General features: G+C 44.6%; 6 protein-coding genes across 9 annotated transcripts; 3 read left to right on the forward strand and 3 right to left on the reverse strand.

Moving 5' to 3' along the window:
- The first annotated feature begins 45,291 nt into the window (after positions 1–45,291).
- Positions 45,292–93,672, forward strand: LOC132765056 (cytochrome P450 2W1-like). The gene is made up of 9 exons (XM_067462464.1): positions 45,292–45,523; positions 56,120–56,282; positions 56,951–57,100; positions 68,712–68,869; positions 70,150–70,326; positions 78,450–78,591; positions 83,702–83,886; positions 88,691–88,832; positions 92,890–93,672. Exons 1-9 carry the CDS (start codon positions 45,329–45,331, stop codon positions 93,078–93,080), a joined length of 1,503 nt encoding a protein of 500 aa, XP_067318565.1. The 5' UTR covers positions 45,292–45,328; the 3' UTR covers positions 93,081–93,672.
- Positions 93,673–130,789: 37,117 nt separating this feature from the next.
- On the forward strand, positions 130,790–141,191 carry TNFRSF13B (TNF receptor superfamily member 13B). The gene is made up of 4 exons (XM_067462087.1): positions 130,790–130,930; positions 135,479–135,637; positions 136,659–136,883; positions 140,638–141,191. The coding sequence occupies exons 1-4, from the start codon at positions 130,807–130,809 to the stop codon at positions 140,886–140,888; spliced, it is 759 nt and encodes a 252-aa protein (XP_067318188.1). The 5' UTR covers positions 130,790–130,806; the 3' UTR covers positions 140,889–141,191.
- An 11,875-nt stretch (positions 141,192–153,066) lies between these two features.
- LOC132780020 (ubiquitin carboxyl-terminal hydrolase 22-A) lies at positions 153,067–357,185 on the reverse strand. 3 transcript variants are annotated; one of them, XM_067461688.1, is made up of 14 exons: positions 356,438–357,185; positions 294,233–294,365; positions 269,823–269,936; positions 269,365–269,409; positions 252,262–252,363; positions 204,322–204,491; positions 199,967–200,114; positions 190,790–190,895; positions 186,906–187,064; positions 180,032–180,158; positions 173,541–173,632; positions 163,173–163,235; positions 159,207–159,356; positions 153,067–153,783 (listed from the first exon to the last, which is right to left on the reverse strand). In XM_067461688.1, exons 1-14 carry the CDS (start codon positions 356,561–356,563, stop codon positions 153,741–153,743), a joined length of 1,578 nt encoding a protein of 525 aa, XP_067317789.1. In that variant the 5' UTR covers positions 356,564–357,185; the 3' UTR covers positions 153,067–153,740. The 3 variants fall into 3 exon arrangements, with proteins under 3 accessions (XP_067317789.1, XP_067317790.1, XP_067317791.1); XM_067461689.1 differs by lacking the exon at positions 269,365–269,409; XM_067461690.1 differs by lacking the exons at positions 294,233–294,365; positions 356,438–357,185 and adding an exon at positions 291,684–291,704.
- A 16,568-nt stretch (positions 357,186–373,753) lies between these two features.
- On the forward strand, positions 373,754–413,178 carry LOC132780019 (dehydrogenase/reductase SDR family member 7B). Of its 2 annotated transcripts, XM_067462096.1 has the most exons (8): positions 373,787–373,816; positions 379,814–379,901; positions 385,600–385,775; positions 400,362–400,477; positions 401,881–402,091; positions 404,927–405,019; positions 407,269–407,421; positions 412,592–413,178. In XM_067462096.1, the coding sequence occupies exons 3-8, from the start codon at positions 385,625–385,627 to the stop codon at positions 412,795–412,797; spliced, it is 930 nt and encodes a 309-aa protein (XP_067318197.1). In that variant the 5' UTR covers positions 373,787–373,816; positions 379,814–379,901; positions 385,600–385,624; the 3' UTR covers positions 412,798–413,178. The 2 variants fall into 2 exon arrangements, with proteins under 2 accessions (XP_067318196.1, XP_067318197.1); XM_067462095.1 differs by lacking the exon at positions 379,814–379,901 and having other exon boundaries at positions 373,754–373,816.
- A 9,795-nt stretch (positions 413,179–422,973) lies between these two features.
- LOC137095503 (transmembrane protein 11, mitochondrial-like) lies at positions 422,974–440,886 on the reverse strand. Its single transcript, XM_067462250.1, has 2 exons — positions 440,767–440,886; positions 422,974–423,961 (listed from the first exon to the last, which is right to left on the reverse strand). Exons 1-2 carry the CDS (start codon positions 440,853–440,855, stop codon positions 423,445–423,447), a joined length of 606 nt encoding a protein of 201 aa, XP_067318351.1. The 5' UTR covers positions 440,856–440,886; the 3' UTR covers positions 422,974–423,444.
- A 15,272-nt stretch (positions 440,887–456,158) lies between these two features.
- LOC137095464 (protein NATD1-like) lies at positions 456,159–472,494 on the reverse strand. The gene is made up of 3 exons (XM_067462161.1): positions 472,267–472,494; positions 458,717–458,835; positions 456,159–456,674 (listed from the first exon to the last, which is right to left on the reverse strand). Exons 1-3 carry the CDS (start codon positions 472,388–472,390, stop codon positions 456,558–456,560), a joined length of 360 nt encoding a protein of 119 aa, XP_067318262.1. The 5' UTR covers positions 472,391–472,494; the 3' UTR covers positions 456,159–456,557.
- Between the last annotated feature and the right edge of the window lie 19,738 nt (positions 472,495–492,232).

Raw genomic sequence — 492,232 nt, forward strand, 5'->3', positions numbered from 1 at the left:
GTCACCCTCTAAATATTCCACCTCACCCGGGAGGGGTGGCGCGGCTCCATTTATTGATTACATGCTGCCAGCCAAAGGTGAGGGAAACCATCTCCTCGTGATGACTTGCAAAATGAAAACATGAAGCAATGAATAGAGATCGAGACTTAGCCACAGAGGCCACAGGGTGACACAGCAGCCAAAAAAGCCAATGCGGTTCTAGGCTGCATCAATAGGCATCCAGTGCCTAGAGCAGAGCTCTCCAAACTTTTTGTGTTGGCGACACACTTTTTAGACCTGGCTCTGTTCACAACACGGTCATTCAGGATTACAAACAAACTGGAGGTTAAACCAATCTCTTATAAGAGTTTCATACTATACACACACACAGAGAGAGAGAGAGATATCACATAATTGTTATTCTTTACTGTTTGGAAATTTCTCCTTGACATTTCTTACGCATGGTTCCTTCTAGAGTCACTCCATGGGGTTCCTCAACAACGTCATAGTCAACAGGTGATATGATTGAGAGAGAGATAGAAAGTGTAGAGATAGATGGATGGATGGATGGATGGATGGATGGGTAGATGGATGGGTAGATGGATGGGTAGATGGATGGGTAGATGGATGGGTAGGTGGGTAGAAGGAAGGGAGGAAAGATGGATGGGTGGATGGAAGGAAGGAATGAAGGAAAGGTGGAAGGATGGATGGGTGGGTGAGTGGAAGGAAGGAAGGGTGGAAGGAAGGGTGGGTGGAAGGAAGGAAAGATTGGTGGATGGAAGGAATGAAAGAAGGGCGGAAGGATGGATAGATGGGTGGGTGAGTGGACAGAAGGAAAGGTGGGTGGGTGGGTGAGTGGAAGGAAGGAAGGGTGGAAGCATGGCTGGATGGATAGATGGGTGGGTGAGTGGATGAATGGAAGAAGGGAAGGGTGGAAGGAAGGGTGGGTGCGTGCGTGGGTGGGTGGGTGGAAGGAAGGAAGGAAAGATGGATGAGTGGATGGAAGGAATGAAGAAAGGGTGGATGGGTGGGTGAGTGGCAAGAAGGCAGGAAGGAAGGGTGGAAGGATGGATGGGTGGGTGGCTGAATTGGTAGGTGGCTGGGTGGGTGGCTGGGTGGGTGGAAGGAAGGAAGGAAAGATGGGTGGATAGAAGGAAGGAAGGAAGGAAGGAAGGAAGGAAGGAAGGAAGGGTGGAAGGGTGGAAGGGTGGAAGGATGGATGGGTGAGTGGATGGAAGGAAGGAAGGAAGGAAGGGTGGGTGGGTGGAAGGAAGGAAAGATGGATGGGTGGATGGAAGGAATGAAGAAAGGGTGGATGGGTGGGTGAGTGGAAGGAAGGAGGGAAGGAAGGATGGATGGATAGATGGGTGGATGGGTGGGTGAGTGGATGGAAGGAAGGAAGGGTGGAAGGAAGGGTGGGTGGGTGCATGAGTGGGTAGGTGGAAGGAAGGAATGATGGATGGGTGGATGGAAGGAATGAAGGAAGGGTGGATGGGTAGGTGAGTGGCAGGAAGGAAGGAAGGAAGGAAGGAAGGAAGTTAGGAAGGGCGGAAGGATGAATGGGTGGGTGGGTGGCTGGATGGCTGGCTGGCTGGATGGATGGATGGGTGGGTGGGTGCCAGGAAGGAAGGAAGGAAGGAAGGAAGGAAGGAAGGAAGGGGTTGTGAGGGAGTGATCCAACTCTAGGATTCTATGATATATCAATCATATGATATATCATAGAATCCTAGAATTGGAGGGAGCCCCATTGGCCATCCAGTCCATTCCCCTTCAGCTAAAAAGGAATACACAATCAAAGCCTTCCCGACAGATGGCCAACCTTTGCTTCAAACTCTCAAGAGGAGGAGACTCAATCACACATCATCCAATGAAAAGATGGTGGGATGGCCATCCATTGAGAGAGCTTTGACTGTCTTCCTGCCTGGCTGAGGGGGTTGGACTGGATGCCCTTTGGGGATCTATTCCATGCAACACACCTAGCAACTACAGGCCACACAACATTGGAAACAGATTTCATTGGTTTCTCTTTTCAACATGTGGCCCCATTTCTGAAGGTTGGCTCTGCATCTCGTGGTGCCAGAGCGCAGTCTGTTCAGCGCCTTCCAAGTCACCCCGTCTTCTGTGTGCCCAGGGCGGAGTCTCTCATTTGGTATCAGCCATGGATTGAGGTTCTGGGTTTTAGCCTGCCACTTTTGGACTCTCGCTTGCTGAGGCATTCCTGCAAGTATCTCTGTAGATCTTAAAAAACTATTTCTTGATTTAAATCATTGGCGTGCTGATTAATATCCAAACAGAGGATGGGCCGGAGATGTCCCTGCCTTAGTCTGTTCATTGCTGGCTGCTACTTCCAGGCAGATGTCAGGTGGTGCAATACCAGCTAAACAGTATAATTTCCCCAGCAGTGTGGGGTGTGGGCATCCTATGATAATGCAGAACAGAAGCTTTAGGTGCTCTTACTGCCTATTACAGAGAAAACCAGCTGATTCCTAATCCATCTAAAACACAGCTGTGTGCTTCTCACCTCGAACCCTGAGGATTATTACCTGGGAAGGAATCCCACTTGAGCATTGCAGCACAACCAAATACCCGGGAGTCACCCTGGACCGTGCTCTGACTTACAAGAAGCATTGTTCGACTATCATGCAAATAGTGGATGCTAGAAATAATATCGTATGAAAGCTGACTGGCACAACCTGGGGATCACAACCAGACACAGTGAAGACATCTGCCCTTGCGCTTATACCACATGCACACCCAGTGTGGTATAATAATAATAATAATAATAATAATAGTTCACTTTCATGGTGTGGACTAGAGAAGCAGCCCTGAGGCCTGGGAATCCTATCTGCCAGAGATGATGGGGCACTAGAACTCCCAGCGAATTCCAAACACCGCTACACTGCATGGACCACCCTGGCCAGGTGGATCTGGCCAGGGTGGTCCATGCCTTAGTCACCTCCAGATTGGACTACTGTAATGCACTCTACATGGGGCTACCCTTGAAAACGGCCCAGAAATTTCAACTGGTTCAACGAGCAGCAGCCAGGTTGTTAACTGGTGCTCCTTACAGGGAGCGGTCAACCCTCCTGTTTAAGGAGCTCCATTGGCTGCCGTTCATTTACCAGTCCCAATTCAAGGTGCAGGTTCTTACCTACAAAGCCCTAAACGGTTTGGGATCCACCTACCTGCGTGACCGCATCTCTGTGTACGAACCCACACGATCTCTTTGTTCATCTGGAGAGGCCCTCCCACCACCAATGCTCCCACCACCATCGCAAGCGCGATTGGTGGGGACAAGGGAGAGAGCCTTCTTGGTGGTGGCCCCTCAACTGTGGAACTCACTCCCCAAGGACATTAGGCATGCCCCAACTCTGGCAGTCTTTAGGAGGAGCCTGAAAACGTGGTTGTTCCAGTGTGCCTTCCCAGAATAAGGAAACTCCCAGCAATATGTCCCTAAACACTCTTTATTAGTGATTTAAGATTGTCTGCACACTCATCCCTCTCCAACTTCTATCTCAGTTCCATGTCACCTTGTCATAAAAAAATTAATTATTACACTTGGTCCAGCCATAGGTTTTTAAATGCGTTGTGTTACTGTTAATGTTTATTGCTTATTTTTGCTTATGAGTTATTTATTGTATTATTGTTGTTATTGTTTATTGCTGTGTTGTGGGCTCGGCCTCATGTAAGCCGCACCGAGTCCCTTGGGGAGATGGTAGCGGGGTACAAATAAAGTATTATTATTATTATTATTATTATTATTATTATTATTATTATTAATCCCAGCTGCCTAGGCTTTATGGAAAACCCCCAATGAGATGGCAGCTGGAAAGGAGCCAGCGGTGAAGGAGTGCCGGCATTTGGGAGAGCCGAACCCGGCAGAAACCCGCCTGATCAGCATCCGCCACAGAGGATCAAACGCCCACGCTGGAGACACGCCGGGCTTGTTTGTTCCAGCGCTCCTCGGCCCATCGTCCTTATCTGGTTCCTGACTCATAGTCTCCTTTGGCTCCTTGAGCTGGGTTTCCCCCGCAGAACTGGGCCAGGAGGGACACCCTCCAAGTCCAACAAGGAGGCATGTCAACAGAGACCATGACATGGAATGGACAGGGATTGGATGGGTAACACCTGTCTTGGCAAGCGTGCAAGGGAAAGGCACCTCGCCACTTCGGCCCATGCATTACATACTACTGAGCCACCCACTTAAGAAACGGCAACCTACTGCGTTCATCACACGGTGTAGGCTTCAAGGGTCCTTCTTTGGAAGCTTTGAAACAGAGGCTGGATGGCCATCTGTCAGGGGTGATTTAAATGCAATATTCCTGCTTCTTGGCAGAATGGGGTTGGACTGGATGATGGCCCAGGAGGTCTCTTCCAACTCTTTCATTCTATGATTCTATGATTCTAGGGTCAGGTAGAAAAGTGTTGCAAAGAGTTATCATTTCAGATGTTTTCTAAGCTGGTTAGCAGGTGACTTTTTGCAAATTATTCGGATAGAGATGGGTAAAATGACCAATCCTGTCATGATTTATTTATTTATTTATTTATTTATTTACAGCATTTATATTCCGCCCTTCTCCTCACCCCGCAGGGGACTCAGGGCGGATTACAGTGTACACATATATGGCAAACATTCAATGCCAATTTTTGACATACAAACATATACAGACATACACAGAGGCTATTTAACTTTTTTTTCTGGCCGCCAGGGGAGCTGTCGCTTTCATCGTCCATCTGCGACGCTGATGAAGCACTTCCGCATTCCCCGCATGCTTCCCCGCTGGAATGCTTTGCTGGAGTCTTCTTTATGGCCTCATAAATCAGTTCATTTAGCCTCCCCACACTTTAAGGTGGTACCTAATTTTCCTACTTGACAGATGCAACTGTCTTTCGGGTTGCAAAGGTTGACAACAGGCTACACAATTGGTTGGAAACCCACTCCAATCCGGGCTGGCTTCGAACTCATGACCTTTTTGGTCAGAGTGATTTTAATGCAGCTGACACTCAGACAGCTGCACCACAATCCTGGTCACAATCTCATGTGATGGTATTCGTCATTCTCAGCTTTAAAATGATACAGGTATGCAATTTTGTTGGAAGTCAAGTCTGCAGTCCTCAATGAGGAGCAGTTTGTGAGGATTTGAAAAAGGACGCCATGATATGGTGGGTTAACTGGAGAGGTATGTGTCAGCAGTTGATTTGCTTAGCGTCCCGGAACCAGAGTTCTGATTGGCTAGCTGCTGAGACCAACGGTTCTAACTGCCATTTTCTCACTTTGGACAGTGAATTTATTTATTTATTATTTACTACATTTGTATACCGCTCTTCTCAGCCCTCAGGCGACTCAGAGCAGTTCACGATAGCAAAATTCAATGCTTAAGACATCATAAAACAGTTAAAAACAATTAAAACAACAACATTATAAGAATCCATTAAATCATTAGATCGTGGCCACCATCACAAAGAGTAGAATGGGAGAGAGAAAAATGACAGTGTGCACCCTGTTGCAAATGCTCCTATGAAGGAGGGAGGGAAGAAAAAATTGAAGGAAAAGGAGGAAGAGATTGCCGGCTGCCAACTATCTTGAAACTTGAACCTTTTAAGGCTTGAGGCATATTTTAAAGACTGTTTCAAAAGCACTGACGTGTATACATCGTTGCCCTGTTTGAATTTTTGAACTAAAGTAAAGATACTGTTATTTTGTTTCACAAGCCTGAGTGACATTTTATTATACTGCAGAGCATATCTTGGTTTAATCATTGTGGTAAAGCTTCTGCTTATGTTTATTTACATTTACCAATCCTCACACAGTTTTAGAATAGGCTGAGGGAATCCCTTCCTCCATGGCTCCTGAATGTCAGTTGGAATGGATCTATTTGTTCCCTGTCTCTCTCTGGGTATGCAATTTTGTTGGAAGTCAAGTTTGCAGTCCTCAATGAGGAGCAGTTTGTGACGATTTGAAAAAGGGATGCCATGATATGGTGGGTTAACTGGAGAGGTATGTGTCAGCAGCTGATTGGCTTAGCGTTCCCAGAGCCAGAATTCTGGCAAGCTGCTGAGACCAACGGTTCTAACTGCCATTTTCTCACTTTGGACAGTGAAGAGATTTCCAACTATCTTGAATCTTGATCATTTAAAGGCTTGAGGCATATTTTAAAGACTGTTTCAAAAGGACTGATGTGTTTACATCGTTGCCCTGTTTGAATTTTTGAACTAATGTGAAGATACTGTTATTTTGTTTCACAACCCTGAGTGACATTTTATTATACTGCAGAGTATATCTTGGTTTAATCACTGTGGTAAGGCTTCTGCTTACATTTATCAATCCTCACACAGTTTTAGAATAGGCGGAGGGAATCCCTTCCTCCATGTCTCCTGAATGTCAGTTGGAATGGATCTATTTGTTCCCTGTCTCTCTCTGGGTATGCAATTTTGTTGGAAGTCAAGTTTGCAGTCCTCAATGAGGAGCAGTTTGTGAGGATTTGAAAAAGGACACCATGATATGGTGGGTTAACTGGAGAGGTATGTGTCAGCAGCTGATTGGCTTAGCGTGCCAGGAGCCAGGAGCCAGAGTTCTGGCAAGCTGCTGAGACCAACGGTTCTAACTGCCATTTTCTCACAACAACCCATTACATTTTTATTTATATAGATATATGGACATATACAGGCAGTCCCCAAATTATGATCAAGATAGGTTCTATAAGGTTGATCTTAAACTGACTTTGTGTGTAAGTTGGAACAGGTACATATTTAAGTGTAGCTCCAACCAATATATATATAGCTAAGAGGAGCAGCGTAACAGTGGAATTGCTGCTGCATCGGAGTGTGGTGGAATCTTCTTCTCTGGATGGCCATCTGTCGGGGGTGCTTTGCTTGTGGCCTTTCCTGCATGGCAAAATAGGATTGGACTGGATGTCCCTTGGGGTCCCTTCTCCCTTGGCGATCCTATGCACTCTTGAAGTGTTCCTAAAACTGGAAGGGCTGCTCTTTGCCTTTGAAATTGGACTCCCTCCAGGAAGCCTCCTCCGCAGACTCCTTGCCACTTCTGGCACCTTGTGACACCCTTTGCTTGACCTCAGGTTGGCTTTGACTCATCCCCAGCTGCTCCTTGCATTGTGATTTGGCTGCGATTGGGCTTTTGCCAGCCCCAAGCAGGATGGGTGAGCATCCGAGGCCAACTCTGTGCTCCTCAAGCCCTCCGGGGCCACTTGGTTTGCCAAAACCTCAAAAACGAAGCCATGAGAGCCCCTGCAAGCCCACGTCAGTCTGGAGGGTCAACTAGTTCAACCTGTTTTCTGTACCTGTATTTATATATGTATATAGTGTCCTCCTATGCAAGAATGTATGCACATTATCTTATATCTCCAACCCATGTTCTCCTCATACAAGTAGGCCTTCGCTGTGGGTTTCTCTATGGCAGGAGGAAAGACTAGATGGCCTCTGGAGCCCCCTCCAACTCATGTCTGTGAGAGGAAGATAGTCTAGATGTCCTCTGGAGCCCATTCCAACTCATGTTTGACACATTAGTAGGTGTTCGCTGTGGGTATCTCTATGGCAGGAGGATGGACCAGATGGCCTCTGGAGCCCCTTCCAACTCATGTCTATGAGAGGAGGATAGTCTAGATGTCCTCTGGAGCCCATTCCAACTCATGTTTGACACATTAGTAGACGTTCGCTGTGGGTTTCTCTATGGCAGGAGGATGGACTAGATGGTCTCTGGAGCCCCCTCCAACTCATGTCTATGGGAGAAGGATAGTCTAGATGTCCTCTGGAGCCCACTCCAACATTCCAACATGTGTTTGACACATTAGTAGATGTTCACTGTGGGTTTCTCTATGGCAGGAGGATGGACTAGATGACCTCTGGAGCTCCCTCCAACTCATGTTTGACATGCTAGTAGACCTTCATGGTGTGTTTCTCTATGGCAGGAGGATGGATTAGATGACCTCTGGAGCTCCCTCCAACTCATGTTTGACACACTAGTAGGCCTTCACTGTGGCAGGAGGATAGTCTAGATGGCCTCTGGTGCCCCTTCCAACTCATGTTCTCCCCACGCTAGTAGGTCTTATCTGTGAGATTGATTGAGTTGGTGTACCTGGCTCACAATTTTCCTCTGTTTCCAAGCCGTATCAGCCGTCTGTCTAGATATGCAGAAAGCAGCCCCAAACCTATGCACCTGCGTCGTAGTCAAGGGTGTGCAAACTTCGAAACCCCTCCCTTGTGCGGGGAGAGAGATGTGCCTTTCTTTCCCTATGCGCCTGGGGCAAATGCTAACCTTTTCCCTTTCAGTGACAGGCAAAGCCTGCAAGACAAATTGGATCGCGGAGAATAATGCCCCGCCGACGCGGCAAAGAAAAATGCCAAGAAGGCCAAAGGCACCCATCCACCTGCCGAAGCCACACCTGCGGCTTTGCTAAAGGCGAGCGTATCCCGCCTTGTCCAGCTGTCACCTGACGGGGAAACAATGTGGGAACGTGTTCTGTTTAAACGGCAGGGATGGCTCAAGAAAGCCGCTTTCTGCGCGCACAGAATCCGCACCCGAATTTTTATCTGGCTGCAAAACCTCAAGCCCAGGTCCCGGAATGAATGCTTTGATTGTCAAAGGTTTGGCCGTCCACAGCTCTCCTGTTTTGCTCACCTTTAAAAGCATTACGATAATGCGCAGGTTAATCTGCCCTCGAGCGGGATCAGGCTAATCCCACGGATGACAAAAGGCAACCTCGTCATGAGTGGAGGAACCAGTGTCAGAAATCACCCAAGACAACGTGTTCTCAAGTTTTCGATGGAGCATGGCGCCTGCATGTGTGTGTGTGTGTGTGTCCTAAGTGTGCGCGCAAATATATGCATGCCAGAGGGGTACGAGGGGCATTCATTAAAGATGTCCCCTGACCCACTTCTATTTATCACAGGACACTCAAACTGCACATGTGTCGTGACACAAGTCTCTATAGGTCAGTCTTTCTCAACCTGGGGGTCGGGACCCCTGCAGGGGGTCAGTGTTTCTCAACCTGGGGGTCGGGACCCCTGCAGGACACTGAAACTGCACATGTGTCATGATACAAGTCTCTATAGGTCAGTGTTTCTCAACCTGGGGGTCGGGACCCCTGCAGGACACTGAAACTGCACATGTGTCATGATACAAGTCTCTATAGGTCAGTGTTTCTCAACCTGGGGGTCGGGACCCCTGCAGGGGGTCAGTGTTTCTCAACCTGGGGGTCGGGACCCCTGCAGGGGGTCAGTGTTTCTCAACCTGGGGGTCGGGACCCCTGCAGGACACTGAAACTGCACATGTGTCATGATACAAGTCTCTATAGGTCAGTGTTTCTCAACCTGGGGGTCGGGACCCCTGCAGGGGGTCAGTGTTTCTCAACCTGGGGGTCGGGACCCCTGCAGGACACTGAAACTGCACATGTGTCATGATACAAGTCTCTATAGGTCAGTCTTTCTCAACCTGGGGGTCGGGACCCCTGCAGGACACTGAAACTGCACATGTGTCATGATACAAGTCTCTATAGGTCACTGTTTCTCAACCTGGGGGTCGGGACCCCTGCAGGGGGTCAGTGTTTCTCAACCTGGGGGTCGGGACCCCTGCAGGGGGTCAGTGTTTCTCAACCTGGGGGTCGGGACCCCTGCAGGACACTGAAACTGCACATGTGTCATGATACAAGTCTCTATAGGTCAGTGTTTCTCAACCTGGGGGTCGGGACCCCTGCAGGGGGTCAGTGTTTCTCAACCTGGGGGTCGGGACCCCTGCAGGACACTGAAACTGCACATGTGTCATGATACAAGTCTCTATAGGTCAGTCTTTCTCAACCTGGGGGTCGGGACCCCTGCAGGACACTGAAACTGCACATGTGTCATGATACAAGTCTCTATAGGTCAGTCTTTTTCAACCTGGGGGTCGGGACCCCTGCAGGACACTGAAACTGCACATGTGTCATGATACAAGTCTCTATAGGTCAGTCTTTCTCAACCTGGGGGTCGGGACCCCTGCAGGACACTGAAACTGCACATGTGTCATGATACAAGTCTCTATAGGTCAGTCTTTCTCAACCTGGGGGTCGGGACCCCTGCAGGACACTGAAACTGCACATGTGTCATGATACAAGTCTCTATAGGTCACTGTTTCTCAACCTGGGGGTCGGGACCCCTGCAGGGGGTCAGTGTTTCTCAACCTGGGGGTCGGGACCCCTGCAGGGGGTCAGTGTTTCTCAACCTGGGGGTCGGGACCCCTGCAGGACACTGAAACTGCACATGTGTCATGATACAAGTCTCTATAGGTCAGTGTTTCTCAACCTGGGGGTCGGGACCCCTGCAGGGGGTCAGTGTTTCTCAACCTGGGGGTCGGGACCCCTGCAGGACACTGAAACTGCACATGTGTCATGATACAAGTCTCTATAGGTCAGTCTTTCTCAACCTGGGGGTCGGGACCCCTGCAGGACACTGAAACTGCACATGTGTCATGATACAAGTCTCTATAGGTCACTGTTTCTCAACCTGGGGGTCGGGACCCCTGCAGGGGGTCAGTGTTTCTCAACCTGGGGGTCGGGACCCCTGCAGGACACTGAAACTGCACATGTGTCATGATACAAGTCTCTATAGGTCAGTCTTTCTCAACCTGGGGGTCGGGACCCCTGCAGGACACTGAAACTGCACATGTGTCATGATACAAGTCTCTATAGGTCAGTCTTTTTCAACCTGGGGGTCGGGACCCCTGCAGGACACTGAAACTGCACATGTGTCATGATACAAGTCTCTATAGGTCAGTCTTTCTCAACCTGGGGGTCGGGACCCCTGCAGGACACTGAAACTGCACATGTGTCATGATACAAGTCTCTATAGGTCAGTGTTTCTCAACCTGGGGGTCGGGACCCCTGCAGGACACTGAAACTGCACATGTGTCATGATACAAGTCTCTATAGGTCAGTCTTTTTCAACCTGGGGGTCGGGACCCCTGCAGGACACTGAAACTGCACATGTGTCATGATACAAGTCTCTATAGGTCAGTCTTTCTCAACCTGGGGGTCGGGACCCCTGCAGGGGGTCAGTGTTTCTCAACCTGGGGGTCGGGACCCCTGCAGGACACTGAAACTGCACATGTGTCATGATACAAGTCTCTATAGGTCAGTCTTTCTCAACCTGGGGGTCGGGACCCCTGCAGGGGGTCAGTGTTTCTCAACCTGGGGGTCGGGACCCCTGCAGGACACTGAAACTGCACATGTGTCATGATACAAGTCTCTATAGGTCAGTCTTTCTCAACCTGGGGGTCGGGACCCCTGCAGGACACTGAAACTGCACATGTGTCATGATACAAGTCTCTATAGGTCAGTCTTTTTCAACCTGGGGGTCGGGACCCCTGCAGGACACTGAAACTGCACATGTGTCATGATACAAGTCTCTATAGGTCAGTCTTTCTCAACCTGGGGGTCGGGACCCCTGCAGGACACTGAAACTGCACATGTGTCATGATACAAGTCTCTATAGGTCAGTCTTTCTCAACCTGGGGGTCGGGACCCCTGCAGGACACTGAAACTGCACATGTGTCATGATACAAGTCTCTATAGGTCAGTCTTTTTCAACCTGGGGGTCGGGACCCCTGCAGGACACTGAAACTGCACATGTGTCATGATACAAGTCTCTATAGGTCAGTCTTTCTCAACCTGGGGGTCGGGACCCCTGCAGGACACTGAAACTGCACATGTGTCATGATACAAGTCTCTATAGGTCAGTCTTTCTCAACCTGGGGGTAGGGGCCCCTGCAGGACACTGAAATTGCACATGTGTCATGATACAAGTCTCTATAGGTCAGTCTTTCTCAACCTGGGGGTCGGGACCCCTGCAGGACACTGAAACTGCACATGTGTCATGATACAAGTCTCTATAGGTCAGTCTTTCTCAACCTGGGGGTCGGGACCCCTGCAGGACACTGAAACTGCACATGTGTCATGATACAAGTCTCTATAGGTCACTGTTTCTCAACCTGGGGGTCGGGACCCCTGCAGGGGGTCAGTGTTTCTCAACCTGGGGGTCGGGACCCCTGCAGGGGGTCAGTGTTTCTCAACCTGGGGGTCGGGACCCCTGCAGGACACTGAAACTGCACATGTGTCATGATACAAGTCTCTATAGGTCAGTGTTTCTCAACCTGGGGGTCGGGACCCCTGCAGGGGGTCAGTGTTTCTCAACCTGGGGGTCGGGACCCCTGCAGGACACTGAAACTGCACATGTGTCATGATACAAGTCTCTATAGGTCAGTCTTTCTCAACCTGGGGGTCGGGACCCCTGCAGGACACTGAAACTGCACATGTGTCATGATACAAGTCTCTATAGGTCACTGTTTCTCAACCTGGGGGTCGGGACCCCTGCAGGGGGTCAGTGTTTCTCAACCTGGGGGTCGGGACCCCTGCAGGACACTGAAACTGCACATGTGTCATGATACAAGTCTCTATAGGTCAGTCTTTCTCAACCTGGGGGTCGGGACCCCTGCAGGACACTGAAACTGCACATGTGTCATGATACAAGTCTCTATAGGTCAGTCTTTTTCAACCTGGGGGTCGGGACCCCTGCAGGACACTGAAACTGCACATGTGTCATGATACAAGTCTCTATAGGTCAGTCTTTTTCAACCTGGGGGTCGGGACCCCTGCAGGACACTGAAACTGCACATGTGTCATGATACAAGTCTCTATAGGTCAGTCTTTCTCAACCTGGGGGTCGGGACCCCTGCAGGACACTGAAACTGCACATGTGTCATGATACAAGTCTCTATAGGTCAGTCTTTCTCAACCTGGGGGTCGGGACCCCTGCAGGACACTGAAACTGCACATGTGTCATGATACAAGTCTCTATAGGTCAGTCTTTTTCAACCTGGGGGTCGGGACCCCTGCAGGACACTGAAACTGCACATGTGTCATGATACAAGTCTCTATAGGTCAGTCTTTCTCAACCTGGGGGTCGGGACCCCTGCAGGACACTGAAACTGCACATGTGTCATGATACAAGTCTCTATAGGTCAGTCTTTCTCAACCTGGGGGTCGGGACCCCTGCAGGACACTGAAACTGCACATGTGTCATGATACAAGTCTCTATAGGTCAGTCTTTCTCAACCTGGGGGTCGGGACCCCTGCAGGACACTGAAACTGCACATGTGTCATGATACAAGTCTCTATAGGTCAGTCTTTCTCAACCTGGGGGTCGGGACCCCTGCAGGACACTGAAACTGCACATGTGTCATGATACAAGTCTCTATAGGTCAGTCTTTTTCAACCTGGGGGTCGGGACCCCTGCAGGACACTGAAACTGCACATGTGTCATGATACAAGTCTCTATAGGTCAGTCTTTTTCAACCTGGGGGTCGGGACCCCTGCAGGACACTGAAACTGCACATGTGTCATGATACAAGTCTCTATAGGTCAGTCTTTCTCAACCTGGGGGTCGGGACCCCTGCAGGACACTGAAACTGCACATGTGTCATGATACAAGTCTCTATAGGTCACTGTTTCTCAACCTGGGGGTCGGGACCCCTGCAGGACACTGAAACTGCACATGTGTCATGATACAAGTCTCTATAGGTCAGTCTTTCTCAACCTGGGGGTCGGGACCCCTGCAGGACACTGAAACTGCACATGTGTCATGATACAAGTCTCTATAGGTCAGTCTTTCTCAACCTGGGGGTCGGGACCCCTGCAGGACACTGAAACTGCACATGTGTCATGATACAAGTCTCTATAGGTCAGTCTTTTTCAACCTGGGGGTCGGGACCCCTGCAGGACACTGAAACTGCACATGTGTCATGATACAAGTCTCTATAGGTCAGTCTTTCTCAACCTGGGGGTCGGGACCCCTGCAGGACACTGAAACTGCACATGTGTCATGATACAAGTCTCTATAGGTCAGTCTTTCTCAACCTGGGGGTCGGGACCCCTGCAGGACACTGAAACTGCACATGTGTCATGATACAAGTCTCTATAGGTCAGTCTTTTTCAACCTGGGGGTCGGGACCCCTGCAGGACACTGAAACTGCACATGTGTCATGATACAAGTCTCTATAGGTCAGTCTTTTTCAACCTGGGGGTCGGGACCCCTGCAGGACACTGAAACTGCACATGTGTCATGATACAAGTCTCTATAGGTCAGTCTTTCTCAACCTGGGGGTCGGGACCCCTGCAGGACACTGAAACTGCACATGTGTCATGATACAAGTCTCTATAGGTCACTGTTTCTCAACCTGGGGGTCGGGACCCCTGCAGGACACTGAAACTGCACATGTGTCATGATACAAGTCTCTATAGGTCAGTCTTTCTCAACCTGGGGGTCGGGACCCCTGCAGGACACTGAAACTGCACATGTGTCATGATACAAGTCTCTATAGGTCAGTCTTTCTCAACCTGGGGGTCGGGACCCCTGCAGGACACTGAAACTGCACATGTGTCATGATACAAGTCTCTATAGGTCAGTGTTTCTCAACCTGGGGGTCGGGACCCCTGCAGGGGGTCAGTGTTTCTCAACCTGGGGGTCGGGACCCCTGCAGGACACTGAAACTGCACATGTGTCATGATACAAGTCTCTATAGGTCACTGTTTCTCAACCTGGGGGTCGGGACCCCTGCAGGGGGTCAGTGTTTCTCAACCTGGGGGTCGGGACCCCTGCAGGGGGTCAGTGTTTCTCAACCTGGGGGTCGGGACCCCTGCAGGACACTGAAACTGCACATGTGTCATGATACAAGTCTCTATAGGTCAGTGTTTCTCAACCTGGGGGTCGGGACCCCTGCAGGGGGTCAGTGTTTCTCAACCTGGGGGTCGGGACCCCTGCAGGACACTGAAACTGCACATGTGTCATGATACAAGTCTCTATAGGTCAGTCTTTCTCAACCTGGGGGTCGGGACCCCTGCAGGACACTGAAACTGCACATGTGTCATGATACAAGTCTCTATAGGTCACTGTTTCTCAACCTGGGGGTCGGGACCCCTGCAGGGGGTCAGTGTTTCTCAACCTGGGGGTCGGGACCCCTGCAGGACACTGAAACTGCACATGTGTCATGATACAAGTCTCTATAGGTCAGTCTTTCTCAACCTGGGGGTCGGGACCCCTGCAGGACACTGAAACTGCACATGTGTCATGATACAAGTCTCTATAGGTCAGTCTTTCTCAACCTGGGGGTCGGGACCCCTGCAGGACACTGAAACTGCACATGTGTCATGATACAAGTCTCTATAGGTCAGTCTTTCTCAACCTGGGGGTCGGGACCCCTGCAGGACACTGAAACTGCACATGTGTCATGATACAAGTCTCTATAGGTCAGTCTTTCTCAACCTGGGGGTCGGGACCCCTGCAGGACACTGAAACTGCACATGTGTCATGATACAAGTCTCTATAGGTCAGTCTTTCTCAACCTGGGGGTCGGGACCCCTGCAGGACACTGAAACTGCACATGTGTCATGATACAAGTCTCTATAGGTCACTGTTTCTCAACCTGGGGGTCGGGACCCCTGCAGGGGGTCAGTGTTTCTCAACCTGGGGGTCGGGACCCCTGCAGGACACTGAAACTGCACATGTGTCATGATACAAGTCTCTATAGGTCAGTCTTTCTCAACCTGGGGGTCGGGACCCCTGCAGGACACTGAAACTGCACATGTGTCATGATACAAGTCTCTATAGGTCAGTCTTTCTCAACCTGGGGGTCGGGACCCCTGCAGGACACTGAAACTGCACATGTGTCATGATACAAGTCTCTATAGGTCAGTGTTTCTCAACCTGGGGGTCGGGACCCCTGCAGGACACTGAAACTGCACATGTGTCATGATACAAGTCTCTATAGGTCAGTCTTTCTCAACCTGGGGGTCGGGACCCCTGCAGGACACTGAAACTGCACATGTGTCATGATACAAGTCTCTATAGGTCAGTGTTTCTCAACCTGGGGGTCGGGACCCCTGCAGGACACTGAAACTGCACATGTGTCATGATACAAGTCTCTATAGGTCAGTCTTTTTCAACCTGGGGGTCGGGACCCCTGCAGGACACTGAAACTGCACATGTGTCATGATACAAGTCTCTATAGGTCAGTCTTTCTCAACCTGGGGGTCGGGACCCCTGCAGGACACTGAAACTGCACATGTGTCATGATACAAGTCTCTATAGGTCAGTCTTTCTCAACCTGGGGGTCGGGACCCCTGCAGGACACTGAAACTGCACATGTGTCATGATACAAGTCTCTATAGGTCAGTGTTTCTCAACCTGGGGGTCGGGACCCCTGCAGGACACTGAAACTGCACATGTGTCATGATACAAGTCTCTATAGGTCAGTCTTTCTCAACCTGGGGGTCGGGACCCCTGCAGGACACTGAAACTGCACATGTGTCATGATACAAGTCTCTATAGGTCAGTGTTTCTCAACCTGGGGGTCGGGACCCCTGCAGGACACTGAAACTGCACATGTGTCATGATACAAGTCTCTATAGGTCAGTGTTTCTCAACCTGGGGGTCGGGACCCCTGCAGGGGGTCAGTGTTTCTCAACCTGGGGGTCGGGACCCCTGCAGGACACTGAAACTGCACATGTGTCATGATACAAGTCTCTATAGGTCAGTGTTTCTCAACCTGGGGGTCGGGACCCCTGCAGGGGGTCAGTGTTTCTCAACCTGGGGGTCGGGACCCCTGCAGGACACTGAAACTGCACATGTGTCATGATACAAGTCTCTATAGGTCAGTCTTTTTCAACCTGGGGGTCGGGACCCCTGCAGGACACTGAAACTGCACATGTGTCATGATACAAGTCTCTATAGGTCAGTCTTTCTCAACCTGGGGGTCGGGACCCCTGCAGGACACTGAAACTGCACATGTGTCATGATACAAGTCTCTATAGGTCAGTCTTTCTCAACCTGGGGGTCGGGACCCCTGCAGGACACTGAAACTGCACATGTGTCATGATACAAGTCTCTATAGGTCAGTGTTTCTCAACCTGGGGGTCGGGACCCCTGCAGGACACTGAAACTGCACATGTGTCATGATACAAGTCTCTATAGGTCAGTCTTTCTCAACCTGGGGGTCGGGACCCCTGCAGGACACTGAAACTGCACATGTGTCATGATACAAGTCTCTATAGGTCAGTGTTTCTCAACCTGGGGGTCGGGACCCCTGCAGGACACTGAAACTGCACATGTGTCATGATACAAGTCTCTATAGGTCAGTGTTTCTCAACCTGGGGGTCGGGACCCCTGCAGGGGGTCAGTGTTTCTCAACCTGGGGGTCGGGACCCCTGCAGGACACTGAAACTGCACATGTGTCATGATACAAGTCTCTATAGGTCAGTGTTTCTCAACCTGGGGGTCGGGACCCCTGCAGGGGGTCAGTGTTTCTCAACCTGGGGGTCGGGACCCCTGCAGGACACTGAAACTGCACATGTGTCATGATACAAGTCTCTATAGGTCAGTCTTTCTCAACCTGGGGGTCGGGACCCCTGCAGGGGGTCAGTGTTTCTCAACCTGGGGGTCGGGACCCCTGCAGGGGGTCAGTGTTTCTCAACCTGGGGGTCGGGACCCCTGCAGGACACTGAAACTGCACATGTGTCATGATACAAGTCTCTATAGGTCAGTGTTTCTCAACCTGGGGGTCGGGACCCCTGCAGGACACTGAAACTGCACATGTGTCATGATACAAGTCTCTATAGGTCAGTGTTTCTCAACCTGCGGGTCGGGACCCCCGCCAGGGAGTGTCAGAGGGGTCGCCAAAGACCAACAGTATTTTCTGTTGGTCATGGGGGTTCTGTGTGGGAATTTTGGTCCAATTTAATTGTTGGAGGGGTTCAGAATGCTCTTTGAGTGTAGGTGAACTATAAATCCCAGCAACTACAACTCAAAAATGTCAAGGTCTATTTCTCCCCAAACTCCACCAGTGTTCACGTTTGGCCATATTGAGTATTCATGTCAAGTTTGGTCCAGATCCATCATTGTTTGAGTCCACAGTGCTCTCTGGAAGTAGGTGAACTACAACTCCAAACTCAAGGTCAATGCCCACCAAACCCTTCCCGTGCTTTTTGTTGGCCATGGTAGTTCTGTGTGCCAAGTTTGGTTCAATTCCATCGCTAATGGAGTTCAGAATGCTCTTTGAGTGTAGGTGAACTCTAAATCCCAGCAACTACAACTCCCAAATGATAAAATCAATCACAATAGTGCGGGGGCGGGGGGGGGTAAACCCACCACACTATTCAAATTTGGGCATATTGGGTATTTGTTCCGAATTTGGTCCAGTGAATGGAAATACATCTTGCTTATCAGATAATTGCATTACAATTAATAACAGGAGCAAAATTTTCTCACGGATACGGGGGCCCCTGGGGGTTTCCGTATCCGTGGTTTGTGGGGATGCAGTTTCGGCCTTCCCAGAACACCAGGAAGGCATTTCGGGCAGGCCTGCAGTCTTGTAGCCTGGAAAAGGTTAGTTTCATGCATTGGGATAGTTACAGGCAAGAAGAAACACAAAGTATCAAGCTAGAGAGTTAAAAGTTACAATTTCATTAATCTTTATGAAGTAGCAAAATAATGTGATGGTTGGGGGTCACCACAACATGAGGAACTATATTAAGGGGTCACGGCATTAGGAAGGTTGAGAAACACTGGTATAGGTCATGTGCTGTCACGTTGCCAGGGCTCTGCCTTATTTAGGCAGAGATGAACCAAACTCCCAGTTTTATCAAACAGTTTAATTAAAACAGCACTTACTTGCGGGCTGTTTTAATAGACCAAAACATAAAGATAGCAAAAACAACTCCTTAGTCATAGAATCATAGAATCATAGAATCAAAGAGTTGGAGGAGACCTCCTGGGCCATCCAGTCCAACCCCATTCTGCCAAGAAGCAGGAATATTGCAGTCAAATCACCCCTGACAGATGGCCATCCAGCCTCTGTTTAAAAGCTTCCAAAGAAGGAGCCTCCACCACACTCCGGGGCAGAGAGTTCCACTGCTGAACGGCTCTCACAGTCAGGAAGTTCTTCCTAATGTTCATATGGAATCTCCTCTCTTGTAGTTTGAAGCCATTGTTCCGAGTCCTAGTCTCCAAGGAAGCAGAAAACAAGCTTGCTCCCTCCTCCTCCCTGTGGCTTCCTCTCACATATTTATACATGGCTATCATATCTCCTCTAAGCCTTCTCTTCTTCAGGCTAAACATGCCAAGTTCCCTAAGCCGCTCCTCATAGGGCTTGTTCTCCAGACCCTTGATCATTTTAGTCGCCCTCCTCTGGACACATTCCAGCTTGTCAATATCTCTCTTGAATTGTGGTGCCCAGAATTGGACACAATATTCCAGATGTCAAAAGGGTCCAGTCCAGTGGTCAAATGCCAAGAGTTCAATAAACAAAGTCCAGGGATCAAGAGTCTATACCGTAGTCAAAAGCCAGTCCAGAGGTTCAAGGTTCCAGGGTTCCAAGATTACAGGAGACAGGTCAGGATACAGAAAAATCCAACAGACCTGGGGGGGAAACCAGCAGCATCCACCACCAACAGTGTGAGGATGCCTGGCCAGGAGGGAGGGGGTAGATCTAATGGAACTGGGGAAGGGAGTTCCATAGCTGCCATGTTGCCAGGGCTCTGCCTTATTTAGGTAGAGATGAACCAAACTCCCAGTTTTATCAAACAGTTTAATTAAAACAGCACTTACTTGCTGGCTGTTTTAATAGACCAAAACATAAAGATAGCAAAAACAACTCCTTAGTCAAAAGGGTCCAGTCCAGTGGTCAAATGCCAAGAGTTCAATAAACAAAGTCCAGGGATCAAGAGTCTATACTGTAGTCAAAAGCCAGTCCAAAGGTTCCAGGGTTCCAAGATTACAGGAGACAGGTCAGGATACAGAAAAATCCAACAGACCTGGGGGGGAAACCAGCAGCATCCACCACCAACAGTGTGAGGATGCCTGGCCAGGAGGGAGGGGGTAGATCTAATGGAACTGGGGAAGGGAGTTCCATAGCTGCCATGTTGCCAGGGCTCTGCCTTATTTAGGTAGAGATGAACCAAACTCCCAGTTTTATCAAACAGTTTAATTAAAACAGCACTTACTTGCTGGCTGTTTTAATAGACCAAAACATAAAGATAGCAAAAACAACTCCTTAGTCAAAAGGGTCCAGTCCAGTGGTCAAATGCCAAGAGTTCAATAAACAAAGTCCAGGGATCAAGAGTCTATACTGTAGTCAAAAGCCAGTCCAAAGGTTCCAGGGTTCCAAGATTACAGGAGACAGGTCAGGATACAGAAAAATCCAACAGACCTGGGGGGGAAACCAGCAGCATCCACCACCAACAGTGTGAGGATACCTGGCCAGGAGGGCGGGGGTAGATCTAATGGAGCTGGGGAAGGGAGTTCCATAGCTGTCACGTTGCCAGGGCTCTGCCTTATTTAGGTAGAGATGAACCAAACTCCCAGTTTTATCAAACAGTTTAAGTAAAACAGCACTTACTTGCTGGCTGTTTTAATAGACCAAAATATAAAACATAAAGATAGCACTTAGCCACAGAATAAACAAAAACTGATAGCAAAAGCTACACCGTAGTCAAAGGGTCCAGTCCAGTGGTCAAACGCCAAAAGTTCAATAAACAAAGTCCAGGAATCAAGAGTCTACTTACTTACTTACTTACTTAGGCGATCCCTCGTTTTCCGAGGATGATTGTCTTCCAGTGTTCTTGTGGGTCCGTATGTGGCTGTGGAGCCCTATTCTTGCTCTGCATCTTCTTCCGCAGAGAGGGCATTGATTTCCAGGTGGAAGGCGGTCTCGGCCGGGGATGGCTTGATGCGCCTTCCTCTTGGCACGCTTCTCCCTTTCACCCTCCACTCGTGCCTCCTCAAATTCTGCAGCACTGCTGGTCACAGCTGACCTCCAGCTGGAGCGCTCAAGGGCCAGGGCTTCCCAGTTCTCAGTGTCTATGCCAGAGTTTTTAAGGTTGGCTTTGAGCCCGTCTTTCAATCTCTTTTCCTGCCCACCAACGTTCCGTTTTCCATTCTTGAGTTCGGAGTAGAGCAACTGCTTTGGGAGACGGTGGTCAGGTATCCGGACAACGTGGCCGGTCCAGCGGAGTTGGTGGCGGAGGACCATCGCTTCAATGCTTCAATTCTTCCAGCACACTGACGTTTGTCCACCTGTCTTCCCAAGAGATTTGCAGGATTTTCCGGAGGCAGCGCTGATGGAATCGTTCCAGGAGTTGCATGTGACGTCTGTAGACAGTCCACGTCTCACAGGCGTATAGCAGGGTTGGGAGGACAATAGCTTTATAGACAAGCACCTTGGTCTCCTTACGGATGTCCCAGTCCTCAAACACTCTCTGCTCCATTCGGGAAAATGCTGCACTTGCAGAGCTCAGGCGGTGTTGTATTTCGGTGTCGATGTTGACTTAGGTGGAGAGGTGGCTGCCAAGGTAGCGGAAATGATCAACATTTTCTAATGTTAAACCATTAAGCTGTATCACTGGCATTGGAGAGGGGTTGGCTGGTGTCTGATGCAACAGAACCTTGGTTTTTTCAATGTTCAATGACAGGCCGAGCTTCTCGTATGCTTCTGCAAAGGTGTTTAGAGCGGCTTGTATAGACCCCTGGTCTATATCGTAGTCAAAAGCCAGTCCAAAGGTTCAAGGTTCCTGGTTTCCAAGATTACAGGAGACAGGTCAGGATACTGAAAATCCAACAGACCTGGGGGGAAAACCAGCAGCATCCACCACCAAAATACAACAGATACTTTTCTCCCAAAGATCAGTCCCAAGGTTAGCTCCTTAAATCCAGTTACACCCAGCTGTAACCTGTCCCATGCATACCTCCACCCTTAATTGCTTTTACCTGTAAACGGTTACTTACAAACTACTCAGCCCTTTAGAACCAAGACTTACATTAACCCTTCCATCACCAACTGCCAGGTCTACCACCACCAACCACCATCAACTATGGAACATATGACATGTGCCAATGGACAACTCAGAACTGTCTTGATGTTACCGATGCTGAAATGATGTGAGGTTTTGATGAAGACATGATGGAAATACATCATATACATATTGGAAAATATATTGAATGTAACTGAAGTCGAACATGACACCCGCCCCCCCCCCCCAATAAAAGATAGTAACTTATAGTTTTGCTAAGGACAAGGAGACCAGACTGGATCATAAGGGTTAAGCCTTGGTCAATTTGCCAAGACACTATCAACAACAAGGACCCTTCCCATGTTAGATAGTGTGTACATTTTATTTGAGAGCACAGAAATGCTGGACCACTCTCACTGCAACCACCATGTCAGACTACACAAAGAAGCCATTGAAATCCACAAGAAGCATGTGGAGAATTTCAACAGAAAGGAGGAAACCATGAAGGTGAACGGGATCTGGCTACCAGTATTAAAAAAAACTCTAAAATTACAACAGCAGAAAAATAGAGAGGAAACAAACAAGGGCAGCTAATCACCTCTCAACAAAAGTTTGCTCCAGGCACTGTCAGACCATTATATGCTAATCAAGGTGATCAGTTGAAACATTCACACCTACTCCAGCAGACAAGAGTCCTTTGTCCCACCCTGGTCATTCCACAGGTATATAAACCCATTTTCCTAGTTCCAATAGACCTCACTACCTCTGAGGATGCTTGCCATAGATGCAGGTGAAACGTCAGGAGAGAATGCCTCTGGACCATGGCCATATAGCCCGAAAAAACCTACAACAACCCAGTACTCAAAAACTATTTTCTCTATTTCTCAAGGGCCCTAGTCCAGCACTTCTCTTTATCTCTATATCAATCTATAACTCAATCAGCTTCTCTGTCTAAATAACCCAATAACTCAATTGCTATTCTATCTATCTATCTATCTATCTAATCTCAATTGTACTCACAATGGCTTTTCAGAGCTCCCTGCCTGACCAACAGCACATCTGAGGTTCTTTTCTCTATTAAAGGAGGCAGGGGAGATTCCAAAATGGAGATCTCAACCCCAGGAAAAAGGGCGGACTCTTAACCCAAAGAGATACTGTTGAGATTAACTTCACAATTCAGCAGCAGGTCAGTTGCACAACTTTTCCAGTAGCTTTTTCCTGCACAGTATTTTCAGTCAACTGCTCCCACAGCCTGCAGTCTCTCTGGAACCTTTTACAGACACTTGAGCACATGCCCGGCCATTGTCAGTTCTACCATTGTCAGTTTTACCATTGTCACAGCCTATGATACTGTCAATCACCACCTCCTCCTGAGAAAAATGTATAATATCACAAAGGACGACCACCTCACCCGCCTCATAGGAAACCTGCTACAAAACAGGAGCTTTTTTGTGGAGTTCCAGGGCCAGAGAAGAAGATGGCGGAAACAGAAGAACGGCCTGCCTCCGGGGAGCGTGCTTGCTCCATCCATGTTCAACATCTACACAAATGACCAGCCACTGCCAGAAGGGACAGAGAGCTTCATTTATGCTGATGATCGTGCCATCACCACTCAAGCAGGGAGCTTTGAGATGGTTGAACAGAAGCTCTCCGAAGCTCTAGGTGCTCTAACTGCCTGTTACAGGGGAAACCAACTGATCCCTAATCCATCTAAAACACAGACATGCGGCTTTCACCTTAAGAACAGACAAGCATCCCGAGCTCTGAGGATTACCTGGGAAGGAATCCCACTGGAGCATTGCAACACACCCAAATACCTGGGAGTCACTTTGGACCGTGCTCTGACCTACAAGAAGCACTGCCTGAACATCAAGCAAAAAGTGGGCGCTAGAAACAACATCATACGAAAGCTGACTGGCACAACCTGGTGATCACAACCAGACACAGTGAAGACATCTGCCCTTGCACTATGCTACTCTGCTGCTGAGTATGCATGCCCAGTGTGGAACACATCTCACCACGCTAAAACAGTGGATGTGGCTCTTAATGAAACATGCTGTATTATCATAGGCTTTCTATGCCTTATTGCACTGGAGAAATTACACTGTTTAGCTGGTATTGCACCACCTGACATCCGCCAGGAAGTACCAACCAATAGTGAAAGGACCAAGGCAGTGACATCTCCAGCTCATCCCCTGTTTGGGTATCAGCCAGCACGTCAATGACTTAAATCAATGAATTAGCTTTCTAAGATCTACAGAGACACTCGCTGGAACACCCCAGCAAGCGAGAGTCCAAAAGTGGAAGGCTCAAACCCAGCACCTCAATTCATGGGTGATACCAGATGAGAGACTCCCCCCTGGGCACACAGAAGACTGGGTGACTTGGAAGGCACTGAACAGACTGCGCTCGGGCACCACGAGATGCAGAGCCAATCTTAAGAAATGGGGCCACAAAGTGGAGTCCACGGCATGCGAGTGTGGAGAAGAGCAAACCACTGACCACCTGCTGCAATGCACCCTGAGCCCTGCCACATGCACAATGGAGGACCTTCTTGCGGCAACACCAGAAGCACTCCAAGTGGCCAGATACTGGTCAAAGGACATTTAACCAGCTACCAAGTTTGCAAAATCTGTGTGTTTTTTTTCTTTTTTTTCTTTTCTTTTTAATCTCTGTGTTTGTTTTGTTCTGTTAGAATTGAAATACAATGGTATGGTTGCTGATGACATGATAAATAAATAATAAATAAATAACCAGTCTAGATGATATTACAAACTTACCACAGCATACAGTTATATCTTGTCTTAGCAGACAGGTTCTTTTAATTACATATCGCCTTTGACAAACAACATCACAGCACAAGGAGAGAGAATACACTGTACATGACTTCCTTATATACAATTCTATACAATTACACATAGCAATCTCTGATTGGTTCCCAACTCATTAACTTAACTCAGACCCAAGCTTACATGATTCACAATCACCTGGACTAGGCCAGAACACATTCCCCAAATGATTCCCTATGTACAGTTAATGCATGACTCAGCATTCCCAATAGAAGCCCATTAGCAGTGCATGACTCAGCTATATTACATTACAATACATTGTAAAACCTGACAGATACTTTCTAAACCAATAACTGCAGAGGGCCTGCAGGCTGGCTTTCCAGACTCTGATATTGTTTAACTTCCAGGGTGCTGCTGGGTCTGTAGCAACCCTGGGGACAGGAGCAGGATTCAAAACGATCTTGACAGATTAGAGAGATGGGCCAAAACTAACACAATGAAGTTCAACAGTGACAAATGCAAGATACTCCACTTTGGCAGGAAAAACGAAATGCAAAGATACAGAGTGGGGGACAATAAGGCCTGGCTCGAGAGCAGTACGTGTGAAAAAGATCTTGGAGTCCTCGTAGACAACAAGTTAAACATGAGCCAACAATGTGATGTGGCGGCAAAAAAGCCAATGGGATTTTGGCCTGCATCAAGAGGAGCATAGTGTCTAGATCTAGGGAAGTAATGCTACCCCTCTATTCTGTTTTGGTTAGACCACATCTGGAATATTGTGTCCAGTTCTGGGCACCACAATTCAAGAGAGATATTGACAAGCTGGAATGTGTCCAGAGGAGAGCGACTAAAACGATAAAAGGTCTGGAGAACAAGCCCTATGAGGAGCGGCTTAAGGAGCTGGGCATGTTTAGCCTGAAGAAGAGAAGGCTGAGAGGAGACATGATAGCCATGTATAAATATGTGAGAGGAAGCCAGAGGGAGGAGGGAGCAAGCTTGTTTTCTGCCTTGGAGACTAGGACGCGGAACAATGGCTTCAAACTACAAGAGAGGAGATTCCATCTGAACATAAGGAAGAACTTCCTGACTGTGAGAGCCATTCAGCAGTGGAACTCTCTGCCCTGGAGTGTGGTGGAGGCTCCTTCTTTGGAGGCTTTTAAGCAGAGGCTGAATGGCCATCTGTTGGGGGTGCTTTGAATGCAATATTCCTGCTTCTTGGCAGAATGGGGTTGGACTGGATGGCCCATGAGGTCTCTTCCAATTCTTTGATTCTATGATTCTATGATTCTATGGGGAAATGCAAAGGAATGCTATCCCATGCAGCTAAAAGGCAATGCAAACCATGCTCCTGGAAGACCGAACAGTACCGATTACGCAGGAATAGGGAGACCGACTGAGGCCGCAGGCAACAAAGGCAGACTCTTTTCCTTTTCTGACCTGCTGCTCACCATAGGAATCATTTTGGTTCAATCCAATTAGTGCCTGGGATGCGTTCCAAAATTACTCTTTGAACACCTGGCTGCTTCTTATTTGGAAAATAAATAAATAAATAAATAAATAAAGGGCAGCTAAAGAACTCGGTGTAATTGCCAAAGTCTGCTCTTCATTGAAACGATGTGCCTCTTCTGCAAACATAACGAAGAGAGTGCTCTAATTATAGCCTGGGAAATGATCTTCTCCTGAGGTACACTTTCTCTCTCGATCCATTCCTCCGTAGGTCAGAATCAAAAGCAAGCCTTAGGGTGCACCTGCATCACTTGAACTGCCATGGCTCTGTGCCATAGACCAGGGGTCCTCAAACTATGGCCCGCGGGCCACTTCCGGCCCGCTAAGGGCAATTATCCGGCCCGCAGAGGAGGAGCACCCCCCTCCACACAGTGCCCCTCCCTTGGTTGGCTCACGCTATCCGTCAGGCCTGATGGACAGCATGAGCCAACCAAGGGCAGCTACTCCGTGTGGCCTACTCGCATGTAAAGCACTTCGTGAGATGCTTTATGCGTGAGTAGTCCGCGCGGTGCTGCTCCTCCCTTGGCACGCTGCCCATTGGGCCCGATGGGCAGCGGGAGACAGCCAAAGGAGGCTGCCCCGGCGCTCCATGCAGTCATGCCAGCCACATGATCTTGGAGGTGTCTACGGACAACGCCGGCTCTTCGACTTAAAAATGCAGATGAGCCCCACACCCCAGAGTCAGACACGACTGGACTTCATGTCAGAGGAAAACCTTTAACTAGGAAAATTGTGGAAGTTCCAGGGTGGGAGAAAGAACTCTTGTCTGTTGGAGGTAGGTATGAATGTTTCAATCGGCCACCTTGATGACCATTTCATAGCCTGACAGTTTTTAGGGAGAATCCTTTGTTGAGAGGTGATTAGTTGGCCCTGATTGTTTCTTGTCTGGAGCTCCCCTGTGTTTGAGTGTTGTTCTTTATTTACAGTTATAATTTTAGAGGTTTTTTTTAATACTGGTAGCCAGAGTTTGTTCTGACTAGGAATAGGAAGATTTCCCATTCTCTGCTCCTGGAATTACTGCCTAAAGAGGGCTAGAGAGAACCTCCTCCCTCTAAGGCAGTGTTTCTCAACCTGGGGGTCAGGACCCCTGGAGGGGTCGCGAAGGGGTGTCAGAGGGGTCGCTGAAGACCATCAGAAAATGCAATATTTTCTGTTGGTCATGGGGTTTCTGTTTGGGAAGTTTAGTCCAATTCTATTGTTGGTGGGGTTCAGAATGCTCTTTGATTATAGGTAAACTATAAATCCCAGCAACTACAACTCCCAAATGTCAAGATCTATTTTCCCCCAAGAGTGCCTCAAGAGCGCCCCTGGGCAAAATCAACACTACTATGTGTTGAGGATACTCTATATGTGAGAGGAAGCCACAGGGAGGAGGGAGCAAGCTTGTTCTCTGCTTCCTTGGAGACTAGGACGCAATGGAAGAATGGCTTCAAACTACAAGAGAGGAGATTCCATCTGAACATGAGGAAGAACTTCCTGACTGTGAGAGCTGTTCAGCAGTGGAACTCTCTGCCCCGGAGGGAGTGTGGTGGAGGCTCCTTCTTTGGAAGCTTTTAAACAGAGGCTGGATGGCCATCTGTCAGGGGTGATTTGAATGCAATATTCCTGCTTCTTGGCAGAATGGGGTTGGACTGGATGGCCCAGGAGGTCTTTTCCAACTCTTTGATTCTAGGATTCTATGATACTGCAAATGCTTACTTTGCGTAATGGGTTGAGCCGCCCCTGTCTGCAGGCTTCTTTGCCAAAGGGTGCTGGCGCCTCATCCGACTGCAACTCCCATGATTCCTATTGTGAGACCTATTAGGTTTTGGTTTTGAAAAAAAAGATAATTTCCAAGTTGGGAACATTTCAACCCCAGATGCATGGCTTTTGCAACAACTACATCTATATAAATAAAAATGTAATGCTATTGTCGAAGGCTTTCATGGCCGGAATCACTGGTTTGTTGTAGGTTTTTTTGGGCTATATGGCCATGGTCTAGAGGCATTCTCTCCTGACGTTTACCCTGCATTTATGGCAAGCATCCTCCGAGGTAGTGAGGATGCTGAGGATGCTTGCCATAGATGCAGGCGAAATGTCAGGAGAGAATGCCTCTAGACCATGGCCATATAGCCTGAAAAACCTACAACAACCTAATGTAATGCTAGTTTGTGGGATGAACAGAACTCAAAAACCACTGGACGAATTGACACCAAATTTGGACACAATACATCTATCTGGCCAACGAATGACCCTCACTCATAAAAATACTGAAAAACATAGCAGAAGGGACTTAAAAAGCAAAAAAAACCCACCCCAAAATTACAACGCATGTGCAAAACCACATATATATACATAAACACATATATACATATACACACAGAAAACACATACACAGAAAGGAGGAAGGAAGGAAGGAGGAAGGAAGGAAGGAGAGAAGGAAGGATAGAAAGAGGAGAGAAGGTGGGAGAGGAGAGAGAAAAAGAGGGAAAGAAGGAGGGAAGGAAAGAAAGAAGGAAAGAAAGATAGAGAAGGAAAGAAGGAGAGACGGAGGGAGAGAAAGAAGGATAGAGAAGGAAGGAAGGAGAGAAGGTGGGAGAGGAGGGAGAGAAAGAGGGAAAGAAGGAGGGGAGGAGAGAAAGAAGGGAAGAAAGAAAGATAGAGAAGGAAGGAAGGAGAGAAGGAGGGAGAGGGAAAGAAGGAGGGGAGGGGAGAAAGAAGGGAAGAAAGAAGGGGAGAAGGTGGGAGAGGAGGGAAAGAGGGAAAGGAGGGAAGGAGAGAAAGAAGGAAAGAAAGAAAGAGAAAGAAGGAAGGAGAGAAGGAGGGAGAGAAAGAGGGAAAGAAGGAGGGAAGGAGAGAAAGAAGGAAAGAAAGATAGAGAAGGAGAGAAGGAGGGAGAGAAAGAGGGAAAGAAGGAGGGAAGGAGAGAAAGAAGGAAAGAAAGAAAGAGAAAGAAGGAAGGAGAGAAGGAGGGAGAGAAAGAGGGAAAGAAGGAGAGAAGGAAAGAAAGAAAGGTAGAGAAGGAAGGAGAGAAAGAAACAAAAAAATGAAAGAGGGAAGGAAGGAGAGAAGGAATGAAAGAGAGAAAGAAGGAAGGAAAAGGAAGGAAGGAAGGAAGGAAGGAAGGAAGGAAGGAACCAAAGAGCAAAGGAAGTGAGAAAAGAAACAGGTAGAGAAGGAAGGAAGAAGAAGAGAAAGAAAAAGAGGGAAAGAAGAAGGGAAGGAGAGAAGGAAAGAAAGAAAGGTAAAGAAGGAAGGAGAGAAGGAAACAAAAAATGAAAGAGGGAAGGAAAGAGAGAAAGAGGGAGGGAGGGAGGGAGGGAAGGAAGGAAGGAAGGAAGGAAGGAAGGAAGGAAGGAAGGAAGGAAGGAAGAAGTGAAAGAAAAAAGGAGAAAGAGGGAGTGAAGGTTCTGGAATCATGAGCATTGCAGTGTTACAAGGCCTTTCGCTTTCTCTGCCATGGCAAACTACAAATCCCAGGATTCCACAGCATGGAGCCACGGCAATGAAAGTGGTGTCAGCGCATTAATGTACCATGCGAATGCACCCTAAGTTGGCAATGTAGGATATTGAGGTATGGGGATGATGATGGGGATGGGAAGAATGCTTCCTAGGAGGAATGGGGTCTCCACAAAGAAGAGTATCACCTATTGCAGTGGTTCTCAGCCTTCCTAATGCCGTGACCCCTTAATCCAGTCCCCCATGTTGTGGTGACCCTCAACCATAATATTGTTTTCGTTGCTACTTCATAACAGTCATAAATCATAATGTAAATATCTGATCTGAAGGATGCATTTTCATTCACTGGACCAAACTGGGCACAAATACCCAATACACCCAAATGTGAATGCAAGTGGGGTTGGGGGAGGATTGATTTTGTAATTTGGGAGTTGTAGTTGCTGGGATTTATAGTTCACTTATAATCAAAGAGCATTCTGAACTCCACCAGCGATGGATTTGAACCAAACTTGGCTCCCATGAGCAATGGAAAACACTGGAAGGGTTTGATGGGCATTGACCTTGAGTTTGGGAGTTGTAGTTCACCTATATCCAGAGAGCACTGTGGACTCAAACAATGGTGGATCTGGACCAAACTTGGCACGAATACTCAATATGCCCAAATGTGAACACTGGTGGAGTCTGGGGAAAATAGATCTTGACATTTGGGAGTAGCAGTTGCTGGGATTTATAGTTCACCTACAACCAAAGAACGTTCTGAACTCCACCAACGATAGAATTGGCTCAAACTTCCCACATGGAATCCCTATGACCATCAGAAAAAACTGTGTTTTCTTATGGTCTTTGGCGACCACTCTGACACCCCCTCGCGACCCCCTCAGGGGTCCCGACCCCCAGGTTGAGAAACACTGACCTATTGCATTTATACCTATTGCAACTATTGTTGTTGTTGTTAGCTTGCTTTCTCTCTGCCAAGAGAGTCTCGAAGTTGCAGAAGGAGAAGGACAAGGAGAAAGGTTTTCAAAATACGTGTTTTCGGGACCCAAGCGTTCCACGCATTGCATCGACGGGAAAGCCATGGAAAGGGGTTTGGCGGGGTGGCACACCTCCCCAGCGCTCACTCACACTTTTCAGAAAAAAAATCCACCCCACCCATACTAATGGAAACCAAAAAAGTCAGAAACAAAGAAGCCGTGGAGTTCCTCTCTCTGTGTGTGCCTGTGTGCTCTGGCAGCGAAGCACGTAGGCTGCCCGCAAAGTGCGCCAACACAAAACAGAAGCCTTTCCTGGACAGGAATGTCTTGTCATTTCGGCGGCCCTGCGTAACCCTCGTCATCGGGACATCTCCCCCGGCCTTTGTTCGAGGCCATTTCGGCTCAGGAGGGGAAACATTCTCCTGTCAGGGGCGGGCAGAGGGCCAAAGCGGTGGGAAGGAAGATGACACACATACCTGCGCAGGTGAAAGGTGTCTCTCTACCTGTTAAATCCCATGTCAAGTCAGTTTGTGATGGATAGTTTTTTAAAAACACACCCGGGCCAACCCTACCGTTAGATAGAGTCAGAGTCAGCTTCAGGTGTCTATGAGAAGGTAGAAAGACATGTTTCAGGAAGATTTGGCCCTCCTAAGATCCCCAAAGTTGGGTTTCTGCCTTCTGTAAGTCATCTATTTGAGGTTTAAAGCTCTAAGGACCATGGATACTGAGAGTCCGTGCCCGGTGTGCCGTGTTCGAGAGCAGTACGTGTGAAAAAGATCTTGGAGTCCTTGTGGACAACAAGTTAAACATGAGCCAACAATGTGATGTGGCGGCAAAAAACGCCAATGGGATTTTGGCCTGCATCAAGAGGAGCCTAGTGTCTAGATCCAGGGAAGTCATGCTCCCCATGCTCTATTCCGCTTTGGTTAGACCACACCTGGAATACTGTGTCCAATTTTGGGCACCACAATTCAAGAGAGGTATTGATTCTAAGCTGGAATGTGTCCAGAGGAGGGCAATTAAAACAATCAAGGGTCTGGAGAACAAGCCCTATGAGGAGCGGCTTAAGGAGCTGGGCATGTTTAGCCTGAAGAAGAGAAGGCTGAGAGGAGATATGATGAGAGCCATGTATAAATATGTGAGAGGAAGCCACAGGGAGGAGGAGGGAGCAAGCTTGTTTTCTGCTTCCCTGGAGACTAGGACGCAAGGGAACAATGGCTTCAAACTACAAGAGAGGAGATTCCACCTGAACATGAGGAAGAACTTCCTGACTGTGAGAGCCGTTCAGCAGTGGAACTCTCTGCCCCGGAGAGAGTGTGGTGGAGGCTCCTTCTTTGGAAGCTTTTAAACAGAGGCTAGATGGCCATCTGTCAGGGGTGATTTGAATGCAATATTCCTGCTTCTTGGCAGAATGGGGTTGGACTGGATGATGGCCCAGGAGGTCTCTTCCAACTCTTTGATTCTATGATTCTAATAGGACTTTCTGCCCAGGGTGACCAACTCACATTGTTTAATGAGTCAGCCCTACAGCTTCAACTCTTCCCAAGAATCCAATAGTTTCCCATTCAGTTTACAAACCAGAGCTGTAGCTGGTCTTTCTCTTGGGTCTTTTTTCCCGGGGATTGCAAGAGATTGTGGAAGGTCTTCACTCCCTTTCTAGCATCAGTAGTAACCAATGTCAACAGTGCAATTGAGATGGTAAAGCTGCCCCAGGTCTGAGTCCAAACTTTGAATAGATTACGTAACTGGTTTTGGAAGGAACTCTGGAGAACCAGGCTGCTTAAATTTCCTATTTATAGACATCTGGCTGCAAGAGTAAGAAGGACCTCTCTCTGTGGAGCTTTCTGGTGAACTTTGGCGATGTCCCACATGATTTTCAATGCTGTTTCGAGACTGAATTCTAGGATTGTTCTAGACTGTTTTGGGGTGTTTTTGAGAATCCTAGAATCCTAGAGTTGGAAGAGACCTCCTGGGCCATCCAGTCCAACCCCATTCTGCCAAGAAGCATATTGCATTCAAAGCACTCCTGACAGATGGCCATCCAGCCTCTGTTTAAAAGCTTCCAAAGAAGGAGTCTCCACCACACTCCGGAGAGAGTTCCACTGCTGAACAGATCTCACAGTCAGGAAGTTCTTCCTCATGTTCAGATGGAATCTCCTCTCTTGTAGTTTGAAGCCATTGTTCCGTGTCCTAGTCTCTAGGGAAGCAGAAAGGAAGCTTGCTCCCTCCTCCTCCCTGTGGCTTCCTCTCACATATTTATACATGGCTATCATGTCTCCTCTCAGCATTCTCTTCTTCAGGCTAAACACACCCAGCTCTTTAAGCCGCTCCTCATAGGGCTTGTTCTCCAGACCCTTGATCCTTTGAGTCTCCCTCCTCTGGACACATTCCAGCTTGTCAATATCTCTCTTGAATTGTGGTGCCCAGAATTGGATACAATATTCCAGGTGTGGTCTAACCAAGGCGGAAGAGAGCATGGGGAGCATGACTTCCCTAGATCTAGACACTATGCTCCTATTGAGAAGTGTTTTTGAGGAGCCAGTCCTCCACAATCACTGATGTTCGGGGCACAGGACCACCGTGAAAGTAAAAACCTGGAGATCAGAGACCACATCGCTCTAGAGCAGTGGTTCTCAACCCTGGGGTCCCCAGATGTTTTTGGCCTACAACTCCCAGAAATCCCAGCCAGTTTACCAGCTGTTAGGATTTCTGGGAGTTGAAGACCAAAAACATCTGGGGACCCCAGGTTGAGAACCACTGCTCTAGAGGTTTCCAGGTCTGTCACCAACTTCTGTGTGAAGCTGGCCAGAGAACCACATTGGAGGACCTAGAATACCTTTGTTCTAGAGCTCTCTAGGTTCTCCATGATTTGAGAAAGTTAGCCTGGAGGACCTAGAGATTCCTAATCCACAAAGAATGATGTGCAAATGTGGAGGAACATCCCTGCTTCAATGTGTTTTTACATTATTTTTTGTCTTTTTGTTCATTGTCTTGGAAGCCTATTTGAGTTTGGAGACAATACAGAAATCCAATCAATCTTTCTAAATAAACATTTAATGTTCATTTGTGGGATTAACAGAACTCAAAAACCACTGGACGAATTGACACCAAATTTGGACACAAGACACCTAACAACCCAATGTACGTCCTTCACTCAAAAAATTGATTTTGTCATTTGGGAGTTGTAGTTGCTGGGATTTATAGTTCACCTACAATCAAAGAGCATTCTGAACCCCACCAACGATGGAATTGAACCAAACTTGGCCCACAGTTCTCCCATGACCAACGGAAAATACTGGAAGGGTTTGGTGGGCAGTGTCCTTTGGTTTTGGAGTTATAGTTCACCTACATCCATAGATCAATGATGGATCTGGACCAAACTCTACATGAATACTCCATATGCCCAAATGTGGACACTGGTGGAGTTTGGGGGAAATAGAATCTTGACATTTGGGAGTTGTAGTTGCTGGGATTTATAGTTCACCTACAATCACAGAGCATTCTGAATCCCACCAATGATAGAATTGGGCCAAACCTCCCACACAGAACCCCCATGTGGACCACAGCAATGCGTGGCAGGGGACGGCTAGTAAATAAATAAAAACAGCTTCCAGACTCTTCGTACTCAACTGACTCCTCAGGTTTTCATCAAGATAGAACAGAAAGGAAAGGAATTCCCAGCTACACAGAGTTCTTAAACCACTTCCAGAAAGATATGGGATTCCTGCAGACCTTCTTCACTTTGCGACAATCCCTGTGCCTTTCCATTTGAGGAGAGGGGAGAAATGGTAGCTTTTCGTGCCCATCATCAGCCGCTCTGGATTCCAGATTCACAAAGCCAGGAATTCGGTTTGTCTGCATTCCTTGGAGAGCGGTGGATGCGGGCGACGGGAAGCGTGTCCTCCACGTTTAAACGCCCGACGAAACCTTCCAAGGCAAGCATTGCCAAGAGATAAATCATATTGGGCTGAAGCGCTAACTGCAGCCAAAAAAACGCCGCTGGGCATGACCTACATACAAAATGAAGAAATCAGATGGAAAGTGTGAAATAGAAAGTGTCGAAACAGAAAGTGTCGATAATCACCTTTGGTTGTTCAGCATTTGGAAAGGCTCAATGTCGACATTCCAAGAAGTCCGGCCTGAGCATCCCTTAGCTGGACTTCCACAATCTGAAAGGCTCCAAAATCCAAAAGTGTCTCCATCTATCTATCTATCATCTATCTATCTATCTATCTATCTATCTATCTATCATCTATCTATCTATCTATCTATCTATCATCTATCTATCTATCTATCTATCTATCTATCTATCTATCTATCATCTATCTATCTATCTAACTATCATCTATCTATCTATCTATCTATCATCTATCTATCATCTATCTATCTATCTATCTATCTATCATCATCTATCTATCTATCTATCTATCTATCTATCATCTATCTATCTATCATCTATCTATCTATCATCATCATCTTTCTATCTATCATCTATCTATCTATCTATCTATCTATCATCTATCTATCTATCTATCATCATCATCATCATCTATCATCTATCTATCATCTATCTATCTATCTATCTATCTATCATCATCATCATCTATCATCTATCTATCTATCTATCTATCTATCTATCTATCTATCATCATCATCTATCATCTATCTATCTATCTATCTATCTATCTATCTATCTATCTATCTATCTATCTATCTATCTATCTATCGTGTCAGGAGCAAACCAAACAGTTGTATTGCATTTTTAAACAAAAAAACAAACAAAACACAAAGTTTGCAAGCTTGGTAGTTGATTAAATGTCCTTTGAGCAGTATCTGGCCCCTTGGAGTGCCTCTGGTGTTGCCGCAAGAAGGTCCTCCATCGTGCATGTGGCAGGGCTCAGGTTGCATTGCAGCAGGTGGTCAGTGATTTGCTCTTCTCCGCACTCGCATGTCGTGGATTCCACTTTGTGGCCCCATTTCTTGAGGTTGGCTCTGCATCTCGTGGTGCCAGAGCGCAGTCTGTTCAGCGCCTTCCAAGTTGCCCAGTCTTCTGTGTGCCCAGGGGGGAGTCTCTCATTTGGTTGTCAGCCATTGATTGAGGTGCTGGGTTTGAGCCTGCCACTTTTGGACTCTCGTTTGCTGAGGTGTTCCAGCGAGTGTCTCTGTAGATCTTAGAAAACTATTTCTAGATTTAAGTCGTTGACGTACTGGCTGATACCCAAACAGGGGATGAGCTGGAGATGTCTCTGCCTTGGTCCTTTCACTATTGGCTGCTACTTCCTGGCGGATGTCAGGTGGTGCAATACTGACATGCCGCATTATCACGGGGTGTCTGCACCCTACACCACTAGAGAAGACACCCCGTGATAATGCGGCATGTCTCATTAAGAGCCACATCTACTGTTTTAGCGTGGTGGGATGTGTCCCACACTGGGCATGCATACTCAGCAGCATACTGGGCATGCATACTGAGCATGCATACTCAGATGCAAAGCACAAGGGAAGATGTCTTCACTGTGTCTGGTTGTGATCCCCAGGTTGTGCCAGTCAGCTTTCATATGATATTGTTTCTAGCCCCCACTTTTTGCTTGATATTCAGGCAGTGCTTCTTGTAGGCCAGAGCACGGTCCAGAGTGACTCCCAGGTATTTGGGTGCGCTGCAATGCTCCAGTGGGATTCCTTCTGTCCCAGGTCATCCTCAGAGCTCGGGATGCTTGTCTGTTCTTGAGATGAAAGGCACATGTCTGTGTTTTCAATGGATTAGGGATCAGCTGGTTTTCCCTGTAATAGGCAGTAAGAGCAACTCAAGCTTCGGAGAGCTTCTGTTCAATCATCTCAAAGCTCCCTAACTGAGCGGTGATGGCACGATCATCAGCATAGATGAAACTCTCTGTCTCTTCTGGCAGTGACTGGTCATTTGTGTAAATATGAAACATGGATGGAGCAAGCACGCTCCCCTGAAGCAGGCCATTCTTCTGTTTCCGCCATCTGCTTCTCTGGCCCTGGAACTCAACAAAAAAGCTCCTGTTTTGTAGCAAGTTTCCATAAGTTGCAGAGAGAGCATGACCTTTGCTTTCCAATGGTTCAATGGACCTAAACTTTAGTTTGTGCACTAAAATGTTAAAAATATAAGTTATCTTTAGGGTTTTTATACAAGGTGTATATGAAATTTCAATGAATTCTGTGCTTGGACCTAGCTCCCATCTCCAAGAGATGTCATTATGGATATATATACATGTATCCAAATATTCAAAACCAAATCCAAGATTCCAAACACTGCTCATTCCAAGTATTTTGGATAAAGGAGTCTCAACCTGCATTCTGCACTTTCAGTGCTATACAATTGTGGGAGTTGTGGTTTTACTAAGTCTTCAGCCTCCCCTGCCAAAGAGTGTTGGCACCTCAACAAAATGCAAATCCCAGGATCCCAAAGCATTACGCCGTGGCAGTTAAGGTGTTGCCAAACCGCATTATGTCATCAATGTAGATGCACCCAAAGACATAACCAACCGAGTCTGCAACCCGGTGTAGGAGTACTTCTAAAACAAACCCTCCATTGCATTCTCATGCCTTTAAACCAGTGGTTCCCAACCTGTGATCTGTGGACTACCAGTGGTTCCAAAGAACTAAAATGTGATCCGCAGCCTTACCGTTACAACACCGTTGCAACGAGAGTGAGTGGTCTTGCGAAACTGTCTTTTAGTTCTGAGACTCATTAAATATGGTTTGCTGTGGGTGGACAGATGTCAACTATTGGAGGGCATGTTTTCTGTATCAGAAACGAGAGCTGTTGTGGTCTATCCAATACAGTTTTCTGAATCAGCACCCTAAATAACCAAAATAAATCTAAAGTTGACCAAAAACTGATTCATAACCCTTTTGTTGGTCCCTGGTCAAAGTGGTCCCTGGTCAACATAAGGTTGGGAACCACTGCTTTAAACCTTCTAGTTCTCTAAATATCCATCATTCTATGCTGTGTATGTAGTAGCAATGCTTTGTACTTCGCTGGAGTTTGGGAAAGTTACTATCTGGGGGGCTACAGCTCCCAGAATCGCACGCACACAGCCTTTATTGGTATACAACAACAAAGTCACAGCACAGGTACTTACAACAAGAGGAAGTAACTGATACAAAGAAAAACATACGTAAACATTACTGATCTCAAGAATAAAATTTGCAACAGCCTTACAAATAATGCATCTGAGTTGTTCAGAAGGTATGGAGTTTTATAACACCCTTGCCATTGAGAACACTGTGAAAAAATAGAATTCCTCTATTTCATCCATATATTATCGTATTTGGGGCAAACAAACAAAGAATGGTGACGTGGCATGGTTCACGTTTTTATCTCTCCCATCCAAAAGAGACAATGATGGCAACACATTATTTCTTGTAGTCGCCAAAGCTCTCCTCTGGATGGGATGGACCAAAATGTGAAGATAATCATGGAATTAATGACGTGGTAGGGGAACAAGTTGTCTTGGCTGCAGGAGTCAGAATCAGGAGTCTGATTGGTACTGTCGCAGCTCAGGATAGATTCACCTTGCTCAGAACACCACCACACACCAAGGCTGTAGGTTTTGTAGTTTATTGAACTAAAAGCAAAATCATAAACATAGAAATAAGGTTGCAAAAGTTCAATCGCCAAAACAGAGTCTTAAATGCAAAGGCAAAGTTACCAAGATCCAAAGGCAAATAATATGAAGTATAATCCATTAGCATTGGTTAAACAAGAATCCATGGTAGCATGACAAGGTCCCCAAAAACCAAGATCAAAACCAAAGTCCCAAAGAGCTAAAAGATTTCCCCAAAAGCCGAGGTAATTCCAGAGAAGTTAACAGGGTGTAATCAACATTGCACTGACAAAGGATTGTTCAATATGTTTCCCTAGCATGAAAGCATTATGTTGACCTCGAACTTCTCGTTTGTTGGCAAACCGAGCATTTTGGTGTATCCTTAATTGCAAATGGTCCTCCCTAATCAAATCTCCATCACCTTCAAGGCTGGATAACTCATTATCCTGGGACTGGTCACGCTGGGAACCGAGAGGCACTGAGCGCACAGATGGAGCGGCCAACTCCTCCACCTGCAGCTGTGAAGATTCACTTAAATCATGATCTAAAACAACATTCCTTTCTCTGGGAAACAGAAATGCCGTCTCTTCTTCAGAATCAACACTATTTGCCTCAACAACAGGGACATGTTCAAAAATCTGTAACCCATCCTCCTCCTTGTCCTGAGGAAACTCAGGCTCAAAGTGATCCAAAACAGGCACCAGTTTAACTGCCCCAGCTGGATCTGATAGAATAATGGGACTTTGGTGTGGCACCAGCACTCTTCAGCAGAGAAGGTTACCAGACTACAATTCCCATGAGCCAGGATAGTTCGAGGGGTGTAAAACTGCATTCATTCAACAGTGTAGATCAAGTGTGAGTAAACTTTGTCCCTCCCTACAGGTGTTTTGGACTTCAACTCCCACAGTTCCTAACAGATTCCTTGCCTTGAGAGAGTGCGTGTGTGGCGTGCAGGCCCAGCATGTGTGCCTGCCTACAGCCAAGTGCCTCCTCTATAGTAAGAAAGTAAGAGTGTGCCTCCTTGCCTTGGGAAGAGTGTGTGTGTGTTTGTGTGTGGCATGCAGGCCCAGCATGTACGCCTGCCTGCAGCCAAATACATCCTCTAGAGTAAGAAAGTAAGAGCTTGCCTCCTTGCCTTAAGGGAGTGTGTGTGTGGCATGCAGGCCCAGTGTGCTTGCCTGCCTGCAGCCAAGTGCCTCCTCTAGAGTAAGAAAATAAGAGCTTGGCTCCTTGCCTTGGAAAATGTGAGAGAGTGTGTGGCATGCAGGCCTAAAAAGTCTGCATGCCTGCCTGCAGATTAGCACCTCTCCTCTAGAGTAGAACTGGTAAGACGCCTCCTTAAAGCACATGACTCCCTGCAGCTGAGCACCTCTCCTCTAGAGTAGAACTAGTAAGACATCTCCTTAACACACATGACTCCCTGCAGCTGAGCACCTCTCCTCTAGAGTAGAACTAGTAAGACGCCTCCTTAAAGCACATGGCTCCCTGCAGCTGAGCACCTCTCCTCTAGAGTAGAACTGGTAAGACGCCTCCTTAAAGCACATGACTCCCTGCAGCTGAGCACCTCTCCTCTAGAGTAGAACTGGTAAGACGCCTCCTTAAAGCACATGACTCCCTGCAGCTGAGCACCTCTCCTCTAGAGTAGAACTGGTAAGACACCTCCTTAAAGGACATGGCTCCCTGCAGCTGAGCACCTCTCCTCTAGAGTAGAACTGGTAAGACGCCTCCTTAAAGCACATGACTCCCTGCAGCTGAGCACCTCTCCTCTAGAGTAGAACTGGTAAGACACCTCCTTAAAGCACATGACTCCCTGCAGCTGAGCACCTCTCTTCTAGAGTAGAACTGGTAAGATGCCTCCTTAAAGCACATGACTCCCTGCAGCTGAGCACCTCTCCTCTAGAGTAGAACTGGTAAGATGCCTCCTTAAAGCACATGACTCCCTGCAGCTGAGCACCTCTCCTCTAGAGTAGAACTGGTAAGATGCCTCCTTAAAGCACATGACTCCCTGCAGCTGAGCACCTCTCCTCTAGAGTAGAACTGGTAAGACGGCTCCTTAAAGCACATGACTCCCTGCAGCTGAGCACCTCTCCTCTAGAGTAGAACTAGTAAGACGCCTCCTTAAAGCACATGACTCCCTGCAGCTGAGCACCTCTCCTCTAGAGTAGAACTAGTAAGACGCCTCCTTAAAGCACATGACTCCCTGCAGCTGAGCACCTCTCCTCTAGAGTAGAACTGCTAAGACGGCTCCTTAAAGCACCTGACTCCTTGCAGCTGAGCACCTCTCCTCTAGAGTAGAACTAGTAAGACACCTCCTTAAAGCACATGGCTCCCTGCAGCTGAGCACCTCTCCTCTAGAGTAGAACTGGTAAGACGCCTCCTTAAAGCACATGACTCCCTGCAGCTGAGCACCTCTCCTCTAGAGTAGAACTGGTAAGACGCCTCCTTAAAGCACATGACTCCCTGCAGCTGAGCACCTCTCCTCTAGAGTAGAACTGGTAAGACACCTCCTTAAAGCACATGACTCCCTGCAGCTGAGCACCTCTCTTCTAGAGTAGAACTGGTAAGACGCCTCCTTAAAGCACATGACTTCCTGCAGCTGAGCACCTCTCCTCTAGAGTAGAACTGGTAAGATGCCTCCTTAAAGCACATGACTCCCTGCAGCTGAGCACCTCTCCTCTAGAGTAGAACTGGTAAGACGCCTCCTTAAAGCACATGACTCCCTGCAGCTGAGCACCTCTAGAGTAGAACTAGTAAGAAGCCTCCTTAAAGCACATGACTCCCTGCAGCTGAGCACCTCTCCTCTAGAGTAGAACTAGTAAGACGCCTCCTTAAAGCACATGACTCCCTGCAGCTGAGCACCTCTCCTCTAGAGTAGAACTGGTAAGACGCCTCCTTAAAGCACATGACTCCCTGCAGCTGAGCACCTCTCCTCTAGAGTAGAACTGGTAAGACGCCTCCTTAAAGCACATGACTCCCTGCAGCTGAGCACCTCTCCTCTAGAGTAGAACTGGTAAGACGCCTCCTTAAAGCACATGACTCCCTGCAGCTGAGCACCTCTCTTCTAGAGTAGAACTGGTAAGACGCCTCCTTAAAGCACATGACTCCCTGCAGCTGAGCACCTCTCCTCTAGAGTAGAACTGGTAAGATGCCTCCTTAAAGCACATGACTCCCTGCAGCTGAGCACCTCTCCTCTAGAGTAGAACTGGTAAGACGCCTCCTTAAAGCACATGACTCCCTGCAGCTGAGCACCTCTCCTCTAGAGTAGAACTGGTAAGACGGCTCCTTAAAGCACATGACTCCCTGCAGCTGAGCACCTCTCCTCTAGAGTAGAACTAGTAAGACGCCTCCTTAAAGCACATGACTCCCTGCAGCTGAGCACCTCTCCTCTAGAGTAGAACTAGTAAGACGCCTCCTTAAAGCACCTGACTCCTTGCAGCTGAGCACCTCTCCTCTAGAGTAGAACTAGTAAGATGCCTCCTTAAAGCACATGGCTCCCTGCAGCTGAGCACCTCTCCTCTAGAGTAGAACTGGTAAGACGCCTCCTTAAAGCACATGACTCCCTGCAGCTGAGCACCTCTCCTCTAGAGTAGAACTGGTAAGACGCCTCCTTAAAGCACATGACTCCCTGCAGCTGAGCACCTCTCCTCTAGAGTAGAACTGGTAAGACACCTCCTTAAAGCACATGACTCCCTGCAGCTGAGCACCTCTCTTCTAGAGTAGAACTGGTAAGACGCCTCCTTAAAGCACATGACTTCCTGCAGCTGAGCACCTCTCCTCTAGAGTAGAACTGGTAAGACGCCTCCTTAAACCACATGACTCCCTGCAGCTGAGCACCTCTCCTCTAGAGTAGAACTGGTAAGACGCCTCCTTAAAGCACATGACTCCCTGCAGCTGAGCACCTCTAGAGTAGAACTAGTAAGAAGCCTCCTTAAAGCACATGACTCCCTGCAGCTGAGCACCTCTCCTCTAGAGTAGAACTAGTAAGATGCCTCCTTAAAGCACATGACTCCCTGCAGCTGAGCACCTCTTCTCTAGAGTAGAACTCGTAAGACGCCTCCTTAAAGTACATGACTCCCTGCAGCTGAGCACCTCTCTTCTAGAGTAGAACTGGTAAGACGCCTCCTTAAAGCACATGACTCCCTGCAGCTGAGCACCTCTCCTCTAGAGTAGAACTAGTAAGACGCCTCCTTAAAGCACATGACTCCCTGCAGCTGAGCACCTCTCCTCTAGAGTAGAACTGGTAAGATACCTCCTTAAAGCACATGACTCCCTGCAGCTGAGCACCTCTCCTCTAGAGTAGAACTGGTAAGACGCCTCCTTAAAGCACCTGACTCCTTGCAGCTGAGCACCTCTCCTCTAGAGTAGAACTAGTAAGACACCTCCTTAAAGCACATGGCTCCCTGCAGCTGAGCACCTCTCCTCTAGAGTAGAACTGGTAAGACGCCTCCTTAAAGCACATGACTCCCTGCAGCTGAGCACCTCTCCTCTAGAGTAGAACTGGTAAGACGCCTCCTTAAAGCACATGACTCCCTGCAGCTGAGCACCTCTAGAGTAGAACTAGTAAGAAGCCTCCTTAAAGCACATGACTCCCTGCAGCTGAGCACCTCTCCTCTAGAGTAGAACTAGTAAGACGCCTCCTTAAAGCACATGACTCCCTGCAGCTGAGCACCTCTCCTCTAGAGTAGAACTGGTAAGACGCCTCCTTAAAGCACATGACTCCCTGCAGCTGAGCACCTCTCCTCTAGAGTAGAACTGGTAAGACGCCTCCTTAAAGCACATGACTCCCTGCAGCTGAGCACCTCTCCTCTAGAGTAGAACTGGTAAGACACCTCCTTAAAGCACATGACTCCCTGCAGCTGAGCACCTCTCTTCTAGAGTAGAACTGATAAGACGCCTCCTTAAAGCACATGACTCCCTGCAGCTGAGCACCTCTCCTCTAGAGTAGAACTGGTAAGATGCCTCCTTAAAGCACATGACTCCCTGCAGCTGAGCACCTCTCCTCTAGAGTAGAACTGGTAAGACGCCTCCTTAAAGCACATGACTCCCTGCAGCTGAGCACCTCTCCTCTAGAGTAGAACTGGTAAGACGGCTCCTTAAAGCACATGACTCCCTGCAGCTGAGCACCTCTCCTCTAGAGTAGAACTAGTAAGACGCCTCCTTAAAGCACATGACTCCCTGCAGCTGAGCACCTCTCCTCTAGAGTAGAACTAGTAAGACGCCTCCTTAAAGCACCTGACTCCTTGCAGCTGAGCACCTCTCCTCTAGAGTAGAACTAGTAAGACGCCTCCTTAAAGCACATGGCTCCCTGCAGCTGAGCACCTCTCCTCTAGAGTAGAACTAGTAAGACGCCTCCTTAAAGCACATGGCTCCCTGCAGCTGAGCACCTCTCCTCTAGAGTAGAACTGGTAAGACGCCTCCTTAAAGCACATGACTCCCTGCAGCTGAGCACCTCTCCTCTAGAGTAGAACTGGTAAGACGCCTCCTTAAAGCACATGACTCCCTGCAGCTGAGCACCTCTCCTCTAGAGTAGAACTGGTAAGACACCTCCTTAAAGCACATGACTCCCTGCAGCTGAGCACCTCTCTTCTAGAGTAGAACTGGTAAGACGCCTCCTTAAAGCACATGACTTCCTGCAGCTGAGCACCTCTCCTCTAGAGTAGAACTGGTAAGACGCCTCCTTAAAGCACATGACTCCCTGCAGCTGAGCACCTCTCCTCTAGAGTAGAACTGGTAAGACGCCTCCTTAAAGCACATGACTCCCTGCAGCTGAGCACCTCTAGAGTAGAACTAGTAAGAAGCCTCCTTAAAGCACATGACTCCCTGCAGCTGAGCACCTCTCCTCTAGAGTAGAACTAGTAAGATGCCTCCTTAAAGCACATGACTCCCTGCAGCTGAGCACCTCTTCTCTAGAGTAGAACTCGTAAGACGCCTCCTTAAAGTACATGACTCCCTGCAGCTGAGCACCTCTCTTCTAGAGTAGAACTGGTAAGACGCCTCCTTAAAGCACATGACTCCCTGCAGCTGAGCACCTCTCCTCTAGAGTAGAACTAGTAAGACGCCTCCTTAAAGCACATGACTCCCTGCAGCTGAGCACCTCTCCTCTAGAGTAGAACTGGTAAGATACCTCCTTAAAGCACATGACTCCCTGCAGCTGAGCACCTCTCCTCTAGAGTAGAACTGGTAAGACGCCTCCTTAAAGCACATGACTCCCTGCAGCTGAGCACCTCTCCTCTAGAGTAGAACTGGTAAGATGCCTCCTTAAAGCACATGACTCCCTGCAGCTGAGCACCTCTCCTCTAGAGTAGGACTGGTAAGATGCCTCCTTAAAGCACATGACTCCCTGCAGCTGAGCACCTCTCCTCTAGAGTAGAACTGGTAAGACGCCTCCTTAAAGCACATGACTCCCTGCAGCTGAGCACCTCTCCTCTAGAGTAGAACTGGTGAGACGCCTCCTTAAAGCACATGACTCCCTGCAGCTGAGCACCTCTCCTCTAGAGTAGAACTGGTAAGACGCCTCCTTAAAGCACATGACTCCCTGCAGCTGAGCACCTCTCCTCTAGAGTAGAACTGGTAAAGCACATGACTCCCTCCTTAAAGCACATGACTCCCTGCAGCTCAACACCTCTCCTCTAGAGTAAAACAGCCATTAGCCTAGGACACACTGTATGGTAGGTGTTTACAGCTTTCAGTCAAAATGTTGGCCTCCCAATTAGCTCTGGGTTTTAATCAGAACTTGAACCTGGTGGTCCCCTGATAACTTCAGCACCTTGGATAGTGCCTGAGCCTTCAAAGTGAAACCTGGGGCAAAAGTCCCCACACTCACGGATACGCAAGCCACCAAAGGCCACTTGGCAAGGCATCGGGTTTACCCCGCCCTTCCCGAAATGAATGATCAATGTTAATGACTGGTAATTAATAAATCCCCGGCGTGCGGATTTCTGCATCCACAGGCGACTAGTCCTGTAACCTGAAACCTCCCTGGCTTCCCAGTCAAGGAACTGCTTAGACCGCATTCTCCAGAAGTGTTTAAAAAGGGTGGGGTTGCCCAGCACTTGCTCCGACTCTTTGCACACTTGGGTTGTGTGTGTGTGTGTTTTTTTTATTGGTGGCAATCGCCAGCCAGAAATATAAAGCGAAGACGGACTGGTTGGTGATCATTGCCAGCCCTTTCTCCCTCTCTCTCCCCCTCTCACCACCCCGTTCTCTCTCATTATCATTGCTATTCTTACTCCTATTTGAGGATGGCATGGCTCAATATCTTCCTCTTCTACCCGGTGCCCATTTGCCTGCTTCTGTGCGCACTCATCGCCTTGGCTTCCTTCTATTTGCCAAGCAGGAGGGCGGCTTTGGGGTTGCCACCAGGACCCACGCCTCTTCCCATCATCGGCAACCTGCATTTGCTGGATTTCAAAAGGCAAGACAAAACCATCCTGAAGGTAGGAGACGAGCGTGCAAAGCTTCCCACGAGTTCGGCTCAATCTGCGAGTATCTGCGACTGTCAATCTCAGAGATTCGATTCATCAGAGATTGACCGGCTGGAAACTTGGATTCAGAAAGTTATCCTTAGATAATGTAGTTTAAGGGGGGCATCTACACTGTAGATCAGTGGTTCTCAACCTTCCTAATGCCGTGACCCCCCGAATCCAGTCCCTCATGTGGTGGTGAACCTCAACCATAACATTGTTTTTGTTGCTACTTCATAACAGTCACTTTACTACTGTTGTAAGTCATAATGTAAATATCAGATATGCAAGGTGTATTTTCATTCACTGGACCAAACTGGGCACAAATACCCAATGCACCCATATGTAAATGCTAGTGGAGTTGGGGGAGGATTGATTTTGTAATTTGGGAGTTGTAGTTTCTGGAATTTATAGTTCACCGTTCCAGTGGGAAGGTAAGGGTGCTCCATGCAGTTATGCAGGCCACATGACCTTGGAGGTGTCTGTGGACAATGCCGCCTCTTCAACTTAGAAATGGAGATGATCACCAGAGTCCCAGAGTCGGATAAGACTGGACTTAATTTCAGGGGACAACCTTTACCTTTAACCTAGATACACCCTAAGTAACTTTTTTGTGATTGCGTGGTTGTGTAATCACACCTATGGGTTTGTGTGTGTGTGTGTGTGAGAAGCAACTTCAGAAACTGCAAGTTGTTTCTGGCATGAGAGAATTGGCCATCTATAGAGACATTGCCCAGGGGATGTCCGGATGTGTTACCATCCTGTGGGAGGCTTCTCTCATGTCTCCGCATGGCATGCTATCCTGTCTCAGGGATTTGAACTGCCGATCTTAAGGTGTATTGGACTACAACTCCCACCATTCCTAGCAGCCTCAGGCACTTTCCTTTTCCTTTTCCTTTTGCACTTAAGCAGAAAAGGAAAAGACCTAAGGGTGTTAGGAACAGTGGGAGTTGGGAGTCCAAAACATCTGGAGGAAAGGCCCAAGTTTGCCCATGCCTGATCTAAGATGTGAAATTAATGCAGTTTGACACCCATTTTACTGCCATGATTTAATGCTACAGAATCTCGGGAGTTGTAGTTTAGTGAGGCAACAAGGCTCTTTGAGAGAGATAGCGAAAGGTCTTGTCAAACTATGACAGCCATGATTCCACAGCCATGGTCGTTAAAGTGACGTCAAACTGTGTTAATTCTACAGTATGGATGCAACCCAGGTCGCTGTGAATCAGATTCCATATTGCTACCCCAGGTAAACTTGATTAAGGACGTGCTGCCTGCTAATTTGGGTGGCAAGGAGTGGGGTGACCAGGTTGACATTTGTCATTTCCCTCTTTCAAATGATGGCAGAACTGATATGTATGTCAGGAGATATATATATATATCACTTCCTGACTGTGAGAAGGGCTGTTCAGCAGTGGAACTCTCTGCCTCAGAGTTCTTTGGAGGCTTTGAAGCAGAGGCTGGATGGCCATCTGTCGGGAGTGCTTTGAATGTGATTTTCCTGGTTCTTGGCAGAATGGAGTTGGACTGGATGATGGCCCACCAGGTCTCTTCCAACTCTAGGATTCTATTCCAGGTGAGGTGTTTAACAGTGGAACCCTCTGCCCAGGAATGTGATGGAGGCTCCTTCTTTGTAGCCTTTGAAACAGAGACTGGATGGCCATCTGTCAGGGATTCTTTGTGATTTTCCTGGTTCTTGGCAGAATGGGGTTGGACTGGATGATGGCCCACCAGGTCACTTCCAACTCTAGGATTCTAGGATTCTATTCCAGGTGAGGTGTTCAACAGTGGAACTCTCTGCCCAGGAATGTGGTGGAGGCTCCTTCTTTGTAGGCTTTTAAGCAGAGGCTGGATGGCCATCTATCGGGGTGCTTTGAATGCATCTGTGAAGTTCATCTGTCGGGGGTGCTTTGAATGTGATTTTCCTGCTTCTTGGCAGAATGGGGTTGGACTGGATGTTGGCCCACCAAGTCTCTTCCAACTCTAGGATTCTATTCCAGGTGAGGTGTTCAACAGTGGAACTCTCTGCCCAGGAATATGTTGGAGGCTCCTGCTCTGGAGGCTTTTAAACAGAGGCTGAAAGGGCATCTGTCGGGGGTACTTTGAATGTGATTTTCCTGCTTCTTGGCAGAATGGGGTTGGACTGGATGATGGCCCACCAGGTCTCCTCCAACTCTAGGATTCTATTCCAGGTGAGGTGTTCAACAGTGGAACCCTCTGCCCAGGAATGTGATGGAGGCTCCTTCTTTGTAGCCTTTGAAACAGAGACTGGATGGCCATCTGTCAGGGATTCTTTGTGATTTTCCTGGTTCTTGGCAGAATGGGGTTGGACTGGATGATGGCCCACCAGGTCACTTCCAACTCTAGGATTCTAGGATTCTATTCCAGGTGAGGTGTTCAACAGTGGAACTCTCTGCCCAGGAAGGCTCCTTCTTTGTAGGCTTTTAAGCAGAGGCTGGATGGCCATCTGTAGGGGGTGCTTTGAATGTGATTTTCCTGCTTCTTGGCAGAATGGGGTTGGACTGGATGATGGCCCACCAAGTCTCTTCCAACTCTAGGATTCTAGGATTCTATTCCAGGTGAGGTGTTCAACAGTGGAACTCTCTGCCCAGGAGGCTCCTTCTTTGTAGGCTTTTAAGCAGAGGCTGGATGGCCATCTGTAGGGGGTGCTTTGAATGTGATTTTCCTGCTTCTTGGCAGAATGGGGTTGGACTGGATGTTGGCCCACCAAGTCTCTTCCAACTCTAGGATTCTATTCCAGGTGAGGTGTTCAACAGTGGAACTCTCTGCCCAGGAGGCTCCTTCTTTGTAGGCTTTTAAGCAGAGGCTGGATGGCCATCTGTAGGGGGTGCTTTGAATGTGATTTTCCTGCTTCTTGGCAGAATGGGGTTGGACTGGATGATGGCCCACCAAGTCTCTTCCAACTCTAGGATTCTATGATAAGGAATGTGGCACACACTATAGAAAGAGAGCATGTATTCATACACAGTTCTTCAAATAGTTGGGCCAGTAGGACCAGTGACTGGGCTTGTTGGTGATACTGGGAGATGAAGCCTACAAAAGTAAGGTCTCAAGTCTCCAAAAAGGCAAAAGTGTTCATTCAGATGGACTGTTTGGAGAAGAGTTTTTTTTTTACAGTGTCATCAGCAACCAGACATTTGTATTACATTTTTGACAAAAGCAAACAAACAAACAGACAAAACACAGAATTTGCAAGCTTGGTAGTTGATTAAGTGTCCTTTGACCAATATCCATCCCCTTGGAGTGCCTCTGGTGTTGCCGCAAGAAGGTCCTCCATTGTGCATGTGGCTGGGCTCAGGTTGCATTGCAGCAGGTGGTCAGTGGTTTGCTCTTCTCACCACTCGCATGCCAAGGATTCCACTTTGTAGCCCCATTTCTTGAGGTTGGCTCTGCATCTCGTGGTGCCAGAGCACAGTCTGTTCAGCGCCTTCCAAGTCACCCCATCTTCTGTGTGCCCAGGAGGGAGTCTCTCATTGGGTATCACCCACGGATTGAGGTGCTGGGTTTGAGCCTGCCACTTTTGGACTCTCACTTGCTGGGGTGTTCCAGCTAGTGTCTCTGTAGATCTTAGAAAACTATTTCTAGATGTAAGTCGTTGACGTGCTGGCTGATACCCAAACAGGGGATGAGCTGGAGATGTCTCTGCCTTGGTCCTTTCACTATTGGCTGCCACTTCCCGGCGGATGTCAGGTGGTGCAATACCGGCTAAGCAATGTAATTTCTCCAGTGGTGTAGGGCGCAGACACCCCGTAGTAATGCGGCATGTCTCATTAAGAGCCTCATCCACTGTTTTAGCATGGTGAGATGTGTTCCACACTGGGCATGCGTTCTCAGCAGCAGAGTAGCACAGCGCAAGGGCAGATGTCTTCACTGTGTCTGGTTGTGATCCCCAGGTTGTGCCAGTCAGCTTTCGTATGATATTGTTTCTAGCACCCACTTTTTGCTTGATGTTCAGGCAGTGCTTCTTGTAGGTCAGAGCATGGTCCAAAGTGACTCCCAGGTATTTGGGTGTGCTGCAATGCTCCTCTGGGATTCCTTCCCAGGTGATCTTTAGAGCTCCACCATCTCCCCAAAAGATCCCCATTTCTTGAGGTTGGCTCTGCATCTCGTGGTGCCAGAACGCAGTCTGTTCAGCACCTTCCACGTCGCCCAGTCTTCTGTGTGCCCAGGGGGGAGTCTCTCATTTGGTATCAGTGACTGATTGAGGTGCTGGGTTTGAGCCTGCCACTTTTGGACTCTCGCTTGCTGGGGTGTTCCAGCGAGTGTCTCTGTAGATCTTAGAAAACTATTTCTAGATTTAAGTCGTTGACGTGCTGGCTGATACCCAAACAGGGGATGAGCTGTAGATGTCTCTGCCTTGATCCTTTCACTATTGGCTGCTACTTCCCGGCGGATGTCAGGTGGTGCAATACCGGCTAGACAGTGTAATTTCTCCAGTGGTGTGGGGCGCAGGCACCCTGTGATAATGCGGCATGTCTCATTAAGAGCCACATCCACTGTTTTAGCGTGGTGAGATGTGTTGCACACTGGGCATGCGTACTCAGCAGCAGAGTAGCATAGCGCAAGGGCAGATGTCTTCACTGTGTCTGGTTGTGATCCCCAGGTTGTGCCAGTCAGCTTTTGTATGATATTGTTTCTAGCACCCACTTTTTGCTTGATATTCAGGCAGTGCTTCTTGTAGGTCAGAGCACGCTCCAGAGTGACTCCCAGGAATGCGTTAGGGCAAGGGATGCATCGAGTGGACTTCCATTCCATTCCTCCTTCCAGAAAATCTCCCAAATCTGCTCTCGGTACTGTCCATAGTACAGATACGAGGTTTGGAACTTTAATAGTGGCAACTATTATTTGTATTATTTACCTATAATACAAAAGTGATACATGCCAACAAGTTTTACAGTCCTTCAATAGAGTCGCCTGCATTGTGTACAACCCGTTTCCAACGACGTGGAAGTCGTAGGACACCTGTTGCAGCATGGTTCGAATGGAGCAGTCTCCTGCCAGAAGAATCTCTGGAACAGTTCTGAAGCGAATGCCATCTTAGGAATTAAGTCAACGTCACAAGGGCTTCCGTCTGGGGAGTCTGCTGGATGGTACAGCACTTCCCAGCCCCATCGAGCGAGCAAATCAGCCACAGGGTTGTTGTAGGTTTTTTAGGGCTATATGGCCATGGTCTAGAGGCATTCTCTCCTGACGTTTCGCCTGCATCTATGGCAAGCATTCTCAGAGGTAGCGAGGTCTGTTGGAACTAGGAAAATGGGTTTATATATCTGTGGAACGACCAGGGTGGGACAAAGGACTCTTGTCTGCTGGAGCTAGGTGTGGATGTTTCAAGTGACCACCTTGATTAGCGTTTGATGGCCTGGCAGTGCCTGGGGCAATGTAGCAACAATGGTTTTAATGGTAAAGAACAATTCAAAACAAAAATAATTCCACATTAATATTAGTATTGTTTCACAAACCAATTGTGACTATAACTCTAAGCAAGGTCTACATCAATGTTCAAAGGAAAATAGTACACATGTCCACTAATTGCAAACACAACCTAAGCAAACTCTACGTAAATGTTCAAAGGAAAATAGTACACATGTCCACTAATTGCAAACACAACAACAAGAATCCCGAGTACACTCTTCTTGTTTCGGGAATCCTTCTTCAGGTTGTGAGTGGTCTTTTGGCATATACTGTATTTTCTTCCTATATTCCGTGGACGCAGTGTCTCAGTCCTGCTCAAGTTCTAAGTGGTAGCGTATATTATCCTGTGGCTCAAATCAAGCTCTATTGGGTCTTTTTCTTGCAAGTACAGTCTCCTTAAGTGTCTTATTGCACTTGTTCAGTCCTGTTACAATTCCAGGCTTGAACATTGATGTAGACCTTGCTTAGAGTTAGAGTATAGTCACAATTAGAACCCAGTTTGGTTTGTGAAACAATACTAATATTATTGTGGAATTATTTTTTGTTTTGAATTGTTCTTTACCCTTGAAACCATTGTTGCTACATTGTTACATAGATATCAGTGCCGTGGGCAATCTTTTGTTGAGAGTGATTAGATGTCCTTGTTTGTTTCCCCTCTGTTGTTTTGCTGTTGTAGTTTTTGAGTTTTTTAACACTGGTAGCCAGATTTTGTTGATTTTCATGGTTTCCTCCTTTCTGTTGAAATTGTCCACATGCTTTTTGTGAATTTCAATGGCTTCTCTGTGTAGCCTGACATGGTGGTTGTGAGAGTGGTCCAGCATTTCTGTGTTCTCAAATGATATGCTGTGTCCAGGTTGGTTCATCAGGTGCTCTGCTATGGCTGACTTCTCTGGTTGGAGTAGTCTGCAGTGCCTTTCATGTTCTTTGATGTGTGTTTGGGCAATGCTATGTTTGGTGGTCCCTATGTAGACTTCTTGTCCACAGCTGCATGGGATACGGTAGACTTCTGCAGAGGTGAGAAGATCCCTCTTGTCCTTTGCTGAACGGAGCATTGGTTGGATTTTCTTGGTGGGTCTGTAGATAGTTTGTAGGTTGTGTTTCCTCCTCAGCTTCCCTCTGCGGTCAGTGGTTCCCTTGATGTCTGGCAAGAACACTTTCCCTCTGGGTGGATCTTGGTCTTGACTCTCGTGGCTTCTTCTCGGTGGTCTTGCAGCTCTTCTGATGTCTGTGTTGGAGTCTCCCTTGGCCTGGAGAGCCCAGTTGAGGTGCTTCAGTTCATCTTGGAGGAGGTGGGCTTCCCAGATTCTTTTTGCACGGTCTGCCAAGGCTTTAGTGGTGCTGCACATTGGAACAGCCAAGTTTTCAGGTTCCTCCTGAAGATTGCCAGAGTGGGGGCTTGCCTAATATCTCTGGGGAGCGAATTCCAGAGTTGAGGGGCCACCACAGAGAAGGCCTCTCTAGTCAAGATATCAAGCTGGGGCAGGAGCAGGAATTTCAAAGGAGTAAACTGTATAAAAAAGGCCTGTTTTTCACTTTAAAGGCATCTCAGCTTACTTTGGCGGATAACCATGAGCCGTTATCACTTTCAGCTGATTGAATAAAACACGCTGGTGGTTTCTTCTTCAACTTGGTGAGCTTTAATTGGGAACATTTGGGCTTCTTCACTCGCCAGGCGCATGAACCCACAAGGTGACCTGCGGCAAGATACTGGTAGCCGCTTATCGGGACTCGGTATCCGCGGTTCAGGTTTCGCTATCCAAAACTCGGATTTCACTATCCATGGCTGTTGTAAATTGTTCTATTTCAAAGAGAGAGGAAGGGCACAGCAGGTACCAGTAGCCGCTTATCGGGACTCGGTATCCGCAGTTCAGGTTTCACTATCCACAGTCTCGGATCTCACTATCCATGGCTGTTGTAAATTGTTCTATTCCAAAGAGAGAGGAAGGGCATGGCAGGTACCGGTAGCCGCTTATCGGGACTCATTATCCACGGTTCAGGTTTCGCTATCCACAACTCAGATCTCACTATCCATGGCTATTGTAAATTGTTCTATTTCAAAGAGAGAGGAAGGGCACGGCAGGTACCGGTAGCCACTTATCGGGACTCAGTATCTGCGGTTCAGGTTTCGGTATCCACAGCTCGGATCTCACTATCCATGGCTGTTGTAAACTGTTCTATTTCAAAGAGAGAGGAAGGGCACGGCACGTACCGGTAGCCGCTTATTGGGACTCGGTATCCGCGGTTCAGGTTTCGCTATCCACAGTCTCGGATCTCACTATCCATGGCTGTTGTAAATTGTTCTATTTCAAAGAGAGAGGAAGAGCACGGCAGGTACCGGTAGCTGCTTATCGGGACTCGGTATCCGCGGTTTCAGGTTTCGCTATCCACAACTTGGATCTCACTATCCGCGGCTGTTGTAAATTGCTCTATTTCAAAGAGAGAGGAAGGACATCTTGATGGGAAGGAAGGAAAATCCACTAGCGGTATGGGAAATGGGGGATTTCTGAACTGGGCAAAGCTGGATATTGCGGGATAAATCCTTCCCGTAGCTATATAACTCTTATCAGCTCAGCTGCACCCCTTCCTTGTGTTCCTTGCTCACACAACAGAGCTTTGGGGACTTGTATATATATATATATATATATATGAAAGCTGCTCCTTTAGTTATCCATTTACTCCTTTTCTCATACCACGCCTCATGCCTTGACTTCTGAACACGAATAATAATCATAATAAAAAATCTGCCCAAATCACAACACCTCGTTGGGCATAAAAGCCTTTCCAAACAATATTAAAACAGCGAGTCCAAATCTTGTAATCCTTTATCTAAATAGAGAAGGTAGGACATATATTTACTGGTCAAGAAGCACAAAAGCCTTGCTCGCAGGTCACTAAAGATTGTTCACCGTTGTTTGTAGATCTCATAGAGATAAGGAAATGGGTTTTTTTCTTACCTCTGCTTTGAATTTAGTGCAAAGTCCAATAGAACGTGCTCCAAGCAACATTTCTCTTTGCCCATAAGACTGGGGTTTTACTTCTTTGCCTGCAAACCTTTAGAGCGAAAGCCGTAAACGCCTTCCATACAGTGTAGGTTTGTGCGCTCGGGGTAAACCTTGACCTGTTTCATGTTTTCACTCTGGGGATCTGAAAGATCCATCTTCTATTGGCCCATTATGGGTTTCCAAGGCTCCTTTCCCATCATTTTAGGCATTTAAGCTGATTTACTCTAGAGGAGAGACACTCAGCTGCTGGTAGGCATGCACTTTAAAGAGGCTTCTTACCTGTTCTACTCTAGAGGAGGGGCGCTTGGCTGCAGGAAGGTGTGCACTTTAAAGAGGCTTCTTACCTGTTCTACTCTAGAGGAGGGGCGCTTGGCTGCAGGAAGGTGTGCACTTTAAAGAGGCTTCTTACCTGTTCTACTCTAGAGGAGGGGCGCTTGTCTGCAGGGAGGTGCACAGTTTAAGGAGTCTTCTCACCTGTTCTACTCTAGAGGAAGGATGCTTGGCTGCAGGAAGGTGGGCACTTTAAAGAGGCTTCTTACCTGTTCTACTCTAGAGGAGAGGCACTCAGCTGCAGGGAGGCACACACTTTAAGGAGGCTTCTCACCTGTTCTACTCTAGAGGAGAGGAGCTTGGCTGCAGGGAGGCGCACACTTTAAGGAGGCTTCTCACCTGTTCTACTCTAGAGGAGAGGAGCTTGGCTGCAGGAAGGCACACACTTTAAGGAGGCTTCTTACCTGTTCTGCTCTAGAGGAGGGGCGCTTGGCTGCAGGAAGGTGTGCACTTTAAAGAGGCTTCTTACCTGTTCTACTCTAGAGGAGGGGCGCTTGGCTGCAGGAAGGTGTGCACTTTAAAGAGGCTTCTTACCTGTTCTACTCTAGAGGAGGGGCGCTTGTCTGCAGGGAGGTGCACAGTTTAAGGAGTCTTCTCACCTGTTCTACTCTAGAGGAAGGATGCTTGGCTGCAGGAAGGTGGGCACTTTAAAGAGGCTTCTTACCTGTTCTACTCTAGAGGAGAGGCACTCAGCTGCAGGGAGGCACACACTTTAAGGAGGCTTCTTACTTGTTCCGCTCTAGAGGAGAAGTGCTTGTCTGCAGGGAGGCGCACACTTTAAGGAGGCTTCTCACCTGTTCTACTCTAGAGGAGAGGAGCTTGGCTGCAGGAAGGCACACACTTTAAGGAGGCTTCTTACCTGTTCTGCTCTAGAGGAGAGGTGCTTGGCTGCAGGGAGGCGCACACTTTAAGGAGGCTTCTCACCTGTTCTGCTCTAGAGGAGAGGAGCTTGGCTGCAGGGAGGCACACACTTTAAGGAGGCTTCTTACCTGTTCTACTCTAGAGGAGAGGCGCTTGGCTACAGGGAGGCACACACTTTAAGAAAGCTTCTTACCTGTTCTACTCTAGAGGAGAGGCGCTTGGCTGCAGGAAGGTGTGCACTTTAAAGAGGCTTCTTACCTGTTCTACTCTAGAGGAGAGGCACTCAGCTGCAGGGAGGTGCACACTTGGCTGCAGGGAGGCAAGCACTTTAAGAAAGCTTCTTACCTGTTCTACTCTAGAGGAGAGGCGCTTGGCTGCAGGAAGGTGTGCACTTTAAAGAGGCTTCTTACCTGTTCTATTCTAGAAGAGGGGCACTTGGCTGCAGACAAGTGCACGTGATTTCTGGGCCTGCACACCACACTCACTCTCTCTTTTTCCAAGGCAAGTAGGCAAGTTATGAATTTTTTTTCACTCTAGAGGAGACACCTGGCTGCAGGCAGGTGCACATGCTGGGCCTGCATGTCACACATGCACTCTCTCAAGATTTGGAGGCAAGTTTTGACTTTCTTACACTAGAGGAGGTGCTCAGATGGAGGCAGGTGCATGCGCTGGGCCTGCACGCCACACACGCACTCTCTCTTTTCAAGACAAGGAGGAATGGAGTGCCACATGCTCATGAAAACGGAGGGGTGGGGGCAACAATTGGCTCCCACTTGCTTTCGTGTTGAGAGGGGCGACCCGTTACTTGCTCCTGAAGGTAACAAACGTAACGAAAGGACAGATGTAATGAAGGGAATCAGACCTACACACAACTCTAGTACAGTGTGTCTTATGTTAACGGTTGTCGTAAATTGCTGAGCAAAGTAAATATCTGCCTCCTTTGCAGCTTGCCAAGAAGTACGGGCCAGTGTTCACCCTCCATTTCGGATTCCAGAAAGTGGTGGTCCTGACCGGCTACGAAGCGGTGAAGGATGCTCTTGTCAACTTCGCGGAGGAATTCGTAGACAGGCCGGTGATACCGATATTTCAACAGATCCAGGGCGGAAAGGGTAAATGAGGGAACGGGTTCGGTCCCGAGTCCGAAAACGTTGACAAAGCCCCCTCCAAAGACTCAATTGCCTTCAAATTGTCCCAACTAATTCTGCTTTCTGTGGGGCTCAAATCATTTGAAGGACTTAGAGATCCCTGGGCTGCATCCACACTGTCAAATTAATGCAGATTGGCACCAGATTTACTGCCCCAGCTGGATGCGTTGGAATAATGTGGGGCGGCACCAGCAGAGAAGGCTACTAGACTACAACTCCCATGAGCCAGGATAGTTCGAGGGATGTCGAACTGCATTAATTTTACAGTGTAGATCAGTCATGGGCAAACTTCAGCCCTCTCTCCAGGTGTTTTGGACTTCAACTCCCACAATTCCTAACAGTCTCAGACCCATTCCTTTCCCCACTCAGCCAATTAAGCAAAAAGGAAAAGATAGTGGTCTGCGATTGTTAGGAATTGTGGGAGTTGAAGTCCAAAACACTTGGAGAGAGGGCCCAAGTTTGCCCATGCCTGGTATAGATGCATTCAACCCATTCAAAGCCTTCTTTGCTTATATCTCCTGATTTGCACGAGAACGAAAGTCCGTCTGTTTACATTTGGAAGTAGAGGGAGAAGCCAGTCTTCCTTAACCATAAACCAGTGAAATTGGGTTCCGTCTGTTCCTCAACAACAGGGATCTTCTTCTCAACCGGAGAGCTATGGAGGGCAACCCGACGGTTCAGTGCCTCCAGCATGCGCAACCTTGGAATGGGGAAGACGCGCATGGAGGAGCACATTCGGGAGGAACTCAACTTCCTTGTGGAGGACATCAAGTCTTTCAATGGTAAGCTGGGAAACCAGGGACGTCAAGGCAATCCGTATACTGCTGCAAGGTATGCCAGCCACCTGACCATTTGTTTCAACGTGGTCAACACGCACGTTAGCCTTGTTTCTGAGTTAAACTACTTCCAGCCATCATGCATAGCCATCATGGTTGGAAAGAGGCAGAAGTGTCTTGAAAGGAGAAAACTCCAGCTATCGACGGCATCACATTGAGAAATGTCTCCCTTGTAGGTCATTTCAGCCTCTTTTCAAGCATGGAGAGACATGGAGCTCATCACATGAGTTAAACTACTTCTGGCCATCATGCATAGCGCTCCGTAGTTGGAAAGAGGCCAAAGTGTCCTGAAAGGAGGGAACTCCGCAATAGACCTCATCACACTAGGAAATGTCTCAGTTGTAACACACTTCAGCCTCTTTTCGAGAATGGAGAGGCATGGAGCTCATCACATGAGCTAAACTACTTCCAGCCATCACGCATAGCCCTCCGTGGTTGGAAAGAGGCAGAAGTGTCCTAAAAGGAGGGAACTCTGCAATAGACCTCATCACATTGAGAAATGTCTGAGTTGTAACACACTTCAGCCTCTTTTCCAGCATGGAGAGTCATAGAGCTCATCACATGAGTTAAACTAATCCTGGCCATTATGCATAATTCTCCGTGGTTGGAAAGAGGCAGAAGTGTCCTGAAAGGAGGGAACTCTGCAATAGACCTCATCACATTGAGAAATGTCTCAGTTGTAACACACTTCAGCCTCTTTTCAAGAATTGAGAGGCACAGTGCTCATCACATGAGCTAAACTACTACTCCCTATGCATAGCCCTCTGTGATTGGAAAGAGGCAGAAGTGTCCTGAAAGCAGGGAATTACAGCAATCCACTGATTCACATTGAGAAATTTCTCAGTTGCAACACACTTCAGCCTCTTTTCAAGCATGGAGAAGCATGGACCTAATCACATGAGTCAAATTACTTCCGGCCGTTATGCATAGCACTCCGTGGTTGGAAAGAGGCAGAAATGTTCTGAAAGCAGGGAACTCTGCAATCAACCTCACCACATTGAGAAATGTCTCAGTTGTAACACACTTCAGCCTCTTTTCAAGAATGGAGAGGCAAGGAGCTCATCACATGAGTTAAACTACTTCTGGCCATCATGCATAGCCCTCCATGGTTGGAAAGAGGCAGAAGTGTCCTGAAAGGAGGGAACTCTGCAATAGACCTCAGCACATTGAGAAATTTCTCAGTTGTAGGCCACTTCAGCCTCTTTTCAAGAATGGAGAGGCAAGGAGATCTTCACATGAGCTAAACTACTTCCAGCCATCACACATAGCTCTCTGTGATTGGAAAGAGGCAGAAGTGTCCTGAAAGGGGGGAACTCCGCAATAGACCTCACCACATTGAGAAATATCTCAGTTGTAACACACTTCAACGTCTTTTCAAGAATGAAGGGAAACGGAGCTCATCACATGAGTTAAACTACTTCTGGCCGTTATTCATAGCCCTCCGAGGTTGGAAAGAGGCAGAAGTGTCCTGGGAGTAGGGAACTCTGCAATAGATCTCATCACATTGAGAAATGTCTCAGTTTTAACACACTTCAGCCTCTTTTCAAGCATGGAGAGGCATGGAGCTTATCACATGAGTTAAACTACTTCTGGCCATCATGCATAGCACTCCGTGATTGGAAAGAGGCAGAAGTGTCCTGAACAGAGGGAACTCCGCAATAGACCTCATCACATTGAGAAATGTCTCAGTTGTAACACACTTCTGCCTCTTTTCAAGCATGGAGAGGCATGGAGCTCATCACATGAGTTAAACTACTTCTGGCCATCATGCATAGCGCTCCGTAGTTGGAAAGAGGCCAAAGTGTCCTGAAAGGAGGGAACTCTGCAATCAACCTCATCACACTAGGAAATGTCTCAGTTGTAGCACACTTCAGCCTCTTTTCAAGCATGGAGAGGCATGGAGCTCATCACATGAGTCAAACTACTTCCGGCCGCTATGCATAGCACTCCGTGGTTGGAAAGAGGCAGAAGTGTCCTGTAAGGAGGGAATTCCGCAATAGACCTCATCACATTGAGAAATGTCTGAGTTGTAACACACTTCAGCCTCTTTTCAAGAATTGAGAGGCACAGAGCTCATCACATGAGCTAAACTACTACTCCCTATGCATAGCCCTCTGTGATTGGAAAGAGGCAGAAGTGTCCTGAAAGCAGGGAATTACAGCAATCCACTGATTCACATTGAGAAATGTCTCAGTTGCAACACACTTCAGCCTCTTTTCAAGCATGGAGAAGCATGGAGCTAATCACATGAGTCAAATTACTTCCGGCCGTTATGCATAGCACTCCGTGGTTGGAAAGAGGCAGAAGTGTCCTGTAAGGAGGGAATTCCGCAATAGACCTCGTCACATTGAGAAATGTCTCAGTTGTAACACACTTCAACCTCTTTTCAAGAATGGAGAGGCAAGGAGCTCATCACATGAGTCAAACTACTTCCGGCCGCTATGCATAGCGCTCCATGGTTGGAAAGAGGCAGAAGTGTCCTGTAAGGAGGGAATTCCGCAATAGACCTCATCACATTGAGAAATGTCTCAGTTGTAACACACTTCAGCCTCTTTTCAAGCATGGAGAGGCACGGAGCTCATCACATGAGTCAAACTACTTCCGGCCGCTATGCATAGCACTCCGTGGTTGGAAAGAGGCAGAAGTGTCCTGTAAGGAGGGAATTCCGCAATAGACCTCGTCACATTGAGAAATGTCTCAGTTGTAACACACTTCAGCCTCTTTTCAAGCATGGAGAGGCACGGAGCTCATCACATGAGTCAAACTACTTCCGGCCGCTATGCATAGCACTCCGTGGTTGGAAAGAGGCAGAAGTGTCCTGTAAGGAGGGAATTCCGCAATAGACCTCGTCACATTGAGAAATGTCTCAGTTGTAACACACTTCAGCCTCTTTTCAAGCATGGAGAGGCAAGGAGCTCATCACATGAGTCAAACTACTTCCGGCCGCTATGCATAGCACTCCGTGGTTGGAAAGAGGCAGAAGTGTCCTGTAAGGAGGGAATTCCGCAATAGACCTCGTCACATTGAGAAATGTCTCAGTTGTAACACACTTCAGCCTCTTTTCAAGCATGGAGAGGCAAGGAGCTCATCACATGAGTCAAACTACTTCCGGCCGCTATGCATAGCACTCCGTGGTTGGAAAGAGGCAGAAGTGTCCTGTAAGGAGGGAATTCCGCAATAGACCTCGTCACATTGAGAAATGTCTCAGTTGTAACACACTTCAGCCTCTTTTCAAGCATGGAGAAGCATGGAGCTAATCACATGAGTCAAATTACTTCCGGCCGTTATGCATAGCACTCCGTGGTTGGAAAGAGGCAGAAGTGTCCTGTAAGGAGGGAATTCCGCAATAGACCTCGTCACATTGAGAAATGTCTCAGTTGTAACACACTTCAACCTCTTTTCAAGAATGGAGAGGCAAGGAGCTCATCACATGAGTCAAACTACTTCCGGCCGCTATGCATAGCGCTCCATGGTTGGAAAGAGGCAGAAGTGTCCTGTAAGGAGGGAATTCCGCAATAGACCTCATCACATTGAGAAATGTCTCAGTTGTAACACACTTCAGCCTCTTTTCAAGCATGGAGAGGCACGGAGCTCATCACATGAGTCAAACTACTTCCGGCCGCTATGCATAGCACTCCGTGGTTGGAAAGAGGCAGAAGTGTCCTGTAAGGAGGGAATTCCGCAATAGACCTCGTCACATTGAGAAATGTCTCAGTTGTAACACACTTCAGCCTCTTTTCAAGCATGGAGAGGCACGGAGCTCATCACATGAGTCAAACTACTTCCGGCCGCTATGCATAGCACTCCGTGGTTGGAAAGAGGCAGAAGTGTCCTGTAAGGAGGGAATTCCGCAATAGACCTCGTCACATTGAGAAATGTCTCAGTTGTAACACACTTCAGCCTCTTTTCAAGCATGGAGAGGCAAGGAGCTCATCACATGAGTCAAACTACTTCCGGCCGCTATGCATAGCACTCCGTGGTTGGAAAGAGGCAGAAGTGTCCTGTAAGGAGGGAATTCCGCAATAGACCTCGTCACATTGAGAAATGTCTCAGTTGTAACACACTTCAGCCTCTTTTCAAGCATGGAGAGGCAAGGAGCTCATCACATGAGTCAAACTACTTCCGGCCGCTATGCATAGCACTCCGTGGTTGGAAAGAGGCAGAAGTGTCCTGTAAGGAGGGAATTCCGCAATAGACCTCGTCACATTGAGAAATGTCTCAGTTGTAACACACTTCAGCCTCTTTTCAAGCATGGAGAGGCAAGGAGCTCATCACATGAGTCAAACTACTTCCGGCCGCTATGCATAGCACTCCGTGGTTGGAAAGAGGCAGAAGTGTCCTGTAAGGAGGGAATTCCGCAATAGACCTCGTCACATTGAGAAATGTCTCAGTTGTAACACACTTCTGCCTCTTTTCAAGCATGGAGAGGCATGGAGCTCATCACATGAGTTAAACTACTTCTGGCCATCATGCATAGCGCTCCGTAGTTGGAAAGAGGCCAAAGTGTCCTGAAAGGAGGGAACTCTGCAATCAACCTCATCACACTAGGAAATGTCTCAGTTGTAGCACACTTCAGCCTCTTTTCAAGCATGGAGAGGCATGGAGCTCATCACATGAGTCAAACTACTTCCGGCCGCTATGCATAGCACTCCGTGGTTGGAAAGAGGCAGAAGTGTCCTGTAAGGAGGGAATTCCGCAATAGACCTCATCACATTGAGAAATGTCTGAGTTGTAACACACTTCAGCCTCTTTTCAAGAATTGAGAGGCACAGAGCTCATCACATGAGCTAAACTACTACTCCCTATGCATAGCCCTCTGTGATTGGAAAGAGGCAGAAGTGTCCTGAAAGCAGGGAATTACAGCAATCCACTGATTCACATTGAGAAATGTCTCAGTTGCAACACACTTCAGCCTCTTTTCAAGCATGGAGAAGCATGGAGCTAATCACATGAGTCAAATTACTTCCGGCCGTTATGCATAGCACTCCGTGGTTGGAAAGAGGCAGAAGTGTCCTGTAAGGAGGGAATTCCGCAATAGACCTCGTCACATTGAGAAATGTCTCAGTTGTAACACACTTCAACCTCTTTTCAAGAATGGAGAGGCAAGGAGCTCATCACATGAGTCAAACTACTTCCGGCCGCTATGCATAGCGCTCCATGGTTGGAAAGAGGCAGAAGTGTCCTGTAAGGAGGGAATTCCGCAATAGACCTCATCACATTGAGAAATGTCTCAGTTGTAACACACTTCAGCCTCTTTTCAAGCATGGAGAGGCACGGAGCTCATCACATGAGTCAAACTACTTCCGGCCGCTATGCATAGCACTCCGTGGTTGGAAAGAGGCAGAAGTGTCCTGTAAGGAGGGAATTCCGCAATAGACCTCGTCACATTGAGAAATGTCTCAGTTGTAACACACTTCAGCCTCTTTTCAAGCATGGAGAGGCAAGGAGCTCATCACATGAGTCAAACTACTTCCGGCCGCTATGCATAGCACTCCGTGGTTGGAAAGAGGCAGAAGTGTCCTGTAAGGAGGGAATTCCGCAATAGACCTCGTCACATTGAGAAATGTCTCAGTTGTAACACACTTCAGCCTCTTTTCAAGCATGGAGAGGCAAGGAGCTCATCACATGAGTCAAACTACTTCCGGCCGCTATGCATAGCACTCCGTGGTTGGAAAGAGGCAGAAGTGTCCTGTAAGGAGGGAATTCCGCAATAGACCTCGTCACATTGAGAAATGTCTCAGTTGTAACACACTTCAGCCTCTTTTCAAGCATGGAGAAGCATGGAGCTAATCACATGAGTCAAATTACTTCCGGCCGTTATGCATAGCACTCCGTGGTTGGAAAGAGGCAGAAGTGTCCTGTAAGGAGGGAATTCCGCAATAGACCTCGTCACATTGAGAAATGTCTCAGTTGTAACACACTTCAACCTCTTTTCAAGAATGGAGAGGCAAGGAGCTCATCACATGAGTCAAACTACTTCCGGCCGCTATGCATAGCGCTCCATGGTTGGAAAGAGGCAGAAGTGTCCTGTAAGGAGGGAATTCCGCAATAGACCTCATCACATTGAGAAATGTCTCAGTTGTAACACACTTCAGCCTCTTTTCAAGCATGGAGAGGCACGGAGCTCATCACATGAGTCAAACTACTTCCGGCCGCTATGCATAGCACTCCGTGGTTGGAAAGAGGCAGAAGTGTCCTGTAAGGAGGGAATTCCGCAATAGACCTCGTCACATTGAGAAATGTCTCAGTTGTAACACACTTCAGCCTCTTTTCAAGCATGGAGAAGCATGGAGCTCATCACATGAGTCAAACTACTTCCGGCCGCTATGCATAGCACTCCGTGGTTGGAAAGAGGCAGAAGTGTCCTGTAAGGAGGGAATTCCGCAATAGACCTCGTCACATTGAGAAATGTCTCAGTTGTAACACACTTCAACCTCTTTTCAAGAATGGAGAGGCAAGGAGCTCATCACATGAGTCAAACTACTTCCGGCCGCTATGCATAGCGCTCCATGGTTGGAAAGAGGCAGAAGTGTCCTGTAAGGAGGGAATTCCGCAATAGACCTCATCACATTGAGAAATGTCTCAGTTGTAACACACTTCAGCCTCTTTTCAAGCATGGAGAGGCACGGAGCTCATCACATGAGTCAAACTACTTCCGGCCGCTATGCATAGCACTCCGTGGTTGGAAAGAGGCAGAAGTGTCCTGTAAGGAGGGAATTCCGCAATAGACCTCGTCACATTGAGAAATGTCTCAGTTGTAACACACTTCAGCCTCTTTTCAAGCATGGAGAGGCACGGAGCTCATCACATGAGTCAAACTACTTCCGGCCGCTATGCATAGCACTCCGTGGTTGGAAAGAGGCAGAAGTGTCCTGTAAGGAGGGAATTCCGCAATAGACCTCGTCACATTGAGAAATGTCTCAGTTGTAACACACTTCAGCCTCTTTTCAAGCATGGAGAGGCAAGGAGCTCATCACATGAGTCAAACTACTTCCGGCCGCTATGCATAGCACTCCGTGGTTGGAAAGAGGCAGAAGTGTCCTGTAAGGAGGGAATTCCGCAATAGACCTCGTCACATTGAGAAATGTCTCAGTTGTAACACACTTCAGCCTCTTTTCAAGCATGGAGAGGCAAGGAGCTCATCACATGAGTCAAACTACTTCCGGCCGCTATGCATAGCACTCCGTGGTTGGAAAGAGGCAGAAGTGTCCTGTAAGGAGGGAATTCCGCAATAGACCTCGTCACATTGAGAAATGTCTCAGTTGTAACACACTTCAGCCTCTTTTCAAGCATGGAGAGGCAAGGAGCTCATCACATGAGTCAAACTACTTCCGGCCGCTATGCATAGCACTCCGTGGTTGGAAAGAGGCAGAAGTGTCCTGTAAGGAGGGAATTCCGCAATAGACCTCGTCACATTGAGAAATGTCTCAGTTGTAACACACTTCAGCCTCTTTTCAAGCATGGAGAGGCAAGGAGCTCATCACATGAGTCAAACTACTTCCGGCCGCTATGCATAGCACTCCGTGGTTGGAAAGAGGCAGAAGTGTCCTGTAAGGAGGGAATTCCGCAATAGACCTCGTCACATTGAGAAATGTCTCAGTTGTAACACACTTCAGCCTCTTTTCAAGCATGGAGAGGCACGGAGCTCATCACATGAGTCAAACTACTTCCGGCCGCTATGCATAGCACTCCGTGGTTGGAAAGAGGCAGAAGTGTCCTGTAAGGAGGGAATTCCGCAATAGACCTCGTCACATTGAGAAATGTCTCAGTTGTAACACACTTCAGCCTCTTTTCAAGCATGGAGAGGCAAGGAGCTCATCACATGAGTCAAACTACTTCCGGCCGCTATGCATAGCACTCCGTGGTTGGAAAGAGGCAGAAGTGTCCTGTAAGGAGGGAATTCCGCAATAGACCTCGTCACATTGAGAAATGTCTCAGTTGTAACACACTTCAGCCTCTTTTCAAGCATGGAGAGGCAAGGAGCTCATCACATGAGTCAAACTACTTCCGGCCGCTATGCATAGCACTCCGTGGTTGGAAAGAGGCAGAAGTGTCCTGTAAGGAGGGAATTCCGCAATAGACCTCGTCACATTGAGAAATGTCTCAGTTGTAACACACTTCAGCCTCTTTTCAAGCATGGAGAGGCAAGGAGCTCATCACATGAGTCAAACTACTTCCGGCCGCTATGCATAGCACTCCGTGGTTGGAAAGAGGCAGAAGTGTCCTGTAAGGAGGGAATTCCGCAATAGACCTCGTCACATTGAGAAATGTCTCAGTTGTAACACACTTCAGCCTCTTTTCAAGCATGGAGAGGCACGGAGCTCATCACATGAGTCAAACTACTTCCAGCCGCTATGCATAGCACTCCGTGGTTGGAAAGAGGCAGAAGTGTCCTGTAAGGAGGGAATTCCGCAATAGACCTCGTCACATTGAGAAATGTCTCAGTTGTAACACACTTCAGCCTCTTTTCAAGCATGGAGAGGCAAGGAGCTCATCACATGAGTCAAACTACTTCCGGCCGCTATGCATAGCACTCCGTGGTTGGAAAGAGGCAGAAGTGTCCTGTAAGGAGGGAATTCCGCAATAGACCTCGTCACATTGAGAAATGTCTCAGTTGTAACACACTTCAGCCTCTTTTCAAGCATGGAGAGGCAAGGAGCTCATCACATGAGTCAAACTACTTCCGGCCGCTATGCATAGCACTCCGTGGTTGGAAAGAGGCAGAAGTGTCCTGTAAGGAGGGAATTCCGCAATAGACCTCATCACATTGAGAAATGTCTCAGTTGTAACACACTTCAGCCTCTTTTCAAGCATGGAGAGGCAAGGAGCTCATCACATGAGTCAAACTACTTCCGGCCGCTATGCATAGCACTCCGTGGTTGGAAAGAGGCAGAAGTGTCCTGTAAGGAGGGAATTCCGCAATAGACCTCGTCACATTGAGAAATGTCTCAGTTGTAACACACTTCAGCCTCTTTTCAAGCATGGAGAGGCAAGGAGCTCATCACATGAGTCAAACTACTTCCGGCCGCTATGCATAGCACTCCGTGGTTGGAAAGAGGCAGAAGTGTCCTGTAAGGAGGGAATTCCGCAATAGACCTCGTCACATTGAGAAATGTCTCAGTTGTAACACACTTCAGCCTCTTTTCAAGCATGGAGAGGCAAGGAGCTCATCACATGAGTCAAACTACTTCCGGCCGCTATGCATAGCACTCCGTGGTTGGAAAGAGGCAGAAGTGTCCTGTAAGGAGGGAATTCCGCAATAGACCTCGTCACATTGAGAAATGTCTCAGTTGTAACACACTTCAGCCTCTTTTCAAGCATGGAGAGGCACGGAGCTCATCACATGAGTCAAACTACTTCCAGCCGCTATGCATAGCACTCCGTGGTTGGAAAGAGGCAGAAGTGTCCTGTAAGGAGGGAATTCCGCAATAGACCTCGTCACATTGAGAAATGTCTCAGTTGTAACACACTTCAGCCTCTTTTCAAGCATGGAGAGGCAAGGAGCTCATCACATGAGTCAAACTACTTCCGGCCGCTATGCATAGCACTCCGTGGTTGGAAAGAGGCAGAAGTGTCCTGTAAGGAGGGAATTCCGCAATAGACCTCGTCACATTGAGAAATGTCTCAGTTGTAACACACTTCAGCCTCTTTTCAAGCATGGAGAGGCAAGGAGCTCATCACATGAGTCAAACTACTTCCGGCCGCTATGCATAGCACTCCGTGGTTGGAAAGAGGCAGAAGTGTCCTGTAAGGAGGGAATTCCGCAATAGACCTCATCACATTGAGAAATGTCTCAGTTGTAACACACTTCAGCCTCTTTTCAAGCATGGAGAGGCACGGAGCTCATCACATGAGTCAAACTACTTCCGGCCGCTATGCATAGCACTCCGTGGTTGGAAAGAGGCAGAAGTGTCCTGTAAGGAGGGAATTCCGCAATAGACCTCGTCACATTGAGAAATGTCTCAGTTGTAACACACTTCAGCCTCTTTTCAAGCATGGAGAGGCAAGGAGCTCATCACATGAGTCAAACTACTTCCGGCCGCTATGCATAGCACTCCGTGGTTGGAAAGAGGCAGAAGTGTCCTGTAAGGAGGGAATTCCGCAATAGACCTCATCACATTGAGAAATGTCTCAGTTGTAACACACTTCAGCCTCTTTTCAAGCATGGAGAGGCACGGAGCTCATCACATGAGTCAAACTACTTCCGGCCGCTATGCATAGCACTCCGTGGTTGGAAAGAGGCAGAAGTGTCCTGTAAGGAGGGAATTCCGCAATAGACCTCGTCACATTGAGAAATGTCTCAGTTGTAACACACTTCAGCCTCCTTTCAAGCATGGAGAGGCAAGGAGCTCATCACATGAGTCAAACTACTTCCGGCCGCTATGCATAGCACTCCGTGGTTGGAAAGAGGCAGAAGTGTCCTGTAAGGAGGGAATTCCGCAATAGACCTCGTCACATTGAGAAATGTCTCAGTTGTAACACACTTCAGCCTCTTTTCAAGCATGGAGAGGCACGGAGCTCATCACATGAGTCAAACTACTTCCGGCCGCTATGCATAGCACTCCGTGGTTGGAAAGAGGCAGAAGTGTCCTGTAAGGAGGGAATTCCGCAATAGACCTCGTCACATTGAGAAATGTCTCAGTTGTAACACACTTCAGCCTCTTTTCAAGAATGGAGAGGCAAGGAGCTCATCACATGAGTCAAACTACTTCCGGCCGCTATGCATAGCACTCCGTGGTTGGAAAGAGGCAGAAGTGTCCTGTAAGGAGGGAACTCCGCAATAGACCTCGTCACATAGAGAAATGTCTCAGTTGTAACACACTTCAGCCTCTTTTCAAGCATGGAGAGGCATGGAGCTAATCACATGAGTCAAAATACTTCTGCCCATCATGCATAGCATTCCGTGATTGGAAAGAGGCAGAAGTGTCCTGAAAGCAGGGAATTACAGCAATCCACTGCATCACATTGAGAAATGTCTCAGTTGTAACACACTTCAGCCTCTTTTCAAGAATGGAGAGGCATGGACCTAATCACATGAGTCAAATTACTTCCGGCCGTTATGCATAGTGCTCCGTGATTGGAAAAAGGCAGAAGTGTCCTGAAAGGAGCGAACTCTGCAATAGACCTCATCACATTGAGAAATTTCTCAGTTGTAGCACACTTCAGTCTCTTTTCAAGAATGGAGAGTCATGGAGCTCATCACATGAGTTAAACTAATCCTGGCCATCAGGCATAGCCCTCCATGGTTGGAAAGAGGCAGAGGGAACTCTGCAATTGACCTCATCACATTGAGAAATGTCTGAGTTGTAGGACACTTTAGCCTCTTTTCAAGAACGGAGAGGCACGGAGCTCATCACGAGTTGAACTACTTCCCACCGTCATGCATGCTCTCTTGGTTTTTGAATATGTTGTTTCTCCTTATTTTAAAAAAAGAAGTAATACTGGCTGTGTGATGAATGCAAGATGAACATATTGCCAACTCTTAAGTTTCCGCTACTGTGAAGACTTGCTTGAGAACTGTTTTGCTGACCTCCTTTCTGATATTTCCTCTCCAAAGGTGAACCTTTCAGTCTCAGACACTTCAACCTCGCGCCGACCAACATCACGTTTGTTCTTCTCTTTGGGGAGAGGTTCGACTACAAGGACCCAATGTTCCTCACTCTGCTACAACTCATCGACGACGTGATGTGTCTCCTGGGATCTCCATTCTTGCATGTAAGCACCTTTCCCCCCATGGTGCAGAGGGTGGAGCGTGAGCCCCACTTTACAGTTAGAAAGGCTCTCCCATCCAAAGCAGGATTCTTCATGTATTGTCGAAGGCTTTCATGGCCGGAATCACTGGGTTGTTGTAGGTTTTTTCGGGCTATATGGCCATGTTCTAGAGGCATTCTCTCCTGACGTTTTGCCTGCATCTATGGCAAGCATCCTCAGAGGTAGTGAGGTCTGTTGGAACTAGGAAGAAGGGTTTATATATCTGTGGAAAGACCAGGGTGAGACAAAGAACTCTAGTCTGCTGGAGCTAGGTGTGAATGTTTCAACTGACCACCTTGATTAGCATTTGATGGCCTGGCAGTGCCTGGAGCAATCTTTTGTTGAGAGGTGATTAGATGTCCTTGTTTGTTTCGACGAAGATCCACCCAGAGGAAAAGTGTTCCTACCAGACATCAAGGGAACCACTGACCGCAGAGGGAAGCTGATGAGGAAACACAACATACAAACTATCTCCAGACCCACCAAGAAAATCCAACCAATGCTCCATTCAGCAAAGGACAAGAGGGATCCTCTCACCTCTGCAGGAGTCTACCGTGTACCATGCAGCTGTGGACAAGTCTACAGAGGGACCACCAAACGCAGTATTGGCCAAACACGAATCAAGGAACGTGAAAGGCACTGCAGACTAAGTCAACCAGAGAAGTCAGCCATAGCAGAGCACCTGATGAACCAACCTGGACACAGCATACTATTTGAGAACACAGAAATGCTGGACCACTCTCACAACCACCATGTCAGGCTACACAGAGAAGCCATTGAAATACACAAGAAGCAGGTGGACAATTTCAACAGAAAGGAGGAAACCATGAAAATGAACAAAATCTGGCTACCAGTATTAAAAAACTCTAAAATTAGAACAGCACAACAACAGAGAAGAAACAAACAAGGACATCTAATCACCTCTCAACAAAAGATTGCTGCAGGCACTGCCAGGCCATCAAATGCTCATCAAGGTGGTCACTTGAAACATTCACACCTAGCTCCAGCAGACAAGAGTCCTTTGTCCCACCCTGGTCGTTCCACAGATATATAAACCCACTTTCCTAGTTCCAACAGACCTCACTACCTCTGAGGATGCTTGCCATAGATGCAGGCGAAACATCAGGAGAGAATGCCTCTAGAACATGGCCATATAGCCCGAAAAAACCTACAACAACCCAGGATTCTTCATAGCAACTCATATATTCCTCTCTTCCTCTCTTTTATTATTTGTTCCTAACTAGCTGTTCAACTTCTACCCATTCCTTGGGATTTTTCTCAAGACGCACAAGAAGTTGCTCAAAAAAGTGGAAGACATCCGCGTCATCATACGGGATTACATTAAGAAAAGCAGGGAAGAAGAAGACAATGGCAAGAGCCTCAGGAGCTACACCGATGCCTTGGTCTCCAAGCAGAAAGAGGTCAGTGTTTATATGATATTTATATTTATTTATCGTGCCAGGAGCAACCAGACCATTGTATTACATTTCTAACAGAACAAAACAAAAAAAAAAACCAAACAAAACCAAAGTTTGCAAGCTTGGTGGTTGATTAAATGTCCTTTGACCAGTATCTGGCCACTTGGAGTGCCTCTGGTGTTGCCGCAAGGAGGTCCTCCATTGTGCATCATGTGGCAGGGCTCAGGTTGCATTGCAGCAGGTGGTCAGTGGTTTGCTCCTCTCCGCACTCGCATGTCGTGGATTCCACTTTGTAGCCCCATTTCTGAAGGTTGGCTCTGCATCTCGTGGTGACAGAGCACAGCCTGTTCAGCTCCCGCCACGTCGCCCAGTCTTCTGTGTGCCCAGGGGGTATCAACCATGGATTGATGTTCTGGGTTTGAGCCTGCCACTTTTGGACTCTCGCTTGCTGAGGTGTTCCAGCGAGTGTCTCTGGAGATCTTAGAAAACTATTTCTTGATTTAAGTCGTTGATGTGCTGGCTGATACCCAGAGGCGACCCTAGGTAATTTTCAATGGTAAGCAAACAGTATTTTGGCGCACCCCCCCCCCACCACCAATCATTGATATGGAGCAGGAACGAGAAGCACTAGGCGAGGCTGAAGGGCCCGCCCCCTTCGGAAAGAGGATTGCCCAGCAGTGAGGCAAGGAAGCCGAGGCCCCCCCGGACTGCTAGGGCTATTGTGAGCTGAGGGGGGCGCTCCTCAAGTGGTGGTCGAGGGGCATTTACAGAGGCACCTCTGCACCCCTGGCAAAAAAAAAAGTATACCGCAACCGCTTACTTTGCGTAATGGACGAGCCGCCCCAAACAGGGGGTGAGCTGGAGATGTCTCTGCCTTGGTCCTTTCACCATTGGCTGCTACTTCCTGGCGGATGGCAGGTGGTGCAATACTGACTAAGCAGTGTAGTTTCTCCAGTGGTGTAGGGCGTAGACACCCTGCGATAATGCGGCATGTCTCATTAAGAGCCACATCCACTGTTTTAGTGTGGTGAGATATGTTCCACACCGGGCATGCATACTCAGCAGCAGAGTAGCATAGCACAAGGGCAGATGTCTTCACTGTGTCTGGTTGTGATTCCTAGGTTGTGCCAGTCAGCTTTCGTATGATATTGTTTCTAGCACCCACTTTTTGCTTGATGTTCAGGCAGTGCTTCTTGTAGGTCAGAGCACGGTCCACAGTGACACCCAGGTATGTGGGTATGCTGCAATGCTCCAGTGGGATTCCTTCCCAGGTAATCCTTAGAGCTCGGGATGCTTGTCTGCTCTTGAGATGAAAAGCACATGTCTGTGTTTTCGATGGATTAGGGATCAGCTGGTTTCCCCTGTAACAGGCAGTTAGAGCACCTAGAGCTTCGGAGAGCTTCTGTTCAACCATCTCAAAGCTCCCTGCTTGAGCAGTGATGGCACGATCATCAGCATAGACGAAACTCTCTGTCCCTTCTGGCAGTGGCTGGTCATTTGTGTAGATGTTGAACATGGATGGAGCAAGCACGCTCCCCTGAGGCAGGCTGTCCTTCTGTTTCCGCCCTCTGTTTCTCTGGCCCTGGAATTCAACAAAAAAGCTCCTGTTTTGTAGCAGGTTTCCTGTGAGGCGGGTGAGGTGGTCGTCCTTTGTGAGATTATACATTTTTCTCAGGAGGATGCCGTGGTTCACAGTATCGTAAGCTGCTGACAGGTCTATGAAGACAACTCCTGTGATCTGCTGCCTTTCAAAGCCATCTTCTATGTGCTGCGTCAGGTTCAACACTTGCACATCGCAAGTGTTTATATGATGACACAAGACCATACGGTGAAGAGAAAACATTGCAGGAGGAGAGCAAGTGTCCATCTAGCCCAGCATTCTCATTCTCACAACAGTCAGGCAGACAGTTGCTGATGATTATATTTTTGTATCTGTTTCTAAGTGATGTACTGTATAAGGTTGTGTGTGGACGACTACTCACATCATGCCAGGTTAACCTCCTCATCCTCAAACTCTATCAGTACTTAAAGTTGGTCATTTTTGGCATGTGTGCCAAGTTTGCTGCAGGGGCGTCATTTGTGGGGTCCAGGGTGCTCTCTGGATGTAGGGTGAACTACAACTCCCAACCTGATGGGTCATCCCCACCCCCAAATCCCTCCAGTAGGTTCAATTGGTCATGGTGGCTCTGTGTGCCAAGTTTGGTCCCAGTCGACCAACACAATCAACATAAACCATAAACATCCTCTGATTAATCTCCTTTGGGGTGACACCTTCAAAGACTGCATATTGCTTAAATTGCACTGACTGACCGGGTTCCACCCTTTGCACTTTAACAACACAACCAATCAATCCTAAGGCTTCCCGCCAAAATGGAACTGTAGAGGAGAGTCTACTGAACAAGCCAGGACCTGCTGCATTTGTTGCTTAAGTCCCATTGATCGACCATCTGCGCAGAGTTCCATACTTTGCACTTTAACAACACAAGTGTTCAATGCTAAGGCTTCCCGCCAAAATGGAACTGTAGAGGAGAGTCTCCTGAACAAGCCAGTACCTGCCACATTCGTTGTTTAAGTCACATTGACCGACCGTCTGCACAGGGTTCCATATTTTGCACTTTAACAACACAACCGTTCAATGCTAAGGCTTCCAGCCAAAATGGAAGTGTAGAGGAGAGTCTACTGAACAAGCCAGTGCCTGCCACATACCAGGACTGCCGTCTGTTGAGGAGTTACGAAAGTGGAGGCAGTACTTTTTCTGCTAAGTCTTCCTGCCAAAATGGAACTGTAGAGGAGAGTCTACTGAACAAGCCAGTACCTGCCGCATTTGTTGCTTAAGTCGCATTGACCGACTGTCTGCACAGGTTTCCATACTTTGCACTTTAACAACACAACCATTCAATGCTAAGGCTTCCCGCCAAAATGGAACTGTAGAGGAGAGTCTACTGAACAAGCCAGTACCTGCCACATTCGTTGTTTAAGTCACATTGACCGACCGTCTGCGCAGGGTTCCATACTTTGCACTTTAACAACACAACCATTCAATGCTAAGGCTTCCTGCCAAAGTGGAACTATAGAGGAGAGTCTACTGAACAAGCCAGTACCTGCCGCATTCGTTGCTTAAGTCACATTGAGCCATCAAGAGAGATGGAGACGAGCCTCTTGGCTGGCGTGCCCTTTTGGGTGTCAAAGCCTGGAAGATCCCAACCCAAGGCACGGCCAAGGCAAACACGAGGCAAGGTTTTCCCATTCTTTCGCCACCTCGTTTACACAGACAACGCAGTGGAGATGGGTTGCAGATAACGCTCCAGACAGAGAGGGAAAAGGAGGTGTTCGTACTATTAAGCAAGGGAACGCTCTTATCTCCAATCAGTGGCTGATCCAAGATAAGAGCTCTTCCTTGCCCGGGCCCATTGTTCATAAGCCATATCCAGTCTGGAAATTCGTAGTTCTTCATGCCAGCTTTCCAAAAGTTATCTAACATTAGGGACATCTCCGTGGTTGCACAACAATGGGAACTCCAAAGTTGATCCAGATATCAATAGGAGCCTCCTCCTTCCATTGGTTCTGTCCCTTAAGGAGCAGACGAGGAACTTTGGACCTTAAAACAAGGTCTTCTGGACTCTTGAAATTAGAATAATAGAACCCTAGAACCCTAGAGTTGGAAGAGACCTCATGGGCCATCATCCAGTCCAATAGTATTCTGCCAAGAAGCAGGAAAATTGCATTCAAAGCACCCCTGACAGATGGCCATCCAGGCTCTCCTTCAAAGCCTCCAAAGAAGGAGCCTCCACCACACTCTGGGGCAGGGAGTTCCATTGCTGAACGGCTCTGACAGTCAGGAAGTTCTTCCCATTGTTCAGATGGAATCTCACATAGAATCCTAGAGTTCAGAGAGACCTGGTGGGCCATCCAGTCCAACCCCATTCTGCCAAGAAGCAGGAAAATAGCATTCAAAGCACCCCTGACAGATGGCCATCCAGGCTCTGCTTCAAAGCCTCCAAAGAAGGAGCCTCCACCACAGTCCGGGGTAGAGAGTTCCACTGCTGAACAGTTCTAACATAGAACTCTAGAGTATGAAGAGACCTGGTGGACCATCCAGTCCAACCCCATTCTGCCAAGAAGCAGGAAAATTGCATTCAAAGCACCCCTGTCAGATGACCATCCAGCCTCTGCTTCAAAGCCTCCAAAGAGGGAGCCTCCACCACACTCCGAGACAGAGAGTTCCACTGCTGAACAGTTCTAACATAGAATCCTAGAGTATGAAAAGGCCTGGTGGGCCATCCAGTCCAACCTCATTCTGCCAAGAAGCAGGAAAATTGCATTCAAAGCACCCCTGTCAGATGACCATCCAGCCTCTGCTTCAAAGCCTCCAAAGAGGGAGCCTCCACCACACTCCGAGACAGAGAGTTCCACTGCTGAACAGTTCTAACATAGAATCCTAGAGTATGAAAAGGCCTGGTGGGCCATCCAGTCCAACCTCATTCTGCCAAGAAGCAGGAAAATTGCATTCAAAGCACCCCCGGCAGATGGTCATCCAACCTCTGCTTCAAAGCCTCCAAAGAAGGAGCCTTCACCACAATCCGGGACAGAGAGTTCCACTGCTGAACAGTTCTCACATAGAATCCTAGAGTTGGAAAAGACCTCATGGGCCATCCAGTCCAACCCCATTCCGCCAAGAAGCAGGAAAATTGTATTCAAAGCACCCCCGACAGATGGCCACCCAGCCTCTGCTTCAAAGCCTCCAAAGAAGGAACCTCCACCACACTCTGGGGCAGAGAGTTCCACTGCTGAACAGTTCTAACATAGAATCCTAGAGTATGAAGAGACCTGGTGGGCCATCCAGTCCAACCTCATTCTGCCAAGAAGCAGGAAAATTGCATTCAAAGCACCCCTGACAGATAGCCATCCAGGCTCTGCTTCAAAGCCTCCAAAGAAGGAGTCTCCACCACAATCCGGGACAGAGAGTTCCACTGCTGAACAGTTCTAACATAGAATCCTAGAGTATGAAGAGACCTGGTGGGCCATTCAGTCCAACCTCATTCTGCCAAGAAGCAGGAAAATTGCATTCAAAGCACCCCTGACAGATAGCCATCCAGGCTCTGCTTCAAAGCCTCCAAAGATGGAGCCTCCACCACACTCTGGGGCAGAGAGTTCCACTGCTGAACAGCTCTCACATAGAATCCTAGAGTTTGAAAAGACCTCCTGGGCCATCCAGTCCAACCCCATTCTGCCAAGAAGCAGGAATATTGCATTCAAAGCACCCTTGACAAATGGCCATCCAGCCTCTGTTTAAAAGCTTCCAAAGAAGGAGCCTCCACCACACTCCGGGGCAGAGAGTTCCACTGCTGAACGGCTCTCACACTCAGGAAGTTCTTCCTCATGTTCAGATGGAATCTCCTTTCTTGTAGTTTGAAGCCATTGTTCCTTGTCCTAGTCTCCATGGAAGGAGTAAACAAGCTTGCTCCCTCCTCCTCCCTGTGGCTTCCTCTCACATATTTATACATGGCTATCATGTCTCCTCTCATCCTTCTCCTCAGCTGTTGCAAGAAAATTGCACAGACGGACTGCAAACAGAGGCACAACTCTGTGGCCCAAATAATTCACTGGAACTTATGTCACAAGGACCACCTGCCAAGAGTCAAGAAGTGGTAAAGGGATCATAAACCTGGAGAGGAAAATGAGCACACCAAAATAGTGGGACTTTTGAATCTAGACGGACCAAGTTTTGGAACACAACGCACCAGACATCATGATGGTGGAAAAGAAAAAAGTTTGGATGATTGATGTCGGCATACCGGGTGACATTTGCATTGAGGAAAAACTAGAGGAAAAACTCAGTCGTGATCAGGACCTCAAAATCGAATTGCAAAGGCTTTGGCATAAACCAGTACAGATGGTCCCAGTGGGAATTGGTGCACTGGGTGCCGAGCCAAAAGATCTCAGCCATCATTTGGAAACAATACACATCGGCAAAATCGCAATCTGTCAATGGCAAAAGGCCACCTGACTTGGATCTGGGCACATCATTCAAAAATACATCACACAATCCTAGATGCTTGGGAAGTGTTCGACTTGTGATTTTGTGATATGAAATCCAGCATATAGATCTCGTTTGCTGTGACATACAGTGATTTTGTGTCAGTGAAATAAATAACTTTGTTATTATTGTTGTTATTTAGTTGTTGTAGGTTTTTTCGTACTATACGGCCATGGTCTAGAGGCATTCTCTCCTGACGTTTCGCCTGCATCTATGGCAAGCATCCTCAGTGGTAGTGAGGATCCTTGCCATAGATGCAGGCGAAACATCAGGAGGGAATGCCTCTAGACCATGACCATCTCCTGATGTTTCGCCTGCATCTATGGCAAGCATCCTCAGAGGTAATGGGGTCTGTTGGAACTAGGAAAAAGGGTTTATATATCTGTGGAATGACCAGGGTGGGACAAAGGACTCTTGTCTGCTGGAGCTAGGTGTGAATGTTTCAACTGATCACCTTGATTAGCATTTGATTGCCTGGCAGTGCCTGGAGCAAACTTTTGTTGAGAGGTGATTAGATGTCCTTGCTTGTTTCCTCTCTGTTGTTGTGCTGTTGTAATTTTAGAGTTTTTTAATACTGGTAGCCAGATTTTGTTCATTTTCATCATTTTCTCCTTTCTGTTGAAATTGGATCTAATCTCCTCTCAACAAAAGTTTTCTCTAGGCACTGTCAAGCCATTATATGCTAATCAAGGTGGTCAGTTGAAACATTCCCACCTAGCTCCAGCAGACAAGAGTCCTTTGCCCCACCCTGGTCATTCCACAGATATATAAACCCATTTTCCTATTTCCAACAGACCTCACTACCTCTGAGGTTGCTCGCCATAGATGCAGGCGAAATGTCAGGAGAGAATGCCTCTAGAACATGGCCATATAGCCCAAAAAACCCTACAACAACCCAGTGATTCTGGCCATGAAAGCCTTCGACAATTATTGTTATTGTTATTATTATATTATTAAGTTGTTGTTATCATCATCATCACAACATGACCACAGAAACCATATCCTTGATTTCACCTCCCCAAATTTGTGTACCTCTACGGTATGTTAGGACCAGCAGTCAGTTAATTTAATGGCCTCCAGTTGTATCTGTGGGATCAGGTAACTGGGAACATGTTCCCTATAGATATGAGGTGTGCTTTGCTGTCATTGTGATAATTATACCTGTATTGAAGTTTTCGTTTAGCTTTTAATTGGTATCATTTAAAGTATGGGTTGTTGTAGGTTTTTTGGGCCAGATGGCCATATTCTAGGGCAGTGTTTCTCAACTTGGGGGTCAGGACCCCTGTGGGGGTTGCGAGGGGGTGTCAGAGGGGTCGCCAAAGACCATCAGAAAACATAGTATTTTCTGTTGGTTATGGGGGTTCTTTGTGGAAAGTTTGGTCCAATTCCATTGTTGGTGGGGTTCAGAATGCTATTTCATTGTGGGTGAACTATACATCCCAACAACTGCAACTCCCAAATGGCAAGGTATATTTTCTCCAAACTCTACCAGTGTTCACATTTGGGCATATTGAGTATTTGTGCCAAGTCTGATCCATATCCATCATTGCTTGAGTCCACAGTGTTCTCTGGATGTAGGTGAACTACAACTCCAAAAACTCAAGGTCAATGTCCACCAGACCTTCCCAGTATTTTCTCTTGGTCACGGGAATTCTGTGTGCCATGTTTGATTCAATTCCATCATTGATGGAGTTCAGAAGGCTCTTTGATTTAAGGTGAACTATAAATCCCAGCAACTTCAGCATTACCAAATGACAAAATCGATCACCCCCAATTCCACCAGTATTCAAATTTTGGGCGTATCAGGTATTTGTGCTAAATTTGGTCCAGTGAATGAAAATACATCCTGCATGTTTACATTATGACTCTTAACAGTAGCAAAATTACAGTTATGAAGTAGCAACGAAAATAACGTTATGGTTGGGGGTCAACACAACATGAGGACGTGTACTAAGGGGTCGCGGCATTAGGAAGGTTGACAACCACTGCTCTAGGGCTATATGGCCATGTTCATTTTAAGGATGTTGTTGGAAGATTGGTGAGACGTGAATTATGATGATAATGATTTCTGCCATGCTTCCTACTTCAGGAAATGGGCAAGAAGGACAACCTCTTTCATGAGGACAACGTGGTAGCATCCATCCTCGATCTTGTCATGGCTGGAACAGAGACGGCAGCGACTACAATGCAATGGGTGGTTCTCCTGATGATGAAGTACCCAAAGATTCAAAGTGAGCTTTCTCATTTTACCTTGATGACTCATTTTACCTTTGAAGAGAACTAGGTAGAAGTTGGATCAAGTTCTAGACCAGTGTTTCTCAACCTGGGGGTCGGGACCCCTTGGGGGGGTTGCGAGGGGTTGCCAGAGGGGTCACCAAAGACCATTAGAAAACACAGTATTTTCTGCTGGTCATGGGGGTTCTGTGTGGGAAGTTTGGTCCAATTCTATCATTGGTGGAGTACAGAATGCTCTTTGATTGTAGGTGAACTATAAATCCCAGCAACTACAGCTCTGAAATGTCAAGGTCTATTTTCCCTAAATTCCACCAGTGTGAACATTTGGGCATATTGAGTATTTGTTTGTTCTGTAGTATTTGTTCTGGACTAGGTTTGGTCCAGAGCTATCATTGTTGAAGTCCATAGTGATCTCTAGACTTAGGTGAACTATAACTCCAAAACTCAATGTCAATGCCCATCAAACCCTTCTAGTGTTTTCTGTTGGTCATGGGAGTTCTGTGTGCCAAGTTTGGTTCAATTCCATTGTTGGTGGAGTTCAGAATGCTCTTTGATTGTAGGTGAACTATAAATCCCAGCAACTACAGCTCTGAAATGTCAAGGTCTATTTTCCCTAAATTCCACCAGTGTGAACATTTGGGCATATTGAGTATTTGTGCTAGGTTTGGTCCAGAGCTATCATTGTTGAAGTCCATGGTGATCTCTAGAATTAGGTGAACTATAACTCCAAAACTCAATGTCAATGCCCATCAAACCTTTCCAGTATTTTCTGATGGTCATGGGAGTTCTGTGTGCCAAGTTTGGTTCAAATCCATTGTTGGTGGAGTTAAGAATGCTCTTTGATTGTAGACGAACTATAAATCCTTGCAACTACAACTCTCAAATTACAAAATCAATCCACACCCAACCCCACCAGTATTCAAATTTGGGTGTATTGGGTATTTGTGCCAAATTTCATCCAGTGAATGAAAGTACATCCTGCATATCAGATATTTACATTATGATTCATAAGAGTAGTAACATTACAGTTATGCAGTAGCAACGAAAATAATTTTATGGTTGGGGGTCACCACAACATGAGGAACTGTATTAAGGGGTCACGGCATTAGGAAGGTTGAGAAACACTGGTCTAGTGATACTTTGCTTTGGTTAGACCACATCTGGAATATTGTGTCCAATTCTGGGCACCACAATTCAAGAGAGATATTGACAAGCTGGAATGTGTCCAGGGGAGGGCGACTAAAATGATCAAGGGTCTGGAGAACAAGCCCTATGAGGAGCGGCTTAGGGAACTGGGCATGTTTAGCCTGAAGAAGAGAAGGCTGAGAGGAGATATGATAGCCATGTATAAATATGTGAGAGGAAGCCACAGGGAGGAGGAGGGAGCAAGCTTGTTTTCTGCTTCCTTGGAGACTAGGACGTAATGGAACAATGGCTTCAAACGACAAGAGAGGAGATTCCATCTGAACATTAGGAAGAACTTCCTGACGGTGAGAGCCGTTCAGCAGTGGAACTCTCTGCCCCGGAGTGTGGTGGAGGCTCCTTCTTTGGAAGCTTTTAAACAGAGGCTGGATGGCCATTTGTCAGGGGTGATTTGAATGCAATATTCCTGCTTCTTGGCAGGGGGTTGGACTGGATGGCCCATGAGGTCTCTTCCAACTCTTTGATTCTATGATTCTATGATTCTATGATTCTATGATACTTCTCTGAGTGAATTAATGCAGCCTCTGAGTGATTTGTTGCAGAGCAGCAGGCATTTCTCCTTCTCAGTTGTTTACAACCTTTCTGTGAATTGGACCATGAATTCAAACTTTCAAAGAGCTGTCCAGAGTGCTGAAACTAGTTTTAGGACAGAGTTCAGTACCATGGAAAGCTCCCTTAAAAGGAAACGAGAGTTATATACTGATGTGAATTTTCATGTTAGGAAATTGTTTTGAAGTTAAAGTTTTAAATTTGTGGGTTGCCTTATGGGGTCCTTTATGATCTAATAAGCAACTCAGAAAGGATTTCATCAATCAATCAAAACAGGCAAAGTGGTCTTGAAGTAGAATGGCTCCACTGGAGAATCTTTTCTTCCTTATTTATTTATTATTACTAGCTGTCCCCTGCTATGCGTTGCTGTGGCCTAATCTGTATATATGTGTGTTTTGTGTGTATGTATATATGTGTTTATATGTGTGTGTATATTTGTGTATCTGTGTATATATGTGTGATTGCGTCTATCTATCTATCTGTCTATCTATTTTGTTGTTGTTCATTCGTTCAGTCATCTCCGACTCTTCGTGACCTCCTGGACCAGCCCACGCCAGAGCTCCCTGTCGGCCGTCCCCACCCCCAGCTCCTTCAAGGTCAGTCCAGTCACTTCAAGGATGCCATCCCTCCACCTTGCCCTTGGTCGGCCCCTCTTCTTTTTGCCTTCCACTTTCCCCAGCATCGTTCCCTTCTCTAGGCTTGGCTGTCTCCTCATGATGTGGCCAAAGGACTTCCGCTTTCCCTCTAGTCTCCTTCCCTCCAGTGAGCTTTAGTCGGGCTTTATTTCCTGGAGGATGGACTGGTTGGATCTTCTCGCAGTCCAAGGCACTCTCAGCACTTTCCTCCAACACCACAGCTCAAAAGCATCTCTCTTCCTTGGCTCAGCCTTCCCTAAGGTCCATCTCTCACATCCGTAGGTGACTACAGGGAAGACCATGGCTTGGACTAGGCAATGGATCTTGGTTGCCAGTCTGATGTCTCTGCTCTTTACTATTTTATCGAGATTGGACATCTATCTATCTATATCTGTCTATCTATATGGGTGTGTATATGCGTGTGCATATGTGTGTGTGTAGATGTGTATACATGTGTATATATTTGTGTGTTTATATGTGTATATGTATATTGCATATATATGTGTGCTTGTTTATATGCATATTTGTGTTTATATATGTGTATATGTATGTGTGCATGTGTATATTTGTGTGTGCATGTGTGTGTGTGTGTAGATGTATGTGTGTGTGTATATTTGTGTGTACTTCAATATATATATATATATATATATATATACGCATGTGTATGTATGTGTGCATGTGTATATGTATATGTGTGTGTGCATGTGTATATGTATGTGTGTGTGTGTGTAGATGTGTGTGCGTGTGTGCATATTTGTGTGTACTTCGGATTTATATATATATATATATATATATAAATATATATATATATACACATACATGCACACATGTATGTGTGCATGTGTATATGTATATGAGTGTGTGTGTGTGTATGGTGTATTTTTGGGGGTTTTGAGTCCATTTTTGTATTTTTAGGGGTGATGAACACTCATTGGACTGTTAGGTGTATTGTGTCAAAATTTCATGTCAATTCGTCCAGTGGTTTCTGAGTTATGTTAATCCCACAAACGAACATTACATTTTTATTTATATAGATTATTATTATTATTATTATTATTATTATTATTATTTACTGTATTTGTATACCACCCTTCACAGCCTTTCAGGTGACTCAGGGCGGTTTAGAGAGGCAACAATTCAATGTCCGAGAACATCATAAAACATTAAACATGATATAAAACCAGAACAAGAGTAATAAAAACATAATCATTTACATCTCTACCCAAAGTCAGCTTTCTTCCAAGATTGTCTCTGTAGCAATCGGCACACACCACAAGAATAATCCAGAGTCAGTCCAGGACTTCATCACCAGTCACTCAGCAAAACAAGGGATAAGCAGTAGAGCAAACTCTGAGTACATTCCAAAGTTCCAAAGACAATATATCCTAACAAACACCGTACAAGGTATAATCTGAAATTCAATGCTAAAATCCTAGATACAGTGTACCACACAAGGTCCAAGGAATCGCACAAGGTCTTGACGTCACAGTTCCAAAATAAAGACGTTGCTGCCAGCAACTGATTGCACCAAACACCAGCTATTTATGCTGGTTTTGCGGCTGTTCTCAATTGTTGGCCCTCTTTTCTGCCAAATGGATGGACCTGAGACCTTGTATTCCTTCTCTCTGGAGCTGCAACTGAGCTGGAACACTTAATCATAGAATCCTAGAATCAAAGAGTTGGAAGAGACCTCCTGGGCCATCCAGTCCAACCCCATCCTGCCAAGAAGCAGGAATATTGCATTCAAATCGCCCCTGACAGATGGCCATCCAGCCTCTGTTTCAAAGCTTCCAAAGAAGGAGCCTCCACCACACTCCGGGGCAGAGAGTTCCACTGCTGAACGGCTCTCACAGTCAGGAAGTTCTTCCTCATGTTCAGGTGGAATCTCCTCTCTTGTAGTTTGAAGACATTGTTCCATTGCGTCCTAGTCTCCAAGCAAGCAGAAAACAAGCTTGCTCCCTCCTCCCTGTGGCTTCCTCTCACATATTTATACATGGCTATCATATATCCTCTCAGCCTTCTCTTCTTCAGGCTAAACATGCCCAGCTCTTTAAGCCGCTCCTCATAGGGCTTGTTCTCCAGACCCTTGATCATTTGAGTCGCCCTCCTCTGGACATATTCCAGCTTGTCAACATCTCCTTTCAATTGTGGTGCCCAGAATTGGACACAATATTCCAAGTGTGGCCTAACCAAGGCGGAATAGAGCATGGGGAGCATGACTTCCCTAGATCTAGACACTAGGCTCCTATTGATGCAGGCCAAAATCTCATTGGCTTTTTTGCCGCCACATCACATTCTAGGCTCATGTTTAACTTGTTGTCCACACGTACTGCTCTCGAGCCAGGCCTCATCGTCCCCCATTCTGTCTCTTTGCATTTCGTTTTTCCTGCCTAAGTGGAGTATCTTGCATTTGTCACTGTTGAACTTCATTTTGTTAGTTTTGGCCCATCATCTCTCTAATCTGTCAAGATCGTTTTGAATCCTGCTCCCGTCCTCTGGAGTCTTGGCTCTCCCTCCCAATTTGGTCCCGTCTGCAAACTTGATGATCCTGCCTTCTATCCCTTCATCTAAGTCCTGAATGAAGATCCTGATCAGGACCGGGCCCAGGAACTTAACCCTCTTCCTCATCCTCGCTGTCAGAACTGACCACAACAGACTCTGGTAGCTGTAGTCCAAAAGCAACCCCCTCCTAACTCTTCCTTGCTGTGTTTTGTTTCAGAGAAGGTTCAAGAGGAGATCAGACAAACTGTGAAACCAGGCGGCTGGGTCACATACGAGGATCAGAAGCGCCTGCCATACACCAACGCCGTGATCCACGAAGTGCAGAGGTTTATCACTCTCCTGCCCCACATCCCACGCGCGACGTCAGTCGACACACATTTCAGGGGCTACTTTCTTCCAAAGGTACTTCCTTCCAAAAGGAATTTTACTCAAGATTCCTCTTGCCAAAAGTTACAACTATTTTGAAACTACTGCTTAGGGCAACTCTTTGAATCCCACAGCCTTCATAGTTGAGAGAGAAGGAACTTTTCCAGGCTCAGGTTATAGGGCATGCCAGCCTTCCCCAAATAGATGCCATTCCATGCTCTGAACTATAGTTCCCACATTGGATGGCCATGCAAGTTGAGGGTGGTGATGTAGAGTTAAAATTTAGGGGTCTTTGCCAGGAGGCAGAGACCAATTAGACTCCTCAAAGAGTTCTTTTTTTCCCTGGTGAGACAGAGAAGCATCCCATATTTTTCCCTGATTTCCCAATGAAAAGTCTCACCAGTTGAAGAAAAGCAATCGAGGTTTAATGCGATTCAGCTGAAATGGATGCAGAGCTGCAATCATTCGGCAAAGCTAAGCATGAGGGGAGTACACCAATACAGTCATATTTATAGTAAATTCAAAGTTGCAGAGTTCAAACTCCCCGCCCCGGCTTCCCTGTTGTTCCCCGCCATGATTGGGCAATAGGCGAACAGCTGGGGGGCAGCCCTCCAGCCCCCGGTGCCTCTGGACCAATCAGGAAGCTCCAGTGGTCCATAGGATCCAATGGGGAGACCTCTGCCACCTGGTGGCAACAGCAAATCAGGAGAGAGGGAGGCGGGATGAGGGAGCACAAAGGAATCTGGGAAAGGAGTCTTTAAACAAAGGAAATGCCATGTGGCCTGAGACAAAAAGCTCTAACAGGGCCGATCTCTTGTGTTCATGAGTGTTGTGAATCAACATGTGTAAAATATCCAGATCCTTCCTGGCTGTGAGACAGGAGAACAATGAGGTTTAATGCTATCAATGAGAAGTGAACAAAACCAGAGGGGAAGATTTCCCCTTATCTGACAGAAACTTTTGTCAAACAATTCTTTACTCTAGAAATTATACAAAGGGAAATCATATGCAGGTATCTTCCCATTCAGAGAGAAATTAATAATACCAAAAATAAAAAAAGCAGACGATATCAGGGCACAGCATGAATTCATAAGTTGTCTTGAAGAAAGTTCATGGGTAGGGAGCGAGTCCTTGAAGAGAGTGAAGTCCAGGAATGTAGCAGAATTCAAAAAGCCACCAAAGGGAGTCTGTGGAGTTCCACTGGGCCGAGACACAAAGTCCTGCAGTGCTGGGATGGAAGTCGGTCCCATGGTCCTTGGAAAACTACAGCTCTCTCGGGAGAGAGAGGCAGAGACCCCAAGGTCTAGCCATTCCCAAAGTTTCATGGGGTCCTCATTGTTGTTAAGGCCTTGGCAAATTGACCAAGACTTAACCCTTATTGTGCAGTCTGGTACCTTTGTCCTTTGCAGAACTATAAGTTACCATCCCTTGTTAGGGGAGGGCATGCTCGACTTCAGTGGTGCTTGGTCTGAATTGAAAGGATTTCTGGCAACTCAAGATGACCACATTCATTTTCATTGAATCCCAGGTTTGGGGGAAGATGAGTTGTAAACCAAGTTAACTGCAAATACAAGCAGTCCCTGAGTTACACATTTGATTTACAAATTACTCCTAGTTAAGAACAGAGGTGAGTTAAGAACAGAGGTGAGACAACAGGAAGTGAGAGAAATCTTCCCCTTGGAAGAGTTATCATAGGGGAAAAGTGTCTCCCCTCAAACTTTCTTACCTAACCTTGTTTCTATAACAAGCCAAATTTTGCAAATTATCAGAGAAAAGGGGGTGTAAATACAGTGCCATTGCTTGGCACTCGCTTTGACATACAAACAGTATTTTTAGTTAAGAGCTAGGGCTAGAGAAAAATCTAGCATTAGGGCTTCAAGGGAACCACTTCCATCCCTTGTGTTCTTGTCCGCTTTGGGAGACAGATTGCTGTCCGCTTTGCTCTGAAGAACTTTGGGTTAGTGGATTTTATGTGCTTTTTATTCCCGGTATGTTTAGCTTTTTGAAGGGAGGGAGAGAGAGAGAGAGAGACAACAAGAGAGGGAGGGAGGCTGGAAGGAGGACAGGAGGAAGAAGAAAATGAAGCTTCTGCCTCTTCACTTGATGCTGCTTTGTGCTTCCTTGCCATCACTTTGTACTTCTACCGTTTTAAAGTTGATCCTTCATGTGACGGCGCAAGTGGCGCCACCTATGTATAGAACTGTTAGTTGCAAGATTTAAACTGTTGTATCATGCTTAATCCTGTCTTTTTACCCTGCGTATGTACAGTTGGATTGATTGGTTATTTATATCTGTCAATCAGTGTTGTTTGCACCAGTTGAATTGCTTTCTCAAGCTCAATTGTTTGGCTCCACCTCTTCCTGGAGGAGAGGAGTGCTTCCCCCTTTTTTCATTCTGCCATCAGAGTTTCTATCGGATGGACGTGAGTAAGAGCCAACAATGTGATGTGGTGGCAAAAAAAGCCAATGGGATTTTGGCCTGCATCAATAGGAGCATAGTGTCTAGATCTAGGGAAGTCATACTCCCCATGCTCTATTCCGCTTTGGTTAGACCACACCTGGAATATTGTGTTCAATTCTGGGCACCACAATTCAAGAGAGATATTGACAAGCTGGAATGTGTCCAGAGGAGAGCGACTAAAATGATCAAGGGTCTGGAGAACAAGCCCTATGAGGAGCTGGGCATGTTTAGCCTGAAGAAGAGGAGACTGCGTGGAGATATGATAGCCATGTATAAATATGTGAGAGGAAGCCACAGGGAGGAGGGAGCAAGCTTCTTTTCTGCTCCCCTGGAGACTAGGACGCAATGGAGGAATGGCTTCAAACTACAAGAGAGGAGATTCCATCTAACCATGAGGAAAACCTTCCTGACTGTGAGAGCCGTTCAGCAGCGGAACTCTCTGCCCCGGAGTGTGGTGGAGGCTCCTTCTTTGGAAGCTTTGAAACAGAGGCTGGATGGCCATCTGTCAGGGGTGATTTGAATGCAATATTCCTGCTTCTTGGCAGGATGGGGTTGGACTGGATGGCCCTTGGAGACTAGGACACGGAACAATGGCTTCAAAATACAAGAGAAGAGATTCCATCTGAACACGAGGAAGAACTTCCTGACTGTGAGAGCCATTCATCAGTGGAACTCTCTACCCCGGAGTGTGGTGGAGGCTCCTTCTTTGGAAGCTTTGAAGCAGAGGCTGGATGGCCATCTGTCAGGGGTGATTTGAATGCAACATTCCTGCTTCTTGGCAGAATGGGGTTGGACTGGATGGCCCAGGAGGTCTCTTCCAACTCTTTGATTCTATGATTCTAAGAGACTTGGCTCTAAAAGCCCCTGCTTAAATTACCTCTCAGCACCAATTCTAAGGTTTTTTACCCTTGGGACTCATGCTTTATGTCCAGATCGTCCTGGACAACATTGAGGAGACCCAAGCACCTTCAAACCGGTTCTTTTGGCACCAGAGGAAGGTCTTGTCCCTTCAACATAGGCCATTAGACTGGGGTTGTGTTTATTCCGATATTCACAGCCATTGAGGAAAGAGGAAACAGGAAAAGCTTCTCAGCTGCAAACTCCTTGGACTTCAGAGATTGTAAAGTATATTTCCTTTATCCCTGTTGAAACATCAAGCTTATGCCTGAGAAAGGTAACTCATTGTGAACAATAAATACCATTTCGAGTTATCTGTTGTGTTTTGGTCTTTGGGAGTTCCAGTTTCCTATAGGAGGGCAAGAAGCAATCCCCTGGGGAAAGATGCCACGTCCATGCTTCTCTCATTAAGAGTTATAGCCCCCAGGTGCGGCGGCACACTTTGTTTGTTATTGTACCATCTGTATTTGCCTTTATACGTTTTTTAGAGTCATAGAATAGAATCCTAGAATCAAAGAGTTGGAAGAGACCTCCTGGGCCATCATCCAGTCCAACCCCATTCTGCCAAGAAGCAGGAATATTGCATTCAAATCACCCCTGACAGATGGCCATCCAGCCTCTGCTTAAAAGCTTCCAAAGAAGGAGCCTCCACCACACTCCCTCCGGGGCAGAGAGTTCCACTGCTGAACGGCTCTCCCAGTCAGGAAGTTCTTCCTCATCTTCAGATGGAATCTCCTCTCTTGTAGTTTGAAGCCTTTGTTCCATTGCGTCGTAGTCTCCAAGAAAGCAGAAAACAAGCTTGCTCCCTCCTTCTCCCTGTGGCTTCCTCTCACATATTTATACATGGCTATCATATCTCCTCTCAGCCTTCTCTTCTTCAGGCTAAACATGTCCAGCTCCTTAAGCCGCTCCTCATAGGGCTTGTTCTCCAGACCCTTGATCTGCTCCCTCCTCCCTGTGGCTTCCTCTCACATATTTATACATGGCTATCATATCTCCTCTCAGCCTTCTCTTCTTCAGGCTAAACATGCCCAGCTCCTTAAGCCGCTCCTCATAGGGTTTGTTCTCCAGACCCTTGATCTGCTCCCTCCTCCCTGTGGCTTCCTCTCACATATTTATACTTGGCCCTCATCATATCTCCTCTCAGCTTTCTCTTCTTCAGGCTAAACATGTCCAGCTCCTTAAGCCGCTCCTCATAGGGCTTGTTCTCCAGACCCTTGATCATTTTAGTCGCCCTCCTCTGGACACATTTTAAAGTGCATTTTCTTATTTAAATACATGTAACAAAAATGGGGGGGGGGGGGCTAGAATGGATTAATAGCATTTCAATGGGGAAATTCGCTTTGAGATAAGAGCATTTTGAGTTAAGAGCTCAGTCACAGAATGAATTGGACTCTTAAGTCAAGGTATCACTGTATTTTAAGAAAATAAGTCATAAGGAAAGTCAAATTCTCATTTGCTCCTCTTGTATCATGTCTTCCAGGGGACAATGATCATCCCTTCGCTCACTTCGGTGCTCCTTGACAAAAGCCACTGGGAGACGCCAGACAAATTCAACCCGAACCACTTCCTTGATGCCGATGGGAAGTTTGTCAAGCGGGACGCCTTTGTCACCTTCTCTTTAGGTATCAAAACGAGAATTTGCGTGTTCAAATCAGACCTCTTTGGGTAGGACTCAAGGTCTAGACCTTGAAAGCAGTTTGAGACTTATTTTGTGCAAAATTGGTGGCTTTTTGCTGGAAGCCGAATTTTCTGCGCAGAAAACAATATTCGTGTTTGGAACTATTCTAAGCAGAAAATGCTGTGTGCACCTGCACTGTAGAATTAATGCAGTTTGACACCACTTGTAAAATTACAAGTCCAGGATTCCATAGCATCAAGTAACCTGTTGTAGATGCATCTTTAGTAGGCCTGTGCGATAAATGAATAAATTAGGTTGGAAGGGGCAGCAAATTGTTTATAACTATCATCATCAATATAATTAATTATTTTTTTCATTCAAATATATACACATATATACACACACAAAACACATATACACAGACTGGGCCACGGCAATGCATGGCACGGGATGGCTAGTGTGTGTGTGTGTGTGTGTTAGGTAAAGGTAGTCCCCTGACATTAAGTCCAGTCATGTCTGACTCTGGGGTGTGGTGCTCATCTCCATTGCTAAGCCGAAGAGCCAGCGTTGTCCATAGACACCTCCAAGGTCATGTGGCCAGCATGACTGCATTCAGCGTCGTTACCTTCCCACCAGAGCGGTACCTATTGATCTACTCACATTTGCATGTTTTCAAACTGCTAGGTTGGCAGAAGCTAGGGCTGACAGCGGAAGCTCACGCCGCTCACCGGAATCGAACCTGCGACCTTTCGATCAACAAGCTCAGCAGCTCAGTGCTTTAACCCACTAAGCCACCGAGGGCTCCGCTTTGATTATAGGTGAACTATAAATCCCAGAAACTACAACTCCCAAATTACAAAATCAATCCTCCCCCAACTCCACTAGCATTTACATATGGGTGCATTGGGTATTTGTGCCCAGTTTGGTCCAGTGAATGAAAATACACCTTGCATATCTGATATTTACATTATGACTTACAACAGTAGTAAAGTGACTGTAGCAACAAAAACAATGTTATGGTTGGGGTTCACCACCACATGAGGGGCTGGATTCAGGGGTCACGGCATTAGGAAGGTTGAGAACCACTGATCTACAGTGTAGATGCCCCATTTCTAAGCCGAAGAGCCAGCGTTGTCCGTAGACACCTCCAAGGTCACGTGGCCGGCATGACTGCATGGAGCGCCGTTACCTTCCCGCCGGAGCGGTACCTATTGATCTACTCACATTTGCATGTTTTCGAACTGCTAGGTTGGCAGAAGCTAGGGCTGACAGTGGAAGTTCTGGTGGTGAAAACTAGGGGGGTGCTGGACCTTTGCTTCTACAGTGTTGCGAAAGTTCTGGTGGTGAAAATTTCAGAACTCTAACACAACTTTCAAAATGTCAATATAAATGGCAGTTCCTAATAGGTTCTGTCATAAAAAAATCACCAATAATGAAATAATAATGAAATTTTGAAAGTTTTGTTAGAGTTCTGAAATTTTCACCACCAGAACTTTAGAAACACTGTAGAAACAAAGCATCAGCGCCCCCTAGTGTTCACCACCAGAACTTTAGTTTTTTAAGTACTTTAGAACCATGGATTGCACATGCCATATATATCTATATAAATAAAATGTTCTGTTCGTTTGTGGGATTAACATAACTCAAAAACCGCTGGACGAATTGACACCAAATTTGGACACAAGCCATCTAACAATCCAATGTATGTCCTTCAATTTAAAAAAATGATGTTGTCCTTTGGGAGTTGTCGTTGCTGGGATTTATAGTTCATCTACAATCAAAGAGCATTCTGAACTCCTCCAATGATGGAACTGAACCAAACGTGGCACACAGAACTCCCATGACCAACAGAAAACACAGGGTTTGGTGGGTATTGATCTTGAGTTTGGGAGTTGTAGTTCACCTACATCCAGAGAGCACTGTGGACTCAAACAATGATGGATCTGGACCAAACTCTACATGAATACTCAATGTGCCCAAATGTGAACACTGGTGGAGTTTGGGGGAAACAGACCTTGACATTTGGGAGTTGAAGTTGCTGGGATTTATAGTTCACCTACAATCAAAGAGCATTCTGAATCCCACCAATGATAGAATTGGACCAAACTTCCCACACAGAACCCCCATGTGGGCCACAGCAACGCGTGGCAGGGGACGGCTAGTGTGTGTGTGTGTGTGTGTGTGTGTGTGTATGTGTATATATATGGGAGAAAGTACTCTTGTTTGTCTGGTAACATTCACACCTGCCTCAAGCAGGCAAGAGTTCTTTTTCCCACCCTGAAAATTATTCCACATATATTCCATATATATAACATACTAGCCATCGCCTGCCATGCGTTGCTGTGGCCCAGTCTGTGTATATGTGTTTTGTGTGTGTATGTATGTGGATATGTGTGGATATATTTGTGTATATATGTGGTTTTGTGCATGCGTTGTAATGTAATTTTTAATTTTTGGCTTTTAAAGTCTTTTCTGCTGTGTTTTTATGAGTGATGGTCACTCCTTGGCCTGATAGGGGTGTAGTGTCCAAATTTGGTGTCAATTCGTCCAGTGGTTTTGGAATTATGTTAACCCCACAAACGAACATTACAATTTAATTTATATAGATATTAGCTGTACCCACCATGTGTTGCTGTGGCCAACCTTCCCTCTTTCTTTCTTTCTCTTCTTCCTTCCCTCCCTCTTTCCTTCCTTCCCTCTTTTTCCTTCCCTTTTTCTTTCTTCCTTCTCTACCTGTTTCTTTTCTCGCTTCCTTTGCTCCTTGGTTCCATCCTTCCTTGTCTCTTTCCTTCCTTCCCTCCCTCCCTCTTTCTCTCTTTCATTTCTTCTCTCCTTCCTTCCTTCCTTCTTTCATTTTTTTATTTCCTTCACTCTTTCTTTCTTTCTTTCTTTCTTTCTTTCCTTCTCTCATTCTTCCCCTCTTTCTCTTCCCTCTTTTCTCTTCCCTCCCTTCCCTCCCTCCCTTTCTGTGTATGTGTTTTGTGTGTGCATATATGTGTGTATATATTTCTGTATATATTTGTGTATATGTGTATATATGTGTGTTTGTGTATATATGGGGTTTTGTGCATGTGTTGTAATGTGTTTTTGGCTTTTTAAATCCCTTCCACTGTGTTTTACAGTGTTTTAATGAGTGATGGTCACTCGTTGGCCTGAGAGGTGTCTTCTGTCCAAATTTGGTGTCAATTTGTCTAATGGTTTTGGAATTATGTTAATCCCACAAACGAACATTATTTTTTATTATTTATTTTATTATTAGTATTATTATTTTATATATATATATATATATATATATAAATAATTTAAAAAAAATCTTTTAAATTTTTTAAAAAACTTTTTAAACAACTTTTAAAATAATTTAAAAATAATTTTTAAAATAATTTTTAAAACAATTTTTAAAACAATTTTAAACTAACTTTTAAAACATTTTTAAACTAATTTTTAAAACAATTTTTAAACTAATTTTTTGAAGCAATTTTTAAAACTAATTTTTTAAACTTTTTTAAACTATTTTTAAAACTTTTTAAAAAACCTTTTAAAACTTTTTAAAAATTTTTAAATTTTTAAATTTTTAATTAACTTTTTAAATGTTTAATTAACTTTTTAAATTTTTAATTAATTTAATTTTTTAACTTTTAAAATATTTTAATTTTAAAGTATTTTTATTTTAAAATATTTTTATTTTAAAATATTTTTTATTTTTTTATATTTATATTTATATTTATATGTTTTATTTTTTATATATTTATATTTATATATTTTTATTTATATATTTATATATTTTTATTTTTATTTTTTATTTTGAGGCAGGTGTGAATGTTGCAATGGGCCAGACAGACAAGAGTTCTTTCTCCCACCCTGGACATTATTCCACAGATATATAAACCCCACTTACTTAGTTTCCAACACACCTCACAACCTCTGAGGATGCCTGCCATAGATGTGGGTGAAACATCAGGAGAGAATGCTTCTGGAACTCACAGCAACCCGGTGGTTCCAGCCAAGAAAGCCTTGGACAACACATTGAGTTTAACACTATTCCTCCTTCTTTCCTTCCTCAGGCCGCCGCAATTGCATGGGGGAAAACCTGGCCAAAATGGAGCTCTTTTTGTTTGTGACCGGCCTGTTGCAGACCTTCACTTTCCGGCCTCCGCCGGGACTGACGGAGATGGACTTGGACCTCAACGTCCCCGAGACCACCTTCACTCTGAGGCCAATGCCGCAGATGACCTGCGCCGTTCCCCAGGACTGAGGATCGCGCCCCATGAAGCCATTTGCAAAAAAACACTGGCCTTTTTGGGGAATCCCTCCTATAGAGTAGACCTTGGACCACGCTCATGCCTTTGGGTGTCCAATTCGGACACACAGTGAGAGAGACACGCACTCAACCAAACAGGACAAATGTGCTTCTACTATGCCTATTGCATTCAATATCAATGCTTTTAGGAGTCAAGGTAAATAAGGGGATGATCCAGTGGACATTATATGTATACTTTACTTACTTACTTACTTACTTAGACGATCCCTCGTTGTCTGAATAGGATTGTCTTCCAAGATCAGTGTCCTGGCGGTGGGTCCGTAGGTGACTATTCTTGACCTGCATCTTCTCCCGCAGTGAGGGCATCGGTTTCCAGGTGGAAGGCAGTCCCGGTCAGGGTTGGCTTGATGCACCTTCCTCTTGGCACGTTTCTCCCTTTCACCCTCCATTCATGCCTCTTCAAATTCTACAGCACTGCTGGTCACAGCTGACCTCCATCTGGAGTGCTCAAGGGCCAGGGCTTCCCAGTTCTCAGTGTCTATGCCAGAGTTTTAAAGGTTGGCTTTGAGCCCATCTTTCAATCTCTTTTCCTGCCCACCAACATTTTGTTTTCCGTTCTTGAGTTCAGAGTAGAGCAACTGCTTTGGGAGACGGTGGTCGGGCATCCGGACAATGTGGTTGGTCCAGCGGAGTTGATGGCGGAGGAGCATCGCTTCAATGCTGGTGTTCTTTGCTTCTTCCAGCATGCTGACGTTTGTCCGCCTGTCTTCCCAAGAGATTTGCAGGATTTTCCAGAGGCAACACTGATGGAATCGTTCTAGGAGTTGTGTATGACGTCTGTAGACAGTCCACGTTTCGCAGGCGTATAGCAGGGTTGGAGCACAATAGCTTGATAAACAAGGGAGCATCAAATACTCTGCTTCATTCAGAAAAATGGTGCACTTACAGAGCTTAAGCTGTGTTGTATTTTGGTGTCAATGTTGACATCTGTAGACAGTCCACGTTTCGCAGAAGTAGAGCAGGGTTGGGAGGGCAATAGCTTTCTAAACAAGCACCTTGGTATCCTTACGGATGTCCTGGCCCTCAAATACTCTCTGCTTCATTCAGAAAAATGCTGCACTCGCAGAGCTCAGGCAGTGTTGTATTTTGGTGTCAATGTTGACTTTGGTGGAGAGGTGGCTGCCAAGGGAGCGGAAATGGTCAACATTTCCTAATATTACACCATTAAGATGTATTTCTGGCATTGGAGAGGGATTGGCTGGTGACTGCTGGACGAGCAATTTGGTTTTCTCAATGTTCAATGAGAAGCCGACCTTCTCGTATGCTTCTGCGAAGATGTTGAGAGTGGCTTGTGGGTCTTCTTCTGAAAGCGCACAGACGACATTGTCATCAGCATATTGGAGTTGTATAACATACGTTGTTGTGACCTTGGTTTTGGCTTTCACGTCTCGCAGGCATATAGCAGGGTTGGGAGGACAATAGCTTTCTTAACAAGCATCTTGGGCTCCCTACGGATGTCCCGGTCCTCAAACACTTTGTGCTTCATTCGGAAAAATGCTGCACTTGCAGAGCTCAGGCGGTGATGCATTTCAGTGTCAATGTTGACTTTTGTGGAGATGTGGCTGTCACAGCAGGGTTGGGAGGACAATGACTTTATCAACAAGCCTCTTTGTCTCCCTACGGATGTCCTGGTCCTCAAACACTCTGTGCTTCATTCAGAAAAATGCTGCACTTGCAGAGCTCAGGCGGTGATGCATTTCAGTGTCAATGTTGACTTTTGTGGAGATGTGGCTGTCACAGCATGGTTGGGAGGACAATGACTTTATCAACAAGCCTCTTTGTCTCCCTACGGATGTCCTGGTCCTCAAACACTCTGTGCTTCATTCAGAAAAATGCTGCACTTGCAGAGCTCAGGCGGTGATGCATTTCAGTGTCAATGTTGACCTTTGTGGAGATGTGGCTGTCACAGCAGGGTTGGGAGGGGAATGACTTTATCAACAAGCCTCTTTGTCTCCCTACGGATGTCCCGGTCCTCAAACACTCTGTGCTTCATTTGGAAAAATGCTGCACTTGCAGAGCTCAGGCGGTGATGCATTTCAGTGTCAATGTTGACTTTTGTGGAGATGTGGCTGTCACAGCAGGGTTGGGAGGGGAATGACTTTATCAACAAGCCCCTTGGTCTCCCTACGGATGTCCCGGTCCTCAAACACTCTGTGCTTCATTCGGAAAAATGCTGCACTCGCAGAGCTCAGGCGGTGTTGCATTTCAGTGTCGATATTGACTTTTGTGGAGAGGTGGCTGCCAAGGGAGCGGAAATGTATACTCTGCTATTGAATGCATGGGATAAGGTGAGCAAAGTGAGACCCGTTCAAGTGTCCAAATTCCTAAAAGAAGCCCATTGCAAGTGGGGTTTATTTTTGTTTTGTTTTTTTGCCCCAAATGTTTTGTGTTCCATCCCCAAAATCATTTTTAACACCAGCAAAGCATCAACCGATAATGAAACTAAAGCCAACGTGAGACAATGTCCTGTATGGCAATGTGAAGTCCCAAAAAGGAATAAGAGGAGAGGACCTTCTTATGGAATAGCAACAAAGCCAAGAGTGAGTGTAAATGGACAATTCTCATAGTGAAGTCTGTTGACTTTTTTCGATAGAGTTACAAGCTGGGTAGATGCGGGGAATGATGCCGTGGATGGAGCGTGTCTGGATTTCAGGAAGGCCTTCTTCGACAAGGTCCCCCATGACCTTCTGGCAAGGGAACTAGTCCAATGTGGGCTACGCAAAACTACGGTGAGGTGGATCTGGAATTGGTTAAGTGGACGAACACAGAGGGTGATTCTCCCCAAGGCTTCCTCTTCATCCTGGAAAGAAGTGACGAGTGGAGTGCCACAAGCAGGGTTCCATCCTGGGCCCGGTCCTGCTCAGGATCTTCATTCATGACTTAGATGAAGGGTTAGAAGGTAGGATCATCAAGTTTGCAGACAACACCAAATTGGGAGGGAGAGCCAAGACTCCAGAGGACAGGAGCAGGACTCAAAACGATCTTGACAGATTAGAGAGATGATGGGCCAAAACTAACAAAATGAAGTTCAACAGGGACAAATTCAGGATACTCCACTTAGGCAGAAAAAACGAAGTGCAAAGAGACAGAATGGGGGACGATGAGGCCTGGCTCGAGAGCAGGACGTGTGAAAAAGATCTTGGAGTCCTCGTGGACAGGAAGATAAACATGAGCCAGGAATGTGATGTGGTGGCAAAAAAAGCCAATGGGATTTTGGCCTGCATCAAGAGGAGCCTAGTGTCTAGATCTAGGGAAGTCATGCTCCTCATGCTCTATTCCGCCTTGGTTAGACCACACCTGGAATATTGTGTCCAATTCTGGGCACCACAATTGAAGAGAAGCTGGAATGTGTCCAGAGGAGGGCGACTCAAATGATCAAGGGTCTGGAGAACAAGCCCTACGAGGAGCGGCTTAAGGAGCTGGGCATGTTTAGCCTGAAGAAGAGAAGGCTGAGAGGAGATATGATGAGGGCCATGTATAAATATGTGAGAGGAAGCCACAGGGAGGAGGAGGGAGCAAGCTTGTTTTCTGCTTCCCTGGAGACTAGGACGCAATGGAGCAATGGCTTCAAACTCCAAGAAAGGAGATTCCATTTGAACATGAGGAAGAACTTCCTGATTGTGAGAGCCGTTCATCAGTGGAACTCTCTGCCCCGGAGTGTGGTGGAGGCTCCTTCTTTGGAAGCTTTGAAACAGAGGCTGGGTGGCCATCTGTCAGGGGTGATTTGAATGCAACATTCCTGCTTCTTGGCAGAATGGGGTTGGACTGGATGATGGCCCAGGAGGTCTCTTCCAACTCTTCGATTCTATGATTCTAGGTGGTTTTCCCAGTTCCTGCCTCTGAAATATAGTCTCCTGGCGGTCTCCCATCCAATACTAAACCAGGGCTCGCCTTGCTTAGCTTCCAAAGATCAGACAGCATCTGGTGCCTTTGGAGAGGATCTCTGCTGAGATATGTGTTTTCCTGTTTAGTCCAGTGAAGTTGTTGGGCTAAATGGAGCAAGGATGGAGAAGAGACCATGAGGAGTCAATGGAGATCCTCATAATTGTCCAGGGAGGAAGACTTCTCATCTCACAGATCCATGGCTGAGGTTTGAGTTGGCGATGATTGGCCAGGTTTCAAGGGAGATTAAAAACCTGGACCCCATCGTTGGGGGAAAAGTCATTTCCATCTCGAGTCCTTTTAATTAATAAAGCTGCTAATGTTCTACTCCTTTTAGATGAATCTATGTTGCGTCAACACTTGGACTACCATGGAGAGTATTGTCCAAGGCTTTCATGGCCAGAATCACTGGGTTGTTGTAGGTTTTTCGGGCTATATGGACATATTCTAGAGGCATTCTCTCCTGATGTTTCGCCTGCATCTATGGCAAGCATCCTCAGAGGAAGTGATAGCCTGGCAGTTGTTTGGTGTGGCTTGTTAGTGCCTGGGGCAATCTTTTGTTGAGAGGTGATTAGACAAAGAACACTTGTCTGTTGGAGCTAGGTGTGAATGTTTCCACTGACCACCTTGATTAGCATTTGATGGCCTGGCAGTTGTTTGGTGTGGCTTGTTAGTGCCTGGGGCAATCTTTTGTTGAGAGGTGATTAGACAAAGAACTCTTGCCTGTTGGAGCTAGGTGTGAATGTTTCCACTGACCACCTTGATTAGCATTTGATGGTCTGGCAGTTGAATGTTTCCACTGACCACCTTGATTAGCGTTTGATGGCCTGGCAGTTGTTTGGTGTGGCTTGTTAGTGCCTGGGGCAATCTTTTGTTGAGAGGTGATTAGACAAAGAACTCTTGTCCGTTGGAGCTAGGTGTGAATGTTTCCACTGACCACCTTGATTAGCATTTGATGGCCTGGCAGTTTTTTGGTGTGGCTTGTTAGTGCCTGGGGCAATCTTTTGTTGAGAGGTGATTAGACAAAGAACTCTTGTCTGTTGGAGCTAGGTGTGAATGTTTCCACTGACCACCTTGATTAGCATTTGATGGCCTTGCAGTTGTTTGGTGTGGCTTGTTAGTGCCTGGGGCAATCTTTTGTTGAGAGGTGATTAGACAAAGAACTCTTGCCTGTTGGAGCTAGGTGTGAATGTTTCCACTGACCACCTTGATTAGCATTTGCTGGCCTGGCAGTTGTTTGGTGCGGCTTGTTAGTGCCTGGGGCAATCTTTTGTTGAGAGGTGATTAGACAAAGAACTCTTGCCTGTTGGAGCTAGGTGTGAATGTTTCCACTGACCACCTTGATTAGCATTTGCTGGCCTGGCAGTTGTTTGGTGCGGCTTGTTAGTGCCTGGGGCAATCTTTTGTTGAGAGGTGATTAGACAAAGAACTCTTGCCTGTTGGAGCTAGGTGTGAATGTTTCCACTGACCACCTTGATTAGCATTTGATGGCCTGGCAGTTGTTTGGTGCGGCTTGTTAGTGCCTGGGGCAATCTTTTGTTGAGAGGTGATTAGACAAAGAACTCTTGCCTGTTGGAGCTAGGTGTGAATGTTTCCACTGACCACCTTGATTAGCATTTGATGGCCTGGCAGTTGTTTGGTGCGGCTTGTTAGTGCCTGGGGCAATCTTTTGTTGAGAGGTGATTAGACAAAGAACTCTTGCCTGTTGGAGCTAGGTGTGAATGTTTCCACTGACCACCTTGATTAGCATTTGATGGCCTGGCAGTTGTTTGGTGCGGCTTGTTAGTGCCTGGGGCAATCTTTTGTTGAGAGGTGATTAGACAAAGAACTCTTGCCTGTTGGAGCTAGGTGTGAATGTTTCCACTGACCACCTTGATTAGCATTTGATGGCCTGGCAGTTGTTTGGTGCGGCTTGTTAGTGCCTGGGGCAATCTTTTGTTGAGAGGTGATTAGACAAAGAACTCTTGCCTGTTGGAGCTAGGTGTGAATGTTTCCACTGACCACCTTGATTAGCATTTGATGGCCTGGCAGTTGTTTGGTGCGGCTTGTTAGTGCCTGGGGCAATCTTTTGTTGAGAGGTGATTAGACAAAGAACTCTTGCCTGTTGGAGCTAGGTGTGAATGTTTCCACTGACCACCTTGATTAGCATTTGATGGCCTGGCAGTTGTTTGGTGCGGCTTGTTAGTGCCTGGGGCAATCTTTTGTTGAGAGGTGTTTAGACAAAGAACTCTTGCCTGTTGGAGCTAGGTGTGAATGTTTCCACTGACCACCTTGATTAGCATTTGATGGCCTGGCAGTTGTTTGGTGCGGCTTGTTAGTGCCTGGGGCAATCTTTTGTTGAGAGGTGATTAGACAAAGAACTCTTGCCTGTTGGAGCTAGGTGTGAATGTTTCCACTGACCACCTTGATTAGCATTTGATGGCCTGGCAGTTGTTTGGTGCGGCTTGTTAGTGCCTGGGGCAATCTTTTGTTGAGAGGTGATTAGACAAAGAACTCTTGCCTGTTGGAGCTAGGTGTGAATGTTTCCACTGACCACCTTGATTAGCATTTGATGGCCTGGCAGTTGTTTGGTGCGGCTTGTTAGTGCCTGGGGCAATCTTTTGTTGAGAGGTGATTAGACAAAGAACTCTTGCCTGTTGGAGCTAGGTGTGAATGTTTCCACTGACCACCTTGATTAGCATTTGATGGCCTGGCAGTTGTTTGGTGCGGCTTGTTAGTGCCTGGGGCAATCTTTTGTTGAGAGGTGATTAGACAAAGAACTCTTGCCTGTTGGAGCTAGGTGTGAATGTTTCCACTGACCACCTTGATTAGCATTTGCTGGCCTGGCAGTTGTTTGGTGCGGCTTGTTAGTGCCTGGGGCAATCTTTTGTTGAGAGGTGATTAGACAAAGAACTCTTGCCTGTTGGAGCTAGGTGTGAATGTTTCCACTGACCACCTTGATTAGCATTTGATGGCCTGGCAGTTGTTTGGTGCGGCTTGTTAGTGCCTGGGGCAATCTTTTGTTGAGAGGTGATTAGACAAAGAACTCTTGCCTGTTGGAGCTAGGTGTGAATGTTTCCACTGACCACCTTGATTAGCATTTGATGGCCTGGCAGTTGTTTGGTGCGGCTTGTTAGTGCCTGGGGCAATCTTTTGTTGAGAGGTGATTAGACAAAGAACTCTTGCCTGTTGGAGCTAGGTGTGAATGTTTCCACTGACCACCTTGATTAGCATTTGCTGGCCTGGCAGTTGTTTGGTGCGGCTTGTTAGTGCCTGGGGCAATCTTTTGTTGAGAGGTGATTAGACAAAGAACTCTTGCCTGTTGGAGCTAGGTGTGAATGTTTCCACTGACCACCTTGATTAGCATTTGATGGCCTGGCAGTTGTTTGGTGCGGCTTGTTAGTGCCTGGGGCAATCTTTTGTTGAGAGGTGATTAGACAAAGAACTCTTGCCTGTTGGAGCTAGGTGTGAATGTTTCCACTGACCACCTTGATTAGCATTTGATGGCCTGGCAGTTGTTTGGTGCGGCTTGTTAGTGCCTGGGGCAATCTTTTGTTGAGAGGTGATTAGACAAAGAACTCTTGCCTGTTGGAGCTAGGTGTGAATGTTTCCACTGACCACCTTGATTAGCATTTGATGGCCTGGCAGTTGTTTGGTGCGGCTTGTTAGTGCCTGGGGCAATCTTTTGTTGAGAGGTGATTAGACGTCCCTGATTGTTTCCTCTCTGCTGTTTTGCTGTTGTAATTTTTGAGTTTTTTAATACTGGTAGCCAGATTTTGTTTATTTTCATGGTTTCCTCCTTTCTGTTGAAATTGTCCACATGCTTCTTGTGGATCTCAATGGCTTCTCTGTGTAGCCTGACATGGCAACAGCAAAACAGCAAAACAGCAGAAAGGAAAAACAATCAGGGACATCTAATCACCTCTCAACAAAAGATTGCACCGGGATTATGGCGCATCTGGCTGAGTGTCAGCTGCATTAAGATCACTCTGACCAAAAGGTCATGAGTTCGAAGCCAGCCCAGGTTGGAGTGGGTTTCCAACCAATTGTGTAGCCTGTTGCAACCCGAAAGACAGTTGCATCTGTTAAGTAGGAAAATAAGGTACCGCCTTAAAGTGTGGGGAGGCTAAATTAACTGATTTATGAGGCCATAAAGAAGACTCCAGCAAAGCATTCCAGCGGGGAAGCATGCGGGGAATGCGGAAGTGCTTCATCAGTGTCGCAGATGGACGATGAAAGCGACAGCTCCCCTGGCGGCCAGAAAAAGTTAAATAGCCTCTGTGTATGTCTGTATATGTTGGATGTCAAAAATTGGCATTGAATGTTTGCCATGTATGTGTACACTGTGATCCGCTCTGAGTCCCCTGCTATGGGGTGAGAAGGGCGGAATATATATATATATAAAAAGCTGTAAAACTGCCCCAGGCACTAACAAGCCACACCAAACAACTGCCAGGCAATCAAACACTTATCAAGGTGGTCAGTGGAAACATTCACACCTTCCTCCAACAGACAAGAGTTCTTTGTCCCACCCTGGTCTTTCCACAGATATATAAACCCATTTTCCTAGTTCCAACAGACCTCACTATCTCTGAGGATGCTTGTCATAGATGCAGGCGAAATGTCAGTAGAGAATGCCTCTAGAACATGGCCATATAACCCGAAAAAAACCTATAACTACCACGGAGAGTTCTCTTCGTTCCATTTCCAACTGTAGAATTGGAAGGTAGTAAAGGTAAAGGTTTCCCCTTCACGTTAAGTCTAGTCGTGTTCGACTCTGGGACTCTGGTGCTCATCTCAATTTCAAAGGCGAAGAGCCAGCGTTGTCCGAAGACACCTCCAAGGTCATGTGGCCGGCATGACTGCATGGAGTGCTGTTACCTTTCCACCGGAGTGGTGCCTATTGATCTACTCACATTTGCATGTTTTTGAACTGCTAGGTTGGGAGAAGCTAGGGCTAACAGCAGGAGCTCACACTTCTCCCCAGATTCGAACTGTCAACCTTTCGGTCAGCAAGTTCAGCAGCTCAGCGGTTTAACCCACTGCACTGCTGGGGCCTCCCAGAACTGGAAGAGGCCACCTGAAAGGTGAAGGCAGTGGGATGGAAATGTCACAATCTTGTTGATGGACTGCAACTCCCAGCAGCCATAGTCAATATTTATTTATTTACAGTATTTCTATTCCGCCCTTCTCACCCCGCAGGGGACTCAATGTACATATACATGGCAAACATTCAATGCCATAGACACACAACATATATGGACAGACACACAGAGGCTATTTAACATTCCAGCTTCATGAGGGTATGCTTTGTCAATTCTGGCCACCGGGGGAGCTGTCGCTTCATCGTCCACTTGTGACACCGACGGAGTACTTCCTCATTCTTTTGCACGCTGCTGGAGAGTTTTATGGAATTGTAAATTAGTTAAATTAGCCTCCCTACATAATTGGTACCTAAATTTCTGACTTGACAGAGGCAAGTGTCTTTTGGGCTGCAAAGGTCGATAGCAAACTAGACAAATGGTCGGGAGCTTACTCTGACCCGGGCTGGCTTTGAACTCAGTGGTGATTGGCCATTAGGGATGTGCAATTCTTTTGTTAGTCATCATAAGTCGTACCAAATTCATTAAATTCAAATTTACAGATCTTACACGTGCGAAAAACTTAAGTATCAAAACTTGCCCAATACTTTTTCTGGTTGCATTATGTCAACCTCGGAAACCTCCCAGAGTCATGTTCAGTGCAATGAAGCAAAACAAAGCCAAAAAGGCTGCCTTTCCTCTTTAAAGGAATGTCCTCTCGCCACGAGGAGAGGGAAGCATCAAGGAAAAGTAGAGTTAGCTGGGAAAGAGATGGAGAAAGCACAGGATTCTGGGAAATGTAGTTTAAGAAGGTGAGGAGCCCTATGCTGGAGAATTCAAAAGGCCCCTCCCTGAACTACATTTCCCAGAATTCTGCTCAGCATCAAGAAGCCCTATCAGAAAAGGGGAGAGATGTGTCCCTCCGTTGCAGTAGCCAGCCAGAGTTCCAATAAATGGTTGAATCTGCAAAGAGGAGGAAGTCAATCTCTGTGTTGGGCTGGGAAGAAATCCCTCGATTGGAATTCTATTGGTTAGTAGGAGAGGGAGACATTCAATTTTTTATCAAAACTTTACAAACTTCCCTAACATCATTAGATGTATGAATATTGCTGAAATTTCTTGTCATTGTGTAGAAAATTGAAGGAGATCGCTCTTAATGTTGTGTATAAAAACTTTGAAATTTCTTCTAAAATCCATGGATAAATGAAACGTTCTGAAACTTGATGGGCGAACAGTGGTCAATGTGTTCTATAATCATAGCAAACTTCACCCCAAAAGCTGTAAAATGAGGGTGAAAGGAGCCCCACAAGTTTCTTCACTTGCTCAATTAATATAGCTGTCTCTGCCGGTACGCAGGCAGAGATGAACCCAAACACGTAACGGTCTCTGACGGTACGCAGGCAGAGATGAACCCAAACAAACACGCACCGGTCTCTGACGGTACGCAGGCAGAGATGAACCCAAACAAACTCGTACCGGTCTCTGCCGGTACGCAGGCAGAGATGAACCCAAACAAACACGTACCGGTCTCTGCCGGTACACAGGCAGAGATGAACCCAAACAAACCTCTACCTGCGTCTGCCGGTACACACACAGAGATGAACCCAAACAAACATCTAGCTCATGTCAAACTGTTTAATTAAAGCAGCACTTACTGTCTGGCTGTTTTCATAGCCCAAAATATAAAACACAAAGATAGCACTCAGCCACAGAATATAAAACAAAGGCTGATAGCAAACACTTGCTAAATTAATATAGCTGTCTCTGCCAGTATGCAGGCAGAGATGAACCCAAACACGTACCGGTCTCTGCCGCTATGCAGGCAGAGATGAACCCAAACAAACCTGTACCGGTCTCTGCCGGTACGCAGGCAGAGATGAACCCAAACAAACCTGTACCGGTCCCTGCCAGTACGCAGGCAGAGATTAACCCAAACAAACCCGTACCAGTCTCTGCTAGTACATAGGCAGAGATGAACCCAAACAAACTTGTACCGGTCTCTGTTGGTACGCAGGCAGAGATTAACCAAAACAAACCTGTACCGGCCTCTGCCGGTATGCAGGCAGAGATGAGCCCAAACAAACCCATACCTGTCTCTGCCAGTACGCAGGCAGAGATGAACCCAAACAAACCTGTACCGGTCTCTGTCGGTACACAGGCAGAGATGAACCCAAACAAACCAGTACTGGCCTCTGCCGGTATGCAGGCAGAGATGAGCCCAAACAAACATGTACTGGTCTCTGCCGGTACGCAGTCAGAGATGAACCCAAACAAACACCTAGCTTGTGTCTAACTGTTTAATTAAAGCAGCACTTACTGTCTGTCTGTTTTCATAGCCCAAAATATAAAACACAAAGATAGCACTCAGTCACAGAATATAAAACAAAGGTTGATAGCAAACGCTGATGCAGGTTCGAGAGAACATCGTGTCAAAAACGTCCAGTCCAGTAGTCAAACGCCAAGAGTTCATTGAGTAAAGTCCAAGAATCCAGAGTCTATGCCGTAGTCAATACCGAGTCCAGAGATTCAATGTTCCAGGGTCCCAAGAGTTCAGGTCACGATAACAAAAATCCACAAACCTCCTCCCGAGGGGAACCATTAGTATCCACAACCAAAACAAAACAAATACTTTTCTCCCAAAGATCAGTCTCCAGGCTACCTCCTTATAACCAGTAAAACCCAGCTGAAACCTATCTCTTGCATTGCTCCACCCTTAATTGCTTTCACCTTTTACAGATTACTCAGCCCTTTAGAAGTAAGACTTATATTAACCCCTTCCATCACCAATTAGGCCTGCCACCACCAACCACCATCAACTGCAAAACATGATACATGACAATAACGAAACGACACTTTAAAAACACTTTAGAAACAGAATGCCGGTGCCTCCTAATTTTGTAAACATTTTTTTCAACCATCGCACAGCCCTAATGGCCATAGTAAGGAATACTAGAATTTTTAGTCCAGTGACATTGAGAATGTCAGTTGTTGGCCACACTCAATTGAGAAAAAGGCAGCGAAGATCGGACTTCGATGAAAATATACTATTCGGATCTATTACCACTGCCCCCTAGTGGCGAGATTAATTACAGGAACACTTAGAACTCACAGCCTCTATTGCCACCTTGTGACCAGTCTATGCCATAGCTAGACTTTATAGGTAACGACCAGAGCTTTGTATTAAGCCCCGAAGTGGACCGGCAACCAGTGGAGTGGCTGCAACATGGGAGTCATCCTCTCACAATCAGCAATCTAACTGCTGATCTCCTCGCCAATTTCAGCTTCCGAACTATCCTCAAAGGCAGCCCCATGTAGAGAGCATTGTGACAGTGTGAGTGGTGCCACCTATATGTAGAACTGTAAGTTGCAGGATTTGAACTGTTGTATCATGCCTGATTTTGCCTTTTTACCCTGTAAATGTATAGTTGGATTGATTGGTTATTTATAGCTGTCAATCAATGTTGTTTGCACCAGTTGAATTGCTCCTCCTGCTCAATTGTTTGACCCCACCTCTTCCTAGAGAGGAGGACAGTGTTTCCTTTTCCATTCCACCATCAAACTTTCTATCAGATGGACGTGAGAGAGAGACTTGGCTCTGAAGCGCTTGATTAAGTTGCCTCTCAGCACCAATTCTGAGGTTCTTACCCTTGAGACTTATGCTTCAAGTTCAGATCAACCTGGACGATGTTGAGAAGTCTCAAGCGCCTTCAAACCAGTTCTTTGGTACCAGAGGAAGGCTTTGTTCCTTCATAATATAGGCCACTGGAATTGGGGTTGTGATTATTCCGATATTCCAAGCCATTGAGAAAGAGGGACCTGGAAAAGCTTCTCAGCTGCAAAACTCCTTGGACCCAAGACAACCAGAGACTGTAATGTATATTTCCTTTACCCCTTTGAAGGTTCCAGCGTATTGCCTTAAAGGGATAACTCTTTGTGAACAATAAAACCTATTTTGAGTTATCGACAGTGTTTTGATCCTTGGGAGTTCCAGTTTTCCTAAAGGAGGGCAAGAAGCAATCCCCTGGGGAAAGATGTCACGTCCATGCTTCTTTCACTAAGAGTTATAGCCCCCAGGCGCAACGGCACAGCATTGCAGTAGTCCAAACAGGATCTGACTAGGTCATGGACTACTATGGCCAAGTCTGGTGTGTCGAGTAACAGGCGCACAAGTTTCAACTGTGCCAAGATGCGCCAACACCTGGGTCTCCAGAGACAGCCATGAGTCCAGCATCAAACCCAGACCGCAGACCCATGTCTTCAGGGGAGTGCAAATCTATCCAGCACAGGTTGATGGATTGGCAACTAACCAGCACTCTATGGCTCAAAAGTCACATCTAGTTTGGTCCTTGGTCCATTTCCAATGCCAGAAATACAGCTTAATGGTGTAACATTAGAAAATGTGGACCATTTCCGCTCCCTTGGCAGCCACCTCTCCACCAAAGTCAACCTTGACACTGAAATACAACACTGCCTGAGCTCTGCGAGTGCAGCATTCTTCCAAATGAAGCAGAGAGTGTTTGAGGACCGGGACATCCGTAGAGATACCAAGGTGCTTGTTTATAAAGCTATTGTCCTCCCAATACTGATATATGTTGACATGGACTGTCAACAGACGTCACATGCAACTCCTGGAACGATTCCATCAGCGCTGCCTCCGGAAAATCCTGCAAATCTCTTGGGAAGATAGGCGGGGAAATGTCCGCGTGCTGGAAGAAGAAGCAAAGACCGCCAGCTTTGAAGCAATGTTCCTCCGCCATCAACTTCACTGGACTGAAGGTCATGTTGTCCGAATGCCTGACCACCAGCTCCCAAATATTTATTTATTTATTTATCATGTCAGTATCAACCAGACAATTGCATTACATTTTAAACAATTTTTAAACAAACAAACAAAACAGGGTTTGCAAGTTTGGTAGCTGATGAAATGTCCTTTGACCAGTATCTGGCCTCTTGGCGTGCTTCTGGTGTTGCCGCAAGAAGGTCCTCCCTTGTGCATGTGGCAGGGCTCAGGTTGCATCGCAGCAGGTGGTCAGTGGTTTGCTCCTTTCCACACTCGCATGTCGTGGATTCCACTTTGTGGCCCCATTTCTTGAGGTTGGCTCTGCATCTCGTGGTGTCAGAGCGGAGTCTGTTCAACGACTTCCAAGTCGCCCCGTCCTCTGTGTGCCCGGGGGGAATCTCTCATTTGGTATCAGCCATGGATTGAGGTTCTGGGTTTGACCCTGCCACTTTTGGACTCTCACTTGCTGAGGTGTTCCAGCGAGTGTCTCTGTAAATCTTAGAAAACTATTTCTAGATTTAAGTCGCTGGTGTGCTGGCCAATACCCAAACAAGGGATGAGCTGGAGATGTCTCAGCCTTGGTCCTTTCACTATTGGCCGCTACTTCCTGGCGGATGTCAGGTGGTGCAATATCAGCAAAACAGAGTAATTTCTCCAGTGGTGTAGGGTGAAGACACCCCGTGATAATGCGGCATGTCTCATTAAGAGCCACATCCACTGTTTTAGCGTGGTGAGATGTGTTCCACACTGGGCATGCATACTCAGCAGCAGAGTAACATAGCACAAGGGCAGATGCCTTCACTGTGTCTGGTTGTGATCCCCAGGTTGTGCCAGTCAGCTTTCGTATGATATTGTTTCTAGCGCCCACTTTTTGCTTGATGTTCAGGCAGTGCTTCTTGTAGGTCAGAGCACGGTCCAGCGTTACTCCCGTATTTGGGTGCGCTGCAATGCTCCAGTGGGATTCCTTCCCAGATCATCCTCAGAGCTCGGGATGCTTGTCTGTTCTTGAGGTGAAAGGCACATGTCTGTGTTTTAGATGGATTAAGGATCAGCTGGTTTTCCCTGTAATAGGCAGTAAGAGCACCTAGAGCTTCGGAGAGCTTCTGTTCAACCATCTCAAAGCTCCTTGCTTGAGCGGTGATGGCACGATCATCAGCATAGATGAAACTCTCTGTCCCTTCTGGCAGTGGCTGGTCATTTGTGTAGATGTTGAACATGGATGGAGCAAGCACGCTCCCCTGAGGCAGGCCGTTCTTCTGTTTCCGCCATCTGCTTCTCTGGTCCTGGAACTCAACAAAAAAGCTCCCAAAGCAGTTTCTCTATTCTGAACGGAAAAGTAACATCGGTGAACAGGAAAAGAGACTGAAAGATGCGCTCAAAGCCAACCTTAAAAACTCTGGCATAGACACTGAGAACTGGGAAGCCCTGGCCCTTGAGGGCATCGGTTTCCAGGTGGGAGGCGGTCCTGGTCAAGGTTGGCTTGACACACCATCCTCTACTCTAACTGGAGGTCAGCTATGACCAGCAGTGCTGTAGAATTTGAAGAGGCACGAATGGAGGGCGAAAAAGAGAAATGTGTCAAGAGGAAGGCGCGTCAAGCCAACCCTGACCGGGATGGCCTTCCACCTGGAAACTGATGCCCTCACTGCGGGAGAAGATGCAGGTCAAGAAGAGGGCTTCATGGTCACCTACGGATCCACCGCCAGGACACCAATCTTGGAGGACAATCTTACTCGGACAACGTAAGGTCTTTGTGATGGACAGAATCAGGTGGGATGGGAAAAACATCCAACCATTGGCCTTTTGGCCCTAGATTTTCCCAGCGTGTCCTCTGCTGAGAACAGGATCCGGTTCCTGTAAGTGTCAGGCTTTGGGGCGGCTGAATCATTCTGTACCTGCAGCCGGTTGAGTGGCTGCATTTCAGCCGCAGGAGTTTCCAGCCGTGTCTGCCCAGGGGAGGAGGCCTCAGTGTTTGGGGGTTTCGGTGGGCCATTTTTAGCGCAGCGCCACTTCCCCGACACGGCTGGCTGCCTTCCTCAGTTGAATCACGAAACGGCTTGGCCAGTCTCGGGCCTCCCCAGGCAACCCCACCCCTGCAGGGACCTAACCACTTCAGGCTGTGCCGTATCCTGGGTTCCCATCCCAAATCACGTCAGGCCAGGAACCTGAAGAAGAAGGGGAACCTGAGCTCAGCTGCAATAAAGGAATGGATGGGAAAATTCTTATAATGCAAAATTTCCCACTTGACAGATGCAACTGTCTTTTGGGCTGCATAGGTCAGCAGCAACCTAGACTGTTAATGGTTGGGAGCTCACTCTGACCCGGGCTGGCTTCGAACTTATGACCTAAAATGGCTGCTTTGGAATTGAATCTATATAAATAAAAATGTAATGTTTGTTTGTGGGATGAACATAAAAGATTGCCCCAGGCACTGCCAGGCCTTCAAATGCTAATCAAGGTGGTCAGTTGAAACATTCACACCTAGCTCCAACAGACAAGAGTTCTTTGTCCCATCCTGGACATCATTCCACAGATATATAAATCCTTTTTTTCCTAGTTCCAACAGACCTCACTACCTCTGAGGATGCTTGCCATAGATGCAGGCGAAATGTCAGGAGAAAATGCCTCTAGAACAGTGGTTCTCAACCTGTGGGTCCCCAGGTGTTTTTGGCCTACAACTCCCAGGAATCCCAGCCAGTTTACCAGCTGTTAGGATTTCTGGGAGTTGAAGTCCAAAAACATCTGGGGACCCACAGGTTGAGAACTACTGCTCTAGAACATGGCCATATAGCCTGTAAAAACCTACAACAACCCAGTGATTCTGGCCATGAAAGCCTTCGACAATACATTAACATGAAATGCACTATTTTATGACTTTTTCATTGAAGTTCTTCCTCATGTTCAGGTGGGATCTCCTCTCTTGTAGTTTGAAGCCATTGTTCCATTGCGTCCTAGTCTCCAAGGAAGCAGAAAACAAGCTTGCTCCCTCCTCCTCCCTGTGGCTTCCTCTCACATATTTATACATGGCTCTCATCATGTCTCCTCTCAGCCTTCTCTTTTTCTTCTTCTTCTTCTTCTTCTTCTTCTTCTTCTTCTTCTTCTTCTCCCAAGGGTCATCTAGTCCAACCCTTTGCCATGCAAGAAAAGCACAACCAAAGCACCTCACCAGATGGCCATCCAGCTTCTGCTTATTATTATTATTATTATTATTATTATTAATAATAATAATAATAATAATAATAATAGAATGGCGCTCCATGCTGGCCACATGACCTTGGAGGTGTCTATGGACAACGCTGGCTCTTAGAAATGGAGATGAGCACCAGAGTCCCAGAGTTGGACACGACTGGACTTAATGTCAGGGGAAAACCTTTACCTTAGAACTATAGAATCCTAGAGTTAGAAGCCAATGGGATTTTGTCCTGCATCAACAGGAGCCTAGTGTCTAGATCCAGGGAAGTCATGCTCCCCATCCTCTATTCCGCTTTGGTTAGACCACACCTGGAATATTGTGTCCAATTCTGGGCACCACAATTCAAGAGAGAGATTGACTCTAAGCTGGAATGTGTCCAGAGGAGGGCGACTCAAATGATAAAAGGTCTGGAGAACAAGCCTTATGAGGAGCGGCTTAAGGAGCTGGGCATGTTTAGCCCGAAGAAGAGATGGCTGAGAGGAGATATGATAGCCATGTACAAATATGTGAGAGGAAGCCACAGGGAGGAGGAGGGAGCAAGCTTGTTTTCTGCTTCCCTGGAGACTAGGACGCAATGGAACAATGGCTTCAAACTACAAGAGAGGAGATTCCATCTGAACATTAGGAAGAACTTCCTGACTGTGAGAGCCGTTCAGCAGTGGAACTCTCTGCCCCGGAGTGTGGTGGAGGCTCCTTCTTTGGAAGCTTTGAAACAGAGGCTGGATGGCCATCTGTCAGGGGTGATTTGAATGCAATATTCCTGCTTCTTGGCAGAATGGGGTTGGACTGGATGATTGCCCAGGAGGTCTCTTCCAACTCTTTGATTCTAGGATTCTATGGGGAAAGCACCATCAAAGGTACATAAACAAAGGCAGGAACATGGAACAAGAATCTTGACAATACAAGAACCATGGACTTGGGAACTTGGTAACACGAACAGGGGACTGTTTCCCCCTTTAGCAATGTTGTCTCCTCTAAAGTGCTTGGAACTAAAACATCTAATTTAAGCCTGTCCAGACTCTCATGGAGTCATGGCGAAGGCACCTGGATTTCCAGGCCTTATCTTGGAGACGCTGGGAAAATCTAGTCTGCCTCTTTTCCACACCCTGCTTTCAGAGACCTAATCTACACTCCTTAGTGCCCTCTTTGCCCTCCCCATCTTCTCAGACACCTGGATTTCCAGGTCTTATCTTGGTGGCGCTGGGAAAATCTAGTCTGCGCCCTGCTTTCAGAGATCTAATCTACACTCCTTAGTGCCCTCTTTGCCCTCCCCATCTTCTCAAGGCTTTTTCTCCAAGAAAACATCAGTTTCACTTTCCCTTGTTGCTAAAGAACACAGCCTTGACCGGGTGAGGCTGACCTGTCTTCAAATCTCCCTGAACGCTCTCAGATTCTGTCGACATCACTACGCGGGTATGACGAGTAGTGGATTGTCATCAGTTGTCTTGTTTTTCTGTCCAGACCATCCAGCTCACAATCCCAGCCATGTATCTAATGATGGGGATGGCCCAGGGGTTGAGAGCCTTGATTGTATTTCTGCCATTTACGATCAAAACTCTCAGAATCAGGCCCTCCTTTGTCTCCTTTTTCAGAGTTCCATTTGGGAGCCACATCCATGTTTTTTCTTTGTCAATTTGGCTCCCTATTTTTGCCAGAAACTGTCCATGGAGTGCCTTCTTTTGTGGTTGTTGTTGTTGTGAAGTCGATAGGAACTTTAGGAGGGTGTGCCCCAGGAGGAGAGACCCCGCGGACCCACCAAAGAGGGAACGCTACTTTGAGCAAAGAGAAGCCTGATTTTTAAGTAATATTTATTTCCCTAATTTCCCAGAAAGAGTCTCACCAAAGTTGAAGAAGCGCCACCAAGATGTTTTATTTGCGATTCAGCTGAATAGGATGCAATGCCGCAACCTTTCGCCAAGCAGAGCATGTGGTTACAGAAATAAATGCTATTTTTATAGAAATACAGAGTTGTGTGGTTCAAATCTCCCAGTCTTTGTTGTGATTGGCTGGTGCGTTAACAGCTGGGGAGGAGGCTAGTCTACCTCCCAGCACCTTGGCCAATCGCCAAGCAACTGTGGAGCACCAGAGCCAATAGGAAGGTTCCCACCGCCCCACCGCTTCAGCAAATGCTTTCTTGAGTGGATTATGGAATTCCAATGTCCTGGAGCTTCTCAAGTCTGGAATTGGCCTTCTAGAGAAACTATTCTCATTGTCTTGAGATGGGTCTGTGATAAGCAGTGATTGCTTAAGCCAAGTTTTCCTGTCGCAATCAGATAGGACACAAAGGAGAAGGCTGGGGTGGATGTCCATTGTGGAAGGGTTTGAAAGAAAAAAACAGGTTTGGGAAGAAGGGACCTTTCGAGGGCCATCTCCCCCCATTGTTGGGTGATTAAAAACTTGACCAAGCAAAAATCGTCTCTGATGGTCCAACTCCGAGGTGAAAGGGATTTCCTGTGCTATTTTCCATGCAAGTATGTCCTATGATAAGAGTTTTTTCATGATTGCTGATTGCTTTTCCAGAGGCAAGGCTCCCTTTCCTTCCCCTTCTTTTAAGGGGAAGGAAAGGGAGCAAAAAAGGGTCAGGGTGGGGTCAGAAGCATTGGGGAAATACATAGAGGAATCATAAGAAAAATCATAAGTAAAATCATATTTAGACACACACACCCTCTACCCACTAGAGCAATTGATAAAAAGTCATTTTAATCATAACACAATATGAGTTCATCCTGGGAAGTTCATGGGTTAAGGCAAGTTCATGATGAAAAATGAAGTCCAAAGAACACGGCAGAGAGTAAAAAATGAAGTCCAAAGAACACGGCAGAGAGCCAAAAGATGGAGTCCTGCAGTGCTGAGATCGAAGCCAGTCCTTGGTCCTTGTAAAACTACAGCTCCTTCCAAGGACAGAGTTTTCCCTGGGAGCGCCATGGGGTGACCGCATCAAGTCCCCAGGGCAGGAGGATCAGAAGAATGAAGAAACAAAGAAGGTAGTGGCAGCGCGGCAGCAGCGAGGTTGGATTTTGACAATCAGCTGTTTCCTTAAATTATATTCTTAAAATTCAAAAGCTTACTCCCTGAGCGAAGGGGCCCGAAATACAAAAAGCGAGATAGCAGATAGTGTTAGAATTTAGCTAGGAGAAATAGGGCATCAAAATGGAGCCGATCTGCCATCTCGCGGATACGGGGGCCCGAGGGGTTTCCGTATTCGTGGTTTGGAGGAGCGCAGATTCGGCCTCCCCAGGACGCCAGGAAGGCATCCCGGGCAGGCCTGTGGTCTCCCGCAGCCCAGAAAAAGTTATTTCATGCATGTGCACAGTTTCAGGCAAGAAAGGGACACAAAGTATCTGTCTGGAGAAGTTAAAGTTACAATTTGATTAGTCTTTATTGGGGGATTGGTTACATAGTTTGGGCCGGGAAAAAGGAGTGAAAGGAGAGAGCACACGGCTGCAAAGAGTCCCTGGTTGAGGCAGGCCCGTAGCCAGGATTTCGTTTCGGGAGGGGGGGGGCTGAGTTTCGGGGGGGGGGGGGCTGAGTCTGAGTGAAAGAGGTCTAGCCTAGCAAACCTTTTGTATCCTTACCCCAATAATACCCCCATCATGCATATGGGATATATTGAGTATGGTGATCAGATCATGATATGAATAAACATAACAGTTTAAGTAATTCACCAGTAAGGCCTTTTCGTGAACCACCATGAGAATTTGGGGGGGGGGGGGGCTGAAGCCCCCCGAGCCCCCCCCCCCCCCCCCCCCCCCGGCTACATGCCTGGGTTGAGGCTGCTGCTGGGGCACATTTCATCAGGTTTTGCCCAACTTGGCATTCAGAAACTGTGGAACTCCCTGCGGCTGGTCAGATCAGCTTGAAGGCAGGGGTCTGGGATGCCCTCGATAACAGTTGTTGTTGTTGTTGTTATGCAGAAGCTGGTTGGCCACCTGTTGGGGGTGCTTTGCTGGTGTTTTTCCTGCATGGCAGAGTGGAGTTGGACTAGATGGCCCATGTGCTCTCTTCCAACTCTAGGATTCTATAGTTCTGTTATTGTTGTTGTTGTTGTTGTTGTTGTTGTTGTTGTTGTTATTAAACAGAAGCTGGATGTCCATCTGTTGAGGTGCTTTGGTTGTGCTTTTCTTGCATGGCAAAGGGTTGGACTAGATGGCCTATGTGCTCTCTTCCAACTCTAGGATTCTATAGTTCTGTTATTGTTGTTGTTAGTATTATTATTATTATTATTATTATTATTATTATTATTACTTAAGCAGAAGCTGGATGTCCATCTGTCGATGTGCTTTGGTTGTGCTTTTCTTGTATGGCAAAGGGTTGGACTACATGACCCTTGGGGTCTCTTCCAACTCTGTGATTCTGTGAAACGACGTTTTCTTTTCCTCCAGAAAGTGCCGTGAAACGTGAGTCAGGGCGAGAGGTCTAGTTTCCCCTCGGGGGCAACTCAGCGTTTGAGTTTTGTTTGTCGGGTTCATTTGCATCGAAAGGATGCGAGGGAAAAACCCCAGGAAGGGCGCAGGAGGGGCTCTAATCAAATCGAGCGCTAAGAATAAACTAACTTCTCTCGCAAGGACCGAGGACCAAAGGGAGATGATGACCTCCAGCCAACTGTCTAAGCTGGACTAAGCGTGAGTAGAACCCCATGTCACTTTAGGTGACCCTCCTCCCATGTTGCCCACCCATCACCCATCCCTCCGACCATCTATTTCCTCTATATTGTTATTATCTTTCACCGTACGCACAGTTTCCTTAATTATGATAATTGCATATGTCATCCATTGTGTTCCTCATCATTAAACAACATCATGACAGGGTTGATGGGAGTTGTGATACAGCCACATCTGTAACGCTGCCATCTCTTCCATTTAGTCAGGAGAGTTTAGATGGAGACACAAGGCTTGTGGATATGATCTTTGACATTGTTGTTGTTGGGTTGTTGTAGGTTTTTTTTCGGTCTTGCAACAGTTGAATGAAAAGTAATGCCTCCACCTTGGTAACTCCTCAACAGATGGCAGTACTGGTATGCAACAGGTACTGGCTTGTTCAGGAGACTCTCCTCTACAGTTCCATTTTGGCAGGAAGCCTTAGCATTGAATGGTTGTGTTGTTAAAGTGCGAAGTATGGAAACCTTTGCAGACAGTCGGTCAATGCGACTTAAGCAATGTATGCGGCAGGTACTGGCTTGTTCAGTAGACTCTCCTCTACAGTTCCAATTTGGCAGGAAGCCTTAGAATTGAACGGTTGTGTTGTTAAAGTGCGAAGGATGGAAACCTGTGCAGTCAGTCGGTCAATGCGACTTAAGCAACGTATGCGACAGGTACTGGCTTCTTCAGTAGACTCTCCTCTACAGTTCCATTTGGGTGGGAAGTCTTAGCATTGAACGGTTGTGTTGTTAAAGTGCAAAGTATGGATCCCTGTGCAGACAGTTGGTCAATGCAACCTTACAAGGTGCAGCCATTGAATTCTTGACAGCAGAAGTTGTCACCACAAAGGAAATTCATCAGAGGATGCAAGCTGTTTATGGTGATTGTGTTGTTGTGAGTACTGTGCGTTGTTGGGTGAGTAAGTTTAAAGATGTTGAGGTGACACCTTCTGCTGTCAAGAATTCAATGACTGCACCTTGCTTAAGTCGCATTGACCGACCATCTGCGCAGGGTTCCACACTTTGTCCTTTAACAACACAACCGTTCAATGCTAAGGCTTCCTGCCAAAATGGAACTGTAGAGGAGAGTCTACTGAACAAGCCAGTACCTGCCACATAGATTGCTTAAGTCGCATTGACCGACTATCTGTGCAGGGTTCCATACTACGCACGTTGACAACACAACCATTCAATGCTAAGGCTTCCCGCCAAAATGGAACTGTAGAAGGAGAGTCTACTGAACAAGCCAGTACCTGCCGCATACCAGTACTGCCATCTGTTGAGGAGTTACAAAGGTGGAGGCAGTACTTTTCATTCATCCCCGCCCTCAGAGCCACAAGTTGTTTTGGGTTGCAATTCCCATTATTCCTAATTAGTGGAGATGGGAGTTGTCATTCAATAATGCCTGGGTACCCGAACTGGGTAAACAATTAAAGTGTGCCAGCCACTAATTAAGAAAACTACGTAGAATTGGCCCTCTGCATCCACAGAGCCTCCATCCATGGATGGAACGGCCCTTTGAAGTCAACCATCAGGCTAAGGTGGCCCTCGAAGGAAATGGGTTAGATCAGTGTATCTCTCCAAGCATTGTTGAGTTCTAATTCACCAACAGCAAGGAATGTTGGGTGCTGTGAGTCATATACGAGGGTTGAATGAAAAGTAATGCCTCCACCTTCGTAACTCCTCAACAGATGACAGTACTGGTATGCGGCAGGTACTGGCTTGTTCAGTAGACTCTCCTTCTACAGTTCCATGTTTGTGGGAAGCCTTAGCATTAAACGGTTGTGTTGTGAAAGTGCAAAGTATGGAACCCTGTGCAGACGGTTGGTCAATGCAACTTAAGCAACATGCAGTCATTGAAAAAAAGGATTTGGCCTCCCAGATCTAAGAACATATTAGTGCAAGTCGCTTTATTCTTGGTTTTCTCCCTTGCCATATAAATTTCGAAATCTGTAGGTTTTTCCGGGCTATATGGCCATGTTCTGGAGGCAATTTTTTCTCCTGACGTTTCGCCTGCATCTATGGCAAGCATCCTCAGAGGTAGTGAGGTCTGTTGGAACTAGGAAAAATGGGTTTATATATCTGTGGAATGACCAGGGTGGGACAAAGGACGCTTGTCTGCTGGGGCTAGCTGTGAATGTTTCAGCTGATCACCTTGATTTGCATTCAGTGGCTTGGAAGTGCCTGGGGGGGATCCTTTGCTGAGAGTGATTTTATCTGCCTGTTTGTTTCCCCTCTGTTGTTTTGCTGTTGTAATTTTTGAGTTTTTTAATACTGGTAGCCAGATTTTTGTTCATTTTCATGAACATACAAACCACTTACAGACCCACCAAGAAAATCCAACAAATGCTATGTTCAGCAAAGGACAAGAGGGATCCTCTCACCTCTGCAGGAGTCTACCGTATACCATGCAGCTGTGGACAAGAAGTCTACATAGGGACCACCAAACGCAGCGCCCAGACACGCATCAAGGAACATGGAAGGCACTGCAGACTACGTCAACCAGAGAAGTCAGCCATAGCAGAGCACCTGATGAACCAGCCTGGACACAGCATATTATTTGAGAACACAGAAATGCTGGACCACACCCACAACCACCATGTCAGACTACACAGAGAAGCCATTGAAATCCACAAGCATGTGGACAACAGAAAGGAGGAAACCTACAACAACCCAGTGATTCCGGCCATGAAAGCCTTTGACAATTTATTCCATGTGTTGAAAATACTCATATTTTTAATTATTGGCAGGGATTGGAATAAAAATAGCATTTTTGGCAATATATTCGTTTTAATTACCGAGATTCTGCCTAATAGAGATAGTCTAAGGTTTTTCAAATTGTCCAAATCTTTTTTAAATTTCTTTCCGTTTTTGTTCATAGTTGTTTTTCAACAGTTGGGAATTTTTGGCTGTCAATGTTATACCCAAATACTGTATTTTCTCCATTATTTGGAATTTAGTTAATTTTGAAAGTTTATCCCAAGTTATCATATTTGGGGCAAACAAACAAAGAATGGTGAAGTGTTTCAACAGAGACCGAGTCACAAGAACAAACCCACATTTTTATCTCTCTCATTCAAAGTCAGCGGACCTGATGGGATCCCTGCTGAAATCTTTAAAGAGGGAGGATCTGAGCTGACACAACAACTCCACCAGCTCATTGAAAAAGTGTAGGTGACCATATGAGAGCTAGTAAGATGGCAACACATTACATCTTGTAGTGGCCAAAGCTCTCCTCTGGGTGGGATGAATCAAAATGCGAAGATAAGATGCCACAATAACTCCATGCTCATATGGAATGAATGACGTGGTAGGGGAACAAGTTCTCTTTGCTGCAAGAGTCAGATTATGGGAGTCAAGATCCAAAAGTCTGTCCTTGACTGACTTGCAGGCTTCCACATTTGTCAGCATTGAGAATGCTTCCAAGGACAGGCCAATTGCTTTGATTTCTCTGAGAATCAAAGTATACTATTCTGAAAGAGGGAATATAGCTATCGGGGTCTGGTTGGAAATGTATATGTAGACCGGATGTTATAGCTCTCCTCCATGTCAAGGTTTCAAGAGTGGTTTCACTTGTCTCAGTGCATAGAACAGCATCAGGCACACATCGAGGGAGCCCCATTTGTGTCACAAGAAATATAATGTGCAGATTTGATAAATGTGGATTTAATATGTGTGGGTATGAATTGAACTATATGGAAGAATGAATGAATGAAGAAGAGGTTCTCTCACAAATCCCGCAACAACAAACCAGGGATGAGCTTGCAGCACTGCCTAGTTTGGAAGAAGTCAGCAATGCCATCAGTCAACAAAAGAATAGCAAAGCCAGCGGACCTGATGGGATCCCTGCCGAAATCTTTAAAGAGGGAGGATCTGAGCTGACACAACAACTCCACCAGCTCATTGAAAAAGTGTGGGTGACCGTATGAGAGCTAGTAATTTTCAAGACACCATTCTAAAAGCCGTCGCAAACTAGGTTCCTGCGGGAGAAAACCTTGCTAGCAAGTCCCTGACGTCATGAGCCTGCGCCTCTCTCCCCGCCCCTTTCTCCGCCCCTTTCTCTTTGCCAGCGTGGTTTTTCCTTTGCTAGGGCAGCATTGCCCGCATTTTCTCTCAGTTGAATTCTGCCAACTGAGAGAGAACGCTGGCAATGCTGCCCTAGCAAAGGAAAAACCACTCTCGCACGGAGAAAGGGGTGGAGAAAGGGGCGGGGCAAGAGGCGGAGTCTCGTGACGTCAGGGGCGTGCTAGCAAGGTTTTCTCCCTCAGGAACCTAGTTTGCGACGGCTCTAAAAAACATTAGGGCCTGCAATGACTAACTACCTGCTTGCTGGAACTGTAATTAAAAGTTGTTAATGAGAACTGAAATGGTAAACTGTGATAAGAACTGTAACTGTGATAAGAGGAATGTTTACACTGTTAAGAAGGAAGTCAACACAAGGCTTGTTTGCTAACACCAATCGAGAAGAATCAACATCTGTCCAGTATGGAAGACGTCTGTCATTCATTTACAACTTTGGGACGACATCAGCAGAATATTCCTATAAAAGACTCAATTTAATAATTCTCAAGTGTGACAGACAGTGAGCTGTTCACCAATTATGCTCTGCTGCATTGGGAAGGAGAGAGATCGTGTACAGTGGTCCCTCACTTATCACGGGTGTTACTTTCCAGGATATCCTCTCACACTGGAAACTGCAGTAAAAAGAACCAATTCTGGGCACCACAATTGAAGGAAGATGCTGACTCTAAGCTGGAATGTGTCCACAGGAGGGCAACTGAAAGGATCAAGGGTCTGGAGAACAAGCCCTATGAGGAGCGGCTTAAAGAGCTGAGCATATTTAGCCTGCAGAAGAGAAGGCTATTTTATTTATTGTGTCATCAGCAACCAGACCATTGTATTACATTTCTAACAGAACAAAACAAACAAACAGATTAAAAAAACACAAAGTTTGCAAGCTTGGTAGTGGATTAAATGTCCTTTGACCAGTATCTGGCCCCTTGGAGTGCCTCTGGTGTTGTTGCAAGAAGGTCCTCCCTTGTGCATGTGCCAGGGCTCAGGTTGCATTGCAGCAGGTGGTCAGTGGTTTGCTCTTCTCCGCACTCGCATGTCGTGGATTCCATCTGTGGCCCCATTTCTTGAGGTTGGCTCTGCATCTCGTGGTGCCAGAGTGCAGTCTGTTCAGTGCCTTCCAAGTTGCCCCGTCTTCTGTGTGCCCAGGGGGAGTCTCTCATCTGTTATCACCCACGGATTGAGGTGCTGGGTTTGAGCCTGCCACTTTTGGACTCTCGCTTGCTGAGATGATCCAGCGAGTGTCTCTGTAGATCTTAGAAAACTATTTCTTGATTTAAGTCGTTGATGTGCTAGCTGATACCCAAACAGGGGATGAGTGGAGATGTCACTGCCTTGTGTGGTGTATTAAATGATTTATCGTTTGCAGAAATCCAAATAGGGGAAGAGCCGTATAGGAACAGAGAACCAATCCTAGCCTCAAAAACCTTGAGGACGCAGAGATATATACTGGTTAGCCTTACTGTAGAAGAAATGATGTATTACTGCAATGTTGGTATGTCACAGACCCAAATGGTGTAGGCTGTAACCGGTCAGCCAACCATGTTGGATTCAAGGTGACAGGAATCATAGAATCATAGAATCATAGAATCAAAGAGTTGGAAGAGACCTCCTGGGCCATCCAGTCCAACCCCATTCTGCCAAGAAGCAGGAATGTTGCATTCAAAGCACCCCTGACAGATGGCCATCCAGCCTCTGCTTAAAAGCTTCCAAAGAAGGAGCCTCCACCACACTCCGGGGCAGAGAGTTCCACTGATGAACGGCTCTCACAGTCAGGAAGTTCTTCCTAATGTTCAGATGGAATCTCCTCTCTTGCAGTTTGAAGCCATTGTTCCGCGTCCTAGTCTCCAAGGAAGCAGAAAACAAGCTTGCTCCCTCCTCCTCCCTGTGGCTTCCTCTCACATATTTATACATGGCTATCATATCTCCTCTCAGCCTTCTCTTCTTCAGGCTAAACATGTCCAGTTCCGAGCTCCATGTAAGCAGCCAAGGAAAATCCTCTTACGACTCGTTCCTTTTCCCCATCACAAACCTCATGAATTTGGAGTGCGATTGCGTTGGACCCCGTGGCACGCAACACAGTCTTAAGGTAGAGACGTATAAAGGAACACCCATTCATCGGAGGTGGCTTGAATGTCAAATAACCTTAGGATTTCCTAGTTTCCCTGTGTAAATATATTTATTAGGTTCTTTGAAAAGACCTTCATAGTCTGTACTTTCCAATGCGTGAAGCAGTTAACCATCAGTAAGTGAAGAATAGGGCTGTGCAAAGCTTTGGAAGTGACAAATGCAAGATACTCCACTTTGGCAGGAAAAACGAAATGCAAAGATACAGAATGGGGGACGATGAGGCCTGGCTCGAGAGCAGGACGTGTGGAAAAGATCTTGGAGTCCTCGTGGACAACAAGTTAAACATGAGCCAACAATGTGATGTGGCAGCAAAAAAGCCAATGGGATTTTGGCCTGCATCAATAGGGGCATAGTGTCTAGGTCCAGGGAAGTCATGCTCCCCATGCTCTATTCCGCCTTGGTTAGACCACACCTGGAATCACATTGTGTCCAATTCTGGGCACCACAATTCAAGAGAGATATTGACAAGCTGGAATGTGTCCAGAGGAGGGCGACTCAAATGATCAAGGGTCTGGAGAACAAGCCCTATGAGGAGCGGCTTAAGGAGCTGGGCATGTTTAGCCTGAAGAAGAGAAGGCTGAGAGGGGATATGATAGCCATGTATAAATATGTGAGAGGAAGCCACAGGGAGGAGGGAGCAAGCTTGTTTTCTGCTTCCCTGGAGACTAGGACGCAATGGAACAATGGCTTCAAACGACAAGAGAGGAGATTCCATCTGAACATGAGGACGAACTTCCTGACTGTGAGAGCCGTTCAGCAGTGGAACTCTCTGCCCCGGAGTGTGGTGGAGGCTCCCTCTTTGGAGGCTTTTAAACAGAGGCTGGATGGCCATCTGTCAGGGGTGATTTAAATGCAATATTCCTGCTTCTTGGCAGAATGGGGTTGGACTGGATGATGGCCCAGGAGGTCTCTTCCAACTCTTTGATTCTATGATTCTATGACTGTGAGAGCCGTTCAGCAGTGGAACTCTCTGCCCCGGAGTGTGGTGGAGGCTCCTTCTTTGGAAGCTTTTAAACAGAGGTTGGATGGCCATCTGTCGGGGGTGATTTGAATGCAATATTCCTGCTTCTTGGCAGAATGGGGTTGGACTGGATGATGGCCCAGGAGGTCTCTTCCAACTCTAGGATTCTATGAAGTCGGTCCGTTTTATAATTCGGAGATTTGTACGATCCGTTAACACAAATCTTCAAATTACACATTGGAATGGGAACCCTCTGTATCATTACGAAATGAAACACGAGCCTCCGAAACATTTCAGAGAGAATAATCAAGATTTGTTGCTTCAATCTGTAGTATTGTTTTAAAATACTTTTTCAATCGAAAAACTTTAGAAGATTCCTAAAAGTCAGTAGATAAACGAATCTTTCTGAAACTTTGCGGGACTGATGCCCTGCTTATCTTGTTTCTTGTAGTTTTGCTACAAGCATCTGTTTCCCTTTGTAAATATATCTATTAGGTTGCTTTTTTTGTTTAGTCTGTGCCTTCCAATGAAGCAGCTAAACATCAGGAAGTGAAGAATAGGGCTGTGCGAAGCTTCGGAAGTCCATCCGTTTCATAATTCGGAGATTTGTACGATCCGTTAACACAAATCTCTGAATTACGAATCGGAATGGGACCCCTTCTGTACAAGCCTCCGAAACATTTCAGAGAGTTTAGTCAAGATTCGTTGTTTTGGAGCGTTTCAAGCTGTAATAATTTTTTTATTGAGAAATCACTTGATAAACGAAACTTTCTGAAACTTTGCAGGATTGATGCGCTTCTTATCTTGTTTCTTGTAGTTTTGCTAAAAAAAATAGTTGTGAATATTTCCTTAAAATATTTCCTAAAAATCAGTGGAGGACCACGACGTTCCGAAACTTGGCAGGCTGAAAGTTGTAAATGTTGCCTACATGTGTGCCAAGTTGTATCCTGACAACCATAAATATGACAGAGAAACTAGGCTCAAAATTTTCCCTATTGTCACTAATGGATCAAGTCCATTGGTGCAGTTTGGAATGCTCTTTGACGTTATTTTCTGTTGGTCATGGGGGTTCTGTGTGGGAAGTTTGGCCCAATTCCATCATTGGTGGAGTTCAGAATGCTCTTTGATTGTAAGTGAACTATAAATCCCAGCAACTACAACTCCCAAATGACAAAATCAATCGCCCCCCAACCCCACCAGTATTCAAATTTGGGTGTATCAGGTATTTGAGCCAAATTTCGTTCAGTGAATGAAAATACACCCTGTATATCGGATATTTACATTACTATTCATAACCGTAGCAAAATGATAGTTCTGAAGTAGCAACGAAAATAATGTTATGGTTGGGGGTCACCACAACATGAGGAACGGTATGTAAGGGGTCCCTAGTGGCACCCCGATTTTGGATTGCCTTTCCCATGAAGATGGGTACCAGCTCTGGATTCTTCCAAGTGCTCAATGTTCTCTCCCTAATTGAGTGACATATCAAGGAGAAGTTAGCCAATGGGTTTGATACTCAATGGAATGTGGTCTGGAAACCTCCGTCACTGGATACTTAATCAAGGGGTCATCTGCATACCCATGTTGTGGGAGTCCAAGTCCAAAAGACCTGGAGGGAAGGCCGAAGTTGGTTCACACGTTTGTCCTCTTGAGACTGGATACATAAGTCAACCAAGAGATCCTCTGCATACCCATGTTGTGGGAATCTGAGTCCAAAAGACCTAGAGGGAAGGCTGAAGTTGGTCCATGCCTTTGTCCTCTTGAGACTGGATACTTAAGTCAACCAAGGGGTCTTCTGTATACCCATGTTGTGGGAATCCAAGACCAAAATACCTGGAGGAAAGGTTGAAGTTGGCCCACGCCTTTGTCCTCTTGGGACTGGATACTTAAGTCAACCAATGGATCATCCAAAAGACCTGGAGGTAAGGCCGAAGTTGGCCCATGCCTTTGTCCTCTTGAGACTGGATACTTAAGTCATCCAAGGGATCTTCTGCATACCCATGTTGTGGGAATCTGAGTCCAAAACACCTGGAGGGAAGGCCGAAGTTGGTCCATGCCTTTGTCTTCTTGGGACTGGATACTTAAGTCAACCAAGGGATCATCTGCATACCCATGTTGTGGGAATCCAAGACCAAAAGACCTGGAGGAAAGGCTGAAGTTGGCCCATGCCTTTGTCTTCTTGGGACTGGATACTTAAGTCAACCAAGAGATCATCTGCATACCCATGTTGTGGGAATCTAAGTCCAAAAGACCTGGAAGAAAGACCAAAGTTGGCCCATGCCTTTGTCATCTTGAGACTGGATACTTAAGTCAACCAAGGGATCATCTACATACCCATGTTGTGGGAATCTGAGTCCAAAAGACCTGGAGGGAAGGCCGAAGTTGGCCCATGCCTTTGTCCTCTTGGGACTGGATACATAAGTCGACCAAGGGGTCATCTACAGAACCATGTTATGGGAATCTGAGTCCAAAAGACCTGGAGGGAAGGTCAAAGTTGGCCCACGCCTTTGTCCTCTTGGGACTGGATACTTAAGTCAACCAAGAGATTATCTGCATACCCATGTTGTGGGAATCTGAGTCCAAAAGACCTGGAAGAAAGACCAAAGTTGGCCCATGCCTTTGTCCTCTTGGGACTGGATACTTAAGTCAACCAAGAGATCATCTGCATACTTGAACATGACCCCCCCCCTCCCCCAATAAAAGATAGTAACTTATAGTTTTGCGAAGGACAAGGACACCAGACTGGATAATAAGGGTTAATTTGCCAAGACACTAACAACAACAACAAAGACCCTTCCCATGTTAGATACTGTGTACATTTAATCAAGGTTTTATGCCCTAGGTTTCATATATAGCAGAAGGTAACACATTAATTACTGAGAAACCACCTCCCTTTACACTTATGTACTCTCTTGAACTTCTATGGGACTCTGGGGGGTGGGATAAGTGGGTATGTTTTCTGCACCATGATTTCTATATTTCTCCCTGTAAAATGTATAAAAATATGAGAAGCCACCCTCTGTGACTCTGGAAAGGAGGAAATCCTCAGTTGAAAAGAACCTGATCAAAAGACACTTTTTGCATGGACAATAACAATGGATCGTGACCCTTGGGACTCGGAGTTGGCCCCCCCCAGTGGAGGCGGTAGCTTGGCATTGATGATCATATCTCAATAGGACAAAAGGGGCCTTCGGAAAGCCACACTTGGTCCTGATCTGTTATTCATTTAAATCTTCCTCTACCGAAACTTCAGCCATATTTCCTCATTGTTCCCATATCTCAGCACCAAAAAATCCAGATCTGGCAGCCTTGCCAGACATCAACGTTTATTGCCACCAATCAAAGACAATAGACTGGCCGGCTAGAAGGCCCCTGGACTTGCTAACCGCTTGGATATTCCATATCTCCATAAGCCCTTCAAGGATTCATTGTTTCCCTCTCGTCCCGCCTCCCTCTCTCCTGATTGGTCAGGAAGCCGAGGCGGCAGAAGCCCAGTGATTGGCCCAGGCGCTCAGGCGCTTAAGTCAACCAAGGGATCATCTGCATACCCATGTTGTGGGAATCTGAGTCCAAAAGACCTGGAGGGAAGGCCAAAGTTGGCCCATGCCTTTGTCCTCTTGAGACTGGATACTTAAGTCAACCAAGGGATCAACTGCATTCACACAATCGGTGAATGACAGCCAGTGTGATGCAATGTCTGGAACCATGACTTTGGAGACCAGGGTTTGCATCCCTGCTCAGCCACATAGTGATCCTGGGTGAGTCACACTCTCTCAGCCTTCAAGCAAGTCAATAGCAAAGCCTCTTCTGAACCAATTGTGCCAAGGAAACCCCAGGAGAAGTTCAGCTTAGGTCAGAAGATGACTTGAAGGCACAACAACAATCATGTGTTGCAAGGTGATACAGAAGAGAAACCTTCTTGGGGTTGGAGCGCTACATTTTCCACTCTCTCGTGGAACTTTCCACATGTTGTTTTTCTAGGGGGGGGGGGTTCTATTAGTAGTTGCAGGTGGCCTCAGGTTGAGGACCGGACGCAGGTGGAGGCTCGGAGCTGGGCGGACGGAGCACTGGACCCTTGCATTCCCAGTCATATCCCGTCCTCAACCCATTTTCCTCTAGACCAGTGTTTCTCAACCTTCCTCATGCTGCGACCCCTTAATACAGTTCCTCATGTTGTGGTGACCCCCAACCATCAAATTATTTTCGTTGCTACTTCATAATTGTAATTTTACTACTGTTATGAAACATAATGTAAATATCTGATCTGCAGGATGTATTTTCATTCACAGGACTAAACTTGGCACAAATACCCAATACACCCAAATTTGACTACTGGCAGGGTTGGAGGGGTTGATTTTGTCATTTGGGAATTGTAGTTGCAGAGATTTATAGTTCACCTACAATCAAATAGCATTCTGAACTCCGCCAATGATGAAATTGAACCAAACTTGGCACACAGAATTCCCATGACCAACGGAAAATACTGGAAGGATTTGATGGGCACTGACCTTGAGTTTGGGAGTTGTAGTTCACCTACCTCCAGAAACTCAAACAATGATGGATCTGGACCTAACTTGGCATGAATATTTAATATGTCCAAATGTAAACACTAGTGGAGTTTGGGGAAAATACACCTTGACATTTGGGAGTTGTAGTTACTGGGATTTATAGTTCACCTCCAATCAAAGAGCATTCTGAACCCCACAATGACAGAATTGGGGCAAACTTCCCACACAGAACCCCCATGACCAACAGAAAATACGTAAGGCCACCCAGTCCAATCCCTTCACCAGGGCAAAAAAACAGAAATGAATATCATGAAGCTTCATAGAATCATAGAATCAGAATCATAGAATCAGCACAAGGTGATTGGTTGGGCCATGCCTGAGAGGCTAGCTGAGCCTGGGAGTTTTGGCAACAGTTACATAGAATCCTAGAGTTGGAAGAGACCTCCTGGGCCATCCAGTCCAACCCCATTCTGCCAAGAAGCAGGAATATTGCATTCAAATCACCCCTGACAGATGGCCATCCAGCCTCTGCTTAAAAGCTTCCAAAGAAGGAGCCTCCACCACACTCACTCCGGGGCAGAGAGTTCCACTGCTGAACGGCTCTCACAGTCAGGAAGTTCTTCCTCATGTTCAGATGGAATCTCCTTTCTCCAAGAAGCAGGAAAATCACACTCAAAACCCCCCCGTCAGGTGGCCATCCAGCCTCTGTTAGGATTGGTTCTCTGTTCCTATATGGCTCTTCCCCTATTTGGATTTCTGTTGGGATTTATAGTTCACCTACAATCAAATAGCATTCTGAACTCCGCCAATGATGAAATTGAACCAAACTTGGCACACAGAACTCCCATGACCAACAGAAAATGCTGTTTTCTGATGGTCTTTGGCGACCCCTCTGACACCCCCTCGCGACCCCCACAGGGGTCCCGACCCCCAGGTTGAGAAACACTGCTCTAGAGAGATAGGAGGCCTCACCTTGGTATTATTATTATACTGACACAAAAACACAGTATGACGCAGCTAATGAGATCTATATATTGGATTTCGTTATTATTATTATTATTATTATTATTATTATTTCTTTCCTGCCTCAACTCACAGAAAGAACAGGTGGCTGGAAGTGGCATTTTGAACAAAAACAACAAGCAATTGCAAGATTCGCTCCCCGGCTCAATGGAAACCATTCACAGTTGCTCCATAGCAGCTATCTCAAGCCTATTATTATTATTATTATTATTATTATTATTATTATTATTGCATTTTATTGGCATTGATCTCATGTACATTTTGTTATATGCATTTTACTAGTGTTGTGTTGTATTTATTTTAACTTTATTTTACTTTAACTGCGTCTCGAGTTGCAAGGAGAGGCAAGTAACAAGTTGTTGTTGTTATTGTTGTTATATGATACACAACAAGATCAGTACACAGCAAACAAGATCACGAAGCTGGCTGTTATTTATTTATTTATTTATTTATTTATTCCCATTGACTGGAAAGGTAAGACCCAGAAGCTTTAGCTGGAGAACAGCCTGATCCTTCTTCTTTCCTTTTCTCCCCTTTCTCTTTCCCTTTCCTTCCTTCCCTTCTTTCCCTTTCTTTCTTTCTTTCTTTCTTTTTCTTCTTCCCTTCTTCTTCCCCTTTCCTCCCCTCCCCTTCTTTCCCTTCCCTTCCCTTCTTTCCCTTTCTTTCTTTCTTTCTTTCTTTCTTTCTTTCTTTCTCTTCTTCCCTTCTTCTTTCCCTTTCCTCCCCTCCCCTTCCCTCCCCTTCCCTCCCCTTCTTTCCCTTCTTTCCCTTCCTTCCTTCCTTCCTTCCTTCCTTCCTTCCTTCCTTCCTTCCTTCCTTCCTTTTTCCCTTTCTTTTCCTTCCCTTTCCTTCCTTCCCTTCTTTCCCTTTCTTTCTTTCTTTCTTTCTTTCTTTCTTTCTTTCTCTTCTTCCCTTCTTCTTTCCCTTTCCTCCCCTCCCCTTCTTTCCCTTCCTTATTTATTTATTTATTTTATTTATTTAGTACACTTGTATACCGCTAATATCTCAGCCTGTGCGGCGACTCATTGCGGTTTACAACATATTTAAAAATACAATATTCACTTTAAAAATATAAAATAAAATATAAAAATACATACATATACATACATAGTATTGGGCCACCAATACAGACCGGAACATCTCATAGTTAAAGTCGTAATCCAATTCGTTATCCTTGATTGCTAGTCCATGATCAAAACATCATCACATCGGAATTAGTTAAAAACTTGCTCGAACATCCAAGTTTTCAGTTTTTTCCGAAATGCCATTAGCGAGGTGGCTGATCTTATTTCAGTAGGGAGGGCATTCCAAAGCCGGGGGGCCACCACAGAAAAGGCCCTATCTCTCGTTCCCGCAAGCCGCACTTGTGAAGCAGGCGGGATGGAGAGAAGGGCTTCTCCTGAAGATCTTAGGGTCCTGGTGGGCTGATAGGCCGAGATACGTTCGGATAGGTATGTAGGGCCAGAACCGTTTAGGGCTTTAAAGGTCAAAGCCAGCACTTTGAATTGGGCTCGGTAGCTAATCGGTAGCCAGTGGAGCTGGTACAGCAGAGGAGTTGTATGCTCCCTGCGCCCTGCTCCTGTTAATACCATGGCTGCCGCCCGTTGGACTAATTGGAGCTTCCGGGCCGTCTTCAAAGGCAACCCCACGTAGAGAGCGTTGCAGTAATCAAGGCGGGATGTAACCAGAGCGTGGACTACCTTCCTTCCTTCCTTCCTTCCTTCCTTCCTTCCTTCCTTCCTTCCTTCCTTCCTTCCTTCCTTTTTCCCTTCTCCCTTTCTTTTCCTTCCCTTTCCTTCCTTCCCTCCTTTCCCTTTCTTTCTTTTTCTTCTTCCCTTCTTTCCCTTTCCTCCCCTCCCCTTCCCTCCCCTCCCCTTCCTTCCTTCCTTCCTTCCTTCCTTTTTCCCTTCTCCCTTTCTTTTCCTTCCCTTTCCTTCCTTCCCTTCCTTCCCTTTCTTTCTTTCTTTCTTTCTTTCTTTCTTTCTTTCTTTCTTTCTTCCTTCCTTCCTTCCTTCCTTCCTTCCTTCCTTCCTTCCTTCCTTCCTTCCTTTCTTTTTCCTTTCTTCCTTCCTTTCCCTTAATTCCCTTTCTTTCCTTCTTTCCTTTTCCCTTCTTCCTTTCCTTCCTTCCCTCCCTTTCCTTCTTTCCCTTTCTTTCTTCTTTCTTTTTCTTTCTTTCTTCCTTCCTTTCTTTTTCCTTTCTTCCTTCCTTTCACTGAATTCCCTTTCTTTCCTTCTTTCTTTTTCCCTTCTTCCTTTCCTTCCCTCCCTCCCTCCCTCCCTTCCCCTCCCTCCCTCCATCCCTCTCTTTCTTTCTTTCTTTCTTTCTTTCTTTCTTTCTTTCTTTCTTTCTTTCTCCCTTCTTTCCTTTCCTTTCATTCCCTTCCCTTCTCTCCCTTCTTTCCCTTTCTTTCTTTTTCTTTTCCCCTTCTTCTTTCCCTTCCCTTCTTTCTTTCCCTTTCTTTCTTTCTTTCTTTCTTTCTTTCTTTCACCCTTCCCTTAATTCCCTTCTTTTGCTTTCTTTCTTTTTCCCTTCTTCCTTCCCTTCCCTTTCTTTCTTTCTTTCTTTCTTTCTTTCTTTCTCTTTTTCTTTTCTCTTCTTCCTTCCCTTCCTTTCTTCCTTTCTTCCTTTCTTCCTTTCTTCCTTTCTTCCTTTCTTCCTTTCTTCCTTCCTTCCTTCCTTCCTTCCTTTTCCCTTTCTTCCTTCCCTTCCCATCCCTTCTTTCCCTTCCCTTCTTCCTTCCCTTCTTTCCCTTCCTTCCTTCCTTTCTGGTAGGCAGTTAGGAATGGTGGGAGTTGAAGTCCAAAACACCTGGAGGGCCCAAGTTGGCCTGTGCCGGCCATATATTCATTCATTCATTCATTCATTCATTCATTCATTCATTCACTATATTTCTATACTGCCATTCTCAGCCCGAGGGCGACTCATGGCGGTTTCGATGCCCACAATACTGTTGTTGTCGTCGTTGTCGTTGTCATCATCATCATCTTCTTCTTCTTCTTCTTCTCCTCCTCCTCCTCCTTCTTCTCCTCTTTCCTCCTTCTTCTCCTCCTCCTTCTCCTTCTCCTCCTCCTCCTTCTCCTCCTCCTCCTTCTTCTCCTCCTCCTCCTCCTTCTCCTCCTCCTTCTCCTCCTCCTTCTCCTCCTTCTCCTTCTCCTTCTCCTTCTCCTCCTCCTTCTTCTCCTTCTCCTTCTCCTCCTCCTCCTCCTTCTTCTCCTCCTCCTTCTTCTCCTCCTCCTCCTCCTTCTCCTCCTCCTTCTCCTCCTTCTCCTCCTTCTCCTTCTCCTCCTCCTTCTTCTCCTTCTCCTTCTCCTTCTCCTTCTCCTTCTTCCATGGCAAGGGTGGTCTCATTCCAACGGCGTATTCCTCTGCTCTTCTTTTCTCTTTCTGCAGGCCTTCCTTCCCAGGTCTCCCCGATGGGTCTCCAAGGGCGCACGCCATGTCCGAAGGGGCAGTTCTGGGACGCTCTCCTGGAGCGGTGCATGCCCTGCGGCCTCGCCTGCCACACGCGCAAGTTCCAAGGATGCGCCGACTTCTGCAGTGAGTGTCCGGGAAAGGTTTGCCAGGGTGCCAGTTGCTTCTGACCGACATCCAACTAGACCCAAAGCGGTGCCGCAGCCAAGGAAGTCGAGCGAATTGTCGCTTCGTTGAGGTTCTCCCAGGATAGAGCGTGATGTTGCAGAGGGCCACTTCACCTAGGTTCTCCCAGGAGGGACTTGGCTCTGGGTTTCCTCTGCTCTGCTCAGAGAAGAGGATGGTGCTCCTCTAGATATATACAAGTCAAGGATTGGCTGTCTGTCTGTCTGTTTGTACCACCAAGGCTGCTGCTAGGTGGAGTGGCCCTCTCTGATGCCACTGAAGTGGCTGTTGCAAGGTAGAGTGGCCCTTTGCAATGTCATAGGAGTAGTTGTTCCTAGATGGAGTGGCCCTCTCTATGATGTCACTTAAGTGACTATTGCTAGGGGAAGTGGCCCTCTGGGGTGTCATTGGAGTGGCTGTTGCTTAGGTGGAGTGGCCTTCTGTGGTGTCACTGGAGTGACTGTTTCTAGGTGAAGTAGCCCTCTGGGGTGTCACTGGAGTGGCTGTTGCTTAGGTGGAGTGGCCATCTGTGGTGTCACTTGAGTGGCTGTAGCTAGGTGGAGTGGCCCTTTGTGGTGTCACTGGAGTGGCTGTGGCTCGGTGGAGTGGCCCTTTGTGGTGTCACTGGAGTGACTGTAGCTAGGTGGAGTGGCCCTTTGTGGTGTCACTGGAGTGACTGTAGCTAGGTGAAGTAGCCCTCTGTGGTGTCACTGGAGTGACTGTTTCTAGGTGAAGTAGCCCTCTGGGGTGTCACTGGAGTGGCTGTTGCTTAGGTGGAGTGGCCATCTGTGGTGTCACTTGAGTGGCTGTAGCTAGGTGGAGTGGCCCTTTGTGGTGTCACTGGAGTGACTGTAGCTAGGTGGAGTGGCCCTTTGTGGTGTCACTGGAGTGACTGTTTCTAGGTGAAGTAGCCCTCTGTGGTGTCACTGGAGTGACTGTTTCTAGGTGAAGTAGCCCTCTGGGGTGTCACTGGAGTGGATGTTGCGTAGGTGAAGTAGCCTTTGTGATGTCACTGGAGTGGCTGTTGCTAGGTGGAGTGGCCCTTTGTGGTGTCACTGGAGTGGCTGTTGCTAGGTGAAGTAGCCTTCTGTGATGCCACTGGAGTGGCTGTTGCTATGTGGAGTGGTCCTCTGCAACATCACGGAAGTGGCTGTTGCTAGGTGAGATGGCCCCTGTGGTGTCACTGGAGTGGCTGTGGCTCGGTGGAGTGGCCCTCTGTGGTGTCACTGGAGTGACTGTTTCTAGGTGAAGTGACCCTCTGTGATGCCACTGGAGTGGCTGTTGCTATGTGGAGTGGTCCTCTGCAACATCATGGAAGTGGCTGTTGCTAGGTGAGATGGCCCTCTGTCCTGCCACTGGGGTGACTGCTATTAGGTGAATTGGCCATCAGTCATGTCATTGGAGTGGCTATTGTTAGATGAGGTGGCCATCTGTCATGCCACTGGGTGAAGTGGCCCTCTGTCATGTCACTGGAGTGGCTGTTACTGGGTGAAGTGGCCCTCTGTCATGCTGCTGGAGTAGCTGCTCTAGGTGACGTGCCCCCTGTCGTACGACTGGGTTGGTTGCTGCTGGGTGAAGTGGCCCTCTGTGATGTCACTGTGGCCCTCTGTCATGCCACTGGGGTGGCTGTTACTGGGTGAAGTGGCCCTGTGTCATGTCACTGGAGTGGCTGTTACTGGGTGAAGTGGCCCTGTGTCATGTCACTGGAGTGGCTGTTACTGGGTGAAGTGGCCCTCTGTCATGCCACTGGAGTAGCTGCTCTAGGTGACGTGACCCCGTGTCATATGACTGGGTTGGCTGCTGCTGGGTGAGGTGGCCCTCTGTGATGTCACTGTGGCCCTCTGACATGTCACTGGGGTGGCTGTTACTGGGTGAAGTGGCCCTGTGTCATGTCACTGGAGTGGCTGTTACTGGGTGAAGTGGCCCTGTGTCATGTCACTGGGGTGGCTGTTACTGGGTGAAGTGGCCCTGTGTCATGTCACTGGAGTGGCTGTTACTGGGTGAAGTGGCCCTGTGTCATGTCACTGGGGTGGCTGTTACTGGGTGAAGTGGCCCTGTGTCATGTCACTGGAGTGGCTGTTACTGGGTGAAGTGGCCCTGTGTCATGTCACTGGGGTGGCTGTTACTGGGTGAAGTGGCCCTGTGTCATGTCACTGGAGTGGCTGTTACTGGGTGAAGTGGCCCTGTGTCATGTCACTGGAGTGGCTGTTACTGGGTGAAGTGGCCCTGTGTCATGTCACTGGGGTGGCTGTTACTGGGTGAAGTGGCCCTGTGTCATGTCACTGGAGTGGCTGTTACTGGGTGAAGTGGCCCTGTGTCATGTCACTGGGGTGGCTGTTACTGGGTGAAGTGGCCCTGTGTCATGTCACTGGGGTGGCTGTTACTGGGTGAAGTGGCCCTGTGTCATGTCACTGGGGTGGCTGTTACTGGGTGAAGTGGCCCTGTGTCATGTCACTGGAGTGGCTGTTACTGGGTGAAGTGGCCCTGTGTCATGTCACTGGGGTGGCTGTTACTGGGTGAAGTGGCCCTGTGTCATGTCACTGGGGTGGCTGTTACTGGGTGAAGTGGCCCTGTGTCATGTCACTGGGGTGGCTGTTACTGGGTGAAGTGGCCCTGTGTCATGTTACTGGAGTGGCTGTTACTGGGTGAAGTGGCCCTGTGTCATGTCACTGGGGTGGCTGTTACTGGGTGAAGTGGCCCTGTGTCATGTCACTGGAGTGGCTGTTACTGGGTGAAGTGGCCCTGTGTCATGTCACTGGAGTGGCTGTTACTGGGTGAAGTGGCCCTGTGTCATGTCACTGGAGTGGCTGTTACTGGGTGAAGTGGCCCTGTGTCATGTCACTGGAGTGGCTGTTACTGGGTGAAGTGGCCCTGTGTCATGTCACTGGAGTGGCTGTTACTGGGTGAAGTGGCCCTGTGTCATGTCACTGGGGTGGCTGTTACTGGGTGAAGTGGCCCTGTGTCATGTCACTGGAGTGGCTGTTACTGGGTGAAGTGGCCCTGTGTCATGTCACTGGAGTGGCTGTTACTGGGTGAAGTGGCCCTCTGTCATGTCACTGGAGTGGCTGTTACTGGGTGAAGTGGCCCTCTGTCATGCCACTGGAGTGGCTGTTACTGGGTGAAGTGGCCCTGTGTCATGTCACTGGAGTGGCTGTTACTGGGTGAAGTGGCCCTGTGTCATGTCACTGGAGTGGCTGTTACTGGGTGAAGTGGCCCTGTGTCATGTCACTGGGGTGGCTGTTACTGGGTGAAGTGGCCCTGTGTCATGTCACTGGGGTGGCTGTTACTGGGTGAAGTGGCCCTGTGTCATGTCACTGGAGTGGCTGTTACTGGGTGAAGTGGCCCTGTGTCATGCCACTGGGGTGGCTGTTACTGGGTGAAGTGGCCCTGTGTCATGTCACTGGAGTGGCTGTTACTGGGTGAAGTGGCCCTGTGTCATGTCACTGGGGTGGCTGTTACTGGGTGAAGTGGCCCTGTGTCATGTCACTGGGGTGGCTGTTACTGGGTGAAGTGGCCCTGTGTCATGTCACTGGGGTGGCTGTTACTGGGTGAAGTGGCCCTGTGTCATGTCACTGGGGTGGCTGTTACTGGGTGAAGTGGCCCTGTGTCATGTCACTGGGGTGGCTGTTACTGGGTGAAGTGGCCCTGTGTCATGTCACTGGGGTGGCTGTTACTGGGTGAAGTGGCCCTGTGTCATGCCACTGGAGTGGCTGTTACTGGGTGAAGTGGCCTCCGTGATATCACCGGAATGGCTACTGGGCAAAGTGGCCATCTGTGATGTTGCTGGAGTCACTCTTGCTAGGTGAAGTGGCCACTTGTGATATCAATGGGAAAGAACGTTGACCTGTGTATGGGAGGAAGGGAAGAAGGAAGGAAAGAGACACGAGGAGAGCCATGGAGACATTGCGAGGTCTCGAGAGCTGGAGAAGGGAGGAAAGAGGGGAAGGAAAGAAAGAAAGAGAAAAAGGAGGAAGAGAAAGAAATGGAGAAGGAAGAGAAAGGAAAAGAAGAGAAAGAAAGAAGAGTAGGGAGGGAGAAGTAAGGAAAAGGAGGGAAGGAAGAATGAGAAAGAAGAGATGAAAGCAGGCATGGGCCAACTTTGGTCCTCCAGGTGTTTTGGACTCCAACTCCCACCATTCCTGGCCTCAGGCCCCTTCCTTTCCCCCCTCAGCCGCTTAAGCGGCTGAGGGGGGAAAGGAAGGGGCCTGAGGCCAGGAATGGTGGGAGTTGGAGTCCAAAACACCCAAAGGGCTGAAGGTAGTAGCTTGCAATGGCACAAACAAGCCAGGCCGGATGGCCATCGGATGCTCCAAGATACGATGAATGAAACTCGAGAAACTCAAGGATGCTGCTGTTCCCATGGCTACGTGGACTCTGTAACCACTGAGCTGCCGTCGAGTCCAAATGCCCTAAATTGAGCCTCTAGGGAACGAGAACGCTGACTCCTCTTTCCTTCCTCCTTCTCTTGATTTGAGTCCAACCCCACTTGTCTTTCTTTTCTAACTCCAGGCTCCATGGATTGCAGCAAGCGTCCGGGCTTCTACTACGACAAGCTCCTTCGAGGCTGCATCGATTGCTCCGGCGTTTGCGGGCAGCACCCCAAAGAGTGCGACCCATTCTGCCAAGGGGATCGGAACTCGCTCGGCATTCACCAAGTTGCAAAGCAGGGTGCGTCTCGATTCTCCAATAGGAAATACATGGGTTCCTCTGAGCATGGACAGAGAGCTTTTTGCATATCGCAAAGCAACTCTAGCATGGGAAGGGTAGTTAGGCCAGGCACAATTCTTCTAGGTCGTGCCCTTTTGCCAGGTTGCCTTTGGATCTGCCCACTCTGCTTCTGAGTCTATTCATGGACTTCCACCTTGACCATTCATGGTTTGGCCCTTGAGGAAGACCCTCATGGAGGACCATCCCATTGGGATTTCCGGGTTTAGCTGCCCAGAGGGATATTCTTACTCTTGCTGGAGGAACATTAAGAGGAGTGGTGGTTCTCATGAAGCTTTCCCTTGATTTAAGTCTACTGAGAAGGGGCTGATAGCCATGCAGTGAGTGGCTTTCACAGAGTTCATAATTGGATGATAGATGGGTGATGATTCCAGAGATCAGGCTTCGATCTCCTTCTCATCCATGGAAACCCATTGGACGGTCGTGGGTGAATCAAACACCCACCTCCACAGAATTCCGCAATAGGTTTTGCTTTAGGGTCAGGGGCGGCTCGTCCATTACGGGAAAAGGAAGTTTTTTGGTTCAGTCTTACAGTTTGGAAGCTCAGTTACAAGATGTAAGGTTTACTTGGGTACCCAAAAAGCAAATTGGAACTGGGAGTAAGGCCCCACGCCAGCCAGCCTAAAGACAGATTGCCCAGGGAAGGGTTGGAGGGTTTTCCTTGTAAAAGAAAGAAATAGTTCACAATTTCTTAACTTGAGGGCAAGTTAAGAATTTGTGTGTTTTGTTGAAGATTTAAGGAATAACAAAGAACTTTGTTAAACTTTCCAAGTTTCTAAAGACTTTGTTTAGGAAAATCCATAGGGCCTCTCAGCCGAGGCCCTCCGGCGTCCCGCTGGGCACAAAGAGCACATTCTGTTTTAAAAGACAATTGCTATTGCGTGTCAGCACAAGGCTGGTAAAGTGCAACTGCGGAGCAATAAATAAATGCCCCTCTGCTCTCTTTCTTCCGTCCCACCCTCAGATGCTCCTGCGACCTCCATGCCAGAGCCGTCCGCTCTGCAGGGTCCCCAGTGCCAGCTGTTTCCCATATGTGACCCGGGGATGTTCGTCTACATCGGCCTTGGGCTCTGCCTTTGCACGCTGCTCTTTGTGCTCTTGATGTGGGTTTACTTCCGAAAGCGAGGAGAGGAGGCGACTTGTCAAGCCGGCCCTGAGGCTCGCCACAAAAAGGGGGAACACCCAAAAGGTAAATAATATGCACTCAAGCTTTAGCACAGGTTCCAGAAATGGGGTTTAATTCCTCTCCGCTGTCTTTCGCTCAGCGCATGGCAGCGTGGTGCACATGTGCAGGCGAGGGAGAGCATGCAAGGCTGGAGGGAGGCTCTTACCATCGAGTCGCTTCAAAGCATGGGGTTTCTGTGAGGGAAGTTTGGCCCAATTCTATAATTGGTGAGGTTCAGAATACTCTTTGATTTTAGGTGGAACTACAACTTCCAACCTCAAGGTCAATGCCCACCAAACCCTTCCAATATTTTCTGTTGGTCATGGGAGTTCTGTGTGCCAAGTTTGGTTCAATTCCATCATTGGTGGAGTTCAGAATGCTCTTTGATTGTAGGTGAACTATAAATCCCAGCAACTACAACTCCCAAACGTCAGGGTCTGTTTTCCCCAAACTCCAACAGTGTTCACCTTTGGGCATATTGAATATTTGTGCCAAGTTTAGTCCAGTTCTATAATTGGCGAGGTTCAGAATACTTTTTGATTTTACATGGACTATAAATCCCAGCAACTACAACTCCCAAACGTCAGGGTCTGTTTTCCCCAAACTCCACCAGTGTTCACCTTTGGGCATATTGAATATTCGTGCCAAGTTTGGCCCAATTCTATAATTGGTGAGGTTCAGAATACTCTTTGATTGTAGGTGAACTATAAATCCCAGCAACTACAACTCCCAAATGTCAGGGTCTGTTTTCCCCAAACTCCACCAGTGTTCACATTTGGGCATATTGAGTATTCATGCCAAATTTGGTCCAGATCTATCATTGTTTGATTCCACAGTGCTCTCTGGATGCAGGCGAACTACAACTCCCAAACTAAAGGTCAATGCCCAACAAACCCTTCCAGTACTTTCTGTGGGTTATGGGAGTTCTGTATGCCAAGTTTGCTTCAATTCCATCATTGGTGGAGTTCAGAATGCTCTTTGATTGTAGGTTAACTATAAATCCCAGCAACTACAACTTCCAAATGTCTGGGTCTGTTTTCCCCAAACTCCACCAGTGTTCACATTTGGGCATATTGAATATTCGTGTCAAGTTTGGCCCAATTCTATAATTAGTGAGGTTCGGAATGCCCTTTGATTGTAGGTGAACTATAAATACCAGGAACTACAACTCCCAAATGTCAGGGTTTAACTACTATGGCTGGGCTTTTCAGTTTTCCACTCTCAAAAGGGCGCTGTGCCCTGAATCCCCACGGATACGGAGTGCTAAATGTATTTCATGCCGGGGTCACCACATTAGGAAGGTCGAGAAACACTGCTCTATCATAAGGTTTCCTGGGCAAGCGATATTCAAAGAGGTTTAACTACTATGGCTGGGCTTTGCAGTTTTCCACTCTCAGAAGGGTGTTGTGCCCCGAATCCCCGTGGATACGGAGTGCTAAATGTATATCATGCCGGGGTCAGCACATTAGGAAGCTTGAGAAACACTGCTCTATCATAAGGTTTCCTGTGCAAGAGGTATTCAAAGAGGTTTAACTACTATGGCTGGGCTTTGCAGTTTTCCACTCTCAGAAGGGTGTTGTGCCCCGAATCCCCACGGATACGGAGTGCTAAATGTATTTCATGCCAGGGTCACCACATTGGGAAGGTTGAGAAACACTGCTCTATCATAAGGTTTCCTGGGCAAGAGGTATTCAAAGAGGTCTTATCTTTCTTTGAGGTTTAGCCACTATGGCTGGGATTTGCAGTTTTCCACTCTCAAAAGGGCGCTGTGCCCGTAATCCCTGCGGATATGGAGTGCTAAATGTGTTTCATTCCAGGGTCACCACATTAGGAAGGTTGAGAAACACTGGGCTTCTCTTTGTCTGAGGTTTAACTACTATGGCTGGGCTTTGCAGTTTTCCACTCTCAAAAGGGCGCTGCGCTCCTAATCCCCGTGGATACGGAGTGCTAAATGTATTTCATGCTGGGGTCACCACATTAGGAAGGTCGAGAAACACTGCTCTATCATAAGGTTTCCTGGGCAAGAGGTATTCAAAGAGGTTTAACTACTATGCCTGGGCTTTGCAGTTTTCCACTCTCAGAAGGGTGTTGTGCCCTGAATCCCCGTGGATACGGAGTGCTAAATGTATTTCATGCCAGGGTCACCACATTGGGAAGGTTGAGAAACACTGCTCTATCATAAGGTTTCCTGGGCAAGAGGTATTCAAAGAGGTCTTATCTTTCTTTGAGGTTTAGCCACTATGGCTGGGATTTGCAGTTTTCCACTCTCAAAAGGGCGCTGTGCCCGTAATCCCTGCGGATATGGAGTGCTAAATGTGTTTCATTCCAGGGTCACCACATTAGGAAGGTTGAGAAACACTGGGCTTCTCTTTCTCTGAGGTTTAACTACTATGGCTGGGCTTTGCAGTCTTCCATTCTCAAAAGGGCGCCGTGCTCCTAACCCCCGCGGATACGGAGTGCTAAATGTGTTTCATGCCGGGGTCGCCACATTAGGAAGGTTGAGAAACACTGGGCTTCTCTTTCTCTGAGGTTTAACTACTATGGCTGGGCTTTGCAGTCTTCCATTCTCAAAAGGGCGCTGTGTCCCTAATCCCCACAGATACGGAGTGCTAAATGTATTTCATGCCGGGGTCAGCATATTAGGAAGGTTGAGAAACACTGCTCTATCATAAGGTTTCCTGGGCAAGAGGTATTCAAAGAGGTTTAACTACTATGGCTGGGCTTTGCAGTTTTCTGCTCTCAAAAGGGTGCCGTGTCCCTAATCCCCGCGGATACGGAATGCTAAATGCATTTCATGCCGGGGTCACCACGTTAGGAAGGTTAAGAAACACTGGGCTTCTCTTTCTCTTAGGTTTAACTACTATGGCTGGGCTTTGCAGTTTTCCACTCTCAAAAGGGCACTTTGCCCGTAATCCCCACGGATACGGAGTGCTAAATGCACTTCATGCCAGGGTCACCACATTAGGAAGGTTGAGAAACACTGCTCTATCATAAGGTTTCCTGGGCAAGAGGTATTCAAAGAGGTTTAACTACTATGGCTGGGCTTTGCAGTTTTCCACTCTCAAAAGGGCACTTTGCCCGTAATCCCCACGGATACGGAGTGCTAAATGCACTTCATGCCAGGGTCACCACATTAGGAAGGTTGAGAAACACTGCTCTATCATAAGGTTTCCTGGGCAAGAGGTATTCAAAGAGGTTTAACTACTAAGGCTGGGCTTTGCAGTTTTCCACTCTCAAAAGGGCACTTTGCCCGTAATCCCCGCCGATATGGAGTGCTAAATGTGTTTCATGCCGGGGTCACCACATTAGGAAGGTTGAGAAACACTGGGCTTCTCTTGCTCTGAGGTTTAACTACTATGGCTGGGCTTTGCAGTCTTCCACTCTCAAAAGGGCGCCATGCTCCTAACCCCCGCGGATACGGAGTGCTAAATGTATTTCATGCCGGGGTCACCACATTAGGAAGGATGAGAAACACTGGGCTTCTCTTCCTCTAAGGTTTAACTACTATGGCTGGGCTTTGCAGTCTTCCATTCCCAAAAGGGCACGGTGCCCGTAATCCCCGCGGATACAGAGTGCAAAATGTATTTCATGCCATGGTCACCACATTAGGAAGGTTGAGAAACACTGGGCTTCTCTTTCTCTGAGCTTTAACTACTATGGCTGGGCTTTGCAGTCTTCCACTCTCAAAAGGGCGCTGTGCTCCTAATCCCCGCGGATACGGAGTGCTAAATGTATTTCATGCCATTATCTTGAGAGATCTTGTGGGTTTCTTTCTCAGAGAGTCTAATGGAAGAAGGAAGCTTGACCGGTGGATCCAGCAGCAGCCAGACCCCGGACCCCATTGAGACCTGCGGCTTCTGCTTTCCCGAAGTGAGCCCGGCCATTCAAGAGACCAAAGCGTGCTACACGAAGGCGTACCAGCCTGCGGCGCAAGCGCATGCTGCGGTGACGGGAACCCTTCCGACCCCTGAAGATGGCCACTTCCCAATCATATGTTGTCCCTCTCAAGAAAAGATGCAAGTGGCCTGAACTTCCGAAGCTAACTGGACGCTACGTGAAAGCATCCCCACCCCACCAACCCCGAGAAAGCTGCTCCAATCTCTCCTGCTCCTTCCCACATACAACTCCTCTCCACACCCAACGGCACGTTTACACAATCCCAAAACAGGCCAAAAAGTTCCTGGCCTGGGCCGTTTCTAACTACACATAGTTGCAGGCCTATTGCAGAATCACGGCAGGCATCCTCAGAGGTTGTGAGGTCAGTTGGAAACTAGGAAAATTGGGTTTATTTATCTGTGGAATGATGTCCAGGGTGGGAGAAAGAACTCTTGTCTGTTGGAGCTAGGTGTGACTGTTGCAATTGGCCACCTTGATTAGCATTGAATGGCCTTGCAGCTTTAAAGCTTGGCCGGTTGCTGCCTGAAATGCCAAAAAAGCAGAGGAAATCCAGACAATAAACAATGAGGGCCAGCTAACCACCTCCCAAGGATTCCCCCGTGGCACAGTGGGATAAAGCGCAGAGATACTGAGCTTGTTGACCGAAAGGTCGCAGGTTCGATTCCGGGGAGCGGCGTGAGCTTCCGCTGTCAGCCCTTGCTTCTGCCAACCTAGCAGTTCGAAAACATGCAAATGTGAGTAGATGAATAGGTATCGCTTCTGCGGGAAGGTAACGGCGCTCCATGCAGTCGTGCCGGCCACATGACCTTGGAGGTGTCTACGGACAACGCCAACTCTTCGGCTTAGAAGTGGAGATGAGCACCACACCCCAGAGTTGGACATGACTGGACTTCATGTCAGGGGACAACCTTTACCTTTACCTTTTAACCACCTCCCAACAGGCAGAAAGCAGCCAGGCTTTGAAGCTGCAAGGCTATTCATTGTTAATCAGGTTGTCCAACTGCAACATTCACACTTGCCTCCAACAGACAAGAGTTCTTTCTCCCACCCTGGACATCATTCCACAGGTATATAAACCTCACTTGCCTGATTTCCAGCAGACCTCACAACCTCTGAGGATACCTGCCATAGATGCAGGCGAAACGTCAGGAGATAATGCTTCTAGAACAGGGTCGTACAGTCCGGAAAACTCACAGCAACCCAGGGATTCCGGTCACGAAAGCCTTCGACATTAGAATCATAGAATCAAAGAGTTGGAAGAGACCTCGTGAGTCATCCAGTCCAACCCCATTCTGCCAAGAAGCAGGAAAATTGCATTCAAAGCACCCCTGACAGATGGCCATCCAGCCTCTGTTTCAAAGCCTCCAAAGAAGGAGCCTCCACCACACTCTGGGGCAGAGAGTTCCACTGCTGAACAGCTCTCTCACTGTCAGGAAGTTCTTCCTAATGTTCAGGTGGAATCTCCTCTCTTGTAGTTTCTCTTGTCCTAGGGAAGCAGAAAACCAGCTTGCTCCCTCCTCCCTAGGACTTCCCCTCACATATTGATACATGGCTATCATCATGTCTCCTCTCAACCTTCTCTTCTTCAGGCTAAACATGCCCAGCTCCTTAAGCCGCTCCTCATGGGGCTTGTTCTCCAGACCCTTTATCCTTTGAGTCACCCTCCCCTGGACGTATTCCAGCATGTCAACATCTCTCTTGAATTGTGGTGCCCAGAATTCGACACAATATTCCAAGAGTGGTCTGACCAAGGCAGAATAGAACATGGGGAGCATGACTTCCCTAGATCTAGACCAGCGTTTCTCAACCTGGGGGTCAGGACCCCTGGAGGGGTCGTGAGGGGGTGTCAGAGGGGTCACCTAAGACCATCAGAAAACAGTATTTTCTGTTGGTCATAGGGGTTCTGTGTGGGAAGTTTGGCCCTATTCTAACCTTGGTGGGATTCAGAATGCTCTTTAATTGTAGGTGAACTATAAGTCCCAGCAACTACAACTCCCAAATGTCAAGGTGTATTTCCCCCAAACTCCACCAGTGTTCACATTTGGGCATATTGAATATATGTGCTGAGTTTGGTCCAGATTCATAATTCTTTGATTACACAGTACTCTCTGGATGTAGGTGAACTACAACTCCCAAACTCAAGGCCAATGCCTACCAAACCCTTCCATTTTTTTCTGTTGGTCATGGGAGCTCTATGTGCCAAATTTGGTTCAATTCTATCATTGGTGGAGTTCGGAATGCTCTTTGATTTTAGGTAAACTATCAATCCCAGCAATTACAACTCCCAAATGTCAAGGTCTATTTCCCCCAAACTCCACTAGAGTTCATATTTGGGCATATTGATTTTCATGCCAAATTCGGTCCAGATCCATCATTGTTTTGAGTCCACAGTGCTCTCTAGATGTAGGTGAACTACACCTCCAAAACTCAAGGTCAAAGCCCACCTTCATCCCTGGCTGCAGAGGATGGCCCAATCCCAAGAAGAAACCATGGTAGGTCTTGGCCAAAAGCCCAAACCCAACCAGCAGGCAACTGAGACAATGATCCGTGATGAAGGCCACACTCCTGTTCTGCAACAACAGCAAAATGAAAGCACACCGGAGCATTGAATCCACGCTTTTCCTGAGAAGAATCTGAAATAAAGACACGTTTTCTGCAAAATTCATAACTACGTATACTTGCCTATCTGTGGTTTCGGGGTGGGGTGGGGGGGACCGCTTAAGCCCTAGAAAGAGAGAGCCAACATCTGTCCGGGATGCTTTAGTTGGGCTTGAACCCTCACTCATAGTATGTCTACGCCAAGCACGGGCCAACACTGACCCTCCAGGTGTTTTGGACTCCAACTCCCACCATTCCTAACAGCCTCAGGCCCCTTCCTTTTCCTCCTCTGCCGCTTAAGTCCTAGAAAGAGAGAGCTAACATCTGTCCGGGATGCTTTCATTGGGCTTGGACCCTCACTCGTACTATGGACTCCAACTCCCACCATTCCTGACACCCTTCCTTTTCCCCCTCAGCCACTTAAGGCCTAGAAAGAGAGCTAACATCTGTCAGGGATGCTTTAGTCTGGCTTGAAGCCTCACTCATAGTATGTCTACACCAAGCATGGGCCATCTTGAGCCCTCCAGACGTTTTGGACTCCAACTCCCACCATTCCTAACAGCCTCAGGCCCCTTCCTTTTCCTCCTCTGCCGCTTAAGCCCTAGAAAGAGAGAGCTAACATCTGTCCGGGATGCTTTCATTGGGCTTGGACCCTCACTCGTACTATGGACTCCAACTCCCACCATTCCTAACAGCCTCAGGCCCCTTCCTTTTCCTCCTCTGCCACTTAAGCCCTAGAAAGAGAGAGCTAACATCCGTCAGGGATGCTTCCGTTGGGCTTGAACCCTCACTCATAGTATGTCTACACCAAGCATGGGCCAACACTGACCCTCCAGACGTTTTGGACTCCAACTCCCACCATTCCTAACAGCCTCAGGCCCCTTCCTTTTCCCCTTCAGCCTCTTAAGCCCTAAAGAGAGAGAGCCAACATCCGTCCGAGATGCTTTAATTTGGCTTGAACCCTCACTCATAGTATGTCTACACCAAGCATGGGCCAACACTGACCCTCCAGGCATTTTGGACTCCAACTCCCACCATTCCTAACAGCCTCAGGCCCCTTCCTTTTCCCCTTCAGCCTCTTAAGCCCTAAAGAGAGAGAGCTAACATCCGTCAGGGATGCTTCCGTTGGGCTTGAACCCTCACTCATAGTATGTCTACACCAAGCATGGGCCAACACTGACCCTCCAGACGTTTTGGACTCCAACTCCCACCATTCCTAACAGCCTCAGGCCCCTTCCTTTTCCTCCTCTGCCGCTTAAGCCTTAGAAAGAGAGAGCTAACATCTGTCGGGGATGCTTTAGTTGGGCTTGAACCCTCACTCATAGTATGTCTATTTTTAAGTCATTTTTAAGGTCTTCCATTGATAATTATAATAATAATAATAATAGGATAATAATATCTGCCTATCCAATGCATTTTCTATATTCACCATTGCAATAACTGGTAATGATGATGATGATGATGATAATAACACTTGCATATAATAAATGTATTATTCTAGGCATTATTTTGGCCCTCCAAGAGAAATCAATTGTAAAATGATATTATAATTATATATTTTATATTAAATGTCATATTACTAATAATATTACAGAATAAAGTTATAGTACAATGTAATAATTAATATTAAAATTGTGCTATGTAATAATATAATATATTGTAGGGTTGTTGTAGGTTTTTTCGGGCTATATGGCCATGGTCTAGAGGCATTCTCTCCTGACGTTTCGCCTGCATCTCATAGAATCATAGAATCAAAGAGCTGGAGGAGACCTCCTGGGCCATCCAGTCCAACCCCATTCTGCCAAGAAGCAGGAATATTGCATTCAAATCACCCCTGACAGATGGCCATCCAGCCTCTGCTTAAAAGCTTCCAAAGAAGGAGCCTCCACCACACCCCGGGGCAGAGAGTTCTACTGCTGAACGGCTCTCACAGTCAGGAAGTTCTTCCTCATGTTCAGATGGAATCTCCTCTTTTGTAGTTTGAAGCCATTGTTCCATTGCGTCCTAGTCTCCAAGGAAGCAGAAAACAAGCTTGCTCCCTCCTCCTCCCTGTGGCTTCCTCTCACATATTTATCCATGGCCCTCATCATATCTCCTCTCAGCCTTCTCTTCTTCAGGCTAAACATACCCAGTTCCCTAAGTCGCTCCTCATAGGGCTTGTTCTCCAGACCCTTGATCATTTTAGTCGCCCTCCTCTGGACACATTCCAGCTTGTCAATATCTCTCTTGAATTGTGGTGCCCAGAATTGGACACAATATTCCAGATGTGGTCACTACCTCTGAGGACGCTTGCCATAGGTGCAGGCGAAACGTCAGGAGAGAATGCCTCTAGACCATGGCCATATAGCCCGAAAAAACCTACAACAACCCAGTGATTCCGGCCATGAAAGCCTTCGATAATACATTAATATATTGTATTTACGTGTTACTTGTAAGCCGCTCCGAGTCCCCTTCGGGGCGAGAGAGGCGGCATATAAATGTCATAAATAAATAAAAACATGATTACAGCCATTTCGATCCCAGCAGAAGAGAAGGATCGTTTCTGTGGCCTCTGGAAGTGAGAAGGAAAGAAAGGGCTTGGAGGTGGAGAGGAAGCAAAGCTCATGCGTGATGGCGTTTCCCGATGTTCATCCGCCAGAGGGTGCCACATCATTGCTAAACGAACAGCCTGAGCTGCACAGAGTCAGCCGGGAAGCAGGAAAAGGCCAACTCCTCTTCCACTGCAAGCTTGCTGCATTATTTAAATGGGGGGAAGAAAGAAGGTAGAATTACCATAACCAGCCAGATCTATCTTTTGAAAGCATCTCTTCCTTCGTACGCAGGTATCAAGTTGCATTCACTTTGCGCCATCCCCAAATAACCACCGTTAACATACGTCCGCAATCGATCACTGAAAAGCCAGGCAAAAATCCACGCCCAGTTCTGTGCCAAAGGCATTTTAAGGATTCTGATGAATCATGAGGAAACCTGCCTTACCCTAGTTTGAGTCTTCTGCAAAGCCTTCCTCATCGTTGAGGGGGAACATCTAGGCATTGCAAGAGACAAGTCTCCATATTCCAGGGAAGATGCTGTTTATGTATATGGCAATGGTTTGGCCAGCTTGTCTCAACCTCACACCTTCTGGATGTGGCCCTCCTTCCAGGTGTTTTGGACTCCCAACTCCCACCATTCCTAACAGCCTCGGGTCCTTTCTTTTTCCCTCTCAGCCACTTAAGCTGACTTGAAGGACACACAAGCATCTCAGGTTCTGAGGATGACCTGAAGAACAGAGAAGCATCTCAGGTTCTGAGGATGACCTGAAGAACAGACAAGCATCTCAGGTTCTGAGGATGACCTGAAGAACAGAGAAGCATCTCAGGTTCTGAGGATGACCTGAAGAACAGACAAGCATCTCAGGTTCTGAGGATGACCTGAAGAACAGAGAAGCATCTCAGGTTCTGAGGGTGACCTTAAGAGCAGACAAGCATCTCAGGTTCTGAGGATGATCTGAAGAACAGACAAGCATCTCAGGTTCTGAGGATGACCTGAAGAACAGTCAAGCATCTCAGGTTCTGAGGATGACCTGAAGAACAGACAAGCATCTCAGGTTCTGAGGATGACCTGAAGAACACACAAGCATCTCAGGTTCTGAGGATGACCTGAAGAACAGAGAAGCATCTCAGGTTCTGAGGGTGACCTTAAGAGCAGACAAGCATCTCAGGTTCTGAGGATGACCTGAAGAACAGACAAGCATCTCAGGTTCTGAGGATGACCTGAAGAACAGAGAAGAATCTCAGGTTCTGAGGGTGACCTTAAGAGCAGACAAGGATCTCAGGTTCTGAGGATGACTTGAAGAACAGACAAGCATCTCATGTTCTGAGGATGACCTGAAGAACAGGCAAGCATCTCAGGTTCTGAGGGTGACCTTAAGAGCAGACAAGCATTTTAGGTTCTGAGGATGACCTGAAGAACAGAGAAGCATTTCAGGTTCTGAGGATGACCCGAAGAACAGACAAGCATCTCAGGTTCTGAGGATGACCTGAAGAACACACAAGCATCTCAGGTTCTGAGGATGACCTGAAGAACACACAAGCATCTCAGGTTCTGAGGATGACCTGAAGAACAGAGAAGCATCTCAGGTTCTGAGGGTGACCTTAAGAGCAGACAAGCATCTCAGGTTCTGAGGATGACCTGAAGAACAGACAAGCATCTCAGGTTCTGAGGATGACCTGAAGAACAGAGAAGAATCTCAGGTTCTGAGGGTGACCTTAAGAGCAGACAAGGATCTCAGGTTCTGAGGATGACTTGAAGAACAGACAAGCATCTCATGTTCTGAGGATGACCTGAAGAACAGGCAAGCATCTCAGGTTCTGAGGGTGACCTTAAGAGCAGACAAGCATCTTAGGTTCTGAGGATGACCTGAAGAACAGAGAAGCATTTCAGGTTCTGAGGATGACCCGAAGAACAGACAAGCATCTCAGGTTCTGAGGATGACCTGAAGAACACACAAGCATCTCAGGTTCTGAGGATGACCTGAAGAACACACAAGCATCTCAGGTTCTGAGGATGACTTGAAGAACAGACAAGCATCTCAGGTTCTGAGGATGACCTGAAGAACAGAGAAGAATCTCAGGTTCTGAGGGTGACCTTAAGAGCAGACAAGGATCTCAGGTTCTGAGGATGACTTGAAGAACAGACAAGCATCTCATGTTCTGAGGATGACCTGAAGAACAGGCAAGCATCTCAGGTTCTGAGGGTGACCTTAAGAGCAGACAAGCATCTTAGGTTCTGAGGATGACCTGAAGAACAGAGAAGCATTTCAGGTTTTGAGGATGACCTGAAGAACAGACAAGCATCTCAGGTTCCGAGGATGACCAGAAGAACACATAAGCATCTCAGGTTCTGAGGATGACCTGAAGAAGAACAGTTAAGCATCTCAGGTCTACGGCTTGTAATGTGGTGTGTGTGTGTGTGTAAAAATAAGAGAGAGAGAACCGACAAGCATCTCAGGTTCTGAGGATGACTTGAAGGACACAACACAACCTGAGCCCTGGAACATGCACAATGGAGGACCTTCTCACAGCGACACCAGAGATACCAGAGGCACGCCAAGTGGCCAGCTTCTGGTCAAAGGATATTTACCATAACGGCAAGTTTTTGACTTTGTTTACGGTTCTCTCATACACACACACACTACAAGCCAAATACCAGTTACTGCAACGCAACCTGAGCCCTGGAACATGCGCAATGGAGGACCTTCTCACAGCGACACCAGAGGCACTCCAAGTGGCCAGCTTCTGGTCAAAGGATATTTACCATAATGCCAACCTTTTGACTTTGTATACTGTTGTGTGTGTGTGTGTGTGTATCTGTCTGTCTATTTATTTATTTACAGCTTTTCTATTCTGCCCTTCTCCTCACCCCGCAGGAGACTCAGGGCGGATTACAGTGTACACATATATGGCAAACATTCAATGCCAATTTTTGGCATACAAACATATACAGACATACACAGACGCTATTTAATTTTTTATGGCCACCAGGGGAGCTGTCGCTTTCCTCGTCCATCTGCGACGCTGACGAAGCACTTCCGCATTCCCCACGTGCTTCTCCGCTGGAATGCTTTGCTGGAGTCTTCTTTATGGCCGCATAAATCAGTTAATTTAGCCTCCCCACACTTTCACAGAATCATAGAATCAAAGAGTTGGAAGAGACCTCATGGGCCATCCAGTCCAACCCCCTGCCAAGAAGCAGGAATATTGCATTCAAATCACCCCTGACAGATGGCCATCCAGCCCCTGTTTAAAAGCTTCCAAAGAAGGTGGTAGGTAACACTTTAAAGTGGTACCGAATTTTCCTACTTGACAGATGCAACTGTCTTTCAGGTTGCAAAGGTCGACAACAGGCTACACACAATTGGTTGGAAACCCACTCCAACCCGGGCTGGCTTCGAACTCATGACCTTTTGGTCAGAGTGATCTTAATGCAGCTGACACTCAGCCGGCTGGGCCACAATCCCAGTGCCTATCTATCTATCTATCTATCTATCTATCTATCTATCTATCTATCTATCTATCTATCTATACACATACACACACACATTACAAACAACAGACCAATTACTGCAATGCAACCTGAGCCCTGGCACATACACAATTAAGCATCATGCCAACTTTTTAACTTTGTATGTGGGTTTTTTAAAATATATCGTAAGTGTATTCTTAATTTACAGATTAGAGAGATGGGCCAAAACTAACAAAATGAAGTTCAACAGGAACAAATGCAAGATACTCCACTTTGGCAGGAAAAACAAAATGAAAAGAGACAGAATGGGGGACGATGAGGCCTGGCTCGAGAGCAGTACGTGTGAAAAAGATCTTGGAGTCCTTGTGGACAACAAGTTAAACATGAACCAAGAATGTGATGCAGCAGCAAAAAAAGCCAATGGGATTTTGGCCTGCATCAATAGGAGCATAGTGTCTAGATCTAGGGAAGTCATGCTACCCCTCTATTCTGCTTTGGTTAGACCACACCTGGAATATTGTGTACAATTTTGGGCACCACAATTCAAGAGAGATATTGACAAGCTGGAATGTGTCCAGAGGAGGGCAACTAAAATGATCAAGGGTCTGGAGAACAAGCCCTATGAGGAGCGGCTTAAGGAGCTGGGCATGTTTAGCCTGAAGAAGAGAAGGCTGAGAGGAGATATGATAGCCATGTATAAATATGTGAGAGGAAGCCACAGGGAGGAGGGAGCAAGCTTGTTTTCTGCTGCCCTGGAGACTAGGACGCAATGGAACAATGGCTTCAAACTACAAGAGAGGAGATTCCATCTGAACATGAGGAAGAACTTCCTGACTGTGAGAGCCGTTCAGCAGTGGAACTCTCTGCCCCGGAGTGTGGTGGAGGCTCCTTCTTTGGAAGCTTTTAAGCAGAGGCTGGATGGCCATCTGTCAGGGGTGATTTGAGTGCGATATTCCTGCTTCTTGGCAGAATGGGGTTGGACTGGATGGCCCAGGAGGTCTCTTCCAACTTTTGGATTCTATGATTCCTCTATAATATATTCTTATACACAATTGAGGCCTGAGATTAATTCCCTCCATAATCATCCACAACTGTACAATTGGTTTGCGCATAACTGTACACTATCTATCCACATACACACACACATTACAAACCACAGACCACGTACTGCAATGCAACCTGAGCCCTGGCACATGCACAATTAAGCATCAACTTTTAAACTTTGTATGTGCGTTTTTTAAATATATCATAACTGTATTCTTAATTTACTTCTGACATGATAAATAAATAAAATTTAGTCCAAAAAGGTGAGTTTTAGCTTCAAGTAAGTACAGTAGTTCTGGGACCGCAGAAGTTTAGTATCAGAGAACTGCCTTTAAATTAAGGTGCAAAACGAATGCCTTGAACAAATCCAAGAGGACCCTGAGGGGCCCCGGAGCCAACCAGAGGCAGGGGCCCCTTTTCTTGTTGTCACTTCCAACACAAAGAAAGGTTACACTCGATGTGAGAAACAAAACAAAAGGCGAATGCGGCACCAGTTCCTGTTGTGAGGGTGTACGGCTTCTTTTGGGAAGCCATGCATTCAGGGTGGGTTTGGCAAGGCAAATAAGCCCCCTTTTTTCCTCCCTACGCAGCAAATCACATGTGTCCCCGCCTCCTGGTTTTCACATCGACATCCCATGTGGAGGCCCAGCCACTGTCTAGACAGCAAGGAGGGGGAGAGGGGGGAGAAAGGCGCATCAACGACAACGACGAGGAGGCATCTGTGACAAAGCAGAAGTAAGCCACGCTCCCAGAAGGCAATGACAAAGCCAGAGAAGAAGAGGAGTGATCTAGGGGGGAAATTAATATCTCAGAGAGAGAAGGGACCAATAAAAGGGGAGCATCAGGGGAAAGCCTTTGTTTACCACCACGCGCCTAGTGTTCAGGCCGAGGGTCCACCCAATAGCCGGGCATTCATGGCAACAATGGCACCCAGTGGCCAGAGTGAGCAGATGGCCGAGTCTCCACTTCCAAGGATCCCTCGAGGGCAGTCTTTCTCTGCGGAGGAAAAAGCGGAAACAACACCCAACACAACGTTGCCCAAAAAGAGATGAAACTTGCTCACAGGGCTCCCCCTCCCCGCAGGCAAACCATCAAGAACATATTTTACAGTATCAAGAGAGCCATTCATTCATGCCTGGCCATGTCCCAGAAGCATTCTCTCCTGACGTTTCACCTGCATCTATGGAAGACATGCTCAGAGGTTGGGAGGTGTGTTGGAAACCAGGCAACATTCACACCTGCCCCCAACAGACAAGAGTTCTTTCTCCCACCCTGGACATCATTCCACAGATATATAAACAGGAAGTAAGCAGCCAGACCTTGGATCTGCAAGGCCATTCAATGCTAATCAAGCTGGCCGGTTGCAACATTCACATCTGCCTCCAACAGACAAGAGTTCTTTCTCCCACCCTGGATGTAATTCCACAGATATATAAACCTCACTTTCCTAGTTGCCAACAGATCTGGCTTCCTACTACCTAGGGGAATGCTTCGTTGGGAGGTGTTTAGCTGGTCCTGATGGTTTCTTGTCTGGAATTCCCCTGTTTTTGAGTGTTGTTCTTTATTTACTGTTATGATTTAAGAGCTACATCCACACCTGCCTCCAACAGACAAGAGTTCTTTCTCCCACCCTGGACATCATTCCACAGATATATAAACCCCATTCTCCTAGTTTACAACAGACCTCACTTGATACCTTGATTAGCATTGAATGGCCTATCAGATTTCAAGATCTGGCTTCTTACTACCTGGGGGAATGCTTTGTTGGGAGGTGATTAGCTGGCCCTGATGGTTTCTTGTCTGGAATTCCCCTGTTTTTGAGTGTTGTTCTTTATTTACTGTTATGATTTAAGAGCTACATTCACACCTGCCCCCAACAGACAAGAGTTCTTTCTCCCACCCTGGACATCATTCCCCAGATATAGAAACAGGAAGTAAGCAGCCAGACCTTGGAGCTGCAAGGCCATTCAATGTTAATCAAGCTGGCCAGTTGCAACATTCACACCTGCCTCCAACAGACAAGAGTTCTTTCTCCCACTGGACATCATTCCACAGATATATAAACGGGAAGTAAGCAGCCAGACCTTGGAGCTGCAAGGCCATTCAATGCTGATCAAGCTGGCCGGTTGCAACATTCACACCTGCCTCCAACAGACAAGAGTTCTTTCTCCCACCCTGGACATCATTCCATAGATATATAAACAGGAAATAAGCAGACAGACCTTGGAGCTGCAAGGCCATTCAATGCTAATCAAGCTGGCCAGTTGCAACATTCACACCTGCCTCCAACAGACAAGAATTCTTTCTCCCACCCTGGACGTCATTCCAGAGATATATAAACCCCATTTTCCTAGTTTCCAACAGACCTCACAACCTCTGAGGATGCCTGCCAGAGATGCAGGCGAAATGTCAGGAGGGAATGCTTCTGGAACATGGCCAGACAGCCTGGAAAACACAGCAACCCAGTGATTCCGGCCACGATTGCATTTGACAATAAAAAGATGGGGGATGTAATAAAAAAGAAAGAAAAGACCCCGTTCCAACCTTTATGATGCCCAGACCTGGGTTGTCCTGAGTGAGTGAGTGACCTGGCCGTGCAAAACTGGTCGCTCAAGACTCCGGCCGTGCAAAACCCAGACGTCTTTCCAAAACAACAAACACCCTGTTCATTTCATACTGTATTTATTTAATAACTAAAATTCACAAATAAAAAGGTACTTGCAAAGTCCATGTCATTGCGTCGTCCCAATTCTTCTCCATTTTTTCCACTGCTTTCCGACCCATATGTGTAAAAAAAAAATGGGCTTGGGTTTTGTTTTGTGTGGGTTTTTTTTTTCGTTTTGTTAAAATTATAACGGTTGTATGATTGGTCAAGTTGGAGCTGAAGCACCAATGCAAGAAGATGCTTATGGAGATGAGAGGACACCCCCCTCCCGGCGCCTTCCCACACACACGTTTCCAGAGGAGCCGAAAGAAGGGGGTCTGCCCCCCCCCCCTGCTCAGCCCCCTTTCCCCCACCCAGAGCCATCTTTTGCATTATTGAAGTTCTTCTCTCAAAGTCACTGACGGTAGTCACCCTGGCGGTTTCCCCCTCGCCGGTCCCTCTGCAGGACGGCAGGCGCGGGGGACGTTGTCGTCGTTCACATTGTTTGTATCTCCCGTAAGCCAAGAGGCAGCCGCGGCAAGCAGGTCCGGCCACAGGTCAGTGCGAGGTGTCGAATGGGTGTCTTTTTTAAAAAAAAATTTCAGGTAGGTTTGTGTGTCTTTTCAGAAGGCTGCCGTTCCTTTTGCTTCCTTACGTTTGGATTCCTTCTCTCTTTCCCGAGCTGCTGCGTAAGGCTACTCGTATTCCAGGAACTGTTTGTGATAGAACAGCAAATAGCTGGAAGCGGAAGGAAGACAAACAAAGTAAGAACAAAACATTACGACCAGACACAGTGAAGACATCTGCCCTTGCGCTATGCTGCTCAACGACTTAAATCTAGAAATAGTTTTCTTAGATCTACAGAGACACTCGCTGGAACACCTCAGCAAGCGAGAGTCCAAAAGTGGCAGGCTCAAACCCAGAACCTCAACCAATGGCTGATACCAAATGAGAGACTCCCCCCTGGGCACATGCTACTCTGCTGCTGAGTGCGCATGCCCAGTGTGGAACACATCTCACCACACTAAAACAGTAGATGTGGCTCTTAATGAGACATGCCGCATCATCACGGGGTGTCTGCGCCCCACACCACTGGAGACATTACACTGCTTAGCCGGCATTGCACCACCTGACATCCGCCAGGAAGGAGCAGCCAATAGTGAAAGGACCAAGGCAGAGACATCCCCAGCTCATCCCTTGTTTGGGTATCAGCCAGCACGTCAACGACTTAAATCTAGAAATAGTTTTCTTAGATCTACAGAGACACTCGCTGGAACACTTCAGCAAGCGAGAGTTCAAAAGTGGCAGGCTCAAACCCAGAACCTCAATCCATGGCTGATACCAAATGAGAGACTCCCCCCTGGGCACATGCTACTCTGCTGCTGAGTGCGCATGCCCAGTGTGGAACACATCTCACCACGCTAAAACAGTGGATGTGGCTCTTAATGAGACATGCCGCATTATCACGGGGTGTCTGCGCCCCACACCACTGGAGAAATTACACTGCCAGGAAGTAGCAGCCAATAGTGAAAGGACCAAGGCAGAGACATCTCCAATTCATCCCTTGTTTGGGTATCAGCCAGCACGTCAACGACTTAAATCAAGAAATAGATCTACAGAGACACTTGCTGGAACACCTCAGCAAGCGAGAGTCCAAAAGTGGCAGGCTCAAACCCAGAACCTCAACCAATGGCTGATACCAGATGAGAGACTCCCCCCTGGGCACACAGAAGACGGGGCGACTTGGAAGGCGCTGAACAGACTGCGCTCTGGCACCACGAGATGCAGAGCCAACCTCAAGAAATGGGGCCACAAACATGCGAGTGTGGAGAGGAGCAAACCACTGACCACCTGCTGCAATGCACCCTGAGCCCTGCCACATGCACAAGGGAGGACCTTCTTGCGGCAACACCAGAGGTACTCCAAGGGGCCAGATACTGGGCAAAGGACATTTAATTAGCTACCAAGCTTACAAACTTTGTGGGTTTTTTATCTGTTTGTTTCTTTTGTTCTGTTAGAAATGTAATACAATCTTCTGGTTGTGGATGACACGATAAATAAATATTACAAGGCAGTCCCCGAGTTACACGCCTAGTTCAGAACAGGGGTGAGACAACAGGAAGTGAAAGGAAATTTCTAGGAAGGAAAATTCACTCATGCAAGAGTTATCATCATCATCATCATCATCATCATCATCATATGAGGGTTATCTGGGAAGTAAAGTTACAAGGCACTTACTCTCATGGGGAATTTTCTTGTGGGAAGTTGGTTTCACTGCCGTGCAGTAACAAACCAACAAAAGCGAATGAGCAGTGCCAGCTGTCAGTAGCTCATTGACTGCAGTTGTGGTGAAAGTTCAAAGTTCTTAGCACTGTACAAGAGATATCCGGAAAGTAAGGTTACAAGGCACCTATCTCTTGCAGGGAATTTTATGAAGTGAACGAGCAGTGCCAGTCGTCAGTAGCTCATCAACTGACGTTGTAGTGAAGGTTAGAGAAGAGTGTCCTCATTCCATTTCTCTCTAAGTGCAAAGTTTGCGCACTTAGAGAGAAGCGGCACTCTCTAGCTGTACGAAGGATATCCGGAAAGTAACGTTACAAGGCACGTATCTCTCACGGGGAATTTTCTCGGGGGAAGTTTGTATCACTACCGTGTAGAGGCAAACCAGTGGAAGCAAACAAGCAGTGCCAGTCGTCAGTAGCTCATCAACTGGAGTTGTGGTGAAGGTTAGTGAGGAGCATCCTTATTCCGTTTCCCTCTAAGTGCAAAGTTCACACTGTATGAAGGATATCCAGAAAGTAAGGCTACAAGGCACGTATCTCTCACGGGGAATTTTCTCGGGGGAAGTTGGTATCACTGCCGTGTAGTGGGAAGCCGGTGGAAGCGAATGAGCAGGCATGGGATAAAGTACAAGGCTGTGTAACAATTGCAAAGGCCATATAGGCTTGTTTGAACAGCCAGGCCTTCAGGTCCCTATGGAAGGAGGACAGTGTGGGGGTCTGCCTAATCTCCCTGGAGAGCATGTTCCAAAGCTGAGGGGCCACCACCGAGAAGGCCCTCTCCTTCGTCCCCACCAGCCGTGCTTGAGGCGGAGGTGGGACTGAGAGGAGGGCCTCCCTGGCAGATCTTAGAGCCCATGCCGGTTCACAGAAGGAGATGCGGTCTCGAAGGTAGGTAGGACTTAGAATCATAGAATCATAGAAACTTGAACTGTTTATTTATTTAGAGCTTATGTATTCCCGTCCTTCTCAACCGCTGAAGGAGGACTCAGGACAGCTTACAATTGGCAATCATGAGATGCCAACAAGAAACAGTTAGAGCACAACCCTGCAGAGCCTTGTCTTTGACTTGGGGACCGCCTGTGCTTTAATGTTATGATTGGTCCTGACTTCCTCCCTGCAACTATTTATTTATTTACGGCATTTATATGCCGCCTTTCTCACCACGAAGGGGACCCAGAGCGGCTTGCAAGATATATTTTCATACAATGTATTATATTATTAGCATAGTACAACATCAGTATTATATATTAGTCTATTGCACTATACCATTATATTGCAATATTATTAGTAATATTACATGTAATGTAAATATAATGTAAATTATAATTATAATTTACGTATAATATTTATAATATTATAATATAATACAATATAATACTAGTAATAATAATTATTACTAGTATTACATTGTATTACATTATAATATTATAAATATTATATGTATATACAATATACTATATTATATTATTAGCAAAGACAAGATGGAAATGTCTTCTACTCCCTTCTGTCTTCACTCTGGCCAGAAAGCAGTCCATTCTGAAAGCAGAGCATTTTCTTACAAGGTAGGAAAGATCCCAGGGAGGTGGCTTTGCTAACTGGCTGCCACGCGTTCTCCCACTCTCTTCCTGCTCGTGGTCATGCTGTGACACTCTGAATAATTTAGAGCCAATGACTCATCGTGGTATGCCGCCATCTATTCTGGATCGGGACTAGACAGTTACATGTTTGAAAGCAAAGCAAAGTCTGGTCAAATTTGGTACCTAGAAAGAAAACCTAAAGGAATGACAACAATAACAATGCTAAGTCGGGCAGGGAAAGAGAGTGCATGGAAATCGGGCTCTGGAACGCTGCAAGGGGTTCAGTCTGTATACTTCTTGTGTTTGTGTACATTAGCGCTGCCTAAATATAGGACGACCTAGGCTGGACGAAATTATGAAAGAGAAAAGGTGTGAGAATTCCCACACAAATTAGTAACGGTTAAACGGTTCAGGCCCCGCCTATCTCTGCGATCGCATCTCCTTCTATGAACCGGCACGAGCTCTAAGATCTTCTGGGGAGGCCCTCCTCTCGGTCCCACTATTGTCTCAAGCGCGGTTGGTGGGGACAAGAGAGAAGGCCTTCTCAGTGGTGGCCCCCCATCTCTGGAACACCATTCCAAGGGAAAGAAGACAGGCTCCATCCCTCCCCGGCTATCTCCGCGATCGCATCTCCTTCTATGAACCGGCACGAGCTCTAAGATCTTCCGGGGAGGCCCTCCTCTCGGTCCCACTACCGTCTCAAGCATGGTTGGTGGGGACGAGAGAGAGAGCCTTCTCAGTGGTGGCCCCCCGTCTCTGGAACACCCTTCTAAGGGAAATAAGACAGGCCCCACCCCTCCCCACCTATCTCCACGATCATGTCTCCTTCTATGAACCGGCACAAGCTCTAAGATCTTCTGGGGAGGCCCTCCTCTCGGTCCCACTACCGTCTCAAGCATGGTTGGTGGGGACGAGAGAGAGAGCCTTCTCAGTGGTGGCCCCCCATCTCTGGAACGGACTTCTAAGGAAAATAAAACAGGCCCCATCCCTCCTCGCCTATCTCCGTGATCGCATCTCCTTCTATGAACCAGCACGAGCTCTAAGATCTTCCGGGGAGGCCCTCCTCTCGGTCCCATTACCGTCTCAAGCATGGTTGGTGGGGACGAGAGAGAGGGCCTTCTCAGTGGTGGCCCCAGTCTCTGGAATGCCCTTCCAAGGGAAAAAAAACAGGCCCCATCCCTCCCCGCCTATCTCTGCGATCGCATCTCCTTCTATGAACCGGCATGAGCTCTAAGATCTTCCAGGGAGGCCCTCCTCTCGGTCCCACTACCGTCTCAAGCATGGTTGGTGGGGACAAGAGAGAGGGCCTTCTCAGTGGTGGCCCCGTCTCTGGAACGCCCTTCCTAGAGAAATAAGACAGGCCCCATCCCTCCCCTCCTTTCGTAAGAGCTTGAAGACCTGGTGGTTTCAACAAACCTTTGAGAATGACCAGTTCTAACTCAGCCCGAATACGGCCTTATTCTTCCTACCAATTGCACAGATCATTTCCTCTAATCGGCCCCGGAATGAACAGCCACAGACCCGTACCTAATATTATTGTTGCCTGCCATAGCATTGCACTTCATTCCCGGGCCCCCTAGAATTTTATTTAGGACAGGAAACTATTTTTATATGTCCCTCCCCTCTCTTTCTTCATCTATATACTGTATATACTCGAGTATAAGCCTAGTTTTTCAGCCCTTTTTTTAGGCTGAAAAAGCCCCCCTCGGTTTATACTCAAATCAAGGTTATTTATTATTTTACTCTTTTTATTATTATTATTTCATTTATTATTTTATTCTATTTATTATTACATTTATCATTTTACTCTATTATTATACCTTTATTTTACTGTATACTTGTTGTTATTGCTGCATTCATTATTTTACTCTTTTTATTATTATTATTGTTATTATTACATTTGAAGGATACATAGGCACATTTACATTGAAGAAGGTAAATAATCATTTAATCAGAGTTGGACAGTCTTAAATTACCATTTTTGTAAATATTAAAAAGTATATAATTACATTGATTCCTCAATCAATGCAATTTAATTGGTATCTAGTTTTGTTTTGCAATTTATCAGTAGCTGCTGCATTTCCCACCCTTGGCTTATACTCGAGTCAATCCATTTTTTTCAGTTTTTTTGTGGTAAAATTAGGTGCCTCGGCTCATATTCGGATCGGCTTAGACTCGAGTATATACGGTACTTTGCTGCTTCTCATACTTCACCATCATTCTGAAGAGCAAGCAATCAAAACAGACATATCCTGCCTCTCTGGGAGGCTGTTCCCACCCGTGAACTTCATGCAAAACCTACCCTTCACTGTCTAGTACATCCTTAATGCTAGCCTTGGTGATGATGGCATCGTCACATTTGAACCACTGGTCCTTGTGTTGCCGGATGAAGCTGGTATAGTGCCCGCTCTCCAGGGTTCCCTGGTGATTAACTACTGCAAACAAGGAATACCTGGCGGGAGGAGAAACGGAGAAAGAGCAGTTAGACAGTGGAAGGAATGTTTTTTTCAGTCTCAATACCCTCAGCAAGGACATCTCCACATTGGCAACTCCAAAAGTTCAGGTCTTTAGGCATTACCAGTAGCATTTTGAGAAACCAAAGTTCTGAGTGCCTTTTTTAGAGAGAAAAAGCAGGGTACAAATAATAAGAATAATAAGAAAAATGAGGTTTTAAAGATCAAACTGCAAAGACTCTGGCACAAGCCAGTCAAGGTCCCAGTGGGTGCAGTCCCTCAAGACCTTGGCTTCTCTGTGTAGCCTGACATGGTGGTTGTGAGAGTGGTCCGGCATTTCTGTGTTCTCAAATGAAATGCTGTGTCCAGGTTTTATTTGAGAACACAGAAATGCTGGACCACTCTCACAACCACCATGTCAGACTACACAGAGAAGACATGGAAATACACAAGGAGCATGTGGACAATTTCAACAGAAAGGAGGAAACCATGAAAATGAACAAAATCTGGCTACCAGTATTAAAAAACTCAAAAATTAAAACAGCACAACAACAGAGAGGAAACTAACAAGGACATCTAATCACCTCTCAACAAAAGTTTGCTCTAGGCAAAAGCCATTATATGCTAATCAAGGTGGTCAGTTGAAACGTTCACACTTAGCTCCAACAGACAAGAGTTTCTTGTCCCACCCTGGTCCTTCCACATATATATAAACCCCTTTTCCTAGTTCCAACAGACCTCATTACCTCTGAGGATGCTTGCCATAGATGCAGGCGAAACGTCAGGAGAGAATGCCTCCAGAACATGGCCATATAGCGCGAAAGAAACTTTCAACAACCCAAAATTACCACCTCTCAGCTGCAAAAGGCCACCCTACTGGGATCTGCACGCATTATTTGCCGATACATCACACAGTCCTAGACACTTGGGAAGTGTCCGACGTGTGATCCAATTCAACAGCCAGGAGAGTGACCTTGTTTTCTGTGTACCAATCTTGTGGTGCATCAAATAATAATAATAATAATAATAATAATAATAATAGGAGGATTTAAAAATTGAATTGCAAAGACTCTGGCACAAGCCAGTCAAGGGGGTCCCAGTGGGGATCAGCACACTGGGTGCAGTCCCTCAAGACCTTGGCTTGCACTTAAAAACAATCGGCGCTGACCAAAATTATCACTTGTTAGCTACAAAAGGCCACCCTACTGGGATCTGCACACATTATTCACTGATACATCACACAGTCCTAGATACTTGGGAAGTGTCTGACGTATGATCCAATTCAACAGCCAGGAGAGTGACCTTGTTTGCTGTGTACCAATCTTGTTGTGCGCCAAATAATAATAATAATAATAATAATAATAATAATAATAATAATAAAAGCCAGAATTGAAAAGTTGACAACAGGTCCCAAGTGTAGACTCTGCAAGGAAGCAGATGAAACCATAGGTCCCATCCTCAGCTGCTGCAAGAAGATCATTCAGACAGATTCCAAGCAAAGGCACAACACCATTGCTCAGATGATCCATTGGAACTTGTGCCACAAACACCATCTGCCTGCCACAAAGAACTGGTGGGACCACAAGCCAGAAAAAGTGACAGAGAATGAACATGCCAAACTCCTCTGGGACTTCCAGATTCAGACAGACAGAGTTTTGGAGCACAACACTCCTGACCTCACAATTGCGTGAAAAAATGAAGTATGGATTGTCAATGTCGCAATCCCAGGTGACAGCAGGATTGCAGAGAAACAACTGGAAAAGCTGACACGATATGACGATTTAAATATCGAACTGCAAAGACTAAGGCACAAGCCAGTAAAGGTGGTCCCAGTGGTGATGGGCACACTGGGTGCAGTGCCTCAAGACCTTGGCCTGCACTTAAACACAATCAGCGCTGACAAAATTACCATCGGCCAGCCCAAGGTGCTTGTTTATAAAATTGTCCTCCCAACCCTGCTGTGGCAGCCACCTCTCCATAAAATCAACATTGACACTGAACTACATCACCGCCTGAGCATTTCTCCGAATGAAGCAGAGAGTATTTGAGGACCGGGACATCTGTAGGGATACCAAGGTGCTTGTTGATAAAACTATTGCCCTCCCAACCCTGCTATACGCCTGCGAAACATGGACTGTCTACAGATGTCACATGCAACTCCTGGAACGATTCCATCAGTGCTGCCTCCAGAAAATCCTGCAAATCTCTTGGGAAGACAAGCGGACAAACGTCAGCATGCTGGAAAAAGAAGCAAAGACCACCAGCACTGAAGTGATGGTCCTCCACCATCAACTCTGTTGGACCGGCCACGTTGTTCAGATGCCCGACCACCGTTTCCCAAAGAAGTTGCTCTACTCCGAACTCAAGAACGGAAAACAGAATGTTGGTGGGCAGGAAAAGAGATTGAAAGATGGGCTCAAAGCCAACCTTAAAACATAGACACCAAGAATTGGGAAGCCCTGGACCTTGAATGCTCCCAGTTGGAGGTCAGCTGTGACCAGCAGTGCTGTAGAATTTGAAGAGGCATGAATGAAGGGCGAAAGAGAGAAGCGTGCCAAGAGGAAGGTGTGTCAAGCCAACCATGACCGGGACTGCCTTCCGTCTGGAAACCAATGTCCTCACTGCGGGAGAACATGCAGGTCAAGAATAGGGCTCCACTGTCACCTACGGACCCACCCCCAGGACACTACACTTGGAGGACCATCATCCTCGGACTACTAAGTAAATAAGTTTGATTCCTGGAAGAGTTCTTAGGAAGGCCCACCTTGCTGGTAACTCTTTTGCAAAGAAAAACTGAAATTTTTCATACTCTTTTCTCAAAGCGCCCACCTTCTTCCTGTACGAGTGGAACGGAGCTAAAATGAGCGCCACAAATTGCTGGGTAAACACGGAATGCGCTTCGTTTGACAGAAGGCAAGTGTTCTGTCCCGGGTTTGGGCTTCTCCCGCACAAACACCTGCTCCTCCTGCTGCCATCTACCTATTTGCGGCTCTTTCTGTTTGCACTGCTTTTATTAGTCCTTTAAATCTGGGACGAGCATTTTCAAATGGCTGCTCAAATGGATCCAAGCTGGAAGGTGTTCAAGACATCGACCAACGATGAAGAACGCCCTCCTCAGCTTGGCACTCTCTCCACCATCGCCATTGACCATTGGCCGTATTGATGAAACTTGCAGTCCAAAATACGAGGACGGGTCAAAAAGTAATGCCTCCATCGCTCTAACTTTTCTTCCTTTCCTAGCTACCGGACTATCTATGCATGATAGGACAGAGCTCATTTTACTCTACTGATATCATAGTCTTGGTCATATTGACTGATTAAAACCATGAATCTGAAGCTGAAAGAAAAACTCATCATTGAATTAATGCAAAAGAAGATGGTGTATTACGGAAATCCATCATCGTATGTTTATGGGGATGCTGTAGGCGAAGAAGAATATTGGGACACCTCCCGCATCGTTAGCAAAATCTCGCTCAAGGCGATGGAATCCTGGGAGCTGAAGTTTTCCAAGATCTTTTGCCCTCTCTGGACATCTTTCTCCCACTCTGGACATTATTCCACAGGCGTATAAACCCAATTTTCCTAGTTTCCAACAGACCTCACAACTGGAGGATGCCTGTCATAGATGTGGGCGAAACGTCAGGAGAGAATGTTTCTGGAACAGCGCCATACAGCCCGGAAAACTCACAGCAACCCTATATATATGCTTTCATGCTCACATACAGAGCTCCACAGAGCTCCAGTGCACATTGCAGAATTGATTCTACCTGAGCAAAAAAAAAAAAAGAAGAATGGCGGATTGCAGCAATACTTACTTATTATCGTTGTTTAGACTATCTGCTGGCTGCTGATACTGCCCATTCATTCTGCTCTCTTTACTGCAAGAAAAAGACAAAACAGGAACACACACACACACATGTTTAGTGCCTTTTGAAAAGATTTAAGCATGATAAAGGTATGGTTTCTATATCCCAAGTACTCATTTCTGATCAGACACAAACACAATTAAGGTTGACAGTTTGTGGGCATGCTTCTTGATAGGAAAATGTCCCTTTTAGGCAAGGGTGGGCATTGTGGGGCCATCCTGGTGTTGTTGCACCCACAGCGCTTGCAAATGGACGATCAGACTCATCGGAGTCTAAGGCTCAACAGGTTTCCCATGTTCTCTTAGCTTTGAATATGTTTTCATGGATTTTAACTGTGAATTTCAATGCTTTTGTGTTTAATTCTGTTTTGATGATTGCATATTTGCATATTTTAAATGATGTGGTCATACTTTTAATTGTAAGCCGCTTTGAGTCTCCTTTGGGAGAGATAAAGTGGGGTATAAATAAACATAATAATAATAATAATAATAACAACAACAACAACAACAATAATATGTTTATTTTACTCCATTTTATATCTCCTGAAGAGATATAAAGTTTATTATTATTATTATTAAATAATAATAATAATATGTTTATTTATGCTCCACTTTATATCTCCTGAAGAGATATAAAGTTTATTATTATTATTAAATAATAGTAATAATATTTATTTATACCCACTTTATATCTCCTGATGAGATATAAAGTTTATTATTATTATTATTATTAAATAATAATAATAAAACATAATATACATAATAATAATAATAAAATAATATGTTTATTTATACCTGACTTTAAATAATATATTATATTAAATAATAATAATATGTTTATTTATACCTGACTTTATATCTCCTGAAGAGATATAAAGTTTATTATTATTATTAAATAATAATGTTTATTTATACCCCACTTTTATTTATACCCCACTTTTTACCTCCTGAAGAGATATAGTTTATTATTATTATTATTATTATTATTATTATTATTACTGAATAATAATAATATGTTTATTTATACCCCACTTTAGATCTCCTGAAGAGATATAAAGTTTATTATTATTATTATTATTATTATTATTATTTGCATATCTTAACCGATGTGATCATACTTTTAATTGTAAGCCACTTTGAGTCTCCTTTGGGAGAGATAAAGTGGGGTATAAATAAACATAATAATAATAATATGTGTATTTATACTCCACTTTATATCTCCTGAAGAGATATAAAGTTTATTATTATTATTATTATTATTATTATTATTATTATTAAATAATAATAATAATATGTTTATTTATACCCCACTTTATATCTCCTGAAGAGATATAAAGTTTATTATTATTATTATTATTATTATTAAATAATAATAATAATAATATGTTTATTTATACCCCACTTTATATCTCCTGAAGAGATATAAAGTTTATTCTTATTATTATTATTATTATTTGCATATTTTAAATGATGTGGTCATACTTTTAATGATAAGTCGCTTTGAGTCTCCTTTGGGAGAGATAAAGTGGGGTATAAATAAACATAAACATAAACATAAACATAATAATAATAATAATATGTTTATTTTACTCCATTTTATATCTCCTGATGAGATATAAAGATTATTATTATTATTATTATTATTATTAAATAATAATAATATGTTTATTTCTACCCCACTTTAGATCTCCTGAAGAGATATAAAGATTATTATTATTATTATTATTATTATTTACATATTTTAAATGATGTGGTCATACTTTTAATTGTAAGCCACTTATTATTATTATTATTATTATTAATAATAATAATAATAATAATATGTTCAATGTATTGTCGAAGGCTTTAATGGCCGGAATCGCTGGGTTGTTGTAGGTTTTTTCGGGCTATATGGCCATGGTCTAGAGGCATTCTCTCCTGACGTTTCGCCTGCATCTACCTCTGAGGATGCTTGCCATAGATGCAGGTGAAACGTCAGGAGAGAATGCCTCTAGAGCATGGCCATATAGCCCAAAAAACCTACAACAACCCAATAATAATATGTTTATTTATACCCCACTTTATATCTCCTGTAGAGATATAAATTATTATTATTATTATTATTAAATAATAATAATAATATGTTTATTTATACCCCAGTTTATATCTCCTGAAGAGATATAAAGTTGATTATTATTATTATTATTATTATTGTTGTTGTTGTTGTTGTTGTTATTATGTTTTGTCCCACCACAGACCAAAATTGGCTCCTGTTTCTCTTCCCTGGCTGGAAAGTCACATCCTGAACAGCAGTCCTGGCTAATTTACACTTCTTTGATGCCTTCCTTTGTGACCGAGAGGTAAAAACAATGCCGCAAGATGGTCAATGGCTGGCGGCGGCCATTGCAAAAGTTCCTGCTGGTTACCCAAGGACAAAGGCGCCCTAGATCGGATGCTTTGTTATGGGCCTGCTCCCCAGGAAGCCTTTTGTGCGGAGATCACCCATGACAGATTTCATAACCATCTTAGACTAAGGGCCCTTCGACATAAATCCCGAAGCTGAAAGGAAGGGAAAATTAATCCAATTTCTGCCTGAAAAGAAAGCCTTAATTGCATTAGGCTCCTTGATGCCGCTGAATCATTCCTGCTCTTTTTCATTCACGTATTTTATGTTTTCGAGGATGGCAATTAGGTTACTCTCAGCTTCACAGGTTCCTGGAAAGGACGGCAGGCTGCCTTGCAACAGCAACAACCACCAGCCAAATATTTACGTCGCTGGGACAATACTAGTCGTATTAAAATTATAAACATTACTGTGACAAAGTAGTAGTCGCCACACTCATTAATTTGGGCATTTTACACATGCATAAAAAATTCTAACAATACAAATCTCTATACATGAAGCAGTGCAATGTTTCCTAACATGTATACAATACTTCCCTCCTCCCACCCATCCTTTGTCCTAGAGCAGGCATGGGCCAACTTCGGCCCTCCAGGTGTTTTGGATTTCAACTCCCACAATTCCTTCAGTATGTGGACAACTTCCTTCAGTATGTGGATGACATACTCATAGCACAAGCATGGACCAACTTGGGCCCACCAGGTGTTTTGGACTTCAACTCTCACAATTCCTTCAGTATGTAGATGACATACTCATAGCACGGCATGGGCCAAGTTGGGTTCCCCAGATATTTTGGACGTTGACTCCCTCAGTTCCTTCAGTACATGGATCACATCCTTCAGGATGGGGATGACATACTTATAGCACAGGTATGGGCCAACTTGGGCCCGCCAGGTGTTTTGGACTTCAACTCCCACAATTCCTTCAGTATGTGGATGACATACTAATAGCACGGCATGGGTCAAGTTGGGTTCTCCAGATATTTTGGACGTTGACTCCCTCAGTTCCTTCAGTACATGGATCACATCCTTCAGGATGGGGATGACATACTTATAGCACAGGTATGGGCCAACTTCAGCCCTCCAGGTGTTTTGGACTTCAACTCCCACAATTCCTTCAGTATGTGGACGACATACTCATGGCACAGGTATGGGTCAAGTCCAGATATTTTGGACGTTGACTCCCTCAGTTCCTTCAGTACATGGATCACATCCTTCAGGATGGGGATGACATACTTATAGCACAGGTATGGGCCAACTTGGGCCCACCAGGTGTTTTGGACTTCAACTCCCACAATTCCTTCAGTAGGTGGACAACATCCTTCAGGATGGGGATGACATACTTATAGCACAGGTATGGGCCAACTTGGGCCCGCCAGGTGTTTTGGACTTCAACTCCCACAATTCCTTCAGTATGTGGATGACATACTAATAGCACGGCATGGGTCAAGTTGGGTTCTCCAGATATTTTGGACGTCAACTCCCACAGTTCCTTCAGTATGTGGACAACATCCTTCAGTATGTGGATGACATACCCATAGCACAGGCATGGGCCAAGTTGGGTTCTCCAGATATTTTGGACATTGACTCCCTCAGTTCCTTCAGAACATGGATTCACATCCTTCAGGATGGGGATGACATACTTATAGCACAGGTATGGGCCAACTTGGGCCCACCAGGTGTTTTGGACTTCAACTTTCACAATTCCTTCAGTATGTGGACAACATCCTTCAGTATGTGGATGACATACTAATAGCACGGCATGGGTCAAGTTGGGTTCTCCAGATATTTTGGACGTCAACTCCCACAGTTCCTTCAGTATGTGGACAACATCTTTCAGTATGTGGATGACATACTCATGGCACAGGTATGGGTCAACTTGGGCTCGCAAGTGTTTTGGAGTTCAACTCCCACAATTCAGTATGTGGACGACATACTCATGGCACAGGTATGGGCCAACTTGGCCCCACCAGGTGTTTTGGACTTCAACTTCCACAATTCCTTCAGTATGTGGACAACATCCTTCAGTATGTGGATGACATACTAACAGCACGGCATGGGTCAAGTTGGGTTCTCCAGATATTTTGGACTTCAACTCCCACAGTTTCTTCAGTATGTGGATGACATACTCATGGCACAGGTATGGGCCAACTTGGGCCCACCAGGTGTTTTGGACTTCAACTCCCACAATTCCTTCAGTATGTGGATGACATCCTTGAGATTGTGGAGGACATACTCATGACACAGGTATGGGCCAACTTGGGCCCACCAGGTATTTTGGACGTCAACTCCCACAATTCCTTCAGTATGTGGACAACATCCTTCAGTATGTGGATGACATACCCATAGCACAGGCATGGGCCAAGTTGGGTTCTCCAGATATTTTGGACATTGACTCCCTCAGTTCCTTCAGAACATGGATTCACATCCTTCAGGATGGGGATGACATACTTATAGCACAGGTATGGGCCAACTTGGGCCCACCAGGTGTTTTGGACTTCAACTTCCACAATTCCTTCAGTATGTGGACAACATCCTTCAGTATGTGGATGACATACTAATAGCACGGCATGGGTCAAGTTGGGTTCTCCAGATATTTTGGACGTCAACTCCTACAGTTCCTTCAGTATGTGGACAACATCTTTCAGTATGTGGATGACATACTCATGGCACAGGTATGGGCCAACTTGGGCTCGCAAGTGTTTTGGAGTTCAACTCCCACAATTCAGTATGTGGACGACATACTCATGGCACAGGTATGGGCCAACTTGGCCCCACCAGGTGTTTTGGACTTCAACTTCCACAATTCCTTCAGTATGTGGACAACATCCTTCAGTATGTGGATGACATACTAACAGCACGGCATGGGTCAAGTTGGGTTCTCCAGATATTTTGGACTTCAACTCCCACAGTTTCTTCAGTATGTGGATGACATACTCATGGCACAGGTATGGGCCAACTTGGGCCCACCAGGTGTTTTGGACTTCAACTTCCACAATTCCTTCAGTATGTGGACAACATCCTTCAGTATGTGAATGACATACTCATGGCACAGGTATGAGTCAACTTGGCCCCCCAGATATTTTGGACTTCAACTCCCACAATTCCTTCAGTATGTGGATGACATCCTTGAGATTGTGGAGGACATACTCATGACACAGGTATGGGCCAACTTGGGCCCACCAGGTATTTTGGACGTCAACTCCCACAATTCCTTCAGTATGTGGACAACATCCTTCAGTATGTGGATGACATACCCATAGCACAGGCATGGGCCAAGTTGGGTTCTCCAGATATTTTGGACATTGACTACCTCAGTTCCTTCAGAACATGGATCACATCCTTCAGGATGTGGATGACATACTTATAGCACAGGTATTGGCCAACTTGGGCCCACCAGGTGTTTTGGACTTCAACTCCCACAATTCCTTCAGTATGTGGACAACATACTCATGGCACAGGTATGGGCCAACTTGGGCCGGCCAGGTATTTTGGACTTCAACTCCCACAATTCCTTCAGTACGTGGACAACATCCTTCAGTATGTGGACGACATACTCATAGCACAGGCATGGGCCAAGTTGGGCCCACCAGGTATTTTGGACGTCAACTCCCACAATTCCTTCAGTACGTAGACAACATCCTTCAGTATGTGGATGACCTTCAGTATGTGGATGACATTTTTTCTGAGTATATGTTGATGTTAATGTAAAAAGTCACCCATTTCCTTTTCCTTTTGTGACTGCAATGTATGCCTTTCCCATTTTAGGATAAGTGGTGAGAACCCAGAGGGTGGTTCTCCTCATTGTTTCCTCCTCGTCTTCCTGGAAAGAAGTGAGGAGTGGATTGCCATCAGCAGGGTTCCCATCCTGGGCCCGGTCCTGTTCAGGATCTTCATTCATGACTTAGATGAAGGGTTAGAAGGCAGGATCATCAAGTTGGCAGGAGGGACCAAATGGGGAGGGAGAGCCAAGACTCCAAAAGACAGGAGCAGAATTCAAAACCACCTTCACAGATGAGAGAGATGATGGGCCAAAACTAAACACAATGAAGTTCAACAGGGACAAATGCAAGAGACTCCATTTAGGTGGAAAAAGGGGAAATGCAGAAAGACAAAATTGGGGACGATGCCTGGCTCGAGAGCAGGACGTGTGGAAAAGATCTTGGCATATCCTCGTGGGGAGGAAGGGGAACAGGAGCCAGGAATGTCATGCAGTGGCTAAAAAAGCCAATGGGATTTTGTCCTGCATCAAGAGGAACCTAGTGCCTAGATCCAGGGAAGTCATGCTACCCCTCTATTCCAGTGTTTCTCAACCTGGGGGTCGGGACCCCTGTGGGGGTCGCGAGGGAGTGTCGGAGGGGTCGCCAAAGACCATCAGGATACACAGTATTTTGTGCTGGTCATAGGAGTTCTGTGTGGGATGTCTGGCCCAATTCTATCATTGGTGGGGTTCAGAATGCTCTCTGATTGTAAGTGAACTATAAATCCCAGCAACTACAACTCCTAAATGTCAAGGTCTATTTCCCCCAAACTCCACCAGTGTTCACATTTGAGCATATTGAGTATTCGTGCCAAGTTTAGTCCAGATCTACCATTGTTTGAGTCCACAGTGCTTTCTGGAGACAGATGAACTACAACTCCCAAACTCAAGGCCAATGCTCACCTAACCCTTTCATTATTTTGTGTTGGTCATGGGTGTTCTGTGTGCCAAGTTTGGGTCAATTCCATCTCTAGTGGAGTTCAGAATGCACTTTGATTGTAGGTGAACTATAAATTCCAGCAACTACAACTCCCAAGGTCCAGAGAATAAAAATACAGCCTGCCTATCAGATATTTACATGATGATTCATAACAGTAGCAAAATTCCAGTTATGAAGTAGCAACGACAATAATTTTAGGGTTGGGGGTCACCACAACATGAGGAACTGTATTCAGGGGTCGCGGCGTTAGGAAGGTTGAGAACCACTGCTCTATTCTATTCTGCCTTGGCCAGACCACACCTGGAATCACCCTGTGTCCAATTCTGACCACCACAATTGAAGGGAGATGTTGACTCTAAGCTGGAATGTGTCCAAAGGAGGATGACTCAAAGGATCAAGGGTCTGGAGAACAAGCCCTATGAGGAGTGGCTTAAAGAGCTGGGCATGTTTAGGCTGAAGAAGAGAAGGCTGAGAGGAGGCATGATGAGGGCCATGTATAAATATGTGAGGGGAATCTAGTGCTTAGATCCAGGGAAGTCATGCTCCCCATGCTCTATTCTGCCTTGGCCAGGCCACACCTGGAATCACACTGTGTCCAATTCTGGGCACCACAAGCGAAGGGAGATGTTGACTCTAAGCTGGAATGTGTCCAGAGGAGGGCAACTCAAATTATCAAGCATCTGGAGAACAAGCCCTATGAGGAGCGGCTTAAGGAGCTGGGCATGTTTAGCCTGGAGAAGAGAAGGCTGAGAGAAGATATGATAGCCATGTATAAATATGTGATTGGAAACCACAGGGAGGAGGAGGGAGCAAGCTTGTTTTCTGCTTCCCTGGAGACTAGGACACGAAACAATGGCTTCAAACTACAAGAGAGGAGATTCCATCTGAACATGAGGAAGAACTTCCTGGCTGTGAGAGCCGTTCAGCAGTGGAACTCTCTGCCCCGGAGTGTGGTGGAGGCTCCTTCTTTGAAAGCTTTGAAACAGAGGCTGGATGGCCATCTGTCAGGGGTGATTTGAATGCAATATTCCTGCTTCTTGGCAGAATGGGGTTGGACTGGATGGCCCAGGAGGTCTCTTCCAACTCTTTGATTCTATGATTCTATGATTGGTCAGACCACACCTGGAATCACATTGTGTCCAATTCTGGGCACCACAATTGAAGGGAGATGTTGACTCTAAGCTGGAATGTGTCCAGAGGAGGGCGACTCAAATTATCAAGGGTCTGGAGAACAAGCCCTATGAGGAGCGGCTGAAAGAGCTGGGCATGTTTAGCCTGAAGAAGAGAAGGCTGAGAGGAGACATGATGAGGGCCATGTATAAATATGTGAGAGGAAGTCCTAGGGAGGAGAGAGCAGACTTCCTAAAAAGAATCAATTCTGGGCACCACGATTGAAGGGAGATGTTGACTCTAAGCTGGAATGTGTCCAGAGGAGGGTGACTCAAATGATCAAGGGTCTGGAGAACAAGCCCTATGAGGAGCGGCTTAAAGAACTGGGCATGGAAAGGAAGGAGATTCCACCTGAACATTTGGAAGAGCTTTCTAACTGGGAGAGGGAGCTGTTCAGCAGTGGAACTCTCTCTCTCAGGTGCCCTTGAGCAAAGAAAGGAGATGCCACCTGAACATGACCCCTTTGAGTCCCCCCAGGGGTAAGAGAAGCAGTATATAAATACTGTAAATAAATAAACATTAGGAAGATTGTGAGAGCTGTTCAGCAGTGGAACCCTCTGCCCCAAAGTGTGGTGGAGGCCCCTTCTTTGGAGGCTTTGAAGCAGAAGCTGGGTGGCCATCTATCGGGAGGGCTTTGAATATGATTTTCCTGCTTCTTGGCAGAATGGGGTTGGACTGGATGGCCCTCCTGGTCTCTTCCAACTCTAGGATTCTAGGTAACAATCTTATCTCTCTTTTTTTTAATGTGAGTCTCCTGCCAACAAAATACGTCACGTTTATCCTTACCCAAGTGATGGAAGATTCTTCTTCGTTTCTGAAGAGTGTCCAGACCTTTGATATTCCAGAAGACACAGTTCAGTTCCAAGTTTACTCTCAGGGGATTATATTACCTTTGCTTCTTCTTTTTCTCTCTCACTATACGTTTTTATCCCATTGTTTTCCTCCCCTTTGCTTCTTCTTTTTTCTCTCTCACCATAAGTCTTTGTCCCTTTGTTTTCCTCCCCTTATTTACATACATTTACATCTTATACATTTCCAACTCTGTTCACTAGACTTAACTTTTTTCGGTTTCTTATAACAACCGGTGAATTTTGGAAGACGAAAAGAAACATTTCCTTCAGATTACTCTTTTTAGCAAATGACATCAAAGCAAAGGAAACACACAGGAGGATTCGTTAAGCCAAATATTAACCAGGTGCAAATTTAAACTATTAACTACTAAACTAGACATAGTTAATTAAATCGACAAAATCGACACATCGACAAAATCACGATCGGTCAACTGCAAAAGGATCTGTGCGCATCATTCGAAAATACATCACACAGTCCTAGACGCTTGGGAAGTGTTCGACTTGTGATTTTGTGATACGAAATCCAGCAGAGAGATCTCATTTGCTGTGACATACTGTGCTTTTGTGTCAATAATAATAATAATAATAATAATAATAATAATAATAATACATCACACAGTCCTAGACACTTGGGAAATGTTCGAATTGTGATTTTGTGATACGAAATCCAGCATAGAGATCTCATTTGCTGTGACATACGGAGCTTTTGTGTCAATAATAATAATAATAAAAATAATAATAATACATCACACAGTCCTAGACACTTGGGAAATGTTCGAATTGTGATTTTGTGATACGAAATCCAGCATAGAGATCTCGTTTGCTGTGACATACGGTGCTTTTGTGTCAGTAAAATAATAATAATAATTAAACTAACTATTAAACTATATTTTAAAACTATTTTAAAACTATTTGAACAAACATTACACCTTAAAGAGAGTGTGGAACTGAACTTGTTTGTTTTCAGCCCAAGAGTGCTTTCACTTAATCAAGTTTATTTTATTTACTGTATTTGTATACAGTTTTGGAATCAGTTTAAATTTAATCATTTACCAACCAAACAAAACCCTGATACTAAATGATATCATAACTTGCTTCCGTCCAGAAAGCAAAGTGTGCTGACTTCTTTTTTTGCTGTTAACTTAATGTAACTGGCTCCCAAATGGATCCGTATCCTAAAGGGAATCGCTTCCCACAAGAACAACTCTTTCCACATACCTGGAAGCCATAAATGGTGTCATGTCCAACTCCAATGGAAAGGAGACATATGTAGTAATCTTTCGCCTCAGTTTGGCTGAGTGTTCAAACCGCTAGAAGAAGAGAGCAAAGAGGGTTTTTTTAGGCAAAATAATAATAATAATAGTAATAATAATAATGGATTGTCGATGTTGCAATCCCAGGTGACAGCAGGATTGCAGAGAAACAACTGGAAAAGCTGACACGATATGAGGATTTAAAGATCGCACTGCAAAGACTCTGGCATAAGCCAGTCAAGGGGGTCCCAGTGGTGATGGGCACACTGGGTGCAGTGCCTCAAGACCTTGGCCTGCACTTAAACACAATCGGCCCTGACAAAATGACCATCTGCCAGCTGCAGAAGGCCACTTTACTGGGATGCTAGCGGGGTACAAATAAAGTTAATAATAATAATAATAATAATAATAATAATAATCTGCACGCATTATTTGCCGATACATCACAGTCCTAGACACTTGGGAAGGGTCCGACATGTGATCCGACAGCCAGCAGAGTGTCTGCTGTAGACTCATCTTGTTGTGTTTCAAATAACAACAACAACAACAACACCAACAGTCCTAGACGCTTGGGAAGTATTCGACGTGTGATCCAATTCAACAGCCAGCAGAGTGTCTGCTGTAGACTCATCTTGTTGTGTTTCAAATAACAACAACAACAACAACAACAGTCCTAGATGCTTGGGAAGTACCCGATGTGTGATCCAATTCAACAGTCAGCAGAGTGTCAGCTGTGGACTCATCTTGTTGTGTTTCTAATACTACTACTACTACTACTACTACTACTAATAATAATAATAATAATAATAACAGTCCTAGATGCTTGGGAAGTGTCTGACATGTGATCCAATTCAACAGCCAACAGAGTGTCTGCTGTGGACTCATTTTGTTGTGATAATAATAATAATAATAATAATAATAATAATAATAATAACAACAACAACAATTCTAGACGCTTGGGAAGTGTCCGATGTGTGATCCAATTCAACAGCCAGCAGAGTGTCTGCTGTGGACTCATCTTGTTGTGTTTCAAATAATAATAATAATAATAATAATAATAATAATAATAATAATAATAATAATAATAACAACAGTCCTAGACGCTTGGGAAGTATCTGACGTGTGATCCAACAGCCAGCAGAGTGTCTGCTGTAGACTCATCTTGTTGTGTTTCAAATAATAATAACAACAACAACAACAACAGTCCTAGATGCTTGGGAAGAACCCGATGTGTGATCCAATTCAACAGCCAGCAGAGTGTCAGCTGTGGACTCATCTTGTTGTGTTTCTACTACTACTACTACTACTAATAATAATAATAATAATAGTAATAACAGTCCTAGATGCTTGGGAAGTGTCTGACGTGTGATCCAATTCAACAGCCAACAGAGTGTCTGCTGTGGACTCATCTTGTTGTGTTTCTAATAATAATAATAATAATAATAATAATAATAACAACAGCAACAACAACAACAATTCTAGACGCTTGGGAAGTGTCCGATGTGTGATCCAATTCAACAGCCAACAGAGTGTCTGCTGTGGACTCATCTTGTTGTGTTTCTAATAATAATAATAATAATAATAATAATAACAACAACAACAACAACAACAACAATTCTAGACGCTTGGGAAGTGTCTGACGTGTGATCCAATTCAACAGCCAGCAGAGTGTCTGCTGTGGACTCATTTTGTTGTGTTAATAATAAATAATAATAATAATAATAACAACAACAACAGTCCTAGACGCTTGGGAAGTGTCTGACGTGTGATCCAATTCAACAGCCAGCAGAGTGTCTGCTGTGGACTCATTTTGTTGTGATAATAATAATAATAATAATAATAATAATAACAACAACAACAACAATTCTAGACGCTTGGGAAGTGTCCGATGTGTGATCCAATTCAACAGCCAGCAGAGTGTCTGCTGTGGACTCATTTTGTTGTGTTAATACTAAATAATAATAATAATAATAATAACAACAACAACAGTCCTAGACGCTTGGGAAGTGTCTGACGTGTGATCCAATTCAACAGCCAGCAGAGTGTCTGCTGTGGACTCATTTTGTTGTGTTAATAAATAATAATAATAATAATAATAATAATAATAATAATAATAACAACAACAACAGTCCTAGACGCTTGGGAAGTGTCTGACGTGTGATCCAATTCAACAGCCAGCAGAGTGTCTGCTGTGGACTCATTTTGTTGTGATAATAATAATAATAATAATAATAACAACAACAACAACAATTCTAGACGCTTGGGAAGTGTCCGATGTGTGATCCAATTCAACAGCCAGCAGAGTGTCTGCTGTGGACTCATCTTGTTGTGTTTCAAATAATAATAATAATAATAATAATAATAATAATAATAATAATAACAATAGTCCTAGACGCTTGGGAAGTATCTGACGTGTGATCCAACAGCCAGCAGAGTGTCTGCTGTAGACTCATCTTGTTGTGTTTCAAATAATAATAACAACAACAACAACAACAACAACAGTCCTAGATGCTTGGGAAGAACCCGATGTGTGATCCAATTCAACAGCCAGCAGAGTGTCAGCTGTGGACTCATCTTGTTGTGTTTCTAATACTACTACTACTACTAATAATAATAATAATAATAGTAATAACAGTCCTAGATGCTTGGGAAGTGTCTGACGTGTGATCCAACTCAACAGCCAACAGAGTGTCTGCTGTGGACTCATCTTGTTGTGTTTCAAATAATAATAATAATAATAATAATAATAATAATAATAATATCAGTCCTAGACGCTTGAGAAGTATCCGACGTGTGATCCAATTCAACAGCCAGCAGAGTGTCTGCTGTGGACTCATCTTGTTGTGTTTCAAATAATAATAATAATAATAATAATAATAATAATAATAATAACAATAGTCCTAGACGCTTGGGAAGTATCTGACGTGTGATCCAACAGCCAGCAGAGTGTCTGCTGTAGACTCATCTTGTTGTGTTTCAAATAATAATAACAACAACAACAACAACAACAACAGTCCTAGATGCTTGGGAAGAACCCGATGTGTGATCCAATTCAACAGCCAGCAGAGTGTCAGCTGTGGACTCATCTTGTTGTGTTTCTAATACTACTACTACTACTAATAATAATAATAATAATAGTAATAACAGTCCTAGATGCTTGGGAAGTGTCTGACGTGTGATCCAACTCAACAGCCAACAGAGTGTCTGCTGTGGACTCATCTTGTTGTGTTTCAAATAATAATAATAATAATAATAATAATAATAATATCAGTCCTAGACGCTTGAGAAGTATCCGACGTGTGATCCAATTCAACAGCCAGCAGAGTGTCTGCTGTGGACTCATCTTGTTGTGTTTCAAATAATAATAATAATAATAATAATAATAATAATAATAATAACAGTCCTAGACGCTTGGGAAGTGTCCAATGTGTGATCCAATTCAACAGCCAGCAGAGTGTCTGCTGTGGACTCATCTTGTTGTGTTTCAAATAATAATAATAATAATAATAATAATAATAATAATAATATCAGTCCTAGACGCTTGAGAAGTATCCGACGTGTGATCCAATTCAACAGCCAGCAGAGTGTCTGCTGTGGACTCATCTTGTTGTGTTTCAAATAATAATAATAATAATAATAATAATAATATCAGTCCTAGACGCTTGAGAAGTATCCGACGTGTGATCCAATTCAACAGCCAGCAGAGTGTCTGCCGTGGACTCATCTTGTTGTGCTTCAAATAATAATAATAATAATAATAATAATAATAATAATAATAATAATAACAGTCCTAGACGCTTGGGAAGTGTCCAATGTGTGATCCAATTCAACAGCCAGCAGAGTGTCTGCTGTGGACTCATTTTGTTGTGTTAATAATAAATAATAACAACAACAACAACAACAACAACAGTCCTAGACACTTCGGAAGTGTCTGACGTGTGATCCAATTCAACAGCCAGCAGAGTGTCTGCTGTGGACTCATCTTGTTGTGTTGCAACTAATAATAATAATAATAATAATAATAATAATAATAATAATAATAGTAATACTTTATTTATAACCCACCACCATCTCTCCAAGGGGACTCGGGGTGGCTTACTTGAGGCCAAGCCCAACAATACAGCAATGCGAATAAATGTATGTAGGCGAACTACAACTCAAGGTCAATGCCCACCAGACCCTTCCAAATACTGTTGGTCTGGGAGAACTGTGTGCCAATTTTGGTTCAATTCCATCATTGGTGGAGTTCAGAATGCTCTTTGATTGTAGGTGAACTATAAATCCCAGCAAATACAACTCTCAAATGACAAAATCAATCTCCCCTCCCCAACCCCACCATTATTCAAACTTGGGCGCATCCAGTATTTGTGCCATATTTGGTCCAGTGAATGAAAATACATCCTGCGTATCAGACATTACGATTCATAACAGTAGCAAAATATTTTCGTCGCAATGAAAATAATGTTGTTGTTGGGGGTCACCACAACACGAGGAACCGTGTTCAGGGGTTGCAGCATTAGGAAGGTGGAGAAACACTGTTTTAAAAGGTAACACCCTTCTGCATTTCTCAGGACTCCTGTCCTATTTACATTCTCTGTTAATTACCACCACAATCCCCAAGCAACAGATCAGACTTTTTTTGTCATTCAAAAGAAGAAGAGAATCACAAAGACGAGATATTCCTTTGCATTTCTTTTTCTTCTTCTTTTTTTGCTGAATTATTCATATTGTCGGGACACATGCCTTCATAATGAATTTGATATTAGTTAAGGCATAAATAACTTACAGTTTTATCATTACAACAGCTGCTGGAATTTAGCAATATTAGTTCAGCAGCATCTGAATGCTGTTTTGAGGCATGAAATATTAAAATCTTAATTCTGAACAGACAGGATGACAAGATGATTCACGGTGAGAGGCTCCCCTTTGCCGATCGGCACAGAAAGGAGGCTTCTGCGTGGAAAACCATGTTTCTTGGACATCTGTTACATCTATTCATGTACAAAAGGTGTGTATGTCTATGTATGAATATATATATATAAATATATACACTAGCCATCCCCTGCCACGCGTTGCTGTAGCCCACATGGGGGTTCTGTGTGGGAGGTTTGGCCCAATTCTATCGTTGCTGGGGTTCAGGATGCTCTGTGATTGTAGGCAAACTATAAATCCTAGCAATTACAACTCTCAAATGTCAAGATTGTATTTTCCCCAAACTCCAGCAGTGTTCACTTTTGGGCATATTGAGTACTCGTGTAGAGTTTGGTCCAGATCCATCATTGTTTGAGTGCACAGTGCTCTCTGGATGTAGGTGAACTACAACTCCCAAACTCAAGGTCAATGCCCACCAAACTCTTCTAGTGTTTTCCGTTGGTCATGGGAGTTCGGTGTGCCAAGTTTGGTTCAATTCCATTGTTGGTGGAGTTCAGAATGCTCTGTAATTGTAGGTCAACTATAAATCCCAGCAACTACAACTCTCAAATGTCAAGATTGTATTTTCCCCAAACTCCACCAGTGTTCACATTTGGGCATATTGAGTATTCGTGTAGAGTTTGGTCCAGATCCATCCTTGTTTGAGTCCACAGTGATCTCTGGATGTAGGTGAACTACAACTCCAAAACCAAAGGACACTGCCCACCAAACCTTTCCAGTATTTTTTGTTGGTCATGGGAGAACTGCGTGCCAAGTTTGGTTCAATTCCATCGTTGGTGGGGTTCAGAATGCCCTTTGATTGTAGCTGAACTATAAATCCCGCAACTACAACTCCCAAATGACAAAATCAAATTTTTTTTAGCGAAGGACATACATTGGGTTGTTAGGTGTCTTGTGTCCAAATACAACCCAATGTATGTCCTTCACTGATTTGGGAGTTGTAGTTGCTGGGATTTGTAGTTCACCTACAATCATTCTGAACCCCACCAACAATGGAATTGAACCAAACTTGGCACACAGTTCTCCCATGACCAACGGAAAAGACTGGAAGGGTTTGGAGCGGACTGTCCTTTGGTTTTGGAGTTGTAGTTCACCAACATCCAGAGATCCCTGTGGACTCAAACAAGGATGGATCTGGACCAAACTTGGCACAAATACTCAATATGCCCAAATCTGAACACTGGTGGAGTTTGGGGAAAAAAGAATATTGACATTTGGGAGTTGTAGTTGCTGGGATTTATAGCTCACCTACAATCACAGAGCATTCTGAACCCCACCAATGATAGAATTGGGCCAAACCTCCCACATAGAACCCCCATGTGGGCCACAGCAATGCGTGGCAGGGGACGGCTAGTAAATAAATAAAAATGACATCGTATAATCTTAAGCATTGGCAGAAAGATTTCTCATTGGGGTGAGTAGAGCAGGGGGTTGGCCCTTGTGATCCCTCTTCCAACCATTCTATGATCCCCAAGCCTATGGAAGGAAGGGTCCATTTTCTCCAATCACGACTGAGAAACTTACTTTGAGATGAAAACAGGCCACGATGGGTAATTTCTTCATAGTGAGTTGTTTGGTGGATTCCTGGTAGCTATGGCAACCACTACATTTGATTTTGGCACTGCTTCCTAGGTGTTCTGGCCTCGTAAACCTGTATTTTAAAAAAAAGAATGGATTGCACAGTCATATATTTCAATTATAAGGAGTTTCTCTTTTACACTTAGCAGGAAACTACACAAGCTTCTAACTTTGACCCCTCCGCACCTTCTCTTCACATCCGCTGTTCCAAAAGTATTACCAATTTCTTGGCTTGTACCCTGTGAAGGGCGAGAAGGCATGATCATCAAGTTTGCAGACGGGACCAAATTGGGAGGGAAAGCCAAGACTCCAGAGGACAGGAGCAGGATTCAAAACGACTTTGACAGATTAGAGAGTTGAAGGGCCAAAACTAACAAAATGAAGTTCAACAGGGACAAATGCAAGAGACTCCACTTTGGCAGAAAAAATGAAATGCAAAGATACAGAATGGGGGACGATGCCTGGCTTGAGAGCAGTACGTGTGAAAAAGATCTTGGAGTCCTCGTGGACAACAAGTTAAACATGAGCCAGGAATGTGATGTGGCGGCAAAAAAAGCCAATGGGATTTTGGCCTGTATCAATAGGAGCATAGTGTCTAGATCTAAGGAAGTCATGCTCCCCATGCTCTATTCCGCTTTGGTTAGACCACACCTGGAATATTGTGTCCAATTCTGGGCACCACAATTCAAGAGAGATATTGACAAGCTGGAATGTGTCCAGAGGAGGGCGACTCAAATGATCAAGGGTCTGGAGAACAAGCCCTATGAGGAGCGGCTTAGGGAACTGGGCATGTTTAGCCTGAAGAAGAGAAGGCTGAGAGGAGATATGATGAGGGCCATGTATAAATATGTGAGAGGAAGCCACAGGGAGGAGGAGGGAGCAAGCTTGTTTTCTGCTTCCCTGGAGACTAGGATGCAAGAGAACAATCGCTTCAAACAACAAGAGAGGAGATTCCATCTGAACCTGAGGAAGAACTTCCTGACTGTGAGAGCCGTTCAGCAGTGGAACTCTCTGCCCCGGAGTGTGGTGGAGGCTCCTTCTTTGGAAGCTTTTAAACAGAGGCTGGATGGCCATCTGTCAGGGGTGGTTTGAATGCAATATTCCTGCTTCTTGGCAGAATGGGGTTGGACTGGATGGCCCAGGAGGTCTCTTCCAACTCTTTGATTCTATGATTCTATGAGTCGCATGGGTGGCACTAGATTGGATGCAGTAATGGGCTGCCAACGTTGAAAGCAGAATCAAACCCGTTTGAAATTGCTCACATACTGATCTTAGTTGCATTCAAGTCGGGACACGCCTATTCCAATGAATTTCGAGACACACAACTTCTGCTGCAATTATTCCTTCTACCTTGTAAGCCTTCCCATTGTAAGAAGACTGAAAAGGCCAACGAGTAGTAGTTGAACTGTGGGAATCTCCCTTGTTTTACCCTTTCCACTGGCTGTCTGCTTATTATATATCCTTCCCAGTACTATACCTCCCACCAGAAACACCAAACATGACGAGGGAAGAAGGGTGTGAAGGAAAAAAGGGCAGTCCATTCATATTTACAGAGACTAGGAACTAGATTTCTGGGTCGTGACACTCTTGGGTGTTCCCAACTTGGGTGTCTCTGCTGCGGTGCATATTTTACTGCCAAATGATAACAGTACGTAACATGTATTGTCAAAGGCTTTCATGGACGGAATCACTGGGTTGTTGTAGGTTTGTCCGGGCTATATGGCCATGTTCTAGAGGCATTCTCTCCTGACGTTTCGCCTGCATCTATGGCAAGCATCCTCAGAGGTAGTGAGGTCTGTTGGAAGTAGGAAAATGGGGTTATATATCTGTGGAATGACCAGGGTGGGACAAAGAACTCTTGTCTGTTGGCGCTAGGTGTGAATGTTTCAACTGACCACATGTGGACAATTTCAGCATGTGGACAATTTCAACAGAAAGGAGGAAACCATGAAAATGAACAAAATCTGGCTACCAATGTTACAACAGCAAAACAACAGAGAGGAAACAAACAAGGACATCTAATTACCTCTCAACAAAAGATTGCTCCAGGCACTGTGTAATCTGACATGGTGGTTATTGGAGTGGTCCACAATAGAAAAAACTCTAAAATTACAACAGCACAACAACAGAGAGGAAACAAACAAGGACATCTAATTACCTCTCAACAAAAGATTGCTCCAGGCAATGCCAGGCAATCAAATGCTAATCAAGGTGGTCAGTTGAAACATTCACACCTAGCTCCAACAGACAAGAGTCCTTTGTCCCACCCTGGTCATTCCACAGATATATAAACCCATTTTCTTAGTTCCAGCAGACCTCACTACCTCTGAGGATGCTTGCCATAGATGCAGGCGAAACGTCAGGAGAGAATGCCTCTAGAACATGGCCATATAGTCCGAAAAAACCCACAACAACCCAGTGATTCCGGCCATGAAAGCCTTTGACAATGACATCTAATCACCTCTCAACAAAAGATTCCCCCAGGCACTGCCAAGCCATCAAATGCTAATTAAGGTGGTCAGTTGAAACATTCACACCTAGCTCCAGCAGACAAGAGTTCTTTGTCCCACCCTGGTCATTCCACAGATATATAAACCCAATTTTCCTAGTTCCAACAGACCTCACTACCTCTGAGGATGCTTGCCACAGATGCAGGCAAAACGTCAGGAGAAAATGCCTCTAGAACATGGCCATATAGCCCGGAAAAACCTACAACAACATGACTTTCGTCCCTGGGTAATCAATGTCATTTCCTAATGGTTTCCATCACAAAAACATGGAAAAAGTTTATTAAACTGCAAAAACATTTGTTTTTGTGGGAAGGACATCCTGCAGCAACACATTTTGCTCTAGTTTTTCAATGAATATCAGATATGAGTCTCAACCAATTCAAACTACAAAGGTTATCTGGAAAGTAAGGTTACGAGGCATGTAGTTCTTGAGTACGAGGGATATCCAGAAAGTAAGGTTAGTACGTAGCTCTCGTGGAGAATTTTCTCAGGGGAAGTTGGTATCACTGCCGTGCAGTGGCAAGCCATCAGAATGAGCGAGCAGTGCCAGTCGTCAGTAGCTCATCGACTGGAGTTGCGCTGAAGGTAAGAGATGAGCGTCCTCATTCTGTTTTCCTCTAAGAGCAAAGTTTGCACTGTACGAGGGATATCCGGAAAATAAGGTTGCAAGTCACGTAGCTCTTGCGGGGAATTTTCTTGGGGGAAGTTGGTATCAATGCCATGCAGTGGCAAGCCATCAGAAGTGAACGAGCAGTGCCAGTCGTCAGTAGCTCATTGACTGGAGTTGCGCTGAAGGTAAGAGATGAGCGTCCTCATTCTGTTTTCCTCTAAGAGCAAAGTTTGCACTGTACGAGGGATATCCGGAAAATAAGGTTGCAAGCCACGTAGCTCTTGCGGGGAATTTTCTTGGGGGAAGTTGGTATCAATGCCATGCAGTGGCAAACCATCAGAAGTGAACGAGCAGTGCCAGTCGTCAGTAGCTCATCGACTGGAGTTGCGCTGAAGGTAAGAGATGAGCGTCCTCATTCTGTTTTCCTCTAAGAGCAAAGTTTGCACTGTACGAGGGATATCCAGAAAATAAGGTTACAAGGTACGTAGCTCTTGTGGGGAATTTTCTCAAGGGAAGTTGGTACCAATGTCATGCAGTGGCAAGCCATCAGAAGTGAACGAGCAGTGCCAGTCGTCAGTAGCTCATCGACTAGAGTTGCTTTGAAGATAAGAGATGAGCGTCCCCATTCTGTTTTCCTCTAAGAGCGAAGTTTGCACTGTACAAGGGATATCTGGAAAGTAAGGTTACAAGGCACGTAGCTCTCGTGGGGAATTTTCTCGGGGGAAGTTGGTATCACTGCCATGTAGTGGCAAATCATCAGAAGTGAACGAGCAATGCCAGTCGTCAGTAGCTCATTGACTGGAGTTGCACTGAAGGTAAGAGATGAGCGCCCCGTTCCGTTTTCCTCTAAGAGCAAAGTTTGCACTGTACGAGGGATATCCGGAAAGTAAGGTTACAAGGCACATATCTCTCACAGGGAATTTTCACGGGGGAAGTTGGTATCACTGTTGTGTAGTGGGAAGTAAATGAGCAGTGCCAGTCATCAGTAGCTCATTGACTGGCGTTGTGGTGAAGGTTAGAGAGGAATGTCCTCATTCCATTTCCCACCAAGTGCGAAGTTGGTGCTGTAATACACTACCTAAATGCTAAGGGCATGAAGGCCGAGGGGTTCTGCTCGTTGATTTTTTGGAAACAGGTGAAACAATCAATGTTGCAAATATTGTGAGACCACAAAGAAACTTCACAGAGCCATCCAAAACAAACATGGGATGCTGATGGTGAGAGTTTGTCTCCTTCATGACAATGCGCACCCGCACACCACTTATGCAACACAAGAGTGGTTGACTTGGTTGGGTTGATATGGTTGGGATGTTTTAAGCCACCCCTCTCACAAATCTCATCTCCCACCCAGTGACTCTCATCTGGTCACTAAATTGAAGGAACACCTGGGTGGAAAACACTTTTCCGACGACAATGAGGTGAAAATCAAAGTGACGAACTGGCCGAAAAAGGCAGAGGGAAACTTCTATGAGAGACATCAAAAACTCGTCCCATGGATGTCGTGTCATATCAGGAGCAACTTGAGAAACTGCAAGTCGCTTCTGGTGTGAGAGAATTGGCCATCTGCAAGGACGTTGCCCAGGGGACGCCCGGATGATTTGATGTTTTTATCATCCTTGTGGGAGGCTTCTCTCATGTCCCCGCATGAGAAGCTGGAGCTGATGGAGGGAGCTCATCCGCCTCTCCCCGGATTCGAACCTGCGACCTGTCGGTCTTCAGTCCTGCCGGCACAGGGGTTTAACCCACTGCGCCACTGGGGGCTCCGTCCCACAGACGACAAAACGTATTAAACTGAATGGGGATTATGGGGAAAAATAATGTCATCCCTATGTTACAATCCATGGAGTTGTATTAAAACTTTGTATCTTTTTAAAAAAATCTTGTAACCTTACTTTCTGGATATCCCTCATAGTTTGTGACCGCCACAAAAACAAAGTTTCTATAATATAACAATAGTTATATTATATTATATTATATTTATTTATTTCCGGCACTTATACCCCGCCCTTCTCACCCCCAAGGGGGTTATAGAAATATAACCAGGTATATCTCCATTTCTAAGCCAAAGAGCTGGCGTTGTCCATAGACGCCTCTAAGGTCATGTGGCCAGCATGACTGCATGGAGCGCCATTACCTTCCCACCTGAGTGGTACCTATTGATCTACTCTTAATGAGACATGCCGCATTATCACAGGGTGCCTTCGCCCTACACCAATGGAGAAATTACACTGCTTAGCCGGTATTGCACCACCTGACATCCGCCGGGAAGTAGCAGCCAATAGTGAAAGGACCAAGGCAGAGACATCTGGGATTTTGGCCTGCATCAATAGGAGCATAGTGTCTAGATCTAGGGAAGTCATGCTCCCTATGCTCTATTCTGTTTTGGTTAGACCACATCTGGAATATTGTGTCCAGTTCTGGGCACCACAATTCAAGAGAGATATTGACAAGCTGGAATGTGTCCAGAGGAGGGCGACTCAAATGATCCAGGGTCTGGAGAACAAGCCCTATGAGGAGCGGCTTAGGGAACTGGGCATGTTTAGCCTGAAGAAGAGAAGGCTGAGAGGAGATATGATAGCCATGGATAAATATGTGAGAGGAAGTCATAGGGAGGAGGAGGGAGCAAGCTTGTTTTCTGCTTCCTTGGAGACTAGGACGCGGAACAATGGCTTCAAACTACAAGAGAGGAGATTCCATCTGAACATTAGGAAGAACTTCCTGACTGTGAGAGCCGTTCAGCAGTGGAACTCTCTGCCCCGGAGTGTGGTGGAGGCTCCTTCTTTGGAAGCTTTGAAACAGAGGCTGGATGGCCATCTGTCAGGGGTGATTTGAATGCAATATTCCTGCTTCTTGGCAGTGGGTTGGACTGGATGGCCCATGAGGTCTCTTCCAACTCTTTGATTCTATGATTCATCCCCTGTTTGGGTATCAGCCAGCATGTCAATGACTTAAATCTAGACATAGTTTTCTAAGATCTACAGCAGGGGTCCTCAAACTAAGACACTCGCTGGAACACCCCAGCAAGCAAGAGTCCAAAAGTGGCAGGCTCAATCCCAGAACCTCAACCAATGGCTGACTACCCCCTTGGGCAGACTTGGAAGGCGCTTAACAGACTGCGCTCTGGCACCACGAGATGCAGAGCCAACCTTCAGAAATTGGGCCACAAAGTGGAGTCCACAACATGCGAGTGTGGAGAAGAGCAAACCACTGATCACCTGCTGCAATGCAACCTGAGCCCTGCCACATGCACAAGGGAGGACCTTCTTGCAGCAACACCAGAGGCACTCCAAGTGGCCAGATTCTGGTCAAAGGACATTTAATCAGCTACCAAACCCACAAATTTTGTATTTTGTCTGTTTGTTTGCTTTGTTCTGTTAGAAATGTAATATAATTGACTGGTTGTCCTGACACGAGAAATAAATAAATCAATGTTTAAACCGGTCATCAGGTGGAGACACTTGTCTTAGTTTCCCTCCGGGCTTTCATCGATGTCTACCACATGCTCAGTGTTTGCCTGGGCCTGCTTCCCTGCAAGTGGACTCAACTCCTCTGCAAGATGATTCAGCAGTTACAATGCAGAGGAGGTGCCGTTCTGCTCCTTGGCGAGTTGCCTGCAAACTGCTTGTCTGCAGACAAAAGGAGGGGAGTTCAAGCCATTCCCCTTCCAAAGGCCCGCTCATCCGTCCGCCACGGTTTGTACCTTCGCAAGCAGTCTGTGAGGGTGGTGGTTCCCGTCACGTGGCTCTCCCCATTGACCACGCTGCCGTCGCTGCCGGGACTCAGAGGCCAAAACGGGGTGGAGGAACCGGGCAAATCCAAACTGATGTCCCAGAACGGATCTATCGTTGTGGAAACACCGCTAGGGAGAAAAAGAGAAGGGGGGGGGGGGATACACCGCTCAATTACAAAGCAATATTGCAGGACAGAGGGTGCAGACACCCATCTAAAGTTGGGGGCGGGAGCAATCTTGACTGCTATTTTAATCTATATAAATAAAAATGTAATGTTCGTTTGTGGGATCAACAGAACTCAAAAATCACTGGACAAATTGACACCAAATTTGGGCACAAGACACCAAACAACCCAATGTATGTCCTCCACTCATAAAGACACTGAAAAACACAGCAGAAGGGACTAAAAAGCCCTAAAAAGCTAAATGACAATACAGTAAAAAGGGAAGAAAGAGGGAGGGAAGGGGAGAAAAGAAAGAAAGAAAGAAAGAAAGAAAGAAAGGAAAGGAAAGAAAGAGGGAGGGAAAGAAAGAAGGAAAGGGAGAAGGAAACATGGAAGTAAAGAGAGAAGGAAGGAAGGAAGGAAGGAAGGAGGAGAGAAAGAGGGAGGGAAAGAAAGAAGGAAAGGGAGAAGGAAACATGGAAGTAAAGAGAGAAGGAAGGAAGGAAGGAAGGAAGGAAGGAAGGAAGGAGGAGAGAAAGAGGGAGGGAAAGAAAGAAGGAAAGGGAGAAGGAAACATGGAAGTAAAGAGAGAAGGAAGGAAGGAAGGAAGGAAGGAAGGAAGGAAGGAAGGAAGGAAGAAGGAGAGAAAGAGGGAGGGAAAGAAAGAAGGAAAGGGAGAAGGAAACATGGAAGTAAAGAGAGAAGGAAGGAAGGAAGGAAGGAAGGAAGGAAGGAAGGAAGGAAGGAAGGAGGAGAGAAAGAGGGAGGGAAAGAAAGAAGGAAAGGGAGAAGGAAACATGGAAGTAAAGAGAGAAGGAAGGAAGGAAGGAAGGAAGGAAGGAAGGAAGGAAGGAAGGAAGGAAGAAGGAGAGAAAGAGGGAGGGAAAGAAAGAAGGAAAGGGAGAAGGAAACATGGAAGTAAAGAGAGAAGGAAGGAAGGAAGGAAGGAAGGAAGGAAGGAAGGAAGGAAGGAAGGAAGGAAGGAAGAAGGAGAGAAAGAGGGAGGGAAAGAAAGAAGGAAAGGGAGAAGGAAACATGGAAGTAAAGAGAGAAGGAAGGAAGGAAGGAAGGAAGGAAGGAAGGAAGGAAGGAAGGAGGAGAGAAAGAGGGAGGGAAAGAAAGAAGGAAAGGGAGAAGGAAACATGGAAGTAAAGAGAGAAGGAAGGAAGGAAGGAAGGAAGGAAGGAAGGAAGGAAGGAAGGAAGGAGGAGAGAAAGAGGGAGGGAAAGAAAGAAGGAAAGGGAGAAGGAAACATGGAAGTAAAGAGAGAAGGAAGGAAGGAAGGAAGGAAGGAAGGAAGGAAGGAAGGAGGAGAGAAAGAGGGAGGGAAAGAAAGAAGGAAAGGGAGAAGGAAACATGGAAGTAAAGAGAGAAGGAAGGAAGGAAGGAAGGAAGGAAGGAAGGAAGGAAGGAAGGAAGGAAGGAAGGAAGGAGGAGAGAAAGAGGGAGGGAAAGAAAGAAGGAAAGGGAGAAGGAAACATGGAAGTAAAGAGAGAAGGAAGGAAGGAAGGAAGGAAGGAAGGAAGGAAGGAAGAAGGAGAGAAAGAGGGAGGGAAAGAAAGAAGGAAAGGGAGAAGGAAACATGGAAGTAAAGAGAGAAGGAAGGAAGGAAGGAAGGAAGGAAGAAGGAGAGAAAGAGGGAGGGAAAGAAAGAAGGAAAGGGAGAAGGAAACATGGAAGTAAAGAGAGAAGGAAGGAAGGAAGGAAGGAAGGAAGGAGGAGAGAAAGAGGGAGGGAAAGAAAGAAGGAAAGGGAGAAGGAAACATAGAAGTAAAGAGAGAAGGAAGGAAGGAAGGAAGGAAGGAAGGAAGGAAGGAAGGAGAGAAAGAGGGAGGGAAAGAAAAAGGGGGAAGGAAAGTTAGAGAAAGAAGGAAGGAGAGAAGGAAAGAAAAAAAGGAAAGAAGGAAGGAAAGAGGGAACGAAGGTAGGGCAGAAGATGTAGAGAAAGAGGGAGGGAAGGAAAGTAGGAAAGAGAGAAGGAAGAAAAAAGAGACCCCAGAAGAGAAAGAAAAAGGGGAAAGGAAGGGAAGAGATAGAGAAGGAAGGAAGAAGAGAAGGAAAGATGGGAAGGAAGGAAGGAAGGAGGGAAAGAAGGAGAGAAAGAGGAAAGGTTGACCACAGCAACACGTGGTGGGTACAGCTAGTGCATAATATAATTTCACAAGCACAGAAAACCCTTTCGTGACTGTATTTCCTCCTGAAATAGAAAATAAAAAGGGGGGTGGGGGGTGGGAGGTGGTATTTCACCTCTAGAGGGTGCTCAGGTGATAGAAAACACTCTGGTCCAAACCAGGTTGTGAGCCATTGATTTCGTGGAGCATGCTCAAAGAGGAGAGAATTGCAGGCAATTTGCAAATTTATTGGGGTTCTTGCCACTCACGTTGCAAACACAACAAAGGTTTTTCATATTTCAAATCATGTAGGGTGGTAGTTTTGTGTAGAGGACAGTTCAGGGTACGATCTGGAGCAACTTCTGCCGCAAAATACACCCTGCTTAAGCGGTGCCTAATTTCTCTATTCACAGATCACAGCTGTTTTCGAACTGCTTAGGTGGACAGAAAGCATGGCCAAAGGTCGGGTGCTCACCCTGAACCAGGCTCGAACTGCCAACCTTTTGGTTGGGAAAGATCTATTGCAGTGGCTCTCAACCTTCCTCATGCCGTGACCCCTTAGTACAGTTCTTCATGTTGTGGTGACCCCCAACCATCACATTATTTTCGTTACTACTTCATAACTGTCGTTTTGCTCCCCTCATGAATCGTCATGTAAATACCTGAGATGTAGGATGTATTTTAATTCATTGGACCAAATTTGACACAAATTTGGTCCAAATTTGGGGAAGGGGGATTCATTTTGTCATTTGGGAGTTGTAGTTCACCTACCTCCAGAGAGCACCGTGGACTCCAACAATGATGGATCTGGACCAACTTGGCATGAATACTCAATATGCCCAAATGTGAATACTGCTTGGGAAAAATAGACCTTGACATTTGGGAGTTCTGGTTACTGGGATTTATAGTTCCCCTACAATCAAAGAGCAACCTGGACTCCACTAACGATGGACTTGATCCAAAATTGGCACACAGAACTCCCATGGCCAACAGAAAATACTGAAAGGGTGTGGTGGGCATTGACCTTGAGTTTGGGAGTTGTAGTTCACCTACCTCCAGAGAGCCCTGTGGACTCAAACAATGATGGATCTGGACCAAAATTGACACGACTCAATATGCCCAAATGTGAACGGTGGTGGAGCTTGGGGAAAATAGACCTTGACATTTGGGAGTAGTTGCTGTAATTTATAGTTCACCTACAATTAAAGAGCCTTCTGAACCCCACGAATGATAGAATTATGCCAAACTTCTCACACAGAACTACCATATCTAATGGAAACTACTGGAGGGATTTGGGATGACTTGACAGTGATTTAGGGATCCTGAGAGCACTGTGAACCCAAACAACTATGCCAAAGGGGTTCCAAAGACCATCAGAAATGTGGGTTTTCTGATGGTCCTCAGTGACCCCTCTGAAACCCCCTCGCGACCCCCCCAGGGGTCCCGACCCCCAGGTTGAGAAACACTGATCTATTGGGATGGTGTTTTGTAGCCTTGGTGCATCCCAAAGTCAAGTGTGCTTTGAAAACAGAGTTTGGCCTTCAAAAAACCTGATACTGGAAACAGAATGTTAACTTACTGGCAGACTTGGCAAGTGACGTCAGACTGTAGTCCACCTGTGAAGATTTGGTCTATGATGCAGTTACAGTGGTTGGGGTTGTTGGCTTTCTTCCCATTATCGTCACCTGGAGATGTGAGAAAACGAGAAGGCATCATCTCAAAGCCCATGTACTCCCAAGGTCTACACACACACTACACTACTCTTTGGTATCGTACCCTAATATTTATTGATTGATTGATTTAAAGCATTTATATTCCGTCCTTCTCACCCCAAAGGGGACTCAGGACGGAGCACAACATATAAATGGCAAATATTCAATGCTGAAACATATTAGATCATACACATACAAAAGCATTAAAATCATATATTTCAACGGTGAAATCCACTAGTTAAAACTGTCTCAACCACCATATCGAATTTGGTTGGCGTACTAAGGGTTCCTCTTGCTGCCTCATTGCACAATCCCAAAGGGTCGGTCCTACAGCCACATTTTTATCATCCTTCCAAAGGACAAGAGGGAGGGGGCTGACCTGATCTCATTAGGAAGGGAGTTCCATAGTCGAGGGGCAATTACTGAGAAGGCCCTGTGATGTGGAGGCAACAATGTGATGTGGCGGCAAAAAAAGCCAATGGGATTTTGGCCTGCATCAAGAGGAGCCTAGTGTCTAGATCCAGGGAAGTCATGCTCCCCATGCTCTATTCTGCTTTGGTTAGACCACACTTGGAATATTGTGTCCAATTCTGGGCACCACAATTCAAGAGAGATATTGACAAGCTGGAATGTGTCCAGAGGAGGGCGACTAAAATGATCAAGGGTCTGGATAACAAGCCCTATGAGGAGCGGCTTAAGGAGCTGTTTAGCCTGAAGAAGAGACGGCTGAGAGGAGATTTGATAGCCGTGTATAAATATGTGAGAGGAAGCCACAGGGAGGAGGGAGGGAACTTCCTTTCTGCTTCCCTGGAGACTAGGACGCAATGGAGCCATGGCTTCAAACTACAAGAGAGGAAATTCCATTTGAACATGAGGAAAAACTTCCTGACTGTGAGAGCCGTTCAGCAGTGGAACTCTCTGCCCCGGAGTGTGGTGGAGGCTCCTTCTTTGGAAGCTTTTAAACAGAGGCTGGATGGCCATCTGTCAAGGGTCATTTGAATGCAACATTCCTGCTTCTTGGCAGAATGGGGTTGGACTGGATGGCCCATGAGGTCTCTTCCCACTCTTTGATTCTATGATTCTATGATTCTCGTCCCCGCCAAATGTGCCTGTGATGGTGGTGAGACCGAGAGCAGGGCCTCCCCAGATCTAAATCTCCGCGATGGTTCATAGTGGGAGCTGCGTTTGGACAGGTAAATTGGGCCGGAACCGTTGAGGGCTTTATAGGCCAAAGCCAGCACTTTGAATTGTACCCGGTAGCAAACTGGCAGCCAGTGGAGCTGGCGCAACATGGGAGTTGTGTGCTCCCTGTGTGCCGCCCCAGTTATTAACCTGGCTGCCTCTTGCTGGACTATTTGAAGCTTCCGAGCAGTCTTCAAAGGCAACCCCACGTAGAGTGCATTGCAGTAGTCTATCCTAGATGTAACGAGAGTATGGACCACTGTGGCCAAGTCTGACTTCGCAGCTGGCGCACAAGTTTTAATAGAGCTCAAGGGCACAGCAGAGGGAAGGCTGCAAAAGGAAAAGCCCAGCCAAGTTAGTGGCATAATAGGAACCTGCGTTTTGATATCTTCCGAGAAAAGTTTTCTCTCAGTCTCTGAAATCTCCCATTTAATTTGATTTAAATCCTGCTTTTATCTCAACATGGGGCTCAAGGGATCTTAGAGCATGCATTAAAACAAAGATCGGGTAAAGACTTTGGGTGAGAACATGAGAGGAGGAGGCCTTCTTAGTCGCTGTTCACAAGCTCCTTCCATCAGAGGACAGGACGCCACTTCAAAGCTTTCTTTCTGCTGCAGACAAAGACTTTCCATTCAGAGAGGGCTTGGGCCACTAGCCGGAAGGGTCGGTTAATGGTGAATATTACACCTTCCTTTAGTTCCATGTTTCTGAAATGCTTTTAATCTGTGACAATTCATTGCTTGGCTTTATCATGATAAGCTTGTTTATTTTTACTGGGTTGCGGTGAGTTTTCCAGGCTGTGCGGCCATGTTCCAGAAGCATTCTCTCCTGACCTTTCGCCCACATCTATGGCAGGCATCCTCAGAGGTCGTGAGGTCTGTTGGAAAACTAGGCAAGAGGAGTTTGTATATCTGTGGAATAAGGTCCAGGGTGGGAGAAAGAACACTTGTCTGCTGGAGGCAGGTGTGAATGTTGCAATTGGCCACCTTGATTAGTAGCACTGAATGGCCTTGCCGCTTCAAAACCTGGCTGCTTCCTGTCTGGGGGAATCCTTTGTTGGGAGGTGTTAGCTGGTCCTGATTGTTTCATGTCTGGAATTCCTTCTGCTTTCACCCACATCACTAGCAGGTATCCTCAGAGGTTGTGAGGTCTGCTGCAAACTAGGCAAAAGTGGGGCTTATGCATCTGTGGAAAGTCTACATAGAGACCACCAAATGTAGCATTGAGTGGCCTCTGGCTGAGAAAGGTGGTACGCAAATGAGGTAAATAAATAACTAGCTAGCATTACCCAAACACAAATCAAGGAATATGAAAAGCACTGCAAACTAATTCAACCAGAGAAGTCAGCCATAGCAGAGCACCTGATGAACCAAGTATATTATTGGAGAACACAGAAATGCTGGACCACTCTCACAACCACCATGTCAGACTACACAGAGAAGCCACCGAAATCCACAAGAGACATGTGGACAATCTCAACAGAAAGGAGGAAACCATGAAAATGAACAAAATCTGGCTACCAATACTAAAAAAACCTCTAAAATCAGGACAGTAAATAAAGAACAACACTCAAAAAACAGGGGAATTCCAGACAGGGAACAATCAGGGCCAGCTAACAAAGGATTCCACCAGGAAGGAAGCAGCCAGGCTTGAAGCTGCAAGACCATTCAAAGCTAATCAAGGTGGTCAATTGCAACACCCACATTTGCCTCCAGCAGACAAGAGTTCTTTCTCCCACCCTGGACAGCATTCCCCAGAAATATAAGCCCCACTTGCCTTGCCCCACTTGCAGGAATGTTAATATGGAATATGTGCAATTTGACTATGGATTGGCCTTTTGACTATGACTCTGGATGACGTGATTCAATGAAATGTATTTTTATTATGCTTATTATGTTTTATTATGATTTGTACATCCTATCCCCTCCAAAATATTTCCATCCCAGTTATATCCTACCTTGCTGAATTTTCTGAACCGGAACCCCAAAGAACCGAACCCAATCTAAAGTTGACCAAAAACTGATTCATAACCCTTTTGGTACTAATGTTGGAGAGTGTTCCCTGGTCAAGTGGTCCCTGGTCAAAGTGGTCCCTGGTCAAAGTGGTTCCTGGTCAAAGTGGTCCCTGGTCAAAGTGGTTCCTGGTCAAAGAGGTCCCCGATCAAAGCGGTCCCCGGTCAAAGCGATCCCCGGTCAAAGCAGTCCCTGGTCAAAGCGATCCCTGGTGAAGCGGTCCCTGGTCAAAGTGGTCCCTGGTCAAAGTGGTTCCTGGTCAAGTAGTCCCTGGTCAAGTGGTCCCTGGTCAAAATGGTCCCTGGTCAAAGTGGTTCCTGGTCAAAGTGGTTCCTGGTCAAAGAGGTCCCTGATCAAAGCGGTCCCCGGTCAAAGCAGTCCCTGGTCAAAGCGGTCCCTGGTCAAAGCGGTCCCCAGTCAAAGTGGTCCCTGGTCAAAGAGGTCCCTGGTCAAAGTGGTTCCTGGTCAAAGTGGTCCCTGGTCAAAGAGGTCCCTGGTCAAAGCGGTCCCTGGTCAAAGAGGTCCCTGGTCAAATCGCTCCCTGGTCAAAGTGGTCCCTGGTCAAAGAGGTCCCTGGTCAAAGTGGTTCCTGGTCAAAGAGGTCCCTGGTCAAAGCGGTCCCTGGTCAAAGTGGTCCCTGGTCCAATACTCCCTGGTCAAAAAGGGTTGGGAACCACCACTTTATAAAGACACCCCAAAACAAAACATGGCTCAACTTCAAGTTATTGTAGGCATTCCTGGACTAAATTTGTGATGGACAGATTTTAAGCCAACTGAGAGAAGAATGTTGATTTCTTTTTGACGATAATATTTCCAAGGAAAGGTGCTTGCCGGCTACAAATAAACCAACCCCCCACCAGTTTACAAGGTCCTGCATTTCAGTCTTTTAAAGAAGGGAAACACTAAACTTGCGGAGCATTTCACACCTCAACAATGGCCTATCCAGAAGGGATTCAGGCTTTTTTTCCCAGCCAGAATAAGAGACTTCACTCAATTGTAAAGAACACACAATGGGCTCTCTGTTTCCTCTTAAAGAAGCCATGCAAAGTTGCATTGCTGCTGCGTCTATTGTGGAGAGAGAAGCAGGCCTGCACAATAAGGGAAACCCAAGTATCCCCTTCTTGCGTTGATTCCACTCATTGAATACAGCTCATATATTACTTTAAGATCAAACTATAGTGTCTGCCCATTACTGAAGATGCCCACTCAATGCTGCTTTTGCGTAAAGGAACAAGAGATAATCCTTGCGCCTGAAAAGCATTTAGATTTTGTTACCTCCACAAAGAAGGAAAGAAATCTTGGAAAGAAGTGACAGGGTTCCGTCCTGGGCCCGGTCCTGTTCAACATCTTTATTAATGACTTAGATGAAGGGCTAGAAGGCAGGATCATCAAGTTTGCAGACGACACCAGATTGGGAGGGAGAGCCAATAGTCCAGAGGACAGGAGCAGGACTCAAAGGGATCTTGACAGATTAGAGAGATGGGCCAAAACTAACAAAATGAAGTTCAACAGTGACAAATGTAAGATACTCCACTTTGGCAGAAAAAATGAAATGCAAAGATACAGAATGGGGGACAATGCCTGGTTCAAGAGCAGTACGTGTGAAAAAGATCTTGGAGTCCTCGTGGACAGGAAGTTAAACATGAGCCAACAATGTGATGTGGCGGCAAAAAAAGCCAATGGGATTTTGGCCTGCATCAAGAGGAGCCTAGTGTCTAGATCTAAGGAAGTAATGCTACCCCTCTATTCTGCTTTGGTTAGACCACATCTGGAATATTGTGTCCAATTCTGGGCACCACAATTCAAGAGAGATATTGACAAGCTGGAATGTGTCCAGAGGAGGGCGACTCAAATGATCAAGGGTCTGGAGAACAAGCCCTATGAGGAGCAGCTTAGGGAACTGGGCATGTTTAGCCTGAAGAAGAGAAGGCTGAGAGGAGATATGATAGCCATGTATAAATATGTGAGAGGAAGCCACAGGGAGGAGGAGGGAGCAAGCTTGTTTTCTGCTTCCTTGGAGACTAGGACGCGGAACAATGGCTTCAAACTACAAGAGAGGAGATTCCATCTGAACATGAGGAAGAACTTCCTGACTGTGAGAGCCGTTCAGCAGTGGAACTCTCTGCCCCGGAGGGAGTGTGGTGGAGGCTCCTTCTTTGGAAGCTTTTAAGCAGAGGCTGGATGGCCATCTGTCAGGGGTGATTTGAATGCAATATTCCTGCTTCTTGGCAGAATGGGGTTGGACTGGATGGCCCAGGAGGTCTCTTCCAACTCTTTGATTTTATGATTCTATGAAATGGCCTCTCCACATTTTCCATGGCTTCCAGGGAACATCCCTGCAGGATGCTCTTAATAGACCGCAATTTCTGCCCACAAGAGGATAGTAGGATGGCTCCCTTTTCAATTACCCAAGTCAATTAGACCCACGGAGGAGGGGGTCTCCAAAGACTGCGCTCACAACAATAATACAGCAAGGTATAATTACCCATTCACTTGGGCTTACCATGGCATTTGGCAGGGAAAAAAATGACACTGACACCTACTCGCATCTGTTAATATGTTAATAAGTGGCAGGAAAAAAAGGAAGCATTATATGGCATTAGGATCAGTCACCTGATCATTTCTAAGAGCTCTACTTGCTGAAAAGATGTGGTCAAAATAAAGCAACTGACACTGCCTTGCTTTGGAAGAACCTCTTGTGAGAGAAACGAATGGGCTACTTTCAAAGGCTTCTCTCACACAGAGGTTTACCTCACACTCCTCAGAACAACACTAGCTTTGGTCCACTGACTCTAACAGACTGTTGCAACCCAGAGCAGGAAACTGGACCCTCAGATAACAATCCACCACACTTGACTTCAGGAAAACAATCCTTTTTCATTGATGAAAGATGAATACAAAATAGAAGAAATATGCAAAGTTAAAAAGTCACAGTAAAAATCAGGAACAAGAAATGTCCACAAACAAGATCATAAAATCCACAGCATGAAATCCACAGCAAAACTGCTGAATCCTGGAACCTGGAAGCAATCCATTAACCGTACTTGGAACAACTAGAAAACCTCCGAGGAACAAGGCTACTTGAATCAGGAGACCTGGAAAAGCTGGCACATGAATCTGGAACGATGCCTGGTCTGAAGCTGCATTCAGGCCAGGCATATTTAAGGCTGAGAAATCTATTGCGAGACACGCCTGAAGATTTTGTTTGCATTTCTTTCAGTCTGGCTGACCTACGTAAACTTTGTGCTTCACCCCAGCTCTGCCAAATCTGCCCCCGCCTATCCTCATTAGGCAGACCAGGTGTCAGATTCTCTGGAGAACTAAGACTGGGAGGAAAAGGGAGTGAAACGTCTCCGCTCGGCTCGGAATGCATGTTCTCATGGGAATTCTGACTTTCACTTTCCAAGGCTGTAGGATTTTCACTACTCAAACCATCATCATCTAAATTGGCCTCAGAATTCACATTGACATCTACATTGGCATCAGGAAATACAATCAGAGAATCAGGTTCAGATTCACACATAGGCTAACCCCAACACAGGCTTCAGCCTACTAACTCTTTCCGTGCTTGACTCACACTTTTGTAATAAAAAATACCTAGTTAATATTTGATATTTCTAACAAGGGTTATTGACCTCCTCCAGGAAATCATTTGTTAGAGTCAGTGGACCAAAGCTAGTGTCGTCCTGAGGAGTGTGAGAGAAGCGTCATGTGAGAATGCTCTAGTGTGAAGGCTACTTTCAACAACGAAAGATTTCTGGGAGGAGGCCAATAACTCTTGTCAGAAATATTAAGTATTAACTAGGTGTGAGTCAAGTACTGAAAGAGTGAGTAGGCTGAAGCCTGTTAGAGTCAGTGGACCAAAGCTAGTGTCGTCCCGAGGAGTGTGAGATAAACCTCTGTGTGAGAGAAGCCTCTTGTGTGAAGGCTATTATTTATTTATTTATTTATTTACTGCGCTTATATACCACTGTTCTCAGCCCGGGGGCGACTCACAGCGGTGTACAACATAGAAAGGACAAGGTACAAATTACAAGATACAATCTAAAATCAATCTAGCAATAACCAAAAAACATCGTCATCAAAAACTACTTTCAACAACGAAAGATTTCCAGCAGGAGGCCAATAACCCTTGTCAGAAATGCTAAATATTAACTAGGTGTGAGTCAAGCACTGAAAGAGTGAGTAGGCTGAAGCCTTTTAGAGTCAGTGGACCAAAGCTAGTGTTGTCTTTGAGGATCATGTGAGATAAACCTCTGTCTGAGAGAAGCCTCTTGTGAAGGCTACTTTCAACAACGAAACATTTCTGGGAAGAGGCCAATAACTCTAGTCAGAAATGCTAAATATTAACTAGGTGTGAGTCAAGCACTGAAAGAGTGAGTAGGGTGAAGCCTGTAAGAGTCAGTGGACCAAAACTAGTGTCGTCCTGAGGAGTGTGAGATAAACCTCTGTGTGAGAGAAGCCCCATGTGAGACAGCTCCAGTGTGAAGGCTACTTTCAACAACAAAAGATTTCCAGGAGGAGGCCAATAACCCTTGTCAGAAATACTAAATATTAACTAGGCATTTTTTATTACAAAAGTGTGAGTCAAGCACTGAAAGAGTCAGTAGGCTGAAGCCTGTTCGAGTTGGCAAACCAAAGCTAGTGTCGTCCTGAGGAGTGTGAGATAAACCTCTGTGTGAGAGAAGCCTCATGTGAGAAAGCTCTAGCGTGAAGGCTACTTTCAACAACGAAAGATTTCTGGGAGGAGGCCAATAACTCTTATCAGAAATATTAAGTATTAACTAAGTGTGAGTCAAGCACTTAAAGAGTGAGTAGGCTGAAGCTTGTGGGCCAAAGCTAGAGTTGTTCTGAGGAGAGTGAGGTAAACCAAAGGGCCAAAACTAGAGTTGTTCTGAGGAGAGTGAGGTAAACCTCTGTGTGAGAGAAGCCCCATGTGAGAAAGCTCCAGTGTGAAGGCTACTTTCAACAACAAAAGATTTCCAGCAGGAGGCCAATAACCCTTGTCAGAAATACTAAATATTAACTAGGCATTTTTGATTACAAAAGTGTGAGTCAAGCACTGAAAGAGTTAGTAGGCTGAAACCTGTTAGAGTCAGTGGACCAAAGCTAGTGTTGTCCTGAGGAGTGTGAGATAAACCTCTGTGTGAGAGAAGCCTCCTGTGAGATAGCTCCAGTGTGAAGGCTACTTTCAACAACAAAAGATTTCTGGGAGGAGGCCAATAACCCTTGTCAGAAATACTAAATATTAACTAAGCATTTTTGATTACAGAAGTGTGAGCCAAGCACTGAAAGAGTCAGTAGGCCAAAGCCTGTTAGGAGTTGGTGGGTCAAAGCTAGTGTCGTCCTGAGGAGTGTGAGGTAAACCTCTGTGTGAGAGAAGCCTCGTGTGAGACAGCTTCAGCGTGAAGGCTACTTTCAACAAACAAAAGATTTCCAGGAAGAGGCCAATAACCCTTTCTGCTGCATCTGATGAAGCTGATATAACATGCAAGGGCAAACCTCGGCGCTCCCTCCAGCTGTTTTGGACTTCAACTCCCACAATTCCTAACAGCCTCAGGCCCCTTCCTTTCCCCCGTTGGCTGCTTAAGTTAAAAGGAAAGGGCCTGAGGCTGTTAGGAATTGTGGGAGTTGAAGTCCAAAACACCAGGAGGGCCAAAGTTTGCCCATACCTGTGATATAAGTTCAAAGAAGGTTGGTATACACAACGGATGAGTCACAAGTGTTTCAAGTCCTTTAAAAGGGCACAAGAGTCTACTATTTTGGGTATATCATCAGTTAACACTTCAACTATTTACCTTTGTGTGTGAAGAGGCCCAAACAGGGACACCCCCATGCCCAAAGCCTTACCTTTGCAGTGCCGATGTAGCACATCTAATGCAGCGATGAGGAACTCGTGCGCATCCTGTTGCTCGTACCCTGCTAAATGCCGCGCGTGCGTCCATACCAGGTGCAATAACCTATATGGAATGTGAGGAGATCGGTGCCCAGAGTAGAACTGCTTGGGAAACAGGGCGGGGGGAAGAAAACAGAATAATCAAATATTTTTTTCCATTCTTTACAAACATAAACACAATACTTTAATGTGGATAATGACCCAGTTCCCAAGGGAGAAATGCTTAGCTTTTTGAAATCCATTTTCCAAAACTGGAACACAATTAATACATTTGTTGTGTTGTCGAAGGCTTCCATGGCCGGAATCCCTGGGTTGCTGTGAGTTTTTGGGACAGTCTGGCCATGTTCCAGAAGCATTCTCTCCTGACATTTCACCCAAATCTATGGCAGGCATCCTCAGAGGTTGTGAGGTCTGTTGGAAACTAGGCATATATATATATATATATATATATATATATATACACACACACACACACACACACACACACACACACACACTAGCTGTGCCCTGCCACGCGTTGCTGTGGCCTATAGTAAAACTTATCAAAGTTGAGGTAGATATCTGGACTATTATGAAAGAGAGGTACCTACCTATTCCTTCCCTCTTTTCCTCCCCCTTTCTCTCCTTTCTTCCTTCTCTACCTCTTTCTTTCTTTCCTTCTTTCACTACTTGGTTTCATCCTTCTCTCTTTCCTTCATTCCCTCCCCCTTTCTTCCTTTGCCTTTCTTCCCTCCCTGTTTGCTTCCTTCTTTCACTTTTTATTTCCTTTTATTTCACCACCATCATAACAATAACAATAATGCAATGCATTGCCTCTGGGACCTGACACCACTCCCATTCCCCCAGGGTCTAATAGGAATAATAGCGTGTGTGTGCGGCGGTGGGGGGAGTGATGGAGCGTGGGGTTGTGTATGTGTGTGCGGCGGCGGCGGGAGTGATGGAGCGTGGGGTTGCGTGTGTGTGCGGCGGTGGGGGGAGTGGGGTTGTGTGTGTGTGTGCGGCGGCGAGGGGAGTGATGGAGTGTGGGGTTGCGTGTGTGTGTGCAACGGTGGGGGGGAATGATGGAGCGTGGGGTTGCGTGTGTGTGTGCGGCGGCGGGGGGAGTGATGGAGCGTGGGGTTGCGTGTGTGTGTGCGGCGGCGGGGGCAGTGATGGAGCATGGGGTTGCGTGTGTGTGTGCGGCAGCGGGGGGAGTGAGGGAGCGTGGGGTTGCGTGTGTGTGTGCGGCGGTGGGGGGAGTGATGGAGCGTGGGGGTTGCGTGTGTGTGTGGTGGTGGGGGAGTGATGGAGCGTGGGGTTGTGTGTGTGCGTGCGGCAGGGTGTGTGTGTGTGCGGGAAGCGGCGCGGCGGGGCTTGTAGTGGGCATGGCTTCCGCAGAGGGAACGTTGGCCGGAAGGCTGTGTGCGCACCCAGGGAACTTGCGGCTGGGCACCAATGCGCATGCTCAGTTGTTTTGACGTATTGTGAGTGTGTTGTTGTGTTGTTTTTCATTTTGAGTAGATATGTTTGTACCTTGTGGGTTGTGTTATGGGCATGGGAATTTTGGTTAAGTTTCGTTGGGGGGTTGTGGAGTTTTGCTGTCCGGTTGAACCAACCTAACAGATTTATATATATAGATTGGCTTGAAACTGCACTGCAGTAATGCAAGAATGCAGAAAAGCCTTTGATGGACGAAAGGATCAATAGGCAACTGTCGGATGCCAACAGGAATGACTCCAAGGGACCAGAGCCCACGTGTGGCAACTGAAATCTGCTGACACAGCTCCAATATATTTCAAGGAGCTGCAGCAACATAAATTCTCTGTCCTGACATTTCGTACAATTAGCCCCAGCACTAGGCATTCATTGAACCAGTAACATCTTCCATAATGCAGTCACTGGATTCACCCCCCTCCCTGGCATACGCACCCCCTTTTTAACGTTGTAGTCATTCAATAGACGGAAAAATAATTTCAAACACAGCAATCCTAAATGTTCCAAGCGACATGTTTATATATTATATATAATATTATATATTATAATATAATAGTAATATATTATATTATATTACTACTGCTGCTACTGCTACTGCTACTACTCCAAGCGACACGTTTAAAATTGCAGGATAACTGCAGATGTTCTGCTGAGCAACAATGCTTCTGCTTTAATTTAAGCCATGAGGAGAAGTGTGCAACAAATACCATTATATTATATTATATTATATTATATTATATTATTATATTATATTATTATTATTACTACTGCTGCTGCTGCTACTACTACTACTCCAAGCAACATGTTTAAAACTGCAGGATAACTGCAGATGTTCTGCTGAGCAACAATGCTTCTGCTTTAATTTAAGCCATGAGGAGAAGTGTGCAACAAATATCATTATATTATATTATATTATATTATATTATATTATATTATATTATATTTACTACTACTACTGCTGCTACTACTACTACTCCAAGTGATACATTTAAAATTGCAGGATAACTGCAGATGTTCTGCTGAGCAACAATGCTTCTGCTTTAATTTAAGCCATGAGGAGAAGTGTGCAACAAATACCATTATATTATATTATATTATATTATATTATATTATATTATATTATATTATATTTACTACTACTACTGCTGCTACTACTACTACTCCAAGCAACACGTTTAAAATTGCAGGATAACTGCAGATGTTCTGCTGAGCAACAATGCTTCTGCTTTAATTTAAGCCATGAGGAGAAGTGTGCAACAAATACCATTATATTATATTATATTATATTATATTATATTATATTATATTATATTTACTACTACTACTGCTGCTACTACTACTACTCCAAGCAACACGTTTAAAATTGCAGGATAACTGCAGATGTTCTGCTGAGCAACAATGCTTCTGCTTTAATTTAAGCCATGAGGAGAAGTGTGTAACAAATACCATTATATTATATTATATTATATTATATTATATTATATTATATTATTATTATTACTACTACTACTGCTACTGCTACTGCTACTGCTACCGCTACTGCTACTATTCCTATTCCAAGCAACATGTTTAAAACTGTAGGATAAATACAGATGTTCTGCTGAGCAACAATGCTTCTGCATTTAATTTAAGTCATGAGAAGTGTGTAACAAATACTATTATTATTATTATTATTATTATTACTACTACTACTACTACTACTCCAAGCAACATGTTTAAAACTGCAAGATAAATGCAGATGTTCTGCTGAGCAACAATGCTTCTGCATTTAATTTAAGCCATTTATTTATTTGTCGTGTCAGGGCAACCAGTCAATTATATTACATTTCTAACAGAAAACATGTTGCTTGGAGTAGTAGTTGTTGTAGTAGTAGTAATAATAATTTTTTTGTTGCACACTTCTCATGGCTTAAATTTCTGTTAGAAATTTACGCCATGAGAAGTGTGCAATAAATAAAATTATTATTATTATTACTACTACTACTACAACTACTACTCCAAGCAACATGTTTAAAATTGCAGGATAAATGCAGATGTTCTGCTGAGCAACAATGCTTCTGCATTTAGTTTAAGCCATGAGAAGTGTGCAACAAATATAATAATAATAATTATTATTATTATTACTACTACTACTACTACTGCTACTCCTACTCCAAGCAACATGTTTAAAATTTCAGGATAGATGCGGATGTTCTGCTGAGCAACAGTGCTTCTGCATTTAAGCCATGAGAAGTGTGCAACAAATGCAATTATATTACTACTACTACTACTACTACTCCAAGCGATATGTTTAACATTGCAGGACAAAATGCAGATGTTCTGCTGAGTAACAATGCTTCTGCATTTAATTTAAGCCATGAGGAGAAGTCCTATTAAATCTGGAATGCCTTGTTTGGAGCAGATAACGTCCTTTCCTCGCATGCACAGACACGGAAGGCAAGGAGGACCGCTAGTCCAAACTGCTGATCCACAATCAGACCTTCCATATACAGGCAGTCCTCAAGTTACGAACAAGACGGGTTCTTGTTCTTAAGTTGAGTTTGTCTGTAAATCGGAACAGATACATTATGTGATACTAGGCATAGAATTTGGCTTCTCAGCATCTCTAGTGTCAAATCATGGCTTGAGGGGGCTCAACTATGGGTGATGATAACCTGCAAATAAAGTTTCCACTTTTCCTCTGCGCTAACAGTGATTTAGCATTTCGATCTGCAAACCATCGTCCTGATCTCCCTTTTGTCTCCTGATGATCCTGGAATGAAATCCTGACCAAAAAACGGAAGCGGAGCCGCACCTCCAAAGCCCAAAGGACAGGTGATGGGAAAGGGTGACTCACCTCCTGAAAAAGCGTAGACATTTCACAGACCAGACATGAGCTGGGACTTTGCATTTCACATTTGTGTCTGTCGGAGAGGAAGAAATCTCGCAGTAGTGGAGTGTGGGTAAGTGCTTGGACAATACAGTTCATAAAACACGTGTTCCCAAGGTTGATGAGCCCTCTTAGACCTGTTTTGGGAAGAAGAAGAAGAAGAAGAAGAAAACACAGAAAGCACGACAGGTCAATCGGACAGAACTACAGCTCACGACAATTAACTTCGATGCAATCTCCATATTCAGCACAACAAGTTGCAAACTATGGAATTCTTGTAGTGTCGAAGGCTTTTATGGCCGGAATCACTAGGTTGTTGTGGATTTTTTCGAACTATATGGCCATGTTCTAGAGGCATTCTCTCCTGATGTTTCGCCTGCATCTATGGCAAGCATCCTCACAGGTAGTGAGGTCTGTTGGAACTAGGAAAAAGGGTTTATATATCTGTGAAATGACCAGGGTGAGACAAAGGACTCTTGTCTGTTGGAGCTAGGTGTGAATGTTTCAACTGACCACCTTGATTAGCATTTGATTGCCTGGCAGTGCCTGGAGCAATCTTTTGTTGAGAGGTGATTAGATGTCCTTGTTTGTTTCCTCTCTGTTGTTGTGCTGTTGTAATTTTAGAGTTTTTTAAATACTGGTAGTCAGATTTTGTTCATTTTCATGGTTTCCTCCTTTCTGTTGAAACTGTCCACATGCTTTTTGTGGATTTCTATGGCTTCTCTGTGTAGTCTGACATGGTGGTTGTTGGAGTGATCCAGCATTTCTGTGTTCTCGAATAATATGCTGTGTCCAGGTTGGTTCATCAGGCGGTCAGTTGAAACATTCACACCTAGCTCCAGCAGACAAGAGTCCTTTGTCCCACCCTGGTCATCATTCCACAGATATATAAACCCTTTTTCCTAGTTCCCACAGACCTCACAACCTCTGAGGATGCTTGCCACAGATGCAGGCGAAACGTCAGGAGAGAATGCCTCTAGAACATGGCCATGTAGCCCGAAAAAACCTACAACAACCCAGGCCATTATATGCTAATTAAGGTGGTCAGTTGAAACATTCACACTTAGCTCCAGCAGACAAGAGTCCTTTGTCCCACCCTGGTCATTCCACAGATATATGAACCCATTTTCCTACTTCCAGCAGACCTCACTACCTCTGAGGATGCTCGCCATAGATGCAGGTGAAACGTCAGGAGAGAATGCCTCTAGAACATGGCCATATAGCCTGAAAATACGTACAACAACCCAGGCCATTATATGCTAATGAAGGTGGTCAGTTGAAACATTCACACCTAGCTCCAGCAGACAAGAGTCCTGTGTCTCATCCTGGTCATTCCACAGATATATAAACCAATTTTCCTACTTCCAACAGACCTCACTACCTCTGAGTATGCTTGCCATAGATACAGGCGAAACGTCAGGAGAGAATGCCTCTAGACATATAGCCTGAAAAAACCCCACAACAACCCTATGGAATTCTTCTATTGAGGCAGATTGCATTGCCAGAGGAATGGCTTTCCTATGGGCAGTGTGCACGTTTTGTCTTCCTCTGAAGAGCTTTTTAATTAAACCTTACACATCGAGCAATAAGGACACCAATATGTCCACCAATTTGAGATTAGGGTACACTGAATGATAGGCATTTCAAAGACCACCATGGCTAAAATATCATCCCAGAGTTTCCCGAGAGGGACATGAGGGAAGCCTCCCCGCAGGACTGCAAGATATCCGGGCGTCCCCTGGACAACGTCTCCGTGGTTGGTTGATTCTCTCACTCCAGAAGCAACCAGAGTATGCATGCCCAGTGTGGAACACATCTCACCACGCTAAAACAGTGGATGTGCCTCTTAATGCAGCGGTTCTCAACCTGGGGATCGCGACCCCCAGAGGGGTTGCCTGGCCATTTCGGAGGGGTCATGAGGCCGCCCCTGACAGATGGCCATCCTGCCTCTGTTTAAAAGGCTCCAAAGAAGGAGCCTCCACCGCACTCCGGGGCAGAGAGTTCCACTGCTGAACGGCTCTCACAGTCAGGAAGTTCTTAGAATCATAGAATCATAGAATCAAAGAGTTGGAAGAGACCTCCTGGGCCATCCAGTCCAACCCCATTCTGCCAAGAAGCAGGAATATTGCATTCAAATCACCCCTGACAGATGGCCATCCAGCCTCTGCTTAAAAGCTTCCAAAGAAGGAGCCTCCACCACACTCCGGGGCAGAGAGTTCCACTGCTGAACGGCTCTCACAGTCAGGAAGTTCTTCCTCATGTTCAGATGGAATCTCCTCTCTTGTAGTTTGAAGCCATTGTTCCGCGTCCTAGTCTCCAAGGAAGCAGAAAACAAGCTTGCTCCCTCCTCCTCCCTGTGGCTTCCTCTCACATATTTATACATGGCTATCATATCTCCTCTCAGCCTTCTCTTCTTCAGGCTAAACATGCCCAGTTCCCTAAGCCGCTCCTCATAGGGCTTGTTCTCCAGACCCTTGATCATTTTAGTCACCCTCCTCTGGACACATTCCAGCTTGTCAATATCTCTCTTCCTAATGTTCAGATGGAATCTCCTTACCATTCATTCCCACACATCACATTAAATTCATATTTGCACATTGAATTTCTTGTGACAGAAGAACACCTCAGCAAGCGAGAGTCCAAAAGTGGCAGGCTAAAACCCAGAACCCAATGAGATATTTCCTTCTGGGAACACAGAAAACTGGGCGACTTTGGAAGGCACTGAACAGACTGAAGATGTCTGCCATAGACGTGGGTAAAGAGAAAGCTTCTGGAACATGGTCAGACAGCCCAGAAAACTCACAGCAACCCAGTGATTATGGCCATGAAAGCCTTCGACAAGACAAAAGAATCGAACTGTTTGGTTCCATAAGCTTTGGATGCAAAATGTCAAAGGTAAACAGTTCTGCATAGGGTTTGGGCTCTTTTCAAACACCCAAGATTGAGGCTTGATCAATACTGCAGCTGGATCAAGAGTCCAAAACTTCAAGAGGAAGGATGAGAATCAAATTCCAACAACTGCCACTATCCTCTGGCCCACACAAAGGCAGAAGGATCACCTCCTTCCATTCATACTGTGGGGAACTGAATGTTTATATTATACTCTTCCCAATAGCTCTTCCCTTGAGTATTGTGATAAAGAAAGCTTTTGGAATAAACAAGCATGTGGACAATTTCAACAGAAAGGAGGAAACCATGAAAATTAACAAAATCTGGCTACCAGTATTAAAAACACTCTAAAATTACAACAGCACAACAACAGAGAGGAAACAAACAAGGACATCTAATCACCTCTCAACAAAGGTTTGCTCCAGGCACTGCCAGGCCATCAAATGCTACTCAAAGTGATCAGTTGAAACATTCACACCGAAAAAACCCACAAGAACCTAGTGATTCCAGCCATGAAAGCCTTTGACAATACATCGACAATACATTCACACCTTCCTCCAGCAGACAAGAGTCCTTTGTCCCACCCTGGTCATGCCACAGATACATAAACCCTTTTTCCTATTTCCAACAGACCTCACTACCTCTGAGGATGCTTGCCATAGATGCAGGCGAAACGTCAGGAGAGAATGTCTGTAGACCATGACCATATAGCCCGAAAAAACCCACAACAACCCAATGATTGGCAGAATTGTATAAAAATGGGTAATATCGCACACACATACATACATAAATTTAGTTCTCAACATATGCAGTATCCAATGTATTTAGAATTACTACTGAATGCAATGTAAACAGCAATTACGACAATTCACTCACAACTGCTGCAGTGCAACAGTTCTGGCGATGGCAATTCCTCCTTCTACAATTCTGATTTATTTATTTGTCGTGTCAGGGCAACCATTCAATTATATTACATTTCTAAGAGAACAAAGCAAACAAACAGACAAATACAAAACTTGTGAGTTTGGTAGTTGGTTAAATGTCCTTTGACCAGTATCTGGCCCCTTGAAGTGCTTCCAGTGTTGCTGCAAGAAGGTCCTCCCTTGTGCATGTAGCAGGGCTCAGGGTGCATTGCAGCAGGTGGTCAGTGGGTTGCTCTTCTCCACACTCACATGCCGAGGATTCCACTTTGTGGCCCCATTTCTTGAGGTTGGCTCTGCATGTCGTGGGGCCAGAGCGCAGTCTGTTCAGCGCCTTCCAAGTTGCCCAGTCTTCTGTGTGCCCAGGGGGGAGTCTCTCATTTGGTGTCTCATTCTGGGTTTGAGCCTGCCACTTTTGGACTCTTGCTTGCTGAGGTGTTCCAGCGAGTGTTTCTGTAGATCTTAGAAAACTATTTCTTGATTTAAGTCATTGACGTGCTGGCTGATACCCAAACAGGGGATGAGCTGGAGATGTCTCTGCCTTGGTCCTTTCACTATTGACTGCTACTTCCCGGCGGAAGTCAGGTGGTGGAATACTGGCTAAGCAGTGTAATTTCTCCAGTGGTGTAGGGCGCAGATACCCCGTGATAATGCGGCATGTCTCAAGATATCCGGGCGTCCCCTGGGCAACGTCTTCGTAGACGGCTGATTCTCTCGCCACAGAAGCGACCAGCATACAATTCTGATGGAAATGATAGATGCAGAAGGCCCCCTTTGAGACTGACACATTCCTACCACTCCTTGACAATGTAATACAATGGAAATGCTGAAATTGTTCTACATACGAAGTGGTCCCCATGATGTGCGAGAGTGCGCTTGGAGAGCCCTTGCGCTTCCCTCCCTAGAAGGGTGTGTAGCCTTGTTGCTATGTTACTGAGGATGGAAAGGCAGCGCATTACTGCGCTGGAGAACATACTGAGTTTCAGTGGATAGAGATGCTCAAATCTCTCTCCCAAAATAACGGATATCGAAGCCATTCTCTCGTCCTTTGCATTGCAATCAACAAGCCACTTTGGTCTTCAAAGACAGGTCATTGTAACTGCTTACAATCAATCCTTGGCGAATGGCACTTGGGGATTTTTCAACATAGTCTACAACACAAGCAAGTATTGCCTGTTGTGAAGTACAAGGGTTGAATGAAAAGTAATGCCTCCACCTTTGCAACTATTCAATAGATGGCAGTACTGGTATGCGGCAGTACTGGTAGAGTGCAAAGTATGGAACCCTGTGCAGATGGTCGGTCAATGTGACTTAAGCAACGAATGCGGCAGGTACTGGCTTGTTCAGTAGACTCTCCTCTACAGTTCCATTTTGGCAGGAAGCCTTAGCATTGAACGGTTGTGCTGTTAAAGTGCAAAGTACGAGGGTTGAATGAAAAGTAATGCCTCCCCCTTCGTAACTCCTCAACAGATGGCAGTACTGGTAAGCGGCAGGTACTGGCTTGTTCAGTAGACTCTCCTCTACAGTTCCATTTGGGCAGGAAGCCTTAGCATTGAATGGTTGTGCTGTTAAAGTGCAAAGTACGAGGGTTGAATGAAAAGTAATGCCTCCCCCTTCATAACTCAACAGATGGCAGTATTGGTATTTGGCAGGTACTGGCTTGTTCAGTAGACTCTCCTCTACAGTTCCATTTTGGCAGCAAGCCTTAGCATTGAACGGTTGTGCTGTTAAAGTGCAAAGTACGAGGGTTGAATGAAAAGTAATGCCTCCACCTTCGTAACTAGTCAACAGATGGCAGCACTGGTATGTGGCAGGTACTGGCTTGTTCAGTAGACTCTCCTCTACAGTTCCATTTTGGCGGGAAGCCTTAGCATTGAACGGTTGTGCTGTTAAAGTGCAAAGTACGAGGGTTGAATGAAAAGTAATGCCTCCACCTTCATAACTCAACAGATGGCAGTATTGGTATTTGGCAGGTACTGGCTTGTTCAGTAGACTCTCCTCTACAGTTCCATTTTGGCAGGAAGCCTTAGCATTGAACAGTTGTACTGTTAACGTGCAAAGTACGAGGGTTGAATGAAAAGTAATGCCTCCACCTTCGTAACTAGTCAACAGATGGCAGCACTGGTATGTGGCAGGTACTGGCTTGTTCAGTAGACTCCTCTACAGTTCCATTTTGGCAGGAAGCCTTAGCATTGAATGGTTATGCTGTTAAAAGTGCAAAGTACAGGGGTTGAATGATTTTTCCAGCGGATGTTAGAAGGGAGATACCTCGATAGTTTCCGCAGTCTGTTCTTTCCCCCTTTTTGAAGAGGGTGGTGATGGTGTCATCCTTGAAATCTGCTGGGAGTTTCTTGGTCACCCACACCTTTTCTATGAGCTGGTGGAGTTGTTGTGTCAGCTCAGGTCCTCCCTCTTTAAAGATTTCAGCAGGGATCCCATCAGGTCCGCTGGCTTTGTTATTTTTTTGTTGGCTGATGGCATTGCTGACTTCTTCCAAGCTAGGCAGTGCTGCAAGCTCATCCCTGGTTTGTTGTTGCGGGATTTGTGAGAGAACCTCTTTGGCCACATTGGAGCTACAGTTCAGGAGGCTTTGGTAGTGTTCTTTCCAACACAGTGCAATTGATCTTTGGTCCTTCAGGAGTTTGGTTCCATCTGATGAGCGGAGAGGCTGTATGCCGTGGTTTCTTGGTCCATAGATGGCCTTTGTGGCTTTGAAAAATCCCTGAGCATCAAATACTGAAAGGACCAAGGCAGGGACATCTCCGGCCCACCCTGTTTGGATATCAGCAAGCAAGCCAATGCCTTAAATCAAGAAACAGCTTCCAAAGATCTACAGATACCACAGGAACACCTCTGCAAGAGAGAGTCCATTTGTGTTCTTTCTACACAAATGCACTTGTTAATCTGTCAGACAAAATGATCTCTCCCCCCCCCCCCCCCCCATTTTTGTCCTGAGCCTGGAGCTGGAAAGCATATTCAATAGCACATTGAATTTTAGAGGGACTATGATCATCTTCAAAGCCCAAGAAGATGTCAGACCGCGCTTTTAGGGTCAAGGTGACCACAAATTCTGAAAAAGTATCAAGGTCAGTTCAACACTTGCGGATCCCTGATAAAAATAAAAAGTCCAGATACAGAAATACATTTCTTAAAACCCGGGCGGCATTACCATGACAACCACCATATAAAGATTCTCCGGAGCTCATTCAGTTTAGGGCTGTGTTATGAACAATACGGCTGGCTGTAAAATGCATTTCTGTTTCCAGACTGGTTTGTGCATCCTTGCAAAATCTCAAACGACACTCTCAGTTCCCTTTGGGTTCACTCCGCTTTGGTCTTCCTCTTCTAAGGAGGACAACCCAAAATGTCACCTTGGATTGATTGAGTCAAAGACAGGCATTGCATTGAAAATTGGATCCGGGACGATTCCGACACAATACGGAGCAGAAAGTGTTTTAACAACTCATAGGCATTGATATCCACAGTCAAGCAAGGAGTGGGGTCGTCTCTCCACATTCCTCCCCATGCAAAGATCTTTAATTTCCCCCCTTCCTCAATTATAATAATATAATATAACTAGCCGTCCCCTGCCACGCGTTGCTGTGGCCCACTCTGGTGGTCATTGGGGTTCTGTTTGGGAAGTATAGTCCAATTCCATCATTGGTGGGGTTCAGAATGCTCTGTGATTGTAGGTGAACTACAAATCCCAGCAACTACAACTCCCAAATGTCAAGGTTCTATTTCCCCCAAACTCCATCAGTGTTCACATTTGGGCATATTGAGTATTCTTAGAATCATAGAATCATAGAATCATAGAATCAAAGAGTTGGAAGAGACCTCATGGGCCATCCAGTCCAACCCCATTCTGCCAAGAAGCAGGAATATTGCATTCAAATCACCCCTGACAGATGGCCATCCAGCCTCTGCTTAAAAGCTTCCAAAGAAGGAGCCTCCACCACACTCCGGGGCAGAGAGTTCCACTGCTGAACGGCTCTCACAGTCAGGAAGTTCTTCCTAATGTTCAGATGGAATCTCCTCTCTTGTACTTTGAAGCCATTGTTCCGCGTCCTAGTCTCCAAGGAAGCAGAAAACAAGCTTGCTCCCTCCTCCTCCCTGTGGCTTCCTCTCACATATTTATACATGGCTTTCATATCTCCTCTCAGCCTTCTCTTCTTCAGGCTAAACATGCCCAGTTCCCTAAGCCGCTCCTCATAGGGCTTGTTCTCCAGACCCTTGATCATTTGAGTTGCCCTCCTCTGGACACATTCCAGCTTGTCAACATCTCTCTTGAATTGTGGTGCCCAGAATTGGACACAATATTCCAGGTAAAGTGGTCTAACCAAAGCGGAATAGAGCGTGGGGAGCATGACTTCCTTAGATCTAGACACTAGGCTCCTATTGATGCAGGCCAAAATCCCACTGTAGAATTTGGTCCAGCTCTATCATGGTTTGAGTCCACAGTGCTCTATGGATGTAGGTGAACTACAACTCCAAAACCAAAGGACACTGCCCACCAAACCCTTCCAGCATTTTCTGTTGGTCATGGGAGAACTGTGTGCCAAGTTTGGTTCAATTCCATCGTTGGTGGGGTTCAGAATGCTCTTTGATTGTAGGTGAACTACAAATCTCAGCAACTACAACTCCCAAATGTCAAGATTCTATTTTCCCCAAACTCCACCATTTGGGCATACTGAGTATTCGTGTAGAATTTGGTCCAGATCTATCATGGTTTGAGTCCACAGTGCTCCCTGGATGTAGGTGAACTACAACTCCCAAAATCGACATCAATACCCACCAAACCTTTCCAGTATTTTCTGTTGTTCATGGGAGAACTGTTTGCCAAGTTTGGTTCAATTCCATTGTTGGTGGGGTTCAGAATGCTCTTCTGTTTTTATCATCCTTGTGGGAAGCTTCTCTCATGTCCCCGCATGAGAAGCTGGAGCTTGTAGAGGGAGCTCATCCACCTCTCCCTAGATTCGAACCTGCATGTCAGTCAGCAGTTGCTTAACTGGTTGAACTGTGATGGCTAACCAATCGGCGCAGATTCAATAGTTTATTTATTTATTTACGACTTTTCTATGCTGCCCTTCTCACCCCAAAGGAGATTCAGAGAGGTTTACAAGTAATATGTAAATACAATATATTATATTGGGTTGTTGTAGGTTTTTTCGGGCTATATGGCCATGTTCTAGAGGCGTTCCCTCCTGACGTTTCACCTGCATCTATGGCAAGCATCCTCAGAGGTAGTGAGGTCTGTTGGAACTGGGAAAAGGTTTTATATATCTGTGGAATGACCAGGGTGGGACAAAGGACTCTTGTCTTCTGGAGCTAGGTGTGAATGTTTCAACTGATCACCTTGATTAGCAATTGATTGCCTGGCAGTGCCTGGAGCAATCTTTTGTTGAGAGGCCATTAGATGTTCCTGTCTGTTTCCTCTCTCCTGTTGTGCTGTTCTAATTTTAGAGATTTTTAATACTGGTATCCAGATTTTGTTCATTTTCATGATTTCCTCTTTTCTGTTGAAATTGTCCACATGCTTGTGGATTTCAATGGCTTCTCTATGTAGTCTGACATGGTGGTTGTTGGAGTGGTCCACAATAGACCCAACAACCACCATGTCAGACTACACAGAGAAGCCATTGAAATCCACAAGAAGCATGTGGACAATTTAACAGAAAGGAGGAGCCCATGAAAATGAACATAATCTGGCCAACAGTATTAAAAAACTCTAAAATGACAACAGCAAAACAGCAGAGAGGAAACAATCAAGGACATCTAATCACCTCTCAAATGATTGCCCCAGGCACCAACAAGCCACACCAAACAACTGCCAGGCCATCAAATGCTACTCAATGTGGTCAGTTGAAACATTCACACCTAGCTCCAACAGACAAGAGTTCTTTGTCCCACCCTGGTCATTCCACATATATATAAACCCAATTTTCCTAGTTCCAACAGACCTCACTACCTCTGAGGATGCTTGCCATAGATGCAGGCGAAACGTCAGGAGAGAACGCCTCTAGAACATGGCCATATAGCCCGAAAAAACCTACAAGAACCCAATATAATATATTGTATTTACATATTACTTGTAAACCGCTCTGAATCCCCTTTGGGGTGAGAAGGACAGCATAGAAAAGTCGTAAATAAATAAATAAACGATTGAATCTGCGCCGATTGGTTACCCATCACAGCTCAACCAGTTAAGCAACTGCTGACCGATCTGCAACAAGGATAACTGTAAATATTTAATGGTTAAACAAGTGGAAGACAGCGATCGGATCACATGTTTGTCCCTTCCACAAAGCATGAGTTCTCATGACTGACATTTATCACGACTGACAGTTAAGCATTAATACTGACAGTTGGGCTGTGGCTAAGGCTACGTCAGGTTAAACCTATCGGCAGCGCATGATTCTGCAAGCCACTCCGAGGCTTTAACTATGGCAGAGCAAACACCAACGTCACACCTGCCATTGCCCACACCATTTTTGGCCGGGAGATTTCAGCATTCCAAAAAGAATGAAACATGTTTCAGGAATCAATGCAAAGAAGGATGAGCTTCCATAAATTTATTTATTTATCGTGTCATCAGCAACCAGACCATTGTATTACATTTCTAACAGAACAAAACAAACAAACAGATAAAGAAAACACAAAGTTTGCAAACTTGGTAGTTGATTAAATGTCCTTTGACCAGTATCTGTCCCCTTGGAGTGCCTCTGGTGTTGCCGCAAGAAGGTCCTCCGTTGTGCATGTGGCAGGGCTTAGGTTGCATCACAGCAGGTGGTCAGTGGTTTGCTCTCCTCCACACTCGCATGTCATGGATTCCACTTTGTGGCCCCATTTCTTGAGGTTGGCTCTGCATCTCGTGGTGCCAGAGCACAGTCTGTTCAGTACCTTCCAAGTCGCCCAGTTTTCTGTGTGCCCAGGGGGAGTCTTTCATCTGGTGTCACGGATTGAGGCGCTGGGTTTGAGCCTGCCACTTTTGGACTCTCGCTTGCTGAGGTGTTCCAGCTAGTGTCTCTGTAGATCTAAGAAAACTATTTCTTGATTTAAGTCATTGATGTGTTACCCAAACGGGATGAGCTGGAGATGTCTCTGCCTTGGTCCTTTCACTATTGGCTGCTACGTCCCGGCAGATGTCAGGTGGTGCAATACCGGCTAAGCAGTGTAATTTCTCCAGTGGTGTAGGGCGCAGACACCCCGTGATAATGCGGCATGTCTCATTAAGAGCCACATCCACTGTTTTAGTGTGGTGAGATGTGTTCCACACTGGGCATGCATACTCAGCAGCAGAGTAGCATAGCACAAGGGCAGATGTCTTCACTGTGTCTGGTTGTGATCCCCAGGTTGTGCCAGTCAGCTTTCGTATGATATTGTTTCTAGCACCCACTTTTTGCTCGATATTCAGGCAGTGCTTCTTGTAGGTCAGAGCACGGTCCAGAGTGACTCCCAGGTATTTGGGTGTGCTGCAATGCTCCAGTGAGATTCCTTCCCAGGTAATAATCCTCAGAGCTCGGGATGCTTGTCTGTTCTTAAGGTGAAAGGCACATGTCTGTGTTTAAAATTGATTAGGGATCAGCTGGTTTCCCCTGTAATAGGCAGTAAGAGCACCTAGAGCTTCGGAGAGCTTCTGTTCAGCCATCTCAAAGCTCCCTGCTTGAGCGGTGATGGCACGATCATCAGCATAGATGAAACTCTCTGTCCCTTCTGGCAGTGGCTGGTCATTTGTGTAGATGTTGAACATGGATGGAGCAAGCACGCTCCCCTGAGGCAGGCCGTTCTTCTGTTTCCGCCATCTGCTTCTCTGGCCTGGAACTCAACAAAAAAGCTCCTGTTTTGTAGCAGGTTTCCTATGAGGCGGGTGAGGTGGTCATCCTTTGTGATATTATACATTTTTCTCAGGAGGAGGCGGTGGTTCACAGTATCATAGGCTGCTGACAGGTCTATGAAGACAGCTCCTGTGACCTGCTGCCTTTCAAAGCCATCTTCTATGTGCTGAGTCAGGTTCAACACTTGCGATGTGCAGCTTTTGCCTTTCCTGAAGCCAGTTTCCATAAATGACAAATACTCAAATCATGGAGATGAGTCATCTGGGATGAAGGAATGGTATTTAAAATCATCACTCCCAATGACTATGCAACAATGGAGACACAGGTCTTGTCAAAGGCATTCATAGCCGGAATCACTGGGTCGCTTTGACTGTTCCAGACTGCCTGGCTATGTTCCAGAAGCATTCTCTCCTGACATTTGGCCCACATCTATGGCTAATGGCATCCTCAAATGCAGCATTACCCAAACATGAATCAAGGAACATGAAAGGCAATGCAGACTAATTCAACCAGAGGATTCAGCCATAGCAGAGTACTTCATGAGCCTACCTGGACACAGCATATTATTTGAGAACACAAAAAATGCTGGACTGCTCTCACAACCACCACGTCAGAACACACAGAGAAGCCACTGAAATACACAATCTCTACAGAAAAGAGGAAACCATGAAATTGAGCAAAATCTGGCTACCAGTATTTTAAAAAACCCTAAAACCAGGACAGTAAATAAAGTGCAACATTCACAACACTAGGGGAATTCCAGACAAGAAACAGTCAGCGCCAGCTAACACCTTGCAACGAATGCAGCAACCAGCCATGCTTTGAAGCTGCAAGATTATTCAAGATGGCCAACTGCAGCATTCACACTGGCTTCAAACAAATAAGAGTTCTTTCTCCCACCCTAGACATTCTACAGATGTATCACCCTCACTTGCCTAGTTTCCAATAGATCTCACAACTCCTGAGGATGCCTGCCATAGATGTGGGCAAAATGTCAGGAGAGAATGCTTCTGGAATATGGCCAGACAGCCTGGAAAACTCACAGCAATCCAATGGGGGACACACTTTGTATGATGTTCCATAGAAATGAGCAGGAGCATACACATAGGGAGGCAGGAGGCGTTGTTGTTGTTGTTGTTGTTGTTGTTGTTGTTATGTTTATTTATACCTCCCTTTTCTCTCCAATAAGGAGATTCAAAGCAGCTTACGTAAATACCCTTCAGTACAGTCCAAAATCTACACATAAACAAACATTAAAACAGAATTCAATATAAATCTATATAAATAAAAATGTAATGTTCGTTTATGGGATGAACATAACTCAAAAACCACTGGGCAAATTGACACCAAATTTGGACACAAGACACCTCTCAGGCCAACGAGTGACCAGCACTCCCAAAAAGACAGAAAAACGCAGTGGATGAGACTTAAAAAGCAAAAACAAAACAAAAAATGCATTACAATGCATGTGCAAAACTACATATATACACAAACACACATATATACACGTATACACAAATATATACAGAAATATATACACACATATATGCACACAGAAAACACATATACACAGAAAGGGGCAAAAAAGGAAGGAGAGAAGGAGGGAGAGAAAGGGGGAAGAAAGGAGGGAAGGAGAGAAGGAAATACAAAAATGAAAGAAGGCAGGAAAGAGGGAAGGAAGGAGAGAAGGAAGAACGAGAGAAAGAAGGAGGGGAGGAAAGAAGGAAAGAAAGAAAGGTAGAGAAGGAAGGAGAGAAGTAAATAAAATGAAAGAAGCAAGGAAAGAGATAGGGAAGGAAGGAGAGAAGGAAGAAAGAGAGAAAGAGGGAGGGAAGGAAAGAAAGAAAGAAAGAAAGGTAGAGAAGGAAGGAGAGAAGGAAATAAAAAATGAAAGAAGGAAGGAAAGAGAGAGGGAAGGAAGGGGAGAAGGGAGAAAGAGATAAAGAGGGAGGGAAGGAAAGAAAGAAAGAGAAGGAAGGAAGGAGAGAAGGAAGAAAGAGAGAAAGGGGAGGGAAGGAAAGAAGGAAAGAAAGAAAGGTAGAGAAGGAAGGAAGGAGAGAAGGAAGAAAGAGAGAAAGGGGAGGGAAGGAAAGAAGGAAAGAAAGAAAGGTAGAGAAGGAAGGAAGGAGAGATGGAAGAAAGAGAGAAACAAGGAGGGAAGGAAAGAAAGAAAGAAAGGGAGAGAAGGAAGGAAGGAGAGAAGGAAGAAAGAGAGAAAGAGGGAGGGAAGGAAAGAAGGAAAGAAAGGTAGAGAAGGAAGGAGAGAAGTAAATAAAGTGAAAGAAGGAAGGAAAGAGTGAGGGAAGGAAGGAAGGAAGGAGAAAAGGAAGAAAGAGAGAAAGAGGGAGGGAAGGAAAGAAAGAAAGAGAGAAAGAAAGAAAGAAAGGTAGAGAAGGAAGGATGGAGAGAAGTAAATAAAGTGAAAGAAGGAAGGAAAGAGAGAGTGGAGGAAGGTAGGAAGGAGAGAAGGAAGAAAGAGAGAAAGAGGGAGGGAGGGAAAGAAAGAAAGGTAGAGAAGAAAGGAAGGAGAGAAGAAAATAAAAAGTGAAAGAAGAAAGGAAAAAGAGGGAAGGAAGGAGAGAAGGAATGAAAGAGAAAAAGAGGGAAGGAAGGAAGCATAGAACCAAAGAGCAAGGGAAGAGGAAAGACACAGGTAGAGAAGGAGGGAAGAAGAAGGGAAAGAAAAAGAGAGAAGGAAGGAGAGAGAGAAAGAAAGAAAGAAAGAAAGAAAGAAAGAAAGAAAGAAAGAGGGAAAGAGGGAAAGAGGGAGGGAGGATTGGCCGCAGCAACGCGTGGCGGGTACAGCTAGGGGTATTAAGAAATTTGCAGTTAAAATCCATAAAAATATAATCAAAGTGGAAAACTACGTTTCTGTTCCAGCTTCCCACCCACACGAAACCCTCAAAGTTTGGAGACAGTTCAAGTCTGCAGCCTTCAGCAGCACTGTAAATCAATACTGGCCAAACACTGCAGTGACCTTGCATCAAAACTGCATACCTTCATTTAAAATCAACGCCAAGGCAGTTTAACAGCATCGGACTAAAGGCACAGCACGGCCAGCCTGGTAAGGCGGCCTAGGCAGACCACACGAATGTGGACAACTAAAGGGTTCAGCAACCTTCTGTGTCCAGGTTGGTTCCTCAGGTGCTCTGCTATGGCTGACTTCTCTGGATGAAGTAGTCTGCAGTGCATTTCATGTTCCTTGCTGTGTGTTTGGGCAAAGCTGTATTTGGTGGTCCCTATGTAGACTTGTCCACAGAAATGCTGGACCACTCTCACAACCACCATGTCAGACTACAGAGAAGCCATTGAAATTCACAAGCATGTAGACAATTTCAACAGAAAGGAGGAAACCATGAAAATGAACAAAATCTGGCTACCAGTATTAAAAAAACCTCTAAAGTTACAACAGCAAAACAACAGAGAGGAAACAATCAGGGACAGCTCATCACCTCTCAACAAAAGATTGCCCCAGGCACTAACAAGCCACACTAAAAAACTGCCAGGCCATCAAATGCTAGTCAAGATACAGAATGGGGGACAATGCCTGGATTGAGAGCAGTATGTGTGAAAAAGATCTTGGAGTCCTCGTGGACAACAAGTTAAACATGAGCCAGGAATGTGATGTGGCGGCAAAAAAAGCCAATGGGATTTTGGCCTGCATCAAGAGGAGCAGAGTGTGTAGATCCAGGGAAGTCATGCTCCCCATGCTCTATTCCGCTTTGGTTAGACCACACCTGGAATATTGTGTCCAATTCTGGGCACCACAATTCAAGAGAGATATTGACAAATGATCAAGGGTCTGGAGAACAAGCCCTATGAGGAGCAGCTTAAGGAGCTGGGCATGTTTAGCCTGAAGAAGAGAAGGATGAGAGGAGATATGATAGCCATGTATAAATATGTGAGAGGAAGCCACAGGGAGGAGGAGGGAGCAAGCTTGTTTTCTCCTTCCCTGGAGACTAGGATGCAATGGAAGAATGGCTTCAAACTACAAGAGAGGAGATTCCACCTGAACATGAGGAAGAACTTCCTGACTGTGAGAGCCGTTCAGCAGTGGAACTCTCTGCCCCGGAGTGTGGTGGAGGCTCCTTCTTTGGAAGCTTTGAAACAGAGGCTGGATGGCCATCTGTCAGGGGTGCTTTGAATGCAATATTCCTGTTTCTTGGCAGAATGGGGTTGGACTGGATGGCCCAGGAGGTCTATTCCAACTCTAGGATTCTTTGAAGGTGGTCAGTTGAAACATTCATACATTCCTCCAACAGACAAGAATTCTTTGTCCCATCCTGGTCATTCCACAGATATATAAACCCATTTTCCTAATTCCAACAGACCTCACTACCTCTGAGGATGCTTGCCATAGATGCAGGCGAAACGTCAGGAGAGAATGCCTCTAGAACATGGCCATATAGCCCGAAAAAATCTACAACAACCCAGTAATTCCGGCCATGAAAGCCTTCGACAATACAAACTGCCGTAGTTTTATATATGGCTTATTTATTTGTCCCCTCCTCTTGGAACTTCTTTTGCAACTTCAAACTTACAGTACTTGATTCAGTAGACTCCCCCACTCCACTCCCCACCACCACCCCATGCAAATCTATATAAATAAAAATGTAATGTTCGTTTGTGGTATTCACAGAACTCAAAAACCACTGGACGAATTGACACCAAATTTGGACACAAAACACCTAACAACCCAATGTACGTCCTTCACTCAAAAGAATGATTTTGTCATTTGGGAGTTGTAGTTGCTGGGATTCATAGTTCACCCACAATCAAAGAGCATTCTGAAACCCACCAACGATGGAATTGAACCAAACTTGGCACACACTTCTCCCATAACCAACAGAAAATACTGTAAGGGTTTGGTGGGCAGTGTCCTTTCGTTTTGGAGTTGTAGTTCACCTACATCCAGAGATCATTATGGACTCAAACAATGATGGATCCGGACCAAACTCTACACAAAGACTCAATATGCCCAAATGTGAATACTGGTGGAGTTTGGGGGAAATAGATCCTTGACATTTGGGAGCTGTAGTTGCTGGGATTTATAGTTCACCTACAATCACAGAACATTCTGAACCCCACCAATGATAGAATTGCGCCAAACTTCCCACACAGAACCCCCATGTGGGCCACAGCAATGCGTGGCAGGGTACGGCTAGTAGGACTATATAAAGCTTTCCTAGCTCTCAAGAATCTAAGAATGATACATGGACACTGAGATATGGATATGCCCTCTGAAAAGTTGAGATCACACGTGTAATGATCCTGAAAAATATTCATTATGGCTTCCCCCACCAGCAGCACCCGAGTGTTGCTTCTCATAGCTGGAGAGGGCTGCGTGAGTGTGGAAGGGCAGGCACCTTTCCACAATAGACCCAAAGGGAGAAACCAAGCGTGAGACAATGCGTGCGCAAACCTGCCTGGGTATACACGTTGCTGTGGCCTATAATAAGAATTTTCGAAGTAGAGGTAGATATCTGAACTATTATGAAAGAGAGGTACCTACCTATTCCTTCCCCCTTTTTCTTCCCCTTCCCCTTTCTCTCCTTTCTTCCTTCTCTACCTCTTTCTTTCCTCCCCTTCTCTACTTCTCTCCTTTCTTCCTTCTCTACCTCTTTCTTTCATTCCTTCTTTCGCTCTTTGGTTTCATCCTTCCTTCTCTCTTTCCTTCCTTCCCTCCCCTTCTCTACTTCTCTCCTTTCTTCCTTCTCTACCTCTTTCTTTCATTCCTTCTTTCGCTCTTTGGTTTCATCCTTCCTTCTCTCTTTCCTTCCTTCCCTCCCCTTCTCTACTTCTTTGTCTCCTTTCTTCCCTCCCTGTTTCCTTCCTTCTTTCCCTTTTTATTTCCTTTTCTCCTTCCTTCCTTCTTTATCTCTTTCCTGCCTTTCCTTTCCTTTTCCTTTCCTATTTTCTCTTTTTCCTTCTTTCAGTACCTCTTTCCTTCCTTCCTTCTCTCCTTCCTTCCCTCCTTCCTTCCTGTCTGTTCTCCCCCAATACCATGGTAGAGTCCCTTCTAACTCTAAGCGGTCTGCAAACACTTAGAAACAAATGCAGTCATCGTTAATAGACAACATGGATTTATCAAAAACAAGTCATGCCAGACTAATCTGATCTCTTTCTTCGATAGAGCTACAAGCTGGGTAGATGCGGGGAATGATGCCGTGGATGGAGCGTGTCTGGATTTCAGGAAGGCCTTCTTTGACAAGGTCCCCCATGACCTTCTGGCAAGGAAACTAGTCCAATGTGGGCGAGGCAAAACTACGGTGAGGTGGATCTGGAATTGGTTAAATGGACGAACACAGAGAGTGCTCACTAATGCTTCCTCTTCATCTTGGAAAGAAGTGACAGGTGGAGTGCCGCAGGGTTCCGTCCTGGGCCCGGTCCTGATCAGGATCTACATTAACGACTTAGATGAAGGGCTAGAAGGCATGATCATCAAGTTTGCAGACGGGACCAAATTGGGAGGGAGAGCCAATAGTCCAGAGGACAGGAGCAGGATTCAAAACGATCTTGACAGATTAGAGAGATGAAGGGCCAAAACTAACAAAATGAAGTTCAACAGTGACAAATGCAAGATACTCCACTTTGGCAGAAAAAACGAAATGCAAATATACAGAATGGGGGGCAATGCCTGGCTCAAGAGCAGTACGTGTGAAAAAGATCCTGGAGTCCTCGTGGACAACAAGTTAAACATGAGCCAGGAATGTGATGTGGCGGCAAAAAAAGCCAACGGGATTTTGGCCTGCATCAATAGGAGCATAGTGTCTAGATCTAGGGAAGTCATGCTACCCCTCTATTCTGCTTTGGTTAGACCACATCTGGAATATTGTGTCCAATTCTGGGCACCACAATTCAAGAGAGATATTGACAAGCTGGAATGTGTCCAGAGGAGGGCGACTAAAATGATCAAGGGTCTGGAGAACAAGCCCTATGAGGAGCGGCTTAGGGAACTGGGCATGTTTAGCCTGAAGAAGAGAAGGCTGAGAGGAGATATGATAGCCATGTATAAATATGTGAGAGGAAGCCACAGGGAGGAGGGAGCAAGCTTGTTTTCTGCTTCCTTGGAGACTAGGACGCGGAACAATGGCTTCAAATTACAAGAGAGGAGATTCCATCTGAACATTAGGAAGAACTTCCTGACTGTGAGAGCCGTTCAGCAGTGGAACTCTCTGCCCCGGAGTGTGGTGGAGGCTCCTTCTTTGGAAGCTTTTAAACAGGGGCTGGATGGCCATCTGTCAGGGGTGATTTGAATGCAATATTCCTGCTTCTTGGCAGAATGGGGTTGGACTGGATGGCCCAGGAGGTCTCTTCCAACTCTTTGATTCTATGATTCTATGATTCTATGATTCCCTCCTTCCTTCCTGTCTGTTCTCCCCCAATACCATGGTAGAGTCCCTTCTAACTCTAAGCGGTCTGCAAACACTTAGAAACAAATGCAGTCATCGTTAATAGACAACATGGATTTATCAAAAACAAGTCATGCCAGACTCATCGGATCTCTTTCTTCGATAGAGCTACAAGCTGGGTAGATGCGGGGAATGATGCCGTGGATGGAGCGTACCTGGATTTCAGTAAGGCCTTCTTTGACAAGGTCCCCCATGACCTTCTGGCAAGGAAACTAGTCCAATGTGGGCTAGGCAAAACTACGGTGAGGTGGATCTGGAATTGGTTAAGTGGACGAACCCAGAGGGTGATTCTCACCAAGGCTTCCTCTTCATCCTGGAAAGAAGTGACAGGTGGAGTGCCACAAGCAGGGTTCCGTCCTGGGCCCGGTCCTGTTCAACATCTTTATTAATGACTTAGATGAAGGGCTAGAAGGCAGGATCATCAAGTTTGCAGACAGGACCAAATTGGGAGGGAGAGCCAAGACTCCAGAGGACAGGAGCAGGATTCAAAACGATCTTGACAGATTAGAGAGATGAAGGGCCAAAACTAACAAAATGAAGTTCAACAGTGACAAATGCAAGATACTCCACTTTGGCAGAAAAAATGAAATGCAAAGATACAGAATGGGGGACAATGCCTGGCTCAAGAGCAGTACGTGTGAAAAAGATCTTGGAGTCCTCGTGGACAACAAGTTAAACATGAGCCAACAATGTGATGTGGCGGCAAAAAAAGCCAATGGGATTTTGGCCTGCATCAAGGGGAGCGTAGTGTCTAGATCTAAGGAAGTAATGCTACCCCTCTATTCCGCTTTGGTTAGACCACACCTGGAATATTGTGTCCAATTCTGGGCACCACAATTCAAGAGAGATATTGACAAGCTGGAATGTGTCCAGAGGATGGCGTCTAAAATGATCAAGGGTCTGGAGAACAAGCCCTATGAGGAGCGGCTTAGGGAACTGGGCATGTTTAGCCTGAAGAAGAGAAGGCTGAGAGGAGATATGATAGCCATGTATCAATATGTGAGAGGAAGCCACAGGGAGGAGGAGGGAGCAAGCTTGTTTTCTGCTTCCTTGGAGACTAGGACGCAATGGAACAATGGCTTCAAACTACAAGAGAGGAGATTCCATCTGAACATGAGGAAGAACTTCCTGACTGTGAGAGCCGTTCAGCAGTGGAACTCTCTGCCCCGGAGTGTGGTGGAGGCTCCTTCTTTGGAAGCTTTTAAGCAGAGGCTGGATGGCCATCTGTCAGGGGTGATTTGAATGCAATATTCCTGCTTCTTGGCAGAATGGGGTTGGACTGGATGATGGCCCATGAGGTCTCTTCCAACTCTTTGATTCTATGATTCTATGATTCTATATGTATTATATAGAAGAATATATATGTATTATATAGAAGTATAGGAGCCCCCGGTGGCGCAGTGGGTTAAAGCACTGAGCTGCTGAGCTTGTTGATCGAAAGGTCACAGGTTCGATTCCGGGGCGCGGCGTGAGCTTCCGCTGTCAGCTCTAGCTTGTGCCAACCTAGTAGTTCGAAAACATGCAAATGTGAGTAGATCAATAGGTACCGCTCCGGCGGGAAGGTAACAGCGCTCCATGCAGTCATGCCAGTGGCCACATGACCTTGGATGTGTCTACGGACAACGCTGGCTCTTCGGCTTAGAAATGGAGATGAGCACCACACCCCAGAGTCAGACATGACTGGACTTAATGTCAGGGGACTACCTTTACCTTTTATAGAAGTATATATAATAGTAATATATGAAGTATTGTTATAGATATGTGTGTGTGTGTCACCAACCAGTGATCCAACATCCATCCATATGTGTGTGTGTGTGCATGCGCGCATGCGCGTGTGTGCATGTGTCTACACTGCCATATAATCCAGTCCTAAGTAGATAATATGCCTGCGTGAATGGCAGAGAGGGTGTGCAATGCGCGTCTGGGGAGGGAGGCCTTTATGGCTTCCCACATCAGCAGAAGCACCACTCAGCCTGCTCCCTCCTCCCCAAAATTAGATTAGATTGTGGCAATAAATGCGTGGTACATCAAACATCACACTGACACACACCGTGAGGAGGAGGAGGGAACAAAGGGAAATTCATGGCTAGTTCCCCCGCGCACCCTGATTGTATGCAATGCGTAATAGCAAGGTGAAGAATAATGGCAGGGTCAATACAGGGATAATTAGAGTAATCCAGTCCTATTCTTTAACAACAAGCAGGAACCAGACACTTCTTTAGGGAGGGGACACTTAGAGGATGATTAAGTACTTCAAGAGGCACTGAAAACACAGATCACCATAGGATGCTTGACTAAGAAGGCCATCAAATGCCCACAGAATGCCCGGCATGAGAATGAGGTGTTGGTACTCAACGCAAATAATTGCGCTTGGATGTACAATGGAGCAATCTGCAAGCGCAGACCCAGACCGGGGGAAAGGAGTTAAACAGGGTGCAGAGAGGCAGATTAGCAGCCGAGAGGAGGAAATGAGAGACTCCGATGAACTTGGTCACTCGCAAAAGGCAGGACGGAAAATGAAACTGAGAATCAGAGAGGGGTCAATGCATTCTACAGAACTGGTGTCCAAGGATTGTGGATTTCTCTGCACCATTTCAGAGAATTATTATTTGCAACAGCTACACGGATACTGCAAACAAAAATATGAGATGTATTGTCGAAGACTTTCATGGCCGGAATCGCTGGGTTCTTGTAGGTTTTTGGAGCTACATGGCCATGTTCTAGAAGCATTTTTATGTTTATATTTTGTTAATCTTACGGTTATGTTGGTTTTTTTTACTTTGGATGTTATGTGATGTTACCCGGGAACCGCTCTGAGTCCCCTCGGGAGATGAAGCGTATATAAATAAAGTTTTATTATGTATTGTCGAAGGCTTTCATGGGCGGAATCACTGGGTTCTTGTAGGTTTTTTCGGGCTATATGGCCATGTTCTAGAGGCATTCTCTCCTGACGTTTCGCCTGCATCTATGGCAAGCATCCTCAGGGGTAGTGAGGTCTGTTGGAACTGGGAAAAGGTTTTATATATCTGTGGAATGACCAGGGTGGGACAAAGGACTCTTGTCTTCTGGAGCTAGGTGTGAATGTTTCAACTGATCACCTTGATTAGCAATTGATTGCCTGGCAGTGCCTGGAGCAATCTTTTGTTGAGAGGCCATTAGATGTTCCTGTCTGTTTCCTCTCTCCTGTTTATAATTATCTTTATTGAGATTTTCTTATTTACAACTTAAAAGCAGATAGGAAAGAAAAAAAAGAAGGGTAGGTGGAGATAGAAGTTGGGAGATAGATCTGGGAGTAGTAGGGTGGGTCAGTGGGGGGTAGGCAGGGGGATGCTGGTTTAGGGTTTGCAAGGAGGGGTAAAAGTATAGTAAGGGGGGGGCGGAAATAGGTAGTAAAAGTAAAGGTCTGAAGTTGTACAGTCTTAAAAGCACGGGTAAGAAGATTGGGGGTATCCCCTTCGTTCGGTCCGACTTCCTTGGTGTTGTCGAAGAAGCTTCCTTTTCTTTCTTCTACATAAATCTTTAACTTCTGTTGACTCTCTATTTGTTGGCAAATGTCTTTCATATTTCCTATCTATCCTTTCCATCCAAAATATTCATTTATCGGTGTCCAGTCCGTTTCTTTTTCTAATTTTAGAGATTTTTAATACTGGTAGCCAGATTTTGTTCATTTCCATGGTTTCCTCTTTTCTGTTGAAATTGTCCACATGCTTGTGGATTTCAATGGCTTCTCTATGTAGTCTGACATGGTGGTTGTTGGAGTGGTCCACAATAGACCCAACAACCACCATGTCAGACTACACAGAGAAGCCATTGAAATCCACAAGAAGCATGTGGACAATTTAACAGAAAGGAGGAAACCATGAAAATGAACAAAATCTGGCCAACAGTATTAAAAAACTCTAAAATTACAACAGCAAAATAACAGAGAGGAAACAATCAGGGGGGCTAATCACCTCTCAACAAAAGATTCCCCCAGGCACGAACAAGCCACACCAAACAACTGCCAAGCCATCAAATGCTCATCAAAGTGGTCAGTTGAAACATTCACACCTGGCTCCAACAGACAAGAGTTCTTTGTCCCACCCTGGACATTCTACAGAGATATAAACCAATTTTCATAGTTTCCAACAGACCCCACTACCTCTGAGGAAGCTTGCCAGAGATGCAGGTTAAACGTCAGGAGAGAATGCCTCTAGAACAGTGGTTCTCCACCTTCCTAATGCTGCGACCCCTTAATATAGTCCCTTATGTTGTGGTGACCCCCAACCATAACATTTTCATTGCTACTTCACAACTGTAATTTTGCTCCTGTGATGAATCATCTTGTAAATACCTGATATGCAGGATGTATTTTCATTCATTTGGCACAAATACTCGATACGCCCAAATTTGAATACTGGTGGGGTTGAGGGGAGGATTGATTTCGTCATTTGGGAGTTGTAATTGCTGGGATTTATAGTTCACCTACAGTATCAAAGGGCATTCTGAACTCCACCGATGATGGAATTGAACCAAACTTGGGACAAAGAGCTCCTATGACCAACAGAAAATACCAGAAGGATTTGGTGGGCATTGACCTTGGGTTTTGGAGTTGTAGTTCACCTACATCCAGAGAGCACTGATGCATCTGGACCAAACTTGGAACGAATACTCAATATGCCCAAATGTGGACGCTAGTGGGGTTTGGGGAAGATAGACCTTGACATTTGGGAGTTTTAGTTGCTAGAATATATAGTTCACCTATAATCAAAGAGCATTCTGAACTCCACCAATGATAGAATTGGGCCAAACTTCCCACACGAAACCCCCACGACCGACGGAAAATACTGTGTTTTCTCATTGTCTTTGGCAACTCCCCTGACACCCCCTCACGACCCCCCCCCCCCAGGGGTCCCAACCCCCAGGTTGAGAAACATTGCTCTAGAACATGGTCATATAGCCCGAAAAAAACTACAACAACCAGTGATTCCAGCCATGAAAGCCTTCGACAATACATTGAAAATGTGATGTGATGACTAATTAACATTGTCTTTGAGGCACAGATAATTGAAGACATATACAAAGCTCCATTGCTCACAGCTACATCGCAGAGTCCAATGTGCCGTGAAAATATCTTGACTACACAAAGTTGGCTTTGGAACTCTTGGCCATATGGAACTGCTGAGATTCTTTTAGTAACGACTTGGTTGGGGAAGATCTTTCAAATAGCTTCCCAGCAGTTTCCAGAATGCATGAGTGAGCATCACCACTACTTGTGAGGCCTCCAAGATTGCTGGTGAGATCTAGCAGGACACAGCCCTGTATGGAAAATTGATTCAATTATCACTCCGGTGACATCTTATGTCAAAAGGCAGCAAGTACGGCCAAGAGCTTCAAGAGCACATCCATAGCATGAGAATATTGGACTAGATGACTACCCTCTTGTAAATTAATCAGACTTCCCCACAAACAAATTTCGTGAAGTTCAAATCTCGCCCAGCCTTCAAGACGTTCAGCCGAAGCAAAATTCCCTGCAGCAGGGTATTTTTGACTCCGCTGAATGTGATGCTTGTAATCTCCAATTTCATGCTCTGCAAAATTTATGGATGTAAATTAAGTTTGTTGGTCCTTTGTTGCTTTGAAGGCCGGGATTTCTATGACTCAGATCAGAGACCCAGAAATGAAAGACGCTCCCAAAAAAAGAAGCCTTAACCAACTATTTGATTCCTTTAAAGCAGGCATGGACGAACTTCTGGCCTCCAGATGTTTTGGACTTCAACTCCCATCATTCCTATCAGCCTCAGATCCTTTCCTTTTGCCCCTCAGTTTTTCAGCGCATTTTTATGTGGAAAAAGGCCTCTTCAGTTTATACTCAAGTGAGGGTCCTGGTGGGAAGGTGTGGGGCTGAAAAAAGCCCTTTGCAGGGATTCTACCAGCTTTATGCCTCCTCCCCATTCGGCACAGCAAACCAGCTGGGTCTCTGTGCCAAGAAAGGAGAGGAGGGAACATAGCCTGTCATCTCCTCTTGGCACTGCAACCCAGCTGGCACTGCAATCCAGCTCATAAGCCATGCACCTTACTGCCATGCCAGGGCATGTATGGCCTCTCCTCTTAGCACAGCAACCCAGATGGGTTGCTGTGCCAAGAGGAGAGGAGAAGTTGCATGCCTTCCTTTAAGTCCCACTCGGCACAGTGACCCAGATGGGTCTCCCTGCTGAGAGGAGAGGAGAGGAAAGCACATGGTCGCTGTATCAAGAAGGGAGGAGAGGAAGGTGCATGGTTCATAAGTCATGCACCTTACTGCCATTCCGGGCTGTGCATGGCCTCTCCTCTCAGCACAGCAACCCAGATGGGTTGCTATACTGAGAGGAGAGAAGAAGCTGCATGCCTTCTTCTAAGTCCCACTCAGCACAGTGACCCAGATGGGTCTCTCTGCTGAGAGAGGAGGAGAGAAAGGCACATGGCCTCTCCTCTCCTCTTGGCACACTTACCCAGTTGGGTTGCTATGTCGAGAGGAGAGGAGAAGCTGCATGCCTTCCTCTTCGTCCCACTCAGCACAGTGACCCAGATGGGTCTCTGTGCTGAGAGAAGAGGAGAGGAAGACACAGGCCTCTCCTCTCCTCTCGCCACAGCGACCCAACTGGGTCGCTGTGTCAAGAGGAGAAGAAGATGCATGGCTCATAAGCCATGCACCTTACTGCCGGGCTGGGCTGTTCATGGCCTCTCCTCTCAGCACAGAAACCCAAATGGGTTGCTGTACTGAGAGAAGAAGCTGCATGCCTTCCTCTAAGTCCCACTCAGCACAGTGACCCAGATGGGTCTCTCTGCTGAGAGAGGAGGAGAGGAAGGCACATGGCCTCTCCTCTCCTCTTGGCACAGTTACCCAGTTGGGTTGCTATGCCGAGAGAAGAAGCTGCATGCCTTCCTCTTCGTCCCACTCCGAACAGAGACCCAGCTGGGTTTCTGTGCTGAGAGGAGAGGAGAGGAAGGCACAGGCCTCTCCTCTCCTCTCGGCACAGCAACCCAGTCAAGAGGGGAGGAGAGGAAGGTGCATGGCTCATAAGCCATGCACCTTATGGCAGGGCTGCGCCTGGCCTTTTCTTCCCTCTCAGCACAGTGACCCAGCTTAGTCTCTGTGCTGACAGAGGAGGAGAGTAAGGCGCGCAGCCTCTCTTCTCAGCACAGCTACCCAGCTGGGTTGCTGTGCCGAGAGGAGAAGCTACGTGCCTTCCTTTTCTTCCGTCTAAGCACAGTGACCCAGCTGAGATCCATAGATCTCTACTCTTCTATGCTTTCTATGCATTAGTGTTAAACCATCCAAAACCATGTGTTTTTTCTCTCCAGATTCTCCATTATTGGTTTCCCTGTCACTTGCGGGTTGATGAACCACCATTCTAGTTTTCCTACATCGCTGACGAGTCCACCAACATTTATTTATTTATTTATTTATTTACCACATTTATATACTACCATTCTCAGCCCAGAGGCGACTCAGCGCGGTTCACAATTGGAAATAATTTGATGCCTCAACAATTACAACAAATAAAACAATCATAAAATAGAATTAAAAACCTTTAGCATAAAATATAAGAATATTAAAAAAAAACCGTACAAAGCCTTAAAAGCATTATCATCAGCGTCTCCATGTCAAGTCAAGTCATTATTCAATTACATCGTCAAGTCGTTCCATGATTTCATATAGCTATAGCTATGCCGTATTTGGGAAGGCCTGCTCAAAAAGCCAGGTTTTCACCTTTCTTCGAAAAGTCGGGAGGGAGGGGACCGATCTTATATCCCTAGGCAAGGCGTTCCACAGTCGAGGGGCCACCACTGAGAAGACCCTGTCTCTCATCCTCACCAAACGGGAGCGAGAGCAGGGCCTCCCCAGAAGATCTTAATGCCCTAGATGGTCCATAAGGAGAGATACATTTTGTGGAAGTACAAGCCATAGTCCAAGAAGCCAGTTGTTCACTTGTAGTATTCCCTCTCTTTGTGATTCAGGACTTTTAGCAGAAAGGAATGAAAAAATAACAATTCGTGCCTGCATGTCCTTCAGCTTCCTAAACAAAGCCTCTTAATATAACGAAGCCTATATCTGCCGGTGTCATTTGTTCCCAGAGGATCAGAAGGAAGGGACGAAGAAGAGTCGTCTTGATGAAGCTTGGTAAGACTTTGTCACATCTTGGATCTTCACATCAGAGAAAAAGCACACTCCTAATCAGGTCTGAACAACTGTGCTTTCACCCCCTGATCCAAGAAAGGGCCCACGCAAAGTAATCTCACATCTCCAGCATCGCAAAGAAGTCGCAGGACTGTACCATATTTTTCCATGTTTGACATCTGCATATGATAGTTTTCCTTGTCTCCTGGCGGATTCCATGCTCTGTTGTTCTACTCAGTCCAAAAAATCTCTTCTTTCCTAATGGGTTTTATTGCAGACTAGCTGTACTCACCACGCGTTGCTGTGGCCAACCTTCCCTTCCTCTTTCTCTCCTTCCTTCCCTCCCTCTTTCCTTCCTTCCTTCCCCTTTTTTTCTTTCCTTCTCTCCTTCCTTCCTTCCTTCCTTCCTTCCTTCCCTCTTTCCTTCCTTCCCCCTTTTTTCTTCCTTCATTCCTTCCTTCATTACCCCTTTCCTTCCCTTCCCTTTTTCTTTCTCACCTTTCTTCCTTCTCTACCTATTCTTGGACTGCAACTCCCAGCAGTACTCCTGATTGAGCTATCTCTCTACTATCTAACTCTATCTAATCTATATATGTTATCGATCTGGAGAGTTGCTGGGAATTGCAGTCCAGGAATAGGAAATAGGAAATATGTACGGATTGGGATGCTCTCTGGATTTATATATATACTAGCTGTACGCGTTGCTGTGGCCAACCTTCTTTCTTTCTTTCTTTCTTTCTTTCTTTCTCTCTCTCCTTCCTTCCTTCCTTCCTTCCTTCCTTCTCTACCTCTTTCCTTCCCTCCCTCTTTGCTCCCTTCCTTCCCATTTTTTCCCTTCTCTAATTCCTTCCCTCCCTCTTTCCTTCCTTCCTTCCTTCCTTCCTTCCTTCCTTCCTTCCTCTTTTCCCCTTCCTTCTCTACTTCCTTCCTTCCTTCCCTTTTTCTCCTTCTCTCCTTCCCTCCTTCCTTCCTTCTCTATCTCTTTCCTTCCTTCCTTCCCTTTCCCCCTTCTCTCCTTCCTTCCTTCTTTCTCTACCTCTTCCCTTCCTTCCTTCCCTTTTTTCCCCTTCTCTCCTTCCCTCCCTCCCTTCTTCCTCCCTTCCTTCTTTCTCTACCTCTTTCCGTCCTTCCTTCCCCTCCCTCCCACTTTTCCCCCTTTCTTCCTTCTCTACCTATTCTTGGACTGTAACTTCCAGCACTCCTCCTGATTGAGCTATCTACCTACTATCTATCTCTATGTAATCTATCTTTATCATAATCCTTATTTATCTGGAGGATTGCTGGGAGCTGCAGTCTAGGAATAGGAAATATGTATGGATTGGGATGCTCTCAAAGAAATCCAAGGAGAAGCAAGCTTATCCTCCTCCCCGAGAGGGCTTGGTCTAGGAGATGCTGGAAGCTGTTGTTTTCGTGCATGCGCTGTATTGTCATTTAGCTTTTTTGGGTTTTAAAGTCCTTTCTGCTATTTTTTGGGAGGGATTTATGAGTGATAGTCACTCATTAGTCTGTTAGAGATGTAGTGTCCAAATTTGGTGTCAATTCATCCAGTGGTTTTAGAGTTATGTTAATCCCACAAACAAACATTACCTTTTTATTTATATAGAAGGGTGAAGGGCAGGAACTCAAGCTATTATACTTTTCCTTTCAGCAAAGAATATGGATTATATCTGATGCAGGTATATCTTTTTACATTCTCAGGCATGAAAACAAATATGGCACAGATATAACAACAAAAACAATAACAACAACAACAACAACAAATATGGCACAGAAATAATGATAACAACAACAACAACAACAAATATGGCACAGAAATAATGATAACAACAACAACAACAACAACAAATATGGCACAGAAATAATGATAACAACAACAACAACAACAAATATGGCACAGAAATAATGATAACAACAACAACAACAACAAATATGGCACAGAAATAATGATAACAACAACAACAACAACAAATATGGCACAGAAATAATGATAACAACAACAACAACAACAACAACAAATATGGCACAGAAATAATGATAACAACAACAACAACAACAACAACAAATATGGCACAGAAATAATGATAACAACAACAACAAATATGGCACAGAAATAATGATAACAACAACAACAAATATGGCACAGAAATAATGATAACAACAACAACAAATATGGCACAGAAATAATGATAACAACAACAACTATGGCACAGAAATAATGATAACAACAACAACTATGGCACAGAAATAATGATAACAACAACAACAAATATAGCACAGAAATAATGATAACAACAACAACTATGGCACAGAAATAATGATAACAACAACAACAAATATGGCACAGAAATAATGATAACAACAACAACAAATATGGCACAGAAATAATGATAACAACAACAACAACTATGGCACAGAAATAATGATAACAACAACTTGATTCCTGCAGCCCACCATCAACCTCCAAAGGGACTTGAGGCAGCTTACATATGGCACAAGGTGCCCAAAAACACATCATATAAAATATAGTTGAATAAAACATATAGGTATATAACAACAACAATTTAAGACTCAATTAAAAACAGCGCTCCTCAGCCAATGGCGGTAAGCTACTGTAAACGTGGCCAGGCTGTAAACAATAGGACAAGGAATGGGATAAGTGCAGAGTTGTAACCATGGAAGGAGGGCATGGGATAAAGTGCAAGGCGGCATAACTATTGTGTAGGACAACTAGGGACTAGGCATCCTCAAAAGCTTGCTTGAACAGCCAGGTGTTAAGGTCTCTACAGATGGAGGACAGAGTGAGGGCTTGGCTAATCTCCCAGGGGAGGGTATTTCAAAGCTGGGGGGCCACCACCAAGAAGGCCCTTCCCCTCACCCCCAACAACCTCATTTGAGACGGTGGTGAGACCGAGAGGAGGGCCTCCCTGGCAGATCTTAGAGCCCACACTGGGCACTGGATCATAGTGGGGGATGCAGTCACAAAGATAAGCAGGACTTAAACTGTAGGGCTTTGGAGGTAATAACCTTCACTTTGAATTGGGACTGGAAACTTATTGGCAGCCAACGGAGCTGCTGTTATAGGCGCACTGTATGCTTCCTATAGTTAGCCCCAGTCAGTAATCTGGCTGACAAAACCTTTGCACTAACTGCAGTTTCCGAGCCGTCTTCAAAGGCAGTCCCATGTAGAGTGCACTGTAGCAATCCAATCTAGATGTAACAAAGACATGGACCACACTGGCCAAGTCTTGCTTCTTGAGGGACTGTTGCAGCTGGTGCCCAAGCTTTGATTGTGCAAAGGCCCTTCCGGCCACTGCTGACACCTGAGAGTGAAGCACCAGCGCTGAGTCCAGGAGGAACTCCAGGCTGTGGACCTGTGTCCTCAGGAGAAGTGTGACCCCACCATCGAGCACAGTTTGCCACCCTCGGCCCCGATCGGCCTCACAACTGACCAGGAGGACCACTATCTTGTCTGGATCAAGCTTCTGTGTGTTAGTGACCATCCAAGTCCATCACAGCTGCCAGGCACTGGTCCAGAATCTGAGGGACTTCCTTGGATTTCGGTGGAAAGGAGCAGTGGAGTTGTGTGTCATCTGCATACAGATGTCACCAAACTCCAAAACTCTGGATGATTTCACCCAGCGATTTCATGTAGATACTGAAAAGAATGGAGGATAGAAAGGAACTTTGCAGGACCCCACAGGTCAATGACCAGGGATCTGAGCAGGTGTCCCCAGCTTCATCATCTGGGTGCGATCCTCCAGGAAGAAGTGGAGGCTCTGCAGTGCAATGCCTCCAAGACCCATCCCAGAAGGAGACCATGATTGATGGTATCGAAAGCCACTGAGATGTCCAGGAGAACCAACAGGGACACACTGCCTCTGTCAAGTTCTCTGCGGAGGTCATCCACCAAGACAACCAAAGCTGTCACTGTTCTGTGACCAGGTCTAAAAGCAGACTCCAATCCTTGGAGTTGAGAAGCCAGTGCTCACTCCAGAAACTGGCTCAAAAAGGTCTTCACTATCCATGCCTACCATTCTACGTAAGCAGTAACATGGCACACTGGGCCTCCCTTTTCCAACTAATGCAAAATGCCTCCTTCCTCACTCCTGAAAGTTTGAGAGCTGCTCTGCAGAGTTACTAAGGACAGGCTCCACACCCCGCCCCCCAGTCAATGATTCACTTCCTCTTGGCATCTTCTCCCCCTCAAACCATATGTTCCAGCAGAACTCGCAGACCAAAATACACAAAAGCTCACATGCAAGTCTCCAAAGAGCTCTGTGAAGGCAGCAGCCTTGCTCCAAAAGATGCAGGCTCACCTGGTTGTCTCCCCCACCAATGCAAAGAGCATTCACCTGCATGCTCACTCCAACTTGTCAGTCTGCAGAGGCAAGTGATTTAAGTCAATCCAAGATGCTGACATCAGAGTTCAAATGGGCCTTTAGAAGCTATTCCTGGGGAAGAGGGGTTGGCTTTGAAATCTTAAGTTCAATGATGGCCACAACACTAACATCATGCTTGGACCCTCCTGGTCGATCGTAAACCAGACCGGGGTATAGGGTGGCAACCTGTGATGGACGGGGTTGCACTCCCCATGAAGTCACAGGTCCAAAGTTTGGGTGTCCTCCTGGATTCTTCACTTACGTTTGAGGCTCAGGCGTCGGTGGTGGCCGGGAAGGCTTTTGCACAATTAAGACTCGTGCGCCAACTGCGACTGTAACTCAGGAAGGCGGATCTGGCCAAGGTGGTCCACGCCTTAGTCACCTCTAAACTGGATTACTGCAATGCACTCTACGTGGGGCTGCCCTTGAAAACGGCTCGGAAATTCCAGATGGTCCAAAGGGCGGTGGTCAGGTTGTTAACTGGGGCTCCTTACAGGGAGCGGTCATCCCTCCTGTTCAAGGAGCTCCACTGGTTGCCATTCATTTTCCGGAACCAATTCAAGGTGCAGGTTCTGACCTTCAAAGCCCTGAACTGTTTGGGACCCGCCTACCTGCGTGACTGCATCTCTGTATACGAACCCACACAATCTCTTCGATCATCTGGAGAGGCCCTGCTCTCAATCCCACCAGCATCGCAGGCGCGATTGGTGGGGACGAGAGAGAGGGCCTTTTCGGTGGTGGCCCCTCGACTCTGGAACTCACTCCCTAGGGACATCAGGCATGCCCCAACTCTGGCAGTCTCTAGCAGGAGCTTGAAGACGTGGTTGTTCCAGTGTGCCTTCCCAGAATAATGATCCCATAGCACTTTACACTTCAGGTCTGCTTGTATGTTTTCCACAAATGACACTTTCACCTTTTCGCCCATGCCCCGGCATTACTTCCAATTTTAACATTACATTTGGCTTTCCCACAGTTTTAATTGTGTGTTGTCTTATTGTTAATTGTTGCATATTTTATTGTCTATGTTTTTATTTTAATTGCTTGTATTGTTGTTATTATTGCTTGTATTGTTGTATTTGGGCTCGGCCTCATGTAAGCCGCACAGACTCCCTTGGGGAGATGGTAGCGGGGTACAAATAAAGTGTTATTATTATTGTATTGTCGAAGGCTTTCATGGCTGGAATCACTAGGTTCTTGTGGGTTTTTTCGGGCTATATGGCCATGTTCTAGAGGCATTCCCTTCTGACGTTTCGCCTGCATCTATGGCAAGCATCCTCAGAGGTAGTGAGGTCTGTTGGAATTAGGAATATGGGTTTATATATCTGTGGAATGACTGGGGTGGGGCAAAGAGCTCTTCTCTGCTGGAGCTAGGTGTGAATGTTTCAACTGACCACCTTCATTAGCATTTGAAGGCCTGGCTGAGCCTGGAGAAATCTTTTGCTGAGAGGTGTTAAGATGTGCCTGGTGTTAAGATGTGCATGTGGACAATTTCAACAGAAAGGAGGAGACCATGAAAATGAACAAAATCTGGCTACCAGTATTAAAAAAACCTCTAAAATTACAACAGCAAAACAGCAGAGAGGAAACATCTTAACACTTCTCAACAAAAGATTCCCCCAGGCTCAGCCCGAAAAAACCCACAAGAACCTAGTTATTATTATTATTAAGCAAATGAAAGGCCCTTCCCTCCATCTCAGAGCAGAATAAGGAGCTAAGACCAGGTTTATTAACTGGGATAAATCTGCACCGGTTGTCAACTGGCCCATATTTCCTTCCTAGCACAATTCTAAATGCCATATTGTGGGGAATATGATGAAGAAAGTGGCTAGGGAAAGAGAGGAAGTGGCCATTGAGAAAGCAAGAAACCCTTGACACAACCATGCAACGCACTCCGCGAAGAAAAGTGTTTCTCTCCTAACTTGCAATGTATCACCCAGCAGTCCCCTAAGCGGAAATCTGTAAGTCGCATGATCGTGCCAGACATATGAACGTCATTAGCAAGTGAGAACCCAAGTGAACTGCATCCAAATCACCAGATTAGACACATCCCGTTAGGCAGCAAATCTGGGAGCTTTGATTTGACTAAAATTGAACATCATGCACAGATTTCGAGAAGCAACAGCCCTCTTAGAATTCAGAAGCAGCTGCGTGATTCTTCTCTCCCAGATGGCCGGGACAATTGAGCTCCCGGACCGGCAGGCGGGTTTCAGAAAAGCTTTCTGGCCCTCCGTGCACATGCGTTTGGGGCAAGGAGGGGGAGGGACAGGCACACATCGGGCTCTTGAATGATAGCGTGATTACGGTATTAATCAAAGATGAGAAGGAAAGGCCCAAGAATGGAGGAAAGTCAAGGAAAGGCAACCACACGGAACTGGGACCCAGATTCAGCATTTTTAAGGCAAGGGGAAAGTCAGCTTCCAAAGAGAGGAGCATCGTGTCTAGATCTAGGAAAGTCATGCTCCCCATGCTCTATTCCGCTTTGGTTAGACCACACCTGGAATATCGTGTCCAATTCTGGGCACCACAATTCAAGAGAGATATTGACAAGCTGGAATGTGTCCAGAGGAGGGTGACTAAAATGATCAAGGGTCTGGAGAACAAGCCCTATGAGGAGCGGCTTAAGGAGCTGGGCATGTTTAGCCTGAAGAAGAGAAGGATGAGAGGAGATATGATAGCCATGTATCAATATGTGAGAGGAAGCCACAGGGAGGAGGAGGGAGCAAGCTTGTTTTCTGCTTCCTTGGAGACTAGGATGCAATGGAACAATGGCTTCCAACTATAAGAGAGGAGATTCCATCTGAGCATAAGGAAGAACTTCCTGACTGTGAGAGCCGTTCAGCAGTGGAACTCTCTGCCCTGGAGTGTGGTGAAGGTTCCTTCTTTAGAGGTTTTTAAACAGAGGCTGGATGGCCATCTGTCAGGGGTGATTTGAGTGCAATGTTCCTGCTTCTTGGCAGAATGGGGTTGGACTGGATGGCCCAGGAGGTCTCTTCCAACTCTTTGATTCTAGGATTCTATGATATTTCGCCTGCATCTATGGCAGTCATCATCTGAGGTTATGAGGTCTGTTGGAAACTAGGCAAGTGATGTTTTATATATCAGTGGAATAACATCTAGGGTGGGAGAAAGAACTCTTGTCTGTTTGAGGCAAGTGTGAATGTTGCAATTGGCCACCTTGATTAGCACTGAATGGCCTGGCAGTTTCAAGGTCTGGTTTCTTACTGTCCAGAGGAATCCTTTGTTGGGAGGTGATTATCTAGCCCCGATTGCTTCTTATATATGTGGAATGATGTCCAGGGTGGGAGAAAAGAGCTCTTGTCTGTGGAAGGCAAGTGTGAATGTTGCAATTAATCACCTTGATTAGCATTGTAAAGCCTTGAAGCTTCAAGGCCTGACTGCTTCCTGCCTTGGGGAATCCTTTGTTGGGTGGTGGTTTTTGTTTTTGTTTTGTCATGTCAGGAGTGACTTGAGAAATTGCAAGTCACTTCTGGTGTGAGAGAATTGGCCATCCGCAAGGACGCCCGGATGAACTGATGTTTTTATCATCCCTGTGGGAGGCTTCTCTCATGTCCCCGCATGAGGAGCTGGAGCTGATAGAGGGAGCTCATCCACCTCTCCCCGGATTTGAACCTGCGACCTGTTGGTCTTCAGTCCTGCCAGCACAGGGGTTTAACCCACTGCGCTACTGGGTGCTCCTTGTTGGGTGGTGTTAGCTGGGCCTGATTGCTTCTTGTCTGGAATTCCCCTGTTTTTGAGTGTTCCTCTTTATTTACTCTCCTGATTTTAGAGCTTTTTTAATACCGGTAACCAGATTGTGTTCATTTTCATGGTTTCTTCCTTTCTGTTGAAATTGTCCACATGCATGTGGATTTCACTGGCTTCTCTGTGTAGTCTGACATGGTGGTTGTTGGTGTGGTCCAGCATTTCTGTGTCCTCCAATAATATGCTGTGTCCAGGTTGGTTCCTCAGGTGCTCTGCTATGGCTGACTTCTTTGGCTGAAGTAGTCTGCAGTGCCTTCCATGTTCCTTAATTCCTGTTTGAGCAATGCTGCATTTGGTAGTCCTTATGTAGACTTGTCCACAGCTACACAGGGACCACCAAACTAGTTTCCAACAGACTTCACAACTTCTGAGGATGCCAGCCATAGATGCAGGCAAAATGTCAGGACAGAATGCTTCTGGAACATGGCCATACAGCTCGGAAAATTCACAGCAACCCACTTAAAATGTGGCTTTGAAACTAACATAACATAATTCAGCAGTGGAACTCTCTGCCCCGGAGTGTGGTGGAGACTCCTTCTTTGGAAGCTTTTAAGGAGAGGCTGGATGGCCATTTGTCAGGGGTGGTTTGAATGCAATATTCCTGCTTCTTGGCAGAATGGGGTTGGACTGGATGATGGCCCATGAGGTCTATTCCAACTCTTTGATTCTATGATTCTATAATCAGAATTCCCTCTGTGAGGAGATGAGTTCAGTAGCATTGTTTTCATAATAATAATAATAACGCTTTATTTATATACTGCTTTATCTCCCCAAAGGGGAGAAACATTTCATGCAAGGAGCTGGGAAGTATTTTCCAAACAGTGAATTAAACTGCAGTTGAGTTAGAGAAAAATCTGCCTCATTACCAAAGAGATAACACATTTAATAGGAATCATTTAATGAACTGAAATCAAGATAATTAGGAAGATGTTTAATTGGATGAGAATACCAATTATTCATTTTCCAGCTAAATAGATGATTACATCCAAGAACTGAAAAAAAAATTTGATGTCACTTCCAACTTATCATAATTATCAAATGATGAGAGCACAACATTTTTCTCCTGATACTTAACTTTGGTCCATGGTTCAGTAACACTTCCATCTGGTCCATTTTAAGCCACTGCTAAGGCAGAAGACATCATACAACGTGCGGGGATTGAAGAATCCAAGGCTGGAGTTAAAATTGCTGGACGAAACATTCACAACCTTAGATATGCAGACGATACCACTTTGATGGCCAAAAGCAAGGAGGAGCTGAGGAGCCTTCTAACCAAGGTCAAAGATGAAAGGGCAAACGCTGGGTTGCAGCTAAACATCAAAAGACCCAAGATGATGGCAAGCAGACTGATTGAGAATTGGCAATTAGGGAGAAAACGTGGAGGCAGGGACAGACTTTGTATTTCTAGGTGCAAAGATGAGTGCAGACGCAGAATGCAGCCAGGAAATCAGAAGACGTTTCCTTCTTGGGAGGAGAGCAAGGACCAATCTTGATCACAGAGTGGAGAGCAGAGACATCACACTGACAACAAAGGTACGCACAGTTAAAGTAATGGTGTTCCTTGTAGTAAGCTATGGATGAGAGAGCTGGACCATAAGGAAGGCTGAGCGAAAGAAGAGAGACATTTTGGAACTGTGGTGCTGGAGGAAAATGCTGAGAGTGCCTTGGACCACGAGAAGATCCAACCAGTCCATCCTCCAGGAAAGAAAGCCCGACTGCTCATTGGAGGGAAGGAGATGAGAGGCAAAGATAATGAGAAGGCAGGAGACCTTGGAGAATGAATCTGGGTAAAATGGAAGGAAAAAGGAAGAGAGGCTGACCAAGGGCAAGGCAGATGGATGGTATCTTAAAGGGACTGCCTTGACTCTGAAGGAGCTGCAGGTGGCCACAGCTGACAGGGAGCTCTGGTATGGGCTGGGCCAGGAGGGCACCAAGAATCACAGAATCACAGAATTGGAAGAGACCTTGTGGGCCATCTCATCCAACCCCATTCTGCCAAGAAGTATGAAAATTGCATTCAAAGCACCCCTGACAGATGGCTATCCAGCTTCGGTTTAAAAGCCTTCAAAGAAGGAGCCTCCACCACACTCTGAGGCAGAGAGTTCCACTGCTGAACAGCACTCACAGTCAGAAGTTCTTCCTCATGTTCAGAGGGAGTCTCCTTTCTTGTAGTTTGAAGCCCTTGTTCCACGTTCTACTCTCCAGGGCAGCAGAAAACAAGCTTGCTCCCTCCCTTCCCTAAGACTTCCTCTCACATATTTATACATGTCCCTCATAATGTTTCCTCCCAGCCTTCTTTTCTTCAAGCTAAACATGCCCAGCTCCTTAAGCCGCTCCTCATAGGGCTTGTTCTCCAGGCCCTTGATCATTTGAGCCACCCTCCTCTGGACACATTCCAGCTTGTCAACATCTCTCTTCCATTGTAGTGCCCAGAACTGGACACAATATTCCAGGAATGGACTAACCAAGGCAGAATAGAGCATGGGGGGCATGACTTCCTTGGATCTAGACACCATACTCCTATTGATACAGGCCAAAATCCCATTGGCTTTTTTGCCGCTGCATCACATTATTGGCTCATGTTTAACTTGTTGTCCACGAGGACTCTATCTCCACTCAGGTGCCCTTGAGTAAGGAAGGAAATTCCACCTGAACATTAGGAAGATCGTGAAAGCTGTTCAACAGTGGAACTCTCTGCCCTGGAGTGTGGTGAAGGCTCCTTCTTTGGAGGCTTTTAAGCAGAGGCTGGATGGCCATCTGTCAGGGGTGCTTTGAATGAGATTGTCCTGCTTCTTGGCAGAATAGGGTTGGACTGGATGGCCCAATGGGTCTCTTCCAACTCTAGGATTCTATGATTCCGTAAGTCACACACTCTCGCCCTCAGTAAGTCACACACTCTCGTCCTGATCAAGGGTCTGGAGAACAAGCCCTATGAGGAGCGGCTTAAGGAGCTGGGCATGTTTAGCCTGTAGAAGAGAAGGAGACATGATAGCCATGTATAAATATGTGAGAGGAAGCCACAGGGAGGAGGGATCAAGCTTGTTTTCTGCTTCCCTGAAGACTAGGACGCAATGGGACAATGGCTTCAAACTACAAGAGAGAAGATTCCACCTGAACATGAGGAAGAACTTCCTGACTGTGAGAGCCGTTCCGCAGTGGAACTCTCTGCCCCGGAGTGTGGTGGAGGCTCCTTCTTTGGAGGCTTTTAAGCAGAGGCTGGATGGCCATCTGTCGGGGGTGCTTTGAATGTGATTGTCCTGCTTCTTGGCAGAATAGGGTTGGATTGGATGGCCCACTGGGTCTCTTCCAACTCTAGGATTCTATGATTCCGTAAGTCACACACTCTCGCCCTCAGCAGAGGCCAATGGCAACCCTCATCTGAAGAAGTCTTTCCAGGAACAGCCTGGTACGGGTTCACCTTAGGGTTGCCATAGGTGGGAAATGACTTGAAAGCATACAAACAACAAAAAGGGCTCCCTGCTGTGGTTTGCCATCTGAGCAAGTTGCTGAAACGCCGACTAAGCGGAGCAAAACAACAAAACCCGTGCATTGGCCACTTTAAAAAGCAGGCCTTAAAGTATTCATGTTGTTTTCCAGCATCTTCCCATCCTTTCTAGTTCGGCCCCAGTGCACAGAAACTCATGCATAGTTTATGCTGCACTGAAAGATCAAGCAACGTGGTTCTGGTTGCGGCGTAGAGAGGCAGAAGTAATTTCCCGGCCGGCGTTCTGCAAAGGCTGCGCCACCTTGACGCGGAAGAAGAGCCCTTGCAATATTTATTCCATGTATTGTCGAAGGCTTTCATGGCGGGAATCACTAGGTTCTTGTGGGTTTTTTCGGGCTATAGAGCCATGTTCTAGAGGCATTTCTCCTGACGTTTCGCCTGCATCTATGGCAAGCATCCTCAGAGGTGTGAGGTCTGTTGGAATTAGGACAATGGGTTTATATATCTGTGGAATGGCTGGGGTGGGGCAAGGAGCTCTTCCCTGCTGCAGTTAGGTGTGAATGTTCAGCTGATCACCTTCATTAGCATTTGAAGGCCTGTCTGAGCCTGGGAAAATCTGTTGCTGGGAGGTGTTAATCTGTGCCTGGTTTTTTCCTCTCTGTTGTTTAGCTGTTATAATTTTAGAGTTTTTTAATACTGGTAGCCAGATTTTGTTCATTTTCATGGTCTCTTCCTTTCTCTTGAAATTGTCCACATGCTTGTGGATTTCAATGGCTTCTCTGTGTAGTCTGACATGGTGGTTGTTGGTGTGATCCAGCATTTCTGTGTTCTCAAATAATATGCTGTGTCCAGGCTGGTTCATCAGGTGCGCTGCTCTGGCTGATTTCTCTGGTTGAAGTAGTCTGCAGTGCCTTTCATGTTCCTTGATGCGTGTCTGGGCGCTGCGTTTGGTGGTCCCTCTGTAGACTTGTCCACAGCTGCATGGTATACGGTAGACTCCTGCAGAGGTGAGAGGCTCCCTCTTGTCCTTTGCTGAACGTAGCATTGGTTGGATTTTCTTGGTGGGTCTGGAGATTGTTTGTATGTTGTATTTCCTCATCAGCTTCCCTCTGCGGTCAGTGGTTCCCTTGATGTATGGCAGGAACACTTTCCCTCTGGGTGGATCTTCGTCTGGACTCTCGTGGCTTCTTCTCGGTGGTCTTGCAGCTCTTCTGATGTCTGAGGTGGAGTCTCCCTTGGCCTGGAGAGCCCAGTTGAGGTGCCTCAGTTCATCTTGGAGGAGGTGGGCTTCGCAGATTCTTTTTGCACGGTCTGCCAAGGCTTTAATGGTGCTTTAATATTTATTCCGCTCATGCTTCCCTCTCTCAGGTCACGCTGCCGAGTGTCACACAGCTGCAAAAGCCACCTGCCATGGTTCTGGTGCCATTGTCTGGGGCGCTCCACTCGTCACCAATCCTTCCTCCTGAAAAGGATTTGCGCTCTTGCCTCATCTTCAAAGGAGGGTCTCCCATTGCCTTTTGGGGTGGGGGTGGGGGTAGAGACACACACCACAACAACAACCTTGCAAATGGGAATCCCAGGTGGCTCCGGCTAATTACCCATGTGCTTTGGGAACCTCATGCTGCCTATTGTTCCTGCCGGAGAGGCTTCGGCCACAAAGTCACTTCATATGCTAATGCTTCAGTCTGTTCGGGACTGAGCTTATGAGGCAGGGAAACACCCACACGGAAGCTGCACCAAAACAACTCCAAAGATACTAATCCCACTGAAAGTGTCTGAACGACTTCGCACGTCAAATACACCCAATAGGAAGGAAGATAGAAGAGATCATTATGTATTTTTATCCTATTAATTTTAATAAACATCTAAGAGGGATCCCATCAAAACATTATCACTCTTCTTACCCTGAGTATGCTATTAAGCTGTCTTGAGATGCCACAACACAATAATTGCATCTTGAACTGGAAGCCAAGTCTTATTCAGAGTCATGTGCGCACAAAAAACGGTCTGAAGAATCTGTAAAGCAATCAGCTAATTTTTTTTGTTGCCGCATTGTGTGGTTTCGTCTTAACTCCTCGGAGCGGAGTTCAAACACAGATTGCTCTTAGAGCGTCACAGGAGTCATTTTTGCTACTTATTAGTATTTTCTGTTGATCATGGGAGTATTGTGTGCCAAGTTTGGTTCAATACCATTGTTGGTGGAGTTCAGAATGCTCTTTGATTGTAGGCAAACTATAAATCCCAACAACTAAAACACCAGAGGCACTCCAAGTGGCCAACTGGTCAAAGGGCATACATATACAAACACACATATATGTTGTTGTTATTCATTGGTTCAGTCGTCTCCGACTCTTTGTGACCTCATGAACCAGCCCACGCCAGAGCTCCCTGTCGGCCGTCACCACCCCCAGCTCCTTCAAGGTCAGTCCAGTCACTTCAAGGATGCCATCCATCCATCTTGCCCTTGGTCGGCCCCTCTTCCTTTTACCTTCCACTTTCCCCAGCATCATTCCCTTCTCTAGAGCTCCCTGTCGGCCATCACCACCCACAGCTCCTTCAAGGTCAGTCCAGTCACTTCAAGGATGCCATCCATCCATCTTGCCCTTGGTCGGCCCCTCTTCCTTTTACCTTCCACTTTCCCCAGCATCATTCCCTTCTCTAGAGCTCCCTGTCGGCCGTCACCACCCCCAGCTCCTTCAAGGTCAGTCCAGTCACTTCAAGGATGCCATCCATCCATCTTGCCCTTGGTCGGCCCCTCTTCCTTTTACCTTCCACTTTCCCCAGCATCATTCCCTTCTCTAGAGCTCCCTGTCGGCCGTCACCACCCCCAGCTCCTTCAAGGTCAGTCCAGTCCCTTCAAGGATGCCCTCCATCCATCTTGCCATTGGTCGGCCCCTCTTCCTTTTGCCTTCCACTTTCCCCAGCATCATTCCCTTCTCTAGGCTTTGCTGTCTCCTCATGATGTGGCCAAAGGACTTCAACTGTGTCTCTAGTCTCCTTCCCTCCAATGAGCAGCCGGGCTTTCTTTCCTGGAGGATGGACTGGTTGGATCTTCTCGCAGTCCAAGGCACTCTCAGCACTTTCCTCCAGCACCACAGCTCAAAAGCATTGATCTTCCTTCGCCCAGCCTTCCCTAAGGTCCAGCTCTCACATCCGTAGGTGACTACAGGGAAGACCATGGCTTTGACTAGGCAATGGATCATGGTTGCCAGTCTGATGTCTCTACTCTTGACTATTTTATCGAGACTGGACATTGCTCTCCTCCCAAGAAGGAAGCGTCTCCTGATTTCCTGGCCACAGTCTGCGTCTGCAGTCATCTTTGCACCTAGAAATACAAAGTCTGTCACGGCCTCCACATCTTCTCCCTCTATTTTCCAGCTGTCAATCATTCTTGTTGCCATAATCTTGGTTTTTTTGATGTTTAGCTGCAACCCGGCTTTTGCGCTTTCTTCTTTCACCTTGATTAGAAGGCTCCTCAGCTCCTCCTCGCTTTCGGCCATCAGAGTGGTGTCATCTGCATATCTGAGGTTGTTAATGTTCCTTCCAGCCATTTCCACCCCAGCCTTGCATTCCTCAATCCCCACACATCCTCGCATGATGTGTTCTGCATACAAGTTAAAAAGATTGGGTGAGAGGATGCAGCCTTGCCGGACGCCTTTCCCAACCTTGAACCCGTCTCCTGTTCCGTGGTCAGTTCTGACTGTGGCTCCTTGGTCCTTGTCCAGATTCCTCAGGAGAGAGGGAAGGGGGCTTGGGATGCCCATCCCACCAAGAACTTGCCACAATTTGTTATGATCCACACAGTCAAAGGCTTTAGAAGAGTCAATGAAGCAGAAGTAGATGTTTTTCTGAAACTCCCTGCCTTTCTCCATTCTCCAGCATCTGGATATTGGCAATCTGGTCTCTGGTTCCTCTGCCTTTTCTAAACCCAGCTTGAACGTCTGGCAACTCTCGCTCCATGTCTGGCTGGAGTCTTCCTTGCAGGATCTTGAGCATTCCCTTCCTGGCATGATGAGAAATAAGGGCCACTGTACGGAAGTTTGAGCAGTCTTTCGCATTTCCCTTTTTGGGTATGGGGATATAAGTTGATTTTTTCCAGTCTGATGGCCATTCTTGTGTTTTATTATTTATTATTTATTTATTTATTAGCTGCATTTGTTGACCGCTGTTCTCAGCCCTGGGGCGACTCACGGCGGTGTACAACATATAAAAGACAATTTACAAAAGGCAATAACAAAATAACAACATATCCATAATACAACAGTTATATAGTTACACTAAAAAATCCGCTCCGTCTCAACGTAGAATCGTAACCAATCTCATAATCCATATTCCGTTCCAGTCGTCTTTACCAAATTATTGTAGCACTTAGTTAAATGCCTTCTCAAATAGCCATGTCTTTAGGCTTTTACGGAAAGACATAAATATGTTTTCCATATTTGCTGGCATATGGCATACACACACACATATATACACAAACAAAACACATATACGCAGACTGGGCCACAGCAATGCATGGCAGGGAATGGCTAGTTACTCATAAAAACACCGAAAAACACAGCAGAAGAGACTGGAAAAAAATACATTGCAACACATGCGCAAAACCATATATAGACATATACACACACACACAAAACACATATACACAGACTGGGCCACAGCAACGCATGGCAGGTGATGGCTAGTTTAATACAATGTCATGTTTTTAAACTTTGTGTGTTTTGAATACATTACAACTGTACCCTTGGTTTGCTTCTGATACAATAAATAAATAAACAAACAAACAAACAAAGACATTTGAGATACGACCAGAACTAATTGTCAACCAATCATGATATTGGAAACCAATGCCCTCACTGCGGAAGAAGATGCAGAGAAAGAATAGGGCTCCACAGCCACCTACTGACCCACAAGGAAATCCATAATGGAAGACCATCTTACTCGTCCAACGAGGGATCGCCTAAGTAAGTAAGTAATAGCAGGGTTGGGAGGACAATAAACAAGCCCCTTGGTCTCCCTATGGATGTCCCAGTCCTCAAACACTCTCTGCTTCGTTCAGAAAAATGCTGCACTCCAGAGCTCAGGCAGTGTTGTATTTCAGTGTCAATGTTGACTTTTGTGGCGAGGTGACTGCCAAGGGAGCAAAAATGGTCAACATGTTCTAATGTTACACCATTAAGCTATGGACAATATTTTCTGTTGGAACTTACAAGGAAGTCTGGCGGTTGTGCCATTGAGCTTAATCAGGAACTGGGATCAAAGGGGACAATAAAAGTATTGGGAGACCCATCAGGGTCACTGAGCCCACATATCAGGGACATTTAATCCCACCATCAGTCATCATTTCATCCATTAAGACCTGCCAGCCCCTCTACAACCATTGGTCAGAGGGAAACTTACAGCCAAGGCAGGCCGTACTCTCCCATTAGCTGGTCACTGACATCATCCGGGCTTGACCAACTACAGCCAAGCCAGGTCCAGCTGGGGGCAGGGGGAATTTTGAACCCAAAAAGTGTATATAAGTGCATGCTCATTTATTTATTTACTAGCAGTCCCCTGCCACGCATTGCTGTGGCCCACATGGGGTTTCTGTGTGGGAGGTTTGGCCCAATTCTATCGTTGGTGGGGTTCAGAATGCTCTGTGATTGTAGGTGAACTATAAATCCCAGCAACTACAACTCCCAAATGTCAAGGATCTATTTTCCCCAAATTCCACCAGTGTTGACATTTGGGCATATTGAGTATTCGTGTACAGTTTGCTCCAGATCCATCATTGTTCGTGTCCACAGTGATCCCTGGATGTAGGTGAACTACAACTCCAAAACCAAAGGACACTGCCCACTAAACCCTTCCAGTATTTTCTGTTGGTCATGGGAGAACTGTGTGCCAAGTTTGGTTCAATTCCATCGTTGGTGGGGTTCAGAATGCTCTTTGATTGTAGGCGAACTATAAATCCCAGCAACTACAACTCCCAAATGACAAAATCATATTTTTTTAAGTGAAGGACATACATTGGATTGTTAGGTGTCTTGTGTCCAAATTTGGTGTCAATTTGCCCAGTGGTTTTTGAGTTCTCTTAATCCCACAAACGAACATTACATTTTTATTTATATAGACTTATTTAATCTATATAAATAATGTGCCAAATGTGCCAAGAGGAAGGCGCATCAAGCCAACCCTGACCGGGACCGCCTTCCACCTGGAAACCAATGCCCTCACTGCAGGGGAACATGCAGGTCAAGAATAGGGCTCCAGAGTCACATACGGACCCACCGGTACACTGATCTTGGAAGAATATCCTACTCAGACAACGAGGGATCGCCTAAGCAAAGTAAGTAAATTCTAGAGGGTGGTCAATCCTAGAGGGTGGTCCAACGTATCTTCTGGGCACCAGGTTGTCTGTTCTGATTAGAGTACGCATATGGAGTCACAAATCTGAACCTGCAACCCTTCAGAATTACAGAATTTAGTTTCTATTAATCACCCGTCTCATAGGAAACCTGCTACAAAACAGGAGCTTCTTTGTTGAGTTCCAGGGCCAGAGAAGCAGATGGCGGAAACAGAAGAACGGCCTGCCTCAGGGGAGCGTGCTTGCTCCATCCATGTTCAACATCTACACAAATGACCAGCCACTGCCAGAAGGGACAGAGAGCTTCATCTATGCTGATGATCGTGCCATCACCGCTCAAGCAGGGAGCTTTGAGATGGTAGAATAGAAGCTCTCCGAAGCTCTAGGTGCTCTTACTGCCTATTACAGGGAAAACCAACTGATCCCTAATCCATCTAAACACAGACATGTGCCTTTCACCTTAAGAACAGACAAGCATCCCGAGCTCTGAGGATTACTACCTGGGAAGAAATCCCACTGGAGCATTGCAGCGCACCCACTCTGGACCGTTCTCTGACCTACAAGAAGCACTGCCTGAACGTCAAAAAAAAAAAGTGGATGCTAGAAACAATATCATACGAAAGCTGACTGGCACAACCTGGGGATCACAACCAGATACAGTAAAGACATCTGCCCTTGCGCTTGGCTACTCTACTGCTGAGTACGCATGCCCAGTGTGGAACACATCTCACCACACTAAAAGAGTGGATGTGGCTCTTAATGAGACATGCCGCATTATCACGGGGTGTCTGCGCCCTACACCACTGGAGAAATTACACTGCTTAGCCGGTATTGCATCACCTGACATCCGCCGGGAAGTAGCAGCCAATAGTGAAAGGACCAAGGCAGAGACATCTCCAGCTCATCCCTTGTTTGGGTATCAGCCAGCACATCCAACGACTTAAATCTAGAAATAGTTTTATAAGATCTACAGAGACACTTGCTGGAACACCTCAGCAAGCGAGAGTCCAAAAGTGGCAGGCTCAAACCCAGCACCTCAATCCGAGGGTGATACCAGATGAGGGACACACAGAAGACTGGGCGACTTGGAAGGCGCTGAACAGACTGCGCTCTGGCCCCATGAGATGCAGAGCCAACCTCAAGAAATGGGGCCACAAATGGAATCCACGACATGCGAGTGTGGAGAAGAGCAAGCCACCGACCACCTGCTGCAATGCACCCTGAGCCCTGCCACATGATGCACCATGGAGGACCTCCTTGCGGCAACACCAGAGGCACTCCAAGGGGCCAGAGACTGGTCAAAGGACATTTAATCAGCTACCAAGTTTGCAAAATTTGTGTTTTGTTTTTTTTTAATCTGTTTGTTTGTTTTGTTCTGTTAGAAATGTAATACAATGTTCTGGTTGCGGATGACACGATAAATAAATAGTCCCCCATTCAAATGTGGTCATCGGCAACCAGCGGAAACATTCCCATTCCTTTCCCATGTGCCGTGCAAGGTGAGGCTCAAAGGCATTGATATTAAGCAATAGAAGGAGAGCCATAGGTTCATTGCTCCTGTTTTACTACTTCTACACAGGGCACGCCATCCATTATTTCAAGAGATCCAGAAGCGAACTGAGATGAGGCAAATCCCGTTTAGACTACTGCAACGCTCTCTACGTGGGGTTGCCTTTGAAGACAGCTCGGAAGCTCCAACTAGTCCAACGCTCGGCAGCCATGATTTTAACAGGAGCGGAGCGCAGGGAGCATACAACCCCCCTGTTGCGCCAACTCCACTGGCTACCGATCTGCTACCGGGCTGAATTCAAAGTGCTGGCGTTGGCCTTTAAAGCCCTAAACGGTTCCGGCCCAAGATACCTATCTGACCGCATCTCTGCCTATGAACCCACCAGGAGTTTGAGATCTTCCGGGGAGACCCTGCTCTCGATCCCGCCTGCTTCTCAAGCTCGGCTGGCGGGGACGAGAGATAGGGCCTTCTCGGTGGTGGCTCCTCGGCTGTGGAACGCCCTTCCTACGGACATTAGACTAGCACCATCTCTAATGGTATTCAGCAAAAAGGTGAAGACCTGGATGTTTGTGCAGGCGTTTGAGTAATTTAGTGCAATCTGGTAATGGAACATAGGAATGGAAGAATGGACGACGAACCTGGACTACGCTTGGATGATGAGAAGATTGGGTATGGTTGTTTTTCGTAATAATTGTGCATTGTAATTGCTTATTGGTAATTTATGGATAATGTGTTAAGTCAATTGTTATATGTTGCATGGAACCACTGCTGTTTCTACTGTTTTTACTGTTTGTGAACCGCCGTGAGTCGCCTTCGGGTTTGAGATACTGCGGTATAGAAGCAAAGTAAATAAATAAATCTTTTTTCCCCCAGCCATTCCAAGCCATACCTACCTTTCAAAACAGCTCTTCTTTCTGTACAGAATGAGCAGCATGTCAATAATGAAACACTGAGAGAAAGAACTGCTGAAGCACAAAATCTATAAAGGAAGGAGGACGTCTCAGTGGTTCCATCTGAAGTTGAGGCTGCAAATTGAAGCAAGCAACGACGCTGCGCACTTATCCTACTAACAAGCTGCAGTCCTCAAGTCTACGCTCTGACTTGGCTTTGATACTTGCCCATCACGGAGTCTACACAAGCAAAAAATACATTGAAGTGGGGCTCTTCGACATTCTCCATTGGGTCCCTATTCTTCCAGGAACAGTCTCCCTAGAATTCCTGGAAGACTTTTGCAGACTGGAATGGAAAATGCAGGTTTCCTCTTACCTATGGTGCAGTTTGTAGTTATTTTTCTCCGTTTGGGGTTGTGTCGAAGCAGCTCTAACTCTCGTTTGGTTGGCTCCCAAGTTGAATACTTCTCTCCAATACCTGATGAAAAGAAATATATACGTATTTCAAGGGCTTGCTTACTTAAAGAACTATAAGAATATTTTTAGTGTAAACTGCACTGTGCATTAAGTTGGATTCCTTTATGCGCCTCACCCCAACAACTGCCTTGCTTTGTCAAAGGCTTTCATGGCTGGAATCACTGGGTTGTTGTAGGTTTTTCGGGCTATATGGCCATGTTCTAGAAGCATTCTCTCCTGAAGTTTCGCCTGCTTCTATGGCAAGCTTCCTCGGAGGTTGTGAGGTGACCGCAGAGGTTGTGAAGTCTGAGAATGCTTGCCATAGAAGCAGGCGAAACTTCAGGAGAGAATGCTTCTAGAACATGGCCATAGATGCAGGCGAAATATCAGGACCTTAACAAGTCTGTTGGGGCATACGGTTAGACCTCTAACAGACAGGGCCAGCTAAGCACCTCCCAACAAAGGATCCCCCCCCCCCCAGGCAGTAAGAAGCCAGGCCTTGAAAACTTCTAGGCCATTCAACGCTAAACAAGGTGGCTAATTGCAACATTCATGTTTGCCTCTAACAGTCAGGGCCAGCTAAGCACCTCCCAACAAAGGATTCCCCCCCAGGCAGTAGGAAGCCAGACCTTGAAAACTTCTAGGCCATTCATCGCTAAACAAGGTGGCTAATTGCAACATTCATGTTTGCCTCTAACAGTCAGGGCCAGCTAAGTAACTCCCAACAAAGGATTCCCCCCAGGCAGTAAGAAGCCAGACCTTGAAAACTTCTAGGCCATTCAACGCTAAACAAGGTGGCTAATTGCAACATTCATGTTTGCCTCTAACAGTCAGGGCCAGCTAAGCACCTCCCAACAAAGGATTCCCCCAGGCAGTAAGAAGCCAGACCTTGAAAACTTCTAGGCCATTCAATGCTAAACAAGTTGGCTAATTGCAACATTCATGTTTGCCTCTAACAGTCAGGGCCAGCTAAGCACCTCCCAACAAAGGATTCCTCCCAGGCAGTAAACTTCTAGGCCATTCAACGCTAAACAAGTTGGCTAATTGCAACATTCATGTTTGCCTCTAACAGTCAGGGCCAGCTAAGCACCTCCCAACAAAGGATTCCCCCCAGGCAGTAAGAAGCCAGACCTTGAAAACTTCTAGGCCATTCAATGCTAAACAAGTTGGCTAATTGCAACATTCATGTTTGCCTCTAACAGTCAGGGCCAGCTAAGCACCTCCCAACAAAGGATTCCTCCCAGGCAGTAAACTTCTAGGCCATTCAACGCTAAACAAGTTGGCTAATTGCAACATTCATGTTTGCCTCTAACAGTCAGGGCCAGCTAAGTACCTCCCAACAAAGGATTCCCCCAGGCAGTAGGAAGCCAGACCTTGAAAACTTCTAGGCCATTCATCGCTAAACAAGGTGGCTAATTGCAACATTCATGTTTGCCTCTAACAGTCAGGGCCAGCTAAGCACCTCCCAACAAAGGATTCCCCCCAGGCAGTAAGAAGCCAGACCTTGAAAACTTCTAGGCCATTCAATGCTAAACAAGTTGGCTAATTGCAACATTCATGTTTGCCTCTAACAGTCAGGGCCAGCTAAGCACCTCCCAACAAAGGATTCCTCCCAGGCAGTAAACTTCTAGGCCATTCAACGCTAAACAAGGTGGCTAACTGCAACATTCATGTTTGCCTCTAACAGTCAGGGCCAGCTAAGCACCTCCCAACAAAGGATTCCCCCCAGGCAGTAAGAAGCCAGACCTTGAAAACTTCTAGGCCATTCAATGCTAAACAAGTTGGCTAATTGCAACATTCATGTTTGCCTCTAACAGTCAGGGCCAGCTAAGCACCTCCCAACAAAGGATTCCTCCCAGGCAGTAAACTTCTAGGCCATTCAACGCTAAACAAGTTGGCTAATTGCAACATTCATGTTTGCCTCTAACAGTCAGGGCCAGCTAAGCACCTCCCAACAAAGGATTCCCCCAGGCAGTAAGAAGCCAGACCTTGAAAACTTCTAGGCCATTCAACGCTAAACAAGGTGGCTAATTACAACATTCATGTTTGCCTCTAACAGTCATGGCCAGTTAAGCGTCTCCCAACAAAGGATTCCCCCGGGCAGTAAGAAGCCACACCTTGAAAACTTCTAGGCCATTCCACGCTAAACAAGGTGGCTAATTGCAACATTCATGTTTGCCTCTAACCGTCATGGACAGTTAAGCACCTCCCAACAAAGGATTCCCTCAGGCAGTAAGAAACCAGACCTTGAAACTGCTAGTCCATTCAATGCTAATCAAAGTGGTCAGTTGGTACATTCACACTTGCTTCAAACAGACAAGAGTTCTTTCTCCCACCCTAGACTTTCCACAAACTCCATATTCCTAGTTTCCAACAGACCTCACAACCTCTGAGGATGCTTGCCATAGATGCAGGTAAAACGTCAGGAGAGAATGCTTCTAGAACATGGTCATATAGCCCGAAAAAGTTACAACAACCCAACTGCCTTGCTTTTTGCTATACTTCAGGAATTTTATCTTCACAATACGTTCCTTGAAACATGTGCTGAAAAGCACACAAAAGCCACTAATGGTATCAAATTCAGTTTCTAAGGAGCAGCGCTCCCTCCACACACACAACAATGGGTGAAAAAACACCCACTAAAAAGCACAACAGCAGATTGCCTCTCACACAGGAATGTGTTTCAAGCACCCGGCATTCTCTTTAGGTTCAGAGAGGCCCAGCAACTACAACTCCCAAATGTCAAGGTCTATTTTCCTCCAACTTCATCAGTGTCCACATTTGGGCATATTGAGTATCTGTGCCAAGTTTGGTCCAGATCCATCATTGTTTGAGTCCACAGTGCTCTCTGGATGTAGGTGAACTACAACTCCCAAACTCAAGGTCAATGCCCACCAAACCTTTCCAGAATTTTCTGTTGTTCATGGGAGTTCTGTGTGCCAAGACTGGTTCAATTCTGTTGTTGGTGGAGTTGAAAATGCTTTCTTACTATAGGTGAACTACAAATCCCAGCAACTACAACTCCCAAATGACAAAATGCACCCCACCAGTATTCAAATGTGGGCGTATCAGGTATTTGTGCCAAATTTGGTCCAGTGAATGAAAATACATCCTGCATATCAGATATTTACATGACGATTCATAACAGGAGCAAAAGTACAGTTGTGACGTGGCAACGAAAATAATGTTCTGGTTGGGGGCCACCACCACATGAGGAACTGCATTAAGGAAGGTTGAGAACCACTGGTCTAATGTGTCTTCTGCTCAGGTGGCCCAAAGCCTTCCAAACACCGAAGTAAACTATCTTCTAGTAATGGAAGGCTATCCATCTCATGAGATCTACCCACGAAAGAAGGGAAGCAGGTTGAACTTCACCATAACTAATGTACATCTTATGTCACTTTCCTTTCTTCTCAATAGGAATTCCTTACACCTAAAGGGAAGACTGCCACTCAGAAAAAAAATAAGGGAAATATCAAATTTCCATTGCAATTTGGGTTGCATGGCTGCAGTGATTTGAACGCAGTATGCAGCCTGCAGTTTGCAGTAATAGATGATGCGCAATGAGAGCAAAACACGCGTGACAAAGCGATTTCTCGGAAGTTTATCCAGAATCTTCACCAAAGTTTTTCATACATGTATCACATTTACGAGGGTTGAATGAAAAGTAATGCCTCCACCTTCGTAACTCCTCAACAGATGGCAGTACTGGTATGTGGCAGGTACTGGCTTGTTCAGTAGACTCTCCTCTACAGTTCCATTTTGGCGGAAAGCCTTAGCAGAAAAAGTAATGCCTCCACCTTCGTAACTCCTCAACAGATGGCAGTACTGGTATGTGGCAGGTACTGGCTTGTTCAGTAGACTCTCCTCTACAGTTCCATTTTGGAGGGAAGCCTTAGCATTGAATGGTTGTGTTGTTAAAGTGCAAAGTATGGAACCCTGCGCAGACAGTTGGTCAATGTGACTTAAGCAACGAATGCGGCAGGTACTGGCTTGTTCAGGAGACTCTCCTATACAGTTCCATTTTGGCGGGAAGCCTTAGCATTGAACGGTAGTGTTGTTAAAGTGCAGAGTATGGAAACCCGCACATACGGTTGATCAATGTTACTTAAGCAATGAATGCAGCAGGTACTGGCTTGTTCAGCAGACTCTCCTCTACAGTTCCTTTTTGGCAGGAAGCTTTAGCATTGAACGCTTGTGTTGTTAAAGTGCAAAGTATGGAACCCTGTGCATACGGTTGATCAATGTTACTTAAGCAACAAATGCGGCAGGTACTGGCATGTTCAGCAGACTCTCCTCTACAGTTCCATTCTGGCAGGAAGCCTTAGCATTGAATGGTTGTGTTGTTAAAGTGCAAAGTATGGAACCCTGCGCATACGGTTGGTCAATGTTACTTAAGCAACGAATGCAGCAGGTACTGGCTTGTTCAGCAGACTCTCCTCTACAGTTCCATTTTGGCAGGAAGCCTTAGCATTGAATGGTTGTGTTGTTAAAGTGCAAAGTATGGAACCCTGCACAGGCAGCCGGTCAATGCGCCTTAAGCAACGTATGCGACAGGTACTGGCTTGTTCAGCAGACTCTCCTCTACAGTTCCATTTTGGTGGGAAGCCTTAGCATTGAACGCTTGTGTTGTTAAAGTGCAAAGTATGCTTCAACATCTTTAAACTTACTCGCCCTATGATGCACAGTACTCACATCCACACAATCACCATAAACAGCATGCATTCTCTGATGAATCTCCTTTGGGGTGACACCTTCTGCTGTCAAGAATTCAATGACGGCACGTTGCTTAAGTCGCACTGATTGACCATCTGCGCAGGGTTCCATACTTCGCACTTTCACAACACAATCATTCAATGCTATGGCTTCCTGCCAAAATGGAACTGTAGAAGAGAGTCTCCTGAACAAGCCAGTATCTGTCGCATACGTTGCTTAAGGCACATTGACCGACTGTCTGCTCAGGGTTCCATACTTTGCACTTTAACAACACAACAGTTCAATGCTAAGGTTTCCCGTCAAAATGGAACTGTAGAAGAGAGTCTCCAGAACAAGCCAGTACCTGTCGCATATGTTGCTTAAGGCGCATTGACTGGCTGCCTGCGCAGGGTTCCATATTTTGCACCTTCACAACACAACCGTTCAACGCTAAGGCTTCCTGCCAAAATGGAGCTGTAGAGGAGAGTCTCCTGAACAAGCCAGTACCTGTTGCATACGTAGCTTAAGGTACGTTGACCGACTGTCTGCTCAGGGTTCCATACTTTGCACTTTAACAACACAGCGGTTCAATGCTAAGGCTTCCTGCCAAAATGGAACTGTAGAGGAGAGTCTACTGAACAAGCCAGTACCTGCCTCATACGTTGCTTAAGGCACATTGACCGACTGTCTGCTCAGGGTTCCATACTTTGCACTTTAACAACACAACCGTTCAATGCTAAGGCTTCCTGCCAAAATGGAACTGTAGAGGAGAGTCTACTGAACAAGCCAGTACCTGCCTCATACGTTGCTTAAGGCACATTGACCGACTGTCTGCTCAGGGTTCCATACTTTGCACTTTAACAACACAACCGTTCAATGCTAAGGCTTCCTGCCAAAATGGAACTGTAGAGGAGAGTCTCCTGAACAAGCCAGTACCTGCCTCATACGTTGCTTAAGGCACATTGACCGACTGTCTGCTCAGGGTTCCATACTTTGCACTTTAACAACACAACCGTTCAATGCTAAGGCTTCCTGCCAAAATGGAACTGTAGAGGAGAGTCTCCTGAACAAGCCAGTACCTGCCTCATACGTTGCTTAAGGCACATTGACCGACTGTCTGCTCAGGGTTCCATACTTTGCACTTTAACAACACAACCGTTCAATGCTCAGGCTTCCTGCCAAAATGGAACTGTAGAGCAGAGTCTACTGAACAATCCAGTACCTGCCGCATACGTTGCTTAAGGCGCATTGACCGACTGCCTGCGCAGGGTTCCATACCTTGCACTTTCACAACACAACCGTTCAATGCTCAGGCTTCCTGCCAAAATGGAACTGTAGAGGAGAGTCTCCTGAACAAGCCAGTACCTGCCACATACCAGTACTGTCATCTGTTGAGGAGTTACAAAGGTGGAGGCATTTTCATGCAACCCTTGTAGTAAAGGAGCTAATAATTTGCTGATAGAAACTACTACTGCTTTCACTCGTCAAAAAACACAAATTTTAACATGAGAAACAACACTGCAATAGCATAAAGGAGTCTGGCAGTAGGTTGTTTCCGACAGAAACCTATAGCTAACCAGGGGATATTTGAGGATCAGTTCGATTTCCTTGCAGAATTCCCAGGTCCACGGGAACAGACAGGCAAGCAAGAGAGCAAGCAATATTGGGTTAGGACAGACTAGGGTGTGTCAATAGTATTTTCTCATTTGTTATTGCAACCATCGTTATGTTAGGTGTATATTGCAATTAGAATAATTGTAGCTGGACTAAAATTACCATTAGTTTCACGGGAGAGTTGAGATTCGATCTAGGGTTTCTGCCATGCAAGCTTCACCACTCTGCTATGTTGCAACCCTAGGCATGGGCAAACTTTGGCCCTCCAAGTGTTTTGGACTTCAACTCCCACAATGGGTTGTTGGGAGTTTTCCAGGCTGTATGGCCACGTTCCAGAAGCATTCTCTCCTGACGTTTCACCCGCATCAATGGCAGGCATCCTCAGAGGTTGTGAGGTCTGTTAGAAACTAGCTTCCAGGTATGAGTTTGTTGTGAGTTTTCCAGGCTGTATGAATCACAGAATCATAGAATCATAGAGTCAAAGAGTTGGAAGAGACCTCCTGGGCCATCCAGTCCAACTCCATTCTGCCAAGAAGCAGGAATATTGTATTCAAATCACCCTTGACAGATGGTCATCCAGCCTCTGTTTAAAAGCTTCCAAAGAAGGTGCCTCCACCACACTCCGGGGCAGAGAGTTCCACTGCTGAACGGCTCTTCCTCATGGAAGTTCTTCCTCATGTTCAGATGGAATCTCCTCTCTTGTAGAAAACAAGCTTGCTCCCTCCTCCCTGTGGCTTCCTCTCACATATTTATACATGGCCACATTCCAAAAGCATTCTCTCCTAACGTTTCACCCACATCTATGGCAGGCCTCCTCATAGGTTGTGAGGTCTGTTGGAAACAAGCCTCCAGGTGTTTTGGACATCGACTCCCACACTGGGTTGTTGTGAGTTTTCCAGGCTGTATGGCCACGTTCCAGAAGCATTCTCTCCTGACTTTTCGCCCACATCTATGGCAGGCCTCCTCATAGGTTATGAGGTCTGTTGGAAACTAGCCTCCCGGTATTTTGGATGTCAACCCCCACACTGGGTTGTTGCGAATTTTCCAACGTTCCAGAAGCATTCCCTCCTGACGTTTCGCCCACATCTACAGCAGGCCTCCTCATAGGTTGTGAGGTCTGTTGGAAACTAACCTCCGGGTGTTTTGGACTTCAACCCCCACACTGGGTTGTTGTGAGTTTTCCAGGCTGTATGGCCATGTTCCAGAAACATTCTCTCCTGACATTTTGTCCACATCTATGGCAAGCTTCCTCATGGGTTGTGAGGTCTGTTGGAAACAAGCCTCCGGATGTTTTGGACGTCAACTCCCACACTGGTGAGTTTTCCAGGCTGTATGGCCACATTCCAGAAGCATTCTCTCCTGATGTTTTGCCCACATCTATGGCAGGGATCCTCATAGGTTGTGAGGTCTGTTGGAAACTAGGAAAATTGGGTTTAGATATCTGTGGAATGATGTCCAGGGTGGGAGAAAGGCCTCTTGTCTGGTTGACGTAGGTGTGAATGTTGCGATTGGCCACCTTGATTAGCACTGAACAGCCTTGCACCTTCAAAGCCTGGTTGGCTGCTGCCTGAAATGCTAAAAAACTAGGGAATTTCAGACAATAAACAATTAGGATCAGCGAACACCTCCCAACAAAGGATTCCCCCAGGCAGGAACCACCCAAGCTTTGAAGCTTTGTGTTTATTGTAATTTTATACTGTTATGTATTCATATGTGTTATGTAATTATGATGTTGTTGTTTATTGTTTGCGTTTTCAGTTTTATTCTGCTGTAATTTGTTGTCTGGGCTTGGCCCCATGTAAGCCGCCCCGAGTCCCCAGCGGGGAGATGGTGGCGGGGTATAAATAAAGTATCATTATTATTATTATTATTATTATTATTATTATTATTGAAGTTGCAAGGCTATTCAATGCTAATCAGGGTGCCCAATGGCAACATTCACACTTGCCTCCAACAGACAAGAATTCTTTCTCCCACCCTGGACATTATTCCACAGGTATATAAACATCACTTGCCTTGTTTCCAGCAGACCTCACAACCTCTGAGGATACCTGCCATAGATGCAGGTGAAACGTCAGGAGAGAATGCTTCTGGAACAGGGTTGTACAGTCCGGAAAACTCACAACGATCCTGGGATTCCAGCAACGAAAGACTTCGACATTGGAATCATAGGTCTCTTCCAACTCTTATGATTCTATGAACACCTCCCAACAAAGGATTCCCCCAGGCAGGAACCAGCCAAGCTTTGAAGCTGCAAGGCTATTCAATGCTAATCAGGGTGGCCAATGGCAACATTCACACTTGCCTCCAATAGACAAGAGTTCTTTCTCCCACCCTGGACATTATTACACAGGTATATAAACCTCACTTGCCTTGTTTCCAGCAGATCTCACAACCTCTGATGCAGGTGAAATGTCAGGAGAGAATGCTTCTAGAACAGGGTCGTACAGTCCGGAAAACTCACAACAACCCAGGGATTCTGGCCACGAAAGTATTCGACATTAGAGTCATAGAATCCTAGAGTTGGAAGAGACCTCCTGGGCCATCCAGTCCAACCCCATTCTGCCAAGAAGCAGGAAAATTGCATTGAAAGCACTCCTGACAGATAGCCATCCAGCCTCTGTTTAAAAGCTTCCAAAGAAGGAACCTCCACCACACTCCGGGGCAGAGAGTTACATTAATTCCTAACAGCAATCATGGGAATTGAAGTCCAAAAGGCCTGGAGGAAGGGCCAAAGTGTGCCCATACCTGTTGTAACCAGTACCTGATAAAGAAATAAACAAGGTGAGTGTCCAATGCCAATCAAGACTTCCATCACCATGAGAACATGCCCAAAAAAATCTCTTCATCTGTATTGTAGTGCAAAAAGAGGACACTGGAAAACCCCAACCCTAACATCCTGTTGTGCCCCACTGCTTAGGGAAATGAGCAAAAGTGGCATCCATAGAGAGATGGGCCAAAACTAACAAAATGAAGTTCAACAGGGACAAATGCAAGATACTCCACTTTGGCAGGAAAAACGAAATGCAAAGATATAGAATGGGGGATGCCTGGCTTGAGAGCAGTACGTGTGAAAAAGATCTTGGAGTCCTTGTGGACAACAAGTTAAACATGAGCCAGGAATGTGATGTGGCAGCGAAAAAAAGCCAATGGGATTTTGGCCTGCATCAAGAGGAGCCTAGTGTCTAGATCTAAGGAAGTCCTGCTCTCCATGCTCTATTCCGCTTTGGTTAGACCACACCTGGAATATTGTGTCCAATTCTGGGCACCACAATTCAAGAGAGATATTGACAAGCTGGAATGTGTCCAGAGGAAGGCGACTAAAATGATCCAGGGTCTGGAGAACAAGCCCTATGAGGAGCGGCTTAAGGAGCTGGGCATGTTTAGCCTGAAGAAGAGAAGGCTGAGAGGAGACATGATGAGCGCCATGTATAAATATGTGAGAGGAAGCCACAGGGAGGAGGGAGCAAGCTTGTTTTCTGCTTCCTTGGAGACTAGGACGTGGAACAATGGCTTCAAACTACAAGAGAAGAGATTCCACTTGAACATGAGGAAGAACTTCCTGACTGTGAGAGCTGTTCAGGAGTGGAACTCTCTGCCCCAGAGTGTGGTGGAGGCTCCTTCTTTGGAAGCCTTTAAACAGAGGCTGGATGGCCATCTGTCAGGGGTGATTTGAATGCAATATTCCTGCTTCTTGTCAGAATGGGGTTGGACTGGATGATGGCCCAGGAGGTCTCTTCCAACTCTTTGATTCCAGGATTCTATGATTCCAACGGTCCTTGGAAGTACATTGAGCGCTAAGCCTGCAATTCCAAGTGACGAGTCTACACTCCGTCGCTTCTGCCCAGTGCAGCTGTTTTGCTCTTTCAAGTTAATTCCCTCTCGAGCCAAAGACAAGCGCATTTGAACATGTTTGAGAGGTTATTCAAGTGCTAAACAAAACACAGGGTTTAAAAATACTGTCCCCGACACGTGCCGTCAGCTTCTCTTCTGAAATGGCAATTGCGCAGACCATTCTGACATACATCATCATTTCTTCATTCCAAAAAATTCACCACTAGCCTTCCCCTTCTCCTGACTGGACCACTTCAAAGAAAAAGCATCTAAACCAGAGTTTCTCAACCTGGGGGGTCGGGACCCCGAGGGGGGGGTCGCGAGGGAGGTGTCAGAGCATCAGAAAACACAGTATTTTTTGTTGGTCATGGGGGTTCTGTGTGAGAAGTTTGGCCCAATTCTATCATTGGTGGGGTTCAGAATGATTGTAGGTGAACTATAAATCCCAGAAACTACAACTCCCAAATGTCAAGGTCTATTTCCCCCAAACTCCACCAGTGTTACATTTGGGCATATTAAGTATCTGTTCCAAGTTTGGTCCAGATTCATCATTGTTTGTGCTCTCTGGATATAGGTTGAACTACAACTCCCAAACTCAAGGTCAATGCCTACCAAACCCTTCCAGGATTTTCTGTTGGTCCTGGGGGTTCTGTGTAGGAAGTTTGGCCCAATTCTATAGTTGGTGCGGTTCAGAATGATGGCAGGTGAACTATAAATCCCAGCAACTACAACTCCCAAATGTCAAGGTCTATTTCCCCCAAACTCCACCAGTGTTACATTTGGGCATATTAAGTATCTGTTCCAAGTTTGGTCCAGATTCATCATTGTTTGTGCTCTCTGGATATAGGTTGAACTACAACTCCCAAACTCAAGGTCAATGCCTACCAAACCCTTCCAGGATTTTCTGTTGGTCCTGGGGGTTCTGTGTAGGAAGTTTGCCCAATTCTATAGTTGGTGCGGTTCAGAATGATGGCAGGTGAACCAGCAACTACAACTCCCAAATGTCAAGGTCTATTTTCCCTAAATTCCAGCAGTGTACACATTTGGGCATACTGTGTATCTGTGTCAAGTTTGGTCCAGATCCATCATTGTTTGTGCTCTCTGGATGTAGGTGAACTACAACTCCAAAACTCAAGGTCAACACCCACCAAACCCTTCCAGTATTTTCTGATGGTCATGGGAATTCTGTATGCCAAGATTGGTTAAATTCAATTGTTGGTGTTGGTGGAGTTCAGAATGCTCTTTGATTGTAGGTGAACTATGTAGGTGAACTCACAAATGTCAACGCCTGTTTCCCTAAACTCTGTCAGGGTCGTAAGGGGATGTCAGAGGGGTCGCCAAAGACCATCAGAAAACACAGTATTTTATGTTGGTCCTGGGGATTCTATGTGGGAAGTTTGGCCCAATTCTGCTGGTGGGGTTCAGAATGCTCTTTGATTATAGGTAAACTAGAAATCCCAGCAACTACAACTCCCAAACGTCAAGGTCTTTTTACCCCAAAGTCTACCATTGTTCACATTTGGGCATATTGAATATTCGTGTCAAGTTTGGTCCAGCCTTTGATCCAGCCTTTGATTCATCATTGAGTCCACAGTGCTCTCTGGAGATAGATGAACTACAACTCCAAAACTCAAAGTCAATGTTCACCAAACCCTTCCACTATTTTCTGTTGGTCATGGGAGTTCTGTGTGCCAAGTTTGGTTCAATTCCATCGTTGGTGGAGTTCAGAATGCTCTTTGATTGTGGGTGAACTAAAAATCCCAGTAACTACAACTCCCAAATGTCAAAGTCTATTTTCCCCAAATTCCACCAGTGTTCACATTTAGGCATATTGAGTATTCATGCCAAGTTTGGTCCAGATCCATTATTGTTTGTGTCCACAGTGCTCTCTGGATGTAGGTGAACTACAAATCCAAAACTCAAGGTCAATGCCCACCAAACCTTTCCAGTATTTTCTGTTGGTCATGGGAGTTCTGTGTGCCAAGTTTGGTTCAATTGCATCATTGGTGGAGTTCAGCATGCTCTTTGATTGTAGGTCTGTGTAGGAACTTTGGTCCAATTCCATACTTGGTGGAGTTCAGCATGCTCTTTGATTGTAGGTGAACTATAAATCCCAGTAACTACAACTCTCAAATGTCAAGGTCTGTTTCTCCAAACTCCACCAGTGTCCACATTTGGGCATATTGAGTATTCTGTTGGCCATAGGGGTTCAAGGTGGGAAGTTTGGCCCAATTCTATCATTGGTGGGGTTCAGAATGCTCTCTGACATTTGGACATATTAAGTATCCTTGCCAAGTTTGGTCCTGATCCATCATTGTTTGAGTCCACAGTGCTCTCTGGATGTAGGTGAACCACAACTCCAAAACTCAAGGTCGATGCCCACCAAACCCTTCCAGGATTTTCTGTTGATCGCAGGAATTTTGTGTGCCAAGTTTGGTTCAATTCCATCATTGGTAGAGATCGGAATGCTCTTTGCTTGTAGGTGAACTATAAATCTCAGCAACTACAACTCCCAAATGACAAAATCAATCCCTCCCCCAACCCCACCAGTATTCAAATTTGGGTGTATTGTTTGTGCCAAATTTGGTCCAGTGAATGAAAATACATCCTGCATATCAGATATTTACATGACGATTCATAAGAGTTGCAAAATTACAGGTATGAAGGAGCAACGAAAATGACGTTATGGTTGGGGGTCACCACAGCATGAGGAACTGGATTACGGGATTTGCGGAATTAGGAAGGTTGAGAAACACTGGTCTAAACAGTTTTGCTGAGGATATATCACCCCTCAATAATGTTTAGCATAGACAAGAAGGTGCGATGGGATGATATATTTATTTTAGAAGCCAATTCCAAAGCAGTTCAATCTAGATTTAGGCACTGATTGTTTCAGAAAATAATAATAACTCGAAGGCTTTCATGGCCGGAATCACTGGGTTGTTGTAGGTTTTTTTGGGCTATATGGCCATGTTCCAGAAGCATTATCTCCTGACGTTTCGCCTGCATCTATGGCAAGCATCCTCAGAGGTAGTGAGGTCTGTTGGAACTAGGAAAATGGGTTTATATATCTGTGGAATGACCAGGGTGAGACAAAGGACTCTTGTCTGCTGGAGCTAGGTGTGAATGTTTCAATTGATCACCTTGATTAGCATGCAAAGGCCTGACTGCGCCTAGGGCAAACTTTTGTTGAGAGGTGATTAGATGTCCTTGTTTGTTTCTTCTCTGTTGTTGTGCTGTTGCAACCAGGATGGGGCAAAGGACTCTAGTCTGCTGGAGCTAGATGTGAATGTTTCAATTGATCACCTTGATTAGCATACAATGGCCTGACTGAGCCTAGGGCAAACTTTTGTTGAGAGGTGATTAGATGTCCTTGTTTGTTTCCTCTCTGTTGTTGTGCTGTTGCAACCAGGATGGGGCAAAGGACTCTTGTCTGCTGGAGCTAGATGTGAATGTTTCAATTGATCACCTTGATTAGCATACAATGGCCTGACTGAGCCTAGGGCAAACTTTTGTTGAGAGGTGATTAGATGTCCTTGTTTGTTTCCTCTCTGTTGTTGTGCTGTTGCAACCAGGATGGGGCAAAGGACTCTTGTCTGCTGGAGCTAGATGTGAATGTTTCAATTGATCACCTTGATTAGCATACAATGGCCTGACTGAGCCTAGGGCAAACTTTTGTTGAGAGGTGATTAGATATCCTTGTTTGTTTCCTCTCTGTTGTTGTGCTGTTGCAACCAGGATGGGGCAAAGGACTCTTCTCTGCTGGAGCTAGATGTGAATGTTTCAATTGATCACCTTGATTAGCATACAATGGCCTGACTGAGCCTAGGGCAAACTTTTGTTGAGAGGTGATTAGATGTCCTTGTTTGTTTCCTCTCTGTTGTTGTGCTGTTGCAACCAGGATGGGGCAAAGGACTCTTGTCTGCTGGAGCTAGATGTGAATGTTTCAACTGATCACCTTGATTAGCATACAATGGCCTGACTGAGCCTAGGGCAAACTTTTGTTGAGAGGTGATTAGATGTCCTTGTTTGTTTCCTCTCTGTTGTTGTGCTGTTGCAACCAGGATGGGGCAAAGGACTCTTCTCTGCTGGAGCTAGATGTGAATGTTTCAATTGATCACCTTGATTAGCATACAATGGCCTGACTGAGCCTAGGGCAAACTTTTGTTGAGAGGTGATTAGATGTCCTTGTTTGTTTCCTCTCTGTTGTTGTGCTGTTGCAACCAGGATGGGGCAAAGGACTCTTGTCTGCTGGAGCTAGATGTGAATGTTTCAATTGATCACCTTGATTAGCATACAATGGCCTGACTGAGCCTAGGGCAAACTTTTGTTGAGAGGTGATTAGATGTCCTTGTTTGTTTCCTCTCTGTTGTTGTGCTGTTGCAACCAGGATGGGGCAAAGGACTCTTCTCTGCTGGAGCTAGATGTGAATGTTTCAATTGATCACCTTGATTAGCATACAATGGCCTGACTGAGCCTAGGGCAAACTTTTGTTGAGAGGTGATTAGATGTCCTTGTTTGTTTCCTCTCTGTTGTTGTGCTGTTGCAACCAGGATGGGGCAAAGGACTCTTCTCTGCTGGAGCTAGATGTGAATGTTTCAATTGATCACCTTGATTAGCATACAATGGCCTGACTGAGCCTAGGGCAAACTTTTGTTGAGAGGTGATTAGATGTCCTTGTTTGTTTCCTCTCTGTTGTTGTGCTGTTGCAATTTTAGAGTTTTTTAATACTGGTAGCCAGATTTTGTTCATTTTCATGGTTTCCTCCTTTCTGTTGAAATTGTCCACATGCTTGTGTATTTCAATGGCTTCTCTGTGTAGTCTGACATGGTTGTTGTTATTATTATTATTATTATTATTATTATTATTATTAACTTTATTTGTACCCCGCTAACATCTCCCGAAGGACTCGATGCGGCTTACAAGGCCAATAAAACAGCAATACAACAATATACATAAACCATAAAGCAAATCAAAACATTAAAGCAGTAACAGTAAACAGTAAAACAGTACACCATAGCACAATAAAACTAAGGCCGGGCCAAGTGTAAATGGGTACAGGTTAAAAGTGCCGAGTATGACAGTTGAAATATAAGGATTTTTGGGTAAGTACAATGTGCGGACAATCTTACGTCTCTAGTAAAGTGCTTCTGGGACATGTTGCTGGGGTTTCCTATTCTCGAAAGGCACACCGGAATAGCCAAGTCTTCAAGCTCTTCCTAAAGACTGCCAATGTAGGGGCCTGATGTCTGATGTCCTTGAGGAGGGCGTTCCAGAGTCGGGGGGCTACCACAGAGAAGGCAGATGTCCCTGCCCTTGTGAGAGCAGGCAGGGACATTACCTCCCAACAAAAGTTTGCCCTAGGTGCAGTCAGGCCACTGTATGCTAATCAAGGTGGTCAGTTGAAACATTCACACCCAGCTCCAGCAGAGAAGAGTCTCACTCTGGTCATTCCACAGATATATAAACCCTTTTGCCTAGTTCCAACAGACCTCACAACCTCTGAGGATGCTTGCCAAAGTGCAGGCGAAACGTCAGGAGAAAATGCCTCTAGACCAGTGTTTCTCAACCTGGGGGTCGCGAAAGGGTGTCAGAGGGGTCACCAAAGACCATCGGAAAACACAGTATTTTCTGGTGGTCATGGGGATTCCATGTGGGAAGTTTGAGCCAATTCTATCATTGGTGGGGTTCAGAATGTTCTTTGATTGCAGGTGAACTATAAATCCCAACAACTACAACTCCCAAAAGTCAAGGTCTATTTTCCCCAGGTTCCACCAGTGTTCACATTTGCGCATATTGAGTATTTGTGCCAAGTTTGGTCCAGGTCCATGTTTACAGCACTCTCTGGATGTAGGTGAACTACAACTCCAAAACTCAAGGTCAATGCCCACCAAACCCTTCCAGTATTTATTGTCGGTCATGGGAGTTCTGTGTGCCAAGTTTGGTTCAATTCCATTGTTGGTGGAGTTCAGAGTGCTCTTTGATTGTAGGTGAACTATAAATCTCAGCAACCACAACTCCCCAAATATCAAGGTCTATTTTCCCCAAACTCTGTCAGTGTTGACATTTGGGCAGATTGAGTATCTGTGCCAAGTTTGGTGCAGATCCATCATTGAGTCCACAGTGCTCTCTGGATGTAGGTGAACTACAACTCCAAAACTCAAGGTCAATGCCCACCAAACCCTTCCAGTATTTATTGTCAGTCATGGGAGTACTGTGTCCCAAGTTTGGTTCAATTCCATCTAATCCTTCCAGTGTTTTCTGTTGGTCATGGGAGTTCTCCGTGCCCACTTTGGTTCAATTCCATTGTTGGTGGAGTTTGGAATGCTCTTTGTTTACATGTTAACTATAAATCCCAGCAATTACAACTCCTAAATGATAGAATCAATTTCCCCGCCAACCCCACCAGTATTCAAATTTGGGCATACCGGGTATTTGTGCCAAATTTGCTGCAGTGACTGAAAATACATCCTGCAGATCATTATTTACATGGCGATTCATAATGTTAGGGTTCTGGTTGGGGGTCACCACAACATATTAAGGGGTCGCGGCATTAGGAAGGTTGAGAAGCACTGCTCTAGAACATGGCCATACAGCCCCAAAAAAACCTACAACAACCCATAATAATAACTGTTACGTTCCTGTCCCATTAAAAAAAAGATAAGGGGGAGCATAATTTGAAGTAGTTGGGTCATGGAAAGGCAATAATGGAAATATCTCTGGTCACATTCATATATTCCGACACAGACGTTTTGGCCAAAGGGAAAGCAATATGCAAGGGTGGCATTAGACATGGAGGAGGACTCTGGGCTACAATGGCAGAGAATCAGCAAAGGGAGGCTGGGTTAGTGCAATGCGCCACCCGCTCAACACATCTTACCTGTCATTGTACACTGGTAGTGAGAAACCATTGTTGGGGTGAAGGCTAAAAAAGAAAAAATTAGGGAAAGCAAACTGAATAATAAAACAAACGTGGCGGGCACATATACTTGTGTGTTAAAATCAACAGATAGATATATATATATACACATACTGTACGTGAAAACAATAGCATGTGCTTAGGTGGGATATTCTACAAGACAGTCACACGGGGCAAAGGTGGCCTTTCCTAAGGGGCAGAAATGGGTCAATTAATCCTGTTTTATTGTTAGCTCTGCATAATAACAATATTTTATGGCGGCTATTGTGATTCAGTGAGGTGTGGGTAGTAAACAAACTAGTCTTGGGAGAGAATAATTCTCTACAACCGGAAGAAAGGCCGGGACGAGAAGGCCAGGAATGGCTACGGATTCAGGTGAGCATTCATTCGTTCAGGGAGAGACTGAAAGAAAACCAAACCTTGTAGCTTCCAAGCTTTCCGTTGTTCTTCTTTGGCAATTTGTTCCATATCTTTGTCGTATATGTAATCTTGACACATAAAGCAGTATATACCCCCATACAAAAGGTCTATGGCTGCAGAAACAGAAGACGGTGGGGAAAGAGAGAAAGCAACACCCATGAAAACAAAGCACGGCAAGGCGGGATTCTGGGCTCCGTAACACAGCCTCTTCACCTGGGCAAATAAACAGGCATGGAAATCGCAAGGCTTCACATAATACATTTCAAGTCCACTGCTTTTCTACTGTCCGGCATCTCAGCATTTAAATTGGGTTTTCAAAGGCTTTCATGGCTGGAATCACTGTGTTGCTGAGAGTTTTCCGGGCTGCATGGCCATGTTCCAGAAGTCATAGATGTGGGTGAAACATCAGGAGAGAACGCTTCTGGAACATGGCCACACAGCCTGGAAAACACAGCAAGCTAGCATTTAAATCAGATATGGGCAAACCCAGACCCAGGGGCCAGATGCAGGCCTTGGGCTCTTAGGCCCTCCTCTCTCTCACCATCTTATCCTTCCCTCTCTCTTTCCTTCCTCCTTCCCTCCCTCCCTCACCTCCCTCCTTTCCTTCCATCCATCCATTCTTCCCTTCCACTCTTTCCTCCTTCCTTCCCTGCCTCCCTTTCTCCTTCCTTCCCTTTTTTCTTCCCTCCCTCCATTCTTTTCCACCTTTCCTTCCTTCCCTCTCTCTCTCCCTTTCTCCTTCCTTCCCTTTTGTCTTCCCTCCTTCCTTCCTCCATTCTTTTCCTTCCTTCCCTCTTTCCTCCTTCCTTCCCTTTTGTCTTCCCTCCTTCCTCCATTCTTTTCCTTCCTTCCTTCCTTCCTTCCTTCCTTCTCTCCCTTTCTCAGTCCTTCCCTTTTGTCTTCCCTCCTTCTTCCATTCTTTTCCACCTTTCCTTCCTTCCTTCCTCCTTCCTTCCCTCCTTCTTTTCCTTCCTTCCTTCCTTCCCTCCCTCCCTCCCTTTCTCCTTCCTTCCCTTTTGTCTTCCCTCCTTCCTCCATTCTTTTCCTTCCTTCCCTCTTTCCTCCTTCCTTCCCTTTTGTCTTCCCTCCTTCCTCCATTCTTTTCCACCTTTCCTGCCTTCCTTCCTTCCTTCCCTCCCTCCCTCTTTCCTCCTTCCTTCCCTTTTGTCTTCCCTCCTTCTTGCACTCTTTTCCACCCTTCCTTCCTTCCCATCTTCCTCCTTCCTTCCCTCCTTCTTTTCCTTCCTTCCTTTCTTCCTTCCCTCCCTTTCTCCTTCCTTCCCTCCCTCCCTTTCCCCTTCCTTCCTTTTTGTCTTCCCTCCTTCCTCCATTATTTTCCACCCTTCCTTCCACCCTTCCTTCCCTCTCTCCCTTTCTCCTTCCTTCCCTTTTGTCTCCTTCTCCGGAGGCTTCTCTGCAGAGGTTGTCTATCAGTAGTGCTTTGATTGTGCCTTCCGCATGACATTGGGTTGGACTGAGTGGCCCTTGGGGGTCTCTTCCAGCTCTAGGGTTCTTGGTTTCTATTATCAGGGGCAGGAAAAACGGGGTGTAATAAATACACTTTTTCTCCCCCGCCCACCAAAGCCAACCCTTTTGGGATCCAAATGTTTCCTGTCTTTCCTTCCGATCTACTCTCCTTGCTCAGGCCCATCATGCAGCCCCCAAGTTAGAAAGTTTGCCTATGTCTGGTTTAAATTCTATGCCAGCTTTTCTTGATAGTCAAAATAAAGTGATTTTCCCTCCACGCCAAAATATAGGCAGGATACAGAAAACAATATCTGGCATAATGTAAACAAGAATGTAATAATAATAATAATAATAATAATAATAATAATAATAATACACTTTATTTATATTCCACTTTATCTCCCCGGAAGAACTCAAGAGTTGATTACATACACATATGAGGAAAACATTCAATGCCTTTTTACACACATACAGTGGAAAACAACATACAACAGAGACAAAGGTAAAGGGCTTCCCGTTTTTTCCATCTCCGGCATCTGGAGACGATGCTCAACTCCGGTCATGGGGAGGTGCTCTTGTTCCATTTTCCATGCCAAGTAGCCTGTTGTCCATTGACATCTCCAATCGTATTTTGCCAGCATGTCTGCATTGGGCACCTTTTTACCTTCCCACCGAGCCAGTACCTATTGATCTACTTGCATGGCATGCTTTCGAACTGCTAGGTTGGCAGGAGCTGGGGCTGACAGTTGAGACCTTGCGGCTTTGAATTGCCAACCTTCTGGTCAGCAGCTTTCCTGCAGCTAGCAGTTTAACCCGCTGTGCTACCACAACCTTATTTTAGATTTAGAGAAATCTGAAATAGGACAGTTTGATCAAAGCCAAAATAGTGGGCAATACAAAGACAATCAAAGTCAATTTCTTTCCATCTGCACAAACCTGAATGGGGGAAACATGAGTACAACAACAACAGGGGGAAGTCTCTCTTTTCTTGCCTATGAGGCATAACTGTCACATCACTTACCCACCATCCTCACCCAGGTCTTATGTGCAATAAGCTACAAATCAATTTTAAAAGGCCTGGGGATCAATATTTATTTGCACTCATAGCCTTCACAGACAAGTTTGCGTTGAGAAATGCAGACACTGGACTTCTTATGTGCTGAAGAGGAGAGCTAAAATGTATTTCTCGACACAAAATGGTTCCATATGGCGGGCTTTAAACATAAAAGTCAGAAAATATATAAGATGGCGCTTCACAGGAAAACTAAACAATTCTCTCCTCCCTACAGAATGGAAGGATCCATAGAAGAAAGAGATCACATAGAATTATGAATCTTTAGTCTTTGGTTATCTCCAGAGTTTTATTTCGTATATGAATATCTTCAAACCTTAGTATACATACACTTAAGAAATACAACACAGCCTGAGCTCTGCAAGTGCAGCATTTTTCTGAATGAAGCAGAGAGTGTTTGAGGACCGGGACATCCGTAGGGAGACCAAGGGGCTTGTTTATAAAGCTATTGTCCTCCCAACCCTGCGATATGCCTGCGAAACGTGGACTGTCTACAGACATCAACACTGACACCGAAATACAACACCGCCTGAGCTCTGCGAGCGCAGCATTTTTCTGAATGAAGCAGAGAGTGTTTGAGGACCGGGACATCCGTAGGGAGACCAAGGGGCTTGTTTATAAAGCTATTGTCCTCCCAACCCTGCGATATGCCTGCGAAACATGGACTGTCTACAGACATCAACACTGACACCGAAATACAACACCGCCTGAGCTCTGCGAGCGCAGCATTTATCTGAATGAAGCAGAGAATGTTTGAGGACCGGGACATCGGTAGGGAGACCAAGGGGCTTGTTCATAAAGCTATTGTCCTCCCAACCCTGCTATATACGCCTACGAAACATGGACTGTCTACAGACATCAACATTAACACCGAAATACAACACCACCCAAGCTCTGTGAGTGGAGCATTTTTCCCAATGAAGCAGAGAGTGTTTGAGGACCGGGACATCCGTAGGGAGACCAAGGGGCTTGTTTATAAAGCTATTGTCCTCCCAACCCTGCGATATGCCTGCGAAACATGGACTGCCTACAGACATCAACATTGACACTGAAATACAACACCACCCGAGCTCTGTGAGTGGAGCATTTTTCCGAATGAAGCAGAGAGTGTTTGAGGACCGGGACATCCGTAGGGAGTCCAAGGGGCTTGTTTATAAACCTATTGTCCTCCCAACCCTGTTACACGCCTGTGAAATGTGGACTGCCTACAGACGTCACATGCAACTCCTGGAATGATTCCATCAGCATTGCCTCCAAAAATCCTGCAAATCTCTTGGGAAGACATGTGGACAAATGTCAGTGTGCTAGAAGAAGAAGCAAAGACCACCAGTGGGTTGTTGTAGGTTTTTTCGGGCTATATGGCCATGGTCTAGAGGCATTCTCTCCTGACGTTTCGCCTGCATCTATGGCAAGCATCCACTACCTCTGAGGATGCTTGCCATAGATGCAGGCGAAACATCAGGAGAGAATGCCTCTAGTCCATAGCCATATAGCCCGAAAAAACCTACAACCCAGTGATTCCGGCCATGAAAGCCTTCGACAATACAAAGACCACCAGCATTGAAGCGATGCTCCTACGCCATAAATTCTGCTGGACTGAAGCCCCCTCCCACCCTTTTTTTTAAAACACAAGCGTTAACAAAATCCATGGATAATAACACAGCCCAACCAAAACAATTTTTTTCTTGATGTCTTTGCTATTAGGCCTGTAATTTGGAGTGCTGATTCAGAAAATTTATTCATCTCTAGATTATTAAATATGTTTTTCTGTGGGCAAGCCATACATATATATTTATATATTTGTGATGGATGTCTGTACAGATTATTCGATGCTTAGACCATAGGCCGTTCGCATACAAGGCAAATAGATAAATACATGAACACCAGATTATTACATACAATATTGTTGTTGTTGTTCATTCGTTCAGTCGTTTCCAACTGTTCGTGACTTCATGGACCAGTCCACGCCAGAACTCCCTGTCGGTCGCCACCACCCCCAGCTCCTTCAAGGTCAATACAGTCACTTCAAGGATACCATCCATCTACCTTGTCCTTGGTTGGCCCCTCTTCCTTTTGCCTTCCCTTTTCCCCAGCATCATTCCCTTCTCTAGGCTTTGCTGTCTCCTCATGATGTGGCCAAAGGACTTCCACTTTGTCTCTAGTCTCCTTCCCTCCAGTGAGCAGCCGGGCTTTATTTCCTGGAGGATGGACTGGTTGGATCTTCTCACAGTCCAAGGCACTCTCAGCACTTTCCTCCAACACCACAGCTCAAAAGCCTCTCTCTTCCTTGGCTCAGCCTTCCCGAAGGTCCAGCTCTCACATCCGTAGGTGACTACAGGGAAGACCATGGCTTGGACTAGGCAATGGATCTTGGTTGCCAGTCTGATGTCTCTACTCTTTACTATTTTATCGAGACTGGACATTGCTCTCCTCCCAAGAAGGAAGCGTCTCCTGATTTCCTAGCTTCAGTCTGCGTCTGCACTTATCTTTGCGCCTAGAAATACAAACCCTGTCACGGCCTCCACGTTTTCTCCCTCTATTTCCCAGTTGTCAATCATTCTTGTTGCCATGATCTTGGTTTTTTTTATGTTTAGCTGCAACCCAGCTTTTGCGCTTTCTTCTTTCACCTTGATGAGAAGGCTCCTCAGCTCCTCCTCGCTTTCAGCAATCAAAGTGGTGTCATCTGCATATCTGAGGTTGTTAATGTTTCTTCCAGCCATTTTCACCCCAGCTTTGCATTCCTCAAGCCCCGCACATCCTCGCATGATGTGTTCTGCATACAAGTCAAAAAGGTTGGGTGAGAGGATGCAGCCTTGCCGGACGCCTTTCCCAATCTGGAACCCGTCTCCTGTTCCGTGGTCAGTTCTGACTGTTGCTACTTGGTCCTTGTACAGATTCCTCAGGAGACAGATGAGGTGATTTGGTATCCCCATACCACCAAAAACTTGCCACCATTTATTATGATCCACACAGTCAAAGGCTTTACAAGAGTCAATGAAGCAGAAATAGGTGTTTTTCTGACACTCCCTGCCTTTCTCCATTCTCCAGCATCCAGATATTGGCAATCTGGTCTCTGGTTCCTCTGCCTTTTCTAAACCCAGCTTGTCCATCTGGCCACTCTCGCTCCATGTCTTGCTGGAGTCTTCCTTGCAGGATCTTGAGCATTCCCCTCCTGGCATGAGAAATAAGGGCCACTGTACAGATGTTTGAGCAGTCTTTAGCAACCAAAAAGCCAAAAAATGGTTCAGATATGTGGATGACACCTTCACCATTTGGAGCCATGGAGAAGAAGAAGAACTCAACAGGTTCCTGAACCATCTCAACAACATCCACCCAAAAATCCAATTCACAATGGAAAAAGAAAATGAAGGAAGACTTCCTTTTCTAGGCGTCCTCGTCATCCGCAAACCAGATCAACAATTGGGTCACACCGTCTACAGAAAACCCACACACACAGAGATAGATATCGACATAAAAACTCCAACCATCACCCAAGTCAAAAAAGAAGCACCATCAAAGCCTTGGCAGACCGTGCAAAAAGAATCTACGAACCCCACCTCCTCCAAGATGAACTGAACCACCTCAACTGGGCTCTCCAGGCAAGGGAGACCCCACCTCAGACATCGGAAGAGCTGCAAGACCAAGAACAAGCCACGAGAGTCAAGATGAAGATCCACCCAGAGGAAAAGTGTTCCTGCCATACATCAATGGAACCACTGACCGCAGAGGGAAGCTGATGAGGAAACACAACATACAATCTACAGACCCATCAAGAAAATCCAACCAATGCTCCGTTCAGCAAAGGACAAGAGGGATCCTCTCACTTCTGCAGAAGTCTACCGTGTCCCATGCAGCTGTGGACAAGTCTACAGAGGGACCACCAAACGCAGCAGCATTGCCCAAACACGAATCAAGGAACATGAAAGGTACTGCAGACTAAGTCAACCAGAGAAGTTAGCCATAGCAGAGCACCCGAGGAACCAGCCAGGACACAGCATATTATTTGAGAACACAGAAATGCTGGACCACTCTCACAACCACCATGTCAGCCTACACAGAGAAGCCACTGAAATCCACAAGCATGTGGACAATTTCAACAGAAAGGAGGAGACCGTGAAAATGAACAAAATCTGGCTACCAGTATTAAAAAACTCAAAAATTACAACAGCAAAACAGCAGAGAGGAAACAACCAGGCACATCTTAACACTTCTCAACAAAAGATTGCCCCAGGCTCAGCCAGGCCTTCTGATGCTATTGAAGGTGGTCAGTTGAAACATTCACACCTAGCTCCAGCAGACAAAAGTCCTTTGTCCCACCCTGGTCATTCCACAGATATATAAACCGATTTTCCTAATTCCAACAGACCTCACTACCTCTGAGGATGCTTGCCATAGATGCAGGCGAAACGTCAGGAGAAAATGCCTCTAGAACATGGCTATATAGCCCAAAATCACCCACAAGAACCTAGTCTTTAGCATTTTCCCTTTTTTTGGTATGGGGATAGAAGTGGATTTGACCAAAAACGGATTCATTAACCTTTTGGTTCTAATGTTGGAGAGTGATTCCTAATCAAGTGGTCCCTGGTCAAAAAAAGGTTGGGAACCACTATTCGACAGCAATGTGTGCCAGAAATCAGCAGTTACCAAAGATTTTTCATGCGCTTTACCTCTTAAATAGAATATATATATTTGGGAATCATAGAATCATAGAATCCTAGAATCAAAGAGTTGGAAGACACCTCCTGGGCCATCCAGTCCAACCCCATTCTGCCAAGAAGCAGGAATATTGCATTCAAATCACCCCTGACAAATGGCCATCCAGCCTCTGCTTAAAAACTTCCAAAGAAGGAGCCTCCACCACACTCCGGGGCAGAGAGTTCCACTGCTGAACGGCTCTCACAGTCAGGAAGTTCTTCCTCATGTTCAGATGGAATCTCCTCTCTTGTAGTTTGAAGCCATTGTTCCATTGCGTCCTAGTCTCCAAGGAAGCAGAAAACAAGCTTGCTCTCTCCTCCTCCCTGTGGCTTCCTCTCACATATTTATACATGGCTATCATATCTCCTCTCAGCCTTCTCTTCTTCAGGCTAAACATGCCCAGTTCCCTAAGCCACTCCTCATAGGGCTTGTTCTCCAGACCCTTGATAATTTTAGTCGCTCTCCTCTGGACACATTCCAGCTTAGAGTCAATATCTCTCCTGAATTGTGGTGCCCAGAATTGGACACAATATTCCAGGTGTGGTCTAACCAAAGTGGAATAGAGCATGGGGAGCATGACTTCCCTAGATCTAGACACTATGCTCCTACTGATGCAGGCCAAAATCCCATTGGCTTTTTTTGCCGCCACATCACATTGTTGGCTCATGTTTAACTTGTTGTCCTCGAGGACTCCAAGATCACCTCTCTTTTTGTTTCAGGGATGGACCCATAGGTTTTATGAAGAAATATCCACATAAGCGAATTATACGAGCAGAAAAGATGGGCAGGCCTTACCCAAACAGTGGCTTTTCTGCACCTTTCACTTTTGCCAGAACTAACATTTAGGACAGAGATAAATTTTAACGAAAAGCACCCATGTTATCTATTTTGCACAGAACATCGTTCTTGCTTATATAACAGTTACATATAAAGTAACCGTTGCTATAGCAATAGGTGGGCGGATGGATGGCAAGAGACTCACCAAGAAATATCTCAATGTTGTGTTTTAAAATAAAGCCTCAAGATTTTTTTTTAAATGCAGCGTTTATTGCAACCCTTGCTATATATTCTGTTCCGCCACTCGGCTCGAAATCAGCGCAAACTTAGTAATTACGGTCTAAATTAAAAACAAACAAATAAGGTGTTCCCATACTGGATTGCTATACCTGACGATGGAAAGAAATTCTGTTTTCATTCTACTCTATGATACAAAAATACCCCACGCACAACTTTTCCTGTTGCTTCACAGCGTTCTATTATGATCCATTTAGTTCTCAGTTAATTAATTAATTAATTTACAGTATTTATGCCCCGCCCGTCTCACGCCGAAGGAGATTCAGAGCGGTTTACAGAACACACATTCGACATACATTCAATGCCGATGTCCTTAAGGACGCTTTTATTATCTCCCCGCTAAAAGCAGTACCTATTTATCGACTCGCATTTCTGCTTTCGACCTGCTAGGTGGGCAGGTGAGCTGGAGATGACAGCAGGTGCTCACCCCGACCTGGGATTGAACTGCTAACCTATCAATCAGCAGGATTTTTCTGCAGCACAGCCGTTTAACCTGCTGTGCTAACCCCAGGCCAGCAATAATCCATATAAATAAAAATTGTTATGTTTGTTTGTGGGATTAACATAACTCAAAAACCACTGGACGAATTAACACCAAATTTGGACACAAGACACCTCTCAGGCCAACGAGTGACCATCACTCATTAAAACACTGAAAAACACAGCAGAAGGGACTTTAAAAGCCCCAAAAAGCTAAATGAGGAAAAGCTAAATGACAATATAGAAAAAGGGAAGAAAGAGGGAGGGAAGGGGAGAAAAAAGAAAGAAAGAAAGAAAGAAAGAAAGAAAGAAAGAAAAGGAAAGAAAGAGGGGGAGGGAAAGAAAGAAAGAAAGGGAGAAGGAAGAGGTAGAGAAGGAAGAAAGGAGAGAAAGAGGAAGGGAAAAAAAGGGGGAAGGAAGGAAAGTTAGAGAAGGAAGGAAGGAGAGAAGGAAAGAAAAAGGGAAAGGAAGGAAGGAAAGAGGGAGCGAAAGAAGGGGGGAAGATGTAGTGAAAGAGGGAGGGGAGGAAAGAAGGAAAGAGAAGGAAGAAAAGAGAGACAGCAGAAGAGAAAGAAAAAGGGGGAAGGAGGGGAAAGAGAGAAAGCTGACCACAGCAAAGCGTGGTGGGAACAGCAATAATCCATATAAATAAATATATTATGTTCGTTTGTGGGATTAACAGAACTCAAAAACCACTAAATGAATTGACACCAAATTTGGACACAATACAGGGTTGTACATCTATCCGGCGAATGAGTGACCATCACTCATTAAAGCACTGAAAAACACAGCGGAAGGGACGTTAAAAGCCAAAAAAAGAAGCTACAGCACATGCACAAAAATGACTCCCTCTGGCAAACAAAACAAACAGTAGCATATTCACACTCTCTTCCGGACTACAGCTCCCAGCATCCCCTAGACCAGGCCCTTTAGGAGAGGAGGAGGATCCAAATGCACTGCTTCCAATCTGCAAGCTTTCTTCTCCTCAGATTTCTTTGAGAGCTTCCCAATCCCGGCATATTTCCAATTTCCTATTCCTGGACTGCAACTCCCAACAACCCTCCAGATAGAAAGATTAGGTAGATAGGTAGGTAGGTAGATAGATATGGAGGACTGCTGGGAGTTCTCTACCAAGAATAGGTAGAGAAGGAAGAAAGAGAAAGAAGAAGGGAAAGAAAAGGGGGGAAGGGAAGAGGAAGAGAAGGAAGGAAGGAGAGAAGGAAAGAAAAAAAAAGGGAAGGAAAGAGGGAAGGAAAGAAGGAGAGAAAGAGGGAGGGAAGGTTGTCCACAGCAATACATGGCAGGTACAGCTAGTAGTAGTAGTAGTGATGATGATGATGATGATGATGATGATGATGATAACAACAACAACAACAACTTTATTTTTATACCCCGCCACCATCTCCTCAAGGGACTTGGGGCGGCTTCCAAGGGGACAAACCAACAAATTACAGATAAAAACAACTACATTAAAATCCATCAAATAAAAGCATAATACAATCAGAACAACATCATCATCATAAAAACAGTATCATGGCTGAAAACAACATTGGAGCAGGGTCTGGGTTCAAGTAAGTGCAGTGAATTCCTTAGCGGAGGCGGGGAGCGGGGTGAGCTCCTGTCTGTCAGCTCCAGCTTCTCATGCGGGAACATGAGAGAAGCCTCCCACATCCAGGCGTCCCCTCGGCAACGTCCTTGCAGACAGCCAATTCTCTCACACCAAAAGCGACTTGCAGTTTCTCGAGTCGCTCCGGATATGAAAAAAAAACGAGCAATAATTCCTCTGAGCAAATCTGTCCAATCACACTAATGTATCCACGACCTTTCTCTCCAGTAATGTGCATGGAAAAGGCATCTTTCTGGAAACAACTACTGACATGGTCTCTCAAAACATCTTTGCTGTAAAAGTCTGATGCTCCAAAATGCCCCTTGGCCAGTCCAGGAGTCTAATGATGATGATGATGATGATGACGATGATGCATTTATTTATTTATTTATTTACATTTATATGCCACCCTTCTCAACCCGAAGGGGACTCAGAGTGGCTTTCAAGACATATATACATACAATATATTATATTACTTTTGGAGGCTTTGAAACAGAGGCTGGGTGGCCATCTGTCAGGGGTGCTTTGAATGCGATTTTCCAGCTTTTTGGCAGAATGGGGTTGGACTGGATGATGGCCCACCAGGTCTCTTCCAACTCTATGAGTCTATGAACATCTTATGAGTAGCAGATTCCATCCATTTGTGTGTTCCCACAATAGATCTGGAGCCAATTTATACAGAAACTAGCCATCCCCTGCCACATGTTGCTGTGGCCCAGTCTGTATATATGTTTTGTGTGTGTGTGTGTGTGTGTATGTGTGTATATGTGTATATATCTATATCTATCTATATATGCAAACACACATACATACACAAATATTTACACAAATATATAGATAGATAGATGGGTGTGTGTGTGTGCATATGTCTATATATATGTGTATATATTTGTGTATTTCTATGTTTATATGTGTACATGTATATTGTGTATATGTGTGTGCTTGTGTATATATGTGTATGTATGTCTATATGTATGTGTATATTTGTGTGCTTGTGTACATATATGTGTGTGTCTGTATGTATGTGTATATATATATACGTGTGTATATATTTGTGTATTTCCGTGTTTATATGTGTACATGTATATTGTGTATATGTGTGTGCTTGTGTATATATGTGTATGTATGTCTATATGTATGTGTATGTATGCATGTGTATATGTAAATATATGTGTATGTGTGCATGTATGTGTGCATGTCTATATGTATGTGTATATTTGTGTGCTTGTGTACATATATGTGTGTGTCTGTATGTATGTGTATATGTATACGTGTGTATATATTTGTGTATATCTGTGTTTATATGTGTATATGTATATTGTGTATATGTGTGTGCTTGTGTATATATGTGTATGTATGTCTACATGTATGTGTATGTATGCATGTGTATATGTAAATATATGTGTATGTGTGCATGTATGTGTGCATGTCTATATGTATGTGTATATTTGTGTGCTTGTGTACATATACGTGTGTGTATGTATATATGTGCATATGTATACGTGTGTATATATTTGTGTATTTCTGTGTTTATATGTGTATACGTATATTGTGTATATGTGTGTGCTTGTGTATATATGTGTATGTATGTCTATATGTATGTGTATGTATGCATGTGTATATGTAAATATATGTGTATGTGTGCATGTATGTGTGCATGTCTATATGTATGTGTATATTTGTGTGCTTGTGTACATATACGTGTGTGTCTGTATGTATGTGTATATGTATACGTGTGTATATATTTGTGTATTTCTGTGTTTATATGTGTATATGTATATTGTGTATATGTGTGTGCTTGTGTATATATGTGTATGTATGTCTATATGTATGTGTATGTATGAATGCGTATATGTAAATATATGTGTATGTATGCATGTCTATATGTATGTGTATATTTGTGTGTGCTTGTGTACATATATGTGTGTGTGTATGTATATGAGTGTATGTGTATATGTATACAGTTTATTTTGGGAGGTTGTAAGTCCATTCTGCTGGCCTTTTTGCGTGTTTTTAGGGGTGATGGACACTCATTGGCCTGATATTGTGTATTGTGTCCAAGTTTGGTGTCAATTCGTCCAATGGTTTTTGAGTTATGTTAATCCCACAAAGAGACATTACATTTTTATTTATATAGATGAGCCTGGAGATGTTCCTAGGAAGGATATATGTTCCATGCAGCGGATTTAGATTCCCAGGCCAAATGTAGTGATACCTGGCTTAACCGTTTATACCTGAAACCTGCCTCCAGAGTCATTATGAACAACTCTGAATGTCTTTCAAATGAGCATTCCTCATAAGAGAGTCTGGCAAAGATGCAACGGAATGAAATGCCATCTTGAACATCATTGGATCAAAGGGAGATACCTGTCAGGTAGAGTGTTATTTTCAAGGAGGAAAGTGTGCATTCTATTTGTTGTATCTTTATCAGAAGGCTCACTCGATAGTCATCTTCAGCTCTTTGACTCTGAATCACTCTTTGCCCTGAGCTCGTATCCAGACAATGCAGAAATGAACTTAAATTCAAGACAAGCTGCAACTCCAAATGTTTTTTACTCGCCTCTAGGAATTATGAGCTCAAGAAAAAGATCACCACCTCGTCGTGGTGCTGGAGCTTGAGCACCTCAATGATGTCATGAGCGAAACCGTGAAGGGCCACCCCATGAAGGGGCTTGAGGATTGCAAGGCTGGGGTGAAAATGGCTGGAAGAAACATTAACAACGTTAGATATGCAGATGACACCACTTTGATGGCCGAAAGAAAGGAGGATCCGAGGAGCCTTCTAATCAAGGTGAAAGAAGAAAGCTCAAAAGCTGGGTTGCAGCCAAACATCAATAAAACCAAGATTATGGCAACAAGAATGATTGACAACTGGAAAACAGAGGGAGAAAATGTGGAGGCCGTGACAGGGTTTGTATTTCTAGGTGCAAAGATGAGTGCAGATGCAGACTGGAGCCAGGAAATCAGGAGACGCTTCCTTCTTGGGAGGAGAGCAATGTCCAGTCTCAATCAAAGAGCGAAGAGTAGAGATATCACACTGGCAACAAAGATCCGCATAGTCAAAGCCATGGTATTCCCAATAGTCACCTACGGATGTGAGAGCTGGACCAGAAGGAAGACTGAGCGAAGGAAGAGAGATGCTTTTGAACTGTGGTGCTGGAGGAACGTGCTGAAAACGCCTTGTACCACCAGAAGATCCAACCAGTCCATCCTCCAGGAAAGAAAGCCCAACTGGTCATTAGAGGGAAGGATAGTAGAGGCCAAGATGAAGTCCTTTGGCCACATCATGAGAAGAAAGGAAAGCTTAGAGAAGACAATGATGCTGGGGAAAATGGAAGGAAAAAGGAAGAGGGGCCGACCAAGGGCAAAATGGATGGATAGAAGTGACTGGATTGACCTTGAAGGAGCTGGGGGTGGTGACGGCCAACAGGGAGCTCTGGCGTGGGCTGGTCCATGAAGTCACGAAGAGTCGGAAATGACTGAACGAATGAACAACAAAAAAGCAATTATGAGTAGAAATTGAGGGAATGCCTTTAGGGGATGGATTTCACCCTTGGACCTCTGGCCGCTGGTAGATGCAAACACTTCTCTCCACATCACACGTGAAGCTGATGCTGCTAAAGCTACCGAATTTGGTGTCTGGAGTTTCGTTTTCTCCTTGTCTCCATGGAGACCGACCGATGTGAGCTCGGTGAAAGTCACTGCTTCAAAAATAATTCCTATGCATTCCAAGATGTGCATGCAGTTAGTTAGCCGGGCTTTTCGAGGAGATCAAATGCCAGTCTCTTCTATGGACACGGAATAAAAATGTGGAAACTTGGCTCTTCCGATGTGCCTTTGAAGAGGGACCATTTATCCCAGGGGTCCTCAAACTAAGGCCCAGGGGCCAGATACGGCCCTCCAAGGTCATTTACCCGCCCTCGGCTCAGGGTCAACCTAAGTCTGAAATGTCTTGAAAGCACACAACAACAACAACAACAACAACAACAACAACAATCCTATCTCATCAGTCAAAAGCATTGCAGCACACCCAAATACCTGGGAGTCACTCTGGACCGTGCTCTGACCTACAAGTAGCACTGCCTGAACATCAAGCAAAAAGTGGGTGCTAGAAACAATATCATACGAAAGCTGACTGGCACAACCTGGGGATCACAACCAGATACAGTGAAGACATCTGCCTTTGCGCTATGCTACTCTGCTGCTGAGTACGCATGCCCAGTGTGGAACACATCTCACCACACTAAAACAGTGGATGTGGCTCTTAATGAGACATGCCGCATTATCACACGGGGTGTCTGCGCCCTACACCACTGGGGAAATTACACTGCTTAGCCGGTATTGCACCACCTGACATCTGCCGGGAAGTGGCAGCCAACAGTGAAAGGACCAAGGCAGTGACATCTCCAACCCATCCCTTGTTTGGGTATCAGCCAACACGTCAACGACTTAAATCTAGAAATAGTTTTCTAAGATCTACAGAGACACTCGCTGGAATACCTCAAGCGAGAGTCCAAAAGTGGCAGGCTCAAACCCAGCACCTCAACCAATGGCTGATACCAAATGAGGGACTTCCCCCTGGGCACACAGAAGATTGGCTGACTTGGAAGGCGCTGAACAGACTGTGCTCTGGCACCACAAGATGCAGAGCCAACCTCAAGAAATGGGGCCACAAAGTAGAATCCTCGATATGTGAGTGTGGAGAGGAGCAAACCACTGACCACCTGCTGCAATGCAACCTGAGCCCTGCCACATGATGCACAAGGGAGGACCTTCTTGCGGCAACACCAGAGGCACTCCAAGGGGACAGATAATGGTCAAAGGACATTTAATCAACTACCAAACTCACAAATTTTGTATTTTGTCTGTTTGTTTGCTTTGTTCTGTTAGAAATGTAATATAATCGACTGGTTGCCCTGGCACGACAAATAAATAAACAGCCAAAAGCAGGCCCACACTTCCCATTGAAATACAAATAAGTTTATATTTGTTAAAAGCAATACAATAATTAAAATGAAGAACAATTTTAAGTGTTTTTGCACTACAAATAAGATATGTGCACTGTGCATAGGAATTCATTCATGTTTTTTTCAAATTATAATGCGTTCTCCAGCAGTTTAAGGAACTGTGACCTGGCCCTCTGTCTAAAATGTTTGAGGATCCCTGATTTATCCCATTTCTGCTTGTTCTATCTATAGTGTTGCTCCTATGATGCACTTTCCCCCGTCCTAAATTGAATGCCTACCCCACTGTTTATTCTTTTCGGGCTAGAGACTTCCTGGGCCATCATCCAGTCCAACCCCATTCTGCCAAGAAGCAGGAATATAGCATTCAAATCACCCCTGACAGATGGCCACCCAGCCTCTGTTGAAAAGCTTCCAAAGAAGGAGCCTCCACTACACTCCGGGGCAGAGAGTTCCACTGCTGAACGGCTGTCACAGTCAGGAAGTTCTTCCTCGTGTTCAGATGGAATCTCCTCTCTTGTAGTTTGAAGCCATTGTTCCATTGCGTCCTAGTCTCCAGGGAAGCAGAAAGGAAGCTTGCTCCCTCCTCCTCCCTGTGGCTTCCTCTCACATATTTATACATGGCTATCATATCTCCTCTCATCCTTCTCTTCTTCAGGCTAAACATGCCCAGCTCCTTAAGCCGCTCCTCATAGGGCTTGTTCTCCAGACCTTTGATCATTTTAGTCACCCTCCTCTGGACACATTCCAGCTTGTCAATATCTCTCTTGAATTAACTATAAATACCAGCAACTACAACTCCCAAATTTTTTTGAGTGATGGTCACTCCTTGGGTTAGTAGGTGTCTTGTGGCCAAATACGGTGTCAATTCGCCCAGTTGTTTTTGAGTTATGTTAATCCCACAAACTAACATTACATTTTTATTTATATAGATATTGTACTATGTTCATAATATAATCTATTGTATGTACATATACCTTGTAAGCAGCTCTGAGTCCCCTTCGGGGTGAGAAAGGCGGAATATCAATGTTGTAAACAAATAAATGTCCTGCTCCACAACGCTCTGCTAAGTACTAGAAATGACAGGCTCAAAAGAGGATGGGCTCCATCCTGGGCCCGGTCCTGTTCAGGATCTTTATTAGTGACTTAGATGAAAGATTAGAAGGCAGGATCATCAAGTTTGCAGATGACACCAAATTGGGAGGGAGAGCCAAGACTCCAGAGGACAGGAGCAGGATTCAAAGGGATCTTGACAGATGAGAGAGATGGGCCAAAATTAACAAAATGAAGTTCAACAGGGACAAATGCAAGAGACTCCACTTTGGCAGGAAAAACGAAATGCAAAGAGACAGAATGGGGGACAATGCCTGGCTCGAGAGCAGGACGTGTGAAAAAGATCTTGGACTCCTCGTGGACAACAAGTTAAACATGAGCCAGGAATGTGATGTGGCGGCAAAAAAAGTCAATGGGATTTTGGCCTGCATCAATAGGAGCCTAGTGTCTAGATCTAGGGAAGTCATGCTCCCCATGCTCTATTCCGCTTTGGTTAGACCACACCTGGAATATTGTGTCCACTTCTGGGCACCACAACTGAAGAGAGATATTGACAAGCCGGAATGTGTCCAGAGGAGGGCGACTAAAATGATCAAGGGTCTGGAGAACAAGCCCTATGAGGAGCGGCTTAAGGAGGTGGGCATGTTTAGCCTGAAGAAGAGAAGGCTGAGGAGATATGATAGCCATGTATAAATATGTGAGAGGAAGCCACAGGGAGGAGGAGGGAGCAAGCTTGTTTTCTCCTGCCCTGCAGACTAGGACACGGATCAATGGCTTCAAACTACAACTACAAGAGAGGAGATTCCATCTGAACATGAGGAAGAACTTCCTGACTGTGAGAGCCGTTCAGCAGTGGAACTCCCTGCCCCGGAGTGTGTTGGAGGCTCCTTCTTTGGGAGCTTTTAAAGAGAGGCTGGATGGTCATCTGTCAGGGGTGATTTGAATGCAATACTCCTGCTTCTTGGCAGAATGGGATTGGACTGGATGGCCCACCAGGTTTCTTCCAACTCTAGGATGAACTTCCTGACTGTGAGAGCCGTTCAGCAGTGGAACTCTCTGCCCTGGAGTGTGGTGGAGGCTCCTTCTTTGGAAGCTTTTAAACAGAGGCTGGATGGCCATCTGTCAGGGGTGCTTTGAATGCAATATTCCTGCTTCTTGGCAGAATGGGGTTGGACTGGATGGCCCAGGAAGTCTCTTCCAACTCTTTGATTCTATGATTCTGTCTCCGTCCAGGTTCTCCAACTTACGTTCTCAATGTAACAGCGATAAGCAAAAAATGTACAAGAGGCAGAAGCTACTTGAAATAAATGTGCCATATTCAATTAGGAAGATGATGCATTATGTAATGATGACAAATCTTTTGACCTCCTATGAAATGAACTCCAATACATTTCCTCTGAAGTTCAAAAGCGTTCTTCCTCGGATAAGGTCAGGAATGACAGGCAAGTGTCCTTCAAAGACATTCCTCCAACGCGATCCCACTGTAGGCTCTGCACTCCCCCCTTTGGGACCTTACCATACAGTCTGTGACAAATGAAGATGCAACCTACAGCAAAGAACCTCCTTCAATGCGTGAAGGAGACTGACTGGATCACTGGCAAGTTGATCTTTGGGCTTTTTTGAAGAGATGCCTGAACATCAGTGTTCTGAAAATCAAAGAATCATAGAATCATAGAATCAAAGAGTTGGAAGAGACCTCATGGGCCATCCAGTCCAACCCCCTGCCAAGAAGCAGGAATATTGCATTCAAATCACCCCTGACAGATGGCCATCCAGCCTCTGCTTAAAAGCTTCCAAAGAGGGAGCCTCCACCACACTCCGGGGCAGAGAGTTCCACTGCTGAACGGCTCTCACAGTCAGGAAGTTCTTCCTAATGTTCAGATGGAATCTCCTCTCTTGTAGTTTGAAGCCATGGCTCCATTGCGTCCTAGTCTCCAGGGAAGCAGAAAAGAAGCTTGCTCCCTCCTCCTCCCTGTGGCTTCCTCTCACATATTTATACATGACTATCATGTCTCCTCTCAGCCTTCTCTTCTTCAGGCTAAACATGCCCAGTTCCCCAAGCCGCTCCTCATAGGGCTTGTTCTCCAGACCCTTGGTCATTTTAGTCGCCCTCCTCTGGACACATTCCAGCTGGACACAAAGAGCGTTGTAACAAATAAGGGATTTTATGATTTACTAGCTGTCCCCTGCCACTCGTTGCTGTGGCCCAGTCTGTATATATGTGTATTGTCGAAGGCTTTCATGGCCAGAATCATTGGGTTGTTGTAGGTTTTTTCAGGCTATATGGCCATGGTCTAGAGGCATTCTCTCCTGACGTTTCGCCTGCATCTATGGCAAGCATCCTCAGAGGTAGTGAGGTCTGTTGGAACTAGGAAAAGGGGTTTATATATCTGTGGAATGACCAGGGTGGGACAAGGAACTCTTGTCTGCTGGAGCTAGGTGTGAATGTTTCAACTGACCACCTTGATTAGCATCAAGGCTATCAAATGCCAAGCTATCAAATGCTAATCAAGGTGGTCAGTTGAAACATTCACACCTACCTCCAGCAGACTTTAAAATTATTTATTTATTTATTTATTTATTTACTGTTCTTGTATACCGCTGTATCTCAAGCCCGAGGGCGACTCACAGCGGTTTCCAAACAGCAAAGACAATAAAAACAGCAATAATCAATATACAAAACAGTTAAATTACACAGTTCCATTTATAGCTAAATAAACAATCAACAATACACAATTATCACAAATCCCATCCCCCGATCGCCTCATCATCCAAACATGATCCAAATTCGTCGTCATTGTTCCGTTCCTATGTTCACATTACCACACTTGCACTGAATTACTCAAACGCCTGCACAAACATCCAGGCCTTGAGCTTTCTACGGAATGTCAAGAGCGATGGTGCCAGCCTAACGTCTACAGGAAGGGCGTTCCACAGCCGAGGAGCCACCACCGAGAAGGCCCTATCCCTCTGCAGCAAAACAGCAGAGGGGAAACAATCAAGCACATCTAATCACCTCTCAAGAAAAGATTTTCCCAGGCACTGCCCGGCCATCAAATGCTAATCAAGGTGGTCAGTTGAAACATTCACACTTAGCTTCAGCAGACAAGAGTCCTTTGTCCCACCCTGGTCATTCCACAGATATATAAACCCATTTTCCTACTTCCAACAGACTTCACTACCTCTGAGGATGCTTGCCACAGATGCAGGCGAAACGTCAGGAGAGAATGCCTCTAGACCATGGCCATATAGCCCGAAAAAACCTACAACAACCCACTGTATATATGTGTTTTGTGTGTGTATATATGTATTTATATGTGTTTATATATTTATGTATATGTGTATATATGTTTGTTTGCGTATATATATGTGTGTGTATGTATATATGTGTGCATATGTGTATGTATATATATATGTGTGTGTATATATATATTTGTATTTATATGTGTATATTTTATTTTATTTTATTATTACTATTATTATTATTTTATTATTATTGTAATGTTATTTTGATAATCCTAGAATCAAAGAGTTGGAAGAGACCTCCTGGGCCATCCAGTCCAACCCTTTCTGCCAAGAAGCAGGAATATTGCATTCAAATCACCCCTGACAGATGGCAATCCAGCCTCTGTTTAAAAGCCTCCAAAGAAGGAGCCTCCACCACACTCCGGGGCAGAGAGTTCCATGTTGTTGTTGTTGTCTGATGTATATGCTTTGAATTTATTGCTGTATTATGTTGTCCAGCCTTGGCCCCATGTAAGCCGCTCTGCGGCTTACATGGGACCAAGAAATAAAGTATTATTATTATTATTATTATTATTATTATTATTTGTATATTGTGTATATGTGTGTGCTTGTCTGTATGCATATGTATGTATATATATGAGTGTATGTATGTGAGCATGTGTATATTTGTGTGTGTTAATGTGTATATGTGTGTATATTTGTGTGTGCTTGTGTATATATACATGTGTATGTATGTGTGCATGTGTATATGTATATGAGCTCACCAATGCTTCCTGTTCGTCCTGGAAAGAAGTGACGAGCGGAGGGCCGCAGGGTTCCGTCCTGGGCCCGGTCCTGTTCAGGATCTTCATTCATGACTTATATGAAGGTTTAGAAGGCAGGATCATCAAGTTTGCAGATGACACCAAATTGGGAGGGAGAGCCAAGACTCCAGAGGACAGGAGCAGGATTCAAAGGGATCTTGACAGCTTAGAGAGATGAGTAGCCAAAACTAACAAAATGAAGTTCAACAGGGACAAATGCAAGATACTCCACTTTGGCAGGAAAAACGAAATGCAAAGAGACAGAATGGGGGACGATGAGGCCTAGCTTGAGAGCAGTACGTGTGGAAAATATCTTGGAGTCCTCATGGACAACAAGTTAAACATGAGCCAGGAATGTGATGTGGTGGCAAAAAAAAAGCCAATGGGATGTTGGCCTGCATCAAGAGGAGCCTAGTGTCTAGATCTAAGGAAGTAATGCTACCCCTCTGTTCTGCCTTGGTTAGACCACACCTGGAATATTGTGTCCAATTCTGGGCACCACAATTCAAGAGAGATATTGACAAGCTGGAATGTGTCCAGAGGAGGGCGACTAAAATGATCCAGGGTCTGGAGAACAAGCCCTATGAGGAACAGCTTAAGGAGCTGGGCATGTTTAGCCTGAAGAAGAGAAGGCTGAGAGGAGATATGATAGCCATGTATAAATATGTGAGAGGAAGTCATAGGGAGGAGGAGGGAGCAAGCTTGTTTTCTGCTTCCCTGGAGACTAGGACGCGGAACAATGGCTTCAAACTACAAGAGAGGAGATTCCATCTGAACATGAGGAAGAACGTCCTGACTGTGAGAGCCGTTCAGCAGTGGAACTCTCTGCCCCGGAGTGTGGTGGAGGCTCCTTCTTTGGAGGCTTTTAAACAGAGGCTGGATGGCCATCTGTCAGGTGTGATTTGAATGCAATTTTTCTGCTTCTTGGCAGAATGGGGTTGGACTGGATGGCCCAGGAGGTCTCTTCCAACTCTTTGATTCTATGGTTCTATGAGTGTAAGTATAGATGTATATATGGTTTATTTTTGGGGGTTTTCTGCTGGGTTTTTGTTTGTGTGTGTGTGTTTTTAGGGTGATGAACACTCATTGAACTGTTAGGTGTCTTGTGTCCAAATTTGGTGTCAATTCATCCAGTGGTTTTTGAGTTCTGTTAATCCCACAAACGAACATTATATTTTTATTTATATAGATGGCTGGGTAATTCATGCGTCTTGGCCCCAGTTAAGCCTTTTCAATGTGTACATTCTCACACCAGAAGCGACTTGCAGTTTCTCAAGTCGCTCCTGACACGACAAAAAAAATGTGTACATCAGGTGGAACAGGGGTTATATAATAATAATAATAATAATGTTTAAAAACGAGGACATTTGCATAGACAGCGATAAGAGAAGATGACATACTGTTTGCTGAATCCTACCAGGCTGAGCATCAGACAAGTCTGGGAAGTTGAGGCAGTAGGTGGAAAGTTTTTTAACTAACGAAGTAAATACACGACAGTCAAAATCCATTTTGGAAATACTCAAAACATCTGCAAGGAAGTTTTATGTCCTGTTCTCTAGCTCAAATAAAATATAGCACTACAAAAGATATATCAATTTAAAAACAATATATTGTCGAAGGCTTTCATGGCCGGAATCACTGGGTTGTTGTGTGTTTTCTGGGCTGTCTGGCCATGTTCCGGAAGCATTCTCTCCTGACGTTTCACCCACATCTATGGCAGGCATCCTCAGATATTGTGAGGTGTGTTGGAAACTAGGCAAGTGGTGTTTATATATCTGTGGAATAAGGTCCAAGGTGGGAGAAAGAACCATAGTCTGTATGAGGTAGGTGTGATTGTTGCAATTGGCCACCTTTAGGTAAAGGTAAAGGTTTTCCCCTGACATTAAGTTTAGGTGGGTTGGTGCTCATCTCCATTTCTAAGCTGAAGAACCGGCATTATCCATAGACACCTCCAAGGTCATGCGGCCAGCATGACTGCACGGAGCGCTGTTACCTTAACTTGATATTATTAATAACTTGATATTATTGTTGAAAAGCAGAGATTACTCTTGCTAGAAATCAAAATATATGTTGTTTTAATGTCATGAATTGCTCCATATGTATTTTAGAACTTATTTATTGTATGTTGTTTTATGATACTATTTATTGTTTACCTCTCCGAATGTATTCTCCCCTATGAACCATCAAGATTATTAAGATCGTCTGCTCTTAGTCCCACCGGCCTCGCAAGCGCGTCTGGTGGGGAAGAGGGCCAGGGCCTTCTCAGTGGTGGCCCCTCGACTCTGGAACTCTCTCCCACTGGAGATCAGAACCGCCCCTTCTATCCTGACATTCAGGAAGCAGGTGAAGACATGGTTATGGAGACAGGCATTCGACGAGTGAGCCAATACCCTGAGATATGGATGGAGGATGATGAACATCGATTTTAGTGTGACGACTGACCATTGTATTTATTGAATGTAATTGCTGTTTTTAATGTTTTAATGTTTTATTGCAATATGAAGTATGATGTTTTATTGACTGTATATGATATTATGGTTGGAAACCGGTCCGAGTCCCTCAAGAGAGGTGAGAAGGTCGGCATACAAAACTTTTAAATAAATAAATAAATAATTGTATAGCATTGAATTTTGCTGTTAGCTATTCTGAGTCCCTCTATGGAGGTAGAGGAGAACGGGATACAAAAGTTCTAAATAAATAAATAAATCTTCCACCGGAGCGGTACCTATTGATCTACTCACATTTGCATGTTTTTGAACTTGTAGGTTGGCAGAAGCTGGGGCTGACAGCAGGAGCTCGTGCTACTCCCCAGATTCGAACCTGCGACCTTTTGGTCAGCAAGTTCAGCAGCTCAGCGATTTAACCTGCTACACAACTGGGGACTCCTTGATTAGCATTCAATGGCTTCGTAGTCTTCAAGGTCTGGCTTCTTATCGCCTGGGGGAAACTTTGTTGGAGGTGATTAATTGGCCCTGATTGTTTCTTGTCTGGAATTGCCCTGTTCTTGAGTATTCCTCTTAATTTACTTTCCTGATTTTAGAGTTTTTTTTAATACTGGTAGCCAGATTGTGTTCATTTTCATGGTTTCCTCCTTTCTGTTGATATTGTGAGAGTGGTTCTCAAATAATATGTTGTGTCCAGGTTGGTTCCTCAAGTGCTCTGCTATAACTGACAAGAAGCATGTGGACATTTCAATAGAAAGGAGGAAACCATGAAAATGAACAAAATCTGGCTCCCAGTATTAAAAAAACTCCAAAATCAGGACAGTATATAGGAAACAATAAGAGACAGCTAAGTACCTCCCAACAAAAGACTCCCCCAGGCACTGCCAGGCCATCAAATGCTAATCAAGGTGGTCAATTGAAACATTCACACCTAGCTCCAACCGTGATCCTTCCACAGATATATAAACCCCATTTTCCTAGTTCCAACAGACCTCACTACCTCTGAAGATGCTTGCCATAGATGCAGGCAAAACCTCAGGAGAGAATGCCTCTAGAACATGGCCATATAGCCCGAAAAAACCTACAACAGCCCAAGTGTATTACTGAATATATACTGTCATAATTGAGAATCCAGAAGAATTAAACATTCCCTTTTTTGTCAAAATAAAGGCAAGCTTTCTAATCCTTAGATGCGTCCATGGTTTCATAATTTCTAATGGCTTATCCAACATGTTAAAATGGGGAACATATGTCTAAACCCTGCTAGAAACTGTGCTACTTGGTTCCTCTCATGTTATGTTTACAGACTGAGCCCCACAGCCTCAATTAATCATTGTCACGACTATAATGTAACTTCAGACTAAAATATTATAAGAACAAATGGGATAATATGACAAGAACAGACATGCTGTCTGGGTGCATCTGATCTGAATATTTCCACGTAGTAAAAAGCATGCAGTAGTAAACAAGTGGCGTTGCTGTAAGAGCCGAGGGAGACGACTTACCTAAGTTGTGTCGCTTTGCCTTTGCGTGCTCGTGGATGTGCTTCTTTGTGAAACAGCCAAAGAAAACACAATAGAGGCAAGAATGGAGTCTGTTCAGATGTGCGCCACACATATGACAGATACACGACTTTGCCTGAAAGGGTGAAAAGAGGGTCATTAGAAACATCCACTGCTGTCTCATAGGCATTCATTCACACAAGTTACATTTACGAAATCTAGCCATGAGATATAGTACTTGCATCATACAAGGTCTCTAAGGGAGGGCTTTGAAATATGCCTTTTTGTTATCACTCAGGGGTTCGGTCTGCTTCACACTAGCATTGAGGAGACAAATAATAATAATAATAGTAATAATAGTAATAATAATAATAATAATAATAATAATATAAATAATAATAATCTTTATTTATACTCCGCCACCATCTCCCCAATGGGGACTCAGAGCGGCTTACATGGGGCCAAGCCCAGACAACATAATACAGCAAAATAAACCCAAAACATAAGCAACACGCAACAACACCATAAGTACATAAAAACATATGAATACATTAAGAATATAACATTACAATTAACACAATCACAGTGACAGTGGGCTGCTGGGTGTAAATATTTGTGTATATATGTATATATGTGGTTTTGCGTATGCGTTGCAATGTATTTTTATTTTATTTTTGGGCTTTTTAAGTCCCTTCCACTGTGTTTTTCAGTGTTTTTATGAGTGATGGTCACTCATTGGCCTGATAGGTGTCCTCTGTCCAAATTTGGTGTCAATTTGCCCAGTGGTTTTTGAGTTATGTTCATCCCACAAACGAACATCACATTTTTATTTATATAGATACTAGCTGTACCCACCATGCGTTGCTGTGGCTAATCTTCCCTCCCTCTTTCTCTCCTTCTTTCTTTCTCTCCTTCCTTCCCTCCCTCTTTCCTTCCTTCCATCTTTTTCTTTCCCTTCTTCTTTCTTCCTTCTCTACCTGTTTCTTTTCTCGCTTCCATTGCTCTGTGGTTCCTTCCTTCCTTCCTTCCTTCCCTCCCTCCCTCCCTCTTTCTCTCCTTCTTTCTTTCTCTCCTTCCTTCCCTCCCTCTTTCCTTCCTTCCCTCTTTTTCTTTCCCTTCTTCTTTCTTCCTTCTCTACCTGTTTCTTTTCTCGCTTCCTTTGCTCTGTGGTTCCATCCTTCCTTCCTTCCTTCCTTCCTTCCTTCCTTCCTTCCTTCCTTCCTTCCTTTGTCCCACCCTGGTCATTCCACAGATATATAAACCCATTTTTCCTACTTCCAACAGACCTCACTACCTCTGAGGATGCTTGCCATAGATGCAGGCGAAACGTCAGGAAAAAAATTGCCTCCAGAACATGGCCATATAGCCCGGAAAAACCTACAACAACCCAGTGATTCCGGCCATGAAAGCCTTTGACAATACGATATCCGATACATTAAGGCTCCTTCAAATGTTCATTACCAAATGTCTGAAGAGGAATAAATACTCAACCCTGTCCTGGTGAAAGAAAAATATGTGATCAAAAATAAGTTAATATTATTGAAGAAAAGCAGGGGTCACCTCTTGCTATAAATCGAAATATACTTAAGACAAGAGACCTAGAAAAACTGGTTAAGGGTAAAGAGAAATCTCAACAGAAAGGAGGGAAACATGGAAATCAACAAAACCTGGCTACCAGTATTTAAAACTCCAAAATCAGGACAGTATATAGAGAGGAACACTCTGAAAACAGGGGAATTCCAGACAAGAAACAATCAGGGCCAGCTCACACCTCCCAACAACAGAATCCCTCAGGCAGGAAGCAGCCACGCTTTGAAACTGCAAGGCCATTCAATGCTAATCTGCTGCTCTCTTTTCTTCTTGCGTTAAAATGCATACATTGTCCAGGAGATATTGGAATGGATATTTTTGCATTCCCCATTGCAAACTGTGGATTAGTTGGGAGAACAAAATGCTAGTATCCATGTACATTTTCAATTTGCAAGTATTTACTTTTGAATTGGGTTAAAAGAAAAAACATTGTTCCTATCCTTTTAAGGGGTATTCTGTGGACACCAGTGGATCAGGTATACTGGGGCAGTATTGGATCTCTGAAAGATCACAGGCATTTACAGGTGGTTCTCTCATCATCATGCTTCTTGTTGGAGATGAAAGCATTTCTTGGACAGGGCTGTGGTGCAGCTAGTTAGTAGCCAGCTGCATTAAATCACTACTGACTAAGTGGTCATGAGTTCAAAGGCAAGAGTGAGCTCCCGACCATTAATAGTCTGGCTTGTTGTCGACCTATGCAGCCTGAAAGACAGTTGCATCTGTCAAGTAGGAAATGTAGATACCTCTTCATGCGGGGAGGCTAATTTAACTAATTTACAACACCATAAAACCTTCCAGCAGTGTGTGTAAGAATGAGGAAGTACTCCATCAAGGACTCATTGTCACAAGTAGACGGTGAAGTGGCAGCTCCCCCTGTGGCCGGAATCGAGCATAGCTTCATGAAGCCGGAAATCTGGAAATGTTAAATTGCCTCTGTGCCTGTCTATATATGTTGTATGTCTAAATGGCATTGAATGTTTGCCATGTATATGTACATTGTAATCCTCCCTGAGTCCCCTGCGGGGTGAGAAGGGCGGAATATAAATACTATAAGTAAATAAATAAATAATCAAACTGGCCAATTCTAGCATTCACACTTGCCTCAAGCATACAATAATTCTTTCTCCCACCCTGGATATCCCACAGATATATAAACCTCCCAACTTCTAAGGATGCCTGCCATAGATGTGGGCAAAATGTCAGGAGAGAATGCTTCTGGAGCATGGCCAGGCAGCCCAGAAGACTCACAGCAACCCAGATAAATATGATTGTTGAGACACATACGGAGCCAACGTTTACCTTCTTAGTGATATTGCCAATGCCTTAACGGCAATGCTTCTGGTGACTTTAATCAAAAGGTCAAGGAAAACAGGAAGACGGAAATGACAATGAGAAGGTCGGTTGCTGTTTTGAGATTTCCTATTTCAATTTACAACACTAACATTTTAAAAGAGATGCCGCAAGCTTGTCACACCGTGTCAAATAAAGAGCATTTCCAAGTGTGGATAAATACTAATATTATTTAGTGGTTTCAAAATAAGTGAAGGATGGCAAATAAACAAAGCCATCTTGGAACTTTTAACACATGGAACCAGATTGTGGGTTTTCCACTCATGTGGCAGGACAGCCCTTAGTTCCATGTTGCATCCGGAGACCACAACCACACAGAGACCAGGAAGGGAAGCACATTCCTACAGAGAGTAGTCATGGGCTCAAAATTTGTCCCATTCGTTTGATTCGTGTTTCCGTTTTGTTCCGTACATTTGGATGGCACAAAACGGAAAGGCCCCTCCTGGAACGAAAAGGCAATCGAAACGAAAGGCAGGCGGGAGCAGGTACCAGCTCCAAGCCTGCTTTTCAGATCGATTGCCTGGGGCCTGGTAGGGACTGCAGCTGAGCGTTAAGTAATGAGTGCTCCTTACTCGGTGCTTGGCTGCATGCCCTGCCGGGCCCAGGCGCTTTGGGTCTATGGGGTGAAGTCTCCCCCCGCATAGGCCCAGGCACTTTAGGTCTACGGGGTGAAGTCCCCCCCATAGGCTCGGGCGCTTTGGGTCTACGGGGTGAAGTTCCCCCCATAGGCCCAGGCGCTTTGGATCTACGGGGTGGAGTCCCCCTTTCCCCAATAGGTGCTTTGAGCCTACAGGGTGAAGTCCCCCCCCCCCCATATGACTGGGCGCTTTGGGTCTACGGGGTGAAGTCGTTCCCCCCCCCTCCAATAGGCCCAGGCGCTTTGGGTCTACGGGGTGAAGTCGTCCCCACCATGTGCCTGGGCGCTTTGGATCTATGGGGTGAAGTTGTCCCCCCCTCCAATAGGCCCAGGCACTTTGGGTCTACGGGGTGAAGTCCCCCCCATAGGCTCGGGCGCTTTGGGTCTACGGGGTGAAGTTCCCCCCATAGGCCCAGGCGCTTTGGATCTACGGGGTGGAGTCCCCCTTTCCCCAATAGGTGCTTTGAGCCTACAGGGTGAAGTCCCCCCCCCCCATATGACTGGGCGCTTTGGGTCTACGGGGTGAAGTCGTTCCCCCCCCCCCTCCAATAGGCCCAGGCGCTTTGGGTCTACGGGGTGAAGTCGTCCCCACCATGTGCCTGGGCGCTTTGGATCTATGGGGTGAAGTTGTCCCCCCCTCCAATAGGCCCAGGCACTTTGGGTCTACGGGGTGAAGTCCCCCCCATAGGCTCGGGCGCTTTGGGTCTACGGGGTGAAGTTCCCCCCATAGGCCCAGGCGCTTTGGATCTACGGGGTGGAGTCCCCCTTTCCCCAATAGGTGCTTTGAGCCTACAGGGTGAAGTCGTCCCCCCCATATGACTGGGCGCTTTGGGTCTACGGGGTGAAGTCGTTCCCCCCCTCCAATAGGCCCAGGCGCTTTAGGTCTACGGGGTGAAGTCGTCCCCCCCCATGTGCCTGGGCGCTTTGGGTCTATGGGGTGAAGTCGTCCCCCCCCTCCAATAGTCCGAGGCGCTTTGGGCCTACGGGGTGAAGCTCCCCCCATAGGCCCGGGCGCTTTGGGTCTACGGGGTGAAGCCCCCCCCCCTCCAATAGGCCCAGGCACTTTGGGTCTACGGGGTGAAGTTCCCCCCCCCCCTTCCCCAATAGGTGCTTTGGGCCTACAGGGTGAAGTCCCCCCCCCCAATAGGCCTGGGTGCTTTGGGCCTAAAGGGTGAAGTCCCCCCCTTCCCCAAGAGGTGCTTTGGGCCTACAGGGTGAAGTCCCCCCCCCCCATATGCCTGGGCACTTTGGGTCTACGGGGTGAAGCGTCCCCCCCCATAGGCCTGGGCGCTTTGGGTCTACGGAGTGAAGCGTCCCCCCCCCCCCATAGGCCTGGGCTCTTTGGACCTATGGGGTGAAGTCCCCCCTTCCCCAATAATGGGCTGGAAAAAAACAGATCTTTTGGCCCCGAAAACAAAAAAAAACAATTATCTGACCTCCTGATTTTGGGAGGCTTAGCCGAAATGATTCACACACACACAGATATAATATCCTAGATTTGAAAGGGACCCCTATAGAAGGACAATGATACGTTGCATGCTCCAGAGTAGCATGCAGAGTAGCATGGGACCCCTCCGAAAGCTGGGACATGGAACGGATCAAGGTAAGTCCCGAATGCACATGACTATCAGAGAGTCATCAATTACCTTTAGCAGAAACTCCAATTTCACCACCAGTTCTCGATACTAGAACGGAGTATCCAGTGCATTACGAAGCACGCACACAGTTTTAAAGGCTTCCTAAATTAACATAATTAGGAATGACTAAGGTGGGGAAAAAATAAACACCTCAGCATAGCGTGAAGATACACTCAAATAATGTAAACGCAACTGCATTGTTGTGAATTGCAAAGGTAGCATCCCTTTCTTTCTTCCTAAGCCGTGAAGGGAAAATGGTTCCAGATTGCAACTCACCCTCCTTTCCATAAAAACCATTCTATAGCGACATATATGCACTTGCTGTGGTTATTCGATTTCGGTGTGCGGAGTGGATGCTTTTCCTGCAATGCACCACTGCAGCAGCCAATTTCACATGTGAACCAGACCTTGCCTGCCAAGGCTGCAGCAGAATGTTTCAAGATCCTGCACAAAAATCTCTTCCCTTTCCCTCCTCATTCCCCTGTGTCAGCAAATCGTGGAAATGCTTTTAAACATCTTATTAGGTGATGCATTGATCTAATCTATAGGGACACGTGGCAGGAGAAGTAATGCAGCAGGCGAGTTAAGCAGCCTTGCCGCCCTGACAGTGTGTGCAAAGCATTTTGCACACAATACTCAGGAGCAATTTCCAAGGCAAGATCACACACGGAATAAAATTCGTATTTTTCTTAGGGAAAAGGGAGGAAGGAAGGAAGGCTCTTGGGATGCAGAGTCTGCTATACTTTGATGGAACTACTCCAAGCAATATATATATTTTTTTCTGCGAAAGAATCTTAAGAGGAATATAGATCAAAGCTTAACAACTCACAGGATCTGATTTGGGCAGGCCGTGGCTTCAGCCGGTTCTATTTAAGCACTATAAGCCGTCCATAGGAAATATGAACTTAATTAGTCCACATCAAAGTCGATGCAGTTCTGCGAGAGCTCCTGTTCAAATGATTTATTTATAGGACATTAAAAAGTTGTGTTTTTTTTTTTAAAGGACAGAAGTGAAAATCAACTTTTACCTATACGCTTCTCGCTGAAAAAGGAAATCATTCGTTGCGATGTGCATTTGACCAAAGGGATTCACAGAATTTATTTATTTTTATTTATTTACTATATTTGTATACCACTCTTCTGAGCCCTCATCGAGGCCGAGAATGCCTCGATATTCCCATTTTCTGATCCTGATAAAATGCAAAATCTACACAGAGTTGTTGCAGGTTTTTCCAGGCTATATGGCCATGTTCCAGAGGCATTTTCTCCTGATGTTTTGCCTGCATCTATGGCAAGCATCCGCAGAGGTAGTGAGGTCTGTTGGAACTAGGAAAAAGGGTTTATGTATCTGTGGAATGACCAGGGTTGGACAAAGAACTCTTGTCTGTTGGAGCTAGATGTGAATGTTTCAACTGAGCACATTGACTAGCATTTGATGGCCTGGCAGTTTTTTGGTGTGGCTTGTTAGTGACTGGGGCAATCTTTTGTTGAGAGGTGATTAGCTGTTCCTGATTGTTTCTCCTCTGTATTGTCGAAGGCTTTCATGGCTGGAATCACTAGGTTCTGGTGGGTTTTTTCGGGCTATATGGCCATGTTCTAGAGGCATTTCTCCTGACATTTCGCCTGCATCTATGGCAAGCATCTATGGCAGAGGTGTTTCTCTGCATCTATGGCAGAGGTGTTTCTCTGCATCTATGGCAGAGGTGTTTCTCTGCATCTATGGCAGAGGTGTTTCTTCTCTGTTGTTTTGCTGTTGTAATTTTAGAGGTTTTTTTAATACTTTGCAAAATCTACACAGGGTTGTTGTAGGTTTTTTTCGAGCTATAAGGTCATGTTCTAGAGGCATTTTCTCCTGACGTTTCGCCTGCATCTATAGCAAGCATCCTCAGAGTTTGTGAGGTCTGTTGGAACTAGGGAAAAGGGCTTATGTATCTGTGGAATGACCTGGGTGGGACAAAGAACTCTTGTCTGTTGGAGGAAGGTATGAATGCTTCAACTGACCAGCTTGATTAGCATTGGATGGCCTGGCAATTTTTTTGGTGCGGCTTGTTAGTACCTGGGGCAATCTTTTGTTGAGAGGTGACTAGCGGTCCCTGATGGTTTCCTCTCTGTTGTGTTGCTCTTGTACTTTCACACGCCTTTGGATATTCGATTTTAAAAAGAAATAATTAGGTGTCACTCATTATATCTCACAAGATAGGTGTGATTTGAGTCCTCCCAGGGGTGAGAAAGGCGGTATAAACATACTGTAAATATAAATAAATAAATAAATTTGAGGGCACCGAGGAACTAGGATTCGAATCTCCATTTGGCCACAGAAACCCACCGGATGACCTTCTGCCCAAGTCACACTCAGCTTCAGGAGAAAGGCAAAATCCCTTGCCAAGAAACTGCTATAATAGGTTTCCCTTTACAGTTGCCATAATTTGGGAATTTAATTTTTTTGGTCGTGTCAGGAGCGACTTGAGAAACTGCAAGTCGCTTCTGATGTGAGAGAATTGGCCATCTGCAAGGACATTGCCCAGGGGACACCTGGATGATTTGATGTTTTTATCATCCTTGTGGGAAGCTTCTCTCATGTCCCTGCATGAGGAGCTGGAGCTGATAGAGGAAGCTCATCCGCCTCTCCCCGGATTCGAATCCACGATGCCGGTACAGGGGTTTAACTTGGGAATGACTTGATGTATAAACCTCACTTACTTAGTTTCCAACAGACCCTCTCGAACCTCTGAGGATGCCTGCCATAGATGTGGGTGAAACGTCAGGAGAGAATGCTTCTGGAACATGGGCAGACAGCTATGACAATGCAATGCAACCCACTAACTGGTGTATTATTTAAAACACTTAGATAATAGTGGTACTTTCCAATGTTTAAAAAATGTCCTACACTAAAACCATAGGATATCATACATGCGCAATAACACGGCAGACTTCATAATGGGGGGGAAAAACACCAAAACAAGAAGCAGGAGACAAGACTAGCCAATGGATTTGGAATTCCTTCTGAAAAAGGAATGTCTATGGAACCTAGTTGCTGACCAGTGCACTATGTAAGACATCAGGCTACCTCATTATTTAATCACTTCACATTATTTTTAGCACAAGTCTAACTAAAAACGTGATTAGCTTCCAGAGACAGGACAATTCATTATACTCACATTGCATTTTTATCCAGCAGTAATAGAAAGCTTCACTAACTGCTTCTGAACATAAAAAATTTGCACTTCAAATAGGATTGATAAAGAACATTTGAATATCCACACTGAAGTTGTGGATGTTCGCACAATAATCTTTAGTGCTCATAGGAGTCTCACCACGGTCACCATTGCACGATCTTCTGATAAGTGCCTTTTGAAATTGCCAAGTTTTGAATTTTCATCAACAGAAAATTGCTGAAACATTCCCAGTGTAATATTCACTTAGATGTGAACAATGGGACAAATACAAAATGGAAATTTCTAGATTCAGTGATCACACCAGTCTGCTCACTAGTCCTATACCCATCTTAATAAAAGACACATAACTTTATCTATATAAATAAAAAGGTAATGTTTGTTTGTGGGATTAACATAACTCAAAAACCACTGGGCAAATTGACACCAAATTTGGACAGAAGGCACCTATCAGGCCCATGAGTGACCATTGTGCTGGTACGGCTGCGCCAGGAGCTCCAACTTCTTTTCCTTTCTATTGAGTGTTTGCATGTATTCCAAAGTTCCATGCATTTTGCAATAAGGTAGCTTCCCTTGGTTTGCAATCATAGGGCCAATGACCCATCAATCATCATTATGTTCTTTTCTTCCGTCCCTTTTTCTGGGTTAAGGAAGGAAAAGGGGGCCCTCTAGTTCAGTTCACACGGAGAAGCCTTTCGTACAGGACGTGACTCAGTTCCACCTGTAGAAAGCCTCATCTTTTACAGCATAGCCTTTGTTGGGGAATTTAGTTCCACAACTCTACAGCCAGCCTTCGCTGGGAATTGAAAGCCTTCTTTCCTCTTGGAAATCTACTAAAGGACTCTGTTTGGTAAGGACCACTTGCAGCAGCCATAACGCAATTGGGACCGGGTGTAGGGGCCCACGCCAGCAGAGCTTAAGCCCGATTGCCCAGGGAAGGGTCAAGGATTTCCCTTGTAGAAGGAAGAAACAGTTTATGAAGAAAGTTGCCTGTCCCTTGTGGACAAGATTTAAGCAAGCCACCAGTTGATTCAAAGCCTTGAAGTATTTGTTTGATTTATTGAAGATTTAAGCAACAATAAAAACTTTGTTGAACTTTCTAAGTCTTTAAAAGAACTTTGTGTGGGGAAATCCGAAAGGCCTCTCAGCCGAGGCACCCCCGGCGTCCCGTTGGGCATTCAGAAAACACGTCCTGTCTACAGACTCTTTCACAGGCCCAGCGCATGACAGCACAACCATCACTCATAAAAACACTGGAAAACACAGCAGAAGAGACTTAAAAAGCAAAAAAATAAAATAAATACATTACAACGCATGTGCAAAACCACATATATACACATATACACAAATATATACACCCACCCACTGTCATTGTGATTGTGTATATTGTAATGTTATATTCTTAATGTATTCATATATTTTTATGTACTTATGATGTTGTTGCTTGTTGCTTATGTTTTGGTTTTATTTTGCTGTAATATGTTGTCTGGGCTTGGCCTCATGTAAGCCGCCCCGAGTCCCCGTTGGGGAGATGGTGGCGGGGTATAAATAAAGATTATTATTATTTATATTACTATTATTATGCACACACATAAGTTTCTTCCTGGGACAACCCTCCAGTGTTTCTCAGCCTAGGGGTCGGGACACATGGGAGAGGTCGCAAAGGGTGTCAGAGCGGTCGCCAAAGACCATTACAAAACACAGTATTTTCTAATCACCTCTCAACAAAAGATTGCCCAGGCACTAACAAGCCACACCAAACAAGAGCCAGGCCATCAAATGCTAATCAAGGTGGTCAGTTGAAACATTCACACCTAGCTCCAGCAGACAAGAGTCCTTGGTCCCACCCTGATCATTTCACAGATATATAAACCCTTTTTCCTACTTCCAACAGACCTCACTACCTCTGAGGATGCTTGCCATAGATGCAGGCGAAACGTCAGGAGAGAATGCCTCTAGAACATGGCCATATAGCCCGAAAAAACCTACAACAACCCAGTGATTCCGGCCATGAAAGCCTTCGACAATACAGTATTTTCTGTTGAATCGTGGGAGTTCTGTGTGCCAAGTTTGGTTCAAATCCATCTTTGGTGGAGTTCAGAATACTCTTTGATTGTAGGTGAACTATAAATCCCAGCAACTACAACTCCCAAATGTCAAGGTCTATTTTCCCCAAACTCCACCAATGTTCACATTTGGGCATATTGAGTATCCGCGTCAAGTTTGGTCCAAGTTCATCATTGTTTGAGTCCACAGTGCTGTCTGGATGTAGGTGAACTACATCTCCAAAACTCAAGGTCAATGCCCACCAAACCCTTCCAGTATTTTCTATTGGCCATGGGGGTTCTGTGTAGGAAGTTTGGCCGAATTCTATCGTTGGTGGGGTTCAGAATGCTCTTTGATTGTAAGTGAACTATAAATCCCAGCAACTACAACTCCCAAATGTCAAGGCCTATTTTCCCCAAACTCTACCACTGTTCACCCTACAACTCCAAAACTCAAGGTCAATGCCCACCAAACCCTTCCAGTATTTTCTCTTGGTCATGGGAGTTCTGTGTGCCAAGTTTGGTTCAATTCCATTGTTGGTGGGGTTCAGGATGCTCCTTGATTGTAAATGAACTCTAAATCCCAGCAACTACAACTCTCAAATTACAAAACCCATCCCCGCCCCAACTCCACCAGTATCCCAATTTGGGTGTGTCGGGTATTAGTGCCAAATTTGGTCCAGTGAATGAAAATACATCCTTGCATATGAGATATTTACATGACGATTCATAACAGGAGCAAAATGACAGTTAAGAAGTAGCAACGATAATAATAATAATAATAAACATAATAGCCTTCAGGCTGAGAAAGGCAGTATACAAATATGGTAAATAAATAAATGTTGTGGTTGGGGTCAACACAACCTGAGGGACTGTATTAAGGGGTCTCTGCATTAGGAAGGTTGTGAAACACTGCTCTAGATGGACACAGAGATGACCAATGCTGTTGGTGAGTGAGTCTGCAAACCCTGAGTGACAGGTAGCCAGGAAAGTTCCTAAAAGACTGCAATAGTCTAAACTGCTCACCTTGCTTCTCTCATGTCCCTGCATGGGAAGCTGGAACTGAAAGGCGGGAGCTCACCCCATTCTCCACATGGAAAGGCTTCTCTCATGTCCCGACATGGGAAGCTGGAACTGACAGGCGGGAGCTCACCCCACTCTCCACATAGGAAGGCTTCTCTCATGTCCCTGCATGGGAAGCTGGAACTGAAAGGCGGGAGCTCACCCCACTCTCCACATGGAAAGGCTTCTCTCATGTCCCCACATGGGAAGCTGGAACTGACAGGCGGGAGCTCACCCCACTCTCCACATAGGAAGGCTTCTCTCATGTCCCCGCATGGGAAACTGGAGCTGGCAGATGGGAGCTCACCCCACTCTCTTTCAGTCAGCAGCCCTGCCGGCACAAGGGTTTAACCCACTGCGCCACAGGTGCTCCATAATGCCAATGAGGATAACTATGAGGTTTCTGAACATAACAAAAACGTACTACATTTTCCAACTATTTATATGCAGGTCTTATAGATTTCAAAGGCTTGGAAACAGTAGCTTTCGAAAAAGTTATCCTTCTACATTCTAGATCTCTAGATGGCCATAGAGAAGACCAATGCTGTTGGTGAGTGAGTCTGCAAACCCTGAGTGACAGGTAGCCAGGAAAGTTCCTAAAAGACCGCAATAATCTAAACTGCTCACCTTGCATTTACCTGGAACGAAACAGAGATCTCTTTCTTTGATCAGGAATGACCCAGCAAAAACCAAATGCTGCAGTGACGACGTCAAAAGATGACTAAGGGCGATGCAAGAGCGCTCCTTCCAAGAAGCTTTAATAATTGTGTAGAAGAGGGAATTTCACAGCTGATGCTTGTCAATCAAGATCCACCGACTGAAGCTCCCCCTCCACATAACAATGGAAGGTACAGAAATCCCGTCCCTTTTTTCACCTGGCTACTCTAAGAAGCACGGAAACTTAAAATCAGATTTTTATTTTTATCATGTCAGGAGCGACTTGAGAAACTGCAAGTCACTTCTGGTATGAGAGAATTGGCCGTCTGCAAGGATGTTGCCCAGGGGACGCCCAGATCATCTACAACAATAATAGTTAGAATGCAGCATTGGAATTAACATTTAGTTGTAAACAAATACTCATTTGGGTTGCTGTGATTTTTCTGGGCTGTATGGCCATGTTCCAGAAGCATTCCTTTATGGTCAGAAGCATGGCCATACAGTCCAGAAAACTCACAGCAACCCAGTGATTCTGGCCATGAAAGCCTCCGACAACAAATACTCATTTAATAACAACACACATACACACACACATATTTTGACCAGCATGTGTAAAGATTCCATACTAAAACATGAGCCACTTTGGAAACCTAACACTAAAAATACATTGACACGCAATACCATTTTTTGTGTGACTTGAGAAAGTGCAAGTCGCTTCTGGAGTGAGAGAATTGGCCGTATGCAAGTACGTTGCCCAGGGGATGCTTTGGCAACGTACTTGCAGGATGTGTTACCATCCTATGGAAGGCTTCTTTCATATCCCTGCATGGGAAGCTGGAAATGACACGTGGGAGCTCATCCCACTCTCCACATGGGAAGGCTTCTCTCATGTCCTCGCACGGGAAGCTGGAGCAGACAGATGGGAGCTCACCCCACTCTCCACATGGGAAGGCTTCTCTCATGTCCCCGCATGGGAAACTGGAGCTGACAGGTGGGAGTTCATCCCACTCTCCACATAGGAAGGCTTCTCTCACATCCCCGCATGGGAAGCTGGAACTGAAAGGCGGGAGCTCATCCCACTCTACACATAGGAAGGCTTCTTTAATGTCCCCACATGTAAACCTGGAACTGACATGCGGGAACTCACCCCACTCTCCACATGGCATGGGAAGGCTTCTCTCATGTCCCCACATGGGAAGCTGGAACTGACAGGCGGGAGCTCACCCCACTCTCCACATGGGAAGGCTTCTCTTATGTCCCCGCATGGGAAGCTGGAACTGAAAGGCGGGAGCTCACCCCACTCTCCACATGGGAAGGCTTCTCTCATGTCCCCGCATGGGAAACTGGAGCTGACAGGTGGAGTTCATCCCACTCTCCACATAGGAAGGCTTCTCTCATGTCCCTGCATGGGAAGCTGGAACTGAAAGGCGGGAGCTCACCCCACTCTCCACATGGGAAGGTTTCTCTCATGTCCCCACATGTGAAGCTGGAACTGACAGGCGGGAGCTCACCCCACTCTCCACATAGGAAGGCTTCTCTCATGTCCCCGCATGGGAAACTGGAGCTGACAGGCAGGAGCTCACCCCACTCTCCACATGGGAAGCCTTCTCTCATGTCCCTGCATGGGACGCTGGAGCTGACAGGCGGGAGCTCACCCCACTCCCTTTCAGTCAGCAGCCCTGCCGGCACAAGGGTTTAACCCACTGTGCCACAGGTGCTCCATAATACCAATGAGGATAACTATGAGGTTCCTGAACATTGCAAAAACGTACTTCATTTTCCAACTATTTATATGCAGGTCTTATAGATTTCAAAGGCTTTCGAAAAACTTCCACTTCTGTTGACTTCTCGGTGTCAGACATCAGCCCTGACAACCTCTGCTTTCAGGAATCACTAACCTACAATGTTCGATTTGGCTGAGTTGCCAAATCGGGCTGATTTGCATGGCTGTGAAAGCAGAAAGCAACAAGAAAAGCTGCAAGGAGACTTAGAGAGCCATGTGGCAGAGACCCAACCCATGCTGGCTTGCCCAAATTTCACTGCCCTGAACAAGGCAGAGGGTTACAGCCCTGGTGACTGCCAAAGCATGGCTGCGCACCAGCTATGCTTCACTGCCTGCCTACATGCTGCGGCTGCCAGCTTGCAAAGTGTCCAGCAACCCTTTGTACGAGGATGGTGTGGCGAGAGAAGAGGAAGCGTCCACACTGGCTGCTTCACAGCTGGAATTTAACACATCCTAAGACAGTTACAATCAAAGGATGCAGTTCCATATAATAATAATAATGATAATAATAATAATAATAATAATAATAATAATAATAATTTATTTGTACCCCACTACCATCTTCCCAAGGGACTCGGTGCGGCTTACATGAGGCCAAGCCCAAAGCACATCGATAAACCAATGCGGTAACAACTAATCAATACAAAACAGTTAAAATTAAATAAAATGAAAACTCAAAAAAAATACACAATAAGCAATATCAATATTTAGCACTCCTTATTATTTAGTTATTTTATGTACCGCATGTATATCCTGCCCTTCTCACCCCGAAGGGGACTCAGGGCGGCTCACAACAAAGGCACAATTCGATGCCTTGAAGACATATAAGGTTTTGGAAATGCAGCATCTACATAAATAAAAACGTAATGTTTCTTTTTGGGATTAACAGAACTCAAAAACGACTGGGCATATTGACACGAAATTTGGACACAAGACACCTCTCAGGCCAACGAGTGACCATCACTCATAAATATACTGAAAAACACAACAGAAGAGACTTTAAAAAGTAAAAACAACCCCCAAAAATACATTACAATGCCTGCTCAAAGCCACATACATATACACAAACACAATACACACACACACACACACACACACACACATATACACACATATACACATATACACACACAAAACCCATATACACAGACTGGGCCACAGCAACATGTGGCAGGGGACAGCTAGTCTATATAAATAAAAATGTAATGTTCGTTTGTGGGTCGAACATAACTCAAAAACCACTGGACGAATTCACACCAAATTTGGACACAAGACACCTCTCAGGCCACCAAGTGACCATCATGCATAAATATACTGAAAAACACAGCAGAAGAGACTTAATAAGCCATAAAATGAAAAATACATTACAACGCATGTGCAAAACCACATATGTAAACACAAACACACACATATATACACATATACACACACACAAAACACATATACACAGACTAGGCCACACCAACACTTGGCAGGGGATGGCTAGTAACAAATAAATAATAATAATAAATCAACATATACTTTAAAATCACATAATTAAAGCCTATAACTTAAAACAATTACTTAAAATCACTGTTAGGATGTTAGGAATTGTGGGAGTTGAAGTCCAAAACACCAGGAGGGCCAAAGTTTGCCCATGCCTGCTCTATTCGCAAACTCTCACAGGTGCACTTGGTGGAAACACAAGAAGAGACCGTCAAAGCTGCGTCTGCTGTATTCTTTTTAATTTTTCCAAAAAGTTTTCCAAAGATTTTGATTTTTTAATACTTTAATTACCATATATACTTGAGTATAAGTCGACCCGAATATAAGCCACGGCACCTAATTTTACCTAATTTTAGTGAAAGGACCAAGGCAGAGACATCTCCAGCTCATCCCCTGTTTGGATATCAACCAGCACGTCAACGACTAAAATCAAGACATAGTTTTCTTAGATCTACAGAGACACTCGCTGGAACACCCCAGCAAGCGAGAGTCCAAAAGTGGCAGGCCCAAACCCAGAACCTCAACCAGTGGCTGATACCAGATGAGAGACTCCCCCCTGGGCACACAGAAGACTGGGCAACTTGGAAGGCGCTGAACAGACTGCACTCTGGCACCACGAGATGCAGAGCCAACGTTCAGAAATGGGGCCACAAAGTGGAATCCTCGACATGCGAGTGCGGAGAAGAGCAAACCACTGACCACCTGCTGCAATGCAGCCTGAGCCCTGCCACATGATGCACAAGGGAGGACCTTCTTGCGGCAACACCAGAGGCACTCCGAGGGGCCAGATACTGGTCAAAGGACATTTAACCAACTACCAAGTTTGCAAAATCTGTGTGTTTTTTTCCCCTTTTCCCCCCCTTTTTAATCTGTATGTTTGTTTTGTTCTGTTAGAATTGTAATACAATGGTATAGTTGCTGATGACACGATAAATAAAAACCTAATTTTACCACAAAAATCTGGAAAAATGGTTTGACTCGAATATGAGCCGAGGGTGGGAAATGCAGCCGCTACTGGTATATATACTCGAGTATATACGGTAATGTAATAATAATAGAATAAAATAATGAAAATGTAAAAATAACAGTAATAATAGAGTAAAATAATAAATGTAATAATAACAACAATGAAGTAAAATAATAAATGTAATAATAAAAGCGTAAAATGATTAAAGTAATAATAATAGAGTAAAATAATAAATAAACAAATGATAACAGAATAAAATAATAAATAACTTTGACTCAAGTATAAGCCGAGAAGGACTTTTTCAGCCTAAAAAAGGGATGAAAAACTAGGCTTATCATAGAATCATAGAATCAAAGAGTTGGAAGAGACCTCATGGGCCATCCAGTCCAACCCGCTGCCAAGAAGCAGGAATATTGCATTCAAATCACCCCTGACAAATGGCCATCCAGCCTCTGTTTAAAAGCTTCCAAAGAAGGAGCCTCCACCACACTCCGGGGCAGAGAGTTCCACTGCTGAACGGCTCTCACAGTCAGGAAGTTCTTCCTAATGTTCAGATGGAATCTCCTCTCTTGTAGTTTGAAGCCATTGTTCCGCGTCCTAGTCTCCAAGGAAGCAGAAAACAAGCTTGCTCCCTCCTCCTCCCTGTGGCTTCCTCTCACATATTTATACATGGCTATCATATCTCCTCTCAGCCTTCTCTTCTTCAGGCTAAACATGCCCAGTTCCCTAAGCCGCTCCTCATAGGGCTTGTTCTCCAGACCCTTGATCATTTGAGTCGCCCTCCTCTGGACACATTCCAGCTTGTCAATATCTCTCTTGAATTGTGGTGCCCAGAATTGGACACAATATTCCAGATGTGGTCTAACCAAAGCAGAATAGAGCATGGGTAGCATGACTTCCTTAGATCTAGACACTAGGCTCCTCTTGATGCAGGCCAAAATCCCATTGGCTTTTTTTGCCGCCACGTCACATTCCTGGCTCATGCTTAACTTGTTGTCCACGAGGACTCCAAGATCTTTTTCACACGTACTGCTCTCGAGCCAGGCGTCACCCATTCTGTATCTTTGCATTTCGTTTTTTCTGCCAAAGTGGAGTATCTTGCATTTGTCTATACTCAAAATATACTGTCTATACTCAAGTATAGACAGTATCTTTTGTGTGGTGTGAGTGTTTCTGTTTACTACACAGCTATAAGGTACTCAGATGGCTGAACCCAAGAAAGAAAGCAAGTATTTAAAATATTGTACCTTCCGACTTGGTATACAATAGTTATGTCTGTTCACATGTTAATGTATTGAATGGGTTCTTGTCCTTGTGTTTTAGAAACTGCCTGATGCCCTCGCTAAGCCTAAACGATGGTGCAGAAATGATGATATTAATCATTCATAAACATACACGCATGATTGACCCAATTTGAGGGCCATTCTTTCTAGTTTAGGAGACCACTTGTAACTGTCACTTCAGATAAGCAAGTCCATCTCAACGATGTTCCGCACAACGATGGTCCAACAAATTCCTCGCTTGCCTTGCAGACAATTTCATGGTCCAGAAGGTAGAAGAAGCAACAAGGGGATTGACTACTCTTGATCTCATCTTAACAAATGCGGAGGACCTGATCGATGCGGTCGAAGTGGTAGGATCCTTAGGGGCAAGTGACCATGTGCTCCTGCAATTTGAGGTACAAAGGAAGGCCGAAACTAAGACAAGTCAAACCCGCATTTTGGACTTTAGGAGAGCTGATTTCCAAAAAATGAAGGAAACGCTGAGCAGCATTCCGTGGACACAGATACTAAAAGACAAGGGAGTTACGGATGGATGGGAATTTCTCAAGAGTGAAATACTCAAGGCGCAATTGCAAACTGTGCCAACAAAGAGAAAAAATAGGACAAGTGCAAAGAAGCCAGAATGGATGTCCAAAGAACTTCTAACTGTGCTAAGACACAAAAGAGACATGCACAAGAAGTGGAAAAAGGGAGAAATCACCAAAGAAGAATTCAAACAAATAGCCAACACCTGTAGGGAAAAGGTCCGCAAGGCTAAAGCAAAAAACGAGCTCAGACTTGCCAGGGACATTAAAAACAATAAAAAGGGCTTCTATTCTTATGTCAGTAGAAAAAGGAAAAACAAGGAGGCGATAGGACCTCTTCGAGGAGAAGATGGGGCAATGCTGACAGGGGATAGGGAAAAGGCAGAACTACTTAATGCCTTCTTTGCCTCGGTCTTCTCACAAAAAGAGAGTCTTCAACCTCAGCAAGATGGAGTGGATGAGGGTTTGGAGGACATCCAACCCCAAATTGGGAAAGAAGTCGTTCAGGAATACCTGGCCGCTCTTAATGAGTTCAAGTCCCCAGGGCCAGATCAACTACACCCCAGAGTATTGAAGGAACTAGCGGAAGTCATTTCGGAACCATTGGCAACCATCTTTGAGAGTTCTTGGAGAACGGGAGAAGTTCCAGCAGATTGGAGGAGGGCCAATGTGGTCCCAATCTTCAAGAAGGGAAAAAAGGATGACCCAAACAACTACCGTCCGGTCAGCCTCACGTCGATACCGGGCAAGATTCTGGAAAAGATTGTTAAGGAAGTGGTCTGCAAACACTTAGAAACAAATGCGGTCATCGCTAATAGTCAACATGGATTTATCAAAAACAAGTCATGTCAGACTAATCTGATCTCTTTCTTCGATAGAGCTACAAGCTGGGTAGACGCAGGGAATGCCGTGGATGTAGCGTACCTGGATTTCAGTAAGGCCTTTGACAAGGTCCCCCATGACCTTCTGGCAAGGAAACTAGTCCAATGTGGGCTAGGCAAAACTACGGTGAGGTGGATCTGGAATTGGTTAAGTGGACGAACACAGAGAGTGCTCACTAATGCTTCCTCTTCATCTTGGAAAGAAGTGACAAGTGGAGTGCCGCAGGGTTCCGTCCTGGGCCCGGTCCTGTTCAACATCTTTATTAATGACTTAGATGAAGGGCTAGAAGGCATGATCATCAAGTTTGCAGACGACACCAAATTGGGAGGGATAGCCAATAGTCCAGAGGACAGGAGCAGAATTCAAAACGATCTTGACAGATTAGAGAGATGGGCCAAAACTAACAAAATGAAGTTCAACAGTGACAAATGCAAGATACTCCACTTTGGCAGAAAAAACGAAATGCAAAGATACAGAATGGGTGACGCCTGGCTCGAGAGCAGTACGTGTGAAAAAGATCTTGGAGTCCTCGTGGACAACAAGTTAAACATGAGCCAACAATGTGACGTGGCGGCAAAAAAAGCCAATGGGATTTTGGCCTGCATCAAGAGGAGCATAGTGTCTAGATCTAAGGAAGTAATGCTACCCCTCTATTCTGCTTTGGTTAGACCACACCTGGAATATTGTGTCCAATTCTGGGCACCACAATTCAAGAGAGATATTGACAAGCTGGAATGTGTCCAGAGGAGGGCGACTAAAATGATCAAGGGTCTGGAGAACAAGCCCTATGAGGAGCGGCTTAGGGAACTGGGCATGTTTAGCCTGAAGAAGAGAAGGCTGAGAGGAGATATGATAGCCATGTATAAATATGTGAGAGGAAGCCACAGGGAGGAGGGAGCAAGCTTGTTTTCTGCTTCCTTGGAGACTAGGACGCGGAACAATGGCTTCAAACTACAAGAGAGGAGATTCCATCTGAACATGAGGAAGAACTTCCTGACTGTGAGAGCCGTTCAGCAGTGGAACTCTCTGCCCCGGAGTGTGGTGGAGGCTCCTTCTTTGGAAGCTTTTAAACAGAGGCTGGATGGCCATCTGTCAGGGGTGATTTGAATGCAATATTCCTGCTTCTTGGCAGGGGGTTGGACTGGATGGCCCATGAGGTCTCTTCCAACTCTTTGATTCTATGATTCTATGATTCTAAGGACTGAGGAATGTGTGCCAATCAAGGCACAGTTTGCAAGTTGTGTTGCATGATCCCCTAATGTGCATATTTCTCCAAAAAGGCAAACACAAGAACATTAAAAATTTTCCTCCACTGCACATACATGATGCATATACAGAAAGCAGATTATATGTATGCTCTGTTTGTTTTGAGTGACATCATAATTTAGTATCTTCTGGACGACTTGCCGCCACATTTGGCCACAAGATACCTACTAATCCAAGAAGTGATCATCACTAAAAAAAATGATTTTGTCATTTGGGAGTTGTAATTGCTGGGATTTATAGTTCACCTACAAGCAAAGAGTATTCTGAACTCCACCAATGATGGACCACACGTGGCACACAGGACTCCCATGACCAACAGAAAATATTGGAAGGATTTGGTGGGCATGGACCTTGAGTTTGGGAGTTATAGTTCACCTACATCCAGAGAGCATTGGGGACTCAAACAATGATGGATCTGGACGAAATGTGCCTCGAATACTCAATCTACCCAAATTTGAACACAGATGGAGTTTGGGGAAAATAGACCTTGACATTTGGGATTTATAGTTCTCCTACAATCAAAGAGCATTCTAAACTCCACCGATGATGGAATTGAACCAACTTGGCACACAGGACTCCCATGACCAACAGAAAATACTGGAAGGATTTGGTGGGCATGGACCTTGAGTTTGGGAGTTATAGTTCCCCTACATCCAGAGAGCACTGCGGACTCAAACAATGATGGATCTGGACCAAACTTGGCATGAATACTCCATATGCCCAAATGTAAACACAGATGGAGTTTGGGGGAAACAGACCTTGACATTTGGGAGTTGTAGTTACTGGGATTTATAGTTGTCCTACAATCAAAGAGCATTCTGAACTCCACCAATGATGGAATTGGGCCAAATTTGGCACACAGGACTCCCATGACCAACAAAAAATACTGGAAGGGTTTGGTGGGCTAAACCCTTCCAGGGGAACTATAACTCCCAAACCTTTAGTTTGGGAGTTATAGTTCCCCTACACCCAGAGAGCACTGTGGACTCAAACAATGATGGATCTGGACCAAACTTGGCATGAATACTCCATATGCCCAAATACAGGGTTAGTCAAAATGAATAGGCCAATAAGAATGCAGTAAACATTCTTATTTTTGACTAACCCTGTATAAACACAGATGGAGTTTGGGGGAAACAGACCTTGACATTTGGGAGTTGTAGTTACTGGGATTAATAGTTCCCCTACAATCAATGATCATTTGGGACCTCACCAATGATAAAATTGGGGCAAACTTCCCACACAGAAGAACAGGATATAAAAGTTCTAAATAAATAAATAAAAACAGTTTGCCTTAAAAACTGTGGCATTGACAGAGAGAGAGAACTGGGAAGCCCTGGCCCTTGAGCGCTGTAACTGGAGGTCAGCTGTGACCAGCAGTGCTGTGGAATTTGAAGAGTCACAAATGGAGGGCGAAAGAAAGAAATGTGCCATGAGGAAGGCACATCAAACCAACTCTGACTGGGATTGCCTAAGTAAGTATCCAGCTATAATGTGGTTTTCCCCTCTTGTTCCATTGCCTTCCACCTTAACAAGTGTTAACGTATTTTTTTTCTAATGAGACATTCAAACAAAATACTACAACACAAACGAGACCTTGGAAATAATCAAAATTAACAATGGTCCTCTGTTGTGCATCTTTTTACGAGCGTAACATGAATTCAAACTGTGAGCTGCAAAAAGACTGAAGACTGGAGGGTTTTCTAAAATGTTAAAACACACAAAGAAAACAAGAAAACAAGAAAAAGACAAAGGCAACACAAAATACAATCTTCCACTACTTTCAATGTTTGCCCCTACTCTCAGTAGCACCAGAGTGTGCAGAAAAGTAGATTTCAAATAAATTATTGCAACTGCTTACTGGATAATGTTGAATGTTGCCTAGCCATCTTCCCCACTGAAGATATTTTAAGTAGCAGCTAAGTAAACACTGGGAATGTTGCAATACTAACTAATGAAAACGGAAGGCCGTAAAGTTCCTCAATGACAAAAAAGCAGTGTTTCTCCTTTGTTATCCTACTAGTGCCAATATAGTTTACATTCAAGGACTAAGCATCCAGAATTATGTTTAAATTAGAAGCCATATTGCCTTATAAAATTTTGAAAAATAGGCTTAGAAGAATGATACAAAATCCCTACAAAACACAAATAACATGAGGTTATTTTTATGCAATTCTTCACTAGGACACATGCAATAACATCTGTTTTGATTCCTACGGTCAACCAATTAGCTCCAAACTGTATTGTCAAAGGCTTTCATAGCTTTCAAATTGCACTTTTTGATACATGGGTTGTTGTGAGTTTTTTGGGCTGTCTGGCCATGTTCCGGAAGCATTCTATCCTGACGTTTCGCCCGCATCTATGGCAGGCATCCTCAGAGGTTGTGAGGTCTGCTGGAAACTAGGAAAATGGGGTTTATATATCTGTGGAATACTGTCCAGGGTGGGAGAAAGAACTCTTGTCTGTTGGAGGTAGGTGTGAATGTTTAAACTGGCCACCTTGATTAGCATTTAATGGCCTAGCAGTTGCAAGGTGTGGCTTCTTACTACCTGGGGAATTTTTTTTTTGTTAAGTGATTAGTTGTCCCTGATTGTTTCTTGTCTGGAGTTCCCCTGTTTTTGAGTGTCTTTATTTACTGTTATGATTTTAGTGTTTTTTAAGATTAGCATTTAATGGCCTAGCAGTTGCAAGGTGTGGCTTCTTACTACCTGGGGAATTTTTTTTTTGTTAAGTGATTAGTTGTCCCTGATTGTTTCTTGTCTGGAGTTCCCCTGTTTTTGAATATCTTTATTTACTGTTATGATTTTAGTGTTTTTTAAGATTAGCATTTAATGGCCTAGCAGTTGCAAGGTGTGGCTTCTTACTACCTGGGGAAATTTGTTTTGTTAAGTGATTAGTTGTTCCTGATTGTTTCTTGTCTGGAGTTCCCCTGTTTTTGAGTGTCTTTATTTACTGTTATGATTTTAGTGTTTTTTAAGATTAGCATTTAATGGCCTAGCAGTTGCAAGGTGTGGCTTCTTACTACCTGGGGAATTTTTTTTTGTTAAGTGATTAGTTGTCCCTGATTGTTTCTTGTCTGGAGTTCCCCTGTTTTTGAGTATCTTTATTTACTGTTATGATTTTAGTGTTTTTTAAGATTAGCATTTAATGGCCTAGCAGTTGCAAGGTGTGGCTTCTTACTACCTGGGGAAATTTGTTTTGTTAAGTGATTAGTTGTCCCTGATTGTTTCTTGTCTGGAGTTCCCCTGTTTTTGAGTGTCTTTACTTACTGTTATGATTTTAGTGTTTTTTAAGATTAGCATTTAATGGCCTAGCAGTTGCAAGGTGTGGCTTCTTACTACCTGGGGAAATTTGTTTTGTTAAGTGATTAGTTGTCCCTGATTGTTTCTTGTCTGGAGTTCCCCTGTTTTTGAGTGTCTTTATTTACTGTTATGATTTTAGTGTTTTTTAAGATTAGCATTTAATGGCCTAGCAGTTGCAAGGTGTGGCTTCTTATTACCTGGGGAAATTTGTTTTGTTAAGTGATTAGTTGTCCCTGATTGTTTCTTGTCTGGAGTTCCCCTGTTTTTGAGTGTCTTTATTTACTGTTATGATTTTAGTGTTTTTTAAGATTAGCATTTAATGGCCTAGCAGTTGCAAGGTGTGGCTTCTTACTACCTGGGGAAATTTGTTTTGTTAAGTGATTAGTTGTCCCTGATTGTTTCTTGTCTGGAGTTCCCCTGTTTTTGAGTGTCTTTATTTACTGTTATGATTTTAGTGTTTTTTAAGATTAGCATTTAATGGCCTAGCAGTTGCAAGGTGTGGCTTCTTATTACCTGGGGAATTTTTTTTTGTTAAGTGATTAGTTGTCCCTGATTGTTTCTTGTCTGGAGTTCCCCTGTTTTTGAGTGTCTTTACTTACTGTTATGATTTTAGTGTTTTTTAAGATTAGCATTTAATGGCCTAGCAGTTTCAAGATGTGGCTTCTTACTACCTAGAGAATTATTTTTTTTGTTAAGTGATTAGTTGTCCCTGATTGTTTCTTATCTGGAGTTCCCCTGTTTTTGAGTGTCTTTATTTACTGTTATGATTTTAGTGTTTTTTAAGATTAGCATTTAATGGCCTAGCAGTTGCAAGGTGTGGCTTCTTACTACCTGGGGAAATTTGTTTTGTTAAGTGATTAGTTGTCCCTGATTGTTTCTTGTCTGGAGTTCCCCTGTTTTTTGAGTATATTTATTTACTGTTATGATTTTAGTGTTTTTGAATACTGGTAGCCAGATTTTGTTCATTTTCATGGTTTCTTCCTTTCTGTTGAAATTGTCCACGTGCTCATTTATTTATTTATTTGCCACATTTGTATACCACCTTTCTCAACCAGTGGCGACTCAAGGCGGTTCACAGTCGGCAGCAATTCAATACCATAACAATTGTCAAAATACAGTTAAAACAATTATGAAAACAATTCAACATTTAAAATGAAATATTAACAAAACAATAATGTCTATAAAAACAAAAATCCACATGCTTGTGGATTTCAATGGTTCCAAACAAATTAGCATACAACTGTATACAACAGGGGTCCTCAAACTAAGGCCCGGGGGCCGGATACGGCCCTCCAAGGTCATTTACCCGGCCCTCGCTCAGGGTCAACCTCAGTCTGGAACGACTTGAAAGGACACAACCACAACAACAACAACAACAACAACAACAACAACAACAATCCTCTCTCATCAGCCAAAAGCAGGCCCACACTTCCCACTGAAATACTAATAAGCCCTGGCCCTGGAACTCAACAAAAAAGCTCCTGTTTTGTAGCAGGTTTCCTATGAGGCAGTAATAAATTTATATTTGGTAGTACACGCTCTGGTCACATCCTGCCTTGACTACTGCGATGCTCTCTACGTGGGGCTGCCCTTGAAGACGGCCCGGAAGCTTCAGCTAGTCCAGCGCGCGGCAGCCATGTTACTAACAGGAGCGGGACGCAGGGAGCACACAACGCCCTTGTTGTTCCAGCTCCACTGGCTGCTGATCTGCTACCGGGCCCAATTTAAGGTGCTGGTCTTGGCCTACAAAGCCCTAAACGGTTCCGGCCCAAAATACCTTTCTGACCGCATCTCGGCCTATGAGCCCACGAGGACCTTGAGATCGTCTGGGGAGGCCCTTCTCTTGATCCCGCCTGCCTCTCAGGCACGTCTGGCGGGGACGAGGGATAGGGCCTTCTCGGTGGTGGCCCCCCGGCTGTGGAACACCCTCCCTGTAGACATCAGACAGGTGCCCTCCCTTATGACATTCCGCAAGAGACTAAAGACGTGGTTGTTTGAGAAGGCGTTCGACTAAGTGCTACAACAATTGGCAATGATGACTGGAACGGAATATGGATAACGAGATTGGTTTATGATTCTACGATGAGACGGCGCAGATGATTTAGTGTAATTGTACTATTGATTGTTATGTTGATATTATTGTTGTGATATTCCCTTATTGTAAACTGTTTTTATATGTTGTACACCGCCGTGAGTCGCCCTAGGGCTGAGAACGGCGGTCAACAAATGCAGTAAATAAATAAATAAATAAAATTGTTCTTGAACAATTGAACTACAAATGAGATCTGTGGAGTGTGCATAGGAATTCATTCATGGGGGTTTTTTTCCACATTATAATCCGGCCCTCCAACCGTTTGAGGGACTGTGACCCGGCCCTCTGTTTACAAACTTTGAGGACCCCTGGCATACAACATGAAGAAGCAGGTTTCTATACCCAGTGAAAGATGTGCACAATTATTTCAGAGCCTCCAACTATTCAGCCTATTTCCAGGAAACATGTCCCAAAACTGAAATAACATCACAGATAATACACAGGAGCCCAAACAACATATAAGCACAAAAGCAAGAAAATTCAAACAGAATACCAACTATGTTCTCGTTCAACCGCAAAGCAGTCTACACAAGCTCAAGAAGCAAAACTTGATTACCAGGGGGAAAACACAGGCTTCAGTGGCAAAGAATACTTAGAATCAGGACAGAATATGGCTTCAGGTAAATAAATTTGGGCATCCAATGCCCAAATCTGCTGAACACAAACCAATTTGTCAGCACTTTCAGTTTTTATAATAGAAGATGTTTTAAAAACCCACAATGAAGTATGGACAACCCACCAACGTTACGGGAAACGTAATGTGGGTGGACAGGAAAAGAGATTTAAAGATGGGCTTTTTTGTCATGTCAGGAGCAACTAGAGAAACTGCAAGTCGCTTCTGGTGTGAGAGAATTGGCCGTCTGCAAGGATGTTGCCCAGGGGACGCCCAGACGTTTTGATGTTTTATCATCCTTGTGGGAGGCTTCTCTCATGTCCCCGCATGAGGAGCTGGAGCTGATAGAGGGAGCTCATCCGCGCTCTCACTGGATTCGAACCTGCAACCTGTTGGTCTTCAGTCCTGCTGGCACAGGGGTTTAACCCTCTGCGCCACCGAGGGCTCCAAAGATGGGCTTAAAGGCAACCTTAGAAACTGTGGTTTGGTTGCTGAGAACTGGGAAGCCCTGGCCCTTGAGTGCTTTAACTGGAGGTCAGCTGTGACCAGCAGTGCTGCAGAATTCAAAGAGGCACGAATGGAGGGCGAAAGGGAGAAACGTGCTAAGAAGAAGGTGCATCAAGCCAACCCTGACCGGAACTGCGTTCCAGAGGAGACCGATGGCCTCACTGTGGGAGAACATGTGGGTCAAGAATAGGGCTCCACAGCCACCTACGGACCCACCAGCAAGACATTGCACTTGAAGGAGCATCATGCTCAGGTTACGAGGGATCGCCTAAGCAAGTCAGTAAAACAATTCCATGTACTGTCGAAGGCTTTCATGGCTGGAATCACTGGGTTGTTGTAGGTTTTTTTCAGGCTATATGGCCATGTTCTAGAGGCATTTTCTTCTGACGTTTCGCCTGCATCTATGGCAAGTTTCCTCACTAGCTCTGAGGATGCTTGCCATAGATGCAGGCGAAATGTCAGGAGAAAATGCCTCTAGAACATGGCCATATAGCCTCAAAAAACCTACAACCCAATACAATTCCAAATTAACCAATCATACAGTCTAGCTTTAGACCTCAGTGCCATTGGATCCGTGTACAAAAGTTATGGTATATGTATGTTTTCATGTCTTCATCCCCATTTACCATTACAGCAGATTGCTTGAGATGTATTGGCTGTATTACACACTTGATATGAATGTAGCCAGCCTCAGCTGAGTAATGTCACAAAACCAACAGTAGCAAAATACAGAGCGTTAACCCTGAATCTTACTAATGCCAAGGTTATCCTATGAATCAACCATTCATTTTCAGAAACCTCATGCCTAGAAATGCAGCCCCACCTAAATTTGTGATCTGTGCTCACACACTGAACTATGCTCTCAGGCAGAAAACATAAAAAGAAGTGCAGTTCCATAAATATATTTTGCTTATTATTTTCGGTATGACAGCAACATCTTTCTGAAATCTAAAGTAAACAGAACCTGCTCGACCATTCTAAACAAGGCTTGGTAACTATTCCTTTTTCCACTTATCACAGTGGTTCCCAACTTCCCAATGCCACGACCCCTTAGTACAGCTCCCCATGTTGTGGTGACCCCTAACCGTAACATTATTTTCGTTGCTACATCATAACTGTCATTTTTCTGCTGTTATGAATCATCATGTAAATATCTGGAATATTTTTAGTTCGCCTACAATCAAAGAGCATTCTGAACTAAAAAAAAAATGATTTTGTCATTTGGGAGTTGTAGTTGCTGGGATTTATAGTACGCCTACAATCAAAGAGCATTCTGAACTAAAAAAAAATGATTTTGTCATTTGGGAGTTGTAGTTGCTGGGATTTATAGTACGCCTACAATCAAAGAGCATTCTGAACTAAAAAAAATGATTTTTGTCATTTGGGAGTTGTAGTTGCTGGGATTTATAGTACGCCTACAATCAAAGAGCATTCTGAACTCCACCAACAATGGAATTGGATCAAACTTGGCACACACGGAACTCCCACAATCAACAGAAAATACTGGAAGGGTTTGGTGGGCATTGACCTTGAGTTGTAGTTGCTGGGATTTATAGTTCACCTACAATCATTCTGAACCCCACCAATTATAGAATTGAACCAAACTTGGCACACAGAATTCTTATGCTCAAGAGAAAATACTGGAAGGGTTTGGTGGGAATTGACCTTGAGTTTGGGAATTGTAGTTCACCTACATCCAGAGAGCACTGTAGACTCAAACAATGATGGATCCAGACCAAACTTGCAACTGACACTCAATAGGCCCAAATATGAACACTGATGGAGTTTGGGGAAAACAGACCATGACATTTGGGAGTTATAGTTGCTGAGATTTATAGTTCACCTACAAAGAGCATTCTGAACTCCACCAAATATGGAATTGAACCAAACTTGGCACACAGATTTCCCATGACCAATAGAAAATACTGAAAGGTTTTGCTGGGCATTGACCTTGAGTTTGGGAGTTGCAGTTCACCTACATCCAGAGAGCACTGAGGACTCAAACAATGATGGATCTGGACCAAACTTGGCACAAATATTCCATAAGTCCAAATGTGAACACTGGTGGAGTTGGGGAAAATAGACCTGGACATTTGGGAGTTGTAGTTGCTGGGATTTATAGTTTTCAGCACCTACCATCAAAGAGCATTCTGAACCCCACCAACAATGAAATTTAACCAAACTTGGCACACAGAACTCCCATGACCGACGATAAATACTGGAAGGGTTTGGTGGGCATTGACCTTGAGTCTGGGAGTTGTAGTTCACCTACATCAAGAGGGCACTCTAGGCTCAAACAATGATAGATGTGGACCAAACAGACTGGGCCACAGCAACGCATGGCAGGGGACAGCTAGTGTGTGTGTGTGTGTGTGTGTGTGTGTGTGTGTGTGTGTATGAATGCTCTGTTCGTTTTCAGTGAAATCATAACTCAAAATCCATTGGACGAATTACCGCCAAATTTGGCCACAAGACACCTACTAACCAAAGGAGTGACCATCACTATAAAAAAAATGATTTTGTCACTTGTGAGTTGTAGTTGCTGGGATTTATAGTTTACTTACAATCAAAGAGCATTCTGAACTCCACCAACAATGGAATTGAACCCAACGGGAAAAAAAACAAACCTCACTTTGAGTCCCTGTGAAAACTGGATTTGGAAAAAAAAATGGCTTGTTGTGGAAACAAAGATTGAAGATAAGGTTTCAGTGGAGACCCCTTTCCCAGGAGTGAATTTTCCTTCCTTCCGAGGGGTAGATTTCTTTCACTTCCTGTTGTCTCACCCCTATTTGTAACTATGAGTCATTTGTAAGTCAGATCATAGAATCATAGAAGCAAAGAGTTGGAAGAGACCTCCTGGGCCATCCAGTCCAACCCCATTCTGCCAAGAAGCAGGAATAATGCATTCAAATCACCCCTGACAGATGGCCATCCAGCCTCTGTTTCAAAGCTTCCAAAGAAGGAGCCTCCATCACACTCCGGGGCAGAAGTTCCACTGCTGAACGGCTCTCGTGTTCAGATGGAATCTCCTTTCTTGTAGTTTGAAGCCATTGTTTTCCCTTGCGTCCTAGTCTCCAGGGAAGCAGAAAACAAGCTTGCTCCCTCCTCCTCCCTATGGCTTCCTCTCACATATTTATTTATACATGGCTATCATATCTCCTCTCAGCCTTCTCTTCTTCAGGCTAAACATGCCCAGCTCCTTAAGCCGCTCCTCATAGGGCTTGTTCTCCAGACCCTGGATCATTTCAGTCGCCCTCCTCTAGACACATTCCAGCTTGTCAATATCTCACTTGAATTGTGGTGCCCAGAATTGGACATGATATTCCAGGTGTGGTCTAACCAAAGCGGAATAGAGCATGACTTCCCTAGATCTAGACACTATGCTCCTAATGATGCAGGCCAAAATCCCATTGGCTTTTTTGCCGCCACATCACATTCCTGGCTCATGTTTAACTTGTTGTCCACGAGGACTACAAAGTCTTTTCCACACGTACTGCTCTCGAGCCAGGCCTCATCGTCCCCCATTCTGTCTCTTTGCATTTCGTTTTTCCTGCCAAAGTGGAGTATCTTGCATTTGTCCCTGTTGAACTTCATTTTGTTAGTTTTGGCCCATCATCTCTCTAATCTGTCAAGAGCGTTTTGAATCCTGCTCCTGTCCTCTGGAGTCTTGGCTAGATGTTTGTAACTCGGGGACTGCCTGTACTAGTTAATAGTTCACAGATAAGAAAGAGGCTGTGTAACAAGGGCAAAGATCCCAGACCACGGTCCTTCAAGTAAACTGCAAAGTGAAAGACAAACGAGATTACAGAAGGGAAAGGAATGTAAAGAATGAGGAAGGAAGAATCACAGAGAGCACAAATAAAACACCATGACCATGTATGTCAAATAGGCCCAACGTATATTAGAGTGAGCAACTCTGGCCTTAAGATCTGTATCCGAAATACCCTTGCTTCCTAAAAGCAGCATTTCTGTGGAAATTTCCATCCAGTTTTACCTTCCTATACACTCCTTGCCTTATTTTCCTTCCCAACTAAATGCATTCAATCCTCACTGTCCCTAATTTTGTTATTAGCACCAACAGCTGTAAAAAGAAGAAGAAATAAAAGAGCATAATGCAGCATTTAACACCACTAGACGAGCCTCCTTGGGTCAGCAGGACTGATGACTGAAAAGTCGGTGGTTCGAATCCAGACAGCAGGGTGAGCTCCCGTCTGTCATCTCCAGCTTCCCGTAGGGGGACATGAGAGAAGCCTCACACAGGATGGTAAAACATCCGGGCCTCCCCTGGGCAATGTCCTTGCAGACAGTCAATTCTCTCACACCAGAAACGACTTGAAGTTTCTCAAGTTGCTCCTGACATGAAAAAAAAATGTATATACAATCTACATAAATAAAAATGTAATGTTCGTTTGTGGGATTAACATAACTCAAAAACCACCAGGCAAACTGACACTAAATTATTGTCGAAGGCTTTCATGGCCGAAATCACTGGGTTGTTGTAGGTTTTTTCGGGCTGTATGACCATGGTCTAGAGGCATTCTCTCCTGACGTTTCGCCTGCATATATATGTGTATGTATATGTGTGTATATGTGATCATGTGCATGCGTTGTAAGGTAATTTTTAATTTTTTTTTTGGCTGTTTTAGTCTCTTCCGTTGTGTTTTCCAATGTTTTTTATGAGTGATGGTCACTCCTTGGCCTGATCAGTGTATTGTGTCCAAATTTGGTGTCACTGGGTTGGTGTCCTCAGAGGTAGTGAGGTCTGTTGGAAGTAGGAAAAAGGGTTTATATATCTGTGGAATGACCAGGGTGGGACAAAGGACTCTTGTCTGCTGGAGCTAGGTGTGAATGTTTCAACTGACCACCTTGATTAGCATGTAATGGCCTGGCATTGAAATACACAAGCATGTGGACAATTTCAACAGAAAGGAGGAAACTATGAAAATGAACAAAGTCTGGCTACCAGTATTAAAAAACTCTAAAATTACAACAGAGAAGAAACAAAGGACATCTAATCACCTCTCAACAAAAGTTTGCTCCAGGCACTGCCAGGCCATTATATGCTAATCAAGGTGGTCAGTTGAAACATTCACACCTAGCTCCAGCAGACAAGAGTCCTTTGTCCCACCCTGGTCATTCCACAGATATATAAACCCTTTTTCCTAGTTCCAACAGACCTCACTACCTCTGAGGACACCAACCCAGTGACACCAAATTTGGACACAATACACTGATCAGGCCAAGGAGTGACCATCACTCATAAAAAACACTGGAAAACACAACGGAAGAGACTAAAACAGCCAAAAAATTAAAAAAATTACATTATAACGCATGCACATAATCACATATATACACATATACATATACACATATGTATAGAACTGACCACGGAACAACAGACTGGTTCAAGATTGGGAAAGGCATCCGGCAAGGCTGCATCCTCTCACCCAACCTTTTTAACTTGTATGCAGAACACATCATGCGAGGATGTGCGGGGCTTGAGGAATGCAAAGCTGGGGTGCATATTGCTGGAAGAAACATTAACAACCTCAGATATGCAGATGACACCACTCTGATGGCCGAAAGCGAGGAGGAGCTGAGGAGCCTTCTCACCAAGGTGAAAGAGGAACGCACAAAAGCCGGGTTGCAGCTAAACATCAAAAAAACCAAGATTATGGCAACAAGAATGATTGACAACTGGGAAATAGAGGGAGAAAATGTGGAGGCCGTGACAGACTTTGTATTTCTAGGTGCAAAGATTGCTGCAGATGCAGACTGTGGCCAGGAAATCAGAAGACGCTTCCTTCTTGGGAGGAGAGCAATGTCCAGTCTCGATAAAATAGTCAAGAGTAGAGACATCAGACTGGCAACCAAGATCCACATAGTCAAAGCAATGATATTCCCCATCATCACCTACAGATGTGAGAGCTGGACCTTAGGGAAGGCTGAGCGAAGGAAGATCGATGCTTTTGAGCTGTGGTGTTGGAGGAAAGGGCTGAGAGTGCCTTGGACTGCGAGAAGATCCAACCAGTCCATCCTCCAGGAAATAAAGCCCGGCTGCTCACTGGAGGGAAGGAGACGAGAGGGAAAGTGGAAGTCCTTTGGCCACATCATGAGGAGACAGCAAAGCCCAGAGAAGGGAATGATGCTGGGGAAAGTGGAAGGCAAAAGGAAGAGGGGCCGACCAAGGGCAAGATGGATGGATGGCATCCTTGAAGTGACTGGACTGACCTTGAGGGAGCTGGGGGTGGTGACGGCCGACAGGGAGCTCTGGCGTGGGCTGGTCCATGAGGTCACGAAGAGTCGGAGACGACTGAACGAATGAACAACAACAACATACACATATACACAGACTAGGCCACAGCAATGTGTGGCAGGGGACGGCTAGTATACAATATATTATATTACAACATTATTTAATATTACATATAATACACCAGCACTATTTGACACAGAAAAAAAAACCACTAGCATGACTAGGCAACACATGTACATTAAAATATTTCCTCATTGTTCTAAGCAGAAATCCAGGAATAAGAGTAGGCTGTACATAATGTAGTTACTTGATATGAGAATATCTTGTTATGAGCAAACAAATGATCTCTTTTAGCTGTCCTGTTTGAGACGATGACAACGATAATGATTCAGAAACAAAAACAAAGTCTGCGGCAATGACCATATCAGAAAATTCCACACGTCTGTTTCTTTTCAACAGCCCAATACTATTCAAAATCTGTGGCAACAAGGCAGACAGCACAGCAGACAAATAAAGTTAACGAAAGTACAAATTATTCAGCCGCTTGCAAGAGTATGCTTTACGTAGTTCCTAGAAAAGTTGTTCAAAAAGTCCCAAAAACTTGTTGTTAAAATGAAATTTGTCAATATAGCAAATTTCTGAAGGAGTCAAATGGGTCGTATAGTAACTCTGAATTGAAAGAGAGACTTGTGCTACCTAGGAAAACCAAATCAATTAACAGTGATGACATAATGAAATTAAAGTATCTTCTTCCGTTGTATTTTGGAGCTCAGTGGCAGCCTTAAATGTTAAAAATCCGTAAAATGGAAAAAAATAAAAATAAAATAAAAGATGGCTTTTGTTGCATAAATTAAGCACCCTGGCCTTTCCAATCAAGTAAGTGATGGCGAATATCTATATAAATAAAAATGTAATGTTCGTTTGTGGGATTAACGGAACTCAAAACCAGTGGACAAATGGACACAAAATTTGGACACTACACCCCTAACAGACCAACAAGTAACCATCACTCATAAACCATTCCCAACCATAAACCCTAAACCATTCCCAAAAAAGCTAAATGATAAATGCAGCGCATGTGTGAAAACTACAGCTCCCAGCATCCCCTAGATCAGGCCCTTTAAGGGAAGAGGATGCTCCAAATGCACTGCTTCCAAGCTGCAAGGTTGTTTCTCCTTGGATTTCTTTGAGAGCTTCCCAATCCGTACATATTTCCTATTCCTGGATTGCAACTCCCAGCAACCCTCCAGATAGATAAGATATATAGATTAGATAGAGATAGATAGTAGGTAAATAGATCGATCAATCAGGAGGACTGCTGGGAGATGCAGTCCAAGAACAGGTAGAGAAGGAAGAAAAGGGAGAAAGAAAAAGGGAGGAGAAGGAAGGAAAGAGGTAGAGAAGGAAGGAAGGAAGGAAGGAGAGAAGGAAGGAAGGGAGAGAAGGGGGAAAAGGGAAGGAAAAAAGGAAGGGAGGGAAGGAGGGAGGGAAGGAAGGAGAGAAGGAGGGAGGGAAGGAAGGAAGAAGGAAGAAAGGAGGGAGAGAGGGAGGGAGGGAGGGAGGAAGAGAAGGAAGGAAGGAGAGAAGGAAATAAAAAAGGGAAGGAAGGAGGGAGGGAGAGAAGGAAGGAGGGAGGGAGGGGGGGAAGGAAGGAAAGAAAGAAGGAAAGAGAGGGGGAGAAGGAAGGAACGAAGAAAGGAAGGAAGGAGAGAAGGGGAAAAAGGGAAGGAAAAAAGGGAGAGAAGGAGGGAGGGAAGGAAGGAAGGAAGGAAGGAAGAAGGAAGGAGGGAGGGAGGGAGGAAGAGAAGGAAGGAAGGAGAGAAGGAAATAAAAAAGGGAAGGAAGGAAGGGAAGGAAGGAAGGTAGGAAGGAGGGAGGGAGAGAAGGAAGGAGGGAGGAAGAGAAGGAAGGAAGGAGAGAAGGAAATAAAAAAGGGAAGGAAGGAAGGGAAGGAAGGTAGGAAGGAGGGAGGGAGAGAAGGAAGGAGGGAGGGAGGGAGGGAGGGAGGGAAGGAAGGAAGGAAAGAAAGAAGAAAGGAGGGGGGGAGAGAAGGAAGGAAGGAGAGAAGGAAAGAAGGAAAGAAAAAGGGGAAGGAAGGAAGGCAAGAAGGAGGGAGGGAGGGAGAGAAGGAAAGAAGGAAGGAAGGAAGGAAGGAAGGAAGGAAGGAAGGAAGGAAGGAAGGAAGGAGGGAGAAAAGGATGGAAAGAAGGAAGGAGGGAGGGGGAGGGAAAGAAAGGAGAGAAAGAGGGAGGGAAGGTTGGCCACAGCAACACGTGGCGGGTACAGCTAGTAATAAACATGGAACCAGGAAAGAGTGAACATGGAACGGCTTAGACAAGGCTTCTGGGTAATTAGTTAACAGGAAGTCACTGGAGATTATTATGTCTTTTAATGATTTTATATGGTCTTTAATAATGTGTGCTAATGTTTTAAACTATGTTTTATGACTATGAATAGATAGGGAAGGAAGAAAGGAGAGAAAGAAAAAGGGAAGGGAAGGAAGGAAAGACGGAGGGAGGGAGGGAGGGAGGGAGGGAGGGAAGGAAGGAAGGAAGGAGAGAAGGAAGGGAGGGAGGGAGGGAGGGGAAAAGGAAAGAAAAAAGGGAAGGAAGGAAGGAAAGAGGGAGGGAGGGTGGAGAGGAAGAAAGAGGGACAGAAAGAGGGAGGGAAGGTTGGCCACAGCAACGCATGGTGGGTACAGCTAGTTTTTTAATATAAAAGGCAAGTTCCCATCTCTAAAATGTTGCCTAAAACTGGTTGGTCCAATAATAGGTGGTCAATCAACTGGCATGTGAGTCCTATCTTTCCCATCAGCTGCAGCACTCAGAGAAGGCAGGTCAACTTGCTCTTCAGTGCTGAATGTACAAAGCACAAGATAACCATCCACAGGATTCATTTCATCATACTCTAAAGTACAGAGACATATCAGCCATGAGCAAAGGATCAAAATCCACCACAGCTCCAGAGGGAAGGATACAAATCCCAGAAGCTACAGACAGATTGGACAAATTAAGTCAGCTTACTCACTCTTCCTTTCTTTCCCGTCAGTTCTATTTACATCACTCCTCTAAGAGTCAAATGCTTCGGAAACATGCATTTCGAATCCTTACAGGAAAATGCATCCGCGTCAATCATAAAGAGATTCCACCATCAAAATGAGTATTTGCATAAATGAAATTGTGAGTGGTAGCAATTTTGAGTAGTCACAAACATTATCCATTTCTTAAAATGCAACGTGTTTGCCAATGCATATCTTGCCCTCTTTTGCATTAAGTCAAGGATCAAGAATCCATACTGTCACTTGACTAAATATTCAGTTTCCCTTATCCAAGAAAATGAAACTATGTCTATGTATTGTCGAAGGCTTTCATGGCTGGAATCACTGGGTTGTTGTAGGTTTTTTTCGGGCTGTATGGCCATGGTCTAGAGGCATTCTCTCCTGACGTTTCGCCTGCACTTTGGCAAGCATCCTCACTACCTCTGAGGATGCTTGCCAAAGTGCAGGCGAAACGTCAGGAGAGAATGCCTCTAGACCATGGCCATACAGCCTGAAAAAACCTACAACAAACCAACTATGTCTATGTTTATTGGGGGGGATCAACTTCTTGGTTTCCCATTCTTGACTCCAGCTCATCAAATTATGGCCCTGTGATAGAACTGCCAACCTAGCAGTTCAAAAACATGCAAATGTGAGTAGTAGTAATAATAATAATAATAATAATGATAATCTTTATTTATACCCCACCACCATCTCCCCAACGGGGACTCAGGGCGGCTTACATGAGGCCAAGCCCGGACAATATATTACAGCAAAATAAAACCAAAACATAAACAACAAGCAACAGCATCCAAATTACATTAAAAAAAACAGGGTTGTGAAACTAAACTTCCCATTAGGGGTGTATATACTCCAGTGACAGAAGCGTTGAGGGGAGCAGTAGTGTCATGTTGTACACCTACTCGCCAAAAGCGTAGCAGAAGAGCCAGGTTTTAAGGTTCTTTTTAAAGGTTTCTAGTGTAGGGCCTTTCCTGATCTCTCCAGGTAATGAGTTCCAAAGTCGAGGAGCCACAGAGGAGAAGGCAGAGGAGAAGAGGAGAAGACGGGTTTGTGAGACTGGCAGGGTCGAAAAGAGGGTCTCCCCTGAAGAGTAGATCAATGGATACCACCCTGGCCACATCTCACCACGCTAAAACAGTGGATGTGGTTCTTGATGAGACATGCCGCATTATCACGGGGTGCCTGCGCCCTACACCACTGGAGAAACTACACTGCTTAGCCAGTATTGCACCACCTGACATCCGCAGGGAAGTAGCAGCCAATAGTGAAAGGACCAAGACAGAGACATCTCCAGCTCATCCCCTGTTTGGGTATCAGCCAGCACGTCAATGACTTAAATCTAGAAATAGTTTCCTAAGATCTACAGAGACACTCGCTGGAACACCTCAGCAAGCGAGAGTCCAAAAGTGGCAGGCTCAAACCCAGCACCTCAATCAATGGCTAATACCACATGAGAGACTCCCCCCTGGGCACACAGAAGACTGGGCGACTTGGAAGGCGCTGAACAGACTGCGCTCTGGCACCACGAGAGGCAGAGCCAACCTTCAGAAACGGGGCCACAAAGTGGAATCCACGACATGCGAGTGCGGAGAGGAGCAAACCACTGACCACCTGCTGCAATGCACCCTGAGCCCTGCCACATGCACCAGGGAGGACCTTCTTGCGGCAACACCAGAGGCACTCCAAGTGGCCAGATACTGATCAAAGGACATTTAATCCACTACCAAACTCACAAATTTTGTATTTTGTCTGTTTGTTTGCTTTGTTCTCTTAGAAATGTAATATAATTTGACTGGTTGTCCTGACACGACAAATAAATAAATAAAATCACATAGCAACTTACACTAGTAGCACTCCTATGATCATACACTGATGTTGCTTTCATATTATGTAATATAAGGATGCAATAGATTAAGAATTCAAGCCAAGGGAAGTGTATTAACTAGGGAGGGTACATAGGGAAGAATGCAATGTTTAAACCTAAGAGTACCCAAACAGCTTTTTGAAATGTCAGGCAAAAAACAAGGTTGGCAGCCAAACAAGGAAGCAAAAATTGACACTTTCTGCCCCCTGCAGTTTAAACTGATATCTGGATTTTAAAGAAAGAAAAAAAGAAAGATGGATACCTGAAAATCAAATGACACAATGCCTATATTATTCACCAAATAGTGCATAGAAATACATAATTTATGAGGGTTTCATTTCCTTTGGACCATAACCATTCCAGTTACTGGTTTTATTTCATAAGTTCTTCATAATGTTACTAGTATGAACGGTATGCATTCGGATTGTTGTAGGTTTTTCAGGCTGTATGGCCATGTTAGGGCTGTATGGCAATGCTTCTAGAACAGTGCATTAGTGCTCTCTGGATGTAGGTGAACTACAACTCCCAAACCCAAGGTCAATGCCCACCAAACACTTCTGGTATTTTCTGTTGGTCATGGGAGCTCTTTGTCCCAAGTTTGGTTCAATTTCATCATTGGTGGAGTTCAGAATGCCCTTTGATGCTGTAGGTGAACTATAAATCCCAGCAACTACAACTCCCAAATGACAAAATCAATCCTCCCCTCAACCCCACCAGTATTCAGATTTGGGTGTATTGGGTATTTGTGCCAAATGAATAAAATACATCCTGCATATCGGGTATTTACAAGATGATATTGAGTATTCGTACCAAGTTTGGTCCAGATGCATTAGTGCTCTCTGGATGTAGGTGAACTACAACTCCAAAACCCAAGGTCAATGCCCACCAAACCCTTATAGTATTTTCTGTTGGTCATGGGAGTTCTGTGTCCCAAGTTTGGCCCAATTCTATCATTGGTGGAGTTCAGAATGCTCTTTGATTATAGGTGAACTATAAATCCCAGCAACTAGAACTCCCAAATGGCAAGGTCGATCTTCCCCAAACCCCACTAGTGTCCACATTTGGGCATATTGAGTACTCATACCAAGTTTGGTCCAGATGCATCAGTGCTCTCTGGATGTAGGTGAACTACAACTCCAAAACCCAAGGTCAATGCCCACCAATCCCCTGTTTGGGTATCAGGCAGAACGTCAACGACTTAAATCTAGAAATAGTTTTCTAAGATCTACAGAGACACTCGCCGGAACACCTCAGCAAGCGAGAGTCCAAAAGTGGCAGGCTCAAACCCAGAACCTCAACCAATGGCTGATACGAGAGACTCCCCGCTGGGCACACAGAGGCAGTGACATCTCCAGCTCATCCCTTGTTTGGGTCTCAGCCAGCACGTCAACGACTTAAATCTAGAAATAGTTTTCTAAGATCTACAGAGACACTTGCCAGAACACTTCAGCAAGCAAGAGTCCAAAAGTGGCAGGCTCAAACCCAGAACCTCAACCAATGGCTGATACGAGAGACTCCCTGTTGGGCACACAGAGGACTGGGCGACTTGGAAGGCGCTGAACAGACTGTGCTCTGGCACCACAAGATGCAGAGCCAAGCTCAAGAAATGGGGCCACAAAGTGAAATCCTCGGCATGCGAGTGAGGAGAAGAGCAAACCACTGACCACCTACTACAATGCAACCTGAGCCCTGCCACATGCACAATGGAGGACCTTCTTGCGGCAACACCAGAAGCACTCCAAGTGGCCAGAGACTGGTCAAAGGACATTTAATCAACTACCAAACTCACAATTTTCATATTTTGTTTTTTTGCTTTGTTCTCTTAGAAATGTAATATAATCGACAGGTTGCACTGACATGATAAATAAATAAATAACTACAAATCCCAGCAACTAGAACTCCCAAATGTCAAGGTCTATCTTCCCCAAACCCCACTTGTGTCCACATTTGGGTATATTGAGTATTCGTGCCAAGTTTGGTCCAGATGCATTAGTGCTCTCTGGATGTAGGTGAATTACAACTCCAAAACCCAAGGTCAATGCCCACCAAACCCTTCTGGTATTTTCTGTTGGTCATAGGAGTTCTGTGTCCCAAGTTTGGTTCAATTCCATCATTGGTGGAGTTCAGAATGCCCTTTGATGCTGCAGGTGAACTATAAATCCCAGCAACTACAACTCCCAAATGACAAAATCAATCCTCCCCTCAACCCCACCAGTACTCAAATTTGGGCGTATCGGGTATTTGTATTTTAATTGCTTTGTATTGTATTGTTATTGTGTTTTGCTTGTATTGTTGTATTGTGGGCTCGGCCTCGTGTAAGCCGCACCGAGTCCCATGGGGAGATGGTAGTGGGGTACAAATAAAGTATTATTATTATTATTTGTGCCAAATGAATGAAAATACATCCTGCATATTGGGTATTTACAAGATGATTCATCACAGGAGCAAAATTACAGTTGTGAAGTAGCAATGAAAATAATGTTATGGTTGGGGGGGGGGGGTCACCACAACATAAGGAACTATATTAAGGGGTCGCAGCATTAGGAAGGTTGAGAATCACTGTTCTAGAACATGGCCATACAGCCCAAAAAGCCTGCGAGGTTGCTTAACCTCTGAGGATGCTTGCCATAGATGCAGGTGAAATATCAGGAGAGAATGCTTCTAGGACATGGCCATATAGCCTGAAAAACCTACAAGAACCCAGTGATTCCAGCCATGAAAGCCTTTGACAATACATGTATGCATTCCTTCAGTTTCTGAGAGCAGGCCTATGACTTCAGGCCTATGCCATTCATTGTTTCTTTCCAATTTTGCCTTCCAGTTATGTTGAAGCAAAAGACAGATAACAAAGAACCATCTCCTAAATCATATCTACAGAGTCCAGTACAAACTTGCATAAGGAAACAATGAATTATCAAGATGCTGCTGCCAAAAATGCTTGTTCTTCAAAGAAATGTGGTTTTTCCCCCCCTACTCTTCATCACCCATGATGAAACCGATGTCAACAATGCATACCATCTTAGCTGGCAAGCTGAGAGCAAAATTACTGTATATACTCGAGTATAAGCCTAGTTTTTCAGCTGTTTTTATAGGCTGAAAAAGTTCCTCTCGGCTTATACTCAGGTCAACGTTATTTAATATTTTACTCTGTTATTATTATTTTTATTACATGTATTATTTTACTCTATTATTATTATTGTATTTAATATTTTACTCGAATATTATTGTATTATTATTTTACTTTATTATTGTTATTATTACATGTATTATTTGACTATTGTTGTTGTTGTTGTTCATTTGTTCAGTCGTCTCCGACTCTTCGTGACCTCATGGACCAGCCCACGCCAGAGCTCCCTGTTGGCCGTCACCACCCCCAGCTCCTTCAAGGTCAGTCCAGTCACTCCAAGGATGCCATCCATCCATCTTGCCCTTGGTCGGCCCCTCTTCCTTTTGCCTTCCACCTTCCCCAGCATAATTGTCTTCTCTAGGCAATATTGTTATTATTATTGTTATTATTACATTTATTATTTTACTCTATTATTACTGTTATTATAATAGGGGGATGAGGGACAGGGCCTTCTCGGTGGTGGCTCCTCAACTCTGGAACTCTCTCCCACCGGAGATCAGAACCGCCCCTTCTATCCTGACATTCAGGAAGCAGGTGAAGACGTGGTTATGGAGACAGGCATTCGACTAGTGAGCCAACACCCCGAGATATGGATGGAGAATGATGAACATCAAATTTAGTGGGACGACTGACCATTGTAGTGTATTTATTGAATGTAATTGCTGTTTTTAATGTTTTAATGTTTTATTGCAATATGAAGTATGATGTTTTATTGACTGTGTATGATATTATGGTTGGAAATCGGTCTGAGTCCCTCAAGAGAGGTGAGGAGGTCGGTATATAAAACTTTTAAATAAATAAATTATTACATTTCCATTATATTACTCTATTATCATCATCATCATCATTATTATTATTATTATTATTATTATTATTATTACATTATGTTACTCTCTTTATTCTTATTGTACATTTATGTTGAAGAAGGTTAGAATCAGAGTTGGACAGTCCTATCTTAAATTATGTTGTTGTTGTTCATTCGTTCAGTCGTCTCCGACTCTTTGTGACCTCATGGACCAGCCTACGCCAGAGCTCCCTGTCGGCCGTTACCACCCCCAGCTCCTTCAAGGTCAGTCCAGTCACTTCCAGGATGCCATCCATCCATCTTGCCCTTGGTCGGCCCCTCTTCCTTTTGCCTTCCACTTTCCCCAGCATCCTTCCCTTCTCGAGGCTTTGCTGTCTCCTCATGATGTGGCCAAAGGACTTCAACTTTGTCTCTAGTATCTTTCCCTCCAGTGAGCAGCCGGCCTTTCTTTCCTGAAGTATGGACTGGTTGGATCTTCTCGCAGTCCAAGGCACTCTCAGAACTTTCCTCCAACACCACAGCTCAAAAGCATCTCTCTTCCTTGGCTCAGCCTTCCCTAAGGTCCAGCTCTCACATCCGTAGGTGACTACAGGGAAGACCATGGCTTGGACTAGGCAATGGATCTTGGTTGCCAGTCTGATGTCTCTACTCTTCACTATTTTATCGAGACTGGACATTGCTCTCCTCCCAAGAAGGAAGCGTCTTCTGATTTCCTGGCCACAGTCTGCATCTGCAGTCATCTTTGCACCTAGAAATACAAAGTCTGTCACGGCCTCCACATCTATTTCTGCTTCATTGACTATTCTAAAGCCTTTGACTGTGTGGATCATAACAAATTGTGGCAAGTTCTGGGTGGGATGGGCATCCCAAGCCCCCTTCCCTCTCTCCTGAGGAATCTGTACAAGGACCAAGGAGCCACAATCAGAACTGACCACGGAACAGGAGACGGGTTCAAGATTGGGAAAGGCGTAGTATGGCAAGGCTGCAAACTCTCACCCAACCTTTGTAACTTGTATGCAGAACACATCATGCGAGGATGTGCGGGGCTTGAGGAGTGCAAAGCTGGGGTGAAAATGGCTGGAAGAAAGATTCACAACCTCAGATATGCAGATGACACCACTCTGATGGCAAAAGCGAGGAGGAGCTGAGGAGCCTTCTAATCAAGGTGAAAGAAGAAAACGCAAAAGCCGGGTTGCAGCTAAACATCAAAAAAACCAAGATCTTAAATTATAGTGTTATGTAAATATTCAAAAATATTTAACCTTCTGATGCCTCAATTAATGTAATTTTATTGGTATCTGTATTTATTTTGAAACTAACCAGTAGCTGATATATTTCCTATCCGAGGCTTATATCGAGTCAATACATTTTCCCAGTTATTGTGGTAAAATTAGGTGCCTCAGTTTATATTCGGGTCGGCTTATACTCGAGCATATCTATATATATATATAAATGCTCTGTGCGTAATGAGTACCTTAAAAACAAAAGAACCAATGAACGAAATCACACCAAATTTGGCAACAAAACCTCTCACAACACAAGGAGTGACCATCACTCAAAAAATTATGCTTTTGTCATTTGGGAGTTGTAGTTGTTGGGATTTACAGTTCACCTACAATCAAAGAGCATTCTGAACTCCATCAACGATGGAATTGAACCAAACTTGGCACACAGGACTCCCATGACCAACAGAAAATACTGGAAGGGTTTGGTGGGCATTGACCTTGAGTTTGGGAGTTGTAGTTCACCTACATCCAGAGAGCACTGTGGATTCAAACAATGATGGATCTGGACCAAACTTGGCACAAGCACTCAATATGCCCAAATATGAACACAGATGGAGTTTGGGGGAAATAGACCTTGACATTTGGGAGTTGTGGTCACTGGGATTCACAGTTCACCTACAATCAAAGAGCATTCTGAACCCCACAAACGACAGAATTGGGGCAAACTTCCCACACAGAACCCCCATGACCAACAGGAAATACTTAAGGCCATCCAGTCCAACGCCCTTCATCGGGGCAAGAAAACATAATCAAAGTCCTCCTGACAGAGAGCCATCCAGCCATAGATATAGGTAGGTAGGTAGGTAGATATGATTCACACAAAGAGAGATATAGCATCATAGATTTGAAAGGGGCCCTTAAAGAAGGACAAGGATATGTTGCATGTTCCAGGGTGGGCAAACCAGACACTCTCCACATCAACACTGACAAAGAAACAGCAAGGAATACCGTTTACCCACAAGCATAACGAAATTACATATATTAGAAACCAACACTTTCTCATTCCTTTATTTTCCAGATCAACAGACTGAGCCACAGCAACGCGTGGCAGGGGATGGCTAGTCCAGTATATTTTCTTTGAATGGTTCAGACTCTCAAGTCAGTATTGTTTTCATTTTCAAAGCAAAGTAAAATTGAAAATAAATATTGCCAAACACTGAAAAGACTGCTGGAAACACAGAACCTTCAGAGCCCCATCTTTTTAAGTCTTCCAAAATACTTCCACAATGACTATTGTCAACAAACATGGCAAGACTTTTAAAGTCTCTTTTGAACTACCATAAAGGGTACATGGGCTCTTAGCTCTCAGTCCTGAATGGAATTATCTGAATCTACTCATGCAGCAGAAGGAGGCGGAAAGGAGATTGCGAGCCTTGAGACGGCAGGCAGGCAGGCCATCGCATTCATGAATTCCCTCTACATCAGAAGAACGAGACACAGCAGAGAAAGTCTGAGCGAAGACCCCTCCCCCTATTATGCACATTTCCCATCAACAGGAAAGGCTTTTTGTGATGAGGAATCATTCAAAAATGCTGCCCCATGCCTGCAGTTTAAAGGGGCACAGACCACTCTCTTATCCCGCTACATCAACGGTTCTCAACCTGGGGGTCGCGACCCCCAAGGGGGTCATTGGGCCATTTTCAGGGGGGGGGGTTGCGAAACTACCTTGGTTGACCCCGAGCTCAGAAGGGTGCGGGGGCCAGGCGAAGGGCTGCCTGCACGACCTTGCCATCAGGGTAGCCTTTCTGCCTGGCCCCTGCACACCTTTCTGAGCTCTTTGATGGCAGGGGAGCTATACATCCCAGTAGCTCCCAAATGCCAAGGTCTATTTTCCCCAAACCTCTCCAGTATTCTCTGTTGGTAATGGGAGTTCTGTATGCCAAGTTTGGTTCAATTCCATTGTTATTGGAGTTCAGAATGCTCTTTGATGGTAGGAGAACTATATATCCCAGCAACTGCAATTCCCAAATGTCAAGATCTGTTTTCCCCAACCTCCACCAGTGTTCATATTTGTGCCAAGTTGGGTCCAAATGTACAGTCGTTTGGGTTCACAGCGCTCTCCATATGTAGGTGAACTACATCTCCCTAAATCATTGTCAATTCCTCCCAGCCCCCTCCAGTATTTTCTGTTGGTCATTGGGGTTCTTTGTGCTAAGTTTGTTCCAGGTCTATAATTTGTGGGGGTCTCAGTGGTCAGTGGAACTCAGAGGTGAATCGGTTGAAGGTTCTGCAAATCCCATCATCCACTGTTCATACTCACCAAGCATATTGTTTTGTGATCAGTCACTATGCTTTAACTATGTTCAATTTATAAGAATGAACTTCCGCCGGGAAGTAGCAGCCAATAGTGAAAGCCCATCCCTTGTTTGGGCATCAGCCAGCACGCCAACGACTTAAATCAAGAAATAGTTCTCTTAGGTCTACAGAGACACTCACTGGAACACCTCAGCAAGCGAGAGTTCAAAAGTGGCAGGCTCAAACCCAGCACCTCAATCCGTGGGTGATACCGAATGAGAGACTCCCCCCTGGGCACACAGAAGACTGGGCGACTTGGAAGGCACTGAACAGACTGCGCTCTGGCACCACGAGATGCGGAGCCAATCTTAAGAAATGGGGCCACAAAGTGGAATCCACAACATGCGAGTGCGGAGAAGAGCAAACCACAGACCACCTGCTGCAATGCACCCTGAGCCCTGCCACATGATGCACCATGGAGGACCTTCTTGCGGCAACACCAGAGGCACTCCAAGTGGCCAGATACTGGTCAAAGGACATTTAATCAGCTACCAAGTTTGCAAAATGTGTGTTTTTTATTTGTTAGTTTGCTTTGTTCTGTTAGAAATGTGGTACAGTGTTCTGGTTGCGGATGACACGATAAATAAATAACAATGAAAATACATCCTGCATATCAGATATTTCCATTAAGCTTCATAAGAGTAGCAAAATTTCCGTTATGAAGTAGCAACGAAAATATGGTTGGGGGTCACCACAACATGAGGAGGTCACGGCAGGGGTCACGGCATTAGAAAGGTTGAGAACCACTGCTCTACATTCTACTGCAGGTAAAGATCAAGACTTAGTGCTCTGCAGATCTTTTAGGACTCCAATAGGTGGGTAGGAATGGCTCATTGCCAAAATTTGAAACTCACAAACAACTCAATGCTAGGCAGAAAAACACACAGTCATGGCAGCTTGGATAAGCAGGCAAATAACGTACAGCTTTACCAATATCAAAAGAACATCACCTGATGTATAACAGCGACTACATAATCTTCTCAAGAACCTTTTCATAGATGTATGGACTCTTACGTGTTGGGAAGGTTGCAAGGCCCACCTAATCTGATCCTGTGCCAGGCACAAATACGGACTCACAGTACAACACTCTTGAAAGATGCCCATCCAATCTCAGTTTGAAGACCTCCAAAGACTAAGCCTACCCACTCTGCTCCAGTATATGCCAGTGTCCATCTACTGGCAATGTTTCTTTAAAAAATCACAACACTTTGCTGACCTAGAAATGTTACCCCAACACATCAGAACCGCAAATTATTCACTCCTAGTACCAACATCACGAAACGGACCCCTACAATGAAACAAAACTTTGAATCTGTGCATCTACATTATAGAACACTGTTTAGTGGGTATCGCACCACCTGACATCCGCCGGGAAGTAGCAGCCAATAGTGAAAGGACCAAGGCAGAGACGTCTCCAGCTCATCCCTTGTTTGGGTATCAGCCAGCACGTCAACGACTTAAATCAAGAAAAAGTTTTCTAAGATCTACAGAGACACTCACTGGAACACCTCAGCAAGCGAGAGTTCAAAAGTGGCAGGCTCAAACCCAGAACCTCAATCCATGGCTGATACCAAATGAGAGACTCCCCCCTAGGCACACAGAAGACGGGGCGACTTGGAAGGCGCTGAACAGACTGCACTCTGGCACCACAAGATGCAGAGCCAACCTTCAGAAATGGGGCCACAAAGTGGAGTCCACGACATGCGAGTGTGGAGAAGAGGAAACCACTGACCACCTACTGCAATGCAACTTGAGCCCTGCCACATGCACAAGGGAGGACCTTCTTGGGGCAACACCAGAGGCACTCCAAGTGGCCAGATACTGGTCAAACGATATTTAATCAACTACCAAGCTTGCAAACTTTGTGTTTTGTTTGTTTGTGTGTTAAAAATGCAATACAACTGTTTGGTTTGCTCCTGACATGATAAATAAATAGAACACTAGCCGTCCCCTGTGTATGTATATATTTGTGTATATGTTTATATATGTGTGTTTGCATATATTTATGTAGTTTTGTGCATGCGTTGTATTTTTTTTATTTTTTGGCTTTTTAAGTCTCTTCTGCTGTGTTTTTCAGCATTTTTATGAGTTATGGTCACTCACTGACCTGATAGGTGTATCGTATCCAAATTTGGTGTCAATTCATCCAGTGGCTTTTGAGTTCTGTTAATCCCACAAACGAACATTACATTTTTATTTATATAGACTAGCTGTTCCCTGCCATGCGTTGCAGTGGCCCAGTCTGTGTATATGTGCTTTGTGTGTGTATATGTGCATATATATTTGTGTATATGTGTATATACATGTGTTTGTGTGTGTATATATATATGTGTGTGGTTTTGCGCATGCATTGTATTTTGTATTTTTTAGGTTTTTTAGTCTCATTTGCTGTGTTTTTCAGTATATTTATGCATGATGGTCACTCGTTGGCCTGACAGGTGTCTTGTGTCCAAATTTGGCGTCAATTCATCCAGTGGTTTCTGAGTTATGTTATTTCCACAAACAAACATTACATTTTTATTTATATAGATTTATCCAGGTGTAGTCTCTGGCACTTTTTAAAAATTTAATATATTGGGTTGTTGTTTGTTTTCCAGGCTATCTAGCCATATTCCAGAAGCATTCTCTTCTGATGTTTTGCCTGCATCTGTGGCAGGCACCCTCAGAGGTTGTGAGGTCTGAGGATGCCTGAAACAGATGCAGGCGAAATGTCGGGTGATTCCGAGTGATTCTGGTCATGAAAGGCTTCGACAACACATGTAATATATTGTTTCCAAATTTATGGACCTGGCTTTCATGCATGTCCATGTATGACATTGTATATAAGGCCCGCTCCAAAGAAGAAATAGTATAATGGGAAAGGAAATGGAAGAAACATGGAAGAATGCTCTGAGGATGCTTGCCATAGATGCAGGTGAAACGTCAGGAGAGAATGCCTCTAGAGCATGGCCATATAGCCCGAAAAAACCTACAACAACCCAGTGATTCTGGCCATGAAAGCCTTCGACAATACATGGAAGAAATGGTTAGAAAACATGTAAGGTGGAGGGAAATGTATAAGGCATATAATGGTCAATCAAACAAAGGTACTTTATTCCGCGCCTTTAATGTGATTTTCCTTATTGTCTACGCAAGGTAGTAAACATAACTGAAGCACCTCCTAGCCATCTTCCATAATGAATTGCTTAATATATATATATATATTGCTGCTGAGGTCTCTGCTCTCCTACACGACGCATATGATGCAAAACGAGGAGTGGGGAAACTGTTCTACAGAAATGGGATTGTCCACAGACCCATTTCCAGCTATTGTGATGCTGGAAGCATGATTTATTTCCTTTGCCTGCCGGTCCAGCCTTCTCCCCCATCCTTTCCCTGAACCACCGCTGGACGACCATCTGACCCCACCCCCTTTCCAAACCATCCCAATAACTCAACCCAAGAGAGAACCACCCACTGGAGGGGGAAGACAGGCTCTCGCTCCCCACCCCCCTTCCTTCTATAAACATACCAATATTGATCTTTCTATGCCCTGATCAGGCCTGGAATAAAATCCCTCTCTTCCAACAACAAAGCCATTCCTCTCCCCTGCACAAAAAGCAGGCCGGAGGTGCCATTTGCCCAGGGAAAGTCCTCCCAAATCTCCCTCCCTCCTGCTTATCCCTTCTTCTCCTCCTTCTTTTCTCCTCCCTTCTGCCTGCTCTGCAGTTGTCTGATTCCGGGAAAGCCTCCCTTCTTCCCTCCCTCCCTCTCAATACCTACAGCAGCACCAGGAAGAGGAGGAAAAGGAAGAGGAGAGGACGCCTCCCCTTCCTCATCCATCTCTTTTGCAAAAAAAATACACTTCCCGGAAAAGGGGGGACTGGAAACCCCTTCCCACTTCCATCCTCTTTCCAATAGAAGCACAAAAGGGGAGGGAAAGGAGGAGGCATCTCTTCCATCTCTGAACACAACCTTGTCACCCTAAAACAGTGGTTCTCAACCTTCCTAATGGGTTGTTGTAGGTTTTTCCGGGCTATATGGCCATGTTCTGGAGGCAATTTTTCGCCTGCATCAAGAGGAGCCTAGTGTCTAGATCTAGGGAAGTCATGCTCCCCATGCTCTATTCCGCTTTGGTTAGACCACTTTACCTGGAATATTGTGTCCAATTCTGGGCACCACAATTCAAGAGAGATATTGACTCTAAGCTGGAATGTGTCCAGAGGAGGGCGACTAAAATGATCCAGAGTCTGGAGAACAAGCCCTATGAGGAGCGGCTTAAGGAGCTGGGCATGTTTAGCCTGAAGAAGAGAAGGCTGAGAGGGGATATGATAGCTATGTGCAAATATGTGAGAGGAAACCACAGGGAGGAGGGAGCAAGCTTGTTTTCTGCTCCCCTGAAGACTAGGACACAATGGAGCCATGGCTTCAAACTACAAGAGAGGAGATTCTCCTGACTGTGAGAGCCGTTCAGCAGTGGAACTCTCTGCCCCGGAGTGTGGTGGAGGCTCCTTCTTTGGAAGCTTTTAAACAGAGGCTGGATGGCCATCTGTCGGGGTGATTTGAATGCAATATTCTGCAGCCAGGTTATTGACAGGTGCTGGACCCAGGGAACATACCACCCCCATTATAGCACCTACACTGGCTGCCAATATGTTTCTGGGCCCGATTCAAGGTGCTGGTTTTGGCCTTTACATATCTGACCACATTGCCTCTTACCAACCTGCCTGACCATTAAGATCTTCTGGGGAGACCCTTCTCTCACTGCCACCCCCGCTGCCACAAATACAATTGGAGGCAATGAGAGAGAGAGCCTTCTCGGTAGCTGCCCCAGCCTTTTGGAACTCCCTCCCCATTGAGATTAAAACTGCTCCTTCCCTGTTATATTTCAAGAACCAGTTGAAGACCTACCTATTCAAGCAAGCTTTTGATGAATGAATTCAATTGCTAATGATCTTAGCAAAATATACTATTTAATTGATGAATCACCACAATAACTTTGGGAGGGAGCTTTTGAGCTTTGGTAGGGAGCTTTGAGATGGTTGAACAGAAGCTCTCCAAAGCTCTAGGTGCTCTGACTGCCTACTACAGGGAAAACCAACTGATCCCTAACCCATCTAAAACACAGACATGTGCTTTTCATCTTAAGAACAGACAAGCATCCCGAGCTCTGAGGATTATTACCTGGGAAGGAATCCCACTGGAGCATTGCAGCGCACCCTAATACCTGGGAGTCACTCTGGACCGTTCTCTGACCTACAAGAAGCACTGCCTGAACATCAAGCAAAAAGTGGGTGCTAGAAACAATATCATACGAAAGCTGACTGGCACAACCTGGGGATCACAACCAAATACAGTGAAGACATCTGCCCTTGCACTGTGCTACTCTGCTGCCGAGTATGCATGCCCAGTGTGAAACACATCTCACCATACTAAAACAGTGGATGTGGCTCTTAATGAGACATGCCGCATTATCACAGGGTGTCTGCGCCCCACACCACTGGAGAAATTACACTGCTTAGCCGGTATTGCACCACCTGACATCCGCCGGGAAGTAGCAGCCAATAGTGAAAGGACCAAGGCAAAGAGATCTCCAGCTCATCCCTTGTTTGGGTATCAGCCAGCACGTCAATGACTTAAATCTAGAAATAGTTTTCTTAGATCTAGAGACACTCGCTGGAACACCTCAGCAAGCGAGAGTCCAAAAGTGGCAGGCTCAAACCCAGAACCTCAATCCGTGGGTGATACCAGATGAGAGACTCCCCCCTGGGCACACAGAAGACTGGGCGACTTGGAAGGCGCTGAACAGACTGCGCTCTGGCACCACGAGATGCAGAGCCAACCTTAAGAAATGGGGCTACAAAGTGGAATCCACGACATGCGAGTGTGGAGAAGAGCAAACCACTGACCACCTGCTGCAATGCACCCTGAGGCCTGCCACATGCACAATGCCTTCTTGAGGCAACACCAGAGGCACTCCAAGGGGCCAGATACTGGTCAAAGGACATTTAATCAAATACCAAACTCAGAAATTTTGTATTTTGTCTGTTTGTTTGTTTTGTTCTGTTAGAAATGTAATACAATGTTCTGGTTGCGGATGACACGATAAATAAACCACAATAACTGTAATTGGTTTTAAATGTTTTGAAGGCTTAATAATTATTTATATCTTATTTCTGGATGTTGTTGTGCTTTGTGTGATTTTTGTATTGTATTTTATGTTAAATGTGCTTTGATTGGTAGTGTATTGTGAGCTGATTTGGGTCCAGTTAGGAAAAAAGTGAGCTATAAATAAAGATTTATTACTAAAATTGAGGCTATAGCACACATATGATTGTTTAAGAAGGCGAGGGACTATATCAAAAGAGGTCCATATATCAAAAGAGGAATTTAATGGGAATCTCACATTGGAAAAACATTTTGTGTGTGGTTAAGACACAATAAGCTTTGTATTTAAGCAAAGCAATGCATGTGAGATGTATTGTGGGTCTGATAGGGTCAGTTGTATGTGTGGGGGGGGGGGGGTAGGCAGATGTGTGTGTATATATAATATATATGTGTATGTATAATATATATTTATATATATATAGTTTTATTACACTTTTAAAGTATTATTATAAGTGCCTTATTTAAGTTAATACATAGTTTTATTAAGTTGTATCAAGCTTTGTTATTCAATTCAATATGATGATACGGCCTAAAGCAGTGGTTCTCCATCTATGGGTCCCCAGATGTTTTGGCCTTAACTCCCAGCTGGAAAACTGGCTGGGATTTCTGGGAATTGTAGGCCAAACACCTGGGGACCCACAGGGTGAGAACCACTGGCCTAAGGGCTAATCAATTAAATTTATTATTACTGTATATACAACGAGATGAGTACACAGCGAACAAGATCACTATGCTTGCTTTTGTATTGGATCCCAAGTGCCTAAGTTTATGTCATGTATTTTTATTATGTATGTGATGTATTATTATTATTATTATTATTATTAATGTATACTCCCCTTGATTGAGACACTATGTTATTATTATTATTATTATTATTATTATACACAACAAGATGAGTACACAGCAAACAAGATCACTATGCTTGCTTTTGTATTGGATCCCAAGTGCCTAAGATTACGTCATGTATTTTATTATGTATGTGATGTATTATTATTATTAATGTATACTCCCCTTGATTGAGACACTATGTTATTATTATTATTATTATACACAACAAGATGCGTACACAGCAAACAAGATCACTATGCTAGCTTTTGTATTGGATCCCAAGTGTCTAGGATTATGTCATGTATTTTTATTGTGTATTATTATTATTATTAATGTATACTCCCCTTGATTGAGACACTATGTTATTATTATTATTATTATTATTATTATTATTATTATTATACACAGCAAGATGAGTACACAGCAAACCAAGATCACTATGCTTGCTTTTGTATTGGATCTCAAGTGCCTAGGATTATGTCATGTATTTTTATTATGTATTATTATTATTAATGTATACTCCCCTTGATTGAGACACTATGTTATTATTATTATTATTATTATACACAACAAGATGAGTACACAGCAAACAAGATCACTATGCTTGCTTTTGTATTGGATCCCAAGTGCCTAGCATTATGTCATGTATTTTATTATGTATTATTATTATTATTATTATTATTGTATACTCCCATTGATTGAGACACTATGTTATTATTATTATTATTATACACAACAAGATGAGTACACAGCAAACAAGATCACTATGCTTGCTTTTGTATTGGATCTCAAGTGCCTAGGATTATGTCATGTATTTTTATTATGTATTATGTATTATTATTATTATTATACACAAGATGAGTACACAGCAAACAAGATCACTATCCTGGCTTTTGTATTGGGTCACATGTTGTGCCTAGGACTATGTGATGTATTATTATTATGTGTTATTTATTTATTTACGACATTTATATGCCGCCCTTCTCACCCCGAAGGGGACTCAGAGCGGCTTACAAAGTATATATACATACAACATATTATTAATATAGTACAATATCTGTTTTAAATATTGCTATATTGCACTATATCAATTATACTGTAATATTATTAGTAATATTACATGTAATATAAATATATAATTATAATATCATATTATTATTATTAGTAGTAGTAGTAGTATATTGCATTACATTACAATATTGTAAATATTATATGTATATACAATATATTATATTATAACATATAATTATAACATATAATGTTAATTATATAATTATATAATTATAACATATAATTATAACATATAATGTTATGTATGTGATATATTATTGATTGTGCTGGCTTTAGCCTATAAAGCCCTAAACAGTTCCAACCAAGCTTAGCTGTCTGAACAGATCTCTCCCTATGAACCATCTCGGAGCTTAAGATCTTCTGGGCAGGCCCTGCTCTCAATCCCGCTTCCTTTGCAGGCATGACTGGCAGAGAGATAGGGCCTTCTCAGTGGTGGCCCCTTGTCTGTGGAATTCCCTCCCCAACGAAATCAGATCAGACCCCTCCCTCCTGACCTTCCATAAGAAAATGAAAATGTGGCTTTTTGATCAAGCCTTTGGAGATCTTGTGCAATGACTATTGGAATGGCCCAGACTATGACTTTGGATAATGTGGTTAACAGTGAAGGTATTGTTTTATATGTTTTAAATGTTTTATGTACATTAAAATTCTATTTTAAATATTTATTTTAATTATACATTGGTTTTGAAGACATCAAATAGCTGCCTAACTGTAAGCCGCCTTTCCCCGGGGTGGAGAAAAGTGGGGTAAAAAGTCATAAATAAATAAATATTTTTTTATTTATATTCCCCTTAATTGAGACACCATGTTGTTATTATTATCATTAATGACCAGGAACCGCTACTATTTCAGGCCACTGGTTGTTGCATGATGGTTGTTTTTATATTGTGTTATGTATCTGTTTGTTTTATATTGTTTACCAGCCGTCCCCTGCCATGCGTTGTTGTGGCCCAGTCTGTGTATATGCTTTGTGTATGCATATATTTGTGCATATGTGTATATATGTGTGTTTGTGTGTTTATATGTGGCTTTGCACATGAGTTGTAATGTATTTTTTAATTTTTTGGGGGTTTTTAAGTCTCTTCTGCTGTGTTTTTCAGTGTTTTTATGAGTGATGGTCACTCGTTGGCCTGAGAGGTGTCTTGTGTCCAAATTTGGTGTCGATTCGTCCAGTGGTTTTTGAGTTATGTTCATCCCACAAACGAACATTATATTTTTATTTATATAGATGTTGTGTTTTATGAATTTTGTTTCTTATGTTTGTGTGCATTACTATTTATTTGCTTATAAATTTATTATTATTATTATTATGAAGATGCTCATCTTTCTGTGGGTGTGTTTGTATGCATTACTATTTATTATTTATTTATAAAAATGTATTATTATTGTTATAAGGAAGATGCCTGTCTCAGTGTATATGAGTATATATATTGCTATTATTTATTTATTTATAAATTTATTATTATTATTATTATTAGGAAGATGCCTGTCTCTGTGTGTGTTTGTATTACTATCTATTATTCATTTATGAATGTATTATTATTTTGATGATGATGTAAAGGAAGATGCATGTCTGTGTGTGTTTGTATGCATTATACCTGTATTATTATTATTATTATTATTATTATTATTATGAAGATGACTTTCTCTCTCTGTGTGTGCATTACTATTTATTATTTATTTATAAATGTATTATTATTATTATTATTTTTAGGAAGATGCCTGTCTCTGTGTGCATTTCTATTTACTATTTATTTATACATGTATTATTATTATTATTATTATCATCATCATTATTATTATTAGGAAGATGCCTTTCTCTCTCTGTGTGTGCATTACTATTTATTATTTATTTATAAATGTATTATTATTATTATTATTATTATTATTATTAGGAAGATGCCTGTCTCTGTGTGCATTTCTATTTACTATTTATTTATACATGTATTATTATTATTATTATTATTGTTAGGAAGATGCCTGTCTCTGTGTGCATTTCTATTTACTATTTATTTATACATGTATTATTATTATTATTATCATCATCATCATCATCATCATTATTAGGAAGATGCCTTTCTCTCTCTGTGTGTGCATTACTATTTATTATTTATTTATAAATGTATTATTATTATTATTATTGTTAGGAAGATGCCTGTCTCTGTGTGTGTGTTTGTGTGCGTTACTATTTATTATTTATTTATAGATGTGTTATTATTATTGTAAGGAAGATGCCTTTCTCTGTGCGTTTGTATGCATTACTATTTATTATTCATTTATAACTGTATCATTATTATTATTATTATGAAGATGCCCGTCTCTGTGTCTGTTTGTATTCCTATCTATTATTTATTTATGAATTTATTATTATTATTATTATTATTATTAGGAAGATTCCTTTCTGTGTTTGTTTATATTACTATTATTTATTTATGAGTGTATTATTTTGATTATGATAAGGAAGATGCCTTTCTCTGTGTGTGTGTGTATTACTATCTATTATTTATTTATAACATCATCATCATTATTATTATTATTATTATTATTATTATTATTATTATTATGAAGATGCCTGTCTCTGGTCTGGTGTATTATTTTGATTATGATAAGGAAGATGCCTTTCTCTCTGTGTCTGTTTGTATTACTATTATTTATTTATGAATGTATTATTATTATTAGGAAGACGCCTGTCTCTGTGTCGGTTTGTATTCCTATGTATTATTTATTTATGATTATTTTTATTTTTATTATTATTATTAGGAAGATTCCTTTCTCTGTGTGTGTTTATTTTACTAATATTTATTTATGAGTCTATTATTTTGATTAAAATAAGGATGCCTTTCTGTGTGTGTGTGTTTGTGCGCATTACTATTTATTATTATTATTATAAAGGAAGATGCCCGTCTCTGTGTATGTTTATTTTACTAGTATTTATTTATGACTCTATTATTTTGATTATGATAAGGAAGATGCCTTTCTCTGTGTGTGTGTGTCTGTGTGCATTACTATTTATCATTTATATTATTATTATTATTATTATTATTATTATTAGGAAGATGCCTTTCTGTGTGTGTGTTTGTGTGCATTACTATTTATTATTTATTTATAACATTATTATTATTATTATTATTATTATTATTAGGAAGATGCCTGTCTCTGTGTCTGTTTGTATTCCTATTAATTTATGATGATGATGATGATGATTAGAAAGATGCCTGTCTCTCTGTGTGTCTGTATTCCTACCCATTATTTATTTATACATATATTATTATTATTATTATTATTAGAAAGACGCCTGTCTGTGTGTGTGTGTCTGTATTCCTATCCATTATTTATTTATGAATATTATTATTATTATTATTATTAGGAAGACTCTGTGCCTGTTTGCATTCCTATCTATTATTTATTTATAACATTATTATTATTAGAAGACGCCTGTCCCTGTGTCTGTTTGCATTCCTCTCTATTATTTATTTATGAATGAATTATTATTATTATTATTATTATTATTAGGAAGACTCCTTTCTCTGTGTGTGTCTGTATTCCTACCTATTATTTATTTATAAATATATTATCATTATTATTATTATTATTATTATTATTATTATTAGGAAGATGCCTCTCTCTGTGTGTGTCTGTATTCCTACCTATCATTTATTTATACATATATTATTATTATTATTATTATTATTAGGAAGATGCCTCTCTCTGTGTGTGTCTGTATTCCTACCCATTATTTATTTATACATATATTATTATTGTTATTGTTATTATTAGGAAGACGCCTGTCTCTGTGTGTGTCTGTATTCCTACCTATTATTTATTTATACATATATTATTATTATTGTTATTGTTATTATTAGGAAGACACCTGTCTGTGTGTGTGTCTGTATTACTATCTATTATTTACTTATAACACTATTTTATTATTATAATTATTATTATTATTATTATTATTAGGAAGACGCCTGTCTCTGTGTCTGTTTGTATTCCTACCTATTTTTTATTTATGAATATATTATTATTATTATTATTATTATTATTATTATTATTATTTTTCAGGAAGCCGCCTGTCTCTCTGTGTGTGTCTGTATTCCTACCAATCATTTATTTCTGAATATATTATTATTATTATTATTAGGAAGTCTCTGTGTCTGTGTGTACTCCTATTACTTACTTATGAATACATTATTATTATTATTATTATTATTATTATTATTATTAGGAAGATGCCTGTCTCTGCGTGTGTGTGCATTACTATTTATTATTTATTTATAACACTACTATTATTATTATTAGGAAAATACCTGTCTCTCTCTGTGTGTCTGTATTCCTATGTATTACTTATTTATGAATATATTATTATTACTCTTATTATATTAGGAAGACACCTGTCTCTGTGTCTGTTTGCATTCTTACCTATAATTTATTTATATATTATTATTGTTTATATTATTATTATTATTATTATTATTATTAGGAAGATGCCTGTCTCTGTGTCTGTTTGCATTCCTACCTATAATTTATTTATATATTATTATTATTATAGGTAGGAATGCAAACAGACACAGAGACAGGCATCTTCCTAATAATAATAATAATATAAACAATTATTATTATTATTATTATTATTATTATTAGGAAGATGCCTGTCTCTGTGTCTGTTTGCATTCCTACCTATCATCTATTTATACATGTATTATTATTATTATTATTATTATTATTATTATTACTATTATTAGGAAGGCGCCTGTCTCTGTGTGTGTCTGTATTCCTATCTACTATTGATTGATGAATCATTACTTATATATTGATGAATGTATTGATGAGTGTATGGATTAGTGTATGGATGCTGATGGTGGTGCTGAGGGGGAGTGTGGTGCCTGGCTCACCTTCCTCTTCCTGGCCTTGGCGGATCCGCTCCAGATGAAGCACTATCTATTATATATTTATGAATATATTATTATTATTATTATTATTATTATTATTATTATTAGGAAAGTGTCTGTCTCTGTGTGTGTCTGTATTCCTACCCATTATTTATTTATATTATTATTATTATTATTATGAGGACGCCTGTCTCTGTGTGTGTGCCTGCCTCACCTTCCTCTTCCTACCCATGATTGATTGATAGATTGATTGACTGATGAATGTATTTATTGATGAGTGTATGATGCTGATGAGGAGTGTGCTATCTGTGTCTGTTTATATTCCTATCTATTACTTATTTATGAATATATTATTATTATTATTAGGAAGGCGCCTGTCTCTGTATGTGTGTCTGTATTCCTATCTACTATTTATTGATGAATGTATGGATGAGTGTATGGATGCTGAGGGTGGGGAGTGTGGTGCCTGCCCCACCTTCCTCTTCCTACCCATTATTGATTGATTGATTGATTGATTGACTGATGAATGTATTTATTGATGAATGTATGGATGAGTGTGTGGATGCTGAGGGTGGTGGGGAGTGTGCTATCTGTGTCTGTTTATATTCCTATCATCTATGTATACATGTATTATTATTATTATTATTATTATTAGGAAGACGCCTGTCTCTCTGTGTGTGTCTGTATTCCTACCCATTATTGATTGATTGATTGATGAATGTATTGATGAATGTATGATGCTGATAGTGATGAGTGTGCTATCTGTGTTTATATTCCTACCTATTATTTATGAATATATTATTATTATTATTATTATTATTAGGAAGCCGCCTGTCTCTCTGTGTGTGTCTGTATTCCTACCTACTATTGATTGATGAATGTATTGATTGATGAATGTATTTATTGATGAATGTATTTATTGAGGAGTGTATTGATTGAGGAGTGTATTGATTGATGAGTGTATTGATTGATGAGTGTATTTATTGATGAGTGTATTTATTGATGAATGTATTTATTGATGAGTGTATGGATGCTGAGGGTGGGGAGTGTGGTGCCTGCCTGCCTCACCTTCCTCTTCCTACCCATGATTGATTGATTGATGAATGTATTTATTGATGAGTGTATGGATGAGTGTATGGATGAATGTATGGATGCTAATGGTGATGAGGAGTGTGCTATCTGTGTCTGTTTATATTCCTGTCTATTACTTATTTATGAATATATTATTATTATTATTATTATTATTATTATTAGGAAGCTGCCTGCCTCTGTGTGTGTGTCTGTATTCCTACCTACTATTGATTGATTGATGAGTGTATTGAGGAATGTATTGATGAATGTATGAATGAGTGTATGGGTGAGTGTATGGATGCTGAGGGTGGGGAGTGTGGTGCCTGCCTGCCTCACTTTCCTCTTCCTACCCATTATTGATTGATTGATTGGATTGATGAATGTATTGATGAATGTATTGATGACTGTATGGATGAGTGTATGGATGCTGAGGGTGGGGAGTGTGGTGCCTGCCTGCCTCACCTTCCTCTTCCTACCCATTATTGATTGATTGATTGATGAATGTATTTATTGATGAATGTATTTATTGATGAGTGTATTTATTGATGAATGTATTTATTGATGAGTGTATGGGTGAATGTATGGATGCTGGTGGTGCCTGCCTCATCTTCCTCTTCCTACCCAATATTGATTGATTGATTGATTGATGAATGTATTGATGAGTGTATGGATGCTGGGGAGTGTGGTGCCTGCCTGCATCACCTTCCTCTTCCTACCCATTATTGATTGATTGATTGATTGACTGATGAATGTATTTATTGATGAGTGTATGGGTGAGTGTATGGATGAGTGTATGGATGCTGGGGAGTGTGGTGCCTGACTGCCTGCCTCACCTTCCTCTTCCTACCCATTATTGATTGATTGATTAATTGGATTGATTGATGAGTGTATGGATGCTGGTGGTGCCTGGCTCACCTTCCTCTTCCTACCCATTATTGATTGATTGATTGATTGATTGATGAATGTATTGATGAATGTATGTATGCTGATGGTGATGAGGAGTGTGCTATCTGTGTCTGTTTATATTCCTATTATCTATGTATACATATATTATTATTATTATTATTAGGAAGCCGCCTGTCTCTCTGTGTGTGTCTGTATTCCTACCCATTATTGATTGATTAATTGATGAATGTATTTATTGATGAGTGTATTGATGAATGTATGGATGAGTGGATGGATTCTGAGGATGGGGAGTGTGGTGCTGCCTGCCTGCCTGCCTGCCTGTATATCCTCACCTTCCTCTTCCTACCCATTATTGATTGATTGATAGATTGATTAATTGATGAATGTATTTATTGATGAGTGTATTGATGAATGTATGGATGAGTGTATGGATGCTGGGGAGTGTGGTGCCTGCCTGCCTCACCTTCCTCTTCCTACCCATTATTGATTGATGAATGTATTGATGAGTGTATGGATGCTGGTGGTGGGGAGTGTGGTGCCTGTCTTACCTTCCTCTTCCTACCCATTATTGATTGATAGATTGATTAATTGGTGAATGTATTTATTGATGAGTGTATGGATGAGTGTATGGATGCTGAGGGTGGGGAGTGTGGTGCCTGTCTGCCTCACCTTCCTCTTCCTACCCATTATTGATTGATTGATTGATTGATTGATGAATGTATTTATGAATGTATTGATGAGTGTATGGATGCTGGGGAGTGTGGTGCCTGGCTCACCTTCCTCTTCCTACCCATTATTGATTGATTGATGAATGTATTGATGAATGTATGGATGAGCGTATGGATGCTGGTGGTGCCTGGCTCACCTTCCTCTTCCTACCCATTATTGATTGATTGATTGATGAATGTATTTATGAATGTATTGATGAGTGTATGGATGCTGGTGGTGCCTGCCTGCCTGTCTTCTCACCTTCCTCTTCCTGGCCTCGGTGGTCCCGCTCCAGACCTGTCTCTGTGTCTGCATCCCTACCTATTACTTATTTACGAATATATTATTATTATTATTATTATTATTAGGAAGCCTCCTGTCTGTGTGTGTGTGTCTGTATTCCTACCTACTATTGATTGATTGATGAATGTATTTATTGATGAATGTATTTATTGATGAGTGTATGGAGTGTGGTGCCTGCCTCACTTTCCTCTTCCTACCCATTATTGATTGATTGATGAATGTATTTATTGATGAGTGTATGGGTGAGTGTATGGGTGAGTGTATGGATGAGTGTATGGACGCTGGTGGTGCCTGGCTCACCTTCCTCTTCCTACCCAATATTGATTGATTGATGAATGTATTGATGAATGTATTTATTGATGAGTGTATGGGTGAGTGTATGGGTGAGTGTATGGATGAGTGTATGGATGCTGGGGAGTGTGGTGCCTGCCTGCCTGCCTCACCTTCCTCTTCCTACCCATTATTGATTGATTGATTAATTAATGTATTGATGAATGTATTTATTGATGAATGTATTTATTGATGAGTGTATGGATGCTGAGGGTGGGGAGTGTGGTGCCTGCTTGCCTCACCTTCCTCTTCCTACCCAATATTGATTGATTGATGAATGTATTTATTGATGAGTGTATGGGTGCTCTTCCTACCTATTATTGATTGATTGATTGATTGGATTGATTGATGAGTGTATGGATGGGTGCTGGTGCCTGCCTTCCTGCCTGCCCGCCTGTCTATGTCTCACCTTCCTCTTCCTGGCCTCGGCGGTCCCGCTCCAGACGAAGCACTGGTAGATGACGCGCAGGTTCTGCTTCCAGTTCTCCACCTTGAAGCCGGTCACATGGCAGCACCCGGCGGCCGGCGGACTCATGTCCGGGGGGGGCGCCCAGGCATCAACCCCCCTCCCCCGAAAGACGAGGAGGAGGAGGCGGCGGAGGACAGAGGAGGAGGAGGAGGAGGAGGGCCCAGGCGGGACCCTCAGGCCGCGCTGGGGCCTGCTCCGCCTCCGCCGCAGAGGAGCAGCCTCCTTCTCCTCAGCCTCTCCTCCTCAATCCGGAACAAAGCGGCGGCGGTGGCGTCGACGGAGGCGCCGTTCCCTCATGGAGGCCGCCGACGCCGAGGGGTGTGTTCGCCCTCTTCCTCCCTTCCTTCCTTCCTTCCTCTCTGCCTCTCAGTTTCTCTCGCTCTGTCGCTGTCTCTTTAAATCTCCACACCGCCTCTCCCCCCCTCCGCCAAGAATGGCACCGTCCAATTCCGCACTGCCTCCAATACCCGGCGCGGACCAATTCCTCTCACGAACAGGGGAGTCTCTATCTAGGAAAGGAAAACCCCCCTCCGCGGTGAATGGTACCGTCCTCCCCGTCCGCCTCAGCTCTGGATCACATACGCGGGACGAACCAATTCACCTCAAAAATAGGGGAGTCCAAGGGAAAAGGACCTGAGACGGAGGAAACCCGGCGGCGGCGCTTCCATTGGTGCGCCGCCCACACTCCGTCCCGCCCTCGCCCATTACCATTCGTGGAATCTGCCGTCAATCAAAATGAGGGCACTAAAAAAAATAAAACGAAAGCTATTGGTGCGCCTCCCACACTGTGTCCCGCCCTCGCCCATTACCATTCGTTGAATCTGCCGTCAATCAAAATGAGGCACTCCAAAAAATGAAACCTATTGGTGCGCCGCCCACACTGTGGCCCGCCCTCTCCCATCACCATTCGTTGAATCTGCCGTCAATCAAAATGAGGCACTCAAAAAAAATTAAAACGAAACCTATTGGGCGCCGCCCACACTGTGTCCCGCCCTCGCCCATTACCATTCGTTGAATCCGCCGTCAATCAAAATGAAGCACTCCAAAAAAACCTATTAGTGCGCCGCCCACACTATGTCCCGCCCTCACCCGCTCGCTATTAGTGGAAACCGCCGCCCATCAAAAGGAGGTGCTCAAAAAAACCCAGAAACCTTGCTATTGGTGAGCCGCCCACACTGCGTCCCGCCCTCTCCCATTATCATTGGTTGAATCTGCCGTCACTCAAAGGAGGACCTACGGGGGGGGAAAAAAACGAAACCCGGCGGCAGTGCTTCCATTGGTGAGTCCCGCCCTCTCCCGCTTGCCATTGGAGGAAGGTGCCGTCCATCAAAAGGAGGTACTTAAAAAAAACGAAACCCTGCTATTGGTGCGCCGCCCACATTGCGTCCCGCCCTCTCCCGCTGGCCATTGGTTGAATCCGCCGTCACTCAAAAGGAGGCCCTCAAAAAAAACCTGCTATTGGTGCGTCCCGCCCTCTCCCGCTTTCCATTGGTTGATTCCGCCGTCCCTCAAAAGGAGGCCCTCCCAAAAGAAACCCGGCGACGGTGTTTCTATTGGTGCGCGGGCCACACTGAGTCCCGCCCTCTCCCGCTTTCTATTGGTGGAAGCCGCCACCCGTCAAAAGGCAGCCCAAAAAAACCCCACAGCCGTTCCCTCGCCCCCGTTGATTGACAAAAAGAGTTAAGGGAAAGGGCGGGGGAAGGGAGGCGCGTTCTGATTGGACGAGCAGGCCGCCGCTCTCGCGTTATGAGGGTAAGGAGGCCAGCGCTGATTGGCCAGCTTGAAAGATGTCATGCGGAAGACGGCCTCCCTTGGAAGTGGGCGGGGCGAAGCGGTGCTGATGTCATATCCGCTTGCCTCTGCAGCTGCTTGGTTGCCCTAGTGATAGAGATTATCATATAGACTGTCACATTAAGGGAATTATATATATATATATATATATATATATATATATATAAATTTATACATATTTATCTAAATTATTAATTATATATAATTTTATTAATTTAGACATTTTTATATAAAAGTATTAATTATATATAATTGTATTAAATTACATATTTTTATATAAAAGTATTAATTATATATAATTTTATTAATTTATACATAATTAATTATATATTATTTTATTAAATTATACATATTTATAGAAAAGTATTAATTATATACAATTTTATTAAATTATACATTTTTATACGAAAGTATTAATTATATATTATTTTATTAAATTATACATATTTATATAAAATATTAATTATATATAATTTTATTAAATTATACAAATTTATATAAAAGTATTAATTATATATCATTTTATTAATTTATCCATATCTATATAAAATATTAATTATATATAATTTTATTAATTTATACATTTTTATACAAAAGTATTAATTATATATAATTTTATTAATTTATACATATTTATATAAAAGTATTAATTATATATACTTTTATTAATTTATACATATTTATACAAAAGAATTATATACAATTTTATTAAATTATACATATTTATACAAAAGTATTATATATAATTTTATTAAATTATACATATTTGTACAAAAGTATTAATAATATATAATTTTATTAAATTATACGTATTTATATAAAAGAGTTAATTATATATAAATTTATTAATTTATACATATTTATACAAAAGTATTATATATAATTTTAGTAAACTATACATATAATTTATTACATTAAAATGTAGTAATACTAATATATATATAATATTATATTTAATATTCATAATATTGCAATAAAATATATATGATATATACTCCAACTTGTGATATAGGACAATATATTACATAATACTAATTGTATATACTGGTAGTGTGTTATATAACATATATTCATATATATATATATAAGAAAATATATATATATATATATATATACATACACACACGATTTTATTAAATTAGGTATATTTATATAATTTTATTAAATTATATATAATTGTACTAAATTATATATAATTTTATAAAATTATACATATATAATTTATTATATTATAATGTAGTAATACTAATGCATTATATATAATAATATTAATAACATTGTAATATAATATATTTTATTATATATACTACAATCTATGATATAGTAATAATATTACAATATAATTGGTATAGTACAATATAGCAATATTTAAAACTGATATTGTACTATGCTAATAACATAATATATTGTATGTATATACAATATAATATATTGTATATACATACATAATATAATACATAATATAATACATAATATAATACATAATATAATAATAATATAATACATAATATAATAATAATATAATTCATAATATAATAATATAATACATAATATAATACATAATACATAATATATTGTATGTAAGCCGCTCTGAGTCCCCTTCGGGGTGAGAAGGGCGACATATAAATGTCGTAAATAAGTAAATAAATAAATAGTACAATATATTAGGTAATATTAATTGTATAATATACTGGTAGTGTGTTATATAGTATGTGTATGTATGTATGTGTGTATGTATGTGTGTGTATATATATATGTATGTATGTATATGTGTAGTGTGTTATATAGTATGTGTATGTATGTATGTGTGTATGTATGTGTGTATATATATATATGTATGTATATGTGTGTGTGTATATATATATATATATATATATATATTAAGGGAGATATACATTACTTAATTAAATATATATATTTATATAATTTTATTCAATCATATATATAATTTCTTACATTGTTGTTGTTGTGTGCTTTCGTTTCAGACTTATGTTGACCCTGAGTACCCGGAATAGTATGGATCTATGGGCAAGTATTCATTGGAGAGAGTGGCAGGGAAGAGAGCAGCCAGAGCATGTGGTTAAACTGTGCGCCGAGGACCCTGTCTCTGGTGCGCAATGCTTGGGCTCTCATGTTGCACACCTGGGCCAATGGCATTCCCTGCAGGGAACCAAACACACCCACCCACCCACCAGTGGGTAATCCGATGCGCCTTAATTCCCAGCATTTAAATCATTAGCTTTCAGGGCTTTCCCGATGTCTGAAGGGAGCCGGGGTTTTCGCAGCACGAACCCATTAAGGCTTTGCTAATGCACGGTTTGATTTCATTGCCTGCAATTGAGCACATGGCTCCCCGGCCTTTGGGGACCACAACCAATCAGGCAGGCAAAGCTCTCCAGGCATCTAGACGGCTGGAAAGTGGCCTCCAAAAAGCCCTGGCATCAAAGGCAGGTTTCCTGTGACCAGTTCTTGAAAAGATCTCCCAATTATGTATTTTGGACAGATTTGGAGCCTTGTTTAAAAAAAAGGAAAGGTTCTTAAAATGGTTCGTGTGTTATTCATCATGGACCCTCCCTTACTTACTTACTTACTTACTTACTTACTTACTTAAGTGATCCCTCGTTGTCCAGGTAGGATAATCCTCCAGGGTGGGTCCATAGGTGACTGTGGAGCCCTATTCTTGACCTGCATCTTCTCCCTTCCGCAGTGAGGACATTGGTTTCCAGGTGGAAGGCGGTCTCGGACGGGGTTGGCTTCACACGCCTTCCGCTTGGCACGTTTCTCTCTTTCACCCTCCATTCGTGCCTCTTCAAATTCCGCAGCACTGCTGGTCACAGCTGACCTCCAGCTGGAGCGCTCAAGGGCCAGAGCTTCCCAGTTCTCAGGGTCTATGCCAGAGTTTTGAAGGTTGGTTGTGAGCCCATCTTTCAATCTCTTTTCCTGTCCTCCAACATTCCGTTTTCCATTCTTGAGTTCGGAGTGGAGCAACTGCTTTGGGAGACGGTGGTCAGGCATTTGGACAATGTGGCCGGTCCAGCGGAGTTGATGGCAGAGGACCATCGCTTCAATGCTGGTGGTCTTTGCTTCTTCCAGCATGCTGGCATTTGTCCGCTTGTCTTCCCAAGAGATTTGCAGGATTTTTCGGAGGCAGCGCTGATGGAATCGTTCCAGGAGTTGCATGTGATGTCTGTAGACATCTGCAGACATATAGCAGGGTTGGGAGGACAATAGCTACGGATGTCCCGGTCCTCAAACACTCTCTGCTTCATTTGGAAAAATGCTGCACTCACAGAGCTCAGGCAGTGTTGTATTTCAGTGTCAACGTTGACTTTGGTGGAGAGGTGGCTGCCAAGGGAGCGGAAATGGTCCACATTTTCTAACGTTCCACCATTGACCTGTACCTCTGGCATTGGAGAGGGATTGGCTGGAGACTGCTGGAAGAGGACTTTGGTTTCTCAATGTTCAGTGACAGGCCGGGCTTCTCGTATGCTTCTGCGAAGGTGTTTAGAGTGGCTTGAAGGTCTTCTTCTGAGGGCGCTCCCCTCTAACCTTCACCACAACACCAGTCGATGAGCTACTGACAACTGGCACTGCTCGTTCGCTTCCGCTGGCTTCCCGCTACATGGCAGTGATACCAATTTCCCTCGAGAAATCTCCCCGGGGAGGGGGGGGGAGGGGGGAGGGGGGGCTAAAATGTAGTTAAAATCAATTCAAAGCTAATAATATGGCAGTATAGATCCAGCCTATGTCTCTGAGAGTGATTTATGTTGAGCTTCCCTTCCTGGGTGATATATATCTTTACGGGAAAGGTTTTCCCCTGACGTTAAGTCCAGTCGTGTCCGACTCTGGGTTTGGTGCTCATTTCTAAGCCGAAGAGCCGGCGTTGTCCATAGACACCACGAAGGTCATGTGGCCAGCATGACTGCATGGAGTGATGTTACCTTCTCGCCAGAGTGGTACCTATTGCTCCACTCACATTTGCATGTTTTCGAACTTCTAGGTTGGCAGAAGCTGGGGCTGACAGCAGAAGCTCACGCCGCTCCCCAGATTCGAATCTGCAACCTTTCAGTCAGCAAGTTCAGCAGCTCAGCTGTTCTGGTACAGCTGTACCAGGAGCTCTCCTTTTGTTTGCTTTGCATTGAATGTTTGAAGTCCTAAGTTTCAGAGACTCTGCAGATAGGTGGCTTCTTTTGGTTGCAGTTATAGGGCAAGCCACCTGTCCATCATTGTTGAGTTTCGTCCCGCCCCTTGCTCAGGGCAATTGAGAAGGGAAGGGGGCCATTTTTTAGTTAGTTAGGTAGGAAGTCAATGTACAGGACGTGTACAGACTTTCTCCTGTACAAAGGCTTCAACCCTTAAGACTTCCCGGGGGAGAACGGTCTTAAGAGCATCTAAAGATTCCCAAAGGTTCCAGGGAAACAGCCTTACAGCTCTGAGGAATTTCGGAGGGAATAACAGCTTTAAACATCAAGAATTCCAGCTAAGTGACTACAGGCCTACTGGTAGGTCCACTTGGTTGTGAGACGCAGTTCAGCCCGGTAGTGGATCCACATCAGTCAGGTCTAGGTTCACAGTTAGACTGGGAGAAGTTTGGAAAGGGATTTTCCTTGGAAGTAAAGCAAAGAAACAGTTAGAAGCCACCAGTTGTTTGAAACCTGGAAGCATTTGTTTAATCTTTGAAGACAAAAGAAGTTTCTGTTTAATTGTTCATCAATAAAAGATTTTGTTGTATTTAAGCTCAAGCCTTCTAAAGACTGTTTAATGGGGGAACATTCCCTAAGGGCTTTTCTTCGGGGCCCCTGGCTTCCTGTTGGGCTAAAGTTGCGCGTCCTGTTTTAAAGGCACTTCGTTTCGAGCCCAGCGGCGACAGAACACAGCGCTTTAACCCACTGTGCCACCTTTAATTCTAATTTATTTCGAAATCCTTTCTTTAATCCTGTGCCGGGCCAGAGATGGAAATTCCCTTTGGATGGGCCTTTTTGTGTCTTTTAGCAGAACAGATCTATGCTTTCAAATCATTTCTGAGGCTTGCAAAAGAGGAGGGAAGAGCTGCAAAATGGAAAGGGACGGTGACCTTGAGGAGGCATCCGCGGCCTGAATTGCAAAGCAGATGCGAAAGCACGAGCTGCTGTTTCAAACACTGTGCGAAAGGAAGGAGGCATGGGTCACTTAAGTGCATCTCTTTCGGTTCCCTTCAAGGCCTCCCAGCATCAGGGATTAAATATAGATATATACATATATCATCTATACTCATCTATGAAGCTTGTTTCCTTGCAGGATGAGAAAACATGGGAAGGGGTGCATTGCATTGCATTGCATGGATGCATTGTTTTGCAAATCAGGAGCTTTCCAAAGCCAGCCCTGGGTGGGTTGCTAACCCGCCCTGGCATCCCATTATATCTTCCTCGTGCCCACCAGCCATATGTCGCCTCAAAGCCCTTCCTTGCCAGGGGTGGGAGGAAAGGAGGCGGGCAAGAGAGTGGGACACATTTTTGGGGTGGGTGGGCGTTTGATGGGAGCCGACAGATCTGCAACCCACAAGCCGTGGATCAAAAGCACCACCTAACGGAAGAAGCGTGTAGTGTTGCTCTGTCTCTCTACATCTTTGGTGTTTGGAGACATCAGAGGTTGTGAGGTTTAGGAAAATGGGGTTTATATATCTGTGGAAAATGCACAAACTATACCTTGCAACTGCTAGGCCATTCAATGCTAATCAAGGAGGCCAACTGCAACATTCACACTTGCCTCAAGCAGACAAGAGTTCTTTCTCCCACCCTAGACATCATTCCACAGATACACACACATATATACACACATACATAGTCCACTTGCCTCATTTCCAACAGACCGCTATGCAGATACCCTCACTTATTGACTTTGCAGGTGCAAGGCTATTCCGTGCAAAACCAAGCTAGCCAATTGCAACATTCACACTTGCTTCAAGCAGTCAAGAGTCCTTTCTCCCACCCTGGACATCATTCCAAAGATACACACACACACACATACACACTTGACTCATTTCCCACAGACTGCTATGCAGATACCCTCACTTATTGACTTTGCAGGTGCAAGGCTATTCCGTGCAAAACCAAGCTAGCCAATTGCAACATTCACACTTGCTTCAAGCAGTCAAGAGTCCTTTCTCCCACCCTGGACATCATTCCAAAGATACACACACACACACATACACACTTGCCTTATTTCCCACAGACTGCTATGCAGATACCCTCACTGATTGACTTTGCAGCTGCAAAGCTATTCAATGCAAAACCAAGCTGGCCTCTTGCCTCCAACAAACAAGAGTTCCTTCTCCCACCCTGGACATCATTCCACAGATACACACACACACATACATAGAGTCCATTTGCCTCATTTCCAACAGACCACTAATGCAGATACCCTCACTGATTGACTTTGCAGCTGCAAGGCTATTAAATGCAAAGCCAAGCTGACCTCTTGCTTCCAACAGACAAGGGTTCTTTCTCCCACCCTGGACATTATTCCACAGGTATATATATACAGTCCACTTGCCTCATTTCCAACCAAACTCTATGCAGATACCCTCACTTATTGACTTTGCAGCTGCAAGGCTACTCAGTGCAAAATCAAGCTGGCCTCTTGCCTCCAACGGACAAAAGTTCTTTCTCACATACTGGACATTATTCCACAGATACATATACAGTCCACTTGCCTCATTTCCAATAAACCTATATGCAATTACCCTCACTGATTGACTTTGGAGCTGCAAGGTTATTAAATGCAAAACCAAGCTGGCCTCTTGCCTCCAACAGACAAGGGTTCTTTCTCCCACCCTGGACATTATTCCACAGGTATATATATACAGTCCACTTGCCTCATTTCCAACCAAACTCTATGCAGATACCCTCACTTATTGACTTTGCAGCTGCAAGGCTACTCAGTGCAAAATCAAGCTGGCCTCTTGCCTCCAACGGACAAAAGTTCTTTCTCACATACTGGACATTATTCCACAGATACATATACAGTCCACTTGCCTCATTTCCAACAAACCAATATGCAATTACCCTCACTGATTGACTTTGGAGCTGAAAGGTTATTAAATGCAAAACCAAGCTGGCCAATTGCCTCCAACAGACAAGAGTTCTTTCTCACACCCTGGACATTATTCCACAGATACATATACAGTCCACTTGCCTCATTTCCAACCGAACTCTATGCAGATACACTCACTGATTAACTTTGCAGCTGTAAGGCTATTCTATGCAAAACCAAGCTGACCAATTGCAACCTTCACACTTGCTTCAAGCAGACAAGAGTTCTTTCTCCCACCCTGGGCATTATTCCACAGGGATATATACAGTCCACTTGCCTCATTTCGAACCAAAATCTATGCAGATACCCTCGCTGATTGACTTCGCAGTTGCAAGGCTATTTGATACAAAAGCAAGCTGGCCAATTGCAACATTCACATTGTTTCAAGCAGACAAGAGTTCGTTTTTTTGTGTCGTGTCAGCAACTTGAGAAACTGCAAGTCGCTTCTGGTGTGAGAGAATTGGCTGTCTGCAAGGACGTTGTCCAGGGGACGCCCAGATGAATTGATGTTTTTAACATCCTTGTGGGAGGCTTCTCTCATGTCCCCGCATGAGGAGCTGGAGCTGATAGAGGAAGCTCATCCGCCTCTCCCCGGATTCGAACCTGCGACCTGTCAGTCTTCATTCCTGCTGGCACAGCGCCACCGGGGGCTCCTTAGGGCCAGCTAATACCTCTCAACAAAGGATTCCCCCCAGGCAGGAAGCAGCCTGGCTTTGAAGCTGCAAGGCTATTCAATGCTGCTCAAGGAGGCCAATGGCAACATTCACACTTGCTTCAACACAGATGAGAGCTCTCACAAAGACAAAGTTTGGGCAGTTTAGTCAACTTTTTCAATGTTTTTATGATCAAACCAATTAGTAAATTATATTTATAACCCAGGTACCGAAATATATGTAGTTATGTAGTGTTATAAATGTGATTTAAACCCAAGACTTTGCGCATGAGTCCCTGCTCAGTGTGCAAGCGGCCATATGGAGCATCTGACGGCGAGCGCCGCCGGGAGCCCCGCCTTTACATTAGTATGAACTGCAGCAGGGAGTTCCGCAGTTCCTGGGCCGAGCTTTGAGGCCAGCAGATGAAATGTGCCTCAGCCGCCAGCTCCAAGACCAGAAATGCCTGCAACCTCAGCTAACTTTCCCTCTCCCTTTACTTTGTATCTTTCTCAAATAAAGTACTTGAAACTTGAAACTTTCTATCTTTCCGCATGCTACTTTTGTATCCCTTCTTGGCTCAGCACTCCATGAACGCTTCCATAAACCCCTTCCTGGGCTCCGGAGGACCGTGAGCCCGCGGGGGGCGCCCCCAGGTGCCCCCCGGACCCCGAATCTGCGTTTAATCAAATCGCGGATACGGAAACCACCATTACAAGCCCCGCTATCCGCAAAAACACATAACATGGCGGATTGCCGCCGTTCCAATTTTGCCTTGTTCTATGGCTAATTCTAAGCCTAACTGCCATCTCCCTTTTCTCTGTTTTGGGCTGCTCCTCCCGGGAGAAAATTAGTTTTGTTTTGAGAACTTCTGTCTTGCAGAGAAACAGCTGATTGTCAGTTGGCCGGGTTTCCCGCTTCTCCGCGGCAGTGCTCGCTCCAAGTTGATCCAAGCCGCCTGGGACCTGCGGCAGCCGGCTGCAGCAGCCCCGAGGAGGGGGCCAGATGGGTCCCAGGTCTTGGCTGGGAGATGCAGTTCTCCAAAGGACATTGCCCCACTCTCCACCATTTGCGGACTCCTTGCGGACCTTTCTGCCCTCACTGATTGACTTGATGCCCTATCGTCATGGACTTCCTCTACGAACTCTAAACCAGGCCTCTTGGGGAGGATGGCCCCCGCCTGTGTGTGTGTGCCCTTGCCAAGAAGATCATACCTCAAGAATTCTGATGGATTGCTTTTATCAATTGTTATTGCTTCTAATAAACTTTGCTGGGATGGGGATGGGATGGGGACCCCTTTATGAAATCTATGAGCGTATGAAAGTTTATGAAGAATGTATACGAAATATATATAATATGAAATGAGATGTACCCTCACCCTTTTTCCCTACTTTTTCCCTTTGAACTTTACCCTACTGAAGTATGTGGCCTGGGGTTGCAGTTAAGGAATCCAATTTCCTTAGAAGAAACTCCATTCATATTGACATTGCATGGATCAGGGCTGACAAATATCTTAGGGCTTTGTTTTCAGAGTCAGACAAACAGGGCCAAAGATTTGTCAGCCGAAACCCGGAAAACGGACTGATTAAATCAATCATGGTATTTGTGTACGCTCCTTTGTGACTAAGGACCCCCTTTGTCCACAAGGTTGAGATCCAAATACCACCCATAGCCCTTCCTTTATGCCTATACACATCTGCCATCAGAAATCAGGAAATCCCTTGTTTCCCCCGTCTGCCACCCTGCCGTGTAAGGACAAAAGATTATCAATCAGCTGGCGGACGCCTCCCAGGCATTCCGCCCCTCTGCACTGTCAAACTACATCCCGCCTCCTGGCCGCTGATTGGACGATCTTCAGAGGCGCTCCGAGGGCTCTGATTGGCCCCCTGGAGGCGACAGCGGCCGGCGATTGGAGGAAAGGCGGGACCAGTGGCCAAGCCTCCTCCCAGCTGTTCCGGAGCCGGCCAATCAGGACAGAGGAAACTGACAGAAGGCGGGCGGGAGATTCAAACTGGGTTTTCTTTGTTTTGCCTGTATAAATATGCCTGAAAATCACTGTACTGCATGCTTATGGAGGATTCATCCCTGTAACGCATCCTTTTCAGCTGAATCGCTAAATAAACGCCTCGGTCGCAGATTTCTCTTCAGTGAGATTGATTTTTAATATTTTTGCATCTTTTTGGATTGGCGTTCGCTGGCAGCTCACCAAGGTCAAGACCCCATTCGCGGTCTTCCGGGACCTCCCTCGCTGGGAGGACCCTCCAAAAGAGCTCGATATCACATCCAGCTGGGGAAAAACGCCCTGGGGCTCAAGGCTGAGTTTTAGATTTGCAGGCAGGCAAGCAGGTGGCGATGCAAGGCTGGCAGATGCAGCGACGCTGGTGTCCATCACATTATGCTATGGACTCTATTTCTGCCCCGCCACTTCGATGCCACATTGCAAATACACCGTGTATAAATATAATACAGTGGGTTGTTGTAGGTTTTTTCAGGCTATATTGCCATGTTCTAGAGGCATTGTCTCCTGACATTTCGCCTGCATCTATGGCAAGCCACCTCGGTGTCCTGATGAATCAAGAGAGAGGGAGGTGGGACGAGAGGGAAACAATGGATTCTTGAGAGGATTCTTGAAGATAGGAAATGTCCAAGTGGCCAGTGAGTCCTGGGGACCTGTGAGCCAGTCTTTCCTATTGTCTTTGATTGGCTGTAATAAACGTTGAAGTCTGGCAAGCCTGCCAGATCCGGATTTTCTGGGTGCTGAGATATAGACTGACTTGGCCACGGTAGTACACGCTCTGGTCACATCCCGCCTTGACTACTGCAACGCTCTCTACGTGGGGCTGCCCTTGAAGACGGCCCAGAAGCTCCAGCTAGTCCAGCGCATGGCAGCCATGTTACTAACGGGAGCAGGATGCAGGGAGCATACAACGCCCTTGTTGTTCCAGCTCCACTGGCTGCCGATCTGCTACCGGGCCCAATTCAAGGTGCTGGTGTTGGCCTACAAAGCCCTAAATGGTTCCGGCCCAAAATACCTGTCTGACCGCATCTCGGCCTATGAGCCCACGAGAACTTTGAGATCATCTGGGGAGGCCCTTCTCTCGATCCCGCCTGCCTCACAGGCACGCCTGGCGGGGACGAGGGACAGGGCCTTCTCGGTGGTGGCCCCCCGGCTGTGGAACACCCTCCCTGTAGACATCAGACAGGCGCCCTCCCTTATGACATTCCGCAAGAGACTAAAGACGTGGTTGTTTGAGAAGGCATTTGACTAAGTGCTACAACAATTGGCAATGACGATTGGAACGGAACATGGATAACGAGATTGGATTGTGATTCTATGATGAGACGTCGCGAATTATTTAGTGTAATTGTATTATTGATAGTGATGTTGTTATTGTTGTTTGTGATATTGCCTATATTGTAATTTGTTTTTTATATGTTGTACACCGCCGTGAGTCGCCCTAGGGCTGAGAACGGCGGTCTACAAGTGCAGTAAATAAATAAATAAATAAATAAATAAATAAATAGAAACAATGAGGGAATTTTGGCTGAAGTTTCAGTGGAAGGAGATTTAAATGAGTAACAGATCAGGACAAAGGGTGGCTTTCCGAAGGCTTCCTTTGTCCTATTGAGATAGGATCATTAATGCCAAGCGACCGCCTCCCCTGTGGGGACCAATTCGGAGCCCCAAAGGTCACCTTCCTTTGTTATTGTCCATGCAAAAAGTGTCTTTTTTTCAACTGAAGATTTCTTTCTTTCCAGGGTCACGGAGGGTGGCTTCTTATACTTTTATACATTTTTCATTAAAGGGGAATTGCGCAAAAAGGGTCAGGAAAAGGTCAGATACACAGGGAGAAATATAGAAATAATGATATAGAAAACATACCCACTTACCCCTCCCACCAGATATAAGTTCAAGAGGCTTAAAGGTTCAACAATGTTCTTTATTAAGGAAAACAAACAGGTACTTTAAAGCTTTTTTAACAGTCTATAGGCTCTTTCAATCTTGTCCACAGGGAACAGGCACTATCTTCTTAACTGTAACTAATGGGGAAATCCTTAACTTCTAATCCGGACAGTCTGTCTTTGCCTCTGTTGGCGTGGAGCCCCTGCACCCGGTACCAACTGCTTCTGGCTTCCGCGAGAGACCCTTATCAAGCAGAGCTTTGTAGATTTCCAGGGGAAAAGGAGTTCAGGTTTCGGTGATGGCTGGCTGAAGTCCCTCGGCAATGGAGCTGTAAGGCTGTATGATCCTCGGCCAAGCTGTGGGCTGTATATCTCCCCGGCCAAGCTGTAGAAGACGGAGCTTTCTACAGGAGCTCTTGGTATTATGTCCTGCATGGAAAGCTGCTATGTGTGGACTGAACTCAAAAAGGTTCCTATTCCCTCCAAAATCCCAAAAACGGGGTGAGACCAGGGAACCTAACTATAATTGACAGGTGGCTTGCCCTATGATTGCAGCCAAAAGAAGCCACCTATCTGCAGAGTCCCTGAAACTTAGGACTACCAACAAACATTCAATGCAAAGCAAACAAATTTGGAGCTCCTGGAACAGCTGTTCCAGAACATAGGGCATAAAACCTTGATTTAATGTTGTTGTTGTTCATTCGTTCAGTCGTCTCCGACTCTTCGTGACCTCATGGACCAGCCCACGCCAGAGCTCCCTGTCGGCCGTCACCACCCCCAGCTCCTTCAAGGTTATTCCAGTCACTTCAAGGATGCCATCCATCCACCTTGCCGTTGGGTCGGCCCCTCTTCCTTTTGCCTTCCACTTTCCCCAGCATCATTCCCTTCTCTAGGCTTTGCTGTCTCCTCATGATGTGGCCAAAGGACTTCAGCTTTGTCTCTAGTCTCCTTCCCTCCAATGAGCAGCCGGGCTTTCTTTCCTGGAGGATGGACTGGTTGGATCTTCTCGCAGTCCAAGGCACTCTCAGAACTTTCCTCCAACACCACAGTCCAAAAGCATCTCTCTTCCTTCGCTCAGCCTTCCCGAAGGTCCAGCTCTCACATCCGTAGGTGACTACAGGGAAGACCATGGCTTGGACTAGGCAATGGATCTTGGTTGCCAGTCTGATGTCTCTACTCTTGACTATTTTATCGAGACTGGACATTGCTCTCCTCCCAAGAAGTAAGCGTCTTCTGATTTCCTGGCCACAGTCTGCATCTGCAGTAATCTTTGCACCTAGAAATACAAACCCTGTCACGGCCTCCACGGTTTCTCCCTCTATTTTCCAGTTGTCAATCATTCTTGTTGCCATAATCTTGGTTTTTTTGACGTTTAGCTGCAACCCAGCTTTTGCGCTTTCTTCTTTCGCCTTGATTAGAAGGCTCCTCGGCTCCTCCTCGCTTTCGGCCATCAGAGTGGTGTCATCTGCATATCTGAGGTTGTGAATGTTTCTTCCAGCCATTTTCACCCCAGCCTTGCATTCATCAAACCCCGCACATCCTCGCATGATGTGTTCTGCATACAAGTTAAAAAGGTTGGGTGAGAGGATGCAGCCTTGCCGTACGCCTTTCCCAATCTTGAACCAGTCTGTCATTCCGTGGTCAGTTCTGACTGTTGCTCCTTGGTCCTTGCACAGATTCCTCAGGAGAGAGGGAAGGGGGCTTATGATGCCCATCCCACCAAGGACTTGCCACAATTTATTATGATCCACACAGTCAAAGGCTCTAGAATAGTCAATGATCAAATGTACACACTATCTAACATGGGAAGGGTCAGGGGCGACTCGTCCATTACGCGAAGTAAGCGGTCGCAGAACACTTTTTTTTGCCAGGGGTGCAGAGGCGCCTCTGTAAATGCTCCTCAACTGCCACTTGAGGAGCGCCCCCTCAACTCACAACAGCCCTAGCAGTCCGGGGGGAGCCTCGGCTTCCCTGCCTCGCTGCCAGGTGATCCTCTTCCCAAAGGGGCCGGGCCCTTGAGCCTCGCCTGGCCCCTCTCGTTCCTGCTCCACCCGGCCACCGGGTGCGCAAGCAGAGCCGGCGCTCAATCGTTCTCCGCGTTCGATCCCTTCCCCATGACCGGCTCCCTTTCCCAATCCGCCGGCGCTCCACCCGCCTCCTCTCCTCTCCCCAATCCACGGGTGGGCCAAGGGGTGTTTGAGCAGGCGTTCCAATAATTAGTGCAATGATTGGTTAATGAACACTGGAATGGAACAATGGATGACGAATCTGAAACATGTTTTTGATGACGAGACGACTGTGAATGGGTATTGTAGTAACTGTTTATTAATTGTGTAATGTGTTAGGTTGTTAACTGTTTCTATACTGTAGCACTGAATTTTTGCTGTTCGTATTTGTTGTGAACCGCTGTGAGTCGCCTTCGGGCTGAGAACAGCGGTATAGAAGTAAGGTAAATAAATAAATAAATAAATAAATAAGGGGTGGAGCCTCTGCGCCTGGCCCACTTCGGGTCCGGAGGTGTGTCTTAAGACCCCAGCGTGCGCACCAAAAGTCGCCTCTTCTCCTGACTTTCTCTTCAGCCATTGGGACCAAGCCAGAGAGAGGGAGAGAGAGAGCCCCTCCAGCTGGAGGTATCTCCCACCTCCGCTCCCTTCTTTGTTTTTGCACCTACCTTCAGGAAAGGTGGGCATCTCCACCTCTCTCTCTCTCTCTCTTGGTCCCAGTGGCTGAGGAGAAAGTCAGGAGAAGAGGTGACTTTTGGTGCACACGCCAGGGTCTTCAATGTGTCCAGAGGAGGGCGACTAAAATGATCAAGGGTCTGGAGAACAAGCCCTATGAGGAGTGGCTTAAGGAACTGGGCATGTTTAGCCTGAAGAAGAGAAGGCTGAGAGGAGATATGATAGCCATGTATAAATATGTGAGAGGAAGCCACAGGGAGGAGGAGGGAACAAGCTTGTTTTCTGCTTCCCTGGAGACTAGGACGCAAGGGAATCATGGCTTCAAACTACAAGAGAGGAGATTCCATCTGAACATGAGGAAGAACTTCCTGACTGTGAGAGCCGTTCAGCAGTGGAACTCTCTGCCCCGGAGGGAGTGCGGTGGAGGCTCATTCTTTGGAAGATTTTAAACAGAGGCTGGATGGCCATCTGTCAGGGGTGCTTTGAATGCAACATTCCTGCTTCTTGGCAGAATGGGGTTGGACTGGATGGCCCATGAGGTCTCTTCCAACTCTTTGATTCTATGATTCAGGCACATCTCCGGACCCAAAGCGGGCCAGGCAAGGGAGCAAGTGCGGCAAGTGTAGTTACTGGGATGTGTAGTTCACCTACAATCAAAGAGCATTCTGAACTCCACCAATGATGGAATTGAACCAGATATGGCACACAGAACTCCCACGATGAACAGAATATATATATCAATGATTGGTTGGGGGGGGGGTCAAAATACCATTTGCTTTCCATTGGAAATTACCTAGGGCCGCCTCTGGGAAGGGTCCTTGTTGTTGTTAGTGTCTTGGCAAACTGACCAAGGCTTAACCCTTATTACCGAGTCTGGTGTCCTTGTCCTTAGCAAAACTATGAGTTACTATCTTTTATGGGGATGTCCTGTCCGGCTTCACAATGAGTGAATTCAGTCTGGATTGCAGCCTATCTGTTACTGATCCGGAACTAAACATGACGAGCTGCGTTTCCAGTCGGAGTCTAAATAGCGGTGCACACACAACACACCCTCCCCAATTTGGTCGGCTTCTGTCTTGCCCATGCGCGGCGCCTCCTATTGGTCAGTTGCCTGTAAGCCCCGCCTCCCTCCTGGATCCTTGCGTTTTCATTGGCGCAGCGGCGGAGTAGGCGGGAAGCGAGGGCCAAGGCGCTTCCGGGTTTGGCATGGTGACTGGGATTTCCAGGTAAGGAGTGGAAATGGGTGGCTTTGGCGGGTGGAAGCGAATGGGAGCCGGGATTCAGTGGGGGACACCCTGGGTTCGAGGCCACAAAGGGTTGGGAGAGGCCTGCTCCAAGTCCTTAAAGCGGGAGGCGTCTGCACTGGGGAATTAACGCGGTTTGGAACCACTTGGCTACTACATCTCAGTGCTACGGAGGCCTGGGAGTTTGCCCTCTTTGGCAGAAGGCCTTGCGAAACTACAACTCCCAGGAGGACCCCATGGCACTTAAAGTGGTGCCAAACTGCATTAGAATGAATTAGAACCAGGCATCCTGAGGAGTGAGGTGGAATGGGCCTTAAGAAGCATTGCTAACAACAAGGCAGCAGGAGACTCTGAATGAGACATGCTGCTTTATCACAGGGTGTCTGCGCCCCACACCACTGGAGAAATTACACTGCTTAGCCGGTATTGCACCACCTGACATCCGCCAGGAAGTAGCAGCCAATAGTGAAAGGACCAAGGCAGAGACATCTCCAGCTCATCCCCTGTTTGGGTATCAGTCAGCACGTCAACGACTTGAATCAAGACATAGTTTTCTCAGATCTACAGAGGCACTCGCCGGAGCATCTCAGCAAGCGAGAGTCCAGAAGTGGCAGGCTCAAACCCAGCACCTCAATCCGTGGGTGATACCAGATGAGAGACTCCCTCCTGGGCACACAGAAGACTGGGTGACTTGGAAGGCGCTGAACAGACTGCGCTCTGGCACCACGAGATGCAGAGCCAATCTTCAGAAATGGGGCCACAAAGTGGAATCCTTGACATGCGAGTGTGGAGAGGAGCAAACCACTGACCACCTGCTGCGATTCAACCTGAGCCCTGCCACATGCACCATGGAGGACCTTCTTGCAGCAACACCAGAGGCACTCCAAGTGGCCAGATACTGGTCAAAGGACATTTAATCAACTACCAAACTCACAAATGATGTATTTTGTCTGTTTGTTTTCTTTGTTCTGTTAGAAATGTAACATAATTGACTGGTTGCTCTGACACGACAAATAAAGTGGGGGACACCATGAGGTCCAGGCCACAAAGGGTTGGGAGAGGCCTGCTTCAACTCCTCAGGCGGGAGGCGTCTGCACTGGGGAATTAACGCGGTTTGGAACCACTTGGGCTACTATATCTCAGTGCTATGGAGGCTTGGGAGTTTGCCCTCTGGCAGAAGGCCTTGCAAAACTACAACTCCCAGGAGGACCCCATGGCACTTAAAGTGGTGCTAAACTTCATTAATTCCCCAGTGTAGAAGCATCCTGAGTCTCTTAAGTTGGAGGAAGCCGAGCAGAGTATATTATCCTGGGTTTTGTCTTCAAATCTGATGACTTCAAAGTAGTTTTCATAATTTTTAAAAAAATCAATCAATTAATCAATAAAACGAATCAATAAAATCGATATCTCAATTTCCATTATATTACTCATATTATTGACGTGAGTCCCAGAACCGTAATCAATTCCATCTATCAATAAAATCAATACCTCAATTCCCATTCTTCATATTATTGATATGAATCATAATTTCATCAATCAATAATCAATATCTCAATTCCCATTATATTACTCATTCATATGAGACCCAGAATCATCATCAATTCCATCATCAATAACATAAATATCTCAATTCCTATTATATTACTAATATTATTGAACCATAATCAATTCCATTAATCAATAAAATCAATATCTCAGTTCCAATTATATTACTGATATTATTCATGAGTCCCAGAATCATAATTCCATCAATCATTAATCAATATCTCAATTCCCATTATATTACTCGTATTGATGTGAGTCCCAGATCATATTATTCATATGAGTCCCAGAATCATAATTCCATCAATCAATAATCAATATCTCAATTCCCATAATATTACTCATATTATTGATGTGAGTCCCAGATCATATTATTCATATGAGTCCCAGAATCATAATTCCATCAATCAATAATCAATATCTCAATTCCCATTATATTATTCATATGAGACCCAGAATCATAGTCAATTCCATCATCAATAACATCAATACCTCAATTCCCATTATATTCTTAATATTATTGATATGAGTCCCAGAATCATAATTCCATCAATCAATAATCAATATCTCAATTCCCATTACATTATCCATATGAGACCCAGAATCATAATCAATTCCATCATCAATAACATCAATATCTCAGTTCCCATTATACAATATTACTGATATTATTCATATGAGTCCCAGAATAATAATCAATTCAATCAATAAAATCAATATCTCAATTCCCATTATATTATTCATATTATTCATATGAGTCCCAGAATCATCATTCCATCAGTCAATAAAATCACTATCTCAATTCTCATTATATAATAATAATAATAATAATAATAATAATAATAATAATAAAACTTTATTGATATGAGTGCCAGGATCATAATTCCATTAATCAATAAAACCAGTATCTCAATTCCCATTATGTTACTCATATTATTACATGAGTCCCAGAATCATAATCAATTCCATCAATCAATAGAATCAGTATCTCAATACCCATTATGTTACTCTTATTATTGATCAATCAATGAAATCAATATCTCAATTCCCATTAAGGTAAAAGTAAAGGTTTTCCCCTGGCATTGATTCTAGTTGTGTCTGATTCTGGTGCTCATCTCCATTTGTAAGCCGAGGAGCCGGCGTTGTCCGTAGACACCTCCAGGGTCATGTGGCCACTGGCATGACTACATGGAGCGCCGTTACCTTCCCCTCCGGAGCAGTACCTATTGATCTACTCACATTTGCATGTTTTCAAACTAATCAAAAGTGATGGGAGATGTTGTTCAATAACATTTGGGAACCCAAACTAAGTGAAAACTAAAGAGCACTGAACGCTATGTAAAAACATTATAGTTGTCCCCCTGTATCCACAGATTCTTCTGCATCAATGTTTGATTCTGCAACAGATAATGAAGAATGATCAGCTGACTTGTTCATTCGTTCAGTCGTCTCCGACTCTTCATGACCTCATGGACCAGCCCACACCAGAGCTCCCTGTTGGCCGTCACCACCCCCAGCTCCTTCAAGGTCAGTCCAGTCACTTCAAGGATATTGACTAGTCAACCGGATTGTATGGGGAACGTGGTTTTGAATGGTCGCAATGCTTCCCAGGTGGAGGATAAAATAGTGAGCCTAAGAGCGAGTTGGTTTGGAAACATTCCCAAGTTCGAACCGTGGTTTGTTTTTGCTGTTGAACAAGTAGATGCTTGTTGTGTCTTGATGACACTCTGAATCAGACACTGGGCAAGTGAACCCATGCTCAGGGGAAAAAATGGCTCGGTTTTGCAGGCGCTTGAATGCAGTCTTGAGAAAACAGGAAATAAATTTGGTTGTATTCATTACTAGCTGTACCCGCCATGTGTTGCTGTGGCCAACCTTGCCTCTTTCTCTCCCTCCTTATTTCTCTCCTTCCTTCCTTCCCTCCCTCTTTCCTTCCTTCCCTCTTTTTCTTTCCCTTCTTTCTCCCTTCTTTATCTGTTTCTTTTCTCGCTTCCTTTGCTCTTTGGTTCCATCCTTCCTTCTCTCTTTCTCTCTTTCGTTCCTTCTCTCCTTCCTTCCCTCTTTCACTTTTTTATTTCCTTCTCTCCTTCCTTCCTTCTCTACCTTTCTTTCCTTTTCCCCTCTTTCTCACCCTCCTCTCCTTCCTTCGCTACCCTGCTTTCTTTCCTTTCTCTCCTTCCCTCCTTCTTTCCCTCCATCTCTCCTTCCTTCTCTTCTTTCCTTCTCTCTCTCGTTCTCTCCTTCCTTTCTTCTCTACCCTTCTTTCTTTCTCTCCTGCCCTCCTTCTCTCTCGCTTTCTCTCCTTCCTTTCTTCTCTACCCTTCTTTCTTTCTCTCCTTCTTTCCCTCCTTCTCTCTTTCTTTCTCTCCTTCCTTCCTTCCTTCCTTCTCTACCTTTCTTTCCTTCTCTCCTTCTTTCCCTCCTTCTCTCTTTCTTTCTCTCCTTCCTTTCTTCTCTACCCTTCTTTCTTTCTCTCCTGCCCTCCTTCTTTTCCTCCTTCTCTCCTTCCTTCCTTCTCTACCTTTCTTTCCCTCCTTCTCTCTCGCTTTCTCTCCTTCCTTTCTTCTCTACCCTTCTTTCTTTCTCTCCTTCTTTCCCTCCTTCTCTCTTTCTTTCTCTCCTTCCTTTCCTCTCTACCCTTCTTTCTTTCTCTCCTGCCCTCCTTCTTTCCCTCCTTCTCTCCTTCCTTCCTTCTCTACCTTTCTTTCCCTCCTTCTCTCTCGCTTTCTCTCCTTCCTTTCTTCTCTACCCTTCTTTCTTTCTCTCCTTCTTTCCCTCCTTCTCTCTTTCTTTCTCTCCTTCCTTTCCTCTCTACCCTTCTTTCTTTCTCTCCTGCCCTCCTTCTTTCCCTTCTTCTTTCCCTCCTTCTCTCCTTCCTTCCTTCTCTACCTTTCTTTCCCTCCTTCTCTCTCGCTTTCTCTCCTTCCTTTCTTCTCTACCCTTCTTTCTTTCTCTCCTTCCCTCCTCCTTTCCCTCTTTCTCTCTCTCCTTCCTTCTCTACCCTTCTTTCTTTCCTTCCTTCTTTCTTTCCACCCTTCTCACCCTGAAGGGGACTCAGGGTGATTACAACGCACATATACATGACAAACATTCAATGCCATTTTTAGACATAACAGACAGACAGACAAATAGAGGTAATTCAGCATTTTTTCCCCAACTTCAGCTCCTGGAGGTTGCTCAATTGCAGCCTTGATCTACTATGACACTGAGCCCTTGATCATAGTATTTCCTCCTTGCTCTTTGATCTCCAGCATATTTTATGATGTTGTCAATTAACCTCCTGGCTTTAAGCGGTCCCTAATTTCTCTACTCACCACTCAGCTGTTTTCAAATTGCTTAGGTTAACAGTAAGCTGAGCTATTAACAGTCAGGAGCTCAAACCCAACTCAGGTTTAAGCTCATGCAAACTTGCCACCTTCCGGCAGTGATTTATTGCTGCTAGTGATTAACCAGCTGTCCTAAAGCCCGGCCCTGTATCTGTTTCACTGAAAATCACCCTACCTGTTTCACTGGAAATCAGTCCTTTATTTTCTTTCCCCAAAATATTTTCCAACTCCCTGTTGGGGTTCAGCCTGCGTGTGAACCTGAACCTGATTCTCTGATTGTATTTCCTGATGCCACTGAAAATGTATTTTTCCCTGATGGTAATGAAAATGTTGATTCTGAGGTCAGTGGCTTGGAAAGTGAAACCACACATTCTGATGAGAACGTCTCAGAGCCAAGCGGTGATAGCTCTCCAGAGGAGCTAACACCTGGCTTTTTTTTAAATGAGGATAGGAAAGGACAGATTTGGAAAAACAGGAGTGAATCGCAGAGTCTGCGAAGGTCAAGCAGATTAAGGGAAAAGGAAACACAGGCTTCAAAGCCTGGAGGCATGTCACGAAACAGTTTTTTCAGTTTTAAGTGCCTCTCGCCAGGTTGTCTCATTAGATCAGGCATTGTTTAGACTGAGGCATTACCTTGGCAGAATTCCCCGTTTCCCGTGGCCTACATCCCAAGAGGCTTCTAGTACTCCAAGTACGGTTAGTGGATTGCTAACAGGTTCCAGGTTTTTACAGTGTTGCTTTTGGATTTTGATCTAGTTCATGGATATTCTTGACTGCTGAATTGTACTGTGGCTTTTTGACTTTGCATTTTCTCTATTTTGTAACCATTTTTCATCAATAAAAAGGGATTGTTTTTCCCCACAGTCAAGTGTGGTGGATTGTTATCTTATGGTCTCGTTTCCTGCTCTGGGTTGCAACACTCCCAATGACTTTTTAGCAAACCCCATTTTATAGTCTTTCCTAAATATATTGTGGAATTGATGGTTCACTTGACAATACACATTGGCAATCACCTGGGTGACGGAGCGTGGAATAGAAATGGCTTTGTTGCACGAATGGCGGTGCCGACATTTTCTCATAACGTGTTGCTGATTGAACCTTCTTCCCGTAGAAGAACTGAATCTCTAAAAGCAATGAGATGGAGCTCTTTAACCTGGCGCCATGGTTAGCCGAGGCAAAGCTTTCTCCTGACGTCTGTGGTAAGGCATTTTCTCTGACTGTGGACCCCGAGGCTTGTATCACTTGGGCCCAGCCGTGGAAAAGGTGGTTTATCACTCTTCCCCGCTTCCATTTCCCTTCTCTTGTTCTGTGCATGGAGTTGCCTTCTGCTTTAGTTGGAGTTTGTCTCAGATTTGTGACTAGCATATGCACCTGGTGCTGCATACGTATGCATTCCCTGAATACAGGATTCTGCTAAGAACTCCATTATTACCTGGGTATGGTCATTGTAAGGACTGCTTTCCCCCTTCTCCAGCTCACTTCCATCCTTACCTGGTCCACTCATATAATGTCTCTATAGGAACACTTTAAACATGTGTTTATTATGTTTCAGCACAAAAAAATACGTCATCAAAATTGATAAAAGAAAAAAGGACACACTTAAACCAGGCAAACATAACATAATCCAATGTATATAAATAAAATGTAATGTTCGTTTGTGGGATTAACATAACTCAAAAACCACTGGACAATTTGACACCAAACTTGGACACAATACACCTATCAGGCCAATGAGTATCCATCACTCCTAAAAACACACAAAAAACCCAGCAGAACAGACTTAAACCCCCCCAAAATAAACTATATATACATATACACATACACACATGCACACATTCGTATATATATATGCACAAACACACACAAATATGCATATAGACAAGCACACACATATACACAATATGCATGTACACATAGGTAAAGGTAAAGGTAGTCCCCTGACATTAAGTCCAGTCATGTCTGACTCTGGGGTGTAGTGCTCATCTCCATTTCTAAGCCGAAGAGCCAGCGTTGTCCGTAGACACCTCCAAGGTCATGTGGCCAGCATGACTGCATGGAGCGCCGTTACCTTCCCGCCGGAGCGGTACCTATTGATCTACTCACATTTACATATTTTCGAACTGCTAGGTTGGCAGAAGCTAGGGCTGACAGCGGAAGCTCACGCCGCTCCACGCAATCGAACCTGCGACCTTTCGATCAACAAGCTCAGCAGCTCAGTGCTTTAGCCCACTGCGCCACCGGGGGCTCCATATATAAACACACAAATACACAAATATACACACACATATATATACACACACACAAACACATATATACACAAATACACACACAAATACACAGATTGGGCCATAGCAATGCGTGGTAGGGGACAGCTAGTTAAATAATAAAAATAAAGACTTCCTAATGTCAGATCCCCGTTGTTCACTATGAGTCGTTTGTAAGTCGAAAGAAAGCAGGTAAAAAGGGCAATTCCAGAAGGATCAGTAGAACAGAAAATACAAAATAGCAGTAATCCAAAAATGACAAAGATCATAAAGTCAAGAGAACCAAAATCCACAGCAGTACTTCAAACATAAACCCGTAAACGAGGGTGGTTCAAATGATCAAGGGTCTGGAGAACAAGCCCTGTGAGGAGCGGCTTAAGGAGCTGGGCATGTTTAGCCTGAAGAAGAGAAAGCTGAGAAGAAATATGATAGCCATGAATAAATATGTGAGAGGAAGCCACAGGAAGGAGGAGGGAGCAAGCTTGTTTTCTGCTTCCTTGGAGACTAGGACGCAATGGAACAATGGCTTCAAACTACAAGAGAGGAGATTCCATCTGAACACGAGGAGGAACTTCCTGACTGTGAGAGCCGTTCAGCAGTGGAACTCTCTGCCCCGGAGTGTGGTGGAGGCTCCTTCTTTGGAAGCTTTGAAACAGAGGCTGGATGGCCATCTGTCAGGGGTGATTTGAATGCAATATTCCTGCTTCTTGGCAGAATGGGGTTGGACTGGATGGCCCAGGAGGTCTCTTCCAACTCTTTGATTCTAGGATTCTATGCAATTTGCAGCTTCCATTGAAAAGAATAGAACTTTTCTTGTTGTTGCAGAAGAACAAAGTCTTGTTGTTGCTGCAGAGAATTAGATTTATCATAATTACATCTGCTTGTCAGCTTAATTATGTGATGGAGAAGTCAATTGGCTTCCCACATTTCCACTGGGAAGTGAGCCGTAGCCAACCTCGGCTCTTTCTACTCCTTGAAACTCCAGAAACCTGGTGACAAGAGGGTCAATAATGCTAAGACTGATGCACCGGACACCTGGCTCGGAATAGTGCAGCATCCTATAGAAACATCCTGGTGTGACCCATAGAGTCCATCGTTTCTACTCAGACTTGCACCGCTTCTCCAGGACCATAGAAAACGGATGTTCCTGCAGAAAGGAAGGCCAGAACGTGTTGCAACAGCGTCTCGTGTTCCTAGTCATCTTGCCTTCGGCTGTAATTACGGAGCACAGGTGTTAATATTAGGCGGCACCGAATTTGGCACCTGGAAAGCGATGATTTTCTTACTCCGCTCACCCTGAAAAACCACAAGCCTCTCAACCCCAAGGTGCATGAGTAACATTTTCTGACATTTCCAAAGCCAGGGAGGAACTGCAGAGGCGTTCCATTGGGTAGCATTCACCTAAAATCTAACCTCAAAGTGATAAACCTTGCAAAAGATGTTCATTTCTATCCAGATAGGATAAACTGTGCAAAATGCCCAATGTGTGCAAACTTACTCCATGTATCCCAGGTCCAGAGTTTCATATTTCCCAGCAGATTTACTAACTCTCAAAAATGCCTTGACATTTGGGTTGCTGTGTGTTTTCTGGGCTGAATGGCCATGTTCTAGCAGCATTTTCTCCTGATGTTTCACCTGCATCTGTGGCAATGAGGTTCTGTTGCTAGTGAGGCAAGTGGGGTGTATGTATGTGTGTGTGTGTATCTTCAATCTCCGTGTGTCTTGGAACAGTAGCTCTCCGTAGAGATGTTCAATGTGTTGTCGAAGGCTTTCATGGCTGGAATCACTGGGTTGCCTTGACATTTGTTTGTTTGTTTTTAAATGTGCATCTAGTTTTTTTGTTTCCTTATGAAAAAATGCAGTGTTTACTAATAATTTATATGCTACACCAGGCCTGGGCAAACTTTCTAACTTGGGGGCCACTTGCTAGCACTCCCTACTAGGAGGACTGGCTACCCAGTGATGGAAGGAAGGAAGGGAAGGATGGAAGGAAAGAAGGAAGGAAGGATGAAATGGAGGAAGGGAAGGATGGAAGGAGAAAGAGGGAGAGAAGGAAGGAGGAAAAGATAAAAGGAAAAGAAAGAAAGAGAAAGAGGGAATTATGAAAGGGTGGAAGGAAAGGATGGAAGGAGAAAGAGAGTAAGAGAAAGAGGAACGAAAGAGAGAAGAAAGGAAATACAAAAAGGAAGGAAGGAAGTGTGGAATGGATGGAAGGAAGGGAAGGAGGAAGAAAAAAGCGAAGGATGAAAGAGAAGAAAGGGAAGGATGAAGGAAGGAGGGAAGGAAGGGGAGGAAGGAAAGACAGAAGAGAGGGAAGGAAGGATGAAAGGGTGGAAGGGAAGGATGGAAGGAAGGAAGGGAAAGAGGAAGAAAAAAGAGAAGGATGAAGGAAGGGGAGAATAAAGGGAAGAGGGAAGGGAGGAAGGAAAGACAAAAGGGAAAGAAGGATGAAAGGGTGAAAGGGAAGGATGGAAGGAAGGAAGGGAAGGAGGAAGAAAAAAGAGTAGGAAGGAAAAAGGAGAAAGAGAAAGGTGGAAGAAAGGAAGGGAAGGAAGGATAAAAGGAAGAGGGAAGGAAGGAAAGACAAAAAGGAAGGAAGGAGAAAGAAGGCGAGAGGGAGGAAAGAGGGAAGGAAGGACAAAACGGTGGAAGGAAAGGATGGAAGGAGAAAGGGAGGGAAGTAAAGAGGGAGGAAAGAGCAGGAAGAAAAGACAAAAGGGAGGGAAGGGATCAATGGATGGATGGAAAGAGGGAAGGAAAAATGAAAGGGTGGAAGGAGAAAGAGGGAGGGAGGTAAAGAGGAAGGAAAGAACAGGAAGAAAAGTAAAGGGAGGGAAGAATGAAAGGGTGGAAGGGAAGGATGGATGCATAGATCGATGGAAGGGAGGGAGTGAGAGAAGGGAGGAAGGATGAAAGCGTGGAAGGGAATGGATGGAGGGAGAAAAGGGAAAGAGCGAAGGAAGAAAAGACAAGAAGGAAGGAAGGAAGGGTGGAAAGGAAGGATGGAAGGAGAAAGAGGGAGGGAGGTAAAGAGAAAAGAAAGAGAGCAGGAAGAAAAGATAAAAGGGAGGGAAAAATGAAAGGGTGGAAGGGAATGGAGGGAGGGAGAAGGAGAGAGGCAGAAAAGAGTGAAGGAAGAAAAGACAAGAAGGAAGGGTGGAAGGGAAGGATGGATGGATGGATAGATAGATTGATGGAAGGGAGGGAGAGGGAGGAAGGATGAAAGGGTGGAGGGGAATTGAGGGAGGGAGAAAAAGAAAGGCAGAAAAGAGTGAAGGAAGAAAAGACAAGAAGGAAGGAAGGGTGGAAGGGAAGGATTGAAGGAGAAGGAGGGAGGGAGGTAAAGAGAAAGGAAAGAGAGCAGGAAGAAAAGAGAGAAGGGAGGGAAAAATGAAAGGGTGAAGGGAATGGAGGGAGGGAGAAAAGAGTGAAGGAAGAAAAGACAAGAAGGAAGGATGAAAGGGTGGAAGGGAAGGATGGATGGATAGATGGATGGAAGGGAGGGATGGAGAGAGAGAAGGGATGAAGGATGAAAGGGTGAAGGGAATGGAGGGAGGGAGAAAGAGGGAGGCAGAAAAGAGTGAAGGAAGAAAAGACAAGAAGGAAGGACGAAAGGGTGGAAGAGAAGGAGAAAGAAGGAGGTAAGGGGGAAGGAAGGGAAGGAGGAAGGAAAGAGAGAAGGAAGGAAGGACAGGATGGTGAGAGAGAGAAGTGCCTGGATTTGCCCAAACCTGTGCTATGCCATGGGCATATTTTGAGAGAAATCTTCCATTGACTTAGATGCCTTTCCTGTAGAGTCGATCAGAGTTTGTTGATTTTTAGTCCCAACGGATTGGGTCTTCCTTTCAGTACAAATTACATGCTATACTTTAACCAGGTAATTGTCAAGCTGCCTACGGATTTGTGAAAGAGCAACCACAAAAGGATCACACTGCCCTCCACAACTGGTAAAACCACACACCAGAAAGATGAAACAGGACAGGAAACAGTGCACATGGCAAGTCATGAGAACTCATGTTTTCAGTTGGCACCTACATGAGATGCCCAACAGTGTGCCTTGGCATACCTACAAGTGTTCGTGGCCTCTGAAATAATGGTGTTTTGTCACTTGTGGCACATTGGCAACCCACACGGAGGGAGGAGACCCAAACCCAGCTGTCTTCCGGTTTGTTTGTTTGTTGTTGTTGTTATTGTTGTTGCTTCAAAGCCTGGATGTAATGCATGTCTTTGCATTAGAATATCCATTTCTTGGGAAGCCTGAAAAGTTGCATTTCAGGTCAACAACTTCCAGAATGTGCTGATTTGGGTATAATCGACTAAAACAAGTATTATTCCTGGATCTGGTTTACTGAACGGATACTTGGGCTCTCTTGGATCGATTTGAGATGTGGCGCAAGGCAGCGTCCAAGTGGTCAGCGAACGTTGGTGGCAAGTTGTCTCACCCTTGGACTCTTGTTTGCTAATGACCACACGTGGCAAAAGCAGAAACCCAAAATGCTGCAAAGCTGGGAAACGAAATAGGGCAATGCTTGGAAGTTTGCAAATGATGATATGCAGAAATAGTGCAGTGTTTGGAAATTTGCAAACTCCCGGTGTAACGTTCTTGTGCTTTGCTTCCTTCTCGCAAATCCAGGAGGAGCAGCCCGAAAGCCCGGCTCATGGGTCTGACCTCCGCGGCCGTTCTTCCGCTGCTGTTTGGCAGCCTGGGCCTCTATGGCGTCTTCTGGCTGCTGCGGCGAATGCGGGCCAAGGCCTACCTCAAGGACGCGGTGGTGGTGATCACGGGAGCAACGTCCGGACTCGGGAAAGGTACGTACGTCTCAGAGATGTCCGTCACAACACAGGAGGAGGATATTTAGGATGTAAACAATGTTCAAGCTCTTGACTTTCACTCAGTTCTTGTGGGTTTTTTTCGGGCTATATGGCCATGTTCTAGAGGCATTTCTCCTGACGTTTCGCCTGCATCTATGGCAGGCATCCTCAGAAGTGAGGTCACCTCACCTCTGAGGATGCCTGCCATAGATGCAGGCGAAACGTCAGGAGAAATGCCTCTAGAACATGGCCATATAGCCCGAAAAAACCCACAAGAACTGAGTGATTCCAGCCATGAAAGCCTTCGACAATATCTTGACTTTCAATTTCCTGTTGGCTTCATGGTTGCGTAGGTGGAAAGCACACACTTGTGTCTTGGCAGGGTTAGGCTTCAGGTGGTTATCTTTGTAGTAAATTAAGTAAAAAATTACTTAAATTAAATTAATTAAAAGGTAAAGGTTTCCCCCTGACATTAAGTCTAGTTGTGTCCGACTCTGCTGCTCATCTCCATTTCTAAGTCAAAGAGCCGGTGTTGTCCGTAGACACCTCCTAGGTCATGTGGCCACAGGCATGACTGTGTGGAGTGCTGTTAAAATTAATTAAATAATAATATTCATAATAATAATAATAGAATAATAAATAATAGAATAATAATAATAATATATGATGATGATGATGATGGTAATAATAATAATAATAATAATAATAATAATAATAATAATACATCACGCAGTCCTAGATGCTTGGGAAGTGTTCGACTTGTGATTCTGTGATACGAAATCCAGCATATATACCTCGTTTGCTGTGACATACTGTGCTTTTGTGTCAGTAAAATAATAATAATAATAATAATAATAATAATAATAATAATAATAATAATAATACATCGCACAGTCCTAGACGCTTGGGAAGTGTTCGACTTGTGATTTTGTGATACGAAATCCAGCATAGAGATCTCGTTTGGTGTGACATACTCTGCTTTTGTGTCAGTATAATAATAATAATAATAATAATAATAATAATAATAATAATACATCACACAGTCCTAGACGCTTGGGAAGTGTTCGACTTGTGATTTTGTGATACGAAATCCAGCATATAGATCTCGTTTGCTGTGACATACTGTGCTTTTGTGTCAATAATAATAATAATAATAATAATAATAATACATCACACAGTCCTAGACGCTTGGGAAGTGTTCGACTTGTGATTTTGTGATACGAAATCCAGCATATATACCTCGTTTGCTGTGATATACTGTGCTTTTGTGTCAGTAAAATAATAATAATAATAATAATAATAATAATAATAATAATACATCGCACAGTCCTAGACGCTTGGGAAGTGTTCGACTTGTGATTTTGTGATACGAAATCCAGCATAGAGATCTCGTTTGCTGTGACATACTCTGCTTTTGTGTCAATAATAATAATAATAATAATAATAATAATAATAATACATCACACAGTCCTAGACGCTTGGGAAGTGTTCGACTTGTGATTTTGTGATACGAAATCCAGCATATATACCTCGTTTGCTGTGATATACTGTGCTTTTGTGTCAGTAAAATAATAATAATAATAATAATAATAATAATAATAATAATAATAATACATCGCACAGTCCTAGACGCTTGGGAAGTGTTCGACTTGTGATTTTGTGATACGAAATCCAGCATAGAGATCTCGTTTGCTGTGACATACTCTGCTTTTGTGTCAATAATAATAATAATAATAATAATAATAATAATAATACATCACACAGTCCTAGACGCTTGGGAAGTGTTCGACTTGTGATTTTGTGATACGAAATCCAGCATATAGATCTCGTTTGCTGTGACATACTGTGCTTTTGTGTCAATAATAATAATAATAATAATAATAATAATACATCACACAGTCCTAGACGCTTGGGAAGTGTTCGACTTGTGATTTTGTGATACGAAATCCAGCATATATACCTCGTTTGCTGTGATATACTGTGCTTTTGTGTCAGTAAAATAATAATAATAATAATAATAATAATAATAATAATAATAATAATACATCGCACAGTCCTAGACGCTTGGGAAGTGTTCGACTTGTGATTTTGTGATACGAAATCCAGCATATAGATCTCGTTTGCTGTGACATACTCTGCTTTTGTGTCAATAATAATAATAATAATAATAATAATAATACATCACACAGTCCTAGACGCTTGGGAAGTGTTCGACTTGTGATTTTGTGATACGAAATCCAGCATATAGATCTCGTTTGCTGTGACATACTCTGCTTTTGTGTCAATAATAATAATAATAATAATAATAATAATACATCACACAGTCCTAGACGCTTGGGAAGTGTTCGACTTGTGATTTTGTGATACGAAATCCAGCATATATACCTCGTTTGCTGTGATATACTGTGCTTTTGTGTCAGTAAAATAATAATAATAATAATAATAATAATAATACATCGCACAGTCCTAGACGCTTGGGAAGTGTTCGACTTGTGATTTTGTGATACGAAATCCAGCATATAGATCTCGTTTGCTGTGACATACTGTGCTTTTGTGTCAATAATAATAATAATAATAATAATAATAATACATCACACAGTCCTAGACGCTTGGGAAGTGTTCGACTTGTGATTTTGTGATACGAAATCCAGCATATAGATCTCGTTTGCTGTGACATACTGTGCTTTTGTGTCAATAATAATAATAATAATAATAATAATAATACATCACACAGTCCTAGACGCTTGGGAAGTGTTCGACTTGTGATTTTGTGATACGAAATCCAGCATATATACCTCGTTTGCTGTGATATACTGTGCTTTTGTGTCAGTAAAATAATAATAATAATAATAATAATAATAATAATAATAATACATCGCACAGTCCTAGACGCTTGGGAAGTGTTCGACTTGTGATTTTGTGATACGAAATCCAGCATATAGATCTCGTTTGCTGTGACATACTGTGCTTTTGTGTCAGTATAATAATAATAATAATAATAATAATAATAATAATAATACATCGCACAGTCCTAGACGCTTGGGAAGTGTTCGACTTGTGATTTTGTGATACGAAATCCAGCATATAGATCTCGTTTGCTGTGACATACTCTGCTTTTGTGTCAATAATAATAATAATAATAATAATAATAATAATAATACATCACACAGTCCTAGACGCTTGGGAAGTGTTCGACTTGTGATTTTGTGATACGAAATCCAGCATATAGATCTCGTTTGCTGTGACATACTCTGCTTTTGTGTCAATAATAATAATAATAATAATAATAATAATACATCACACAGTCCTAGACGCTTGGGAAGTGTTCGACTTGTGATTTTGTGATACGAAATCCAGCATATATACCTCGTTTGCTGTGATATACTGTGCTTTTGTGTCAGTAAAATAATAATAATAATAATAATAATAATAATAATAATAATAATACATCGCACAGTCCTAGACGCTTGGGAAGTGTTCGACTTGTGATTTTGTGATACGAAATCCAGCATATAGATCTCGTTTGCTGTGACATACTCTGCTTTTGTGTCAATAATAATAATAATAATAATAATAATAATACATCACACAGTCCTAGACGCTTGGGAAGTGTTCGACTTGTGATTTTGTGATACGAAATCCAGCATATAGATCTCGTTTGCTGTGACATACTCTGCTTTTGTGTCAATAATAATAATAATAATAATAATAATAATAATACATCACACAGTCCTAGACGCTTGGGAAGTGTTCGACTTGTGATTTTGTGATACGAAATCCAGCATATATACCTCGTTTGCTGTGATATACTGTGCTTTTGTGTCAGTAAAATAATAATAATAATAATAATAATAATAATACATCGCACAGTCCTAGACGCTTGGGAAGTGTTCGACTTGTGATTTTGTGATACGAAATCCAGCATATAGATCTCGTTTGCTGTGACATACTGTGCTTTTGTGTCAATAATAATAATAATAATAATAATAATAATACATCACACAGTCCTAGACGCTTGGGAAGTGTTCGACTTGTGATTTTGTGATACGAAATCCAGCATATAGATCTCGTTTGCTGTGACATACTGTGCTTTTGTGTCAATAATAATAATAATAATAATAATAATAATACATCACACAGTCCTAGACGCTTGGGAAGTGTTCGACTTGTGATTTTGTGATACGAAATCCAGCATATATACCTCGTTTGCTGTGATATACTGTGCTTTTGTGTCAGTAAAATAATAATAATAATAATAATAATAATAATAATAATAATAATACATCGCACAGTCCTAGACGCTTGGGAAGTGTTCGACTTGTGATTTTGTGATACGAAATCCAGCATATAGATCTCGTTTGCTGTGACATACTGTGCTTTTGTGTCAGTAATAATAATAATAATAATAATAATAATAATACATCGCACAGTCCTAGACGCTTGGGAAGTGTTCGACTTGTGATTTTGTGATACGAAATCCAGCATATAGATCTCGTTTGCTGTGACATACTCTGCTTTTGTGTCAATAATAATAATAATAATAATAATAATACATCACACAGTCCTAGACGCTTGGGAAGTGTTCGACTTGTGATTTTGTGATACGAAATCCAGCATATATACCTCGTTTGCTGTGATATACTGTGCTTTTGTGTCAGTAAAATAATAATAATAATAATAATAATAATACATCACACAGTCCTAGACGCTTGGGAAGTGTTCGACTTGTGATTTTGTGATACGAAATCCAGCATATATACCTCGTTTGCTGTGATATACTGTGCTTTTGTGTCAGTAAAATAATAATAATAATAATAATAATAATAATAATAATAATAATAATACATCGCACAGTCCTAGACGCTTGGGAAGTGTTCGACTTGTGATTTTGTGATACGAAATCCAGCATATAGATCTCGTTTGCTGTGACATACTCTGCTTTTGTGTCAATAATAATAATAATAATAATAATAATAATACATCACACAGTCCTAGACGCTTGGGAAGTGTTCGACTTGTGATTTTGTGATACGAAATCCAGCATATAGATCTCGTTTGCTGTGACATACTCTGCTTTTGTGTCAATAATAATAATAATAATAATAATAATAATACATCACACAGTCCTAGACGCTTGGGAAGTGTTCGACTTGTGATTTTGTGATACGAAATCCAGCATATATACCTCGTTTGCTGTGATATACTGTGCTTTTGTGTCAGTAAAATAATAATAATAATAATAATAATAATAATACATCGCACAGTCCTAGACGCTTGGGAAGTGTTCGACTTGTGATTTTGTGATACGAAATCCAGCATATAGATCTCGTTTGCTGTGACATACTGTGCTTTTGTGTCAATAATAATAATAATAATAATAATAATACATCACACAGTCCTAGACGCTTGGGAAGTGTTCGACTTGTGATTTTGTGATACGAAATCCAGCATATAGATCTCGTTTGCTGTGACATACTGTGCTTTTGTGTCAATAATAATAATAATAATAATAATAATAATACATCACACAGTCCTAGACGCTTGGGAAGTGTTCGACTTGTGATTTTGTGATACGAAATCCAGCATATATACCTCGTTTGCTGTGATATACTGTGCTTTTGTGTCAGTAAAATAATAATAATAATAATAATAATAATAATAATAATAATAATACATCGCACAGTCCTAGACGCTTGGGAAGTGTTCGACTTGTGATTTTGTGATACGAAATCCAGCATATAGATCTCGTTTGCTGTGACATACTGTGCTTTTGTGTCAATAATAATAATAATAATAATAATAATAATACATCACACAGTCCTAGACGCTTGGGAAGTGTTCGACTTGTGATTTTGTGATACGAAATCCAGCATATATACCTCGTTTGCTGTGATATACTGTGCTTTTGTGTCAGTAAAATAATAATAATAATAATAATAATAATAATAATAATAATACATCGCACAGTCCTAGACGCTTGGGAAGTGTTCGACTTGTGATTTTGTGATACGAAATCCAGCATATATACCTCGTTTGCTGTGATATACTGTGCTTTTGTGTCAGTATAATAATAATAATAATAATAATAATAATAATAATAATACATCGCACAGTCCTAGACGCTTGGGAAGTGTTCGACTTGTGATTTTGTGATACGAAATCCAGCATATAGATCTCGTTTGCTGTGACATACTCTGCTTTTGTGTCAATAATAATAATAATAATAATAATAATAATACATCACACAGTCCTAGACGCTTGGGAAGTGTTCGACTTGTGATTTTGTGATACGAAATCCAGCATATAGATCTCGTTTGCTGTGACATACTCTGCTTTTGTGTCAATAATAATAATAATAATAATAATAATAATACATCACACAGTCCTAGACGCTTGGGAAGTGTTCGACTTGTGATTTTGTGATACGAAATCCAGCATATATACCTCGTTTGCTGTGATATACTGTGCTTTTGTGTCAGTAAAATAATAATAATAATAATAATAATAATAATACATCGCACAGTCCTAGACGCTTGGGAAGTGTTCGACTTGTGATTTTGTGATACGAAATCCAGCATCTAGATCTCGTTTGCTGTGACATACTGTGCTTTTGTGTCAATAATAATAATAATAATAATAATAATAATACATCACACAGTCCTAGACGCTTGGGAAGTGTTCGACTTGTGATTTTGTGATACGAAATCCAGCATATAGATCTCGTTTGCTGTGACATACTGTGCTTTTGTGTCAATAATAATAATAATAATAATAATAATAATACATCACACAGTCCTAGACGCTTGGGAAGTGTTCGACTTGTGATTTTGTGATACGAAATCCAGCATATAGATCTCGTTTGCTGTGACATACTCTGCTTTTGTGTCAATAATAATAATAATAATAATAATAATAATAATAATAATACATCACACAGTCCTAGACGCTTGGGAAGTGTTCGACTTGTGATTTTGTGATACGAAATCCAGCATATAGATCTCGTTTGCTGTGACATACTGTGCTTTTGTGTCAATAATAATAATAATAATAATAATAATAATACATCACACAGTCCTAGACGCTTGGGAAGTGTTCGACTTGTGATTTTGTGATACGAAATCCAGCATATATACCTCGTTTGCTGTGATATACTGTGCTTTTGTGTCAGTAAAATAATAATAATAATAATAATAATAATAATAATAATAATAATACATCGCACAGTCCTAGACGCTTGGGAAGTGTTCGACTTGTGATTTTGTGATACGAAATCCAGCATATAGATCTCGTTTGCTGTGACATACTCTGCTTTTGTGTCAATAATAATAATAATAATAATAATAATAATAATACATCACACAGTCCTAGACGCTTGGGAAGTGTTCGACTTGTGATTTTGTGATACGAAATCCAGCATATAGATCTCGTTTGCTGTGACATACTCTGCTTTTGTGTCAATAATAATAATAATAATAATAATAATAATAATACATCACACAGTCCTAGACGCTTGGGAAGTGTTCGACTTGTGATTTTGTGATACGAAATCCAGCATATATACCTCGTTTGCTGTGATATACTGTGCTTTTGTGTCAGTAAAATAATAATAATAATAATAATAATAATAATACATCGCACAGTCCTAGACGCTTGGGAAGTGTTCGACTTGTGATTTTGTGATACGAAATCCAGCATATAGATCTCGTTTGCTGTGACATACTGTGCTTTTGTGTCAATAATAATAATAATAATAATAATAATAATAATACATCACACAGTCCTAGACGCTTGGGAAGTGTTCGACTTGTGATTTTGTGATACGAAATCCAGCATATAGATCTCGTTTGCTGTGACATACTGTGCTTTTGTGTCAATAATAATAATAATAATAATAATAATAATACATCACACAGTCCTAGACGCTTGGGAAGTGTTCGACTTGTGATTTTGTGATACGAAATCCAGCATATATACCTCGTTTGCTGTGATATACTGTGCTTTTGTGTCAGTAAAATAATAATAATAATAATAATAATAATAATAATAATAATACATCGCACAGTCCTAGACGCTTGGGAAGTGTTCGACTTGTGATTTTGTGATACGAAATCCAGCATATAGATCTCGTTTGCTGTGACATACTGTGCTTTTGTGTCAGTAATAATAATAATAATAATAATAATAATAATACATCGCACAGTCCTAGACGCTTGGGAAGTGTTCGACTTGTGATTTTGTGATACGAAATCCAGCATATAGATCTCGTTTGCTGTGACATACTCTGCTTTTGTGTCAATAATAATAATAATAATAATAATAATACATCACACAGTCCTAGACGCTTGGGAAGTGTTCGACTTGTGATTTTGTGATACGAAATCCAGCATATATACCTCGTTTGCTGTGATATACTGTGCTTTTGTGTCAGTAAAATAATAATAATAATAATAATAATAATAATACATCGCACAGTCCTAGACGCTTGGGAAGTGTTCGACTTGTGATTTTGTGATACGAAATCCAGCATATAGATCTCGTTTGCTGTGACATACTGTGCTTTTGTGTCAATAATAATAATAATAATAATAATAATAATAATACATCACACAGTCCTAGACGCTTGGGAAGTGTTCGACTTGTGATTTTGTGATACGAAATCCAGCATATAGATCTCGTTTGCTGTGACATACTGTGCTTTTGTGTCAATAATAATAATAATAATAATAATAATAATACATCACACAGTCCTAGACGCTTGGGAAGTGTTCGACTTGTGATTTTGTGATACGAAATCCAGCATATATACCTCGTTTGCTGTGATATACTGTGCTTTTGTGTCAGTAAAATAATAATAATAATAATAATAATAATAATAATAATAATAATAATACATCGCACAGTCCTAGACGCTTGGGAAGTGTTCGACTTGTGATTTTGTGATACGAAATCCAGCATATAGATCTCGTTTGCTGTGACATACTCTGCTTTTGTGTCAATAATAATAATAATAATAATAATAATAATAATACATCACACAGTCCTAGACGCTTGGGAAGTGTTCGACTTGTGATTTTGTGATACGAAATCCAGCATATAGATCTCGTTTGCTGTGACATACTCTGCTTTTGTGTCAATAATAATAATAATAATAATAATAATAATACATCACACAGTCCTAGACGCTTGGGAAGTGTTCGACTTGTGATTTTGTGATACGAAATCCAGCATATATACCTCGTTTGCTGTGATATACTGTGCTTTTGTGTCAGTAAAATAATAATAATAATAATAATAATAATAATACATCGCACAGTCCTAGACGCTTGGGAAGTGTTCGACTTGTGATTTTGTGATACGAAATCCAGCATATAGATCTCGTTTGCTGTGACATACTGTGCTTTTGTGTCAATAATAATAATAATAATAATAATAATAATACATCACACAGTCCTAGACGCTTGGGAAGTGTTCGACTTGTGATTTTGTGATACGAAATCCAGCATATAGATCTCGTTTGCTGTGACATACTGTGCTTTTGTGTCAATAATAATAATAATAATAATAATAATAATACATCACACAGTCCTAGACGCTTGGGAAGTGTTCGACTTGTGATTTTGTGATACGAAATCCAGCATATATACCTCGTTTGCTGTGATATACTGTGCTTTTGTGTCAGTAAAATAATAATAATAATAATAATAATAATAATAATACATCGCACAGTCCTAGACGCTTGGGAAGTGTTCGACTTGTGATTTTGTGATACGAAATCCAGCATATAGATCTCGTTTGCTGTGACATACTGTGCTTTTGTGTCAGTATAATAATAATAATAATAATAATAATAATAATAATAATAATAATACATCGCACAGTCCTAGACGCTTGGGAAGTGTTCGACTTGTGATTTTGTGATACGAAATCCAGCATATAGATCTCGTTTGCTGTGACATACTCTGCTTTTGTGTCAATAATAATAATAATAATAATAATAATAATACATCACACAGTCCTAGACGCTTGGGAAGTGTTCGACTTGTGATTTTGTGATACGAAATCCAGCATATAGATCTCGTTTGCTGTGACATACTCTGCTTTTGTGTCAATAATAATAATAATAATAATAATAATAATACATCACACAGTCCTAGACGCTTGGGAAGTGTTCGACTTGTGATTTTGTGATACGAAATCCAGCATATATACCTCGTTTGCTGTGATATACTGTGCTTTTGTGTCAGTAAAATAATAATAATAATAATAATAATAATAATACATCGCACAGTCCTAGACGCTTGGGAAGTGTTCGACTTGTGATTTTGTGATACGAAATCCAGCATCTAGATCTCGTTTGCTGTGACATACTGTGCTTTTGTGTCAATAATAATAATAATAATAATAATAATAATACATCACACAGTCCTAGACGCTTGGGAAGTGTTCGACTTGTGATTTTGTGATACGAAATCCAGCATATAGATCTCGTTTGCTGTGACATACTGTGCTTTTGTGTCAATAATAATAATAATAATAATAATAATAATACATCACACAGTCCTAGACGCTTGGGAAGTGTTCGACTTGTGATTTTGTGATACGAAATCCAGCATATAGATCTCGTTTGCTGTGACATACTCTGCTTTTGTGTCAATAATAATAATAATAATAATAATAATAATAATAATACATCACACAGTCCTAGACGCTTGGGAAGTGTTCGACTTGTGATTTTGTGATACGAAATCCAGCATATAGATCTCGTTTGCTGTGACATACTGTGCTTTTGTGTCAATAATAATAATAATAATAATAATAATAATACATCACACAGTCCTAGACGCTTGGGAAGTGTTCGACTTGTGATTTTGTGATACGAAATCCAGCATATATACCTCGTTTGCTGTGATATACTGTGCTTTTGTGTCAGTAAAATAATAATAATAATAATAATAATAATAATAATAATAATAATACATCGCACAGTCCTAGACGCTTGGGAAGTGTTCGACTTGTGATTTTGTGATACGAAATCCAGCATATAGATCTCGTTTGCTGTGACATACTCTGCTTTTGTGTCAATAATAATAATAATAATAATAATAATAATACATCACACAGTCCTAGACGCTTGGGAAGTGTTCGACTTGTGATTTTGTGATACGAAATCCAGCATATAGATCTCGTTTGCTGTGACATACTCTGCTTTTGTGTCAATAATAATAATAATAATAATAATAATAATAATACATCACACAGTCCTAGACGCTTGGGAAGTGTTCGACTTGTGATTTTGTGATACGAAATCCAGCATATATACCTCGTTTGCTGTGATATACTGTGCTTTTGTGTCAGTAAAATAATAATAATAATAATAATAATAATAATACATCGCACAGTCCTAGACGCTTGGGAAGTGTTCGACTTGTGATTTTGTGATACGAAATCCAGCATATAGATCTCGTTTGCTGTGACATACTGTGCTTTTGTGTCAATAATAATAATAATAATAATAATAATAATACATCACACAGTCCTAGACGCTTGGGAAGTGTTCGACTTGTGATTTTGTGATACGAAATCCAGCATATAGATCTCGTTTGCTGTGACATACTGTGCTTTTGTGTCAATAATAATAATAATAATAATAATAATAATACATCACACAGTCCTAGACGCTTGGGAAGTGTTCGACTTGTGATTTTGTGATACGAAATCCAGCATATATACCTCGTTTGCTGTGATATACTGTGCTTTTGTGTCAGTAAAATAATAATAATAATAATAATAATAATAATAATAATACATCGCACAGTCCTAGACGCTTGGGAAGTGTTCGACTTGTGATTTTGTGATACGAAATCCAGCATATAGATCTCGTTTGCTGTGACATACTGTGCTTTTGTGTCAGTAATAATAATAATAATAATAATAATAATAATACATCGCACAGTCCTAGACGCTTGGGAAGTGTTCGACTTGTGATTTTGTGATACGAAATCCAGCATATAGATCTCGTTTGCTGTGACATACTCTGCTTTTGTGTCAATAATAATAATAATAATAATAATAATACATCACACAGTCCTAGACGCTTGGGAAGTGTTCGACTTGTGATTTTGTGATACGAAATCCAGCATATATACCTCGTTTGCTGTGATATACTGTGCTTTTGTGTCAGTAAAATAATAATAATAATAATAATAATAATAATACATCGCACAGTCCTAGACGCTTGGGAAGTGTTCGACTTGTGATTTTGTGATACGAAATCCAGCATATAGATCTCGTTTGCTGTGACATACTGTGCTTTTGTGTCAATAATAATAATAATAATAATAATAATAATACATCACACAGTCCTAGACGCTTGGGAAGTGTTCGACTTGTGATTTTGTGATACGAAATCCAGCATATAGATCTCGTTTGCTGTGACATACTGTGCTTTTGTGTCAATAATAATAATAATAATAATAATAATAATACATCACACAGTCCTAGACGCTTGGGAAGTGTTCGACTTGTGATTTTGTGATACGAAATCCAGCATATATACCTCGTTTGCTGTGATATACTGTGCTTTTGTGTCAGTAAAATAATAATAATAATAATAATAATAATAATAATACATCGCACAGTCCTAGACGCTTGGGAAGTGTTCGACTTGTGATTTTGTGATACGAAATCCAGCATCTAGATCTCGTTTGCTGTGACATACTGTGCTTTTGTGTCAATAATAATAATAATAATAATAATAATAATACATCACACAGTCCTAGACGCTTGGGAAGTGTTCGACTTGTGATTTTGTGATACGAAATCCAGCATATAGATCTCGTTTGCTGTGACATACTGTGCTTTTGTGTCAATAATAATAATAATAATAATAATAATAATACATCACACAGTCCTAGACGCTTGGGAAGTGTTCGACTTGTGATTTTGTGATACGAAATCCAGCATATAGATCTCGTTTGCTGTGACATACTGTGCTTTTGTGTCAGTAAAATAATAATAATAATAATAATAATAATAATAATACATCACGCAGTCCTAGATGTTTGGGAAGTGTTCGACTTGTGATTTTGTGATACGAAATCCAGCATCTAGATCTCGTTTGCTGTGACATACTGTGCTTTTGTGTCAATAATAATAATAATAATAATAATAATAATACATCACACAGTCCTAGACGCTTGGGAAGTGTTCGACTTGTGATTTTGTGATACGAAATCCAGCATATAGATCTCGTTTGCTGTGACATACTGTGCTTTTGTGTCAGTATAATAATAATAATAATAATAATAATAATAATAATAATACATCACGCAGTCCTAGATGTTTGGGAAGTGTTCGACTTGTGATTTTGTGATACGAAATCCAGCATCTAGATCTTGTTTGCTGTGACATACTGTGCTTTTGTGACAGTAAAATAATAATAACACTTTGTATTGTCGAAGGCTTTCATGGCCGGAATCACAGGGTTGTTGTAGGTTTTTTCGGGCTATATGGCCATGGTCTAGAGGCATTCTCTCCTGACGTTTCGCCTGCATCAGGCTATTATATGCTAATCAAGGTGGTCACTTGAAACATTCACACCTAGCTCCAGAAGACAAGAGTCCTTTGTCCCACCCTGGACATAATTCCACAGATATATAAACCCTTTATCCTACTTCCAACAGACCTCACTACCTCTGAGGATGCTTGCCATAGATGCAGGCGAAATGTCAGGAGAGAATGCCTCTAGAACATGGCCATATAGCCCGAAAAAACCTACAACAACCCAATAATAATACTTACTTACTTACTTACTTACTTAGGCGATTCCTCGTAGTCCAAGTAGGATTGTCATCCATGTTTGGTGTCCTGGTGGTGGGTCCGTAAGTGACTGTGGGGCCCTATTCTTGACCTGCATGTTCTCCCGCAGTGAGGATATTGGTTTCCAGATGGAAGGCGGTCGCGGTTGGGGTTGGCTTGATGTGCCTTCCTCCTGGTGCATTTCTCTCGTTCGCCCTCCATTCGTGCCTCTTCAAATTCTGCAGCACTGCTGGTCACAGCTGACTTCCAGCTGGAGCACTCAAGGGTCAGGGCTTCCCAGTTCTCACCGTCCATGCCAGAGTTTTTAAGGTTGGCTTTGAGCCCATCTTTCAATCTCTTTTCTGTCCTCCAACATTCTGTTTTCCATTCTTGAGTTCAGAGTAGAGCAACTGCTTTGGGAGACGGTGGTCGGGCATCCGGATAACGTGGCCGGTCCAGCGGAGTTGATGGCGGAGGACCATCGCTTCAATGCTGGTGGTCTTTGATTCTTCCAGCACGCTAACGTTTGTCCGCTTGTCTTCCCAAGAGATTTGCAGGATTTTCTGGAGGCAGCGCTGATGGAATCGTTCCAGGAGTGGCATGTGACGTCTGTAGACAGTCCACGTCTCACAGGCGTATAGCAGGGTTGTTGACTTTCAATGGGGAGGGTGACCTTTTTGATTGTCCTTTTCCTGCCTGGACAGGATGGCCTTTGGGGTCTCTTCCAACTTCATGATTCTGTGTTTGTTTGTTTGTTTGTTTCCTGGCTCGTTCCTTCTTGTTCAGAGTGTGCCAAAGCCTTCCATGCTGCTGGCTCGAAACTGGTGCTGTGTGGCCGGAATGGGGAGAGGCTTCGAGACCTTCTGCGGGAACTCTCTGCCACCGCCGATCCTGCAAAGAACGTGAGTCTCAATTATTAGCTTTGAGCATCCATGAAGCTGTAACGTCGAATCAGTGAGGGTATCTGCATAGAGATAGCCTGGCCGTTGTTGCCTGGAGGCAATATTTCACAACTCTGAAACAAAGGATGCCTCCAGGCAACAACAGTCAGGCTATCTCTATGCAAAAACCCTCACTGATTGACTTTGCAACTTTGCAACTTCATGGAGTTTGCATCGAGGTAGCCTGACTGTTGTTGCCTGGAGGCACCCTCTGTTTCGGAGTTGTGAAAGGATGCCTCCAGGCTGTCTCTATGCAGAAAACCCTCACTGATTGACTTTGGAACTTCATGGATAATCATGAGGGTTTTTGCATAGTAGTAGCCTGGAGGCATTCTCTGTTTTGGAGTTGCGAAAGGATGCCTCCAGGCTACTTCTATGCAAAAACCCTCACTTATTGACTTTGCAACTTCATGGATATTTATGAGGGTTTTTGCATAGAGGTAGCCTGAACGTTTTTGCCTGGAGGCACCCTCTGTTTCGGAGTTGCGAAAGGATGCCTCCAGGCGACCTCTATGCAAAAACCCTCACTGATTGACTTTGCAACTTCATGGATACTTATGAGGGTTTTTGCATAGAGGTAGCCTGATCGTTGTTGCCTGGAGGCATCCTCTGTTTTGGAGTTGCGAAAGGACACCTCCAGGCTACCTCTATGCAAAAACCCTCACTGATTGACTTTGCAACTTCATGGATACTTATGAGGGTTTTTGCATAGAAGTAGCCTGGAGGCGTCCTCTGTTTCGGAGTTGCAAAAAGATGCCTCAAGGCTACCTCTATGCAAAAACCCTCACTGATTGACTTTGCAATTTCATGGATATTATGAGGGTTTTTGCATAGAGGTAGCCTGATGGTTGTTGCCTGGAGGCATCCTCTGTTTCGGAATTGCGAAAGGATACCTCCAGGCAACCTCTATGCAAAAACCCTCACTGATTGACTTTGCAACTTCATGGATACTTATGAGGGTTTTTACATAGAAGTAGCCTGGAGGCGTCCTCTGTTTCGGAGTTGTGAAAGGATGCCTCCAGGCTATCTCTATGTAAAAAACCCTCACTAATTGACTTTGCAACTTCATTGATACTTATGAGGGTTTTTGCATAGAGGTAGCCTGATAGTTGTTGCCTGGAGGCATCCTCTATTTCAGAATTGCGAAAGGATGCCTCCAGGCAACCTCTATGCAAAAACCCTCACTGATTGACTTTTCAACTTCATGGATACTTATGAGGGTTTTTGCATAGAAGTAGCCTCCTCCCACACCTCCCACATCAACATAGACATAGAATACAGGTTATCAAATATATCCATTAGCAAATAAATGGTGAAAGGCTTTGAGAGGTTGCCGTTTCCAACAGTCACTCCCCTTTTAACAGGCCCATCAGCATCACACGGTCATCTTTGACCTCTCGGACATCAAGGCGGTGGTGAGCGCCGCGGAGGAGATCCTGAAGTGCGTGGATCACGTGGACGTCTTGATCAACAACGCTGGGATCAGTCACCGAGGCTCCGTCGCCGAGACGGTGGTGGAGGTCGACAGGAAAGTGATGGAAACCAACTACTTTGGCCCCATTGCCTTGACCAAAGGTAAGGTTTAGTGCAGGCTCCCCTTTCCGTTCCTGGGATCCTTTCCTTCTTTCCCTCCAAGGGAGCCTGGGTATCAAGAACGGGGTTAAGGAAGCACCCTTCCTGGGACCCAAACTTCGTCCCTCCAGGTTTTTGACGGGGATGGTGTCCCTGTTATGGCCCTAGTCTTGCTTATTCACCAACATGCATCTGTGATCCTGTGTTTGCCTTTGTAGTTTGGCCCTCTTGCAGATTTGATAAATGTGGATTTAATATGTGTGGGTATGAATGGAACTACGTATATGGAAGAATGAATGAATGAAGAAGAGGTTCTCTCACAAATCCCGCAACAACAAACCAACATCACTGCCTAGTTTGGAAGAAGTCAGCAATACCATCAGCAAACAAAGAAATAGCAAAGCCAGTGGACCTGATGGGATCCCTGCTGAAATCTTTAAAGAGGGAGGATCTGAGTTGACACAACACCAGCTCATTGAAAAACTGTGGGTGACCGTATGAGAGGTAGTAATTTTGGAGACACCATTCTCAAAAATATTAGGGCCTGCAATGACTAACTTCTCACTCAGGGCGGATCACAAGTACACATACACGGCAAACACTCAATGCCATTTGTATAGACAGTATACAGACAGAACAGAAGAGCACCACAATTCAAGAGAGATATTGACAAGCTGGAATGTGTCCAGAGGAGGGCGACTAAAATGATCAAGGGTCTGGAGAACAAGCCCTATGAGGAGCGGCTTAGGGAACTGGGCATGTTTAGCCTGAAGAAGAGAAGGCTGAGAGGAGATATGATAGCTATGTATAAATATGTGAGAGGAAGCCACAGGGAGGAGGAGGGAGCAAGCTTGTTTTCTGCTTCCTTGGAGACTAGGAAACGCAATGGAGCCATGGCTTCAAACTACAAGAGAGGAGATTCCATCTGAACATGAGGAAGAACTTCCTGACTGTGAGAGCCGTTCAGCAGTGGAACTCTCTGCCCTGGAGTGTGGTGGAGGCTCCTTCTTTGGAAGCTTTTAAGCAGAGGCTGGATGGCCATTTGTCAGGGGTGGTTTGAATGCAATATTCCACCTTCTTGGTAGAATGGGGTTGGACTGGATGATGGCCCAGGAGGTCTCTTCCAACACTTTGATTCTATGATTCTATGAGTCTATGATTCTAAGTGTTGTTTCAATACCATGGACGCTTGGGCTCGAGTGAACAGGGGGTGCTGTCGCTCCATCCTCTATGACAAAGATCCATCAGGACTTCCTCATTCCAGCATTTTCTGATCTTTTTCTTTATGACATTGTAAAACACCTCCCCTGCTTTAGCCGTACCTAATTTCTCTAATTACAGCTAAAGCTGTTTTCAAACTGCTTAGGTAAACAGTGAGCAGGGCTGACAGTCAGCTGCTCATTTTGACCCGCAGTTTCGAACTTGCAACCTTTCGGTTGATAGATCTTATAGTTGCTGATGATTTCCCAGCAGTGCTAAACCTCCGGCCCAAACCTCCCCTAAATTCATTTTTTTTTTAAACCGCGAAACAGCGAGCCCGCGATAAGTGAACCGTAAAGTAGCGAGGGAACGCTGTACCTCTAGATGTGATGTAATAGCTCCTCCCTTCTCTCTCAGTGCTATGCTTGTTGTTCTGCAGGAAGCATGACTGCTCAGCTCCTGGGAATTTATAATTTTTCACCTAATGTTGTATGATGTTTTACAAGATTTTATCTGAACATGAGGAAGAACTTTTGGCCTGCATCAAGAGGAGCCTAGTGTAAATCTAGAGAAGTCCTTCTCCCCATGCTCTATTCTGCTTTGGTTAGACCACTTTACCTGGAATATTGTGTCCAATTCTGGGCATCACAATCCAAGAGAGAGATTGACAAGCTGGAATGTGTCCAGAGGAGGGCGACTCAAATGATCAAGGGTCTGGAGAACAAGCCCTATGAGGAGCGGCTTAAGGAGCTGGGCATGCTTAGCCTGAAGAAGAGAAGGCTGAGAGGAGACATGATAGCCGTGTATAAATATGAGAGGAAGCCACAGGGAGGAGGAGGGAGCAAGCTTCCTTTCTGCTTCCCTGGAGACTAGGACACAAGGGAACAATGGCTTCAAACTACAAGAGAGGAGATTCTACCTGAACATGAGGAAGAACTTCCTGACTGTGAGAGCCGTTCAGTAGTGGAACTCTCTGCCCCAGAGAGTGGTGGAGGCTCCTTCTTTGAAAGCTTTTAAGCAGAGGCTGGATGGCCATCTGTCGAGGGTGCTTCGAATGCAATATTCCTGCTTCTTGGCAGAATGGGGTTGGACTGAGTGGCCCATGAGGTCTCTTCCAACTCTGATTCTATGATCCTATGACTGTGAGAGCTGTTCAGCAGTGGAACTCTCTGCCCCAGAGTGTGGTGAAAGCTCCTTCTTTGGAGGGTTTTAAACAGAGGCAGAATGGCCATCTCTTGGGGGTGCTTTGAAGGCGATTTTCCTGCTTCTTGGCAGAATGGGGTTGGACTGGATGATGGCCCAGGAGGTCTCTTCCAACTCTTTGATTCTATGATTCTATGACTGTGAGAGCTGTTCAGCAGTGGAACTCTCTGCCCCAGAGTGTGGTGGAGGCTCCTTCTTTGGAAGCTTTTAAACAGAGGCTGGATGGCCATCTGTCAGGGGTGATTTGAATGCAATATTCCTGCTTCTTGGCAGAATGGGGTTGGACTGGATGGCCCATGAGGTCTCTTCCAACTCTAGGATTCTAAGGTTTACCTGGATAAAAGCACCTGGAATCTTATCTATGTCTCCTCAGTTGAATTGAACACTATCTGACCACATATATCTGGTGTAACATCGTTCTCCTCCTCTCTCTAGCTCTTCTGCCTTCCATGATCAGGAGGAGGAAAGGTCACGTTGTCGCCATCAGCAGCGTTCAAGGGAAATTCGGGCTCCCATTCCGGTCCGCATGTGAGTACTTCCTTTGCAATCATGACAACAAATTCAGGAAGGACACTTTCCTCCTATTACGGGCTTTGGAAGTGTCAGTGTAGTGAATCTTACCTTGTAGGGCTGAAAGGAAGCCAGGATAACAGTATGGCCATCCTCCATTTTGGGAGTGGAAGCCAAGGAAGCAGCCATCTTGAGGAAGGATAGTTAGAAGATGGGAGGAGTTTGGAGTCTCCTAGGATGGGCTAGAGCAGTTGGGAGGAGGCAAGTCTTAGGAGGGAAAAGTTTTGAGCTTCTGTGAGAGTGGAGAACTGGGAGCTGGTGTGTGAAGAAGGGTTTTTGAAACTGGGTTTTCAGGGAGAGAGTGTCTGTGTCAGACAGTGCTGTGAGCTGAAAGGAAAAAGGTCAGGCAACAACCTGATTTCTTGTGAGAGTTAACACAAGAGATTAGCTCTCTAGGCTGGGTTAGTTAGCAGGAAGAACTCTAGGGAAGAGTTTGTTAACAACCCAGGGACTACCTAGGATAGGTTAGTCAGAAACTCATTACTATTTCTCTAGAGGGAGGGTTTTTGTTACCAGCAGCTGTTTGATTAGCTCTGTCTGTAACTAAGTGAGATGAAACTTATTCAAGCAACCATCAAGCTGAAGTACTTTTGTAACAAGTCACACTTTTTGTACCTCTCAGAAGTAGTTAGTTGTCTGTTCTTATGAATAAATCTTGTTCTATTTAACTTTCAAAAGATCTCTACTGCGCATCATTCAATCATCAAGCCTTTGAGATAGTTCCAGCATTTGTAATATCCTGATACTACAGAAAAGCCTCAACAAACAGTTACTTTGGGAGACAGGGGGAAAAGAGGTGTTGGCAGGAGTGGGAAAAGTTTACCTGAAATACTTATTGAAAAATCCTAAAACTATTTAGGTTGGTGGCAGCTTTAATTCAAAAGGGAGGTTAAAGAAAAGCAGTGTTCACTTCGCTATAGCACAGATACATTGTCTTGCTACTAGTTTGGAGGCACAGGGGTGGGATTTTTGAAGAAAAGGAAATCTTTGGGGAAGATTATCAATAAGACTCCAGCCTCGCGTCACCGTTTGTGTCATATTCCTTTATATTGGTGTCCAGTGTGGTGATATTATACATACTTCGTTGAAGTGGTGGCAAGCGGCGTTGATTTAAATATTGATAATCCTTTATAGTCAGCATTCAGGAAAAATGCCACTGACACAGTATTGTCCCAGAGGTAAAAGAGATCTAAATTGGGACCTGGAAGGACAGACTTCAAGAAAAACCTGAAAACCTGTCTTTTCCGATGTGCCTTTGGAGAGTGACCATTTATTCCACTTCTGTTTGCCCATCTATAGTGTTGCCCCTGTAGCGCACTTTCCCCCGCCCTAAACTGAAGGCCTGACACCACTGTTCTATCCTTCTTGGGCTCTCCTCATTTACACATTTTCTATTCCTACCTCTCCCTTTTTCCATCGCATTGTCCGATCATTCTGTCTAAATAGGCCAGTTCATAAATAATATTCTCCCCTATGAACCATCTAGGTTGTTAAGATCGTCTGGAGGGGCCCTGCTCTCGGTCCCACCGGCCTCACAGGCGCGTCTGGTGGGGACGAGGGACAGGGCCTTCTCGGTGGTGGCCCCTCGACTCTGAAATCTCTCCCACTGGAGATCATAACTGCCCCTTCCATCTTGACGTTCAGAAAACAGGTGAAAACCTGACTATGGCAATTGGCATTCGATGAGTGAGTCAATATTCTGTGATATGGATGGATGACGATGAATGACGAACAACGATTTTATTGTGACGACTGACCATTGTAATTATTTGATTGCATTTTGCTATTTTAATGTTTTAGTTTAATATGTAATATGATGTTTTTAACGACTGTTTGTGATATTACTGTTGGAAACTGGCCCAAGTCCCTCGACAAAGGTGAGAAGACCGGTATACAAAATTGCTAATTAATTAATTAATTGATTGATTAATAATAGCAGTTCTCCAGAAGTGTTTTTCAGTGCCCAAAATATATATCGATTCTCCCATAAAGCAACCTGTTTTATAGGCTGTTAGGAATTGTGGGAGTTGAAGTCCAAAGCGCCTGGAGGAGGGCCAACGTATGCCCACGCCTGCAGTAAGAGGAGAGAGAGAAAAACAAGCTTTTCCCTGCCAACTAAGTCCTTGATGAGGACTACAAACTTGCAGAAATGGTTGAGTTCCAACACGTAATTCAGCGACTGAGCCTCTCCTCTTTGGGTCTTCCAGACGCAGCCTCTAAGCACGCTTCTCAGGCCTTTTTCGACTGCTTGAGAGCAGAAGTGGAGCAGTACAGTGTGGTCGTGACCGTGGTGAGCCCCGGCTACATCCAGACCAACCTGTCGCTCAACGCCATAACCGCGGATGGATCCCAGTATGGAGGTGAGCAGTGCGCCGCTGACTTTGCAATTTGTGGTGATTATTCTGCAGAAAGAGCAGCTGTGCCAAAAACATGTGGAAAATGGGGACCAAGATTTGGACCTTGAATGCTGGCACAAGGTCGCAATCATGGCCGAAAGCCTGTGAGGTGCTAAATAACCTGTCTGTAGCTTAGTAGCTATAAGTTTGAGGTAAACCTCAGTGGGAGAAAGGTCTCAATCTGTGAAAGGCCTTACAGTGTGAGGTAGTCTGTGAGAGAAGCCTCTGTGTGAGCTAATCCTTATTCTGTGAGAAGGCCCCAGTGTGTGAGAAGCTTTGGTGAGAGAAGTAGGCTTTAGTCTGTGAGAGGAGCCTCCATGTGAGTTAAGCCTTAGTCTGTGAGAAGGCCCCAGAATGTGAGAAGCTTTGGTGAGACAAGTAGGCCTTAGTCTGCAAGAGAAGCCTCTGCGTGAGCTAAGCCTTAGTCTGTGAGAAGGCCCCAGTGTGTGAGAAGCTTTGGTGAGAGAAGTAGGCCTTAGTCTGCAAGAGAAGCCTCTGTGTGAGCTAAGCCTTAGTCTGTGAGAAGGCCCCAGTGTGTGAGAAGCTTTCGTGAGAGAAGTAGGCCTTAGTCTGTGAAAGAAGCCTCTGTGTGAGCTAAGCCTTAGTCTGTGAGAAGGCCCCAGTGCGTGAGATGCGAGAAGTAGGCTTTAGTCTGTGAGAGAAGCCTCTGTGTGAGCTAAGCCTTAGTCTGTGAGAAGGCCCCAGTGCGTGAGATGCGAGAAGTAGGCTTTAGTCTGTGAGAGAAGCCTCTGTGTGAGCTAAGCCTTAGTCTGTGAGAAGGCCCCAGTGCGTGAGATGCGAGAAGTAGGCTTTAGTCTGTGAGAGAAGCCTCTGTGTGAGCTAAGCCTTAGTCTGTGAGAAGGCCCCAGTGTGTGAGAAGCTTTGGTGAGAGAAGTAGGCCTTAGTCTGTGAAAGAAGCCTCTGTGTGAGCTAAGCCTTAGTCTGTGAGAAGGCCCCAGTGTGTGAGAAGCTTTGGTGAGAGAAGTAGGCTTTAGTCTGTGAGAGAAGCCTCTGTGTGAACTAAGCCTTAGTCTGTGAGAAGGCCCCAGTGTGTGAGATGCGAGAAGTAGGCTTTAGTCTGTGAGAGAAGCCTCTGTGTGAGCTAAGCCTTAGTCTGTGAGAAGGCCCCAGTGTGTGAGAAGCTTTGGTGAGAGAAGTAGGCCTTAGTCTGTGAGAGAAGCCTCTGTGTGAACTAAGCCTTAGTCTGTGAGAAGGCCCCAGTGTGTGAGATGCGAGAAGTAGGCTTTAGTCTGTGAGAGAAGCCTCTGTGTGAGCTAAGCCTTAGTCTGTGAGAAGGCCCCAGTGTGTGAGAAGCTTTGGTGAGAGAAGTAGGCTTTAGTCTGTGAGAGAAGCCTCTGTGTGAGCTAAGCCTCAGTCTGTGAGAAGGCCCCAGTGTGTGAGAAGCTTTGGTGAGAGAAGTAGGCCTTAGTCTGTGAAAGAAGCCTCTGTGTGAGCTAAGCCTTAGTCTGTGAGAAGGCCCCAGTGTGTGAGAAGCTTTGGTGAGAGAAGTAGGCTTTAGTCTGTGAGAGAATCCTCTGTGTGAGCTAAGCCTTAGTCTGTGAGAAGGCCCCAGTGTGTGAGAAGCTTTGGTGAGAGAAGCTCTAGGTTGAAAGCTTTGTGTGTAAAGCTACTGTGTGAAGCTCCAGTGTAAGTTCAGTGTGAGAGAAAGCTCTGTGAGAACAAAGCATGAGAGTGAAGGCCAGCGTGAAAGCAAAGAAGGAAGTATAAAAATTTTGTTTGTGTTGTGGAAACCTAGTTCTTGTAAATAGTGCAACCATATTATTTTGCTATAAAGAAAAGCTTCCTATGGAAGAGATAACATAACATTGGTCTGTGTGTGTTTTGGTTCTTTTTGTCACTTTGGGCGACTGATGCTGGGTCACGCTGCTGCTAACAAGTTACTCTGCTGTGTATTTATGAGGAGAGTTGTGAAGAACCCTTACCTTTAGCAGCCAGAATGTGGGCCTAGCGAAGCCCTGGCGGCCATCTTAAGATAGGGAAAGAGGGAGACGCCATCTTAGGTCAGGTTTTCTTAGGGGGTGTGACCTAGTCCAGTAAGCAAAGAGTAGATGGCCAGGATTGGTTAGGAATAGGGGGCGGAGCCTAATATTCAAATGGAGGAAAAAAGTGTACTTTTTGAATTTGAGGCTTGAGTTTTGTCAGTTGGGATTTGTCAGTTGGGAGTTAGGTAGTCGGTTGGTGTTCACAGTTGGATAGTACTAGATAGGAGAATTGGGTTAATCTTTGTAGTATTCAATGTCTAGACGAATTAGCCAGGAATACTGACAGTGGGAACAGGACCTTGCTTATGGTCTGTTTCTTTTATTCCTGAGGAAGGCTAGGCCAAGGTTGTTTGGCTAGATTCCAGAAAGTGGGAATTTGGTTTGGAATTATCATCAGAGATTAGTTTCCTGAGATAATCTCCTGTTTGTTAACTCTAGATTTGAACCCAGTACCCATCTAAGAATTGTACATCAAACGTAACCAAAAGCTTGGTTTGGAATTATAGAGTTTAAAAAGCTCTAAATAAATAATAAATAAATTAAACCCTCTGAGGAAAATAAACACCATAGTAACACGGAAGGGTGTTATTAAGTATCCTCTCCACACATATAACTCAGCCTGAATACTAAGCAATAAGGTGGCAGCGTTCCCCAATTGAAGAAACAGTTACAAAACCTCTCAGTTCAATTTGGTTTGGAATTATCATCAGAGATTAGTTTCCTGAGATAATCTCCTGTTTTGTTATCTCTATTTATTATAGTTAACACATTACAACAGCCTGTGTGTGAACGTCATTGGTATTTAATGTATTAGTTTCCTGAAATAATCTCCTGTTTTGTTATCTCTATTTATTATAGTTAACACATTACAACAGCCTGTGTGTGAACGTCATTGGTATTTAATGTATTTTGTATTAATGCATTATGATGCTATTATGTTTACTATATTTGTGTTGAATCTGTTAGCCAGCCTGAGTCCCTCTTCGGAGGTCGAGAAGACCGGGTTAAAAAAGCTCTAAATAAATAATAAATAAATTAAACCCTCTGAGGAAAATAAACACCATAGTAACACGGAAGGGTGTTATTAATTTGTTATCTCTATTTATTATAGTTAACACATTACAACAGCCTGTGTGTGAACGTCATTGGTATTTAATGTATTTTGTATTAATGCATTATGATGCTATTATGTTTACTATATTTGTGTTGAATCTTCTGCTGTTAGTCGGCCTGAGTCCCTCTTCGGAGGTTGAGAAGACCGGGTTTAAAAAGCTCTAAATAAATAATAAATAAATTAAACCCTCTGAGGAAAATAAACACCATAGTAACACGGAAGGGTGTTATTAAGTATCCTCTCCACACATATAACTCAGCCTGAATACTAAGCAATAAGGTGGCAGCGTACCCCAATTGAAGAACAGTTACAAAACCTCTCAGTTCAGACGTCATTCAAATATAACTATACACAGTTATATCTTTCCCTGTCTGATAAATTCAAATATATGTTCAGTTATTCCCTTCCCGTGATATTCCATATAATTGGTGACATAGTGGTGTGATCCTTCCTGGGATAATCCTTATAAGGGTCTTTTGTCAATAAGCCCAGTCGCCCAACACATAAAGCAACAGGTGAAGATCTACTGTGTGTTTGGATGAAAACAAAGTCAAGGAGTTTTCTTAATTCCAGAAAGGTCAGACAATGCAATAAAACTCTGCTGACCACTGACAAGGACTCTGCAATGTATGGGTTATTTTTTTTCCTGGCCTGCCTCTGAGACAAGTTATTCCACCACACAGCATATCTATGGAGGGTGTGATTGGAAGGAGAAAACTAAGTAGGCCTTAGTCTGCGAAAGAAGCCTCTGTGTGAGCTAAGGCTTAGTCTGTGAGAAGGCCCCAGTGTGCGAGAAGCTTTGGTGAGAGAAGTAGGCCTTAGTCTGCGGGAGAAGCCTCTGTGTGAGCTAAGCCTTAGTGTATGAGAAGGCCCCATTATGCGAGAAGCTTTGGTGAGAGAAGTAGGCCTTAGTCTTTGTGAGAAGGCTTGGTGTGAACTAAGCCTTAGTCTGTGAGAAGGCCCCAGTGTGTGAAAAGCTTTGGTGAGAGAAGTAGGCCTTAGTTTGTGAGAGAAGCCTCTGTGTGAACTAAGCGTTAGTCTGTGAGAAGACCCCAGGGTGTGAGAAGCTTTGGTGAGAGAAGTAGGCCTTAGTCTGCGAGAGAAACCTCTGTGTGAGCTAAGCCTTAGTCTGTGAGAAGGCCCCAGGGTGTGAGAAGCTTTGGTGAGAGAAGTAGGCCTTAATCTGCGAGAGAAACCTCTGTGTGAGCTAAGCCTTAGTCTGTGAGAAGGCCCCAGGGTGTGAGAAGCTTTGGTGAGAGAAGTAGGCCTTAATCTGCGAGATAAACCTGTGTGAGCTAAGCATGTCTGTGAGAAGGCCCCAGTGTGTGAAAAGCTTTGGTGAGAGAAGTAGGCCTTAGTCTGCGAGAGAAACCTCTGTGTGAGCTAAGCCTTAGTCTGTGAGAAGGCCCCAGTGTATGGGAAGCTTTGGTGAGAGAAGTAGGCCTTAGTTTGTGAGAGAAGCCTCTGTGTGAACTAAGCGTTAGTCTGTGAGAAGACCCCAGGGTGTGAGAAGCTTTGGTGAGAGAAGTAGGCCTTAGTCTGCGAGAGAAACCTCTGTGTGAGCTAAGCATTAGTCTGTGAGAAGGCCCCAGTGTATGGGAAGCTTTGGTGAGAGAAGTAGGCCTTAGTTTGTGAGAGAAGCCTCTGTGTGAACTAAGCGTTAGTCTGTGAGAATACCCCAGGGTGTGAGAAGCTTTGGTGAGAGAAGTAGGCCTTAGTCTGCGAGAGAAACCTCTGTGTGAGCTAAGCCTTAGTCTGTGAGAAGGCCCCAGTGTATGGGAAGCTTTGGTGAGAGAAGTAGGCCTTAGTCTTTATGAGAAGCCTTGGTGTAAACTTAGCCTTAGTCTGTGAGAAGGCCCCAGTGTGTGAGAAGCTTTGGTGAGAGAAGTAGGCCTTAGTCTGTGAGAGAAGCCTCTGTGTGAGCTAAGCTGAGCAGATTATTCTGGGCAAGGGGCATTTTCTGACCTCCGCACGTGCCTGTTGTTTCAAGGCGCTGACTTGTTTCTCCTCCTTTCAGTGATGGACAAGACCACGGCTGGAGGCAAGGCGGCGGCAGAGGTGGCGCAGGTGGTCCTCGACGCCGTGGGAGAGAAGCGGAAGGAGGTGGTGGTGGCGGGCTTCCTGCCTTCTGTGGTGGTTTACCTCCGAACGCTGTGCCCGAGGCTCTTCTTCGCCATCATGGCTTCCCGGGCTCGGAAGGAGAGGAAAGACAAGGCTTCCTAGCCCCAGAACCATTGACTTTGAGCGGGAGAGGCCGACCCGAAGGCATGTGGGGCTGCGCACGGAGCATGGACACTCGCCTCGATCTCTTCCCTGCAGATGAAGAGCTGTGTCCAGTTGGGAGCCAGCATGACACCCGGAGATTGGCTGTTGTCCTGCTGAAAAGGGGTTGGGTGGCTGTGAGCCTTCCGGGCTGCCTGGCCATGTTGCAGTAGCATTCTTTCCTGACGTTTCGCCCACATCTAGGGCAGGCATCCTCAGAAGTTGTGAGGTCTGTTGGAAATGAGGCAAGTGGGGTTTATATATCTGTGGAATGATGTCCAGGGAGGGAGAAAGAACTCTTGTCTGTTGGAGAGAATGTTGCATTGATTAGCATGGAATGGCCTTGCAAAGCCTGACTGCTTCCTGTCTGAGGGAATCCTTTGTTGGGAGGTGTTAGCAAGAACTTGTGTCTTTTGGAGGCAAGTGTGAATGTTGCCATAGGCCACTTTGATTAGCATTGAATGGCCTTGCAGCTTCAAGGCTTGGCTGCTTCCTGCCTTTGTTGGGAGCAAGAACTCTTGTCTCTTGGAGGCACGTGTGAATGTTGCCCTCGGCCACTTTGATTAGCATTGAATGGCCTTGCAGCTTCAAAGCCTGGCTGCTTCCTGCCTGGGGGAATCCTTTGTTGGGAGGTGTTAGCAAGAACTCTTGTCTGTTGGAGGCAAGTGTGAATGTTGCCGTAGTCCACTTTGATTTCTATTGAATGGCCTTGCAGCTTCAAAGCCTGGCTGCTTTCTGTCTGGGGGAATCCTTTGTTGGGAGGTGTTAGTAAGAACTTTTGTCTTTTGGAGGCAAGTGGGAATGTTGCCGTTGGCCACTTTGATTAGCATTGAATTGCCTTGCAGCTTCAAAGCCTGGCTGCTTCCTGCCTGGGGGAAATCCTTTGTTGGAAGGTGTTAGCAAGAACTTTTGTCTTTTGGAGGCAAGTGTGAATGTTGTCATCAGACACTTTCATTACGATTGAATGGCCTTGCAGCTTCAAAGCCTGGCTGCTTCCTGCCTGGAGGAATCCTTTGTTGGGAGGTGTTAGCAAGAACTTTTGTCTTTTGGAGGCAAGTGTGAATGTTGCCGTAGGCCACTTTGATTAGCATTGAATGGCCTTGCAGCTTCAAAGCCTGGCTGCTTCCTGCCTGAAGGAATCTTTTTTTGGGAGCAAGAACTCTTGTCTGTTGGAGGCAAGTGTGAATGTTGCCGTCGGCCACTTTGATTAGCAATGAATGGTCTTGTAGCTTCAAAGCCTTGCTACTTGCTTTCTCTCTCCCTGGACATTCCACTGATATATGGAGGAAACCATGAAAATGAGCCAAATTTGGCTACCAGTATTTAAAAAAATTCCAAAATCGGCAGTAAATAAAGGGCAACACTCAAACACCAGGGGAATGTCAGACAGGAAACAATCAGGGCCAGCTAACACCTCATAACAAAGGATTCAGCCAGGCAGGAAGCAGCTAGGCTTTGAAGGTGCAAGGCCTTTCAATGCTAATCAAGCTGGCCCATGGCAACATTCACACTTGCCTCAATCAGACAAGAGATTCTACAGATACACACACACACACACATATACACACAAACACAGTCCACTTGCCTCATTTCCAGCAGACCTCTATGAAGATACCCTCACTGATTGACTTTTCAGTTGCAAGCTGGCCAATGGCAACATTCCCACTTTCCTCACACAGACAACTGTTCTCTCTCCCTTCTTGGACATTATTTCACAGACATATAAACCCCACTTGCCTCATTTCCAACAGACCTCTATGGAGATACCCTCACTGATTGACTTTGGAGTTGCAAACTGGCCAATGGCAACATTCCCACTTTCCTCACACAGACAACTGTTCTTTCTCCCATAATGGGCATTATTTCACAGACATATAAACCCCACTTGCCTCGTTTCCAACAGACCTCTATGGAGATACCCTCACTGATTGACTTTGGAGTTGCAAACTGGCCAATAGCAACATTCCCACTTTCCTCACACAGACAACTGTTCTTTCTCCCTTCCTGGACATTATTTCACAGACATATAAACCCCACTTGCCTCGTTTCCAATAGACCTCTATGGAGATACCTTCACTGATTGACTTTGGAGTTGCAGACTGGCCAATGGCAACATTCCCACTTTCCTCATACAGACAACTGTTCTTTCTCCCATAACGGGCATTATTTCACAGACATATAAACCCCACTTGCCTCGTTTCCAACAGACCTCTATGAAGATACCTTCACTGATTGACTTTGGAGTAGCAAACTGGCCAATGGCAACATTCCCACTTTCCTCACACAGACAACTGTTCTTTTTCCCTTCTTGGACATTATTTCACAGACATATAAACCCCACTTGCCGTGTTTCCAACAGACCTCTATGAAGATACCTCATTGATTGACTTTGGAGTTGCAGACTGGCCAATGGCAACATTCCCACTTTCCTCACACAGACAACTGTTCTTTCTCCCATAATGGGCATTATTTCACAGACATATAAACCCCACTTGCCTCGTTTCCAACAGACCTCTATGGAGATACCCTCACTGATTGAATTTGCAGTTGCAAGTTGGCGAATGGCAACATTCTCACTTGCCTCAAACAGATAACTGTTCTTTCTCCCATAATGGACATTATTTCACAGACATATAAACCCCACTTGCCTCGTTTCCAGCAGACCTCTATGGATATACCCTCACTGATTGACTTTGCAGTTGCAAGCTGGCCAATGGCAACATTCCCACTTTCCTCACACAGACAACTGTTCTTTCTCCCATAATGGACATTATTTCACAGACATATAAACCCCACTTGCCTCGTTTCCAACAAACCTCACAACCTCTGAGCATACCTGCCATAGATGTGAGAGAAACGTCAGGAGAGAATGCTGCTGGAACATATCCATACAGCCTGGGAAACTCACAGCAATCCATTGATTCCAGCCATGAAAGACTTCGACAACACGTTGAAGAGGGATTATTTTCAACCGCAACAAACCCAAAGGGAGCCGTGTGCACTGAAGTCAGTACATGAGACGCACTTCCAGCACGTTTCCACTCGTTCATGCTCGACTTCCTATAGAAAACAGCATGGAAATTACAGCTTGATATTCTTATATGTCTTTTTAATGTCACTGCATTGAAGGGTTGGGTGGGAGTAATGCGCAGGTTCTCTGTGGCCTTTCCTACCTGCGTGTCTACCTGGAAACGTCTCCCGTCATGCGCATGTGCACTTCTACATGTCATGCAGTGATCGTGAACAGACCTCTCGGCATCCCTCGCATTGTGAGAGCAGCCTTGCATTGTATGTTCGACCACATCAGAGCATGACTGGCTTACCGCTCGGTAGATTTTCTACTAGTCATGCGTTTCAATTGCAAGAAAGGGAAGGTGGCTTCTTTTGCAGCCGATCCCGACTTCCTAATTAAAATGGGCAACTCGACGCAAGAACATACATCGTAGATACTTTTTTGAGTGACGGTACCAAACGCATACAATATTGTTTTGTGAATGCTATGATTTGGAACTGTGTAAGTTTCACCAGTCATATTATTGGCTGAACTGGTTTATTTTTCTTTTGGTGTACAAGTGGGTTATTGTGTAGTACGTATTAACTCAGGAACCCATTCTTATTGTACAACTGGACTTAATGTCAGGGAAAAACCTTTACCTTTACAACAGAGGCCCTAAATAACCTGTCTGTAGCTTAGTAGCTGTCAGTTTGAGGTAAACCTCAGTGGGAGAAAGGTCTCAATCTGTGAGAAGGCCTCACAGTGTGAGATAGGCCTTAGTCTATGAGAGAAGAGGCTTCTCTCACAGACTAAGGCCCACTTCTCTCACCAAACCTTCTTACACACTGGGGCCTTCTCACAGACTAAGGCTTAGCTCACACAGAAGCTTCTCTCACAGACCAAGGCCTACTTTTTACACACTGGGGCCTTCTCACAGACTAAGGCTTAGCTCACACAGAAGCTTCTCTCACAGACCAAGGCCTACTTCTCACACACTGGGGCCTTCTCACAGACTAAGGCTTAGCTCACACAGAAGCTTCTCTCACAGACCAAGGCCTACTTCTCACACACTGGGGCCTTCTCACAGACTAAGGCTTAGCTCACACAGAAGCTTCTCTCACAGACCAAGGCCTCCTTCTTACACACTGGGGCCTTCTCACAGACTAAGGCTTAGCTCACACAGAAGCTTCTCTCACAGACCAAGGCCTACTTCTCACACACTGGGGCCTTCTCACAGACTAAGGCTTAGCTCACACAGAAGCTTCTCTCACTGACCAAGGCCTACTTCTTACACACTGGGGCCTTCTCACAGACTAAGGCTTAGCTCACACAGAAGCTTCTCTCACAGACCAAGGCCTACTTCTTACACACTGGGGCCTTCTCACAGACTAAGGCTTAGCTCACACAGAGGCTTCTCTCACAGACTAAAGCCTACTTCTCGCATCTCACGCACTGGGGCCTTCTCACAGACTTAGGCCTAGCTCACACAGAAGCTTCTCTCACAGACCAAGGCCTACTTCTCACACACTGGGGCCTTCTCACAGACTAAGGCTTAGCTCACACAGAGGGTTCTTTCACAGACCAAGGCCCACTTCTCTCACCAAAGCTTCTCACACGCTGGGGCCTTCTCACAGACTAAGGCTTATATCATACAGAGGCTTCTCTCACAGACCAAGGCCTACTTCTCTCACCAAAGCTTCTCACACACTTAGTAGCTGTCAGTTTGAAGTAAACCTTAGTGGGAGAAAGGTCTCAATCTGTAAGAAGGTCTCACAGTGTGAGATAGGCCTTAGTCTGTGAGAGAAGCCTCTGTGTGAGCTAAACCTTAGTCTGTGAGAAAGCTCCATTGTGTGAGCTTTGGTGAGAGAAGTAGGCCTTGGTCTGTGAGAGAAGCCTGTGTGAGCTAAGCCTTAGTCTGTGAGAAGGCGCCAGTCTGTGAGAAGCTTTGGTGAGAGAAATAGGCCTTAGTCTGTGAGGGAAACCACTGTGTGAGGTAAACCTTAGTCTGTGAGAAGGCCCCAGTGTGAGAGAGGCTTTGGTGAGAGAAGTAGGCCTTATTCTGTGAGAGAAGCCTCTGTGTGAGCTAAGCCTTAGTCTGCGAGAAGGCCCGTGTGTGAGAAGCTTTGGTGAGAGAAGTAGGCCTTGGTCTGTGAGAGAGGTAGGCCTTGGTCTGTGAGAGAAGCCTCTGTGTGAGCTAAGCCTTAGTCTGTGAGAAGGCCCCAGTGTGTGAGAAGCTTTGGTGAGAGAAGTAGGCCTTGGTCTGTGAGAGAGGTAGGCCTTGGTCTGTGAGAGAAGCCTCTGTGTGAGCTAAGCCTTAGTCTGTGAGAAGGCCCCAGTGTGTGAGAACCTTTGGTGAGAGAAGTAGGCCTTGGTGTGTGAGAGCAGCCTCTGTGTGAGCTAAGCGTTAGTCTGTGAGAAGGCCCCAGTGTGTGAGAAGCTTTGGTGAGAGAAGTAGGCCTTAGTCTGTGAGAGAAGCTTCTGTGTGAACTAAGACTTAGTCTGTGAGAATGCCCCAGTGTGTAAGAAGCTTTGGTGAGAGAAGTAGGCCTTGGTCTGTGAGAGAAGCTTCTGTGTGAGCTAAGCCTTAGTCTGTGAGAAGGCCCCAGTGCAGTGGTTCTCAACCTGGGGTCCCCAGATGTTTTTGGCCTACAACTCCCAGAAATCCCAGCCAGTTTACCAGCTGTTAGGATTTCTGGGACTTGAAGGCCAAAAACATCTGGGGACCCCAGGTTGAGAACCACTGCCCCAGTGTGCCAGAAGCTTTGGTGAGAGAAGTAAGCCTTGGTCTGTGAGAGAAGCCTCTGTGTGAGCTAAGCCTTAGTCTGTGAGAAGGCCCCAGTGTGTGAGAAGCTTTGCTGAGAACGTAGGCCTTAGTCTGTGAGAAGGCCCCAGTGTGAGAAACTTTGGTGAGAGAAGTGGCCTTAGTTTGTGAGAGAAGCCTCTGTGTGAGCTAAGCCTTAGTCTGTGAGAAGGCCCCAGTGTGTGAGAAGCTTTGGTGAGAGAAGTAGGCCTTGGTCTGTGAGAGAAGCCTCTGTGTGAGCTAAGCCTTAGTCTGTGAGAAGGCCCCAGTGTGTGAGAAGATTTGATGAGAGAAGTAGGCCTTAGGCTGTGAGAGAAGTCTTTGTGTGAGAGAAGCCTTAGTCTGTGGGAAGGCCCCATGCTTCCCCTTTCTATCAAAAAAAATCCCACCTTTTTTACCGTTAATTTTGGAATGGAAAGGGGAAGCATGGGAGTGTGACAAGTGGAATATGTTCTTCTCCCAACCCATTGCCTGAGGGAGGATTGCAAAACAATAAAGCCGTGTCCTCTTTTCCGAAGGCACCTCCTTACAAGAAAGTTGCAGGACTTCACCCCTCGGCCCAGCTGACCTTGTGCACAGAAGCAATGCAATCGTCAGCTCTGCTACATTTCCGAGGGCTAAAATTAGCCTCGTATCTGGCCTTGGAAGATGCCATTCCAAGGTCCCGCACCGCAGGGCACAAAGGTCAGGCCGCAGCGCCCGCCTTCAGCCGGGAATCTACCTGCAGGAGGGAAGATTACGGTTGCGCACTTCCTTCCACAAAGCCCAGACCCAGCCTGAGCATCGGCTACTTTTCCTCTTTCTACAGAAAAGATCCCCTGCGCACTCGGAGCAGAGAAACCCTTCCAGCCAAAGTAACAGGAGACTAGATAAGGAGTAGATGCACCAAAGCAGTGCTGTGCACAGTAGCAAAACAAATCAATTGAGATCAATGAGGGTAATGGTTGAAAGAAAATCTATATAAATAAAAATGTAATGTTCGTTTGTGGGATGAACAGAACTCCAAAACCACTGGATGAATTGACATCCAATTTGGACACAAGACACCTCTCAGGCCAACGAGTGACCATCACTCCTAAAAACACAGCGGAAGAGACGTAAAAAGCCAAAACAACACATGTGCAAACCCACATATACACAAACACACATACACAAATATATATACACACGCATGCATATATACACACACAAAACACATATACACAGAAAGGGGGAAGGAAGGAAGGAAGAGAAGAAGGGACAGAAGGAGGGAAAGAAGGAGGGAAGGAGAGATGGAAGAAAAAAAAGGTAGAGAAGGAAGGAAAAAGAGGGAAGGAAGGAGAGAAGGAACGAAATAAAGAGGGAGGGAAGGAAGGAAGGAGAGAAGGAAGGATGGAACCAAAGAGCAAAGGGAGGGAGTGAAAGAAAAAAGTGAAAGAAAAAGAGGGAAGGAACGAAAAAGGGAGGGAAGGAAGGAGAGAAGAAGGGAGAGCAAGAGGGAAAGAAGAAAGGAAAGAAGGAGAGAGAGAAGGAAAGAAAGGTGGGAGAAGGAAGGAAAAAGAGAAGGAAATAAAAAAGTGAAGGAAGGAAAGAGAGGGAAGGAAGGAGAGAAGGAACAAAAGAGGGAGGGAGGGAGGGAGGGAGGGAGGGAGGGAGGGAGGGAGGGAGGGAAGGAAGGAAGGAAGGAAGGAAGGAAGGAAGGAAGGAAGGAAGGAAGGAAAGAGAAGGAAGAAAGGGACCAAAGAGCAAAGGGAGGGAGGAAAGAAACAGAAGAAAAAAGGGAAAGGGAAAGGAAAAGAGGGAAGGAAGGAAAAAGGGAGGGAAGGAAGAAGAAGGGAGAGAAAGGGAAAGAAGGAGGGAAGGAGAGATGGAAGGAAAGAAAGGTAGAGAATGAAGGAAAGAGAGAAGGAAATAAAAAAGTGAAAGAAGGAAGGAAAGAGGGAAGGAAGGAGAGAAGGAACGAAAGAAAGAGGGAAGGAAGGAAGGAAAGAGAGAAGGAAGGAAGGAGAGAAGGATGGAACCAAAGAGCAAAGGGAGGGAGGAAAGAAACAGAGAAGGAAGAAAGAAGAATGGAAAGTAGAACGGAAAGAAAAAGAGGGAAGGAAGGAAAGAGGAAGGGAAGGAAGGAGAGAAAGAAAGGAAAGAAAGAATCATAGAATCAAAGAGTTGGAAGAGACCTCCTGGGCCATCCAGTCCAACCCCATTCTGCCAAGAAGCAGGAATATTGCATTCAAATCACCCCTGACAAATGGCCATCCAGCCTCTGCTTAAAAGAGGGGAAGGTTGGCCACAGCAACGTGTGGTGGGCACAGCTAGTACAGATATATAATCCTAGCGCTGGAAGAGACCCCCAAGGGCTATCCAGTCCATGCAAGAAGGCACAACCGAAAGCACTCCTAATAGACAATCTCCACGGAAAAGCCTCCAGAGAAGGAGACTCCACTTTGAGACAGCCCAGGCCACTCTCCAACAGCTCCTACTCTCAGGAAGTCCTTCCTCATCTTTTCAGTCGAATCTCTTTCCCTGCCATTTGTTCCCTTCGTGTGTTCTGGTCTCTAGAGCAGCAGGAAGTCAGGTTTTCCCCCCTCCTTCTTCCTCCTCAATGGGACCCCCTTTGAAATCTTGAGACATGGCCTTCACGTTCCCTTTCTACCTTCTCTTCTCCCAACTAAACATTCCCCATGAAGAAAAGAGGGAGGAAAAAGAAAAGGAAGAAAGGGAGGGAGCAAGAGAAGGATGGAAGGAAGGAAATGTGGAAGGGAAACGAGAAGGGAGGGAGGGAGGGATACAAGGAAGGAAAGACAAAAGGGAAGGAAGGAGAAAGAGATGAAAGGAGGGAGGAAAGAGAAAGAAGGACGAAAGGGTGGAAGGGAAAGGAGGGAGAAAGAAGGAAAGAAAGGATGAAGAGAAGGATGGAAGGAAGGAGAAAGAGAAGTAAGGATGAAAGAGTGGAAGGGAAGGAAGGTGGGAGAAAGGAGGGAAGGAAGGAAAGGAAGAAGGAAGGAAAGGGAAAGAAGGGACAAAGAGAAGGATGGAAGAAAGTGTGGAAGGGAAGGGAGGGAGGAAGGATAGAAGGAAGGAAAGACAAAAGGGAGGGATGGAAGGAAGGAGAAAGAGAAAGGGAAGGTGAGAGGAAAGGGAAAGAAGGAACGATGAAAGTGGAAGGAAAGGAAGGAGGGATGGAGAAAGGAGGAGGGAAGGGAAGGAGGAAGGAAGTGTGGAAGAGAACGGAGGAAGGGAGAGAAGGAGGTATAGGAGGAAGGAAAGATAAAAAGGAAGTATGTAAGGGTGGAAGGGATGGAGGAAGGGAAGGACAAAGAGAAGGATGGAAGAAAATGTGGAAAGGAAGGAAAGGGAAAGAGAGGGGGAAAGTGGGAAGAAAGAGGGAAAGAAGGAAAGTGGAAGGGAAGGAAGGAGGGAGGGAGGAAGCAAGGGAAAGAGGAAAGAAAGAGAAGGAAGTATAGAAGAGAATGAAGGGAGGGAAGAAGGGATAGGAGGAAAGATAAAAGGAAAGAAAGGGAGGAGAAGAGCAGTGATGGGCAACCTTTTGAGCTTGGTGTGTCAAAATTTGCCAAAAATCTGACCATAACTTGGGTGGGGTGTCAACTTTGAGATAAAATTAACGTAATTTTGCAATATTTATAGTTTAAATAAGAAAAAATGTATATTCCATGCTGAGTTGTGAACAATGCTCAAACATGCAGATGTTAAATTTGTAGTCTTTTACAAATTAAAAGATGGAATTAGATTGGCTCTTATAAGGTGTACTTCTCTGTATACGGCCGCATGTGGCCACGTGTCATCAAAAATAGCCATGTGTGTCAGTGCTGACATGCGTGTCATAGGTTCACCATCATGGAGATAGAGGGTAGGGGGAGGGAGAAAGGAGGAAGCAAAGGAAAGAGGAAGGAAAGAGAGAAGGAAGTGTGTAAAGGAATGGAGGGAGGGAAGGAGGGATAGGAGGAAAGTTAAAAGAGAAGGAAGGAAGGAAAAAGAGAAGGAGGGAGGGAGGAAACTGAAAGAAGGAAGGACAAAAGGGTGGAAGAGAAGGAAGGAGGGAGAAAGGAGGAGGGAAGGAAGGAAGGAAGGGAAGGAGGATAGGATAGGATGATGAGAAAAGAGTCAGGGGGCTGCATCTGGCCCCCGGTCTGGGGTTATTCTTGCCTGTTTGAAGTAGTCCAAGTGCTAGAAAAGTTAGTATTTTGGAAGAGATAAGGATATTTCTCAACTGGTGCCAAGATTAAGAACCCAAACCCTTCAAGAGGTTCTCACTGCAGTGATGTGCCCAAGAGGTGTTAAGAAGAGCTTTTCTTGAAGCTCATGAGCCCACAAGTGAGTGCTGGCACCCCAAAGAAAGCAGGCGTTCTGAAATTCTCGTCCTTTAATGAATGGTCAGTGATATTTTGAGCTGCTTCTGTAAAATACAATTAAACAATATACTTAAAAGGTTTTCTCAAAAAAGGAAAAAAATAATAATAAGCTAACACCGCTTCTCTGCCCTCCTGTGTATCGCTTCCTTCCATTGACATCCCACGGCTGACTTTGGCTCCCACAGCGTCCCATTTCACGGCAGATCCACGCCCGAGGTGTAGGAAAAGAACTGGAAAAAAATATATCCCTTGATGCACCCAGTGACGTGTGGTTTATTTTAGAAAATAACCAAAAAAAAGGGGGAGAAAATATATATATTTATCTGTGGGTCAACTGGGCTGCTTTTCCCACTTCAAGAGGAAGCGCCGAGCGAGCGTGAGCTGTGGGAGTCCTGAACACACTTGTTTTTGTTTTGTTTTGTTCTGTCTTTGCAGGCGGTGTCTCCTTCCCCTGCCCGCCGCAATCATACCGCGTAGAGTTCATAAATCTTCTTTACACAGTACGCCAGGGCCGCCAGGGCTATCGTATTGTGCAGTCTCTTTCTGTGCAGGTCGTCCTTCCGCACCAGGACCACGGGGGTGGAGGAGGTGAGCGTATGCAGCGGCAGGCGAGAGAGTTTGTAGGCGTTGTACTCCACTTGGTACTTGCAACAGGGGTCGAACTGCCAGGAGATCCCGTACAGGGTGCAGCAGGCTATGCTCAGCACGCCCGCCGGCACCGAGATGTAATGGGAGTAATCGGCCGGGAGGGCCAGCGGGGTGAACAGGCAGGCCGTGCCCGCCAGCACCGACGTCTTGTGCAGGCAGTTCCCCACCGTGATCCAGCGGGCCGTCTCGTCGCCAATGCGCGTCGGCTCAATCACAATGTATTTGTACTGGGCCTCCAAGGCTTGCTCCAGCTCGTACTCAAACTGGTCCTGAGCGTTCTCCCCGTTGTAGATCTCGTGGACGATATAACAGTCCGTGGCAGAGAGGCTGGCCCTGTTGGGACAAAAGGCGAGAGTTACTCAAGGCTTTGGGGACTCAACCTCCGCGACTCTACTCAGAAGAAGCATCACATGCTTTTGGAGTACTCCTGGCTCTCTTTTTTTTGGCTCTCCTGGGTCTTTCTCTCTCAAAGCATCAGTACAAAAAGCATGAGAGGATAACAGGGGCAGGCAAGGCTTGGAGCAGTGGTTCTCAACCTTAATATCACCACCTCACCTGCTTCATAGGAAATCTGCTACAAAACAGGAGCTTTTTTGTTGAGTTTCAGGGCAAAAACAGAAGAACGGCCTATGTGCCCAGGAGGGAGTCTCTCATCGGCCTCCCTCAGCGGAGCATGCGTGCTACATCCATATTAAACATCTACATAAATGACCAACCAATGCCAGAAGGGACAGAGAGTTTAATCTATAGATTCAAAGAGTTGGAAGAGACCTCCTGGGTCATCCAGTCCAACCCCCTGCCAAGAAGCAGGAATATTGCATTCAAAGCACCCCCGACAGATGGCCATCCAGCCTCTGTTTAAAAGCTTCCAAAGACCTGTCAGCAGCCTATGACACTGTAAATAACTGCCTTCTCCTGAGAAAAACTTATAATATCACAAAGGACTACCACCTCACCTGCTTCTTAGGAAATCTGCTACAAAACAGGAGCTTTTTTGTTGAGTTCCAGGGCAAAGAAGCCGATGGGAAAAACAGAAGAACGGCCTGCCTTGGGGAGTGTGCTTGCTCCATCCATGTTCAACATTTACACAAATGATCAGCCACTGCCAGAAGGGACAGAGAGTCTCATCTATGCTGACAATCGTGCAATCACTGCTCAAGCAGGGGACATTGAAATGGCAATTTTTCTTTATTTTTAACCTTTCTAGAATCAAGTGATAGGGCGCAGTGACACAGCAGGTTAAACTGCTAAGCTGCTGAACTTGCTGATCCAAAGATTGGCGGTTTGAATTCAGGGAGCAGGACGAGTTCCCGCTGTTAGCCTCGGCGTCTGCCAACCTAGCAATTCGAAAACATGCAAATGTGAGTAGACCAATAGGTACCACTTCTGCAGGAAGGGAACAGTGCTCCATGCAGTCATGCCAGTGGCCACATGACCTTGGAGATGCCTACAGACAACACAGGCTCTTCGGCTTAGAAATGGAGCTGAGCACCAGAGCTCCAGAGTTGGACACAACTAGACTTAGATGTCAAGGGGAAACCTTTACTATAACCATACCCAGATTCAGATTCAGTTTCAGGGCCATTATCCCCCTCTAAAATGGGAGCCTTTCCCTAATTTTCATTTCCACACACACTCTGTAAACCAAACTCCTGCAAAGGGGTTATTCTAATGATGCGAAACAGAACCTTTGCTATCATTATACCTAGCCAAAGTCAAGGAAGGTTTCTGACACTAATGACAGGTCTACTCCAAAAAGGTAAACCTGCATTTTGAATGGTCAATGCTGAATGCAGAATGCTTTACTGAGGAAATGATTGCCTAGACACCCAACTCAGAAAAAAGGAGCCAACTAACAATTGAGCACTGAGTATAATCAATTAACATTCACACCAGAAAGTAGTAGGGATAATTTTGAGCACCAGATTAATGCTCTTCCTGGAAGTACATCTCAGTAGCTAAGGAGTGAAAACATTCCCCCAACTGTGCAACTGCAAGTGTGTCTTTCTATTGTCATAATTAATCTTTCTTGAGTCTGTGCTTAAATAACCTATAGAACAGGGGTTCTCAACCTTTCTAATGCCGTGACCCCTTAATACAGTTCCTCATGTTGTGGTGACCCTCAACCATATTTCCGTTGCTACTTCATAACGGTAATTTTGCTACTCTTATGAAGCATAATGGAAATATCTGATATGCAGGATGTATTTTCATTGTTATAAATTGAACATATTTAAAGCATAGTGACTGATCACAAAACAATATGCTTGGGGAGTATGGACAATGGATGATGGGATTTGCAGTACCTTCAACCGATTCACCTCTGAGTTCCACAGACCACTGAGACCCCCACAAATTATAGACCTGGAACAAACTTAGCACAAAGAACCCCAATGACCAACAGAAAATACTGGAGGGGACTGGGAGGAATTGACAATGATTTAGGGAGATGTAGTTCACCTACATATGGAGAGCATGGTGAACCCAAACGACTGTACATTTGGACCCATCTTGGCACAAATACTCAATATGCCCAAATTTGAACACTGTTGGAGGTTGGGGGAAACAGATCTTGACATTTGGGAATTGCAGTTGCTGGGATATTGCTTTCCCCAACAAATGCACGTTATCATCTCTACATGGGGTTGCCTTTGAAGACGACTCGGAAGCTTCAATTAGTCCAACGTTCGGCAGCCATGATACTAACTGGAGCGGAGTGCAGGGAGCATACAACTCCTCTGCTGCACCAGCTCCACTGGCTGCCGATTTGCTACCGGGCTCAATTCAAAGTGCTGGCGTTGGCCTTTAAAGCCCTAAACGGTTCTGGCCCAACCTACCTATCCGAACGTATCTCGGCCTATCAGCCCACCAGGACCCTAAGATCTTCTGGGGAGGCCCTGCTCTCTATCCCGCCGGCTTCACAGGTGCGGCTGGCGGGGACGAGAGACAGGGCCTTTTCTGTGGTGGCCCCTCAGCTTTGGAACGCCCTTCCCATGGAGGTAAGATCAGCCCCCTCGCTGATGGTGTTTCGAAAAAGACTGAAGACCTGGATGTTCGAACAGGCATTTGGTTAATTCGGTGCAATGAATTGGATGATTAAAGGATTGGCAATATGGACGACGAAACTGGATTACGATTTTAGTCAGGAGATGCATTGGATTGTTATTGACGGGCCAATATTGTGTATTGTGTATGATGTTTTTTATGGTTTTTAACTGAATACTGTTGATTGTTGTATTTTGTATTTTGTTGTAAACCGCGTTGAGTCGCCAGTTAGGCTGAGAAACAGCGGTATACAAGTACAGTGATAAATAAATAAATAAATATAGTTCCACTACCATCAAAGAGCATTCTGAACTCCAACAACAATGGAATTGAACCAAACTTGGCATACGGAACTCTCATTACCAACAGAAAATACTGGAGAGGTTTGGGGAAAATAGACCTTGGCATTTGGGAACTACTGGGATGTATAGCTCCCCTGCCATCAAAGAGCCTGGAAGGGTGCGCGGGGGCCGGGCAGAAAGGCTGCCCACACGGCAAGGTCATGCAGGCAGCCCTGTGCCCTTCCAAACTTGGAAAGGCATGGGGCCGGGCAACCCTCCCTTGCCCAAACAGCAAGGGCCGGCAGTCATTTTGGCAGGGGCAGGGCCAACCAAGGCAGCTTCGCGACCCCCTAAAAATGGCCCAACGACCTCCCTGGGGGTCGCGACCCCCAGGTTGAGAACCGCTGCTATAGAATAAAAAGCAGAATGAAGGACAAGGTATTTTCTCCAAAACTGCAGAAACTGCAGAAAACATTGCATTCCTTCCACCCAACTCTACATGCCATGCTTGGAAAAAAACGTATTCTGTTTATTTTAACAGGCAAGTCATAATTATAAGTTGTCCTGTGGGTCAAAACAAAAAACAAATACTGAATGGAATTGTGTATGTTCATTTTATGTGAGGGATGTATTTAGAAACAGGCTCCCAAGCACACAGATGGTAAGGAAGAAGGAAAAACTGAGAATTAGGATTCTGAACCAGCGAGAGAAATCTACACACATTTGATTGAAATATTAATAAATGGACAAGTGAGATAATTATGCAAGATGGGCCACATTCTATTCTGGGAAAAGTCTCAAGCCTGAAGAGCAAAAGAGGGGTCTTTCATTCAATAAATCACAAGGAACAAATGCTTAAAATAGGGTTTCAAAATCCCTCTTGCTGCCACGAAAAAGAGGGGCGCACTCTGCCAGCATTGGACTCGGGACACAATGCTGATAATCAGCTTAGCACATTTCAGTCACTATGTTCGGGGAGAGCTTTTTCCAGATCCTGAGGGATACCAAACAGCCAAAGGACACCTTTGTTTACGACAGGATGGGAACAAAGCTTTGGAGCAGCTGGGTGTGCTGCACATTCACTTTCCAGAGCCCCCCAACCCCAAACAAAGGGAAGCTTTGTGTGTGCAGAGTTGGTTCAACAACCGTCTGGAATAATGCTTGCAGCAGTGACATGGGGAGAGACAGTGTGAACATTAGCGCTGCAGCAAAACACACACAGGCCTCTCATCAAAGCCTTGCCCAAGCTCAGCCAGTGGGTTTCCATGGCTAACTGGGGATTTGAACCTTGGTCTCCAGTGTTGTAGTCCAATGCTCAAACCATGCTGGCTCTCTGTAGATATACAAATGCAAATGCAAATGCAATCATACACAAATCCTGCCACTGCAGTCAGCTCTCAGCACCATTTAAATCATAGTTGTGTGGATCCATTGTTAAAAGGAAGCATCTTGACAGATTAAGAGAGATGGGCCAAAACTAACAAAATGAAGTTCAACAAGGACAAATGCGAGATACTCCACTTAGGCAGAAAAAATGAAATACAAAGATACAGAATGGGAGACGAGGCCTAGCTCGAGAGCAGGACGTGTGAAAAAGATCTTGGAGTCCTCGTGGACAACATGTTAAACATGAGCCAACAATATGATGCGGCGGCAAAAAAAGCCAATGGGATTTTGGCCTGCATCAAGAGGAGTCTAGTGCCTAGATCTAGGGAAGTCATGCTCCCCAAGAGCACACATACTGCTCTCAAGCCAGGCGTCCCCCATTCTGTATCTTTGCATTTCATTTTTCCTGCCAAAGTGGAGTATCTTGCATTTCTGCTCTATTTCTTGCTCTATTCTGCATTGGTTAGACCACACCTGGAATCACACTGTGTCCAATTCTGGGCACCGCAATTGAAGGGAGATATTGACAAGCTGGAAAGTGTCCAGAGAAGGGTGAATAAAATGATCAAGGGTTTGTAGAACAAGCCCTATGAGGAGCAGCTTAAGGAGCTGGGCATGTTTAGCCTTAAGAAGAGAAGGCTGAGAGGAGACATAATGTTGTTGTTGTTCATTCGTTCAGTCGTTTCCAACTCTTCGTGACTTCATGGACCAGTCCACACCAGAGCTCCCCATCAGTCATCACCACCCCCAGATCCTTCAAGGTCAAGCCAGTCTCTTCAAGGATGTCATCCATCCATCTTGCCCTTGGTCGGCCCCTCTTCCTTTTTCCTTACATTTTCCCCAACATAATTGTCTTCTCTAAGCCTTCCTTTCTTCTCATGAAGTGGCCATAAGTACTTCATCTTGGCCTCTACTATTCCATCCAATGAACAGGGAGACATGATAGCCATGTATGAATATGTGAGAGGAAGCCACAGGGAGGAGGAGGGAGCAAGCTTGTTTTCTGCTTCCCTGGAGACTAGGACGCAATGGAACAATGGCTTCAAACTACAAGAGAGGAGATTCCATCTGAACATTAGGAAGAACTTCCTGACTGTGAGAGCCGTTCAACAGTGGAACTCTCTGCCCTCGAGTGTGGTGGAGGCTCCTTCTTTGGAAGCTTTTAAACAGAGGCTGGATGGCCATCTGTCAGGGGTGATTTAAATGGGTTGTTGTAGGTTTTCTCGGGCTATATGGCCATGTCCTAGAGCAGTGATGGGCAACCTTTTGAGCTTGGTGTGTCAAAATTTGCCAAAAACCTGACTAGGGTGGAGTGTCAACTTCGAGAAAAAATAAACGTAATTTTCCAATATTTATAGTTTAAATAACTATAATAACTGTATATTCCATGCTGAGTTATGGAGTGAACAATGCTCAAACATGCAGATGTTAAATTTGTAGAGCCTTTTACAAATTTAAGGATGGAATTAGATTGGCTCTTATAAGGTATACTTCTCTGTATGCGGCCGCATGTCATCAAAAATAGCCAGTGCTGACACGCATGTCATAGGTTCACCATCACGATCCTAGAGGCATTCTCTCCTGAAGTTTCGCCTGCATCTATGGCAAACATCCTCAGAAGTAGTGAGGTCTGTTGGAACTAGGAAAAAGGGTTTATATATCTGTGGAATGACCAGGGTGGGACAAAGGACTCTTGTCTGCTGGAGCTGCGTGTGCAGATATATAAACCCTTTCTCCTAATTCCAACAGACCTCACTACCTCTGAGGATGCTTGCCATAGATGCAGGCGAAACATCAGGAGAGAATGCCTCTAGAACATGGCCATATAAATCGAAAAAACCTACAACAACCCAGAGGTTGGATGGCCATCTGTAAGGGTTACTTTGAATACAGTATTCCTGCTTCTTGGCAGAATGGGGTCGGACTGGATGGCCCGTGAGGTCTCTTCCAACTCTAGGATTCTAGGATTCATTCCTCAAACTGCAAACCAAGGCTATACAGACCTTCCGGCTGCTTTTGGAAGGGTGTGAGCTCTTATTTCTGGGACCTCCCTGCTATAATTCAACAACCTATTGGAGGAATTCCCTAAACCCTGGTATGTAGACACATTCCAGCAGCCCACAGCACAAAAGATTTGGATCACCTTGTCTCAAGACGGAGCTATAACCAAACATTCATGCTGCCTGGCACAACCTCCAACTGAATATTCCAGCCTCAAATGCTGTTGTACTCCTCCATATAAAACATTTAAGCATCAACTAGAGCAGTGTTTCTCAACCTGGGGGTCGGGACCCCTGGAGGGGTCACGAGGGGGTGTCAGAGGGGTTACCAAAGACCATCAGAAAACATAGTATTTTCTGTTGGTCATGGGGGTTCTGTGTGGAAAGTTTGGTCCAATTCTATCGTTGGTGGGGTTCAGCATGCTATTTCGTTGTGGGTGAACTATAAATCCCAACAACTACAACTTCCAAATGTCAAGATCTGTTTTCCCCAAACTCCACCAGTGTTCACATTTGGGCATATTGAGTATTCATGCGAAGTTTGGGCCAGAGCCATCATTGTTTGAGTCCACAGTCCTCTCTGCATATCGGTGAACTACAACTCCCAAACTCAAGGTCAATCCCCACCAAACCCTTCCAGTATTTTCTGATGGTCATGGGAGTTCTGTGTGCCAAGTTTGGTTCAATTCCATAGTTGGTTGAGTTCTTTGATTGTAGGTGAACTATAAATCCCAGCAACTACAACTATCTATCTATCTATCTATCTATCTATCTATCTATCTATCTATGGCTGGATGGCTCTTTGTCAGGAGGACTTTATATTTTCTTGCCCTGATGAAGGGACTGGATGGCCTCTGGATGTAGGTGAACTACAGCTCCCAAACTTAAGGTCAATCCCCACCAAACCCTTCCAGTATTTTCTGATGGTCATGGGAGTTCTGTGTGCCAAGTTCGGTTCAATTCCATAGTTGGTGGAGTTCTTTGATTGTAGGTGAACTACAAATCCCAGCAACTACAACTCCCAAATGACGAAATCAATCCCCCCCAAACCCCACTGGTATTCAAATTTGGGCGTATCAGGTAAATTTGGTCCAATGAATGAATATGCATACTGCATATCAGATATTTATATTACGATTGATAACGATAGCAAAATTGGAGTTTATTGTATTGTCGAAGGCTTTCATGGCTGGAATCACTAGGTTCTTGTGGGTTTTTTTGGGTTATAGAGCCATGTTCTAGAGGCATTTCTCCTGACGTTTCGCCTGCATCTATGGCAAGCATCCTCAGAGGTAGTGAGGTCTGTTGGAACTAGGACAATGGGTTTATATATCTGTGGAATGACTGGGGTGGAGCAAAGAACTCTTCCCTGCTGGAGCTAGGTGTGAATGTTTGAACTAATCACCTTCATTAGCATTTGAAGGCCTGGCTGAGCCTGGGAAAATCCCCTGTTGAGAGGTGTTAAGATGTGCCTGGTTGTTTCCTCTCTGCTGTTTTGCTGTTGTAATTTTAGAGTTTTTTAATATTGGTAGCCAGATTTTGTTCATTTTCATGGTCTCCTCCTTTCTGTTGAAATTGTCCACATGCTTCTTGTGGATTTCAATGGCTTCTCTGTGTACTCTGACATGGTGGTTGTTGGTGTGGTCCAGCATTTCTGTGTTCTCAAATAATATGCTGTGTCCAGGCTGCAAATTGGAGTTATGAAATAGCCACGAAATTAATTGTATGGTTGGGGGTCACCACAACATGAGGAACTGTATTAAGGGGTCGTGACGTTAGGAAGGTTGAGAAACACTGAACTAGAGTAAAAGAATTCAGTGTGTCTAAATCTGTAGACAATTGCCTGGGAAAGCTCCATGCGGAAACAATAAACTGGGAAGTGGGGCTCAGACCAGAGAGCAGCAAGCAACCCTCACCCCAGCATCTATCCATGCATTTGGCCATTGTCAGCCCATCAATATCCGCCCTGCGATGCAAAGCCAGGCTAAAAGAGAAAGCGGAGGGGAAACAATAGAGTGAAGAATGTGATCAGGCATGGCAGCATTTCACCCATAATGGAAAGGCTGCAAGCTTGGGACAAATAAAAAACAGCATTCACCATTATGAAGCCTGCCCAGCTTGGAGACTCAAGTTGAATGTGTAAATGGTATTTCACACGAAGAAGCGGTCAGAGGGTGAGGCTGTGATGCTTTTGTGATTATACATAAAAGGTGATGTGCTGAAACTCCAACCTCAGCATCATTTTTATAAACGACATGCCCCATCATGCCTGCCAAGACATTACACCTTTTTATTTATCTATATAAATAAAATGTAATGTCCGTTTGTGGGATTAATATAACTCAAAAACTACTGGACAAATTGACACCAAATTTGGACACAATCAGGCCAACAAGTGACCATCACTCAAAACAATTGATTTTGTAATTTGGGAATTTTAGTTGCTGAGATTGATAGTTTACTTACAATCAAAGAGCATTCTGAACTCCACTAATGATGGAACTGAACGAAACGTGGAACACAGGACTCCCATGACCAACAGAAAACACTAGAATGGCTTGGTGGGCATTGACCTTGAGTTTGGGAGTTGTAGTTCACCTACACCCAGAGGGTGTATCCCAAATTTGGTCCATTGAATGAAAATATATCCTGCATATCAGATATTTACATTACGACTCATAACAGTAGCAAAAATAAGTAGCAATGAAAATAATTTTATCGCTGGGGCATCATCACAACATGAGAAATAATAATAATAATCCTTTATTTATACCCCGCTACCATCTCCGAAAGGACTCGGTGCGGCTTACAATAGGCCGAGACCCAATACAACAATAAAAGACAACAACAATACAGCAGTAAATAAAAATAAAACAGTAAACATTAACAATAAACACGACACAATTAAAACCATTATATTATAATTATATTAACGGGTTGCAGAAATTGGCAGGTTGTCGAAGGCTTTCATGCCTGGAATCACTCTTGTCTTCAGCACAACCTGAGGATGCTTGCCATAGATGCAGGCAAAACGTCAGGAGAGAATGCTTCAAGAACATGGCCATATAGCCCGAAAAGCCTACAACAACCCAATTGGAAGGTTGAGAAACACTGAACTATATATTCAAGAGATCTGAATGCAGTTTACTGGATAAAACAAGAACTTCCTCTATCAACTGTGTGCAAGCAATAGTTACACCTATGATCGCTATTGTATTTAGAAAAACAGGGATAATCTTCAATATCCACAGCAGGCATATAGCAGTTTTTAAATCCTGATACTCTCGGCAGAGCCTATGGTTAATACTAAGAATGGTTTGTTGCTTTTACCCTTCTTAAAAACCCAAATCATAGTTCAGAACTAAACCTCTTGTGAGCACGTCCACTCGTACCAAGATCAACTTTCAACTGAGGTTGATGAAACTGAGACTAGCAAGCCTGTTTCACACCATGGTTTACCACCCTGCTTTGCAACTAATCCATAATAGGGATCATGTTTCACATGCACTGTGTTCTGTTTGTACAGACTCACTTTACTCACCAACTATATACATCAACTTCCTACACTATGTGCTCTATAAATCATTTCTGTTGACCCTTGTCCTGTTACAGAGATTACCCTGATAGCCTTGTAACTTGATAGGCTATTGATCCAGGTTTAAGAAACTACAGGTACTCCATTTACTATGATGTAGTGCAGCAATTAAGTGCATTACATCCTTATAATTGAAAAGCTGAAACTGTTTTACAAGTACAGACTGGTTTCATCCGAGCCTCTTTGGACTCGACGTTTATGATGTAGTATTTACATCATACTAATGATACTTTTGCAATCACTCAAAACCCAGCTTAAAAGACTTTCAATCAGACCTGAATTGAACACTAGTTGTGTCTTCATATTTGCACTAAAATGTGTGATTATTTTTGTTCTTTACAATATGTTCTGTCTACTTGATCTTTATGACACCAACTAGCCTTCCCCTGCCAGGCGTTGCTGTGGCCCAGTCTGCTGACCTGGAAAATAAAGTAATTAGAAAGTGTTGGTTTCTAATATATGTAATGTCTTTATGCTTGTGGGTAAACAGTATTCCTTGCTGGGTTGTTGTAGGTTTTTTCGGGCTATATGGCCATGGTCTAGAGGCATTCTCTCCTGACGTTTCGCCTGCATCTATGGCAAGCATCCTCAGAGGTAGTGAGGTCTGTTGGAAGTAGGAAAATTGGGTTTATATATCTGTGGAATGACCAGGGTGAGACAAAGGACTCTTGTCTGCTGGAGCGAGGTGTGAATGTTTCAACAGACCACATTGATTAGCACATAATGGCCTGACAGTGCCTAGAGCAAACTTTTGTTGAGAGGTGATTAGATGTCCTTGTTTGTTTCCTCTCTGTTGTTGTGCTGTTATAATTTTAGTTTCTTTGTCGGTGTTGATGCGGAGACTGTCTGGTTGGCCTACTCTAGAATATGCAACATATCACTGTAGGGGTCCCTTTCTGTAGGGGTCCCTTTCAAATCTATGATACTATATCTCTCTGTGTGTGAATCATATCTATCTATATCTATGGCTGGATAGCTCTTTGTCAGGAGGGCTTTGATTATGTTTTCTTGCCCTGGTGAAGGGAGTTGAAATGGATGACCTTAAGTATTTTCTGTTGGTCATGGGGGCTCAATGTGGGAAGTTTGCCCCAATTCTGTCACCACCTGACATCCTCCGGGAAGTAGCAGCCAATAGTGAAAGGAGCAAGGCAGAGACATCTCTAACCCATCCCCTGTTTGGGTATCAGCCAGCACGTCAACGACTTAAATCTAGAAATAGTTTTCTAAGATCTACAGAGGCACTCACTGGAACACCTCAGCAAGTGAGAGTCCAAAAGTGGCAGGCTCAAACCCAGAATCTCAATCCGTGGGTGATACCAGATGAGAGACTCCCCCCTGGGCACACAGAGGACTGGGCGACTTGGAAGGCACTGAACAGACTGCGCTCTGGCACCACAAGATGCAGAGCCAATCTTAAGAAATGGGGCCACAAAGTGGAATCCACGACATGCGAGTGTGGAGAGGAGCAAACCACTGACCACCTGCTGCAATGCAACCTGAGCCCTGCCACATGATGCACAAGGGAGGACCTCCTTAAGGCAACACCAGAGGCACTCCAAGTGGCCAGATACTGGTCAAAGGACATTTCATCAGCTACCAAATTTGCAAAATTTGTGTGTTTTTTTATCTGTTTGTTTGTTTTGTTCTGTTAGAAATGTAATACAATGTTCTGGTTGCGGATGACACGATAAATAAACAAACTTCATCCCATTCTCTTACAAAAGCCAAGTGACACAGAATGGGCCAAAGGAAGGAAATCGCCAAAGCCGACAGGCGTCAGATTAATCCAGTACCAGCTCTCTATCCGTACCTTCCAAATTCAGAACAATGAATCAATGCCCTAAAAACACAAGTCACTCAACCCGCTCAAACAGCTGTGCACGGACAGAGAGAGGTCTTTGGGGGAAAACATTTGCAGCGCTCAAAAATAGACGTTAAGCACATCCAAGGGCATTTTATAGACTCCAGAGAAGCAGCTCTGCAACTCTACACCTAACATCTGGGAAGTGTGAAAGGTTCCTTGTCTACCAGATGTTGGGAATTGTGGAAGTTGAAGTCCAAAACACCTGGAGGGAGGGCCAAAGTTTGCCCATGCCCAAGGATCACTCTGGAGAATGACCTTCCTTTGCCTGGGGTGCCTTTCCTATCCCATCAGAGACATCAACAGACAGTCAAGTCCACACATGACTTGGGAACATGAAAGGCATTGCGAACTACTCCAACCAGAGAAGTCAGCCATAGCAGAGCACCTGATGAAACAGCCTGGACACAGCATATTATTTGAGAACACAGAAATGCTGGACCACTCTCACAACCACCATGTCAGGCTACACAGAGAAGTCATTGAAATCCACAAGCATGTGGACAATTTCAACAGAAAGGAAGAAACCATGAAAATGAACAAAATCTGGCTACCAGTATTAAAAAAACTCTAAAATTACAACAGCAAAACAACAGAGGGGAAACAAACAGGCACATAAAATCACTCTCAACAAAAGATTCCCCCCCAGGCACTTCCAAGCCATTGAACACTAATCAAGGTGATCAGCTGAAACATTCACACCTAGCTCCAGCAGACAAAAGTCCTTTGTCTCACCCTGGTCATTCCACAGATATATAAACCCATTTTTCCTACTTCCAACAGACCTCACTACCTCTGAGGATGCTTGCCATAGATGCAGGCGAAACGTCAGAAGAAAAATTGCCTCCAGAACATGGCCATATAGCCCGGAAAAACCTACAACAACCAAGTCCACACTGTTTTGTTTTCTCTCTTGTGCGATGCAAGGCGACTCCAGACTCAACCCAGGCACAAACTTCACGCACTGATAGCTTCAGGAAAATCAATTAAGGGCTGCAAAGACCCAAAGCTGGTCTCCCCATTCCCCACCCACCCCAGAAGTACCTTAAAATCACAATCCTTCCTTGCACCAGTTCTGTTCTTTGTTCCCTTCCTCACCCCTCTTTATCCCTTCTGCTTTGAATCGTCATTCCCAGCCTTTTAAAAGAAAATCACACCTCCAAGTCCTTCAGCCTCAAGGTCTTTGCTAAACTCCTCCCTAACCCATGTGTGGGATGACACCAAATGCCTGCTACTTCTCTTCTCGCCCATAGCAGCCATTTTATATATACATTAGATACCCAAGGACATCTAATCACCTCCCAACAAAAGACTGCCCCAGGCACTGCCAGGCCATCAAATGCTAATCAAAGTGGTCAGCTGAAACATTCACACCTAGCTCCAACAGACAAGAGTTCTTTGTCCCACCCTGGTCATTCCACAGATATATAAACCCTTTTTCCTAGTTCCAACAGACCTCACTACCTCCGAGGAAGCTTGCCATAGATGCAGGCGAAATGTCAGGAGAGAATGCCTATAGAACAGGGGTCCTCAAACTAAGGCCCGGGGGGTGGATATGGCCCTCCAAGGTCATTTACCCGGCCCTCGCTCAGGGTCAACCTACATCTGAAACAACTTGAAAGCACACAACAACAACAACCTTATCTCATCAGCCAAAAGCAGGCCCACACTTCCCATTGAAATACTAATGAGTTTATATGGATGCTTCTCATAGATGCAGCCAAAACGTCAGGAGAGAATGCCTCTAGAACAGTGATGGGCAACCTTTTGAGCTTGCTGTGTCAAAATTTGTCAAAACTCTGAGCATAACTTGGGTGGAGTGTCACTTTGAGAAAAAAACCCATAATTTTGCAATATTTAAATTTTTATTTATATAGATACACACATATACCTTTAATTGCTTATTAATCTTCTTGGGCTCCTCCTTTACAAATACACTTTTCTATTTCCTATCTCACCCAGGGTTTTAACGTTTTTAACATTATCTTGCACATTTGGCCCGCCCTTTGTGATTGATTTTATTATGTTATTTTGCATTGTCTATTTTATTTGTTACATTATGTATTTTGTTACGTTTAATTTTCTGTTGTTTTGTATTTTATTTCATTGTATTACCTTTGGGCTCCTGCCAACCTAGCAGTTCAAAAACATGCAAATGTGAGAAGATCAATAGGTACCGCTCCGGCGGGAAGGTAACGGCGCTCCATGCAGTCATGCCGGCCACATAACCTTGGAGGAGTCTATGGACAACACCGGCTCTTCGGCTTAGAAATGGAGATGAGCACCACACTCCAGAGTCAGACATGACTGGACTTAATGTCAGGGGACAACCTTTACCTTTTTACTTTTGGGCTCGGCCTCATGCTAGCCACCCCGCATCCCCATTGGGGAGATGGTGGTGGGGTATAAATAAAGATGATGATTATCATTATTATTATGCTGAATATATCTTTCTGTCAATCTATCCTTCCTTGGAGGCTTCTAAACAGAGGCTGGATGGCCATCTGTTGAGGGTGCTTTCCTACACGGCAGACTGGAGTTGGACTAAGTATTCCAGGTAGTCTATATGAATATATATTTTGTCAAAGGCTTCCATGATCAGACTCTGGAACTCACTACCTGGAGAAATTAGGAAAGCCCCTACCTTAGAAATCTTTAAAAAGGACCTTAAAACCTGGCTCTTCCGCTGCACTTTTGATGAACAGGTTTACATTTTCACACTATTGCTTAGCCTCAATGTTTTGTCATTGGAGTATATGTTCCCTCCATCCTCCCTTGTGAGAAAGCCTGATTCCATAACTATAATGAGTCCTCCTCCGCAAATAATCTCTCTCTTATCTCGCCTGAGTGTTAATTAATTTTAATCAGTCTCTCTTTTAATCATTACATGTAGGCCGCCCATTGTCATTGTGATTGCGCCTGTTGTAATTTTATATTGCTATGTTTTCATATGTTTTATGTAATTATGTTGTTTATAGTTTGCGTTTTCGGTTTTATTTTATTGTATTTCCTGTTTGGCCTTGGTCTCATGTAAGCCACTCCGAGTCCCCATTGGGGAGATGGTGGCGGGGTATAAATAAAGTTTATTATTATTATTATAAGATAGCATTAGCTACAGATGCAGGCGAAACGTTAGGAGAGAATGCTACTGGAACGTGGCCACACAGCCCAAAAAACTCACAGCAACCCTGTGTGTGTGTGTGCGCGTGTTTTCCAAATATGTGTTTCATCTTAAATTAAATGTAGTCCTCGAAGGCCCCCAGTTTGAGGCCTTCTCCATTTATCCCTCCAGCCCTGTTGAGGCCTTCAGGCCCTGAGGGGGGGGGGGGGGGCTAAGGCCTGGAGGCCTTGCCCCCCATTTCTCCCCATTTGAGGCTTTGCCCCTCTTTTGAGGCCTCGTCACCCATTCATACCGCGTTGGAAGCCTTGTTTGAGAGGTTGTCCCCATATGAGGCCTTGCCCTGTTTGTCTCCCATTTGAGGCCCTGCCCCCCCCCCGTCTGAGGCCTTGTCCCCCCATTTGAGGCCTTGCCTTATGTTTGAGACCTTCTCCCCCATTTGGGACCTTGTTTGAGGCCTTGTCCCCCATTTGAGGCCTTGCCCAAAGTTTGAGGCATTGTTTGAGGCCTTGTCCTCCATTTGAGGCCTTCTCCTCCGTTTGGGACCTTGTTTGAGGGCTTGTCCCCCCATTTGAGACCTTGTCCTCCCCCGTTTGAAGCTTTGTTTGAGATCTTGCCCACCATTTGAGGCCTTGTTTGGGGGCTTGTCCCCCATTTGAGGCCTTGTTTGAGGTGTTGCCCCCCATTTGAGACCTTGCCCACAATTTGAGGCCTTCTCCCCAGTTTGGGAACTTGTCCCCCGTTTGAGGCCTTGCCCACAATTTGAGGCCTTCTCCCCAGTTTGGGAACTTGTCCCCCATTTGAGACCTTGCCCACAATTTGAGGCCTTCTCCCCAGTTTGGGAACTTGTCCCCCATTTGAGACCTTGCCCACAATTTGAGGCCTTCTCCCCAGTTTGGGAACTTGTCCCCCGTTTGAGGCCTTGCCCAGTATTTGAGGCCTTGTTTGAGGCCTTCTCCCGTTTGGGACCCTCTTTGAGGGCTTGTCCCCCATTTGAAGCCTTGCCCTAAGTTTGAGGCCTTCTCCCCCGTTTGAGGCCGTGCCCTAAACCTGAGGCCTTGTTTGAGGCCTTCTCCCCAGTTTGGGACCTTGTTTGATGCTTTCCCCGCATTTGAGGCCTTGTTTGAGGCCTTCTCCCCAGTTTGGGACCTTGTTTGAGGGCTTTCCCCGCATTTGAGGCCTTGTTTGAGGGCTTTCCCCGCATTTGAGGCCCTGCCTTAAGTTTGAGGCCCTGTTTGAGGCCTTCTCCCCTGTTTGGGACCTTGTTTGAGGCCTTCTCCCCCATTTGAGGCCTTGTCCCCTGTTTGGGACCTTGTTTGAGGCCTTGCCCCCCATTTGAGACCTTGCCCACAATTTGAGGCCTTGTTTGAGGCCTTCTCCCCAGTTTGGGACCTTGTTTGAGGGCATGCCCCCCATTTGAGGCCTTGCCCTAAGTTTGAGGCCTTCTCCCCCGTTTGAGGCCTTGCCCTAAACCTGAGGCCTTGTTTGAGGCCTTCTCCCCAGTTTGGGACCTTGTTTGAGGGCATGTCCCCCATTTGAGGCCTTGCCCTAAGTTTGAGGCCTTGTCCCCCCATTTGAAGCCTTGTTTGAGGCCTTCTCCCGTTTCGGACCCTGTTTGAGGCCTTGTCCCCCATTTGAAGCCTTGCCCTAAGTTTGAGGCCTTATTTGAGGCCTTGTCCCCCGTTTGAGTCCTTGCCCTAAGTTTGAGGCCCTGTCCACAATCTGAGGCCTTGTTTGAGGCCTTCTCCCCCGCTTGGGGCCTCGTCCCCTTTGTCCCTCCATCCCCGTTGAGGCCCACATGTCCCGGGAGGGCCGGGCGGAGGCCTGGAGGGCCTGTCCGTGCGGGGCTCACCTCTCCCGGGCGGCGAGGGCGCCTCCGGCCCCGGCGCCTCCGCTGCCTGCGCTGCCGGGCCCCGCGCGCCTCCGTCCCCAGGCCGCCATCTTGGCAAATGCCTCCGCCGTGTGGGAGGAAGGAGGGGACGGCGCCCGGCGCACGACGGGAAATGTAGTCCTCCAGGGGGCGGGGCAAGCGCCGAAAGTAAGGAGGCAGGCCCGCGCGCGGGAAAGGCCTGCACTACAACCCCCAGGGTGCTTTGCGGAGGAGGCAGAGGGCTCCTCAAAGAGCCCGCGCGACTGCTTCTGGGTAATGTAGTTCCCACGCTGCTTATGAAGCAGGACTTGCTGGGAAGCATACAGATCACAGGAGCCGTCTTCATAGACCTGTCAGTGGCTTATGATATTGTGAACCACCGCCTCCTCCTGAGAAAAATGTATAGTATCACAAAGGACGACCACCTCACCCGCCTCATAGGAAACCTGCTACAAAACAGGAGCTTTTTTGTTGAGTTCCAGGGCCAGAGAAGCAAATGGCGGAAACAGAAGGACGGCCTGCCTCAGCGAAGCGTGCTTGCTCCATCCATGTTCAACATCTACACAAATGACCAGCCACTGCCAGAAGGGACAGAGTTTCATCTATGCTGATGATCGTGCCATCACCACTCAAGCAGGGAACTTTGAGATGGTTGAACAGAAGCTCTCCAAAGCTCTAGGTGCTCTTACCACCTACTACAGCTGATCCCTAATCCATCTAAAACACAGACATGCACATTTCACCTTAAGAACAGACAGGCATCCCGAGCTCTGAGGATTATTACCTGGGAAGGAATCCCACTGGAGCATTGCAACACACCCAAATACCTGGGAAGAGTCACTCTGGACCGTTCTCTGACCTACAAGAAGCACTGCCTGAACATCAAGCAAAAAGTGGGCGCTAGAAACAACATCGTACGAAAGCTGACTGGCACAACCTGGGGATCACAACCAGACACAGTGAAGACATCTGCCCTTGCGCTGTGCTACTCTGTTGCTGAGAATGCATGCCCAGTGTGGAACACATCTCACCACGCTCAAACAGTGGATGTGGCTCTTAATGAGACATGCCGCATTATCACAGGGTGTCTGTGCCCTACACCACTGGAGAAATTACACTGCTTAGCCGGTATTGCGCCACCTGACATCCGCCGGGAAGGAGCAGCCAATAGTGAAAGGACCAAGGCAGAGACATCTCCAGCTCATCCCGTTTGGGTATCAGCCAGCACGTCAACGACTTAAATCAAGACATAGTTTTCTTAGATCTACAGAGACAGTCGCTGGAACACCTCAGCAAGCGAGAGTCCAAAAGTGGCAGGCCCAAACCCAGCACCTCAATCCATGGGTGATACCAAATGAGAGACTCCCCCCTGGGCACACAGAAGACTGGGCGACTTGGAAGGCGCTGAACAGACTGTGCTTTGGCACCACGAGATGCAGAGCCAATCTTAAGAAATGGGGCTACAAAGTGGAATCCACGACATGCGAGTGCAGAGAAGAGCAAACCACTGACCACCTGCTGCAATGCACCCTGAGCCCTGCCACATGATGCACTTGCGGCAACACCAGAGGCACTCCAAGGGGACAGATACTGGTCAAAGGACATCTAATCAACTACCAAACTCACAAGTTTGGTATTTTGTCTGTTTGTTTGCTTTGTTCCTGTTAGAAATGTAATATAATTGACTGGTTGCCCGGACACGATAAATAATGAGTATCGTAAATAAATAAAGTATAAATAAATAATAAAAGTGGTCAATGGCAACATTCGCACTTGCCTCAAACAGACAACAGTTCTTTTGTAAGTTTTCCAGGCTGTCTGGCCATTTTCCAGCAGCATTCTCTCCTGACGTTTCGCCCGCATCTCTGGCAGGCATCCTTTATATATATCTGTGGAATGATGTCCAGGGTGGGAGAAAGAACTCTTGTCTGTTGGAGGCAAGTGTAAATATTGCAATTGGCCCCCTTGATTAATGTTTGATGATCTTGCAGCTTCAAGGTCTGGCCGTTTGCTGCCTGTTTATGTATCTCTGGAATAATGTCCAGGGTGAGAGAAAGAACTCCTGTCTGTTGGAGGCAAGTGGGAATGCTGCCGTTGGCCAGCTTGATTAGCATTGAATGGCCTTGCAGCTTCAAAGCCTGGCTGCTTCCTGCCTGGGGGAATCCTTTGTTGGAAGGTTTACCAAAAAACTCTTGTCTGTTGGAGGCAAGTGGGAATGTTGCTGTTAGCCAGCTTGATTAGCATTGAATGGCCTTGCAGCTTCAAAGCCTGGCTGCTTTCTGCCTAGGGGAATCCTTTGTTGGGAGGTTTAGCAAGAGCTCTTGTCTGTTGGAGGCAAGTGGGAATGTTGCCATTGACCAGCTTGATTAGCATTAAATGGCCTTGCAGCTTCAAAGCCTGGCTGCTTCCTGCCTAGGGGAATCCTTTGTTGGGAGGTTTAGCAAGAACTCTTGTCTGTTGGAGGCAAGTGGGAATGTTGCCATTGACCAGCTTGATTAGCTTTGAATGGCCTTGCAGCTTCAAAGCCTGGCTGCTTCCTGCCTGGGGGAATCCTTTGTTGGGAGGTTTAGCAAAGAACTCTTGTCTGTTGGAGGCAAGTGGGAATGTTGTCATTGACCAGCTTGATTAGCATTAAATGGCCTTGCAGCTTCAAAGCGTGGCTGCTTCCTGCCTGGGGGAATCCTTTGTTGGGATGTGTTAGCTGGCCCTGATTAATTCTTGTCTGGCATTCCCTTGCTTTCATGTTCCTTGATTGGTGTATGGGCAATGCTGCTGCGCTTGGTGGTCTTGCTTCCTGCCTGGGGGAATCCTTTGTTGGGAGGTGCTAACTCTGATTGTTTCCTGTTTCGAATTCCCCTGTTTTCAGAGTGTGATTTTTTTATTTATGTCCTTATTCTAGAACTTTTTAAATACTGGTTAGCCAGATTTTGCTCATTTTCATGAATGTTTGCCGTGTATGTGTTCTGTGATCTGCCCTGAGTCCCCTTTGGGTTGAGAAGGGCGGAATATATATACTGTAAATAAATCATTATTATTATTATTCGACCTGATTTCTCCCACAATTGGCAGCAACATCCAGTGGGGCAAGGCATGGGCCAACTTGGGCCCTCCCTCCCTCCAGGTGTTTTGGACTTCAACTCCCACAATCCCTAACAGCCTCAAGCCCTTTTCTTCCCCTCCTTGGCCACTTAAGCTGATAGATAGGAGTTGCAGCCATGTCTATCCAAGTGTATACTCCTCACCTTAGCGGAAACAACAAAATCAGGATTTGGACCTCACCCACTCCGACTTCAGTTACTTCTCCAACTGTCCCACTCAAAATTCCATCTCAAAACTCTCAGAACCGTGGGAATAAAACCTCACTTCCTGCAGTTATGAGCCTTCGAGTGGATTCCGACTTACGGCGATACTCTCGTCGGGTTTTTCCTTCTGCAGAGGAAATTGTAATATATAACTGTATTTAATAAACCAAAAACTAATTATTTAACTTACCTGCTTTTTCTACAATGCCATATCAAGGGTCTGGAGAACAAGCCCTATGAGGAGCGGCTTAGGGAACTGGGCATGTTTAGCCTGAAGAAGAGAAGGCTGAGAGGAGATATGATAGCCATGTATAAATAGGTGAGAGGAAGCCACAGGGAGGAGGAGGGAGCAAGCTTGTTTTCTGCTTCCCTGGAGACTAGGACGCGGAACAATGGCTTCAAACTACAAGAGAGGAGATTCCATCTGAACATTAGGAAGAACTTCCTGACTGTGAGAGCCGTTCAGCAGTGGAACTCTCTGCCCCGGAGTGTGGTGGAGGCTCCTTCTTTGGAAGCTTTTAAGCAGAGGCTGGATGGCCATTTGTCGGGGGTGATTTGAATGCAATATTCCTGCTTCTTGGCAGAATGGGGTTGGACTGGATGGCCCAGGAGGTCTCTTCCAACTCTTTGATTCTATGATTCTATATATCTCAGCATTATAGAAAAATGCTGATGCAGGAGCCGAGGATGAAATGTCCTTCTTGGGATGCAGCTCCATCTCCTCTGTATGCGGCCGCATGTGATCATGTGTCATCAAAAATGGCTACGCGTGTCAGTGCTGACATGCGTGTCATAGGTTCACCATCATGGTCCTAGGCGCACTAAATACATCATGGCGACGTTGGGTCCAACTGGACCAATGGTTCAAAAATGGGAAAGGACTTTCAACTTCAACTTCGGCGATCCCTCATTGGCCAAGTAGGATAGTCTTCCAGGATCAGCATTCTGATGGGTCCATAGGTGACTGTGGAGCCCTATTCTTGATCTGCATATTCTCCCACAGCGAGGACACCGGTTTCCAGGTGGAAGGCAGTCCCAGTCGGGGTTGACTTAATGCGCCTTCCTCTTGGCACGTTTCTCTCTTTCTTCTTCCATTCGTGCCTCTTTAAATTCCGCAGCACTGCTGGTCTCAGCTGACCTCCAACTGGAACGCTCAAGGGCCAGGGCTTCCCAGTTCTCAGTGTCTACGCCAGAGTTTTTAAGGTTGGCTTTGAGCTGCTCTGGCCAGAGTGAAGACAGAGGTTAGGAGAAGACAGTTCCATCTTGTCTTTACTAATAATATAATATAGTATATTGTATGTACATATATACATAACTGGAGCCCCCGGTGGCACAGTGGGTTAAAGCGCTGAGCTTGTTGACCGAAAGGTCGCAGGTTCGATTCCAGGGAGCAGCGTGAGCTTCCTGTCAGTCCTAGCTTCTGCCAACCTAGCAGTTTGCAAACATGTAAATGTGAGTAGATCAATAGGTACCGCTCCGGCGGGAAGGTAACAGTGCTCCATGCAGTCATACCGGCCACATGACCTTGGAGGTGTCTATGGACAACTCCGGCTCTTTGGCTTAGGAATGGAGATGACCACCAGAGTCCCAGAGTCAGACATGACTGGACGTAATGTCAGGGGACAACCCTTACCTTTACCTATATACATATAATATGTATAATGTTATAATACAATATAATATTAATAGTAATACAATATTATAATTATATATTTACATTACATGTAATATTACTAATAATATTACAATATAATGGTACAGTGCAATATAGTAATATATAATACTGATATTGTACTATCCTAATAATATCATATATATTGCATGAAAATATATCTTGTAAGCCGCTCTGTGGTCGGGCATCTGGACAACGTGGCCAGTCCAGTGGAGTTGATGGCGGAGGACCATCACTTCAGTGCTGGTGGTCTTTGCTTCTTCCAGCACGCTGTTTGTCTGCTTGTCTTCCGAAGAGATTTGCTGGATTTTCCAGAAGCAGCGCTGATGGAATCGTTCCAGGAGTTGCATGTGACGTCTGTAGACAGTCCACGTCTCGCAGGTGTATAGCAGGGTTGGGAGGACAATAGCTTTATCAACAAGCTCCTTGGTCTCCCTACGGATGTCCCGGTCCTCAAACACTCTCTGCTTCATTCAGGAAAGTGCTGTACTTGCAGGATTTTTTTGGAGGCAAGCGCTGATGGGAGTCGTTCCAGGAGTTACGTATGACGTCTGTAGACAGTCCACGTTTCGCAGGCATATAGCAGGGTTGGGAGGACAATAGCTTTATAAACAAGCATCTTGTTCTCACTACGGACATCCCAGTCCTCAAACACTCTCTGTTTCATTCAGAAAAATGCTGCAGTCACAGAGCTCAAGCAGTGTTGTATTTCAGTGTCAATGTTGATGTCTGTAGACAGTCCACGTCTCGCAGGCATATAGCAGGGTTGGGAGGATAATAGCTTTATAAACAAGCACCTTGTTCTCCCTACGGACATCCCAGTCCTCAAACACTCTCTGTTTCATTCAGAAAAATGCTGCAGTCACAGAGCTCAAGCAGTGTTGTATTTCAGTGTCAATGTTGATGTCTGTAGACAGTCCACGTCTCGCAGGCATATAGCAGGGTTGGGAGGATAATAGCTTTATAAACAAGCACCTTGTTCTCCCTACGGACATCCCAGTCCTCAAACACTCTCTGTTTCATTCAGAAAAATGCTGCAGTCACAGAGCTCAAGCAGTGTTGTATTTCAGTGTCAATGTTGATGTCTGTAGACAGTCCACGTTTCGCAGGCGTATAGCAGGGTTGGGAGGACAATAGCTTTGTAAACAAGCCCCTTGGTCTCCCTACGGATGTCCCGGTCCTCAAACACTCTCTGCTTCATTCGGAAAAATGCTCCACTTGCAGAGCTCAGGCGGTGTTGTATTTCGGTGTCAATGTTGATGTCTGTAGACAGTCCACGTTTCGCAGGCGTATAGCAGGGTTGGGAGGACAATAGCTTTATAAACAAGCATCTTGGTCTCCCTATGGATGTCCCGGTCCTCAAACACTCTCTGCTTCATTCGGAAAAATGCTCCACTTGCAGCACTCAGGCGGTGTTGTATTTCGGTGTCAATGTTGACGTCTGTAGACAGTCCACGTTTCGCAGGCGTATAGCAGGGTTGGGAGGACAATAGCTTTATAAACAAGCACCCTGGTCTCCCTATGGATGTCCCGATCCTCAAACATGCTCTGCTTCATTCAGAAAAATGCTCCATTCGCAGAGCTCAGGCGGTGTTGTATTTCAGTGTCAATGTTAATGTCTGTAGACAGTCCACGTTACGCAGGCGTATAGCAGGGTTGGGAGGACAATAGCTTTATAAACAAGCATCTTGGTCTCCCTACGGATGTCCCGGTCCTCAAACACTCTCTGCTTCATTCGGAAAAATGCTCCACTCGCAGAGCTCAGGCAATGTTGTATTTCGGTGTCGATGTTGACTTTGGTGGTGAGGTGGCTGCCAAGGGAGTGGAAATGTTTTTATTTTAGTAGCTGCTCTTACTACCTATTACAGGGAAAAGCTTTCCTACTGGCTCAATTACTTAACGAAAAGTTGCAAAAAAGTAGTTAACTCGTTATTGCACCGTCTAATTTCGGAAACACTTCCCCATACACACTGTAGTGAGTATCGAAACATGTTTTTAATTGATCGCGCAAGCCTAATATCCCCTTTCCTAGCCCACATCAGTCAGTGCCACTTATTTTAGCCACACTTGTTTTATTGTATTCCATGCAAACGGGATCAAGGTTTCGTTAAGAATAGGACAAAACAGGGGGAAGGAGGATAACATGAGACACAAACAGCAACAGAAAGGCCGTTGTTGTTGTTCTTTTCGGAAGAGGTCCTGAGTAGGAAAGGCACATTATTTACCACTTTAATCGAAAGAGGAGTAAAATAAATCCACACTTGAGTGGAGGAAACAGCCAAGGAAAGATCTTCCCATAGATTTCTATGTTGGGCAGTTATCGATGCTTGGATGATGCATCCACACTGTAAGATTGATGCAGTTTGACGCCACATCAACAACTACCATGGCTTAGGAATGATGGGAGTTACAGTTTTGCAAGGCTTTTGTCATTTTCCTGCCAAACGATGCAACACCAAACGACAACTCCCAGGAGCCCATAGCACTGAGTCATGGATGTCCAAGTGATATCAAAGCGCATTAATTTCACAGTGCAGACGCACCCTTTGCCCGCTAACCGAGGAGCTCAAACAGACCATGTGCCTTCAATGCATGAGCAAAAAGTGCTTGCATGTAACGTCCGCATGACCAATTTATAGCATTAGGATTGCATCCTGAGACTGGCATACTAGAATTCCCGACTAGGCAACTCTAACGTCGTCCTAAATGGCAAATCCATTGCATTCCATAGGATGGACCTGTCCTGAGTTGCCCTTCAAAAAACAGCCTTTAGATCATTTTGAAAGTAAAAGAAAATTGCTTTACTCCAGCAAACACAAAAGATAAGCAAATGCAATTGAAAAGGGCAAAAGAAAACAAGGAAGTCTTGATCCAGACACAAATTTAAGTCTCTTGCAAAGTCCCAAAAGAAACACTAGCCTTCCATCAGACAATGAAAGAAGTCCTTAGAGACACAAAGCAGATTGCTTGCTGTTGACAGCTGCATCTGTCAAGCAGGAAATTTAGGTACCGCATATGCGGGGAGGCTAATTTAACTAATTTACGATGCCATAAAAATCTCCAGCAAGCAGGCAAAGAATGAGGAAGTACTTCATTAGTGTCACACATGGACGGTGAAGCGACAGCTCCCCGGTGGCCAGAATACCCTAATCAAAAAGCTGGAATGTTAAGTAGCCTCTGTGTGTCTGTCTATATATGTTGCGTGTCTATGGCATTGAATGTTTGCCATGTATATGTACACTGTAATCCGCCCTGAGTCCCCTGCGGGGTGAGAAGGGCGGAATATATAAATACTGTAAATAATTAAATAATAGGAGTGAAAACAGAAGTACAAGGGTCGTTGTTACCAGCGAAAGCTGACTCCTGCTACTGATTTATAGCCCTGAATTCCCCACGCTGGAGGCGCTAGGGAGTCTCCCAATTAGCTCAGTGTTTTTAGCAGCTATCCTAGCACAACGCCATCTGTGCTCTGTCTCGTCTATCTAGAAATGTGGCCACTTTCAAACCCTCATCGTCCGATTCTTCTTCTCCCTCCAATTCCCAAGCATTTCCCTTCTCCCCTTCCTCCTCCCAAGATGAGGAATCCCTAACAGGACCCATGGCAGTTAAAGTGCAATCGTAGCACTAAAAATTGAGATAGGGACATCTCACCAAACTTTAAATAAGAGAGAACACATACTTGGGTCGTGCAAGCTGACTCCTCCTGCTACGGATTTATAGCCCTGAATCCCCCATGCTGGAGGCGCTAGGGAGTCTCCCAATTAGCTCAGCATTTTTAGCAGCCATCCTAGCAGAATGCCACCTGTGATAAAAATGCTGAGCTAATTGGGAGACTCCCTAGCGCCTCCAGCATGGAGAATTCAGGGCTATAAATCAGTAGCAGGAGGAGTCAGCTTTCGCTGGTAGCAACGACCCTGATACTCGTCTCTCTAGAAATGTGGGCACTTTCAAACCCTCATTGTCTGATTCTTCTTCCAATTCCCTAGGGAGTCTCCAATTTTAGCTCAGCATTTTTAGCAGCTATCCTTGCAAAATAGCATCTGTGCTAAAAACGCTGAGCTAATTGGGAGACTCCCTAGCGCCTCCAGCATGGGGAATTCAGGGCTATAAATCAGTAGCAGGAGGAGTCAGCTTTCGCTGGTAACAATGACCTTGATACTCGCCTTTCTAGAAAAGTGGGCACTTTCAAACCCTCATCGTCTGATTCTTCTTCTCCCTCCAGTTCCCGAGCACTTCCCTGCTCCCCTTCCTCCTCTCAAGATGAGGAATCCCTAACAGGACCCATGGCAGTTAATGTGCAATCGTAGTGCTATAAATTGAGTGCAGATGGGGACATCTAACCAAATTTTAAATAAGAGAACACACGTGCGTACAAAGCACTGTCGGCAACGTGGTGGCGAGGGCCAGGTCTGAAAACAACCCACGATAGGCGGTTCAACACATAGCGGAGCAAAGGGAGGGATGGAGTGCATTGCGGCGACTCTGGCATTGTAATCAAAAGGCTACCCATTGGGACAGAGATTTCGTAGCACCTCGGAAAGGAAGCCGCAGCACCGTTGCAATGCCGAGTTTGGTTTAAGGCAGGCAAGGGCCAACTTGGGCCCTCCCTCCGGGTGTTTTGGACTTCAACTCCCACAATTCCTAACAGCCGGTAGGCTGTTAGGAATTGTGGGAGTTGAAGTCCAAAACACCCGGAGGGAGAGCCCAAGTTTGCAACAGCCATAACAAGGATGTCAAACAGAATGATAGCCACTTGAAGCCATGAGATCCTGGGACTTGTAGTTTGGTGAGGCACTTGAGAATTCGCTGCTAGAAAGTTATTGCTCAAAGCATTAGAACAGCGGTTTCCGAATGCTGGTCCTCCCGATAGAAACCAAAGCCATCCTGGAGTAATTGTTCAGTTTTACAATCTGATTCCAGGGTTCTTAGTAGGCATCTTAACCCCACACAAGAGAGAGAAAGTAACACTGCGTCATCGGCATACAAGAGAACACGGAGTGGCACGTTTGCAAGATTAGGTGGATACGCACCCTCTTTTTCCATGCTTTCCACCACTGAGTTAATATAAAAATTGTATTTTTTGGTTTTAATGTTGACACCCTTTAAATGTTGTAAAGTTTTAAACTCCTGGTCAGTGACCATAACAATAAAATTCACTCATTGTAGGGTGCATTTGCACCATGCAACTGATGCAGTTTGACACCACTTGCGATGACTAGGGCTCCCTGCAATGGAATCCTAGGAGCTGCAGTTTGCACTCCTTTGAGCCAAACCTTGCAAAACTACAACTTCCAGGATTCCATAGCATGGAGCACAGGCAGGTAAGTCAGTCCCATGCTGTAGCGTTGAACCCTGGCAGGTAAATCGGTGCCAAGCTCAATTCGTAGTGAGTGAAACCCATTGGCTGATTGCCCAGGATTCTGGGAGTTGTACTTCATAGCATCCCACGCTGAGGACCACAGCATTAGCCATCTCTAATAGACTTCTCCCAGGGCCTTTATAGCACTGATTCCACTTTCACTGCCATGGCAAAAGCCCAAGGGATCCAAGGATTTGCAGTTTTGGATGAGACACCTCCAGCAGATGTTGCCATAGCAGTTGAGGAGGAATCACAGCGTAATGCAACGCAGTGCAATGCAATGCAAATATATTCGCTGCCATGGCAAAAGTTCAATTACAGTGTTTGCAATGCAATGCAATTCACTGCACATACATGCACACATGCACATACTTACACTGCCATGGCAAAAGCCCAAGGGATCCAGGGATTTGCAGTTAAAAGCTGTATTACACTGTTTGCAATGCAATGCAATGCAATGACTGCACGCACACACATACTTTCACTGCCATGGCAAAAGCCCAAGGGATCCAGGGATTTGCAGTTTTGTATGAGATCCTTCCAGCAGATGTTGCCATAGCAGTTAAGGAGGAATCACAGTGTAATGCAATGCATGAATGCAATGCTTTGTTGCCATGGCAAAAGTTCGAGGCAGCCAGGGATTTGCAGTTTTGGATGGGACACTTCTAGCACTTAAAAGAGGAATTACACTTTTTGCAATGCAATGAAGTGCACATACACGCATACACATACTTTCACTGCTATGGCAAAAACCCAAGGGTTCCAGGGATTTGCAGTTTTGGGTGAGACCCTTCCAGCAGATGTTGCCATAGCAGTTAAGGAGGAATTGCAGCGTAATGCAATGCAGTGCAGTGCAGTGCAGTGCAAATGTATTAGCTGCCATGGCAAAAGTTCAAGGAATCCAGGAATTTGCAGTTTTGGATGGGACAGTTAAAAGAGGAATTACAGTGTTTGCAATGCAATGCAATGCACATACATGCACGCACACACATACTTTCACTGCCATGGCAAAACCCCAAGGGATCCAGGGATTTGCAGTTTTGGGTGAGACCCTTCCAGCAGATGTTGCCATAGCAGTTAAGGAGGAATCACAGCATAATGCAATGCAATGCAAATATATTAGCTGCCATGGCAAAAGTTGAAGGAATCCAGGAATTTGCAGTTTTGGATGGGACATGTCTAGCAGTTAAAAGAGGAATTGCAGTGTTTGTAATGCAATACAATGCATGTACACGCATGCACACACTTACTTTCACTGCCATCCAGAAGATGTTGCCATAGCAGTTAAAGAGGAATCACAGTGTAATGCAACGCAATGCATGAATGCAATGCTTTGTTGCCATGGCAAAAGTTCAAGGAATTCAGGAATTTGCAGTTTTGGATGGGATACTTCTAGCAGTTAAAAGAGGAATTACACTGTTTGCAATGCAATGCAGTGCAGTGCAATGCACATACACACATACTTTCACTGCTATGGCAAAAGCCCAAGGGATCCAGGGATTTGCAGTTTTGTATGAGACACTTCAATCAGATGTTGCCTTAGCAGTTAAAGAGGAACCACAGTGTAATGCAATGCAATGCAAATATATGCGTGTGTGACTGTGTGTTCGTTCGTTGCCATGACAGAAGGCCAAGGAATCCAGGGATCTGCAGTTTTGGATGGGACACGTGCAGCAGTTAAAAGAGGAATTAGTGTAATGTAATGCGATGCAATGCACACACAGACACACACACTTTCGCTGCCATGGCGAAAGCCCAAGGGATTTGCAGTTTTGGATGGGACACTTCAAGCAGATGTTGCCATAGCAGTTAAAAGAGGAATCACAGCACAATGCAATGCACACACACGCGCGCGCACACACACACACACATACTTTCGCTGCCATGGTAAAAGCCTAAGGAACCCGGAGATTGGCAGTTTTGGATGGGACACTTCAAGCAGATGTTGCCATAGCAGTTAAAAGAGGAAGTCCAATGAAATACAATGCAATGCAATGCAATGCAATGCAATGCAATGCAATGCAATGCAATGCAATGCAATGCAATGCAATGCAATGCATATATATATATATATATATATATATATATATATATAATTCAAGCAATGGATGGTTGAATCCATGGATACAGAATCCAATGTGATCAAGGGCTGGACTAGAATTGCACCCAACAATGCAATACACAGACGCACACCTTCACTGCCATGGCAAAAATCCAAGGGATCCAGGGATTTGCAGTTTTGGATGGGACACTTCCAGTAGATGTTGCCAAAGCAGTTAAAAGAGGAATTGCAATGCAATGCAATGCAATGCAATGCAATGCAATGCAATGCAATGCAATATATATATATATATATATATATATATATATATGCACACATACACACAAGATGCAATGCAATGCATATATATATATATATATATATTCAAGATGCAATGCATATATATATATATATTCAAGATGCAATGCAATGCATATATATATTTCATGATGCAATGCATATATATATATATTTCAAGATGCAATGCAAATATATATATATATATGATGCAATGCATATATATATATTTCAAGATGCAATGCAATGCATATATATATATTCAAGATGCAATGCATATATATATATCAAGATGCAATGCAATGCATATATATATATATATTCAAGATGCAATGCAATGCATATATATATATATATATACAAGATGCAATGCAATGCATATATATATATATACAAGATGCAATGCAATGCAATGCATATATATATATATATATATATATATATATATATATATATTCTAAGCCATAGATGGTTGTATCCATGGCTACAGAATCCAATGAGATCAAGGGCTAGACTAGAACTGCACCCAACGAAAGGAGAGCTCACCAAACTACAGGTCCCACAATTCCACAGCATGGAGCTGTCGCAATTAAACTACTATCAATCTGCTATAAAATGTGAAGTGTAGATACACCTTGGTTACTCCTGTGGTGCCTTGAATGCTACTATAGTCACGGGGCGCATCCAAACCAAATGCAGTTTGACGCCACTTTAAACTGCTATGGCTCAGTCTGGGAGCTGTAGCTTGACAAGGTCTTCAGCCCACAGCACTGACCCTTGGGCAGTGAAAGTGGCACCAAACCGCATCTGTTTTGCAGTGTAGATGCATCCTTCCGAAGGCAGAATAGAAAGGATTTCTCTTGCAAACATCCTAAAGGTATTGCTGAAAAGCACCAAGCGATCTAGAGTCCGAATATGAACGTAAACATTGCTTTCGTCTCGTTGCTTTGACCTGCCTTTCTCCCAACGCATCTCAAATCAGGAGAAGGTACACGTTTGAGGATGATGGTGATGATGATCCAGCTGCCATGGCAACCCCATGTCCAGTGCGGACTGCCAAGAGATGTGCTTCGATCTCCCCACTTGTGCTAAGCAAGGCAGAGAATTATAGCAAACAGGCGTGTTGGGGATTTGGGCCTATCTGCATTTGGCCCAATGCAACTTGGGCCCTCCAGGTGTTTTGGACTCCAACTCCCACAATTCCTAACAGCCTACCGACATCCCCAACACGCCTGTTCCCAAGCCTTTCAAACAAGGGATGCTCATCTTGCAGCGCATCATACACCGACGAGGGAGGATGCGCAAGGTTGGAAATGTCAGAGGGAGCCACAGGTTAAGCCACGTCCGTGGAGTGAGTGCGTGTGTTTGGGAAGAAAACCGGGTTTGCGTGCTTGAAAAAAGCCAAGCAAATCCTATTTGGCCTTGTCACGTTTTTCCGCAAGTTCGCTCGCCATTGCTTTGCCCATCGCCGTTTGCGACCCCAAAAGTGCTTCGTGGATCACAACCGGTTTTGCAGTAGTGAAGACACCCAAGGTTTGTTGACTGTATTCAGCACTTTGCAATTCAATCTTTCCTTCCTTCCTTTTCTTTCTTTCCTTTCTTCTTTCCTCCCCCTCCCTTTTCCTTCCTTCTTTCCTCCCTCCCCTTTCTTATCCTTCCTTCTTCTCCTTTCTACGTTTCCTTCCTTCTTTCCTCCCTCCCTCGCTTTTCTTTCTTTCCTTCCTTCTCCCTCCCTTGTCCTTTCTTCCTTTTCTATCCTTCCTTTCCTTCCTTTTTTCCTCCCTTCCCTCTCCTTCTTTTCTATCTTTCCTTCTTCTCCTTCCTACTTTTCCTCCCTTACTCCCTTCTTTTCCTTCCTTCTCCCTCCTTTGTCCTTCCTTTCCTCTTCCTTTTCTTTCCTTCCCTCCCTCTCTTCCTTTTCTAGCCTTCTTTACCTTCCTTCCTTCTTTCCCCCTCTTCTTTTTCTTTCTTTCCTTCCTTTTCTCTCCCTTGTCCTTCCTTCCGTCCTTCCCTCTTCCTTTTCTATCCTTTCCTCTCTCCCTTCCTTCTCTTTCCTTCCTTTCCTACCTTCCCTCTCTTCCTTCCTTCTTTCCACCCTCTTCCTTTTCTTTCCTACCTTCTTTTCCTTCCTTCTCACACCCTTGTCTTTCCTTCTTCCCCTCCCTCCCTTTTCTATCCTTCCTTCTTTTCCTTCCTGTTTTTTCCTTCCTTCTTTCCTCCCTCTTCCTTTTCTTTCCTTCCTTCTTCCTCCACTTCTTTCCTCCCTCCCTTTTCTATCCTTTCTTCTACCTCCCTTTTCCTTCCTTCCTTCCTTCCTTCCTCTTTCCTTCCTCCTTTTCTTTTCTTTCCTTTCCCTTCTTTCTTTCCTCCCTCCTTCCTTCCTTCCCTCCCTCGCTTTACTTTCCTTCTCCCTGCCTTTTCGTTCTCTTTCCCTTCCTTCTCTTCTTCCCTCCCTTTTCCTTCTTTCCTTTCCTTTCCTTTCCTTCCTCTACTCAAGTGTTATTGCTCCTCCCCATGACAGATTAGGGACAGAAATCCCACCAAACGAACCGGAAATCAATCCCCAAGGTGCCCTTTTCCTTCTCGGAGGGGCGGGCGAGGCCGTCTTCCTCCCGCCTTTCCAAACCCAGGAGACCCTTCCATTCCCGCACGACGGCTTTGGGTGGACGCAAGGCGGTGTCCAGAATGTCCACAACCCTGGGGGCCTCTGAAGCCAAAGTGTTTATTGCCTTGAGCACCAAGGAGCCCCTTCTCTCTCTTTCTCTCTCTCTCCTCCAAAGACCCCCAAATGTGCCCGCCGGGTGCGCACAAGCCCGCCTCCTAATGCTACTTTGGGGCTGGCGGCATCCAGTTTGTCCAACTTTGCCGAGTTTCAGAAACAAACCGTGTCCAACGACCCCAGGAAAAGAAGACCCAGTTTTTCTCTCCTTTCGGACAGAAGGCCAGCGTGTAAACCACAGATCCCGGCCAAACTATTGCAAGAACCAGGTGGAAGAACCGAGGAGGAGCCGCGCATTTGTGCGCACGTTGCGGCCGGCCAAGGCGTCCCGAGAAACGGCAAAAGGCCGACGATCATCGCCATTCAGGACCTCCGCGGCCGCATTAAGACTGCAAACGCTCCAGGTACTGCGGCAGAGGGTTCTCCTTCACGTATTTCTGGATGTACCAACAGGTGAGGTGGGCTTTCAAGTCCTCTTCCACCACAAAATCCAAGGCTGCCTGGAAAACAAAGAGAGGGAATCGAACCAGCGTTAATGTCCCGCACGTCAATGCAGGGTGAGCTCCCACCGTTAGCCCCAGCTTCTGCCAACCTAGCAGTTCAAACGTGAGTAGATCAATAGGTACTGCCTTGGGAATGGGGTGAGCTCCCACCATTAGTCCCACCTTCTGCCAACCTAGCAGTTCGAAAGCATGCAAATGTGAGTAGATCAATAGGTACTGCCTTGGGAATGGGGTGAGCTCCCATCGTTAGCCCCAGCTTCTGTCAACCTAGCAGTTCAAACGTGAGTAGATCAATAGGTACTGCCTTGGGAATGGGGTGAGCTCCCACCGTTAGCCCCATCTTCTGCCAACCTAGCAGTTCGAAAACATGCCAATGTGAGTAGATCAATAGGTACTGCCTTGGGAATGGGGTGAGCTCCCACCGTTAGCCCCATCTTCTGCCAACCTAGCAGTTTGAAAGCATGCCAATGTGAGTAGATCAATAGGTACTGCCTTGGGAATGGGGTGAGCTCCCACCGTTAGCCCCATCTTCTGCCAACCTAGCAGTTCGAAAACATGCCAATGTGAGTAGATCAATAGGTACTGCCTTGGGAATGGGGTGAGCTCCCGCCGTTAGCCCCATCTTCTGCCAACCTAGCAGTTTGAAAGCATGCCAATGTGAGTAGATCAATAGGTACTGCCTTGGGAATGGGGTGAGCTCCCATCGTTAGCCCCAGCTTCTGTCAACCTAGCAGTTCAAACGTGAGTAGATCAATAGGTACTGCCTTGGGAATGGGGTGAGCTCCCACCGTTAGCCCCATCTTCTGCCAACCTAGCAGTTCGAAAACATGCCAATGTGAGTAGATCAATAGGTACTGCCTTGGGAATGGGGTGAGCTCCCACCGTTAGCCCCATCTTCTGCCAACCTAGCAGTTCGAAAACATGCCAATGTGAGTAGATCAATAGGTACTGCCTTGGGAATGGGGTGAGCTCCCACCGTTAGCCCCACCTTCTGCCAACCTAGCAGTTCAAAAACATGCAAACGTGAGTAGATCAATAGGTACTGCCTTGGGAATGGGGTGAGCTCCCACCGTTAGCCCCATCTTCTGTCAACCTAGCAGTTCAAAAACATGCAAATGTGAGTAGATCAATAGGTACTGCTCTGGCGGGAAGGTAATAAAGGTGCTCCATGTAGTCATGCCAGCGACCACATAACTTTGGAGGCATCTATGGACAACGCCGGCTCTTTGCAGCTTCAGGGCTACTCAATGCTAATCAAGCTTGCTAACTGCTGTTGTGTTGTCAAAGGTTTCTGAGGCCAAATAGGGGGTGCCTCCAGACAACAACAGCGAGGCTACCTCTATGAAGACACCTTCACTGATTGACTTTGCAGCTTCAGGGCTACTCAATGCTAATCAAGCTTGCTAACCACTGTTGTGTTGTGAAACGTTTCTGTGGCAGAACAGGGGGTGCCTCCAGGCAACAACAGCCAGGCTACCTCTATGCAGATACCCTCGCTGATTGACTTTGCAGACTCAGGGCTGTTATTGTGTTGTCAAAGGTTTCTGTGGTCGAACAGGGGGTGCCCCCAGGCAACAAAAACCAGGCTACCTCTATGCAGATACCGTCACTGATTGACTTTGTAGCTTCAAGGCTACTCAATGCTAATCAAGCTTGCTAACTGCTGTTGCGTTGTCAAAGGTTTCTGTGGCTGAACAAGAGGTGACTCCAGGCAAGAACAGCCAGGCTACCTCTATTCAGAGACCCTCGTCAATTCATTTTGCAGTTAAAGCTTGCTCATTGCAACATTCAGACTGGCTTCAAGCAGACAAGGGCTCTTCCTCCCTCTCTGGAAATTATTCCACAGGGGTGTGTATATATATATATGCACTCCACTTGCTCCCCTTCAACAGAACCTCTGAAAATGCCAACAGGCACAAATGCAGGCGAAACATCAGGAGAGAGTGCTACTAGAACATAGCCAGACAGTCCAAAAAACTCACAGCAACCCGGTGATCCCGGTCATGAAAGCCTTCGACAATCCATTGGGAAGCTCCTACCTTTGCCAGGTGCTTGGCGATTCCTCTCCCCCGGTAGGCATCGGGGACCTCCGTGTGCTGCAAGTCCACGATCCTCTTCCCCACGTACTCATACAAGAGGACCGCTTTGTCGTGGCAGCCTGGAAGGAGAAGGAAAACAGAAGATGTCACGTCCAAGCCGATTTGGGACGCTGCTTTTTGAGGGACCCCATCCAGTGACCCCCAAAAGACACAATGCAGCCGCTCCATCTTCTAGGATTATATCACTAACTGTCTGATTCCACAGCAAGCTGGCTTCAGGAAAGGCAAAAGCTGCACGTCGCAAGTGCTGAACCTGACTCGGCACATAGAAGATGGCTTTGAAAGGCAGCAGATCACAGGAGCTGTCTTCATAGACCTGTCAGCAGCCTATGACACTGTCAATCACCGCCTCCTCCTGACAAAAATGTATAGCATCACAAAGGACGACCACCTCACTCGCCTCATAGGAAACCTGCTACAAAACAGGAGCTTTTTTGTTGAGTTCCAGGGCCTGAGAAGCAGATGGCGGAAACAGAAGAACGGCCTGCCTCAGGGGAGCGTGCTTGCTCCATCCATGTTCAACATCTACACAAATGACCAGCCACTGCCAGAAGGGACAGAGTTTCATCTATGCTGATGATCGTGCCATCACCGCTCAAGCAGGGAGCTTTGAGATGGTTGAACAGAAGCTGTCCGAAGCTCTAGGTCAGTGTTTCTCAACCTTCTTAATGCCACGACCCCTTAATACAGTTCATCATTTAATGGTGACCCTCAACCATAACATTATTTTCATTGCTACTTAACAACTGTTAATATCGCTAGTTATGAATCGTCATTGTAACGATTCGTGAAGATGCCACTAATCTGTGATGAGGTCACCAATTTGTAAAAGTTTGTAAAGGTAGTGGGATTTATAGTTTACCTACAATCAAAGAGCATTCTTAACTTCACCAATGATGGAATTGGACCAGACTTAGCACACAAGGCTCCCATGACCAACAGAAAAAACTGGAAAGGTTTGGTGGACATTGACGTTTAGTTTGGGAATTATAGTTCACCCACATCCAGAGAGCACTGTGGACTCAAACAATGATGGATCTGGAACAAACTTGGCACGAATATCCGATACGCCCAAATATGAACACAGATGGAGTTTAAGGGAAATAGACCTTGACATTTGGGAGCTGTAGTTGCTGGGATTTATAGTTCACCTACAATCAGAGAGCATTCTAAACCCCACCAACGATAGTATTGGGCCAAACTTCCCACACAGAACTCCCATGATCAACAGAAAATACTGTGTTTTCTGATGGTCTTTCGCGACCCCTCTGACACCCCCTTGTGACCCCTCCAGGGGTCCCAACCTCCAGGTTAAGAAACACTGCTCTAGGTGCCCTTACTGCCTATTCCAGGGAAAACCAACTAATCCCCAACCCATCTAAAACACAGACATGTGCCTTTCACCTTAAGAACAGACAAGCATCCTGAGCTCTGAGGATTATTACCTGGGAAGGAATCCCATTGGAGCATTGCAGCGCACCCAAATCCCTGGGAGTCACTCTGGACCGTGCTCTGACCTACAAGAAGCACTGCCTGAACATCAAGCAAAAAGTGGGTGCTAGAAACAATATCATACGAAAGCTGACTGGCACAGCCTGGGGATCACAACCAGATACAGTGAAGACATCTGCCCTTGCGCTATGCTACTCTGCTGCTGAGTACGCATGCCCAGTGTGGAACACATCTCACCACGCTAAAACAGTGGATGTGGCTCTTAATGAGACATGCCCATTATCACGGGGTGTCTGCGCCCCACACCACTGGAGAAATTACACTGCTTATCCGGTATTGCACCACCTGACATCCGCCGAGAAGGAGCAGTCAATAGTGAAAGGACCAAGGCAGAGACATCTCCAGCTCATCCTCTGTTTGGGTATCAGCCAGCACGTCAATGACTTAAATCAAGACATAGTTTTCTAAGATCTACAGAGACACTCGCTGGAACACCCCAGCAAATGAGAGTCCAAAAGTGGCAGGCTCAAACCCAGAACCTCATCCAATGGCTGATACCAAATGAGAGACTCCCCCCTGGGCACACAGAAGACTGGGTAACTTAGAAGGCGCTGAACAGACTGTGCTCTGGCATCACGAGATGCAGAGCCAACCTTCAGAAATGGGGCCACAAAGTGGAATCCTCAACATGCGAGTGTGGAGAAGAGCAAACCACTGACCACCTGCTGCAATGCACCCTGAGCCCTGCCACATGCACCAGGGAGGACCTTCTTGCAGCAACACCAGAGGCACTCCAAGGGGACAGATACTGGTCAAAGGACATTTAATCAATGTCCTTCCCTCTTTCTCTCCTTCCTTCCTCTACCTTTCTTTCTTTATCTCCTTCCCTCCTTCTTTCCCCCCTTCTCTCCTTCCTTCCTTCTCTACCTTTCTTTCTTCCCTTCCCTTTTTCTCTCCTTCCTTCCTCTACCCTTCTTTCTTTCTTGCTTTCTTTATCTCCTTCCCTCCCTCCTTCTCTTCCTTTCTTTCTTTCCTTCCCTCCTTCCTTCCTCTACCCTTCTTTCTTGCTTTCTTTATCTCCTTCCCTCCTTCACTCCCTCCTTCTCTCCTTCGTTCCTTTCTTTTCTTCCCTCTTTCCCTCCTTCCTTCCTCTACCCTCCTTTCTTGCTTTCTTTATCTCCTTCCCTCCTTCACTCCCTCCTTCGTTCCTTTCTTTTCTTCCCTCTTTCCTTCCTTCCTCTACCCTTCTTTCTTGCTTTCTTTATCTCCTTCCCTCCTTCCTTCTCTCCTTCTTTTCTTTCCTTCCCTCTTTCTCTCCTTCCTTCCTCTACCCTTCTTTCTTGCTTTCTTTATCTCCTTCCCTCCTTTCCTTCCTTCTCTACCTTTCTTTCTTCCCTTCCCTCTTTCTCTCCTTCCTTCCTCTACTCTTCTTTCTTTCTTGCTTTCTTTTTCTCCTTCCCTCCTTCTTTCCTTCCCTCTTTTGCTCCTTTTCTACCTTTTCCCCTTCCTTCTCTCCTTCTCCTATTAACCTTCTCTATTTATTATTGTTATTATTACATTATTTTACTCTCTTATTACTGTTATTGCATTTCCATCATTTTACTCTATTATTATTATTATTATTATTATTATTATTATTACATTTATTATTTTACTCCCTTTATTGTTATTGGAAGGCTATGTAAGCACATTTACATTAAAGAAGGTTAGAATAATGGTTTAATCAGAGTTGGACAGCTTTATCTTAAATTTCAATTTTATGTAAATATTTTTGAATATTTACTCTACGGATGCCTCAATTAATGTAATTTTATTGGTATCTATTTCTATTTTGAAACTTACTGCTGCATTTCCCACCCTCAACTTATACTCGAGTCAATACATTTTCCCAGTTTTTTGTGGTAAAATTAAGTGCCTCAGCTTATATTCAGGTTGGCTTATACTCGAGGATATACGGTAAGTGTCAAGTAAAGAATCTGTAGCCAGACGAAGCAATGTTGCAACTGAGTCAAGATGTTGTAATATAATACTATACTACTTCTAAAAAACATAATATACCTCTCCTTTCCTGTTGTCTTAGCCCTGTTCTTAACTAGGAGATAGGGTGAGCTCCCGATGTTAGCCCCAGCTTCTGCCAACCTAGAAGTCTGTAACTTGGGGGCTGCCTGATGGAGCTCCTGGTAGCACAGCAGGTTAAACCGCTGAGCTGCTGAACTTGCTAACCAGAGCGGGTGTGCTCCCGATGTTAGCCCCAGCTTCTGCCAACCTAGAAGTCTGTAACTTGGGGGCTGCCTGATGGAGCTCCCTGTGGCGCAGCATGTTAAACCGCTGAGCTGCTGAACTTGCTAACCGGAGCAGGGTGAGCTCCCAATGTTAGCCCCAGCTTCTGCCAACCTAGAAGTCTGTAACTTGAGGGCTGCTTGATTAAGCTCCTGGTGGCGCAGCGTGTTAAACTGCTGAGCTGCTGAACTTGCTAACCGGAGCGGGGGTGAGCTCCCGATGTTAGCCCCAGCTTCTGCCAACCTAGAAGTCTGTAACTTGGGGGCTGCCTGACAAAGCTCCTGGTGGAGCAGCGTGTTAAACTGATGAGCTGCTGAACTTGCTAACCGGAACAGGGTGAGCTCCCGATGTTAGCCCCAGCTTCTGCCAACCTAGATGTTTGTAACTTGGGGGCTGCCTGATGGAGCTCCTGGTGGCGCAGCAGGTTAAACCGCTGAGCTGCTGAACTTGCTAACCGGAGCGAGGTGCGCTCCCGATCTTAGCCCCAGCTTCTGCCAACCTAGATGTCTGTAACTTGGGGGCTGCCTGATGGAGCTCCTGGTGACGCAGCAGGTTAAACCGCTGAGCTGCTGAACTTGCTAACTGGAGCGTGGTGAGCTCCTGATGTTAGCCCCAGCTTCTGCCAACCTAGAAGTCTGTAACTTGAGGGCTGCTTGATGGAACTCCTGGTGGCACAGTGGGTTAAATGCAGTTCCATGCAGTCATGCCAGTGCCCACATGACCTTGGAGGTGTCTAAGGACAACGCCGGCTCTTCGACTTAGCAATGGAGATGAGCACCACAGTCCCAGAGTCGGACACGACTGGACTTAATTTCAGGTGGTGAATACCTTTAGCTTAACGGCACTTCATGCAGTCATGCCATTGGCCACATGACCTTGGAGGTGTCTAAGGACAACGCCGGCTCTTCGGTTTAGCAATGGAGGTGAGCACCACAGTCCCAGAGTCGGACACGACTGGACTTAATGTCGGTTGGTGAATACCTTTGGCTTAACGGCACTTCATGCAGTCATGCCATTGGCCACATGACCATGGAGGTGTCTAAGGACAACGCCGGCTCTTCGGTTTAGCAATGGAGATGAGCACCAGAGTCCTAGAGTCGGACACGACTGGACTTAATGTCGAGTGGTGAATACCTTAACGGCACTTCATGCAGTCATGCCGGCCACATGACCTTGGAGGTGTCTAAGGACAACGCCGGCTCTTCGGCTTAGCAATGGAGATGAGCACCAGAGTCCCAGAGTCGGACACTACTGGACTTAATGTCGGTTGGTGAATACCTTTGGCTTAACGGCACTTCATGCAGTCATGCCATTGGCCACATGACCATGGAGGTGTCTAAGGACAACGCCGGCTCTTCGGTTTAGCAATGGAGATGAGCACCAGAGTCCTAGAGTCGGACACGACTGGACTTAATGTCGAGTGGTGAATACCTTAACGGCACTTCATGCAGTCATGCCGGCCACATGACCTTGGAGGTGTCTAAGGACAACGCCGGCTCTTTGGCTTAGCAATAGAGATGAACACCAATCCCCAGACATCCCCAGACATGACTGGACTTAATGTGAAGGGAAAACCCTGACCTTATACATACATACATATATATATATATATAATATGATATATATACACACACACACACACACACACACACACACACACATATATGATAATAATAATGATATTATAATATACTATTTCTGAAAATGCATAATATAAGATTCCTCTCCTTTCCTGTTGCCTCAGCTCCGTTCACATTGAATTCAATAGTTTGGGATTTGCTCGGAGTAAGCTCCCCACCATTCGTCTAGCTTGCTGTCAACCTTTGCAGCCCGAAAGACAATATCATCTGCCAAGTAGGAAATTTAGGTACCGCTTATGTGGGGAGGCTAATTTAATTAATTTACAATGCCATAAAAATCTCCAGCCCGCATATGACTCAAATAATATGGGAGAAAGGTATCAAACGAGAGAGGAAAGGAAGCTGGCAGGGAATCCTTGAGTGCAACCTCCACCAGTTTTAATTAAAAATAGCTCTGGAGGGACAGGTGTTCCCCTACCAACCGGGGAGTAACCAACACAGCCGGGTCTCCTGGGGGGTGGGCAAGCGACCCACAGAAAAGTCAAGGGCTTAAAGGAAACCAGAGACCAGTTTGCAAACAGGACGAAGAGCTAACCTCACACTCCTTGGACCCAGCGAAGGAGAAGCCCCCTCTTTCCATTGGGAATTTTGCAAAATCAGGCATTTCTGTTGCCACCTCCCGCTTCTGGAAAGCTGTGTCCCCCAATTCCTTAGTTCTTGCATTATTATTATTATTATTATTATTGCAAAATGTGCAATTGTGTCAAATTTGGGATTTGCGCTACCATAAAGCTTCGTTCTCCATTCTTTGGTTTCTCGCTTTGACAAAGTCAGGGATTTTGCAAAATAGGGAATTGCTTTGGCCATCCCGCACTCCCATAAAGCTGTGGGATTTTGCTTTGGAATTTTTGCAAAAGTGGAGGGTTTTTTTGGAATTTTTGCTAAAATGTTGGGCTTTGTTTTGAATTTTTTGCAAAACTGTGGGATTTTGTTTTGGAATTTTGCAAAACTGATTTTGTTTTGAAATTTTTGCAAAACATGGGGTTTTGTTTTGGAATTTTGCAAAACGTAAGATTTTGCTTTGGAATTTTTGCAAAAAATGTAGGATTTCATATTGGAATTTTGCAATATGGATTTTATATTGGAATTTTTGCAAACATGTGGGATTTTGTTTGGGCATTTCTGCAAAACGTAAGATTTTGCTTTGGAATTTTGGCAAAAAATATGGAATTTCATATTGGAATTTTGCAATATGGATTTTATTTTGAATTTTTTTGCAAAAATGTTGGGCTTTGTTTTGGAATGTTTCCAAAATGTGGGATTCCACATTGGAATTTTTGCAAAATGTGGGATTTTGTTTTGGAATTTTGCAAAACATAAGATTTTGCTTTGGAATTTTTGCAAAAAATGTGGTATTTCATATTGGAATTTTGCAATATGGATTTTGTTTTGGAATTTTTGCAAACATGTGGGATTTTGATTGGGCATTACTGCAAAACATTGGATTTTGTTTTGGAATTTTGCAAAATGTAAGATTTTGCTTTGGAATTTTTGTAAAATATGGAATTTCATATTGGAATTTTGCAAAACCTAAGATTTTGCAAAAAAAATTGTGGGATTTCATATTGGAATTTTGCAATATGGATTTTATTTTGGCATTTTTGCAAAAATGTGGGATTTTGTTTTGGAATTTTTGCAAAATGTAGGATTTTATCTTGGCATTTTTGCAAAATGTGGGGTTTCTTTGGCTGCCTTACTCTCCTGTCAGGATCCATCCCACTGTTCTTTGCTTCTCACTTTCACAAAAGTTTCCATGGCAGAGAAGGAAGCATGAGTCAAACAATCTGCAAACTTCTACCAATCGGAGACACAGAGTGTTTCCATGTATTGTTTAAAGCACCTGATAGTATAGATGTTTTCAGAAAGGTGTTTCTTTCGTTTCTTCAGAAGCACAAAACGGGGAGTCCCCTTCCTGCACAAAAATCAGCTCGACAAGAAAGCAAGCTGGAGCTGATCCCAGTTCCAAGCCTGTTTTCATCTGCATCCCAGAATTTGCCTCTTTGCCTTGGAAAGAGAGTGCGTGCATGGTGTGCATGCCCAGAAAATGCACGCACCTACCAGTATCTGCAGCTGAGTGCCTCTTACTCTAGAGTAAGAGAAGCTCGGCTGCAGGCACTGCCAGGTGCATGTGCTTTCTGAGCCTGCATGCCATGCACACACTCTCTTTCCACGAAGAGTGTGTGTGTGTGGAGGCCTGGAAAGCACACACCGCTTGCAGTCAAGTGCCTCCTCTAGAGTAAAACCAGCCATGCATGCACTCTCTTTCCAAGGAGAGTGCTGTGTGGTGAGACGTGCAGGCCCGGAAAGCACATACGCCTGCAGCCAAGCACCTCCTCTAGAGTAGAAACAGCCATGCATGCACTTTCTTTCCAAGGAGAGTGCATGTGGTATGCAGGCCTGGAAAGCGCACACGCCTGCAGCCGAGTGCCTCCTGTAGAGTAGAAACAGCCACACATACACTGTCTTTCCAAGGAGAGAGTGTGTGTAGTGTGATGGAAAGCACACATATCTACAACCAAGTGCCTCCACTAGAGTAGAAACAGTCACGCACGCACTTACTTTCCAAGGAGAGTGCATGTGTGGTGCGGGGGCCCGAAAAGTGCGCATATCTGCATCCGAGCCCCTCCTCTAGAGTAGAAACAGCTACACACGCACTCTCTGCCCAATGAAAGTGTGTGCATGGTGTGGCGTGCATGCCTGGAAAGCATGCATGCCTGGAGCAAAGTGCCTCCTCTAGAGTAGAAACAGTTACACATGCACTTTCTTTCCAAGGAGAGTGCGTGTGTGGTGTGGTGTGCAGGCCTGGAAAGTGTGCATGCCTACAGCCAAGTGCCTCCTTTAGCGTTGAAACACCCACAAACGCATTTTCTTTCCAAGGAGAGTATGTGTGTGGTGTGGTGTGCAGGCCCGGAAAGCATACACGCCTGGAGCCAATCGCTTCCTCTAGAGTAGAAACAGCCACACATGCACTGTCTTTCCAAGGAGAGAGTGTGTGTAGTGTGATGGAAAGCACACACATCTACAACCAAGTGCCTCCACTAGAGTAGAAACAGTCACGCAAGCACTTACTTTCCAAGGAGAGTGCATGTGTGGTGTGGAGGCCCGAAAAATCTGCAACTGAGCGACTCCTCTAGAGTAGAAACAGCGACACATGCACTTTCTTTCCAAGAAGCGTGTGTGTGTAGTGTGATGTGCAGGCCTGGAAAGCACGCACGCCTGCAGCCAAGTGCCTCAATTAGCGTAGAAACAGCCACACACGCACTTCCTTTCCAAGGAGAGTGCATGTGTGGTGTGGAGGCCCGAAAAGTGCGCATATCTGCAACCGAGCACCTCCTCTAGAGTAGAAACAGCTACACACGCACTCTCTGCCCAATGAAAGTGTGTGCATGGTGTGGCGTGCATGCCTGGAAAACATGCATGCCTGGAGCAAAGTGCCTCCTCTAGAGTAGAAACAGCTACACATGCACTTTCTTTCCAAGGAGAGTGCGTGTGTGGTGTGGTGTGCAGACCTGGAAAGCACACACATCTACAACCAAGTGCCTCCACTAGAGTAGAAACAGTCACGCACGCACTTCCTTTCCAAGGAGAGTGCATGTGTGGTGTGGAGGCCCGAAAAGTGCGCATATCTGCAACCGAGCGCCTCCTCTAGAGTAGAAACAGCTACACATGCACTTTCTTTCCAAGGAGAGTGCGTGTGTGGTGTGGTGTGCAGACCTGGAAAGCACACACATCTACAACCAAGTGCCTCCACTAGAGTAGAAACAGTCACGCACGCACTTCCTTTCCAAGGAGAGTGCATGTGTGGTGTGGAGGCCCGAAAAGTGCGCATATCTGCAACCGAGCGCCTCCTCTAGAGTAGAAACAGCTACACATGCACTCTCTTCCCAATGAAAGTGTTTGCATGGTGTGGCGTGCATGCCTGGAAAGCATGCATGCCTGGAGCAAAGTGCCTCCTCTAGAGTAGAAACAGCTACACATGCACTTTCTTTCCAAGGAGAGTGCGTGTGTGGTGTGGTGTGCATGCCTGGAAAGTGTGCATGCCTACAGCCAAGTGCCTCCTTTAGCGTTGAAACACCCACAAACGCATTTTCTTTCCAAGGAGAGTATGTGTGTGGTGTGGTGTGCAGGCCCGGAAAGCATACACGCCTGGAGCCAAGCGCTTCCTCTAGAGTAGAAACAGCCACACATGCACTGTCTTTCCAAGGAGAGTGTATGTGTAGTGTGGTGTGCAGACCTGGAAAGCACACACATCTACAACCAAGTGCCTCCACTAGAGTAGAAACAGTCACGCACGCACTTCCTTTCCAAGGAGAGTTCATGTGTGGTGTGGAGGCCCGAAAAATCTGCTACACATGCACTTTCTTTCCAAGGAGCATGCGTGTGTAGTGTGATGTGCAGGCCTGGAAAGCACGCACGCCTGCAGCCAAGTGCCTCAATTAGCGTAGAAACAGCCACACACGCACTTCCTTTCCAAGGAGAGTGCATGTGTGGTGTGGAGGCCCGAAAAGTGCGCATATCTGCATCCGAGCCCCTCCTCTAGAGTAGAAACAGCTACACACGCACTCTCTGCCCAATGAAAGTGTGTGCATGGTGTGGTGTGCATGCCTGGAAAGCATGCATGCCTGGAGCAAAGTGCCTCCTCTAGAGTAGAAACAGCTACACATGCACTTTCCTTCCAAGGAGAGTGCATGTGTGGTGTGGAGGCCCGAAAAGTGCGCATATCTGCATCCGAGCCCCTCCTCTAGAGTAGAAACAGATACACACGCACTCTCTGCCCAATGAAAGTGTGTGTATGGTGTGGCGTGCATGCCTGGAAAGCATGCATGCCTGGAGCAAAGTGCCTCCTCTAGAGTAGAAATAGCTACACATGCACTTTCTTTCCAAGGAGAGTGCATGTGTGGTGTGGAGGCCCGAAAAGTGCGCATATCTGCAACCGAGCGCCTCCTCTAGAGTAGAAACAGCTACACACGCACTCTCTGCCCAATGAAAGTGTGTGCATGGTGTGGCGTGCATGCCTGTAAAGCATGCATGCCTGGAGCAAAGTGCCTCCTCTAGAGTAGAAACAGCTACACATGCACTCTCTTCCCAATGAAAGTGTTTGCATGGTGTGGCGTGCATGCCTGGAAAGCTTGCATGCCTGGAGCAAAGTGCCTCCTCTAGAGTAGAAACAGCTACACATGCACTTTCTTTCCCAGGAGAGTGCGTGTGTGGTGTGGTGTGCAGGCCTGGAAAGTGTGCATGCCTACAGGCACATAATGGGAATAATAAATAATATAAAATAATATCAATGCAAGGATACAAAAGATAAGGATATAAAAGAAAAGTGACAATACATTATAATATGAAATAATAGAAAAATAATATAATGAGAATAAATAATATAATAAAATAATATAACAAAATGAGAATAATAAATAATATAAAATAATATTAATATAATGATACAAAAGAATATAAAAAAGAGTGACATTATAATATAAAATAATATAAAAACAAAATAATGAGAATAATAAATAATATAATAAAAATATAACAAAATGAGAATAATAAATAATATAATAAAAAATAATACAAAAGAAGTGACAATGTATTTCAATATAAAATAATGGAAATAATAAATACAAAATAATATTAATATAATGATACAAAAGATAAGAATATAAAAGAAGGGTGACAATATATTATAGTATGAAATAATATATTATAATATAAAATGAGAATAATAAATATAAAATAAAATAATGGCAGTAATAAATAATATAAAATAATATTAATACAATAATACAAAGAACTGTGACAATATATTTCAATATAAAATAATGGGAATAATAAATAATATAAAATAATATTAATATAATGATACAAAAGTTAAGAATATAAAAGAAGAGTGACAATATATTATAGTATGAAATAATATAAAATAAAATAAAATAATGAGAATAATAAATAATATAATAAAAATAGAACATAAAATGAGAATACTAAATAATATAAAGTAATGGGAATAATAAATAATATAAAATAATATTAATATATTAATAAAATAATACAAAAGAAGAGTGACAATATATTTTGATATAAAATAATAATAAATAAATAATAAATAATATTAATATAATAATTAAAAATAATACTAATGAAGAGTGACAATAAATTTTAACATAAAATAATGAGAATAAATAATATAAAATAATATTAATACAATAATAAAAATAATACAAAAGAAGAGTGACAATATATTTCAATATAAAAAATGAGAATAAATAATATAAAATAATATTAATACAATAATAAAAATAATATAAAAGAAGAGTGACAATATATTTTGATATAAAATAATGGGAATAATAAATGATGTAAAATAATATTAATGCAATGATACAAAAAATAAGGATATAAAAGAAGAGTGAGAATGTATCATAATATAAAATAATGGGAATAAATAATATAAATAAAATAATTGGAATAATAAATAATATAAAATAATATGAATGCAATTATACAAAAATAAGGATATAAAAGAAGAGTGAGAATGTATCATAATATAAAATAATGGGAATAATAAATAATATAAACTAATATGAATGCAATGATACAAAAGATAAGAATATAAAAGAACTGTGACAATATATTTCAATATAAAATAATGGGAATAATAAATAATATAAAATAATATTAATATAATAATATAAAATAATACAAAAGAAGAGTGACAATATATAATAATATAAAATAATAATAAATGATATAAAATAATATTAATACTAAAAAATAATACAAAAGAGTGAGAATATATAATAATATAAAATAATAATAAATGATATAAAATAATATTAATACTAAAAATAATACAAAAGAAGAGTGACAATATATTATAATATAAAATAATGAGAATAAATAATATAAAATAATATAAAGAGAAAATAATACAAAAGAAGAGAGAATATATTTCAATATAAAATAATGGGAACAAATAATATAAAATAATATAAATAAAAAATAATACAAAAAGAGTGAGAATATATTTCAATATAAAATAAGGAGAATAAATAATATAAAATAATATGAATACAATTATACAAAAAATAAGGATATAAAAGAAGAGTGAGAATGTATCATAATATAAAATAATGGGAATAATAAATAATATAAACTAATATTAATGCAATGATACAAAAGATAAGAATATAAGAGTGACAATATATTATAATATAAAAGAATGAGAATAACAAATAATATAAATAAAATAATATTAATAAAAATAATACAAAAGAAAAGTGAGAATATATAATATAAAATAATGAGAATAAATAATATAAAATAATATTAATAATAAAAATAATACAAAAGAAGAGTGACAATATATTATAATATAAAATAATGAGAATAAATAATATAAAATAATAATACTAAAAAATAATACAAAAGAAGAGTGAGAATATATTAGAATATAAAATAATAATAAATGATATAAAATAATATTAATACTAAAAATAATACAAAAGAAGAGTGAGAATATATTAGAATATAAAATAATAATAAATGATATAAAATAATATTAATACTAAAAAATAATACAAAAGAGTGAGAATATATAATAATATAAAATAATAATAACAGATATAAAATAATATTAATACTAAAAAATAATACAAGAGTGAGAATATATTTCAATATAAAATAATGAGAATAATATAAAATAATATAAATAAAAAAAATACAAAAGAGTGAGAATATACTGTAATATAAAATAATGAGAATAAATAATATAAAATAATATTAATAATAAAAATAATACAAAAGAAGAGTGAGAATATATTATAATATAAAATAATGAGAATAAATAATATAAAATAATAATAATAATAAATAATACAAAGAAGAGTGAGAATATATTTTAACATAAAATAATGAGAACAAATAATACAAAATAATATTAATACTAAAAAAAATAATACGAAAGAAGAGTGATAATATATTTCAATATAAAATCATGGGAATAATCAATAACATTAACATAATATTAATACAATGATACAAAAGGTAAGGATATACAAGAAGAGTGGCAATACATGGTAGTGTAAAGCAATGCAGTATCCAGTGTTGGGCCAGCCTTACCATTGAGTCGGACGGTGAACTGCCTCCTGGGGCGGTCGTGGTGGACGCGGATGGGGCATGGGGCGGCGGCGGGGGGCTCGAGGAGGGTGGAGAGCGGGCCTCCCGCCGGGGACGCCTGCGCCATGAGGCCGCGCTCCGGGCTCCCGTGGCCGGGCAGAGGAGGCGGACTGCCAGGCAGGGAAGGAGGGAAGGAGGGCAAGGATGGAGCCAGGCAGGAGAAGCAGGCAGGCAGAGAAGCGAACCCAAGGGCAGGGAGACTAGGCCAGGCCAGGCCAGGCAAAGCAGGAGAGAGAAGAAGAAGGAGAAGAAGGAGAAGAAGGGCCAGGAAATCAGCTGTGGCGTCACGTGCCCCCCGCCCAGCCAATGGCTGCCCCGGCTCCCTTGTTTTGATACATTCCTCTCCCACTCTTAAAGGGGCCGCAACTCAGTCTCTGCAGGGAAAGAAAGGAACTGGGAAACTGCACTCTCCCAATTTGGAAGAAATAATAATAATAATAATAATAATAATAATAATAATAATAATAATAATAATGATGATGATGATGATGATGAAATATTTATATAACAATATAACATTAAATACTGAGAATAATAATAATAACAATAATAATAATGTATTGTCTACTACTACTACTAATAATAAATAATAATAATAATAATAAAAATAATAATAATAACAACAACAATAATGATGATGATGAAATATTTATATAACAATATAACATTAAATACTGAGAATAATAATAATAATAATAATAACAACAACAATAATGATGGATGATGAAATATTTATATAACAATATAACATTAAATACTGAGAATAATAATAATAATAATAACAATGATGATGATGATGATGATGATGAAATATGTATATAACAATATAACATTAAATACTGAGAATAATAATAATAACAATAATAATAATGTATTGTCTACTACTACTAATAATAATAAATAATAATAATAATAACAACAACAACAACAACAACAATGATGATAATGAAATATTTATATAACAATATAACATTAAATACTGAGAATAATAATAATAATAATAACAATAATGATGATGATGATGGATGATGAAATATTTATATAACAATATAACATTAAATACTGAGAATAATAATAATAATAATAACAATAATGATGATGATGATGGATGATGAAATATTTATATAACAATATAACATTAAATACTGAGAATAATAATAATAACAATAATAATAATGTATTGTCTACTACTACTACTAATAATAAATAATAATAATAATAACAACAACAACAACAACAATGATGATGATGAAATATTTATATAACAATATAACATTAAATACTGAGAATAATAATAATAACAACAACAACAATAATGATGATGAAATAATAAATAAATAAATAAATAATAATAAATAATAAATAATATTTATATAACAATATAACATTAAATACTGAGAATAATAATAATAATAATAACAACAACAATAATGATGATGATGATGAAATATTTATATAACAATATAACATTAAATACTGAGAATAATAATAATAATAATAATAACAAGAATGATGATGATGATGATGAAATATTTATATAACAATATAACATTAAATACTGAGAATAACAACAACAACAACAACAATGATGATGATGATGAAATATTTATATAACAATATAACATTAAATAATGAGAATAATAATAACAATAACAACAACAACAATAATGATGATGAAATAATAAATAAATAAATAATAAATAATAAATAATATTTATATAACAATATAACATTAAATACTGAGAATAATAATAATAATAATAACAACAACAATAATGATGATGATGATGAAATATTTATATAACAATATAACATTAAATACTGAGAATAATAATAATAACAACAACAATAATGATGATGAAATATTTATATAACAATATAACATTAAATACTGAGAATAATAATAATAATAACAACAATAATGATGATGAAATATTTATATAACAATATAACATTAAATACTGAGAATAATAATAATAATAACAATAATAATAATAATATAACATTAAATACTGAGAATAATAATAATAACAATAATAATAACAACAACAACAATAATAATGATGATGAAATATTTATATAACAATATAACATTAAATAATGAGAATAATAATAACAACAATATTAATATAACATTAAATACTGAGAATAATAATAATAATAACAATAATAATAATATAACATTAAATACTGAGAATAATAATAATAACAATAATAATAATAATAATATAACATTAAATACTGAGAATAATAATAATAATAACAATAATAATAATATAACATTAAATACTGAGAATAATAATAATAACAATAATAATAATAATATAACATTAAATACTGAGAATAATAATAAAAACAACAACAATAATGATGATGATGATGAAATATTTATATAACAATATAACATTAAATACTGAGAATAATAATAATAACAATAATAATAATAATATAACATTAAATACTGAGAATAATAATAATAACAATAATAATAATATAACATTAAATACTGAGAATAATAATAATAATAACAATAATAATAATAATATAACATTAAATACTGAGAATAATAATAATAACAATAATAATAATATAACATTAAATACTGAGAATAATAATAATAATAACAATAATAATAATATAACATTAAATACTGAGAATAATAATAATAATAACAATAATAATAACAACAACAACAATAATAATAATGATGAAATATTTATATAACAATATAACATTAAATAATGAGAATAATAATAACAACAATATTAATATAACATTAAATACTGAGAATAATAATAATAACAATAATAATAATAATATAACATTAAATACTGAGAATAATAATAATAATAACAATAATAATAATATAACATTAAATACTGAGAATAATAATAATAACAATAATAATAATATAACATTAAATACTGAGAATAATAATAATAACAATAATAATAATAATATAACATTAAATACTGAGAATAATAATAATAACAATAATAATAACAACAACAACAATAATAATAATGATGAAATATTTATATAACAATATAACATTAAATAATGAGAATAATAATAACAACAATATTAATATAACATTAAATACTGAGAATAATAATAATAATAACAATAATAATAATATAACATTAAATACTGAGAATAATAATAACAATAATAATAATAATATAACATTAAATACTGAGAATAATAATAATAACAATAATAATAACAACAACAATAATAATAATAATGATGAAATATTTATATAACAATATAACATTAAATAATGAGAATAATAATAACAACAATATTAATATAACATTAAATACTGAGAATAATAATAATAACAATAATAATAACAACAACAACAATAATAATAATGATGAAATATTTATATAACAATATAACATTAAATAATGAGAATAATAATAACAACAATATTAATATAACATTAAATACTGAGAATAATAATAATAATAACAATAATAATAATATAACATTAAATACTGAGAATAATAATAATAATAACAATAATAATAATATAACATTAAATACTGAGAATAATAATAATAACAATAATAATAATATAACATTAAATACTGAGAATAATAATAATAACAATAATAATAATAATATAACATTAAATACTGAGAATAATAATAATAACAATAATAATAACAACAACAACAATAATAATAATGATGAAATATTTATATAACAATATAACATTAAATAATGAGAATAATAATAACAACAATATTAATATAACATTAAATACTGAGAATAATAATAATAATAACAATAATAATAATATAACATTAAATACTGAGAATAATAATAATAATAACAATAATAATAATAATATAACATTAAATACTGAGAATAATAATAATAACAATAATAACAACAACAACAACAATAATAATAATGATGAAATATTTATATAACAATATAACATTAAATAATGAGAATAATAATAACAACAATATTAATATAACATTAAATACTGAGAATAATAATAATAATAACAATAATAATAATATAACAACATAACATTGAATAATGAGAATAATAATAATATATAAATAATAATATAAAAAAGGAATAGGACCCTGGGAGTTGTAGTTTCCCAGTTATGAAAATTATAATAATATTGGGAGTTGTAGTTTCCCAGTTTTGAAATAATAATAATAATGATAATAATAATATATTTATATAACAACATAACATTGAATAATGAGAATAATATATATATATATATATAAAGAATGGGGTCCTGGGAGTTGTAGTTTCCCAATTTTGAAAATAATAATAATAATAATAGTGAAAGTTGTAGTTTCCCAGTTTTGATAATAATAATAATGAGAATAATAATATATTTATATAACAATATAACATTGAATAATGAGAATAATATATATATATATATAAAAGGAATGGGGCCCTGGGAGTTGTAGTTTCCCAATTTTGAAAATAATAATAATAGTGGGAAGTGTAGTTTCCCAGTTTTGATAATAATAATAATGATAATAATAATATATTTATATCACAATATAACATTGAATAATGAGAATAATTTATATATATATATATATATATATATATATATATATATAAAGAATGGGGCCCTGGGAGTTGTATTTTCCCAATTTTGAAAATAATAATATTGGGAGGTGTAGTTTCCCAATTTTGAACATAATAATAGTAATAATAATAATATATTTATATAACAATATAACATTGAATAATGAGAATAAAATATATAAAAAAGAATGGGGCCCTGACTCTGAAAATGATAATAATTATAATTATAATATAATATATATAAAACAATATAACATTAAATAGTGAGAATAACGATAATAATAATAATATAACATTAAATAATGAGAATAATAATATATAAAAAAGAATGGGGCCCTGGGAGCTGCAGTTTCCCAATTTTGGAAAATAATAATAATAATAATACTAGCAATATAATATTTACATAACAATATAACATTAAATAATGAGAATAATAATATATAAAAAAGAATGGGACCCTGGGAGTTGTAGTTTCCCAATTTTGAAAATAATAATAATAATAACAATACAATATTTATATAACAATATAACATTAAATAATGAGTGTAATATATAAAAAAAGAATGGGACCCTGGGAATTGTAGTTTACCGATTTTGAAAATAATAATAGTACAATAACAACAACAATAAAAATAATGTGTCACTGGGAGTTGTAGTTTCCCATCTTTGATGATAATTATGATGATGATCACAATAACAATAACAATAATATAACATTAAATAATGAAAATAATATATAAAAAAAGGAATGGGGCCCTGGGAGTTGTAGTTTCCCAATTTTGAAAATAATAATAATAGTGGGAGTTGTAGTTTCCCAGTTTTGAAAATGATAATAGCACAACAACAACAACAACAACAACAACAATATAACATTAAATAATGAGTGCAATATATAAAAAAGAATGGGACCCTGGGTGTTATAGTTTCCCAATTTTGAAAATAATAATAATAATAATAATAAGGGAGCTGTAGTTTCCCAGTTTTGAAAATTATAATAATACAGCAACAATAATATAATATTGAATAATGAGTGTAATATATAAAAACGAATGGGGCTCTGGGAGTTGTAGTTTCCGAATTTTGAAAATAATAATAATAATAATAATAGTGAGAGTTGTAGTTTCCCAATTTTGAAAATTATAATAACACAACAACAAGAATAAAACATTAAATAATGAGTGCAATATATAAAAACAAATGGGACTCTGGGAGTTGTAGTTTCCTAATTTTGAAAATAATAATAATAATTGGGGAGCTGTAGTTTCCCAATTTTGAAAATTATAATAGAACTACAACAATATAACATTAAATAATGAGTGTAATATATAAATAAAAAAGGAATGGGACCCTGGGAGTTGTAGTTTCCCAATTTTGAAAATAATAATAATAATAATAGTGGACCGGCCCACGCTAGAGCTCCCTGTTGGCCGTCACCACCCCCAGCTCCTTCAAGGTCAAGCCAGTCACTTCAAGGATTTAAAGACTGAACTGCAAAGACTCTGGCACAAGTCAGTCAAAGTGGTCCCAGTGGTGATGGGCACACTGGGTGCTGTGCCTAGAGACCCTGGCCTGCACTTAAACACAATCGGCACTGACAAAATTACCATCTGCCAGCTGCAAAAGGCCACCTTACTGAGATAGTCCTAGACACTTGGGAAATGTTTAGCATTTACACAAATGACCAGCCACTGCCAGAAGGGACAGAGAGTTTCATCTACGCTGACGATCGTGCCATCACTGCTCAAGCAGGGAGCTTTGAAACGGTTGAACAGAAGCTCTCTGAAGCTTTGGATGCCCTTACTACCTATTAGAGCTTGTACCATCAATGCTTAACATTGACCCACATTACCAGCCACTGTCAGGAGGGACAGAGAGTTTCATCTGCACTGACGATGGTGCCATCACCACTCAAGCAGGGAGCTTTGAGATGGTTGAACAGAAGCTCTCCAAAGTTTTAATGCTCTTATTGCCTATTATCGGGAAAACCAGCTTGCTCCATCAATGTTGAACATTTACACGAATGACCAGCCACTGCCAGAAGGAACAGAGAGTTTCATCTACGCTGACGATCGTGCCATCACCACCCAAGCAGGGAGCTTTGAAATGGCTGAACAGAAGCTCTCCAAAGCTTTAGATGCTCTTACTGCCTATTACAGGGAAAACCAGCTTGCTCTATCATTGTTTAACATTTACACAAATGACCAGCCACTGCCAGAAGGGACAGAGAGTTTCATCTATGCTGACGATCGTGCCATCACCGCTCAAGCAGGGAGCTTGGAAATGGTTGAACAGAAGCTCTCCAAAGCTTTAGATGCTCTTACTGCCTACTACATGGAAAATTTGTAGTAAGCAGTACATGGCCCCTTCTACACAGCTGTATAAAATCCAGATTATCTGCCTTGAACTGGGTTATATGGCAGTGTAGACTCAGAAAATCCAGTTCATGGCAGATGATGTGGATTATCTCCCTTGATATTCTAGATTATACGGCAGCGTAGAAGGGCCTTCCCTGAAATCCAGTAATATAATCCTGTGGGACGATGCACGCAGCAGCACTAGGTGGCAGAAGGCGCATGCATGATGAACACAGCGCTGGGAGGAAGCCTTCTTCGGATGAGAAAGGAACTGGCTTGGCTTCTTGTGCAAAAGCAAAGAATATTCCTTGGTATCTTCATTTCCTTTTCAACCTCCCAACAACAGCCTTGCGAGGGAGGCCATCAGGATCCCTGTTTCTCAGAAGAACAACGTTTTGACCACGAGAGCCATTGGTCTGAGGCCCCTTCTACACTGCCATATAATCCAGATTCTCAAAGGAGACAACCAGACAATTGTATTACATTTCTAAGAGAACAAGATAAACAAACAAAACACAAAGTTTGCAAGCTTGGTAGTTGATTAAATGTCCTTTGACCAGTATCTGGTCCCTTGGAGTGCCTCTGGTGTTGCTGCAAGAAGGTCCTCCATTGTGCAGGTTGCATTGCAGCAGGTGGTCAGTGGTTTGCTCTTCTCCCCACTCGCATGTCGGGGACTCCACTTTGTGGCCCCATTTCTTGAGGTTGGCTCTGCATCTCGGGGTGCCAGAGCGCAGTCTGTTCAGCGCCTCCCAAGTCGCCCAGTCTTCTGTGTGCCCAGGAGGAAGTCTCTCATCTGGTATCAGCCATTGGCTGAGGTTCTGGGTTTGAGCCTGCCACTTTTGGACTCTTGCTTGCTGAGGTGTTCCAGCGAGTGTCTCTGTAGATCTTAAAAATCTATTTCTAGATTTAAGTCATTGACGTGCTGGCTGATACCCAAACAGGGGATGAGCTGGAGATGTCTCAGAGCAGTAGGTCCTTTCACTATTGGCTGCTACTTCCCGGCGGATGTCAGGTGGTGCAATACCGGCTAAACAGTGTAATTCCTCCAGTGGTGTAGGGCGCAGGCACCCCGTGATAATGTGGCATGTCTCATTAAGAGCCACATCCACTGTTTTAGTGTGGTGAGATATGTTCCACACCGGACATGCATACTCAGCAGCAGAGTAGCATAGTGCAAGGGCAGATGTCTTCACTGTGTCTCGTTGTGATCCCCAGGTTGTGCCAGTCAGCTTTCGTATGATATTGTTTCTAGCACCCACCTTTTGCTTGATGTTCAGGCAGTGCTTCTTGTAGGTCAGAGCACGGTCCAGAGTGACTCCCAGGGATTTGGGTGCGCTGCAATGCTCCAGTGGGATTCCTTCCCAGGTAATAATCCTCAGAGCTCGGGATGCTTGTCTGTTCTTAAGGTGAAAGGGACATGTCTGTGTTTTAGATGGATTGGGGATCAGCTGGTTTTCCCTGTAATAGGCAGTAAGGCTTTGGAGAGCTTCTGTTCTACCATCTCAAAGCTCCCTGCTTGAGCGGTAATGGCACGATCATCAGCATAGATGAAACTCTTTGTCCCTTCTGGCAGTGGCTGGTCATTTGTGTCGATGTTGAACATGGATGGAGCAAGCACGCTCCCCTGAGGCAGGCCGTTCTTCTGTTTCCGCCATCTGCTTCTCTGGCCCTGGAACTCAACAAAAAAGCTCCTGTTTTGTAGCAGGTTTCCTATGAGGCGGGTGAGGTGGTCATCCTTTGTGATATTATACATTTTTCTCAGGAGGAGGCAGCGGTGGTTCACAGTCTCATAAGCCACTGACAGATCTTTGAAGACAGCTCCTGTGATCTGCTACCTTTCAAAGCTATCTTCTATGTGCTGAGTCAGGTTCGGCACTTGCGATGTGCAGCTTTTGCCTTTCCTGAAGCCAGCTTACTGTGGGATCAGACAGAGGTCTATTTTTACCGTAATTCTATGCAAAATAAGTCTGTCCAGAACTTTGTAGAGGTGGCACAACAGGGAGACTAGTCTACATCCCTGTGAAGGAAATGAAATAGAGGCTACAAGGAATTGTGGGAGCTGAAGTCCAAAACACCTGGAGGGAAGGCCCAAGTTTGCCCATGCTTGGTGTCAACTCTTATGGAGCTATCCAAGGTGCTGGACCTTATCTCCAAAGCTGTCTGGAATTCCTTACGTTCAAAGACTACGTCCCTGTGAAGGAAAGGAAATAGACGCAGTTAGGAATTGTGGGAGCCAAAGTCCAAAACACTTGGAGGGAAGGCCCAAGTTTGCCCATGCTTGGTGTCAACTCGTATGGAGGTGCTGGACCTTATCTCCAAAGCTGTCTGGAATTCCTTATGTCCAAAGACTACGTCCCTGTGAAGGAAAGGAAATAGACGCAGTTAGGAATTGTGGGAGCTGAAGTCCAAAACACCTGGAGAGAAGGCCCAAGTTTGCCCATGCCTGGTGTCAACTCTTATGGAGCTATCCAAGGTGCTGGACCTTATCTCCAAAGCTGTCTGGAATTCCTTACGTCCAAAGACTACGTCCCTGTGAAGGAAAGGAAATAGACGCAGTTAGGAATTGTGGGAGCTAAAGTCCAAAACACCTGGAGAGAAGGCCCAAGTTTGCCCATGCTTGGTGTCAACTCTTATGGAGCTATCCAAGGTGCTGGACCTTATCTCCAAAGCTGTCTGGAATTCCTTACGTCCAAAGACTACGTCCCTGTGAAGGAAAGGAAATAGACGCAGTTAGGAATTGTGGGAGCTGAAGTCCAAAACACCTGGAGGGAAGGCCCAAGTTTGCCCATGCCTAGTGTCAACTCTTATGGAGCTATCCAAGGTGCTGGAATTTATCTCCAAAGCTGTCTGGAATTCCTTACGTCCAAAGACTACGTCCCTGTGAAGGAAAGGAAATAGACGCAGTTAGGAATTGTGGGAGCTAAAGTCCAAAACACCTGGAGGGAAGGCCCAAGTTTGCCCATGCTTGGTGTCAACTCTCATGGAGCTATCCAAGGTGCTGGACCTTATCTCCAATGCTGGTACAGCACTTTGGATAGCTCCATGAAACAAATACAATCAATATATTATTTTGAATGGTCTTGAGTCCCTTCTGCCAAACGATGCTGACGATGCCTCACCAAACTGCAAATCCCAGCATTGCATAACATTCAGCCATGGCAATTAAAGGAGAGATGCTCACTCAAAGAGGAGTGCCAGGTGCATCTTCTCCTTTGGTTTTGGCTCCGTGCAAAGATTGCTGCATTACACGAAAAGCAATGCGCACCTTAATTTGAGCGAGCATTCGATGTGAGTAAACAGGGATAGGTTGAGACCTTTCCATTTTGCAAGGAAACACATCATTCCAGGGGATTAAAACCAACCCCTTTTCTACAGTGCGTGAAGGGACTAAATCCGGAGTGGGTGGAGGGTGACGTCGAAGGGATCTTTTGCTTGCCTGTCAGTTTTCCCCATGACTGTGCACGGATGGCAAGGGGTTGACTCACACGGAGACGGAGAGAGGCCGAAGCGCCTTTGAAGCGAGCCACCCATCCGGTTGCTTAATCTTTCCCAACCATCTTGATCCCGTTTCTGGTCGTATTGCGAGGGTGGCACGTTCTATCCATCAAGGCGGGAGCTCTAGTGCAAGCATGGGCCAACTTGGGATCTCCAGGTGTTTTGGACTGCAATTCCCACCATTCCTAACAGTCGGTAGGAAACCGCCCTGCGTCTCCTTGAGAAGATAGAGTGGGTTGCACTAAAGCAGTGGTTCTCAACCTGGGGGTCGCGACCCCCAGGGGGGGTCGCTTGGCCATTTTGGAGGGGTTGTGAGGCCACCTCCTTTGGTCCTGCCCCCCTCCTCAAAATGGCTCCCCACAGGGCCCAGGCCCTGCCCCCCGAGCTGGACAACCCAGGTCTGTGGAAGTCAGAGGTACTGTAGATCCCATCATCCATTGTCCAACCTCCGCAAAACATGTTGTTTCCCTGATTAATCACTATGCTTTAATGATGTTCAATTTGTAACAATGAAAATACATTTACATAACAGTAGAATAATTACAGTTCTAAAGTAGCAACGAAAATAATTTTATGGTTGGGGGTCAGCACAACATGAGGAACTGTATTTAGGGGTCATGGCATTAGGAAGGTTGAGAACCACTGCACTAAAGTATTATTATTATTATTATTATTATTATTATTATTATTATTATTTGAAACACAGCAAGACGAGTCCACAGCAAACACATGTCGGACCCTTCCCAAGTGTCTAGGACTATGTGATGTATCAGCAAATAATGCATATCCCAATAGGGTGGCCTTTTGCAGCTGACAGGTGGGGATTTGGTCAACGCTGATTGTGTTTAAGTGCAGGCCAAGGTCTTGAGGCACTGCAAGATGAGTCCACAGCAGACACTTTGCTGGCTGTTGTATTGGACGACACGTCGGACCCTTCCCAAGTGTCTAGGATTGTATGATGTATCATCAAATAATGCATGCAGAGCCCAGTAAAGTGGCTTTTTGCAGCTGACAGGTGGGGATTTGGTTAATGCTGATTGTGTTTAAGTGCAGGCCAAGGTCTTGAGGCACTGCACCCAGTGTGCCGACCACCACCGGGACCACCTTGACTGGCTTGTGCCAGAGTCTTTGCAGTTCGATCTTTAAAACCTCATATTATTATTATTATTATTATTATTATTATTAGAAACACAACAAGATGAGTCCACAGCAAACACACGTCGGACCCTTCCCAAGTGTCTAGGACTGTGTGATGTATCAGCAAATAATGCGTGCAGATCCCAATAGGGTGGCCTTTTGCAGCTGACAGGTGGGGATTTGGTCTGCGCCGGTTGTGTTTAAGTCCAGGCCAAGGTCTTGAGGCACTGCACCCAGTGTGCCGATCACCACTGGGACCACCTTGACTGGCTTGTGCCAGAGTCTTTGCAGTTTGTGTATTATTATTATTATTATTATTATTATTATTATTATTATTATTTGAAACACAGCAAGATGAGTCCACAGCAAACACACGTCAGACCCTTCCCAAGTGTCTAGGATGGTGTGATGTATTAGCAAATAATGCATGCAGATCCCAATAGTGTGGCCTTTTGCAGCTGACAGGTGGGGATTTGGTCAACGCTGATTGTGTTTAAGTGCAGGCCAAGGTCTTGAGGCACTGCAAGATGAGTCCACAGCAGACACTTTGCTGGCTGTTGTATTGGACGACACGTCGGCCCCTTCCCAAGTGTCTAGGATTGTATGATGTATCATCAAATAATGCATGCAGAGCCCAGTAAAGTGGCTTTTTGCAGCTGACAGGTGGGGATTTGGTTAATGCTGATTGTGTTTAAGTGCAGGCCAAGGTCTTGAGGCACTGCGCCCAGTGTGCCGATCACCACTGGCACCCCCTTGACTGGCTTGTGCCAGAGTCTTTGCAGTTCGATCTTTAAAACCTCGTATTGTGTATTATTATTATTATGATTATTATTATTATTTGAAACACAACAAGATGAGTCCCTTCCCAAGTGTCTAGGACTGTGTGATGTATCAGCAAATAATGCATGAAGATCCCAATAGTGTGGCCTTTTGCAGCTGACAGGTGGGGATTTGGTCAAAGCTGATTGTGTTTAAGTACAAGCCAAGGTCTTGAGGCACTGCACCCAGTGTGCCGATCACTACTGGGACCACCTTGACTGGCTTGTGCCAGAGTCTTTGCAGAGTCTTCTCCTTCTCCTCCTCCTCCTCCTTCTTCTCCTCTGTCTTCTTCTTCTTGTTGTCATTATTGTTGTTGTTGTTGTTGTTGTTGTTTTACTGACACAAAAACACAATATGTCGCAGCAAACGTGCAGGCATGGGCCAACTTGGGCCCTCCAGGTGTTTTGGACTGCAATTCCCACCATTCCTAACAGCCAGTAGGAAAACACCATGCATCTCCTTGAGAAGATAGAGTGGGTTACAATAAAGTTTATTATTATTATTATTATTATTATTATTATTATTGTTTGAAACACAACAAGATGAGTCCACAGCAGACAAAATCACTCTGCTGGCTATTGTATTGGATCACATGTCAGACTTACTTACTTACTTACTTAGGCAATCCCTCGTTGTCCGATTAGGATAATATTCCAGGGTGGGTCCGTAGGTGACTGTGGAGCCCTATTCTTGATCTGAATCTTCTCCCGCAGTGAGGGCATTGGTTTCCTGGTGGAAGGCAGTCCCAGTCGGGGTTGGCTTGACATGCCTTCCTCTTGGCACATTTCTCTCTTTCGCCCTCCATTTGCGCCTCTTCAAATTCTGCAGCACTGCTGGTCACAGCTGACCTCCAGCTGGAGCGCTCAAGGACCAGGGCTTCTCACTTCTCAGTGTCTATGCCAGAGTTTTTAAGGTTGGCTTTGAGCCCATCTTTCAATCTCTTTTCCTGCCCACCAACATTCCGTTTTCTGTTCTTGAGTTCGGAGTAGAACAACTGTTTTGGGAGACGGTGGTCGGGCATCTGGACAATGTGGCCGGTCCAGTGGCGCTTATGGCGAAGGACCATCGCTTCAATGCTGGTGGTCTTTGCTTTTTCTTCCAGCACGCTGACATTCATCCAGTTGTCTTCCCAAGAGATTTGCAGGATTTTCTGGAGGCAACGCTGGTGGAATCATTCTAGGAGTTGGATGTGATATCTGTAGACAGTCCACGTTTCGCAGGGTTGGGAGGACAATAGCTTTATAAACAAGCGTGTCGGACACTTCCCAAGTGTCTAGGACTGCGTGATGTATCAGCGAATAATGTGTGCATATCCCAGTAGGATGACCTTTTGCAGCTGACAGGTGGGGATTTGGTCTGCGCCGATTGTGTTTAAGTCCAGGCCAAGGTCTTGAGGCACTGCACCCAGTGTGCCAATCACCACCGGGACCACCTTGACTTGCTTGTGCCAGAGTCTTTGCAGAGTCTTATTATTATTATTATTATTATTATTGACACAAAAACACAGTATGTCACAGCAAACGTGATCTCTATGCTGGATTTGGTATCACGAAATCACAAGTTGAACCCTTCCCAAGTGTCTAGGACTGTGTGATGTATTTTCGAATGATGCGCGCAGATCCAAGTCAAGTGTTTGTTTTGCAGTTGACAGATCGTGATTCTCTCAATGTTTATTGTTTCCAAATGCCGGCTGAGGTCTTTTGGCACGGCACTCAGTGTGCCGATCACCACTGGGGCCACCTGAACTGGTTTAGAGCCTTTGCAGTTTGATTTTGAGGTCCTGAAAACGGCTGAGTTTTTCCGGAGAAGGGATGCTCAACCTGTTGAACACGCTTGCATATCCTGCAGGGATTTCCGTGGAACCGACACTCATGTTCTGTGTGCTGGGTAATAATTCCCAGTTGCGTTGTGAGCAACGTGCTTGTGGGCTCTTTGTAGATAGATCAGCGATGTGTCATCGACATGAAAAGCAAACAGGTGCAGGAGAGAAGCACATGACAATCACGGGGAACACAGCCTGGCCATCTGTCAGGAGTGCTTTGACTGTGGCAAGGGGTTGGAGTAGATGGCCCGTGCGGTCTCATCCAAGTCTTATGATTCTATGATAAGTTGCAATCCATTGGATGCCCCGGGGTTGCACTCGACTGCATCATAACATTGCATCAAGGAGCCTCTGGGATTTGGAGTTTGCTGAGGCACCAGCAAAGAACTTGTAGAACTATAATGCCCGGGATCACATAGCCTTGAGCAGGTCAATTCATTCTACTGTGGGCGAATTGCAACATGCATATCTGCCTCAAACAGACAAGAGTCCTTTTTTTCCCTTACCCTGGACATCATTCCACAGATAGATAAACCCCACTTGCCTCAAACCCTCCCATAACATCATTTCTCACGCACCTGCTTCTCCTCTCCTTATATGTAATTCCCTGGGAAAGGCATGTTTCTTGTTGCATGCTATGTCTCTGAAGTTCCAGTTGCCTTGACCTAGACAAACATTGACCTAGACCAGTGGTTCTCAACCTTCGTAATGCCGCGACCCCTTAATACAGCTCCTCATGTTGTGGTGACCCCCAACCATAACACTAACATTATGAATCGCCATGTAAATAATGATCTGCAGGATGTATTTTCATTCACTGGAGCAAATTTGGTACAAATACCCGGTATGCCCAAATTTGAATACTGGTGAGGTTGGCGGGGGGATTGATTTTGCCATTTGGGAGTTGTAGTTGCTGGGATTTATAGTTAACCTGTACACAAAGAGCATTCTGAACCCCACCAACAATGGAATTGAGCCAAAGTTGGCATACAGAACTCCCATGACCAACAGAAAAGACTGGAAGGGTTTGGTGGGCATTGACCTTGAGTTTGGGAGTTGAAGTTCGCCTACATCCAGAGAGCACTATGGACTTAAACAATGATGGATCTGGACCAACCTTGGCATACAGAACTCCCATGACCAACAGAAAATACTGGAAGGGTTTGGTGGGCATTTACCCTGAGTTTGGGAGTTGTAGTTCACCCACATCCAACAATGATGGATCTGGACCAAACTTGGCACGGATACTCCATATGCCCAAATGTGAACACTCGTGGGGTTTTGGGAAAATAGACCTTGAGATTTGGGAGTTGCACTTGCTGGGATTTGTAGTTCACCTACAATCAAGGAGCGTTTTGAACCCCAACAATGATAGAATTGGGCCAAACTTCCCATACAAAGACCCCCATGGCCAACAGAAAATACTGTGTTTTCTGATGGTCTTTGGCGACCCCTCTGACACCTCTTTGTGACCCCTCCAGGGGTCCCGACCCCCAGGTTGAGAAACACTGACCTAGACAAACGCCGCCCTGATATGGGCGGGGTAGAAATTGAGTAAATATATATATAAATAAATAAATTTGTCTCTCACATTTCTCTCAGTCTGTACTTCTGGCAGGTTCTCATGAAAACAGATGTCTGCTTCTTGGCAGAATGGGGTTGGGCTGGATGGCCCACGAGGTCTCGTCCAACTCTATGATTCTATTATTTCCCCCAGGCAGGAAGCAGCCAGGCTTTGAAGCTGCAAGGCCATTAAATGCTTATAAAGTAGGCCAATGGCAGAGAGTGTTCGAGGATCGGGACATCCGTAGGGAGACTAAGGTGCTTGTCTGTAAAGCTGTAAAAGGCCTGAAACCCTCCCATAACATCATTTCTCACGCACCTGCTTCTCCTCTCCTTATTTCTAATTCCTTGGAAATAAGTTGCATACAGTGTCTCTGAAGTTCCAGTTGCCTTGACCTAGACAAACATTGACCTAGACATTTCACTCTGAGTCGCCTTCGGGCTGATATGGGCGGGGTAGAAATTGAGTAAATAAACAAACAAATAAATAAATTCATCTCCCACGTTTCTCTCAGTCTCTACTTCTGGCAGGTTCTCATGAAAACAGATATCTGCTTCTTGGCAGAATGGGGTTGGGCTGATTGGCCCACGAGGTCTCTTCCAAGTCTATGATCCTATTATTCCCCCAGGCAGGAAGCAGCCAGGCTTTGAAGCTGCAAGGCCATTAAATGCTTATAAAGGAGGCCAATTGCAGAGAGTGTTCGAGGATCGAGACATCCGTAGGGAGACTAAGGTGCTTGTCTGTAAAGCTGCAAAAGGCCTCAAACCCTCCCATAACATCATTTCTCATGCACCTGCTTCTCCTCTCCTTAATTCTAATTCCTTGGAAATAAGTTGCATACCGTGTCTCTGAAATTCCAGTTGCCTTGACCTAGACAAACATTGACCTAGACAAACATCACTGAGTCGCCTTCAGGCTGATATGGGCGGGATAAAAATTGAGTAAATAAACAAATAAATAAATAAATTCATCTCCCACGTTTCTCTCTGTCTGTACTTCTGGCAGCTTCTCATGAGAACGGATATCTGTTGCTTGGCAGAATGGGGTTGGGCTGGATGGCCCACGAGGTCTCTTCCAACTCTATGATTCTATTATTTCCCCAGGCAGGAAGCAGCCAGGTTTTAAAGCTACGAGGCTATTAAATGCTAATAAAGGAGCCCAGTTGCAGAGAGTGTTCAAGGATCGGGACATCCATAGGGAGACTAAGGTGCTTGTTTGTAAAGCTGTAAAAGGCCTCAAACCCTCCCATAACATCATTTCTCACGCACCTGCTTCTCCTCTCCTTATTTCCAATTCCTTGGAAATAAGTTGCATACAGTGTCTCTGAAGTTCCAGTTGCCTTGACCTAGACAAACATTGACCTAGACAAATGTCACTCTGAGTCACCTTCGGGCTGATATGGGCGGGGTAGAAATTGAGTAAACAAATAAATAAATAAATAAATTCATCTCCCACGTTTCTCTCCGTCTGTACTTCTGGCAGGTTCTCATGAGAACGGATATCTGTTGCTTGGCAGAATGGGGTTGGACTGGATGGCCCATGAGGTCTCTTCCAACTCTATGATTCTATTATTTCCCCCAGGCAGGAAGCAGCCAGGCTTTGAAGCTACGAGGCTATTAAATGCTAATAAAGGAGGCCAATTGCAACATTTCCACTGGCCTCCAGCAGACAAGAGTTCTTTCCTCCACCTTGGACATCATTCCACAGCTATATGAACCTCACTTGCCTAGTTACCAACAGACTTCACAACCTCTGAGGATGCCTGTCACAGATGTGGGCGAAATGTCAGGAGAGAATGCTTCTGGAACATGGCCAGGCAGTCTGGAAAACTCACAACAACCCAGTGATTCCGGCTATGGAAGCCTTTGACAACACATACCTATCCTGCCAAACATAGCTTCGCATCCTTTGGCACACCGTGGGTAGATCAGGATTTTTTCATTCCCGATTTCAGGGCAAATCGCATTGTATAAACAGTACAGCCAAGGCGTGTCAAGGGCACCACAAATTCCCCCCTACACACGGGCAGGAACCTTTGCGAAATCACATTCCATCGGCAGAGCAAGGCATGTGCCATCGGAGGAGGAACTCGTCGGTTTTGCCCACAAGGACCAGAGCTAAGCATGGCATTCCAATCCTAGGTGAAGCACTCCAGGTTTTGGATCACAACTCCCATCACAGTCACTTCTCTGGAAATCTGAACCATGCCATGATTTAGAAGCTTACGAGAAGCTCAGCCTGTCATTGAACATCGGGAAAACCAAAGTGCTCTTCCAGCAGTCACCGGCAAATCCCTCTCCAATGACAGAAATACAGCTTAATGGTGTAACATTAGACAATGTTGACCATTTCCGCTCCCTTGGCAGCCACCTCTCCACCAAAATCAACATCGACACCGAAATACAACACCATCTGAGCTCTGCGAGTGCAGCATTCTTGCAAATGAAGCAGAGAGTGTTTGAGGACCGGGACATCAGTAGGGAGACCAAGGAGCTTGTTTACAAAGCTATTGTCCTCCCAACCCTGCTATATGCCTGCGAGACGTGGACTGTCTACAGACATCAACATTGAGACTGAAATACAACACCGCCTAAGCTCTGCAAGTGCAGCATTCTTGCGAATGAAGCAGAGAGTGTTTGAGGACCGGGACATCCGTAGGGATACCAAGAAGCTTGTTTACAAAGCTATTGTCCTCCCAACCCTGCTATATGCCTGTGAGATGTGGACTGTCTACAGACGTCAACATTGAGACTGAAATACAACACCGCCTGAGCTCTGCGAATGCAGCATCCTTCTGAATGAAGCAGAGAGTGTTTGAGGACTGGGACATCCGTAGGGAGACCAAGGTGATTGTTTACAAAGCTATTGTCCTCCCAACCCTGCTAAATGCCTGCGAAATGTGGACTGTCTACAGACGTCACATGCAACTCCTGGTACGATTCCATCAGCGCTTGCCTCCAAAAAACTCCTGCAAGTGCAGTATTTTTCCAAATGAAGCAGAGAGTGTTTGAGGACCAGGACATCCGTAGGGATACCAAGGGGTTTGTTTATAGAGCTATTGTCCTCCCAACCCTGCTATACGCCTGCGAGACGTGGACTGCCTACAGAGGTCACATGCAACTCCTGGAATGATTCCATCAGCGCTTGCCTCCAAAAAACTCCTGTAAGTGCAGCATTCTTCTGAATGAAGCAGAGAGTGTTTGAGGACTGGGACATCCGTAGGGAGACCAAGGTGATTGTTTGAAAGCTGTTGTCCTTCCAACCCTGCTATATGCCTGCGAAACGTGGACTGTCCACAGATGTCACATGCAACTCCTGGAATGATTCCATCAGCATTGCCTCCAAAAAACTCCTGCAAGTGCAGAATTTTTCCGAATGAAGCAGAGAGTGTTTGAGGACCAGGACATCCGTAGGGAGACCAAAGTGATTGTTTACAAAGCTATTGTCCTCCCAACCCTGCTATATGCCTGCGAAACGTGGACTGTCTACAGACGTCAACACCGCCTGAGCTCTGCAAGTGCAGCATTCTTCTGAATGAAGCAGAGAGTGTTTGAGGACCGGGATATCCGTAGGGAGACCAAGGTGATTGTTTACAAAGCTATTGTCCTCCCAACCCTGCTATACGCTTGCGAGACGTGGAGTGTCTATAGACGTCACATGCAACTCCTGGTACGATTCCATCAGCATTGCCCCCAAAAAACTCCTGCAAGTGCAGCATTTTTCTGAATGAAGCAGATAGTGTTTGAGGACCGGGACATCCGTAGGGAGACCAAGGGGCTTGTTTATAAAGCTATTGTCCTCCCAACCCTGCTATATGCCTGCGAAACGTGGACTGTCTATAGACGTCACATGCAACTCCTAATACGATTCCATCAGTGCTTGCCTCCAAAAAACTCCTGCAAGTGCAGCATTTTTCTGAATGAAGCAGAGAGTGTTTGAGGACCGGGACATCCGTAGGGAGACCAAGGAGCTTGTTTACAAAGCTATTGTCCTCCCAACTCTGCTATACGCTTGCGAAACGTGGACTGTCTACAGATGTCACATGCAACTCCTGGAACCATTCCATCAGCGCTGCCTCCGGAAAATCCTGCAAAAAGGGAAGGAAGGAAGGAAGGAAGGAAGGAAGGAAGGAGGAAG

The sequence above is a fragment of the Anolis sagrei genome, chromosome Y (genome assembly GCF_037176765.1).
Source record: "Anolis sagrei isolate rAnoSag1 chromosome Y, rAnoSag1.mat, whole genome shotgun sequence".
NCBI classification, from domain to species: domain Eukaryota; kingdom Metazoa; phylum Chordata; class Lepidosauria; order Squamata; family Dactyloidae; genus Anolis; species Anolis sagrei.

Excerpts from the sequence above, each read along its gene's own strand:
- LOC132765056 (XM_067462464.1), top strand. The coding sequence starts at position 45,329 with ATGGCATGGCTCAATATCTTCCTCTTCTACCCGGTGCCCATTTGCCTG. Across the intron at positions 68,870-70,149 it reads TGGGATCTCCATTCTTGCAT|CTGTTCAACTTCTACCCATT; the intron begins GTAAGCACCTTT and ends GTTCCTAACTAG. Across the intron at positions 70,327-78,449 it reads TGGTCTCCAAGCAGAAAGAG|GAAATGGGCAAGAAGGACAA; the intron begins GTCAGTGTTTAT and ends TTCCTACTTCAG.
- TNFRSF13B (XM_067462087.1), top strand. The coding sequence starts at position 130,807 with ATGGGTCTCCAAGGGCGCACGCCATGTCCGAAGGGGCAGTTCTGGGAC. Across the intron at positions 135,638-136,658 it reads TCACCAAGTTGCAAAGCAGG|ATGCTCCTGCGACCTCCATG; the intron begins GTGCGTCTCGAT and ends TCCCACCCTCAG. Across the intron at positions 136,884-140,637 it reads AAAGGGGGAACACCCAAAAG|AGAGTCTAATGGAAGAAGGA; the intron begins GTAAATAATATG and ends TTTCTTTCTCAG.
- LOC132780020 (XM_067461688.1), bottom strand. The coding sequence starts at position 356,563 with ATGAGTCCGCCGGCCGCCGGGTGCTGCCATGTGACCGGCTTCAAGGTG. Across the intron at positions 173,633-180,031 it reads TGGCCTGTTTTCATCTCAAA|CGGTTTGAACACTCAGCCAA; the intron begins GTAAGTTTCTCA and ends CTCTTCTTCTAG. Across the intron at positions 163,236-173,540 it reads ACACCATTTATGGCTTCCAG|TAAAGAGAGCAGAATGAATG; the intron begins GTATGTGGAAAG and ends TTTTTCTTGCAG.
- LOC132780019 (XM_067462095.1), top strand. The coding sequence starts at position 373,797 with ATGGTGACTGGGATTTCCAG. Across the intron at positions 373,817-385,599 it reads ATGGTGACTGGGATTTCCAG|GAGGAGCAGCCCGAAAGCCC; the intron begins GTAAGGAGTGGA and ends TCGCAAATCCAG. Across the intron at positions 385,776-400,361 it reads AACGTCCGGACTCGGGAAAG|AGTGTGCCAAAGCCTTCCAT; the intron begins GTACGTACGTCT and ends CTTCTTGTTCAG.
- LOC137095503 (XM_067462250.1), bottom strand. The coding sequence starts at position 440,855 with ATGGCGGCCTGGGGACGGAGGCGCGCGGGGCCCGGCAGCGCAGGCAGC. Across the intron at positions 423,962-440,766 it reads GCCCTCGCCGCCCGGGAGAG|GGCCAGCCTCTCTGCCACGG; the intron begins GTGAGCCCCGCA and ends TTGTCCCAACAG.
- LOC137095464 (XM_067462161.1), bottom strand. The coding sequence starts at position 472,390 with ATGGCGCAGGCGTCCCCGGCGGGAGGCCCGCTCTCCACCCTCCTCGAG. Across the intron at positions 458,836-472,266 it reads GTTCACCGTCCGACTCAATG|GCTGCCACGACAAAGCGGTC; the intron begins GTAAGGCTGGCC and ends TTCTCCTTCCAG. Across the intron at positions 456,675-458,716 it reads TCGCCAAGCACCTGGCAAAG|GCAGCCTTGGATTTTGTGGT; the intron begins GTAGGAGCTTCC and ends TTTGTTTTCCAG.